The sequence below is a fragment of the Cinclus cinclus genome, chromosome 13 (assembly GCF_963662255.1).
Source record: "Cinclus cinclus chromosome 13, bCinCin1.1, whole genome shotgun sequence".
NCBI classification, from domain to species: domain Eukaryota; kingdom Metazoa; phylum Chordata; class Aves; order Passeriformes; family Cinclidae; genus Cinclus; species Cinclus cinclus.
In genome coordinates, this window is record NC_085058.1 from 11,048,213 (window position 1) to 11,624,928 (window position 576,716).

General features: G+C 38.9%; 13 protein-coding genes across 15 annotated transcripts; 7 read left to right on the forward strand and 6 right to left on the reverse strand.

Moving 5' to 3' along the window:
* The first annotated feature begins 218 nt into the window (after positions 1-218).
* SLC24A5 (solute carrier family 24 member 5) lies at positions 219-8,935 on the forward strand. The gene is made up of 9 exons (XM_062501832.1): positions 219-312; positions 567-746; positions 2,022-2,105; positions 2,197-2,300; positions 2,619-2,719; positions 3,485-3,768; positions 4,699-4,905; positions 7,647-7,748; positions 8,297-8,935. Exons 1-9 carry the CDS (start codon positions 219-221, stop codon positions 8,617-8,619), a joined length of 1,479 nt encoding a protein of 492 aa, XP_062357816.1. The 3' UTR covers positions 8,620-8,935.
* MYEF2 (myelin expression factor 2) lies at positions 8,632-26,143 on the reverse strand. The gene is made up of 17 exons (XM_062501831.1): positions 25,947-26,143; positions 21,206-21,435; positions 19,944-19,996; positions 18,680-18,687; positions 18,470-18,563; positions 17,400-17,594; positions 16,604-16,757; positions 16,144-16,193; positions 15,994-16,057; positions 15,750-15,851; positions 15,495-15,545; positions 15,351-15,419; positions 14,973-15,071; positions 12,815-12,886; positions 11,418-11,620; positions 11,256-11,307; positions 8,632-9,500 (listed from the first exon to the last, which is right to left on the reverse strand). The coding sequence occupies exons 1-17, from the start codon at positions 26,141-26,143 to the stop codon at positions 9,337-9,339; spliced, it is 1,857 nt and encodes a 618-aa protein (XP_062357815.1). The 3' UTR covers positions 8,632-9,336.
* A 13,112-nt stretch (positions 26,144-39,255) lies between these two features.
* On the forward strand, positions 39,256-39,504 carry CTXN2 (cortexin 2). The gene has a single exon (XM_062501589.1). It carries the CDS (start codon positions 39,256-39,258, stop codon positions 39,502-39,504), a length of 249 nt encoding a protein of 82 aa, XP_062357573.1.
* A 4,230-nt stretch (positions 39,505-43,734) lies between these two features.
* Positions 43,735-87,645, forward strand: SLC12A1 (solute carrier family 12 member 1). 2 transcript variants are annotated; one of them, XM_062501780.1, is made up of 26 exons: positions 43,735-44,145; positions 48,592-48,726; positions 48,925-49,000; positions 53,516-53,611; positions 54,931-55,070; positions 55,533-55,643; positions 56,605-56,716; positions 57,201-57,328; positions 60,042-60,126; positions 62,378-62,529; positions 64,109-64,216; positions 64,977-65,100; positions 65,984-66,085; positions 67,972-68,127; positions 69,819-69,918; positions 70,003-70,114; positions 72,399-72,539; positions 74,433-74,539; positions 75,403-75,485; positions 77,602-77,745; positions 79,506-79,637; positions 79,868-79,979; positions 82,377-82,463; positions 84,604-84,739; positions 86,712-86,779; positions 87,510-87,645. In XM_062501780.1, exons 1-26 carry the CDS (start codon positions 43,735-43,737, stop codon positions 87,643-87,645), a joined length of 3,294 nt encoding a protein of 1,097 aa, XP_062357764.1. The 2 variants fall into 2 exon arrangements, with proteins under 2 accessions (XP_062357764.1, XP_062357765.1); XM_062501781.1 differs by lacking the exon at positions 53,516-53,611 and adding an exon at positions 54,238-54,333.
* A 5,987-nt stretch (positions 87,646-93,632) lies between these two features.
* On the forward strand, positions 93,633-100,430 carry DUT (deoxyuridine triphosphatase). Its single transcript, XM_062501335.1, has 7 exons — positions 93,633-93,734; positions 94,286-94,448; positions 95,922-96,013; positions 97,098-97,142; positions 98,506-98,580; positions 99,523-99,593; positions 100,011-100,430. The coding sequence occupies exons 2-7, from the start codon at positions 94,288-94,290 to the stop codon at positions 100,065-100,067; spliced, it is 501 nt and encodes a 166-aa protein (XP_062357319.1). The 5' UTR covers positions 93,633-93,734; positions 94,286-94,287; the 3' UTR covers positions 100,068-100,430.
* A 24,215-nt stretch (positions 100,431-124,645) lies between these two features.
* On the reverse strand, positions 124,646-270,839 carry FBN1 (fibrillin 1). The gene is made up of 65 exons (XM_062501768.1): positions 270,673-270,839; positions 256,704-256,786; positions 255,697-255,795; positions 248,856-248,951; positions 247,232-247,327; positions 218,914-219,111; positions 215,551-215,676; positions 210,985-211,110; positions 207,137-207,295; positions 204,136-204,294; positions 202,666-202,806; positions 201,750-201,869; positions 198,246-198,371; positions 196,023-196,145; positions 190,377-190,499; positions 189,320-189,472; positions 187,053-187,106; positions 186,044-186,169; positions 184,125-184,250; positions 183,383-183,502; positions 182,295-182,432; positions 181,264-181,314; positions 178,601-178,726; positions 177,585-177,809; positions 176,281-176,406; positions 176,064-176,192; positions 175,473-175,598; positions 175,222-175,347; positions 174,340-174,462; positions 170,585-170,710; positions 169,659-169,784; positions 161,459-161,581; positions 160,788-160,910; positions 158,873-158,998; positions 157,178-157,300; positions 156,496-156,618; positions 155,481-155,645; positions 155,040-155,108; positions 154,800-154,925; positions 153,424-153,546; positions 153,155-153,313; positions 152,178-152,249; positions 149,833-149,958; positions 148,955-149,077; positions 146,011-146,136; positions 145,173-145,289; positions 144,709-144,837; positions 144,321-144,440; positions 143,750-143,875; positions 141,627-141,776; positions 140,190-140,255; positions 139,369-139,485; positions 138,898-139,017; positions 137,172-137,294; positions 136,615-136,746; positions 135,895-136,020; positions 135,160-135,366; positions 134,442-134,567; positions 134,108-134,230; positions 133,089-133,205; positions 132,179-132,307; positions 131,297-131,416; positions 127,829-128,060; positions 126,623-126,797; positions 124,646-125,882 (listed from the first exon to the last, which is right to left on the reverse strand). The coding sequence occupies exons 1-65, from the start codon at positions 270,837-270,839 to the stop codon at positions 125,493-125,495; spliced, it is 8,595 nt and encodes a 2,864-aa protein (XP_062357752.1). The 3' UTR covers positions 124,646-125,492.
* Positions 270,840-287,132: 16,293 nt separating this feature from the next.
* On the reverse strand, positions 287,133-307,218 carry CEP152 (centrosomal protein 152). The gene is made up of 27 exons (XM_062501267.1): positions 307,132-307,218; positions 306,360-306,460; positions 306,093-306,159; positions 305,533-305,877; positions 304,902-305,070; positions 304,107-304,247; positions 303,065-303,204; positions 302,572-302,772; positions 301,009-301,156; positions 300,263-300,354; positions 299,283-299,446; positions 298,481-298,685; positions 297,623-297,715; positions 297,367-297,497; positions 297,069-297,197; positions 296,796-296,931; positions 295,888-296,064; positions 295,117-295,383; positions 294,602-294,715; positions 293,674-294,324; positions 292,124-292,305; positions 290,541-290,719; positions 289,913-289,994; positions 289,718-289,824; positions 288,807-288,963; positions 288,429-288,532; positions 287,133-288,303 (listed from the first exon to the last, which is right to left on the reverse strand). The coding sequence occupies exons 1-27, from the start codon at positions 307,216-307,218 to the stop codon at positions 287,423-287,425; spliced, it is 5,250 nt and encodes a 1,749-aa protein (XP_062357251.1). The 3' UTR covers positions 287,133-287,422.
* Positions 307,219-311,892: 4,674 nt separating this feature from the next.
* SHC4 (SHC adaptor protein 4) lies at positions 311,893-337,832 on the reverse strand. The gene is made up of 12 exons (XM_062501295.1): positions 337,272-337,832; positions 330,434-330,504; positions 324,586-324,649; positions 323,555-323,674; positions 322,412-322,465; positions 319,995-320,046; positions 319,518-319,644; positions 317,387-317,564; positions 316,021-316,081; positions 314,469-314,648; positions 312,745-312,998; positions 311,893-312,048 (listed from the first exon to the last, which is right to left on the reverse strand). The coding sequence occupies exons 1-12, from the start codon at positions 337,830-337,832 to the stop codon at positions 311,893-311,895; spliced, it is 1,878 nt and encodes a 625-aa protein (XP_062357279.1).
* An 8,000-nt stretch (positions 337,833-345,832) lies between these two features.
* Positions 345,833-373,605, reverse strand: SECISBP2L (SECIS binding protein 2 like). The gene is given in 21 exon segments (XM_062501097.1): positions 345,833-350,374; positions 351,349-351,568; positions 352,048-352,202; positions 352,847-353,067; positions 353,813-353,975; positions 354,954-355,086; positions 356,169-356,218; positions 356,221-356,250; positions 356,253-356,306; positions 356,309-356,335; positions 357,927-358,068; positions 358,221-358,388; positions 359,197-359,280; positions 359,775-359,906; positions 361,683-361,798; positions 362,529-362,553; positions 362,647-362,876; positions 363,269-363,404; positions 363,527-363,851; positions 364,407-364,585; positions 373,492-373,605. Coding segments are annotated over 21 exon segments (3,282 nt in total). The 5' UTR covers positions 373,510-373,605; the 3' UTR covers positions 345,833-349,700.
* A 6,714-nt stretch (positions 373,606-380,319) lies between these two features.
* On the reverse strand, positions 380,320-402,284 carry COPS2 (COP9 signalosome subunit 2). Of its 2 annotated transcripts, none has more exons than XM_062501297.1 (13): positions 402,099-402,284; positions 393,062-393,175; positions 391,943-392,020; positions 391,242-391,367; positions 389,836-389,925; positions 389,643-389,720; positions 388,607-388,781; positions 387,434-387,612; positions 387,240-387,292; positions 385,120-385,217; positions 383,361-383,443; positions 382,244-382,302; positions 380,320-381,458 (listed from the first exon to the last, which is right to left on the reverse strand). In XM_062501297.1, the coding sequence occupies exons 1-13, from the start codon at positions 402,150-402,152 to the stop codon at positions 381,314-381,316; spliced, it is 1,332 nt and encodes a 443-aa protein (XP_062357281.1). In that variant the 5' UTR covers positions 402,153-402,284; the 3' UTR covers positions 380,320-381,313. The 2 variants fall into 2 exon arrangements, with proteins under 2 accessions (XP_062357281.1, XP_062357280.1); XM_062501296.1 differs by having other exon boundaries at positions 389,836-389,946.
* Positions 402,285-404,091: 1,807 nt separating this feature from the next.
* On the forward strand, positions 404,092-450,443 carry GALK2 (galactokinase 2). The gene is made up of 10 exons (XM_062501505.1): positions 404,092-404,144; positions 406,113-406,201; positions 407,326-407,449; positions 412,345-412,435; positions 415,096-415,242; positions 427,835-427,933; positions 430,634-430,786; positions 435,833-436,043; positions 443,054-443,255; positions 450,061-450,443. Exons 1-10 carry the CDS (start codon positions 404,092-404,094, stop codon positions 450,266-450,268), a joined length of 1,377 nt encoding a protein of 458 aa, XP_062357489.1. The 3' UTR covers positions 450,269-450,443.
* Positions 450,444-483,975: 33,532 nt separating this feature from the next.
* Positions 483,976-507,941, forward strand: FGF7 (fibroblast growth factor 7). The gene is made up of 3 exons (XM_062501454.1): positions 483,976-484,261; positions 507,254-507,357; positions 507,747-507,941. Exons 1-3 carry the CDS (start codon positions 483,976-483,978, stop codon positions 507,939-507,941), a joined length of 585 nt encoding a protein of 194 aa, XP_062357438.1.
* Positions 507,942-525,485: 17,544 nt separating this feature from the next.
* On the forward strand, positions 525,486-539,389 carry DTWD1 (DTW domain containing 1). Its single transcript, XM_062501706.1, is given in 7 exon segments — positions 525,486-525,500; positions 527,163-527,441; positions 528,380-528,523; positions 529,356-529,629; positions 533,291-533,516; positions 533,749-533,835; positions 539,200-539,389. Coding segments are annotated over 7 exon segments (1,215 nt in total).
* The last annotated feature ends 37,327 nt before the right edge of the window (positions 539,390-576,716 follow it).

Here is a 576,716-nt window from a genome sequence, read left to right on the forward strand (position 1 = left end):
TGCGGGTCGGGGCGGGCCCCTGAGGGGCGGTGGAGGAGGGCGGGGAGGGCGCGGCTCCGTGTGACGGTCGCGCCCCTCGCCGCCTGCCGCGCTCTTGGAGCCGCTGCTCCTTCTCGGAGGATCTGTCCCTCGCTCTCCGAGGATCTGTCCCCCGCTCTCCGGGGATCTGTCCCCCGCTCTCCGGGGATCTGTCCCCCGCTCTCGGAGCGGGACGGGCGATGCGGGCGGGCGCGCGGCGGCGCGCGGCGCTGGTGGTGCTGGCGGCGCTCGCGGCCTGGGGAGCGCGGGGACAGCGGCCCCGGGACCCCGCGGGTACGGGGACACCGGGGAGGGGACCGGGGACACCGGGAGGGGACCGAGAGGGGGCCGGGGACACCGGGGAGAGGACCGAGGTCCGCGCGAGCGCCGCACAGCCCGTCCCGCAGGCGCCTCTCCCGCCGCAGGTGTGCAGCGCTGCTCGCTGTGCTAGAGAGCGAAATCCACCGGAGCTCGAATCCGCAGACGTCCCGCGGCCTGAGGAGTGGGAAGGTGTCAGGATGTGTAACACTTTTGCCCTCAATTTTCAGAAAACGGGACGCGTTGCGTCCTCTCGTCTTCATCGGAGTTTCCTGAAGGATTTTTCACACCGCAGGAGAGGAAGGATGGAGGAATCGTTATTTACTTCATAATTATACTGTACATGTTTTTGGCCGTGTCCATTGTGTGTGATGATTACTTCCTACCTTCCCTAGAGATCATCAGTGAATGTAAGTGACAACCTGATCTTTTTCCTGTAAAACCGAGTAGCTTGGCATAAAACTTTCTCTTTTAAAAAGCTTCGTTAGAGTGCTCTGAAAGCTGAAAGTTTTATTATCCATGCGCAAACATGTCCATACATTTAATTTGATACACTGGATCAATATCTTATTGAAAAAAACCTAGTGATTGCACTGCAATTCATTCATTTAATATTTGCTTTCTTTCTGCCTGGAGGAAAATCTTAGGAATCCTCAGTATGAACTAAACTGACAATGTTATTTTGAGGTGCACAGTACTATGTCCAGGTAACTGCTAGTAAAAGAAAATTAAAAAAAAAAAAAAAGAGAGGAATGGTGATGTGTGAAACCAAAATTCTTCCTAGGGCTTTTCTTTTAAAGTAGTGAACAAGTGTCAGGATGAACTACTGCTAACATATTAAAGGTATGACACAGGAGGGAGAGGAGTTCTATGGTTACCACAGTTCTAAGAAATCTAATCAACCTGCAACAATTCCCCTGGCTTCAGCAGACCACTGAAGTAAAGAGATGGTCTTGGCAGGGAGCTCAGCTTTTCACTGCCAAGAATTAACAAAATTCCCTAGGGAAACTCATCCCTGAACTGGAAAACGCTCTCCAAATCAGAACACTTACAGCAAATGTAAGTTTAAACACTGCCATAAGAGCTGATGTTTTGTTTATTGATGATAAATAAGCATTTGTCAGACTTTTGCCATGGCCAGCCATATGTCCCTGTACTTTGTGTGCAGGACTTGACCCACAGAGTGAGTTACATTTCAGAAAGTCAATTTGCCAGAAAAAAATCTTGTTTCTCTTAACCAAGACACAGACTCTTATACTGTCTATACAAAATGAAAATTTGATTTTAAGATCACAGCACTGGTTTTAATTTAACTAATGTTTCTGGTATGTGAAGACACGGTAGTGGATTCCCTGGAAGACAGAGTTGATATGGATCATACAACCATACCATACTACAGTCCATGGAATTTCTCCACAATTACTACCAAGAGGAAACATAGTTAAATCCTGCATACAAATGCTGATTTTACATGAGATTTAAACTAATTTCTGCAATGAAGTTAGAAATAAACTAGTCCAGTAGATCAGGCTAATTTTCAGTATATGAATCTCCCATAAATGCATTGATTGTATGAAAATAAACTATTCTATCAAAATGTATTAGTAGCTAAAATTTTATATTAATGAGAGTAAAGGCTACAGAATATCAATTTCTTTAAGCAATTCTTTTTGTTCTATCCTCAGGCCTTGGCCTCTCACAGGATGTTGCTGGAGCAACTTTTATGGCTGCTGGAAGCTCTGCTCCAGAGCTTGTCACTGCTTTTCTAGGTAAGAGATGTGTTTTGACTCCTTATAACTTAAGAGTTCTTTTCCTTGCATGCCAAACTGAAACATACCAGAGAGTCATTTTTCCTTACAGGAGCTTTTGTGACAAAGGGAGATATCGGGGTCAGCACCATCCTTGGATCAGCAATATATAATCTTCTTGGTATTTCTGCAGCTTGTGGGCTGTTTTCAAGTGTGGTATGTATCAACTTTGATAGTTCTGCTCCTAGGCACCAAATAGATATTCTTTCTCATTTGCCAACAAAAGCCAAGAGAGACTTAACTATGACAACTGCCAAGTTTATTATTTAGTAGCAAAACCAGCATGTAATCAGTTTTAAGATAACTTGCTATGAAAGTTTTTAAAAACACTAACTTGTTAAATATCATACTTAAGTCATTCCTAAGAATCTTTAATTTTTACATAATATAGAAACAACATATTGATGCAGCATTTACAGCACTTAGTGAAAGTATTACAGAGAGGTTTAAGAAAAGTACATGACTGATCTGCAGGTTTCGAGGCTATCCTGTTGGCCGCTGTTCAGAGACTGTCTGGCTTATACCATCAGTGCAGCAGCAGTCCTTGTGATGATATCTGACAACAGAATTTACTGGTAAGAGCACAAGTAGTGTTGAATTCCTGTTGACTGGAGATCTGTGAAACACTGTTTTGAAAAACAAATGAAAATCCCCAAGCCCCAAACTTCCAGTAGCCTGAACTGCCATTCACTAACAGAAATAAACATCCTGTTGGCTTTAAAAAACTTAAAAAGTCACAATGCTTGTAAATATTGTTACCTAAACATTCAAACTCTGCATATTTATGAAGTTTGATCTGCATAGGTTTGTCTGCACAGACTTCACAATTTCCATCATAACTGTTCTGACATAGCAATTAGTGTTCAGCATTTACTCCTTTTGAGCCTTTCCTTTCATAGCAGCATTGTTCAGAAAAACATTTGTCTGCCAGAAGATCATGAGTTTCTGATGTTTTAACTCTTCCATCAACACTGAAACTCCTGTTACTTCAACAAGACAGTCAGGTCCAGCATTAAGTCTCTTGAAGTTTATAATTTAAGCATCACATGAAGACTCAGTTTTGCAAACATCAGGAAAATGTTCAATCAGTAAGATCCCCTGAAAAAAAACATGCAGCTATACAATACACAAACAAGATTCTGCAGGGGAGGGGAGTTAATCGAACTGCTGAAAGACATGGGGACACTCACAAACTTCCACGACAGTAGCCATACAACTGCAAATAGATGCTTTTGTGTGTTCTCCATTTGCTATTCATGCAAATTTTCTCTCTCTCTCCTTATGCAAACAATTCGGTTCTTTTATACTACATTTTATATAAAACTTGTTTTTCATTCTAGGTATGAAAGTGCATCCCTATTATTGATATATGGGTGTTATATTCTGGTGCTATGTTTTGACATTAAAATCAACCAATACCTCATGAAAAAGTTCAGTCCCTGCTGTACGTGTTTTACAAAAGCTATGGAGGAGAATGCAGAGCAGCAGCCACTGGTTGGATGGAGGGATGAGAGTGGACCTCTAATTCGTCAACAGTCAAGAACAGACAGTGGAATTTTTCAAGATGAGCTGGACTACTCTCAACTTTCAACAAGCTTACACGGGCTCGATGAAATATCTGAAGGTATAGGTATTAACAGCTGTCTCTAGCACTCCACATGCCTATCTGCATCAGTTCTGATCAAGAGTAGATTCTCAGATAGTATTAAGATTTTGCTCACAAAAGAAATCCAGCCTAGTATTTAAGTAGATTGTTATTCTAACCTGTAATATAACACTGAGCAGAATCAGAGTGATTGTTTTCATATGAAGTTAGTTCCTAGAGGAATGCAAGGATAGCTGCTCATTTGTGTCATAGTAGAACTTCTGTCTTTGTTGTGTGTGTTTGAAACTTTTCAGCAACACTGCTTGTAAAATGCATTGTCACCTGGAAGCCACAGGGGTACTGCATTAATATACACTATTTCATTATGACAGTGGCAGGTTCATAGCCCAAAATATGCATAATATCAGAAGGGATAGTGATGTGGCCACAGGTCGTGTTTCCTCTTAGGCAAAAAACAGTAGTTGGTACTTACTCTTGGTAAATGTTATGGGTAAACCCTTATAAAGAAATTCAATTTTCATCCACCTTATTTCTCCCCTGGTGATGTAATAAAAAACATTTTAATCATAGAATACTGGGTTGGAAAGAGATCTCAAGGATCATCCTGAGAAAGGTCCAACCTTTCCTGGCAAAAGCAGGGTCCCAGATGGGCCAGCAGCTGTTCAGCTGAATCTTAGAAGTGTCCAGCACTGGGGAATCACCACTTCCTGGGGAGATTATTTTACTAGTGATTATTCTCACTGTGAATAAATGTTGTGTACAAGCAGAATCTCCCCGGGAGTAATTTCAGAATTTTGTCCAGAGAGATGTAGATACTACAACTGAAACTTGAGAAAGAAGTATTTGCACCTTTTTTCAGTATTCTCACAAGTAGAGGACAGTAATATACTGTATGCTATGGATTCAAACTTAATGCTACAAATTAAAAATTACTTCTTCTTCCAACAGATCATCCTAATGTCTTCACCATGCCTGAAGCAGACATGAAGAGAATTTTGTGGGTGTTATCCCTTCCTATTATCACACTACTCTATTTAACTATACCAGATTGCAGAAGACAGTTTTGGAGGAACTGGTTCATGGTGACATTTTTAATCTCAGCAGCATGGATTTCTGCAATAACTTATGTTCTTGTATGGATGGTAACAATAGCAGGTAGGTACCAAAAGTGGTGTTGCTATACCAGTCAAGAATCACTGAAAAGGTTGTGAGGTTTCCCTGTTGTGAGGGGAAAAAGTTGTGAGGTCCCTGGCAAGTCTCTGTTTAGCAACTCAGACTGTGATGTAAAAAAAGACCACACTAAAAAAACCAGAAACTTATGTCTGACTGCTTAGCTTGCCACCCTCTTCTATCCAATGACCCAACACTTTCGAGTTTAGCTGCTTCATGCTGCTTGCCACATGAATGAGAATTTCATGTAGCTACAAAAAACCCAGTCTGTTTTTAAAAACAGAATTTCACTTAACTGCTTCATTAAGCAAAACAACCAGACACACAGCAATAAACTTGTTATGCTGAAGGCTGACAAACATGAAATCCACTAAGACTGGAATCAGAGGTCAAAGCTTTTGGAAAACCGTAATTTCTACACCTGTGTTCTTCTTACACATTATAGTAAGAGATTTGGCATTAAATTAACTGCAAAAAAACTTCTCAAATCTGTTTATTAAACATTCTCGAAGTGTGTTATGTGGACCTCTTAAAAATCTGCATCATAAAGTGGGGCAGTAAAAGGACTGCATTTAAGTGAGAGAAGGGGTATAAACTTGTATGTAAAAAACCTTCTCCTAAAAGTACTTTGAGGTATTAAAGGTCTCCTCATTTCATTGTTTCTCCAGTCAGCTCGAAAGACATCCAGTTTTTAAGAACAAGCAGAAAACAAAACTAAAACTCTACAGTAAAGTTTTTCAAAGCTTGCCATTTTCACATTATAGCTCACTAATCCTACTCAAGTATTCTACTAGTTCAGATATGAATAACTCCTTGTTCAGTGCAGAAACAGACCTACACATTCAGAAAACCCTTGAGAAATTACTAGTAGATCACTGGACATTATACCCACCATGTAAACCCCTTCATTAAATAATTTTCCACTTGTACCTAAAGAGGAAGGGTTCAATGTCTGGATGCTAGAAGCCTTTGAAACATGATTCAAGTCAACATTATTGCTGTTCTACAAGACAAAGCATTAATTAATTTGAAATGATTCAGTGTTCAGATTCAAGAGTCATTTCAGGTAGTACTGGGGTCTTTGGCCCACTACTTCTAGGTAAATTATATTCTATTTACATGTTAAAACACTACAAGTTAAACACACAATATATTCAAGTTCAGGCTCTCATGAAGGTTGACTCAAAGGTTCTATCATTGCATAATCAGCTGATCAGAATGTCACAAAGGTATCATAGCTGGGCACTAAACTGGGATGGTCAAGAACAAACTTAACTTAGAACATCTTTCTGTTGCTGGCAAAGAAAATTTAACTACTTATAGCAACACATCACTACTGATACACAAAATTAGCAAAAGCCTAGAAAAATAAGACTATTCTGTCTTGATGGTCAGTTGCCAGAAAAAAAAATATACTGCTACACATTAAATAGAAGATAAATCTATCTAAGAAAAAGAAAAAATAGTTTCTCCTGAGTTTATATTCTGTCTTATAACCTTCAGAGGGCAAGGAAACTAATGTTGGGTACGTAAGGCTGGTTCATTCATATTTCACCTTGGTCTGAACCATTATTTTCCAGCCTGGATGGTTTGTAAAAGCTGATTTGTTGGTCCCTCATCCTACAAATCTATTAGAAGTGATGGAAGGACAAAGAGAGTACAAATTCTGCAACGGGATCATGTTAGTCCCTCTGAAACCAACAAACAGTTTCAAACATAAATTTATGGGGCTGCTCTAAACTAAGATGGTAAGTAATAGACAAGCATTGCTGACCTAGCTTAGCATACTGCTTATTATTTAAACGAAATTGCTCTTATTAAATGTGTCAAAATATTTCAAGTAAGAACTCAGATTTCAACAGTAAAAAAATTAAGATACATTTTAGTGAACAAAAGTGTAAGAAAAATTAATTACTTCATAGCTTGACTAGAGGTATCAAATACTTCAGCATAATGATGCTTCTGAATGGTTCAACTGCTAAAACAGTTTTGAAGAATCCCTGTATTTTAAGTTAGAGATTAATATGGTTACAGGACATTTGGGGCTAAGAAAAATAGAGATTAGGCAAAAATAAGATCACCTTCTAGTAACAGGTTTTTTTTTGTTGTTTTTTTTAATTCAAACAAGTATTTCTCTAAAGGTACTCACACTTCTATGGGGTTACTTGTACTTACAAGTCATATAAAAACTCTGCATGTTGGTTCTTCCAAATCACTTTCTAATTGGAGTGAAATGGTAAACATATGTAGTTGAAGACAGTATTCTCATATCTTAATGACTGTCTTCCCCAAGAAGATTCATGTGCTTTTCCCCCACCCCCTGAGGGGATTAAAAAGAATGATTTTAAGTTATTGCTTCGTGAGACTTTTGAACACTAACAAGGAGATGCCCAAAACTGTAAGAGAGACTATAGTATTTTCTAGAAGTTGAGGGGGGAAAAAGTAGTTATTTGTTAGATATTTTTGCTTTATCTGCAAGAAAAGAATCCTAATTGCTATTCTCTTGACCACTTCAGACTCGAAGAACATGGAAGGGTTATTTGTTGTTCCTCTTTAACTGCTTTGTGGACCAGTCACCTCACATTTAGTTAAGTTAGCTGACACATTCCATTTGAAATTACTCTATGATTACTGATTCTTTCTCCAGCAAAGTCCAAAGCAGTTTCTCTGGATGAGCCCTAACTAAAACCACACTTGCATTTTCTACCATTATTTCTCAACTGCAGGTGAAACACTGGGAATCCCAGAGTCAGTAATGGGTCTCACATTACTTGCAGCAGGAACAAGTGTACCAGATACAGTTGCAAGTGTGCTGGTTGCTCGAAAAGGTAAAGATTTTAGTATTAGGTTCATGCCAATGGATATGCTTAAAAGGTACTACAAAAAGAAGTAATTCTAGTCAACATATTGATAAATTCAATGAGTAACCTCAAAATGTGTGCTCCAGATTCTAGAGCTTAAGTTTACTAAAAATAAATATATAGCTTACCTGAAAAAGCCGTGGCTCAGACATTTAAAAACTTCTCAGAGTATCTCAGAGAAGTATTCTAGATTGGTTTATTTGTTGTTGATTAAGTATTAAGAGTTTTACTGCAGAACACAACTGTAGGTCTCAGTAATTTAAACGTAACTGGACTTTATAGTAGCCTGTCTAGCTTAATTTTAAGTGCAATTGTGCAGATGCTGGTGATTTAGGGAGACTTTTTATGGTTGTGGTACCCATGTTCTCTAGAATCTTGACTATAGTTCTTCTGATGAAAAATCTGAAAAGGGTGCTCTGTGAGAAACTGAGGACTGGCAGTCTGTTCCTCCAAAACAGTTTGGCAATTTCATGCAATACAATTAAGCCAAATTATTTGTATTTCTTCTTTTACAGGAAATGGAGATATGGCTATGTCTAACATTGTCGGATCCAATGTATTTGATATGCTCTGTTTGGGAATACCCTGGTTTATAAAAACTGCCTTCATAAATACATCAGGACCCATAGAAGTGAACAGCAGTGGTCTGACATACACAGCCATTTCTCTTATCTGTTCTGTTGGTTTTATTTTTCTGGCAGTTCACCTGAATGGCTGGAAAATAGATAAAAAATTGGGAACAATTTGTCTTGTCCTGTACTTAGTATTTACTGTATTATCAATTTTATATGAACTTGGCATCATAGGAAACAATCCTACAAGGGTCTGTGGTAACTAGTTTAATCAGTGATTATGCTGATGAAAAAAATAAAAGCAGGAGAAAACAATCAGTTTCTTCATTTAGTCAAAATAAAATTTAAAAAACCAACTCCAAACTCCCATTGGGCTCTAAATCTTATATACAGAACTAAGTCATGTCATTGAAGTAATATTAAGTAAAACAAAAACATCACAGCCTATTGGAGCCCTTTCTTTTAGAGTCAAGAATTACAGTATGACTACAACGCACATATAAAACCAAAATTCTGAAAAAGACATCTACTTTTTACATTACAATGTTGATACACACTGGAGGGAAAAAAAAAATCAGAAAACACTAAATAAATCCCACTATGCAATCTGGAGATTAACAGAGAAAATGGCTTATTTTATTAAAAACAGTATAACCATTCATTTAAACTGAATGACTAGAGACACTTGGCCTAATTTTCCAAAGGCACTGAGCATCCAAAGAATCCACGGTCTATAGGGACCTGCAGGTGTTCAGCGCCTCTAAAAAAACAACAAAAATCAGGCAAATTGTCTTTAAAAACCAAACATAGTAAGATTCAGTTAACAAGAATCACAGTATATTAAACACTATACTGTTAAAGGCTGGTGGGATTTAAAAGTTCCTTTTTACAGCTTTTGTAAGCATACAATGTTACTAAAAATGACTTACTAAGATAGAGAAGCTAAACAGACATAGGAATGTTCCTGAACACACAGTTTTAAATTATGCATTGCGATCCAAGCGGACATCAATTTCTCTGCCACTGATTTTTATGCCGTTCATTATCCTACAGGCCTTTTCAGCAGATTCTGGTGAGTCAAATCTGACTGTTCCACAGCCCTTTGATTTTCCATTCTCCATTTTTATTTCTGCAAACATTACATGACCTGAATAAATAAGTTAAACAGCGGTTATTTCAATTCCTCAGTGTACTAACAACTTAACTCAAAAGTGATAAAAAACATTTCTAAGTATAATCTAGGGGAACATATTAAATTGGCACTTTCAGACTGATGGTACATTCACTCATTCAGGCAAGGTGACACAGAACAAAACAGCAGGAAAGGGTCCAAATCGAGATCCTCTATCTTGAATCTTTCCTGAAGTATGCCTGTATTTGATCTCAAGTTTGAAACAAAGTGCCCTGTAAGACTCAGGGAAAGGTTTGTGTTTCATACTGACAGAAGTGTGAGCATTAATCATTATTAACCAAACTGCAACTTCATCCAGTCCACACACTGATCACAAAAACATACCAAGCAATAGTCACAATCAGGCAATTTTGTTAAGAAGCTGCAGAGCAATATTGAAGCCTTTAAAACAATAAAGTTACCAGGCTGGGAGCAGTGGAAGAGTAGCATGCACTATTCAATTCCTGCAGAGCTTCCTTGAGGTTGGGCATTCAACTCACAAGGAAATATTTTTATAAAGATGTCTTGGTTCCTCTGAAAATGTTTAGTTCCCTGGAGCTAATGAGTTTTTGCTTATGGTATGTTGTAGCACACCTTCCTGAGCCACCGAATGTCACTAGGAACAAAAAACTTTTCCCTGAAATACACAGCCTTTTATTTTTAAATATCATGTAAGACTAGCCTTTCACTGAAAGAAATTGAACACTGGGAAACAGTCTTTGTATTTCCTTACGATACTGACACAAACACAATCTGTTGCTTATAATTCTTAAAAGCAATTGAACACAATTACTACATCCACTAGTTCACAGAGATAATGGAAAAGAATTCTGAACTATCTGAGAGTGACACAGGAGGTTAAGACCTAATAAAAGAAAGAACCTGTTGGCTGTTGTGCTATATCCTCCATCAAAAAAACCAAAATATATCAGCAGCTTGTAATTTTTCACAGCTGAAATGCAAGGTCTAATTTATATCAAATTTATAAACAGCTGTATGATGATTTAGGCATCAGTAGTATGTTTTAAATTATTTATCTTTTCTGTCTGTCCAAAATAAGACGGCATCCTGTAATTCAGTTAAAGCTCTCCATTTTAAAAATGTGCTTTCACATTTTTATGACAAGAAAAACATCATGCATTTCTACACCCAAGCTTTATTTTTCACTTCTGTGAAAATACCAACTTTTCATTATTATATAAGAACGATTATTGATGTTTTCTTTCTTCTTTATTTCTTAAGATAAAGAGGAACATTACAGCCTGCAAATATGCTTATCAGGATCATCTATATGTATAAGAAAACCTGTAATGCTACAGTGGCAAAATTACTATGATTTGATGCTGCACCATTTCTGAAGTAATGCATGACCTGGACGGACGCAGGCTCCTGCACGTATTTACCTCATAGGAAACACCACATTATATACTTTTACTGGCCAGGGAATATGTGAAAAAAAAGAAAAATTTCAAATAGTAATTTTATTAATGGAATAGGTTAAAGTTTATAGCAAGTGAGCACTCAGAGCCAACATAGTCCATATTGTACCATGATCTTGTGTTCTGTCATGCCTAAGAAATACAACTCAAGAAAACTGGGTGAAATAAGAAGGATTAAGCTAGCCAGACTCTTCTTCAGAGTCAGACAACAGTCTTCCAGTTGTTGTCTAATAAACACCATGAAACACATGAAGTCCATGGAGATGAGCATGGGTAAGGTTCATATACATACCACATTGACTGAATTTCTCCTTCAGCTTCTGCCAGGTCAAGTCAAAAGGAAGCTAGAATAAAAAAGTATTATTGATAACCAAATATTACAATGAGAATAAGAGCATGCAATCAAGCATACACACAAAATACACATGTGGTTCCTATATACTTAATTGCTTACATTTCTCACAAATATCTGGTTGCCTTTAGAGCCTAATCTCTCTCTCATGCCACTTCCCATGGGGCCAGGCACAAATCCTCGATCAATGTCCATGTTCCTGTCCAGGCCTCCACCCATGGCTGGTCCCATTCGATCAAAACCGGAACCCATCCGATCCATTCCCATTCCTCCAGCCATATTGTTCATACCACCCATTCCACCACCTACACAGAGAAAGAAATGGAGGATAAAATAAAATCTCCTTTTAACAACTATTTGGTATAAAATAAAGTTCTTGTGTCAGAAGAATAACTTTATTAAAACTGCTGTAATAGAAAACATAACTTATACATGCACAGTGATTTATTGAGGAGCATGGCTAGTATTTTAAGAAGTATTACAAGATACAGAGTGTCAGTTCTAAAATAATAGTAAAACCAAACTGCATCAAACAATTAGTCATACCATCTAATGTAGCAAAATGTTGAACACAAGAATTCAGATTTAAAGTCTTGTTTAATTAATAAAAATATGATACCTTCTACCAAAAATATAAAATAAATAACTGTAGCAATACTTTGATACAGATAATTTGACCAGACACACTATTTTTTATTTGGCTTCCTGAATTTATATTCAGCTTTACTTAATGCAGCCATACCCACACCTAATTACAAAATCTTCTAGAGAAGGCTCTTTTTTTGCCAAGAACAGACATTACTGCAAGTACTGTAAAGAGCATGAACTTTCCTATGTGTCATGGTTTAAACCCCGATAAAAAGTACATGCATGGAATAAAATATACTGATTTATTTTATATAAGGAACTAAAAGCAACAGCACTCAAATACTATAATATTTCTGGATTCATAATTAATGTACAGTAAAACTATCAAGATCATTCATGAGGGACCCTTTAAGCATTATGCCTTCTAAGATTGACACTAGCAGGATATTAGTTTCTCATCTGCTCTAGCCTGAGAAACTCAAGAGAGTTGCTGCAATACAACCTCAGTATTGGAGCTTTGCACAAAGTTAAACTGAGTGATAATCTGAAATTCAAGGCTGATTTTTTATTTCAATGATGACAGATTACAGAGGTTCAGCTTCATAAAGGTTACTCAAATAACTGCCTTTTTTTCTGAAACACAAGTTTAGTTTAATCACTTCTCCCTCCAAACTAGTAGTTGAAACCATTCCAAATCTAAGATCAAGGGAAAGATGGTATTAGCTATTTCCGTCTGAACATTTACCTCAGTGAAACAGCTTTGAAAACTCAGACTTGTCACATGCAACAGAATTCTACTTCCATTAACAGCAAGACACTACACTACAGCAGGTTCCTCTGACACAAGTAGGTGTACATGGTATTGTTACATTGCCTATGCATTTGTGTTCTATTGAAACAAGTTAACCTACTCATTCCAGATCTTACTGGGCCCATGCTAGGTGCTCCCATTCCTCCTGCAAAAACACCAATCATTGCACCACCTAAACAGAGAAAAACAGTGAAGTGACATACACTGAAACCACCAATTAGTGAAAAAAACAAAGCACACACTAATGAAGTGCACTGATCTCAATGTTACCGGGCAATATTTTTCTGTAAGGGCACTAGTAAGTAAAATTAGTTTCTCCTTTTCTACTTTTAAGTAGAAGGATTTAAGCTACTCTGATTTCTCCCCTCTGACAGTCTGCCAGCAGCACAAACTTGGTAAAGCTAAATGGGCCATTTCCCACATTGGGAAGAACAACCTCAAAACTCAAGGCTTCATCTTATATGAACTTGACAGTATAAAAAGTCAACAATTCTGCTTCAAATAAAACATCCTCAATTCCACTCTGATACTACAGCCCAAACAAAGATGCCTTCCTTGATTTCAAGGTTTAATAAAACCAAATGCCTTCACAGTATTTCTTTTTAAGATAACATTAACCTAAATATTGCAACAAGAGTACATTAGGGCCTTCCCTGATCAAACACAGTATCTATTAAAAGTCCCTACAGTTTCCTTCCATTATTTCAGGTTAGGCTGGAAATCTCTAATCTTGGTTCTCAGGAAACTACTCAAATGGTCACATCACTGACAGATTATAAACAGAAGCTTGCTGGATCTACTGAATGAAAGACACCCACATCAATTTCTCACAGTGGCCATGTTCACAAATTTCTAACACAACGTGCTACCAGAAGACTCAGAAGCCTACTACTTGCAGAAACATTTATAACTGAAGTGGCCTAGCATTTTCACTCAGGAAACAGATGTTTATGCACGTAGCCAGAGTGAAAGCATACACTTCCTTTCTGTAACATTCATTCCAAGGCATTAAGACTAGCTCAAAGGATGAGCTTATGTTCTTACCACTTCTACACAATCAGTATCGTAGACAAGCACACAACAGTTACCCTTTGCTATGACTTGCCTCAACTAATTTTTTTTAAATTAAATAAATAAATAAACTTTTAGACCACATGAATCTTATGCTCTTAGCAGTTCTCTTTCAAGGAGGTGGATTAAGGGAATGGAGAAGTAAAAGAAACAGGGAAGAGGAATAACAGCTGTCTCCTATAATGCATTTTGTGTTCAGTTTTGGGGCCCTTACAACAAGGAGGACATATAGGTGCTGGAGTGTGTCCAGAAAAGGGCAACAAAGCTGATCAAGGCTCTGGAGCACAAGCCTTGTGAAGAATGGCTGAGGGTGCTGGGATGCTCAGCCTGGACAGGAGACTCAGGGAGGACCTTTCTGCTCTCTGCAACCACCTGAAAGGAGATTGCAGAGATATGAGGGTCAGTCTCTTCTACCAAGTAACAAGCAATAGAAGGAGAGGAAATGGCCTCAAGTTAAACCATGGAGGTTTAGCTTGGATGTTAGGAAAAAATGTTTCACAGGAAGAGTTGTCAACCATACAAACAGGCTGACCAACAAAGTGGTGGAGTCACCATCCCTAAAGGGATTTAAAACAAGTGTGCATATGGCTCTTGGTGACCTGGTTTAGTGGTGGACTTGGCAGTGTTGGGTTAAAGGTAGGACTCAGTGATCTTTTCCAACCTGAGGGATTCTGTGATTCATCCAGGTAACAGCAAAGTAACAAAGGGCAAGAAGGCTCTACTATTGAGCTCTTCCACACCTCTGAAGATGGAAAAGTAACTAATTTGAGGCACCCCCACTGCCAACAAAACATCATTTATAAACAAAATAATGCTGATTCAGTTACAGAAGAGGCCAATAAATACCCTTCTGAGCTATATGAGCTCAAAAGGCAGGACAAAAACTGAGGGCACCAAAATTCAACACTCCTATCCAATTGCTACCTAAAGATTTAATACACCACAAAATAAACAGTAAGAAGGTAAATGCTTTCCTTAAATAGCTATTCCATTTATATTTTAAAGAGGGGGGAAAAAGCCTTCCACACCTCAACCTCTGTCTTAAGTGGTAACTCTAATGAACAATCAGATTACATCCTGACAGTAACAACTGGGGGAGAAGACACAGAAGATGGAAACCAGGTCTCCTCTTCTTCTAGCAAAATTATTCCAGTACTATGTCATAGAAAATTTAACAGTTACCATACCCATCCTTCCAAAAGACTCTCCAAAACCACGGTTCAATGCCATGTCACCACGACCAAATTCTCTTTCCATGTTTGCTCCCATTCCACCACGGAACATTTCTGTAAAGAACAAAGCAAAAAAAAATAGGAATATTCTGTTAATTACATCTAAGTTGATGCTCCTACAACACTTGTTTCACAGCTGCTTGTTTAAATAGAAATGAGTCTAATGCCAAGTCAGAGGCACCTATTACACACTCAACGCTCCTGCCAGTTCCTAGGCCTCCACTCATGCAACTACTTCATTTGAACTCATCTATATTACCCAGCCCTAAATGGAGAGTTTTAATAAATAAATATTGGCAAACTAGTAGGTGTACAGGAACGGTGTTCAACTACCTCCCATTCGGCTGACTCCAAATCCTCCCATGTTAGGCATTCCTTCCATTCCACGAAATCCAGGAAGTCCTGTAAAATAAGGAAAAGCATTTTCTATACAGTATTAAAATAAATATTTAATGCAAAAAACTTCATTGCACGTACCGCCTCCCATTCTACTCATTCCACCAAATCCTGGGCCGTCTATTCCCATACCTTTAAACCAAAAAGATAAACAACACTTAGTACACCCTAATGGATTTTTAAAAAGTCAGACAGAGTTAAAATCTCAAAAGCACGCTACACAAGGCTTGCTTTGTCAAAAGTCTGACATTTTTCCAAACACAGATAAGACAAATTTAAACTTTCAAATTTTTAAACTAGCTCTGCATAACTTAAAAATGAAGAACATGGATTTACCTCCTGGACCCATGCTCCCCATTCCACCACCCATGCTCAGCTGTGTTGCACTGATGGGTTGTCCACCTGGTCCAAGTCCCATACCAATGCCACCAAGACCACCTCAAAAACAAAAACGTATGATCAGAAGAGAGACTTTCCTCTGTATCACAGATCACAGTAAGCAAAACTATCACTAAACTGTGACAAAAAATGGATCACCATATACTAAGTGCAAGGAGTAGAAAACAGAGCGTGCACTCACGAGGTAATTGTGAGCTTTTGCTGTCCACAACACGGAAGTCTTCGTGAGGAACCGATTTGTCATCCTGAGAGAAAACAAGGATGTTATGCTATGATCCTTTCAATGTTTTGGCAGAGATATATAAAGTAGAAAGAAATGATAGCAACTTACCATTTTTACATGCATGGGTCTATCAAACAGGAATTGTCCATTGAACATTGCTGAAGAAATGCAAGTCAAGGCATCTTAAGAAGGCAATTTTAAGTGTTTTGAAGAACCAATGTAATAACTTCTCATATTTCTGTATAATTACTATGAATCAAGTCTTATCTTTCCTTACCTTATCTTCAGAAACCAAATTCAAGGGCCAGAAGATACAATACATGATGTTAGGTACATTAGTTTCACAATTGTCACACTGTCAGGTATTTTAATTTTGTTCAACATCATGAGGAACTTTTAGAATTTAGTAGCAAATTCAGTCATTGCAAATGTAATCTGCACAGTATTACACTCTGGTCCCTATATCATAGCTACAAGGCAAACAAACACCATTTGCAAAACTATGCATTGCAGAACCATTAAAGACTGATCAATATATGACCAATTATTTTTTCAAAACCAAGGATACATATTGCTTGAACAGCTTCAATTGCTTGTTCAAAGGTAACTGTTCCCATTCCTCTACTCTTGCCATCTTTATCTTCTTTGATGTCTGCACGCTTCACAGTTCCAGCAATGCTGAATACCTCCTTCAGTTTTTTCCAGCCAACTTTGAAGTCCAGCTTAAACACAAAAACCCATCAGTGATTTCACTGCACATCTCTGTTCTGCCATTACATGTGGAAGAGATTTTCTGCATTGCTGTTAACTCTTCATTAACAAAATGCTTGGTAACTGTAAATAGTTGAGATTTTGTAATATACAGACACTGCGTCTAAGTCCAAAAAGTCAACAAATTATTCTGTGTACATGTATTTTACTTTAATTAACATACTACCATTGGCTTGGTTCTTGAGAAGAGCAGCTGTAATTCCACAAGCCCTCATATAAATACAGTAGTCTTTTGTGCTAATAAAGTACTTGAACCACGGAATTTGTTGGAACTTTATTGTGTTAGTCTAAAGTAACTAGCAAGATAAACTGAAGTATATATTTAATAAAAAAAGAAATGCAATTGCAAATAGTGAAAAGATGTATAAAATATTTTTGAATCAACAGATGACTGCAACAATTAGAAGTGCACGTCAGTGTCAAGAGTTTATCTTTCCATGTCCAAAATCTGAACATACACCCAACATTTTCAATTGAATATACTAACTGTGAACTATTTGCAACCTCCTCTTTATATTAAAATTGAACTACAAGGTAGAAGATATCTTACAAAGATCAAACATTAAAGTTATAAAACACAGTTTTAAGCTTACATTGGCAACAAAAATCGTGGATCCAAGCCTGCCTGCTTGCAAATTACTGATAACCTCAGGAGGAATGTTTGGATTATTGAGAATAGAAGGTGGTAAATTCATCATTCCAGGTGCTGCATCAGGTCCATGTCCTCCTGGAAACTGCCCTCCTCCTCCCCGCTGCAGTGCCCTACGAGCATGCTCCCCTTCAGGATCCTGAAACGTGGGCACAGACAAAGCCACTTAACCATCAGCAACTGGACTGGCAACAAACAAATTGGTACTATTCGAAATTCTGCATAAACCCATCAAAATTATCAACTAAGAAATACACTTGTCCATGTCAGAGGGATTATGAACTGAATTAGCATGGAGACCTAATTCCCTCACCTCTAGAGGTGGGTCCTTTCAGATGAGGGTTGAAGCATATTGGCAAAGCACTTGTTGAGGAAGCGTGCACTGCCACTTCACATGCTGTACCTAGCCTATGGACAAGTAGAAAAGATTTCAAGCTAAAGGACTGTTAGCCTAGTACTTTCTTCCAAGAACTGAATTAATTTCATTAGGTGGTGGTTTTGTATTATTTATTAGTACCATTATTAAAACTATAACAGGACAGGAAGAACTGTATCAGATGCCATCATATACTACAGCAACACAATAGGAATGTTGACATTATTTCACTTTCCAGAGAGTACAACTTCTCTATTTCCAGCCCCAGTTTTGCACATATGTAGTGGTCTAATAATAAGCTCATTCTGTGTCATATTTTGAAGCAGGTAAACAATGTAAACATAGTATTACTTAGGTTGGAAAAGACCTGATGACACTAAGATAAGAGAATATGAAGTAAGTTGTTTTAACAAAAAACAGCATTAGATTAATTTCACTTTAGGACATACTTTTTGTCAGTTTACTTGGCATAGTATCCAACCTTCTGCAAGCCAACAGACAGTTCAGCCCATTAAGAAAATTTAAAAAAAAAGTGAAACTGAAATTACACATCTAAGATTCTCAAAATACTGTATGGTCATCTCAGGAGCTTTAGTATCTTCACTATTTCAAATTCAAAACAGCATCAGTAAACATACCTCTTTAATATTCAGGGGTCTTCCACTAAGATCATATTTGTTCATAGTGTCTAATGCCTTCTTAACAAATTCTTCATCTTTGAATTCAACCACACTTAGAAAGAGATCAAAACATTTAGAGTATTAAAATAAAGTTTAACACACCAAAACTAATAGAATGTTTGGACAGCAGTGTGCTTCTACACACATTAAAAAAAAAACCAAACTTACCCACAACCCTATATCCATGAGATTTGTCATCATATGTGAAGAGAAAACAAGCAAAAAAAAAAACAAGAAGTCAGTCAGCACATATGACAGAGCAATGAAGATTCCAGTTAAAGATCCCAGCTCACTGTTAAGTAACTATACAAGTTATTTTCAGCTTCAGAATTCATAAAGTATGCTCTTTAATGGTAGCCAATCTGAATTTCTCCTGCTTTCTCAGCATACATACCATTCAAATGCAAGAGAATACATTGTCTCTTACGCTCTTTGAGTCAAACCAGAATTGGAAAAATGCCACACAGATCCACATAAGGACAACTGGGAAGAGGAGGTGGGAGTGAAAGGGTGGAAAGAAAATAACCCCAAAACATAACCAAAAACCAATCAAGACACTAACTACAAAATTCAAATCTACCTACATCAAATACACCACTACAATGAAAAGGCAGTCTGCATACCTCTCCAGTACTACAGCATAAATTGAGAAATTGCCTTATAAGAAAATAACCTTATTGACTGCAACAGCATCCTTCTAATAAAGCAAAAAGTTGAGGATTTCTTTAAGTATAGCAAAGCTGACAGCATGTTTTAGTTTTAACAAGTATTAAAGAAAGTAATTTACAACAGTTGATACAACCTCGGTTAAGATTCAAACCTGCATTTCTCACGTTCCCTTCTGCAGGTTTGGAGCTGCTATTGGCCAAACTTTTGACTATTATTAAGAAGACAGAGGAGCTTTAACAATCTTCATTATTAGTGCCTCCTTGAAGGCACTCTGTTGGCTACCAACCATCTCCATCCATTTAGTTTTAAGAAAGTAAATACATTAAGCCAGTGCTTAAAAGTACCAACCCTGCAAAGCCGTGAAATCAGGCACTTCACCCAGTATATTCTTAGCTAACAGTTTATACTTATTGGCCCCAAGAAGAGCATACTACACTAACAAAATTTAAATAAAATGATTGATTTATTGAACATCCTTTATATGAAACAGATTTGTACCAAGACAAAAGGTGTTGGCTAAAAAGAAGAATTAAGTAAATGCCATTTGTTAACATTTACAGAAGTACTTTGTCCCTTACAACCAGCTAGTGTGAGTTGCATGAAGGTGTCAGACTACTTCTAATAGAGAATCCTCAAGGCTACCTTAATGAAAATCAGTGTAAAAATGAAACTTACTTTCCAATAACTGGTACAGGTATTATACAAAAATAAAACTGCTGAGGAACTTTTAAACCTCTAGCAGATTGTTGCCCACGGCACTTACCCTTGATTTTCCTTCAGCATCCTTAAACAGCTCCACGTATGTAACCTCACCAACTACATAAGACATACAAAGGGAAAATACCAAGAGACAATGCATTTAAACACCAGTATCTTTCTTTACTGTGCCCCTGTGCACAAGTCTACAGAGAATCACCTATTATTCACCAACAATCAAAACCAGACCAACATACCTCCTGTCAATGGCTATATAATTTAGCTAATTTTCAGAAATATGCAGCAGCCACATTCACAAAAGCTAAAAACAAACAACTATATTTAACCTAATTCATACTACAGATCATATTTTGGCCAGTATGATATAGTTGGTGAACAAAATCAGATATACATAGTCCCTTAACCTAACAAATGAAACGTCAACGTTCACTGAAAATTGTTACATTTATCATCCTACTCACAACACCTGTTTTAAGGTGACTTTCTACCTGAATATCTTCAATCAAAAGTTTGCCTTCAATAATAACCAAATTTACACATCAGATATTTCACAGCAAGCGACTCACTTTCTAAAGTACGAAGTTTAAGTAAATCAACCAATCAAATAGTCATGTCACCTTACAACAGATAAACCAGCAATTACAGAAGGGGGGTCTGGCATTTTTCACAGCCTAAAAGCCAAGTGTGCTTTGCATTACTTTTGAAGAATCAGTTTTTCAAGGAAAACACAGAACTAACTTTTTTCAAAATCCATATTTTATTATTATTTTACCCCAAAATTAAAATAACATTTTTGGGGTAGTCAGATTTACTCTATCAGAACTCCAACAATAGTAACAAGCTTTTAATAAAAAGCTCCAGACAAACAATCGTGGCAGTAGTGACAATGCAGACAAAGTTAATGCCACAGCCAGATTTCACCAAAGAAATACAAAACAACTTTTGAAAGACATCCCTTATTATTCAGGTTAACACACTTCATGTGTTGCTTAAATACAATAGCCCTTAGAGAAAAAAAAAATCTACAAGAACTACAACTAGACAAAACACAATCTCTTTAAGAACTCATGAGGTCATGCAAATACTCTCTACTGTCACACCAGAATGGCAGAAGATTGTGAGCACTTCTTTTACCCAGCCTACCCTGCAATGCAATTGTCTCAGATGAAAGAGGGGGAAGGGAGATAGATGTACCAAGTAAAGGCCAAACAAAAAAGTCAAATCAAATCTGTGTGGCTCAAAGGACACATCAGTTGCATTTAAGCCCTATCAGTTTCTGTGTGAGGTGTGTTACAAGGAATAAGTTACCTTTCTCTCTCATCAGGTCTTTAATAGCTTGCCATTTCATGTCATATGGGATGTTGCTAATAAAAACTCTATTGCGATTAACAGCCTTCTTGTCTCCAGAGCCTGCGTTCTTCTCCTTTGCATAGGGGTGGAATCTATTCTTGCTTCCAAGAGAAGGGATTGCCTTCGCTTTTGCAATGAATTTCTCTTTCACAGGTGCTTTCCCTTCTTTTGCTGTCTCATCATTATCCCTACATTAAAAAACAAAAATCCAAACAAAAACACTGTTAGTCTTCTGTTGGATCATTAGACTATACCACTTCCTACTTATATATATAACTGCATATTTCCTATGCTATTGGAATTCCCAGGATGTCAAATGCCACTTTTCAAATTAGGAAAAATAAATTCATGCTAGCAGAGTGATTGCAAAATATACTCTTCTATCAATAACAACAAAAAAAATTACAATATTAAGTAAAGAAAGTACACCTTACTAATTCACTTGCATTCCATTTCATAGAATCAGAATCCTAGAATGGTTTGGGTTGGAAGGGACCTTAAAGATCACCTAATTCCAAGCCCCCTGCCATGGGCAGGGACGTCTTTCACTGGATCACCTTACTCAGGTCTACCATCCAATGTTTAACCCTTCCAAGGATGGGGCATCCACAACTCTGGGCAACCTGTGCCAGCACATCCTGTCTGTCAAGACTCAGAAAGATGGAACTATGAAACTACTACAAAGACCAAAGCAGAAAGAGTGAAAAATCAGCTATAGTACCCATGCCTTGGTGCTTTGGTAATTTTCACATCTCACTTGGACAAGTTACAGGATATTCACCACAGAAGTGGGAGTAGAAACAGGCTAAGATTGAGAGCTGAAACATCTCAGGATGCTTCATTCAATGGAAAAATAATGTATCAAAATCAATTCCAATAGGTTTTCTATCAAATTATGTTTTATCTACCCCATAAATAATTTTATTCGCAATTTGTGCCAGATTACTGCTAGACAGAAATTAAAACTGAACTAAAAACAACAAATATTTTTTAAGGTTCACTGCTTAATACTACTAAAATTTGAAAATTTGCTAAATGCATAGGAAACGGTTGTATTAAGCCATGCTATGAATCTAAAACTAATTAAGGAACTAAGTATTATCCACTAAAAACAAAACAGACACCGGGCCCTCAATCTTTCAAAACTTCACCAACAGCACCAAAATGATCCTTTTAAAATATTCTTATATTTTAGATGAAAATGCAAGAAAATTTGGACTGCCTTCTCTTTTAAGGCAGTCCAAATCTCAACTTCAGTAAAACCATGCACTTTTAACAGAATTAGAAGAAATACCTGTAACTCTTCAGCACTCTTGACAGTGTTACTATCACAAGGTCACTTAGCATGCTGACAGAGGCTCAAAGTGCCTGAATTGTTACTTTTTATTTTAAAAGAGAACAGCTGAACTGAGAGAATCCACTGAATAAAGCCACACACATGCAATCCACTAAACAGATGCTACTTAGCATCTTTAACTACACATCACTATCTACTTAAAGAGAAGCTTAAAGTCCTTTTACAAGAAGTATTGTATTTTTAAAAGCCAGAATTAGCATATTGAGTTAGAACAATTAGAAGGTGATGTCCTACAGGACTGACAGAGGTGAATGATTTCGAACCCCTCTACTTAAATTACATCACTATCTTTACTATATTTCCCACATTTTAGAAGGCTTAGTTTTTATCTCATTTCGGCACTTCGGAAGGTTTCTGGCATTTCAGTTTTACAACCACAACATATGGCAAAACCAGTGATCTCGATTAAGAGACAAATTTTCAGCTCTCTGCATGGTTAACAGAACAGGAAGTGGCAGTCCTGTACTCAAAAGCACATGCAAGGAAATTTTCATGAAGCTAAATGTATTACCTACTCAAGCCTGGACACTTTTCAGGGAGGAGTACATTCAAATACATCCATATTTCTCCCATGACTTTTTCCCCAATTTTGAAATACTCATATGGTATTAACTTCATAGTCCTTGTGTTTACATGTGGATTAAGAGTGGATTAGCAACTTGGAAACGCATGGATACTCCCCTGGGGCAAGTATTTGTAAAATTTAAAACATCTCAAGTCAACAACATGTTATTTGGTTCAAGCATCCTCCAACGTCCCTCTGCATCATCCCTCCTCCACACTATCCTGTGACAACATTAATTCTTGTGTGGCTGTGTAATGAAGGGAACAGTGCAGGAACTGGAGGAATTCAGGAAAGCAAAGAGCAGAGTATCAGATCTTCCAGTCAGATCAGCTCCTTTCCAAACCAATTTCATTTGCAAATGCAAAACTCCCGCCCAACGAGACTCCTAGGAAAAATCTGAGTTCTTCCTTAAGTTTTAGGATTAGAGAAATGGATTCTCTTCAGCCTTTTAAGCTCTTTCCTGCTTAAAGGATTATGAAACAGCTCCTTGGTGCTCAATGCAGTGCACAGGATGAGACAGGTCTCCAAATATGGAATCCAGAGGCTCTGCAAGAACTGACTGTATAAATCAGTAAACAGCACAGAAGATACAAGCCTGGCATAAACTCTTAAATCTGGGAAACAAAGTGACATTGCACTTAGTCTGGGAATCACAGCCAGGCTACTGAAAACAGAGATTAATTAAAGAAACAATCCTTCTTGCAAAACTCATCTGCCAAAACCAACACAGGCCAGCGAACAGACCAGAGGCAGAGATTCTTTTACAACTCTTACCCTCCTCCTTGAATATTACAAATAATTTCAATCAAATAATACATTCAAAGCAATGTCACATTAGTCACCTACAGACCACAGAAAAGACAGACTGAGAAATTATGAACTGAAATTATGAATTTTCATACAGAAAAACCACTTGTATTTTCTAACCTTCACCTTTTGTATGAGCTATGCATTTCATACATTAAATTACTATTTGCCTGTGAAATCACAAACCATCACCATTCCTAGGACTGGAAAAAAGATATCTGCAATTAGTTCTTAAAAAAAAGTACATATGCTCATTGATTTAAAAGACCAATTAGACCTTTTGGAAAAGAAAAAGCTTTTGAACTTTCCATAAAATTTAGAAGACAAAAGACAAGCTTTCCACATGCAAAACTGGAACTCTAAAAACAATAAGCACAAGATATAACAACATGAAAGCCCTAATACTTGATTTTTTTAAGACAAACTTCTACTCCTCACAAGCGTGCACAATAAGATAAGCAGACAGAAATGAAAGAAGTTCACTACATGTGATTCCAAAGCACATGGATCACATTAGCTTTGTTGTGCTGATCAGTTCCACTACCCGATACAAAAAACTGAGGGATGTGTGCAAACTGAGCCGGGACTCCTCTCCAGTTTAATGAATGCTAAGCAAACCAGGTTAATGAAATACTCTTTTTAAAAATTATTTCACCTATAGACTAACAGCTTAATCCTTTGTACACCCCTTTGGGGGGAGATGAGAAACTGTATGTGGAAGAATAAGATTTGTATCTCTGTTACCAAGAAACCCCATTACTTTCAAACTTCGCATTGTGACTTTTACCATGCAGAATGACTGGGATTTTTCATTTGTTTGTGAGGTTTTGGAGGCAAAACAAGATATTGTTGACAGGAGGGATACAGAGGAAACACCTCATTTCAACAGCAGTGACATCAAAAGGCAATAAAATTTATATGCCTAAAAGGGGGAAAAGGGTGACAATCGTCCTGTGAAAATTCAATTCTAATCTGCACAGTTTGGTAGCTGAGGGCCAGACTAGGGGTTGGAAAACAAATCCACAAATTCTATTTTACAGTAAAGTGGAATTTATAGCTTCTAAGCTAAACTACATTTTACAGAGAGTCAAGTAACGGCATGAAGTACATCTTTATTCCTCCAGCTTTATATTGAAGATGATCCCACATGCATTTTTTTAAATACAACGGCATCAGAGCAGGGCTGCTCAGAACATGTCAAAACTTCACAGAGACCAATAGCTTTGATGTACTGTAACAGTAAGTCTACTGTAAATGTATTTTCCCTCCAAGATCTGAATTAGATTGGAAGATATTGAAATTCCAACGATGTGAGGCCAAAACCTAGTTAATGCACAGTGACAACCTTCAAAGCCGGATATCAAGAACAACCACGCACACAAAGTTATTCATGGTATTGTTCCAGAGAGCCGGTAGTTCCAGCTCCCTTACACTAAGTTCCTTTTAGACCTACTATACCAGGCACATTTTTACATACTCCGTGTATGAAAATGTTACAGTTTCCAAGAAAACTTCGTGCATGCATGTGCGGGGCTTGTTTTTAAAAAGTAAATTACTGTAGGGCTGTCTTACCATTCTCACGTAAACAAAGACTAGTTCAACGGCTTTACAAATTCCCGTTTCAGCACGAAGCGGAAACGTAAACGGCACCAGAAGCGATGCAGAACACTCCTGGAAGAGTATCCCGTGGGAACCGGTCCGCCGGGTACCAGAGCCCGGGGCTCGGAGCCCAGCCCAGCGGGGCCTGGCAGCGCGCACCCTCGCGGCCGCGGACCGAGAACCGCCACCTGCCCCGAGCCCAGGCCGCGGCCTCCCGGGGCGGGAGGGGCCCCCGCTGCCGCCACAGCCCCGGCCGTGCCCCGACCCCGCGGAGGAGGAGCCATGGGGGCGGGGGGGGGCCGGCCACCTCCTCCCGCCGCACCCCCCGGCCGCGCAGCCCCCGCCACCCTCCCGGCCCTGCCCTCACACACATTTTGACGCCATTTGCGCTGCCCGCGCCGCTACCGGGTGCCGCGGCCGCCGCCTCCTCATCCTGCGGCGGCTGTTGCGGCGTCTGTTGTTGCGGGGCCGGCTGCTGCTGTTGCTGCGGGGGCGGCTGTGGCGCCTGGCCGGCCGCCTCCTCGGCTCGGCGCGGCGCGGCCGCCTCCGCCCTGTCGCTCTCCGCCATCTCGTGCCGGGCCGCGGCCCAGCGACCGCCGGTTTGAAACGGGCCCCGACCGCCTCGGCCTCGCCGCGCCGCGCCGCGCCAAGTCTCGCGAGAGCGCCGCTCGCGGCCGGGGGAGGGCACGCGCGCCGAGGCTTTGTGCGTTGCCGTGGCGACGCGGGCACTGCCTGGCCGCCATGGCCGCCGCGGCAGCCGCTGCGCCTCGAGCAGAGCCTGCGCTGAGTCGCTGAATCGCTCAGTCGCAGAGACAGCTCGGTTCGGAAAGACCGCTGAAATCTTCAAATCCACCCTTTAATATAGCACTACTAAGTACACCGCTAAGCCACGTCCCCAGGTGCCACATCTTAACATCTTGTAAATCCCTCCTGCAATGGTGACTCCACCACTTCCCCGTGCAGCCTGTGCCGGTGATGGACAACCAGTTCCGTGAGGAAATTTTTCATAATATCCAACCTAAACCTCCTCTGGTGCAAGTTCAGGCAATTTGCTATCACCCTATCACTTGTTTCATGGGAGAAGAGACCAACTCCCACCTGGCTACATCCTCCTTTCAGGCAGCTGTAGAAAGTGATAATGTCCCTCCTGAGCCTCCTTTTCTCCAGGCTGAACACTCCCTCAGATGCTGCTTACAAGACTCACGCCCAGACGCTTGATCAGCTGCACTGCCCTTTTCTGGACACACTTCTGGACCTCAATGTCCTTCTTGCTGTGAAGGGCCCAAAACTGAACACAGGATTCATTGTGCAACCTCACCAGTGTGAGTAGAGGGGGGTGATCACTGCTCTAGTCCTGCTGGCCACACCATTTCTGATTTTAAAAATCTTGTATGGTCTTTTTCCAAACATTTCAGTACCTCTTAACATTAAGAAGATCCCTACATTCATCGTGAACTGAAGGCTCCCAAATTCTGAAGGATTTGGACACAAACCAACCCTTCACCTGTGTTGAGATAGAAAAAATAGAAAATCATAGAATATGCTAAGTGGAAAGGGACTCATCAGGATCAACCAGACCAACTCCTTGCCCTGCACAAAACACTCCAAGAGTCACACTGTGTGCCCAAGAGCATTGTCCAAACAGTTCTGGAACTTTCTCAGGCTTGGTGCTGTGATCACTTCTTCGGGGAGGCTGTACCAGTGTTCAACCATCCTCTGGGTGAAAATCCTTCTCCTGATATAACCTAAACCTCTCCTGTCTCAACTTCATGCTGTTTCCTTAATCCTGTCACTGGTCACCAGAAAGAAGAGATCAGTAGCTGCGCTTTTGCTTCCCCTTGTGCCAAGGTAGAAGATTGCAATGAGGTCTCCCCTCCGTCTCCTCCAGGCTGACCAAGTGACCTCAGTCGCTCTTCATAAGGCCTCCAGACACTCCACCATCTTTGTTGCCTCCTTTGGACACTCTTTAATAAGCAATATTTTTAAAAGAAGAAAAAATCATTTATATTTGGACAAAGTTTAATAATTTTACTAACCACAAGTAACAAAAGCATTTCTAAAGGGGTAACCAAATATTATATAAATATTATACAAGGAAACCCATTCAGTCCTCTGCAATTAATTTAGATTGGTAGCTTCTGGTTGCTGACCCACTGACCAGTACTAATGTGGCTTTTAGAAGTAAACTCCTTATGAGCTGCTGGGACTCTCTTTTGTCTGTCCTCATGACTATCATAGCAGGTGTTGGTAACATGTGATTTTGGAGAAAGCGCTCAAAGCTACTGCAAAACACCCCAATAACCTCTATTCCAGATGAAGGTAGAAAGGCATGTCCAGAGGTCGGATAAGAGATGTAATTCTGTTCACACATTTACCATAATTAGATAAATATCTTGGTATTTGTGATAATAAACATTGCTGGAAAAGTTAATGTTTACTTGATATTGCTGTCATTACATTTTACAGCTCTCACTTCTGCAGGATGAAGGCGAGTAATTCCCATGTTCAGGTTACCAGACCCTCTGTTTGACTGTGCTTTGCACAGAGCATCTCAAGTGTTGGAATCATATACTCCCTAAAGCAGTGTTACGGCACCAAGCAGCTGACACTGAATTCCTGTGCTGATAGGCCTGTGGATGTAACAGGAGTTGCTGACTTTCTTACACACAGTTTGCCTACTTGTTCTGAATAATCCACTGGCTGTTTCAGTTGCTACCTCCCTAAGCTTGTATGCCTTTTGGGCCTGTGGTCTGGCTGAGGTGAAGTCAGTTTTCCCCACAGTAGCCCTCAGTGCTGTGCTCTGAACTGGTAGCTGGAAAGGAATTGGTAACACATTAGTGTTTGCTGGGACGCCATCACAGCTGTATCTCCAACATTCCCCTCTCACCAGTGGGCTGAGCATGGGCAAGATCCTGGGACAACCAGGACAGCTGACTCAAACTATCCAATGGAATATTACATACCATATGACATCTGCACAGCAACAAAAGCCAAGAAAAAGGAGAGGCAAGGGTGAGGAGAGAGGACATTTGTCTTCCAGAGCAACTGCTATATGTACTGCTTCGCAGAAAGTGGCTGGACATTGCCTGCTGATGGGAAACAGAGAGTAAATCTGTTTTTCTTGGCTTCCGTGTGCAGTCTTTGCTTTATTCAAGTGCCTTTATGTTGATCCATGAGTTTTTTTCCATTTTATTTTCTCGCACCCCATCCTGCTGAAGAGAGCTAGAGGAACTTGGTGGGCACCTGATGGCCAGCCAAGATCAATCCACCACAGCCCGGTGTACATGGTTTTGTATCAGTAAACTCTGCTGTCACAAAATGAGTTTTGCAATAAATACTCAGAACTGCACAATCCATACACATCCAAAGATATACAAAGAGGTGTTTTGTATTAAGGCTGCCCTCGGGCATAGTCTGGCTAAAAGCCTGGAGGAATTATGGTAGCTTTGCCCTCACACCACAACTCCAATTTAAAGCATTCTGTTCAGCTCAGTTGACTGTGTCAGGATTTTTATGGGAGTCTTGCCTGCTTTTCTACAAGTCCCACACAGAGTCACTCACTATTTCTGTCATAAAATAACAGTAATTTCAAATGGGGGAGCAATGCCACAGAGAGCTGTTAGGGACCTGACAGGGGTGAACTGGAATTAAAAAGTAGAATTACTTTGGTCTACAAAACTGTGTTGAAAAATGTTTTAAGTTTTTCCCTAGGAAGACTCTTGAGTACAAAATGATTAAAATATTTTTTTAAAAATCTACTTACCATAATTAAGTGAAAAGAGGAAACCATTGTCTTTCCATGCCACTTCCTGTGCTGAGAAAGTCTCCTTTGTTACACTGGTTCCTCCTGGGAATATTTAAAAATTATCTTTTGATATACGGGCTTCCAACATCTCTTCTGCTTCTGTTCATGTTCTTACAGGAGACAGACAAGATTTCTGAGGAATATCCTTGTTCAAAGGAGATCCTTCATTTAGTACAACACTGTTACAAGTGTTCTTGATTTGCTGTCCTAACAAATTCCTCTTGCCATCCCCTAACATAAATAGTGTTTCACAGTTATAGGTAGGATGTATGGCATAATGGTTGTACATTCTTGGCAAGCACAGAGTTGACAGCACTAATTTACACACAGAGTTGAGGATAATGGAATATTATTAATGTTATTGCATATATATGTAAATATAAACAACAGTAAAGGAACTATTGAAAATGTCTTGTACAAGTAGTAACTGTGGTAAAATAATTTTGTGTATTTTAAGTATCAGTGTTCTTTTCAAAACAGTAACTCTCCAGTAAATTCAAGTCACAAGTCCTCAGTGACGAACAAGGCACAGCTCCAAATATGCTAATGAGCAAATATGAATCATCATCCTTTTAGAAGGGACCACTTTATTAATCTTTTGTTTAACTCAATATTTTTAAAATTTTGTTTCTGGTTAAGTCATGATCAAAAGCAGTTCATCAATATTTTTATCAGGTGGGACTTGTGAAAAAATTCTGTATTCCTGAAAGTCAGTTTGTATGGAAATGCAGAAAAATGGGAATTTAAAAGCCTCATAGCTTTTAAATCCACTTAACTTTTTTTTTTTTTTTGTAAATGACTGTTTTCAGTTCTCACCTATATGACACCTACATGGTGCATATGTCACACATAATTCTTCTTCTTTTGTTTGCCATGGTACCTAAATGTGCTTAGTATTTTTATACCCTCTCCCTTCTCCAGGAAGCCCCAAGTACAGCTGGAGAAGGGTTCCTTTAGCAATATATTTGCTTTGTAAATATTTTTACTTTACTTATTTAAAGATTCCTTTTTGCACAGACACAAGTATTTCCAGACCAGTCTGCACCGCCTAAGGCTGCACCCAACCTACACTGCTTTACTTCGTGCTAAAAAAATAAAATTCACCCTACTCTGCAACTAGCACTCTCTTTTGCATACCTGTAGTGGACCTATAGTAAAGCAAATACTATTTTCCCCAAAGGGTCTCTTTGCATTTATGCATTATAGAAACAATGCGGTATCAGTCATACAGGAGACCTGCTCTACTTGATCTGCAGGGACCTAACTTTGTCCCCCATGGAACGCTTACATCTCCCTAAGTCTCATATTTTTTTCAGTTTTGTACAACCCTTGACCACAGTTTGAGTCGCAATCTTAATCACCTATTTTTACCCCTAAAAGGCTGCATAAGACCAGACTTCTGGTAGCACTTTTACTGTTCCTATAAGGAAACAATTCCCATTACCACCTCTTCCCCTAGACATTACTCTAGCTGCTGAACTATGAAAGAAAAAAGACTGAGCAACCTGCTTTTTTGTTGGTCCTTCTTCCACTGTCAGGCTGAGTGCTCCAAACATACCCACCACCTGTGCCTTTCAAGTGAGGCAGCAAACACGTCCCTCCTGCAAGGTCCAAGGGGAACTCATCCTTCCCTTTGCCCTGTCCCTAGCTCGGGCGCTCGCCCCAGTGCCGAGGTGGAGGAGCCGGGGCCATGTGGCTCTCCTGGGCGAACTCTCCCGTCCTGTCCACACAAGGTGGCACTGTTGGTTTTCACTGTATTCATGCACTCTTCCACCTTCCCCAGCACTGACTGGACTTAAAGGAGGTGATTCTCAACCTTCTTCAGTTTCCGAATCCTTACGCTTTTCCTGTTTGAAGAGTGGGCCTAGTCAGACATTAGACATGGGGAGACTGCTTTGTGGAACTTGTTTTTCTGCCTCATTCCCAGCAGTCAGCAAAGCAGTTCTCTACAGACCCACAGGGCTGTAGACTCTATGTTGCTGGTGAAGTCAGCATCTAGTAAAAGCACAGCCTTTAAAGAAGCACAAATAGAGATTCAGCTCTTTTAAGACTATGTAAAAAAAATTTGTAAAATAGAGATGTTTATTCTTTTAAAAATCCTAAATACCTTGAATTAAATTATATAAAATAATTCCAAGTTGCAACTGTGATCAATACATAAGCTAATATATAATCCACCCACTTTTGCTGTGCACTTCTATTACTGCTTTTATCTCCCCTATATACTATTGCTTTCTGATTATGCATATTCTAGAAAAGCTTGCTTAAATTTGCTTAGGAGGGGAGTTTCAACTTGATCTGTTTCTTCTGTGCACAATATTCTTCACTGACTCTGTCCTCTTCAGCCCATTTAAAATTTCTGGTAACTGAAGGGAGAGTTTGGAACACTCAAAGAGCTGTTTAAAGCTAAACTGAAAAGCAGTTTACAAGGGAGTTACTTATCCCTCAAAACAGTGACATTTACTTGACACCTACACCACTCAGGTGATCCTTAAACATTTAACATGTTGACCAGCTAATAGCTCTAAGAACTTGCATATTGCCTTTCACTCACTGGCACCCACTTGGCTTTAAGTGTCTTGCCCAACCTTAAATTAGGCCAGTTGAACTTGAGTTGCCAACTCAACATAACAAATTACTAGATTATTATAAAATCTTTATTACTGATCAAGGACTCTCCTTTGAGGAAACACAGCACTCCCTAAATAAGGATCAAATCAACAGTAAATATTATTGAAGTCAGATGAAAGTGATAGTAACAGACAGTTGAACACACAAGATGGATCCTGATAAAGAAATTGAAAGCAAAGAGTAGTGAATGCTCCCTTTGCCTATATATCCAGAATGATTCACGTACACTGCTCTCCCACTTGCCTCACCAAAAGATCACTTTTCCCATGCAAAAGCAAACCTTGTGATTTTCAAGTGAAAACGAAATTAAATGTAGGAAAATATTGTTATTCCATCACTTTTCCATTTTAAACTATACCATCTTGAACAGAAAAACAGTGCTACTTGTCTACTGACAACTGGTAGATGAAGACTCAGCATGCCCTATTACTGGCTGCCAGTTTCTTTTCCAGTTTCAATTCCAGAAGACTGGATCTTCAATAGATAAAATCAGAAGTCTTCAGAATAGAACATAAGTGTCAGATTCCTGGAAATAAGCACATGATTTCAGCAACTTCTGCCATGCCAAAGTATGAGAGGGACAACTATTTCAGTGTTAAAAAAATAATTCTTTAAGTTCAATCCTGTAAGAATAACAAGACAAGAGGATAATGTATCTATAAGGAGTAATATCCCACAAGTAAACCTTTTCCAGGAAAATGGTAGTGATTGGCCCAGTATCCATGCCTAAATTGTGGAAGAAGAGGCAAGATGCATCCCCTCAGAATGTATTTTTATTGTCAGTGCTGTCCCTCACTCCCAGCCACAGCAGTCAGAGTGGTCCTGGCTACTCCCAAGTCATTTTTCCAATAAGGTTCTCCAAGTATAGCAATGCTCAGCAATTACTAGGAATCCCTGGATTTCTGTCACTCTCCCTTAACTAGTATGCTAAGTTGAGGAAGCACTCTGAAATTCTGAGACCTTGTATCTGCTCCTCCCAAAATTTCAAGCTACACCTTTCCATCTAGTGAGAGACCTTCATGTAAAGGTCTCTCATGATTTGCTCAAAGTAAATCAGGGACAGGGCTAAAAAAGAAAACTAGAGCTCCTTAGGAACAGTAGGGGCTCTCTATGCATATTCTGAAAGCACAATCTACTATTTAAAACTATCTATTTATAAAGTCTTCATGGATCTTTAAATATAAGAGGCACTTCAAAAATTAGCTTGACTTACAGACATTGTTTATCACATGACTAATGCTGCAACATTAGAAAATCAAACCAATAACCATTAGCAAGTACACAGTTGACCATCAGTTCAGCCATTAGTTCTAACATCAGGACAAAGCTGTATTTTGACTTTACCCAGTGCTTAGAAGTTCACTGCAGTCACAGCAGAGGAACCGGGCATTAAAATGGCAGGCAAGGCAAAACCCTTTTTCTCCCAGATAATTTCAGGATAAGGTTTAACCTATCATAGTGTTATTGTATGTAGCAAGAAACATAAACAGTTTTAAAATTATGTTCTGCAGAACAAATTCTGTTAGTAGGTCTACAGCAGTCTCATGATGCGTGACAGCGTGATACAACCCTGTTCCACTGACCCACGTGCATCCCTGCAGGGGTGTATTCACCCAGATGATTTACAAATATGGAATCACTATCATTTGAAACAGATTTGCTATTTATTAATGCAATATATACAGATCCAGCTTTGGGAAAATGAATCTTCTTTCTTAATCCAACTTAAGACACCTGCTGTTGTGGCAAATAGAAACCTCTCTAATATACAACCAGCATCAGCTAAACGCAGCTAATGAAAGGGTATAAAGTGAGGTCTATGCTTTAATCGTTATTGCGATTAGAGCTGCTGGGAGGACCAGAGGCCACACTGCGGGCGCAGCCTAAGAGGCTTTTGGCTCAGCACACCCCGCTCAGATCAGCGTGTGAAACCTGCCCGCTGTTTCACGGCGAGCAGCGGCCCCGCCGCGCCCAGCGCGGCTCCACAGGTCCTGCTCGGTGCCGCCGGCGGGGCTGCGCCTCTCGGCCGGTACCGGGGCCCGGCAGGGGTGCACCCCTCCTGCGGGTACCGCAGCCCTGTCCTCCGTCACCGCACAGATCACCCGGCCTTCGAGGCCCCGGCAGCCGGCCTGGGCGGCAGGAGCGGAGCGGAGGAGGGAGGGCAGCTCCCGCCCCGTTCGGCTCCGCTCCGCAGCGGCCCCGGCCCGGCCCTTACCGATGCACCGCACGTAGTGTTTTGCAGGAAGTTTCCACGGTCCTGGGTTTAATGCGTGCAAAGCGGGGCTGAAGAGGAGCGCGGCTGAATAGCGATGGAAAGGGGCGGGCGAAGAGGTGGAGGAGGAGGCGGTAGCAACAGCGGCCGTGTTTAATTTTTTAATTAGGGCGGTTTGAGCATCTCCCGGCGGGACCGCATCGCCGGGCGGCGAGGGGAGCCCGGGCGAGCTGCCCCCGCCGCCCGGGACCGCCCCGGGCCGTCGGGCTGGGCTCCGAGCTGGGCTTTGGACAGCTGGCGAGGCGGGCCGGAGGCGCGGAGAGCTGCGCGCTCCGCCACCATGGGCAGCGCGGGCGCGGAGGACAAGGGTTCGTAGCGCGGCGGGGCCGGCGGGGCGCGGGGCTGACCTTGCGGCGCCGCCCGGCCCGGCCCGGCCCGGCGGGGGCAGGGAGGGACGGAGGGAGGCAGCCGGGGCGGCGGGGGGAGCAGGGCACGGTAAGCCTAAATTGCCTTCCCCGGGGTAACGGAGCCGGTGAAAGCGAACGCTGGGCGCGCTATCCTACAGCAACAATTGCTTTGCAGGTGCTCGGTCTCTCTCAGCCTCCATCCCCTGGGAAGCAGGCAACACTTTTCCACATTCCCAAGTTAAGGATGATGCTAGCGAACGTTTTATTTCCTCATCTCCATATTATCCAAATCTAGTTCACTTATATCTATATTCACTTGCATGAATTCACAACACAGCGGCTCTCATCTAATGAAGGCTCCTGGCTCATATATTTGCTACAGATAAAATCTTATTTTTGCAATTCATTCCTTGCTGGAAGGCTAGAAGTATCACTGCTTGGCTGCTGCTTCTTTGCAGGGGAATGCTGTTTATGTGGAAAAGTGTTGCTTGAACCCTGAGTTACCATGCTGCAAAAACAGTGTGGAGCTCTCTTTGCAGTGCTGTGAGTCATGCCTTCATTTACTGAGCATCCATGCCCTGGCCTTCCTACCTTCACCTCCCTGAATGTCTTAGAACCCATACCCTGAAGAGACAATATTCTCCTCAACAGTTTAGAGAATACATAGGCATGCAGTGAGCATTGTAAGCATGACAGGTCGACTGCGTGGTCACAGTGCTCCTTTTGCAGCATTTCTGGACATGTATTGTTAACTCAGGTAGCTCAGACTCTTCAGAGAATTTATGCTGACTTCTATTTCCAGTCTATTTTATAGGACTTCTCCATTGTTAATCTTTCCATCTTACCACCTTCTATGACCAATTTCTGCAATAGCATTTCTGGAATACAGTTTTTTTTCCCTGAACAGAGAATTAAGGGCAAATGAGGTGCTTCCAAAGCTCCCAGAGAAGGCCTTTTTATATGTCCCTTTCCAAGTTTGGTTTGCTGTTACTCAAGCACAAGCTCAGGAATGACGTTACTCAATGTACTTTCAGAATGACCACATCCATAAACCAGCAGCTGGGCGGTAGACATCCAGGAAGAGAACAGATGGCCACTGATGTGGTCAATTCTGTTACAAACTGTCATGTAGGAAGTGAGTTTTTAGGCACCTGAGGCTTAGTCCTGCCAAGAGGATGAGTGCTCCCAGTTTGAGTGTAAAGATACTCATTTCCTGAGTACTGAGCCATACGAAAAGGATCCTGTAGGGGGTTCTGTGAGAAAAAGACTGAAACCCAGAACACCAGGAAGATTATCCTGGTTACTTTCTTGATCTTTTTTAGCTTCTCTGTAAACCTGAGAGTAAAGGCTGGGTTTGAAAAAAATGATACCCTGTTGCCCCAAACCACCAAATAGTTGGGGCTGGGATCTTCAATCCACACCAAACACTGAGTTGGTGTGGTGATTCTGCTAAAACAAGAATTTCAACATCTTCCTTCCAGCTGCCTCACAATACCTAGTACCCCATGGTGTTTCCCTTCATCCCCCATAGGTGCAGCCATTACCTCCAGCTCATATCTTTGGTTTCCTTAGCTCACTGTAATGCTGTTTTCCTCAGTCATATTTTCTTTAGGACTCTGATTGTTTCTTCTGGCCTCAGAAGGACTTCCAGTGGCCTTTTATTTCACAGCAGGATGTTAAGAAGCCTTAGTTTTTTGCCAGTGTTTATACAGGTAACGAATCAAAGGAGGAAAAGAATCCTGACCTGTAAAAAAAGATCAAGTTCTGTCAGGGGCCAGCCCCCACAAAATGTCTCTGCAGATTACAAATTATACAATGCCTGTCCCCATGATGCTGTCCTAAAGGCTATCTTTGAGGATTTTGGGATCCAGGCCAGGTTAGTTAGCATTCAGTCTTCTGACTCAGGAGTTTGACAGATACCTTTTCATTTGCTGCAGTGTATCTTGAAAACTGGGAGAGGACCTGTGTGCAGCACTGAAATGTGAAAGCAATAAAAGGTACTCAAAGTACCATGGGTTTGGGGATACATAATTAGAACAAAATTTCCTGTGAACTTTAAGGCTTCAATTACAATTTCTGAAATTCAGGACGAGGAACAGAAGAACATAAAGCTGCACATTAGAGTTTCCCAGAACCACACACACCACCCCCCACAGGAAAAATACACATGCAGCTTTTTCATGCAAACTTTTGTTAAATAAGTCTAAGATATCAATTTCTCCATGTTTCAGCATCAATCAGGCTTTGCACAGAGATTTGTCCCATAATGTCTCCTGACAAACACAATGTACAAACAAATCCTAATCCTAAATCTAATTCCAGTGTGTAAGGTGCAAAATTAGTAAGAAGTCATATCCTTGGAAAATTACTCTGTGGTGAAGAAATGTTATGTCAAACATAAACATATTCGTCTGGATTCAGCTCAAATTCGAGGTTCTCCATGGCCAGCCTACCCCTAACATTCTTCTCAATGTCTTTCAAGAGAGAAACTGGGTTTTTTGGGTCTGGCTTTTCCAGGTAGTAACTATGTATAGTTTCCTGTATAAGTCTTGGTTTTAATTTTTATAACCAAGTACCCTATGACTTTTGGAAAGTATTTTTTTCCTTGACTGGTTTTTGCTCGAATCAACTGACTTCTAGCATTAATTTGTGATATTGAACTTTCTGTATTTTTTTTCCTGCAGAAGGTCAAACTTAATAGAAAAATTGGAAGTATGCCCAATGAAAATCCATATCGCAGGTGGACTTTACCTATGATGTATTTTCAGAAAATAAATATTGCTTGTTGACATTATTTCTAATTCCTATAAGGCTGTATCTGGATCTTTCTTCCAGCTTAATGGGAAGACACAAAGAGCAGAATATAATTCAAAACAAGGAAGGATCTTATACACAGGTCTATAGAATAAACAGAATATCAGTTGTTGTGCTCTGGCAAATGTATAAAGACTAATGATAGACATTATTTAATATCCGCTATACTGAGGTTTATTGCAAAAAAAATAAAATACTTGTGTTTTGCCCTTTTGATATTTGTTCTAAAATTTTTGTTCTTTAGGATTATAGTCAAAACCCCCATAAATTTTGAAGTTAGAAACAAGACACCAAACAAGATAAAAGCTCTGTCTATTTCTGTCTTCTCAGGAATACCAAAAGTTATTTTTTTACTTTTTCTGTTGTTATTACTTGTAGGCTGACTCAGAGTATGGCTCCTCTCAGCCATGACTACAGTACACAGTAGAGATACTGGAACTCCCTTTAACCTGGCTTGGCAGTGCAGGTACCTGAAACAGTGTAGTCATGGCATCACAGAGCTCCCAGTGGCCTAATTACTCTGCCAAGAAATAAATGGATACTGGCAATTCCCTGGGGAAAAAGAGGTTGAATTGTTAACAAAAAGAGTTTCCTCTGAGGCACGTTCATTAAATAGGTGTTGCAAGAGCCAGAAAACCTGAAGTTCTAACCTTAGAATAAAAATGTCTTTGTCCTTTGGCACTTGTGATGTCCCAGCCTTCCAATTCTCCCACTGTCTACAAATACAAAAGACTTATGTGATTCCAATATCTCACGGAAAAGCTAAAATAAAGCAAATGATCTAAACTAAAAAACTAAAAACTAAAACTAAAAACTAAAATCCCGACTAAATTCAATAGGTAAGATCTACTTTTAAAGACAAATACAAGAAGTTTTTCCTTTCTGGAAACATGCAGAGATCTCCTGGTGGCAGCAGCAGGGTGGAGTTGTTTGAGCATCCTGCTTCCCTAGGACACACGTCAGGGTCAGTCCCTGGGAAACCCAAGGAGCAGAGGCAGATCTCCTGTTTACCATGCCTCTAAAAATGGCAGGGTATGTATGGGAAAGACTAAGAAGAAACAAATGAGAGGAAGATTTATGGGAAAGGAATTTAATTCTGTGATCTCTTCTTCCACCAGTCTTTACTCATACACAAGAGTGGACATGTATAGAGAAAGGTGAAGAGGTAATTTTAGCAATCTGCTTACTTTCTTATAAGCTCAAAATACACTCAGCATTTTTTTTAGAAACTGGATCCCAAGACTTCACTAAAATTGCACACACAGTCTTTTATTTTACAAACTGGGTCTATTTATGTAGACTCTGAGCTAAATCAAATGAGTAAAATCCACATTATTTAGCTGAAATTGCCTTTGAGGTCAATGCAAGTTTAACTAGTTTAAAGCACAGAGATGTAAAGCCATTTCAGGAAACATACCAGGTTTCTGCATGTGGAGACCTTAGAGAGTATTGCCAAATCATGATCTGTAGACTTATGCCCAGTCTGACAAAATGTTGTTTGCAACAACTGAAATTTCTGTTTTGAGGAGACAGAAAGCCAGAAAATTATGAGTCTGCTGTCTCAAAACAGAGGCCAATTAGTGAATGGTGTACAGAGGCTAATAGTTGTGATTTTATCACATTAATTTAAATGTTAAAAAACAACAGGACAGTTCTAAAATCCAAGCTGGTTTTCATTTTCAAATGTTCATATGCTACAGCTCAGATATATGCACCCCATTTAGAGCTAACCACACTGATTTGATGTTTCTATGCAGGCAAAGAAGCAATAGAGGTGAAAATCCCACAGAGCCACCAGGATGTGATGCCCAATGATGAGCAGTAATTACTGCAGCAACACTTCAGCCAGCATGAGCGTCAGTGAAATGTCTGCCTTCCCTCTGACTTTAGAACAAAAAACTGGCTTTGCCTTTGTGGGGATTTTGTGTGTTTTCTTGGGACTTCTAATTATCAGATGCTTCAAGATCTTGCTAGACCCCTACAGCAGTATGCCTTCTTCCACATGGGAAGATGAAGTTGAGGGGTTGGATAAAGGGACATTTGAATATGCTCTTGCATGAAAACTCACTGAATATCCTGCCTTAAATCTGATGTTGATTTCATTCTGGAAACCAACTGTTGTTACATTTGTTATACATACCTGCATTTTGGAGATATGTTGGTGGCATCCATTTTGTTAAATAAATGTTTGTTGCAAACTCGAAAGGTACTTCATGCTGCTTTTATCTGACGAACAGTGGAATGGTAGATAAGAAGTGGCTAACAGCAAACAAATACACAAAAAATCACTAGAAAGTTACCATGGCCAGTATTTTAAGGATCAGATGATACCTGGCTCTTCAGAAGAGGATCTCATGTCTACTGTGTCTCATGACAGGCTGAAGAAAAAGACAGGCTCATGAATGGTGAATGCTTAAGTGGTAGCCCCCTGCCTTCCTCATCAAACACAATTTTCTGAAACTCAGTGTCTGTATTGTACACTGAGGATACAAAAGTAGAGGACAACAAATGGTTGTGGCTTAGAGGAGATGTCTGCAGGAGGTGTGTGACCATGGTTTTATTCCACTTGCTTACAGATGATTCACTTTGAAGTGGAACTTAAAGCTCCCAGAGGTAATTACACCAGCTTGGCAAGGCCAAAGCAGACACAATCATGCTGCTTACCCATTTTACCCAGCACCCAAGGAGGGATGGGGTCCAGAGCTCTGTACACTCCAGCACGCTCTGGAGCTGGTTCTTCTGTTTGTGCTCCTGCAGTTGTACACAGTGTATGATCTGGACTGTCACTGATGAACTGGTCATGGGAGATCCTATCAAAGCAGAAGTGAAAGAGCAAAAGCAGAGACTCAGATCTGGGTGTTCAAGGTCATCCTCGCACACACAGCTGTTTAGCAAGTGTGACAGTACTTGACAGAAATTCAGTTCTGTTTTTAAGAAGGCTGGCATTAGAATTTTAGGTGCTGTCAGTTCTGCTAAACAGATCTGTTTGCAATGAGGAGCTAAGACAAGGAGATCAGTTACAGCAGTTGTTTTTCATGTATTTGAAAAATACATGTTATTCCTTTTGCCCTATATACTAGGCAGAGACAGACAGTGGAACAGCAGACCTCAAGTGACTTTTGGAACATAAAATACTCAATTGTACAGAGAAGGACATGAATCTCCTGTCTGAAATATACAAGAGAGGAACAGCCAATATTAATCGACACTGATCCATTTAAATTATAAAACAAACAATTTTGTGAGTGTAAGGGCTTTCAACTGTTTCAGATTATACACAAACAATTCCAAACCCTCAGAGATTCAGTATATTCCATTTATCCTAGTTAATTTAGCCATAAAATCCAAGGTAGATATCAGTACAATGATTCATGTTATCTGTTATTGCTGGATAGGATCATCCACTGCAGAGACCTGATACTGCCATTCTTTTTATGTACATCTAATCAGCACAGCTGAGCTCTAGGCTGTCAGGTTAGAGTGCTTGGGAAGGTGCTTAAGTTATCTGGGTTAAATATAGTTCAGTTATCTCTAAACTATACAGAAAACACTGCAAACATATCCAAATAACCCCAACATTGTCTTACTATTTTTGTTCTTGAGCCAATCTATTGCGGGAAGCAATTATCTAATTCCCTTCTAATTACAAAGTTTCATCATTTCCTGCCTGCTCTTTTCTTCATCCCAAAAAGACTAGGAAGTCAGCCTTCACAGAAACAATACAGAGAACACATTTTTTCAAAGGCTTCTTAAATATACAGAGTAATTAAATAGGGTCAGGAGTAAATGGTTGAAAACTGCAAGGACAAGAGGACCCCCCCCAAAGAATGATTCCACTGATTTTATTGAATCTTCTGCATAAAATGCACTGATCAGATCCTGTCCTGAACTCTTGTTATCTGCATGACTATATATGCAGAACTGAAAGATAGAGAGAATATGATCTGTGCAGAATCAGGCATAGCTAGGAGGGAAATGGAGATAACAAAAGTATTTTCAGGCCCCCTTAGAAATTTCGCAATGCCATAAACCCAGTAATTGTAATGGATAGGTACATTTGCTGGTTAAAAGTTAACAGGCCAGAATGCCTTTCTAAATCACCATCTAGAAATGTTTTGAAAGACAGGGATTGGATGGTCTATTCAGTGTATTAAACAGGAGGAAAATCTGGCCAATAAGGCAGAGTCTGTAATGCCTCAAAGATAGGGTCACACTATATGCATGAATAAAAGAGGCAGATTGTCGTTCCCTAAAAACACAGGACTGAACGGTAAGTTAAATTACCCTGAATAAGGTAAAGTTGATTATTTATGCATAATGCTAGAAAACTGAACACAAAATTGATGGCAAGTAACAGTTCAGAAATCTCTGGAAATATATTGTGAAAACCAATGTATTATTTTCAAGAACAGCAGAAAGGTAAGAGACTTTACTTTTCCTAGCAAAACACTAATATGGAAATAAGACAGTGAAATGACAGCTGGTAAAATTTCATTGCCATCAAAGAATCAGGTCTTCATTCAGTCTTGGAGATGGAAACGAACATAGTTTCACTGACCTCAATGACAAAAGATTTGGTTTTGCTCCTTCATGCCTGAAGATGAAATACTTCCTCGCAACTTTAAAAGGCTGAAGGAAGCAGAATACTATGATCATAAATGTATAGTAATAAAATAATAATAATAATAATGTAATAATAATGATACAAAGCCAGTAGAAGTAAAATAAACTAAATAAATGTAATGTGTTGCTGTGAGGCTTACGCAACATTAAGCAGGAAAACTAACATAAATATGAGGGGTGACAAAGTGGTGTCTTACCAGAGAAGTGACAGCAGAATATACCTATAGCTGGTGGAAGAAATAAGAAAATATGCTTTAGCTGCATCTCATACTGAGGACAGAGGACACCTGATTATCAGCTCTTCAAATTATAATTTTGATATGTGATTTTAGAAAAAATTTACATTGCTGAACTATAAATATTGATGCCATATTTTATCTTTCAGTCCTAAAGGACCAAATGCATTTCACAAAATCATTGAGAAATTTAAACTGAAAAAATCTTAGGAGTTCATCTAGTCCAGCCTCTCGTGAAAATATGGAATTTTAAAAAAATGTCTGTAATGGGCTTATTTATCCAGATTTTCAGGCTATATATTTCTTTATGAGATATATTTTGTTTGTAAAACTTTCTGCTCTTACAAATGTTTGCAGAGTTTCAATGTCTAAGCAGGTTCTGGTTTAGTGCCTTTGAAAAAACTGGCTCCTACTGAATTATACAGATCTATACAACCACACTCCCTAATCTCTTCAGAAATATGTTTCAAGACATACAATTGCCATAATTTCAATAGCTCATTTCAGGGCTTTCTAAGACACACTTTAAATTGCTGTAAAGGTACTTAGCCCACTAAAGGCCTTAAATATATGTAGCCCTTCCTCTCTTGGAGTTTCTGTTTGCTCGTTTGTTTTCTTTGAGGAGATCTGTGAGGTGAGGAGAGGAGGTGAGAAGCAGGTTATACAGCTGTGTGTTCACCTCTCTATGGGCTGCCACTCAGGGGGACCTAGGCAGGCCAGAAGGATGGGCCAGCAGGAATCTCATGACATTTAACAAGGACTGATGAAAATCCTGTACCTCAAACAGATTTAACATCTGCACCACACCAGGAACAACTCTCCTGAAGGGACTGGGGGAGCAAGCTACAGAGGAGCAAGCCCCATGCTATCCACATGTTAATTGCATGATCATATTCCAAGCTTGTGTATATGGATGCTCACCATGTCCCCCTGCTCTTTTGTAGGTTTTCATAAAACAGATTGAAACTAGAGGAGTTGTTGGCCCATTTACAGCTCAGGCCTTTACCTCCTCTGGAGCTTGTACCAAAATACTGCTGGTTTGGTTAGAGGGTCAAGTGCATCCACCACAGATGGAAAATGTCCACAAGTTCTGTCTTTGCTTCAGTTATGTTTTTACTCAATAAGTCATAGGATGACAGTCTCATGGATACTTGGCGAGGCAGGGGAGAGAGGAGAGCTTGTAGTGGAAAACTTATCTAACCATGCAAGATAATAGAAATAGTTTATTTGTATCTTTTATAGCAGAAAACTGGCAGCCAACATCAGAAAGACTGCTTAGAGATTCAAGAGAAAATTCTCAGCCCTTCATTATTTGAGAAGCAAAGGTCTGATATGCAACAGTACTAAACTCTTTGCTGTATCTGCAACTGAGGGGCTGCAGCCACAGAAGAGTACACGGATCAGTGATCTAAGTCTGTAGCATCCCTGAAGATGTCAATGAACAATGCACCAAATGTGTTCTTGGATCCAAATGCAAATCGGTTTCAAGTTAACATAATTAATGAAGATCATGACAACAATGAAACAGCTCAAGAGGATGTGGGCTCTGACCCACCACATTATGAAGAAACATCTTTTACTGATGAAACACATAACAGACTAAGAATCAGTTACAGACCAGGAAAAAGAGAATTATATGACAATTTCCATCAAAATGGGGAGAAAACAGAAGCTAGCTTACATCCCTATGATACCCACAGCAAAATGTATTATCTACAGACTTTTGGCCATAACACAATGGACCCAGTTCCCAAAATTGATTATTATAGAAATACTGGCAGCATCAGTGGGAATAAGCTCAACAGACCAAGCTTATTAGAAATTCATGAACAACTGGCAAAGGTAAGTGAAAAGGAAAGATAAAATTTTTCTCTATTCCATTTCCAGACTGTTAATTCTGTTTATTAATAAAATAAAGTCCTTCAATTCATGAATCTTGCCCAAGAGAAGAAGTACGAGTAACTACTTACCTTATTTCCTTTGGTACCTGTAGTCTTTTCTCTGCTCTGTACCCTGCTCAAAGAAAAAAAATTATTAAAAGGTAATTGCAATGTACTTGATAAGCAGAAAAACACAGCTTAATCTTGTCTAAAAGTATGGATCTACTAAAGATCTAATCTATTCTGTTTCACTTAAGAGTTAGGATGGCAGATGGTGAATGTCAATTCATAATTTAACTAAGCTACACAATTCACACTTATTCTAAACTTGAATTTTACATCAATGCATAACTAATTTTGACAGATTCCTCCATTGTACTCATTAACAAATATAAGCATTATAACAAATATTATGTGAAACAAATGCAATTTCAGTTAATCAGATATCCAGAGCGCTACCTGTTTGTTGCTGTAACAAACCCAAACAGCAAGGAAGATTCAAGAACAAGGGTTTTGAGGGATAGCAGACAACACTTTTCAGGTGCTGATTCAGTGAAAAAATTTGAGGTTAATTGTGCACCTATCAGGGCTGTGCTGGGAAAAGAAATATAATTGCTATAGTTAAACTGAGACTAAGTGTCAATATGCAGCAAAAACTCCTTTATTTTGAGTTACACAATTGTGAAATGAGGAAACGTGAGAGAAAACAAGTTCTCATCCCCATTCTGCTCAGTTTTTCATACTTCTGAGGCCTGAATCATTTGGACAAGCTTCTGATTTTTGAATGCTGGTCCAGATCTTGTTCAGACTTCTGCTCTCTGGAGATTACTCTTTCCTACGTAGGGTTAATATAAAGTAATGAAATCAAGTAAAAATTATAGCCATTAGCAATTAGGACCTGATTCTTTAGGATCTTATTAGGGCAGCTTCCTAGTTTTGGCCTGACTTACTCAAGTTAAGCTCTCCGTACACCTGTGTAAAATGGCTTAAAAGGAGACAAATTTCCAAAGATGAAAATGAAGCAGACAGGAAAAGGGAAACATACTAATTTAGTATCCCTACTCATTGGCAGATGTGCAAACTACTTCTCAAAGGACTAAACATATTTCCATGCCCAGAAGAAATTTCCTCTTATTGAAATAATTTACTTCAGTTGTGGCCAGGCAGGAGTAAAACTGTATCTTGTCTTTGAACATAACGCTGAATGAACATGTACTGAACATCAGCATATTAAAGGATTTTTAGTTTTGATGTTTACCAGAAAATTCTGAGTTTTTTACTGTTAAATCTGTCAATGGTTTGTATATTTAAAACAAATTGGATAATTTTTTTAGGTTTTTTTAAGGCTTTCACTTAAAGATGATTTTAAAAAAGGCACATTACATTACAGAATAAAATGAAGAGAAAATTGTTTCACATGTTGGGACTGATAGAAAAAAAAAAGAGAGAAAAGAGCATAACCTAACTTGGAGATTTCCAGACTTTTTCCAGTGTCCAGTGTCCATCTTACAGAAAGATAATCTTTTGCCTCCTTTCAAAATAGGAAGGTGAATGTCATAGGTAATGGGATTTTTGTTACACTGGTAACCTGCTGAGCCCTTATGTGGGTTGTGGCCTGGTCTGGGAGCACAACCACAGCTCTGGAACAAACAATGCCCCATTAGCATGGCTGGAGCCCATTCCTGGCTGTCCCATGATCTCACTAGGTGACCTTGGACAAATCACTTCAGTCTGCAGAGCTTTTGCTGAAGAATAAACAAACACGAGGTCACCACACAGGAGCTTAATAGGAAAGGGAATTGAGCTGTCTGAAGAGGCAGAGTTCCCTCAGGAGGTACAGGCTGTACGTGTGCTGGATGGGGCTCCAGCCCCCGGCAAGGAGGGGAGGAGATGCCACACTGCGGACAGGAGTTACAGTAATAGCCCAAGGTGCACTTCTGAAGCAGATGCTTTATTCATTTTTTACTTAACCGCTAAAATGTGGGTTTACCACACCATACCCCAAGGCAATCCCACCCCCTCGCCCCTGATTTGAAACTCAAGTTTTTGAAGACAACTGTTCTGTCAGAGCCCATTGCAAGATTGTGATAAGAAGTGGCATATGTTTGACTTCAGATTGCTAAACATCACATAAGCATTCCCATTGTGCTTTGATGCTGGGCTTAACATCAGAAGATAAATATTAATATTTAATACATTTTCTAATATGGAATTTTTTCAAATGTCAGAATGTAAGAACGGCTGAAAGGAACTTCAAATATCTAGTTTTCAGTCTGCTGGAGTCAAATGCGTGTCATCTTATAGCAAGATGTGTCAGTTTTTGCACACATTAAGCCAATTAAATCCCTAAAAAATAGTCTAAGTGCTATTTCACAGCTGATGGCTGGTGATAATTACTTGGGCTTAATATTTACCCTACATAAGAAATAATCTAACCTTTCTTCCTCTTGGCTATTCTCCACACTTGTTACGGAGATTTGATGTGCTCATCATCTTTAGCCCCAGGAGAGATTAAGACTAAACCATTCTGAAACAAGGAAAAGAAAACGTTTGGGTTAGTTTTTTGTTGTTTGTTTTGGTTTTTTTTAAGCAGTTAACTTTTTATTTTAGTAGCTTTTCAAAATGTTCTGTCACTTTTATTCCACATCCTTAATGCATGAGTAGCACAGGTACAGCTGCTTGGTAAATAACCAATCATTCACTAAAGCACACCAATTTAAAATGCATTTATGGAAGGTTTAAGGCCCTAATTTATGATAATGGCACAGAGAGCACAAATTAATTCAAAGTACAGAGGAAACAACTTACTTCAAGTACAAAGACCAAACCCTTTTAATTTCTTTGTCTTTGAAATTCTAACCACTGCAGCAAAACCCATCATATTATTCTGCTGATCTTCCTTCACTGACTTAAATCACTTACTGTATTTTGAGCAAACACAGACATTATTATTTCAGAATAATGGTCAAGAATTGTCAAAATTATCTAAGTATCTCAAAGGAGCTCAAAGTCACAGGCTTTCAACAGACCTTGTATTCCCACTTTTCTTTGGGCCAACAGGGCAATAGGCACCAAGTTTAGTCCATGTCAAAGCATATTATGCAGTCACTTATTTTTCATTTGTGAGCACAGTCTGGGATTTATTGTGTCAAAGGCATTCTAAAACCTGACATCATTTTGGCTAGAACCCTCATCCTTGAGGGGCAAGTTCAAACATTAGTATAAGAGGTATATACAGTTGGTCTGTATGTCTGTTTTGGGTTTGTGTGTTGGCTCGTTTTGAATTTATGGACAAAATATAGAAACAACCTTAAAGCTAACCAAGATTTAAAACCTCATGTTTCACAGAATCACAGATGTCTTTCCTCCTTGACCTGCTTAGTTAAACTGGAAATATCTTCATCACCCTCCAAAGCCTAAAAGCATCCTGATTCCTCTCCAGGAGTGGCACCCACTCCTGACTCTCTGTCAGACTACGCAACATGCAGGATCCTTCCTGAAGGCCTCTGAGGAGGATCCAGAAAAATCAGGCAATTGCTAACCTAATGCCACAGAAACAGTGAGAGCTCTGAATAACAACAACAAAAAAAAATTAAAAAAGAATAAAAATTAAAAGACAATTACAATGAGTATAAATCCCAGCATCATGACTAATTCCTATTCAAGCCACAAGAGTCATATCATGGGGCTAAACTGCCTCAAAAATTCTGGGGCAAGAGAACTGAAGAGATAAAATACACATTTATGTCTGTAACTGAAGTGAACAATCAAAAATCCTGGGCTACTTACTCTGGTTACCCCATAAATATGGCAATTCCTAATCCTATCTACTATGGTAACACCAGTGGTGGCTAGGCCACAGAAAGGATTATTCAATTTCTACATTTCACTGGCATTTCTCTAATTGTTTTCAGAAATATGTTACCCATCTGCTGCTGCAGTTATGTTTGTACTTTATTCAATAGGAAACACTAGATTTCATCACAGAACTTAGCCATGCAGCACTCAGTTAGGTCTCTTTTTCACTGTTTGCAATTATTCCTGTTTCCACACTTACCATTATTCATAAACTGTTGCAAGAGCATGCAGAGGCCAACCGCAAGACCCTCATTATGTTAGATGCTCTACTAACATGTCAACACAACATATATGTGGAATAGCTTACAATAAAAACAGGTTAGTGTTGGATCAGGTAATAATGTATTTACTCTGCTTAAGTGTTTCTTTCATCTCCTCCCCTTGTTAGCAAGCCCACCAGCTGAGGCCTGGTGGGAGCAGGATATTGCTCTCTACTCCAGTGACTGTAAAACCTGATCTTTGTAATTCTTTCCTATTATGTCTCCCTTATGCAGCCAGGTGTCCTTTGCCTGGCCCAAAAAATGTATTTGTTTTCTGTGTGATCCTCCAGAACATTGCTGTGAGCACCGGCTCAGTCGAGAGAGTGGCAAATGGAGAAAGCACTGCTGGAGATGAGACAACAGCCAGCAAGGAAGAAGAAAACAAAACAGGATTTGTCAAGTTTGGATGGGTGAAGGGTGTACTGGTGAGAAACCTACCTGCATTTCTAAGAAAATAATTAAAAGAAAATAAAATCAGTTCTGTTACACTTAAGTGTTTGAAGAATTAAGAGAAGGAAGTAGACTTCAGGGATATTTGGGGTGAAATGCATTTTATCACCCTTCTGGTTTTAAATGTTACTTTCAACATTGAACTAATAAAGTAATTTTTCTTTAAAACCTAGGTAAGATGCATGCTTAATATTTGGGGCGTGATGCTCTTTATTCGACTTTCCTGGATTGTAGGTCAAGCAGGAATAGGTATGTATCTTATTTAATATCATTTTCAACAGTGAAAGGGATAAAGAGGATAAACTATACATGACCATGATTAATATATAATCTGAGATGTGCATTTGCATGTTGAACTAAAAAATGTTTTCAAATGCTTGCCAGGGTAAAAGACATTAATCCTCCAAATGATTGGAATTTTCCAGACTCACAGCCAAATTACTGCTTAGAGGCATAGATCTGTTAACTATGCATATGATCATCACATTTGAATATTTCTGAGCTTTAGTGAAATTTGTATTTAGATCCTGTAACAGATGTAAACTTTATGACTCGGGCCAATTTCTAATATGTGCATACAGAGTTAACCTTTAAGAGTTCACACCTTGCTTATCTGTGAAACCCAAACCTTGTCATCTACATATTATAAACAACACTTCTTCACCCTTCTGTGCCAAGATGAAAACAGAGCTGGAAGGAGGTCTCATCAGGTTTTTGTTATTTTTAACTACAGAACAGCACTTGATACTAGTGTACTATGAAAGACTAAGTTTTAAAAACTCTGCTACAGCTTTCATAAAAATGAAATAAGTACATTTCATTGTGAGCTGTATCTTTGCTTCTTTATTGTGCAATTTAATTAATCCAAATTTCAGATCCCAGATCCTTGGGAGACTGGGCCCTGAGGCCTCCATCCAGTATATTGCAATGTTCAGTGAAACCAGTGAGAGAGGGAAGTGCTCCCAACACTGCAAGTCTCCAGCACTGCAAGAGCCACTCAGCAAGGTGCAGTGTCCCACAGCTGGGTGCTACAACTCTCTTTTTAGAGCTACTGCTCTGGGGAAGCACAGAAACCTGAGCTGCCATGGCACTGTCCCCTCTGTGATCCATGATCATACAATTAGAGCAATGGGACCTTGATCTTTGACTGGTACCCAGATGCTATAAAAAATAGCAGGCAGGATGGCAGGTAGTCCAGTTTGGATGATCACAGAATGGAAATATTCAGTTATATTAAGGGGTGTCAGCTCTGCTGAGCTTGGGTAAAAGTCAGTGCTCAAAATCAGACTGAATACAACAATCATTCACATCCTTGTCAATGGAAGTGAAACGAAAGATCTCTAAAATTTTGCATGGTTGAAGTCTCATTTCTAATAAAAAGCAGTAACTTCATAAAAGTTTCACTTGAGCAAGACTGAGCTTTTAATAAAAGAATAACAAGTGAAATGCTAATTAAGAAAAAAATCACAAACTTGGAGAGACACAAATAGGAAAAGAAAAACCAGCCCAACAATAAGAGATCCAGAACGAAGCGGAAGAACTTTACTACTTCTGCAGTGCTCCATGCATGGCTCCAGCACTGTGCCTGACAAAAAGGTGCTTTCTGATTTTATGATGCATACCAAATGAGCACATACAGCCCAGGGCACTCATAACTATATGCCTTGCCATGAAAATTCTGCATCTTAATATTGCCAAGACTTTGCTTTGGGGCTTCATGCAAAATTAGTTTTTAAGGGCAGTTTAGTAACTTATTGAGATCATCAAGAAGTATTACTTTGTTTTGAGGTGTGAGAATAGCCATAGGCAAAAGTAATTCATTATGAACAACTTACTTAGGATCCATATGCCTGGTTTTCAATCTAAACTTTAATCACATTTTAACATTAATTTTCACCAACATCAGTTACAACCTTTCTGCTTTCATTTTTATTTTACCATTTTAACTCATAGATAAGCAGGCTCTTCTTTCTTATGGTTTATTGCTCTGCTGTTGCTTTTTTAAATTGCATGTGTTATGCAAGGGGGTTACTTTTACTTTTGAAAATGAGATGTCAAATTCCATTTGAATAATTTCTCAGTGCATTTTTGGAATGCCTTAGAAGCAATAAGCTTTAAGTCCCCAGCCAAGCTGCTTAAGAACAGTGATGGAAACTCATCATCACCAAGGCTCAGGGATTTCACCGGGTACAGCTACTAATATGGAAATTAAATGAGACAGTTAAACCACCATCTGGGCACCATTTACTTCCCCATCATTAGAGGGCCAAAGAGATACAACCCAATTATTTCCATACCCTGATAGGCTGTCTTGGGCAAAAGTTCTTACAGGGGGGAAAAATAAGGTTCCACAAGGTTCCCTGGCTATCGTCAGCTAGGGAAAAAAGGGACAGCATGGTTCTGACAAGATTCCAGGTCCAAAGCTAGTCTGCTATTTCCACCTAATATCTGGGGATTCTCTGAAATGTGTATTTGTGCCTGTACATGGAATGGTTAGACAAAGGCAGGGAAAAACACCAAGTTTATGCTACCTGCAAATCTGGCCCCAAATACTAAAATTATGTTACATTACCTTATATTACAATGATGTTTTGGTCAAGTCACTTCATTTTATGCACTTTTCTTCTTAAATGCTAAAATATCTTTTAAAACTTATCATTAAAGCCTTCCCATGAAGGTGTTACTGTCTGATTAGCAAAATATCTGACCCTATATATTATATACATGTTAACAATATGAATTGTGAAATGCAATAGAACATCCTTAGAATACACATACACTTAGCATATAATTTTAAAACTGCTTAGAGAATTATGTGTCTAACTTACTCAATTAAAGAGTTAACAGTTGTTAAAGTCATATCTAGCCACTTCTTAGACACAATATTTGCATGGTTGAACAATATCCTTCTATGTAATGGTAGCTGACCAAAAGGAATGACCATCTGGGTTTTTTTATACAGACCTCCACATAAAACACGTGCATGACTAGTTATAGTAAGAGCTCAGAAATCAGTAAGATAAACATGGTTTATTGGATGCTCAAATCACTTTAAATATACTACACTATACTATATATAATTTATGGCTCACATATTACATTGTTCTGTCTTAAAGGATTGTGATAACATAGCTATAATTTAAGCAGCAAAGAAAATTAATTCAGAGACTGGATGTCTGTAACCATCCAGTATGAACTGAACTGAGCAATCTGATCTGTTAGTCAGATGGTAGAAATACAGCAGATAAATTGATAAGTTTGTAGTACTTCTAGCTCAATGTCAACTGTAGGAACTAAATTTCAATTTAGATGAGCCCTGATCAATAAATATAGCTACAAGCAATGTATATTCTCCAGTTCCACACTGAATGCCTATGTACCCTATGATAACAAGACAGATATTGCATAAGCCTTAGCAAATACAGATAAAACTAAGAACTGATTCTAGGCTTGGCACCAAACTGTAATTCTTTATTTTTTCTCCTGGTTTTCTCCCTTACTTTTCATAGATAGGAATGAAGTTGAGAGAAAAACATTATATTATTTCTTCATCTGACTTGAAACAAAAAGGAGATCTGGAACTACAGAGCCAAGCTCCTCTAGGTAGTGCCAGAAATGTAACAGCAGTTACATGCTGTTCAGGCTACAACTGAACCTTGGGAGGTGCAGTTCGTACACCAACAGAAGCTCCTTTATTGGGCAGGTAGTCTGGCCCTAGAACATGTAATCCAAAGAGGCTGTGGGATCTTTATCCACTCAGGTTTTTCAAGAGCCAGCTAGCCAAAGTCATCCCTGATTTAATCATGTGTTGGAGGTAGTTCTGCTATGACTGGGAGGTTGAGCTACAGACCTTCAGACATCACTTCAAACCAATGCCTCTATGATTCTAAATCATACAAGGCACATCCTGCTAATATAGTTTCTAGTAGTTTCACAAAGTTAACAGAAACCCAGTCAACATAGTCAAAGACTAGAAACATTCTCAGATTTCAGTTTTACACTGAAACCAAATTACCTATAACTAATCAGCTATCACTGATATTCTGATGTTTGATAATCATTGTGGTAACAGGTAAAAAAAAAAAAAAGAAAAATATTCTAAGTTCCCCATGACTATACATTACAGGTCACCTGTTAAAGTAAATGGCATCTAAAAAGCAGTATTTCCATTTTCAAGTGTTTGTTTTGTGTTAAACTACCTTTTGCATGGAAAGAGGCAGATGAGCAGACAGTGGGAAAGCCCAGCACTTGATAGCTTAGCAAGTGAGGTTGTAGAAGGCTCCCACTCAGGTCTTGTCCCTCTGCCTGACAGACTCTTTGTCCTCATGCACTATGAATCTATACAGTCAGTCTTCCTCTGATTCAACATTTAATTAACTGATGAAAGACAACAATAGCACTGTTACAAGAGCTCTGGTTAACGTGTTTATCTCTTCATTTGAGCAGCCAGGATGTGCATTAAAGGTAGATATAAGCATCTATGTCAAGGGACACTTGTTTATTTATTTCTTCCATCCTTTGGAAATTATAAGAATCCTGGACAAGGTACTCCTGTCTGAAAGAATCACAGCTTGAAGAGTGATGGGAATAATTTACTATCCTGACACAGACTTCATGAAAATGTTCTGCGAGCTGCAAGTGGTCAACAAACCATCTTTTCGGTTTATTGCTCTGATTCTGGCCTGAAAATTCAATTTAAAGAAAGAATGATTTGTAGGAAACATGGAATATGAGTAAAATATTTTATCTTCTTATTACTGACAGGTCTTGGAGTAATCATAATTCTTCTCGCCACGATGGTAACCTCAATTACTGGGTTGTCAACTTCTGCAATAGCAACTAATGGGTTTGTCCGTGGAGGTAAAAATCTTAGGGTTACTAATGCTTTCTAGCCCCAGAAGGTATTTATGTACTTTTTTGTATGAGACAAACCAGAGGGACCATAAACCAAAGGGCACATCTAATGGAACTGGAAGGTAATGATTCTAGTAACCTCTCATCACAATTTAAGGCGTGTTTGAGCTGTCACTTCTATTAAACCATGGATTTCAGTTCAGTCTGAGAAGTACATTTCAGATGTTCCTGCCAATTGCTGAGCAAGGGATGGTTCTGGCTTTTCATGGAGCTCTTTCACCTTTCAGTCAGTCTTTCCTATTAAGAGCATTCCAGGTCGGACATTCTTCAACAAACTGAGCATCTCTTCCTGTCATTTTGAAGACTGATGCAGATCAGTGGATATCTTCAGTTCAATGATCTCTTTATAACACTTCTTACATTTCAGCCCCTCCTTGGAAGACGGGTAAATAATTTGGCTGTAAAAGTCCACATCAGGTATTTTGTGAAACAAAGTTTTGGTGCATTTCAGAACCTTTAGGTTATAACTGGTCTGGCCTAAGCCCTGGAAAATGGAAAGTTCTTACTACATCACTAAAGCAGAACAGGTACTGGAATACACTTGCATATACTTTCTTTTTCGGATCTTTCAGGTCTTGGAATCATAGTTATTGCTCTGAGTGTAGTAGTAACAACATTGACAGGTATCTCCATGTCTGCCATTTGCACTAATGGAGTAGTAAGAGGAGGTAAGTGAATATGCTCTCATGAAAAATACAAAAATCTGCAGATTTGTATTAGAAAAATTAATGGAGTTGAGATAACTGTGTTATAAGCAAAGGAATAGATATATATTTGCAGTGATTTCTTCCAGTGGATCAACAGCTAATTGAAATGTGTACAGATACAATGCAAAAAAAAAAAAAAAAACATTAAAGATTCACTGCATCACTATGATTCAGGATTTAAACAATGTACCACATAATGTGACCTTTCATGTAAACATTGGGATAGATCCATGTAAGTTAGAACATTTTTGGAAGTGAAGCTCTCTCTCTTTTGTGTTACCGTATCATGCATCATGAAAAATTGTAACAAGGTCCAGTTTTGCATGCTAATATGCACTAAGAAGATTTCTGGAATAGAAAGGCATAATGAAAAGTCTGAAGGCAGAACCAGTATAAAGCACATAGCTTTTCTGCAGCATCCCCTATTAATGTAGGGCAAACACTGATTATATTTGTGAGATTAAAAGCACAGATTTCTCCAGTAGCAGTTATGTGGGGGGAAAAAAGCAAAGGCTGAGTGTTTAGTTGTGCTGAAGTAACAATCATTTCTGTCTGCAGGTGGAGCATACTATCTTATCTCAAGAAGTCTGGGCCCAGAGTTTGGTGGATCTATAGGACTTATCTTTGCCTTTGCAAATGCAGTGGCAGTTGCCATGTATGTAGTTGGATTTGCTGAAACAGTTGTAGAACTTCTTAAGGTAAATATAGATGTTTCATGTATATGATTAAATTGGTTCAATTTTGTTTTGTGTGGCTTTTCTTTTTTTTAGAGGGGGTGGTGATGGTGGTGTTTGTTTTACATCAAGTATTGATGCATAAGTAGTGATATGTTTTAGTTAAGGCTTGAGGGCCATCTTTAGCAAAGAAGAAGCTGGTCTGTTTAAACATGCCACAGAGTGCTTCTTCATTATTTCTAACTTTTGAATACATTGCATACATTTCTTGACAAAAATCTCAAAATCAGGATAGGAACAGACATCCCTTTTGACAGCCAAATAACCCCAACTGCAAAAAGACAGCTGGAACAAGGCATACAAACACTTGGTCTCACAAATCTCTGAAACTTTGACAGCTCACTGCTTTCTATTTTACCTTGTTACTTGCTCCCACCAGCTGGGCAGAGAAAGACTGGTTCTCATCACATTTCTAACCACTTTCAGGAGAGTGATACACTGATGGTAGATGAGTCCAACGACATCAGAATCATAGGGACCATCACTGTTGTGTGTCTTCTCGGCATCTCTGTTGCTGGCATGGAATGGGAAGCAAAGGTAAACTTTTAGAAGAATATAAAAGCAAGCAGTATATTAACCTGCTGTACAGTTAGTGTCTGAGGAATGCTATTCAACAGATGGAATTTTCAAAAGCACTCTGTTTCAGTTTATGCTTAATCTTTCTAAAAGCAATAGCAGTTTAATCATTACATTCAATGTAAGTAAGTACAATTACTCTAAACTCTTCCTTGAACATACATTTAAAAGCAAAGAGGAAGCTTGGGTTTTGCAGATAACTCGGTTATATTCATTTTTACAATTCATGGCATCATGTAGAGCCTTGGCGGAGTGCCCCCTTTTGCCCGTATTTTTGATGCAGCTTGATAGAATAAACAGTAGCAAAAATAATATATGGCTTTATCACTGTAATCTCCCAAGCCCTACTCAGCAGAAGAGCTCTATTTGTTAGCCATTCCTTAATCTCTAATGATTCCTGCTATTCCTTCACCTGTAAAAAAGGTCAGAATGGAAATTGGAATGGAAATACTTTAGAGAGTGGAATACAGCTATCAAAATCAGGTCCAGAAATCAGGTTCAACAACACGCTTGTTTTGCTGTGATGGAGACTAAAACAACTTGCAAAAGAGATCAGAAAATGATTTGATATTATAACTTTTGAAGTGACAACCCTCTGCAAGTAAAAAAAAAATATATAATATAAATATAATATGTAACAATATAAAAATATCTTATACTTGATACTAATGCATTGGCTGTTCCATTTTGCCTTTTTTTGTAAGGAAGCTAACCTAAAATTAAATTATAACTATATTTCAATACCCCCTCAATAAAAAGCATCTGCTGTTGTCATTAGCTGATTCAGATATCTTAAATCCTGATATTTTCAAAAACTATAGAAATTAATATCCTGTTATAGGAACAGATAAGTTACTACATAGTCATCTCCACAGCAACAAAGTTTAAAACAACAGGAGAATCTTTTTGTTTCTATTAATAGGCTCAAGTTATTCTTCTAATTGTTCTCCTTGTTGCCATTGCAAACTTCTTTATTGGGACAGTCATTCCTACCAACACTGAAAAGAAGGCAAGAGGCTTTTTTAATTACCAAGGTAAGGAACCTTGCTATCTATCATAAAACTATGTTTGCATTCTTTTTACTTAATAGTAAGCTAAGGATTCCACTGAAAAAGGTCACAAAATCAGAATCTTCTGCCCAAGTGAGCTTGCAAATAAAGGGGAATGGATTTCATCTATAACTTTGAGTTTGTGTCTGCTGCTGCAGCTGGCAACACATTAAGATGCAGCTTGAGTCATTTATACATCAGTAGAGCACAGACAAACTTTAACACACAGCTAAGAGTTAAGTACTGCAGTGACACTTCTGTCACTTCAACATGGATCTGTAGCTCTGAGTGCAGACTAATACATCCTTCTGGGGAGCAGACTAAGGAAATCAAATTCACTTTGCTTATGATGTGAGACAGAATCAAACCCAGTTGTCCAGATGTGAAAAACTGGCTTATTCACCTTCTTCATTAAGTAACTTAGGAATCAAATCCTATTGTTATATTTCATTCTCACTTATATTTGCAGCATCGATATTTGCAGAAAACTTTGGACCAGATTTCAGAAGTGGAGAAGGATTTTTCTCGGTGTTTGCCATTTTTTTCCCAGCTGCCACTGGCATTCTTGCAGGAGCCAATATTTCAGGAGATCTGAAAGTAGGTATTTCATGAACTTCATAATACTAGCCCTAGGTTGGAAAAATAACAAGAAAACCAATCATGAATCAACACTGTATTCAGTTTTAAATCATGGCTTAATTTGGGAAGCAAACCTCTCTCTTTTAAGCACCTGTTTTATTATTTAGGAACATCAATTCACAAATTCTCTCATAATGCACTATGGGTATTTACAGAAATTACTGTAGCTAGATTTGAGTTGCTGTATAATTTTAAAAAATGTTTCAATAACCTGTAACAATATATCATTAACGGCCCATTAGCGGCACATGCTGTAAGAGAAATTGTATGTGTATCTCTTGGAGCTGGTCTTTTGTAAACATCAATCCAAGCATCATCCCAAAAAGCATGCCTGGAAAGCTCATGTTTGTACTCACAAGCAGTGGAGACCAGCTTTTTGTATTCAGGGTCATAGCAAGGGCAGAGCAAACAGAGCATTTAATGAAAGAGAGTACATCCCAATCCCCTGTCAGTATTGCTGCTCAAAGGAAAAGCTGCAACCTTGCAGCTATAACAAAAAAAAAAAAAAAAAAAAAAAAAAAAAGTCTGAAGAGAAAGGGAAAGGAGGTCCAAGGGTGCCCAGTTGTCCTGCTGTGGCCATTCTGTCAGTTCCCCATTCTCCTCTTGCAGTTTAGCAGTTAGAGGAGATAGAATTTCCAGTATCTAAACATACAGGTAAATTAGGGACAGGAATTTAGTTTTGAGTGCCCTCTAGTTTTCATGACAAAAACACTCAAAAAACAACCAAAATAAATTTTAAAAAAAGTCACCAATAAGACATGGCTCACAGCTTGATAACCCCAGCATGGCAAATGAAGTTATTTAGCCTTGTCCTATAAACCCATTGCCTTGCAGACCTTAGAGGATTCAACCAAAGGTCTGCTCTTTCTGTACTGGCACAGCAGTCACAAGTTTACCAGATCCTACCACCCCGAGAGCCAATTCTCTTTCCCTGCCTCACCCTGAGCTGTATGCCTCAGCTCCTTTGTTTTCAGAGGACTGTTTTCAGGCCAAGCACAGAGAAAATACGTGGAGACTGAGCCACTGATAGCGTCAATGAGATTCCATTTTTAATTAAAAAAACAAAACCCATTGTACTTCTGCCCAGTGAGACTGCACCAGCCTCACACAATCTCCATCCATTTATCAAACAAAAATAATTCTTTTGCCATATATGGTGCTCTGTCTGCATGGCAGACTCCCAAAGCAGCAGCACTTCTTTCATCAGCTGTTTGAAGCAATCTGAGCAGACCTAGGGAAGCAGTTCTCCCATTGGATCTCTGCAGTCGTTTCAGTCGCACAATAAGTGGACTTCTGTACCCAAGTCCTCCAGGCAGCCAATTCCCCACTGAGTATGTTTTGATGCATTAGACAAGTCTAATTAAATTAACCAGCCTCTCCAGAATCTAAAAGACAAGCTAGGGAGTGTTTAAAAAGTGTAAAATTTACCAGTAGAACTTTCTTCAGAATTTGTTGCAAACACCTCCGTGTTCCTGCAGCCAAGGCACACTCAAGTTGTGTCCTACTCCAGAGCCTACTTACAGGGACAGCTTCCTAGTGACTTCCTACTCACTTCCGTGGGGATTAGCCCCTAAAGTGCTAACAGAACAGTAAATACGGGTTTATATTTTAAAAATATAAAACATGAAAGTTGTTAAGTTCTAAGAAGCCTTAACCTTAAAATGTAATGTTACAGAGTTTAAAATAATCACAAGATTCCACAAAAACAATGACCTAAAACATGCATATCAGAACTGCATAAAGTTACCATGGTCTGAGTGCAAAGGCTCTTATGCAGCAGAAGTGACTTCACAATTATTTTCCAGCTCAATAAAACCTTACCTCATTTAAAAATTATATTAATTACTAATCCAGTTAAGCAATTCATGCATGTTTAACAATAAACTCCAAATTTGTATTTTGTTTTTTTTACCCAGCAACAAGCATAGTTATAAAAAGTCTGTGACTTAAAATGCATTCAATATATCTTTGATATAAAAATACATGCTAAACAAACTTGAGAAGAAAATTAATAAAAAAAATCTTCCTAGCATAAACAAACACACCCTGAAGTGTAAGTTTATCTAGAATTAAAAATCCCTTTAAAATATACAATGCAGATCTTTGGACTCTTACAGGTGCATTATCAAAGCTGATACTGTTGTGAGCCAGCCTCATTAAATTATCTAAATTAAGTCAATACACTGAAAGAAAGTAGCTGTTTTGAAGACCCAGCTAACAATTACTGGTTGCAAAGCACAGAATTACTGTATTCTGTACAGGGTGACTACATCTATCTTACCAATTAACCAAAAATGTCATCCACACGAGTCTGATGGTTCAGTAACTATTTACCCAACCACTATTTACATCATTAAACATTAAAATAAAGCCAAATGCAACGTAAAGAGAGTTTGTAGTTCAAGAAATGCAGACCTCAGGACCCTTTTGTTGCTATAAATGTAAGCTCTGCTCCTGCAGAATATCCTTCACTATGTGCAGGGTAGGAGTGCTGCACCACAGGAGCATGCTGTGTCTGCATGCTGGGACCAGAAATGTTGGTGCAGAGTGATAAAAATCTGCTCTCTAGGGTATCTTCATACCACAGTGTGGCAGAAGTCCAAACGTGCAAATGCAATCAGGCTGCAGCACACAAACTCACAGTGTTTCTCATGTCACTACTTTGTTTAAGGACCCACAAAGTGCCATACCCCAGGGAACAATGCTGGCCATTCTGATCACCACAATTGCTTATATTGCTGTTGCAATTTGTGCAGGTAAGTACAGAACCTCTGCTGCATGTCCTCACTTGTACAGTTAAATCTGAAAGCCTGGCATGCAAATGAATGATTCGCCTCATTGCTATTCCATGCCATGGAGTTATTATGTAGAGAGACAGCAGTTTTGATTTTACCAAATGTCAGAACAGTGGTTTAAAAAAAGCAGCAATCAGTAGAAACAAAAGTCCCTGTTTGGCAGCTGGATCTTCAGGTACCTTGTATGGTTATTTTTGCTTAAGATTCAGTGACAAAGACCACCAGCATATAGTATCCATGAGCGTAACGAAGATCAAAGGAACTTCTGATCAATCTGCTGATCTTTTGTTCCTGGTTCACATTGAAATTTTGCATGGCTTCTGCTTGTTTTCTTACTGAACACTCATGAGAATCGCAGGAACAGTGTAACACACATTTTATGCATTATATGTCAAAGAAATCAGTTGCCTGTCCCAAAGGGACTACACAACTACATGTTCTACAGTAGTGCAATGTGAGGTAACAAAATAGGCATGAATGAAACGGAGGCCTGTACTGAAGCCATGAACAGTATTGAAGGATTATGCAGTTAAATTCTCATTACAGAATAAATAATTTTCTGTTTGTATTTAATAGTATTGTAAGAAAGAGGGTTGTAAGCAACACTCTTTCTTATGAGCAAATACCTCAATACCACAAGAAAGCCCTGCAGAGAACTCCTTTTTCTGGGAGATGACTCTCAAGTCTTCTTAACATCTGGGGTTCTTGGACTTTATGCATAAGGCAAAGTACTTGGCTCAAGCCTCAGCTCAGGTCATTGCATTATCTGGATCAAATTTCCCCCTGCAATTAAAATTGAAGTAGTCATCCTTCACTTTCTTTTATAAATTCATTTTATGTTATAAAATATTGTTGTTGTTTATTTGAGAACATTGCTCTGCTCTCACAAGCAGCAGCTGTATTTCAGCCATTTCAGCTTCAGAGCTGTGCATTTTTCAATGTGATACTTCCTTTTTTTTCTTTTCCCCATGTTTGCATGTTAGTTTCCTAAATAGCCAATGGGTATTTTGGGACTCTTAATATTTTTGACAAATTTGAAGATACCATATCAACTTATATTTTGGCCACTAAAGACATTGAGATTAACACTCCATATGTTTCTTCTCACTTCTGGTGGTCTGGTGGTGTCCTGGTTTAGGGCAAATAGGGAGGAAACTTCCAAAGGGGTCTCTCTAGAAAGCAGATTTAAGTGGCCCCTCTCCCAGGAAAAGATTTCTATGGAGAAAAGTGGAAAAAACCTGTTTATTTATCAAGTAAAGTATTCACAAACATTAAAAATGAATAATATTAAACAATAAAACCTCTTGCTGTTCTGAAGAGATGGCAAATTCAGAAAGTCCATGTCGCGGGCTGTAGCTCAGCTCACTCAGTCTCCATCAGTCCCTGCTGGAAAATGCTGCATCCCAGCCCTGGTGGGTCACAGGTGTGAGCTCCAGGTGTGTTCTGGGTTTTCAGTCCAGAGTAGGGCTCAGCTGTTCCAAGAAAAAAAAAAGCCACAGTCCAGGGAACTTCTGTGCTTCAGCTAGCTGAAAAAGTACTAACTAAAAGGCTCTTGGAACTAGTATTAAGGATGTAGAACTTAATATCCAGCATAAACAGAACAGATGATTTGGGACACAAGTGTCATAAAGTCACTCTAGGACATAAACAAAAAAACAAAAAGACAACATTAATATCAATAAACACCAAAAATTATAGGTAATTTCTCCTGTTCAAAGTTTTTCCTCATCATATTGTTATTAATAGGGCTATGACAATCTGAACAGCTGAGGATCTGGGTCTCCAAAGTAATATTTTGCCTTTGTTACAAAGAGAAAAAAGGGTATGCCTAGACCTAAAAGCTTCACTGACCTGTTTGCTCTGAATATTGGCACTTTTAAAAGTGGTAAGAGGACGACAAAAGACTTCTAAGTTAGTCAATTTATTGTTGATCCCTGATTGGGTCTCTAATCTCAGAAATATGTTAATCCTTATTAGTTAAGTGGCTGATTATTTTAAAAGTAACAGAAACAAATATTTGCTTAGAGACACTGTGAAAAACAGTCACAGTTCAAGTCACAAGTACTCAGTCACAACACGAAATGTTGTTCTTCAAGATGAGTCTAAGGCAGCAGCTGTACAAAAAGTGTGCAGTGTAGGAGTCAAAGTGTGGCAAGAACATTCTTTCAATGTCACAAGGAAGCAAAATAAAAATACATCATTGTTTCCACAGCCTCCTGTGTTGTACGAGATGCTACTGGGAACGTCAATGATACAATTGTACCTGGAATGAGCTGCAATGGATCATCTGCCTGTGGCCTAGGCTATGATTTTTCCAGATGTGCAAGTCAGCCATGTGATTATGGGCTGATGAATAATTTTCAGGTTTTAATGAGATAATATCTATTAGCATATAAGCATCTATTAGCATAATAAGCAATACATGAATACATAAGTACAAACATGCAAAACCATTCTTGGCAGACAACTACAACAGGACAACTAGTTTTATCTAAGAAAGTAAACTATAAGAGTGATGAAAGGCAAAAATCTCCTGCATTGCAAGTTTGCCCATCACTAATCTTCCTAACGCTCTGGTAACGCCTTTATCTCCTCTTTTAACAAGTACCATGCAGCAGTATATGCTGTAACATCTTCAAACTGAAATCCCAGACTTAACAGAGACCTCAGGAATTCCTGTTAGATGAGGAAGTCACCTCACTGCTCTTGACACATGGATGTGATTTTACCTCAGGGGTGCTGTGGTCACTGTTAAAGGGCTGTGTCACAGTACAAAAACCAGAGTTTTGACTTCTTTAAAAAAAGTATCCAAAAATAGTAGAGCAAAAAAAATCAAGTGAGAAGTAATGGAGTCTTTCTCCTAGGCCACAGAGATTGTCTGCCATTTTTATTCTTCAAAATAAAGCTTAGGCTAAGCATCAAAGTAAAGCAGTTCTGCAGCCTGACAACCACAGGTCCCAGAACTCTATTCAGCCCCTGTGCTTCATGGCCAGCGAGAGGAATTCACCACCCACCTGCACGTGCTTTTCAAGGAGTCATTTGTAGCTTTTCAAGTCACTTACTTTTTTCCCAGCTGGCTCTGCTAAATGACAGGGCTGGGTAACCACCTTGAAAGGGATATGCTGTCCCTTTCATAGTCATAGTAGTCATAGACTACTTTCCCTTCCTTCCTTGATCATTTACCATCCTTACTCCCACCTCAGTTCAGCTGCCCATGCTCAGGGCACCCCTTAAAATCAGTGACCTCCCTCCAGCCAGAACATTCACTTCTTGCATTTACCCCTGCCAGACTAGAGCCAGAAAACGGTAGACAGAAAACAGTATGACTGCATCTGACAAATCCTCAGGACTCACTGATTTCTTTCCTGAAGTACTGCCCACACACCACCAATCACACCTATCCATCTTTTCATTTCCTTGTCTGGTGCTTCTCAATAACCCTTTCACTTCAGTAGTCACAGAGGCCAGTCCAGTGCTCCTGGGAGGGCTGAAGGAGGCCTGACAGTGACCATCATTTACTGCTTGCAGCACTGCAGTTATGTCAGCCATATTAAATAATCAAGGGGAAAAAAAACCAAAATAAAGTGCCTCCAACCACATTTCATACATTGGTGCTTTTTCTTGCCATTTCCATTTTCTTGTCTGCTACAAGCTGACTATTTACTCATCAAGTAGAGGCTGTTACTTACAGCAATTTGTTAGTAAAGGCAGTGAGGAAATCTCACAGACTACTCATCTGCCCCAGCAGACAACTGCATATTTGAATAAAAATTTGGCTTTTCCTCCATTGCTTTTGACTAAACCAGAAATAATAGTACAGTTGTAGAAGATTAAATTTAGAACCATGAAAAGCAAAGACACATAGAACACTTAAATGGGTTTGTCATTGAAAACTGCCTCCAAATGCAAGCCTATTCTTTTTACCTTCATTTTTTTCCTAAAGGTGATGAGCATGGTGTCTGGCTTTGGTCCTCTCATCACAGCTGGCATCTTCTCAGCTACTCTGTCATCAGCTCTAGCATCTCTTGTCAGCGCACCCAAAGTTTTCCAGGTAAAATTAAACTATACATTTCCTTAAACCTGGTTTAACTTCAGAGACAAAGTTGAACTTTGTGTGCCACATGTAATGTATATTTAAGCAACACTGACACATGGGGCAGGAAGAGGCAGGGAAAACAATATGTAGAATGTTTTTCAGCAGAAAAAGACAGGTCTTGCCATCATACAAGAGCAATAATGTTCCTTTGGTCAGAGCTCAGCTTTGCTGCAGGAGCAGGGGATACTCATGTGCCTGTTATAAATAGCTTCAAGGGTACTTTCAAGAACACTTCTATCTTAAAAAAGCCACCCTACAAGCACAGGAGCAGCAGGAGCTCTCAGGTCTATAAGATTCAGGTGCTGTCAGGTGTGCTCTTAACAGGCTGTCCAGAAGCTGTCTGGGCAGCAGCAATGTGGACAGACTGGGAGCAGATGGCATGGGAGGAATAAACTACAAATTACATCAAGCCACTGATTTATGCTTCAACTTCTCCCAATTTAGACTCTATTTAGCTATTTAATTACCTCTTTCTTTTAAAGCACTGAATAAGCATTACATGCCCGTGATTCTGTTTCCCATGATATAATAACATAGTAGCACATTGTCTTACCACCTTATTTAAATGTTCACATGCCACAGCAGTTGACCTGCTTGAAGCACTACGATTTAACTTTTTGCTTAGCAAAAGCCTAGCAAGCTGCCACTCACAGACAGTGGCTTCTGGTGCAAGAAAGTGCTGCTTAGTAGAATTATGTGCTGATTTTCTTACCAGGCTCTTTGCAAGGACAACGTCTACAAAGGGCTAGAATTCTTTGCCAAAGGATATGGAAAAAACAACGAGCCTATCAGGGGATATGTCCTGACTTTCGTGATCGCCATGGCATTCATTTTGATTGGTTTGTATAACACAGCTGCTACAGTTTCATGTTCTGAAATTATACAAACTGACACTGTTATACAATTAGTAGCTGTGGTTTGAAAAATTTCCAGTTGGGTAAGCTCTGACATAAGCACACTCCAAGTCCTGGTAGCAAAAAGAAACCAGTAGAGATTCCAGTGACTTACCACCACCACCACCACAGCCTCATTTTCCCAGATGCAGAGTAGCTGCAATTCCTGCTCACTCTACTGGAAGAGGGCAGTGCTTAGAACTCCATCAGATAAGGCCAAGTCACACTCTTTGAAAATGGTTTTCCAGTTTATATTGCATATAGCTCTGAGATAATTTTGAGAGAATTAGGAAGCTTATTCTGCCCAAGCCTTTCCCACAGTCAGCTCCAAAGCAAATCCCAGTTTACCACCAGTGGTGAAAGAAAATCCCAGCTACCACATTCAGGGGTGCAGGATTGTTAAATCAGTTTTTCCAAGATTTGAAATTCAAACTGTCTTATACTAAGTAAATAGATGTCTAGTAGAGAATTCAGATTCCCACTAAGTTGTAACCAAATATTTTTTAAAATGCATCCATTCTGTCAATTATGCATTTAAATTTCTAAACTTTACATGAGATCTACATCATTAAGAGACAGTATGCTGAATCACAGTATCGAGTATAACACTGCATAGCACATAATGCTATGAAAATCAGGATTAGCAGATATAATTCATATGAATAAAGGTAGATCAAGGTGGCCTCAAATTAGTAAGACAGGAAAACACCCAAGCTCTCCCTGGATGATAAATGCAGACGATGTTCAGAATTAATGCATCATTAGGAAACAGCTAGCCACCAGTCCAGGAAACCAGTGCCTCTGTCTGACTTGTGTATGTGTCTTGCAGCTGAACTGAATACCATTGCTCCCATCATCTCCAATTTCTTCCTGGCTTCATACGCTTTGATTAATTTCTCCTGCTTTCATGCCTCATATGCAAAATCTCCAGGTGAGTCTGCATTCAGCAGTGATTTAAATATGGGTTCTATAGTCTGATCTCTGGAAGCTTTAGACTGTATGTCAGAGATAACTGCAGTATGTGTAAAGTATCTAAGTTATGTGATATAATGTCTTATTGAATACGATGGCATTTTATTTATCTCCAAAAGAGCAAAGTAACGGCTCTAGTCATTACAATGCCTACAGTTGTACAGGATGAGAAAGGCTTTGGTGCATCCCACTGGAGAAAAAACAATACTCCTCAGGGTGGTATTTTTTCCCCTCACTATTAAAAAGCATGTGTGGGTGAAAGCTTATGCAAACTCTAGCTAATGAAGCAAGCAAGGTATAGTGGGGAGTCATCACTCCCTTCTCCAAACCTACAGCAAAAAGCACAGGGAGATTCCTAAGCACAGTAACAATGCTACAAGTGATGTTGCCTGGAGGGGAACATGTAGAGCAAGAGCAGGTCCATCAAACAGCACCAGCACAGCTCTGCAGTGCCTAGAAGCAGAATTGTAAAGCACAATTGTGAAGCACAACGAGGTCCTGTTCAGGGGTAACTTGAGATCCTCCCTCTACATTTGCAGCAAAGGAACATTTTGGCTGTCAGACTTGTGCATTGCCACAGCAGAATGATTCCCCCCATCTCATGAATGAAGGGGTGACACCTTCAGGAATAAAGTCAATCAGCTGAGCAACACTGGTTTGGCATTCACGAAAGACAATTTCCTGCTTCTATGAATTAATTATTCAACTCAAGGAGCGAGGAATACATTTTTGATTTCCAGTGTGAAGAAACTGCAGTAGTGACATAAATGCCTGCATCAACTTCCTTCCTATGGATCTGCACAGTGCCATTTTTTAGAGGGCAGAAAAGATGAGCACTTCTGCTAATTACCTGCACAGCTGAACAAATGCAGATCTGCTCCATACGGCCTTGGAGCTGAGTGACAATTACCTCTACAGATTTCATCTGCGTACATCTGACTCTACTCTGCCACTACTTAACATTTCAGACAGAACTGCAGCCATTTCTCTTTTCTCATTTCCTCCAGTTAATTTCTGCCAATTCACAATGATAGATTGTAATAATTGCAAGGCTGCAGGACAGAAAATTTCTTCCCATCAGGTCCTTCCAATTCCCTCATTATAAAGATGATCCAAGATAGGGTTGCTCAGCCTCTTGTACCTTGTGTGTTTTTCCCCCCACCAAAGTCTGCTCTGTAGAACACCTGGCAGAGACCTGCAAACTATGAAGGCTCAGTGCTTGCCTCATCATTTTAATTGGTAGCAGGGGATGGAATCAGTACTGCAGCTGAAGAGCAGCAGGAATAATATCTTTTTAGTCACTTGCAGATGATTTTATTTTTCTGCCACAAGGCCAGGCAATTTCCAAGTTTAAGACAGGTGCACTTACAGTATTGAGATAAACACTCCTCTCAGCAAGTGTTTAGCTACCAGTAAGTTCTGTGTATATGCATCAAAAGTACACAGTCATCAGTGTTTTCAGGTAATTTCAGGAGATTCATCAGGAGATTAGCTGGCGTAACAAGTAATCTTCTGATGTTCTGAAATATTCTGATCCAGTAAACTTTAATTTTGCAAAAAATATATATGAACAGAATAGCTACTCAAAGCCAGTCTGAACAAAGCAGTAAGAAAGAGAGTAGTAGAAGGCCTTTAAAACCCATTATTATGTAAGTTGAAACCAACATCAGCCAACACCTGGGAATATCTGTACATGCAGTGCCTAAGAATTTACACATACCTCCCCCACCCCTTCTGACAGAGCCTGAAACAAACCATACAGGGGATTTTATGCACAAAAATCATGGATCACCATTTTATCAATATATTTTATCTTTTCCAATTTCCTCAATTCTCTCTAAACAGGTTGGAGACCTGCATTCAGATATTATAACATGTGGGTGTCACTTTTTGGAGCCCTGCTGTGCTGTGGGGTGATGTTTGTCATCAACTGGTGGGCAGCTCTCATCACTTATGCCATTGAGCTCTTCCTCTATATTTATGTAACATATAAGAAGCCAGGTAAGACCAAACCCCACTATTATTACATGTATACGTTGTGCTGCTGCTAGACTGGATTTTAAAGGAATTGATTCTGCTAATAGAATTAGAAATTATTTTTCTGTGCTATCTTTATTTAAAGGGAAGTCTGAAGCATCCCATTAAATTCCACTTTATATAATATAGATTAAGCTGATAGTCTGGTGACTGCCTGTTTAACAAGCAGTTCAAGTGTGGTTCAGAGTCTTCTGTAAAGATTTCAGCAGACTGGTTTATTCCCACCACATCTTTATGACATTTGGTTTTTTCCTTGAGTATCACTTTTTTTTTATTATTTTTTTCCACTCACGCACAAAACCTTACCTGAATTTTGCAGCACTCTTAGCTGACTCATGCAGGATCCTCACTCAAAATGTAAACCTGCTGCCCATTATAAAACAAAAAAGCAAGCTGAATTACTTATGAACTGATCATCCTCCAGCACCTCCCAACTATTCCCCTGTAAATCAAGACAGATGGGCCCACTTTACTGCTGGAAAAAAACACTTGGTAGCTCAGCAAATCACGGAGCTGTCCTCAAAAACCTGTGTGCTGTACAAGACTAGATAGTCTGGCTATTCATGTCCAGGACAAAACTAAACCAGGTCCAGATTTTGGTGCTAACTACCTGAATTACATTGCAGCAGAAAACATAAAACAAAACCAACAAATAAAAGAGGCACGGTTCCCAGCAATAGATCTAGTTTTACTGGAGTTAGCTTGGGACAGCAACACCTGGTGTGAGACTGTGTAATTGTTTCTGTTGCTGTTGTCTGTCCTCCCTCACACCCACTGGGATGGTCTGTGCTTCTCTCCCTGTAAATATATCATCAGCTGCAGGAAAACACACCCACCTCAAGCCAGTTAAAAACATTTCAGGATTTCTAGGCTTTCCTTATTCAACTGGATATTGCCCATGTCCCTGATACAAAGTACCACCTTAAAGCTTGGTTAAATTCACTGCAGCCACTGTACAAAAAACCCTCTGTCTCCTGCTAAGAGAGTGACTTTTGTTCAGCAGTAATTTACCAGCAAATTGAGGGTTCAGAAAAAAACTAATATTCCTGAGAAAAGGCAACTACACAAACCTCCACTTAGTTTTACTTAATATTGGCTTTGTACCTTGACATAACAGGACTTGATCTGCATTCATGCAGATCTCAAAGTGCAGAAATATATTTCATGTATGTCTCAACTGACCAAACAGCTGCACAATAATGAGAAAAGATGTAAAACGGGGTTTGGAGAACAATTTTTGGCCTATACAGTGGAACAGAGCAAACTGGCACTAGCAATGTTCCTTCCCACTGGTTTTATTTGCAATTCCTGAAATTCTACACCACATACATGACTCAGAGCTGTCCATTTTCTAAATGGGAGAAGGACACAAAGCTAATGAAACAAATAAGAAATAGTTTTTAAGCAGGGGAAGAACATTCCCTACAACATTTAAATAAAGAATGAAACTATTTACTTGCATGGGGTTTTCTGCATCACACAAGCAAAACCAATTCATTCTATTATGCAGCACAAAAAACAACAGGTCTGTATCTTATAAAGTACAAGAAAATATGCTCTGCTTTTCACAGAGAACACCATTGCTGATTTTTTGCAACAGAATGCAGGGAAAAGCCTGTGGTTTAATATGCATTATTTATCTTTATTATATGCAGAAGTAAACTGGGGCTCCTCTACGCAGGCTCTTTACTTTGTTAATGCCTTAGACAGTGCTCTGGCATTAACGACAGTGGAAGACCATGTGAAAAACTTCAGGTAAGATTTCCAGTGAACATCAGAATGGTTTGTCCTGAATCTGTACATCAGCCAATTATATACAATCCTTTTTTTCTCCACCAGACCCCAGTGCCTAGCATTAACAGGAGCTCCTATGGTCAGGCCTGCTCTGCTAGACATCACCCACACCTTCACGAAGAACAACGGGCTGTGTATCTGCTGTGAAGTGTACACGGTAAAGGAACTCGCCCAAATCTCACCCAAAGCAGCACACCCAGCACCAGTGGGGGCTGCAGGTCTCTGTTACACATTCCACTCCCACTCAGCACACAGTGTTCCCACTGGTGCTGATTGGCAGCTGTGCACACCACCAAGGAGATTTGCACTGAGAATTCATTTCATCCTAATTCTTGACATGAAAGCTATCGGCTGATATAAAGCCTGCTGGTAAATGCCTCACTGAGATGCACTTCAAAGTTCACAGCAGATGAACCAAAAAATGGTTTGGAGGAAAGAAAAAAAAATACAAGGAAAGATTTTAGGCTTAGAAAACAGAACACCCCCAAACTACACAAAACACTAGATTTGAAGGGTTATTGTGTGAGAATCAAATTACCCAGGTTCTGTTTTCAGCTTTGTCACTGATTTGCAGAGTTGGGGTTTGGCAAGTAATTCAGCTCTTTGCAGTGGTTCCTCCAAAACTGTTACAATGCTAATTTTGAGGATAAACATGCTCTTCTGAGATCTAAGGAGAGGAGTAAAGTGTATTTCTAGATAAAAATACACAGTAAATGATGTATCTTAGAGGATGAAGATCTAATCTGTCATTAGGACAGAAGAAAAATAGATAGGTTTGTAATGTAGAGAGAAAATGTATTTTAATTATTACAGTGCCCTTTTAATTTTGAGAGTGAAAAAAAAAAACAGCTCATGGCACTAAATGGGGCTGCAGAGTCTAGATAATAGAGATAATGTATTCCTCTACAGCAGTGTAGGAATAATTTATTTGATGTTGCCACACTGCAGAAACAGACCATGGAAGATGCACATGTGATTCTTCCCAAATCACAGAGACTCCTAAAGTCATGTTTCAGCAAGTTTTCTGAATTCTTAGGCATGTTTCTCTAATATTAGTACTTTCTATGGAGAACTGAGATTTCATTCCTGTCTATACTAAAAAAACCCAAAGACTATTTTGTTAGTATAAGCTTTGTAATTTTTTAGGGGCGCTTTCTAGTTATTTCTTCAGCAACTTAAGTGAAATTCAATTTCCTTCATAATAAAAGTGTGACAAAATGAACCTTTATGAATTGCAAAATTGTGGTAAAAAGCAGATGATAAAATTCCTAGCAATCCTATTGAAGAGCAGCCTGCAATATGTATCACAACAAACAGAGCAAGACTATTCAGCCATAAGTGTAACACCCAGCACATTCTGCCTCAAAAGCTGACATGCTGTTAGCAATGCACAAAGTTTTGAAACACTGTGCCTGAGAGAACTTCCACTCTTTTCTTCCAAAAGGCAGCTCAGAAATAGACAAAATAAAGATCACAACAGAACATAAAGGTGATTGCAAGTTTACTTGTGTCTGAGGTTATGGCTGCATGTTGGCTTGACCACTCTGTTTCTAAGAAAAGGGACCGTTTCTGCTTTTACTCCCTGCCTTCATGTAAAATATTTTTTCAGGGTTAGTCCTTAGTCTGCAAATTCCCTGGACTCCTTGTACAATTGCACAGACATTCCATAGGTGCAAAGGAGGAGCAGGGGAGGACACAGACAGGCTGGCACCTGGGATGGGGGGGGGGTCTGGCCTCTTGGCCAGCAGAAACTTATTGTGCAAGCCAGTTGCAAAAACTCCTTCTGGTGCTTTCCTTTGAGAGATAGGGAAGAAGGGCAAAATGTGTTTGTTTCCTCTCCTTACACACCATGAAGCTTGAAGCTTATTGTTCAAGTTAATATTCCCAGCTTTTCAAACATCCAGGATCAAATTCTTCTTAAGTTACATCAATGTCTTGTGACTTGGATATGTACATGGATTTTTTCCCATTAAATTACCAGATGACCTCTGAAAGAGACCAGGGAACAAAGGCATTTGCATCTCTAATTGCATTGCATCAACTCTTTTCTCTTAGTGTCAGTACACAGGAACTTAACCATGTATATTTAGATCTGCTGAGACTCTTTTACATAGTTAAGTCAGGAGAGACTTTATTCACTCTGAGATGCTTGATCATGCCTTAGATGTTTTTTTAAGATGTTACTATCCAAAGTAGTCCTTCTTTCTGTCAGAATCGCTGCATTTAAGTAGCATTAACAGCCTCAGCCCTCTCAAACAGAATGTGAATTATGTTTGCAGCACAGTTCTTTTCAAAGGACTGAATCTCTGTGGACCCTTTTTGGAAAGGTATTTTTCGGACTCTCTCCATTTGCTCCCACAGCAGACTAGGTAACTCCTTCAAAATCACTGTGTGATGTACAATACAAAGCATTCATAATAATATTTTACTGTATCATGCAGGGACCACGCAAGCTTTGTGTTAAGGAGATGAACAGTGGCATGGAAAAAAAGCAAGCCTGGCTCACAAAGAACAAAAGAAAAGCCTTTTATGCAGCAGTGGCAGCTGACAGCTTCAGAGATGGAGTCAAAAGTCTACTTCAAGTAAGCTTTTTGTTTACAGAACACACAGGAGAGTGTACATCAAAGCATCCCTTTATGTGAGATATTACTATTAGCTTGTGAAGAAGCTCTACATATATATGGATAATGTTACAGATGGAAAGGGCATTCTGGGGGTGCATGTATACTGTATTACAGATTACTTCATAAAGATCTAGTTCTGGGCTACGGTATTATGAGACAAGGCAGATTGATTCTCTCCTAAATGAACAAGACACTATTATGAAAAAGGAGTAGCATCTACAGAGCAACATATGCATGTCTATGCAGCTGACACTTGATACACTTCAAATCAATTCTATTGTTTGATATTACACAGCATATTAAATATCTGAGAATGTTTTGGCAATAAATGAAAACTGAAAATGTGCAATATACATTTTCTGCAAATAGTGAGAAGGTCATTTAAATAAAAGTCTGCAATATTTTTCTATTACTCTAAGAATGCAGGAGATAATTTCCAACAGTCCATTTAAAATGGCCATAATGAAGGCACAGAGACACTGTTTTCATTTTTCCCATCTCCTGTGCCATCTCACATATATGAATATTTAAACATATAGGTACTGAGGCAAAATGTAGAGAAAATTCATACCCTTTGTACCAAATACACTGCTGAAAAGACATCAGCACCAACTGAGACAGTAGGGAGCCACCTAAAATACTCTGGGTAAGTCTCCCACTGGTGTCCTACCATGGCTCTTTGTACACTTGCTGAATGGACAGTACAATTGACAAGATGAAAGGCTATTAATAAAGATCCCTTTGTTCTGTAAAAGCCTCACAAAGACACTTCATCTTGGGCTTATATATTGTCTCAGTAGGAGATTTTTCTGATGTTTTTCAGAACTGCTATGGTCTGATGATCTCTTCCTTTCCACTGGTACTTAAGCACTATTGCCAAAGTCAACTACTGGACCCCAAATAATTCTCTTCCAGCAAACAGAAGTATAACCATATCATCATTATTGCAACCTAGAGACATTGGCAACAATTACTGATCTCAACATAAACAGTGCTAATCAAAAATCCCACAAGGTTCCAAAAGTTTTTATCTATTTTCTGTTTGCTAGCAGGAAAAAGTTGGCAAGTGTAACAACTTAACAAGCTGGTGCTTTGTGTGCCTCCTCCTAAAGGTTCCCAATACATGGAATATTTAGATTTCTATAAACACTAGGTTAGCTGCATCTAGATCTGATTTCCCTTATGTGTCCAGGTTTTAGCATCCAAAACCAGTTTTGAAGGCAAACTAATATCTTGACAAACCATTTTTTTTCCTGTTTATAAACCATAATTTTTTTCTACAAAACATGCTCAGCTGATTTTGGATAATCTTTTGAAAAGAACACAAAAGTAAATTAAACAGCAACAGTTTCCAAATTCAAGGCAAAGAAAAAACAAACAAACAAACAAACAAAAAAAAAAAAAAAAAACAAACCCCAACATTCTTGGGAGCCTATGCCTTCTCTGTGTATCTGAGATGTTTTAAGAGACTTCAGACCCACTTCATCTACTGAGTATTCTGAAGCTGATAAAAGCTTTATGCCATTATGTTAGAAGGAGCACACAAACAGTTCTTGAACTCCCTCTTGATTCCAAGTTATTGAACCATTTTAATGAGAGCATGTCAGAAGAAATGCAAATGAATGCTAATTTAGCAAAACTACACTTCTGTCATCTAAAATCATTTATACTTGGAATGATTTAAAGCTAATCTTTCTGCTTTTTGCATGGGTATGAGCATGAAGGACATTTATGAAATGCAATCTAGTTGTGTCTCCAGAACATTAGTTCAGTTATCTTTTGCCATTACTTTTCATTTACAGTAAAAGCATGTATGCATACCTCTTTCAAACAGTGTTTTAATATTGGCAGGCCTCGGGCTTGGGTAGAATGAAACCAAATACCCTGGTGGTTGGATTTAAGAAGGACTGGAGAAGTGCACCTGTCACTCAAGTTGAGAACTATGTGGGCATTATACAGTAAGTCAGCTCAACAATGCCTTTTTCACTTCTCTTAGATTAGATTAATGTAGCATCTCCCTACAGAATCTGATGTGTAGAAACAATGCAAGGACATCTGCACAAACCTGGGCCCACACATCCTAGCTCTGTGGCTGAAGTTATTGCTCATCTAAAAAGGTTCATTGGTTTCCCACACCTTGTGGGATCTGCTTAGCAAACACCTGGCACCATCAGAGCTGATGTGGCTTGACAATGCTAAAGAAGCTGCACTGCTGTCAGCAGTGCTTTTTCAGAACTGTGTTTTCCCACTTTTAGTGTGCAGGAGCTTAGAGAAAAAACAACCCTAATGTACATACTAAGGGAATAAGAGAACATCATGGAATTCTTCTTTTAAGCCTAGGAGACTGAGGAAGAGCTTTGCTTCAAATCTCATGTGTGCCTAAGGCTCAGCAGCTCTGTGGGTTGGGATTTAGCTAGGAAAGAATCCTTTTAAAACAGGCTTCTCACAGATTCTTGTTCAAAATTCACTTGTAAAGCTGAAGTGAGTTATGGAGCAACAAACCCCACCTCAGCTTTGTTATTTCTTCAGAGAACAGAGAAAAAAATTATCCTATGGCAACCTAGTTCCTAAAAAAGTGCTGTCTGAAAGACCCATTTCAGGAATAGCTGATCTGTTTCCATGCCCAATCAAACCTTTTTTTTTTTTTAATAAGGGAAGATAAGTTAAGTACTAGAAATTAATCTGGGACAATTCCTTCTGCACTTTTACCTAGTCTGTCTTCCCTGTGAACACTTTCACGGATCTTTTCAAAACAGCTTTCCTCATCAACATGCACAACATAAAATCATGTTTACTCTTCTTTTTCTTTCTTTCTTTCCAGTGATGCCTTTGATTTTGAGCTTGGCGTAATTATCGTCAGAATTAGCCAAGGATTTGATATATCTCAGGTTCTTCAGGTTCAAGGTATGTGGTGACTCGACAGCTGAATATCTCTGCTGGTTAGATGCACTGCATAAGAAGGACTCTGACACTCGTAAGAGTCACCATTTGCTTTCTAGAACAGTTCCTACACTCACAACTTCCACAGTTCATCCTTGCTTGTGCAGTTTAAATCCTGCCTGAATCCTCACTGATCACTGCCAGTGACAGAAGCCCAAGCATCCTATATTAAGGGGCTCTGCACACCAGAGAACTCAACTCCCAAAGCAGTTCCAGCACAGGCACAGACTAAAGCAATAAAATCATATTTGTGCCACAGCAACCAGTTACTATGCTGCACGTTTCCTTCCTGGTCTTGGCACACCTTCCTCTATCAAATGCTGTCTCTGGGACACCCGGATAACGGGAAGCTGCACTTCTGCTACATCGCCGTGCAACTCCGAGCTCCCACCCACACAACAATCCGAAAGCCGCAGTAAACATCAGTTCCCTCTCCCCCCTTTTTGTTCATTCTTCCTTAGGTTAGCCGTGCATATCTCAGGGGAAAGGGAACACCTTCCGCCACAGCACAACCATTTCGGGAGCCAAGCCCACAGGGCGGCGGGGGAACAATCCCCCGCATTTCCAGCGGCCGGCTCTCCCCGCCGGGCCCGCGGCTCTCTGCTGCCGCCTGCTGCCCGCCCGCCGGCACAGCCCCGCTACCGCGGCGGCACCATCAGGTAACGCACCTGACCCCGAGGCAAATCACCCCGCAGAATTAAAAGGCGCCAGGGACTCCTTACAGGAACAAGGGTAGATGAACACTCACTCGCCACTGGCAGATTGACGTGCTTGGAGACCCACGGGGCAAAACTACAGGGACTCAGAAAGCTTTTCTCTCTCTGGTGATTTCTGAGAGATACCTGCCTATCTCTGCGTGATGCGACTCAGCAACTGAGTGCTCAAAATATACAGTCATTGGAACACTTGTAAAAATACAGTGAAAAACAACTCTGCAATCTTACAAACGAGCTAATGTTCTCCAAGTGTTGACAGAAGGAGTCAGAAAGAATTAAGGGGGGAGCCTCAAATACAAAGAAATATTTTGAAGCAGATTTGTAGTGGAAAACAATGATCATTGTGTTCTCTTACACTTGGTACAGCATTCTGTTCAATAGAAAAGCTATAATTTTAGTTTTGAGTAACCATGAAGTTCGTGGCTATCTACATGTCTAATAATCTGAAGTATGTGACTGTCATTGATTAAAAAAGTAAAAGAAAGTATAATCTTTCCATTGGCAACTGAGAGTGCTAACAGAGGTAATAATGTCTAGCTAGTGAGATTTATTCTACTTTTTTAATACAAAGTCTTAAATGAACTTACCTCGTATTTACTTAATGTGTTACTCAAATTGATTTCTTTATGAAAAAAGCTTTCTGCAGGCAAATGCCTGGATCATATTAATTAGTGCCTCACCATAATATATTCCACAATAACACATGGTACCGTTTTCTCAGCAAAAGTCTAATATTGCTAAGATTAAATTGTTCTTCTGTATTACTAAGTTTATAGAATTGATTAGCTAAATCTGACATTTTTGCAGCCAATGCTCAAAAAATTAAATCATGAAAAATATTTCTGCATGGAGAATCATTGTATATTCAGGATCCTTACGTATTTCTCAGAATCTCAAAGTACAAACCAGGAGACTTTTTTCTAAGAAAAGAGACCCACAGGCTGAAACTAAATACCTCAGCTTCCTCAGTGTAGGAGAAGAGCTTTCCTAATGTCTTTTCAAATTCTTGGCTAAAGAAACCAACTAAACATCCACAAACATAACTCAATAAATAATATCTCATGTAACTGTAAGATGTCATAATGCTGAATTTGATTGGGAAGAGACAACCTGAGAGCAGCTGGCACACCACAGTGCTGTAGGCACAGGCACCCCAAGCTAGGACTTCCAGAGGTGAATTCAGCTTCCTTCTCCCTACAGGTTTGCAAAGAAAGAGCATTCTAAAAGAAATTTTCATACCAGCAGCTTTACATTGTCTACAAAGTACCACAACACCAGTTACATCATCACCATTAGTTCAGTAAGGGATTTAATTTAAAAGACAGCAATGTGTTACCAGTTGTCTTACTTTTTCTCATATACAGAGGAATTAGAGAAGCTGGAGCAGGAGAGATTGGCACTGGAAGCCACCATTAAAGAAAATGATTTTGAAGAAGGAAAAAGGGGCATCTGTGGATTCTTCAAAAAAGCCAGCACACTGAATATCTCAAAACATGAAACAAAGAAGGGTAAGTTCCAAAATGACAACTTACCCTCAATGCTTCAATGCATCACGCTTTCATCAATATGCAAACTGGACTCTACTCCGAGCCAAAAACTCCTGAGGAGCCCCGGAACAGAACCTTGCTTGTACAAAGAGTGGTGGCCACAAGCTTGTAATGCAGCACAGTGACATCCTCTGCTCATAAGACACACTGCCTACAACTCATTTCCCCTCATTTGCTAGATAAACTTCTCAGCTCAGCTTACGTTCACTTCTACTTGTCAAAAATAGAATATGGTTATTCAAGTTTGAGGAATACAGAACTAGTTGGTTGGGGGGTTTTGGGGTTGCTTTCTTTTTCTTTTTAATAGGGTGTTTTAAGCTTTTAAACAGATGCCTTTTTTCCTCTTCTCTAAAGAAAATTGGAACATATGCACAATATGCAGGGAACAAGCAATCTTACTTTACTTAATGTACACACAAACCCAGTACACAGCTGAAAAAAATATAAAAATAGCACAACTGCTCTATATTCTAAGCATAATTTCATAAAAATGCAAAAGTGAAGGTGGTAAAAGTACTGAAAGTACATATACAGCATACTGTCAAATAACTAATGAAAACATAACTTAAATGTGTAGGTGATGAAGTCAATATTACATTTCAGATACAGTAAACTGATACAGACCCAATTTAAGGTCTCATTTCACAACTGCTAGGTCGTAATGATAATGACCCACCTGAAGCCATGCTTGTACACAGACATGTATTTTGAGAGTTTTTACCTGCAGAGAGACTATTACATCTGGCTGTGCATGCAACTCCCACCAGCTGCCAGGAAGGTCTAGAGACTGGGAGCATAAAATGCCACTATTCTTCAGCTGGCAGGATTCAGTCAATTTTGTTTCAGTTGAACACATTTTATGACAGTTCCACCAAGAGTGCATACCCATGTTTCAACTTCCCTTTTTGATTTCGTTGAGAAATGCATAGAGTAGATAAATATTACACATTTTGGCTACCTGTATTAGATAGATTGTTAATAAATAGCCCCAATAATAGCAGATCAGAGTAAAACCTCTAAAGAAGCCTTTTTCTTCCACTTAGAATACTGCTCTGACACCATCTCTTTGAAATAATTGAAAGAGAAGCAGTAATAAAGCCACAGGGCCAAAAAGGTAGAATGAGAGAAGGTATTGTTACTAGAGTCAAGACTGTATCTTTCAAAGCCAGCCAAGCAAACAGCAATAATCAAAATTTATTTCCAATTAGCAGTGACCATGTCACCATAGGGAAACAGCCATATGTGCTTGTGTTTTCTAACTTCCAGCTTCACCTATGCTCCCCCTGTACCCCATCAGCTCATTTCATCCACTGTGACTGTGCTTTTCAGGGAGCTCTGTATTTTATAAGACAGCTGAGCTTGTAAATGATGCAAAATGACACATTTACTTCTAAAATCTATCAGATATTCCCCACTTGATTTTTAAGGTCCTGGTGAATTTTATAATAACTAAAAAGAGACAGAGAACAAGTAATCAGGTAACCTTTTTCAAAAATGTTATAATCTAGTGACAATGTGTTACACAAGCTTTGGTTTCTCTGTGTATGAGAAAATTAAAAGTCCAAAGCATCTGCTCTGTACCTTTTTTTTTCAGATTTAAAGGACAGAAATTATGTCAGAACCAGTTCATTTTCTTGAAGCTTTCCCTCATTTGGCTCCCTAAAGCTACTTACTGCCTCACTTATCAGACATCCTTCCACATTTTTTCTTTCTCATTACAGAGAGCACCATTAACACCATGCAGTCAATGCATGTGGGTGAATTCAATCAGAGGCTGCTAGAAGCCAGCACTCAATTTAAAAAGAAGCAAGGAAAAGGTACAATTGACATTTGGTGGTTGTTCGATGATGGAGGTAAGGAATTTGAGTAAGAATCACAGGGAGAGAGATTTCTCTGTTACCAAATATAAAAACAGACTTGGGAAGTTCCATAAAAGTGGGTTTTATAAAGCTTACATAATCAATTTTATGTTTATGAAATGTTTTTAAATTAACTTACATCCAATGCTGCTGAAGTGAAAGATGGAATTTTTACAACACAATGCACTAATTTGATATTCCTCCAATTTTCTATGTTCTTCCAGGTCTAACAATCCTAATTCCTTACATTCTAACTATTAGGAAGAAGTGGAAGAATTGTAAATTAAGGATCTTCACTGGAGGAAAAGTCAACAGAATTGAAGAAGAAAAACTAGTGTAAATATAACTTTGTCTCGCTTGTTCAAAGAGTTTGAATTGATGCTGAATATAATGCATATACAGCAGGAAGGTGGGAATTCTTCAGCTGATTTGTTGTACTGTGGGCAGCATCAAAAAAAGTACTAGATTGAGAGGTGTTAAGCTTATGTCATAGCCCTTAAAGCTCTGCAAATGGTGATTACCAAAGGAAACTCACATTCAGCACTTTTCCCTATTAATAGCTCATATTCCCTTCTCTGAGAAGAGCAGTTTGTACTCTCTAATGAGAATATAATGACTTTTATGGGATTTACATGAGATTGTCCAGGTAACAGGAAGTCAAATTGCACATGAAGCTCTCACATGCAAATAACATAGACAGATAGCTCACATAAATGTGATTAACTGTGGTAAAATACAAAGATGTTAAAGAGCAAGTAAATCAACTTTAAGGCCAGCTGATTTTATTCAAGTGTTTTTAATGAAGTCTAGATTTCATAATCATCATTTGCCTTTGAGCAAATGAAAGGTACTAATACAAACTTATTTTTATCACCACTGCATGGAGGACCTTTCCTTCCTCAGCACTTTACACATTACAGGCACAGCCATTTCACCACCAGTGGAAGCTGCTCAGTTTGGGATGAAAGTCAGTGACTGCTTAACAAAGAGCAGAAGCACCGTGTAGAGAGTTAAAAACATCTCCAACCAAAACTCTACTGGCAAACAAGTGAGAGGGGTGTAAGGACAGGAGTTAGAATCACCAGCTTCACTAGGATTACAACACAGTGCCTTGGAAAGACAGCTGCCACAGGGTGTTCCCATAAAGCAAAAGGGAACACAGAGTAAACTTTACTCCACTGTGGTTCCATCAGTTTTAAACAGTACCCTAACGTTAATGTACTTCTGCAGAAGACATTCACAAGGGTTTGTACAAACTATCCCTATAACTGGGTAGAAAAGGCCCTAGGGCTGCTCAAGGACCTTCTGGGAAGTGTTCTCTGCTCCCTGTCCAGAGCCTGCCCAGTCCTGGCTGTTCAGGACTGCAAACAGGCTCCTGAACCTCAACCCTCGAGTCACCTGATTTTGCTGGAAGTAGGAAGTTTTGACACCAAATGGGACTTGTCAAAACATACAGATTCCACAGAGGCAGTTCTAACGCCTGCACACACTGCTTGTCCCACAAAAGCCAGAGTAAACAGCATGATCAGGACAGCTGACAAAGACCCAGTTTGTCCCCAAGAAAATGGCGTGTGTCTGTATTGCCACCTAAACCCCAGCTTTCCTCAAAACAAGACCTACCTGCCACATGCAAAAGCCTTCAGAGAGACAAATCTGGGCTGGGTGATTCCTCCATTCCCTAGGCAGGTCTAATATAAAATCACCCAAGTACAAGTTCAGCCATGTCGTTTGAATTCAGAAGTCAAATTTAGCTGGACTTTCACTAGCATGTAATTCCCCAGATATTAGAACCTTTCCACAGAAGTTGAGATTTTGCTCTTTTTCATGTTCAAAACAGGGATTGCCACAAGGGAATCAAGATTTATAGAAGCAGGATGTTCTTTTAATATAAATACATTTTTAAAGAGTAAACTCTCAGGTCATAAACAAATATGTATTTTTACCGTGGTTTGCTCCTAGGAACTCTCTAACCTTTTCAAAATCCAAAGCTTACATACTAAAAATAGAAACAAAACAGGAGGTGGGAGAAGAGGTGTGGGAAAAAAACACAAGAACCCAACCATTGTTCAAACAAAAACAAAACTGACCTAATTAAACCTCCCTATCCTCAGCATAATCACACAAAAACCCATAAACTATTCCTTCTGCCAACTAGGGCAGAAAAGCAAAGTATTTTCTTTTATGAACATGTGAGTAGATCAATATAAATTCAAAAGTAAAAAGATTAACAAGATTCTTAGAAGTATTGGACATCAACATTCTGGACCAAATTTTCACCAACACATGCACTACCAGTACTGTAAAACTCCATCCAAAGCATTGTGACAGTAACACAGTAACAGAAGCCTTCATAAGTATTGGAGAATTCTGACCTACAGTATATTGAATATTCTTCCTTTATAACTCAAGCCTTTGGGAATACTTAAAGTACTATTGTTTTCCCAAAATGTAAACACCCTCCCCTCTGTCTGCTATTAATTTATTTTTATTTTGTGATTTTCATCAATCATCAGTTAAACGAATTATGCTACAGCAATCACATTAATCCTGTTCTGTAATTAGAAACTGAAACACTAAAGCACTTAAAGTAATTTGTCATATAGTCATTGTATAGTATTTGTCATATAGTTAAAGATAAGATATAAAATGCAGCTGTCTAACTGATTTACAAGTGTTCTTTGATACAAGGCACTCAGAAGTACAGTGGTAAAACATTCTCTCTTTTGTTTTCAGGATGGCTTCACTCCTAAGCAAATTCAGAATAAAATTTGCTGATATTAATATCATTTGTGATATCAATATAAAGCCCAACAAAGAGAGGTAAGAAGCATTACCAAAATCTATTATTTAGCAGCCAGCCTTTAACTAGAGCTCATTTATTTTATGTTGAAAATTAAAAACAACAAGAACAAAACAAAAAAAAATCACAACACAAAAAATAACACTTTCACTTCACTGTAATAATTTTCTAAGTATCAAGAGCAGGAAAAAGAAAAGAACCCCTTAACAATCACAAAGGGTGAAAACCATGTGTAATCTTTTTCTTTATGTTGTAAAGACTAATTAGACAGCATAATTAAGAGCCACTAAATTTAACAGACATTTTAAGATGACTTCACATATTTATTTAGGTTGCAATAAACTCCAGGCAGTCACAGTTCTCCTGTAAACTTGCCAATGCTGTCAACTCTGCCTTCTGGGTTTTACAATAAATTCGTTAACATTTTTCTGGTCAAACACAAGCATACTTCCTCTGTCCCACGAGGACAATATTATAATGCTCCTCTATCAATCAGATATAATGAAGGCTTATTAGTTTTAAAAATAACTTATCTACAGAATTAATGCTTTTAAGCAGAGGTTAGGAAGTTGGTAAAACAGTGCTCAAGAAGCTCCACCTCCAACTGTGTTAGCTAAATAAAAAGAAACAAACCAAAACTTAAAGTCTGTGTTTTCTAAAACATATCTCCATAGAAATAATCTATTTGTTCTGCTTATGTAGACAAAAGTATATAGGAGGCTGTTCAGGGAATAAGTAAATCCTATATTCAATTCACAGTACTGTTCCTCTGAAAATGTGCCCACCTCGCTGTACTCTCTTCCATCCCATCCCTTACTCCAATCAAAACTTTTCCTCTGGGTTCAAGTGCAATCCCTGGTTAGGCTCTTAATCATTCTGTGTCCCATTTCTACACACACACACACAGAACTTTGCAAAAACAATACAGGATTCACCAGGGTTTCTATGGACCACTGGAGATTTTGACTGAAGAAATGCAACTAAAGTATATAAAGATTTTATAACTAGATACCTAAAGTCCCCTTTAATGTCTTCTTGAGCTCTCAAATAATATTTATAATCATATAAAGAACTGTGCAATACATATCTTGTTTTTCCTCCAGTACAATGCAGTGATTTTACATAAATAAAAGCTATCAAAAGAATTAATATCTGGCATTAACATAACACACATACTTGCTGTATCAGCACTATTTGAACTGAACAAGTGAGTTATATGCCAGACACTTGCCAGATAGACCCCTGGATCTGTCTCTTAGCTGGCACCCCATCTATTTTATTAATAATAAGAGGATTATCTCTATTTTACATACTGAAACAGACAGTAAGGATGTTGACAAACTCTGAATGCTTAGCAAGAACAACACTAAATGCTGCATATCACGGCCTTTAACCCATCTCTTGGCTTCCTGGCCATACAGCCAAGGCCAGCCTGCGCCCAGTCTCCCACTTCACTTCACAGCAAGGTTGTCAGCACCAAGTGCTCAGAGAAATGCACTCACATCCATACAAAAGAAACTCCCTGATGTCTCTGTGGGATACTAGAAATATTCAACAATGGACAAGCAAGGAAGTACAGAAGGACAATAAGATTCTCCAGATGAAAACATTCAAAAGTTCAAGAAACAACTTGAAATTTAGAGAGAAAATCTGAACATATAGCAAAAAATCCCACAGTGTTTCTTGCAGCCCCTTTTCACAGGCAATGTGTATCACCTGTTCATCCATTGCATTAAAACCATCAGTAAAACCATATCAGTGAGGTGATTGGTTCAGCTAGTGCTGAAACAATAATAAAAAGTTCAGTATTCATAAGGAGACCCATCTTCATTGTTAATATTAGTAACCAATATACTGCAGTTTGGAGTTACTGTAAAACTCATTTCACTATTTTTGCTAGAACCAGGACAATGCAGAAAATTCTCTGCTAAATGCAGTGTTTAATTATCCTCAAATAACCTTTTAATTTTCCTCAAATAACTCAAACATACAGAAGTGGCACAGATATAACTTGGGGCACAATGTAGCAGAGAACAGTTTAAGATTTTGCATGTTTTTCAGTTATAATTATTATCAGGGAGGACTGTCATACAGTGACTGTGAAATAAGTTAGTAAGTTCATACCCTGCAGCAAGGCCTCCTTTGTGATTCCTGTTTCAGCTGGAAATTCTTTGAAGAGATGATTGAACCATATCGCCTCCATGAAAGCTGCAAAGATATAACAACTGCTGAGAAATTAAAGCGAGAGACTCCATGGAAAATTACAGATGCAGAGCTGGAAGCATTCAAGGAGAAGGTAAAGCCTCACCTACCTTTTTACATATGTACCTTTTCTCACCCACCAGATGTTTGAAGTGATTAGTCAGTAAAAGTGAAATACCAGATATGGCATTAGGAACATGACATGTACAAACCTGTATTTGATATTTACAGATTGGATTTATACTGTAAACACTGCAGAGGTGTGTTTTGAGTGCATTATAGAGCTCTCTCAGACCTTGGCATGTTTACACAGTATGTTCCAGGCTGATGAGAAGATCTGCCCACATCAAAGCCAGCCAGATGAAAACCACCTCTGAACCAGAAGCCACACAGTTACTGCACTGAGCCTGAGCTAATTAGGTCTGCTGAGGTTTATTAAATGGCTCCACTGTTTTGGAGTTTTGAATTTCTTAAAGGGTGCAGTTCCAAACATTCACCACTTTGGGCAATTTAGAACTGCATCTAGACACTTCAACTAAGGCTAGAAATTTCTCCAAAGGCAGGGTTAAGCATGAATTCTTACCTCAATGGCAGGGTGAAGACTAAACCAGTTTACCATGCAGAAGCTCTCCTGCAGTTCAGAGGAATTTCAAGGCTGTGCTGGCTGAGCCACTGGGTGAATTACAGCCCAGTCTGCTCATTAAATGTCGGAAAAATACCTTCTTACCAATGAACCACCAGGCTTCATTAGGCCAGTGACAAAAGGATGCAAACTCTTTCACCCTTAAGAGACAAGTTCTCCTACAACCCAGAGAATCAATCTAGCAATTTTAGTTATGGTTCCTTTGGAATTAACCTGAGTACATTGGGAGTTTAGTTATCTCCACTTTATGGTGCTGTTAACTTCCTCAGCAGAGCAAGGATTGTGACTCTGAGATCAGAGCTGCCAGAAGTCACAACCTGATATATTACCACAAGCAGAGATCAATGATGATTTAAGATAACACACTATACTGCTGAATGCAGCAGCTGTGAAACAGACTGACTGCTCACTGTATTACCCTCTTCATGCAGCTAATAACCAGCATAAGGTTATAGTAGTCAGCTATGAGCAGAAAACCTTAGAATTATTCTCACCTTAAATTATCAAAAATTGAGAGTCAGAGCCCCTAAAACACCTCAGTATAAAAGACAACAGGAATATAATCACAGACACTTATGTGCAGAAACAGTGAGATACAACAGAAAAAAAATACGTGATTAAGCTTGGTCTTGTCTAGGTCACTAATTAAGGAACCAGAAAAATTCCTCAAAAGCTGAAGAGTCAGCAACATGAAAATGCCAAATTACTCTGTAAAACAAGAACAGCAACAAAAAGTTTAGCTTACACATCTGGAAAGACATGCCCCTTTATCTTCAGAAGTAGGGTAGTTCTGGGAATTTTACAGAGGATATTAGAAGACATTTACAATTCAACAGAGAAAAACCTGGCAGCACAGATAAAGGGTGATGTTCTAGGATGATTCTCATGAGGTAACAGCTGGCTAAATTATGAGGGTTCTTACCTATATAACATGTACAAGAACACTGAAATTTCTGTAGAGAAGGAAAATTTAAGGTCTGAATGGAGAAAAACCTGCTTTTTACTTTCTCCGGAGAGAGAAAATAATTTACAAAATTGGTTAAGATATATATATCTTACATAAACCTACCCTGGTCTCTTGTTCCCTGTGACTTGTGGTTAAGTTATAAAAATTCTGAGGGCTTAAGCTCAAACATAAAGTAAGTTCAGAACAAAAATAATCCCTATCCCCAGGAAACCTTACATGGGGTGAACCACTAGAGTGGCCCTAATGCAACTATACTAATCAAAAAGTGTGGCTTAGCCTCATATTTTGCCATTGCTGAGACTCTGGACCCCAGAGCAGACCTGGCTTTCAGTGCTGCCAAAGCAGCAGCAGAAAATCTTGCAGGCAAGGGGGAGTGTAGAAGTCTATAAGACACCAGAACTGAGGATCACTGACCTGAAAGAAGAAAACTTCTTTTCCCTGTTGTGTTTTAATCAGAGTTACCGCCAAGTCCGTCTGAATGAACTCTTACAAGAACATTCGAGAGCAGCCAACCTCATTGTCCTGTGAGTTGCAAGAGTTTTGATTCTAAGAAAAATGTGTAATGGGATTCTGAACTCAAGCTGCAGAAATCCTTGTGTTAATTCACTGAGCACAAAAGTAATCTTTTAAGTACCTCCTGGAGGACTTGCATCTGGACTGATGGTTCTCTGCGACTGCACTGAATATGAATCTTTCCTGGTGATGAAGCAATTGCATCAAGGAAAAGAGGCCACCAATAAAATTACCCCAAAAAGGCCCTTTCCAGAATAAATTTTTATTTACAGACACATTTCTTATACACAGCTTCCATAAATTAGCTTGCACTTGTGATGCACAGATAAACCTCTACAGTTCTATTAATTCAGTCTCAAAAAAAGGGGTGCTCACGTAATGCTTACAATAAATTGACCCATATTTCAGAACTCCCATCTCACCATAACTGCAGATCAGAAAATAGGCTGATGGACTGCAAAACTGTGCATGTGTTGCATTTTTATCCTGTTTAAAAAATCATGCTATGTGTGAGTCCTGATTCCAAAAATATTCTTTACCAGTTTAAGGCTACAATCACAAGCAGTTCACGTCCAGTACCATCAGGTGAGCAAGGGTTTGCAAATTATGATATCAAAACACTCTTGTAGTCTAATTATATCAGAGTTGTATATGAACAGTTATGTTTTCTGCTTTTTATTTAACGAAAAGCCTGGGCTACCCCTGCTTTCATAATGATAATTTTTCCCTCTGCCCAAACAGGAGCCTCCCTGTGGCAAGAAAAGGAGCAGTGTCTGATTACCTGTACATGGCTTGGCTGGAAATTCTCTCCAAGAACCTTCCTCCAATCTTAATGGTCAGAGGCAACCACAAAAATGTACTGACTTTCTATTCTTAGAAAAACATCAATGCCTGGAATATGCCTTACTTGATTCCAACAGCTACATTTTTAATGGCAATGGTTCATTAAAGACATACTAATTTAATACAAATCTAAATCTTCAATAACTGACAGAAATTTTTTCAAAAATCCAAAGCAACACAGCAAAGAATTAGAACAAAAATGTCAAATGTGGGTCCCTGATGGTGTTACACTCCAGTACAGGCAAAAGAAGGAAAATCTATGTATATGTCATATGAGACAACATATATTTTGAGCATACAAAGAAGAAATTCTTCTGATTTTATAAGGTATTGAAAAATTTTGTGATATTTATCCTGGAAAGCAAGAATTAACTGTGATAATACAGAAAGCATTAAATCTCTAAATAATTATTTCAAATTGCACTATCATAGTTGCTAATGAGCACACAGTAGGATTACAATGAAATGCATCAACTTGTGAGACAAAAATCTGTATGGCATCCGTCAGGTGCAAGTCATGAACTGATAGGATGCAAGTAGAATACCTGCAATGCTTTTAGATTTTAATACTGTCAAATTAAAACCTGTGCCTACAGCAGATGCTTTTACCTAAAATGTTCTGCTAAATTAAACTAATTCAAATACTTCTAATTTAGTGACAAACAAAAAAAATTAGATATATAAAAATATGGACTCCATTACAAGACTTCATAACGCATTGTCAAGTTCTGGCATAAAATTTAATGTGTGACTGAAATAATTAAATGTGGTAAGTAAATTTCACAAAAAAATTAGTAAAACACTAACTATTCTGACAATTTTTGCTATGAATGTTAGGGTCAACATAATCTGACATTATACATTTGGATAATATTTACAGTGATTTATGTGATTAGAAAACCACAAAAACTCATTAGCTGAGTTGAATGCCTTATTTTTGATTTATATAAAAGAATTCTCTCTTTTCTGACTTTCTAAATAATATTAATTATACACTAACTTAAAATAAAGGCAATTCATTAAGTTGTGTATTTTTTCTATTTTCCACTCTGCAATGTTATGGTACTTTATAATTTCAGCTGTCAAGAAAAGCAGCTTCACTTTTTAATGGGTAAAGCTATATCGTATGTGTAAGCACTATTTAAATTAAAGACCATGAAGGAACATGGCTAATTTATTTTCTGTAGTCCTGCAAATCCTTTGAAAAGATCGACCAGCATTTAAGCCTCATGAAAACCAGGGAACGCTGAATTTCACTAAATGTATATTTTAAAGCAGGCCTCAGCTTCCATCTTGCTTGACTTATTAGAACTTGTAGTGCATTTAACACTCCATCTCCAAAAATGACAAATATTTAATATTCATCTTCTGAGTTCAACAACAGCAATTCAGCAGAACATGGTAATGAAGCCCAGTAATCCATGCTTTATTTTCTCCACCTATTAAAGACAGGATATTAAATATTGGTATTTTCTCATGTTCTTCCTTTGCTTCTTATACATTTACAATCAGGCTGAAGAATCACTTTACAATCTGATTGCATTACACAGAAGTTTCCTCCATACACCAGACTTCCTGCACAACTCTGAGCAAACCAAAGCTCACATTCTGCACCTACAAAACAAGAATATTCTCATTCTTCACAGTGATGTCAGCAGTGATACTGGAGCTTCTTACATGTTGCCAGGTCCTTGCAGCTCCTTGTAGAATGGCAATGGTCACCACCCTCTCCACCTCCCTCACACCACAGATACAATCAGAATGGCACCCAGCCAAAACCAAGCTTTTAGGGAGGCTCTACTCAGATTTTAAGTGTTTCTTATCACAATCCACACAAGGACCTGGAGGAATTATACACCTCTATTAAGTCCTTTAATTATGTACATGATTGACGATTGTTTCCTAAATATTTCCCCAAGTACTGTAATTCTCAATCGATAGGGAACATTGACCCAAACTGTTCTGAGGGCCCTAAGCAGATCCAAAAAGAGAATGAGCACAGAATGAACCAGCGATGGCACTTTCAATACTATTCACACTTTTCTTTCACAAACACACTGCTGTGGGAATTGCAAAAATAAATCACAAGAGGTAACTTTCTAAGTAAATAGTTACCAAAAACTAAGTACTAACATACACATTACTATAAAATTTCTTGCTTCCTCTACAGTGAACAATTAGATGTACCCACACAACAGTGGGTACAATAGGATAAACTCAGGATGCAACAGCTCTTAACTACCTGAAGGTGCTATTTCCACAAATTCACAAGTAGTTTAAACAAAGTATCTTCCTAGCAGCTTCTACTTCCTGCTCCTCATCATGTTTTCTGAATGTGTGTGGACCAATTTGGAAGAGTATTCTAATTATGGACTATCTTAAATTGCAACTTAAATTGCAAAATCTTTAGTCCACCTACCTCATTTCCAACTCTGTAAGAGACACTTATTTATATAAGTTATAACAAGTAAACATAAAACATGTGCTGAATTTTAATCATCAAGTTAGTAACTAAACTCTTAATTACGTGTTTTACTATCTCTAGAAAAAAATACAGCTCTAATGCAGTCTAGCATATTTTTAGCTTATATCACACTACCAGTTCCACAAGTTCATATAATTCAGGCTGGATTTGGGCAGCCACTACAAAAGCAAGTACAAGTAAAGTGACCAGGGACATTTAAGTGTGAAAATACTATTGCTATGAAGCAAGGACAAAGAATATTTTAAATTTTGTTCAAAGCCTAGGCACAGCTAAGCTTGTGCCTATGGGCCTGTTAAAATGATCCACTATGGTTCCTCTCATCAGTGAATCTTACCTTTCCTTCCTAAGATTAGTGGAGGAGCTCCAACAGGTATCACAGAAGGCATTTAATCATAGTTCAGAGATTACACTTTCCTGAAATCTTTTTACAACCACTGGGAAGTTGCCCATCTTGATCACATACCCCTAAAGCAGAGTCCAGATTATGCTGTCTAGAACAGCATTCTTCCAATGTGCCTTTCACAAGATTTTTCAGTCCCCAACAGAGACTCTTGTTGAGGGGATTATTTCTTTATTTTATTTTTAAATCAGCTATCCAACAGTGCAAGTAGAAAAGCTACCAAACCAAAAAGGCACTCCATTGTGAGGATAAACAACTGCAAGTACACTGCAAAAAGCATGTTGTTATCCTATTTCACACTCAGAGGAGTTTCCACTCAATCTTCATCATCACAAAGTACAAAGCTCCAGGCACCATCATAGGAAATTTCATCAGTCTAAAACCTCTGCAATTTTTGTTGCATCTTTGAAAAGCCCTACCAAAAGCTTTTCTGACTAAGCAATACTAATCCTCAGTAAACCTAGACATTTCATTTTTTTTTACTCTTTTTTTCCCAATTCTATATGGGACTTCATATTTTTTCATCAAAAGCAGTTTCAGCAACTGATCAGGAGTTTATAAGCAAGAGACATCAACAGGTAACAGGAATCAGCACTGCAGTTGTATGTACAGGGCAAACAGCTGCAAGCAGTCATAGCTACTACTGACCCATTTAACTTCCCTTAGCTGTTTGCCACCTCCCCTCAGGAAGGGGTCCCTGACCTATCAGCAAAGGTGGGGGAATAGAATGTGAGTAACCCTCAACATTTTCAGTTTGAACTTCAGGAGTCTCCCTCAAACTTCTTCCTCTGTTAATCTGGCTGTCATTGGACTTCAATTAAGTGAGTGTAGATCACTCCAAGATCCTGCTCTCTCCCTTGTTACCTCTCCAACTCTTGGCAGCAGAGCAAACCAGTGCTGCAGCTCTTTGCTAAATGAGTGACTCATCCCTCAAGTTACAGATGAGGAAAATCAAGGTTTTGCAAGTGTGCTTCAGCAGAGGTCAGGGCACTTCAAACATCTGTTCAAACATGCTCTTCAAACATCTGTTCATGTGGGTACCTAGGGCACAGCCCCTTGGCAGCTGTGTGGGCCATGGAGACATTGTGGCCAGCATTGCTCAGGGAACACCTCATACTGGCCTTGGCTCTGCAAGGAAAATGAAAACAAACAAATACAGGGAGTTGCAGCTCACATTGTCCACAAACAAGTGCAATAACCCACACTCATGTCATTGCTGGAATTTGATCAGAAGAAATTAGGTTTCAAACAAAATCAAACACACTAAGGTTGTCTGGAACAGAGTAAAAAGCAATGGCAAAATTCCACAACCCCCACACTGTACTGCAAACATGCAGTCAAAAACAGAGTTTCATTATAAACAGACAACATCATAACAGCCTTTATAAAGTACAAACCTTAATCATTGTGAAAGAGACAGCTGTGCTAAGTAAGAAGGGGATGGGAAGTTACTCTTTTTAAGCCATGGTTTTCTTCTAATAAAAATCCCCATTTTAACACTAAAACTTCAGTGGGAAGAATTTTGTGGCTGCTGCCCCTGAAAGAGGCTCTGTTTCTTTCTGTGTACAACAAAGCAGCCTCCACTCCTGCTCTCAGTCCAGGGAAAAAGGCAGATGATTTCAGTCTATCTTAGTACTGTTTTTTAAAGTCAGGAGGAAATGCCTGATGGAGAGCAGCACTTATCATCAATCTGGAATGCAAGAAGGTTTACTGACTATCCACAGAGCTAGCAGCACATTCCCAGAACCAAGGTAAACTTGGTTTTAGAATTCCAGCGTAAGGCTTGGGGGGGGGGGGGGGGGGGGAGGGGGTTTCCCCTTGTAAAGATCTGGGAAAAAACAAGCGTGACTCAGCTGAGTCCTCTCTCCTTAGTAGTATTCCTGGGCGAGTCCTCCTCTTTATTGTTAATGGGGTTAAAGGCTACCTCAAGCACAGTTTAGAACCCAGGCTGCCTCACTAGGCCTGGTCATTCATAAAATTGGTCCTTTTCTACACTATAATGCAGGACACACTCATAACCTCTATAATAAATAAACATTTACAATTAGATGTTAGTTTGATACTTTGATTAGATTGATAACTCCAATTCCTATAAACTTCAATTTTTGGATAGCTTACATCAAAGTCATAAAATATTTTAAGTATTTTTTTCACATGGGTCTGTGTTACATGCATATTCTCTTTCAAACAGTGCATACTATTTAGACTGAAAAGACTGAACATGAATAAAAGCAAGCACAAATTGGGACATTCTTAAAAATACCTTTCACAACTGAACTGCAACGTGTAGCAAAGGTTTCACTGCCATCTGGCTGCATTTAGAAAATGTAACATAGAAAAAGAGACAATCACACACACATAAGAGTTTAAGACAAAAATCACAAAGACCAGTTGTTTGACAAAATCTAGACCAGCCAGAAGAATCCAAAAGTCTGTAGCAATTTTGTGGAGTGAAATACCTCCTTCAGCCTCCCAAGGGGCAGTTTTGAAACTATGAATCCAATGGATAGTCTTTTCAGCCCAGAGCAGAGAGCCATAGGGGAAATTCAGGAAATTCCCTATTCCTACGGATATAGGTATGTCCTGTAAAATGCATCTATATATCCTACACAGATATAGATATGTAGATAGAAAGACATATATATAGGAAAAATAGAGGGGAAATTACATCATAAATGGAATGGCAAGAGGGTGGAGAGTATTAAAGACAGTGAAATAAGAAGTCTTCTGCTCCACGACACAACAGGGCAGGCCAAGCACTGGCAAGTCTTCCCATCCACCGCATCGTCAAGAATTGTTCTCCTTTCACAAAGCAAACGCTTCTGTCACGGCCTGACCATTTCTGAAGGAGTCTCTCCGCCTGTGCGCAACGCGCTCTAAGATCCGCTTTAACAGCAGGACTAGACTGGATGCCCTCCAGAGGTCCCTCCCAGCTCCAACCTGCCCGTGACTGTGGGAGGACAGCGGCTGTTTGCAGGCCGCGGGGCAGCCCGCAGTGCTCAGCCGCCCCGGCTGTGCGATGCTGGAACGAGGACGTCCCCGCGCCTCCCCTGAGGGCCCCCCGCGCCAGCCCCGGCCCCGCCCGCCCGTGCAGCCGCAATCGCGTCCCCCGGCAACGCCGCGCGGCCCGCGGGGTCCGACCGCCAGCCCTCGGCAGCGCCGCCGCCGCTTCCCGAGGAGAGCCGCAGGCCGGGCTGATGCCCGAGGAGTTGCCCCGGCAGGAAGAGCCCGGGCCGAGGTAGAACGGGGCACCGGCAACTCCGCCCGCGCCCCACGAGCCATGCGGACCCCGGCGGGAAGCGCCGGGCGAGCGGTCCATGGCGCGCTTCCCACACGGTGGCGGCGGCACTATGTTGGCCCGGTGCCTCCGGTGGCTCCGGCACCCTTGCGGGCGCTGTAAGGAGGGGTGGAGGAGTTTCGGGGTAGCACACCCTGCCTAGCCCGCAGCCCTCGGGGGCTCTGGGGGGAATAGGCGCTCCCCAGCCGCCCCACGGGCACGCTCTGCAGCTCGTGGGCCGCCCGGCTGCAAAGCAGTGGCTGCGGTTTGGGGCGATGGGCGAACCCCGCCTCACACCCGGGGCGGGATTCTCAGTGCGGGAGCGGGGCGCCCGGGAGGAGTTGGGCTAGGCCATTCTCACCGAGGGGGGAATGGGGTTGCGCTGCACGCGGAGAGGCCGCAGACGGGCCGGTTTCCCCCCCTGCTCCTGCCCCCGTGGGTCGCGCCGGGTTTTGGCGGGGTTTTCGGCGGGCGGATGGCCGTCCCTCACGGCGTCTCTTCCGGTCCCTCAGCCATGCCCGCCTCTGAAGCCGTGCCGCAGCCGTCCCCCAGCAAGAAGCAGAAGGGGTCGGGTCTTGGAGAGGTCTCCACGCGGCTCCGCTTCACCAAGCTGTCCGAGAACGCCTTCGCCCCCTCCAGGGGCTCCGCGCGGTCTGCGGGCTATGATCTGTATAGGTGAGGGAGGGTGAGGGTGCGGCACCGGGGGCGGGAGCCCGCGCTCGATGCTGCCCCGCTCGGCGAACCCTGGGCAGGGGCTCCGGCGGCTGAGAAGGCTCTTGTGGCCTCTTGCCGAGCTGAGCCTCCGGACAGTCTCGTTGGCCATGCGGGAGAGGAGGCCAGAGCTGACCTAGTCCTAAGCTCCTTTGCTCCTCCATCCCTGATTACTTACGGGTATCTGGGGTCCAGCCATGTTACAGCATTGATCTCATCACGCACAGAGCCAGTCGTTGGCTAAAGGTCAGGCTTGACAGAGCATCTAGACTTGCTGTTGATGCTCACATTGGCCAGGTTGTGTTCCTATTGAAAGGAAAAAATGGTAGTGCACTTGGGCCCTCCTTGGCAGCTTTTGTGCTTTTCTGCTTTCCTCTTGGCTCCAGGGTTGCTGCCTGCCAAAGGGCGTTGTAGCAGTTTGATAGTGCTCCTAGCTGGAAACTACCTGAGTTGACATACAGACTTATGTTTTGGTTTGTTTGAATTAAAAATGGCCCTTATTCAATGGCTTTCACTATGTTCATTCTCTGTACAGAACATCTGTAGCTGGGCTTGTGGTTGTTTGCTTAAGTGCTTCTGTGATCAAGACACTAGTTTTGAACAAGTGAACTTGGCTGCCACCACTTTTAACTTACTTTTTGTAGTATTATGTAGAATAACCAGCCTTTTTCTTCCTTCATCTCTCTGACTTCTTTCCTGAAGATTTACTACACCATACTTTACCCTTTTTTCTTTTTATCCCTTTCAGTTCACCAGGTTTGTTTTTGTTCTTCCAGTGTTGCACGATAGACCTGGAAAAAGTCTGTTTTATAGAAATTCTTTCAGTGCTTCCCAGTATTTAAAAAACAGTTCTTCATCAATGTCAAAATATGACAAGTATTACCACCAGTGCTTTTCATTAGGCTTCCAGTTGGGTAGCTTCAGCAAGTTCTTAAAATCTCTGTAGTTCAGAGTTCTCAGGATAATTATGTGAATCCTGAACTGTCAGACTGCTTAGAAAAAAACAGTGCCACCTAAAAGTTAACTTAATAGATTATTAATTTTGATGACAACTAGTTAATCTTAGAAAGCTTAATCAGACTGTATTATCCATAAGTTTCTGCTTTTGCACAAAAAATGTACAACCATGTTCACCTAATGGTTACTTTAAAGTTAAATTTGTATTTTTTGTCTATCTTATCAATTAAAAAAGCATTTCAAACTGGCAGTTGCCAGGAGTGTGCTGTTCAAATGACACTTCTGGAATCTTAAACTACCACCATCAGAATGGCAACATCTTGTGTTTTATGATCTGCATTAAATTTTGCAAATCTGTATTTAAATTTCGTGGTATAAATTCCCAGGCAGATTAATTCGGGGTAATTTTGTACCTTAAGTTTACAGTAAAGGAACTTTAAAAGTATCCTCTATAAACTGCTGTTTCTTTCTTTAATGTAGTGCCTATGACTGTGTGATACCACCCATGGAAAAGGCTGTGGTAAAAACAGACATTCAAATAGCACTTCCTTCTGGGTGCTATGGCCGAGTAGGTGAGTACACAGCTGTGAAAAAGCTGCAGAGTCATTCCAGAACAGGTTTGACACCATCTTCACATTTAGATTCTGCCTCAAGCTTTCAGAATTAATCTACACAAGAAAGGGATGCCATGTGAGTGTGGGATTTACTAAATCTTGTAATAGAGATTTTCCTGTTACCTGTTGTCAGATACATTTGAGGTTTTGTTGTATGTCAAGTGACAAAAGGATGATCAGCAAAAATGCCTGTACTCTACCTACAAGTTTATAGGCTCTGCAGTAGTTCATTATTTCTCTGCAGTTTCAGAATTCAGATCACAAATACTAATAGGTAATGGACATACAGAAAATGCATCCCTACATGTTTAAAATTAACCCCAGAGGACCAGTGTTGTAGTATTTGATTACATATTGTGACAGAATAGTTGAGAGAACCTATACAAGATATTCTGTTTATTTTTTTGCATTCTTTATCTGAGTTATGTATAAATTCTTAAAAAAAAAAAAAAAAAAAGCAATAGCCATTCCAGTGGAAGAACATGATCAGAGTTAGCCATGTCCTTTAATGTAAAAGAACTCATGCATTTCTCTTACCTCAAAGAAGGTTTTGAAGATTATATAACTTTTAGCTTCTCATCACAGTAGACTAAGGTAAGTGAAAACCCAAATCCCCACACATAATCTATCTGTGTATAATACTGCCTAGGAAATTGCTTGCCAAATATTGTTTTCCTTCATAACTTCATTGACCTAATACTCTTTTGAGATGATGCTGAAGCAGTGAGTCATTGAAAATAAACCAAGATTACACAGCCTTTGTCGGCTCTGGTTGCTTTCCTTGGAGATTGCTACTCTGCAATTGCAGGTCAAATAAAGATATGTTTCATCTCTTAAAGATTGCAATTTTATTGTAGCCTGTTGTAGCTGTTGTTCTGTTTAATAGATACGTAAACTCTTACAGTAATTCCTGTAATAAATTTATTTTAAAAAGACTAGAAGCAATTGTCATTGCCACAACTCTGTGCAAACACACTATATAACCTATAAATACCATCTTTTAAAAGAAATAACTTGTAATACTTAAGAAATTCTTTTATAGCACCACGTTCTGGTTTAGCTGCAAAGCACTTCATTGATGTTGGAGGTAAGCTTTTTGTTCTTTTTATTAAGACTTAGTAAATATTGATCACAGAAGTGCCTTAGTTTCACACTGTAATGTGCAAATAAATGATGGTTTCTTGGGTAGTCTAGCAAAAGGAGATACCTGGGTAACATCTGAGAGAGACAGGTCATCATAATTATGTTAAAACTTGCTTAATTATAGAAAAGATTACTGATTTTTTAAAATAATAATTGTATCGTCCTTCTGTAGGCAGGATGCCTGCCATAGAAGTTATTTTTTGGCTTAGGCATTAAGGATGACATATATGCTGGTTTCTCCCTTTTTTAACCAGCAAGTTAATTTGAGAATTGCATGTTTTTTTTACATTTTCAAAACTCAGGAGATACTCCCACTGTTACTAGCACTAACCTTAATTAGGAAGCTGTTCAGAAATGCCATTGGAGTAACCCAAAAACATTACGTAAGAGAGCTGTATAAATACCTTTTCCACACTGGAACTAATGCAGAGATTGCATAGTAGCTATGGATCGTATGCACTACAAGTTTTTCAAAAGCTGAAGGAACTACTTTAAAATAGGTTTTTATTCTTAAATGTGCATTTTGTGGTTCAACATAAAAACTTCGAGGTACACTCATGCTACAGTTTCTTCTGGCGTTAGTAGTCTCTAATGGTAGTACTTTGTATAAGCTCAGGAATGTCTTGGAATAGCATTTAATTTTAGTATTTAAATTGTTTCTGCAAGTAGACTTCAAAATACTTACTTGGGACCACAGGAAGGCCCAAATTCATGTTTTCTACTGGAAATACATTTCCTCTATCTGAGAGAAAAAAACTAAAGCAGAAAATAATTATTTTAATGTGCACTGGTAGCTAATCTTCTGAGCTATGTAATTAATACAGTCATACAAAATACAAGAGTTATAGTCTTGGTACTTGAACATAGCTGTATGACAATCATTTCCTTACAGCTCTGATTCTGATACCTTGCCAGAGGTACAGGATTTGTATCTCTGCAAATCCATAGCTCTCAAATGAAATATTAGAGTTAAGAACAGATTTCTGTTTGACACTGAAAGAGCTGAAGTTAGCAGAACAAATGGAGCCTGAATTTGGTCCAACTGTCTTGATTTTAGATAAGAGTATTACTACTAAAATTAGTAGTACGGTGGTAAAGCACTTCTTGACATGTGATAGTGTTTTTCAGTTCCTTTTGCAAGACTGATTAGCATTTTTAGATATCTCAGTATTTGCATATATAGTTTTGCATCAGAAGTATAAAGGAAGTCACTATGAGATATGGAATCATTTATTAATCTAAACTTTATCTAGTTATACACTGACGTTTACTAACTGGGTATGTCTTGAAATTCTTTCTCATGACAGCTGGTGTTATTGATGAGGATTACAGAGGAAATGTTGGTGTGGTACTGTTCAACTTTGGCAAGGAGACATTTGAAGGTAAGTGTTTAGCCTGGCAGAGCCTATTTTCAGCCATCTGACTGGGAATGAGAAACTTAACTTTTTCTTTAAAAGTTTATGCAGAGCTAGAACTAGCTGGGAACACTTTTCTTAGTTAAGAAAAACATAGATACTTAATAATGTCCTGTCAAGGGAACATGAAAAGATGCTGCTGATAGCAAATTAAGCAGCATGCAAAAATCCGCCCCCAAAAAACCACCACACCACCACAAAAGCAAACCAAAACATCCCTGCTTAGCTAAGCTTTAGATTAACCAGCTGTACTGAAATGCAACTTTGTATTAAGTTACTACCTTTCTCTGAAAAGAAAAATCAGCTGAGCAGTATTCGAGAAAAACTCCAGAATCCTGGGAAACATGAGTAACAGAGACAGGATTTTCCATTTATTATGCTGTCTTTCTGAAAGAAAGTTTTAAGTTTTTGCAGTTTTACGTTTTAGTGCCCAGTTACAAGATAGGTGCTTTGGTGGCCTCTTCTGCATCTTCACATCACAAGCTGCTTATGGAAGTTCTATGAGACAGATTGGTTACTAGTGAGAAACTGTTTTCCTTTTATCAGTTTCCCTTTCCCCCTCCCTAGATTCCTGGGTCTAGTTCAGAAAAAGGAACTACGTTATCCATACAGCTGTCTCTCCATCTCTGCAGTACTTGTACATAATGAACTTAAAATGCCAAAGTATGGCAGCAGGAATGAATGGAAAGGCCTTGAGCTGGTACAGCTGCTGACATTCACCTCAGAAGGACCAAACAAAAGTTTATCTTAACCTGTATTTTTCTGGGTCTGTTAACATCTGTTTAGCTAAGTTTCAAATAAGTGTTTTCACTTTTTCTTTATTCTGATATTTTTGAAAAGGGATTGTCTAAAATCTGTAATCATTGTTCACTTTTTGAAGGAACTAACAATATTTTAACTTCTCTGCAGTTAAAAAGGGGGATAGAATTGCCCAGCTCATCTGTGAACGCATTTATTATCCTGAGCTAGAAGAAGTTGAAGTAAGTTACCAAAGACACTTGTTTTTGCATTTTTCAGTGATTATTAAAAATACTTGTATATAAGATTAAATTTATTGTATAGATAAAAACTTGGCTAAAATTGCTTTCAGTGGTAAAACTGCATAGCAGCAGTGCTACCTGGATGAAAGTCTTGATTTTCTGAACATACTCGCTTGGATCTTTTTTCTTATTGGTAAGTTTTCAGAGTTTTTGAGAAACAGCTCACTATATACTAGAAATGGTTGTCTCATAAGCGTTTGTTTAACCTTGTACAAGAGATATTCTAAAGTGTCTCATACTTTTTTAGTTTCTTAATTACAGGTCTTGTTAGAAGTAAATGGTAGACAATATCTCTTGTATAGAAATAAAAGGCAAGTTAAGGCACTAAACCAGTTTATCATAATTGATATCTTTCAGGCTCTGGATGATACAGAACGTGGTGAAGGTGGTTTTGGCTCTACTGGAAAGAACTGAAAATTACTTGAATACACTTTCTATTTTTTTGTTATGCTATTTCTAAATTCTCATCTGAGTTAGAATTAGGGTTTTTGGAGTACATAAAAATATTTCAGGTTTTATTGAGACTTCTCTGTATCTGTCCTCCAGTGAATTTGTCTGCATAATGAGGAAATGTGCATGACTGGCTTGCCTTGTTACTAGGTGATGTATTTTCTTTCCAGATGTTTGGTCCTCAGCAATAAGAATGCATTGTTTATGTGGCAGTTATACTGCAATAAATAAAAAAATAACTTAATTATTTGTTTTATTTTACTCACCTAAAGTACAACAGCCGATTCTTCCCTGCCAAGTTTTTGTTAGACTTCTGAAAGCTATCTCCACATGGCTCAAGATTTCATACTGAGCCTGTTTCATACAGCATCAGTGACGGTATTGATAGGACTTCCCACTCTGACCCTTAAAGCAGAATAAGAAAAGATACTTAATATTGCATCCTCTACAACCTGTCCAAATACTTGTGTTTCTGCTCAAAGCTAAAGTTCTGACTTTGATCCTTAGCTGATCTTCAAGTGACCAATTTTTCAGCTCTCTTATATTAAAAGAAAAAGCAATACAGTGTTTGAGTTAAATAACACAATTAATCTGGAAGTAACTTCTATGTAGTAAATAAGAGCTATTAAATACACTGTTGAAATATTAATTACAAATTTATTAATATGTTACTGTACGGAAGAAAAATTCTTAATTATTGAAGCAGTGCATAGTTTGGTTTTTTAAGTTCACTTTTGTCCAGTTAAGAGAGAATTCTTTTGGAATCTGTCCTAAACTTGACCCAGTAAGTGTGAAGAATTTTTTAAATGACCCTAACTTTTAGGTGAAAGAATATGAAGAGAAGAAACAAAAAAGGAAATAAAAGTGATTATTTTTCCACTTTACATAGAAGAATTAGAAAAGTTCTTTTTTCCTGCAGCTGTATGTACTTTAGGATTTTCTTATCTGGAGGATCACAGGTAGGAGATACTGTGCTTTAAGTTTTAGCAGTGGAAAGGAGTGCCCTTTGTAGGTTGATGTTCATACTGCTCTTCTGCTTGGTAGTTTCAGCTCAGGATCATCCTGTCAGTATTAGTTTCATGGTCTTGTCTAGGACTTTTTAGTGAATACTACACATTTTATGCATTTTATTCTGCCCACCCCTGCAAGGAGCTGGAAAATAAAGAGCAGTGAGACAGCATTCAGATCCCTTCAGCCATGGGATAGGCATTACACTGACTCGGCAGTGCTGAAACAAGAAGTAGTTTGATTTTTGTCTAGGGCAGAAGACTTTTCCTCTAAGTGCATGATATGCTGAGTCAGTTTGCTGTTCTTGCCCCTCATCACAATGCTGTACTTGCATGTGTACACCTAGACAGGCCACCAGGAGCAGGCACACCCTGCAAAAGGGCACTGTAAGCAAGGAGCACATCATACCAAAGCAGTCTACATGAACTGGGAAAGCTGAGCTTGACACAAAGTTTCTTTAGTTCTGTAACCTGCCAAAAAGGAGCTTAAAGGCTATTTAAAGGTGTTAAAATCTATAATCCTTTTGTGAAAAGCTGTTTCCTCTTGCTGGACTGTAAGGCAAGAGAAAGTTTTGCTGCAATTTTTAGTTTCCACTTCCCAAAGCAAAAATCCAGCAGGGGTTCCACTGATGCAAGTCCTTTTTTATAAAAGATGCTACAAGATGACCTTGCTTGGAACAGCAGCCTACAAGGAAAAGTTGGAGTTCTGCTGATACTCATTTGTTGCACCTGATGGAAACTGATCTGATTTCTGGTTTTTAATATAATGCTAATACTACAGATTCTGAGATAAGCATTAGCTAAAAAAAGCACAATCTCCAGAGCTATCTCAGACTTACGAGGAAAAAAACAAACTTATATATGCGTGCCTGCTGTAATTTGACAACATGAAAACTGTTCTGTCATTACCAGAGAAGGCGCACTTTGAAAATCAATATGGTGAAGTTATTTTCCATTGTTTCTCAACACTTCTCTGGAGAGGTGTGCCATGAGTTTTACATCGCTGCAAGGCCCTTCCCAGTAGGACCTTGGAAATGTTTACTGAAATGAGAAATGCTTTCAAGCTCACCTCTACACTAAGCTTATCCCTGTGCACCAAGCCATTGCACATGGGTAAGGAATTCTGTTAATTCCTGTCAGAAAGTTGGGGTTTGCTTTGCTTCAATAGAAGTAGTAAATCTATGAAAGACAAATACTACTACCCAGGCAACAAGTTACCAATGTACTGAGGGCTGTTAAGGTGATACAGCTGCTGCAGATTAAGGCCCACATTTGAAACTTTTAGAAGCTTTGTACTGGGGCTGAGTAAAGCTTCTTAAAATAGCATTTGCTACTCTGTGGTTCAAACCAAGCTATCTACATCTTTTTATTTATAGTCCCACAATTTCATTTTCCTATAACATCTACGTTACAGAAGTATATTATCTTGGTATCCTGCAAGAGAGAGGGGACTGGGAAAGTCTTTTTCATTACTTTATCTGAGACCTGTCCTACCTACGTTACCTAGTTGTAAATTAGTTTTGTAATTCAGTGATAAACTGCCCAAGTGTGTCATAGAGTGCACATGCTTCCGCTCGAGTAAATAACTTCAGAAAGTTACCCAACTGTGCACAGGGCTCACTTCTGTGTGGAGAGATTCATGTCTCCAGAGCCTGCCACTGGGGTGTGATCCCCAGGACTTGCTGCAGGTACGAAACTGAAGAGATGTAAAGCTATTTCTAAAGTAACAAAATGAAAATCACTTTAAGTAAAAATTACTTTGGACTGTTCTCCACTATCACTGACTACATCCAGGAAAAACTGCTCTTCAATTACTCTAATCTGCAAGAGGAATTACCTAAAACTTGCAGAACAATATTGTTAACATCCTCTGTGTAAATGAAACATGAAATTTTTATAAGTGAAAAGTAATCTGTTGGGAATTCTCATCTATAGGAGAAAAGAGCATTTTCATGCAAGGAAAGGAAAAGGGCATTACTGATTAACAATCTGCTTCCTTTTTTTTTTTTTTTTTAGAAATGGATTTGACTGGTAACAGGGATAGAGAAAATTTGCCTTTCACCCCAGGTGAATTTGGAAGAAAGTTGTGATGCTTGGCCCCAGAGTCACCTCCATGGTTTGAGTTCTATTTTGATATCTGAGAGGGTTCTATTTTTTTATTTCTGCTGCAATATTTGTGATAATCTTTATGTCCTTAGAAAGGCAGAGGATCATAAGCTGATGATGGTTTTGAAGAAACACGGGATTCCTATACAATTCCTACCACTCAAACATTCCACTTTTGGACAAAACTTTAAAATTATGGCAGTAATATCACTGCTACTATTGATCTTTAGTTCTTTCTCTCCCACAGAGTGTTAACTTGGTGTTTAGTAGTTGAGAATTTAGGCACAACTTCCTCAGCTCAGCTACTGTTGTATTACTCTACTGCACGTTAGGAATTTTTTTTATCTATTTAATGTTTTCTAGTTCAGCCACTAGATGGCACTTAAAGTTTGCTTTCTTTTCCACTTTTTCATAGGTATTTTTCAAAGATGTGTTCATCTATAATTAAGAGTTGATGACTCCCACTGGGACTATGTTGGTGGAAAGGAAGATGCAGCAATATTTGAGTGAAAGCAGGCAAAAGTATAACCATTAAAGGAGGAACAATGACTATAATTTAAATAAGATTTGGGTGGTTGCAGTGTTTGCATAATCCCTCCTGGCATGCAAGAGCAGTAGAGAAGCCTGTGGCTTTTCTCTCCTGCTGCGTTTCAACAAAAATGGAAAATTGTAATGAGCAGCAACATTTTTCCTATATTTCGTATTCGCTGTGTTCTTACTCTTTCTTCCTCCATTCCTTTAAGTGGAATGCAGTCTACTTAAGGATTGCATTGTAATGAAAATAATGTATAGCCTGGTAAACTCTGCAATGGACTTTCCAGATCAGATGCCTCTGGCTGCAAGTTCAGGATATAAATTAAAACGTACTTAATACATGTTAACTCAGTAAGGGTGGGTATAGTATCCTGATTTATGTAAGTTAAGGTTTCCTAGTTTCTGTATTGGTTCCTACTCCTGTAATTACACAGTTTGGAGGTCTTGTATTTGTCTTCCTCCTCACCTTCATTTTTTTTTTTTTAATAACTATCATTGTATTTTGGCTTAAAGATGGTTAACCAAGTTTTTGGTATTAAGTAAACTTCTATGACCCTGCCTATTTCCTGTCCTGTCAAACCTTTCCTTGTAAGAATAACAGTGTCCTTTTATTTGGTGGAGTGTAGCATGATGTTTTTGGCAGGCCCAACATTTTTGACTTGCATAAATTTGTGACCTCAAGTGCAAGAAAAGTGAATGCTTGCTTCAGTACCTCATGGTTTCTGCCTAAAAAGAAAAGTGTCCACATCACTAACCATTACAATTTCTGAAGGAAAACTATCAGCACACTTATTCCACCTGATTGCACATGACTGCACTTCCAAAGAAAAGAACCAGAAATAAAATAAGTATTTTGCACCTAGTTATGTAAGTTACTGAAAGCCTGAAAATATAGGGCAGACTGTACTGCCTTACTGGTTTCTAGAATTGGCACACATGGCACTTCCCTCACTAACAGCTATTTGGCAGTCTCTACCTCAGTAAGGATGTAATTCTGCAAAGTGTAAATTCGGGTCTGCTGCTGGGCAAAGAATGTCATTGCATGGTTAAAGGTGGCAGATGAAGTGAATTTACCTAATTATTTTCCTAAACTTTCCCTCCATTAACTGTGTGGTTATTTAGCTCTTTACCACTGAAGTGATGCTTTTCCCCTACTCAGAACACAGCAAGAAAGCCTTTTACCCTGCCAAGTCTGAAAAACTGACAGATTAATTTTATAATTTGAGAGCTCCCATCCAGAAAGTAACTACTGTATTTTAACATGTAAAGTATGTTTAAACAGACACATGTGAGCTGCATATGCCTACTTACTTGTTGTCCCTTAGATTTTGATGGGTTTTTCTTCATTGTCACAAAATTTTTGTTAACCTTCAGTGTTTTAGAGAACATTTGTAGCGTATAATTTGTACCAAAAAGAGTTTTGTATCAATCAATACTGCTCATAGCCTTGAGCTGAGGAAAGTTATCTTTTGTCTGCTGTTGATTGTAGCAAAGGAATTCACTTGCTTTCATTTCATAAAAGGAAAAAGGAAAAACAAACAGACATGAATGTAACATCTTTGGCCAGATTCTTTTAACATGAGTATTTTTGTGGTTTATGGATTCCTACTCTGAAAGGTTGTCTCCAAGCGTCCAAGACAAAATAACTATGTGTCCTAGTTGGAAGGAAACATCTTTCCTTTGCAGCTAAACTAATCGTGCCATGTCTGGCAAGCACAGCAGTTATTCAGTACTGTCTTGCTAACACACCTCAGTCCTGATGACAGCCTTCCCACCTGCTTAGCTTACACTCTGCTCACTGCCAAATTCCAGGGACCCTTCCTCAGGGTGCAGGACAGCATCAAGGAATCCCACTTGTCAGGTTTTCACAGCAGCAAACAAAAACACCAGTCTCACTATCCTATGCTCCCACATAGGAGTTACTGCTGGCAGCAAGCCAGGCTGATCAGCATTACAGGTGATTCAAAACATTTAAATTCTGCAAGACTATTTTTCTTCATCCTATCTGTGATGCTGTATCTTAGCAACATGTATAGGCTAGAGTAGTGAAAGAAAAGGAGGTCTTTTGTTAGGTGAGAAAGTGTGATATTTAAGTCTTATTCTTACCTTTCTTCTCAACTTGCATTTAAGTCATTAGTAATGTGAGAAAACTGAAAAAGGAGCTGTGACAATGACAGAAAATCATGGATTCAGCAACAGAGAACTCATTGCTCTCCCTGGACATGAAGAGGAGGTGACTGAGAGCTCCACTCCTTGGTGAGGGTTATTTTTATGGGATGGGATTTTTTGTCTGGTTAGTTGGGCTTTAGTATTAATCATGTCATCTAAGCTACTAAATATTCTCCAGGAAAAACTGGATAAAACTCACTGCCTGGAATACTGCTTCCAGATGTAAAGCCAAAGTGCTGCACCAGGAAGGTAGCAAGGTACTGTTCTTTTTTGTCAAAAACCATTCCTTATTGTACACTTTGTTATCAGTTCCTAGCCAAGAAAAGCTTTAAGAGTGGCTTTAAAGAGGGCCTCATATTTCTGGAAGCCTGACAGATGTTGTGTCCCACCCTAGGTCACCTGCAAAGAGCCCCCAGACTACTGTTCATAGCTATCCCAAATGGCAGCTAAGTACGACTGACTAATAGTCAAAACAGGCAAGCTTTCACTATTGTATCTTGAGCAGGCTGGAGGTCTGCTGTGTGGGAGAAAGAAGCCTCTGTTTGCATTTACTTTTTACTTGGATGACCTTAGAGATGCTTAGGGGACAGCCTGGACTGAGCAGAAAAACACAGCACAGGCATTTCCAGGTAGTTTGGATCCTACAACAGGATTTTTAATTTTTCAATTCTGTCTGTTCCTGGCCATCTGCTTGCCAATAGAACCTGCCTATTTTTTTTTTAAACATCATTATTTTCTGCTAATAAAGTTGATTTTAAAACTATGAGAACCTAAACTAATAACAATAATAAATTGGACTCTACTTCTGTCCCCCTCCTCCTGAAGTTTGCTATTCGAATGTACAGAGCTAATGTCCAAAGCATGGCTGGATATTTATTACAGCATGCAAATGATCATTGATTCCAGGGCTGCATACAAGCTAAATGAAAAATTATTACTCATTTGCAATTATTCCAGGAAATCTTGAGTAGCTGCCAAAATAATAGAACAGCTGGATGAGAAGAGGGATAGGATCACTTTAAGCTGGCACTCAGGCTAAAGAAACTCATGCAAAGTCACAGCCATAGGTGTCTGGAAGACTCAGCTTTGTCCCACTGTGGAGCTGGTGCACAACAACGTGCATTGTTACGTGCTAACAACATCTGCCCAGAAAATTAGTTGCTCCTCCAGCCTCCACTGGAGAACACCAAGTGCCTCTAAAGCCATAGATCAGCAAAAACACCACATCAAAATCAGGACCATGATAGGCTTGTTAATCAAGACACTGTTGTTGACACTAACCCAATTTAGAAACTATATAAGTGGAGTTTATTATAAATACTGTGACTGCACAGATGGAGTAGATGGAAGAAAGCTAAGGCCTAAGTCATATCTTATGATGCCTTAGGATCTCCCTGGATAAATCCTTTTCTCCTCATGCCTTTGCTCATTGGTCTCTACCTTCTGGATCACCAAACTTCCATCTCCAGGTGTGCTATCATCTAGCAGGCAATGAAGGAGTGATTAAATAGCAGGTTGAAAAGTTCATGTGAAACTTGCTCACTTCTGATGAACAATAGAGAAATACTTTGAGCTGTATTTAACTGGTACTAAAGAAAAGGGCTTATAAGTTAAGCATTAGAATCAAAATTACACTTAATATAAAAGCTCCTTTCTTAGCACTATAAAGCACATGCCAATAGTCCAGGGAAAACTCTTTTCTTAAACTCCATCATAGGTATATTATGTTGCCTCTTCTGCTGATAAAAGTGCATTCCATGGTCTCACTGGTCTGTGCATAGTCCCAAAGTCTGGTGCTGTTGCTGGCAGAGCTTTATTATATAGAGCACTGTGCAAATGCTAAACAAAAGAAAATGACATTGAACTGCTAACAAAGACGTTTGGTATTCAGATTTCCCCACTTTCCCATAGCCAAAGAGGCAGTCAGACAAAGGCTTCCTCTGAATCCTTGCTCATTGTGTGAAGCAGAATTCAATCACCAAATGGTATTAATCATGGACTTCCATAGCTCTCTAACTAACATCTTTAAAGTTATCCTGCATGCTAAATATTATTTTCAGCAGCTGAGAACTGTGAAATCGATACAGCCCTCATCAGAGCACTAAGGGTATTGGCATTCCTCTAAAACTATCTCCATACTCAAACAGTTTCTATGCACAGACATCTTCAAGAAAAGTCAGAGGATTGCTTGTTTTAATATCTATGGAAGTATTTTATTCTCTCTGAAAAAAATACCTGGGTTCATGTTTATTAATGCCCAATTCTCAAGGTCAAAAGTAAAATTCATATATTTGGCCAGGACCATTGCTTTGCAAGAGATCAAGATGCCAGAAAGTTATACTTGATTAACAGTAGGTGCCCAAGGGATCTGAATGAAAACATTTGGAATTATTAAATCAATACCTGTCAAGACTCCTCCATCTATAAATGCAGTTGGTTTTAGTAAACATGTGTTGAGTGGTTTTAAGTCACCTAAGGAAAGTGTGTTGGAATTAGGGGATTTTTATGTGTTTCTGGGACATGAGCTCAAAAATTGCCAAAGAACTTTGGCACAATTGAAAGATATGAGAGTCAGACAGACACTTCAAAAACTAGTCAGGGTAAATTTTGAATGTTTTCCAAGTGAAATGCAATTGATCAAGGTCTCTGCACTATTTACTACTGAGAGATGACAAAAGTCTGTCTAAGGAAAAATTACCGAAAGAGACAGCTGTAGGGTGGGACACAGCATTGGCCTCATGTGATCTGCATACAAGTCATTAATATACAATTACATCTGAGATACAGTATAGTCATAAGACTGAGAGACCTTCTCTCAGAGCTCCTTTTCTCCATCAAAATGAAATATAGAATTCTTCTGTTATTCCACAGGCCCGAAGTTATTCCTAAGGGCAATGATCTATGTCATACTCTCCCCAGGGATGCTGTGGAAACCCCTCTGGCTTGATGCAGACAAAGAAAGGAAAAAGCACAGCACAGAGAGCAGCCCAGCACTGGCTGGTAGGTTGAGTAGATGACCTGACAGGTCTTTTCCATCTATAATTTTCTTCTGTGGCTTTGATACTGAAGGCCCTGTTGACATCCACAGTGCTCTTACTTTCCTGGAAGCCTTAATAAAGACCTGGTTTGGAACTCTGAAATACAACTAATACCACTAAGCAAATTATTCTAGTATGGGGTGGGAGGCACCAAGAATGCCAGTGGGAACATGCCCCATCATGCTAGTTGGGTTTATTGTGGCCTTTAACACCAGGATCCCCTGAAACACTTGCATCATTACATTCTAATTGCAGTGATTGTCAGCATGCTGCTTAGTTCAGTGCAGAAAAACCCTGTTAAAACTGCATAACCAGCTATTGTACTTTGTACCCAAGTCAGTGTTTGGATTTATAAGCTCACATGTCTGGCCTGGTCCCAAGCCTTTGGTTCATGAGGAGATGCAGAAACCAATCTAGATATCCTCACTCGGCAACAAACGTGTCAGTATTTCTTCTCTGCTTTTCACCTAGTCTCTGTCTACCAGAAGCCTCTTCTCTATAGCACATCCACTTGTAAAGTTGGTACAAGCTCACAAAAGCCTCTTTGTCAGGTTTATGCATTAGTCCAAAGACCAGACTTTCTGCTATACTCTGGTTTCCACTGGACTTACTTAAAGGGCAAACACAGTTCCAGTTCTACCTCAGAGTACAGCAGGAAGATTCACAATCTATTTTGTCACCCAAAACTTAGTCACTTGTTCTCCACAGCATATACACCATAAGCCCCTAAGGCAGAACCAGTTTGTGAGCAGTTTCTGCTGGTCACTGGCCGAGTTCCTCAGCCAGCAGTCAGATTTCCAACAGTTTGCAAAGCCAAAAGATATTTTGCCAATACATTAACTAGATGAAATATGGGAGCATGTAGCCTACAGCAACCCAGATCTGAATCTAGAAATCTGGCCTTTAGAGGACTGGTGGTACCAGAGGAATATTCTGACTCAGCTGGAGCAGCTTCTCAGATCAGAAGGAAACTTTGCCCAGTGGGAACTCACAGCAGGTCACAGCTCAGTTTCTCATGAGATTGGCCACATCTGTTCTCTTTTATGCAAGAGAAACACTTCATTAGGGCCCTATGTAACCTTCTGTTGGGCAATACTGGGCACTCTTGGTTTCATCAAAAGATGAATCAGTGGGTTCCATTATTGCTTCATACCTCAATAGTAAAGTTTTGGGTGGATTCTTGGACAAGAATCTTGGCTCTGGAAGACATGCTTGATATGGTAGCCTTGGACACAGCCATACAATAATTCAAGCACTTCTTACAAAGTGCATGTATTTACTTACATCAATAAGCATAAAATGCAAGCCAACACCTTTGCTATTGTACAAAATAGAACACCTCAACACTATTGTATCTCTTGGAATTCACAGACAAACATACCCCTGCTATGTGACTTAGGAAAATATCTTAAAATCCAGACCTTTCCATGTGCTGTGGAATGACCCTGTGGAAAAACTTCCTCCAGAATTGAAAGCTGACTGTAAGGGTCCACCACAGGCCAGTATCCCTGATATTCAGTGAATCATACTGCACACATATGGAAGGCAAAACAGAATCTGGCACTTAGTAACATTTAAGTTGCTCTTTTTAAAGGCCATGTTGGTATCTTTTTAAATGTTTCTTATGAATTTAGCAGTTGATTTCTTGGCTCTATCACAATCCAGTTTACTCTCCAGAGTAAATCTGAAGTCTGAATGGAGCAGCATTCTGTTACCAATCAGTTTCTCACTACAGAGCGAGAGAAATAGTGAGAAATGGTGCTGAAATAATTCTGTTTGTTCCCATTCTTACCTTAATGTAGTATTGCTGCTTTATTTTGTGCTCCAGAAAGCACCAGAGACTGTGGCTTCGCAGCTCTCTCTTTCCACTAAACATCTCACACAGATGACACACCCTAGCAGTGCTGGGCCTGAGCTTGGGAACATCTGCCTGTTCCAAAACCCAGAGTTCCCACATAACTACATAATTTGCTGCTATCGAGTTACTGGGCTAGCCACAAATTGACTAATGCAATAGTCATCAAGGATCAGGAGGCTGGAGCATGAGTCCTTAAATTTCAGGGGAGGGTGATTTGTCCTTTAGTATCACGAACATTTTATCAACACACAAATGAGAAAAAATCCCCATCTGCCAGCCACGAACAGTACAAAAGAAAAGGGAATCTACCTTTAATTTGCAGTGATGTACTCTAGACAGGGCATTCTAGACATCTAGACATTCCAAAATCTCCAGTGATGTTTGTACCATAGCCATTTCCCCAGCTGTGGGGTAAGGCCAAGGACAGGAGAGCAGCTGGGCCTTGGCACTGCAGAGCTTTGCTTGCCTTACTGTGACTGAGGAATATCATTCTCAGAATGGATATCACTTCTTCTCCCTTAGTGTTTTCAGCATACAAACTAAACAGCAACAGCAGTCAAGAGCAATTCCTTTTCCCCCACATATGTCACTGATACAATAAAACTTTCCTGAGAAATCCTTTCAGTCTTAGAAAACCAGATTAGTATTTTTCTAAGCTAGAAGGATCTTCTGAGTTGCTCCTTAAGCTTCACATGACTCTTGGGTGATTTCTCACAGTCTTTTAGCAACCAAACTGTCCCATAATCCACAAAGAGAGACTGTGGGTTAGAGAGACCATCCATAACATCAGGTTAGATTAGAGGAAAACAGAACTTACCACTCTGAACACACTAATCAGGTTCTCTTCAACAACTCTGCAATGCTACACTCAGGAAGCAGGGGAATGAGAACAGGCTACAATTATTAGCTGCAGCTGTTTGCACCAGCCAGTCTCCTACCTTTAATTGCCAGTGTCACAGAATCATAGAATGCTTTGGGTTAGAAAGAGCATAAATATCTAGTTCAAAGCCCCTGCCATGAGCAGACACTTTCCACTAGACCAAGTTGTTCAGTGCCCCATCCAAAACTCCTCGGGGCAGTGGTATATACACCAGCATGAGTATCTGGTGATAATCTGTGATGACTGTGGAATAAAAGACTGTCTGAATTCATTGATGGGAAGCTAGTAGGGCGAGTTCATTGAAAGTCTGCCTGGGCTCTACCAGAGCTGCTAATCCACTCTGCAGTAATCTGTTTTCTGAAAAGAGTTTTCTAAATCTTAAATCACAATATCTAAGTTATTTTACATCCTTCTCTGGATATTGCAATACCAGCAATCGTTAATATTATTTGATTGGCATAGTAATCAGTGAGGAATGTAGTCCTAGAACTTCTTTTTCTCCAGCTAGCTGTTGTGTTCACTATATCATTTTGTCTTTTTCATATGAAAATGCTTATGATTTCATCTAGAATGAATTTATTGAGTCTGCAACTAAAACTCATCTTAGTGGCATATGTAAAAAAATTAATTTTGGAAGAGGCAATTATTTAACACCACTGGATTGCCACTTTCTGGGACAGAGAGGTTTTTATTGCTTGAGGTGAGCAAATAAACACATTAAGCTTCCCAGATCAGGCAGAGACAATAGGACTACAAAGATTTAATGTGCTTACTGTGGAATTTATCAAATATGTTTCTCTCTTTTTAATCCTTCACTGTGTCACAGTTTGGAATTACCTCTAGCTTCTGAGCTACCACCAAAATACATTTTATATGCCTGTTTATAAACCATTTAGTTATTCGAGCTCCTCAAGCTCCCAGTGCCATAAGCACAGCTCACCTTTTCCCACCCATATATATATATCCACCTGTGTTAACTGTTCTGTCTTAATGTTTTAAAGATAAGCTGAGACTAGAAAGTTAAACCAAGTCCCAGAATAGATTGTAGAAACAGTCTTCTTCTGCCAGCTCTGCAAAAGAAAATAAGCAAGCACTGTTTGTTTTGTGCTTATACCTGCTCATGCAGTACAGAATTAATGGATCTGTTTATATTCCTGTAATTCCTGAAAAGAAATTTGTCTTCATGCCACCTTGCTTCTTCTGACCTGAAAGGACCAGGTCCTGGGGAAAAATATGAAGGACTTCAAATGCTAAGCCAAGTGGCATAGTTTTGGGCACTATTTCATTCTTTAGAGCACTGATTCTGATACCATGTACTGTCAGCAATCTCTGAAATGACTGTAAAAAATCAAAAGGAAACTCTGTATGTTCAAAGGAGCAAACAGGGAATTAATTGATTTTTGGAGTCCATCCTAATATGTATTGGGCTCTAAGTAAAAACCTCTATGGTATCACACCACAAAGTGGTTGAAAGACTTTTTTTTTTAAGAGATATTTACAGCACTTTGGGGGCAGAGGGGGAAGTAAACAATTTTTCTAACTAGCTTCTATAAGGAAAGGGAGGAGTGGAAAGGAGCCTCTCATATAGCATTGAGATTGTGAGATTGAACTTGTGTCCTTTTCAGTGGAACATTTTCCACAGTGACTATAAGCCATGAGCTAACTTTAATATTCACTGTTGCTTTCTCTGTATATGTACTTAAATGTCTTCTAATAAAAGTGCAAAGCCCAAAGCCACTGGTCAGCATCAGCCAGACTGAAGCAAGAGCTAAATGTCAACCAGCTGCTGAGCTCATAAATGCCTTCCAGGAAAGAAGGCAGAGAAGGAGAGGCTGGATCAGTTGCCACCCAAATGAAAACAAGCAGGATGAGCTTCAGCTGTATTCACCTGCAGCAAATAGGAAGAAGCTACCACTGAATGTACTTGTGGGGACCAGACCTGACTGAACCTTGGCTCTTCCTAGACATAAAAGTCTTGCCTTTAGGGTGCCAGACTGCTCTTACTTCAGATTTGAACTCCCACCCCAATATTAGTGTTGAAAGAGCTCCATGTATCAGAAATCCCACAGCACAGTTTAGACATGAGCTCACCTGCGATCAGTGGGAGGGCAACTCTAAAGTAGCTGTCAAAGAAAAAATGTTTTTTAAATCAAAAAATAGGGAAAACTTTTCAGTCAGCTTAGCAAATAGTAAGGTATGGGAGAATTGGCAAAACAAGAAACCATTGGAATAGCTCTTACATAAAACTGCAATTAACTTCTTTAGTTGATCTTGTTAATTTACTCAGGTAGATGGCACTAGGGGTCATGTGTGCAGGCGGGATAGGAAAGTGTAATAGCAGGAGGCAGTTAAATGGTTGTAAAAGAGGGGGACAAATCATGATGCAGTTCCACGTCCAGCTAGTGAAACTGCCTGAATTTATAGCTGGATAAAGTATGTGAAGTTATGGGTAATTTGAGTTCTCAAGTGGCAGGTCAGATCTGTGGAGTGGCAAGCACAGCACCATTATTGAAATAAGCATTGGCAAACTTGTCTGCCCTTATGTTTAATAACAATTAATTTTATAAGCAGTTCTAGATGATAGTAAGTGGCTGTTCAGTCAATTTAATGAGCACACAGAAGTGACTCTGGAGGTTGGATTACTGGCACCGGGTTGAGGCCTTACTGGGTGGGTGGGACATCTTTCCATCTCCATACATAAAAATTTTTATTTGTGTGTTACTTATACTCTGAACCTCTGGGAGCTCAGAGCAAAACTCCAGTGACCTATGAAATTCTGCTTCTGAGGCAAACTATCTGCACAGCACCTATCTTACGCCCAGGCCTGTCAGTACTGCCCAAGCAATATTCTCATATCTATCTGAGCACATCCATCTGAGCAGGCCACAGGCTCAGCTAAGGAAGCACCAGGGTTCTCCTCTGCTCTTTGTTTTCCTTTCCTCTGCTGGAGCTGTGGATGGCTGTGTTGAACATGGGTGAGATCCCAGGGGCTCTTTGAGGATCTCGTTCCAGAGAAATCAGTGGGAGTTTTGCCATTGACTTTGGTGGGGCCAGACTTCATTCATAAAGTGTTGACTGTTTTAATAGATTTACCAGCCCTGCAGGCAGCCCATGCAGAAGTGTAACAGATCTTGCACTCTTGCTTCTAGAAATGAATCCCCTGGCTCAGGCCAAGGTCTGCAGAGAGCAGCTTCCCTGTGCCAAGCCCTTCATCTGGGAAACCTACCAAGCTAGTATTGCACTGTAAGTTTGCAGCTGAGTGCGACTGACTTGTGCCTCCACCACAGGAGCATAACCAGAGCCCAGCTCTGGGAAAAGCCAAAAGTCCCATGGAGGTGTAGCCCAGGTGGTTCTGCCTTGCAGTAGGCCGGGTCCTCAAGCAATAGCAGCAAGGGTGGACTTTGCCAGCTTGCACCATGGTCGAGCTGGCCCTCAGCAGCCTCAACACAAAGGTGGCTGAAGCCACCCTCCAAGCCAGCAGCTGCACAAGCAAAGGAATGGAGCCTGGCTCATTACATGGCCAGGCCCCTGCTGCAGCAAGCAGCACTGACCCTGTGCTAAAGCTGCGGAGAGGACTGTGGTCTGAGTGCTGCCTGCCATGTGTACTGCTCTGGCATGATGGTCACTTCATTTAAAAAGGAAAAAAGGAGAGCGGGAATCCTGTTCCATTGTTCTACTGCAAGTGGAAAAGGGCTGAACTAATTCAAACCAAACTCTTAACAGAAACTCCTCCCAGGCAGAGACATTTTTCTGTCAAGTTTCATCCCTGGGAGAATTTTTAAAGCTGAGCAATGAACTCTTGAAACAGAGGTTAAGGCCCTCACTAGCTCCAGGCTTTTAATACAAGGAGCAGCACAGAGCAATGGGCACTCTTTAATGTGTAGGAATGTGTCAGACTGATGGGAGGCTGGATGTACTGGGGAAAGGAAGGGGTTAATTACCATAATTGCACAACAAACATTTCCTAATATTGTCACTTTTTACCCACAAGTTACAAATATCTGTTACTATAGAAGCAAGATGTTGATACTGGATTCATTTTCTGGGTTTTATTCCTTTTTGTCATTTTTCCCATGAACTAATAAGCCACAGTGGATTTGAAAGTATGAGCAAATGTGAACACTATACAAAGCACTTTTATATTCTATTGACATTTTCTTCCCACCCTAATAATTTAGAGCTGTTAACATAAAAAAAAAGATGATCATACTTCCCATCACTTTCATTTCCCATGTTTATGAAGGAAGAGTTGTGAGTAATTTCCAATAGTTATTGTTTGCAGCACAACACATGGTCTCAATTACTGGGATAAGAAACAGAGAGGGTTTTGGTGAGGATAAATTATTTATCTGTGCATTTCATTCAAAATTCATTTTCCATCCCATAGTTTATATTATTTTGATCAACATCATCTTTCTTATTTGACTTTATAAACATAATTCAACTATTCTGAGCAGGACCCTGGGTCACAAGAGATCAGTTTGATGACATATTTCTGGAGTAGTGAAGCATAAGCAGAGTGACCCTCCACCAAACCTACATTCTGATAAAAGTATCTACCGAAGAAGGGCAGATCTGGACAAATTCAGAGTAATGGAACACAAAAATAACCTTTGGATTTGGCTTTTGTTTTCATTTCTAAGTAAATAAAAAGGGACAACAGATAGTGTCAGAATCCAACCCCACACAGAACATAATTCCATGCATATGTATTTTCTTTCTGGCACCTGGAGGTCCTTCACTCGTCTTCGCACTGCTGCCTTGAAAATGCCATTTCTACATTAATGACCTGAGTGGTTTCAGGCCCGTGGTTGAAGTCTCTGCACGGGAGCTGTCCCCAGGTAGCCTTGGGGCACTTTGGGCACTTTGCTCCTGCTGCTCAATCAGAGACAGGTACCGCTGACACGTGACTGTGCTGAACCAGCACAAACTATAAAGAAGCACCTTTAGAACAGATCACAGCCACTCGAATGTGGCAGAGTAAGTGGATTTGTCATTCAGGGCTTGATTGTTGCAGTAGATTTGAAGAGTGTGTCTGGCTGGGACAGGCTAGTGGCATTGCTGAGACTGGCAGCAAATGATGTTTGGTTAATTGCAGAATTTTCAGGGTGGGGGTTCAGCTGACACCAAAGACGGCATTACTTTCTTACTTTTTTTCCCTGCCTTCCCAGCTGGTGCTTAAAGACAATGTTCAGCTGCTTCTCTTGTAGGACTGCTCTTTATTAGAGATCATGCAGGACATGAGATATTTAATGCTGAGAGGGCTGATGGGGAGGTCCCCCTGCATAAATACTTTACCAATTCTCTATTTTTTAAATAAATTCCAGGCTGGTCTGTGGGGAACTCAAGACTGTGCTGTTCGTTAGCACAAATGAGCCCAACACAAATAGTTGGTCTTTTTGACCAGAGGGTTGTGCAACTCTGCCAGACTTGGCCTTCAACCCAGGCCTGGCAGTCACATTGGGAGCCACAATTTCCTCTCATGGTTTTATCTGTGCTGCAGACAACACTTTTGTTCCCAGCATATTTTGGGATATAGGAGTGCGGAGTTTGCCTACATATGGGTCACAACATGATCTGTAGTAAATTCAATCTCCTAAATGACATAATCATATTACAGGGCAAATGTATAACAGATAAATTCACACAGAGCTGGCTTTGTTGAGGAGTGAACTTTTGAATTACAGTTCTGCTTCCTGGTTCCTTGCTGTTGCTCTGAGCACATGTGTAGTGGATTTTCTCAGCCTTTTTTTTCTCCCTTTCATTGCTGAGTGCTGCTTTCAGTCTTATACCATGAAACACACAGATGATACTCGGTTTAAAGATCAGGTCTCTTCCAGACCTCCAGCCATCCTTCACTGAAACTTTTCCATGCCATACAGCAGCTCTCAAGGCCTGAGACTCCACCTAGGATTCTCCAGATCTGGCCTCAGCTGTATCATGCCACAGTTGTATCCCAACAGTAGAAACTGGTGCTGGTCTAAGCCACGGCAGCCTCTCACTTCTGTGGAGCTTGATGTAAGAGTTCTACTAACAGAGGATCTATGAGCTTTCCATCCTTTGTTGTGGCTACCTCTCCCCAGTGCTGTGAGGACACAGATCTTGAAAAAGGATATCTCTCTGGAAGCATATTTTTTAAATGGAGGCAAAAACATTATAGCAAAAAGCTTTCTGTGAAGGGGGTTCATGCCTTTGGCAAATACAATTTAAACATATGGAGTGGGAAACCTGTTAATTTCTGTCTTCATCACTTACCTTTCTTTTTTCAATTCAGTAAATAAGAAATTATCTTTAAGGGTTTATTAATCTGCACACAATACTTGCTAAAAGCTCATAATGATCTGGACCTGATAGGCCTTCCTGGGGTTTTTCTCTGTTTCATTTGGTAACTTCTTACCAGCCCAAGCCCTGTGTACTGCTTTGCAGTCATTCCTAAAGTGCTGTTTGGCTCAGGAGCATCAGCCCCAGGGAAGGCTTTGCGTTAAGGCTGGCAGCCTTGTGCATCTGAATAGCACAAAGGCAGATGGCTGGTGATGCATGTCAGAAAGTCTGAGCAGCTGCCCTGCAGAGCCAGTGCTACTGTGTTCTTCATTCCCCTTCTCCTGTCTTCCAGTTCCCTGTCATTTCAGCTTTGCACTGATGTGAATACAGACTGGTGCCTTCACATTCCTTGTCTGCTCTGTACTGACACGTTCCTCCCCTCTTCCTGCCCATCCCTTCTATCACAGGTTTCTCAAATCAGCAGCAACTTGTGCTATCACCTTCTTCTCTGGACCCACCACTTACATTCCCAGTTAATATTCTGCCTGATTGTTGACTACAGCTCCTGCTCAAATATTTTTCCATCTACAGTTTGATGCAAAACAAATTTATGATAAAGGTGTTTAATGATGATCCATATTTTTTTAATCTAAAAAGGCAACTTTGTATCAGAAGATTCATTTAAAATGACTGAATGGATCTAAAGAAATCTGCATTGACAAGTGTTTTCAGCTCTTTTCCATCTTTAAGGTATGTGTGCTGTGGCAGAGCTGGCAGCACTGAGAAGCTCAGACCCACAGTTATGTTGGGCACCTCTTGACTGAGAGAACTGGCACCACATCACTGTGAATCTCAGCATTTCAGGTAGGAAGTCCATTTCTGCACTATGTGCCTGGACGTGAGCCATGTTTAAATGCAATATGGTGATAAGGACCACTGGTCTCATCTCTTGAACTTACTCATTAATTCCCTTGTTAGATGAATTTACTCCTCAAAATGCAAACATCCATTACGGACTGGATCTTTGTTCCATTAAGTCAAACTTGAAATCAGCACACTCCAGGCTTGGAAACTGTACATGCAACTTCAAATTAAGAATCTGGGGAAGGCTTAATTATTTGGATGGTTTAGTGGAGCAGCACAACCGAAACCAGACCACGCATAGCATCACCTGCAGTGGGGGAAGAGATCTCAGTGCTGGTGCAGCATAGCAGGCATGTGCTCAGTGCAGTACACGACTTTGGGTCCCACACTGTAAACCAGTTTCTGCATGATTTGTCTTGAGATTCACCTCTTTGCTCTGGTTGTTTTGTTTTTATGGTCTAAAACTCAAAACCAAAGTGCAACTCAGCCAAAGTGCCAAGATTTCCAGGTTACAGATTGAAACCAAGCAAAGAGTCCATGGTTGGTATGGTTTCAACCTAAAGCCATAAATCATTTTTTATTCACCGAAAGTTCACTCCAAATTTACTCAAAACTTGGCCTAGATTTGCCTGAAACTTGGCCTATTAATGCTTGAAACTCAGCCCAGCTTCAGAGAGGTTCATGAACCTCTACAAACCTGGCCAAAGTCTTGACTTTGTAATGAAACCCAAAACCAGGAGAGTTTCACCTGATTTGAGTTGGGTTACAGACATTTCTCATGGCTCTAGTATATATTATTATTATAATAACAACACATTTATACAGAGCTGCAAGCACATATAGAGAAGTCCAGACAGCTTTTGTACCTTTCTGAGCTCACCAGCTCAATCATGTAATGGACTGTAACTACAGTCAAACTCAGCCCCAGATGGGCTTAAAAAAATAATTTCTCCTGGGTTGCCAAAGACCCAAAAAAAATCACCCTGTAAAGCACCTCACACAGAAATTACAGGGATGAAGAATCAACCTCCAAAGAAAACTAAGCAGTAGCCCTGTTTTCTGGGCTGGTTCATCCAGCAGCTGGAGAGATAAGCCAGGCAGGCTGGCAGAGCTCAGGTCCTACTCACCAGCAGTGTCACTTTTGATTTTGATTACCTCCATGCAGCCTGCTGGCCTGGATACTTACCCAAAATTTTTTTGTTTGGTTGGTTTGTTGCAGTTTTTTTGTTTGTTTGTTTGTTTGTTTGCAATAAATTACCAAGAACTGACATGGGTTTTGTTTGGTTGTTTTTTTTTTTTTTAAACTGGTGTGGCTGCACCTGCAGTGGAGGCATCCTGGGTGGAGAACCTATGGGAAGAGACTCTCCAGAGGCTCTGTGCTAGGGCTTTCTGAGGAGTGTGGGGAGTGGCCAGGGTTCCAGCAGGCTTCATTTGAGATGCATTGTAGTGAAGAGGGGCAGTTCCCATGGCTTTATGCCAGCTGGGGCTCTCATGGCTGATGAGACCCTGTGGCTTCTTGTCCTCCTCTCCAAGGACACCTCAGCACTTTGGAGTTAATCCTGGCAGAGCGGCCATTGCCTGTGAGCTGTCCCAAACCAAAACATCTGGTTCTCAGTTTCTGTCCTGTAAAACAAGGATGACAAACACATCTCAACCTCACAAGGGTGTAGCAAGGAACATCCTACAGCCCTGGGAGCCATAGAGAAGCTCATAAACAAACAAACCTGCAGATGTGAGAGCCAAGCCAGGAAGAGGCTGGGCCACTGTTGCTGCCATGTGCAAGCAAAAGGTCCAGCCCAAGAAAGGGGAAAAGCTCTTCCTGGGTACTTAACAAAGACTTATCACAGCGTGACTTTGGCCTGGAAGTACCAAGATACAGTATCTGGACAGCCTGGACTCTTCAGACAAAACCATCTACATTTCTATGTGCACATATGGGCACGTGCCTAAGCAGGCTGAGGACTTGGCTGTGCATGAACAAGCAGCAATGGCACATGCTGGACTGGCTGGCAACAGCACAGGGCTGCAGCCCAGCTTTGCCAGCACACTCCCACTGGTCAGGCAGCCTGGGTCTCCACAGACACTTCCACGTCACACGGCACAGTAGAAATAGAAAGGAGAGCCCAAAATACAAAAATAAACACTTTGTTGACCTCTGTGACCCCAAGGTTCCTCTCCTGAACTCAGTGGGAAGCTCATAACTGAGAAATTGGCTTGGGCGTGATATTCCTCAAAAGCATTTGTTATGAGGGTGTGAAATACTTGGCAAGTTTTAAGGATAACAGAAGCAGATTGTTGGAATTTTTCAGAGCTGAAGTCATCAACATCTTCAACATTTTTGCTGCACAGAAAGAGGGTCTTATCTCCAGGCAAACCAGAGCACACAGCCTGCTCCAGAAGGATCAGACTTCAAAGCCTCCAGGAGCAGCAGCAGCCTTGGTGAAGTGCTCACTGAATGAGGCTGCAGACAGAACCCTGCTGCCCACCACCTCCACCAGCCTGGCACCAACAGTGCCTCTGCCTGCTCCCAGAGCAACCTGGGCATGTCCCGCTCCATGAGGACAGCTGCTGGCCACCTGTGGACCTGCAAGGGACAACTCAGGAGCACAAAGCACCAGGGCTTGTGCAGGACCTGCACATGTGAGTGAAGCAGAACATGTGTTGGGGCACTGTGGGCCACTGAATTACTGCAGCATCCTGCCCTCTCCCTATTGCTTTCCCTCTTGGTCCTACTGCAACCTCTGCAATCATTCACATTTTCATTGGTGTAAATGATGGCATATTTTGCCCCAAATCACACCTGTCTGCTTGCCCTGTCTTAAGTTTTCACAGCATCCTGAACCAGCACGATCCTGCAGGTAATTGTGACATCCCAGACCAGTGGTACCAATGGGGTTTGCATACAGAGCCTTCCATGCAGGTCTGTGTAACCACAGGAGCTCACACAGGGGCTGCACAGGTCTCTGCAGGCATCCAGCACACTCAGGCCACAGGCAACAACTAGAAGCTCTGGGGTTTTCTGAACACAACAGTTATAGCCAAGTGCTATTCTGCCAAGATTGTGATAACATGAGGGCTTACTCTGGGCAAATACTCTGGTAGGACATTGCCAACCCAGATTTACTGGATTAATCTGGTGTACATCATATCTTGGCCTTAGCTTCTGGCCACTCCTGCAAGCAGAAAAACTGCAAGATTTGCTCTGGGGAGAGAGTGAAGTAGACAAGATCCTGGGTTCAGATGTCCCAGGTTTTTGAAGCTGGTATGTCCCATTAGCTCCTGTCCTACCTGGAACGGGGCATCTGGGGGGCACTGAGAGGGGTGCACAGCTCCTGCAGCTCCAGCCACATCCAATGTTGAACTCTGGCTTCCCTTCTATAACTGAAAAGACAAGATTTTCTCATCACAGTGAGAAGCTCTCTCCTCTTCATCTGGTGCCTACTCAGAAAGCAGCAGCACAACATAAGCTGTTAACCTTGCTAATTTGGGCAGAGTGTCAGATGCACAAGAGAACTGTGAGGCTTTAATGGTTCAAGTGGCCATTCCTTACAGCCATCAACTTTTAACAAAATTGGTGAGAAAGCTTTTGCAATGCCAGTGCCACCACCCTCAGCTTGGCCTGGAGCAGCAGGTTTGGTGCCTTGTGATGCACTTACCTGTGGTGGTGCTGGCTGGCAGAGACTGGCGGTCCCAAACTTGGGCCCAGGAAGGTACAGGCAGCAGCTGAACACAAACCGTGGTGTCTTGCTCTCCAAACAGTGCAGGCCTGTCTGTGCTGAGGAGTCTTGACCTGATTAGCTCTTCCAAAGCACAAACCTGAACTTGAATCACAGCACACAATATTTACCTTACAGAAAACCTGAGTATGACCCTTCAAGACCTGCCATAAGAAAGCAAATACTTGGGGCTCTTTGAAAGTCAGCTTAAAAGAGAGACTGTGGAAACAGTGGTGTCCTGCCAAAATACACGTGGGCTGTCAAGTTTACAAGATACTGTTACAACAATAAGAAAATTATTTGCTGTGTACAGTAACAAGCCATCTTTGTTAAACTATGCTAATCAAAAATTAGATTTATTATCCATGCAATCATCCATGCAGAGTCATAGGCACAATCGGAGGGGAGAGAAGCCACACTTACTTCAAATAATTAAGCATTTTGCTATTTCCTTGAATTTGAAAAATATCCTTTAATTGCAAAAGGATACACATTTAGAAAGACCTCTATTTCAGTCTGTCTAGTGCTTAGAGTCATTCTGGGGTCCCACTATCAAATGAAGTACAGCAGATTATTTCAAAATCACACTGCAAGTTACAAACCACTTTTTAATTGCAGGTTTCGTGCAATGTTATTGTGCAACCTTTGTGCTTTACTAAGACATCAAGAAAGCTGTAGAAATTCAAACTAATGGAAATTATAACACACACAGCAACTAAAACCAAGAAACAAAAATTATATATCAGTTAAAGGGTACTGCTGCAAAGAGAGAAATTAATAACGTACAAAAAAGTGGATTTTTATGTGCAGATTGGTACAGCAAGACTGGGTTTTCCATTTTAAAATTACTAAAAGAGCTACTGTCAAGATTTCTTGTTTCTGAAACATAACAAAGGCAATTTGCAGAACTGTGTGGGCAACAATGGGGCTGCTGGAACACAGTTAAAGAACCTTTGGCATAATAAGGTGTTACATAGAGTTTAAATGTTAACCAACTCTACTGGACAGACTCCTGGCAGGTCTTTCTGAAATCATCATGCTTCTCCATTCCTCTCAGTGTTTAGGGGCTGAGAAAAAAATACTTAAATTGTACACTTAACTATAAACCATACAATCATGCACACTGGCACTAAAAATCATTCCCAACCTGCTGATATAAGAGTGCCATTTACTACTGTAAAGTTCTGATTATATCTCACCATAGTTAGGCAACATGTGGAAAAAATACACTGTTCATCATTTTGGCACACAAATAAAATCCAGACATTGTCTACTAAAAACATCAAAGTAATCCTGTGCACAAGTTTCTATTGTATATAGTTATATTTGTTATGCAGAAAAAAAATCACAGAGAGCAATAATACAATTTGGAGTGAATTATAAGAGTACATTTCCCCTCCCAAGCTATTATAGCTCAATATATATTCCCTCTATCAACTACACTGCTGTCCCAGCAGCAGTTTCAGCACTTCTTTCTTGCAGATTTTACAGCATCACACCTCAGTACAATGTTCTGCTGCTGCTGTAAGATACACCGTGGCATTTGCATATACAAGAACACCCACATCACTGAGTAATTCACTTGATATTAAAACCCATCTACAACTTGTGATGATTTCTGGTATTGGATTATTCCTCTGTTATCAGTCTTGGGTTATATGACAGTAACTGTTGAAGTGAGGGTAAAAAAAAGGAGTATTTTAAGGCAGTTTTAGCAAACAAGACTTTTCGCACTTGACTGTGTTTTCTGTATAATGATTTAACATCCACTGCTGCATGTTTTGGCTATCAGATTACTTATTGACAGGACTACTCAGGTCATGTCATTGGAAATGTTCTCACTTCCTTCTGGAACCACACAGTAACTTGAGAGAGGTCCACTGCTGTTCAGATTTGTGAAGGCTTCTATACTTCTTCTGTTCTTTCCTTGCATGAAGAATGAACAGCAGCAGCTCCTTCAAGGAGGAATCACCTGGACACACAGACACAAAGATAACCCTACTGATAACGCCTGAAGTATAAGAATGCAGTTTATCACACTTTTAGCAAGAACACAAAGCCACACAATAAACTAAAAAAAAAAACTGTTTTATTGTGACATTTATGACATTGAACCCTTGTTGATATGAACGACTATGGGTACTCTTGACATGTTACAATATGTCATGGTGTAGGATGGCACTGATTGTCATCTGACTTTTGAGAATGTTTAATGGTCCCTACTGACCTCAGTGCATTTTGGCAAGTCACAGAAACTTTATCATCAGGTTTGTGTATACAGTTAACAAGTAGTTGGTCTTATAAGCACCATTACAAACCCTCACATTAAGGGTATTATTAATCTAGTTTACAAATGCTTCATTGATAAAAATAGCAAGATTACAGTATACACACACTTAATTTACATGTAATGTATTATAGGCATAACTGAGATAAACTACTGAGCTAACTTTGGTTGATTGAAGTATTTAGACTGAATAATGGCAATTTTGGCTTCTAAGTTGTGTAAATATTACAGTGCATTTATAAATCTAGGTTGAAAATTCACTAGCACCAAATGGATATCATAAATGGCTGACCTAGTAAGTTGTAGTTGGAGAAGCGCAGTTTAAGAATTACAAAAATAGAGCTGTCCATCAGCTGAAAGCACATTCTTGTACCTCTGCTGAAATGATGATGTGTCTCAGCATCAGTGGCCCACTTCCAATGGTAAAAGTCCCAGTTTTCAAGATTCAACATATCAAGGTAGCTCAGCTACACGTAAGAGCCTGAGAAAGTGGTAGTTTTGAGCTCATGTATTCATCCTGTACCTTGTTTATATAATAATATGATAGTGCTTGTTCATACAAATGTACTCATGTAAGATTGTACCTATGATATGAAGAATCTGATTGGGAGGAATATTCAGTCCTACCTATCTATCTTTGGTTTAATTATTTGGTCTTTGGTTGATGAATTAATGAAGCAATATCTGAATTTTCATTTTCAGGTTATCTCCCAGCTCACCACTGAGGTAGTCTTTGTCATGTTTTGCTTCAAGCTGGTAAAGTTCCTTCTTTTTATAGAGTGGAATACTACTGATTTGTAATGAGTAATTTCCAGGCACTGGCTTCTTCTTTGTGAAATGAAGGTAACTTATCCCGTCCTTCTTATTGATTCTAAAGAAGCCATCTTCATTTCCGGAGTCAATTAAGTATCGGTTATGATTTGTCAGTGTGGTGAGGGCAGGGAGCAGTTCCAGGATGCGATCTTTGTTACTGAGATCTGAGATGTTGATGGAGAAGACTGCTGCTTTCTCAATGTCCCAGCTGGCAAGGCTGATTGGTGGCTCCAGCTCATGTGGGTCCTGCACAAGAACAAAGGATGTCAGTTGGCTTTGTCTGAGAGCATTTCACACGTGCCTCTGTGTGTTTCTTGCCCAGGTCATTCATTACTAATTAGACAATTTTTAAAAGGAGGTTCTGTAACATAATCTGTCAAATCCACTCTTAGGGCCTAGGACTCCTCAGGATGAGGTACAGAGTGTGTCTCTACCCCTCTGTGGGTAAGAGGAACCTGAGACATGTGCTGGAAGTTTCTGTGCACGGGCCTTGCTGCCTGACAGATGAAACCCCTCCATGCTGGGAGCCTTTGACCAGCCTCCCACAAAGAGAGCAAACAAGGCACACTCCTCCTCTGTGCCAGGGGAGCCACAGGCTGAGAGAACAGCTGTGAACGACAGCAGGGTCTGTGAGGGAGCCACAGCATTGCACTGGGGATTTTCTGCTTTGCAAGATTCATTTGGGTTAAGCTGGAGCCAGGGCAGCCTGCAGGTGCAGCAGAGCGCTGGAAAAGCAGCCTCACCCTTCACCTCTGACTGGGTGGTAACATTTCAGACAGCAGCACAAGCTGTAACATTTTCATTTGGAAAGCAAGGGAAGCTCTACATTACTTCTGAGACAAAAACACTACCTGACTTCCAAAACTAGCCTTGGTCTACTTTAGGGTGTAGATCGTTCCTGAGGGATTGTCTCTTGGCCCACATCTTTCTGAGTCCTGTTTTCACAAGACAGCCACAATCTCCTTCCCCCAGAAAGGGTCAATTACCTCTGCTTCATTTGCAGTTTCATTAGCACTCCTGCGCTTCCTTCCTCTCTTGGGATAGCCATTGATTTTACATTCATAACAGGCTTCTGGAGAGAGGGAGTTGTCATCTACTTCTCCACTGAGTGAAAGCTCTTGTCCTTGACCTCTGCCTAGCCCCACTCCAGAAACACAGTGTCTGAGAGAGGAAGAAATACAAAATTAACTCCAGCGAGACATAGATCTTATCAAAAGCTGAATTTGGGGTCTGTAAGTACAAATAATTAAGCAATTATGTTGCATTCATTTCCTAGGAAAAATTTCTGCTAAAGTCAACAGACAAAATTCTCACTGAATCACATTGAGGCCACTCTATTTCAAGAATCTGCCTTCATGGGTTTTTGCCCAAGAGAGACCTGCCAATATTTAACAGTCTTAAAAACAGAGGCTTAAGCTCTGAGTTTTTGTTAGCAATTTCTGTTATCCAGCCTGGAACACATTTAAAGAGACCAGTTTTCAACAACTGCTGAAAAATCTGAAAAGTGAGGTCTTTCATAATGCATCCCAAAGCTTTTAGTCACTTACAAAATTTAAACGACAATCTTTCTGCTTTCCATTTGGGTTGCTTGGCCCTATATGATGTGCAGTCCAAGCATGCCCAGTGGAGCAGGGTAAAATTGGTTTTATTGATAAAACAGGCATTTATTAAAAATACATTAATTTGAAACACAGAAGATGGAACATACAAGAACCTAAGAGCATGCAGAGTTGTTATTCCAACCAGCAGGTGAAACCACTTGTATAATGTAATTTCTTTTTGCAGCTGGTAGGGGGTGGTATTATTAATGTTTGTTTTGTTCTTCTTTAAGGAGACAAGTGAATCACAGCAAGGAGTGCGAGCTCTCAAGTGCCAAGCTCAGGGGACTTGGCAGGCTGCTGGGGTGTGGAGAGGTGAAAGCAGTAGCCTCAAATAGAGGATTGAACCTGGTAGCCCTGACCAAATTACAGTTTCAAGCTTTAAACCCCTCCCTTTCCACGGTTACCTTTCCCAAAACCCTCCCCCACCCAAAATCTCCAAAATCAGTAGGTGCATCCAATTCTTGAACGCCTTCCCAATTCTATCCCACTTTAACTGCTGACAATCCCCCTGGTTCTGCTGCTCCACTCTGCAAAGAAAGGAGTGGACTATGTCCCCTTGGTGTCTGTTAGTTTAAAATGAGAATCCCTTACCCTTGTCCTATTCTGAAGTAACCAGGTGGACATCCACAGACATAGCCACCTTCAGTGTTTGAACAACCATAACTGCATGGGGCTTGTGAAGAACCGCATTCATTGATATCTTGGCAACCTCCACTAAACTGCTCATACTGAAATCCAGTAGGGCACATACATTTATAGCTTCCCAAAGTATTGTGGCAGGATGCTCCTCCACAAATGTGTGCACTGAGACATTCATTTTCATCTGGAAAAGAAGCAGAATATACCATGTTAACTTTTACCCAGGTACAGCCCAGCCTACCCTGTGTACAGGTCATGCTTGGCTGAATGAGCTCCAGCTCAGATGGACACAGACAACTGCACTTTTCCTCCCCCTTGGCTGGGGCAGTGGTCTCTGGGAGATGGCTACAACCACACAGCAGCAACACTGGGACTACTCTACAGAATATGTTTCATGCCATGTCAGCTCATGCCTGGAAAGCAGTGAAACAGAGAAGACAGGTTTTTCTTTTTTTTCCCATAAATAACTGAGAAGAATAAAACTTTGTACAGCCAACAATCTGGTCAAGTAATCCCTTGTTCACAGTGCTGTTCAACATTAAAGGAAAAAGAGCAAGGAATAAAGTTCTGACACTTTTTCCAGGCATTGAAAATTCCTCCCTACACACTTACATGTAAATATTAGACATGGGTAAGATAAGGAAAGTAGTAAAGTAAAAATAAAAGCAGCTGTAAATACAAAAGACTGCTGTATTTTGAACCAGTCCTTTTCCAAACTTCCGAAGGGTGGCACTGTAGGAGTTTGAGGTCAGTTCATGCTTATTTACTGAAGATGGCTACTTTTTGAAATGAAGCTGGTCTGATTTTTGGTGTCTGATGCAGAAAATTGCTTCAAAAATTCTGAATAGTATTGTTGCCCATTTTCTGTGATAAATGCATGTGTACATTGTGGGTATGTGCACACATAAGAAACTCCATTTGGGAGGTACAGAGCAGCATCTCTAACCTCAACATCCAGGTTACAGGGGAATAAGTCAGAGCATTATTGTCTTTTTCCAAACAATGTGGCTCTTTGTTCTTTGTTTAAAAGCAATGTCTTTGCTTCTTGCAGCCTGATTCACAATGTGGTGTACTGTGGAAGTGCCTGGGCAGGGGATGCAGTCACAGACAGCAGAAGATATGGGAGGAACCAAAGCATTCTTCAGTGATTATCTAAATGTGTTGCAGCAACATTAAAAAAAAGTCCCTGAACGATTCATTAAATAGGCTAAAAAAGACACAAACTGTTTGCAGAGTTGGGATTGCCAAGGAATATGAAGGAATTGTCACGGAAAAACCTAGTACATGGAGTCTTCCCCTGTGGTATACCCAGGAGATCCAGATAAGTATCTTAAGAATATACAGTTACAGACAGTGCAATGTGAACATGTGGAGACCACAAGGTATTAAAACCTGGAGCTGAATCCTGTGTTTCCAGAGCCTGTAAGGGTTTGCCATTAATTCAGAGCAATGTTTCAGTGTTTATCACACCTCACAGCAACTATACCAACATCATAAATGCTTGTCTGGGCCACAAGATAAATGCTTTTTTGGGCCACTGCACCAAGAGCAGATATGCTCACTTCACCATGCTCCACAGCAGCAAGAAACAGAACACAAGTGAGATTATTTCCCATATTTTGGGTGAGTGTCAGGAAAAAAAAATATATGAAGGAAAAAGTTTTGGGACCTTTAGACTGCACAAGCTGTGCTGTCAGGCACCAGCCTTACTCTCCTGTGCTTTGTAAGACAGCTCTGCTTTGCTCAGCTTCAGCAGAAAGGAGAAATGCCATGAGAACACAGGGACCCAAGTCTCCTTTCCTGCACCTGTGGACTTCTGCCTGGACTGCCCCATGTCCAAGAAGATGGAAGTACTGGCTGAGTCTTGCCCCAGCTGTGGCTCTCAGAAGAATTTTCCCAGGTGAATTATTGGGTGGACCAGTATTTTTGGTGCCAAGGCTGGCATCTTTCTTTCAGTGGGGCAAGTACTCACTGCTTATGCACTTTGAAACTGGTATTCCCTGTATAAATCTAAACAGTAGTCAATGGCCTCAGAAGCTGGAGTATCAGTGTACACCTGGTTTGGAAATACACTTAGTTAAATGTTTTCACCCAGGAAGACCTGGAAACAGCCAAGGTGTTTCACAAAACTCAGCACTGCACTTTTTTCAGATTCCACAGTGTCCTCCAGCAGCCAGGCAGTGCTGCTTTGTTGGGGGTTTTCTATCCTCCTGTAGATTAAATTCTAATTTAACCCTAAACTCTGCTAATTTAATTAGCATTCAAAATCCCCATATGTTTTTGTTCCCTCCTTGTTCCCTGTATGTCACAGGCATAGAGTGCAAGAGTTTGCAAAGCAAACGTCACAGCAAGGACTGCATAAAATGTCAGGAGGTTTGGTAAGCACAGTTAAAAGCAGAGACCTCCCTGGAGCACCACAGTGATAACAAGGCAAGGCATGTTTATCTTTTTGAAAGCAGAGAAAGCGAAACAAAAAGTTATAAAGCTTTTTTCTCTTGAAGAGGTCATCAAACACATCTCTGGGCATCCACACAAGACTAGCTTGCATGAAGCCCATCAAGTGTGATAGAAACTGCATATAACTGTCACTAGAGGAAAATTTTTCCTGTTTCTCTTGCTTGAATCCTGCACTGCTGAAACAGAGGCTTTTCCCATGACTGCCACACAGGCAGCCCCATCTATGAGGGCTCAGAGACTTGGCATAGCAACAAAGTTTTGACAGGGAAGAAATAGGCATTTAATTCACCAGTGTATTTACTTATTAACGTATGAGCACTAGCATCTGCTAATTATAACCAGAATTGTCCTGTAAGCACTCACTCTAAACTGTATCCCAAAGCTTCAAGGAAGCACCTTTAGATATACAGCTGCAGGTTTGCTCAAATATGACAAATTCTGTACAGACGAGAGACTTAAACACAGCAGCCTTCCTGTAGGTGTTGTAAGAATGACAGAAGCACAGATCAAGTAGGATTTTAATGGAATTTGAGATGCTTGAGGCCAGAAGTTGAATTTTATGATTTAACAGTCCAGAGTTGTACTTCTGAGAGTGCCAGGCTTAATCCACCATCCACTCTTAGACAGGACCTTTGTCCAAGCAGACACCTTTGCAAAGTTGAGTAAGATTTCCTTTGTTTAGACCACAAAATACATGAGTTACACCAGTTTCCTCAAAGTCTATACAACCTCTAGCACTCTCAAGGAGAGCTTTGTCCTTAAACACTTCTTGAACCAGGACATGGGCTCCTGTGTGCTTCATACCCACTCTGCCTTGACAGGAGAACACATTTGTAATGAAACTCTGCTGAACTTAGCAAATTATAATCAGAAAGTATGGCAACCTGCACCATCGCCCTTCACTTCATGCTGTTAACAAAAGTAACATGCATTTTAATGTATGAATTTACAAAAGTGACTTGCCAACACATTGGTTCCACTGGTAATGCTGGAGATATCCTTGTGGGCAGCTGCACCTGTATCCTCCAATTATATTTTGGCAGCCATGCTGACACCGGTGGTTGCCATCACATTCATCAACATCTAAAAGAGTGAAACACACTTTGAGTTTTGGGAGAGAAGCTCAAATTATGCTGCATTTGGAAAACATGTTACAAATAATCATATATATTAATTTACCATATATATACGTATATTTCAGGATCTTCCAAAAACTTGACCACTTTAGGCCTTTCAGGTTTGGATTTGTGGCTCCACAGCAAGTAATATAGGGCTGAAAACCATGGAAAGCTCTCACATTCAGCAAAAGTTTTCATTTTTGCATTCTGCTGTGGAGCAGACAGCAGTCCCATTTTTGTATGGGACCCCTAATGCTTTCCTAAGGGTCCCATCTCCACAGCAGACAGACCCTTGCTTTTACCCTGACATCCAATCAAAAAATCCCAGATTACCTCTTTTCAAAACAACTCAAACTCTGTCCCAGGAGAAGGTTCTGTCACCTTGGAGATGCAAGACTTCCTGTCCTTGATGAATCCCTCAGAAAACTATGCAGGATTCAAAAGAAGTTCACTGAACTTATGACACTTAAACTAAAACATTCCAGGCTATGTCTCCTCAGAAAATATCTGCCCAACCCTTCAGAATCCCACAATATATCCATTTGTTCTGGCCCACAGAGAGAAATACTGCCTTGTTGCTAAATTTCTGTACCCCCCCACTTCAACCTACACATGGTTGCTTCTGTTGATATTGGTGCTTACTCCATAAGTCCTTCCTTAGGTGACAGAAGAATAAAGATTAAGGAAGCAAGAGAAGGCCAAGTTAAATGTATTGTGTTGTACCCACCTTCACAGCTCTGCCCAGTTTGATCAAGTGAGAAGCCACGTTGGCACTCACAAACAAAACTTCCTGGTGTATTCTGGCAAATGCCCTTTGCCCCACAAAGATTGATCTCAGTAGCACACTCATTGTTGTCTGAGGGAAACCAAAGCTCAGTGTTAGTTTGTAGTCATAATTTCAAATAATAATAATTTCAAAGCTGATGTCCTGGCCATGCTAATGGTGGAAGGGTTGTGGCAGGAGGTAAAGGCATCAGTAACACAGGTGTCCCACTGCCCTCCCAAGTTCTCCCTTTGCATTACAAGACACTTCACACTGCCTTGTTTTGAATTTGGAAACACAAAAGTAATAAGAAGGGGAACTTTCTTTTCTTCGTCAAGAATATGGAGTTTGATGTTTTGGTCTCCAAACACCTCCAAATTCACACCAATACCACAAGATCATCAAACTGACACAGAAACAGGATCCAGCTTGCAGAGCAGAAAGTGTGTTTTGCAAGAGGAAGCAGTTTAGTTTAACGCTTCCATGTACTCAATGGGTATGTGTTCAGAGGACAACTGCAGAAATGGATATTTCACAGCTGTTTCAAGAAGCCTTGACATCATCTCAATGAGCTACAAAAAGAGAAATAGAGCTATTTTTTTTTCTCAGTGCCTAAGAAAGTGTAAGGCAAGAATTACAGTGCTGTTTTTACTGGCTGGTTCTCGCAAATGCAAGATTCAAAGACAGATTATGAAAGCAAGGGATTGTAGGAGGAAGGAGCCTCTCTGCATCTCTGGTGGCATTAGGATCAGAATTTGGGCTATGTTTCCATCTGGTTCCTCAGGAAGATGATTTTACCTCCTTGCTACTTTGCTTCTGGAGTAAGGGTCAATAATAAATCCCAAATCTGTGTCTACCTTCCCATGTCACCTACCAATGCAGGCTGTATGGTGCTGAGTGAATCCAGGAGGACATTTGCAAGTGAATCCCCCAATAGTGTTGACACAAAGGAACTGGCAGTTGTGCTGCTTTGTTGCACATTCATCAAGATCTAAAAAAACCCAAGAAAACATCTTTCACTTATGTTCCCTGGACTCAGAAATAAGTGATTACAAATAAATAACGGCAAATAAAGCTTTTTGAATTTACATTTCACTTCCAATGCTGGTTTCCAGTTCCTCTTAGATGAAGCCCCACATTTAATGAATGGGACTTTGGAGCTACACAGTGTCCATGCTAATAACACTGAATTGCAAACAACGCTCTCATCTGTCCAAAAGTTGCTGTGACATAATAAATGTCTACTCAGCCAATAAATGGGAAGTCACCATCTTCATGAGACCTGGGAGATTGGAAAATGGTCTTGCACTGAAGCACACTATTATTCCAAAAGAAATACCAAAATGCTAACAACAAAGTACACTGTCATTCTCCATGCCAGATTTGGAATTGCTGCTCTAACTTGTGTGGTTTTAGTCAAATCTTAGTTACCAAGACACATAAATGTATGACATTTTAACAAATATTCCAAAATCTCTTCTGCTTTGCCTTACCCAGCATGCTGCAAAAGCAGTAGGTAAAAATTCTGTTGATTGGCAATGTATTGCAAACCACAGTCATCTTTGTATCCAATAAGATTCATTAATAATTTAATTATATGGCTTAAACCAATAGGCTTACCAAAATAAGAACAATCATATATATTATTAACTCCAAAATCTTTTAAGATCACCTGCGATCAACCTGCAAAAAATCCTGTCGATCTGTTGTTCATCCAAATTAACAAGGAATTAACTGAAATGCCAGCTCCATCCTGTGCAGGACAATTCCACTGTCTTTAGTGGAAATACTCATATGAATCAAGGAGACAGATTTGCATTATTTAAATGTCTTTGCAATAATTCTTGCCTGTGAAACAGAGTTTCTGCAGTAAATTCTTTTCTTGATTTTTACCTTTGCAGCTTCTCCCATCTTCTTGCAGGATATATCCTTTTGGACATGAACACTGGTAGCTCCCCTCTGTGTTTTTGCAGATGAAATTGCAAGGTTTTGGAGACTCATTGCATTCATTCAGATCTATAAGAAGCAAAACCAGATCAGTGCTAGTAATTAAGATTTGTGATAATGTTTTACAAAATGTTCAGGATAGATTAGAAGGAAATCCAAATCCCCAAAGCATTAAGAAGTGACATTTTATTTTCTCATTTTTCAAAATCTTTCTATTTCCTTCTTCAAGTCCTCTCTTAGTAATAATTTTTATATACAAACACCACAGTGAAAAACCTACCAATGCAAAGGGTGCCAGTGACATCTGTAGTATAGCCCGGATTGCAAAGGCAGTGATAAGTTCCCCTCTCATTGATGCACTCCCCATTGCGGCAGACATCATGAATAACCTTGCACTCATCAATATCTGCAATTAAACGAGTGGAAAAAAACTGATTTTGTACAGCTTCAAAAGATTCTTGTAACCTGACATGTAGAAACCCACACCTTACATAAAACAATTATATAAAATAATGAAATATTGCACAGATTTAAGGAGAAATATTAAGTGGAAAAATACAGAATGGAGCATTAATCTAACCTTCTTATGCAAAGAACAAGCTGTAAGTGGAAGGGAACAACCGGAGCTGTATCCGGCTGATCATGTATCAGCCTCCACAAATCAAACACCAATTTGCCTTCATGTACACAAATAGCTCTCAATGTGTGTCTGCAGCTCACTTAAATGTGAGAGTGCAAATCCCCATTTGAGTGCATGTCAGTCAACCAGGACATAAAGCAAGTATTGGCCAAGATGGGATGGATGCCTCATCATCCAGGGCCTTTGGCTGTGCACCTTCCTCCCAAAGGACTATACTCGGTTACCATGAAAAATCTCAGAAAATTTCAGCTGATATCCAAAACATTTAAGACCTTACAGTGTTCAAATATGCAAAAAGAGAGCTTATAACTTAGCACTTAATTTGGCACTGTGTAAGAAATCATTTAATGAAAAATACCTGCTCCACTGGATGTGTATCCTCGGCCATGAGGGCAAAGCTTCTTGAAGGCCACGGTGCCTGGGAAGGGACAGACCTCACAGTTCTGCCCCCAGCCTCGGCCACCATCACAGCAGCATTCCGACTTGGTGACGGCATTCCTGTTGCTCGATCCGATTTGGCACATACTTTGTAAGACTTCAGTGAAGCAGTAGCCCTCCCTGTTGTCTGGAAGACAAATTGTGCATCACAGAGAATCCTAATGGTGAATTCCAGAGGGTCACGAGATACTGGGAATTTAGTCAGAAATATAACAGAAAGGGCATACTTCACCCTGAGACTGCAGAACTGAGAGTGAAAGACTACCAGCAGTAAGAACGAGAGAATGACATCTAAGGGAAACAAAGACAAGAACTTTAGAAAAAGGTGGAAGACAAGAAGTTGCAGTATGCTTATAAAAATGCATGTTTCTGTTTGAACCTAGAGAAAAAGAACTGGCTGAAAATCAGGACCAAGGAAATGTCAGAGCAGTTCCTGGCTGACTGAAACCACGGAACAGTCAGCTTTCATAGCAAGTCATCCCAGCTGGACTGACTGAGGCAGGTAAGAAGGAACTTGCAAGAGGACACCTACATACGAAGGCCCCACCCCAAAGACATCTAAGTGGGTTTTCTCACCACACATTTCTAAATTTAATTTCAGCCCTCATTGCTGCTAGGCAAGTGGCAGTTCATTCAGGTGTAAATTGGGACTTACCGAGGCACTCATCCTGGGTGTCAGTGACCGTGAATCCCTCGTTGCACTCACACTTGTAACTCCCCACGGTGTTCACACAGCGGCCGTTCTCACAGAGCCCAGGTTTGGTCTGACATTCATTCTCATCTGCATTTTTGAAATTTTACGACAAAAATTAAGTCCGTTATTAGAATAATATAGGTAAGAGGTTGGTATAGAACTTTTATGCTGTGCCTTCTGCCTGCTTAAACTTCAACTTTTTTTATTTTTCTTATATTTTAAAGTTTCTTTTATTCCATTTTCAGAGGAAAGATGGCCATCTTTGTGGCCAGCTCACAATTGTTATATATTTATATTCCTCACGGGTTTTCAAAACTTTTCATAGCTATAGCGGTGCTTCTGAATGCCATCCAAGGTTTAAAAAAATTTCAGATGTACTCTTTCATGCTCGCAGAGATAAATGAGCCTACAGCAACCAACCCAAATCCTGACCTCCTTCCCTCAGAGCATTCAGCAGCAGCAGTACAAACTGTAAAGACACCCACACCCAGATTTTCTTACTGCCCACAGATGTGTCCACCTGAACAGCAAAACCAAATGTGTGCAGCACCAATAGATCCATTACACAAGTAGTTGTGCAATTCTGCCCCTGAGTTTCTTCACACTTTGTTAAATACAAAATTTTTAACACTGCTGAGGAACTATGTATTTCAAGAGCTTCAACACTTCAGTGTCACTTACCTATACAGCCTTCTCCATCTGGTCTGCGCTGATAACCAGGCCCACAGATACACATGTAGGTGCCAATTAGGTTTTTGCATTCCATCTGTTTTGAGTCACAGTCATGAATTCCTTCTTCACATTCATTCTGATCTAAAACACAAGGTTTAGACTTTATTATATAGAGACATGATCCTGGAAATTCACAATAGTAAATTCTGACTTGAGAATCTCAGTCATAATCAAGCTGTACAAATACATTTATTGTTCTAAACCAACCATAAAATATACTAGCCTTGAGCAAATTGATTTCTCCCAAATGCCCATTTTTAGGGCAAGACAAAACCACTTCATCTGATATGACCTCACTTTAGGCAGATGTATAAATTTACTGGCAGGACAGGACTAGTACAATCAAGTGCATAATGCAAACCATAGAATTTCATCCCAAATTCTTTCTGACTCAGTTACTTCCTGGGATTAAAACTCTGGCCCAATGGCACAGTGAGTCAGAGCCCTGCCCCTGCAGGAACTGAAATCATTATATCATAACTGTGAGAGTGTGGTAGGAGCTTTACCTCTGCACATTCTCCGGTCCTCCCGCAGAACGTACCCCCCGGGGCACTTGCACTCGTAGGATCCAAAAGTGTTCACGCAGCGGAAGGCGCAGAGCAGAGGGTTCTGAATGCACTCATTGACATCTGGATTTGGAGCAACAAAGACCATGGGGGAAGGGAAACATTTGTGTAAAACCCAGCAGACTTGAGTGCACAGGTATTAGGTACAGGCAATACCACAGATCCCAGTTTACTGAGGACTAGATTTTAATAGCTGGGGACACTTGGTTCTACTCTTCATGGATTTCTGTAGAGAAGCAGGCACCAGACATGCCAGGATGTTTGCACAGCTATCTGAAGTTTCAATAAGTTCAACAGCAAGCAGCCAATGGAAATAATTTCCAGATCCATGCTGCCAAAATAGTTGCTCAGTTAAAACTATATATTTTCCCCACCTAGGTTCGGTTTTTTGGATTGGTTATTTAAATTCTACATGCACTAATTTAGCTTCCTCATAAACTGAATTCTATAAAACAGTATCCTTACTAGAAACATTATTTTGAAGTGCATTTGCATACAGCCTGAACTAGTTGAGTAATTACTGCTATATAGTGATGTTTCTGCAGTCTGCTTGCTCCTCCTCTGCAATTTGAGCTTCTACCCAAATTCCACAGGGAAGTGAATGAAGCTCTAAGTGTATGTAAAAATAATGCAATCTGATGCAAAAATAGAAGAATTCTTTTGCATGGGCTTGCAAAGAAATATATTGTGGCAGATAATTTAGGAACAGCTGTGTCAAGTCAGAGGACAGTGTCAGAATGTCCTAGGACATTCTCCTTTCCCTGGTTGTAACAGAAGAGTATAAATATTAAAAACCTCATACCCTGTGTGCAGAGATCTTAACCCTGATGCAGCCTCTCAGTTTAAGAACTTCCACAGCCAAAAGCCACAACCAAACTATCAAGCTTAATTTCCACTGATGGATTCCCACACAAATTTGTATAATATCTTTCTGGGTCAATTTATACTTGTGGCCTCACTAATATTCTTCAGCAAAGGGTTCCACAACTTAAATAAATACCATGCATATAAAAATGTTTGCTTTGGTTTGTCTAACATGGTCCCTCTATTTTTGGTACCTTTACCACTTGTGGCTTTATAAAATCATATATCTCTTCAACCACATTTTCCACACTGAAAAGTTATAATTTATTTTTCTTCTATACTTCTGATCTTCCTTACTTCTCTTCGTGCATTTTCAAATTTTAATATTTGAAATTAGACACCAAAGCATGAAAAATATTCAACTTAGGGGTACCATGGTAATTGTTGAGTGCTGTATTTGTATTTTCTTGTTTGTTCCCCGTTTTCTCCCAAACTCACTCAAGCAGCTCATTTGCTATCTTTATCACCCACAGTGAGTCTCTTCTCTCAAGGAGGTAGGCAAAAACCATACACACAGTAAACAGCACTTCTGGGAACTGTTCTGAAGAGACTGTATCCCAACATGCTCCTCTCTAGGCAGTCCCTTAGTAGATACCACCTTGAAGTCTGTCCATCCCAGCTCCAGAGAAACATACTACAGTTCAAGGTGGATACAGGGAGGAGGAGCCCATTTTCCCATTTCAGACAAAGAGGTATTGTTCCAAGTGTCCATATTTCATTTTTAAAGCTACTTTACTCCCCTCAGCTGTCTTCAAAATCAGGAGGCACAATTACAACAGTCCTTAGCACACGGGAGTCCCACCTTCACAGGTCATCATTGGCCCAGGCTCAAATCCTTCTACACAGGTGCATTCAAAGCCTCCTATCACATTCCTGCATGTTCCATTTCCACATGGGTTTCCAACAGCACATTCATCAGTATCTGCAAGTAGTTAGGCCAAGGCAAGAATACATGGTTATACTCAACCAAAATGATAAAAAATCTATGTTGTTGATGTACATCCAGAAAAACAGAAAACGCAAGAACTCACTTAGAGTACTGAATTAGACTCCTAGAATAATTTGGGATTGCTAAAGGTTATCCGGGTCAAACACTCAGCCAGAGCAGGGCCAGATTGGAGCAGATTGCTCAGGCCCTGCCCTGGCAGTTTTTAAGCACTAGCAGGGAGGAAGACTCCACAACGTTAGAATAAAACAACCCCACTGTTCCTTTATGCAATACTTAGCAACTCAGGAGAATCTCTAAAATGGAAGCTGGAACAGCTGTACTTACCCACACATTCTGCTCCTTGTAGGATGTAACCATACGGACATTCACAGCGGAAAGACCCATCTGTGTTGATACACTGCCCAAATTTACAGTTATCAGGATCAAGGCACTCATCCACATCTTAACAAGAAGTACAAACAACACAGTAAGTGCAATTGGCTTCATGTGCTTTTAGACTTCTCTCAAAGAACAAAGTGTTCTAGCAAAAAATATTTCTGAGATCACAAAAAATACTAATATTTAAATTCTGACATATTAGGATTAGGGTACAGAATTCGTTTTGCAGGCCAGCTTTCAGAATGCAGAAAAGAAACTGATTCTAAATGTTAGATATAAACCTCTCTGACTGGAGCTACAGGGAGAGCAGCAGATATGAAAAGCAGTAGTCATCCAGTGCTCCTTAAATGCAAACTTTTGCCAGTAAGGCTGAAGTGCTGTTTGTCTTGGGAGAGAACAGAATGTACTGAAGGGATCTGGGAAACTGTGGTTTGCACTTCTGGAGGATTAAAACCACTTACTGTAAACAGGCTACCCATATTGTATAAGAAAACACAAGTATGCTACGTGACATTAGATCCATTCTCTAGATCCTACATAAGTTTCCTAGCTCTAAAAGAAGTTTAATTTCTGATATTTGAGATATTCAAGCTGGAATTTGAAATCAGTATGAAAAGTTGGGGAAGATGAAAGGTATAGAAGTTTCCACAATTCATGGCTTTGGGGAATAGTTGCAGACGTGTTATTCTCAATTGAAATGGGGAATGGGGGATGGGTGGAAAAGGGACACTGATGCAAAAGTGGCACTGTGCAGTTCAGGCACTCACCCAGCCTTGCGTCACCAGGTCCAACAAGGATGCCAATTCCAAATGGACAAATCTGTCTGAATGCCTCTGAAAAAAAAACCCATAAAAATCAAACCATATGTTAAAGTCTATCTTGGCAATCAGCATTCCACACAAACTACACGTAACCACTGCTACCAGTTCATCCTCCTCATATTCAGCTCCAGGAAAAAGGTATGTAAATGTATAAACTTGTCATTTTATATTCATGCAAAAACTGCATGTTTGCTTTACATGTCATCTGATCTCCTGTATGCATATGGATAAAATCCCGTGAATAATTAGCAGTATTTAACTTCTTTAAGAAACAAACTAATGCAGCATTTCTATTTTAGAAGTATCAATAGCAGTGACTGCATTCTTTTCTGTTGTAAAATTTCCTATATTTTCTAAAGAAGGCATAATTTAATCCAGACTCAGCTATCTTAAAGCTATTTCTTTTTTAAAATATGAGAAAAAGAGCCTTGATATCCTTTGGGAGAGCTTGGACTGTGAAGAATGCATGTGTTGTCACTTCAAGGAAATGCTGCAACATAAGCTGTGCTTTTCAACTGACTTTGGTTCACATGGTCCATGTCAATGGAATGAAACATGCACAGGCAATTGGCCTAGGAGGAATATTGCAACTGGCACTTCTAATTCTCTTTTCTAACCTCAGCTTTTGTGAGGATATTCTGCAAAACATCTACATGACTAATGAATGAAATGAACTGCAATCATGTATTGCTGAATCCAGTAATGCTGTTAACCGCATTTGTCAGCACGAATTAAAGTCCGTTCAGCAAATTGCACCACGATGCTACAAAGGCCTGTTGAGTTGCTTGATGTCAAGTTACTCACTCTTAAAAAGGATACTAACAAAGGAAAGTGTTTCTTCTGCAATGGTCCAGGCAGGCTTTCCTTCCTCAAGGCCTGCATTTTGTTATCCCCTGCTACTTTTGCAAGTCATTCACATTGATAAGATTACAAATTTACATTTTCTTAATAACAAAATTCAGATGCAGGTCTAGTTTAACTGTTGGGAGGTTATTTTAATTAGATTTCATGTTTATGGCACTGTCTCCTATAGCTATTTGCAATTAGAAGAATTCCATTTTTGTCTTGCAGGAAGTGCAGATCAAAGCCTGCATTAAGGCTCTACTTACTGCTTTCCACTTTCTGTATGTGATACCTCCGTAGCAAAATATCCAGCACCTAAAAATTTTAACAAATCCATATGCAAAGAAGGAATATGTTTGATACCTGACTATCCAAGGGATGTGGTTTTTTTAGACTGCAATGGCATCTACTTTACAGAGACCTATGACAATTACTAGGGTTGAACACCTTTAGAAAATTATTTTTCAAAACTCCTTCTAATAAGAATCCCAAACTCCATCAGTTCAGAGAGGCAGAATGGCAAGCTAGTCAATAACCCACCATCTGCTTCCTCTGGGCAGAGCTCACATGGATCTCCCCATCCCTGCCCCTTTAAGGCACAGCAACACTCTTGTTTGGAGTGGTTTCGGGACTTCGGCACAGAACACTTTCCATCTTCAAACTTGGTAAAGCAGTAGCTCACTCTCAGATCTACACAGAGAAAAAATTTGTTACGAGCAGTTAGGGCAACCTTGGCACAATTTTTACTTAGAGGTGTTAACTGCAAAATTACAGGACACCCACCACCAAAACACCCAACTTCCATCTAGCTCTGTTAATAGGCACCATCATTGTCTCTGACTGTGGAAGAGCTGAATAAGGAAGGAAGCTTGCTACCTTAGTAAAGAAAAGCTATGGGACAGTTTCCTGCTTCAGTCATGGAAAAGCAAGGGTTTTTCTCATCAGTCCAGCAGAAATTGAAGGGCTGTACTGTCCTCTTATCCTCACTCCTCTTTGAAAAAACTGAATATTGCCTCATGAATTTATATTCTGTTACTAGTAAGAATCACTGAAGTCAAGATATTTTCATCAACTTGCAATGACAATATTATGTAGTGCTAAAATGAGAGGCAATTTTCAACAGCCCTTTCCTTCTTCCTTAATCCGGAGGTACACACAAACAAAGCAAACTCTCCCTGTGGCACTACATTTTATTCCCTGGAGCTGGGTAACCAGGATGCTGGACAGAGCTGAGATCACAGACCACAAGCATCCCACAGGCAGGGAGCTGGCAGCTCTCTGTGCTGGCAAGGGGACAGCAGCAGGGCAGTTATGGAAGCAGCTGCTCACCCAGTTTTCCGGCTGCAGCATCAATGCTGGGCAACATCCAGGTTTTAACAAAGTCCTAGGTAATGGGAAGTTCTGAACAAAACTTTGTTTGGCCTGAGATATTTGAAAAAAGAGCAATCCTCTTTAGGGCATGGAGAGAAGCCCTTTTCAAGTTCATACACAAGTGTGCATTTCCTCCTGTCATTGCGGAGAACAGTGGCCTATGTTAAAAAAGTAGAAGATTGGGCTGCATTCTTTTTTAGGATTTTGTTTCTTGGTGGGTTTTTGTGATTTTTTTCCTTCTTACCTGAAGAAAAGAAAACCCTCAGACATAAGAAACTTCATTTATACAAGCTACATAAACACTAAAGCTAAAAATACGCTTTCTTGATGTTGAGTGAAGTAACTGTGCCAAACTGCATGGTGGTTGGAAGACTTGGATGAATGTTTACTGCAGGTTGGATTCATTTTTACCAAAACCACAATTTCATTTAGCCCACTGTGAAGTGAAGAACTCGCTATGGTGTCAACAAGCATCACTGCTCTGTGCCAAGCAAAACTACAGAGGTCCTTATAAAGGTCTTACTCATCAGTGGTTCCCACTGTGCACAGTGTATAGGACATTTAATGCTGTATCTATTTCATCATTTCCAAAGCCTTTAAAGTAGCTCACTCCCTAATTTGTTGTGCCTTTTCTTTATACACAAAATAAACTAATCTGTGGATTTAATTATTAGATATTCAGCTTTTAGCATCTCATCTGTTAAGTGCCCACGTTTAGGCTCTGAACTGCGTATGCAGTAATCTGGAAGCCAAAAGATACTTCAGATTTCCCTAAGCACATGAGTGCTTACTGTCCACACAACATTGCTTGCAAATTTTTTCCAACAATCTTTTTTTCCACCCACGTTTGCAGAGAGGATCAACATATAACAAGTGTTATGGTGAATATGGTAACTGTTAAGGAGGGCTTTAAAACCAGAAATGTTGCCTTTAGTCTCCTGTCTGTATTTGTGCTCCAGCTCTGTGTCTTGTTGCTGTCTACAAAGAGAAATATTGGTAGCCCAAATATTTCTTCCAGGGGTGCAAGAAAGGATTTCAGGATAACATAATTTCATTGCTTAACCTGGTGCATTTAACATTAACTTCACCCCTTTTATTGTAGTGTTCTGTTTAACGAAAAACAGATGTTAGGGCAAGACAGAACCTGGCCCCAGCTACAGAATTATCATGTTTTCCCTATGAAAAACACTGTTTGAGTCCAGAGCCCTCTTGCTGTATTAGAAACAGCTCGCTAAAAAGGCATTTATGAAACAAACAAATTTTTAAATGCCAGAAAATAGGAATGAACTTACCTTGGCATCGCCTTCCTGTGGAAGACAATACAAAGCCTTCTGGACACAGACATTTGAAACTGCCTGGAGTGTTGCTGCATGTGCCCAGGGCACAAATTTCTGGCTGTTCCACACACTCATCAATGTCTGTAAGATAAGTAATTAAAAAGATGAGAAATAATAATATTTACACTGGCAGCTGTACTACATAAAGGGCAATTTTACATCATCACTGATATCTATAATATTTGACAAACAAAAAGACCCAAAAAAAAGAACTGAAAGAGAAAGCAGTAGTCCAAGTGCAAAATCCACAGTTAGTCTTCAAATCCTCTGGCAGTGGGCAAATTTCAGCAATGTACCACCAAGGAAATAGCCTGGGATTATATTTTTCTAGGGTTCAGAGCAAGTAGTTCTGCTACAAAGAAATGATGGTGAGACCTTTTCTAGGAAGCGTGAGACTTGCTAGTGGCTACAGTTCAGAACTGTAGACTGCCACAAAAGACTGAACATTACTCACATTTAAATGCAAAGAAACTAGCTAACAATTGCAAGCAGCTAAGAGACAGAAGAAGGATTGTTCTGTACACACCTTCACATTTGTCATTCTGCAGGATGTATCCAGGAGGACAGATACATCTGAATGAGCCATCCAGGTTCTGACATGTGCCTGGTGAGCATTTTCCAGGCTCCAGTGCACACTCATTGATATCTAGAAGAAAAGAAAGGCAATTTATTTGAGGTAATTGCTTTTATCTCAGTAAATCTCTGACTGAGGCCACTTTAATTTTGATTCCATCAAACTGAAGGTGTAACTTTACAGAAGCGGGAGGAGTGATGTTCTTGTCCTCTTGTCATTGTTCCCTTCTGCTAGGTATGATGATGGCAGTGTGACAGTTCTCTCTGACCCTACTGTTTCACTAAGCATATCTGCTCAAGGCTTGCTGCATTATTTTTCAACCCTAAAAGAAAGCACTCACCAACACAAGTCCTTCCATCCAGAGCCACCTCATAGCCATCATTGCAGAGACACTGGAACGACCCAATGGTGTTCACACACTGACCATTTCTGCAGAGCATTCCATTACCACTCGCACACTCATCCACATCTAAGAAAAATAATATTGAAAGTTGTCAGAAATATCAGCAACAATGGAAAGTGGGTAGGAGATCAATCCCATTTCAAAAAGCAAGTGAGAGGAAATTACTGTATTACAAAATTGTCAAAGCAGGAGTAAAACCCAAATATTTCTGTATCTTGCGCCAACATTCAAGTGGCTCTAGAAAAGTGAGCAGTGCATAATCGAAGAGGCCTTTTGAGACTGACAAAATAGGGTTTTGTCTTTAATCACACAGATCATGCAAAAGAGAAGATAGTACCTATGATACTTGAATTAGAAGTAGAAAGCCTCATGAACACGTGCCTGGGCTCAGCAGCCCTTACCTATGCAGTCATTGTTGTGTGAGAGGATGAAGCCCAGGTTGCAGCGGCAGTTGAAGGAGCCAATGGTGTTCCTGCAGGTTCCGTTGCCGCACGCGTCTCTCTCGCACTCATTAATATCTACAAAGAAACAGAAGAGAAATAACCCAGACTGGAGAGAAGGGGAAGAGATTGTCCTTTCTCTCAAAAGGATTTTACATACGTTTGCACACTTGATACTAACATCTACAAAAATAATCAAGGGTCCAACTATCATTTGCTTCACTGTGGCTCCTATATCACCTTTCCCAAAGTAAGCGTAAGTTATCTCTTAATTGTAAGCATTCTGAAATCTCAATTTGTTCACACAACACATAACTGACAGTTGTGAATGGGATAAATACAAAATTCCGTTGTTAATGAAGATGACTGTTTCTGAAAAAGCATTTTTTCTGGCAGGAAATCAACCCTTCCTTCACTCTATGAACAAGTAGGCCATATATAACTGCTGCATTGCAACAGTAATCTATTAAATTTCTTGTCTAAAGGAATAAGCAAGACAAGATGCTCCAGGAAATTCTAAGAAGAATGAAATATTTTCTTCATAAATGAAAAAGAAATTAGACATCATCAAAGCATCCCTAGACAGGATATGTAATTTTAAAGGTCCACTCTATTTTAATGAGATGGTTTTCATTCAGTATCAGCTTTGTATCATCTCTAATGGCCAGTTTTGCACCTTTGTCTGGTGGTAAATGGCTCACAATCTCAGATATTATAATGCAAGTCCTTATTAGAGAGAGGACAGACTTAGTAACTATTTTAATGAGAGCCTAAATTCAGTTCAATTTGATATACTTGCCTATACACATTGTCCTGTCATCATTAGTTTTGAATCCATTGTGACAAATGCAGTAGAAACTTCCAACAGTGTCAATACACTGGCCATGGCTGCAGATATTGGGAATTTCTTGACATTCATTCCGATCTGAAACCAAGAGGTGCAGTGAAAATTAAGGCTTCTGAACTACAAGGCTGGAAAGATGCATTAGCAGCAACCAAGACAGTATCCAGTGCATGGCCTAACTTAAAATAGTATTTTTAATTTTTTAATGACAAAAACATTACCAAGAAAATCCCAGAAAAGGGCTTATTTGCATGTAAATTACCTCTTCCAGTATTTGTGGACCTGAAAAAAATTTAGCATAAAAACTATATTTAGCAAACTCAAATTCTTGCTGGAGGGAAACCATATCACCATGGCTTTGAAAAGCAGAATTACTGACACAAGATTGGAAAGGGTCTGAGTCTGAGGGCTCTATATTGACGGCAGGAGATATGAAAGAAGCATATGAATTACAGTTTGCATTCTTCTCATGAACGTAGCTACTTGCATTTAGCCACGTTTAATCGTACAAATTTCATGATCTCATGGAAATCAACAGAACAGAAAGGGGGATAAACACCACACTCTTCTCTCTAGGCTTAGAGAGAGATAAAAGGCACTGGATTTATCAACTTATAGTGCAGAGAGAAAACAGGCACACATACACATGTTGCAGCAACCATGAAATGTGGCAATCCTATAAACTGGACAGAGCTCAAACAGCAAGAAGAGTTACTGCAATATGGAGTCAGGGGATATTTTGTATAATTCTGCAGAGGAGGAGAGCTCTCCTGCCAGCATGTGATTGCTGCCCTTAATAGCAGGGCACCTCTTATACTTGTTCAACAACCAACTGCTTCCTGCTACCCTTGTTAGAAATGCTTTCAGGCAGAACCCAGGATTCTATTAATAGTAAATGAAATAAAATGTTAACAAACAAAATGTTTGCTCTCTGTAATAGTTTTTTCCATGACAAATCAGAAACATCAAATGAGGTGTTTCTGTTGACCTCATCACCACTAAGAGCTGGTTGGATTCAATATGCTTCCTTCCTTCTTCCTTTGGATGCTGCAGCTCCAAAATAAGAGAACTGAGGTGCTGCCATGAGCTTACATTAAAACTGATTAGGCTCTAGTGCTCAGTAATTTTCCTTTATATGCAATCTAAGCCAAGCAGATGCAATTTCTCAGCAAACCATACTTAGGTCATTGCAAAACTAAGAGTCAAGTTGTTCCTAATTGCAAAGAATTTCATGTATTAAAATTCATTTTCCTGTCTCTCTTCTGCACTGTACTTGGCACAGGGACAACCAGCACATGGATGATCCTGACAGCCCCAGGATCTCTGTACATCCCATAGGGCCGTGAGTAACTCTGGATGGGTGTGCACTGAGGACCAAGCTCTTGCAATGCTATTGATCACAGCACTGCTAATTACACTTTGAAGGAGGCAGAAGGAAAGCCAATGCTGTCTTCAGAAATCCTAATCTTCACAGCTCAGGAGAGCAGAGACAAAAGAAAAACTATGACTCACTTGTGCTTTGTGGGCAAATGAATAGTCATGTGAAAAACTAATTTATAAGAAAAATTATTTATTTTACCAGAGTAGAGAGCACCAGAAGAATGCTATCTTGAAGGTAAGGTAAATGCAGTACTCCTAGTGCTAGTGGCTGTGATATAGCAGATTTGACTCAATAGCACATAAACTACCAGGGTGTGATTGTTTTCCATGCAGTAACATGGCTGACCCAATACTGCAAGGTGCACACCACTCTCTGCTCCCAGCAGAGGGGTTGGGAATTTCCTTCCTTTGCTGGATCACACACTTTATCAACCACTTTTATTTTTGCTCTAATTGTGTAGCTTTATTTTCACCAAATATAAAATAAGAGCAAAATACAGGGAAGTATTACTGTTTGTGCCAATTCATCCTTGGAATTGTAACTCATATCAGAACCTTCCCTTGCTCTTCCTGTACTGCTGTAATGAACCCTTAACAACAACAATTACATTAGGAACATATTGAATATTTACATGTGCCACCGCATAGCTTAACAAAGAAAAGTTTTAGTTCTCATACTAGCATTCTGATTTCCCCTACACCCTTTTCCCATAAGGCTCACATGAAACAATGAAAAAGTGCACTGCAGGGAAAAGTGCACTTCCTAAAACCCAAGTACTCAGAAGCAAAAACCCAAGGACAATGTTACTAGCTTCCGCTGTAATTCTTATTTTGTTCAGAAATGTATATAGCATATAATATTTACAGCAGCTTGGCCCACTGCAGTCTTTAAAATCTCAGCAATTTTTCAAGTAAGCAAGATAACATGAATGCCTCTCTGGACTAAGATATTGTAAGAAAAAGCAAATAGATTAGAAAACTGAAGTTCCACTCAGTGAGTATTTAAATATCATGTTATGGGCCCTGTTTAAATATGTGTCAAAGTTAGGAAATTCAACAATAAGCTTTTCAAGTTAGTTATTGCATACAGGCAAGCAGATAAGTCTACCTTTCCAACAGAGGCTCCAGAAGAAAGCATAGAATTATTTGTAAAATACAAGCGGAGAATAAATTGCTAAAACACATATAGAAAATCATAATGAAAATCAGAAAATACAGAAAGTTAGTAGTACATCAAATGGTCTTCCCTTCCTAGACCTGACAAGGGCAAAAGAAAAATGCTTGCATTTGGTGGGATAAAGTGAAAGACAAATACCTACTTAGGTTTTTAACTCTTCACTTACACATCCATTGGATGGGCCTGGAACTACCTCAGTGTTTATGGGATGTCCTAAAAGACTTAAAGAAAAGAGTTCCTGAAGCTCAGACCATCTCCTGAAATACCAACCTTCTGGAGAGGAGAGCTGTTTCTCAAGCCCTTTAAAATCCCCCCCTGTCTGCAGCCCTCCCAGGCACTCACCAGTGCAGCGCCCCGTGGATGTGAACCTGTAGCCAGGTTTGCAGTCACAGCGGTAGCTCCCAGCTGTGTTCACACACTCTGCATTTTGCTGGCAAACTGGTCCATTCTGGCATTCATCAATATCTGCCAAGACAATAAAGGAATTTGATTTTTACGGTAAGTTGGCAGTGGAAAGATGTCCAAACAGTATTTTTTTAGCATACAGGTATTAATAGCTTTCAGTGTAAACACCATCACAAAGCTTTAGGCAAAAAAAATTTTGATCAATTTTCCTTACTTCAGGTGCTGCAAAAGGAGAACTTTATCTCCCCAGAAATGTAACTGGTTTTCACTTAAAAGCAGCACACAGAAGCTTTTGCTCAAAGTTCTCAATGCCTTGCCTGCAGCACCCATGTTACCAGCAGTCATAACACACACCAGAGAATGACAGCAACTCATATTGTCCATTCAGTTCCTTCACTAACTGACTAATACAGTGTTAGGGAATGTTTAAACTTTAGAAAAAAACCCCACATCTGTTTATAATTTTTACAAAAATATTTGTTCCATTAGAAAAAAAAAATCTTGGAATTTAAAAATTTGTGCTCATGATCTGACTCAGGACTATTATTTTTTTTCTTGGCTTTACTGTCTAATGTGAAAAAAACCCATTTCTTCTCATGACTGCTGACTCATGTGCCTTCAAGGCCTTAGATGTCTGACAGAAAATGTGGTATTTTCTATGCAAAAGAATTCAAAATGTCTGAATTAGCACAGACTTATTACACTGATAGTATCATTTTTCCCCTCATTAAGGATGCCTTCAAGGCTCTGATTTGGCAGTGTCTGAGTTTCCAGCTGGTGAAACACTATTCCTCTGAATGAGAGGAGCACTCTACCTTCGCAGATCAGGAGCTTGTCATTGTAGAAGAAACCCACAGGACACTCGCATCGGAAGCTGCCAACCATGTTTATACAGATCCCATTTTCACACACTCCAGGAATTTCTCTGCATTCATCAATATCTGCAAGAGTAAAGGTTTTTTTAATATTTGTATTGTATTAATGGAATCTTCTGCTATAGACCATGTCCTTATGCATTTACCCCTTATGATAATTATCAAACATATAATGCAAGCATCAGAATGTTCCCAACTGAACAGTGAGCAATCATTCCAAACTGCGGAAATTTAGGTATTTCCTGCTTTCTCAGGTTCTGTCTCCTCTCTGTACTGAAGGTATATTCTGCTGCAGAGGAATACAGAGGAAGACACATCCTTCCTCATGTCTCACCCACAGTCCTGATGAACCTCATCACCCTCCCAACACCACAGTCACCAGGAAGAGCCAGAGAGCCAATGGAACTGGTTTTGGTTTAATACAGGAGAGCATGACTGAATGCAAGCACTTGCCAGAATTAGTGGTGCACTGTTTTACCCTAGTTAATCTGAAAAAACTTTCAGGGTCTTATGTAACAGTTTGAAAGTGCCAATGACAGGTAACATCTGAAGTGCTGCCAACATGCTATTAATTAGATTGATTAAGCCAGGCAGCCAGGGCTTGCCAATGCTTTATATACACCCCAGTTAAGTCACTGATTTTGTCAGAAAAAAATCCAACTGCTATTACAATTATATGTCTTGCCTATTGGGTCCTTACACATTTTAATATTCTCATGAGAGAGTTCAAAGACTCCTCCAAAGCCTCTGCCTTTAGTAAACATTCACATATGCACTGAGGTACACAGCCATAGAACATGGTGGGAAATTGTCAGCTAACAGGAGTGTCCATCAGATCGTGTGGTTTTGTTTGTTTTGTTTTTTGAGTTTTTATTTTGTTTTGCTGCTGGATCCAACCCTTAATTTTCTATGTTAGATTCTGCAATTTTGAGTCCTCTGATATGCAGGATGAGTAAAACCAGAACTATTTCTGTTTCTGAAACAAACACCTGGAGTAATTATACAGAGCTTTAATCCAAACAGAGAGTAACATCATTGGACTGTAAGCAAATATTAGAGGGTACACAGAGCACTGCCCCTGCAGTGGGCTCTCCCTTGATCCTGTGCCTGCAGGTGTAAGGGACATGAGTAATCCCTGTGCAGAGCAGCAGGCTGAGTGCCACAGCCTCGATCCCAAAGCAGCAGGGAGAGCTGTGATTTGCACAGCTGTGAGAAGCTCTGTGTGCAGCAGTCTCAGCACAGGGCCTGGCTGTCCTGGTGGGCTCTGCAGGACAGCCCTTCTGTTTCTACTGACTCCTGAACTGCACAGCTCCATGCTGTGGCAGTGCAGACAGAGCAGCCTGCAACACCCCTGCACACATCAAACACTGCAGCTGCAGCTTCTACCTGTGCATGTTAGCAAGATCCAAGGACTCCCTGCTGATGCTGGTGAAGGGCCCAATTAGCTTGAGCAGACTGCAACAATCTGCACAAATACAAATAGCTTAGCTAGAAGGGGAAACTTTGCTTCCAATAAATGACCTAGTAAATAATAAATATTGTGCATTTCTGGAAACTCTTTAAAAATTACATTCCCCACTTTACTCGCAATATTTTCATCTAACTAGCTAAACATTGCACCACAGCAACAGCTTCATGCTAAAGCATCTGATTATTGCCTATATGCCATCTCTGTTTGTTACAGGGTACATTATCTGCTTTTCATTTGCATTTTAGTGTAAAGGAAAACAAAAGGGAGTCCCATTAGGGATTTACTCAATTCCTTGTCCTAAAATTCCTCCTTTTCTCCCTCTTTTTGTTTTTCAATTTGTTACTCACGATTCAAATGTAACACACAATAACATATGTGAGAAATATTCCAGCTGAGCAGAAAAAAGGATTTTTGTGTCAAACCAATACCCAAGGGTACTGATGTGAAATGTCAGACTAAATCTTGCTTTAGTTTGAAGGAAAGACTCCCAGTTCCTCTCAGACCAAATGCTGGTTGGCCTTACTCCCAGACCTCTCATTCCCGGTGTCTGTGCCCTGCTCATGTAGCCCTGATTACAGCTTCTTTGGAGCTCTGTGTTGCCTTGATTACAAGCAGCAACTGTCACTGCTGCCAGCTAGGAGTAGCCAGGCAGAAAGTTTGCACTTAAGTTGGACTTAAACAGAGAGTTGAACTCCATTACACTGCTTCATTGTTATTCCTCACATGAAAAATAAACAACCAGGAAAACAAACCTCCCCTCTTCCCTGGGCAGAGGTAGCATGGAATTTAGTTCAAAACATAAATTACAGCTCACCAACTGGTAATCCTGTATAAATGTCGATGAAGAAGCCAGGCCTTTGACTTCCACAGAGTGTGGAGAATTCATCTGCAACAAGAAAGCAAAGCAGTGATTAAAGCATTTTGAATTAATCAACAGTCAAAAATTCATCATATGCTCTGGCCAAGAAAGTTCTACTCTTTCAGCACCTGCATGGCAAGCAGAAGTAGGCAGCCCCTTTCCCAAACTCACCATGTGAGTTCCCTTGGGTTCTCATCCAGTTGGGATTACATGCTTATTTTGCTCTGTTTATGCCTATCCCTGTGCATTACAGTGTTTGCATACAATTTCAGATCTGACTCTTAAAAACCTGAACTACATGTTGGAAGTTATGGAAGTCTCTAGGAAGATGCTCCTGAAGCAAACCACCTCAAACTAGAGTGGGATGTGCTGCAGTGTCATGTATGCCCACACAATTAGCAGAGACACTCCTACATCTTACATTTGGCTGCTCAACACAGATCATTCTCAGAGCACACCAAGGTATCTCTGTAAGCCCCTGGCTGCCACAAAGGCCCATCATGGCAAACAGCAATCGAGGCAGAGCAGACCAGACCCTGTATTTGTTAGAGCAATGCCAATAAAATTTTGGTCAGTGGCTCAACACTGGATCAACAAGCACTTGCAAAGAGATGGATTAATTGATATAGAGTGTGAAGTCTCTGAGACAGTGAAGCTGGCACAAGGTAGAACCAACCCAGCGGCATGGACACAAACCACTCCACATATGCCTTCTTTGTGATTAGGGCTGATCATCTCCAGGACAAAGAGGCAACTAATCCCTTCATTTTAGACACACAAGAGCAGAAAAAGACATAGCATCTCTAATGGTGTTACACTCACTAAAACGTGACCATATAATGGTCATATATAATGGTCACTATAATGGTGTTACACTCACTAATTATGATGTTACCAAGGCCTTCAGATAGCTTTGCAATGCAAAAATGTACCTGTGCTTGGGATAGGACACTGTTCACAAGGCTTATTCCATGCACGTCCAATGTTGTAGGAACAGCAGCACATTTTCTTGGTCATATTGAAGAGCAGCTCACCATCACAGGTTTGATTGTCAGCATAGTAATTTCTGTAACACAGACTTCTTCTCATATCTGTGAAAATGAAGAAAACCTCAGGCCAATGCAGTAGGTAACTCTTAGGGAAGATGATCTTCCTGGCCCAATGCACTAAGATAAAGCTTTAAAGAAATCCCAGCACATACCCATGCAGTTATTTCCTCCATTGACTTGCATGTAATCAGGAGGGCAGATGCAGGTGTAGTTCCCAACAGTATTGTAACACGTGCCAGGCCCACAAATGCCAGGTGTCTCACACTCATTCACATCTAGAAGAGAACAAACAGGCAGTGATTGAGCAGCCACAGAAGCCTTTGTGTTGGGCTTCTGAGAACAAAAATGTCTCAGTAATGCCTGAGGTGGGAAGGTACTGCTGGAGAAAAGCTGAAGAGGATCTGAGGAAGGTCATGGTGGAGTGAAGCCACACAGAGAAGGAAGTGGCCATGGAAAGCCCAGCTGTGATGCAAAGATAGGAACTCTGATATGTCTGGATAGCTCAGAAACAGTAATTTGGCTTTTGCATCTGTGCACAAAAATAATATTTGAGGATCTCCTCCATTCTGGATTGTTAGATCAGGAAAAGAACCAAAGTCGTTCCCTTTGGAGTTCGGACTGACATTGCCTGAGTGGGGAAAATGAGCCACTTTCTCAACATAGGATGTCATATTTACTTCATCAAGAGACTAAGTTTTGTTTAAGTCTAACCAAAACCAAACACAACACCATCTCCAAAACACCTTAGTTCTCAAAAGTTAAAAATTATTTCTCCAGCCTTAGAGATTTTAGAGCATCTAAAATCTCATCATTTTTAGAGCATCTTTGACACACCACTCAGCATCTGTTGGGCTACATAAGCATAATGTGGATGAAACAGTTTGGTTCAGCCTTAATTTAGGGCCTGGAAGTTTCGTATTTCTGCAGTGTTTTGCACCTCATAGGTACTATGTTATTATTAACAATCTGGAAGACCAAAGACAGCCTGGACAACAGGAAATTTTAGAACTTCATAGGTTGCTTAAGGTTTTACACCTTGAGAGTGGCACATAATGTGACACATACTTCTGACTGTGCTATGGAAAGGAAAATGTTTTGCAGTAACAACCAATATTTTCAGCAGGAGTGAAAAAAACAGTGGAAAAATACATAGACACACCAGTCTACCAGATTCATGAGGAATGTTTGTTCTTTTATCTGACTGCTTATCCATTGCCCATTACCAAACAGCTGTTTTTTATAGCCAGTTAGCAAATTATGTTTTACTTACAGAAAAAATTGTTGGGTTTTCAGGTTTTGATCAAAATAAGAGAATTTTTAAAAACCTTTCATGTATTTCAACATGGTCAAGAAGGCATTTTCACACTCACAATGCAAGACTTCAACTTATTAAATTTTCCCACCCTAGAGCTTTACACTTCTTAGTCTAGTTACGCTCCTTTTCAAAGAAAGATTAATTCTCTGCATATTGATCTGTCATTACTTTCAAAGAATAAAGCAGAAGGCTAGTTAAGTGAAAGCTCCATACCATCACACACTCGAGTCTCTTCATTCAAGTAGTATCCTGATGGACACTGGCACTGGAAGCTACCAAATGTGTTAATACATTTTCCTCCTTGGCAAAGTCCAGGCAGTTCTTGGCATTCATCAATATCTGTCCAAACAAATGCATAAACACTTCATTAATATTTTCAATGAAAAAAAGAAGACCCTCAATACAGAGTTTCACAATATCAGACACGTAAGTACAAGAAATTGCAAACATTACCTTCTAATATAACTGTAATAGGGTTTGGTCGGAATCCTTCCCCTCCAGGGCAAAGAACCTTATATTCAGCTGAAAACAAAACAGATTTATGAGCATATGATAGTAGAAACATTTTCAGCACATTGTTTTTGAAAATGGATCAAGTTATTAGATATAATTTAAATGTAAACTTACAAACTAACCAGCTAGAGATGTTAGGTTTTACTCTGTAACATCACCTGTTATTCCATTTCATAATGTAGTTTTCAGTGTAATAGCAAACTTGCTCTGAAGAGATAATAATATTCCGACCAAGTAATCTTTCTGAAAGGCTAGTCAAGTTTTTGGTGAAGACCAGTGAAAGCCTGTCCCTTGCATGTCCACAATAAATACACACCAGTATTTGAGCTACCTGGCTAAATTAGGAAAAAACCCACCAAACACTTGGAAATGCAGACCTACTTGTGTTCACCAGTGGGCAGTGCTCACAGGGAACTCCCCAGGCTTTGCCCAGGGAGCAGCAGCAGGAGGCCTTGGAAACACCCACTCCAATCTCATTGCTGCAGAAGGTGCCACCATTATCTCCCCGAGTTTTGATGTCCAGGTAACAGTTGCCAGATCGTGTATCTATTTACAATGCACATAATGACAAACACATCTTAGGAGACAGCAAAACACAGCACATCCTCTCATGACGAGGGATACCTACAGATAGCTCCCATTTCTTGCAGGACACCAAAGCAACTAAGTTGTGCGGCCCAGCATTTCCCACTTAGGCTGTTGGTGCCCCATTCCTTGGCTTTTTTGGACTTTCACAAATTAGGAAATTTATTCATCGAGTCCAAGGGCATGTCAACAAGGCTTTTTCTCTTTTTTACTCACATTTTCTCTTACATTTGTACATGTTTCCAGTTCCACATATCCACTGCTTTCTCCTCTACTTGAGGTTTACAAGCAGGAAAGATCTACTAAATGTTAGGAATTTCAAACACATTAAAATTTGAGAAGCATCCCTACACCCTCTTAAACAAACAAAACCAAAAATATATTAGGATTACTAAGCAATTGGAGCCTAATACAAGAGCATTTCCATTGGTCATGAAACTGCACCTAGCCAAGTGCACTCGGTGCTCCAAGAGCATGGGTGGCTTCATGCCACAACTTAATTTGCCTGCTATCTTGGGGCCAGATGAATTTGGACTTAAGTTGGTTGAATTTTAAAATTGTCTGCTGCTTGCTGTAAATTGAGGACAGCTCCAACAAGCCCCAAGGGGTTGGTTCTGGCAGCAGGGCACTGCTGGCATGCTGCATCAGCTCTGGACATGCTCCTGCTGCCCTATTACAGCTTCTAAGCCAGGGGCAGTGAGATGGGAATTGAAGAGCCTGATCAAGCCCTTTCCCATGATCTGGGACTTTATTCCTAAGCAGCCCCTCTGTGGAACTTCTCTTCTAAATAGCAGAGGGAGTGGTCCCTTACCAACACATCCAACTCGGGTGGGATTCAGCTCGAAATCAGGAGGGCACTCACAGGTGTAACTACCAGCAGTATTGATACATGTGCCACTAATGCAGGTTGTAGGATCTGCACATTCATTAACATCTGCAAGAAAAAAACAACACGTGGTAAGCCAATGCTCAAGGACACTAAAAACCATTAATATGGTCAGGTACCATATGCTGACCAACAAAAAAACATTAGTTACGATATACTGGTCTCCAGAAAGCTCTAAAAAATAAACAGGCATTTTAGAAGAAAAGTCTGAGATGAATTCATCATTTCTTATGAAAAAGAGAAAAAGCATTTTTCCTGAAAAAAATCAATCTATGAACAAGATTCATATAAAGTACTAAAAAAAATCTTAAGGGAAAAATACAAGGCAAGGCCATGGCTTACCATTCAGTACTGTAAAAGGCTCAACACATCTCTGCCAGAACAGTTCTCTCTGATCTGTTTTTCCCCTTCTTAAGGGGATATCAGAGGTGGACAAAGAACAGTAAAGAGAAGTATATAAAAGGTATGGAGAATCCTGTGTAATACAGCAGGGAAATCTGTATTTTCCTATATCCAGTTTGATTTGTACAGCTTCTTAAAAGAATTTCCTAAGGAGCCGACCGTGGCACTGACAGAAGATTAAAAAGCATGTTGTTCAAAGTTTTACCTGTGCAGTTACCACCACTTCTGTCCAACTCGTAGCCCACTTCACACTCACATCGGAAGAGTCCAGGGAGGTTATGACAAGTTCCATAGACACAGATGTTAGGAAGTGAGCACTCATCAATATCTGATTAAGGAACAGGATGGGAAAAATTAGAGGTTTCCTTATCCTCTTGAGACATAGAGAACTGCAAACATTTTCAGCAGCATGGATCTGGAAGACAACAGCCTCTGCACACCATATAAGACAAGAAAAAGTAACCTGGAAGATTTATGTTGGAGCCTAAGGAATCTAATCCATAACAATCTTTTTGGGAAAAAGGCTCCTTCCAATATCTCTGGAAGCTATGCCAGAAACTATCCTAGCTTATTAGTGGGCTAATCTGACAAGTAGCAATATTAAACATAGCAGAAGATATGCCTTAATAAAATAAAGCTCATTGTAAATCAGCAGTCATCTGCAGAAAGCTGGACATCAGCAAGGGACAAGCCTGTGCCCAAAGGTGAACTTCATGTTCATCTTCAGGTTTCTGCATTTGGCAGATCCAAAGTTTAGCAAGAAGACACTTTTGTGCCTTTTCTACAAATCACTGAGTCTGAATGAGTATTTACTGAATGCCACATGTACTGCACAAAGAACAACTGATTTGATATAATAAAAAAAGTGTGTGTTTGCAAAGGACCTTAAAATACTGCACTTAGTGTACACATCTGAGACATGAAGGCAAGTCTGTTTTAGCAACAGGTGCTAGCCTCTAAAAAAGCTATTTAAACTTAGCTAAAAGGCTTGAAAGTAAATTGTTTCATGAAACACTATGAAACCCAATATTGGTTTCATTTAAATATAACCTCACTCTCCAATCATTTCACTCAGTCAATTTCTAAAAAATACACAGAACTCTTTTCAAGGGGAAATATAATTTTTAAAGTGATGTACTTTTGAACTCCATTAAATATCAGTTGGTTTGAGCTATTACTATGTCAGATGATAAGGCTGCGTCTTCTTGACTGACTTAACTGATTGGTGTTATATCAAATGAGGATATCAAATGTTCAAATGAAATATATGACCTTAATCATGCTGGTAACCCATTTATTATTTGATTGTTTTGAATCTTTGCCTATGCAAACCTCTTATGAAGAAGTTGTAAATTGTTAACTGATATCTCACTTTTGAAACTGAACAAACAGTCATACAGGATTTTTGTGTGTGTGTGTGTGCTCATATAGACTTTCTGCAAGGCTTCACACTCTGATTCTGCACCTCAGAGAAGCCCTCAAAGCATATGCATTGTATTGGCTACCAAATCACTGTTTCTCAGCTTCATACCAATGCAAAGTAACAACTTTTTCTGTTTAATTGTTTTGAATAAAATGAAGAACTGGACACCAATGATGAAGAAGAAATGGCAGCTATCAGTGCCATTTGGATCACCTATCAGAGAGCAAAGTAAATATATCATAAAATAGGCTTTGAAAAGCTGTTCTCTTCATATACAGCAGGTAGATGAACATCTGGAGGTCCATGATCAATGTACAAAGTGCAAAAAAGCAAATACTATTAATATTTTTCATGCAGTTCTCAATACAACCACAACAGCAAACAACTGGAACATAACCACGACAGTAAAAACTTGGAACATAAAGTACTATTAAGGCAAAATCTGTTGAGTGTTGTTTAAAGCTTACAAAGAATTACCTTCACATGCTTTCCCATCTACACTTGGCAAAAATCCCATATCACATTCGCAGCGATACCCTCCAGGGGCATTGAGGCACTGCCCATTTTCACAGAGATTCAAGTTTTCTGAGCATTCATCAAGGTCTGTAAGAGGAAGGGATATTGCAAGTTAACAGTAAAGATGGTTTTCTCACCAACATTACAGCTGAAGCCTTCAGTGTTCCAAGCATTTTAATTATTCTATTGTATCTGAACACATGCAGAAGAAACTGCAATCTAGTTATGGGCAGAGGTTACTACATGTAACAGCTCTGTATATTCCTGACATACAGTTTCTAATATAAAGGAAAAATAAGAGAGGAGCAGACTTTTAGAGTAGCTCCAGTTAATAACAATTGGAGGCAGTCACAGGGTCAAATTTAGACTCAGAATGAGCATGTGAAATTTATTATAGTTATTGTTTCTATTACAGTGAAGCCTAGAGGCAATAATTGGGGGGAAAAAAAGTTTACTATGCAGTGAGCAAACATACAGTAATAGGCAGTTCTCCATGCCAAACATCAAAACACTGACAAAAAGTGGCATGAAAAGAACTTCATCAAAACTAAACTGCAGGTTAATAGCTGATGAGAAAAACAGCTTTGCTACTGGACTCCACACACCTTCAGTCAGATCATGGCCCTTACTCTCTAGCTGAAGTGTTACACATCACAAAAACACCTCCTTATTGCAACAGAGTCTGGCTGGCAGCGTGAGTTTTGCAAAGTCCATGGCTGGTAAATCAAAAATCACCTACCAGGGGGAATGCTGCACATTGCATACTGCACACTTTGGCAGAGGGCTTACAGAACACTTGAGTGCTCTACTTTGAGTCTGAGACACTGCCTGAATTCACAAACAATAAAGTATCCAAATAAAAAAAAAAAATCTGCTGAATGCAGAAACTCTAAGCACTCCATCTGAAGGGTGTAGCTTACAGACTCCTGGAAATCATCATACAGGAAATTAACCAAGAGCACTGGGTTAGGAAGGCCACTGAGGAAGCTGAATCAGATTCAAGATGAAATTACACTGAGAGAATTAAACAGAATTCCAAGGTCTGCTTAGAATTTGGAACTATTCAAATTCAGCCGTAAACCAGTTAATCCAGATTCTCAGATGCTCTAAAAACCTGCTGTCGTTGATAGAGTGCTGCTGATTTGCACCAGCTGCAAACCTGGCCCACCAACTCTGTCAGATGGCTTGTCTCCAAACAGCATCACCCTCCACCAAGCATCCCCAGCCTCACTGTGGTCCTGAGTGCAAGAGCAAGGCTCCTCATGACTAAGCACACATGAGCTAATCTGTTCTTTAAAGCAGAAGACTGAAGTGTGGGTGGGAAACATCTCTCTAGAAAAGTTTTATAATCTCATTTACAGTTAATAAAATGAGGTTTCAGAAGCAGCTACTTCCTTCGTTCTACATGCCAGCACTGCATCCTGACACCAGCTCTCAGGATGATGGAGTAAAGAGGACATATCACACACTTACTTGTGGAAAGGACAAACATTTTTAGGCAATTTTGTGAATCAATTTTGATGCATATACCCTATATTTAAGTACTAAGATGAGTAGCCAATGGACTAGTTTACTAACTAGCCAAATTACATAACCAAGCATTGTTTTAATAATTTTGCTGCTCAGTTCAACTAACAAGAAAAGCTAAATGAAAAATTGTATTTTATCAAGGGAAAACATTGATTGATTCAGACTGTGCATAATATGTAATATTTATTTTAAGCTATGGCAACTTAAGTAAAGGGGAAGACAATCAATGATGACATTAATGAAAATTTCAAATGTTTAAAAGCAGGTTTTGTGTATGGGATCATAGACTAACTTAGGTTGCATGGTACCACTGGAGTTCATCCTTTGCTTTCTGCAGACAGCTCACCTGTGCAAGTGAAACCATCCCCAGTGTAACCTTCTTTACACAGACAGCGGTAAGAGCCCATTGTATTCTTGCAGTCAGCATGTGGGCTGCACATGTGGGTTCCATTGGAGCACTCATCCAGATCTTTAAAATAATAAAAAAGGGGGAAAAAACAACCAAACAAAAAAATAGTTAGAAAACCACACATCAGTACAAATTTTAAATACTGTATGGCACACAGAAGTTCTACTTTAAATAATCTTCCATAATAAAATATGTGTGGCCATCTGACTGAAAAAGTGGGGAACAGCTTATCTGTAGCCCATCAAAGAAGTTTCCCATGGTAACTGTGACTGAGGAAGTTCCAGGGCACTCAGTACTGAGGCCTGTACCTTGTTTTCATGGGGAGCACCAGGAGGCCCCTCACTGCCTCCCATCAGCTGCCCTCAAGCCCAAAGCATCACTCTCCATGGTCCAGTCTGTTGCCATTGTTTCACAAGACAAATGTGAGATAATGCTGATTTCAGTTACCACGGTGGAGAATTTGTCCTCCAACAGGTCATGTGAAATCAACAAGTTCAATAACCATTTGCCTTCTCATTTTATAGGTGTGGTAATGGCTTTTTCAGAATTGCTAGAACCCCATTGTGGTCTGACCTTACAAATAAATACAAATGCGTTAAGACCCTCACCTGTGCACTTGATACCATCTCCAATCCAGCCAGGGCTGCAGCTACATTTGAAGCTTCCTGCTGTGTTTGTACATATGGCATGTCTGTCACAGTTATGGGCTCCAATTTCACACTCATTGATATCTGTAAACAGAGATGTTTGAGGAGCTCATAGAACACACTTTCTCATATCCAAGTAAGTGACACTCAACTGTCTCAAGAAAGGCAATGTGAACGTGAAAGCAAGTCTGCATTGCTTTACAACATGACATTTAAAAAGTAAGCTGAAAGCAAAATCACAGCAAAGAAAAGCAAAGAAACACAAAGAAAAGCAAAGAAGCATGTAGCACGTTTCAAACATGCTGCCCCACTACCTGTTCTTCTGATAGGCACATAAAGCAGTGCTGCTGCAGTTCACTCTGAAGTCTATACTCAAGAAGGAAAACAGTAACTCAGAAGACAGCCTTCCCAGTGTGCCAATCCTGCAGAGACGGGCAGAGTCTGCACAGAGGGACTACATTGGTGGCTCCACATGGCAGAGTTTGCTAAAAAGTCTCAGAGGAAACTCTGCTGCCCAGGGACTCCTGGAATGCAGCACTCCCTCAGGCCCCACGGATCTGCACGGATGCTGATGAACACCAGCCAGGCACCACCAGCCAGCTGCCCCTAGGATTGTCCCCAGGCAGGAAATGAAGCAGGTTCTACTTGGCCAGAGGCTGTGTGCAAGGTGGGGGACAGGCTGTACCACTGTATTTCTCAAGACAGCTCAGGAGCTCATCAGGCAGACAGTTTATGAGGAACTCAGGAAACCTAACACAGTGGGAAAAAGTCAACATCCTTGGAGACACTGGCAGCAAGTCATCCAACATACATGGTCAGGCCAGCACATTCTATTTCAATACTTGCTATTTTCACCTTATTTTCATTTTTGGGCATTCTCTGGCAATGTCAAAATATATAGATTGCAAAACCCAAATTGAACTCCATTCTTCCTTCTCACAAAACATTATTAATGCTCCATATAAGTAGTTGGAGAATGTATAAACTAAAAGGCAATTTTTTTTTTCAGAAATTACTACCGGTAACTGAAACAAAAATGGCAGGAATTTTCTTGCCTAACTGAGCTTTTGATTTTACAGTGTTTTCTGTAACTGAGCTATCAAACTGCACTTTACTTCCATGCAGGATGTAGAACTTACCTAGAGTTCACATCAAATCACTTAAAACTGATACCCATTTTTTTAGCCCTCCCAGGTGTCTTTGATCTTGCTGTAAGCCAAATCATCTCCCTCTGTAAAACAGCTGGTGGAAAGGGAAAACAAGCTTACAAATCTACAAGATTCCACAGACAAAAATGTAGCTCAGACCCTATTCAAGACGATTATTAAGAAAAGGCATCAGCCATCAAACATTTAACAACCTTTAGGATTTTCAGCCCCAAAATCACAGACTTGAATTTCCCTATGATTTTACCTAAAAACAATTAGCTCTTTAAAGAGAGCAAGGTTGTGGAGCTAATGTGGAAAGTGTCCAGGTATCACCATTTCCTTTACAACACTTTCTTAGGTTTTTCTGTCCACACTTCTCTAGACAAAAGGTTGTGTCCTCTCACTATGCCTTGTACACATATTTTACCTTTTCACAAGGGCAACACATAACTTCAAGAAGCACACAACATCTGTCTATTACCTTAAAATTAAATACTCAAGGCCAGAAAACACCCAAATCAACTGCTGGTTGGGAGGGAAGGGGTGTTTGTTTGGAGAGTTTTGTGCTTGCTTGGGGTTTTTTGTTGTTGAGATTTTGGGGGTTTTTTGTGATTTGTTTTTTGGTTTTTTTGGTTTATTTTGTTTGGGTTGGTTTTTGTTGTTTTTGGGGGGTTTTGTTTTGTAGTTTTTTCTTTGGTCAGTTGGCTTTTAATTTTTTTGGAGTTTTTTTAGTCTGTTGAAGTGGAATTTAATCCAATATTACTTTTCTGAATCGCTTTCTAAATGAGGCATTGCTTTGACTCAAAAACCCAGACATGAGCATTCCCATAATCTGAATGCTGACATCTAGATATTAATCTAAATCTGGCAGCTGGAATCTACCATTAATAAATGTTAACTTCACCAACAGGCCTGAAAACATGCAAATGGACACTTACTTTTTAAAACTTAAAAAAAGGGCCTGGAGCAAATAATCTCATAGCAGTTTTGCCTTTAGCATGTGCAGAAACTCATGTGCAGATAACATCACCCTAAACAGGAAACTCACGTCTGTCAAAAAATCTTAAGGGTGGCCTGAAAAAAAAGCAACTTATTTTGGCTTGGGGAAAGACTGGAAGGAATTTAGAGAGGTCAGCTACAGTATACACCGACATAAAAAAGCTGAGACAAACACTCTATATTTTAACCTTTACATGATTTTAAACCCCAAACTGTTAAACCACTGCTCATATTAAGACTCCACTGTATTTGATTATTTGATGCTTTGAAACATACAATCACAAGATTCCTTATATCCTGCAGAGCAAAACAAAACACCACAAAAAAAAAAAACCATCAGTAGAGAGGTTTCTGCCAAGATTTTTTTTAAACCACCAGCAAACACAAACAGAAACTTGCATGCAACAGCTACACCACAATGAAGTCATGCTCAGGCTCAAATTTAAGAAAGCCCAAGCCAAATTTTCCACTCTCCATAAAGGGATGGTGGACTCCATCCCATCATGCACTGACCCACTGACACATTGTACCTGAGAACCCCCACAAACACCTCCCATTGGAACAGCAGCACCACAACATTTGGGCCCTGGCAGTGGACACTTTTTCCCATCAGCTGTTTGACACACACTCTAAAAAGCTGAGAATCTTCTTTGGGATGAAAGCTGCAAGTATAAATCTATAACCAAATACTGGTATTTATAATGGGATCAACTTTCTCAGGCATCAGCCACTGAAATGTCATTCCACTTGCCTTGAATAAAAAAAGCTTTTCTCCAGTAAAAATTTTCAATTGATTTCAATACTTTTTCCCTGGGTAAAGATCAAATATGGAATGCAAATTCTCTAATACCATCTACCTTTAAAGGGACATTGCAGGGCTCATTTTCATGATTCATGGAAAGGTTTTTGAGGTACTTAAATGACAGCTGATTGAGGCATATAAAATACCATCACTGGCTTCATCCTAGATTTTACTTCTTTTCCTCTGTGTTTAACTCAGATGTTGTTTTGCTATAATCCCTATTCTCTCCTTTCATTGCACAGCTGAGTTGTAAGTCTACATTTATTGCATTGCAATTATTTCCAAGGCAAAAGAGATTTCAGACCAAACATGGTCCTGTGTAAATGGTGCACTGAAAACAGTGGAATTTATGCCTGCTTATACTGGAGCTTAATATGGATTTATGTTGCCATAAGTATTGAATTATGGCTTCACAGAATGAAACAGAAAGGAGAAGTTGAGCTCTGTAGGGGAAAAATTAACTCAGTATCTTTAATAAAAGCAGGAGTCCAGCCTGTTCTGTCTGCATGGTAGTACAAACAGTACTATACTCTTCAAATACTCCAGCTATTTTCATTTAATTGTCTGAAGACAAAGGCATTACTCGGTCTGAGTAAAGGTATCATGACCCAAAGAGCACCCAGGAGGACACTACTGAAGTCAGGGTTTCACACAATGATGGCCTATTCCCACTGACTTCATGGGGATTTTCACTAAAGAGTAAAGGAGTGAGTCACTGATTTATATCAACCTTCTCCTTCTGCCTCCAGCATGAGTCCATGACAAGCCAAGGAAAACAAAGAGATTCCAGTCAGAGACTGACACTGCATCCTCAGCCGGTCCCACTGTGCCCCAGTGCTGCTGCACATATGTTCTCAGCTTTGCAATTGCACAACTCCCATTTATACTAAGAGTTGTCTGCCTACAACAGATGAGAATACGCACAATAAATAATATGAAGGTCTGACATCATAACAATCCTAAGCACTCTGGGGAAAAAAAACCTGTCAGTCACCCTATTTTGTTGGCTCCTTCAGTTCTCTTCTTTGGACAAATATTTTTTCTCTCAAGCCTTTGGCAATTAATAAAGTGTCTCTCCCATTAATCACAGCGGCACAAATTTTTAGGGCTCTCAGTGTGTGTGCAGCAAAAATACACATCATACATACCTGTCACCCTTTGCACTATGCTTGCAAAATGTGGCAACCAAAGGAAAGAAACTGCTAGCCAATATCTGCACAACACATCCTTACCTAGTCTGGAAGTGGATCATTGAAGTTGGCCAGAGAAGAGCATGGGAATAAGTCACTGTTTCCTCACCTATAATCTAGAAACATTTCTTTCCATTTGAACAGAATGAGAGTGTACACTAACTGAAGAAAATTCCTGTATTCACCTCTGGGCATGAGATCCTCTAGGTACTTTGTGTACTGTTTTCTGTTAGCTTTCATTGGGCTTCAATGGTCTATAAGAATCCTTAGCAAACTGCAAATTTAATTCAGACTCCACCTATAAATCAGTACTGTTTTTCAGGAATTATGCAAGTCCCTTAAGCATTTTCTGACTTTTAAATTTTTTTGGCAGTCTCTTAATATCTGTGCATTTTATCGCACTGACTTTTCACTGGTATTTCGAGCCTGGGTCCAGTTCCCCAAGGGCCAGTCGTCTGGTGGAAGTCACAAGGCATTTCCTCCTCCTGGGTTGCTGCCCATGTAATCAGGTAGGAAAAACGAAGGCTTTTCAGAGGGAAAAGACTGTGAATTTCAACTTGGCGCTCACACAAGTAGAAAAATACATGGAAAAATTCCCCGATTCTGATCTTCCTAGATCGAAAATTCCTTTCTCTTTTGCAATCACTCTCAGATTTTATTCAGCATACTGTACTCCTGAAGTTTCACATGGGACAGTTCAGATCTTGCCTGCTATCCATCCTTACATCATGAGCACACTGAGGCACAGCGTGTTATTGCTGGGCAGATGCCTACTGCCAGTACACTCCTCCTGTAATACCCTTCTTTGGTGGGCAGCATCTCATTATCATTATCTTCTGGTATTTGGCCTGACACAGCCAGCTCCCAGATTCATGATGGCAAACATATGCTTTACTGGTACCAGAACTCTTTTGTGCCATCAAGCCTGGAACACAACGTATTATTAATGGCCAGAAGCCATTAATAATGGAGAGGAGAGCACATTTTACAAGTCACAAAATATAATGGCTCTATTTCTGAAGGCAAACGACAGGCTCACCTCTTCCTTTCCCTGCATCAGATGTCAGACCTTTCTAGAACCAAGTCAGCCATGCAGGTATGCAGTGTGCACTCACTCCTCCTGTATCCACTAACGCCATCATCGCTGGAAGACGTTCAACACCAAACTCTCCAAGCTCACAGCCCACACCAGGGCTGCAGCTGAATACCTTCCACTAGCCTTCCTCCACATGGCAACAGCAATGGCCTTTGTGGGGTCAGAGTCTGGTCTCAGCCTTCCAACTCCCTGAGCCTGCTGTGGAGAAATCCAGCTGACTTGTAACATAATTATTTTTGATCTGTTGGTCATGCTGGGCAATTACTGCCTAAGTTCACCTCTTTCAGTCTGACTCTGTGAAGAGCACCCTAAGCTTGTGCAAGCCCCCTTCCACCAGGAACCACCAGGGGGGCTGTGCACACAGCCATAACTGCAAGGATGGATGGGAGAGAGTCAAAGAATTTGTTTCTCTGTGAAAATATCAGAGCAAGTTTAAGGCTCTACATCAACAGTGAAATATTGCAGAATTACAGGCAGTAATTCAGAGTGGTGATGAATCATAAAATACAAACACAAGTGCCAAAGCAGGATTTCATTTCTGTACAAGTACACATATATTTTAGTGACTGAAAAAGTAGAGACAAGGTATTTGTCATAAAGCTGGGCAATCTGGAACTGGGATAGGGGAAAATGCAGCAATCTTCTCTCTAGTGGCTGCATAACATTGCCTGTCTAGGAAAAGCTAAAATGAACTGCTCTAAACCTGCATTATCACAGTTTGCCTTGTGAATGGAAATTAAACCATTCACAGCACTGATGTTGAAAAGCTGCATCTACAACCTGTATTTTTGCATAGCATTTTAAAAATTGTATTTTTGTTACTAAACTCTGTCTATATCCTCACTGAGAACCAAGGAGAGGGGAGAACTAGGGGAACTGTGTGGGATGGGAATGTAAGTCAGTGGGTGGATTCTGAATACTGTTAAATGATTGGGGGGGAAAAAACAAGTTTATTTGTTAAAATGGAAACACTCAGTAATGACAAGGGAGCTGAAATACTTAGACAAAACTGGAATGGAACCCAAAGAACATGATTTAGTTGCTCTTATGAAACAGAGGATTTCCCATTCAAAGTGCTGTACATGTTCTTGTAACATTTTTTTCCATGGGAATTCCTAAGAACTTTGGATGCTCTTGATTTGTTTGTAAGACAACTGAATTCTGAGGTCAAAGTGCTGTTGGCAAGATCCTTCCAGAACTATTGAAGGATGCTCTTGTGATCTGCAGTACCTGAGCCTGGAAACTTCAACTCCGCTCTAATACTGTGCAAACAAGAAATGGGGAATTTAAAGTTCTCCAGCAGTAAATCAGACATTTTAAAAACCAGAATGTGAGAACCTACACAATGTAGTCACTATGGGATCTGTATTCACAGTTTTTTTCAATGTGAAGCCAATCTAGAAATTTCCTGCTCTGCTTCCTGCTTTCCTATTTAAAGCAAAAAAAAAAAACCATCCATCATTAGAGTATGGTCCTGTCTCAGCTGTATCAGCTTACCTGACTTCACCTTTTTGTCTTAGACCACTGGGCTCTTTCAAATTACTGAGCCTCTTTATAGTATCTGTTGGAATTAAGGTGTTCTGCTGTTATTCCTGGTGAGTGCTATCCTCTCTGAAATACTGGCATGCAGACAAAATGTGTAAGGAGATGTGAAGAGCCTCATGACAGACAGTATCCATCCACAGGTCAGGGATTGGCTGGGACCAAGACAAGAGGGATTTCCTGGCCTCTCCTTTAACAAAACAAATATTGCTTGGGACATTTGCCACTACCTTGAACCACATGATGCCAAAATGGTGGCTGTTTCCAGGCACTTCTCCAGAAGCCATACCTCAGATCCTCCCCTGCCTCCTCAACCTTTCTCCGTCTCTTGCCTTCAACTCACGGCCTCATCCTCCCTGCCTGCTCCTTAGGCTGGGACTGATAGCTGCACCATGTGTGACTGATCAGTGTGAGGGTTTTCAGGTCTAGAGCTCTGAAAATCTTCATATAATTTAGCACAGAAACAAAGAACACTGAAATGTTGGTCTATAGAGTACAATTAGGGATTTTTTGGATTTAGATCAGTTCATATGTAAGTCAAAAGCAGCTGTTACTAATGCACAATTATTCATCCATAGTCCAATATGCAAAACACAACTCCAGCTCTCAGATTCTTCTGTGAGAGCTGTAAAAAAACTAGCTTCATATATTTGGGGCACTTAAAAAATATATTATTAAATCTGTACAATAAGGGCAGACTAAGAATAAAAGTGTGTCTCAAAGACATTGCCAGAAATGTGTTTACCCTAAGTCTACATTTAAAATTATATTAAACATATGTTTGTGTTCATATTTGGGCAAAGCCTAAGACTCTCAACACCTTGGCTTGAGACACCAGCACTTGGATTATTAATATCATGCCCTCAGAGCCTGTATATTTGATTCTCATTTCTGTTTGCTGGCAATATATGAAATAAAGGAAATTCTGATTCAGCTGATAGAATGTAGTTGTGTAACTGTATTGTCAACACTTAGCAAAACCTGAAAATATATTTTAGCACATATTTCAAGCCATCTGTGTTTGCCAAATAATACTTTGAACCTGTTATCTGCTTGCACAGTATACAATTAACTAATTCAAATGCACTGAGGTCCTCAGGAGTTTGTCAAGTTACAGAGTATGGCATTTGCTGTTGTCTTAGATGAACCACTGTGCAGTGTCACACCCAGTTTTGATCGAAATCTTTGCTCCACTCATTTCAGCAGAAGCAGCATCAGGCTGAATGCTGTGCCACTGAAGTTTAGTAGAACACAAGCTCAGCAAATTGGGATGAGAGGTAAAATAGCACAAGTGAAAAGAAGCACAGAGAGAGGAGGTTCTAAACACCAGAAAAGCAGACTCATGAGTTTAAGTAAAAATTAATTATTAAGCTTTAAAACTTACCTGTGCAACCAGTTGTGCCTTTCTTGCCTGAATATCCCATATCACAGTGACAGATAAATGAGCCTTTTGTATTCTCGCAGGTTCCACTCAGACAGATGTTTGGATGCAGATCACACTCATTAACATCTAAAAAATCCCATGAATTAAGATTCATTAAATACAATTCTTAGAAAGTAACTGGAAAAATCTCTTTAGATATGAATTTTGATACAAAACCAGGTCTAGATATGCAAAGAAAATGCTGCTTATAGTAATTATTCCTTACCTAGCATAGAAGCACACATTTTGAGATTTGGGTTAACAGTGTCATATTACCATATCTGCATCTATCTTTAATGCCAGCTTTTCCTAGAAACAGACACTAAGGTACAGTACATTATCCAAAGAATGACTATGATTATTGATTATTTCTACATATATGTGTCTGCATACAATTATATATGCATGCATGCATTGTCTAGTTTTGTCAGATATTGCTCTCGAAATACACTGAAGATTTTAAATTAAAATGTTAAAATTTGGTTTTGGAGATGTGCTGTTTCACAACTCTGTTCTACCAAGGCACAACACTTCCAGATAGTTTTGTCTCAGAGACAAGTTTAAATCAGCACTGGTGATTTATCTTGCTAGAAATTTTCCACAGCATCATCCACTTCCTTTCTGCAAGCACTCTTTTATCTAAGGTGAATAAAAACCTCACTGGAAGAGGACCCAAAGATGCAATGCTATAGATCATGTCTGCACCCCAATCTACAGGGATTTACAGATTTGCATTTGTGCAATGGGGCTGATTCTATGGCCTGGTGACCAAAACTAAGAGATAAGAGCAATACTCTTCAAATATCATTTGTCTCCTTGGAAAGAGTGCCTTAATAAATATTTTTTCCATGTTTAATGCAGATTGGAATATATGTACTTTCACTTACCTATGCAAGTCTTCATGTCTTCAGATGCCATGAATCCATCATAGCAAAGACACCTGTATTCTCCTGGAATGTTTGTGCACTGGCCTCCATCACAGATGTTAGGATTGTCCTCACACTCATCAATGTCTACAGGGGAAAATCAGATTTAAATACATTGCCTTTATCCAATGCAATGAACCATCATCATAGCAAGTAAATATTTTAATGCTCTGATAAACATGGTGAAGATTGAATCCTTGTAAGTAACTGAGCAGTACATTGCAAAATTGTCCTGATGAGTAAGCTCCTTGTCTCCAGCTAAAGTCAGTGACAAAACATTCCTTCCTGACTCAAGTGGGAGGAACAGGAACCAACTTTTCCTTCAGAGAAAATAACTCCAACGGAACCTTTGTCACACCACAAGGCCACATATAATTGGGAATTCTTGCATATAATCCATCATTGTTGAAATCAATGGAAGCTCTGAAGTCAAATTCAGTGACAAAAATACAAAACTTTACAGATCTTAAAAAAGCCATCATACATTAAAAGTACCTCTACAGATCTCAAGGGTGGTGACAAACTGGAAACAGTTCAACTCATGATAGGAATAATTACAGTGCATACATTTATTTCGCTAAGAGATTGTTATGGTCTTATTTAGCATTTCAACTGACTGGCCAGGCCAGCCATATAGTTATATCATCTAGGATGAAAAGTTATTTTCTCAATTCATAAAATTGCCATCACTGATTGGAGACAAGCTGCAGAAGCAGATACTTTATTGTATTCAGGCAACCATGGTAAGTCCTGGAATCTTTTAGAGCCCCTTGGGTTATGCTAGTATTGCTTGTAAAAATCCCTAGAATCTTCCTGTGTCAGCACCAACACGAACCAGCAAGAGCAGAAATCAGAATCTCTGCCTAGTGATACCATGGGAAAAAAATCAGCACAAAAAGGACAAGATTCAGGAATCCTCTCCAAGAGAAAGGGTGTAACTCATTATGAGAGCAGTCTATTGTGGATTGCAGTAATTATGCAGCTGCAGAAAATGAACTCACATTAATTTAAAATATTATGTTCATTATTCTGCTGTATTTCTCGCAGCTAGGCTTGGGTAGACATACAACTTCTGTAAGGAAGAAGGCTGACCAGTCCCTGTTTATCTTAACAAGCAAATAATGTTGGCATGGACATTAGCCTGAAAATGTTAATTTGGGATGGAATTTGAATTAACATGCAAATTTAAGCTCTAGAAATGGGAATAATAATGACAGAAATAAAGAACTTTATTTACAAACCTGCCACTATAGGGATTTCACAGTTGGGGGAAAATCAGCTGACAAAGAGCCTGTTGTTTCTCCTAATTGAGCTGATTATTTATGCATAACCTCACCAATTCAAATGTGACCTACTACTGAACTGCAAAGCATTCTTACCAGGTCAATTACCAGGAAATATATTCTGTGATGGCTTCCAGCTTTGTGTGATGTTAAAGACAAAAGACATGTTCACAGACAGAGAAAACTGAAAATGTAAAATAGGTGTTTCACAACTGAAGGTCACAGTCCTATTTTATCCTGTACCATGCAAAAACATCTAACAGTGTAAAACCAAATATTAGTGCCATGAAAGCAAATGTCACACACTATTTTTATTCTTGTTAGTTTGTGCAGAGGCAAAACTTTATTATGTGGATTTTGAATATTCACCAGACGTTTACACACGTAAATAACATATTTTCAAGAGAAGGAAGAAGTACTTTCAATACTAATAGGGTAGAGAAAGTGACCCCTAACATCTCTGGATATTTTCTTAGATTTGACTTGACATCCAAAGATGTCTGGTGCTTCTGCTATTTGAACCTTTTTATGTGTGGCTATTGCATTGAAGTCCTTATTAGAAGTATAAAAATTAATAGCTAATAGTTATTACAGCTGGCCTGTGATGGCAATTCTGTTTTTCAGAGTCAAGGCTGGCTATGTAGAAATACATATGTAGAAATTCACAACTAAAGTAAGATCTGACTACAGACTTCTACGGACATGTTTAGGGTCAGGTTAATGTGTGGACAAGCCACAGAGAATCTATCACCTCCCCACAGCAAAGGCAGATGCTTGCATTTTGATTTTGAGAACACAAATAGGATAGTTTCCTCTTCCAAAGCTGTTAGTTGAATATGCAGGAAGGTGCTGTAAATGATGTGTTCTGGTTTAGGGTTTAGAGTTGTGTTTGGGTGACAAAGGCTAAGCGGGAGTAAAGACAGAACTATATCTAGCCAGCAGACTTGAGATCTTAAATGCTGTCCAAGTGCACATTTGGGTCATTTGGTCCAAGTCAAATCAAGAAGATGAAAACAGAAAAGCAGCTCAGAGACTCTGCTTCCCCCCCCCTCCCCGTTCCCTTCCCTCTCATGTCACTCTAATCCTCTCACTGGATTAGATTCTGTCTTAGGCACAATTTTGATCAACTGGTTTTGTTTTTGCATTGAAAAAGTGCCCCAAACAGCAATGTTTGGGCAAGTTTTTGTAAAAGCTTGCCTTTTCTAGAAACTTGAGCTAAAGCAAACTACTTCTAATCTAAATATTTTAGGTTTTCAGGGTCAATCAAATCTGCACTTTTTCTAGTTGAATTATTTCTTTGAATGAGGGTCTGATACTTGCTGAAGGCTGGCTAATTTACATCATTCTGACAGAGCAAGCTACATTGTGGGAAGAAACTACATTCTGCTGTGCTTTAGGGTTCTTTTATCTTCTGGAATGGTAGTGAGTAGCCTCAGGCTAATTGAGACCCTAGTTCAAGGTCTATAAATATTTACAAATTCTAAATGTGAAGGCTCTAATAATCCAGCACAGAAAATTCTCCATTTGTTCAACTATAAAGGCAATTCTATTCCAAGGGATTAACCCTGTTATAATTCTCATGTTCTTCAAGGAGCTCTTAGATGGAATTGGCAAACAGCTGGCAAATATTCACATGCCTCATCAGGCCAGTGGCTATGAAGCAAGAAGTAAGAGCAAAGTAGAGTAGAACTATCTTTCCAGTAATTTATGTGGAAATCACCAAGTACAATTCACTTCCTGGGATTATGACTCCCAGGCTCCCAAAGGAGAACACCCAGCCATAAGAGAGCTCTGAATATTTTCTCACAAACCCTTTTAAGAGTGCAGAAGACCTGTTTCCTAAGAAAGATTCATACTATTCAGATTTCAATTTCTCAGCAAGTCGTTCAGCTCTGAATTAATACTTGCACTTGACTAAACAAACAATTAAAAATAGGAATTTCCTTGCTTGTTTAAGAGCAGATACCACAAAATCACAGAACAGAGCAATCAGCTGATTTTCTAGTGTCTCTGTCTATCCTCTCTCCATCATAACCATACAATACACATGCACAGCATTTTGACTTCTGTTCATGATAATTTTTTTTATGGTCTTCAGCATGTTTTGGATTTGGATCTACTACAATACCTTAAAGGGGAAACTTTACCTTCTACTGAAAAAATTAGAGATTTTTGTTCTTAAAATCAGAATCAACTTGTACACTTTCTGAAATTATTAAGAGCCAATTCCCTCCAAAGCACTTCCTTCTGCAGTTGCCTAATTCTGATGCTTTGGAGATATTTACTTCAGAAAAAAAAAAACTTAACTTTCCATTTATTTTCTTATTTTAATAATGTATTTGCCACAATAGCTTTAACCTAAAAAAATAAGATTAATTTTTAGACTATTGAAATAAACCATTTAAACAGAAAAGTTCCCCAAATCTCCCTTACCAGTGCATGTTCTGTGGTCTGGCATGAGTGCAAAGCCTTGTTTACAGCTACATTCATAGCTGCCCTCTGAGTTTGTACAGAAGTCCTCACAGCCACCATTCATTATTTTGCACTCGTCAATATCTAAAAAGGAGAAAATTACAGTTAAACCCACAATACCTTTTACCTTAAAGCATATTTCAAGGACACACTTTGAGTCAGCTTTGCAGTACAACATCAATCCAGATTCTACCCTTGGCATTTGCACGTTAACATTCAAGTGTTTGCAAAGCTAGACACTGGGTTGGATTTATGCAAACCAGGGATGGAAAGAGATGATACCTGACTGCACGTACAAATGCATCTGTGCTTGTCCTTCTACATATAGAAATAGCACTGAGTTACCACAGGATCATGAGGGCAACAAAGTTTTTGAAAGGATCAAGATAAAAAAATTGCCTGGCAGATTTAAAGCCAGTGGATTTTTCCATGGCACAGTAGAAGGAATGTATGCAATTGAACCACATGATTCTATTTCATGGTCCAGCAGGAATGATGTTTTTTAATTAAATATATAACTAATCTAACAAGTTACTCCATCTTAATCACCAAAGTCTGAAGGCTTGGGGCACTTAAAATAGTATGTGATTCTATGCATTTTATGATTGATTTACTAGGCAAAATAATCTGTTACTCAGGTAAGTGTAGCACTGCCACAACTTCATTCATTTCTCCCAAAAATGGATGTGCATGTTTTGGAGATTTTGCATACTATTTTGACAAACTGTGATAGATTTTTTCATTCATGGTTAAAAATTCCTTTATATATCTATTAAACTGAAACAATTCAGTGCATTTTATGTTCCCTGTTTGCTAGAGCTCCCGTGTAGATTTTGTCCTTACCGATACAGTACAGCTTGTCTGGTGTGGACTGATATCCAGGGTTGCAAGCACACTGATACTTTCCAATCAGGTTGACACAACGGCCGTTTCGGCACAGGTTGGTGCTCAGCTCACATTCATTAATGTCTGTTGCAAAAGAAAAAGAGGAACACATTTTTATGAAAATTATACTAAAGCAAACACTGCAAATGCACAGCACAAGAGAGGCACGAAATGCTATGCACAGTCTTGATTTTGCCTGCATGTCTCACCTACACATGCAGAGATATTTGGTGATATCTGATGGCCTGGAGGACAATCACACCGAAAACTTCCCTCTGTGTTGATGCAAGTGCCACCTCGGCAGAGAAGGGGATTGCGCTGACACTCGTCGATGTCTGTGGGGAGAAAGGGAGGTACATCAGTGCAGGGCCAGCACATCCCTCACCACAGCCCCTCACCCATCACAGCACCATCTGCCTTGATCAGCACCCTGCAGCCTGTCCTAGAGCCAATCATCTAACTACACCATAATGCAGTTAGCAAAAGAAAGTCGTTCAAAAGAGCTTCTTCTAAATTTTAATTTACCTTAGCTTCAAAGTTCAGGGTGGTGTCCCAGTCAGTAAGATGGGGATTGTGGGGACAAATTCAACAACCCAAAATCCTGTCCCTTGCTTATATAGGCTTTGGCAATTTGCAGAAGCAGAAAATTCACATTTAAAGTTAGCTTTAATAAGGCTCACAAAATGAAAGACCTAAACCCAAGCACAATCGAACCTTAAAAAAAACCCCCCAAATAAACCATGCACAGCATACTAACACATAGCATAATATCGCACATCTAAGGTCTGTAAAAAACATACCCATGCAGTTTTTCATCATCATAAATCCACTTTCATAGCCTTCAAAACATTCACACTCAAAGTCTCCAGGAGTATTGACACAGATGCCTTGGCCACAAAGATCAGGAGAGATGCGGCATTCATCAATATCTGTAAGACAAAACACGTTCACGGGATTTTCAGAGGAGTTCAGTTTTCCTTCTTCAATTCAAAGCTATGAGATATCTATGCAATTTACCTGTGCAGTTCCTCTCTTCAGAATCGAGGGCAAATCCACTGTCACATCTACACTTAAAACTGCCAATGGTATTTCTGCATTTTCCATGGGTACAAAGGCTGGGGAACATTTTGCATTCATTGATGTCTGAAAATGAGATAGTGCAGACATATGATGTTACCATTGCATACAGAAACAGTGCACAAAAGAGCAATGCTGACATCAGATCTCATTCTTTTTCATGGCAGTGACCCCTCCTTGCAGGAAAATTAGACCACACTACATAAACTGATACTGACTTCCCCCTAAGCAACAGTGTAGACACTTTATGCTGGAATTGCCAAGAACACTTTCTGCTACAGAATGGTATTAGTCCCCCCTTTCTCCTGCAGGGTCTGATCTCAAGCTCAGGAAGATTTCAGTGGATAGAGGATGAAGGCAAAGACAGCTTTCAAAAGAAGCACTCTGTCTTCTGATTTCTGAGAAAAAGATGTGACTTCCATGAGTCACAGAAAACATAACGAGCATAAGTAAAAGCACATGTCACTTTTCTTTATGGATAATTAATGGCTTAGTAACAGTTCATAAAATGAGGCTGAAACTAACAACAGCAATTGTCATTCATATATATATATATATATATATATACATAATCCCCTCATTTCAAACTTCATGATGTTTAGTTTTTGGGTAACTTCTGACATTGTCCAGTTTAATGTCACTGGTAACCCTGGAAAGACAGCTTTCAGCATATGATGCTGGGGTGTCACTGTGTGATTCCCATTTAATGCTGGAAGTTTACCAACAAGAGTCATGACACAACTTGGTTTACTGTAAATAAAATTCTCTGATTTGAGCCATCATCCTGGAAAATATTTCCTATACTTCTCCAAGTAGCTTCACAAGAAATTCCCGAAATTATTCACCATTTATTCATTGAATTAAAGTTATTGCACCCTTCACAAGTAAGGATTGCTTTTTCAATACATCCAAAGCTGACTGCCCAGTTTGTTCTAGTTCTTGTACTATGAGATACCAGGAAGCAACGTCAGGCACAATTTAACCTCTCTAGTGAGAAACACAAATTCTTTCTCTTGAGGCTGCAATATTATATGGTATTTAATGGTCTCTAACACAAACTAACTTCTCTTATATTTTATTTGGGCTTCAGTTGCCATTAAATGTAACTAGATTTCCAAATGTGCCTTAGGGTGAGTGAAGTGCCTATCACTGGAATTTTCAAACCCAGAGGAGCTGTCTGATGGAAGAGTAAAAGCAGAAGCCATCAGGATTTGCTGGCAATTAACCACAAACTGATCCCATACCTTTAGAGAAAGGCTTCCCACTTATCTCTATCTTCGTAGAGAACCCAGGTCCCCTCGGGCAAAGAGCTTCAAACTCAGGAGTTCCCCTGAGAGGACACTCCTCGCACTCGTAGCCCCAGGCTGCCCCCACGGAGCAGCAGCAAGCGTCCATGCGGTGCCGGCCTGGGATCTGGGACGTGCACTGCTCGTCCTCGTGCTGCAGGTAGCAACTCTCCAGGCGAATGTCTGTTGGGCAGTTTAACAACATGTTGAGAAAGAAAGAGAAAATTTAGTTCACCGCAGAGGAATTTTTTCCAAAATCCCTTCACAGGACAGCTCACTCGACGTTTTTTGTGGACTCAGAGGAGCATACCAAGATCGCTGCATAATTCCTAAGAGCAAAATATTAATGCTAAACTCAGAAATTAACAGTTGAAGTAAGTTCAAAGCACCATTCTGAAAAATGGTGCTCAACACCTGAAGTAAATTTTGGATCAGAAAAGGATTTTAAACATTCCAGCTTGTCATACATATATATGGCCTTTTAATTACTACAAGCTATGCCTTGTTCAGAGGCAAATCTTGGGCATTATTGTTATAAATGGACAAAGGTGCTTTGGGCGGACAGCATACAAAACTTGGATATTCTCTTGCACACTCCATCGAAGTGCACAGTGTGGCCAAGTCCCAGCCCACAATGGTGTGGCCTCCACTATTCCAGCCTTTGTGGAAGGTGGTTTCAGTGGGGCTGCAGATGAAGAGTGCTAAGAGCATGGATGATCTGTAGGGATTTGTCAGATGAACAATTTGGAACTAAATCACTGCTATTCACCAGCTAGCAGATGGTGATGGGCTTTCACTACTACCACTGGGACCTGCTTCTATTCCAGGTGAACTGGAAGTTCATGGCTCTAATTCCATTTGAAAAATGGGCAAAAATCATTTCCCTTTCTTGTTAGAAAACATACAGTGCAACCACTGGTCACTGCATCGTTCTGCTCTTCCCTAGTAGACCTGTACATGGAATTAACACCTACCAAGACAAGTCCGTCCAGAGGCATCTAAAGTCATTCCATTGGGGCACTGGCAAACAAATGATCCCAAGGTATTGACACACTGCCCATTTGTACAGACTCCAGGAAACACCTCACATTCATTAACATCTATTAAAGAAAAAAAAAAAAAAAAAGAAGTGAGTAAGAGTAATCTCTAGGATACTAAACATGAACAAACTAGCAAAAATATAAGAAAAAAATAACACTGTAATGTTTTTAGGATAAAATTAAAAAACACAGCAGTCTTCATGGCCTGGAAAAATTCAGAATATTTGCAATTCCTGAAGCAAGTCAGCCAGATCCAATTAATTACAGAAAACTGCTGATGGTCAGAAATAACACATGTTGCTATTAGCTATTCCTACATATACTGAAATTAAATTCAAAAGTAACAGAAAGGGGAGGGGTGTTTAAAACTATATCCAGTTTCATACTCACTGTGGGCCAGATTTTTGAAGCAAATGGGCAAAGAAAAACCAAGGTAAGTGCAAATGACACTATGCATTATTCCAACTAGATTCAGTATTTTTTCAAGATTTTTGAAAATTTTCTCTATCTGCATGTCTAGAAATTACAATACCATTTGAAATCTGACCCTATGGCCTTGTCAGCAATTAGCAACTTTATATATATATATAAATAATCTCCTTATAACTACACACAGAGTTTAACTCCAGTAAGTAAAAACTGTATTTCTATATTTAAAAGGCAAATTTAGCACTTTTGGGTAAGGATAAATTGATTATATGCATTAGCTTGTCTTGAGCTTAAATAAATGTTTAGTAATCTAAGTGTGACATCCTCCCACCCATGTCCTTTGTGGAAAGCATATGCTACACAACTGCCTTTGGGAAAAAGCTTCCAGCATTAAACATGCTGCAAGATGAAGCGTGACAATTTTTAGGACAGGAGAGGATAAAAATAAGAAATGGAAAAAGAATGACTTGCAATCTGTAGATGAATACTCATATACAGAGTAACCAAGAAGTGGGAAGGTTGGGCATGGTTAGGCCTCTAGACAAAACTCCTGGTGGAAAGAGACTGCATCTCTCAAACCTCATGGAGCACGATGGAGGATAAATGATGGGGGGAAAATCAGCGGCCTCTGCCCTTGAACAGACATTGCAAATTGACTGGAAGGTATGAAGTAAAGCCAGTGGATTATTAGAAACCACTGAAACACTGTTCACAGCCTGTGAGCAATATTGCAGCTGACAACTCCAGGGCTCACCCGTAAATGAGAGGAATGCTGCCAATTTAGTTTGCTTATTTCCTTGCACAAGATCTATTACTCATTTTACATGGGCTGTGTATGGGAGAACTGACTATCACCTTTTGGGAACTAAACTTACTCCTGTCTCTAACTTGCCAGTAGATTTCCTAGAGACCTTTCCCTGTCTTGAAAAATGCTTACATTGGTTGAAAACCAAGTAAGGCTTCAGGAAGGTTACAAGGAAAGGAAACTACTTTGAAAAACCTGGGACCATCCAGGTCTCATAGAAATGAGAAAGATTAAGTATGTAATAGATGTAATCCGATGTGCTGGTAAAGGAAATGCCGAAAACAGTTATGTCTGTATCTTGGAAGGGTAAACTTTCCATCCCAGCAGTGTTGAAAATGTTCTAAGACTTTCCTTGTGAAGAGAGATAGGTGGGCCCACTTTATTTTTTTTTCTTTTCTTTCACTTACACACTCCACAAAGTGTTGCTGAGGTCAGATAAGTTATGTACAGTGGGTCTGCAGCACAGACGTGCCAAGGTATTCAGTCATCATTTGGAAAGCAGACAGTATGTGTGAGGGTGTTCCTCTTTTCTTTCTTTTTTTTTTTTTAAGGGAAAAAAAAACAAAGTTTCTTTATGGAAGCAACATATGGGAGCAATTTTTTAAAAAATATTTTAACTGCAGTGTCATGTCAGATGTTGTCAGTCAGGATGACCCACAGCAGTTTGAGACTCTCTGTGCTTCTGCATATTATGTAAATATGCAGTACTTTTCCAGGGGTTCAAATAAATTCAAATAGAGATGAAATAGGGTGGGACCTTCAATTCTCACAGACAAGTATAGAGTCATCTCATACCAAGCAAAAAACTACACATGTAAAATATTAACCTTTTCTTTAACCAAAGTATAACTGTGTCCTGATGTTTGTTTGGGTTTTTTTTAAAGGACAGTGAAATTATGTTTTGGAATGTGTAAGATTTCACATAACGTCGTATGGGAGAAAGCAAAGGTTAGGAAAAAGAAAAACCAACTACTGTGAACTACAGTCTTTGAACATTCTTTTTCTAAAGCACAGTAATGGCTTATCATACTGCATTACTTATGCCATGTTTTGTAGTATATATAAGACACATAATTATAAAAACAGGTTACTCAGTTAACAGTATTTGCAGAGAGAGAGCTGCCTCCTTATACTGGTAGACATTGTATTTGCAAGTGTGTGCTTTGAGATAAACTGTGAGTATGCAGGAATGTTAAACAAACTGAAACCAAATTCATCCCTGACATAACTCTAATGAAGTCAATGGAACAACACAAGGTAAGAACTTGGCATAGTGTTTCTCTATGCTAAATTAACCACTTAAATCAAAACACTGGCATTTTTTTATTCAAGCTCTGATTTATGTTAAGGCAACAGTAAATACCTTCACACAATGTTCCTCTTATTCTTGAATATCCCTTTTGACATATTGGGTCTGTAAAACAAACAGAAGTGAAGTTTCAGAATACTACCATCCAAAACTCACCATTAATTTATTGTGCAAAACTGATCATGTGAAACATTATCTAGTTTATTGCTATGAGAAATCTGAGTGCTTAGACAGTATCCCAGTATTTTCTGAAATAATAAAGAGATAAGATGGGGCAGCTACACAAACTATATAGAGTGTCAGCCTTTATCCTCTTTTGCTTCCCATGTGTCTCAGCTAGCTAGCCTAAAAGTGGCTATGATTTCTGTTTCATTTGAACCAATTAATTCATTTCACTCAATCACAGCACATTACAACCCTATTTACCATGGATGAATGAGGATGAATCCTGTTAAGACACACAGAATGAAATTAACCAAAGATCTGAGCAAACTAGCAGCTTTCAGGATATAGAAATAACAACACATTTCTGCATTCATCAGCTTATCCCTGGGTTCCCAGCTCATCCCACAGTGCAGTGAAATTACCAAACGAATATGCAGCAACCTCAATCCATTTTTTGATCAACTGTATGGTTCTCCAGGTCATCAGTTAATCTACAGAGTATAATAACAAGGGCTACTCCCTCTCCTCCCTTCATTACCACACCAAAGATCCATTTGTTGTGAACATTTCCTTGGGATCTCTGGGGAACATGCATTTATTGCTACATCATTAGGAACTCCAGATCACTAATTATGACAAACCATGCTAAAGTAAGGCTGCCAGTTACAGATTATAGGTGTGGTCCCTTCTCTTCAGTGCTTAAACTTGTAAAATATTTACAAGTAAATATTAACTGTAAAATCCAGTTAGAACCTTTTATAGCTACATGCTACCTCTCAAATATTAAGACTTCTCTTTTTTGGGACTGAATAAGAGAACAGAACAAGTTAAGTTATTTGTCTAGCCTGTGCCCAACTTCTACAATCTCAGCCTCAGAGGAGGAAAAGCCCCAGGTTCCTGAGGAAAATCAATAGCATTACCTCGTTCACATGGTGTACATGGGCTTCCCCAAGCAGCACCCAGTGAGGAACAGCACTGGGACTTCAGAGTTGCTCCATTGATATTTATTTCACATCTTCCATTGACTATGTTCTGCCAACAGGTACCCTTGACAGTTTCTGTTTGGAAAAAAACAATATATTTTCATGCAGATTCTCTAGCATTATGCATTACTGTATTTACAAGCATATGAATTTAATCATGAAAAAGAATCATCCTTTCATTAGAATTTACCACATTATAGCTAAATTTATTTTAAAATCTCTTAATTTAACCTTCTCTATGCTGGACTGTAGCCTGAAATCATCCCTGCACAGAGCTCTTGCAAATTCTAGTTCATGCTTACTGTCCTTAACAGGGAATATGTCAACACCACTCAAGACTTGAGTCCCTGTATTGATTATGACTCAGATTAGGGGCACATGCAGAAGAACAGAGTAGATATGAAGCCTTGCTACATCTTCCATTATTCTACTAGATCCCCCAGTCTGGCTATCTTCCCATATAGGAAGTGGCAGGAGACAGCTAAGGATCAGACAGCTGTAGTCCTCCAGCTTTCTTCACTGACAAGAAAATAGCTATAAATTACTGTCCTGACAGATCAGGCAAGAAAGGAAATTATGAGCCCACAGAGTATTTGAGTCACAGCATTGTCCATGGATGCTCTTGAGCTGGTCTGGACTACACATACCTTGCTCATGCTCTGTCTCAAATACAAAATTCTTTCCAGAGAGCAGATCCTAATTAGAACATGTTCACCTTATTACAGGGGAAATTAAGGAGGTGAGCACAGACCTGAAGTACTAGTCCTAGCATTTCTGTGTTGATTAGAAAAAATGTTTGCCTCTCTTTCAAATTTGACATGGAAGCCCACCAAGCTCCCAAGAGCACTTTATGTCCCCACAGTGATGGTGAAAACAAGCACTTTTTAACATTTTTTCTGTTATGTTTTCCACTAAATTAATCTACAAAAGTTATTTTAAAGTATTTTCTTAACCTGGTGTACAATGTTCACATGTCACTGGACATTTTTAACCAGCAAACATAAAATCTTCAGAGAAATAAATACCTATGCAGATGGTTCTGGTTGGATCCAACGTGCTTTCAGGAGAACATTCACAAACAAAAGAACCTGGTGTGTTTTTGCACACTCCGTTAACACAGGGGTTAGATTCACATTCATCAATATCTAGAAAAGAAACACACTGCTATTAGTGCCAGAAAAATACATATGGCTCTTTTCAGTTTAGGAAAAAGGGGACAAAGTTTTCCTTATAACCAGTCTTGCTGATATTCCCCTTTTCTGTTACGAAACCCTTCACGACAGCCTAACAATGCATGTGTCCCAAGGACACACTAACACATTAGACCTGTCTGTGGCTCAAAAAGGGCTCAAACTAGGAGCCCTTTGGCTCTGTTCCTCTCACAATAGATTTGTAAAGCTTGGTTCTTCTCACCCTTGGCACAGTGTGGGCTCACTGGTAATAGTAAATAGGGAGAGTAAATACAGGCTATCCCATAAGGTTATCTAATAATTTCATTTTGGCCTTATCCCTCCCTCCTCATTCTCCTACTTCCCCATAGAATTTATTTATGGCAGAGGTTTTTGGTTTTTTGGTGGTTTTTGTTTTTGTTTTGTTTTTGGGTTTTTTTGTTTTTCTTTTGTTTGTTTGTTTGTTTTTATTTTTTATTTTTTATTTTATTTTTGTTTTTTTAGGTTTACACATTATATCCTCATGAGGGTTCAAAGTAATTCTGGCACAATCTGAGAACAATACAAATGAACAAAACTAGAATGTGTTACCAATTACCTTCACAAGTTTTTAGATCAGGAGTGTATACAAATCCTTTTGGACAGGTGCAGGTGAAACTTCCAGGGGTATTTCTGCATTGCCCATTGTCACAAAGCAGCATGTTCAGTGCGCATTCATCAATATCTATAATGAAAATAAAGAACATTTTAAGAAATAAAACATTTCTGGAATAGAAGTCAGGACAGAATTTCCCTCCCAAAAGCCACTTTTACGAGGAGACAAATAGGGCAGGGGGATGCGGTGTGTGTGGAATATGAATACTGGATTCTTCTTGTAGACAACACACAAGAGTTTGCACAAGACCTCGTATTTTCCTCACATATTGATGGTATGTGACAGCCACACCACCATTCAAAAGAAAGCTGGGATTCCCACTTTCATCCTGCCTTTATTGTGGATTAGGTCTATGCTCTCTATGAGCTGCTGCACAGCAGCATCCACCGTCATGACAGAAACAAGGAGTGGATTGGTTTGAAAAGGTATGCTGATCATCCTGGTCTTTAAATCACCATTTTTTTCAAGCTGGCTCTGAACTGTCTTAGATGTTGCAGTTAACAAGGCTAATATAAGTCTACATTTGCTTCAGGGATGAAAAATTTAAATAGAATTGCTAGTGCTAAATTTAAGAACCCTGAGGAAATCTTTGGAAGAACTGTGGTCATTAGGGAGAAGTTGCAAGAAGGTGGCAATGAGCCATGAATAGCAGGTGAAGACCAGGAGAGACCCAAAGAGCAAACAAGAACAATTGGCTAAGTCAGAGAGGCCTCAGAAAGTGTTGAGAGAAGTTGGGAAGACTCAGAGGGTCAGTGCAGCAGCTGGGAACAGCAAAAGTGCTAGGAAAAGACGGGAGACTTGCAGAATAAAAGACCATGTGGGAAGCTTCACAGGAGTTCAGAAAAATTGAGAGAGGGCCAGGTGCAACATTACGGGAGAATGGGAAACAGCTGTGATGGAGCATGAACGTGGGCTACAACAGGGTGGGCTGGGGAGCATCTGGAAAACTCACAGATGGATTGGGAGAAGAGATGCCATCAGCTACAAGCAAACACTGGAATACGACATGGATAGTTAAAGCCAAAGAGGCAAAAGGGAAAATGGGATGAATTAAAGTGTGATTTTTATCTAAGAAAAATCAACTTTTTTTTTTTTTTTAAGATAATGGATTGTTTAGACTGGGATAACACCCATGACTTAAGCTATTTAGGTTTAAGTAGAGAATACAGAACCCAAATAAAATTATTATATAAGCTGGAGATAATAGAAAGGAATGTAAGAATTTTAAGGTGGTTCCAGAGCTGGAAAAAGGAGCGATTACAGTAGGATATATAAAAAAAGAGAATAATCATGATGAAGTGAGGATATTAAAAACGCTTTCAGGGATGAGACTTGGGACGGGTCCTATAAAATATTCATTTTAATGCGGAAGTAAAAAATGAATTGAATCGAAAACTGTGGACAAGCTGGAAGCTATTACCAATACAAAGAATCAGGCAAGGCTAAATTAATCTTGACAACATGAACAAGAAAAATAAGATGAAATATTATCACATTGAAAACTCTGCAATTAGGGACCAGTAACAACAACATGCTAGAAACCAGAACTCTGGATGTAACTACCAATTAGAGGTTGACTTTGATCCCACAGTATAACACGTATTTGAGAAAAGACTAATGCACTCTAGAATCAGTTTAGGCAGGATATTCCATAGGGAAACAGAGAATTCCTGGCATGACTATACAAGGCACTGGTCAGACTTCACCAGAACACTGGTCAAATCAGTCATGTTCAAGAGAAGGCTGCAGCCTCTATTTTTATGAAAAGAATGGAAGTATAGACTTGGATAGTTTAGCCAACTGAGTTTGAGAAAGAAGATGATGATTCATTATAAATACTTTGAGGAGAAGACATTTCATACCAATGCAGTTTTTCCCAGTTGAGTCTACTTCATATCCAGGGTCACAATAACATTTGTATGTCCCATGCAGATTCTCACACCTTCCATTTGGACAGAGATCAGGATCCAATAAGCACTCATTAATATCTACAGAAAGGTAAAAAACCCAAACATCAGAGCAGCAGTTGTTGAAGGCTTGTAGGGGTTAATTCTTCAAACTTAGAAGAAGACCTTTCCAGTATCATTAACATTAGCTGCTCTATATTTATAATTATATAGTTCTGATTAGGAAATTCACACCTAAACAATCACACTCAAGAGTAGAAACCATGTCTTTATCACTGATTTATCACTAGCCCATGGTCATTTAGGAAACTTTCAACTGCAGGTAAGAACTGGGATATTAAACCATTTATCAGAGATTAGATTTAGAGAGGCCCATGTACTAATACTCCCTGTATCTCCTGATTCATAGCATTTCCAGATGGCATCACTTGCCAGTGCATTAATATCCCTCCTTTCTGAGTGCTTTTCCCTATATACTGCCAGCAAATCTACTAGTGAGCATTGGCTGACTTAAGACTTTGCAGTTTCACAGTTCTGTGATTACAAATAATTTTATTGTAATCATTTCCTTCTTCTCTGTAGTTAAACAAATCCTAGCGTATTTTGACAGATGAAAACATGAGTAAGATCAATGTTCAATATGGCTTTATTCTTCAGGATGATTTCACCTGAAATATGCAAATATGACTTACATATAAAGTCATGTAGGTAATGACATTTTTCATAATTTTTTCATTATTTTATAATGGCACTTACATACACTCCATGATGTAAACCAGAGAGGCCCCACTGGTGAAATGGCATGATCTTGAAATTCCATGCTCCATTCATTTCACCCTAAGCCTTTCTACTATTCTCTTCTGTCACTATCCCCACCAGCATGGCTAACAAATTAAGGATATCAAGGTAACACTTTCAGACAAAAGTGCTATATATAAATTTGAATTACATTAGGTGATCTTACCATTTCCTCCAGCAGTCATGCCAGTTCCACTGCTACACAGAGCCTGATATTCAGCTGGAAAAAATATTTAAAAATTTATTGGAATATTCTTTCTTAGGTCATTGCTTTCAGCATCACCATTTACAGTATGGCAATTAATTATTTCAAAGAAGTAACATGCTTTCCAATTCTTCTCAAAACATTAATAACCTTACAGTATTCTGAACCTGTGAAGCATTTTAGCAGATTCAGGGTCTGAATCTGCTTATGGAGATGGATGAGTAAAAACTTCACATGATGAACTGTGGCATTTAAGAATAGACATAAACTTCATGCTGGTCCTCCTACACAAATGAACCATAGCATATTCACAGCAAGATTCTCCAGAACTTTATGTCCAAGCCCTTGCCCAAGGTGCATGTTCCAAGAGACCAGGAAGCAGAACACTTTTTTCCCATAAAACTGCCCCATATTTGACTACATTTAGCAGGAGTGTCTTTATGAGTTCACAGCAGATCCAGGATACCTTATTCTTAAAAAAAAATAAATTAAAATATGTGTCTAAGCTTTCAAATTTCTCACTTACTGCTGAGTTCAAGATCTTCTTTCTAGTTCAGGACAATTAATAGCATGAACTGAGAGTCAGCTCAGCATTAATTATTGCCATATAGGTCAACGTTTTTCAATACATTTGCATTATAGTAACAGCCAAAATACTTACACTCATAAAGTTAATAAATATTAAAAATATTTATGGAATTAGCTGTGTTCTCTCTGAGAAAATGTAATTCAACTTATCTCCCACTGTTAACATAACCAGCAAATCAATACGTACCTTTGCCTGAATCAAATAAACACTGTCACTGCATGTAAAAGCAGATCTGATCTGAACACAATTTAGCCTAGAATGGCAGGAGCTTCTGCAAATTGTTTCTGAGGAGCACAAAGGTCTTCCTTTCAGGAATATTTTTCAGTCTCTCTGATACAATGCTTCTCTAAGAAATCTCCTCCTTCCCTCCCCCACTAAAAGCCCAAATAAATGCTACACTTCACCTTATATGAGATGATCATTTTTTGAGAATTGAAGAGGTGAGGAAAATAATACAGGAAAAATAGCTTACACACATGTAAATGTTCCCATAAAGGTAATCAAGCATAACACAGAAGTCAGTGATACAGAGTGCAGTATTTGTAGAAGATCTCAACTCTACTGTACAACAAGAAGGGCCCACTAACATCACTAGAGGCTCTTCCTTATTTCATTAACATGTCCTCGGTGTTTTGTCATTCTAAACAATACACCAGGTTATAAAATGGTCATCAGCAAGTTCCTGCTGAATAGCTCACATCAGCTCTACCCACCTAATTTGTTCCAACTGGTTTGGCTCCCTAATGCTTTCATAAAGCTATCAGTTAAAAGAAATTTTAAAAATAAATCTAGAATTGTTTTTGCCTCCAGACCAAACACCATGGTAGTATGGCATGCTTTTGAACTACATTCATATTGTATACTTTGTTTATGTGCAACAATAAATTTGCTGAGTGACAAGGAACACATAATAAACTGAGGTTTCAAACCAGCTACCTGCAGTCAGTCACCTCCACAAAACGAAGGCATTTTTAATTTACTGGCTTCACAGCAAGGACTGTGTCAGCTGTCTTGTTGGAAGAAGAGTTTTCCTAAAACACTTCTGCCCATTGGAATGGTTAGGATTGCTTTCTTTTCAGAGAAAAGTTATGTCCCAGACAACTTCACTTGGTGGGGATTTTAGTGACAGACTCAAGTATCCACAAGAAACTGAACTGGACATTTGTCTATGCATTGACTACCCAAAGGCAAGGTACTGAATAAACTACTTCAGAAGATCACTTGAAGGATATAGGAGTCATGCAGCAAACATCTGACTGACAGGTGTACAAAAGGATTTGAATCTATTTATTAATGCATTAAGTTTTTTCCATTAGTAACTTGAGTTAAAATTAATATTTTAGTTATATACATCTACCAAAATACAGTTTGTTGTCTGAAAATGTGCTGTTTGTTTGTAATGTGCATAAAAAAATCTGGGGGCAGATATCGCAATTTACCGTTGCTTTAAAAAATTAACTCCGGTAGTCTTAAAATATACAGAAAACAAAAGGTTGCTCAAAGTATCTAACATATTATACAACAATGTAATCTCCTGATTTCAGTTGCAATGTTAATATAAAACTTTCTTTTACCTTTCTAAAAATAGTTTATCAACAGAATTCGTGAATTAGAAGATTTACCAGTGAAGATGGCATACCTGAGTTCTGTGCTGGGCAGGGCTGGCAAGGCTCTCCAAAGGCGTAGTCAGTGCTGGCACAGCAGCATTCTGACTTTGTAACTGCACCTGTTAATGGTCTCACACATTGTCCTCTCTTGTAGCCACCATAGCATGTGCTTCGCATATGTGTATCTGAGGGAAGAAATCTCTCTTAATCCTGCCATAGCCAACTATCCTGCCATAAATTATAACAAGTATTAAATGTAGTTCGGGTGTCATAAACACTAAAAAATAGCTGTCAAAACAAAGTATCTTTCACTATTTCCCACTGTTTTCCAGCCACCTATATGCCTCCCTCTACTTGGACAGGAAATTTTTCTTCCTCACGCTCCCAAGAATTAAGGCATACAAATAGTCACTGCATTTAATGGTTTAGCATGCATTGGTGAACTACTAGGGAAACAATCAGTTCTTAACCTTGAACTAGTGAGAAGCTGTGGGGAAAATGGACAAAGTCTTTGTTCTTTCTTTGCTTCTGAAAAACCCAAGGAAAAGTCATTAATGCTATTCCAGTACATAAGACTTCATATGTTTATGTTTTCAGGTCCAGGGATGATTCTTCTCTTTCTTTAAGAACTGGCCTATAAATGGCTTTCACGCATAGCAGTATTTTATAATCAAACACTGAGCTTGTACATAAATGGGCAGAAAATTGGGTACATCCCATGTTAAAAAGAGGTGATAGAGTAATTACATCTTTAAGCTTAATGGCAAATGAAGAATTTTACATTGACAGAAACAGGGCAAATTCTCACCTACTCAGAATTGATGCAGCACTAGTCACCTCTAGTCTGTATAGTCTACCTGACCTTGTGATTTGACGCACACATTTCTTCTCTTTAAACAAAAAGGAAATGAAAACAGAACAAAATGGGCCATTTACAGTAAACGTTCCAGAGCTATCAATATCCACTATAACTACTACCCACCATTGCATGAAAAAATGGTAAATTCTACATTCAAACTTGATCTGTCCATCAGTCTAGCACTAATATCTTAACCTTGGTTAACTGTGACTCCATTAAGTTTGTCTTACCAACACAGACACGTCCATCCAGTCCTACTGCAAGACCAGGGAAGCATTCACATCTGAAAGAGCCATCAGTGTTCACACAGCGCCCGTTCATGCATATTCCATCTGTCTCACACTCATTGATGTCTGTTGGAGAACAGAATGAGCTGTATTAGAAGTTAAACTACATAGAGTTTGATGCCTGGCTGAAGTTTGCATTTATGCAGCTTATTTTTGATATATCCTATAGAAAAATATCAAGGGTAAATGGAAAGTAGTTCAAGTAAAGGTTTTGCTAGGAATAAAGATTAATTCTTTCTTTGAAATAGAAAAAGAAAATGCCAGATTCAGTAGACATAAACACAACAAAATTATTTTGCTCTTCTTGGAGAATAAAAGGCACTACATTTTCCTAACTTGTTCCCAAGAGTTACACATTCCGATTTGATGGTCATTCAGGCAAAATCATAATTGGAGGAAGGAGGAAACTGGCTGCTAAGACAAAGCACTTGTGCAGAATACGACAGGACATTCCCTTTCCTATTAACAGTAACATGCAGTAAGAAATCAATCCAAATAGCAAATGGAATCTTTCACCCTGCCCAAAAGGTGCCTTCACAGGGCCACCAGAGAAATTTCCTTTCCTCCTACTTCACATCAGAATCTCCCCAGTCAGCCCCTGCCCAAAGTCTCTGTCTCTCTGGTGATCTGCATAACAATTGGGTTTTACTACTGGATGCCCATTACAGTCCATTTTATAAACTTTCAATTAATAGACTGCACTCCAGCCTTGAAAGAAATTCATTAATGATTTGAGCCATGAGCAATTGCCCAGCACAAGCCACCATCTTTGCCCAACAATGGCACACTGGAAAATAAGGCCTATAGCAATGAAATACAGGGATGAAACTTTAAAATACAAATGTTAAAAGAGATGTAAAAGTAGTAAAAAAAAAACTATATAGGCTGTGTATCCTGCTAATAGTAAGATCATTCTCTAGACACAGAGAGCATACTATTATTTTAGAAATGATAAAGAAAAGGAGTGTTATAAATATTGTTTGGAAGTATGTATAACCTTTATAAAATAATCACTTCATAACAATTCTCCATACTATATACAAGAGACAGTGTGTGTGACAATTTCCTTTTTTCAGGCCTTAAAAGGGCAAATTGAGAGTGAAACACCTCTGTGTTTTACTTCGTTTGTGTTGTTTGGCATAAAAAGTGGCTTGTATGATCCAAGATTCCTTTTTCAAACTGCGTTTTAAAATAAAAGCTATATTTAAGTACATGGGCTCAAACAATTTTTACTTCATCCTGCAATCTTTTGTTCTGTTTCAGACAAATCTTAAATTTTCACACTTTTAAATTAATCCTTACTCAGTGCAGGCAAAAACGGAGTTGGGATTCAAAATGAGCCCATGCTATTTAATGGTGTAGACAGTTATTTTGGTAAACAACACTGAACTCCTACGACAGATTCTCCGACAAGCAAAAAAAAAGGAAAAAAGCTTTCTTTTTTGAAGCCTATTTATAGAAACAGAAAGGCAAAATTTCTTCTTTCCCATTTCCTGTAGTTCATTTTAAAAAAAACAAAAGATTTTTTAAGCTAGTAAAGGGTGAAATGTGCCTTCTATTTTCCTTTGTACTGATGTATGAATGTGTTGGAAATACCACTATAGAATTTTTTAAAGGTAAAGTGGGTCACTTAAAATGGTACAAGTCCACTGAAGACCCGGTTCCTGTAAAGACAGGTAAAAAGCCTCTGCTTTTACTAGACCCGAGATTCCACAGAAAAAATCAACTTCACCCACAGGAACAAAGTCCAGATTTCTAACCTTGAGAATGCTCTGCTGTCTTCTGTGGCAAAAGTCACCATTTGGACAACTTAAAATTACTCAACCTGGTTCTGGAAAATCAACTAACGGATTAATTCTCCACGATCATTGAGTTTTGCCTTTTCTGCTTAGCTTGCTTAGTAGTGCTAACTGGGTACACACAGTCCTCTAGTTTTAAGCAGGAAAAATTTACTCAGACTACTAAATTACTATTTTTAATTGCCTTGCAATGGCTTTCAATTTAAGGACTTCCTGTCCGATCTAAAGATGAAACAATGTATGGAACAGAAATAATGCTTCAAAGTTCTGCATGCCTGATATAAATATTTCTGAAAAATCAAGCAAATCATCATTGAAAGAAGCTAATGGTGAATAAATTTAGCACGTCTTGTATTTCAGTGAATATACAAGACTGTGGTGTAACATTCTTTTCTGGCATGTTATTTCAGAAGTCTAAGTGGAATTTTTTACCAGACAGCCAAGCATATGCCCTGTACTTATACTTAAATTCCAATTTTATGGAACTAAGTGTTAATTACTTTATCCCCATCTTTGGTTTAAAAGCCCTTCCTAAGAGCTGAAAACTCAGCTTAGAGTGCATCAAACAAGCCCAGTTACAGAAGCAATGAATTGCACCCTTCCATTCCTTTGTTGATCCCCTAGTTTGGCAGAAACACATGTTCAATTCCATATCAAAATTGCTCAGGCAGGAAATTAATTTGCTGCAGAAATGTCAGAAATGTCATCACTCACTAGAGAGTGATAAGGTCACCCCTGAGTCTCCTTTTCTCCAGGTGAACAACCCCAGCTCCCTCAGCCATTCCTCACAGGGTTTGTGTTCCAAGCCCCTCACCAGCCTCGCTGCCTCCCCTGGATGTGCTCAAGCATCAACATCTTCCCTAAACTGAGGGGACAGAGCTGGACACAGCACTCAAGGTGTGGCCTCACCAGTGCCAAGCACAGAGGAAGAATGACCTCCCTGCTGCAGCTGGCCACACCATCCCTGACACAGGCCAGGGGCCATTGGCCTTCATGGCCACCAGGGCACACTGCTGGCTCATGTCCAGTCAGCTGATCTTTCTGCCACCTATTTGATTTATTGCATATTTCCACCCACGATCCTCTTGCCATGCAACAACTGCCCTCACTGCACAGCCCAATCTGACAACAAAAAACATCGTGTGCACTAAAAACAAGGCTACAGCACACAAGAGTTTGTTGGTGTTAACGCAAGCAAACAACACCTCCACAACAGCTTGTCTCAAGGAAAAAGTCTGTGTCACAAAATCTGCCAACATTGCACAAAAAGCATCTGAATTCTGCCAAGAGACAGTGGCCTGGCACACAGACAAACACAAATTACAACTCCTGTCCATGATACCCAAAAGAGACATTATCAATTACAAGCTAAATTATTTTATCTGGACAACAAAAACACTGAACAAGCTCTCTGATTGTGTGGTGTCCATCCATCTCACCAACCAATCACTGCCTCACACACGAGGCAACCACATGCCAGCCATACAATCTGTTCTCTGGTTATATGACCTGGTTTTTACCTCACTAGTAGCTGAACATTTCCCAGACTGCTTTCTGTTGCTCACCAGAAGTGAACAGGATTTCTTATCTTGCACAGAGTTTTATTTAGCTTGTGTAAGATTCTAATGCATGCACTTGACAAACAAATTTGGGATATGCAGTGTCAATAATGAGTGTTTCAAAGATTTGCAGTTCTGTAGGACACAAATTATTTACTTTTCACGTTTGGCATGTACAGATAGGACTCAATAAGGACAAACATCAAAATATACAGGAGAAGACATTAAAGATCAAACTCTTAAAAATTTAGTAACATGACTAGAGAGAGCTGTGCTCCTGTAGCTACTGAAGATCTGAGAATTGTTTCATATACTTTGGGCAAATGGAAGAAGGGAGACAAACAAGAAGAGGTTAAAAAGTGTAATTAGGGTGTCCAGGTTTCAAAATCTGCTTTGATTTTGACCCAGTAACAACTTTAGCATGCAATAAATGCTTGTATGCTCATTCATAAAGAGCAAGGCTTACTGCAAGTGCTGAAAAGCAGTGGGAGAAATCTTCCTTTTTATTATAAGTTTTGTTCCAACTTTCAGTAGGAATCAGTTGTGTTCTCTGCAATTTTTGATTATTTTCAAATATTCCTCCTTTAATGCAGAAAAGTAACATTTCTCTAGGGCCAGAAACCCCTTTTGACTGTATCCATACTCCTAGCCAAGAGGCACATAACAGAGGCTGAACATCACTGTATTTTACATAGTCAGGTAGAGAGTTACCTTTTTGGATGGCATTTCAGGGCACAGACTGATGTACTTTAACAAAAAAAAAATTTAAAAATTAAAAAATACCAAAAGATACTCAAGGCAAAAACAAAGAGAAGCATTTGGGCTCAGCTGAGCTTGCATCTGTGAGTCACATCCCTGTTAATTACACAGAGAGCAGCCAGTGATCTCTGGGAACACAACTGGCTGATGTGCCATGACCTGATGGGTACTGAAGTCTCACTGACATCCCACACACAGACCAGCTGGAAAACAAGCTTTGGTAAAGCACACACATCCCACATGGAAAACAGGTTAGAACTGAAATAAATGCCATTGCTCTGTGTGAAGGCTGCAGGCAACACAGCCAGCAGCAGTTAGTCTAAGGAGACACTTGCATGGTAATGCACCATAGTTCACTTGAGAAACTAAAGAACATCCCAACCAAAGCAACTCTTTCACAAAGCCAGAATGGGATCATCTCTTTAGAGTTACCTGATTCCCTCACTTGAAGGCTGGGTAGCACTGTCCTGCATACCTAGTGCAAGAGCTAACAAATTCAGGAGAAATTTCAGATGTTTTACATGATTTATTGTCCTGATTTTGATCTAAAGTCTGTTTTAGACTGGTACAGTGTTCAATAAGCAAAAGGATCCAAATTAATTCACCTTTCATGCCACTAACTCTCAAAACCAAATTATTCAAACATTTACTTTTGCTACTGGTCCACAAGATGTGTCATTTTTAAAAATTTGCCGAAATGTAATGAAGTACTTCATCCGCCTCGATTCAAAGAGTTAAAAGATTTTAAATTTTTCAAAAGAAAACCATAAGTAACTTGGCCCACCACTTCTTTGTTGTTTATTTTGACTTCTGCTTTGTGCCTGTAAAACATGTTAAACCATGAAGATTTATATAGACAAAATTTCCATTTCCTGATGGGACAGAATAAAATTCTGACATAACTAACAACCAGGAGGCTGCAGTGTCTCCCACAGGGGCTATTGTTCAGCTAGTGCAGCAAATAGGAAAGACAATCTTCCTGTGGTGCTCGTGACTGCATCTTGGTCACACTGAGTACTGGGCACTCCTCAGAGATGCTGTATTGACTAGGAGCACCCAGACAGGAATGGGAGAAAAGCCCGAAAAAAGGCAATAAGCCAGGATGTTTGGGTGGCCAAAGGCAGTATACTTTCAAAGGCCAAACACAAAATGTGACATATTTTGGAACTAATCTGCAGAAGACACGATAGGCAAAAAAACCCCAGAGTTTAACTCAGTCAGATCATGCAGTCCTTGCTCAAAGAATATTTCCCACTGGCTGTTTGGGGTGGTTGCTCAATAACGTGGAGAAGACTGAGTACTGTCTTGCACAATGACAAATAATTCCAGCTGATCAAAACAGGATATCTACTGAGAACTCTGCCCAGCACTTCTTGTTCCCAAGAATCACTATAAGGAAATAAGGTTATTCTTGAAGCTATCCAGAGAGACAGGACTCACAAGTCTTGGGAACCATAATTTATTGTGCCTACCTGTGCAATAACGTCCATCAGATGCTAACTGGAACCCTGGTTTACAAATGCATTTAAAACTGCCATCTTCATTGATGCACATCCCATTGAGGCAAATGTTCCTGATGCTGCATTCATCCATATCTGAAAATGTACATGATAGACATAATGCTCATAGTGCTTAACATAAGAACTCTTATTGGTTATACCCAAAAGATAAACTTTAATTTTTTTTTAGTTGTCAGAGCTATAATGATAATCAGAAACATATGATGAGACATACTGCACTGTCCTAGAGGATGTGTCAAAGCAGTGACTCCATTTTTTGTAATGAATCATTAACATAAAAAGGAATGAATTCAAAAAAGCAAAGAGAACAAACTGGACATTTTAAGAACTTCCAGTTGGCAAAAGCCATCAAAAAGTGAGAAAGGATGTAATTAAAGAGGGATTGCAATCTTAATCGAAATAGAAGATGGATTAGAAGCAGCCTCCTGTTTGGAATGTAAATACAATTTTATGCTAATGAAAAAACCTGAAGGGAAAGGAGTCAACATTCGGGTTCGAAGTGAAAACTTTTGTAACCTCCACTGGACAAGTCTAACATTTATGGTATGGAAGAATTCCCAGCACTGTGCTCAAGCATTAATTCTGTGGTCACTGCCATCCTCGACTTCCATTTAAAATAAAACTTGCCCTTTTCCTGCATTCAGCATGACAGGCCATACAGAAGGGTACTTACTAATTACAGCTTCATAAAAACATTATTCATCCTCTGACCTAATGGGATATCATGGAGGATTCAAATAGGAAAAGGTGGAGGTCTCAGACACTGTTATTCTGAACACTGCACAGTTACTCACAAAATGGGAAAGAGGAAAAAAAAGGCAAGTACAAAGAATTCTGTGCTTGATTTGAGTAAGCTTTTATATCCTCTCAGTCTTTACTTCGTCCTGGCGCAGATGGAATCAGTTTCGGATGTTACATCCAAAAAAAATCAGGAGTATTTACCAGTTTCATCTAAAGAACTACACACAGTTACATTAAGGTATGGCACAAGGCCATGGTCTTTACTGATTAGTGTGTATGCATACAACTCAATGCATTACATTGCCAGAGATGAAACTGTTTCATAAGTGGATGCAACAGACATTCTGGCAGCACATGCAATGGAATTAAAAATGTTTTACCAGACTGCCTATGTCCTGGTTTTTATTACTATTAGCACATGGTATTTGGTGGGAAAGGAAGAAATCAGAATAGAGAGTTTTTTTCCTGAAGTCTAATTTCCAAATATATTTAGTCAATGTACTTCCATAATAAGATATTTTAAAAGCAGCTTATGGTGCTAAACTGTATATAAAAAAGAGTCAGGAAAAATAGAGTCTTAAAATGTCTGTCTCTACCAAGGATTAACAGAATCACTACTAGCACTATAAAATCACTGGATCATAATGACATTACAGTATATTCAGAATCTTACTATTTTCCTTAATATTGCAGCTGTCTTGGACAGAAATTACGCTTCTAGACATAGTATGTTTTCTTTTTACTTACAGGCTAAGTCAGACAAAAATAATTTATGATTTAAAAAAAAAATTGTGTATCTATCCCAACCAGGAATTTTGGCATTAAGTCTTTGAGCTGAATCACTGAGATAATATTCTGCCAAAAATGTTTCTAAGAACAGTGCTTGAAATTCTTTTAACGTATGAATAGATCATTGGGAACCCTCCCAAGGACCTTGGGAAGCATGATAAAGAACATTCTTCTTTTTTTCCCTTTTACTGAAGGTCTGGGAGGTAGGAACACATCAATTATGTTTACAAATTTTTGTTAAGACAATTTTTATAGGTCAGACCAGCCTGCATCTACATAAAACACATTGCTAGTCACCCGGTAAGGTCCCATAAAGCATGCTGTTAAACACACAGTAAAATCAGGCAGCATGTGACTTGTGCTATGTTTTAAAATGTACCACTCCCATCAAAGAAACTGCATTTTGTGATAGTGGTATGTGCTATTTCTCCTGCTGGACAGACATCCCGTTGAGGATTGCCAATCCAATGCTCCAGAACTGGCTGCAAAAGACATTTTAGTTGCCCTCCCAGATACAGTAAAAGGTATTCAAATATCTGACTCCTTGTTCCTTCCCCCCACCAGGGGTCCTTTTCTTTTTCATTGATGTGAGTAACCTCTTGCAACTGTAATTACTGATATGGAATAACTTCAGAAAAGTCTTACCTTCACAGTTTTTCCCATCAACTGCCACTTGAAAGCCAGCATTACACACACAGTGAAAACTGCCATCTGTATTTATGCATCGTCCATTATTACAGATACGACCATTCTGTAAGCATTCATCGATGTCTGAAAGTTAACCAGAAAGGAAAATAACATTTTGGGGGGTTCTTTTTTATACTCAAGAGGAATTTTTCCCATTTACCCTTCTCCTAGGTTTTTAAACCTACATGGAAACTGTATTCACCTGTAAAACTATTTATTTTTATTTCTATAACTGAATGTTATGGGGGTGGAAAATTTTTGCCAGCTTGAAATTTCAAGTTGCTGTGAAAGAATTTCAATGAACATACCCTGCAGCTTTCTCAAACAAGAATCACAATTTTTGGGGTTTCTTTTCATTTCTGCTCATCATTAAAGTATTTTTACAGAACTTTAATTTAACAGTGCCTAACTGCTTAACGAAAGATGGAAGAAAGCTTGTCTTTTGCTGCTACTTTGTAAGATAACAGGAAAGTTCAAGACTTTCCCACCTCAGAAGAATTTCTCCTGCTTACTTTGTATTTGAAACATCAGATCCTCATTCCCCTCTCTGCAGGAGGTGCTTGGAAAGCGCTTTGGAGGACCTGAAGAGTGATATCACACGAGGCTGGCTGCTCTCCCTCTCCTCCAAAGGAGGGGAGAGGAGATGCTGAGACAGACTGTCTAGACATTTTTTAGATTGCTCAGTATTCTCCATCAAGGGCTGGACCATCTCCCAGAGATTCCTGCACACAGGGGACTCTGCTCACAGAGATCACAACCAGCCCATGCAGACCTATCATGCACACCATCATGCCTACAAATGCCCTGGGGGTGCCCCTCCCAAAGCCCTCTCAGTGGGAATGCATTGCTGCACCACAGGAAGAAGTAGAGCACAGGGTGTCCTCCCAGACGACACTTAGGCTGGGGGAGCTGAAGCCTCTTGAAATTGTGAACCTATACTTGCCTTCTTAGCAGCATGGTAGTTCTGTGAAGAGTCTAAGAAATCCCTGAAAATCACTGTTTTGCAAGCAAGCAACCAGGCCAGCAGACGCATGAGCTGCTCAGCGACCACTCACTGCAGCAGCAGCTTGCAGCCCTCCACCAAAAGTGTACAGGTTTGATAAACCTCATTTGATAAACAAGCATCACCAAGCAAATGTGACTTTCCTCTCTGCTCAGTCTATTTCCACCCCACTTTCCCGGCCCTTGATTGCACCTGTGTCTGGCTTCAGCTACTCCACCAGCTTTCTTCCTTCTTCCTTAGGACAAGCAGGAATGCCACAGCATCTCGAGGCCTTTTAATTTTTAGAGCTCTTTAGATTTTGTATTTTTATGCCTCGATGCCATTTAAATGTGTTGAAAAGTAATACTGAATCCCATTGTTCTTTACATACACACAGTTGATCAGAGTCCCGCCACTAGACTGACGTATTTCTAATTTTCAAATGAAATAACATCACTTTTTTCTCCTTAGAGAAACTTGCAAAAAATCAAAGCCACCTCTCTCAATGAAATATCCAAAATTGCTGTCATCTCCCTGTAAGACCTGACCTCTCATCAGAAATGTTGAGCAGATTATAGTAAGTACGTAGCTATTAAAGCACTTAATCATAGCTAATCATCATAAAATTTCACCTTTTTTGAGGTCCATTTCATATCCTCTCTTCCGCAAAGGAGAAGCATTTTTTGTTCAGATCATTAATCACAATGTGACTTTATTCACCTATGTCTCTAAGATATTAATTCAGCCAAGTTCCTACTCCAGTTATAAGGGATCCTAAGAACAGATGAAACAGTAGCTTGCAATACAAACTGCAAGATTTAGTCACCAATCAGAGTCATCATGCTGAAAAAGCCCTTCACTGGAACCTCAGAGCAAGGAATAAACATCTGGTCATTACAGAGACTTTGTTTTTCAAGAGCAGACGTAAGGAATACATTTCCAAAAGCACATCACAACAGACACATTTGTGCATGCAAAAAAATAAAATCTCAACATCCAAAGTAGTCATGCAAAGTAATTCTACAGCAAATGCTGATTTTGGCAACACCAGGGCTACATGTATATTCTGCCAAATGCACCCCACTAGCCTTTCTCTTTTCCCTACACTGGTCCTAAAAATTCCTTTAGAAAACCAAGATTCTGCACATCACAGCATTTTCTGCTCTGGCTGTCAAGCAAGCACAGCTCCCATAGACTGCAAAGAAACTGCTAAGTGACCACACTTAAATGCCATTAAGCTACTGGGTTTCTGACAACCATGTGTTTGTGTAATGAATCAGTCAAATTAAAAGCGTGTGACAAAAATGACTCATGAGTAAATTCATCACGGCTGAGACTTCCCTTCAGCACTCCCTCACCACCAGTCAGCTGAACTGTGAAGATGCTTCCACAACACAGCTGCTTGGCAGCAATTAGGTCAAATACTCCTCAGCAACATGCAGCAGTGGTGCTGGCTCTGCATGTCCTCCTGGACTGGAGAGTAAGCTTCTGTACCACAAACACCTTTCTGATTCACAAAAGGAAGGAAATAAATGCACATAATACAGGTAACTTTCTTCTGGCTTTTTAGAAACTTTTTGCTTCAGGCTGAGTGCATGCTCTGCACCCAGCACTCAGTGCAGGAAGCAAAATATGAAGACAAGCTGTGACTCTGAGCATTCTAACATCCTGTTTCATTTAGATACCTCATTTCTTATGGAATATCAAAGCAATCATTTATTCTTCTGCCAGAAATCTCTCATTATGTCTTAATTATAAAGGACTGCATCCACCCACCTTTACAGATGAATCCCTACCAGCATTTGGGAGTGACAAAACCCTGACAGAGGGCTGGTTGACCTCTGAGGAGTTATGTGGTCCCACTCCCATAGGAAGACAGGACGAAGACTATCAGGACTACACTCGAGTCAGATGCTCAAAATAATTACAATGTGGATTCTGAGACTTCTCCATCTAGACTTTCCCAGTGCTCCACTCACTACTTTTCCACATCTAAGTTTTCATTGCTGTAATTTATGTTTAGTTCTTCCTCTGGCAGTGAGCAGAGGCAACACATGGGCAGGGTAACCTTATATTTACCCACTGGAAGTTTTATCTTTCCCCCCAACTTCCTCAGTCCTCTATACATAAAGGGTTTCTCCAAAGAAGGGATGTTTAATTGTCCTTGAGACCTTCAAGCAGCAGAAGAAAACAATGTCTTAATATTAAAAAAAAAAACCAAAAACAAAAAATCCCCCAAGAAAATATGTCTCTTCTATTTCAAAGCCATAAATAGTCCCAAAGTTCCTTTTAGCACAAGACAAAATGCCTTTTCTCACAACCCAGTCTGTGAACAGACAGCTCCAGCAGGTCAGTCATTTTTACTGCTATATCTGAATTTTTTTTAAACTCTCATATTTAACCCATCTGTTAAATTTCTCTTGAAAAGTATTTTCCCTCCTGATATGTAGACAATAGCAGATGTCCTGTATGTCCATTACCTCGGCACTCTGTTCTGGTCGCCGTGCTCTGATACCCAACACGACACTGGCAGATGTAGGATCCTTGGGTGTTCACACAGTCTCCCCCAATGCATGGATTCCTTTCACATTCATCAATATCTGTGGAACACAGACAATACAATTTTACTGCCACACTGGCTGAAAGTTGTTTTTGCCTGCAGGGGTATTTTATCATTTTGTACTTGGAGAAATAGTTCCCTTCAATCCATAAGAAAAGGGAACATCACTGAGATCCCCAAAAAAAGAAGACCCCATGTTTTAACATAAACAGGAGCTGGGAAAACTAATTTCCAGTAAGATATTGCATGTGTGAGAGGCAGAGGCCTTAATCCCACATCTCCACATTCCCAACTCCATGAAGATTTTGACAGAACCAAAATCTTGCCTGTAAGGCAGTTTATTTTGCTTCTATCATTGAGCTCTTGCTGAATTCCAAACTTAAAGGTCTCAAGAGCCCAACAAGATACTACTCAAGAGTTTAAAGAGGACTTGCAAATCTTACTAAGCCTAAGTTTATGTTTCTTTTAACAATAAGTCATTACATACTCAAAAATCTGGTAGCATTTTAAACAGATCATTTTCAATAACTAATAAACACATTATAGTAATGGGTTAGTAAAATAAGAAATCCTTGCTTCTGTATAATTTTGTTATAAGATTTGTTAAATACTGTTTTAAAGGCAAAATTGTTGTAAAATAAGTTTGCCATTGAAATCAATCACTTATTCAAAGTCTCTTTACTGGTTCAGGGTGGTTTTTGTTGTTTTTTGTTTGCTTGTTCGTTTTGAGACAGGGCTCTTCTATTTGAGAACTCTGTTATTACATTGTGTGGAGAAGAATGTTTTTTCCCTAAAATGAAATTCCCCTCTGTGATTTACAGCAGAAGACCACATACCAAGGCATTCCTCTCTACCATGCAGTTGGAATCCTTTGTTGCACTCGCAGCGGTAGCTCCCAGGAGTGGGAATACAACGTCCATTACGGCAGAGATGTTGGAATGTTCGGCAATAGTCAGTTAAGTTCACCGGCAAGATCGCTGAAATAACAACAGTTAGAAAAAATAATTTAATAGCTCATCATAATAGCTTCTGATAATCTACAACTTGAGCAGGATTTTCCATTAAAAATCAACATTTACCTTCCATTGTACTGTGAACTACATAGTGAAATGGGAGAGAGAAAATGGCACGTTGACTCTTAGAGATTTGTTTGAAAACAGCTAACAGCCACAGAAATTTTCATTGAGGCAAGTCTGGTTGTGTTTTTATCTTTTGTCCTGCCAAAGAGGACCATGTCTGCTCATACCTAGAGGTACAGCGGGTGTGTGGCACTGCAGGGACTTTACAAAAAGCCTGGAATAGTAAAGAGTAGGCAGACTGGTTCATTATTTTCACTTTCCCAGACAGCAGTGAGGAGGGCAGGGATAACCCTGGGAATATGCCTATACTGTCTTTGGCGGGCAGGCATGAGCTGACTCTGTCCCTGCTACCAGCTGACCAGAAGCTGTGCAGCTACGTCAGTGCAGTGTCAGCCTGAGCTAAAATACCTCTTAGGCTTATTAGCTCAGCTTGGTGCTGAACCAAGACTAAATAGTTTCAGCTTGTGCCAGTGCAAGCAGAGACTGCTTGCATCTGCACAGAGCATGGGCAAAATCAGCTCATGTTTACTTGCAAAAGAGTATATGGCTATGCCAAATGATTTTAGGTGGCACATGCCTATTCCAGACTACATGGGCATGTAGTAAATTCTCTGAGCAAAGACAGAAAAAGAACTATACCATATCGGTATGTTGCTCTATATTGGTAGTCTGCTCTGCCCACCTTCTTACTTCAGGGAAAACTAACTCATCCATGTCTATCACCAAAATAGTTCTTGCTGTGCACTGGATCAGTCTCAGCATCCAGCAGAGTAGTATTTTGATCAGTACATTTCCTACCTGGCCAAGTGTGAGTGAGGAAAACAACCTGAAAGAAGTTGCTTTCTTGCAGACATGCTCATTAATGTAAATATCTTTCACAACCTAGTCAAAGAGCTATTCATACTCTGCAGTGCTGACATGCAGCAAAGCTCACAACAGCCCTAAAATAACAGTAATGTAACTTCTACAATACATGAGCCACAGTACAGACAATGAGAATGCAATTTTTGAAACCTACTATAATGGGGAAAACACTACCAATGAGACAGGTATCTTGCTATAAGGTATATGGTATGTAGGCTCTGATTAAAAGGATATCCAGAGCCTCCATGTCCACATCATGTAAAAGACACCAACAGCTGAAAGGAGAACACTGCTCTGAGAAATGCATTTTTAAAGAAGCTAAATGCACACAGTGCAAGGAAAGATTATTTCCTTCTCTCTTACGATGAACTGGTGGAGCCCGAGATGGATAGATGATTTCTGGATGTGGAGGAGGGTAAACTTCAGGAATGAGTTGTGGAGGGATGATGTCAGGACGGGCCGGAGGAAGGTCAGGTCTTGCTGGCAGCATAGCAGCTACTGTGCACAATTTACGATACTCGTCTGAAACGTGAAAACGTGAATGCTGTTTTAGACTCTGGCAGCCTGTTCCATTTAATCCAACTCTCCCCCTTTTTGCAGTGTTTCAGATTAGCAATAACAAACCTTAAATAATCTGGAAAATGTGAGCCTATATGTTTTCTTCATAGCAACAAGCTTTGCTCTCTGAATTGAGTCATTAATCTACAGAATCTCAACAGTACTTGTCAGAAGATTGCCAGTAAAAAGGTAACAGAACTGACATTCTGGACATGAAATTGAACAGTAAGGCAGGGACCTGATCCTAATCTACTTAGTCTTCTTTCAAGCAAAAATCTTTGGTGAACTCAGTGTGAAGTTTACCTAAAGGAGGACTCCTGGATTTGATCCCAAGTTAATTTAATAGAAAGTTTGCCACAGAGTTAGAAAAATACTGAACAGGGAAAAAAGCCCAGTTTCAACTGTGTTTCTTAAAAGTTAACCTCCTAAAACAAAGAAATACAAATATAAGCAATGAGGCAAAACCAATTAGAGAATGAATACACCAACACTATTTCCCTGTGAAAATTAAGTTTGCCAATAAAAGCAGAAACCAAATAAGGTGCAGTCTAAGCAGTGTAGCCAAAGAGAAACCAAGTCAGATCCACACAAACTCATCCTTTTCCAGATGATGGGAAAACTATTTATTTTGCTGTAAGAACAGTCTATGCTGAGTGTGTTGCATTCTCCTATTGTTTATCTCTGTCAGTGGCATCTGCCCTACTGCCCCACTTTTCTTCTTGCCCACAACTCTTTTGTCTTTGGAAAGTGTGGGTTTGGAACTTGCAATCCAGAAAATGCACACAGAGTATCACAATTAAAGACCACATTCCAGCTGACCTAATTCATATTCACAATTTGTGTGCACACAAGAGATTTTGAGTAGCCAATACCTTTGAACTTCAAAATTTAAAGTCTGTGGGACAACAGGGAAGAGGAATTATACAACAGGAAAAAAAATCTAGAGATTAATGAATTCCTGAAAAAATACGACAAATGAGAACAGAAAAATAAAGTAAATGTTGGGAGAACTAAGCTGGATATTTCAGCCTTCAACACTTTCATCATACCTGCTTCCACCTGTAAAACACATTGGAAGTTGTTCCTGAATCAGAGGATTTGTTAAACAAACATCATAGCCTAAAGTTCTGCTTTTCCTGATTATGATGTTTGCATTTATTTACTGCTGTTGGGTTATCAGTTTGTGTCATGTGTCACTGTATTCCTCTCTATTGTTCCTTTCAGTCTTTAAATAGTGTCAATGGTAAACCCTGTAAATCCACATAAACAATTCCTGCCATATTATAAAAAAATACAGTGCAAGCCTTTTTAATTACTACTTTAATTTCCATGTGTAATTTCTAGGAATTTTGTAGCTACTATTTTGTAGTAGCAACTGGGTCTGCTGCCCACATTTAAAATGCACCTACTCAGTTACATTATGCAGCTAGTGCTCCTCTTTATATTGCAGTAAATTTCCATTTCAGAGTTAAAGATGCTTTGGGCCGCTGACAGCTCTAAATTCCTTGTCTTGCTTTCTCAGGATACACTAAGTAAGGAATATCTGAACTTGATTAAATAATGACAACAATACCTTAAATGTATGTAAAGCTTTTCAAAGAATTTCAAAGTACTTTTAAAAAGAGTAATTTATAGTCTCAATTTATATCTCAGGTCAGAAGCAAAACCAAAAAAGAAATGGCATGTAACCACGATCTGGAAGACCTTGCATGGATTTATGAGCCAGGAAGTCCTGGGTTCTAGCTCCTTCTCCATGACATCTCAGTCTGCAGCTTTGGCCAAATTACTTTACTTTTCCACCCAGTTTATTCACCCGTTAGATATAAATAATTAGAAAGTATTTGAAGAAGCAAGAAATGTGTTAAGACTGAAAAATTTCTCCTTGTCTTCCTATTTCAGATGGTTATCAATAGAGTGCACTATGTTTTTAGCATTATTCTAGCTAGTTTTGAAATTTTAACATGTTTAAATATTATTAATAAGGCAGTGACAGAAACACAAAGTCTTCCAACAATTCTAATTGTAGATTTCTGCTCCAGTATTATGCAGTTTCACTCAAAGGATTAAAACAAGAATAATAATAATATCTCCCATATATGATCTCTGACAATTTCTTCAGAGTTACACTGCCATACTGTTACAATCCTATTCCTCCATAAACTCCGCAATTCCCTTAACCTCCTCCCATAAATTCTTAAATTTCTTGTATTCTCCTTTTCTAAAGTGTCTTATTAGGTCTCCAGTCCTAAATAATCTCAAAATCATCTTCCCTCCACTCCCTCATATTTAGGTTAACAATCTGCTCACCATATTCTCTCAATTCAATATCTGAGGATCTCAGTACACAAGGAGGTAATAAACAAGAGCACATTTTGGTAGCAGAGAGAAATCATCTTCTGTGTCAAATTTCAGAAAGCTTGTCATGGAAGGAAATCCCAGTTTCCCAATGAGAATGAAAATGCAGAAGGAATAGGGTTGTATTAGAAGGGTCTAGAGGAAGTAACTTGAAGAGGATGTTGAAAACAAATCTGAAGCAGGTAAGGTCAGAATAACTTGGCTACAAAATACTAATTAGCAACAAACAATTCTTGCTGTCTGCTTGCCCTCCCGGAGCTCCTGAACATGAGGTCTCTTCCATAGGAGGCTTTCCTTGAGCAGGGGAGATGGACTACACAACCTGCCAAGGTGCCCTTCAGCCTCAACCATTCTGTGTAGTTCTTTCACGAAAACATTACGGCTAAAAAAAAAGAAACCACTGCTAATTCAGTGTTCAAGCAGGCTGATAAGAGCTCAGGTGGGTTCATACCAGTGGATCTGATGGGGCACATTTCTGGAGCAGTGGCAGGAGCAGAAGACCAGCAGCGGCCGCTGTCACAGCAGCACTGCATCTTGGACAGGGGCTGTGGCAGCTGATTGCCACAGCGCCCGTTGCTCAGCGTGGAGAAGCAGAATCCAGGGCGCACGTCTGCCAAGAGAAGGAAATGGATGGGTGACTGTCAGTTCAACGAGAAATGTGCCTTTCACAAAAGGGAAAGGTCCCAGACACAGCCCTTGCAACACTACAAGAATCAGAAAAACAAAAAATCTAGGCAATTTTTGGGCTGCTTTGGACTCAAGTGTAACCTGCAGTGAAATATGGAGCAGCAATGCATTAATAAACACAGAAATGCAATAAAAACATATGCTTCCACGGCCCTAAAGAAAAATTTCAGTGTCATCTCTATCAAAGATAGTACCGAATCAATTAAGTCTTGATTTGACAATCAAGTACTAAATTCACAGCAATGAATTCACAGCATTGCAGCTCACAAAGCATTAGTTCATTTTTCATGAGTCATGGCTTCCCCAGCTGAAGTATGTATTGATTTGACAAGATATAACCTTGCAGGCAAGAAAGAGCAACACAGTTTTAACTGGTGCAATCACACTGTTTATGGAGATCTGTTGGCTTCCTGTCTGAAAAGGATAAGCATGTGTTGTACAAAGAATGTCCTGTACCCAGATTTTGTATACTCAGCTCTGTGCAATGCTGTTAGAGATAGCTCAGCTTAGAGAAGGACAAGAAGATGTGGATGGGATTTTAAAAATCATAAAAAATAATCTTGTGATACCATCTGAATCTTTAAGGAATTGTTTCACAATATGTCACATCATGTCAAAGTCAATATAAGCTGTAATGTGATTTGACGCTGCATGATAAACCAGTCCATGTTTGTTTCTAAAATATACAAATACTCGATGTCAAAATGTAGTGGAAAAAGTTGCAGATCTGGTCTTACAACAGCAGACATCCTTCTCTAAAGAAAAAGTACCTCAATTATCCAGGGCATGGTGGATTCATCTGTCTAGTACCAGTGCTTTTCACAATTTACTAGCTACACAAGTGGGTATAAAAAAAAGCAGGGGAGTTTATTGCTATTTTTAGGAAATTTATATACAGTGATATGTTGTGAGATCTGTTATAGTTCTGCCTTCTATTAGCTGGAGCCCTAAACATGAATATTACTGACAGTACAGCTAAAAGAGTCCAGTTGGCCTTTATTTCCAAACTTCATTTAGATAACTAATACTACCATATGAAGGAAGTCTGAAACGGAGAACAAAATATCAGTTTTCAGTTGTACTGCTGGTTCTGCATTTTCTCCTGGAGCCCAGCTAAACTGCCACACATGTTTACTCCTTCATCTACCCTCTTAAAAATCAAATAGAATTCCTTGGAGTTGAAACTGTCCTCCAGTATAACCCTGGAGAGATAGTCACTTGCTTGGTGTGATGGTGGGGTGGATGGGAAGAAGGAAGTAATCTAACAAATGCAATCATCATCTTCTGTAATTCATCCTTCTCCATTTTGCTCAGTACCAAGTTTTGAATTATTTAAGAGCAATAATGGAAAGTGGAAAAGGAATCTACATGGGATCTGTGCAAGTAGACAATGAGCCATGAAGAGATAAGCACACAGCAAACCGCTTCATTGACCTACAGTATAAGAGTCCATCCAAAAGCCACATAATTTTCAGAAAAAAACCTGTAAATTTATGAGAAAAAAATACCAAATCTTTCCATATTCCTAACTGGAAGTTATTATTTTTACTTTTTTCCTCCCCTTTCCTTTTCTGTTCCAAATAGTAAAAACACACAAACCAGGACAAGAACAGAAGGAAATAACTTTGATCTGTTTCAGTTTTTTAGTGTTTATTGTTTTTACTAAAAATTATAGTCTTCTGAAAAGGCAAAAAATCACCACAAGAATAAATTTCAATAAAAACATGTCTCTCAAAAAGAAAAAATGTAAAAAGAGGCCATCAAAAAGTAACACACCAAACAAATTTATGTCAGTTGGAAGTCAGACTAGCAACTTTCTTCACTGCACTATTCATGCACTTGAGATGAAAGGCCCTGCTCTTGTTTCTACTCCAGCTCTAGGAGATGATATCTTTGCTTTGTCTACTCTTATTTTTAAGGTCTGTAATAATGGAGCTCCTGGTGCATCCTTTGGATATTTAGCCCCAGGTCTGCTGAGTTTGAGTCCTCTAAGGGATACATTTCTCAGAAGCATTTCCTCTTCTCTAACAGAACAGACACATCCAGCTAACACTTTTGACTTAAGACAGGCATGTTGTAATTAAATCAAGGTTACATGTTTTGCCCAGCACTAACACAGATCTGGGCTCTGTCCCTGTGAATATGGCAAGTATGAGTCTGCATATTAGACAAGAATCCAAAATATCTGTAGACAATTGATAGTGCTTCTCATTTAGCACATTTTGCCTTGAACACGAAGCCAAAATTTCAATGATGGCTCATTGGCATATTATGTATCATACTTTGTCATCATTTAAAACTCCAATTCTTTAGCTGAATTTCTTCAGCTTACAAATACAGGGGGTAAAAATGCTGAAAAATTGCAGAAGTATGACATGGGTGTGAACATTGGGATGTTTTGACTGAATAGTAACTATAAAAAGTAAAAAGCAAATGCAAGTTGTGCATCTCTAGAAACTTTTTGTTGTGGAAAGGTAAATCCTGCTCACAAATATTAAGTACAGGCAGAAATCAATGATGTAATTCATCCACAGCAATTTAGAAGCTATTAATCTGAAGCAATTGCCATTGGCATTTTAAGTGTACAGTATGGATCAAACCTACAGAAAAGCTAGTCTTGATGATGGAAGAAAAGCAGTTTATTTCTTACAACCTGCAGAAATTGAAAGGCACCATTCAAAATTAATCATAAACCAAACTTCTTCCAGATCTCTTGGGAAAGTTATTATTTGGTACTGACCTCTGTAAGTTTGAGGATTTGTTCCAAATTTTTTTAAAAAATTATTTCCTAACAAAGGTACTAAACACAAAATGTTGTCTTGGTTCCTAGTGCTGGCACTGTATAAAAGCCTTTAAATAAATATGCTAAAACTGAGGAAATAAACTTTTCATTTTATTTTTGCCTAAAATTCAGCACTGGCACTAAAAAAATTAATTACTACACAAAAACAAGAAAAAAAAAATTAACTACTAGATCTGCCTCAGAGCAGACTGTATGCTTCCCAGAAGCATTAACTGCTAACACTGTTCTTTCAGGCTTTGGCACTGCAGGGGCAGTCATTTCATTCACAAAGTTCTTTGGTTCCCAGTCCAGCCTTTTGAAGATGGATTCTGCTCTACCACAGTGAAAGCCTGAGAGAACAGCTCTGCCAAATCATCAACACCATAAAAGCACATAAAAATGTCCCTACTCAGTTTATCACATTACTTCCTTTAATGACAAAGACCTGCATTAGGGTAATAAGAGCTGGAATGCAAATTTGCTTTTCTAAATGAGTGCTGAATATAAAACAGACTAAATTAAAGACAAACACAAGATCAACAATACCAAGAATACCTTTAAACAAGTTCTAAGGCAACAAATATGACATAGCAGAAAAACTGCTGTAGAAAAATAAAAGAGAAGGTCTCAAGGAAGAGGCAAAGAACAAATATCCTCCAAATGGAAAACTCATTTCAGAATACATGTACAGCCATGTGATGAACTCCTATACAGAAGAAGGATTTCAAGTTCACAAGGTGAAGTACATTTCTGATACACTGTTACCCATTTTAGATATTCATTAATTTTTATAACACCTACTGTCCTATTGTTCACAGGATTCTACTCACCTATGCATTTTAAGCCATCAGGAGCTGTATAAAACCCTGGAGGACACTTGCAGAAGTAACTGCTAACTGTGTTTGAACACTCTCCTCCATCACAAATTCCAGGAATGGTGCTACATTCATCGATATCTTTAAGACAAAAAGAGATGCAGGGGTGGGTGAGCTAAATTAGTTTTGGCACAAGAAAAGGTATTTTATAATTAGCAGTAATGATCAAATTCAAGGCATGATCATTAGTTTTGAATTAGCATCTTTCATTAGGCATCTTATAATCAGAACCTAAAAAAATATTGTATCTGCAAATTGAATATACAGTATCTGTAGACTGCAAAAGTTCTACTGCTTAATAATGATGAATGAAAATATTAAAACTGCAGAGATTTATTAACTGTAAGAAAACTGTAATTCATCCAGTCTGAATTCTGCATACTGGAATTAAGAAAACTGTGTTGGGACCAGAGCGAAAGCTGTGTTATGACCACAGTGATCAGGAGCTTCACCATTATCTCCAGCAGCACAGCATCTCCTGGTACCACACTGAGGCACTGGCTCAATACAGACTCACAGGGACATGCACCACCTACTGAGCTGCCCATCCTTGTCCTTCTTATTGCACTCGGGTTTGTCTTGGAAATTCTTCACACAAAAGCACTGAGCAGTTAGGTATTGTTCAACTAATGCAATCTGACAGGATTACAGCTCAGACCAGGATGACTGCAGGCAGCAAAAATTATCTTCCCTGACTTTCTCCACTAAATCAACATTCTGAAGTTTCAACAGGTTTCTAGAGTGTAATCAAAATATCTACTGCAGAAACCAGGCAGCATCCATAATTCCCCCTACATTTTGTCAGTGGTTTTAAAATAAAATTTTCATATCATGATTGTCTTCACTAACAAATCTCAATCCATATGCTAAATCATCATCATAGATACAATGAAGAAAAATTTTCAAAGTCTGCAGGAAAAAACAAATTCTTACAATTCATCATAGATGCACTGAGACAACTTGAAGGGTTTCTTCCACAGCTAGTTTATATAATCTACAGCTATGTGAATAGTGACCTATGTCAGCCCCAAGGGTTCCTTAATTACCACCAGTAGCCTGCCTGTGATGTGTAGTTACTTTCCCCTTGGTTTCCAGTGACTGTAAGAACAATGCAGCTGTATCTAATTAGCACTGCCCTCATCTCCTAGGAACCTGGAGTTCTGCTGAGCTTAAAAACAGCTCACTCTTTTCCAGGGTACCTATAAAAGGAATCATCCAAACAGAGAAGAAAGGGAGGTTATTGATCAGTGACATCTGCTAGTCACAGCCATCTACAATCACCCAGTTGCTCTCCTGACAGGGAGCATCCAGCTAGAAATAATGGCATCACAGGACTCTACCCAACTTCTTCTCCAGAGATGTACGAGAAGACAGACACATGACTGCAATAATGATTTCACCAACCACAAAAGTTTCTGAGATGAAATACTGCAACACCACCCAACACACCAAGGCAAGGACTGAATAATACCGTAGTCATTAAAAAGGACTGGAAGAGTTTAAATGTAACGCCTAAATAGGAATTTGGCCCCAACAGATGGGGGAACACCCAAAGTCCCACAGGACCCTTAATGAGCACTTCAGCAAGTAGAAGGGATCTAAGTTCTACTTCTTCTGTAAAGACAGTCATATAAAAATTAACAACTCCTGGTCTCCTAGGTAAAGCATAGGATACTCTAATATTTTTGTGGCCCCTTGCCTTTGCAGGAAAGTAGTAGAGGGACTGGGATGGCACACAGATAACCCAAGCTGGCAGGCTCAGCCATCCTAACTGGAGTGGGGCCCTGGGTCCCCTGTGCACACATTCCTCCTCAGCATCTTGCTAGCTGTCCTGATGTAGGTCACATTCCTCAGTTGGGTGTGTGAGAGGGTGTGACTTTTTGTTCACTGCTACTTCGAGGATGTTGCCAAAGCCTCAAGTCTGAGTGCCCTGGGAGCACTGCTAAGAGAATTCTGGCTTCTACTCCAAGACTATATACCACAGGAGTCCCACAAGTCTCAGTGACAAAAAATGTGGAAATTGAATTTTGGTCTGAATAGAGCCCTTAATTAACAGAGAAAAATGCAATTGTAAATGGATCAGATTCAAGCATTTTCTGACTCAAATTCACCAATGTTTATCTTAAAGTCAGTGTTGCCACTGTTTATATAGAGTCTGACCTTTTTAAAAGCAAAATCATCACTCTTTATTTTAGGTTTGAGACTAACCCAAACAATATGTCACTATTTATATTAGTGTTGACATCCATATAAGCAACACTGTCGTTGTTAAGCATGCAAGTTTTACAAAGGTAAGTATACTTGATCTACTCGCAGACTTAAATGTCACTCCAGAAAAAACTACTCCCCCACGAAAACTAGAATTTACCTCAGCATTAGTGCAAATGGAAAAGAAATGGTTACATCAAGCAGTGAAATAACATAGCAGTTCAAATACAGATTTCCACCAGCTAACAAAGAGAACCTCGGCCAAGTCACCTCATTTTCCATCTTGTTGATTGTCTACCTGTCCTTGACAATTGCTGTGATGATCTTACTAAAATGGAGACCCCCTGAAAAAACAGTACTGGCAATTCGGCAGGTAGCTCCCAGTTGAACTAAATCAGTGACCAAGGACATGTTACAACTGCTAGAAGTCCCACTTGCTAAATAGTAAGCTAAACCAAGCAAACAATCAGATGTTATTCATTATAATAACTATTATAATGATTCATAATTCCTAATATATAATTAATAATAATTATAATTATTGATAACATTATATAACTATAGTTAATTACTGTAAACCAAACAACTTGTCTTATATTGTCTTAGAAAATTCAAAAGATAATTTAGAAAGAACAGGATGGATAGGCTGTTTTTGCATGATTATGCTCTTAAATGTTGTGTTTCTATCTTATTTCATGCCACTGGTATAAAGGTGGTACATTTCATTCTTTGAATTGTATTAATACCTACTCAGCTTTAACTAAAATTGCTTGGTACATACAATATGAAGATGTACTGAAAGTAACTCTCTGTCTGCAGAGGTTCAAAAATTTGAAGAAGGAAAAATTCATCTCATCTTTGCAGCAGGTGATGATCACTGCAAAGGGATTTCACAAATGGGGCAGGAAATTTGTGGCAGGATTTGGGAACACAGCAACCTATACCAGGTTCTTGAGTCCAGTTCCTTAACTCTTAGCAAGTGCAGGCTCTAAGGGTGGTGGTTGTTGGGGGGTTTTTGATCTTTGGTTATTCATTGGAGTTTGTTTTTAAAATGATTCAGCAACTGAAAAATACCATCAAAATGTTTATGAGATGTAGCCTACAGCTCTCAGCTTTTCATGTACTAATACTTAACAAGGCACATGTTCAGGCTCTCCTATTCACCACATTCTTGGTACTTCATCCACAGAAGGAAACACTTGCAATGTTGTTATATTCTAAATGCAGATTACATTCTGCCAAAATCATTGGCAGGCTGTATGTAAACCACGCTGTGTACAAGCTCTTCTGAAATTGCTCTCCCTAACCTGCAAATAAATTATAAAGTTTTGCCTAAATAGAAATTTTTCTTTTGAAAGAGTAATTCATAGTTCTTCTAAAATGACTAAAAAGTTTTGACTGCTTCTTTAAGGGCACTTGAAACAAGAAAGGATGATGAATGCACACCTCTATCTCGCAAATATTTTTATTGTACTGAAAGCTGGCATTCCAAAATAACTAGCCACTTATGAAACTTGTCTGCTGAAGCTAATTTTAATCTAATGACTGAAAGTAGAATCAGTTGCAATAGTTTAAACCTTATCTGGACTTCAGAGTAAATACAAATCAATAATGTGCAGCTAACACATTTTAGTACTATCTTCCTTACGTACTCAAAATTCTCTTAAAGCAAAGGAGACATCTATGCTTACTATCTTAGAAATGAAAAAATTACTATCAAATCACAGTAAAAAAAATAGTATTATTCCATAATCACACACTGCAAATTTCCACACTAATATCTGACACCTGCTGTACTCCCAAGTTAGGATGACTAGTAAGAGCAGATAAAATGTTTGTCCTTCTGTAACATATGCAGCCGTAAGGCTGAGCTCAGAGAACAATCCAGCAGTCTTCACCCAGCACTGTCAAACTCCCACTTATGTTAAATACAGTTCACCTGAGTAGGTAGGAATGTGTTGAACCTTCCAGTCATATACACTTTTTGGTCTAAAGATCCACCAAGAAATATGTGCCTCAAGCATTTATAAAGCAACATATCACTTACAAAGTACTTCTAATGCTTTCATGTTTCATGTTAGATGAAACATGTACCTTCAAGTCTGAAATGTTTCATGAAAAAAATGGCTATAAAAGTTGCAGGGCCAATATTTAACATTCTCTGGTTTGGGAGAAAGCACCCCTATTTGCATTTGTTGCATGCACAAGGCAAAAGAGACAGTAAATTTGTTACAAACTTTTAAACCATGTTTGTCCCCCAAAAGTAGACTCTCCCCTTTCTACTTTGAGAAGAAAAGTTCTAGAAGTTCTTACCATCACATTTTTGTGTTACTTCATTAAACTTGTGTCCAGCTGGGCATTTGCACTCAAAAGATCCAACGGTATTAATGCAATTTCCCCCTTGACAGATCCCAGGGATGGCTTGGCATTCATCCACATCTATGATTAAAAAAGGGAAAAACACCCACTTTTATTTCACTTCTCAAGAACAACCATAATAATTTGTCTACACAGAAATTAAATATGCCTAAATCCGTTCTTCACTCATCATAATATTATGATACTTGCTTGGGAAGACAGACACTAATTTTGTAATTACTCTGTGCAAAGAATGATTAAGTACAGTACTCTAAATATTTTCTGCAAGAAATCACATGGTTATTATTGTTACAGACATTAAATATCTAACTGCTATTGCTTTGTTTTTCCAAAACATCTGGGGAATGGTGTGCAGAAAACACAGCCTGCCAGAACTCAAGTTTCTTTGAAGTGTCTAAAGCTGGTCACCCAAAATCACTTGCCCCCTCAAAAATCTTGGCAACTCCATACAGTGCTTAGGCCACCAGCACAGAGGAGCAGTTGCAGTGTGCATGGAGGGGGCCTCATGGAGACACACAGCAACTGCAGAGTCATTTCTGATGGAAATTATTAACTTAACACTCCAGCACGATCAGCACCAATGACATTTTACTGTGGTTAGGATTTGACTCAAAAAGTTTCATAGCCATAATTAATGTCTCAGGAGGAATTATGAATGACCTGCTTAGACATACATAAATTTGAGGGGCATTTCCCTTTTATTTTTCTATCTTTTCATTTTTTCACCAAGGAAAATGAAATAAGATGATATCACAGGCTAGGTAGTAAGCTCAAGACAAACATTTCAAGAGGCCCCAGTTTCTGGCCTCACAATTATTCTAGCACAACAACATGTGTGTCGTCACTTAGCAGCAGAAGTGTTGCTACGGCTTAATAACAGCTACAGAAAAGAGGCTAAAGGAGGTGGAGGAGTGGCACTGCAATAGGACACTGGGGAACTCTGGCTCACAGTCCCCAGGGGCTGCCCTGTCTCTGCTGCTCAGGAATTCCTTCAGGAGCACAAAGCACTCCACTCTCCAATCCAATTGCTCATGCTTCCCCCATCTCCTAAGCTGCTGCTGCTAAAAACTGGTTGCTTGAGTTCTTGGGCTTCACATTGACACAGGTTTCAATGCAGGGACACAAGCTGAAGGAGATGATGCCTTCACATCTCTATAAATCCCAGAGACAGTTGTAATGTGTCTTGAAGTTTAAAAAGCGAAGCATTATGTCTGTACAAAAGGCTAAGAGGCAATTTTCCTGGGAGCCACAAGTAAGAAGTCTCAGGAAAGCCAAGGAGCAGATCTGTATCACATGGCAGAGCTATGTTAAGATCCCCTGAACCAATGCAGGTCAGGGGTGCAGAAGCAGTGGCAGAGCAGAGCTGTCCCCGAGGGAACTGCTGTGCTGGGAGGTCACAGAACCAGCACAGCCTCAGCAGCCACACTGCTGCTGGGACTCCAGCTACAGCAATGGGCTGTGCTTAGTAACAGCAATAAGCCAGACTTCATGGCACTGAGCTGACTTTAAAAAAACCTCAAAAACCAAAGAAACAGAAGTCAAGCCTCTGAGTCATGATGTCTGTTTCAAAATCCCACCTTTTGGTTTTGTTTTTCTTCTTTGTATCTTTAAAAATCTCAGCTGTGATATTAATTTAACTTGCAGCCAAAGTCTAACTTTGGGCAGTGATATTCTATTTACTTTTGAAAATAACCTTGCCCTCACTATTTCTTTACTTTTTTTTACTTCTCCACACAATAATAATGATTCCTTTTTCTCTCCAGAGAACCTGGATTTTATTTAACCTGTTTTCCTTTATTGAGATTGAATATGGATGTGAAATCCCTGAAATGTCTTCAGTTTGAATGGACGTTATCTGATTTCAAAAGGATTTGGTACAATTGCATGTAAAATAAAGCTAATTCCATATGTAATTCCATAAAAGATCCATTGAAATTACAGACACAATACTAAAGAAGGGAAAACTAGAAAATACAATTCAAACATACTGGGCCAAAACTGTGTTGGCACCACATACAGATCAGCATCCATGTAGCTGCTTGCTAAGAAATGTGCAGTAAGCAGAAGTATCTTTATTCCAAACTACACAAACCCACTGGAGAGTTCACTGCAGCTTTCCCATGACACAAACAAGAGGGATATAACTAGGTGTGGCATAAATTCAGGGGTGTGGGCCACATATTTATGCACATAAGCTTTCAAAAGTGTCCAGAACCTCGGTTCAGATTCCTGCAGTATTTAGTCCTGACCTTTACAGTGAGAGGGGGAACAGAATCACTGAGGTCAAACTATGGGCACACCATGCAGTGCACAAAACCATGTTTTCCATCTTGAAGTTCATCATGTCTGTCTGCAGGCACCAGCTATGACTTGGCCTTTGACATAGGATATCTACATTTTTAATGCAAAGGAATGCCTTGAAGTCCTTTCATAGGAATTTCATGATTATATAAAATTACTCATAGATTTACAATCTTTATCTTCCCTATTTTCAAAATTATTGTAACTTATTAGAAAATGTTAGACAGATTAAAATAAACTGGCCCCAAAGATATGGTGCTGGGAATGTATAATCCACATCAGTTTAATACATAGTTGCCCCTGTTAACTTTCTCCTGTTTCCTGTCAGACATCCAGACAATAAAAGAATTTATACAGCTGGAAGTATTAGAATAAAAGCCAAAAGCAGTGTAAGGACTTTCTTTGGTAAGGCATGCTCTGAAAGAACTAAGGAACATCTGGGTGGATGTTATTATTTGAAACAAATGCAAATACATTTCCAAAATTGTATAAAATATATAATAAGGCATTACAAATGGCACAACAGGCACTTTTCTCCAGGTCAAAGCAGTGTAGCCCAAGAGATGAGACAGCCAAGATGAATCCAAACTACACAACTTTTAGCTAAAAAATCTCACACCAGGTAACTGGGGCATTATTGCCACAGATTAACGTTTACATGTTTGGAGCACTCTCTGAAACAGGACAAATTCCTCCATGGAACGACTGAGTGGCACACACAGAAAAACACCATTACAGAACCAAGGGAAAGCACTGCTGGTAGTGAGAAATTCATTAAGATGCTGGCTGCTCTCACATCACCTGAGTTACTAATGTACTCACTTGAACATCAGGCACTCACTGAATCATGAAGTAATGCATCTGACAGTGTTTTTCCATTCTTCACACATATAGCTGAGAATGGCTTTGGACAGGTTATTCACAGCAGTGTAACCCAATTAAGATTAATCCAGTAACAATTTCAGCAGCTTTTGGGGAGCCCTGCTGCTAACTTACCTTGACAGGCGCCCGTTCGGATGTTTGGAATGAAGCCTCGGCGGCAGGGATGCGGCTGGGCAGGACACATTTCACAGGGATGGCCCCACGCTCTCCCAACAGTTGCACAGCACAAGGTTTTTGTGCAGACAATCCCACTGAGCTGGCCCTGGCACATCTGGTTGGTTACCAAAGTGAAGCAAGGGCCGGTCCTGTAATCTGTGCCAAAAACGGGAAACCTGATCAGCATCACAATAAAAATACACACCAAAACTCTTAATAAAGCAGCACATTTAGGCAATTCTTTTTCACACAAATTGCCCATCAACCCAACAATTTACATTAGAAGTGTTCTGCAGAAGATTTTTTTCTCTCTCTTCAATTCAATTCCACTGAAAACAAACTGTGACTATTTTACCAGGAAAGTTATATCTGTATGTCCCTTTGCTGCTTCGTTTAATCCCTCGTAACATTCTTCCCAGGGTTTTTTCGTTAGTTTCTTTTAAATATTCAGTACATTGTTTAAAAGAATACTGATGAAAGAGCTAGGATATGTTTATTTCCATAAGTTGGATGGTTGCTCTCAAATGAGGCTCAAAGGAAGTGAACAGAGACTACAGGAAGTTTTCTGAGGACACTTTTCCCTGCTATGCTGGTACATGCTGTACCAGATATGTGGGCAAGCTTTGCCCACAGCTGAATGGAGGGCATGTGGAACACATCTGCTTTGATTTGTTTATGGTAGGACAGGCTACAGCCAACTGACAGAATCAAACTAAGATGTTAATAAAAATCTAGTAGGCCTCATTTTGTTCCATCCTCCAAGAGCAAAAACCAAGCAGTGGTACTGCCATCTCTTGCTGTCTCCTGCACATCTGGGGTGTGCACTCCAGTTAATTCTTCACAAGCAACTCTAAAATGCTTTTTTGTTATGGTGCACCAGGACAGAGTCCAGTATCATGTAAGCACAGCCAGCAAATGATGAACCTGTTGTTTGTTTGTACTGAAGTAGTTACCAGATACTTCAGCCAAGGTCACTAAGTAATCCATACTACCATAGATTCAGGTCATTATAAATTTGTCCAATTTTCATGCCACATCCAAACTTCGTTAACGATAATATGTTTTCACTAAACCATTGTTAAAAAGTTTTAAATAGGGCAGAAATGTGAATGGATGTATTTTCCATCTGCTTTATCTCCCCACACCAGATGCACCCTGAAGCCTATCATTGAATTAATCTTCATGCCAACCAGAGATGCTGTGTCCATATGCTGTAATTCTAATCATTAATCAAGCCATTCTGATACAATTACTAAAACGGCTTACAGAAATCCTGTAAGGTAAACAATAATGCTGTATTGCTACTGTTATCTTAATCAATTAACATGATGATATCAAAAGGATATTGAGTTAGATCGAAGGATCTTTCTCTGATGAAGTCCTACCAAATGACACTAAATACCATTTCTTCTTCATTAACTATGTATCACTCCAATAACTGCCATTCTATCTTTTGTCTGCTTAACACTCCTACAATCACTCAGATAATCTCTCTTCCTTTGAAAATACTGGATCAACAACAATTTTCTTTCAGCCTCTGGAAACTTGCTTTATATTTCCAGCTCTGTGGAGAATTAACCTGTGAGAACCCATCAGCTATTTTCAGGCTCCCTGGTTAGCTGGACTAGCTGTATAAAAATACGTAAATCAAATTCCTGCTATTTAATTTCAGCCTTAAAGGCTATCAGATTTCAAGTATGAAATTCCAGTCCTATCCCCTCTAAACAGTACAACTACACTTCCTGAACACTTCTGCCACCCTTCTACAGCAATTCCATCAGCCTCATCATGAAACAAGTCAGAATCTCTGATAACATCTCTCTTGCCCTTGATTACTTAATTCCTTATTATCATCTTAACTTTCTTTGGCTTGGTATTTCTTATTGTGTCCCTTCATTTTCCATATGAATTTTCTACACTACAGCTTCTATTAAGTTTTTTTCCCTATTTTAAAGCTTTTTTGTAACTGCTTTAATTTTCCCAGGCTTGTTTTGCTGCCTTCTTTCTCATTTCTTATTCTAGAAAAGCAGCTTTGGAAGCATGCAGCTCAAACTCAGTATTACCAGCTTTATCTTATTCCTTCAACACAGAAATTAATACAAATAAATCATGATCAATTATACCTATCAAATAAAAAAAATATTTCCCAGATCAATCTTTCATCCTTGATCAAAATAAGAATATGTGCTTTACTCTATGTAAAACTCCCAATGTTGTAACTCCTTAAAACAAGTGACAACAATTTTGTTAGAAATGCCATAGTTTTGTGTTGGCAACAGGAAATCTACCAAGTACCTCTCCAGAATGAAATCCCCCATTGTGGATTGTCCCTCTGCCGTTTATATATAGATGGGTTAAAAAGGAGTCATTTTGTTCTCCGTCGCAGTGGGAGCACACGTCAGACAGTAGTGAATAACCCATCTTGTGTTTTATGGTAGGATATGAATGGATCAGCATTTACAATTGTTTGCTTTCAAGCTATAAATGACTTAGCAGTGGCTAATATGTCTTAGAAATATGGTGAACCCAATGAAGTTAGCTCCATAATCATGCAAATCTTTCCACAAGGTCTCAGTAACAAGACGTGAGTCAAATATGCACTCAAAATCAAACAAGTCCAGTTCCTATTTGCTATTATTCAACTTCATAACACTTTAGTATGGTGAATTACAGTCTCTATTTTCACCAAATATTTTGCCTTGATAAATTTTATTATTAATACCCAGTTTTCTTCAAAATACAGCTTTCCTTCTATTTTCTCAAATATAGTCTTCTGCATTTTCACAAGATTTTTTCTTCCCTGTTCTTAACAGAAAGTTCTAAAAGTCAGAAAATCCATATGAAAAAGATCATTTGAATGTACATGCCAGGCCAAGGCCACAGAGAAAGCCACACATCAATCCATTTTTTTATACAGAGGCCAAATAAAAAGAACTTTAAAATTGAAATGTTTTAAATGGTGAGTTTAAGATTTTTTTTAATTATTACAAGGTGAAGACCTATGAGTAGAAAATGAGATTCTACTAACACAGTGACAAAATGAAAAGAGGATATGAGTTTAAAACCCCAATCCTTATTTTGTAGCATCAAAGATTCATTATACATTCATGTCATTCGTGATTATTCAAACTACTTCAATAAGTCAAGCTCAAATACAAGGTACCAGTGACCAGTCAGGAACATGAAAGAGAGAAAGAAGGAAAATATACCTGGATAAACTATTACACAATTTGTATGGCTTGTTGTTTTTTCCTCAGGGACAATTTCAATTAACTGAAGAATGCTGAGTCTTTAAATTATTTTAGTAAAATTATTTAAGATGTGCAACTGATATTGAAATCGTCTGAGTTACTTGTAATGCAAATTTCAGCACGTGCAAGCAGCCTTCAGTAAGGCAGCAGCCATTATGATCTAACAATTTTATCTGCTTCTTCACACACTTCTTAGCTATTTTGATAAGGAATAATTCCACAGGGATCTTCAGACAATTCAGAAGATGGTAGAAACTGTAAAACAACATTAAGTTTACATATTGTCAAAAAGAGCAAGAGGGCACCAGATTACACCATGAAACAATTCATCTTATTAATTCCACAGGAAAGAATCAAGTTGCATTTTGATCTAGAGCTCATTCCTGTTTCAGTCAGAACCATCAAGTAATTTTAATTATCTTCTCAAAAGATCCTTTATATTCCTAAAAGCAGTAGAGAGGCTGCTGAAATATGTAGTCCTGGCAGGCTTTGACCAAAACCAAGCAAAGCAATAAATAAGGATAATTGTTCCAAGTAATTCTGGACAGCACCAGAGAGACTACAAGCACCAAGATAGTGCAAGACTTCTGACACCAGACACACATCTTAAGCTCCTAGTTCACAATAACTTCTGCTTAGTTTCAAGCCCAATATAGTTTTTGATATAAAAATAAAGTTCAAAAACATTGTGAACTAATGGAACCTGGATTAAATATCCAGCTACTGGAAGGAGGCTGGATAAAATTTGGTCCCTCTATTCTCTAGGATTCACTATAAATATCCTAAAAAGCATTCTTGCTGTTTCAAATTAACAGCCTAAATTTGCAAACTGATAACCACCTGTTAAGGGAGATTGATAGATTCCCTCACCTCTCTTAAAATAAATGAGAATCAAATGAACACAGAGATCAAAGCATAGACTGTAGCAAGCCAGCATTTATCTGATCATGATCAAGATCTCATTACCTAAAACAGGAAAATTCCATCTCTTGCCATCACAGAAAAATGGCTAATGATAAAATGAGCCGTGTTTTTCCAGCTCTCCAAACACAGCATGCACAGCTCACACAGTACCTCAGGCCGCAGCACTGCGGGAGCAGCAAACCCAGCTCCTCCTGTTAGCTCCATTCTGTTTGCACCTCAAGGGGGAAAATTCAGCATGAATTCAGCACCCCAAATGCAGCCAAGACTGCTGTGGAACTGAAACCCCCCCTTGACAGCACAAGCCAGCAACTTCCCCTTTCTCGAGCACAGGGAGAAAGGGAAAGGGAAAGAAAGGAATATTCCATTATCACACAAATAATGAAAGAAAGGTCAGAAAGGCCTCTAAGGCAAGGGAAGTACCTTAAAGCTGATCATTAGTACAATTTATTTTCCTGCCTAGCAGCAGTTTTGTTTCTGCTGTTTGGAGGCTTGTTTGGGTTTTGTTTGGGTTTTTTCATCAGCTGGGGATAAAAGAGGGACATTGGAAGAGAAACTACAGGGCAGAAACACCATCTCATCTCTGCACAGCAGCTCAGCAATGCCCAAGTGTGACCCACTGCACTTGGCAGCCTGTGCCACTGCTCAGCCCCTGCCCAGGAAAGGGAGTCACAGTCACTTGTACCTGAGAATGCTCCTTTGGAACCTGATCCCACACAGCCAAAGAATACACAAACACCTATACTGCCAATGGAAAAACACAGCATCCATCACTATACATTTCACTGTAGTTCAGTCATTTCACTCTCTTCAGAGAAGGTAGCAGTACACTTGAAGATGATGGGGAAAACCACAAACCTGCCCCATTTCAAAAGGCGGGATGTGCTCTGTCTGTAGTGCAATTCAAAGGATTTTTGCAGTGCAATTTTTGCAGTGCAATTCAAAGAATTGCAGAGAGTCATGGCACAGAAGAAAACAGCATGATCAAGCTGACTGTAGTAGAGAGCATCACCACGGCACAGAGCTACAGAACACAAAGGTTTAATTTCAAAATTAATTTCAGGCTTAATTTCAAAATCAAAGTGATTCTAGGTATTTTCAGACATACTAAAATCTCCTGATAAGGACAGAGAGGACAAACAGAAGGTTCTACATACATGAACCTCATAAAAAAATAATGCAAACCTCTGTGTGTCACTGTACAAAGGAAATAGGGAAGAGCAACGAGCTTGTAACTCCATCTTCACTTGCAAAATTTTCCTGTCAGTTACTTACAGACTTGAAATGATATTGATCATGAAATGATATTTTGCATACAAGATCTTGGGACTTAACTGCTGGTCAGAAAACTGAATGACCATGCTCAGGGATGACCATGGTAATTATCATTTACTTCCATCTTTTCTAATAGAGGACACATCTCAATTCACAGACCAAATCAAGACCAAATCTGACGCATTCCCAAGTTAGTTCAATAAACTGATTTCCAACTATTTAAAAACTCAGACACAATAGTGCTCTGTCCACAGGTGAAACTGAAAGGCCAGTTGATAAATGCATCCAATCACAACACACTTTTCTTTCCACACAAGCCATCTCCTTAAATAATTACTCACTGTTAAGCACTCCCTGTCCTCTCCTCCCCCCAGCCAGACACCATTACTCACCCCAGTCAGATCCCAATGTGTCATCATTGGAAAGTACATGGCAAAGATATCAGAGAGTGTTCAGAAGGAAAGAAAACAAAACTCTGTAAATATTTAAAAACTTATTTCCTATGATGTCTGACGCTTCTTACCAATGAGGTTTGGTAGGTTTGGATGTGGTATGTGAAGAAATTATCACCATGCCACTTCTGTCTGCTCCCTTCCAGTGCCAGAGATGGTTTCACATATAAGCAAGACCATTTCCCAGCTGCTTCAGTGCACAGTGCAGCACTGAGCTCAAATAGCTGAGATTTAACACTGGCTAGTGCTAAGATGTCACTGGAACCAGGGACTCAGAGTGCAACCACTCAGGCACTGTTTCTGGCAGGGATATAAACCTGGCAGAAGATATGTCTCAAACTACTACAGCTGTGCTGCGGACAGATCACAGTTCCAAGTTGCTTCTCATTATTTTCACAAGAATAAAAAAAATCCATGGAAGCATATCGAACTCTGGTACCATAACTCTTCTGTACTCGGCAGCCAAAAAGTTAGTTACTGCCTCCTATAATGCAGCCCCAGGAATATTACCCTTTAATTCATGAATCTGATGACCCCATTTCTTCATGTCTTCCTCACCTTTGCTTGTTGCAAATTGTTCTCATATATTGACTTGCTGGCACACTTCAGCCTAAATTTATTTTCCATTCTGTAAGCTGCTTCACAAATCCATTTCTGCACAGATGATCTGTTTAACATGTCTATCTAGCACATGTTATCTAGTCTTCCTAGGATACTGGTTAAAGAACAGAACTTTGAATTAATACCTTACTAATAATATGAGACTAACATTATCCCTTACATTTGATGCACAGAACAATTCAGGCTGACTATTTTATAAAGTATGTTGGCAATCTATTTTCCAGAACAAATATACAAGTATTTTCATGCCAATTTTGTTCTTGCAACTGACCCAGTTCTCAAAGTCTGTAGCTGAAAAGCAATAACATTGCAGTAATAAAATAAAAAAATAGTGTTCAAAAATTATTATTACAGAATTGGAGTGATTTGTTGCACACATTTTAATCCAACACGCAGACTAAGCATTTCACCAAAATCAAAGCCTTAGCTCTGTTGTTCCCAATTATGTGCAGCAGCAATCCAAATACAGAAAATTGTTACCACATTTTATTCTTTTCCATGATGAAGAAAACAGTAAGCAATGCAGCTAAATGTAGAATAACTTCTCATTTCTGAATAGTCAGTTACCTGACAAACTCGAGCCTACCCTACTTTGCTGTATAAGCTGCAAATGACCATGTCTTTGCAGATTTTAATTTTTCCAATTTCTTTCACAGGCTAGCAACAACTAAATAAAATTCAGACTTGATTTTCATCTCCTGTTTTGCTGAAAAGTAACTAGCTTTGGTGACACTTATTGTCCAGGCCAGATGATTATTAAGGAGAATGGATTCTACTACAGAATTTCCTAAGTTTCACTCAAAAAGACCAAGTTGGCTGAAGTTTATCACTCTTTTTTCAAAAGTGTTCTTAGGAGTGCCACGTTATAGAAAATCTCTTTACATACCACTAAGTATTAACTATGAACTAGCAAGGTAAAGGCAAAGACAAAGTTACTGGATGAGCTCTGGGTATTTTTTTTCCCTTTAGCTTCAAAAGACACTGACTAAAGTAACTAAGACTATCCAGAAGTAGTGCAAACTGTGTAAGAAAAATAGTACCTAATGACTTACAGAATATTAGATGGAGTGGCATCCAAAGAAAGGGAAAATGCTTTCATACAATGCAATGTGTACTCTTTAAAGAGATACTGCTCTCATTTACAAAGGAGATGGAGTGGTACAATACAATATAAATAACCTTTTCTTTTCTAAAATATAAATGCTCTCTTGCAGTGCCGTGAGACAGAAAGCAATTGCAGAGCACTGGAATAAAACTCAGTTCAGAACTGAAAACTGGTTATAAATAAAAAGGGGAGGTGGGAGAGAGAAAGGAAAATTATTTTCAGTGCTCAAGCTTAGTGAAACACAGCAGGAGTAAACATACAGCAAGAACAGAGAGAACTTGTTTTCAACTTGCTTTCAGTGTGGGAAGGCAGTAAATGTAATAATGATGGTTTGGATGTTGAAATGATAAGTTAACTTAATGATACATACACAAATAGCTTTTGTGGTCCTAACAAAACCCTGAACATCTGAAGTTCTGGCAGCTTTTTAACAAGGCGATTAGAACAATCAATATCTTACTCCTTTATAACAGGAATCATCAAACTTGTCTGAAGTAAGCTCCCTCTTTCCCATAATCCAAAAAGAACACCACTCCTGAGAAATTATAACAGTGGAAACCTATTGAATGAAAGGAAGGGGCAAACAGATGCTATCCCTGTAAAGATTCTCCACATGGCAGACAACTCCCTGGCCAAATTTCTTCAACCAGATACTCACTCACTCACTCACTCACTCAGGTTTTTGTATTCTCATATACATGTATTTCTGTGATAAGATGTGATTTTTATTTACTAGCCTACAGACTTTGGAGTAGCTAATACTGTTCTTCTGTAAGGCTGTAACACAGAGTTTCATATTTTAAACAGCCAGCTAAAAAGACATGAAAAAATATTTGAAAAACAGTGACAACACAGAGTATTTGATTTTTACAGAAATATTTTAACAATTATTTCATTTCATGGCTGCACACCTCACCAAAAAAATCCCAGGAAGTGTTAAAAATGTAAGTCAGTAATGTACAAAAATTGCTTCAGACACTAATACCTCACCTCTAACTCTATGGTGAAACACATCAACTACTTAATTGAAATACCATGCAACCCTCTGTGTTACAGGATCAGATTCCTTCCTCAATGAAACTGTGGCATCACTCTGTGTGTACACCAGTGTAATCATGACCAGAATCTGGATCATTTTGCATAACCACATATATGGGATTTGCATTAAGACCGTGGTCCAAAAATAAACACACCAGTAACATGCATTATTTAACTCTGAACAAGCCTGAGGTATCTCTGTCGAAATGTTACAGAATACATGCCATAACTCTAGAATTATTACATGCATTCAATTTCTATTACTAGAAGTTAAAAACCAAAAAGATAAATGATCTAGTCTCGATTCACAAGTTTTCAACTAAGGAAGTATAATTTTATTCAATATATATTACACCCACCAAAATGAAGTGCATGAGATGCTAATACATATGTTTCATTACTCATTCTTTAAGGCCTTCTGTCATTCCTGTCTTCATTGATCACTTGGTTGAAGGAACCTTCTCTTTGCTTAGCACTAATGGGTGTCCCCCAGAGTCAATAAATAACCAGCCTCAAGTGACTGATGACCATCACATCTTTAATCTAAGATGACAGAAAATATTTATGACAATTGTCAATTAAACTCTTTGTAAAACCACATCAAAAGTCTGATTTTCCTAAGCAGTGAGAGAGTACAGAATAATAAGTACCTTAAAACAGGAAGGATGGGGAGGGGAAGGGATATCAATCCACAGACAATTCTCAAACTAAGGGTCAAGTTCTCTTCTTACTTGCATATGCAGCAGGAAAGAAGAGCAAAAGGTCTTTACTGGCTCCTGTTAGTGATGTAATGAAGAGCACTTCTTGGTTCTTTAACTTAAGGTATTACTCAAGAACAGCTGGAATTTTTTTAAAAGACTTCAAATTACCAAGAATATTCTGGATAAATATGGGAAAGGTTTCGTGCATTTACTGAAAGTGCAAGCAGCTCCACATTCTTAGCACATTGTTTAACACTTTTAAAGTTTTTAATAGCATTTGTGCTGATTCCTTTGGCCTTTTCTCACTCATCACACTTGCTCTGTATACACTATTTTAGTCTAACAGATATTGCAAATCTATTTTTGCCTCAGCACTGGAAACTGGCATCTCTTCTACTTCTTGAAGGGAATGTCAGGTCCTAAGATTTCATTTGCCTCCACATGTGGGACAAATCATTGTAACTTGGAAACAGTCACCAGCCTCAGTGTCTTCAACAGGAACATTCAAGATCTAAGACCAGAATCCTAGCAGGGTTTTTTTCCCTCTCTCTTAGATAGAACTGCTTGGTTTTGTGGGTGCCCAGACATGACATCCAGCATGGTACAAGGGAAAGGTTAGACTCACTGATTAGACAACAATCATTCAGTGGGGGAATCCCATTGCCTTTGACTGCATGAACACTCCCTCATATAGAAAACAGCCAGTGTTTGGGGGGTGTTGGGGAGGAGAGACCCACCAGAGGTCAGAGGCCCCTTGTCAAAAGCTGGGCCACAGTGGTTCTACCAAGAATTACACATTCCAGTTGTATTTTACTGATCATGTGCTTACAAGAAATAGCATCACAATCCTGGAAACTGTCATGTGTGCTGAATGGTTCATTACACTGATCACCATTTTGAATAATTTCTCATCATTTATTTCAGAAAACAAGATTTCTCTCACCTTCATGCTGCATTAATCCCACCAAAGCTGATTTTTTTTTCATGACAATCACTGACATTTATCTGTGTAAATGTACACAACATCTGGCATTAATGGTTTCAAATAATGGAGGTCATAAAGTGGTGCTCCAGAACATACATAAGAGTCAGCAAGAACTAGATAAGGAATTTTTATTTGGGAGATGTGGGAGAAAGGAATCAGGTGTTCAGCAAACAAGCCAGGTGTCTGTGAATAACTAACTAGTGTACTGAGGGGAACAAACAAGCACTGGCCTGTTCTTTACAGACTACCACACACTAATGCTGATTTCTTGTCCAAAATGGGAGATCCCAGTTGAAGAACGGGGATGGTTATAAACATACATATATTCACTCATACTTGCACTTCTTTTATCCTCTTCCATTCAGGGTACAGATTCAAGCTGAAGTTTTGTTACACTCTGGCTATACAGAGATGTTCCAAAAGATAAGCAAATATTCAACACAATAGGAATCACTCGGATTTAGGTCAGCAAACTGCAAGCCTCACTAACTCCCAACACAGGAATACTTAACCTTTGCATAACACTGGAGCGTTAGCCTGTCATGCGACCCGAGCCTCCCTCTCTGAGCTTGCACTGCATGCTGCAGCACCCTGCACAGCCTGGCCGAGCTACGCATCACTGCTAATGCATCATGATGGATGAGTGGCACCGGAATCTAAAACACACGAAAATCAGAGAGCCGCAGACAACAGAAGTCCTTCAAACACATTTTCCATTCTTAAAAATCATTAAAATGCATTGAACTTCAGTACAGTCTTTATAAACTAAACCATGTTATTTATTGATAAAATAGTAATTTATGTAAATTTTACAAAGCCCTTACAAGCTTTGCTTCTGTTTACAGATAAAAGTATCCGCAGAAACTGCTGCTGATCCAGATGCCTGTCTAATACATAATACTTCACAGCCTTGCAAAACGCTGTGTATTAGAGGCTGGAAACTGCTTTTTGGCCTACTTTCTACACTGACATACTGAAAAGGGGGGAGAGTCTTGTGGTTGAGACACTTGGCTGGGACTGAGATGACCTGGGTTCAGTTTCAGACTCTGCTACAGACTCCCAGTACATCCTTACACAAGTGACTTAATCTCCCGGTATATTAGCTCCCCACATGGAATGTGGGGCTGCCAATACTTCTGGATGCTGGTGGGGCTTTTTCCTCTTTAGACTACACAGGCTTTGAGATGCATACTTCTATGTTTTCTGAATGACAAAGGGAGCCTCAAGCTGAGTTCAGACCTCTTGGCATTACTCTAATAAAATGAGAAAAGAACCTTCATGTAAAGTTTTTTTGTGTTACGATTCTGCAAGGTTTTATGGTTGGTTTGGGTTGGTTTTTTTTCCTTTTTTGGAGGGGGAACTGTTACGGTGTTTTATAAGGGTTTTTAATGTTAATTAATTGTCAGTTTCTAGTAAAAGAGAGGAATTTGCTCATCGAGGAGATTTTCTGTGCTGGGCAAGTGCAACAGCAGCAGAACACATTCCACAGAGGAATTCATGCACAATCAATTAGGTCGTCTAATTAATTTTCCAACTCAATAGATGCTATGAACTTCGTTTTTTTCCAGAAATATATCTACACACATGTGTAACAGCAACCCAAAAACTTTTAAAATCTTAGAGGAGAAGGACTGATGATTCACTTGAAGGGAATTGGCTGCTACATAGGAGCAATGTCCTCTCACCTGGGATTCATATTTCTGTCATGAAAGGATAAAATAAATATGGGAGGCATAAGAGTATTTCCCCACTGACAATGGTAGTTACCATTAGGGACAGACTTGTTAATCAGTATTTATAGTGATTTATGATATTAGGTTACCCCATAAATTAGGGAGAATAAAAACATGTGGAGAGAAAAAGACACATTTGAAAAATAGATTTGAATCAAATAGGGACAAAAAAGTAGATATTTACAGGGGGCTTAACCACATATCACATCAAGTGTGCTACAGCATCTAACAACAGATACCTGTTTCTCTAGTCCTAACTCAGATAAAATTTCAATCAGAATCATCCAGAACTGTATCTGAATAAGGACTCTGGAACACAGATTGAAACAAGCAGGAGAAGAATAACCAGAACATTATTTGCCTTCTCTCAAAGGGTCTTACACCGGCAAATTTTCAACTGCCATGAATTTTCCCTGCACTTCCTTTCCCACCATTGTGATCATCCAAAAGTCCTTATTCCACACTAACATAATGAAGTGTTTGTGGGACCAGAGTTATAATTGTGATGTCTGGATTAAAACAGTGAGTTGTGACATTTCTAAGAGTCCTAAGGGAGATGACAGTGAATTATAGAGAATACACAGATACTTGATAATCCACAATTATGGGGGGGAAATGGAACAGAAGCACAATAAAGTGCTTCAGTTGGGGTTTTACTGTGGGTGTGTCTATGGAAGCATAGACTAGATTTATAAAGAACTTATAAAATACACATACTAAATAAAAAGTGATAAACATTAGTTTCTCCAACCTGTAACACAAATTAGTGTTCTGTTAGTAACTGTTTCAAACAATGTGGCTAGATCAGCTGAACAGACAGAAGAGAGACAGCAAGCTCTGGAAAAGATACATGCTGCTTGTAGGTAGGGGAAAGCCAGAGAAAAAGCCTTCAGGGAACAAGTGTGAAGGAAACAAGGATACAAAGAAGCAAAACAGCAAAAGAGCAGAGGGACGAAAAACAGGAAGGCAGCAAAGACGGGATGGATCAAAGCAAATCTAAGAAATGAGTGGGAGGCACAGAGACAAGGAGAGATAAACAGTGGGAGCCAGCAGACACCATGTGTGAGAAGGGGAGAAAAGGAAAGGGAAGGGAAGGGAAGGGAAGCAAAAGATTGGCCAGCCCAAGAGCTTCACCAGCCGACCAGGAGAGGGAAGTTTGCCAGGACAGGCTGGCCAACTAACTGGGTAAAAATGAGGGCCAGAGAGCCAGCTAGCAGAGAGCCACCAGGCAGCCAAAGCCATCCAGGAGAGGAACCCATGTATGGAGCAGGGTGGGCACAATCCCAGCTGCGCCCAGGAGCTGGGCCACCCTCAGCAGGCACCATGCCTGGCAGGGGGAAGGGGCAGGAGCAGCACTCAACCCTGTGCTCCACAAACAGCCATGGGCAAGACACAAAAAGCTGCCTGAGAACATCCCAGCAATAGAGTGAGCACCTCACTGATACATCTGGCTATGCACTCTGAAATACTATCCACTAGAATCATTGGGTGGCCAAATATGAACAATGACTACACAAATTGCAGATATTAACCATCCATTTTCCCAAAAGGCATCTTCCTCACATATGTAGAGCTGATATCTGTGTTTGTTTTCTACTTTGATACTTTCAAAATGACAAAGTACAAATTATTTACCCTGAAATACCAGGCCAGTGATGAATGAGAATACAAGATAAAAAAGGTGTTGGAAACCCCATGAAGAATGACCTAATCTAGCAGTGACAACATACTGCTTATCTGTTCAATCAGGCAGTTCCTTATCTATCCATCTCAAAGAAATAAAATTAACCATATTGAATAAGAAAAACATTGCAAGCTGTCACTAAAGGATTTCTGCTAGATAGTAAAAAAACTTGTGCTATCTTCTGAAATATCTTTTACACTAAAAGAACAATAATTGAACAATAGAGTGGATTAGAATAAACTGTGATAAGGTCTAACTGTGTTCCTATCTTCAGAGTCAAAATTTATTTAAAAAAAAAAGAGCAGTAAGGTGTGCATGCATGCATGTGTATATGCATATATATATATATATATATATATATATATATGAAAATTATTTCTGAGAAGAACAAGCTTCATTTCACAGCCAAAACAGACTGTTAAGTGCACCCTGTTCATTTATTTTCCTCTCAACAAGCCTTCCCGGTGTAACTCAGCATCAAACCAGGTATTTAAATTAACAGGTGATCCTGTCAAGGAATCAGGACTCAGAAAAAGAACAGCAGTGAGGTAATCTAAGTGTAGGCAGTATCTCAATGTTTACCTTACCTTTCTAGATATAGGACCTGCCCCACACCACCAAAAATCCTGAGTATGTTTTTAACTTCACTGGAATGAAGTATCAAGCCATTAGGAAGCCAGTGATTCATTAAACTCTCTTACCCTCAAACCAAAAGAGATTCATAGCTGTGACAGATGATACTTTGGGTATTAGAAGTCAAATTCTGCTTGGGACAAAGTACTGCAAGGGAGCAGTACATGCCAGGCAGCACCTCAGGGTTCCCGCTACTGACAAGGTAAGAGGAGGGAGGGGAAGAGAAGCAGGAGGAAGAGGGAGCACCCTCCTACTGCTGGGGAGCACTGAAGAGTTGTGAGGGGGAAGCATACAGAATGCAGCATAATGCAATTTAAAGTTCTTCTGCAAGAGCTCTGCCATCTACCTAAGCTGCCAGGCTTAGCAACTGCAGTGCCAATTTAAATTTGTACCTAAAAATGTAGGAAATATTTTATTTTATTTTTTTGTAGAATGGGCACATTTAGCAGTCTAGGTGGTCATCAATACATATGTGATTCACTTATAGCAATGTTAGTGGAACAGACTCTTCTGTGTGGTGTCTAAAGTTTCAGCTGCTTGTAAACCAGCACGATGGGAAAACTTTTAGGTGGCTTTAAAAAAATTCTCAGGAAACTGTAGAAAGCTCATAATTTAAGACACTTCAGTGGAAGAGAAAACTTCCTCCTGATTATCAGAAATATTTTGCACTATGTCCAAAAGGCGAGTAGGATTTCCTCCAGAAATAATGTCTTTTATCCACATCATTCTTGTCAGGAAAGGGTCTGAAGATCTGCTTTAATAATTAAGTTTCAGGTTTCAACTACACTTGTGGTAAATAACATTCACAGGAGAAAAATATTTTTAGAGCATCAAATAGTTTTGTCTTATAAAATAAGCTTGTGGTGGTTAAACTACCCTCATATAAGAACATTTTATTAGTGTGTGAATATACTATAAGCTTAAGTTATAAAGATATTTAGCCCACACGTTTGAAATGAGATAACCACTGAATTGGAACTCTTGCCTGGCAGCATGCTGATCTCTTTCTTCCTCCTATTTCATTTAATTAGAAACTTGAAATTGGATCAGCAACTTTTAAACAGCTGATTAAAAGCCCTGTTCCCAAAAGTGATCTTGGTTATTTTTCATGTGAGCATCAGGCTGCCCCTCTGCAGGGCAGCTGTGATCTCTATCTGTGATCAGATCAAATTCTGCTGTGATCTCATTCTGCTTTGAAAGAGGTGTGGAGAATCACTGGCATCTTGGGTACTGCATCTGCACCTCTGCATCAACATCCTCCCACTGCAAACCACACACAATACTGACTACTTGAACAAAAACAACAAACATTAAAAAAATTACACAAGGACATCATCTCAGCAAAAAAAGGAAGGTCCAAAACTCTTCCACATCTGCTCAAATCTGAGCATAACCTAAATCCTACTAAAATGCAAACATCTCCTTTATATTTAAAAGGACTACTTATGCTTTATCAGAGGTTATTGGAGGCTATATACAAACTTGTCTAAGCATTAATCAATGCTCATTAACACACTTGCATTCCAAAAGCTCTTTAGAAATGAAAATTTCACATGAAAGACTGTGACTGTGGCAAGTAAGCCCAAAAGGAAAAGAACAGTGTATTATAAAACTGAAAGAGGCTGTACTGATTTTCTTTGCTATTTACTCTACTAGAATATTTCTCACTCGTCATCCAGAAATTCCTAGTTGCAGTTAAATAAATACCATATAATGATATTTTCTATCCACTATAACCACAATCTTCAATAAAACATATTCATATTTGTGGCTTATGCTTTTAAGCACTTTTAACTTTTATCTAAAATTACTGATCGATAGTATTGTGTGGTAGCATAGCACAGACCTAACTGCTTCTCAATAACCTTACTGAAATCTGGATGACAAGATCTGACCAGGTCTCTCTGACTTCTGATTCAAAGCCCATTTAGGTCTTTGGGTATCCATTTATTTTATGTGAGTAGGTTTTGGATCACTTCAAAAGTCACCACAAAGTTTCACCCAGGCTTCACTTCTCTGAACAATGTCAATAATTCTATCTTTGGGTTGAAAGTACTGCCCAAATATCTGAATATAAAACTGATCCAGGCACAAGTGTGTGTGTGTGTGTGTGTGTGTGTGTGTGTGTGTGTGTGTGTGTGCATGTGAACTGCATGTATAATCTACCCTCTGGACATAGCAAAATAGGCTGCAGAATAAACACAAACTGTTCCCTGCAGGGCTTTGGCAATAGTTTACACTAAGAGGCAAATCATCACTGCTTTAGATGTTCATTGAAATGCCAGTCATCTTGAACTCTTTTGGTATTTCCTGGGATGCAATGGGTAGTTGCCTAGAAATTCTGTATATGCTATTTGATGCCAAATCACTGTGTAACATTTTATATGATTATCTAAATATTTATGAACAGAATAAAAGTTATATATGCATATGCACAAATCCCATCTAATTTGTTTAAATAGTTTCAGACACTAAAAAACTCAATTCTCATATCAAGAATTCCTTCAGCAGACCAATATGAAGCAGTCTCTCAGTAGTGGGAGATGCTAAAAGGAGCTCCTGCAAGCTGCACTCCAGACAACTCCCACTCAAAACTATCTAAGTCTTCTCCGTAAGTCTCTCTTCCATTATGCTGAATTCAAAGGAAGTGTATTTATTCATTCATTTATTTCAAAGAGGACCAGGATACCGGTCCTAATATGTCTGAGGGATAGTCGAATCATAGATGCAAGGCTTGCTGCTGCAGAGTAACAAAGAGAAATTCCTCCCAGCTTGAACTGAAACGGACATCAACAACGTAGGCTGCAGGAAGTTGTTATTTCTACTCAAAATTCTAAACAGCTGTTTTCAAGGCAGATTAAAAGATTTTTCAATGTTTGGATTCAACTCAAGAGCTTTATCTAATGCATACTTTGTATTTGAGTATTTGTTGAATTAGAAATTTAATAGAGCAGCTGAGTATTTTAAAATCTTTTGGAAGATGTGAAAAAGGGATGTGAACTCTAGCACACCCTGTAAAACATAAATTTCTTACCAAAAGAATATGTTATTCATGTGCTCTGTACATTAGGTCAATCATTACTCACTTTCTTTGGAGAACCACCAAGTGCCTCCACCCTTTATAACAGAATCAACTGTTATAACTATGTAATCAACTGTAGTAAGAATAGCAGAATTATTTTAATACACACCGGTGGCTCAGGCCTGAGCTCAAGAAGGCCTGAACAGTAAGAAACTAATATGAATTTGCCATCATCTTTCCTTTTCAAGAGAGAAAGAAATTAATGTTTCCTTGTACACCTTTGTAAATAATTTCAATTGCACATAAATAGGGAAAAATTTATAAAAAAGAATGCTTTAAATTTGGCCTCCAATTTAAACACTTCTGTTATTTAATGAGAAATTCCATAAACAATCTGATACCAAAACTTCTTCCACAGCACATCTTTCATTTCCGCTAACCCAATTTAACCTCTCATCTTCCTTGCACTCAGCAGCTGTACAAAACACTTCTTTTGTACTGACATCAGCAAGTGATTGAAGTGCTAGTGCTAGATTTAAAACGCCTTCTAAAGCCATGACTTTTTGTATTGAATTTGGAACCAAGTCTGATACAAGTTGTACTGTTAGTTTAATATAGTATCACCTTCATGGAGCCATATCTTGTTGGGTTCCTGCTGGGACCTGAGAACTGAAACAGCACAAGGTTTAATGCATGGCACTTCATTTTGTCCAGCCTAGCTCAAGCCAAGAGAAGCATTTCAAATTATTTAGATAACCACACAGATTAAATACCCAGCAAGATAGCTTGCTAAGTCATTCATCATTTGCCATTCCTGGCCTGTGCTTGTGTCTAGCAATGTTTATACTAGAAGAGCCATTCAGATGAATGGAATGTACATCTCCACTGGGTCTCCCCTGCCCAAGCAGCAGTCTAAACATCTCAACCTGCCTCCAGTGCTCTTTTCCCAAGATACATGAAAACTGTCTGTCATCATCTTCTTGCCCATCTTCCCTTCTCACCTATTTCTCTTGCTTATGTTTTATGAGCCCCTATAACTCTACCAAATTTCAGTGTATTAAAACATTACCCTCTCCTTACTTTAATCCCTCAAAAAGTTCACAAATAATCCTCTTACTACACTTTAACTCCTCACTCAAGAATCAAGTTGCTGGAATTAGTTCATACATTGTGGTGTAATTCAATTCCAGACATAATATCTGCATCATTAACGTGTATCTTATCTTAAAGATTATTGGAGCCAAAGTAACTTAACATCAACTCTCCTTTCACAGAGGTGGATCACTCACCTCTTTTTTCACTGCAGATCTTTTGGCCTTTAAAGCTTGTGGCTTGGAAGTAATTTTTGACCCTGTGGCTTCTTCTGAAGCCTGTATTAATCCAACTGTAAAGCCGCCCTACTTGCATTTTATGAATCTCTCCAAGTTACCACCCATACTGTCCCACTAGGACATGGAGAGTCTCATAAAGGCTTTCATCATATCCCAGTAGGACAATTAGACTTCATTGCTTGCTGGTTTTACTATTACCTCTTATAAACATTTCAAGTCCAAGTAGCGTTCTGTCACTCTACCGCTCAACTGAGCTAAGACACCTGGACAATCCAGCTGAGAGACCAACGGCCCTCGAAGAAACAGTTCAAGGTGTGTCTCACTTCAAGAGCCACCTCAATTGCACTTTGAAGAAAAAGCACAGCATGCTTTTTCCACTCTATGTTTGCCACTTTTTTCTTGCTGTGGTTCTCAGAAACATAAGCAAACAGGAGCTGTTGAGGTCCTAAAATCTCCCATCACTGAGGGACCCAGCTGCTTCCTAAATCAGATGAAATTATCAAGTACCTAACAGGCATCCCCATCTTTTTTTATTAAGTGACAAGCAGGTAACTATAATTACTGTCAAATGCAAACAGGAAAACTCCCCGACAGTGTGTCTTTTGTTATTAGTATTACTCAAATTTAAAACCATTCCCTATTCTCCATGAACAACTGTAGTTTTGTCAGCTTATTCTTTATTTTTAAACTAACTGTTCCATTTTAAAAGTTTTATTAGGCAAGTATATTAGAAATCATAAGCATAATATGTTCTTTCATTTCACAGCACGCAATCAATCACTGCCACAGGACAAACACTCAGAATAAGAGGACACACGAATAAGAAAAAAATGCAGATCTAGAATTATGAACACTGACAATGTTAGCACTGGATCTTCATTAAATAGCTAATAGGTCTGAAAGGTACAGCTGGGGGTGTTACAAACCACAGACTACCACGCATTTTAGCACATTTTCCAGGAGTGACTGGACACAGTCCTGGGCAATCTGCTCCAACTGATCCTGCTTGATCAGGGGAGTTGGACTAAGTGATCTCAAGAGGTCCCTTCCACCTTAAGCAATTCTGTAAGCTGACATACTGTCAGAAATTACCCTCTCTCCCTGTAATTCTTAGAGTTTTATTTTTAAAAGAATGTAAATGCATTATTTGATAGCTAGGAGTTACCCCACTAACCAGCAGATAGGCATTTTGGTGTGCTGTCTGTTTTTGCTGGAGATAAACTGATTTTTCAAACCTTGCTGAAAATTCAGCTATCAATAGATTCAATGGAGCAATTGTAAGTAATGGGACTGAGATAAAAGGACCAAGAGGAAAAACTGAGGGCTTAATCTCAAGACCAAAGAGCACTGTGAGGTTCCTGTGTATATAGAAATAAGGAAAATGACAGTCTAGTAAAATACCACTGAACTTATGACTACTGCTGCAATGACAGCAAGGATGCCTCTGGCTTTGTCCCATGCTGTGAGCAGTGGTGCAGGATGAAAGCATCAGCCACCACTTCCCCAAGGAGGCAGCAACTGTGAGCATACAGGTTTCTCCTCAGCTGCTGCTTCCCTATGACTGTCAGCACTTCTGTGTCAGAAGAAAAAACCCTAGAGGATCACAGAAGACCATTCATTCCAAGGAGTAAGGAGCAAATGGGGACAATTTGAGCACCTGGCAATCATTGGGTAAACTTTACAAAAAACATAAACATTGAGGACAGGATCATTATAAAACATGACCAAGACCACTTGCTCAAGCCAGGCTTACTTGAGTTAAATGCTTTTTTAAAATTGAGTCACACACTAAATTGAACATTCAGGGACAAGTAAAACAGTGCAGAGACCACTCTTTCAGAATGGGAGAGTTATAAGCTGAATTATACTCCCACAGAAGGAAATGAAGGCTATGGCACAGCAGACTCAGTTCCACTAACCTACCTGTGCTAGTTTAGCTTAGGTAATGCCTGCAATGGATACAAAGTAAATGTCTAAGATCACAATCAAAACTCAGGTGCTTAAAAGCGTTCACATTTCTTAAAATATAAACCCACATGTATGTATGTATGTCTAAACACATATGCAATTTAAATAAAATTCATGATTTTTTAAAAATTACTTATCCCTAGCTTTTGCACACCTTCCTACAGGGAAGGGAAATACTGAATCTCAGTTTCTTTATGTAGCGAAATTCCACCTTTTTCCAAAAGAAGTTTCTTCTGGATAAAGACTGCAAAGCCAGGCTATGTTTTATAGCATATCAGAATTTGGAGAGTGATATTTCTCTCAGGGCTCCTTTCTTTTCAGACCTTGTTTAGGCCTCTTTTCCTATAGCATTTCTCTGAAGTGCCAAACTGTACAAGCTATCACGAAAAAAAATATAAAAACTACTCAGTCATTATTCATGAATCTCTTAAGGGCAACTGGAAGTGAGAATGTGCCTGTCCCTACAGTGGCTCTTAAGTAGCTGTTTCCCACAATTTTTTGCAGCTTTTATGCTGATATAGGGTAGATCTCTTTCTCAATCGAACAGTTTACTTCAGAAAAGTTTTATTTTTACAGAGATTTCAACAGCTCTGTTACAAATACATAGCAAAAAAACTTATATGTGTCAAAACAGTTACACTGACCACTTTGAGCACCTCTGTTTAAGATGCATTTTCATTAGCATTTTGCAACTGACCTACATAAAAGAATTGTTTTACTTGGAAATGCCTTTGTCAGTTTATCCTTTCATTAGGTTAGAGCTTTGTTTTAAAAGAGGTTTCTTTTCTTTGTTAGAACTGACCATCAATAAAGTTTTAGATCACTTGTAAAAACAAAGAAAAAAATGTAAGACCCAAACTTAACTGAGGCATCATGCATACTGATACTTGTTTCTGTGGCAACTCTAACAAAAATTCTCATCTTACCAGCCCAATCAGAAAAAAAGCTACGAATGGGTGATTCACAGGGAAAACATTTGTTTTCACTGTAACAAACGAGAGGATTTCAGGTAGCATTGCTTTCTTCTATCAAAATATATTGCAGCCCAGAGAAGGAGGAGTATTTTTCTCCATGAACAGTTAAATAGGCATTGTTAGATAAGTTCTCAGCTGCATTTACTAATTCCCTGTATTATGTCCAATTCTGGGAGTCACCATTTCAAAGGCACCTTTTCTTTGGAAAGTTCCATAACAAATAAGTTGTGCCCAGCTATTTTATTTTTTGCAAGTTTGGCCTGGTAGAATGGTATTAAGAGGGGAAGACCAGCCCTAAGACATGCATTCTGAAGGCCTCAAATGTAACACCGTGCTGCAATGACAACCAATATCAATAAAAGCTGATTCAATCTTTCAGCACATACACAAAAAAATTAACTCTCATGATACAACACATGAGAGGGGTTCTTTCCAATTCTCCCTGGAACACTGCAGAGCACAGATCTGGCAGGGCAGGCCATTCAGGGAAGCTACAGTTTTCAATGTCTGCACTGTGTATATAGAAGTTATATCTGTATGATCTGCATGTAACATCCCATAATCAAACAAACACAGGCATTTCTCTGTGTAACTTCTATAAAGCCTCTCCTCCACAGGCCTCCACTCTTCATTTCTCAGGACACAAGAAGGCAGAACACAAGGCAAGAACCACATGCAGGCAAAGCCAGTAAGAGATCCAGCCCAGCTGCAGCAAGAGCTGAACCCAATTTCTTGCACAGCAAACAGGAGCTGCCAGCAAAGCTGGAGGTACGAGTCAGGTTCTACAACAAAGCTTTTTGCAGAACCAGAAGAATGATCTAGTGACTCTCCTGTGAGTCCTCTCCATGTCCTGCATACAAGAACCAAATACTACATATTAGAACAATGCATCTATTTCATTCAAATGTTTTAATGATAATGTATATTAAATATAGACTCCACAAATTGTGATTAAATTTGTATGCATGTGCACTGCTATGACTAAAATCAAAGCAAAGCTAAGTCAAAACAATACTTTACTGCACATCTAAAGGTCACTGTCCTTAGCAGCCAATCAAGAAGGCATGGAAATATAACAAGGTCTGCCAAATAGCTGAATGAAAACTTTAGATTTGTTTAACTGAAATCAAAACTCAGTTTGGAACAAAATGCAAATGTTCAGCTTCATGTACAAAAGTTGGAGTCCTCACATCTCACAAGAGACCTGAGCCATATGTACTTAATCATTTATGAATCTTGATTAAGCTTATAAGCATATATCTGAAGAAACCTTTTAAAACTTGCTATGTGATATTTTAAGACACACAAAGCATACAGCAAGGAACACGGGACCAGTCATTGGGTGTACATGCAAGGACCAGAACAAAAGCCTTCCTACACACAAGACCCCTCAAAATGCTTTTTAGCATCAAATAACAGACTGAGCTGAGCCCTGAGTTCTGATCCAGATCTAATTCACACACAATCACTCTGCAGAGGCTGACTTCTCCACCATAAAATTGCATCTTCAATTTTAAAAATTAAAAAACTCATCCAGTTATCTCAACCTCTTTTATAAGAAAGATATTCCAAATTACTTTTTTAAAACTGAAAGGCATCAAGGGTGACAACATATACTGAAATTATTTTAAAGTCAGTAAAACATCACTCTGTGAAGAAATATATTGATTTTCAGTCTGAAGGCATTTTTCATAACTTTTCAGGGGGATAAAAATGTATGCAAGAATGTATGCCTCCTTATTGCAGGCCTTCAAGTTTAGCCATCCTTCAGTTTGCTGCTATAACACTGTACATACATTCATGTTACAGGGTTGCAGAAATTACATGTCTATGTCAACAGATGTGTTTCTTGGAAGAAAGCAACAGAAATCAAGTTTATTCTAATGTTTGCCAGCTACCATATGCTGCAATACTACTTTAAATGCAACATAAGGCTTTGGGAACATACTTTTACTGCTATCTACACTTTGTTATTTACTTTCCATTTAGACTAAATACCAGAGAGGGGGCACACTAAGGGGTGCACTGTCCTCTTTGTAAAAACATTCTACCCGTTGTAGTATTTAGAAAGAAAAAAAAATATACAGAGCCCTACATTACTCTTGACCACTTTCAGCAGCTGCTCTTTCATAGGGAGGCTCTGGGAAAGATATTTTTACATATGGCATTAATTCTGGGAACTTTTAATAATGGCCAAATATAATTAAAAATTATGCAAAAATTCCTGCCATGAAGAGAGCAGTACAGAAACTACTCTGTCTGAAGAAAAAGCAATCGTTTGCTCATATTCTGAGTCCATAAAAAAACAAAACACACGTGGTACATTTTTAATATTTGAACTACATCAGGCCCAATTCTGCTCCTATGTGAAGCGAGTGGCAAAACGCCAGAATGGAGCAGGATTGAGCCCCTGATGTTGTCACAAGCATTCAAATAAACAAACAGGGCTGTAACACATTCTAAGCTTCCACTGTGTTCCTCTAAATGAATCCAGACAGAAAAAGAAAAGCACATTTCATTGCATTTCTGCAATACAAGCATAGCAACAATTTATAACCTTCTATTATATAGAACTCGCCCTCTCAAAGTATTATCACCTAAATATCTAAAATGAAACCATTTCAAAGAGTCAAGAAAGACTTTGTGCACAAATCTGTAGACAGCTCTACCAAATTTTATAGGGTTCTTTGATCTTCCTGAGCTCCTAACATCAATTTTTCCTCTGGATCTTCATAAAGTGCAGGATACAGGGATGTTTTCACATGACCCAAACGTGGGCATCTCCCACAGGCAGCTAAATCCCCCAAGCGCTTTTACAGACAATAGAAAGAGCTGTCAATGTCCTGAATCATCCTCAGGGGAACACAAGCCAAGTCTGTGCCCTCAGTCTCTTCAGCAACTCCAAAAGAAGCTGCAGAATCTGTACTTCACTCAAGTTATTCAGCATTAACAGTAACATAGCATAAAAATGGCATCCAGTTTTTAACCAGTGGGAGAAATTTTGCTTTGCCCACATCTTCATTTTCTGCTACCTGTGACTTCATTAATAATATGACTACTGATAAAGTAAAAGCTGAGTGCACTTCTCAGATCCTAACTAACTCTGAAAGCTTGAGGACCAAAATCCAGCAAGGTCCTTAAGCACTTGCATAATTCTAGGCATATTGACATCTTGGATTTGAATTTAAAGGCATGTCAAAGCCCATCACTGGACCACCGCCAAAGAACTCAGCACCTTCCTAAAAGAAGTCCCTGAACTTCAATTTTTAACTGAGACAATATCTGTGAAATATTTTCCTTCCTGGGCTATGTATTTTAAATGTGTCTTAAATGGCTGTAGGAAGCATTGCCAACTCCACTACACTTCTACTATTGAGTTTATGTCAAGCTCACCTTTTTGAACACTATTCCACAGAAAAGCCAGGTCTGTTGTTTCATGACACAGCTGCACATACTTGACAGTACGTCCAGGCAGCTTCTCCTGCTCTGGAAAGGAGCCAAACACCACACACAACAGCTCAAGAATTAATGATACATGTTCCACTTGCAGCAGGATAAAGTCATTGATCCAGCTCTGGTGAAGCCTGTCTCACCAGCGACACTGCATCGAGTCCCAGGACATGAAGAACTTCAATGATAAAAGTGAATCTCAAAATTCCTTGTGCTCATATTTATAGTGCTTTACACTAAGATTAACACTCCTAAGACATACAAAAAAGTGATCTGTGTGCCAAAACTGTCCAAGGTTAGGCACCACCCTCTCAAAGAGTGACTGAATAAATACATGGAAATACTCATGCCACAGATTTGATGGAGTTTGCTCTACTGTGAAAGTAGTGGGTCTTTCACCAGATAAAGCCCTTGACCTACACAGAAGTCTTGCAGATCTTCATTACCAATCACATGGTCAACATTTATTGAGGTAATGTATGGAAAAATGAGTTAAAACAGTAGATACAAAACTACACAACTTGTCTCTGTGTCTAAGAAACTGGATCTAATTTTGTTCCAACCACCTGAAACATTTTAAGTGTTCTCCCTATCGAATTATTAGACTAACCCCACGTGTTTGGTTGCCTCGACACTGTTTTGTTCAGGTCAGTTCTAAGTTATGACATATGCAGAAAAGGCTGGAATACTCTTTGGTGTGTGACATATGTGCCACAAACACTCTTTGACTGTTACTGTTAGTTGATGCTTGTAGAGAAAAGCACTGGGTGATACATGGCAATAAATTACTTCCATAACTGTTAGCTTGTGGGATGGCATAACCTAGAAGTCAAACCACAGCCAAACAGATGGAGAATGTGTATGCCACAAAACTCTATCACTTCACATTACGTTTACATCCAGAAATGGTGTTTGCAAAACAATCTGCTTCTCCTGCTTCTGCCAGAAATGGCATCGTTTGAGACACTACTTCTCTTGAGTATTTTCCCTCCCCACCCCCCCTCCATGCACAGAGATGCTTTGGTTTTGTTGTTTTGTTTCCCTCTCTCTTTCTTTTCTTTCTAATAAACATACAATTTTACTCTACAAGGCATGAATCTTGTCAATTTACTGGCTAACATCCATCCACATGTACATCAGAAGCCCACCAGGGAGTGTCAAATCCACAGAACTTTCCAAAGCTAGATTCAAAATATGGACCTCTTACTTAGCTGACAGCTGTGTAAAATCACATGCAGCCAGACAACTCCCCTGTGACCACACAGGTGCATGTGCTGAACAAGGCAAGTTATTCTAAGACCAAGATTAGTTTATACTTGAAAAGTTATCTTCAGAAAAAGCTTTTCTCATGGCATAATGTGATTCTGAGACCAAAAACCACCACACCCTTTTCAGGGGAGGGGAACATATTAGCTCAGCTAGGTAGGGAGGCTGCAGGAAATCCATGAAAGCAGCCAGATTTCAGAGGGTTTTTGGGAAGATATGATAATCATTTGGCCTCAACACAGCAAGTGAGCATTAACCAAGAATACTACAGCTCATTAATGTCTATTTGCTCTTTTATTGATAACTATAAAATCAAACACATGTTTTAAGTAAAAAACTGCCTATGGACAAGGCATGTAAGTTATAGATTTCCACCTCAATTGTGCTCAATAGCATGTATGCAATTTCAGGACAGCTTGACTTGGCTCAAATGGCTCTGTGCCACCAGTTTCTCACTCCACCCACCATCAGGAAGGAGCCCTGAGGGACAGGGCTGAAGCTGTTACCAGGATTCAGCCTAGAAACTTGCCCTAATGATGTGGAGTCAAACTAGTCTCAGATCAGGCAACACAGAAGTAGCACTAAACAATCTTCTTCTGAACTTCACTTTACACCTCCTCACCAGAATGAAGGCTCAAAAACTTCACCCATGAAGAACAAGCAGTAATTGCTTGTTCAGAAATTCCAAGTCTTTGTAGTAATATTCCCTGCATTCACACCTATAAGCATTTATTCTCTTCAAACTTAGGGACTTTAACCTAATTGCCCATTCCTCTTATTCCTCTCCAGCAGTGAGATCCCATGATTCACAACTGAGCTACTTGCCTATCCTTGGAAAAAACTCACCATTGGTTTGAACTAATTTTATTACATCTGAGTGGACAACTGGCAAGATTTCACATAGTGCCAATGTAGCAATTTTATCTACTGCAGGGAGTACAGGAAATACCTGCTTCATCCTACCATCTGTTTCAGCACAGAAAAAAAAAACTTTGGTTCCCTCAGAGTTGTTCTGCATCACCCACCTATGCTGCCCACATAAAAAAGCCAACTGTTACTGCTCCAGGTGCAGCACTGACAGCAGAGATCATCTGACACATTCATTGACAGAAATTTCATGTGCTAAGCACATCCTCTACATGGAAGCCCAAAATCAGATTATTAATGTCTATCCTATCCCAGGTTCATAGATATGTAACACAACCTAGTCTATTAATAGAATGCATGAATTTCCAACTACGCAGACCAATTGCTCTGACAAATGAAAATAGTTTATTTGCATTTTTATAAAACTGAACAACATTATACCTAAACACTGTCCACTATACTGCTCACAAATGAACCTTAAATTGGTTTAATAACCCTGAATAAATCCACATACCATATAAAGCAGTTAGTATCCCTGTGTCTTCATTTGGAAGATTATCACTATGCAACTAAAAAGCTAAATTGAAAACAATAAACCTGTACAAAATGGAAAAAAGAATTTCATAAACTCTGCAAAAGTAAACATAAAAAAGACAGACATAAGATGCTATTTATCCTATATATCAGATTCAAAGACCTTTTCTGATGACTTAGAAACTAAAGTTTGAGCAAAAACACACAAAAACTTTTATTTGCCACCTCTTCCACCAGAGTGTTTTCGTCACAAAAAAGTAAACAGTTTCATCTGTGCTTCATCATGGCCTTTATCCTTATGAAGTTCGCATACTTCTGAAAATGCTACTTAAAATTTATTTTCTGTCTTGAGACCAACAAAAACACACACAGCCAATTTAGCTGTAGAATAAATAGGTAATGGCCCAACAGCCTACTGTTAGAGGTGCTGGAACATAATTATTCCCCCTGGCTTAGGGCACGTACCTCTCTCACACTGGGGTCCAGTGAAGCCATATGTGCAAGCACATCGGTTCGGAGCTACGCATCTCCCTCCATTTAGACATCCATTTTCACAGACAGCTGTATCAGAGGGAAGGCAAGAGGAATCTTTATTGAGCTGCTTTCAGAAAGACATGAAGGTATGTATTTGGCCAACTTAGGTAAACTGGTAAAAATGGTAAACATAACAGGATACCAAACTCTTTTCCTAGAATCTACTTAATGACCTCTTACTACTTCCTGGCCTCATTAGTACCATGAGCTCATCTTTTCAAGGGAGCATAACACAAATACAGGAACAACCACAGCTTTTCTGACCTCTCAGAACATTTCTCTTTGGGATAGTTGGACAACCCCATAACTTCAAAATAATATCTCTTTCAAACTTGTAACAAATAAACACTGATAGAGATTGCAGAGACAGAAGATGCAAAGGAGTACTTAATCTCTAAATCCTCAAATGTATTTGTTCCTTCTGTAATAATCCAATATTAAAAGGCTGTTTGATGGGGTCAAATAAATAATGCTATTAACTAGGATAGCAAAATTTAATCAATATCTATTCCATGCTAATTTAAGATACTCTTCCTCTGTATAATGTTGTCACTAGCTTCAGAACTCAATTTTTAATAATAAACTCCAAAAGCAATTCCTCTCAGAAATAATCAGAAAATACAATATGCACATGAAAAAGGAGATTTCAAATACAATTTGATGTTCATTGAGTAATGTTATTCTTTGTTCCGTTTCACATTCACTGCAGTAGAAAGAAGATTTCCATTTATCCTCTTTTATCCACTTGATATTTCACAGTGAAGGCAGAAATACAATTCTTAATCCTTTCACCATGTGATCCCCCTCCAGATTATTAGGGTAAATTCCTTGTCCCACTGAAGTTCATGTAAAGTGTGCCATTGATTTTGACAGAGTACAAAAGGTTTTCATTAAATGAGCTAAACACATTTTGTGTGTCAGACCAATATTTCACTAGATAGCAACGTGACAGCCTTGGTTAAAAGCAGTGTCTACATCCTTATTTGAGTTACTTCACAGCATTCCAGCCAAGAAGAATAAGAGAGCACCAGAGTCAGTTTGGGAGAGATTTCAAGCAGCAGATCCAGGAATGCTTTTGGCTAAGGACGGATTGAAGAAATAAAAAAATCTGTCTATCAACTCTAGTAAGACAAAATCAAAATTTCTAAAGCATACTAGCTAAGTCTGATGCAAACACTAAAACGAAAACAAGACTTTGTATTAAAAATCCTAATTTTATCTATGAAATGAAAACTGAATCCCATGTAAAATTTAGATGTATGACCCACTGCTCTAGTGGCTGAAAAGTCGAGGACGTCGATGAGAATTATAGCAGTGTGAGAACTGCAGGATCAAGTTATATCCAATTATTATAAACTCACATGATGTTTATTTTAATAGTCTTGATCAGTAAGAATGCACTCAGCATTCATTACAAAGTCATATGTTTTTCTGTAAAATTTCACTGTACCTGGTCATAAACAACCTCAACAGCAACTGAAATTTAGTGCTAGAGTGTCCAATGCACACATGACAGAATCATTTAACAGATCTACATTCCCAGAAGTGTACTTACGCTGTCCACAGTGTGTTCCTGTATATCCCTTCTGACAGAGGCAATGGTCATCACTGCAGCTACCTCCATTCATGCACCGGATGTTACAGTGTTGGACTTGAAAGGAAGAAAAGATTTTCCTCAGTTAAATCAGATCAGTCAGAAACACTTTACTTTGTTTAGGGATTGATTCTGTGAACCAGAAAGCATTAGAAGTCAAGAATGCACATTTTAGGACAGATACTTAAAATGGCACTACAGAACATAATATAGATTTACAGTTCCTAAGGAATGTAGGACATGGTGCAAGAATCTGATGCACCCTCTCACTCAAATGAAGCCAAAGGCATTTCATATGAGCATAAATCCCCAACATTTCTTTCCTAGTTTGCAGTTATGAGAAAAAGCCTTCAGTAAGGGACGAGTACTAAACTTCTGGCAGACAGCACCATTAAAAAGGGAGTCTTATCATCTGGGAAGTGGGGGAGGGAAGTATTAAAGGGAAGCATATAAGGAAGCTCATAAAGACAGTCCTGGTCTGCCAACACATGCAACACCAGAAGCTGACCTGGCCAAGCAGGACTTCTTGTATAAAAAAGAGAAATAACAGAGTGATTTCTTTCTGTATGCCAACAGTGGGCTCACCCCACCAGCAGAGCTGCTGTGCTTGGGAGCTGCAGAGCTCACAGACAGTATTTCCCCAGAGCCAGCAACCTCCCCCTCCCAAGGGCAGTGGCAGGGGAGCAGCAGCACACTCTCCTCAGCTGCAGCCCCACTACTTATAATGGTTAACAGGCAGCTTAAGCCCCATGCCAGTAAAACATAACGTCTCTGATGCATTTTGCTAGTAATAAGGGCAAAGATATTTCTTAACTAGATGTTGGGAGCGACTAAAAGTATGTCAGGCTCTTCATCAGGCATAGAGAAGTGGGCAGGTCTCCTGACAAAGCAAAGTCCTTACAGATCCTGCTGTCCAACACAGCTGTGAACTGGGGCCTGCACTCCAGTAAGCAGCTGGGAAATGGTTTTCCTCTTAACAGGAACCACATGAAAGGCTCCTCCCCAGATAGAATTACAGTCTGATCAGCATTTCAGTAGATTATGATGGAGCACTGGATACCTACACTATGCTGTCTGAAATATGGCAATTGCATGTCCCATCAGAGCCTGCAGCTAACAGGTGCCATGCCAAACACTGAATTTTCCATCAAACCCTTAGGCATCATTTGGCTTTTAACAGTTCAGAAGTATATGAATATTTTTTTTTAATTTTCAAGTAGAAATAATAATTTTAACTGTATTGCCTTCTGTAACAATATGAATCCACAAAACAGAATTAAAACATACAACTGGAGAAAAAAATTAAAGCAATCTAGCATTTAAAACACTAGTAACCTTAATTCTTCAATTATAAAAGCAAAAACTGTGTATTACATTTCCTATGTGTCTAATAGTTATTTTACATCTTTGTTCTCCTTTGGATGTACTTCAGTACTTCAAGCAACAAAATGTGTAACACTCCTCAATAAAAAGTAAAATTGTCTGCAAATACAGAGTATCTGCTGAAGATTTTTGGACAATGTCCTAAGTAGGTCAGAAAAGGTGTATAGTTACTTTAAAATGTGTAGTTCAACTCAGCTTTATACAATCTTAGAAAAACAGAGGGGATTACAAAAAGCATAGGAAATGATATCATCTGTCAAGCAGGGAAGGAACTTAAAAACCACAAACTGATTTCAATTAGAGCAAGCTATGCCAAGAGCTAATTTCCATTCCCACATGAAGACCAAAGCCATTTAAGTAGTTTGAACTACATTTGAGATAAAAAGGTTAACAGTAGCTTAAATGATGGTTTTCATATTATCTGTTGATGTATAAATAAAGTATATTTCCTCACTTTGGAATACACACACAGAGTTTCCATAACTTGTCTTACTGCTTCGTAAAATAACTTTTCCAAGATAAAACACTTCTTCCTCCTTTTAAAACTAAAATCATTATGGAAGACTGCTGGGACATCCAGTCATCCTTCCTAAATGAGCCATTTAAATCTGTGAGCTTTCTTGCCTAGGCAAGAGGATCTGACATACAGTCAGTAAACTACTTACTTTCTGCCCTCTTTTGTGGGAATGTTGAAAAGAGCACTTCCAAAATCATGCAGACTATTCTGTAATATTATCCTTCCAAAAGTTTACAGAAACACATTCAAAGGCTGTCTGGAGCCCAGATGATGATTTTAAAAATGCATTTTTGAAAACTAGCATATTAATGCAGGTCCAGGTTCTCTTTTCTCAGCTATATCAACAATTCCATTCAAGTCAGCGGGGATATTTCGGTAAATGAAACAACCTGTTCCAAGATATCACACTGACAGAGATTCAAAGAAAAAGCACAGGAATTACCATAAGGCTGGTAAATCAATGCATATAGCTTTGCCTTATCTTGGCATGCACAGGAAATGTTAACATTAATAAATGGTTGCTTTTGATCAATTATTGTTCTTTTTCACATCCAATTTGTAAACACTCTGCACTGGAAATGTCTGAAGTCAAAACAGGAATAACTGCAGGAACACAACTTTATAAACCTGCAAAAGAGCCAGCAAGATCATACATATCCACACAGGCTTTGTGTGTGGGCGACAGTTGTGTTTTTTATCAAAGTGCTGCCCTCTTAAGCATAACAGTCCCTGACTTTTTAAATAAATACCCAGCAAAACTGAGAAAACACCTCATCACACCCAGAGCACTACCACAACCACGACCGCTGACGAAACGTGCAGGAGCTCACCAAGCAGACGGAAGGTGCCACACGTGCCGTGCGATCCAAACTGAGAACGCGGGGCTGGGGAAGGAGAGCAGCGGGGCCGCGGGCCCAGCCCTCGGGCAGGGCGGCACAGCCCGGCTCTGCTCCGTGCCACTGCCGAGGAAACGCTCACATGCGGCCCCGGCATTGAGTGACGCAGGGCTTTGCCTGCCAGGAGCTGTAAACAAGGAATGACGGCCTCATCGCATCCCGGATGCTCAGCGTGCTTTCTCTGTCGAGTGACTGACTCGGGAGAGAGATGGCGGCTAGCGCCAAGGGCCCCACAGCCCTGCACAAGGCATGGACAGGATCCGCAGTACCCTGAAAAGCTCTGGGAACATTCGAAATCCAAGACCTTACACCACCTCTGACAGCCGAAGAATGCAAGGCAAAGGGCTGAGCTCCAGGTTTTACTGCCATTGCGCTGACACCTCTCATGGCACCCGAGGAGCGGGGTCCCAGGGCGCGGAGCCCGGGCCCAGGCTCGGCCCCACAGCTCCGGCAGTGTCTGAGGGAAGTGCCCGAGGAGGAGCTCAGTGCTCGGCCGTGCCTCCGGTGCTGCTGGCAGGGCAGCGGAGCAGGCCGTGCTCTGGACACGGGCGCTTGTGTGCACAGCCGTGACCCCGAGCACCCACCAGGGCTGCCTGTGTCCCGGCTCCCTGCTTTCAGGGACAGTCCCATCAGCAAATGCTTTCTTTGTTTCAGCCAGCCAAAACCATTCTGACTGCACAAGCAAAACCAGGGACTCAGCTCAGAGACAAAACCGACCCATAACCCTGGGGGCAGCTTGACACCTTCTTCCTTGTTTGCCTCCCGCTCCCGCAGCAGCTCTGGATCACGTTCAGGATCACAGGGCACGAACGGAGCACCGGGAAGGGCCAGGCTGCAGCACCCACAGACACGGGGACAGCGGCCGCAGCCCGGGGCTGTGGGGGCAGCAGCGAAGCCGCTGCCACCGCAGGGCTGGCAGAGCACAGAGCACAGGACATCCCCCAGCAGAGCACGGAGCACAGGACATCCCCCAGCAGAGCACGGAGCACAGGCCATCTCCCACAGCGCAGTGTTGCACATCTCCACACAGTGCACCTGCAGAGGCAGAGCACTCACACCTGCAGCAGCAGGGAGGTCTCCACACTTGGCAATCTTATCTCCAAGCCTGCTGTAAGCAGACCCAAAAATTCACTGATTACACAGAAATAACCGCTACTCAGCCAGCAAGTTTACTGATGTCACTAAAATCTCTGCTGAGAAAACCACCGGTTGATCTTTTCAACCACAAATCAGATTCCTAAAGCTGACTCTTAACCAGCAAAGTCCCAGCAACTGACCAGCATAAGAATCAAACTTGGAGGCTTTGTTTTGCTCTTGTATCCACATGCTTTCCAATCTGCACTAAATATTTTATTTCGACAACCAGAGTACAAGAGTCACTGTCAATTCAGTTTCTGCCTCTGGATGTACCTGCTAGAAAATCCATGCCCATCACTGATTCTTAAAGTACTAAAGACATGCATAGCTTAAAATATCCAATGGACACATCTCATCTATCAGAAGCTACCAATTTAATTCTGAAAAATATTTTTTTCTCATATTTGCTATTTTTATTTTGCATGTGACAAACACATATAATTTACATTTGATTTTTAATTATTTAATTAGTTTTTTTCTTATTTTTAAAGCATATAATTAAAATAAGATTTAATGAATACATATTCTGACAAAATATTAACTGTTACCAAAGGCACCATTTGACAGTAACCATTTGATGTCAAACAGTATTTTTTATGTTTACTTTGTTTTCTAATTGCAGATCTAAGTCATTGTGGTCTATTGTGTAAATACATATTCATGGGTTTTGTCTACAATGCCAACAGTACAAGTGATTTACCTAAAGTATGTTCTGTGAGTAGTAATGATGTGCTAAATCATAAAAAATATTACACAAGAGTGCACAGAAGCAGTGGAGTCTCTTCTCTCTACAACTTACTAGACACTTTTGCTTTTAGAATTGATATGTTTTAATAAATAAAGGGGACATAACCACATACACAAAGTGTATCTTACATTACTGCAGAAGTTGAACAAGATATAAACCATATATATTTTAAGCCAACTGCTAAGTCTATATGTAAAGTGTTAATACTTTCACTGTATACAGAAAATCAACTCTTAAAAGCAGGCAAGCCTATGCAGCAATGTAAGGGAAATAATATCAGCACTGGTTAAAGTTTATGATTAGTAGAGAATTCATACTTAGGAGAAGTAATGGTCAACAAGTGAATTACCTACATCACAGAGGCATTAGAAGCTGCTTGATTAAACACTGAAGTAAAGTCCTGCACCCATTTATCTGTGCTACTCTGATAAAGGCTTAAAACTATGGAGGTCAATGGTAGAAAATTTCAGAAGAACACAAGAAGAACCAAAAACTTTACCCTATTTTTCTTTTGAGTCTTGACTTATAAATGACTTCATTGGGGCCAAAGAAAAAAATTATGGAAGGCCAACTTGTTCCTGCCAAAGATGCCAAAACTTGTAAAAGACAGGCATGTACCTCTCCTTCTGTGGCCCAAAGGGTACCTGGGAGGAGGTCATGCCTTCCTTTACTGGCTTACAGGACTCAGGCATATGCACCTAGTAAAACAGTAGCTGCAAATCCAGGCAGGAACACACCATTACACACATTTGTGTAGCATTTTGCACCCTTCCCTCCCTCCAGTACTCTCTGGGAACTCCAAAGCTCCACATTCTCCTCATGCTGTCCTCTCCCTAACATACATCACAGGAGCATGAGATGGGTTGAACTACAAAGAACAATATTTACCGTTTTAGTACATGCCATTCCATTACATTCTGCAGTTGTTAATGTTTTTCCACTGTTATTGCATAAAAAGGATGCTAAAACCACAAACTGAAATGGTCACTTCTGTGGGAAAACTCTTATCAACCAGGAAAGAAAAAAAAAAAAAGGCGAAGTAAAAAATACAGAAGCAAAGCAGACCACACACTGGGTCTCAAAGATATTTAGAACTAAAAGGATGACCACTTTGCATAATATTACAGACCTCAACTGAATGCATCTCCCACTGATTTCTGTTAATATGTTGTTCAGATAGTTACAGGCATTTGTGGGAACCAGTCTCCCCCAAATTTTTTTCCAGAAACTTCATGTTATTAAAATTCTAAATCTTCTACATTCTAAGAGACAAGAACCATGTTCAAATGAGAATACAGAGTACTTTTCAGTTGACATCTCAGATATGAATCCTACTCTATATCAAACACTCAGCTCATTTTTAGCCATTGAGTTCTCTGTTCATTGAATTAATTTAATTTTACTTATTTTTCCCTGGCTTGGGGGAACTTTCCTTGAAAACTTGAAATACAAACATTTCTAGGAAAAGTCATCTCTCTGAAAAGTTTCATTTTCAAAGCATCTTTGTTTCTCTGATGAAAAGCTGTTCAGCTTTAAAATCTTGAGCAACTCTGTACCTCTAGTACCTACACAAGTGTCACCTGAAGAAAGTCAGCAGTATTAGATTCAGAAGATATGTACTGAGCCTGGCAAGGAAATGCTCTAAAGCTTGTAGGCCTAGATATTAACATACAGCATACACAGTGCCTGGTTTATAACCCCTGAAATCTGAAGAAAATTCCAAAGCATATTAAGTTCAGCCAACTGTCAAGAGCTGTCTCTTTAACATTACGACTTTTGTCGTACACATGCTCATGTCTTCCAGTGAACAGAGATAAGGTATTTTCCACAAAACAAGGAAGACTGGAATAAGCGTTACAAAGTGGCAAATGAAAATAGCTTCCAATAAGACTAATTTTGGTTTGATTTGGCAAAAAAAAAAAAAAAAATTTGTCTCAAATAGCCAGTCTCTGAGTCATTCTTCAGTTTCATCATAGAAAGCTACACTTCCCTTCCTGTGGTAAAAGTACATCTGGTGACTCAGTTATTTGTCCTAAATACTGACAACCGAACAATTTTACATACCTTAGTAGCTTCACAGACTCAAAAGAGCAATATCAGAGACACAGAAGAAATACTTACTTGATTTTGAACCACAGGAGGGGGCTATCTGACCATTTGGGCATGTGCACATGTTTGGTCTAGAGCAAAATCCATCCCCACAGGAATGTCTGCAGATTGCTATTAAGAAAACATAAATGCCTTTAAAATATGTCTCAAAAACCTCAAACACATAAAAAAAACCACCTGATAGAAAATTCAGTACCATAACATAAATACCCACATACTCATTAAATCACATACAACGCATCCCAAAACAGTTCCTCCTGTTCATCAGCATTTTTTTAGGGGGCAGCTAAGACCTAGATCTTCACCATCTGCTATGAAAAGGTCTGGAAACATGCCACAGGTCACATTAGATAGGGGGAGATTTCCTTGGAAAAGTGAAACTTGTCCATTTTACCAGACTTTCTTGGAGGAAGGATGGCACTGAGGCAGCAACAAAATGCTTCCCTTATTTCTGCACCACACACACACAAGAGCAATAATTCCCATTTGACAGCACGCTGCTGCAGGATCTCTGGAGAGAGTCTTATCAGCCTTGGGCAAAGTGCCTTTAGGAGTTATTTCTGATACACTGTGCTAAAACACATGAATATGCATATAGCATTATGATGTATGCCTATATTTATATCCCTACATATATATTTCAGGAATATGGTCCAAAGGAGCAATGAAAATGCACTTGCTGGCCTGATGCTGTTGCCTCCTTCCTTTAACTTAAATAGATTAACATGTTCCACTCATTCCCGAGAGTTTACACACCCCTGGGAACCCTTTACCACAGACTTAAACAGAACGTGTGGATGAGATTAATCTTTTGTTAAATACTGGTATCACATCACTGTGTTGTAGCCCATGAAACTTTGTATATTAGCTTAATATATTTTAAATGGTAAAGCAATCATGTACAGCTGCTATTGAAAACATGCAGAAACACATTTCAGTTCTGGTATACAATTAAAACCACCCTGAGACAGAAGGACAAAGATAAACATCAGTCATAACACATGACTAGATTAACTTACGGACTATGCATTGGTTTCCACCAGGTAATGTTTTCCATCCAGGGCAGCAGTAGGGATTGTAACGTGATCCACACACATTTGGTCTGGGAAAAAAAAAAAAAGGATGAATTCTTATTTTTGCTCAGAAATATGTTTTTAAAATAAAGGCATAAAATGAAAAAGGTAAATCACTACAATATACATTTCAATCATTAAATTTAGAAGTGTTGTATGTTTTTAGCCTGTACTTTTTGTGGTTTTTAGGTAACATACACTTTTATAAATAAAATATTGCATTACAAGCACGAAATCAAATCAGTGACACCTGAACAACAGGAAGAGAATGGGGAAACCTTGTCTCACAACACTCTATATCTGAAGAAGTAACCATCCAGGTTTTTTAAGCAAAACGCACACTGAAATAAAAAATTAGGGATCCCATCCAGCATCATTAATAAGCAGAAATTAAATCTAGTGCTCTTTGAGTGGTAATTTTTAATCTTCCTGTTGCTTTCTCTGCTTTACTCTAAAGCACTATTAGTGTTCCCTGTTTTGTCCACGAACAAAACTGTATGTGTGAGTGAAACATAACAACAAGAACATCAGCCAAATAAATGAGTCAAAATATGCTAAGTCTTCATTAGGAAAAATTAATTACTACCAAAAATAATCAAGGATGTGGGTGTATGCAGTGATAGGGTCCTATAAAAGAGTATGAGGGGCCTACTACCCTCCTTAAATGATCTATCCACAGGAATTTTTCATTCCAAACCATTCCTCTGATCCACATTTACCCTGTCAAATAACTTTATTACTAGAGTTTATAGTGAAAGTTGACGTGACATAACACTATCCCTACTATGGTTTGATTGATAAAAATAGAAAAGTTGAAATTTTTCTATGCCCTTCATACAAAATAGATATTTTTAATCTATCTTGTCCTATTTATTTAATGCATCTATCCATGCAAATAAAGTTAGTAAGAATACCTTCAAAAATGGGAACATGTGCCTTCTTAATTTTATGCTTAATAATCTTAGCAGAGGAAAATTTTACAACCTCTATTAATATTGTGAGCAATTACTCAAAAAATAAATGCAGCTAGAACCAGCTAGAAACTTCCTAGGAATTGCTATATTAAAATACTGTATACAGATTAGAGACAGATTTAAACGTTTACTGTTTTAGGAAGGGTTGTCTATTATTATTTTGTTCTTGGTCCTTCAGAAAGTTCCTCATTGCTAGTATTGCAATGTCCAAGTAAACAGTAGTTACTTCATAAGGTAAGGCAACTTAAGAGAACCTCAGTATATAGAAACATTCCTTTATGCACGTTTTCTAATTAACAAAAGTTATATACTGTATTTATTTAGGGATATGCATTACTAATGCAATTTCAATTATTCTGACTACACCAATTTCAGTGACACCTATTCTTTCCAACCATGGTCAGAAACTACTTAAGTCAAAGCCAGCACCACCATTACCTTCCACTGGCTCTGGATAATTACAAAGTACTAACTGAAGTGAATGTGAGCAACATAACTGGACTTGTTGCAGGGTCCTTCTCCCTTTCTGCAACTGGTGTAACAGACTCAAAGTCGTATTCATTTAATGCCAATGTATTCAGTTTTAGTAATGTCAGCTACTTCCCTACAGGGCTATAACCATGTAACTTTCCTAGAGTTCCCTGTTCATCGATGCCAAATGTTGCTCCACCATCATCTGCCAAGTAAGACTGGCAAGCAGACAAGTGAGATTGCTTTTCACCTTCTCCAGTCAAAAGAAATAATGGAACTTATTAAGACAGATAGAATGGGTTTGTTGCTACCTGTTACAACCTACGGGCATAAACCACCCATTTCCAATTCCAGCTGGTGGAAATATAGATCTATATAGATCTACGGATCTATAGAAGGCTGACCATAAAGTGATATTTATGTGCTCTGTCAAATTTCAGTCTCTGCAAGTATGTGGCTTTGGGGACCATCTGGTCCATGTTAAGAGTCAGCAGCAGATTTCTGTGTCACAGAGAAACCTGGTTTTAAAAATCTTTTTCCAAAATGGGACTCCAGAAAACCTAGACGTGCCAGCAACCGTGAAGTCAGAGACCCTGAGAGCCTTGAAGCTGTCCACAGGGTAGACTAAGCCATACACCCAGGAGACTCCAACTCTGGTGCAGTGTGCTTAGCTTTGGGGGGAAAAAAAAATCATCAAAATGTACTTCCATGAAACAGTATGAGCCAGACAAGTGCATTTTCCAGTGGAACACTTTTTCGTCAGAAAGCTGCTGTCTAGCTTATAAAAGAAACCTATACTGAAGTCTGAATGCTGCTTCTTTGAGACAGAGGGAGTGTTCTCATGTCGTGCATATTTGTAAAATGACTTTGAAAATAATTAATTTTGAAGGTTAGATTCATTGATATTTATGAGGTGATCAGACACTATAGCAATAAATCCCCATAAATAAATAAAGCATTCAAAGCAATAATAAATAATTTACCTCATGTAAAATCATGGAAACCATCAATCAAATTGTAAAGGCTCTATCATGGCACTTACTTTAAACAGTTACCCACTTCGTATTAAATAGAGCATATTTTCCTGCTGATATATAAGCTATGAATACTAAAGAAGTTTTATAGTCTTAAAAAAAACTATTTTCCTGAACAGCACTAGAAACAAAATTCAGTTACAAAATCTGATTTGTAATGATAAAATAAGTAAAATCTTATCTATACACCCTCAAACCACCTCCAGCACCTTCCTTTCACTCCAAAGCCCAGAAAAGGAATACAGAATCTCAGAACAAAGCTGCTAACATTTCAATTAAAAAACAAAAACAACAACCAAAAAGAACCAAACCTAAACAAAATGAAAAAAACCACCAAACAAGTCTTTCATTTTATTTTAGAGTCACTTGACAAACTTGTAAAGTATAACAGGATTTCTGTATGGTATGATGCTGAGAGACAGAATGGCTGATGTCCAGAGTTTCATCAAAGATGTCCAAAGTAAACAAGATATTATGTCTTCGATTAACGACATACAAGTAGAAATTCAGTAGCAAAGTGCGTTGAATTATCAAAAGACATTAGACATGAGTCATCAGCTAGGAAAATCTTGGAACGGCAGAGAGAAAAAGGTTCATCTGGAAATCGCGATAACTAACACTTGAGAGTGATAGGTTTGCAGAGACACTGGCAGCACCTGCACGCGCCAAACTAGAAGACAGACCTCGGAAACAGCCCCGGGGCCCTACACCCCACATACACTGACATTCACGGTCCTTTCGCAGCGTGTGGGGAACGAGCCGGGCGGAGCTGCAGCTCCGTGGGATGGACACGCGTGCTCCCTGCCCCTTCAGCGCGGGGATGCAGCACAGCCTGCAAATAAACATTCTCAAATAAAACAGTCTCTCCTTTCTCCACGGGGCAATACCGATGGCACCCACGGATAGCACAGACTGGGTCTGTCCCTCCCGTGCTTCCAGAGCCGGGGCTCAGCAGGGATGCGTGGCTGCCCGGCTCCCCCGACCTGCAGCCGCTCCTCAGGCATTGCGGGGGGGTTGGCGGAGCGGGCACACAGAGGTAAAATGACGAGAAGCAAATTATGCTGAGCTTGGCAGAATCTTCTTATCAGCTAAAACCAGGCAGCCGGAGAAGCGAGGGAGACTTCGAAAAGCCCTGTGTGAAGCCGGGAGCAGCGAACACCCAGCCCTGGAATGGCAGGGACTCCTCCGGCGTCGGCACTGTCCTCTCCGGGGGTCCCGGTCGGAGCCCCGTGCTGCAGCCTGCCGCGGGGAGGGCTAATTCTCTACATCTCCACTCTGCCCTGCCTGTGACCCCTCGAGGAAATTACAGCCCTCTCCGGAAGAAAGCATTGCCCATCTGCGACTCCCATGGGAGGAAGAGTTTCTGGCACTGCTGTGAGCGAGGCTTCAGGCAGAAATTTTGTCAGCAGCACTGCCATGCACCGGCCAACGCTGGCGTAATCCGCGCTGAATCAAACCCAAAGCACGGGTCTCAAATAAATTAGACAGAGACCAGACAGAGTGGGCAGAGATCAGCTGAGAGAGCAAGAGAAACAGCTGAGCAGCAGCTAGAGAGCTGGGATGATACTGGAAGGGTTTCTCATCATTCCCTCAACTCGTTTTTCTTCTCCCTAGGAAAACACACGGGGATTTTTCCTTGCAAGAGAACGTTTCATTAACAACTTCTATTAACTATTTGGCTGCAATATAGCATATGACCCAGTTTTCTGGCAGAAAAATACAATTTAAAGCAATATCATCAGTCAATGGTTGTTCTTAGAAAAAGCTTTGCCTATTTTTCTTCTTATGTGGGTAACTCTAGTAGCAGCTAAAACTGTACCCAGAACTATTTGCTGATCATTTCCACATAAAATTGGAGTGATGTTTCCATGCTTGCACTGGGGAGTTAAAAAGAATGACAAACTGCACCTGAAGAAATGAGGGGCTGGTCTTAAAAATGTGCTTGTTAAGGCTCCAGAATGTGATGATGAATAGCTTTTACTAGTAGGTTTCAAGAGACACAAAAACAGATCTATACTTTTTGCTGTAAACCAGCTTTATGTACCTACCTACACTTCTCAGTGTCTCAGAATAAGTACTAAATGCACAGACTGGCTCAGCTCTGTGGACTCCACTGGTGTTTTACTCAGCTTTCCCACAGAATCGAGAACTTCCATCCCCAGATATAATCCAAACTTTAGTGGACACGGCCATGAGCAACCTGATTTAAGTTCACCCTGCTCTGAGTGGGGTAGGTCCACATGGCCTTCCAACATCCCTCCTCACTTAAATGACAGAAGCCAAGTATGCATAAATTAGAGGTCGGTATCTAAAGCACCTCCTTTAGCTGTGCTGTCACCTACCCCCTCCTCCAAGGAGCAGCAAGCAAAGCAGGACTGGGAAAGGAAGATCTGGTTCCTAGTGGGATGCAGCAGTAACAGCTACAGCACATGACAGGCAGCAACCCTGACACACCACGGTGCATCCAGCCCCAAGGAAGAAGCCTGGCTGTGCTCTGAACTCACCACTTTCAGCAAGTACACCCACCAACTGAAAAATTTAATTGTGCATCAGACAGAGCCAAAAACACAGGTCTGCGTTAAGCCTGCATAAGGCTCATTTCCAGGTATTTCAAATAGTTTAAACAGGGAATACTTTTCTGTTGTTTAGCTAAATAAATGGGATGATTTTATCACTGTGCCCCTTTTAACCATTCAGTGAAGATCACCGAGAACTCCTGAAGAACTTATTTCAATCATATAAAAGGAAAACTTATGAAACTATGCTAGACTCTGGAACAAACACAAAATTTAGCTTCTATTATACTATAAAGTATAAGCATGCACTTTTAAGCAAAATATATTTTTATACAAAGGATTACAGCTGATGTACTCATTTCTACACTGCAATAAGCAAGCCTGAGCCATGCAGAGAGCCTAATATGATAACTACTTCTCACTCTGACAGTAAGGATACTTCTGTCCCAGAATCCTGGCTCAGTTCATCTAAAAAAATAACACGCTGAGCAGCTCTGTGGGTATCTTTGACTCTGTCCTATGTGCAAGTCAAGAGTTCAAAATGACATGCGAGTTTCCTGCAGCAACACTGAACACTTTTCTAACCCTAACCCCCATTGCACTGTGACAGCTAAATATAGCAATCCAACAACAGCACGGACATTAAGAGAATTCTTCTGCACTTGCTCTGAAAATCCAACCCTGTTTTTGCAGGGACATGCTCATCTAACCTGACAGCCAGGCATTGTTCTCATTCATAGCCAGGGACAGACGCGTTTCTGGCATGTATTCTTTCATTGTTCCACTTGAGAATGGCAACGGGTCCAGTTCAAAACCATCTACATGGCTGTATAAGACAGATAAAGTATATCACCACAAGAAACTATCTGCCAGGCCAGACAAGTGCAGCAGATAAACAGGAAGGATCCATCAGGTACTTTCATAAAATGCGCACACACACACACACACTCAAAATAAAAAAAAACCTAGAAAGATATATTCAGAGGACAAGAAGTCTTTTCTATCTGGTAGCACTAAAAAAATTCCATGGGAAATGGATGTAACAGTGGGCTAAGGCAATGCTTAGCTGTCCAGATGTCACTTCCAAGAGGGAAAGAAGAACATTTCACACCTCCAGGTCTACTCCCCACACTCACCATGTACCCACTAATGGTTACTGAGAAGGCAAACCTCTAACAGTTTCCCAAGGGAAAGCACCCAGGGAGCTCAGGATTTCCACCAGCCCCTGCCCAAGCTGAGCAGCAGTACAAGGGCTGGTATGGGGCACGCTGGCCACACAAACCCAAGGCCAGCCAGTCCCTTGCTGAGGCTTCCCTGGAGGCTGCAGGTTATGCCAGTGCCACCCACCATCCTCTCCATGGAGGATACCCAATCCTTTAGGGACTCTCCTATACCTGACACTTCGAGGACGCCCTTAGGTGCTAAGCAATGCTATTAATTTGTGTATTAAGTGCTCTCCCTTAGGCTACTGAAGTTTTATTCTCAGTAAGTTATCAGTATTTCTCCTCCTCCCTTCACTACACACTATTATTCCCTTTGTCCCTCTCCTTGCTGGGACAGTGACTCCACATTTTCAAAAGGCCAGTTACCTGCACATCTGCCATAAGGAAACAGGAAAACCCTGTTGATACAGATCCCACTGTTTTAGTTCAACTGGTCTCTAGCAGATACTGGTAATTTACTCTGTACATGGGGAAGAGAAAAAGATGAAATATTAATGGGAAAAACAAGGAAGAAAAGAGACAGGAAAATAATGTTCCTGAAAGGAAACAAATTTTAGTTTGAAACCTCAGCTGAACATCACTGGATATTCTGATGTCCTCCAGCAAAATATGAGAGAGAGGGAAGCTTGAAAAAGAGGATGAAAATGATTAAGACTGTAGACAAAAGAACTGTGGCTTTCATTTGGTATTTCTGAGGCTATAATGGTCATGAATCATTTCATAAAACAAGAAGTAGAAAGGAAAACAACAGATTCTCCAGCAAGTCAACACTGAAAATATTTTTCCAGATAAAAGCTAGACCTCCTTCATACTTCAGTGAAGATCTATAAGCAAAACCAGAAGGCAGAGGTTTTAATTGAACAGGCTACATTTTACATCCCAATGTACCTTCCAAAGAAGAGCCCAACTTTACTGAACTGTCACAAAAAACCAAATTATTGTCTTCATGCCTTGTCTGCACACCAGCCTTAGCATGATTGAGGCTGTTCAGTAGGTCTGAAATCTTTTTTAAAAAATTATATAAATAAAACTAGGTGGGAAATTCAGAATGGATCAGAAAACAACCAAAGGAGACATGTAAGACTGAAAAGCTACAACTGTATTTCTCAGCACAGTGCAATGGTTAATCAAAAACACTCCAGGCCACAATTGCTCCATTCTACAAAAATATTTACTGAGTCTGGGGAGCAAGACCAAAGTGACAGACATGCCTCTATAACCTCTTCAACTTTAGGGTTCAGCAGGGAGATGAAGAAGAGGAATGAGATGGGAGTCACTCTCATTGCAAAACAAAAAAGTTAATGATTCATTTCTTAGTATTTTTGTATGTGCACATTCAAAGATCTCAAGGTTTTAAAATCTTATTTAAGTAGAGATGGCCTCCTATTACAGTGTCTACCACATTACTACCAAGAGGAAATTTTCCTAGTGATCCATACAGATAAATAATTGGGGTCTTTCATATTGAGTTCTACAATCACAGGTTGCTCAGTCCATGAACACATTTAAAGTGACCCTTGTCAAAAACTGTATTGAAGTTCATATGCTAAACATTCAAGTTAGCAGGATGGAAGAGGAATGACAAAGACTGTCCTTAGTGAGCAGCAATGCTGAGAAACACACCACAGGAAAGTAAAACAAACATACAGGGTAGCAGAAGCTGTAATCTTATTTGATAAGGATGACTGTAAGTGAAGCTGATAGATGGACTGTTCCTGTCAAGCTCTGACCCAGAGATCCTCCCTTTGCTCCCATATCAACTGAGAGCAGCCCTGTCCTTACTTCAAGCCTGCATCCTCAAGCCCAGCACAGCCTCAAAGGTTCTGATGCTGATGTGAAGCTGCACATAGAGCAGAACTTACCCAGTGACCAAGGCAAACAGACCCAGGTGATATGGAATCTGATAAACAGCTTGTGGAACCACCACTGAACAGTAAATGTATCCTGTACTGGCTAACAACCGGGGAGAAGTCCACTTTTATAAAACTTAAGTAGGCTCTTGATTGAGGAAAGTGCAGCTATGTCTAGCCAGAGTTTCTTCTGTCTCCTCAAAGCAATTCTTTCAGGAAACCTGCACTGCAAACTGGAAATTACTGCACCCTGCTCCAACAAGACACACTTTCTGCAGGTGCTGTTCTTCCCCCAACCCTTTATGCCTCCAGTTTCTAAAGACAGTACACCCCTGTCAATAAAATTCAATTAAACACTAACAAACTGAGATCAGGAAGTCTCTAGAAAGACACCACCACACATAAGATTAGACAACTGCATAACAAACCCACAGAATAAAATTATTACCTGGAGCACAGAGAAAGAAACAAAGTACTATCCATGACATCTCTTGTGTTCTGAGTCAGGGCTGTGGGATTAATCTGCTTCTAACCTGCTGAGCAATTAAATCATAGCAGCAATCAGCCTTAAAGGACCCCTCAGGAGGTACCTTCCTGCAATGGGACACAAAGTGACAATCCTGATGTGAAATACACAAATCCCACCACAAGCCAGCTGTGACTGGTCCTGCAGCATCTGGGGCAGTGTATCAGGCCAGCCTGATACAGCCAAGAGCTAAGCAGACAAAAATGAATAAATAGATAAATGAGGGGAAGAAAGGAAAATAATTACATCCAGTCTTGTCTTCCTGATGTTCAACATGTCACCATGGCACAGTGGTGCTGGGTCACAGGAAGCCTGCTTCATCTTACTCTCCCAGGTGGATTTTACACCACTTCCAAAACAATCTTGTTTCATGCAGTACATCAAGAATGCTGCTACACTGTTTATTGTAGCTTTTTTCCTCTGCTTGCTCTATTTATGACCTACTACCATCAAATGGCAAGAAAGTAATTATCTAACGTATTTTAGGAAAGGCATATGGCACTTCAAAACCACTTGTGTCCCACAGTAAAATACAATATTATAATATAATACAATATAGTAAGAGAAAGAGCACAGAGAGGAAGACTGGCTAAGCTGTCAGTAACAGAACCACAGGTGCCTCAGAGCCTCCCTCCTACAACAGTATTCACCAAGAGTTTTAACCACAGGTTGCACTGGCATGTCCAAAATGAATGAAGTCTTTTTTATGCCCTACAAACTAGACAGGCCTAGAAGTCTATCCCCAAAACTGACGAACGAGAATTGGGATAAAGGCTGTGCCTTCTAAAGAGATGGTGCCCAAACGACTCAATTTGGATATCTAAATGAAGACTGCAAGGACTACAAAACCCTGGAGATTATTTACTCTTTAGTGTTTTTCTCCCGCTCCACAAAGTCACACCTACATCAAATCACATCATACCAAAAAAGAGGAAACACACATATGAGGCACTGTGCCAATAAGTATGAACTTACTTCACTCCAGAACTAGATTTCCAAGGATCATGTAATAACAAAATAATAACAGAAGAACCACAACCATTGGCAAATACATTCAGAGAGGTGCAGAATATTAACACTAAATGTAGTTGCCAAGGACTTCAGTTTCCACACTAGGATATGCTGGAATAAAAGTTCTTCATCCTCCATGTAAGCTTTACCCCACAGGCACAGAGGACTGGAAGAAGGCCAACCATGCCACCTGGAATCCAGGTGAGTGCTCCAGCACATCGGGTATTACAGCAACCTGCATGCTTTTTTAATTAAGTTTTTTAATTCCAAGTATTCAGGCTACCCCCCACTTGCAGAGTGGCATGGACAAGGTGTGGCACCAGCAGCTGCCCAGAGGTACGCAGGCCACAAGCGGCAAGAAAAATCTTTGAGGTTTTTCAGTACAAACAAATATTTACCAGTACAGAAAGTCTGCTTTTCTTCAGCAGGCTTTTAGTGGTAAAGATTGGTTTAAAACAAAAACCAGAAGCCCTAATTATATAACTGAACACTAGAATTAAGTTATAGATTTATAAGATTATTCTATTTCAGGGAGCACTGATGCATAAAAAGGATCAAATCCAACCAAGTTTACTTAGGGAAGTGCATCAGTAAACCTGTGGTCTTCATTTGAGATAACCAAAACAAATTGGTCCAAAAAGCTCAAACCCCTGTTGAAAACCTTCAATCCAAGACTTTTATGAATCCTTTTGGAGCCACCTATCCTGTTCTGCAATATTCACTATCATTTCAACTTAATAAAAACAAAGAAATTAAGGCAGTCTTGCAGAAATACATTTAATTAGCCTCCTAATAAGAAACATGTCAGAATTCAGCTACCTTGAAGAAATTTCAGTTCTTCCAAAATTTGTGCTATTTGTTAAGCAAATAATTGTTTTCTTTGGCCATTATACTGAGAAGAGACTGATAAACATGACAAACATTGCTTAAAATGTTATTAAGAACTGACTGATACCTATTACTGTTTGAAGTCATCTAGCATCATCAGAAAATGGGAAATCCTAATTAATTCTAAGGTATTTGAGCATGATACTTCTTGTATTTAGACAACTACTAATCGAATCACCAGTAAATTATTTTTTGCTTTATATTCTAACGATTGAAACACATATGAATAATTGTCTTCACGTAGGTATTGTTTAGAAAGAACTCCCCCTTCATGGCCAGCTTTGTAGGGTTTATTTCTTACAAAAGTTGACACTGCATTCTTGGGTGTTTAAGGGGTAGCAGGTAATGCCTTGATGCCTTATAGCTCAATACAGTAACATCTGTGATAAAGTTCTGGGGATCTGGAGAAGTGTCTCACTAGCAGCTTAATATTTTAACTTGCTGAATCACAGTGGATTCCAGCAACATTTCCATGACCAGAGAGTCCAGTTATATTCTTTAATAATTACTGCCTTTATTCTGATTGCTTTCTGATCACTTGGAGGCATAAGGCACCATCACATAAATATACATTGCATTAGGCCAAACATAGATGCCATTAAAGGGACTTCACCTCTAATGCCTCCAAAGCAGAATTGATTCAAACTACATGAGCAGCAAGTGTAACATCTTGAAATGAGAACCTAAGAGGCACTTCCAAGTAATTTATAATTATTGAAACTAAAACATGTTCCTAGAGTCATATTATACATTCAAACAGCTCATTGCCATAAACAGTGAGGCAAAGGTCACACAGATGAAAACAAACACCTCCTGCTGTCAACAGCATGCAGTAAAAAATGTTAAATAGGAAAAAATCATGAGAACTGAAACAAATCTTAAGCTTCTTCATTTTAACATACAATACCAGTATTCACACACACTCAATACTCACCTCAATACTTTCAAATGCTAAAAGCCTTCCAATAGTCATTATAATCAAGCACACAACATTACTAAAGTGTAAAAGGGTTTTCTCTAAAAATGAATCCCCATGTGCCTTACAATCAGAGCAGGAGTTCATTTCAAAATGAAAAGAAAGTCTTAGTCAACTGTAGTAACATGGAAATAAAGTTTCCCAGCATCTGTTATGACTTGTATTACAATTAACAGATTCCCAAATGTATTTGTACTGATGAACAAGTTAAAAAAATACTATGTCTTCTTGTAAAATCATATTTTTAGTGCTTTAGTCCTCCAATTACAATGAATAATGTATATACAGTTCCTGTACATTCAAAATATGTTTTCCATCTGTCCTTCCAAATTCGTTCCAACCCTGTCTGTTAGAATGACAATTCTTTTTATTCACATTGTACAGTACAACACCGCACCTAAGAAAGTGTTCACAATTTCTAAACTGGAAATACCCAGCAGGATTCACCCACTATGATCAAAATTACTGTCCTCCAAGCAACATGGGAACTCTATACTCAGCCTCAAATCAGGGTTACAAAAGAAAACAAAACTCATAATGTGTTTTGTCTTTTTCTCAGTTCATCTGACAAATTATTACATCCTTGTTAAGAATCTGCTTCCCAGAAGCACTCATTCATATTGGCAGTATTCCAAAAAACTGACCAAGATACAAAATAACTAAAATTTATGTTGACATTATCTCTAGATTTGCAGATTACTAAGAAGATATATAACTCACAGATAACATGCAATAAAAGGATGAATTATTGCAAAGGACATAAAATATGGCAGGCTTCTGTTAAGTATAAGAATCAACTCATTAGATTAAATACTTACCCAAACTCATTTTAAGTTCCAAAAATAATTAACACTTGAAATAGCATCCCTGGATGCACTACTATTATGTGTAAACAGCAAAGTTTAGAGTGACATTACACACACCAAAGAAATGTTATCCTCAGCTAATGTGCCTCTAACTTCCATCAAGTCAGCACAGTGTGTTAGATGGCATATTCTGTGCCAGTGAGCAAAAAACTATATTTATCAGTTAGATATTAACTCAGAATCCTATAACAACAAAGGTTATTAAAGCACCCTAAAGAATATGGGCCCTTTCTAATAAATATTTTTCCTTATCATCTTTTATTGCTTGCAATAATCCCTCAAACTTTCCTGTACATCCATCTCACCTCCTAGATTTTGCCACATCTACTTTAATCTGCTTTGTCCAACTATTTCTTTTGTGACAAGGTATAAAGAAATAAGAGAGTCTGATCCTACAAAATCAGATCCATGAAAAAGAATGCTGACAGCTTGCATCCATTTTTGCAGCATGCAGATCTAAAAACATAAACATTTTTCAATCAGGCAAGCACTAAAAATGCCAAGATTGTAAATCCAAATATAGATTAAAAGTACTATAGAACTATGATGAAATTAGCAAGAAGTTAAAGCATATTTATCAAGGCCTCTAACAATAAAGTTATAAAGCTCCTTTTTGAGAAAATGAGGGGCAAAAGAAGCAATTAGCTTGCATCTCTTACAGAAGCATAACTATTTTAGTACAATTTTTGTTACATTTCTCCTCTGTCTGGCAACAGAAAAAATCTGGCTGTGGGCTGAAAAGGCAGGTTGGATCACCTGAGAAAGTAAGCTTCTTTTTTGTAACTTTATTACAAACCTTTCACCTTTAATGAACTAGATTTTCAACGGCACATGCACGCAATGCCTTTCAGCTGACTTCACAACTATTTTTGCATTGGAAAGGTGTTCTATTAGAATGGGAAAAGTTTGCCTGATGCACATTTAGCCTTTGAAAAAACCTCTCTCCTAAGCATGTACCACCATATTTCTTAAGAAATTAAACTCTTGTATGCTTGGGCTCACTCGTGCTAGTACTAGATACTAGACATTCCATTTGAGAGCAAGATGGACATGACAGAAGAATCAAGGTGGAGATGAGAGAGGACAGATGATGGAAAGGGCGTGCTGTGGGCTCCAGGCATCACCGGTATTCTGCTTTATGCAAAGCAGAAGCGCAGGATGAGGGGGGAATGCACAAGCCCGCAATGTACTTTTATCTAGGGCCTTCCTAGAAGATAAATTAGCAACCTCCGCGCTGCTGCGGCTCATCCTCACGAAGCATCGCCCACCCAGAGGTGAAGTACGGCTGCAGAGAGCCCAGCACCCTGTCGGTCGGGGGGGCTGGCAGGGCGGCGGAGCTCCGCGCCCCGAGCCCCGGCGCTGCCCCGCGGTGCTGCAGGCGGCGTCCGGCGCCCCCAGCCCAGACCGCTCCTCGGGATGGGCACCCCCACGGGGGCTCGGGGAGCACTCGCACCCCCAGAGCTCCCGCCGTCAAGGAAGGGGTTCTGGCTGTGGATACGCACACACGAAGGCAGATGTGCCCCGGCTGCCCGGCCCGCACCGCGGCAGCCCGGGAGGGGCCGGGGCGGCCCCGCACTCACCCTTTGAGCGCGTCGTGCCCGCCGCCGTGCCCTCGCCTCTTGGCCCGGCTGGACCGGCTCTCCTTGGCGCTCACCCCCTCGGCGTGCCCGGCGGCGGCGGCATCAGCCTGGGACGCCCACAGCACGGCAACTCCCAGGGCGATCCCCAGCAGCCGCCCCCGCCACATCGCGTCCCCCGAGCCCCCGGGCTGCGAGCGGCCGATGCCTCTTCTCCGCCGCCGAAGACTGCCGGTCCCCGCCGCCCTGTCTCCGACCGGCCTCTCCAATGCGAGCTGTGAAGGCAGAAATGAGAAGGAAGAGGAGTTAGAGACCGAGGAAAAGCGACCGCGGCCACCCCGCGCCCCCCGCCGCCTGCCCCCGCGTCCCGGCGCCGTCGGCCCCCGGCCAGCCCGGCGCTATCGCACCCGCGACAGGCGGCGGCCGCGGGGGATGGCGAGGGGCGGCCCGGGGCCGAGCGGGCTCTGCCTCCCCTTCAGCAGCATCCGCGGGGGCTCCCGCACTCGCCGCGGACAGACCGCGGCCGCCGCCACCGCTCCCGAAACCGCTCCGGGACTGGAATTGTCCCCTGGGCACGAACCCTCCCGGCTCCCCGAGCCGGGCACCTCTAGAGCCGCAGCGGCCGGAGCGCCGCGGGCAGGAGCCCCGCGCCCAGCCCGCCCGCCCCGGGAGAAGCCGCTGCGAGGGGCGCGCACCCGCTGGAGCCGCCGCCGCCGGCTGCCGTTCCCGCTGCCGTTCCCGCTGCTGTTCCAGCTGCGGCCGCTGCACCCGCCGCTAATCCAGCTGCGGTTGCAGCTGCCCCCTCCCTCCTCCTCCTCCTTTTTCCCCTCCTCTCTCCCTCCCCTCTCCTCTTCAAGTATCGCCCGCCCAACCCTTTCTCGCGAGAGAGAGGGGAATAAAAATGTTCCCCCCACCCCCGAGCCGCCAGCCCGGGGGCTCCCGGCGGTGCCCGGGCGGCTCCCGGCCGGCCGCGCCGCGGGTCACCTGCGGCCGGCCCGGGGCTGCCGGGATGCTCGGCCCCGAGAGGCTCCCGGAGCCGCGGGAAGCGGGCGGTGCTGCCCGGCAGGACGCGGCGCTGCCGCTCCCTCCGCTCCGGAGGCAGCTGCGGCCAGGCAGCGCTGCCAGCTCGGGTTACCCCGCGGGTCCCCGGCTCACACGGCGGCAGAGGCATCAGCGCCTTAATGCTGAGCCAAGTGTGTCAGTCAGGAGTGGGGAGAACCGAAGGAAGTGCGCGCCTATGCCTCCGTCTAAACGCATGTAGACATGTGTATGTAGAGGTATCTACTTCCTAGAGGTGCAGCATTTTGCGTCTGTATTTATGAAAAATAACCTGAAGGTACCGATTTCCCTTATAAGGAAAAATAGCATCGATGGTGGCTTTACCGGAGAGGCTGCTGCAGAATGAATAATGCGCCTTCTAGTAACTACCATGGCACAGACAGCACGGCACCGAACTCCTTCACACCTCCTCCTAAATCTCCATGGCCAGCCCCAGAACAAACGCCTGCCTCACCCTTCTCAAGGAAAGAAAGCCCTGCAGTTTTAATTTATGGTTCAAATCAAAAAGAGCAAACCACTACCAACACCTGAAAGGTAGAAAGTTTTTATACTGAAATAATTGAGCAAGGAACATAACACAACACAGTTAACAGAGTTCAAGCCCAGATTCTATACACTTCTACCAAATAACTCTCTGTACCAGGATTATCCCATTTCAACATACACAGGAAATGCAGAAAAAAAAACCGGAAAATATCCCACAGTTAGACTAAAAGTAAATTATGCATTCTGCTGCTGCTCACATATAAATACTTTGGCAGAAATGTTGGGATCTCCTAATTTGCAGGTATTTTCATTCTTTTGTTAGTTTCAGGTAAGTACTGATGGTTAGCAGTTCTGTACTATTGCACTGTTGCAAATGCTCAGCTGCACAATTTCATATGCAAGCAGCTGACCAGGCACAGCAGCTGCCAAACCACCTTGCCCAAAGATAAATGCATGGTGTATTCTGCCACTAAATCAGTATCAGGAAAAAAGGAAGTGGTGTGTGAGATTCCCTAGTATCAAAATCTTTTTACAGCTGAATTGTAATGGTGACACAAGATATGACAGATGCTAGTTGAAATGCACAGTTCTAATCAGTTTACAGTAGTTTATATAATACATATATAAATATGCATTGTCCTTCTAAACATACATGGAACTATGTACTAACCCCAACAGCAGCTTTCTAATACTTTTGGCTGATTTTTATCATCAAGAAAAGTGTTAGATTCTGCAAATTACAAAACAGTAATTTGATTTTGACCATTTCTATGCCACTGTTTAACAGTTTAATGTTAAGACTTTCAGATAGAGAGAATAAGGTAAAATATAGATGTGAAATACTAGGAGATACAGGCCCAAGAAAGAAGCAATGGGGTACGAAGCACCCCATTCAGTGCCTCTGAACAAGGCTCAAGGCAGTAGCAGCCACACTTTATGCCACTATTTTGCAACTTGTACAAAATGAACTAATTAACTTCAATTCTTTAATTCTTCAATTCTGATTTGCAGTTTGTACCATGGAAGTAGAATTTAGTAGAAGTTACAATGTAGTTGTATAAATAGGAATTAATTTTAATTTTTAAGGTTTTGTCTGACACATAAGCATACAAAGACTAAGGGGTTTTTTTTGCTATACTTGTTGAATAGACAATATAGCACTGCCTTTTGCCGTGTCACATTAAAATTTGCTCAAAATCCAAAAGAGATGAGGATAAAGGTGGTAGTAATTATCCCCTTCTATTAAGAAATTTAGGACACACAGTACATTGATATACAGTTTTCTTCCTTCACTGTCATCTGTGCACACAGCAAAATCTAAACATTTACTTAGTTAATATAGAAGTTAAACTGAACCTGCAAAAATGTCACCAGATGTTTACTATTTATGTTTTTAATGTGAAGGCAGAATTTACCAGTAAACAAAAGTGAGTTATGAAAGGAATTCTGGGTTGCTATTTACTCCAACATTCTTTTGGTTTCAACATTTTCTGTTTCAACCGCTTTAATTTTGTGGATGAGCTACCAGAAAAATATCTAGTCTGTGTCACAGGCTAATGGGGTGACTTTCTCGTATCTTCTAGCACATTTTATGATGTATTTTTTTGGTATCTTGCATGGTTGCAGAAATGTGGATTACACTATATGAAGTAATGTTACATGATATGTGGGCTGGAAGTTCATTAATCTAGTGAAATATGTAGCACTTCATCAGCCTCTGGTGTGTCATTCTAAAGAATATGCTTATACATTAGAAGTACTTACATTGTTGACAACTTTAAAATGGTGCCCACCTGGGTTCTTAAACCACTAGAAAAATACACTGTCACAAGGCAAAGACTTAAAACAACTTCTGCTTTCTGCTGCTGAACAGAGCTACTAATAAGGGTCGTCCCTCATTAGGGTTATCACTCTTTCCCACAGCCACTTGAGTCTCTGGAAACATTTGGACTCTGAAGAACATCTATAGACAAACAGATTTCTATACGGCCTCCAAAACACTTGTCAGCCACTTGAAGTTTCACTTCAGGGGAAAAAAACAAGGGCACTAAGAAGCAATTCTGATGATGCAGTTGATCACCATTTCCTCTGACAAACAGAAAGATGAACTCTGATTAACCAAGATTCAGAAACTCAGTGATATTTGAGTTCCTTGATCAAACCATGGAATCACACCCAAAAATAAAAGACACCAAGACATAACCTGATTGCTACATGCACAGTGGAATTTTCCATAACATTTAAGCAACTCTTTTTCCACAATGCACATTTTGCCAGGTGATTTTGAGGATCTTATAGGTGCATTTTGGTGGATGTAGATGGCATGGATTGTGGTGGCAGGGCCCAAAATCAGGGCAGGATAATTACAGGTTATAAGTAGGAATGGTAGAAAAGACAATGTTTTACAGCTGGGTATCACTTGGGAAACAATGACCCTAAATATTTACATAACTTTACACACACTTTAAATGAAGTCCAGTACATTCCTCTAGTAAAACATCCAGTTGCTAACCATGACTTAGTGCACCTCCCTGTGCTTATCACCATCATGTACATAAATCATTTTACACAGTGCCCAAATTATTAACATCTAACTGATCCCCAGAGACATACTTACTTGTCTTGTTGTTTGGCTTACATAAAAACACTGAACTGAAATTTTCAGTGTTGGTGATCTCTGTGCTCAGCAGCAGAAATGCAAAGTACTGGTCTCCCTCCTTGCTGGCCTTTGGCTGGCCAGTCCTCTTCATCTTACTCAAACACTCCTTCCTCTCCTCCTGGAGGGTGGTTAGCAGAATAATCATCTTGCAGGCAAACTCTTTTGAACTGTTGCAAATAAAAAAAAATTATCACTAGAAGTACTGTGATAAGTTGGGAGCTCATTTAATAGTTTTTCTTTATTTCAATTTGTATGAACTTTTGAAATAATTGTGGGGTTTTTTTAAAATCTGTACATTTACTCTAACCCAACTGAGCAAAAATAAGTATGTTCATCTTACATATTTCTTTATTAAGAAGGCCTTTATTATGCCAATGAAAACAAATAGTGTGGGAAAGTTTTAGTGTGTGTATTTTTTTAAGTACATTAGAAGCACAAACAGTAATTACATCCAGACAACCAATTAACTGGTCTAAATCTAAAAAACTAAAATAAAGAAGCTAGGTAACTCAAAATAAAACACATTAATTTTTCTAAATGCTGTTTGGTCAGACAAGCTGTGATACGTAGCTATGGAATCCATTATTAATAGATTAGGGAACATATTTCACCCAAGACTTTTACTTAATTTTTACAAATGGCTTAATTGAAGTTTTCATCTGTCAGCAGAGTTCACAGTGATGGAGAAGGAAATCCAACCCATATAACTCCGGAAGTTGTGATACTGTGCAAAATGTTATTGTAGTATTTCTGAAATATAAGAAATATGAGAGGAAATAAAAAAAGTTCTTTCTTGGCTTAGACATTAGGGGCCTATGCACTTGTGCAGAAATTACAATATTTTGTCTCAGGTGTATCCTAAGTGAGCATAAATCTTTACATTACATGTACATTAAACATTACATTCAGAACACATCTCTCCTATTTATGCCTCTATGGAAGAGTTTAACACAGATCTTACATTTTTCTCAACAAAATAACACCTCTAATTTACAAGAAGACAAATTTTTCTATCACCCCACCAAAAAACACACATTTCCCTTTACTAAGATCTGAATGAAACAGATGTTCTTTCTAAAGCACCTGGATTCCTCAGTATCAGTGACAAAGGAAGTACAAGGAAACTCAAGAGAAGCTCTAATTCAGACATTCCCTTCTCAGTGTTTTTTTTAGGAATGGTCTCTGCCCCATTCATAGTTGTTTTTGTTTCTAAAGCTAGGTCTCATTTTAAATCAATCCTTACCCAGTAAGGGTGAAACCTATTGTAGTCTCCATGTGCTGAAGGCAGATCCATTATCAGAATTATTCTTTAGGGGGTCCTAAAGAAAATAACTAAACCAGAAGAAATCTCATGACTTTCATTCTATCTTCCAGGTAGGGGAAGCACAACCTATTTTTGTAAGACTGATGTTGAATAAAAATACAACTGAAATACAGTGGAATTTTAATTTTAATCCCAATCTAACACACAGACAGTGATGTATTTAATTCTGTGTGTACTGCTAGAAAACCTATCTTAACAATAGCAATTGCAACTTTGATTTTAAAATAAGAATTTTAACCCACCCTTAGTGCAAGAAAAGGAAATATATATACACTACTACTTTGTCAGCTAATAACCCTGTCAAATTTAATGGGAATTTTGCCACAGTAGCAGTTGCAAGCCGAGCTTCCTCAGTCTTACATTTGTCCCCAATGACCTCTTAAATCCCACCTCTAAACTCAGAAGCAAAGTGAAACAGCTTTCATGGCTTAGCATAAAATGCCAACTGATGGGTGAATTTTCAGGCTAAAACATTGAGCAAAATGGACATAGTTTTTTATCCAAATTAATACATTCCAAGTGGGTGGAAATCAGTAACCAAGAGCCTCTTCTTTAAACTCTGATTTATGCAGAACTCCCTACTGACTCCAACAAAGACAGCTGAATCAAGCCCCACATTCCTTCAAACACTGTCAGCAAGGGATTGGGTGTCTCTGCCTCTGTTTTCCATCCTAGTGTTCCTCTGGCTATGTGATGTCTCAGTTGATAGGGAGTTGCCCCATGATGCAGTTGAAATAATAAAATAGGTAATAAGAGACCAGGGATTAAACTATGAACCCACCACATTCCATTTGCAAGGCCCTTCCTTTGAGAAATAACACTATAAGAGCATTGCATACAGCTCTCATAGAATCAGTGATGAGTTTAAATAGGGACTTAGGAAAGCCCTTCAGTCCAGTTCCCTGTTCAGAGCAGGGCCATCTTAAGAATGGGCTGCTCAGGCTCTATCCAGATGAGTCCTGAATATCGCCAAAGATGGACACCCCACTTTTCTGGAGTAACCTACTCCATTGTTTCACAACCCTTGCTGTGAGAAATTATTCTTAATACTTAGTAGGAATTTCCCTTCCCTACAATTTGTGCCTGCTCTTCGTCCTACCACTGCTCACCACGCACAAGAGTCAGGCTCTACCTCCTCCATACCCTGAAGACAGCAGAACCCGTGCTTTGGTTTGGATGAAACCTCTGCTGAGAGCGCATTGCTTTAGGCCCTCACCGTGTGGGTGTCCTCTGCCAGGCTTGCTCCAGGCGTCACTGGCTTTTGGGTTTAGGGGTGAGTGTGGTTCTTCTGTGCCAGGGTGCCCAGAGTTGGATACAGCAGTGCAGATGCAGCTTCTAAAGCACCAAGAGAGGTAATGAATCTCTTCCCTGCACTGCCTGGTTGCAGTCCCATAACACAGCCCATGTGCAGCTGGCCGCCTCCACCGCGAGAGCGCCGCTGACTCACGGAGCACAGGGATGAATCTCTGGCCAGTGAAGAGCTCAGAACTGCTCTGATCTGCACTTTCCTTTATTCAGTAACTTTCAAAAGGCTGACTTCATTTCCTCAGGTTTTCTAGATACCAGTAAACTGAGACAACTTCATCTAGAGTCTATGTCTCTTACCGGGCATAAAATCATTTGGGGATTTCCCTCCTACTTTGTCTGCTGAAAGTATTAAAATGTCCTTACTGAGGATCACTGGGGTGTTATTTTACCCGGTTCACAAGTTTCAGCAGCCAGCCTTCATTGCCTCAAAATGTCAATCAGATGCAAGGTTTTTATACACCACACTGGATAGAACATGATCCACTTATTAATACATACATCTTTAATGTATTGCATTGTGCACTTCCAGAACAGTTACTTGGACAACAAGACAACAAGAGGAAACTTCCTATTAACTCACAAATTACTCTGTTTAACTTTTAGCCCATTCTCATTTATGCATTGTCTCAACTCATGGCAAACTGATTGATTTGCAGTATATAGATGCTTTAAAGCTATTTTTTAGGATAAAATCAGGTTGTCTTTACTTATGAGGAAACAGGAAATAAAAATTGCAGTTAATGAAAAAAAATACCAATAGTCAAATTAAGTAAAATAAGCTATTTGAGGAGGAAGTTGCAATAGATTTCACATACTGTGGTTCAAAGTGAGAATGAGAAGGGACAGGAAGAAAGCTCTATAGGTTTTTTGGAGGTTGAAAACCCTTTTTTTCTCTTCTACAGAAAATTAAGATACAGGGATAGAGTTAAAATCCATAGAACGATTGAAATGAGAGTAACTTTTTCTAGTTTCTAGAACAAATTATTCAGATTATGTTTAAATGGAGGAAGAAATTCCACAATAAAAAAATCTTTTCAGCTTTTTTTTAAAAAACAGAATTACTGCCTCTAGAACGTCCCCAGTGGTTTACAAATTACCAACACCAGGTCCACCCAAAATTGCTATTACTATGATGAATGGGGTGGAGTTCAGAAGAGATTGAGCTGCTACATTTCTTTTTTAAAGAGTCAGGTTTTGACACTTTACAAATTTGAAATAAAGATGTTGGACACTTTTTCTACCTTCATGAACTCCTTTCAATACCAAGAAAAATACCACATAACTTCAGACAAATAAGAATGAAGGTCGAACAGGCACAGAGTCAGCAGAGGAAATGTCATTTGAAACCCATGAGGGAGAGCCAAGGAAAAATACTTGACAGGAGATGCTTGGGGAAAAGGACATCTGTATCCATCTATCTATAGATAGATGGATATATATTAAAGCTGATTTTTCCCACTCCTGCTCATCAGTAAAAGGAAGGAAGTGCAATTTTAAGGCTGAAAAGTGAACGATGTAAATAATGAGATTCATGGTGCCTTTTCAAGATAAGGAAATCTTTCAGAGGCTCCAGTCTGGACACATTTTATGATAAACTACTGGGAAAACAGAGTTCCCCCTGCACTACAATGATCTGGAGAAGCTTCCCTTGGCACTACAAGCCTAGTCCAAGCCCAAGATTTTTTTTTCCCTGTCCATTTATTTCAGTGGAGCTCAGAGCATGCCCTGACTTCAGTGTGGTGGACACTATTCCATCAGTTAAGCTAAACTAGGGCAGTGAAATTTCTGAGAAGAGCCTACTACATGGATTTGAAAGCTTTATGGAGAACTGGAAACCTTTCCCTCTATACAGTTGGCTAAAGTCTTTCCTCCTGTTCAAAGTATGCAGTCCTCTGCATTCATTGGTCTGTACATGAGGCTCTTTACCTACTTGTGGTTTTGTCACAAACAGTGAATTAACAACAAAAAAACCAAAAAGCCTGTGCAGTCTTGCTGACTAAATATTCAGTCCCGCACAGTGAAAATACAAAGTGAAATTCCAGAAGTGTTCTCTAAACCAAGAAATAACTGCTATTTGAATTTACTCAAACTTGTAAAACCTAAGTCTTCAGAATTCACATACGTATCATGCTCTAACACGCATGTTCAAGAGTGTCAAATTCAGAACTAAATGTCTAATAAAAACAACTGTACCATTATATCAGTGCAGCAGATCACTCTTATGCATGTGCCAAGAACAGTCATTCCCGATGGAATCCTGAAAAAATTGTTTCTTCTAGGGCAGATCATCAGTTGAAATCTGACTAGTATATTCTGTGTTATTTCTTTTTGTTTGCTTTCCACCTTTCCCCCATCACAAACTCCATTTTAAGGGCAGTTGACTGAGGCAACACTGGTAGCTACTTACCCTGCTTTGACAGATTTGTTTCACAACTGTCCTGACTCCTCCTGCAGTCTAAAACTGTACAATACCATTTGCAAGTAGAAAATAAAGAAGAGGAAAGAATAAAGTTTAAAATGTTTAAGTTGAGCATTATAAATTATGCCACTGGCTACACTCATAATATGGGAAATGTTAGTCCTGTGCTTCACCAAATCCCATGCTGGATATGAGAGCTCTTCTAACATATTTGGCAACTGTGCTTGAAGGGCCAATGTAGAAAGAAAAGCTGAGGAATTTCTTCCATTCATAAAGAACACAGGTGGGATGTAGCCCAGGAAGATGCTGAAGAGTACAACAGAGTGTTAATCTGCAAATCCCAGCTATAAACCCATTGGAATCTGCACTGTTCAGCCCCATTCCTGAGCCATTAGCAGACAGCTGTGTGTCAAGAACTCTCTGTCTGACAGCTGCCAGGTATAGAAATTACTGTTCTTCAGATGATCAACAAAATATGTTCCACAGTTACCAGCATTTTTGCAAGAAAGCATTCAGCAGACAGTGTGATGATTTCATTTATAAGGCTGGTCATACTCCAGATGCTCTCAGAAAGCCCAAGTAAGACTGACCTACAGCAGTGTATGAACAGGACAGAAAGCAGGCTCCAGACAATTGGCCACTGCCTTTGACACCAGGTCTAGGCAAGGTGCAGCAGCATTGGAAAGACATCTGGACAGCAAAGCAGAAACGTGTGTAGCAAGTAGCCCATGTCTTGGGTTACTCCAGAACTTCGTCATAACAGGATCTTACAGCTTTTGGATAGGGCCTCTTACACAGTCATTTTAAGACCTGTTTTCCTTGTCAACAGTCTCATTCTTCTCAAACTACAAAAGGGAAAAGAATAATTATAAGGGTGGCAGAATGTACCTCATCATTAGGGATTTTAGCAGGTATTTATCAGTTATATTCAGAGATTTGTGGAGGTGAATGAGCACTGGAACAGGTTGTGCCATAGAGGGTGTGGAGTCTCCATCCTTGGAGATATTCCAAATCCTGGGTACCTGGCTCTAGGTGACTCTGCTTATTCAGTGCATGTGGAACCAGGAGGTTCCCAGTGCATGTGGGAACCTCCAGAGCTCCAGCTTCCACTGGAATCTATTCAATCACTTCTTTCTGATAATTCTATGGGGCACAGTGTTTCAATATATTTTCTGTTTCAGAAACCCACAGTGGCTGAGTTTGAATTCATACTGGCCAATTTCCCTGCTCTCCTAAGCACAACAACCCTGCAGTCCTACTTTGACTCACGTGTTAAGCTGTGTTAAGCTCTTAAATAACTACATCTGCTCCTTGGAGGAAGGTACTGGAGTGTATGCCTGGAATTGCAAGGTTGTGGGACTACTACACAGACTGGATGCAGAAAGCTAACAAATGGAACCCACAAAGAATAACAGCAATACCACAAAGGAGGCAGGGAAAGAGGGTCAGCTCAGCCCCAGTGCCTGCACTGCACTGCTGGAGCAGCAGTGCTGGGCTGGGCTCACCTGCAGAACTGCCAGGCATCAGGCAGGGTATCCAGCAGCAGATCCTGCCCTGCTCAGACCCACACACTCCCCAAGGCAGAGCCTGCCAGCTCATTGAGTAAAGCAACTTCTGCACCAGCTGCCTGCCTGTGTGCTTTTTACAGCTATACAGATGATTTTATTTCAACATTGCATGTCTTACCTGATTCTTACATGTGTAAATGTGAATGATTTTGATTTAGTTTGACTGTTGACACTGCTGTTCAAGAGAAGAGTTAAGAACAAGTTAAACTCCCTGGCTGATAAATTGGTCACAGCTTCCCACAGGGACTGCTCAGACATCCGCAATGATAAATCAGAGTCAAAGCCTCTACTGGCTCAGCTCATGTTTATTAGAACTATCTGCTAATGACCTAAAGGGAACAATCCTGAGAAGTGTAGGAAATAGTTTCCCCAGCTATTGGTTATTGCATGCATCGCTGACACAGGCAAATAATCTCTTGTAAGAGCACTGCAGGAAGACAGGAGTTACGTTTTATGGAGGACTTTACTTTTCACATTTGGTTTCCTTCCAGTTTGGAAGGAAACTGAGGTACTTAAGTTTTCCACAAAAGAAAAATCACGTGGAAAAAAGGCTGGATTTGGATCTTCTAAACTGTTTCGTTTCAATCTTGACTTTTTAGAGCTGCAAAAGTTTACAAACCAAGACTCATTTTAAAACAAAAGATTCCAGTCAAAGAGTGTTAAAATGTTTTGATTCTTGGAATGTTTCCATTTTTCTCCCTTAACTAAATATGAAGACAAACGCAATTTGGTGAAGCATTTAGGAGAACTATTTTTTCAAATGGAAAACTGTCAACATTTTCTTTATTGACCCTATACTCTTTTTATTCCCCTTTATTTTCTTCAAAATATTAGTCCAGAGAATTCTAGAAGAAAATGGAAATGTTTCTAGTGGGAAGTTTAAAAAGAACAACTAACTTCTGAAAAGTGAATCCTCTATCTATGTTTTTCTTTATACCCTCTACCTAAGCAGAAACAGATAAGTCTCTTACTAGTTACCCTATCTTCTCCAAGAACATTAGCAAGTCATTTTTGTTTAAAATACAGACTCCAGGAAGCAAAGAAAAAAGACAAGAACTTACCCATTAACTAAGGCTAAATGTAGCTTGTACTGCACACCTGGATTACAACATCAGTAACTTGAGCAAGGAGCCAGGGATATAAAGTTAAATAAGTTGTTTCCATTCTGATCCTGTAGGTTCTTGCCTGTTTTCCACCTCGTGAAAGCTGCAGAGTACACAAAATGGCCAACTGGCAAGTTTAAAGGAGGAAGCCAGTCATCTGACAGGCTCCTTATGTCCCACAGCTTCCACAGGCCCAGACACTGTTAGACACACACCAAAACCTGGCATGTGCCACAGAACACACACAGAGCAGCTCCAGTTAGGACTGGGTTCTGCTGCTGTTTCTACAGCCCTGGCTGCAGTTTAAGTCACTATGACACTGACACCAACACCCGCTGTGAACACCTTTGAGAGCACAGAAAATAAATGTATACTACATAACTTTGAGATTTTCCTGCACCTACAGATTTTAAAGCTGGGGATACAGTTTGGCCTTTAATTAAAGTAAATATATAAAGAACAATTTCACTTAGAGAGCTTCATTGGCAAGAATCCCAATCCCTGAAGAGGTTTCTCTATAGAAAGAGAAGAGGAGCAGAAGGAAGGAGAAGTTACTAGAAGACTTGGTTTGTACAGAACACTAACACTGTCCTTAAACATATGATGATGAAGTGTTATATAAACGTATGTGTGGTATGAGACCACTAGAGGGGAGTAAAGTAACTTACAAATGAATGTTTCCTCTACTCTGTTTTGCTGTACAAATTGCATTTGCACATGGTAATTAACAGCTATAGTAAAGCCAGAGTATTAAAGAATTGCATTTGCTTATTCTAAGCAAAGTTGATTAGATAATTACAGTATTTCTGTACCATTGTCCCCTCTCACTAGGCTGCAGGCTGACGGGGAACATTCGTCGTCTGGATGAAGCCAGAACACCAGGGATGGCATTCAGCCAGAACATTTGGCAATAGACATGGATTTCTTTACTTGTATTCAGATTTACAAAGAAGTAATGCTACATGATGGAAACAGACTCATTTTATCAAGTGTGAAAAAGGCATTGAGCTCAAAAGCTTGCTTCATAGGTAAGCTTGTACAAGAAGGAAATGAAGAATCTTGGTTCTCATGCAGATCACCATCAAAGTCTACACAAGAGTGAAATATTTACCCAAGCAGCAAGAACAGAGAAGAGCATGATTAATTTGGAAGTGCAAATTAATCAGAATGTTGGGTGAAATCTCACTACAGCTGCAAGCAATGTGCTCCTGTATCACTGCCAGGTTGCCATCATCTCCATTGTAAGCCATCCACACTGTGGGAGACAGGACTGCACAGTGAATCTGCACAAAAGAGAAGAATAAATTTCAATGGGAAATCTTAGCAACTCCCACAGAACAAAGGGAAACATGAGAACAGAGTTCCAACAGCAGAAGAATAGCTTTTACAGCAAATTTTAAGGATGAATGACTGAAATATATATATACGTGACTGTGGATCTCAGTAGTTCTGGGAAGCGTACCCAGCTTGAGATTTTATGGGAAAAGGGACATGATACAGTAATAAATAGACTTTTAAACCTCAGAGGAAAGTTCAAACTATAAAGTAAAGTAAGAGGTAGGGGGCAAACGAGATATGAAATTGCAAAGGTGGTAAGTAAAGCCTGGGAATGCAAGCAAGCCAGAGATCTCCTTGGTTGCATATCCACAGGTTATACTTAGGGAACTTGAAGTTAATCATAGCAGTCTTGAAAGGCTTTCACATTCTGATAGAGTACTTTGCAAAGATTGTAGTAATTCTGCAGAACAGACAACTGGCTGAACCAGACTGAAAACTATCAAGCATGGCAGGACCAAGACTATTTGGTCTAATTTTTTCTATTAATAATTTGCTGTCCTATATTATACCTGCAAGATAAATCAGCCAGAGAAAATACAGGGAACAAACATACAGCAAAGAAAAGAATACCACTGCATTCTGCTACTTTGGGGTTGTTGATAAAGAAAGTTTAAGTTAAATAGTGCCAAATTGCAATGTTACTGGAATAAAATTTGGTCTGGCTGCTACAGCAAAGACAGTGTTGAAAAAGGAATCATCTGAATCAAACAGATGCAACAGCAAATAGTCAGTTCTTGAATAAAGCACGTAAGTTCTTTCAGTCATATAACCTAGTGGGTGAAAATACATGACAGGCTTATTTTAAGAGATTCCTTTAGTAACTCTACCACAATCTTGGCTCAGCTAGCCAAGACCAAGCACACACAATGCAGTACTACATCCCCCTTTGCAACTGGTGTCAGCTGTCGAATTTCAGAGTTGCCACGCCCTATGCTACTCTGTTAATTACTTCATTCTTTCCTACTGACATTGGAAGGAGGAGAGCTGAGAACACTTCTCACTAGGAGCTGTTGATTCTTGGGCTAAAGATCATCTTGCACCTTAAACTTTACTCACCAGGGAATGATTGCTGCTTTTTCGATGTAGATCTTCCCTCTTGGCCTCTACTGGAGATTTTCATTAAGCAAAACTTAAAATCTTGGCAGCTCTGGAGGTCTCTGGAGTTGTCACTGCAACAAGACACACCGTAATCATGAGGTGAGCAAGGATTTCACTGAATCTTTACCTACCTTCACATTCTCACATACATTTCAGTTTTGGTCCTTGAAGCTGCCCAATATGACACAACTGAAATAGCAAGACAAGAGCAGTCAGTCAAGTGGAAGGTCCCTCCTCATCAGTATGGTCCCAGTTTCTAAATTAATTGCATAGGATCAGTAAATACTTGACTCTGCATTGGAACCACTGAGCTTTTAAACACAGGCAACTTGTTAAAAGCTGTGGAAATTGACAGTAGGAGTTATGTACACAACACTCAACAAGGCAACAGAAATGTGTTGCAAAAAGTTACATTGTAGAATTTTAAAAAAGGTTTGCACATTGTCTCTAAATGTGGCATTTGGGGGAGCAACTATGGAGAAGCTCTTGAACCCACCTCAGATGGAATATTTGGAAAAGTTCCATTTAGTCCACAACAATGAGATGATGGTCCTGAGCTGCTGCCTGAATGGTCAGGCATGTCCTACAAGGATAGCTGGATGGTTACTTTTACAGATCAAATCTGTAAGCTGGGTCAGCTTCTGAACTTGCTTAAGGATTGAATCAATCTGATGTATTGGCTTGAACACTTGCATAAGTACCTCTTACACAGGACTAAATGTGCTTCTTTTTTACCTTGTGGAATTTGGGGAAATGTTTAAACTAACCAGAAACAGCCACTCATCATTGGAAAAAAAAAAAGGAAAAAAGCCTCCACTTGGGGCTTAAAGGACAACTAGTAAAAACTTTCCTTTGCAGACAAGGCCACAGCTATTTCCTCAGCTAAGAGCACGGAATTTGGCCCTTGAACTTAACCACTGCCCGTGTTTGTTTAGGCACCAGCAGTCTCTCATGGCCTCAGTTTGCTCCCACTGACGATGACAAACCCTACCTCACTAAAGAGGAAGAGGGGTTGGATTTATGGGCAACACAAAAGCCACCAAGAAATTCAGAAGTCTCTCGTTAGAGCACCTGTGAGAGTCTCAAGTCACAATCCAGGCCTGCATACCAAGAGCTGAAATGCATTCTGCCTGCCCAGCTGTCCTGGAATATAAACATGTAGGACATTTTTGTAAAGGAAGTTAAACACATTTGTCTTCAGATGCTGTCCTATTTCCCTTTTAAAACTCAAAAGATTCTCAAATTGAACTGTGATGTTCGACTCCAAAAGATCAAATAAGCAACCTTAACAAACAAGCAGTTAAATGTTACATATGAAAGGCATACAGAACATCCTTGAGAGAACAGTCAGACTTCCTTCTTCTAATATCACAGAACAATAGCAAACAAAACCTTTCTGCTAAGAACTCCCATATTATTGTGGCTGTGAATTGCTGGCCCATAACTATTAATTGCAACAAGTGTGATTCAATCACCCCCCTGTGTAAGCCAGCAGCAAAATCCTCTGATCACCACAGGATCACTGGAAATGAAATGCTATCCCAAGGAAAGGAAAAAGTCTAGATACATTTTACAATTCTCTTTAAAATGTTAGCAGGCCTTTAAAATAGGATCTTTCTAAGCATCAGGAGGACAAATTACTACATCTTCAGTTTACCCTGATAACCCATACTAATTAAGAAACATCTTACAGAATATGGTCATTCTAACTGATACCTTTCTTACACGCAGCATGAGCTATTTTTTGCTGTATCAAAGGGAAGAATAATTGAGATGTGGTTTGTTATGATAATTTAATGAAAAAATGCAAGCATATTTGCTTTTGTTGTGGGAATGCAAACAGAGGGTTACAGGAGGTCCTTCAAAATGGAAAACTCAGTTAAAACACAAACTTCAAACAAACCCCAAAACATCTCTCATTACATTCTAAAGGAATTTTGATAACCATTCTTAAAATGACAACTTACAGTAACCTGGTTTTAGATAAACACTGCACACTAAATTGAATATAAAAATAGATACTATTTAATAAATTTGTATTTAGTGCACTATAAACATTTATGAAAGTGTTATTACAAAGGTTAACAAAAGTCTGCAGTAATATTTCAAGTAACTTCATAGAATTCGCTCATGTAACAGTGATCATGAAATGGACATAGTAGAAGAGATTTTCTTTAATCATCATACTTTTATTTAAACATCAAGTTATTTTTTTTCCTTCAAACAAAGACTGCTGGTATGAATTCAAGTTAACGAATGGGCTAATTAAAAACCACTATCTTGCTGAGAGTGGGGACCCCACACCATTTTTTCTCCAAGCATTTGTTGCAGTATTTTCCTACATTTGAATCTGATGTTACACTGAGTTGTGGGACAGGTGAATTTGATTTGTCAAGAGTTGAGGAATGAAGTATGCTCTGGGTTTGTTATCTGCTGGCTTCTACTGTAAGCTTTTGTGCTGCTTTTTGTACTGAGAATCTTGCCACTGCCACTAGAAATGTCTCTCCAAGAAGTAACGTTTTCATCAGCAGAGGAAAATGACCTGATGTGAGGAAACTCTTCACAGAATACAGTCTGTGCTTGAGCATTAGCATTAGCTTTTTGTTGAGGACACAAGAGATGCATTTCACCACAATCCAGATGCAAGCTTCCATTCCCAGAACTCCATTCACTGCTGCTTCCTTCATCTCTTTCTGGAGTGTCTTTAAAATCAAATTCCTGAGTTCTCTTAGACTTAGTTTTCCATTTTCCACATGACTGGATACATTTATCCTCTTTCAAGCCTGTTCTTCCATTCTTGCTCTTAAGCATATGATGAGCTGGGCCAGAGCTGGTGTGGCCATTTGCAACACTGGGTGCTTGCATATTCTGTAGTGTTCCCTGACCAGCAGAGGGAGGAGAATTGCCATTACTCGCAGCACACAAAGGTCCTTTGCCTTTATTTGCAATGGGGCCATATTTTTCTCTTCTTCCATCTTTATTTGGATAGCATTCTGGTAGAACACCTCCAGAAGCACCATCCAGATTTTGAGAATTATTCCTGTTCTGAATATCTGAAGCCACTGTTTCACAAAGCACATGTTGAGTTTTGGTCTGTGTGGCATCAAACTGCTGTATCAAGTCACGTGGAACACGCTTTTGGACAGCTTTATCAGCAGCTTTTTCAGTACTGCTTTCACTATGTGATTTGCTTTCCATACGGTGTGACGTAGTCCAACGCACACAATCTCTTTTGGAGCACTCACCTCCGGGATCAGAATTTATACACAGAGCTAGGAGAGGTGGGAAAGAGATAGATAATTGAAGATAACGTTAATACTGGAAGAAAAACATTTTCATTACTACATGCATTAAATCTATATGATCAAGAAGAGAAGGACCAGAGAATCCAGCACACCTGAGCAGGCAGATTTGCGCAGGGGAACGTGCCGGAGAGGCGTTTCCAGTCCTTTAGCCATTGTAGCAAGTTTACTGGCAGCATCCATTATTTTTTTTTCAGCTCTGTCAAGAATTGCAGAACATGGGGAGGAAAAAGCCAAAAACAAGTTTAAGGGTAGTTCAACACTACATTTTACTTTAAAGCAATGTTACTGAGAGTCAGAGAACACTGAAAGGACAGTGTGCCAGGCAGCTCAGCAGTGACCTGGCACCAACACGCACACCCTGGCAAGACTTCAGGTCAGGCACTGTTTGCTCCAAGGTAGACAAACTCCAGACTAACATCTACACATCTCCTGCACAGCCAATAGTCATTTCCAAATGTACTTGAACTTACCCTTCGTGTTTGCCATTATCAGTGAGCAATTGTTGAAGGCATGTCAAGTAGTATTTGCGCATTCTCCGTGCTGTCTCTTGGCGCTCTCTTAAAACCTCCACTTTAATCATTTCAGCAGCTCGTTCCTTACTTTCACGGATATAACAAAGCATATCACCTACAAACACATTCCATTAGTACCAGTTTTCCCCTAGAGTGAGGAAAAAGCCAACTCTACAAACTGGGATTGTCTAGCAGACCTGAAACAAGTCAGCAAGGACATGGATTTACCTGCCAACATTCCACCAAATCCTTGTGCCAGCTGTTGCTTACTGGATGAATGCCAGGGCAAACTACAGCAGGTCAATATGAAGGATCAGAAAGGAGTTCAGTTGACTGATTCTGCATCTTAAACAGGCACAGGGATTTGGGAGGAATGTTGGCTAGCAAAATATGGGTCTAGAAACTTTTCAATGGCCATAGATCTGGAATTTGGGGACCTGCTGTACTCAGGTAAGACCTGGTGCTAAACTTAATCCTTTCTCCTCAGCCAAAGGTTGCTGACTAAGCCAGAAGGCAGGATACAGCACAAGAGAAAAGGAGACTTTATCTCAGGACAAGCTGCAAGCTAGGTAGTTTGTTTTTTTTTTTTTCTGGAGAATCAAGATCAGTTCTCAAAATACACTTTACCACTTTAAAAGACACACTACAGTACAACAAAGCAAGGATGGTAAAACAAGGCTTTGCCCATCACAACTATATGCTGAATTTAGGGTGACAATTCCATTTCTCACAGTAACTCTAGTAAGATGGAAAAATTTAATTCTCCTGTGATTTGGTTGTCAGATTCCTGTCCAAGCTAGCTGAAGGAAGAAGCAACAAAGTAATTTGTTTTTCTCCACTAAACTTTTAGCTAAGACTTTAGTACTTACACTTAATCTTGCTCAAAGCTTTAATGTAGTGAGCACGCATTTCTTCCAGACCTTTCACAGAGTCAGAAGATGCACAAGGTTTTGGGATACCTCCCCTTGACAGTGACCTGAAATGCATATATATCACACTGAATAAAAAAAGCAACTTACATCTTCCCAAAATAAAAAATCATCTTGTTTAGTTTTTTTCAATACCTTGGTGGTGATCCCTGGTCTTTCAGTTTAGTGCTTGTCTCAGAGTTTTCTGCAATTAGAGCTCCTGGAACCATCTCATTTTCTATTAAAAAAAAAATATTAAAAACAATTCTCTGCATTTCTCTAAATTCAAGTTCAAGAGATGCTTATGTAATAACTGCTGCCTCTGGTTCAGGAGCTCAATGTCCCAAAGCATCGTTAGTTGCAGTACAGCTGTTTCAGTAAGAAGCAGACAGGAATCCATCCCAACACACTTCAGTGAAGTCTGAATATAAAAATCATCTCATAAAGTAATTAAATAAGCTTAAAGCCTTCATATGCCATTACTAACACTAAACTGAGATATCAAGTGTACTTGGAGAGAAAGGACAGGATAAAAAAAGTAACAAGGGTGGTTTTGACAAACATTGAAAAAGAATTATTAATTTGTGGGTTAGAATTGTGCCTTTGAGACAGAAAGATACAAGATAAAACTCGGATGGTTTTGTTGGTTTATTGTGGTGTGTTTTTTTTTTTGTTTGTTTGTTTGTAATGAAGTTAATAACCAAAACCCCAGTATCCACTGAAAATTAAAAGGTCCAACAGATGAGAGAATCAAAGTTGTGTTTAGGTGTCTAACAATCCTAACCTTGGATTTGCTCTGACTTAGCTTCATATACCTTCACAGCAAGCTGAAGATGTTTGTGGGCCATCTCCAGCTCTCTTTTCAAGTCCTGGCACACAGACTCTCTTTTTTCAATCTGCTGGCAGCAGCATCTGCAGCACAAATCTTCCTGAGACCCAAGGTTCCTTTCTGTGCATTTCTGACTTTCAACAGTAATTGCTAAAAGTTGTACATCAACATGGGACCAAAAAAAAAAAAATCAAGCCCAATCTATTTTCAGTGTTCTACTTAGTCCTCTTCTCATTGGAAAGTGTGTAATATTTTAGCCCAATTAAACTAATCACAAGAGGCTGGTACCCTGCTCCAGAAGGCAGCAGCACCAACTCCTACAGCCCTCACAGCCTCACTGCATCACTGATGATCTGAGTTCTTCAGTCAGCAAAAAGACTTGAGGTCAATGCTTTAAATTTATTTTTTCAGTAGTTAAAAAAAAAAAAAACCCAAACCAAAAAACAGTCAAGCAGTTTCCTTCAGCTGACTTCAAAAGACACTGTCCCAGCTGGAAAGCCTCACATGTGTCTGAGCCTGGTTAAGGGATACACAAAGACTGGGCTCCTTCCAGGACAGCAATGGCTGCTCCCCACAGCCAGGCCAGGGCGCTCTAGAGACAGGAGCACTGCAGTGCTGGCATTGTTCTGTGTTAATAGGAATTTGTTATGTTGGTGTTGAAGGAATTCAAGCCACACTACAAGCACAGAGCCAAAACCTCTCTTGGATTTTGCTGCTTTATGTTTTTCAGTTGCGTAAGAGCTCAAACTAAACAGAAAGCCCCAGGGACATCTGTCCCTCCCATGAAGTTTTTCCCATGTACACTGTCTCCAGTTTTGCCATAGTACACGTGACAACCTTGGGAAGAGCTACAATGCTAAAGTACATACTAGGCACAGGGAGTGGATGAAAGGGAAGAAGGGGAAAAACAAAAAAAGAGAAAAAAGCTACCCATGGATTCACACTTTCTTCAACTACATTCTTGACCAAAAGAACCAGAGAAGACTACCATACCAGGTCAAGCAAGTTCTTGACACAATAGTATCTTTTACATGAATGCAGAATTCCTTGTCTTGCTCTCCTAAGAGCAAGCAGTATAATTCAATCTTCGAAGCCTCAATCTAGTACTACCCATTTAAAAAACAGAGTTTAGACCATGCCCTGAATATCATGGCCAACACTTGCATGTGAACTTATATACTCCAAAGGTTTTATTGCTAACAACCCCCAAAGAACACACACACTTCTAACAGATGAGAGTTATTTCTTTCCTCCTGAAGAATGGCTTTAAAAAGCAGAAAGCTACTAGCATTTGATAAAATGAAACCTCAAAGCCTAGCATTAAATCAGTAAACTGCAGTTGCAGTTTGTGACTTTAACTTAGCTTATGTAATATTAAAACAACCTTACAGTCAGAAGAACTGTATCTTCCTCTATCACCCAAATATTTACTAATTAACTAACTTTTTGTTGGGGTCATTAATAGGATATTGAATATTAAAGAGTACTACTAACAAGCTTAATTTGAGAATATGCAATCTGCCAGATTAAGATCAAACCAAATACCTTTGTCTGTTCCAGCTTCCTGCAAGGGTGTCTGTCTTCTCAATCTCCTTTGTGCATCTGCTTGGTGTCCAGCATTGCACACAGGGGGTCTTGCCACATCCCCAGTGTTTCCTGCACCATGTTGTGGGTAAGGGTATGATTCTTGATTTGTATTGCTCACTAGCTCTTCATATCTCTGCAATTGAAAAACACTTCCTGAAAACCCAACACAGCAAAAAAAGTGTTCTGCACCACAATCAATGCTGGCCACTAAGTAGCTTTAGTAATTCCAACACAAGTACTTTAAACCTGCAGTAGAACCACAGATTACAAGTCAAATCATTAAGAAAACATCTATTCTATGGTTTAGAAGTTTTATTTAGCATAAGTCACTGCAACAGCAGTGCCTGAATATTTTAAGTATTATTTGGAAATGTCAGAAGCTCTTAACATTGCAGAACTATACCCTGTCTTTGAATAGCTGAGGACAACGTGCTTTTTAAAGAGAAAAGACATTACTAGGAAATTAAAAGGACTTCACTAGATAAGGTGGTTCAAACCAACCAACATTTTGAGATTCAAGGGCATATTAAACAGTTTACCATTTCATTTCCACTGCAGAAGGTGCATAAGGCACAGGAAAAAAGCTCCCAATTCTCTTTACCATTGTGGATATGACTTGTGACATGAAAACATTTAAGGCCCACTTGCTGTACAGAAATATACTGACAGTAAAGAAATGGTAACATCCCACCTTCTCTTGAAAAACAAGACATTTTCTCTATCCTATTCTCAGATAATTCCCCAGCTACTAAACTGCTGGGTGGCAATGGCATTTCCGGTGGGATGCTCCCCACAACAAAAAAACTTATTAGAAGCATAAGCACTGCAAGAAGAGGAATTTGCTAAAACAACAGAAACAAAGGCTTTGGAACACAATTTGACTTAGCCCCAAACTCCTCTTTCCTCATTTGGGCAGGCACACTGAAAAAGATGTCCTAGAGGGACAATAAAATAGGCAAGACTCTTATTCCCAAGACAGAACTGACTAACTGACAAACTGACCTACTGCAGGCAATTTGCAAAAAGGATTTACTGTTTTCATCTTCATTTGAATAAAGAGGAGGAAAAAAAAGCATAACATGATCAACATTCATTATCACCACTGCAAACTGGATTTTGCAGCTATGCAAAAATCTGAGGTGGGCTCTGTCATTACAGCCCATCCAAGAAACGACAAGGAGCCTTCAACAGGCTCCCAACCTTGAGCAGGCAGATTAATCTCCTAAATCTGACATTCTTAATTTCTCCTAAATTAATGACATTTCTAATCTGACTTTCTCCTCTTTATAGACTGAAGATGTCAAACCTATGTCCTTTCCCTTTTCACTTGCTAATGGTAAGATTTAGCCTCCTTTTTGTTTTAGCATACACTTATCAATGAACACTAATGTTGAATTTTCTATTTCTCACAATTACATGGGTATTTCATGGGAGAAAGCAGGCCTGACTGGCTTCTGAAATCCCTTTTCTGATTGGCAGTTATAATTTACAGAAGTATTACCTCTTTCCATTCTCGCTCTTTCTTTTCCAGAATTGTGCAGACTGTGGTTCTATAGGCCTTTTGTAAACAAGCCTTCAGTTTGTCATTGCCTTGACTGGTTAATTGAACATGAGAGTCAAAAAACTTGTCCTTCCAATAATGTTTACTCTGTGTGCACTTGACTAGTTCTTCATGAATTTCACTCAACAAATACTCCAGCTCAACCAGGGTCTTCTCCTCATACCGTATAATTTCATCCTGTAGTCGCTTGGCTCCCTCAGCCTCCCATTCTCGCTGCTTTTGGTCTAGCAACATCTTTATTTCTGCATCTTTCTGAATGGAGAGATCATTCTTCTGCTTTGCAAGGTCCTCCCTTGCTGTTGCAAGGACCTCCTTAATCCTGTTTCTATGATCATCTAAGAAGGACTGGTAATCTCTCTCATTTTGCTCTTGTATCTGCAGAATTTCTTCTTGCTTTTCTTTGTTCCACTGCACACGGGCTTTTGCTAGTTCTGCTTTGACAGCTGCAGGGATTTCCTCTTTCTTTAGCTCCAATTCTCTCCTCAGAGAAATTATCTTTTCTTCTAGTTCTTTAACTCTTAGTCCAGATCTCTCTGTACATTCATATTCTTTCTTCCATTTCTCCTCAGCAGCTGAGAGAACCAGGGCTAACTGCCAAATATACAACACAGTCATTAGAAATATATACACACATTCACAGATGGACATAATGTAACTCTGAGTCATTATAAATCTATTGGAGATCTTTTCAATGTATTTCATAAAAATTAAACCTATATAGGCAGAAAAATGGTGTGGAGCAGTGTACACAAGACACATCTTTCCTTAGTGACTCCTGTGCCTATGTCTGCATTCATTCCTCAGTAATATATGGGATTTAGAAGATTTAACTGTTTATCAACACACATACAGTAGTAGTTTGGGCTACCTGCTTTGCTGTAGTCTTTTGGTGTTCCTTTTCCCATTTTTCTTGTTCTATCTTTAGATTTTGTTTGTACTCTTGCAGCCACTTGGCATGGGCTTGGGTTAAAGCTGCATCTACCTTTAAACGGATAAAAGGCCTGCTTCAGTAGGTAGGTAGGTACACTGAATACATTTTTATTATTACTTTCATGTAACAGTGCAAGAACAGACTTCAGTTTGGATTGCCTACATTTACAGAAATTAAAAGAATCAGTTCAGAAGCACTTTATGCACTTCTTCCTAAGTCAGTGTTGTTCAGTTCTGTTCGGAACTCCTGCAAAACTTGTGTAACAGTGTGAAAAACAAACCACATGCTACAGTTTTTCCAGAACTTTTTTAAGAACTCTATTTCTAATACAGCAAATACCAGTACTAAACTTAAGAGGAAGTCAGTGGGGAAGTTCACTTTCTTTTTTTTTTTAGGTGACTTAATTGGACACAGCAGCTTTACAGATTCCAGGCAGACAGAACAATTGTTACCTGGCTGGCAAGATTTTTACAGTATTTATTTTCCAGTTCAAATTCTTTTAAGACCTCTTCAGAGGCTGTATTTTCTCTCAGAGCCTTCTGGGTCTGTAGCCTCTGGTCTTCAACAGTCCCTTCTAACTCTTTAGTTGAAGCTTCATCCACAACTGTAACTTGATCAGTTTGGCAGCTGCAGTCATTACATTGAACTACAGTTCTTCTCACTTCTTCCAGCCTACTTTGCCCTTCTCTTTCTAATTTGGCAATGACTTGTTCTTTATTCTAAGAAAAAAAATATTTTTTTAAGAAAATCTCCCCAGTGTCTAAATAAACAGATTTCACTGGTGTTTAGCAAATGAAACACTGTTCACACCAATGATCCTCCTTGACGGAAGAACTAAACCATACACAGAGAAGAGAGAGTTTGGTGACTCATCAGAGCTTTCATCTATGGGATAGGATACACAAAGGATTTCTACATGATACCTGAGTGAAACAAGGAGAAAGCACAACTTTTCACTCAAGCATCAGGGTGCAAAACTCCAGCATATTACCAGCTGTGACATTCAGAGTATTCTGTTTGTTACTTTACGAGATCTAGGTTTTGGGTTTCTTTAAAAATATGAAACACGTATAATACCTAATGACTTCTTCAAAGGCTTTTAAAATGACAGATCCTTAACAGCCACTTCCAGTGGCAGAATAACAGCACATAGAGTTCTGTTTCTGAAAATCAACAGCAAAACAACAACAAAAAATTGAAATTGCCTGATCTGAGTGTCCCACCTCTTTTTCTTCCTTTTCCCAATGAACTTTGGCTAATGCAACTTCTTGAACCTGCTGGCTTTTTTCTTCCAGCCACTGCTTCTTTGCTGCTATCATAGACCTGATGTGTTCCTCTTCAAGCTCAGTCCTCAGAAGTTTAAGGGAGGCTTCTTTTTCTTCTAGTAACTGTCTCTTGAGCTAGACCAAAAAAAAAAAAATTAAATGTTCTCCAAGGCACAACTGCTCTGGTACAAAGCAATGAGAATGCATAAGACATGTGATTAACTCTCTAGAGTTAATCTTACTGATGACACCTAGACAAGAGATTCAATTCTCAAAAAAGATGTTTTAAGATATTATATCAGAGGTTATTATACATTATTGCTGTAAAGTAAGTTTTTGTATCAAGCATCTTTACCCTCCTCATACTCTGGGCTGAACTTCTTTACTGTACTTGCTTACCCAGACAGTTGATTTACTTCAGTCATGGCACACTGATACCTTCAGAAAAGCAAAGTTCTTAATCAAATCAGTGTGAATTCATCAGTACTTAAAAAAAAAACCCAATATTTTTTAGACCAGTATTATATAGGGAGAAGTAAACTCGTATCATCGTTCAGGGGTTTTTGAAAATGCCTTATGAATGTAAAAGCTCATACTGCTGACTAAGCATCCTTGGAAGTCAGAATTATGGAAGTTCACTACATGAAAACAAACAGCTATTGGAAAGAGTTACTTCTACAATATTTTAAAGCCTGGGACACAACACCAGCTTAATTTAAAAACCTGTAAGCCATATGTATGAATTTTCTGATACAGCTGCATCTCTTCCAAGTAGGTTCCACAAACATTAACATTACATGTTAATGTAATATTACATCTTGAAAACAGTGTGAAAGTATATGGTTTATAGGCATTTCCATTTGTACCTTCTCTTCCTTCAGCTGCTGCTCTTGCTGAAATTTCTGTCTTAAAGTAGTTTCCAAGCTGTCCTTCTCCCGACAAACTCCAATGTAACATTCTTTCACAGCAGTAATCTCTTTGTTCAGCTCCTCTATATTATCCCTTCAAAGGACAGACTAGTTATTATCAACTGGCCACACAGGACAGCAAGTCAGCTTTAAAAGAAGTGTAACTAGCAGTGAAGGTCAGACAGGAAACGTGAAAGGTTCAATAAAAATGGAAAAAAAGGTAAATCTTACTTTAACTGCGAGATTGTCTCTTCAGAAGTTTGAACAAGCTGCTGCTTTTCCACAGCAAACCTCTCCATCAGCTCTTTCTCAAAATGTGCTTTGGTGTCCTCATGATGTTGCTGGTAAGTTCTTTCACACCTATAATTTCAAGGAAGGAAAAATAAGCACCTGATTTCAACTACCTAGGTTCAACTTTTCTGGAAGAAAATAGCTTTCTAACACTGACCTCTTGTACCTGGCAGCTGGAACAAGATTATGTGTGCTGAGTGAAAATCCACAGATTTAACAAAGATGTTAATTGACTTACCTATCAATGGCTTCTTGCTTATCATGATCAAAATCCTGAACCATTTTTCTCATCTGACAACAGAGGTCTTGATTTAAGCTTTTCAGTTTTTCCTCATTTTCCTTCAGTTCTTCAATAGCTGAAGTATGTGCCTGGACAAACAAGGGTCAAGTGACATGGGGCTGTAAGAACCTTTAATCACAGATTTTTAGCACCGGGTGGGGGTTTTTGTAATTTTTTTTTTTCCTGTAGTGGGTAAGCAGCATCTCTGTCTTACCTCAACTTCCTGCAGTAAAGCTTCATTAGCCTTTTTGAGTCTCAGAACTTCGTTCTTTAGATTATCAGAAGCATCCTTCAAATTTGTGACAGGCTAAAAATAAATAAAATTAAGATGGTATCTTTCAAGATACAAATTATTTAGTAGTTAGTGCTTAAAAAAGTTACGAGCTGTCAAATAAAATTTTACTTAAAAAATACAAAACCCAGGAAATTATTGCACTGCAAGATCACAGTATCACTGCTATTTTAAGTGAATTCTTAAAACTCAGTCTCATGAAGCTTTGGAGAACCACACACTCAGTGCTGTGTTTGCAAGCTGAATGACAAGAGTTATCCAACAGAGAGCACACTTCTCACATACACTGTATTCCTATCCCACATCTAGGTCACCATGTACAGACACTGCGAGTCTGACCAGTCTCTAGAGGGAAGGCAATAAGGAGGTAAAGAGAGATGCAATATCAAGGAGATTCCTTGTTGATCAAATTAAACTGTGAAGGCCCTCTGGAGGAAATCTGTTAAGTTTGTATAATCTAATGATACTATCAGCCTTCTTAGAGAAATTACAAGGTCCTTTTGGCTAAAGAAAACCATCTTTTTTCAATGAAATTTACTTCTACCAAAAGCAGGGCAAACACTAAGCACTCTCAAGCATAAGTCATCGTTTTAGGACTCACTTAATAATGCATATGCTGCTCAGGTTCTGCTATTCAACTGCTTTCTTTTCAACTAAAGATACCAAAGCAGAGTTGCTATACATAAATTTTTGATCTATTCTCATAAGAAGTTTAAATGTTGGTTTTGTTCACCAAAAACCAGGAATACTTGACTTTTAAAGAAGTGTAAAACAACAAACCTCTGGATCTCTTGATGCTTTCTCTGCTTTCAACTGCTTGTATTCCTCTAGTGTCTCCTGGCAATCTTTAAGACTATTTTGTAGTTGAGTAATCTGGTTTCTCTTCATTTTATTACTGCTCAATAAACGTTCCAGCTCAGCTTTTAATTCTACAATAATTTCATCTTTAGAGAGTTCTTTATCCATGTCTCTGTTCTGTATTGCACTATCAGGAAAGACATAACCAGTTCAGTATTTAAAAGACAAAACACATTTATCTGAAAGGCAGTGGCAGAAAAGAGAACTAATGCCACCAGAAATACCAGGATATCCAAGGTGTAATAGCAAAAAGAATAAGACATGAGTATCAAAGACATGAATATCAAACTTTTTCATCAAGTTGCAAATAATTTACAGAGATCTTGTTAGCTCAGCTATTTCCCCCCCCAAAAAAAAAAATCATTCTCACACGATGTGAAGAGTTATGAAACAACTCAACTGGTTGATGTAAAAGACAGATATAGCTTTAAGCAACTATGTAGAGTCTGAGCAAAAAAGTATCCATGAATATAATATCTACAATTACAGGCATGGCAATATAGTCCTTATAAAATCTGAAAACTTATTAAATAGCAATTATGCAACCAATTAATGGTACTAGTACAGTTTTTCTGTTTCTCAGATTACCTGGCAATACAACCTGTATTTCAAATATCTACCAAAAAAACCTATGTGTTGATTGAGTAGTACCCTCTTTTTACATATAACTTACATAATTTCTTGAGGATTTAAAATTTTTCTTTCAACAAGAATCACTCAATACCTGCAGAATCTTGGCTTCTTCCCTGTGATTTTTTTAATTCCCAGTTCTACATAGGAATCACCCAAGCTCATATGTCGCTCTCCACCTGCATCATTCAAAAACACTCCAAGCCTGGCAGCAGATTCATACAAAGCTATTTCTTCTTTCAGTTCCATTAATTCTTCCTGAAAGGAAGAGACAGAAAAAAAAAATTACACTGACCAGAGAGATTCCAAGCCCAACGTATCAGGCCCATGATAACTCCTCCAAAGAAAACAAATACATGGAGGTCCTCTTTGTAAACATAGTTATATTTAGCTGTACTTGGTTGACTTGTCTAGCATTAACTCACTTATACTTTCATTTCTGATACCTCTAGCAAAGCATAGGTTAAAACTATAAATTCATTAAAACATACAAGAAATATTCCCTATTGTTCTTGTTATAGTCCATCTATGAAGCATTATTTCCCTTGCTCTTCTGCATTCCTGCTGTCCTTGTATAGCAAAATGGATGACAACAGAAAAGTACATACCTGGAGAAACAGCTATTACTCTAGTAGTTAGTTGGCTTCATAGTTTCCAAAATAATTGATTTAAATCAAATATATTAACTGAATTGGAAATACAGACTTTCACTCATGCTTTACAGAGGACTTTCTAGCATTCCCTTTTGCTGGCAGAAGATAAATTTCAGAACATGGTATCTCTTTATTAAGATATAAGACTCCCAGCACACTAAATTTACATATTTTTTTTTCCCCAAAAGCCTGTTGGACAGAAGTATGAGCTCAGATTTATGCCAATACAATTGACCAACTGTGTTTTAATTGGTGGGGAATGAGGAAGACCAACATGCAACACTGGGAGAGGAAGTAGTCAAAGATGATGTACTTGTTTCGACCAAAATGTTAGTGTTCAATCACCAAGCTCTTAGTTATAATGCCCCCCCCATCAAATGAAAATATTTCATTCAAACATAAATTATTTAATAAAATTAACCTGCAAAGCCTTGTTCATGTTGTTGCTTATTATTTGTGCAGACTGAGCTTGCTGCAATTGAAACCGTAACTGATTTGTCTCCTGCACTGAACCTATTGTAGGAAAGAAAAGGGAGAAAAAGAGCAAGTCATAAATATGCAAGAAAGTCTATGCAATCTGAAGAAAGATCTCTGTTAAAAATAGCAATGTTGATTCTGGCAATAGACATTACTGTTTCTATTTCCTTGAGCTCACTAACAACTACTGAATACATTACTATCAAAAGACTTCAATGTGTGAAAGTAGGCAAAAGTCAAACAAAAAAATTGCAAAATGTTTCACAATCTATTTCTATGATACAGGCTTCCAAGAATCAGCCTCCAGCTCCCAAAACAATTCTTCTCACTAAGGCTTCAGTTTAGAATGACAATTCAAGTCAAGCACCTTAATACAAAATTAAGTAACTTGCATCCAAACCCTGTTTAGTATGAGACAAGGTTTACATATATGCAGAACAAAATACATATGAAACCACTTTAACCACTGTTGTTAGGGGTTTGGAGATTGTGTTTATTTCTATTTGTTTTTTGCATCTTAGTCTAGACTTAACTTTAAGTCTGACTAATCCATTGCACGGGAAACAGTCTAGAACACAGTTACTTCGATGTTGATTCCCCTCGCATTGAAACATCAATAAGCAGTTTAACATTTAGAAACACTGAAGACACTTCTGCAGGGAAAGGTAATGGTTTGAGTAAAAGCCTGACCTGTTTGCAGTAAATTTGCACACTGCTTTTGGCTTTCTTCTAGGCTTCTTGTCAGTCGATTTATTATTTCAGTTTTTTCACATTTGGTTTCTTCCAGCAATTTTTCAAGCTGCTTAACATGTTCTCCCAGATTTTTACAAACCTCTTTCTAGGAAGAGAGTATTTTTACTCATTTTACAAACACTTAACCATCTAGAATAGTTTCAGATACAGAAAAAGTCAATATATACAGGATAAAGGAGAAAAATAATCAATCTGATACCTAAAGGGGTAAAGGACAGTTAAATCAAATCACAGATCAAACACTATCCTTGGCTGACAAGTGATCTCTTACAGTATCAAAGTTCAGTTTTCACTGGGAAGCAGTAAATGTACTCATATATAACACACATGGATGAGAATCATGTCATATTTCCTAGAGTAGTTACTTTTGAGCACATCAGATTATCTCCTGTAATTAATCACATACACTTAGCCTAGTGAAGAAAAAAATAAATAAATAAATAAAGCCTTCAAATTATATCAAGCCAAAGCTTAAGTCCGTTTATTTTAACTGAGCTTAAGTGAAGCTAGCAAGTATCAATACCCTGCAAAAGAGGAACTTTGGTTTCTTTTTCACAGGATATACAAAGTAGACATTTACATGGCATTAATTATGTACCTACACAGACCTGGGAGGCACAATGCCTTGTATTTACACCTTTTGACTTTTCTAGCTTCTCTCAAAAAAACAGATCTCCCTCTTTAAATACCCTACCCCAAACATGCTACCATATACTTCACAGTAGAGACAAAGTTGTATAAGCTTCGTTGTGGTACTAACAGACAAAAATTCAGCTGTGCATTTTGTTTAGAAGCAAGTACCACTTACCTTTCCAAGTATACAATCCATCTATTTCTATATGTTGAGACAAAAATTACAGAAATTTAATTTTGTTTTCTTTATGTAAAACAAGAGGAAAATTTATTAAGACCTGCCTGGAATACATTGCTTGAATATTTCTAATAGTGGAATGGATTCTTCTGACATATCAAGTAGAATAATTTCAGTAAACTCTACAACCATGTGACACAATCTATGTCAAACTCCATCTTAGAGACAGCCTTTTAGCCTGCCTCAACTTTCAAATCCTTAGTTCTAAAATAAAGTCACTGTTGAGTGGTTAGTCATCCTTCGGCATTTTGAGACCAAATCGTGGCAACAGACTGTTCAATAAAAAGTTGTTCTTGTTTTTCTCTTGCAAGAATATCACATTATTTCTTAATTAGTCCTTTTCTTTCCCAGAGTTATTTGCACAACTCCTTCAAAAAAGACTGTGCAGAGAAGGAATGATCAGGAGAGCAACTAAGACAATTTCTTCCTCCTCTGCATCTGCTGTGTACAAACTCACAATTTGAACTTACAACTGCCTGGAGATATTTATGAAAACATCACTAGGCCTCATAATGCTAAGACTTTCCATTTCCTTAGCAGCTTCCAGGAGGAGTTATTAAAACTGTAGGTCAACAAATGCAATTTGGGAAACACAGTACAGTACTCAGCATCCTAAAATAATTTCTCACCTGCTCTCGGAGTGCAGATTGTGTAGTGTCAAGCTTCTGCTCTAATGACAATACTTGCTGTTCATACTTCTGCTTGAGTGCAGAAATAATGGCCTCATGTTGTTCTCTGGCTCGCTGGAGGGCATCTGATCGCTGAAGTTCTAACAGCTGCTTTTGCATGCTTTCCATGGCCACCTCTGCCACTTTGGATTGCTTCAGTATCTGTAGGAACAGCATTACAGTAGTTCCTAGTTACATACATTTCACTGTTGCTCCAATATTCTGTATATCAGTTCAATTTTTTATGTGCAAGAGTTGCCACGAGTCCTCAGATAATGTCTGTGTTTTCACACACAGTATTTTCAAACAATAAATCCTATCCATCCATCATGTATTTAGCTTTTGCAATGATCATGACTAGCATTTCAAGAGCCTAGCACTTCTGTTTAATGCAAATGCACCACATATTTAACAGTAGAGGTCTACCACAGTAAACAGTCTAAAAATACAGTACCTGCTCCTCATTGGTAGTAAGAGTCTGAATTTGAGTTTCAAGGGCTTTGATTTGACCTTCAAGATGCATTTCCCGTTCCTTTCCATTCTGATAGAGTTTCTGAGACTCATGGAGACTAAGAGCCAAACCATCCTTTTCATCTGAAGAAAGAGACATAATTGTGTGAGAACCATGGTCAGCCACCCAAGGACTTAATGCAACACTACTGTTCAGTACCTGCTCTACAGAACCATTCATTCTGTCTCATACTGTGGACAACAACAGAAGACTGAACAAAACCAATCAATCTCCATCCAGCAACCACTGTCTCCCCCTGGCAGCAGGGAGCACTCCAACACACTGTTTCCAGTAGGGTCCTGAAGGTACAAGCTCTATCCTGGCAGCAGGAGGACCTCACAACCTCCTTTAAAGGGAGAGTCCTCTGGAGGAACAGCAAAGACACAGCCAAACGGTCAACAGTTTGAACTTTACTCTCTTCTTTGCTTCTTTTGCATTCTAAAAACTAGTCTTAATTCTCAAAGTTTCCTATTTTTATCTGTTCCTGTAAGAAATGGGAAACTAAGATAATCAGTCTCCACCAGAGATTTTGTAGTCTTTGAAAGAGATTTTATTTACATACAGTCTATGAAACGGCCCATTAAACGAGACAGCACAAAAAAAAATTTCATAGATGTCCACTTCTCCTATTGGGGCCTGGATGTTTTGATGTTGACTTTATGTTTTTTTTTTCCCTGACTTTCAAAAGATTACTTTGGCAAACTTCACACTTTTCTGTACATTTGTGATGCCCAACACCTGGGGACTCTGGAAATCAACAGTGGTTTTGAAAATACAGTACAAGTTAAGACAGTTATGGAGTCAGGCAGCAATCCAGAGATTTTTACTTAGAACAATGTTTGAGAGAAGAGGGTTAGGCACATATAGTCCCAAATCAAGTTTGTAAGTATGATAAATACCTTCAAAGACACTTTCTAAATCAATCCCAGAATTAAAAAGCCGCTAGATAATAATAAATTCTAAGAATTGGCACAAAACATTTTACCTTTGACCATTGAAAGCTGATGATTCAAATACCTAATCTGCTGTGCACTCTTTTCTAGCTTTTCATTAAGTTCTTCCAGTTGTCTTTCCCTTGCTTTATTTAGAACTTGAAGTTGAAGGATCTGCATATTTTCTGAAGAATCTGCCAAATTTCAAGCAGCATGCAGACAGGTCAGCACAGATACCAAGAAAGTCATTGCTGTAATTCCTGCTCCAAAATGTTATTTTTATAGTGCTAAGTTCATTGCTGGTGCACAAAATCTTTTTTTAATCCAAATTCCATTTGCATCACACAAATTGCTCTGGCAGCAATGGCTGAAGGATTGTGCAAACTATAATTCCAACCAAAAGCAAGACCAGATAAAAATTTACACGCTGTGAACTCACAGACTTGTTGTCACTACAAATCTACAACATGTCTGACAAAGTAGTTCTGTCATTTGAAGTGTACCTAACAGAAAAGCCCAATGTGGCATCACTCAGACTACACTACCTAAGGTACAGTGAGTCATTATTTTCCAATATTATGGAAGGAGACAAAGCATCAACAAGGTTTGACATTAAGCCATCACAAATCATTTTTCAGTTTCATCACTCAAAACTATATTTTTGATGCCCAAAACTCATACACCCTGAGCAAAAAGAGGTAATTTCTAGACAGAAAAGATTATATACTTCAACATACTTTTAGTTGTCCTCTCACTGAAAAACTATTGAAATCAGCTTGTTTTCTATCACTGATTTCCAGTGAACTTTTTACACAAGTTTATTTCAAGTCTAAGCACCAAAAACTTACTTTCATCATTGACCAAGAATTCATGTTGCAGATCTTCAAACACTTCATTTCTTCTATTTCCTTCTTGGATTCCTGGAATATTTTGATGAATGCCATTTTGGTATGGTTTATAAGTCACTTTGTAAGATTCTGGTGATTGGCCATTGACAAGATCAGATGCAACAAACTGCTGTTGTGACAATATACACATAAGAGGAAATAAAACCACAACTGTAGTCTCACGCAGTGAAAATATTTTTTCATTTTACAGGTTAACATTAAGAAGAGTTATAGTAGCTGTTCATTTTCAGGCTCCAATCCAGCACACCATGATAGAATTTTCCATTAAAGCTTCCACCTTAGAAAAGTAGTAAAGTGTTAACTTAAATAGAGTAAGCACACACTTAAGTGAACCACATTCATTCTACCTCATGGAATTCTATCAAGTAATCAAGAGAAAGAAAAAGAATCATAACATGAACATATGAAAATTCAGCTATTAATGTCTCATTTATAATAGGCTACAGAAGCCTCCCATCACTGTTTGAACTGATCGTAAGAGAATGAAGGCATTTGGAAATATTACTACTAGTACCTAACAACCTGTGAAAATTTTCCAAGAGACAGAAAAATGTATCCACTTCTAAAATACCTTAAGATGTTCCTTTGGATCATCTGAAAAATTTATTATTTTAATTTGCTGGTTGTTAAATTCTGGTTTATGGCCATTTGAATAAGGCCTGAAGTTTTCAGGAAGATGATACACATTGTTCTCTTGGTAGCAACTTGGAGAGTTAAACCCATCTCTACCAAGATACAGATGATCTGGATCATCTTGGCCATCCTGGCCACAGCAATCTTCTTTAACATCATATAAATGTTTCTTCTCTTTATCATTATGTAGGCCATTCCAATTCTTCCCATGTTTTTCAACGTGATCAGTTTGCTGGTCACACAAGAATTGTTCAGGGTGCAGATTTTGTCCTTGTTCATAGCCCTATGAATGGATATGAGGTTTAGAATTGCTCCATCAAAACTCAGATTTCACCCCACCCTCCTTTTTCTGAGGATACCAGCCCTCAAGTCAGACATACTTCAAATGAATACCAAAACACATCACCTACAGGTATTTCTGTAATGAATTTAAGCAATATTTAAATGTTATGTTATTATGAACAAGTAGTAATTACATCCCTGCTCATACAGGCTTACATTTGGAGGATCACTGATCAATGGATGATCTTTCCACCTTCCATCAAGTTTCCCAGGCTCATGTGACCTAGAGAGACACAAGCACCTTAACTATGTGCTAATGACTTCAGGGAAAAAATAAACCAACTTTTCTTAAATTAAGGCACATCTAGTGCACTACAGCTCCCCTTTCACTTGGATTGCTTTTACACACCTCATCAACTGAGACTTTGACTATACTTGAAAGCACAACATAAATAATAAAAAAGATGGTGCCATATGCCTTACTGCTCCTCAGTCTCCTGAATGCTACAGTCTGAGAAACTGGAGAGTTGGTCTCCACTGTCCTCCAGCATATCATGGGGAAGGTCTGTCAACAATTGTTGCAACTGAAATAGAACAAGCAACATTCATTATATGCTCTTACGGAAAATGAATACAAGTTCAGCCCAAAAACATTGGCAAAGTAGGCCACTTGGACAAAACCCTGGTTTTCTTTCTCCAAAGAAGAATTTACAACACTGGAACTCACAGAGAGACACATACTACAGAATGCTTACTAAAGTACCAACCAAAGCATTTTTCTGCCAATCTCTTGTTAAGAAAAGAGCTGCACCAGGAAGAGGTAATGAAAATGCCATCTAGTAGACATGTCCTAGGACAGCCTAATTTCAAAGAATCATCCACAAACTGATCATGCTAGGATTTCTCCTCTCTAAATTCCAGGCTAGAGAGGCAGTGGACATTCAAAACATGCTCTGAGAAGTCTGGATGGGAATCCAGATAAGAACTTGCCAGTCAGTATCCCTACATTAAAGAAGTCATCATTGCAATGGTGAGTGCACTGCTCTGGACCAAGCAACAAGACACAAACAGAGAAAAACACCACAACTAAAACACACCTGAATTTTACTTCTTACGCTTTTCAAGAGCGGCACAGTCTGCACCCTCTTCTGCTCTTACTAAACTATAAATCTTTTTCTTTCTTTTTAAGCACTTAAAATATAGGAAGAAACTAAATTCACAAGCCTTCAAATTAAACTACTTAATTCTTTTTCACCTCTTGCTCTCTTGCATAATCTTCTTGGTCATAGTCTTCATCTTCATGTTGAGTTTGTAGAGCTCCACTATCAAAGTCAAGGGACATTGTTTCCTAATATTGATTTTGCGTATCCAGCAAAACCTACCACAGAACAGGAAAACATCACACATGAGTAAAACACCACCCTCATCACCGGAATTACTTGGCACGAAAATATAATTCTTTGAACAGTCAGCGTACATTACTTGTTTCTTGAGCGTCTCATGTTTCTCATGCCTACTCACTTCCAAGAAATTATAATTTAAAACAAGTATTTGGATTTTTCATAAACTGACATTATATAACTTCTGAAGTTCACATACAACCAGACATTATTTTCTGCAAGTTCTAATGCTGTACAGTATACATTTAAGGTGATACATGCTGATAGTCATGTCCACTTTCACATCTTGCTTCACAGCCTTCTAGAGAATAACTACTTTTTGTACTAAAAACAGCATACTGTTTCTTGTGCATTTAGATAACAGCTCCAAAAGGAGAAATAGGAAAGGTATCACAGAAATCTGAAAAGCATCACAACAATTCCAGATTTCACTGGTTAAGGAGGACAGTTCTAACTCCTAAAGGCTTGCCTACACTGAGCAGTGTGTTCATAGAAAGCCACCGTGTGTAAGTGCTGGTCCCCGTCTGGGCACAAGATAAGTTACTCTCTGTTGACGAGGCACCTGCTTGGGCACACAGGTGTAGCACATACTGAAGTCTTCGCTTGATATAATGTAACATTACAAGAGCATTATTTCCAAGTAAAAAGTCACTTCACCACGCTTAAAGGACCTTCTTGCCCGCTGCTGTTCAAGGAAACTCTCCCACAGAGCTGTCGGGAGGTCTCACACGCAGCCCCTGTCTCCGGGCACCCCGCTGTAATCCCCGTGACCGGTCTCACACGAGGCTCCGAGCACCCCCATCCCCCGCACCGGCCCTGTTCCCTTGCCTTTGGGCCCTCCCCAGCCCCGGGAGCGAAGGCAGGCGGAGGAGAGCGCACAGCCGCCAGAGCCGCGACCAGACCCGGAGAGCCGGACCTGGACGGGCCGGGGGCAGCTCCAGGGGCGCGAGACGAGCTCGGCCACCGCCACCTCAGCCCACTCAGACGGCGGCGATGCTGCCGATACTCAACGCACCTCCCGCGGGTCCTGCAGGGCCGGAGAGAGCGGCAAAGCGCGGCCCAAAGAGCGAAACCCACCTGAGCCGCCGAGACCACCCACCCGCCACAGCTACGGCTGGGGGGGGGGAACCCACGACTCTCCCGCATCACACCCGGCCCACACTCCCCGCGCTGATTGACAGCCCCGAGCACCAACCAGCGGCCAGAACCGCCCTGAGCCGCGCTGATTGAGAGCTCCGAGCACCAACCGGCGGCCAGAGCCCGCCCAGCCGCGCGGGAGGGCAGGTCCGCCCGCTGATTGTTTGAAAGCAGGCGCGCATGGCCGCGGGAACGCGCCTGGCGAGCTGATTGGCCAAGCACGCGACCAGTGGCAGTGCGAGTTTCGAGGGGGGGGCGGGGACTCCGCGGGCGGGCAGCGGCGCCATCTCGCAGCGGGACGTGGCGGTCGCCTGGCAACGTGCGGCCGTGGAGTGACGTCACGTGCCCACGAGCTGCGCCTCACGACAGTGTCACGACAGTGTCACGACAGCGCCGAGGGATGCGCGGTCACCTTTCCTGTGCGAGCACTTTTCCCCAGGCAGCCGTCGCTTGGGTGCTCCAGAATCCCCTCTGCTTCGGGCGCTCGTTCTCTTTGGAAGATTGAAACCTCCTCGGAAGGAGCAGAAGAATTGCGCAGAGTCGCGGCCGGAAGCAGTTCTGACCAAGAGCTGGTTCCGTTTGTAACGGCCCCGCCTCAGCCCGCACAGCGGGAAAGGACCCCGGGCCACAGAGGTTTGGGTCATTTGTTAGAGGATTTTTATTGATGGGAGCAAACAGTTCGTGTGTTTCAGTGACATTTATAGAAGTTTGAAAAGGAACGAACATGCTATGTCTAGTAAATGTGACACTATAGGCGAAATCAGCCATTTTTCCCCAGAGGATTCTAGTAACTGTTCGAACAGAAATGAACTAATTCTCATCATTTTCACAGGCATTAAATGGCTCAAACAAGAACAAAAAAGGGCTTAAATGAGTCTGACAATTCATATTGATTTTCTCAAGAACAATATTTTGGAGACTTTCCAAAATTCAGACAACTATTTTTCTTTTTAGCATGATTATTTCTAAAACTTCCACAAAGAAGCTGACAGTGTACTTTACATAATACAGCTGGGCCACAGAGCAGCATTAATAGCTTTAGAGAAGGCACATAAATGCTAGAAACCAAAAACTGAGAATGAATGTAGTTTATTCTCGGAAAATGCATGGATGTGTTGTGTTTTTTTTCTGTAATTAGTTGGATTATCTGCTTTCTCTCACATCAGAAGATTTTGATACAGTTCTTTATTGCACTAGCACCCAGCTGTCTCCCTTTCCTTCCTTTTTACTTCACAGCTCTGCTTCAGACACTGAAAAAAATATGCAGGAGCATCAGAACAAAGATTCAGGTCTTTTAAACTTTTTACATTAGTGGTATTCAAAGAGAGTGATTCAGACTGCATTATACTGTGATCCAAACATCACACACTGGCTCTGGTTGTTCTTATGTGAAAGTGAAAACTGATGAAGTGAAAAAAGTCCCCGAGTCAGATTCTTGACTCGCAAATTCACAAAACTTTGATCTCATACTATCATAGCTCCAAATGCTATTATTTAAGTCCTGAGTAACTATGATTTATACTAAAAATAGAGGTGGAGTTCTGTACACTTTCTTTCTATAACCTGTCATAAAACTCAGCTTTGATGCAAAAATCAAAACAGCCGGTCTTTCTCTCCACTTGACATGCCACAGAAGTAGCTGGGTTTGCTTCATTGCTTGCTCCATAGCTGTATCAAGCACATTCTGAAGTTTAACAAGATGAGAGAATAGAAAGGATATTATGCAGAGTGTTGATACCCCAGTCATTTCTTGCCAGCTGTCCTTGTCGTGGCACGAAGCTCCAGCATGAATTCTTGCTGGAGGCTTTCACAGGTGAGCACCTTGCATAGGATAGAATGGAAGGCTCAAGGTATCAAAAATGCCAGACTGTTAGCAAGGAAATCAACTACTAATGTTTTAAAGCTTCTTGCTGCTTCAGTATATGTAATTGAGTCGTTTAATCATATTATTATCAAAGAATGAAATGTATTTGTATGGCTATTAGCTGAGGGTAAAAATAAAGATGTTTTCTAGTAGGCTCTAAGTGTGGCTCCTTGCATTATATTTTCCCCTCCAAGGAAGCTTGTCTTCCATAATTTTTTAAGACCTCTCCTCTTGTCTTCTAGAGAAAAGAGCTCCTACTACAGTGTCCCATTTACCATGAACACTGGCAAACAAACAATGTCATTTTTTTACAGTCAAAATTTCCAGCAACTGCTGAACTCTACAACAATTATCTGCCTTAGGAACTGAGCCAGTGGGCTGGGAGACAGAGACAATTATGTTTGTTCATGCCAGAGGACATTGCTTGTCTTAAAGGCACAATTTCCCTCAGGCCATCACCTGGACTACCAGTTCATTCCCCAAATCTCCCCTGCTTTTCTTCAGTCACTTATTAAATCACTGTTTCTTCAACAGGAAATAAATCACTGTTCACTCTGAATACAGGATTGTTCATGTTTAGAGTATTTATTGTGGCAAAACAATCAATAGATTTCTTTTAAAAGATATTTCCATGTTTAGGAACAAATGGACATGAAGAGGGGAAAACTTGTTTTCTTGTTTTGGAAAGAACACTGAATAAGGACACATGCAAAGTTCAAACATCTTTTAAATAGTTTTCTCCCAAAATGTATCATTAGTTTTGTTCAGTTTTTCTAGTTTGTAAACAACTATGTAATCAATGAAAATATATTTAGCCTACCTTTAAAAAGATGTTTCCAGTATTAATTGATAATAATAGTAAAATCATATGCAAGACAAAAATATTAAGATCTAGCATGCTTGTCCCTTAACAAGTTCTATTCCAAAATTATATTACATATATTAATATCAACTTTGTAAATGTTCATAATCTCAAATATTTGAGTAGTCAGCAACAAAAAGATTTAGAAACTGGACAACCTTTCTGTATTGTGAATGCCATTCCTTTCAAAGGCTACTTGCTAGTAAAGTGCTGTTACAAGCAAACTGAAATTGTTACTGTCTATCGAAAGAAGATTACATTTTAGTAATATTCAAATTGTATTTGTTTTTGGCAAATAGTTAAAAGCTTAGACATGTTTGTTTAACCACACAAAACTAATTCAGTATAAATAATATTGGTTTCAATAATCCTATGCTAAAAGGCACATACTAATGTTCCAGCAGTTCTTTCAAGTGAGCTTTTGTATGTAGTTTTAATTGTGCTTTTAAATAGTTACTGATTCAGTATGACCTTGAAAGTTATATTTGTGCATGTCTAAAATACCTTCTCACAAAAGAATCTCACACTCTGAAGGTGTATTTTTTTAAGATTAAGATTATATGTATCTATATAACTATGCTTGTTGATCTCTATAGATCTACATAGATATACACATATACATATATTCATACATACACACAAAAGGGTTTTTTCTGGAACAGCAGCAGGAAGTGCAGTCTATACTTTTTTGACTTGTCTTTATCATAGAAAGTTCAGGTATTAATTGTCTCGGGATGTGTGAGATCCAAGGGATTATTTGTGATACTGCATGTGTCCCACATTACTCTCTTTCCTTACAGGCTGCTTCAAGCTCACTTCACTTCCAGAAGAGATGATTGGCAAATTATTTTCCATGTGATACTGAATAAGATGACCCACACTATCAAATATATGGTCTTTGGTTCTCACCTAGTGGAAGAAGCAAAATAATGTATTTAAGGTTAGATTGTGCTTATAACAGGTTGGACATGAGCCTAACACACTAAAATCAAAAGGCACTTAAGGCACTGAACGCACTCGAGCAGAATCATTGACAGCAATTCAGACCTATCCTTTGTCCTGCCATTAGCCCACATGAAAAGTAGCAGGCAAGTAGAGAGACTATGTGTCAAACTGGGCTGATTCTGCACAGGGGAATGAAATAACCTTTTCTCTTACTCCACAGAAGAGATACATATTTTTCCCTAAATCCCATTGAGGATTACTTTTCTGATTTACTCTCTCCTCAGGAATGCCACTTAAGACTGCTCTTCTAACCCTGAGCAGAAGAAAGTAGAACTGAAGTGACAACAAAAGTTTTCTGTATCCAGAAATTCATAATTAAGGGTAGGGTTATTTTTTTCTAGCACTAACAGTTCAAAAGGATGTGTTAAGGGTATACACTAATTATCAGCACCTGGACTAGCAGTATTTAAGTTCTTCACTGCTACCTCCATGGTACTTCAGAGTTTTAAGTTTTTAAACTTTCAAAACTACTGCAGCCACTGGCTATATTTAAATTAACCTGGATGGAATCAAATCAGTTCCACTTCATGGAATGCACCCATGCATTTTGATTGAAATATCTGAGCAGCACTGAAGTTTCATTATATGAAATATTCATACCTTGCCCTCAGGATCCACCAGGAGTAGATGCTTTGCCTGCCCTCCCTGAAGTCCACTGAGGACGTACTGACCAGGTGACGTTGTGCTCTCTCGTACCAGAAAATCTCCATCGTTGACTAAGAGGCTCTCTGCTGCTTTCCTGTTCAATTTGCCATGGTAACAATCTTCATTCTTTAGCTGTTGCTTTATTTGTGGCAGAATACAGAGACCAGCTGTGTTGCTTGTGGCACTCTGCTGAACAAGTTCCGGTAACTCTAAAATGAAATGAAAGGGAATGTATTGGACACCTCACCTAAAACTTAATCCTAAAAGGATGCAAGCCAATATTTTTAATAGCTTTTTTAAAATTCAGACAATTCAGTCTTGAAGCTGTGATCAAACCAACCTTGGTTTTCTCTATTCCTACAGACTGTAGGAATATTCACACATGAATGCTCACAACCCTCCAGTGCATTAGGCAAAATTATCACACTACCTCTTCCCCTACCTTAGATGGGAAAGCCTTTGGTCACTAGGCTACAGGGATTAGAAACAGGAGTTTTTCTGATGCTCTACTGATTTGGGGTTGTATTTCTTTGTATGAAAAAGTCAAATGTTCCCTGTAAAAACAAGACTTTTGTTGACTTTTTAGCTATTTTTTTCCTTAAGATCTTGTTTTTTCTTCTTCCTTAAGAAGCTCTGAAGAGATTGTCACAGATCATTGGGAGAGTCATGTTGAGTGGCTCCAGCTATGTGCAGGAATGTAGGACAACATAGCCAAAGTAGCCAGAAGGGAAGGATTACAGCATGATGCATTTGCTGTTAAAAAACGAACAATTACCAAATGTACTAAAAAAACTGGGCGGTTTGGGATATGGCCAGTCAGACTGCAAATGATTCACAGGCAGGATTCTTCTAAGGAAAATAAGAGGATACCACTTTTTCAATGGAATTGTGCAACCTAAGCCTCTTCAGGATACAAGCAGTTCCTTTTAGAGCATGATACAGTCCCAAGCTGGAAATGTCTGAATGGTCACAGATTTATTGTGTTTCCTTTATTGTCCAGTCCTTTTTCCACTTTCTTGTGTGGAGCCAACTCTGACAGAGAAAATGTTCAGTGGGAAACCATAAAAGGCAAAGCTAATAGAGTATATTCAATAATGAGGACAATCAGTAGCAACTATATAATCATTTAATGGATATCCACCACTTTGAGTCCATAAATCAAGTTTTGACATACATTTAACTGATACCACAGATCAAACGGTTTGATTTAGAAATTACTGGATGAGAGTCAATGGTCTCATTGACTTTTGGAAGAACTGAGAAAAGACAGTCACAATAATCCCACTTTAATCTCACTTGCTGCTGCCTGTGAAGCAAAAGCATCTGAGGTCATTTCCATCTTAGATGGGTTAAGACCTTGAACATACAGGAGAACCCTCTTCCTTGAGGCAATGTGCAGTCCCAAGCTCGTATCATCCTAAAGACTTGTTTTTTAATACCTGTGGCAGTTGTCAATCAACTACAGAAGATGAAAGGTTACTCTGCTTGTTTACCATCACTACTTTTGCTCTTTAATCCCCTTTCTCTTTAATCTAACAAGGAAGAAGAATAACCGGGATAGATTTCTTCCCCCCACCTTTCTATAGTTCTTATGGAAAACCCAAATCTTTCTCCATGCAGAGAGAGAAGCCCCCTCCTTCCAATGCTTAGACAGGTATGACATCACAATGGGAACCTACTGGCCTGGCGCAGAGGGCTCCCAGGGATCTGTGCTGCTGCTGGGCCTCGGGCTGCACAGGCTGCAGACTGCAGGGACTGGGTGTTGATGTAACATGGATCGTCAAAGAGATCTGCTTTGTAGGCAGGTTTCAATGAGGTTCTCTCTTTTATTGTCTTCTGTGATCTCTCATCACAATTACCTGCAATTAGTATACAGTATGCACAGATGTCTTTTTTTTTTTATCTCAGCTTAGGTAACTGTAAAAGCTGAAATAGGAATGATGTTCTTTATAGCTCACTAAAGTAATACAGAAGGAAAAGACAAATGCAAATGTACTTATTTTTCCATATGTCTAGAAGGCACGAGGTCCAAAATTAATTACAATGAAGTTTTCAGAAATGTTCCGCACTGGTTTAGTTCTGCTTCAATCAATGTCAGCAGTGACCCCCTCCTCCCCCCACAGACTAGAAAGAAATTAATACATATGGCTTTACCGAAACACAAACCATGTATGTTATTTGTTACAAAACCCTTTCCTTCCCCTCTGCACCACAAAAGAAGCTTGTGGGAAGCTGAGCAATACTCTCTTGCTATTCTGGTGGAGAAGGGAGAGATGGAGGAGATTGGTGCTTTGAGGCTCAGCATGGAGAGCCAAAGCCACATCTGTCAGGTTAGAAAGCAAGCCTAGGAACAGGCTAAGAGAATATCCCCTGCAGGGTATGAAAATAATAGCACTTCAGCTAGCCAAATAGCAGGCATATTTTTGCTCTTCAGCAAACGTTTTATTCATAGATCTATTCATTCATTCTTTCATTTGTTCACCCTCTCTTTGTAGAAACCATTTGATTCTCCTTTCCTTGAGTTGGAAATAACATGAGAAATTGAAGTATCCCCTGCAAACTGTGTAATGGATCACTTCAGAGCCGTGCAGGTGGGAATTCAGTAAGCACCTCATTGTGCAGTGAAAGAGAGGAGCTGGGGAAATATGTTCAGGGCATCAGCTGTAGCAAAGGAAGTCCAGAAATGGATGGAGGCTGATGGTCTCCTGGGGTCCCTTAGAGCACATTTTGCTAAAGGCAAATGGATCCTGGGCACAAAGCTACCTAAGGCAGGGGAAGGGCACAGTCACACTGAGAAGCCAGGGATACTGGAACCAAGGGGCCAGGCTCTGTTGGAACAACCCAGTGCTGATACTTTGGATCTCATTGAGCTTTTGTAAGAGAAGGGGTATATTCAGAGACTGGTAAGTAATGAAGTGTCTTCCTTTTGCAAATGGTATGAAGAAAAGGAATAAAACAACAAAGAGTATGAAAGAGAATAAAAAAAAACAAAGAGCTACTGTACAGTATCATGAGAAGTAAAATGAGTAAGTCTGCCAGCAGACATGAAGACAGATTGGTGGCCTTTAGAAAAGCTGTAAGGCTTTTTTGTCTGCCCTTCATCTAGGGAACTAAAAATGACCCAGTAAGTAGAACACTTTTCACCATTGTATTGAAAGCCAAGGGGCACTTCTTTCAGGCAGCCTGCCCTGGCTAATTCTGCATACGCTTGAGAAGGAAAGCAGTACATACCCACAGTTTTGTTTTCTTCTGGACAATTTTCATATATATTGATGAAGTCTGGGCTGCCTGTCTGTAGAAAAATTTTTAAATCAGTCACATAAACTAGTCCCCGAGAAAAACCTCAAGTAACTTCAAAACATCCATGCATTAGTTAATAGACATACAGGTAATTAAACATGTTCTTCACCAAAAAAATTCCCATCTCCTCAAATAATATTTCCCACTGATACTCTTCTTTCTTCAGATATCACATCTTGACTCCAACCTCATATAACTGCCCAGTTGTGTATCTAATGTTTAGTATATATACAGCATAACTCCTAGGTCAGAAAGCTCAGATTTTCTAATAAATGTTCCTCATCATAAAATCAACTACAGCTATCATGGTTTGAAAGTGAAATGGTTATTAAATTGTCTCAGCAGCACTGAAAGAGAAAGGAAAACCAAAAAGTAACAACCCATGGGCATTTGCATTTACATGCAGGGTAATTCCTTGCAACAACACTGGTGAGCACCAGGTGCAAACTCTGGATACAGTAAAACATTTTTAGAATTAGAGAACTGTAGGGGAGGTGGGGACCTGATATGCAGTGTATGGTTCAATGTTAGCAAAAAATGGATGGAGCAATAACACAGGAACACACAGCAGCCCAGAAGTAGTTGCCACCAAACACAAATAACACTTGGGAGCAGCAAGTTTTTAGACAGAACCAACTGGATTCCAGCAGGCATATCTGAGTGTGCTCCCTCTGAGCAAAGTGGCAGTGCCTTCTTTCCTGTGTGGGGAGAGGATGGTGCTCCCAAGGCCTCACACAGCAGGCTCTGAATCTGTGCAGCCAGTCTGAACTTGGCTTGTTTTACTCCCTGACTGGTTTTTATTTCCCACTATCCCAGACAAGAGCCACAGATATCTTTTGCTGATTTAACAGAGCTTCTTGAAACAATCCAAGAGTAATGAATATTGTATATATATTGCAATCAGTTGATGTATTTATAAGTTGTAGAGCATAATGGACAGGATGAAATATTTATTAGATCACAGAATCAGGAGCCAGGAGGTCCCAGATTTTGCAGATGTTCTCTCCAACAAGCCATTTAAATTGGTATCTATTTTCTTCTCAGAGCTAATGAGTGAACAAGGGAATATTACTTGGTCTCCTGAAAGTACTCTGAGGACAAACCAGTTAATATTCAGAAAGTGTTTTAGGATTCAATTATGTACTAAGCATCATTAAATCTAGCCTAAAAAAGCCTTTTCCCAGGATAATCAGGACCTGGTTCTGATGTTAATGCCACACTTTAACACCAAAGAAGCATTTTATTATTCATTCCCACAATAGGCAGTGAATATTTATCCCAGCAGATGTGTACTTACTGAGCAATACTGCTTTTTGCACTGGACAGGACACTTAGCCCTTTGGTCTGTCTGAACTTTCATTCGCTTATCTAACACTCCACCGGTGGGAGGCTCCTTCCCTGGAATTTCATTGTAGTATTCATGATCCTCCCTCTCCTGTGAATTCCCAGCTGATCCATTAGCATTTGCTGCCTCGCTGAAAAAAAATATGGGGGGGGGGGGGGAATGAAGCTTCTGATGTAATCAATTGCTTTCTAGTGTAGGCAAACATCCCCAGAGTCTGCACAACACACAATACACAGATCCGCCATATGGAGGCTGTAAAGGGCTTTGGGCCGGAACTTTCAGAGCTGCTTATTTTTCAAGTTACTTCTTCCTGAATTAAAAATAGTCATGACAGTTTGGCGTAAAGGGAGGGGCAGTCATTTCATTAGCACCAGGCAGCCCAGATATATTTCTGAGTCAAAGAAAAGGTAAGAGGCAACTACTGAAACTTTACGGGTTCCAGTGCATTGTTCATTAAAGTATCCATAATGTTGACCATAAAATTAATTCTTGTGGCTTTTTGAACTCTATAAATCTAGAGATTGCTGAGGGGTGGCCAGAATCCAAGAGAAAAATTAAAATCTCATGGCGTTTAGCCAGACAAGCCTGCAACTGCTTTAGAAAATCAAATATTGCTATAAAATAAAATAAAAAATAAATAACCACAATCAATATTCTGGAAGGGAACACTGCATGACATTAAGAAGAGCACACAGTGGTTTTCTTGAGCTAAACCAGAACGATGACAGTTTAAATGTACATCTGATACACTGCAAAACAACTAGGTGCTTCCTGTACTGTCTCCGGTTCCAAAATAAAAAAAATCATCCCAAATCTTACTTCTCTGATTAACAAGAGTATAATTGGATAAACGGCAATGAGCAGGAAAGAGATAAAGTTCAAGTAGTTGATTATGTGATACGCAGTGCAAGTATTTGATTATGTGATTCATAGTAGTTTGGAAGGGAGTGACTCATTCACACAGCAATATCCGACTCCTCTGCCTGAGGACCATTCTGAGGCTGGCTGTGGGTTATGCTCAAGGAGGAAATCTAATTACCCTCTCCCATTTCTCCCTGCTCCTATGCTGCTTGTGACATAACCTAGGATTTTCTCAGGAAAGAAAGGCTTTTCCTCTGGTTATTTTCCCCAGGAAAAACAGACCAGTTTTAGTAGTGGAATGGCAAGATCCACCATATACATTGAAATAAATACCAACTGGAGTTGCATTTATGTAATAAGACCATCTTCTGCTGTGATGCATTAGGCCTGTTCCAGTGACACTGCCTGCTCAGGACTCCTGTGCTCAGGATGCAGGTAAGCAGTCCCACAGCTTTACATACTCATGGGAAGTAGCAGGCAACCAAATTTGGTGTTACAGTAAAAAAAAAAAAGACCGAGAAAAACAGGCATAGCTCATCTGTGAGGGGAGCCATAAATTAGAGCAAGAACTGTGTCCCAAGTGCAATGGAAGAAGGGTAATTGAAATGGGGAATTGTGGTCCAAGAACTAATCTAGGCCCTGTATTTCAGGCAATGTGCAGAGGACAGGGCTTCACATTTTAAAATGCCAGGTGGTGACTGTGTTTATTCCAGTTCATGAGAATGATATAAGTCATAGTAGGCCAAAACTGAGGCTGCTGCTAGGACACGAGCAGAATATCAGAAAGGTGAATTAAAATGGCCTTTTTCCCTACCACACGCTTTCCACAGCTACAGCAAGCTTAAACTTGGCACAGGTTGGGCCTGAGCTCAGTCTCTGTGTGTGTCTGCTATTTATAGAGCTGAACTTACTTGGGCAGAGTAATTTGAACATTTGTTCAACTAGCATGACTTAAAATAAGGTTGCTTTATCTAAGGAACAATACAGCTTAATTCTGTGTTCTGCACCTGTACAAATGTCACAAAAATCAATGGAGTTCACTGGAATAAGCTAATTTTGGTATTTTATATGCTGTGCATACAGGCATATATTAGAATTATCCTATATCCAGAAACCATATTCAAAGCATCTTACTTATGGATCACTCTTTGTAGTTTACTGTTTTCCTGACAAGTACTGAAGAGAAGAAAATTGCCAGTTAAGTGACTGAGAATGTGCTGACCTTTCATTAGATGTAACCAGGTTCGATGGGTTCTTCAGGTACTGTCTGAACCGGAGCTCAAAAGCCTGTCCTATGGTGTTGATCACTTCCTGTGCCATCCCATTTAGACATTCCAGGATGTGGCATGCTGAAAAGAATCACCTTACTTTAATGAAGTAAATGCAGTGTATACCAGAAAGTAGAGACTCAAGCTATATTGCTTATAGCAGAAAAGCAAGGCTCCTACCCCTTCATGGAGCCAGCAGCTAGTACAGCTTTAGTCTGACCTGCAGATTCCCACTTCACTGTACCAAGAACATGGCATTTAAAGCCACAGTCTGCATACTATTACCCCTAAACATACAGCAAAGCCAGGATTTGTACAGAGTATTGAGCTGTTCAGTAGCTTCCTCATTTTAAAACTCAAACAATTCCTTGTTACATACAAATAAAGCAATCATATAAACACATATAACAACTGGAAACTTGTTTCAATACCTCTCTGATTAACAGGGTCTTTTGCTACATATGCCACGTAGTCTGTTGTATCCTACAGGAAAGAAGACAACAAATGTCTTGAACATTGTAATTTTAAACAATCCTACCACCACAGCACAGCAATCACATATAGACAAATACATTTTTAGCTTTAAAATGCACACTTCTTTCAGGGGGGAACAACCAGAGGTACTAGCAAAGTGAGCCAAGGAAATATCAGTGACACACTGGTGGCTATCAACACAGTTATTGTCCCATATTCCTTTTCTTCTAAAAAATGCACTAGATCATCTGGCACTCTTTGGGTCTTCAATAAACCATGTATTCAGTGCCATCTCTGCAGCAGGAGTAAAAACACGACTGGTGCCTCATCAGCAGGCAGTGCTGCTCCTTCCACTGCTCCCATGGAGCTCACAGCCTTTGCTGTGTAACACATCAGGGCTGGCTGACTGCTGCTCACAGCTTTTGGCTGGGACAATCCTTACCAGAATCAGTGGAAGATAAAATTGTGCTAATGTACTGCAAAGGACAAGTTTCCAATGTTCCCAATTTGTTGCAATAAGATTGAGTTTTGAAGGCACGCTAGAGAAAAGTTAAACTTTAAAATTACGCAGAATAAAATGGGTATCTGATCTCAATCGCTTCTGCCCAATTTTAGTCTGGCTACAATCAAGTTAAATTACCCTGGATCTCAAAGCTGCTGCTGAGATCAGACAATCTCAGTACAATCAGTTTTCTGTTTCTGAGTCTCTTTCTAGCCAGCACTGAAATAATCCTCTTTTTCTAGTCAAACTGAAAAGGGAACTGGAATTGAAAAATTAACATTTCTAATGATACTGCAAAAGCAAAGGGTGGCTTGATAATTCAGTTTTATAGTCAAATTGGAAAAGTAATGAATAACATTTTTTTAAATTATTAAAGATATATTTTGTTATTTTGGATCTTTAAGGTGGAACAGGGAAAATGCAATGCACAGCTTAAAGGCATGGCTCTCTTGAGGGAAGATGCAATCAGCTGGCAGGAAACAAGGCCCCATTTGCAATATGCACAAGAACAATCATTTAATAATTCACAATGAATGAATGAGACAAGAGGCAGGTCTTAGGTCCAATAGAACTTGTCCTAGATAATATTCTTTTTTGGATTTCTAAAGTTAATATCATTAAAACAAAGCAAGCTAAATATTTCTTATGTGTCCAGTGAACTCAATTTCCTTCCTTTTCCTTTCAAGCTTTTCTTAAAGTTCATAAATATTTTAGGATAGATATTTTAAAATATCAGATCTAGGGAGTGACAAGAAACTAAAGTAACTGGAGCAGTATCTGTTATTTTTATGTCTTTTTAATGTTTATGTAGATGCCTGTATGATTTTGCTTTAAAATAAAGCCAGAATAGGCTTAATTATCAGGCAGAATAGTGCTAGTCCTTCACAGCCCAGAGCAATACTGAATTTCACTTGGACCCTGAATGTGGGGCAGGTGGTAAGACAGGTCCTGTGGAAACTGTCTCCCATTTTAAATGTAAACAGAATTTTGAAAAAAATATCTGAACAAGACAACAAAATTGCCCCTTATGTGAAGGGCCACTAGATCTACAGTTACCACTGGTGAGCAAGACCTCTGTTTTACGTATTCTCCCAGTAAGAAGTGTCAGCAGCTGCTCCACCAACCCCAGTTCCTGCAGAACATCTGTGTGCATGCACATCTCCTGCTGGCCCTGCCACTGAGCACTGACCAAACCCAGCCCTGTGTAACCTCTGAAATCTGAAGTCACTGTGCAAGAAAGGTTCAGGATAATAATATAAAAAACACTAAAAAAGGTAAACAAGCACTAAGGAATTACTTATCCAACCCAGATGACATTTCCTGCTTACAATCATTGCAGTAAAGAGTGTGGAATAGAATAAAAAAAAAACTGACTTGCAAACATCCATGACTGCATGGGGGGGACACTAAGTAAAACAGCCCTATCTGCAGGAAGAAGGTGGCTATGCCACATCTGTCTCATAGGAGCTGTCTGCTTGAGTCAAAATTAATCTAAATATTTAGAGGTGCCAGTGCTGACAGCTTTTATTACAGGTATTGGATCACAGGGACCACTGAATTAATCAATTCCTATGTTCACATTCTTATTTTTAAAACTCCAAGTCAGAGGGCTTTTGAATGGACTGAGGCTCGCTGATGGGCAACAGGAAAGTTAACTGCATATATCTATTAAAGATGCACTGAGTCACTATTCCACATTTCCTTTTCAATGTCAGTCCCCCAGTTTTCTTGCATTACTGGTCATGATCCAGAAGTGCAGTGTAATCTGTTAGCACTTGTGGAAGGAAGGGATGAAACAAAGTATTTTCAGGTAACAGTTATTACATGAGTTCATTATAACTGCAGAAGTATATTTTATAAATCAATACTTACTGGGTCACCTCCAGAAGCAAATGAGATGGACTGCATGTGATGGTTGGCAATAATCTGAAAAACATAACAGACTAATTAAACATGCTCTTGGGCCACACACTAGAAACCATCAGAACATGTCTTCATAGAACAAGCAAGTAATTTCATAAAAATCCTGTTAATTAATTTATCCATGTATCATTCAGGATGGAAGGAGATAAAAATAGGAATATTTTTGAGACTACCCATTCATGTTTAGCAATGCCTAGATCCCTGAGTAATCTTCAGAGGATCTTAAAGGGTCTTCAGAATGAATTCAACTAATGAATTCAACCACCAACTTCCTTTCTTCCAAAGGGAAGGGAAACTTGGTGTCCTAATCCCCTCCTGGAACAGATGTGCAACGGACAGGAGACATCTGTACTACAGACAAACCCCTAAGAGCCCCTTGATGCTCAGCATGGCACCAGCTCAGTGCAGCATTCCTCAGAGCCAGTGAGCCAAAATTACCTCCCTGGTGTTCCCCTGCTCCAAGCTGGAGCAAAATCTGCTGCTGGTCTGGGGTGAGATCAGTCAGGGAACTGATATCAACAGCTGAGGGAGAAATTAGCTGGGCAGGACAAAGGTCCTTATCATATCTGCCAAGAAGGAAGGGAGCACAGCCCAGTTCCAAGCAAACCCAGGCTCTCAGGAACACACCTCAATGGAGCCTAGAGACTTTACACAGTATAATTGATTGTACACATGTATTATCCAGCTGTAAAACAGCTTTGAATGACACCAAAGCCAAGCTCTGACTTAATATCTATCTATCTTTTTTTTTCCTCCTAGGACTTGTCAGAAACTACAGTTTGGGACTAGTGCCTTGTTTATTAGGCACTTTACAGGCAAACACATCCAGAGAAACAGTTTGCCAAGTGCTCAAGGATCCCTTCCCATGCAACACACCATAATGAACAAGAAGGACCTGTGCTGTATGTCAATGCCTCCCAAGTGCTTTCATTTTTCAATTCAGAAGCATCATGTAATTCAGCTTCTCCAGGCATGCACAGGTCTGCTAAAGGGTGCAGCTTTCCTTTTGAAGGGCACAGCCTTCCCTCAGAAGCCACAAAGGAGGAGAAAACTGTAGCATGGAGAAAAGGACACTGATTACATGTATCCTACCTGCTGCGTGTCAGCATTAATCAAAGTGAGGCTGCTTGTTGAAATGGTCAGCTTTATGTTCATGCCAGAAAACTGAAGGTTACTTTTGCCAAGTACAGAAGACAGAAACTTTACTGGAGGCTTTGAACAAAGAAACAAAAGAAAGAGGCTGTCAGCCCACTCTGTGAGGGGCAGAAACATATCAAAGTCAAGGAGCTTTTATGGTATCTTATTGAGACTTTCAATGAAGCAAGGATAATGGCTTGATCAAACACAAATAGATCTTCTAACAAACATCAGCTCTGAATGCAATACTGGTAGGAATGGGTTTTATGTCAATAATGGGAAAAAAAAAAGTTTTCAAGCAAAATCCCAGTGAGCTAAATGTTACAGCTGGCTCAGTAATTCAGAATGTGCAATTTTCTTTCTGAACTCTTCTTTGTTTCCAGAGGATGAAGTGTTTCTGGGTAAAGCAAGAAATTCTCTCATGTATTCCTTTTTCAGGAGCAAGTTCATTCCTCTTGAGCTCCACAGTTACAGAAGAAAATCAGTAAGTTCTGATGGACACAACCCACCAGTAACCACTGATGGTACCCCTCATTAGATCCCAGTTACCTAATAAAATCTGTTACATACTGCCATTTTAGTTGTGTTTAATTTTTTGTATATATAAATAAGCAGAAGATAATATTCCAGTGAATAAGCTCCCTCTTGCAATACAAAAAACAAAACAAGCAAACAAACAAAAAAAATTTCAATAATTTAGGAGCCATAGCCTAACACTTGTAAAGAACCATTCACTGCAAGGGCTGGTAGAAGCAGGAACTTGGGCAAAGCATTAATCCTGAGAAGAATAAAGTAGGGCATAGCCTCAGTCCCAAACCAAACAGGCTAAACACCCTTCTACCAGCACTTCCATGTTACCCAGGCTGAATTCAGATGAATTAATATGTGCTAATTCCAGCACGGACTGAAGCCTGTTAGGGAATCATGTATCCAGCTTATCAAAAGCAGATACAGAAAAATAATTGCTGAGCTAAAACAGGATTTACCTTCCGCTTTTTTATAGCTCCGTTTGTACCCGACACAGCTTCACACAGTCGGCTGATTGCTTCCCTGCAAATAAAAAACACAGCACAAACTGCTGGATCATTTCACATGCACCATCTGTAATGGAGCCAGCAACTCTGCAATTTATTGTTATCGGCCCACTTATAAACTCTTAAATCTTCTGGAAGGTTTTTCACAGTTGTTTATTCTTTCCTCCCACTGTTAAAAAAAAAAAACCAACAACAACAAAAGGAACTATTTAACAAAATACAGTGATTCAGCAGTCTGGTTGGCATTGTTTCTTTTTCTTCATGAAACACATCAGTTTTACCTTATGAAAATTTCTTAATTAAAAAGCCTCAAGGCAACCTAATACCTTCAAAGCCTTTTACCTAAAATGGTTGATAGGTCTACTACTTGGCAGGAGGGGCTCCTCCCCTGCTAAATCCTTCCTATTTAGCACAGCAGGTGCATACTAAGTGAGCCCAGCTAGGTGCTCTGATTGACTTTCTGGGGTTTAGGATTTTTTTTTTTCAAAAAACAAAAACCCCCAAAAAACCAAAACAACAATCCCCCTCCCCCCAAAAAAAAAACAACAAAAAAAAAACATTAACCCAAACAACACCGTGGAGGGGATGTATAATCAGCCTCTCCAGTTTCTTTTCAGAGCTATCAGTCCATATCTTTCCATCTCTGGTAGGAATTTCCCAAACTAGACCTTCTCTCAGGCCACCCATTCTCCTCTGAAGGTTCCTCTCAGTTTAGGCAGCAGAAGAATAAGGCATAAAGCACACACACAGGCTCATTTTCTAGGTCAAAGATAAATCACACACAGTATAACAGTGTGCTATACTATGCCTATTTTCCACACTTAAGGTGGAAATTCTGGCCTTTTCCCAGGCAGGTGACTGGTTTGGACATACAGCACAGCACTGACAGTCCTGGTCAAGGTTAGCACAGCAGCTGGGAAAAAACCTTGCGGACTTTTCCTCACTGATAGCTACTGCTTCAAAGTCAACAGGAAAATGGTGCCTTACTGGGCTGGGATGTGCTCAGCAGGTTTCCATAACCTTGCCTGGACATCCCAGCTGGAGCCACAGCCCCAGCATCTTCAGCTGCCCTGGCCCTGTCATCTTCTTAGGCTTAGGGCCCCATAGTGGGCACTCCAAGCCTCAGCCTTTCTCTTGTGGCTGAATTCAGACCTATCTCCCAAGGCTGGGATTTTATTTGATTCTGAAGGGAAAGGGAGTTTGTTTAATTATTTGTTTGTATTACTGAATTATTATCCAAAGAGCTAATTAGGAAACAAGCTGGTTGGGAAAGTTTATCTTTCTCCAGATCCCTGTGTGTGTCTGGGAGGAAAACACCACTGGCCTTCACCTCCTGAGAAATTTTTGGTTCAGAGGGCTGAAAAGTATCAGGAGCCCACACAATGACAAGAGGCTCCAGCCAGGTATGTGCCATGCAGCAGAGATGCCCAGTGAGGAGTGTGGTTTCCCCAGGACCTTCAGATCAGAGAGGAAGTAAAGCCAGCCCAGCACTGCTGAGCCCAGCACTGCTGCTCAGTGCCCATGGGCTGCCACACCAGTGAGCTGCGTGCTTGAAGCACTGGAGATCAGTGATCTACATTGAGGCTTCCTGCTAAGGGAACAAGTTCGACCTGGATGCTGACAAATTAATGGAGACTCACCCACAGCAAAATATAACTAATATTTTCTGAGGGAAAACAGCAGGGGAAAAAAAAGGGGCTTCATTGTGGGCTATACAAGATGGGTCAGAAACACAGCCTTTTAAACACTGACACTTCTTAGCATTTAAAAGCAAAGTACTTCCCCCTACACAACTGAAAATATGGTTTTTAAGCAAATTCCTGATACCCTTCTTGGTGAGCTCCTGTTTTATTTAGCTGTTACCAGGAGGAAGGCCAAACTTGAAAAAAAAAAAAAAGAAAAGAAAAGAGGAAGGCATCCTGTAGGATGATCTTGCAGATTCCAATAATCAGCATGGAAAATGAGAACTCATCTTCTCATTCAATATTAAAGGAAATTAAAATCAGAGCCAAGACATTAAGGCTACTTGGAGCCTTCAAGTCTAGCCTTACCTAGAAAGAAAAACAGATACAGAACAAATTGGAAAAACAGTGAAGTTGTCTCCTTTGGTGACAAATGAGCTCTTGCACATGTCAGGCAGCTCATGTGAAATCAAGGGCAGTGGGCTAAGTTGCTAGGCACAGAGCCTGTTCTTGTACAAGCCAGTGTGGTGGCTGCCCAATTCACCAGGCTCTGAAGCAAGTGTCCAGTAAAAAGAAACCAAAAAGTAGCAAACCATTTATGCTTAATAGTTTTCATTACCTCTCTTTGGTAGGGGAAATAGTCGTACAGACATTTTTTGCTGCGTACCTCTGGGTGATTTTCCAAGTGATCTAACAAAACTTTACAAATACTGTTTTAAAGGTCTGAAAAGCAGGAGTTTGGTAACACCTGCTGCTACAACCAAACACTTCCAACATGCAGTCATTTCCACAAACTAGAAACTGCACCACACACTAGGAAGAAAAGAAATTCTGAATGCATCCATTATGGACTGAAATGAAGTGACCCATTTTTGGCATCCATAAGCCTTTAAACCATATCTTTTTTTTTTTTTTTTTTTTATTTCAGCCCACTCAGAAGTACAGTCCACAGGTTCTCTCTGGGTCTGCTTCCCTGTGAAACCTGTGGCAGACACAGCCCCTGCTGCTCCCAGAGCATGCCGTGCAGGAGAGTGCCTGTGGGCAGTAACACTGAGCCACTTTGTTTATTGTTCCCCCAAAATGAGAATAAAAGATGAAAGATGGGCTGATGTAAGCAAGCAAGCATGCTGTTGAGGATTTGCTTTTAAGCATCTAGTGCCCTGCCTACACCATGTAACAGAAAGGGATTATGTGGCTCAACAAAGTTGAAATTAATCTTTCAAACAAAGTCAGCCTTCTTCCAGCAGCCCTCCCTGGCTGCACATTTCAGACACCCTTCACCCCTCACTGCCTGACCACTTTTGAGTTTGCAAGTTAATGCCTCAATCCAAGATACAGAATCCCTTTTCCCAGAAATGCTCAAATTTGATGACTAATAACCAGTTTGACTTAACAGAAGTGGGAAATGTGTAAGAGGAAAAGAGCTGAAGGGCTGGACAAGAGAAGCACACATCAAGGTCCAGTAAAGGCAGGACCTGCCACAGCACAAGGGTGACAACCCAAACACATCCTGTGTCCAGAGCAGCAAGCACAGGCTAACCATTACAAGAAAAATAAACAGACCCTCAAGCAGAACAATCTGTTACACTTTTTTTTTTTGTGTTACTTTTGTCATCTACATGGAGTTTGAGATCACAGATTTCTGCAAAATGGGAGGGATGTGCTCAAGAACAATACAGGTCATGGACAGATAATAGCAGAGAGCTGGAAAACTTGCAGTGGAATCTCCTCTGCAACCTCCTCTCCCCACAGCCACGGAGTGCAAATAGCATCTCAGTGCCCAGCCTTTCTCTTGCTGCCCTGGGGTCACTTGGCCACAGAGCACCTCTGCATCCCACGGTCATTCATAGCACCAGAGAGGCACTTCCAGCCTTCCCCAGCCATGTGCCTGCCAAGAAACTGAAAATGCAAGTCCAGCAAGAAAACAGTAAATCCTCCATGTTCATCTCTTTGGACTCCTCACTGCACTTTGACAAACATGAGTTTGTTGGTCTTTCATGAGGTAGGCAAATAATATCTTCAGTTTTAGACACCATGAGGCAACTAAGCATGCATATGCACATAAAGCAAGGCAGGGTGCAGACATAAGTAGACACCCTTTCTACATCACTTTAAAACAGAATATGCCTCTTCATTTAGTAATGCCATCAAAGTAAAAATATTTTTTTACCCCAATTCAAATAACAGGCATAGTTAAAATGAGATAATTTCCAGTGGTTCCTTGGTGCATTGTGCATGTGTCTATAAACTTACTCCCCTGAGAGAACAATAGAGAATAATCAATGTTATCTTTGCTCCAGTCAGCTTGTCATCGATCGAACTTTAAAGTCTGCATGTGTGAGCTCAGCACTTCAGCATTTGGTTTGCAAACAGTTTAAGTTTTGAATTTCTCATGCACAAAAGAGCCCATTAAGGTCACCAGTGGCATTTTTTTAGGTGATGGAAATATTTCCATTGTTAAGTTTTGACACAGTTCTGCTTAACAAAACTATACTGTCTGGCCCAAATTTAAGTTGGCAAGCCCTTGTCACGCAGTAATTCATATTCATTATTTTCCAAACTCTGTTCTGTCAGCACAGCAGCACACACACCTCTTGCAAACAGGAGATAACCTTGCCCTCTGGCTGAGCTGTGAAGAAGAGTGGCCTGGGCTGGGTGTATTATATGGATCTTCGTGGTCTGTGAAGGACTTGCCTGAGGGAAGTATATTGGTATCTCAGGCACTTCTTCATACACACATGCAGGAACTGGGTGAGTGTGTGCTTATACCAGTTGCAATTGTCAGCAACTGCTGATTTTTAATATAAAACAAACAGGACAGATTTCAAGTGAAGTCTGTAGGCATTGAAAGAGCCATGTTTTTGAGTTCTTTCAGCTGGTAAATCTGGGAGCCAACAGGTATAAATGTAACACTAATCCCTTTCCTTTGCTTTCTTTTCTCTATGACTTTTTGGATACAAACTTGAGGAAGCAAAACAGCATCTGAAAATCTCCCTCCAGCAGGAAGGAAGAGCTGTGCAGGCACAGGAAGCCTCAACCACACTCGTGGTATCCTCAGCATGAACTATGCCAGAAAAGCAGCTGAGAGGACAAGGGAACATGTCTAAAGCCAGGTTAAGATAACCTGCACCCATCCACCTCTCCAAAAAGCTGTTGGGTGGCTGTTGAGGCTGCCTGGCAGAGCACTCGTCCTGACTGCTGGACCGTGAGCACATTACAGCACCACGCAGCACTCAGATGGATAATTGGGTGATTGTTTTGAAAACTCAAACAATCCTGCACTGCCAGACTTACAAGAATAAATGTAAAAATAAAATTGTGCTTTTCTATTGCTGACAGGACATTTCAGCCGCCCCACAGGCATGGGGGTACTAACAATCTACACCCAGAAACTGGCAGCAATCTGCAACAGAAGTTACAAGGTTCTCAAAATGCCACAAAATATTTCATGTTTTAACCACATCCCCAGTTGTATCTGAGACTGAAATATTAATCTTTTTTCTGATTTGCAGCCTAAAAGCAGGCTTGCAGTACAGATGGAAACAGCTGTATTTCAACATGTTTTCCTTGTGACTCCACTTCCAGCTGAGCCTAGTCTTGGTGCAGACGGGGTCAAGCGATGTCATACATCTGATAAAAAATTCCTTAGATGACCTTGCTGGATTGAGAGACTGGTGGCACTTTCTGCAGCACGGCAGAGCGACCTGTGAGGATCCTGGCTCTTCATCCTGGCCGTGGCACCCACAGGCACAGCAGCACCAGTGGATTTCCCCTGTGCCTTGGCAGAGCGTGCAGGCGGCGCTGAGCCACGTGCACAGCCCGGCTGCTGCCTGTCCCCAGCTGCCCGGGGATGTCTGCTCTGTGCTGCCACTGCAGGGGGAGGCTCTCTGAGCAACAACTGGGAGAGAAATGACGTCTGTGCCTGAAACAATTCATTTCCCAATGCAAATAGCCTATTGTAATGATCAAATAATTCAAATCATCACTTAGGAAAAAACAAAACATGCAAACTCCTATTCAAAATTGTCTCAGAGCTTGTCACACACCCTCAGCTTTATATAAAAATTAGCACTTGGGTTTTACATTCTTGGTCTGAATCTCAGTTTTATACCACCTACCTGGTGACTTGTGTTCGTGTGCCAAAGTCCAGGGATCTCATTGACTGCAGCACTTCAATACAGCCCATGTACTATGGAAAACAGACAGAGAAAAGGGAGGACTGTTAATACCTGCTACTCAAGTAAGAGGAGGATCACAGGAGGAAGCAAATGTGATTATTGTCCACTAAGTTTATGCAGAACCACAGTCTAAATGGAAAATCAAATTAGCCATCCTAAAGCTGCTTCCTAAATAGATCTTGTTTTACAAAAAGTATAGAGAAGAGCAACAAAGATACCAATAGCTTAAACACCCTAGCACAAAAAAAAAAAAAAAAAAAAAAAAAAAAGGCAAAGCACTCTGGGGACACAAAATCCAATTATTCCTTTTTTTTCCATTTCTGCTTACTCTCACTTATTAGCCTGTGTCACTGAGCTGGGAGAAATCCATGAGGAAACACTGGAGAGAACAGAATCCTTGGGAGCAGAGGCTCTGGAAGCCCCTTGAGACCAATGCACTCAGAGCCCCCATGCAGAAGAGTTGAGTGTCCCTTCAGAGAGCAGGAGGTATTACAGGCCACGAGGAAAACCACTGGCTCCACACTGCTACATGTCTGATGACAAATAACCTCTGCAGAAGATGAAGGATGTGAAGTTGCAATTCCAGCTCATAGCAACAGCTCTTAAGAGCCTACACTAAACTGACCTGCTTTAAATTAAAGGCTGACTGCCACACTTTTGTTGTATGGGACAGAGCTGGGCTTTTTCTATGCTCATTTGGGGTTTTATAAGACTAATTCTCAGAAATATCAAGGATGTGATGGCATATCCCTAACCACATCTTACTAATCCTTCAGCATTTCTACAGATGTCCATCTCTCTGTTGTTGAAGCAGTCTGATATCTTCATTTCAACAGGCTGGCACAGCTGGGTCTCTCATTTTTCCTCTTGGGATCATCCTACAGTGCTCACAGTGCCCAAGGGCTGCAGTCAGAGCTTGCCTGTGCAGATCTCTCCTGCAGGAAGTCAAAGTCTCTGGGTCACAGAGACAACTTGGAAAACCCAAGCAGTGACATGCACACTCTGTCGCCTTGTCAGAATAGATGGAGGAAGAATTCCACATCAGAGAAAGGTACCACATTTAGTTCTTCTGCCTCACTTTGCCTGTAAATCAATTTTTCTGCTGGGCCATTCAGAGAGAGTTGGGTTTAGGTATCTATTCCAGCTTTGGAGACTTTCAGAAATGAGTGTGTGAAAAAGAGAATGTTATATGTGTAGTCAGGGATTCCACAACAATTGTATTATCCTTATTTTGCTTTCTTTCCAGATAGCAATGTAACCCTTGGGAGAACTCCAGAATTAGGTCAGAGACCTGGAAGGACATCAATAAGAATCTGAAAGGTTGGCAGAACTGCTTCCCTAATGAACATTTAATGACTTTGAGAGCTATCTGCCTTGTTAAAGATATTCCTGCTTAACAGGAAAAAAGCAGATGTGGAAAATATGTCTAGAGCCTCAGCTTGTAGCACAGCAACGACCTCTGATCCTACAGTGTAAGGTCAAGCATCCTGTGAGCTGGTTGGCTGCTCCTCTATCCTTGAAAAAAGAAAAATTTAGAGGAGTAGGTGAGTCATAAGCTGACAAGTGAGTCCCCATTGCATCCTGAACAGATGCGTGGGAAGCTACTCTAAGCAAAGATGAAAAATCAATACTAGGTTTTTGCATAAGTGACCCTGAGTGAAGCTGAACTTATCAATGATTCACAAAAGACTTTTTTTTTTTCCCCTTTAAAAGCCTGAGTAGGGAAGTGCATTAACATGGCACCTCACTGCACCTCATTTATTTTAGCTGTCGTTGGTTATCTGAACTGGCACAGTTGGCAATGGCTGAACCTTCACATTGCAGTGCAAGGGTACAGGGAACCAGCAGAGCCTTGGGCAGGGGGATGATGTGGGGCTGGGGCAGAGCAAGTCAGGGTCACAGAGCCTGAGAGAAGCCTATGGAGCACACAAAAGGACAATGGAATACCAGAAGCCTATTCAAGAAAACAAAAGACACTCTCCAAGGAAGAAAAAAAAAATATTAACCCCTCCACAGCAAAGTATGAGAAGAGCACAGCCAGTGCATGAGAGGAGGGGGAAGGCAGGGGAGAAGGACCACGTTTATCTCAGAGACTTCTGCACCCAAACCTCCAGTTCAGGTGGTTGCCCCTACTTCCTGACCTGAGCACACCAAACAGCACCTCCCAGGAAAACCTAATGGGCTTCTCTGGGGATGCAGGGTCAAGGCCAATCCATCTTCCCCACTGCAGGGAAGGTTAAACTAAAGCATGAGCAGGGCAGCAGCCACAGGTGCTTGGGAGAGGAAGCCACAGCAGCCCACAGCTCTTGCTCCAGTGCAAGCTATTCACCAGGTGCTTTTGTGAAAGCTGGGTCCAAAGGGGTGTCCAAGCAGGGCCGTTCATCTTCTGAAGCACACAGAGAGAAGCAAGGACCAGTCCACTCAGATGCTGGGCAAGCTGAGGGAAGCTGGACACAGGCCCAAGGGTGCACTACCCAGCCTGGGGTAACAAGCACAGATGTAGCTGCAGAATTCAGCTACCTAGAGAAAAATGAAACAGCAACAGTAAAACAAGCCAAGTGCTAAAGACCTAACATTGCTAATGAAAGCAGATGCTGAGACTACAGCAGCAAGATGGAGAGCTCTGGCCAAGATAAGCAGCAGCTCTTAGGAGGAAAAGGAAAAAGGAAAAGGAAAAGGAAAACTCACTGGCCCCTGCTGGAAAGGGAATAGCTCCACTAATGGCAGCATGTACAGAGATATCCCACCTGTCTGCAAAGGGAGAGCACTGGCACCAGGAACTGCTTTGTCCCTTGGTGTTTGAGTACAGAGGGTGATCTGGGGCTGGCTTGCATTTCCCCACACCACCAGGACAGCGGGGAGGTGGTGGAAGAAAACGGCAGTTACTGAAAATGCACACACCTTTTCACATCTATTTACATGAGATGACAAAGTGACTGCAAACAGGATGAGGGACTGTGTGGGAAAGGATGTGAAGGCACCAGGCAGGGCCCATGTGAATAAGCAGCACATGGCAGGACAATGCAGAGTGCCAGGCTCAGGAACCTGTTGTGAGATTTCTCTGCTTTCACCCTAGCAGGAGGGTAAAGTGCTGTCTTCCCTCCATGCACAACACCAGGAGCCAGCCAGGGATGTGGGGAAGGAGCAAAGCATGTTTACTGTAGTTTTGGTAGGAAAGTTTTCTCAGCCCTTCCTTAGATGCTGCCTGTGGTAGTCTTGGGATTAGAAAGTCACTGTGTCCACTGGAAAGCAGGGACCACCAGAGCTCCCCTGGCAGTGGCACAGCTCCTGCCAGCATGCAGACTCCACTGTGCCAGTTAGCCCAGCGGCTCATCCTGCCTCACACAGCAGGATTAACTGGGCTGGGCTAAGTGCTCTGTAACGCTGTTAGTAGTCACCAGGCAGGCAGCTCATGAAGAACTTTGGCCCAGGTTTGTGCCCTGCAGGACATTCAATTGGCTCATTCTTCAGCCTGAACCACACTGGTTTCCTCCAGCAAACACCAACCCCATCCAGATCCAAAAGCAGAGCCAGCAGAACCTCTCCCATCCCCACCACAGGAAACAGAGAGGCCAAGGCAGCCCACAGCAGCGTGCACAGCACTGCAGACATGGGTGGTACCCCCGGGGCACCTGTGAGACAGCACAAAATCCAGCCAGAATCAGCTGGAAAACAGACTAGATACCTTCGAGGATGAAAAGAGCCCATTAAAGATCATTAAACACAAACCCACTCCCTCCCAGTAGTTTGTCAGTGCTAGCCTAACTCTCGTGTGCTTGCCGTGCTCTCATCTTCCCCGTGCAGCAGCAGCAGCAGTGCAGATAGACAGACAGACAGACCCTTGGTCTGTCCCACTGCTCATGCCCACACAGCACAACCTCTTCTTCAAGGGTAGCAAGCCAGGGCTTTTTGTGAAGAATAGCTTTTGATAAATGAATTTTTTTCTGGGAAAGTCTGACCCTTTCATTCACAGGTTAAAAAAAAAAGGGGGGGGGGGTGGGTGGGTTTGAATCATACATACAGACATACATAAATATTTTCCTTATCTTTTTAGTTTTGTTTTCTGAAAAACCACCTTCTACAGTCTACAGCACTGCACTCAGGCTAGGTCTCTAACAGAGTTGCTCCCAATCCATCCTGTCCCCGTTCTCCGGCTGTGATGAAGCAAATGGCCAGAAAACCTGCGGGTTCCTGTGAGAATCGATTCCCCGGAGAGCGCGTGTGCCCCGCAGGCGATGCCGGGTGCCGAGGCGCGCTCCCGCGGGACGAGGCGCGCTCCCGCGGGGCCGCTCAAACCCCAAGACCCAAAGCCCGAGCCCGGCACGGCCAGCACCGCCCCGGCACCCGCGGCTCATGATTCAGGGCTGCGGCTCCGAAGCCGTGAATCACCCGAGCCCATCTCCTTCCTGCCGGCTGTGCGGACGCGTGTGGTTATTTATTCACGACGGGCGATGCAGAGCGGCTCTCCCGGTGCAGTGTCAGGGTGCTGCGAGCCAGGGCAGTGCCTGCAGCTGAAACGCCACAATATTTCCCTGCCCTGAACATGGGAAAGGCGCTGGTGGCAGCCTAGGACCAGGAAAGGGCTGCCTTGGACCCCCTTCCTGCACAGAGGCACCTGTCGCATCGTCCGTGGACAATAGCAGGCAGTGGTGCCCACGTGAGCTTTCAGGGTGCAGCTCATGTAATTCTGAGCTACCATGTCAGAAATGGTCAGGCTCTTTTTAATCTAGAGGCATGTAACTGATTTTAGACATATATGATGGTATATATCTATACACATTCACCATCAAACCACTAGCAGAGGATCGACCTGTACATTGGTAAAAGCCCTTTAAGACGAAGAATGATGCAAACAACCTTTACCACACTATTTTAAAGTATAATAGTATTGTAATGAAATATCTGGCAATAGTATTTCCTTGTCACATTTTAGTTAAATAGCACATTTTTAAAACTAATCATGTTTCAAAGACACATGCTTTGATCTAAGCTCAGGTACAGAGCCTTACTCCATGTTAGGTCCAGTAAACATCATTGCTATTCTTAGAGAAACCACTGATGCAGGACAGTGCTGAGAGACAGATCTTATCCTCCTTCTCAGCAGCAGCCACATCCCTGGCACTCCCCAACAAGCAAGAGTGAGGATGGCAAACGTCTCTTGGATTATTTCTCAGGCTCATCACAGCCATAACAAACACCATTTAGAGACAACCTCAGCTCCAGATGGACAGCACTGTGGGAAGGTTTGTAACGGGTAGAATGTGAACAAGGACATGGTAAATATCCCCCTTGTAAAGCCTGCAGCAATCTGCGTACAAAGTATGTTTTGAAACACAACAGCGAGAGAACCGGTGCTGTCCAGGCTCCTCTCAAAATATTAATATTTGGGATCTTTGTTATTTGCATGAGCATTTTGGGGGGACCTGGTTCTGTTATGGGTCTCAGCTTCCTCCTGAGGCTCCAGTGACATGTGGCTGTGACACAGGTGCCCTGTCACCACCAGTCACCCCCAGCCACTGCTGCCTCCCCAGGGGACACAAGGAGCCCAGCATTGCCTCTTTTCAAAATTTCTGCCTCGTTCTTGTCTGCAGGGGATAGCTTCTGCCCTATGCCATTTCTTTAATTCACCACATTACTGCCTTTCTAAAATAACTGTAGATCCTCTCCACGTAATTGCTCAATCCTCCTCAAACTCTGATTAAGCTGTTAAGGCCAAAGATCTCTGGCAGCAGCAGTCCCAACGACGTAGACCTGACCTGCCTCCTAAAAGGGTCTCTGGGGAGATCCCAACCATCCCATACCCCAAGAGGGCACAAGAAGCTGCATGGGAAGAGTGAGTGCCTCCAAACACACAGGAGGGAAGGCAAGGGCCAGGGTGAGAAGGTAAGGATTGGAAGCAGCTCCGAATGTTCAGCCCTTGGTCTATTGGCCCCCCTTTGCCTTCAGGTGAGACCATCCCTCTGCACCATAGTCCTGCCACGCTGCAGCCCTGGCCACTTCCCAGCCCATCTGAGGTTTCATTACCAGCTTCTGAAGAAGTCTGGTGGTCTCTGGGGAAATAAGTACCTTGCTCATCCTCTCACCTTTCACATCCTCTGATGCTGAAATGCCCAAACCCTCATTCTACTTATCTACTTACAATCTGCTTGTTATTATTGAAAGCACGAGTTGAAAAAGATCCAAGAGTTTGGCCAGGACATGTCAGCAATGTTCTTGCAACTCTCCTTGGGCTGGTTCCTGCAGGCCCATAGCCATAGGAGCAACATAACCAAGAAGATGAAGGGAAAAAAACATCTCCCTGTTGCGTTGTGAGGCTCCTGCCAGTGAACCCCCTTCTGAGATATTGCCCACAAAAGGAAGACCAGCAGAAAACCATGCTGGAAATACAACCTGGCCAGTGCCTGCCCCACAGACTCCCTGACAAATACATCAGCAGCGTGAGCCAGAATGCACCTAATGCCTGGAGTTGCTCTGTGAGGGATGGGAGGCCCTTTCATGAGCCTCCTTTTCCCTCTAACACGCAGAGTAACCCATTTTAGTTGCAGTTCAGAGAGTCTAGAGATGGTCCTTTGGAATTGGAAGTTGTGTTACCTCTGGAAGCAGCTAGGGTGCTTTTAGCTCCCTCAGTTCAATGTCACAGCCCTACATACACCAGAAGAAAAGAAATACATGGGAGAATTCAGTGTTTTGGGGCATGGACTCTAGAGAAGGGAAAATGGAGGTCGCCCAGCTGAGCTGTTTGCTTTGTCAGAATGGAAGCCCAGGCAGAAGTACTCACCCGCACACTGTAGGTGGTTCCTGGCTCCTGGCTGTACGTGCTGTCATTGCTCTGTGCCAGGCCCCTGTCCTGCCTGCCCTCCTCAGCACAGTCCCCCGCTGGCCTTGGCGCTAGGACCAGCTTGTCCAGGTCGGGCTGGGGGTACGAGGCTGACAGGCAGCTGATCTCAGGCGAGGTTGGGCTGCTGGGGATGGTGACACACTCCGTGAGTTTAATTCGTGGCACCTCTTTGGCTCCCAGGCAGAAGCTTTTCAGCCCCGGCAGATTCGACGGGTTGGCGAGTTTAATGTTGGCCATGCGGGGGATCAGTGTGCACAGCGTGGTGCAGGTGTCCTGTGGCCCCAAGGAGACATCTTCTGTCAGTAAATTGGGTGTTGAAGAATGGGAAGAGGAGGAAGAATCTTTGATATTTAAAGATGTATTTTGTGTACCTTCATCTAGGGAGGTGACGGAATCATTCCTGAATCGGCTGTACTTAGCCCGGTGCAGCATTCCTGGATGTCTGAATAGCCCTACATACAGGACGTGTCCACCGAGGCTCTGCTGGCTGCGTTCTCTCATAGCCTTGGCAGGTCTGTAACTGGATATTCTTGCATAAATTGGCTCTTGTAGATAAATTAGATGGAAATCAAGCAAGTCAAACAATTTTCAAAACAGAAACCTATTGGATCTTTTTGCTGACTGCCTCTCGAATGGTTTATTTTCCTCAATGAACAAGGCTTAAAACTGCATGGACATCTGGCATTTTGTAAGCAGAAATAAAAGCAGCATACAGGAAAGCACATCGGTGGTAGAGCAGCTTAAGCTGAAGAGCCACTATCCAAACCTGCCTTCATTCCTGCCTTAAACCAGGCACTAAATCCCACCTAGCTCTGAAGACTCTCAGCTGTAGCATCAATAATTGCGGAGTCCTGGCTGCAGCGAAAGCTCAAGCATATTCCACACAAAGCACAGCAAGACAGCTACGAGCCCAAACGTATTTTCAGACTGGCATGAACCCCGTAAGGCTCTCTGCACTTCCACCGCCGCTGCCCCAGAGGCGAAGAGCATCCCTGCACCGCAGCTCCTGCCCCGCCGTCAGGCACAAACCCAGGATCCTTCGAAAAACACTCAGCAGCGTCGGTCTCGCTAATTCCTGCTGGAAAGTCCTTCAGCACCATAATAATCCCGAAACATCCGAATATTCCTGCGGCTCCGGGGCCGTTTCCCGCAGCGCCGCGGGGCAGCAGCTCCGCATCGCCAGGGCCGCCGCCGCCGCCGCCGCTTTTATGAATGAAGTTTTTTTTTTTGTGAATGGGCTCGGCGCGTGCGGGCGGGCAGCGCCGTGAATGGCGCTCGGCGCGCGGCCGCGGCCCGGCGGCCCCCGGGGGGCGCCTCGCAGCCAATCACCGCCCGCCGCCGACTCACGCGCCCTCAGCGCGCGGGGAGCGGGGGGGCGGGGGGGAGAGGGGGCGTGAGGGACCCTCGGCGTGGTGCCCAAAATCCCTCAAAATTCCCCCAAAATTCCCCCAAACAAATCCTCCTTCTGCGGCCGTTCCTTCTCCGCGGCGGCACAGGCAGAGCCTAGGGCCTGGGCCCAGCCGGAGCCGAGGCTGCGGTGCCCCCCTGGCTGCCCGGCCGGCCCCAAGGACAGGGCAGGCTGGTCCCCAGCGCTCGCTGCCCGGCAGCTCAGCTCCAGCCCGGGGAAACCCCCTCAGGCAGCGAAAGAAGCGAGACGGATTTATTTTACTCGCTGAAAACACCAGGGCGCTCAGCACGAGTTTCCTCGGCTCCGAGAGGGGCTTCGACCCCGGGGGCAGCGTGGCGGGAGCAGGAATTCCGGGAATTCCAGGAATTCGAGGAATTCAGCACCACGGGGTCGGGCCCGGAGAGGAGGGCCAGGCACCAGGGCCTCGCTTCCCTGCATTAGCTGAGGCGTTTTCTCGATTTCTCGATTTTCGGTGTTGAGTTCACCTTGTGCTCGCTGCGGTGCCGGCCTCATTCCCTGCTGGCGTTCAGGGCTGTGGATCAGCTGCCAGTGGATGAGGAGAGGCCGCGCTGCCCATTGCCCTGCCTGTGACAGGCGGCGAAAATGACAGCTCCTCTCTGCCACACAGACACAGAGCTCATCACAGCCACTCCATGGTTTACCTCGTGTATGAAAGCTGGTATTATTATTCCTAAAGATGCAATAGTTGCTACAGTAAGGTGTGTGTGGGGGGGGGTTCCAGATTCTTGTAGTGAGATATGGCTGAAAGAGGAAGTGGCTGGTTTGAATCAACTCATTTTGGTGAGGATGGCTCAGACTGCTCACAAAATCAAGCCCAAAGGCAAAACCTGAACCAGCCACAAGTCACAGAGAATGACTAATTTCTCATGAAGCTTTAATGATGGCTTTGAGCACAAAAGAATAGAAAATTTCAGAAGTGATTAGCACAGAAACATAGAACACAGAAAATCTCCTTAGCAGAGACATTTTTCTTTCATTTCAATGCCATGCTAGAACATGACATCAACGTGGCTGGAAGGAAAACTGGGATGGAGAGGCCATGGGGCTCATGCTGACGAGAAGGAGGGCCTGGAGGGGAGTGCAAACTGTGCTTCCCATGAAGGGGACAGTGAGGACCAGTATTCAGGGAGATGCTGATGCACCAGGCTTCCATGTTGGGGAACCTCCCAGATTTGTCTTTTTTGTACTGCCATCAAAAACATGCAAACAGACGAAGCCAAATTTCCTCTTTGTGAAAGATCAACCTTAGCATCCTTCCTACCTTTTCTCTGAGCACACAGCAAAGGTCTTTTTGCCTTACAACAGCCCCTTAACACAGATGACGGCACTGGGAAATTTTGGCTTGGTCACCAGGACACTCCCCTATGCCTTAGGTAAGATTAGTTCATGGCTGTGGGCTGCCTCTGGCCCGTGGTGATCCTCATCTCCTGAGCCTGCTTGCCTGCTGATTCTTCCTCAGGAGGCAATTTGAGCCTTCTTTACCTGTGTGAGTGGGGAAATGGGCAGGTGGGGTCCCTGCTGGGCCTGCAAGAGATGCAATCCCCTCCACATCCCACTGCAGCTAGCAAGAGCTGGCAGGTGAAAAGGGTTAATAGGGCAGGCTTTAAACCTGTGTGGTGAAAGGGGACATTTCAACAAGAAAAAGAGATAATAATGCAACACCCTGTCCTTCACTAATCACCCATGAACTGTGTCTTGAGCCCTACATGGCACCAGCATCTGCTGCCCCATGGCCAAAACGTTGTTGCCCTCTCAAGGTGCCACAGGGGAGGCTCAGGGTGGCTTCTCCAGAGAGGCAAGGGAGGCTGGTACTTTAATCAGCATTTCTCTGCTTACAGGCACCAGCAAGCGTGATCACAGTGTGGGAGGTGAAGAATAGCTGGTGTTTTACTGCAGGTTCCAGGGAAAAATGCAATTGTGAAAAGCTCTGTTTTCAGCAGTGATCAAGAAATACAAACTCAAGAGCAGAACCCCCTTGGACAGTGCTGCAAAGAGCAGCATTGTCCAAGCTATACCAGCCATTGTGGGGAGGGAGAGGAGGGAAAAGAAAAATGCCATGCCTTTATAAATTAAAAAGATGTTTTTTCTCAAGGCATAAAACAAGATTTCTGTTTAAGATACTGGGAAACCAGCCTCTAACCAGCACAGAGAACAAAGCTCCTTTAAGCACTGGTGAAACTGAGCCTACAGCCTTGTCTAAAAGGAGCCTGTGTTTCTTGCTCACAGCTTGAGCTCCCCAGCTCCCTGCTCACCCCTGCTGCTGCCCCAGCAGGGAAAAATCATTTTGCCCCTCACATGACTGCTGACCAAGGGCTGTGCCACATCTGTTTTCTCAAGCTACATGGGAATGCCCTAATGGTGCACAGTTATGAGCACCCCCCTCAATCACTGTTAGCCATCACACCCCAACCCTCCATCACACTCTATTTACAGCCCCAAACAGTCTCTCAGCCTCAGATATGCTGCATGAGAAACTGCTGTGAGCAGCTCTCAATCAAGTATTGTCAGAGGGGACAGGAGCTTTGGCAGGTGCAACCACAATGGTAGGGCAGCACCATTACTTAGGAGCAATTAACCAACTACAGCCACTTCTAACACCCCTCTGAAAGAGCTGCAGAGAAGGAGGCAAGATGGCAGCAGCCATGTCTCCAGCATCACCACAGGCAGCCGATCTGGCAGGAAGCAGCAGTGTCAGCCTGGAGCCTCAGGCACCCTTGGGAGTGACCCCATTTCAGATTTGGGGCTGTGGGATCACAGCTGGAGCAGGCATTTAATGCCACCAGCCCTGGCACCCTCTCCTTGCAGTACAGGGGCCAGGACAGGTGCACACAGCAGTCACTGGGGACAGGAGAGGTCATGGCGAGTTGGGGACCAATTGAGAGGAGAGGCAGCAGCTCAGCAGTGTCACAGCGAGAGCGGGGGGGCAGCCGAGAGAAAAGCTTCACCCACCTGCAGAGCAGAGCCGAAAGCAGCTGCACCTTGTGAGTGCAGGGGAAGCATTTACGTGCTGCTTGCAACCGGTACAACAGAGCTTGGCCTATCTGTACAATATGGAGTAAACAAGGGACTTTTTCCCCTTTATGAATAGCAACAGCAGAGTTAACTCATGCTGAGGTGCACCAAGCTGATCTGCCTTACTTCCTCATTGACATGCCTGGCTGATCCTGGCAGAAATCAGAATGGCAGGAAAATCCCCTGTCAGGTGACAACGTGGTGGCAGCTACCTCTGGGAAGCCTGAAGCAGCTTATTTTCACTAGAGAAAGTCACACACAAAAACTGTTTTGTTTCAATTGAGAGAAATTTATTCTCCCACATGTTGAATCACTCTCATTGCTTTATCTCCTATCCATTGTTCTGAATGAGATAAAACCAGGTGTATTTGATGACTACAGCCCCTCCTACTTTCCAGGAGAGTCAAAGTTTTGCTTGTGCTGAAAATACAGGGATCAGAGCTAATGGGTTTGAGGAGGACAAAGGCAGGGCCCTGGATACAAAAATCAGAGCTCAGAATATTATTCTATTAGACTGCATTATTCTAGCTAATCCCAGAAATCATATTCTGGGGTGAAAAATTCAAGTTGTAATTTCCCTTTTTGGGCACCATGCTGTGTTTAGCTTAGCCCAGTTTCACCGCTCACAGCAACGTTGCTCTATCCAAAACCACAGTTCTAAGACAGCAGAAGTGCAGTGGGACAAGGCAGCAGAAGGCAGGGCTGCTCCACCTGGGCAAAGCTCACATCCTTGCAGCTGAGCAGGATTGACGGAAAGACCCATCCTGCTGTGCAATAGGGCTGAGGTGGATGTGCTCCATGTCCTCTGTTTTTATATCCTCTTTGCCTGGCAGGACCACCACCTCCTCCTTCAAGAACTGCTGTGCTTTGTTGTGTTTTCCCCCAGGACAGTCCCAGAGCTCAGGGGAACAGAAATGAGATGGAGAGTCCTGTGCAACAGCCCACAACTCAGTCTAAAGGTTGCTCAAGATCCAGCACAGAGCCAGTCCTTGCAGCTCTGAGGGAAAGCAGCGATCAGAGATAAACAGGTGAGAGCTGAACATGGGAGGAGAGCACAGCGTGGGGGATGTGTGCTACAGCTGTCCCATCTCCAAGGTGGATGGTGCCAACCTTTACACATTCAAGGACATACCCAAAACAGAAGAGCTAGTGAGAGCTGCTGCAAGCCATCAGAAAAGACCACACTGCTCTAACCACTGCTTTCTGAAAGGAGCTGCAGACTGAGAGCTCAAATATACATTCAGCAGCACTTGCTGGGCTCCCCTCAGCACTGCTTGCAAGTAGGCTGAGTGCCCATGAGCAAAACCCAGCATCACCTGTTATCTGGTGTACCAACAAAGTCTTCAAAGTAAGAGCAGATTCAGTCTAGTGACTGGATCCAGCTCTGAGCGCAGCCCACAGCAGGAGGAATAAAAAGACAAATTTCAGCCTAAAGTAACCTAAAGCTTCCTCTCAGCAGAATTACCCACCACATGAAACAAGTTTCAGCAACAGCATCACCAAACTACTGTCACCTCCAAAGGAAGCTGGGAGCAGTCATGCCTTAGTGGCATCACAAGGCTTGGTATCCTTGTGGTAACAGGCAAGCAACCATCCTTTCCTGCAATTATCCTTAAAGCTGGATTTTTGTAGAGCAATCCACTAGCCCGTATTAGAAAATAATAAATCCCACAACAGGGTTGAACTTCTTCCAGTGTCTCCTTAGGTGTGCAGAGGAGGCCCAAGGAAACATTGATTGAAGTACCCTTGTTCAGCATCTGACACTTCTATACTTGGATGATTGCCTATAACATGGAAAAATCAGAAAGTAAATTATAACACAGGTACATTTCCAGTCACTTCTTTTTGTTAATTTTCTTTCTTCCTCTATACTTTTTTGTTGTTGTTGTTGTTGTTTTTTTGTGCCGAACATCCTCACCTCTCTGGTGCTTACCTATTCTTCAGGACAATCAATGGCAGAAGGGACACTTAGCATCTCGGCTGCAGACAGGAAGTCCCCAAGAGCTTGAAACAGGACTCTTGGACAGAATCCATCTGAAAACGCAGACTTCCCTTGCAGGAAAAGCATTGTAAGGAGTTTAATGCTCTAAACATACATTCAGGGTTCTTTTCCCTGAGAGATGCCACTTAACAGGAAGACTTCCACTACAATTTTTTTCAAAAACTGTACAGAACCCCCAAATGTTTTGAGTGGCATTTATTGTTGCTTTATAACTCTGCAAGAAGTGAGTAACCTAGTACATCAGTACAAAGCCTTATAGAAGCACAAAATTGTTTGAAATTTGGTGTGGACACACATTAACTTTCCCTGTAAATACAGGCTGAATTGCTGTGGGTGTGAGTGGTGCTGCTGCAGCCTCCAGAGGAAGCCAAGGACAAACACAGCTCCACAGAGGTAACTGTGGGACATGCAGTTTATTCCATGCCCCCTCTCCCATTTCCCTTTGCACAAGAACAAGCCTGTTGTTGGCATTACATGATTATTAAATTCCTCATTACTCACTAAGGCTGGAAAACAGCCAGTATCCCTGGAAAACACCACAGGAGAGAGCTGGGTGTTCTCATAGTGCCCAGACAGACCCCCCTACATCTGCCTGGTCTGGGAGCTCCCCAGGCTCCCTGGAAAACTCCTGCAACAGCTGGGGCCAGGAAATACATTCCAGCTTAGCTGCCCCTGCATCTGCTAACTCATAAGCAACCACCGAGGTAAAGAGCCTGCAGCTGGCATCATCTGCTGTGGGATGGGTTGGTTTTGCCCAGCAGTGCTTAAAAAAAAAAAAAAAATCCACAACAAACAAACAAACAAATTAGTAAAATCCTGTGTTTATTCACCATGATCCTGAAAATATCAAAGCAAGTCCAAGAAGCTGTCATTTTGGCTTAGTGCAGTTTGACTGACTGGGGTCTTTGCACCCATTGTGGACACACAGATTCAGAAAATTCCAGCCCTATCCCTATAAACCTGCTATCAGAGAGCCCAGGCTGCTGTGGGAGCACAGGCAGGACCAGTGCTGCCTGAAGGAATTTAGCAGCAGCAATTCTTTTCTTGTGGTGCCTTTTTTGGTATGTGCAGAAGTGCAAAGCACCATTTAAAAACTCAGAGGCAAGGAAATTTGCTTAACATTAGTGTTTATTAAATGGTGAAGAAAGGAAGGAGAAAAAAGAATCAGTTTGTAAAGGAGTGACGGTAACTGATTTTTTTGTCTCTTCCATAGCACAGGTCACACTGTGCCACGCAGGCTTTTTTGTACTTTCCAAAACTTGTATCAGGTTGAGAAGACAGAGGCTGAACCCAGATATGAGGAGTAATTCTGACTGGAAGTCACAGAACCTCCCAAGTGAGGTTTGTAACAGAAGCACTTTCACCAGAAGACGAAGACAACTGCAATAACAAAACTTAAACATGAAGCTAAGGTACATAAATAGAAATTACAGGACAGAATTACAGTCAGAATTACAGGACAAAGCTTTATCCTTTTTGAACTGCTACAGATGTTTTCACACGTGGGAGTTGCAAAACTAGTTAATGACAGCATTACAGGTCACTGTTACTGACACTGAGGCGTGAGCAGTTAAAGAGGGGACAATATGCAGAGTTATTTTCCAAAGGTAACTTCAAATTCTCATCCAATAGAGTATGAGAGAAATCCCAGCTTTTGGAAGTACCTGTGCTTACCCTTGCTCATTTCCCCTTAAGTATAACATGATTTCCAACTCGACATTCTTGACCTGCCTCAGTCCCAGGGTCTCTGAAGAAGGATGGGTTTTTCTATCCAGAGTTTTTCTGGTCAGTGACAGTGGGTGACAAGAGAGGGCTGGGATCCCCGTGAAAAGCCCTCTGCTAATCCTGCCTTTTGCTTCAGCCACTCCCTCGCTGTGGCTGAGGGGCTCAGCTCCCTGCGCGGTCACCACCACACAGTGCCAGCACACAGCTCCTCCCTCCACCCTGTGGCTGCAGTGTGACACAGACCTGTCCCAGCACCTGCAGCACCAGGGCTGCCCTTGCTGATCAACTCAGCACCAAAGAGTCGTGAACAAACACAGCACTGTAATAAAGCCATAAATTTCTACAATCATTTTTATTAGTTATGGAAGAATCCCCACTAGTATTTACATAGTGCAAAAAAGCTGTTATTACTCCAAAAAGTACGGTAGACAGAACAGTTATCCTTCATACAGCAAAAAAGAAATGGAACAAACCCCTTCATATTGTATTTTATAATGGTTTTTCTACTGCTTTAACCTAAATATTACTATAATTTTTAAGACATTAAAGATTAAACAGCTTTTCTTATTAGAATCTATTTAAAAAGTAAATTATATGAACTATTTATGAACATTTAGAACGTGGGCTGTGCCAACTGGGTTTCTACTTTCAGCATTACCATTCACTGGTGAGGAAGTTTTGGGTTAGACATTCTCATGTTTCCTTGCATGTGGCAGAGTGAGTAGAAAGCCCCTGTGTTCCAGGTTTCTATGGCTTGTTTCTGCTGGGTTTTGTTAACAAATTGCCATGTCTAATATTAAAATGGCTGACACTGAAATCAATTGAACAGTTTCATTCGTTGGCACAACTTCACAAGAAATACTTAATGACAGTTTTAGCAACAGCAGCTTTTCAAACAATAATACTTTTTTACATACATATTTAAAGTAACATTATTAAAATTTAAGCTTGTGTTAAAGAACTCAACAGAACCACATTGTGTAAGCTCCCACCCACCCATAGAGACACCTCTTAGCTTTACCAGAAGAACACCAACAAGTGCATTACTGAACATTTTCTATAATGGATTTTTAAAACACAGGTCAATACCCTCTGTCACTGTTTAGCTCCAATCCTACAACAGCCTGCACACAACTTAAGCAGATAAACAGGTCACTAATCTAAGCCAGTGGCACTAACACTCCAAAGTATGTGTGAGCAGGATCAGGGCCTTAGCCTTAATCAGACATTGCTACTTGGTCCAAGTAAGGACAGAAATTCTTCAGAATATTTCCCTTTTATAGATTTGTAATCCATTTTTTATTACTGACAGAGATACTTAAAAGTATTTATATAAATAAGTTGTATACATAGCCACCTCTATCAGTTTTAAAGATCCCTATCCCTACCACAGATACATTATTTTTACCAGATAAAGTAAGTGGTGAAATAATTTCTATAAACAATGCCTTAAGAAAAGTAGATTTGTTTCCCGAATAATTATTTTCACAACAAAAATATCTATACACCTATAACTACAGAAACATCTTTTCATGGGGACAGTAACAACCTGTATAAACTGCACACTTTTACACTGAAATAGAAATTCAACTACTTTTTTAAAAAAGACATGGTATTGTAGAACATTTGTATGCTTTCTTCTTAAATTGTTGATAACAGAACCAAAATTACCACAGTGAGATACTCTCCTTAAGTGCTTCAAGTGGCAAGGAACTTCCCTAATTTCCGATGCAAATGGATCACTCCCAAAGGAATTGCAATTTCATTCTTAGAGTTATTGCTTATTCCCAGCTTATCAAAAAGGAAGCACTAAACCCAGTTTTCTTTATTCAATTTCAGTTTGCTCCCCTAAGGGTGATCTGCCACATTTTAAAAAGAGACTAGTTCCTTATTTGCTGGCAAACAGATAATTCTAAGTGCTGTATCACTTTCAAGAACTCTATCAAACTTGTAGCAAAATTGCAGTTAAATAGTGGGCTGAATATTACAAGACTTCTTTGATATAAATGTCAGAAAATTTTAAAAGGACAGTCCAAGTTCAGAAAAGACATATAAAAAGATACGCCTTTGATGTTAATACTTCAAGATCAAAAGTTATTTGAATCACTGGCACTGAAAAAGCAAAAGGAGGAACTACAAACACCTTTTTTTTTTTTTTTTTTTTGATGTTCTGGCAAAGTTTTGCCCTCAGTGTATGCACTGATCTCACCTGTGCAGAGATGTGCTCACACATCCAAGGGCAAGTTTTGCTTGTCAGCAGTTCAAACACCTGTCATGTCCTAAAGCAAAAACTCTTTAAACATACAGACAGTAGAAATCTGCCATAGGGACAGTAAAAGGTTTAACATTCAGGAGGCATCATTCCTTAGTCTTTGTTTTCCTATGAAACGCCTGTTCTAACCTAGGAAGATTACACTAAGGAGCTAAGAACGTGACACAACAGCCAGTTGTCATAGCAGCTCTCTACACTGCTTATCTACATAGCATTTGCTATGCCTATAGCAATCAAAGCATTATTTACAAAATACACAGTTTGTATTATTCTCATTAGCATCCACAAACCCAGGGCTAGATGACTTCTAAACTTGGAGTCTTTATTTTCCCAGTGCAACTTAAAACACCAGCATCACTACTGCTATAAACATTGGTCCCATGTTCCTAAGTGTGGACTGAACACCCAACTCAGCTAACTTCAGTTTCCTGTGGTTTTCAGCCTACCCAGAGGCTTTTCATGCATTTTGATACAAGTGATCAAGAAAAAGGAAGTGAGATTGAAAGAAACATGTTTGCTAAGAAAGTGTTATTCACGTGAGTTACTCTTTGGCTACTCTTGTAGTGAAGCTCCCGCTGCTGGCAGTTTCAGTATATCCTTTGCCAATACCAGACAAAGATGGAAAACAGACTCCTGACGTGCAAAGTTTTAGACACACACTCCACCCTTCAGTCTGAAACAAATTCATCATCAGTTAATGCATTTCACTTCAGTATTTGGAACAGGCCATGGAGCAATTCTCTAGCAACCAGTATGTTTCAGGGAAGGCATATTTTTGTTTCTTTTTACCTTTACATCACTGAAGTATTTCCCCCAACTACAGGGCACTTCCTCATTTCCTGGAATAACTACTTTCTTCTCTATCTAGAGGTCAGCTCCTAAAGCTGTTTCAACTGCAAGAAGAGACAGAGGTCACGTTTTCAGCAGGATGCATCCTGGCCAGGATCACAGCATGCAGGTGAATGCAGAGATAGCCACATCATTCACACTTGCTGTTAAAGGATTATTCCTGCTTTTTGCAGTATTATGCAGAATACAATATGCAAAACAGCATTCCTGAGGTAAATGACAGGAGAGAGAGGAAGTCATCAGTTTACTGAAAGCCCTGAATAGAGATTATGGTTAATGAGTCACTTAGCATGGTTTGGCAGACAGCAACTGCAGAGAGAATGGGGAAATTTTGTTTTCTTTCCTGTTTTTTTTTTTTTTTAATGCAATATTTCTACCTTGTAAAGAAAACCTGCAAAACACTAACTACATCCCTCTAGTTTAAAGTTTTTCTGGAATCAAAGTTATTATAGCTTATTGTAACCATCTCAGTTATCAACAGCTTTTTAATGATGCATTCACCAACATCAACTCAAAAGCTGTATCAATCTTAGCACAAGAATCACCCACAATTTCTCTACTGTTTAATTCTCATTAAGATTGCAAATGGCTTTTTCTAGCTTTTCATGAAACAGAATCAAAATTCTCCTTTTATTTCCACATAGAACTAGAAAGTCATGGCCAAATACACTGACAGGCCTAGTGTAACACCATACCACCAACAAGAATTGCTGGTAATTTCTCAGTGTTAATGCAGGTTACCTGTTTGAAAATATGCTTAAGAGTCACAACTTGAAAGAATTCTACTTAAAACTGGTCAGTTACAAGATGTTTCTTTTCACAAAAGATCAAATTAATGCTTACTGACAATTTTTCCATGTAGTTTCTAATCTGGGAAATCAATACTGATTAAGAGCTAAGATAGTTTTCAAATCAAAGTAGTAACAGACAGCTACAAAAATATTGTTGTGAATTAAATACACTTATTAAATGTTTAACAGTGCAAAATGTTGAGATGAAGCATATGGAATAATGGCTGCAACCTTTACAACAGTTAGTTTTAATATAATTTCTAAGAAGTTCCTGAGTTCCTGCTTATTTTTACGGCATATAGATGGTATCTGTGTGCTCTTTATTCAAAGAGCTGCAGATGGTGGGTTTATGTTGAGTGTTACTTGCATGCTTATCATTTGTCCATTCCTCCCCATCAGTGATGGGATCAGCCTGCTCTGAAGTCTCTATTTCTTCCTCTTCACTTTGTTCTGCATTGTCTTCTTCAGCACCACTAAGGGTCTTCCCAAGCTGCAGCGTCTCCATAGTTCTCTGGGTCTCTGAAACCCAAGATTCAATTCTGCTATTAAGCTGAACTTCTACAGAAATTGGTTCATGGGCATAATCCTCATCATCATCCTCTTCCTCTTCCTCCTCCTCTTCCAGCATTCCTGGCACAAGAGTACTGGTGGTACTGGTCATGGAGGAATTCAGAAGGTCTCGGCAGCTGCCATCCAGGGATCCCGTTTCTGTACTCTGCTGTGAGGCCCATTCCAGATTGTCATCTGGTTTCACCTCATCTTTGTCACCTGGGGTGGATTTTCCGTGATTTGTTGCTGAGGTAGTGCCAGTTGTAGCCAGAAGTGGTTGTTTATTAAGAGTGATTTTTTCCATTTGGCCATTACCAGCTTTTTCCTGTACTGCAGCCTTGCACATGGATTCTCTCTCATTTTCAGAGGTCTCTAACCCATCAGATGTTTCCACCATATTTCTCCAGTTTGTTTCTACAAATTTGGAAGAAGTTTGAGTAGGAAACATTAATTCCTTGTATATAAAAATATTTCTCCTGAGCATGCAATAACAGCCAATATAGCAAAATGTGCAAATAATAGTAACATTATTCTATGCTTTCTAGAAAAAATTCTAGTAGAAAAAAAGAGGAAGAAGGGAAGAGGAGAGACAACAAAAAGAGCCATGAATAACTCTGGGTTTTTACAGTACTCAAGCCCACATTACAAAGTTGAAAGTTTGTGCCACTTAGTTTCCTGTGTAAACATCAAATTTGGCACAAATAGTCAAAGAAGTTACTTTCAAATATAAATTTAAAGAAGAAAATTGCCACCAACTAATTTAAGCAAGAAAGTTGCCACCAACTTAAGTCATTCATTTAAGGATTTCTGATAAAATATTTAACTCCTGAAATGAATTCAAAATACCACAGAATAATTCACTAAAAGGATAGCATTCTCTAATTCACTCTCAGACCATAAAAAAGGCAGCTTTTGACTTCTAACAAGTAGTCTCCCTCTAATATTCCTTTTCATCTGGGCTTCAGCAACTGGATAAATGAACTTGCCTTTTGCTCACAGTAGAATCATTTACTTGCATCTCAAGTTTAAAAATGTAAGCTATTTTCAGAGACCTCACATTTTAGTTCCTGCTGTTATCCGTTCTCATTCATATGATCAATTCTGTGCTATCAGTTTTCAAACAGGTCAATAAAACTGGAAAAGCCACATCCACTGATGTTAGATATCTATAATACTACTGAGGATTAGAAATTATTTTCTACAGAGTTCAGAGAAAAAATTACTTATGAAATTAACTGAAGACTAACTGATCTTTTCTTACCTCTGGATATTGTAGAATACCGTAAATTAGGAAAAAGGATTGCATCTTTATCTACATTTCACAACAAACAGCATTTGGAAAACCCCAGCTTCTATCTACAAAGGTAAGCTTTAATTAACCTACTTACCATACTCTTTTTCATTGACCTCAGATATGGGTTCAGAAATAACACTACAGAATGAGATAGCACTTGCTGCAGAAGGGTTACGAGAATGACCCATGTGATGTGGGGCCTTCTTGACATTCTTCAAGGCTTCTTCTGCCTGTTCCTGTTCCATTGCAGCCACCATGTCCCTGTAGGCTTTCCTGGCCTCTTCAGTCAGGGATACCAACTTATTAAACAGATCCTAAGTATAAAGGCAGTTTTATCAGCAGCAATTCTTACTAACAGTTTTCACTTTAGATTATTCATTTCAGTCCAAGGTATACCACATATGAGCCTCAAGATTAACACCAAATACCTCAACCTTAACTAAGAATTAGTTCTTCTCTGTATTACATAATAAAAACACCACTCCAAGGTTTATGCAACTTTGAGGACATACTTTAGGATACTGTTCCTCTTACATTCTTAAGCCTTCCAGAGAAGTTCAGATTACAGTTTAACCCTTTTTAAAAGCTACAATGAGATGTTGTGACCAAAGTGTTTCAGCACAGTCTTTCAGTACCATAAAAACAGAATTTCAGCGAAAAGACACCATAATATAGATGGGATCAGGTTTATTATCAAAAGTGTATTAGTTGTGCCTCCATACCAAATCAATTCTTTACTACAAGGAACTTAATTGTTTTTACTCCAGCCAACTATGTGATTGGAAGGACTCACCTCAGCACCTGAGTAGTTGAAGATACCCACAACACTAACAGGAACCAGCTTGTTCACACAGCGGCCAAGAGCCTTGCGGCCAAGAGCAAAGACAAATGGAATTTCTTGTTCCCGTGCCATGGCTATTACATTATATAGAGCCTCATCTAGTCCACCTTGAAAAAAACAATTTTAAATAGGTATCTAGTCATTTGAAGTCACCATATGGCATGATACAACCCTCTAACCCACTTAAACTGCAATTAGTAAAATTTCAATACACATATCAGCAGCTCCTATGTCCCAGAAGATAACACACAATACATTTCAAGTGCAGTGAATGAGCACAAATGAAGGTGATATTCTGTATTCTCTATCAGTCCTGCACACAAACCAGAGTTTCACAGGTCTTCTCTTAAGCAGAGCTATTCTCCAGTCTCAGGAAGCCTCTGTTTATATTTCTGGTTGTTGGCAAAATGTCTTGGTTGGCTAACTAACCAGTTCACATCCCTCTCATGGAATCTTCCTCAAAACCATACACAGAGCTCAGTGTATTTATATGAACACAAGATGAAGTAACACAGAGTAAACTTCAATTCTGCAATATCTATTTTTCTTTAAGCTTTTCACCCCTCATGAATGAGTTCCTTACAGAATGGAGCAGAAAAGAATAAATGTGGAATGGCATTACCCACTTGGAGTCTGGAAATGTTATAACAGGCATAGTAACAAATGCTTCTAACCTTGCTAATTAACACATTTAATCAGCACAAGAAAACTGAAGAGAGCCAAATGCACCACTTATTTTTATGATTTATACCTTTTGACTGAATTTTTTCACAGTTGGGGGATATAATTACACACTTGATCTTGTTTAGTTTCATGTGCTTCGTAACCTCACGCAACCCCATAACGAGTCTTCTCCTTGCTTTAGCTCTCGTGGGATCCTTCTGGTAAATCCGTTCCTGGAAGCTGACAAGCTCTTGCAATAGGAGAGTCACACACTCATCTATTTCTTTACTTAGAACTTGGTTACAGTATCTGTCAATTCAAAACAATATTGACAAGTGTCAGCATTGCTACTTCACAAATATTAGCATAACCAAAGTTTCACCCAGCCTTTTTGCAACTAAAAAAAAATTGTTCTGAAGAAGTAAAATTACTATTTTTAGTAAATAAAATAGTAAATAAAGTATTTTAGTAAAATTACTGAAGTCATTAAGACGACTTAGAAATCAGATTGCGAACTAAGTTAAAAACACATTCTTAAAACATTTGCATTTGTAGTAATATCCCTTACTTCAAGAAGCCAATCAAAAAAGTATTAAAATCAAAAGTACAAACCAATACTGCAAGAAGTGCCTGAAGCAATTTTCTTCTTAATTTAGTACATCATAAAGATACATTAATAAAAAAGCCCTGACACATTAAGAGGTACTATTACAGTATTTTAAGCATTCTTAAGTATGCCTTCCTTTCCCATCCAAAGCATACACAGCCTTCCTTCAAAAAATATTTTTTCAGAGAATACTCCCACCTTGCTTATTTGCTGTGGCAACCAAAGTCTCAAGTGAGTGTGTTTACATATATACACACATTTGTGTGCAAACACAAGTGATCCACTTAGGGGGCAAAAAAAAATAAAAATACTTGCAGAGCCTTCTATTTCTGAAAGGGAAGCTTAATGAACATAAGCTCTTAAGTCTACTAAATCTACCCACACTTGAAACACAAGGGTGAAAGAAGTGCAAGCCTTGAATTTATATTAATAAAGCAGAAGTCTTACTCTCTGAATCTCTTGCTGTGAATTTTGGTTATTGCAGAAGATGCCATTGGACTGCCTATTCCAGAACTAGCAGGTGAACCCTGTGACACTGGGGTCATGCAGTATGGAGAATTCTGACTTGCTGGAGAAAGTGAAGTATCACTAGGCATACTCAGGCCAGTTTCTGAAAGGCAATTTTAAAACATTATAAAACACAAATATAGTTTTTATGTAAAAGAAACAGAACCATGCTTCTTGTGTTATAGCTCCCTTACTTTGTCCAAATTACTTTTTGAAAACACTAAGCATATTTCTTCCCTCCCCTTCTGGAGGGGTAGGAGAAAGGGCAGAAAAATGGAACACATATCCACCATTCAGCATGGACTGGATAAATGAGCAACATTTTAATATTCATTAAAAAATCTTGAGCTTACTTTGGAAAAACAATAAAACAGAAGAAAAAAAAAGTCTAAATGCTATTACTCCTCCCAATAATTCCTTACTACTTATACATATACAATACTCAACTAACTTATTCCTAGAATGTCTAGGATTTTCCCACTCTAGTCAGACAGGTAATTCAGGAGAAAAAGTTGTAAAGAATGCTGACAGACATGCTGAGTCCTGACAGACACCTCCTTCCCCCATTCACACTGCCCCAAACATGTTGAAGACATGGAAAATTCCCTGGAGTTGCTCAGGGCTGCTGCTGAAAATTGACAATCCAGACATTGCAGCTGACTGACACGTTCAACAAACTGGAAAATCCTATTTACAGTTTGCAATTTCCATACCTGGAAAACCTTTGGTACATTCATCATTAAAAAGTACTGTGATCAAAATGGCATGGTTGACAAGAGGTCACATATTGCTTGCTCAAAGATACTATTAACTCAGATGTGTGGTAGGAACACCCACTTGAGGTAAATGCTAGATGGAGAACATGTACTGGGAACCCACAGTGTACTGAGCCTTCCACAACTGAGGGACAGGCAAGGCATTTCAGAGGAGTGTTTCAACTGCTAGTATTTCATAAAGTCAAAAAAAAGCTAAAAGATAAATCAATAAATTGTATGGCATAATAAGAGAAAGACAAAATATGAAAATAAGCAGATGAGTGCAGCTGAGGGGGAGTGATGGGCATCTAGAGATGGAGACCAACCCTCCTGAGAGGCCAGCTCCTGAGACTGGTCAGCAGACAAGTTGAAATGAGCCTCTTTCTGTTCATCAGAACCCAGAAGGCTGTGGTCAGCTGATAAACGGCCTTTCTTCTCTTCTCTCTCTTTCAAAATAATCTAGAAACAAAACCAACAGCTGTGAACATCTTGAAATTAGTGATACCTGTAAAGAATAACATCCCTTTCACTGAACATAACACGAAGTTAAGTGAGTTGTTCTGAACCTTCCTACTCATGCCAAGATGGAAACCCTAGAAACATTTCAGTTTCCTCTTCGATCTCAAAGAGTATTTCACTGCAGCATTTTACAGATGGTAGACTCAATAATCACACACTTCTACATAAATAGTACTTTCAGTATTTTACTTTCATACCTTCCTTTCTGGCACATAATAGTCATTTATTAACAATTCATCCCCATGCCTGTAAAAGAATATCTTATGCAGGCATCCTAGCCATCTTTATGAAGCACCTCAATAAAAACAATCCTTTTCTATAAAAGAAAGTGCAAAGGTAAGTAGCCATGGATATACTGGCATTACTATCATGCTTAACAGCAACAACATAAGAGCCTTGACAACAAAGAGTTGAGACAACTTTGCTGAACAGGTGAATTCCTCTAAGTTAGGTCACAGGCAGGTCAGAAGAAGGCCTGCATTTTTAGGGCTCACTTTTTTATATTTCACCTTCTGATCTCCATATATACACTCTATTCCTTCTGCACATGCCTAATTTATGACTGCATCAATATAGATTATATACAAGCAATTAATTATTTCTAAGTTTACTCAAAAACTGTGAATTTGCTTCAAGTTCTTTACCCATCTCTACAAAAATGAGGAGGAAAACCTAAGGTTAGCATACTACATTTCACCAGAGACTAGGAATCAGCCACATGAAAAACTATGGAAGCTTTCCCGTATGTCCTAGTGCCTGTAGTTAAAAAAAGAAAACACCCTTGCAATCTGTATTGAGATACATTTTTATTAACTTCCACTGATTATGCAGATACAAAAGTTATGTTACATGTCTTGATCCAAAGGAGAGGGCGCCAGTTTAGCAGGAACAGGAGGCAGAAGCTCCTAACACCCTTGTCCTATGCTCATGGGAACTAGTCCTCAACTAAGAAAACATGTTTTCTTCTCATTATTTTTGAAGTATGAGTGTGGGTCAAAACACTCCAAGGTTGGCACATTTACCTTTTTAAGTGCTGTAGGGCGTTTCAGTTTCGCAATCTCTCTCTCTTTTCTCTTTTCACTTTTGGGGCAGTCGAATCCAAAGATTAAGGCAACCCATAGATGGCTGTCCCTTTGTTAAGGACTTCCTGCTGGCAGATCTTTGGTATGAAAGGGAGCAGCACTGCCAACTAAATACAAGATAGATATTAGTTTCACCAAAAGACATGTCAGCTTTATTTCAACAGTTTTCAGAATTTCTACTGATGAATTTTCTAAGCAGATTTTCCTTCCTTGGAAAAAAAGCAGTTCATAATGACAGGAAAATTACATCATCAGATATTGTTGCTTCAGATGGTTTTAAGCTTTCTTCAACTTAGCCTCATGTTTTAGGAAATTGTGGATTCCAGGAATTATTTTAATAAATGCTAAGGGGTCTCTCTCAAATGACTACATGTAGCTTTTTAGTTAGATAATTATGGTAAGATAAATCGAAAATATTCATCCAAACATTGATTTTAAGTTGTTAAAGACTTGAATAGTTGACAGGACAAAACAGATGAGAGTGCAGCATGTAGTTAAGTGGATCTTTTGCCAGAAAGAATAAAACAAGTGCTGTCTCCAATGGAAATGCCAACAGATCTTTGCTGAGCTTTGTTTGATATAACCTTGCCAACTTGAATTAATGTTTGAACACTGCTGAAACTCAAAGCAGGTAAAGGAACCAACACACCAGAAGAAAAATGGTAACTATGTGCATAATGATGGACGCCAGGCTACAAACAAGAGCTTAGGAATCAGACTAGCGAGGTTATAAGACGTCATTACAAAAATGTCAACTCTGCATTTGGCAGCAGCTATTAAAAAAGTTAATTTAATGTTGTGCTGATACAGGCATAGCAAAAAAGCATAATTAAGCCATTGCATACATTCATGACAGAACTATAACCTAATATTCTGTGTATGTCTGATCTTATTTTTAAACGGATACAGTAAAACTATACAGAAGATACATAAAAAGTAATATGGATTTTCTGAGATACTTCCAGAATTAAATAACCAAATAGACAGGACTCTTCAGAGATCTGATAGACATCTAAGAATGAGAAGAGGAAAGAAGGAAGTGATTGCTCAGTCATTGTAATACAAAAGCCATGAAAGCTAACAAAGTTTTTAGTTAGGGCACAAAAAAAAACCCATTACTGACCTCCATCCCATAAAAACACACCAGGAAGAAAAGTTTTTCTACACTGGATGTAATAAGGTTACAATTCATTGCCATTGGACATTATGGATGGTAAAAGCATAAGGCAGAAACAATGGACAGTTTAACAAACAAATTTGATTTGAGAAAGCCTTGAACCATAAATAGCAGAAATGGGAAGAACATTCTAAAAGCATACACCTCCATACCACAGTTACAGGTATCCTCTCTTTCAAAGAGTATTTTGTAATATCTTTAGTAGATGTTCCTTTCACATATTCATCTCAGCACTGAATTACTCTCAGGGCACAATTCCTGAGTTTTGAATAGCAGGTTTTTCTAAAAGACCTTTAGCCTCAGTTCTGTATGGATTTTCACCATTGAGTACTGCAGTTCAGAGGAGGATAGCACAGGTAGTTTATTGAGAAATCCATTAAAAACATTTTCCCAGGTTTTTATCACGCTTATATTCAAAAGCTAAAACTTGACAGAAAGAAAAGCATTTCAGATGCTCAGATCAATCACACTCACTTTGGCAACAAAATGTATTTAGGCATTGTCAGGCACATTAGAAATACCTGTGTATGAGAGAGGCCTGGTGTTGGTGATCTGACGAGCTTTCATTGCTTGCTGCTGCTTTTCAAGAGCTGCTAACATGTCACCCAAATCTAACTGAACAGGGGTCTTGCTCTTCTTTCCAGCTGCTTTTGATAAAGCCTCCTGCAACAGGAACACCATATCCAATGAATACAGAGAAATGGTGCCTCCAACAGTCTTTACAAAGAGATTACTGCTATTAGAGAGCAAGAGGAGCAACAGGTTACTGATCCTCCCCTTGACCAAGTGCAGGGGGTGGGTAGGGTGCTACACACTTGAAGTTTTTTCTGTTCCATGCTTATCTCTGAATACTCTTGAGCTGTTGCAAGTGCTGCAGCCAAGGCCTTCTTCTTCTGACTTTTTGCACGCTTCGGTACAGAGGTTGTAATGGGAATTGGAGTTTGGACTATATTGATTGGAGAATTCTCTGGTAAGTCATCCAACTAGAATTTTAAACAAAATGCAAAAAAAACCACCCCACAATTAAAAAAGATCTTTCTCTCCAGACCACCAAATATGCACTACTTCAGAAATCAAATCACCTAAGGCTTTGATTAATCCTAATTAATTACAGCTAGATGACACAAGTTAATAAGCCAGTTAACAAAACTTATTTGTATTGCATTTTTGCATGGGAAAGCTACTCTATTTAGCTCCAATTATGGCTTCAGAAGGCTTTCCAGTCTGATTTCTAAAAAAAGAATTTCCCCCTCCCCAAGATTTCACACAGGACTTGACTTTCCTGGAAAGTAGCCAAATATATTAAGCAATCTACAGGCACAGTTCTGCAACAAAATATTTAAGTAGATCACACACTAATAAAAGTACCTTTCCAACAACTGCTTCCACAGCCTTAAAGAAGATGCAGTTTGAAATTAAAGAAATGACACAAACTAGCATTTGTATGACACCATTACTACATATTTGCAGATTTAATAATTTAAGAGATGTCTGCATGAAAGCATCATGATGTAGTAGCCCCAGCCTGGGACAGTCTGTGATGCTGAGTGTCTGTAACACGTATCTCACAATCTCATTAGCAGGGAAAAAACCTGAAGTTTTTTTTCTAATATGGGTTCCCTGCACCACTTATTTTAATTGGTATTTCTTTAGCATCCAAGGCTGGTAACAAACACCCTAAGATTGCCACAATTTCAGCAATGTAAATCTTGCAGCAGAGATTCATAAAAAAGTAACACAAACTGAACAGTCTCAAAAGACAATGCTTTGCAAAAGAAAATAATGACTTACCACTTTGGGTGAAATCTTTTGCTGGATGCTACTACTTTTGCTGCTGCCATTGTCACTATTTAGCTCTGGAAACTCATCTTCATCCTAAATAATATACAAATTAAGAATAAAAAGGATGGAAACAAAGTCACTTGAGAAGCATGGACTGCTTAAGGTAGAAAAACAAATTGAATCCCTAAGTACCACATAAACTAGAAGGGATTAAGTGACTCTAATAGAAAATAAAATTAGGGAAGCATTTCTGTATCCAAATAGCATTTTTTTAAATACAAATTTTCTTTTTTACACACAATAAAAAATCCTATTACAATTAGAGGGGGAAAACCCGTGAACATGCTAATTTATATTCACAAATCAACAGAAAAAGTTACTTGAAGGCTGCTTATTTGTCAACCACAGAGCCACTTTCCACAACACCCAAATACAAGTCTTTCTGTACACAATAAAAGGATCATCTAATAAATTAGATCTTGAGTGTACACCTCTTGGAACCAGATGAACTTCCCATTGGGAACATCACTTATTCCACACACAGCTGGCATTGCTGCTATGTGGAAAGAGTTTTCATACAAGAGTACCTCAAAATACAGAGGTTCAGGACTCTGCTCTGCTCTGCTCGCCTGGCTTGTAGCTAAAGGCTTTTCGTGTCGTTTCTGCAAACTCTGCATTCTTTCTGAAGATGTGCTGTGGTCTCTGCATCTGAAACCAGACTGAAAAAAACAAACGTGATTGACATTTTGCGATTTCAATTTTTTAAGCTATGTAAGTGCATGCACATAAAGTTCTCATGCCTGCTAATTAGCAACTAGGTATGTTTTTAGAGGATAAATTGTGCTTTGGTGTTCTGAATTTCTTTTGTGAGGACTTTCTGGTGGGTTTTTGGTAGTCATTTTCTTTAAAGCCTGCACAAAAATTCTACAGACAGCATCAGCTTATTGCTCCCCCTCAAGACAATTAAACTTCAAATTTTTAACTTAAATAAAAAGGTTTCTTTTAGTCAAACATGAAGAAACTCAGGAGCTGCTGGTGACTAACAGCCATGAACCCTGAGGAACTGTCTGTAACCACAATCACTCCAAAGAACTTTCTCTCACTACATAATTATTCCACACGCAGTTACTGCCTTTTCAACCTTTTTTATGACAATACACATACACATAGTTCTCTAAAGGCCAGAGACAGCAGCATAGGGCATAAGCAATCTTCTGTTTATTATGTGACAGGTTGGTGGAAACCCATGTGCAAGACTGGCGGGTAAAAACCAGTGGATGACGAATTTCACATTTATACTTACCTACTTCTCAAGAAAATTTCCTACAGACCTCATACCAACTTAGTTTCTACATTAAATATTCTCTAGGACCATTCTTCTTTGAGGTACAATGAATTCGGCTGAGACAACCTCATTTAAAATTTTTGTGCCAGCTTTGCTTTTAAATATCTAAAATAACTGCCAGATTTAGAGTCTAAACTGTGAGTGGATGAAAGAAAGTCTGGTTCCTCCTACTCTCCCAATGCCATAAACTAACAATAGTGGCTTCTAAAGCCTCTGATTTGAAAACAGGTTATAAAAAGATTCAGAACTACTACACTGCCAGATACAAGCATCTACAAGCTTCTTTCTATAATAAACCCACAGTTACCAAACAGGAAGATTCAAGACAATTTAACAATTCCATCTAAAAATGTGAACAGGCTAAGCTAGCTCACAGATGTTTGCACAAACAGGCACATTCATACAGAGCTCCCACTAGGAGCTCAGATTTCTTGTCTGCAATAACAGAGTTCAAGCAAAACCTACATTTAAACAAAGGCAAATGTTGCAGCCTTCTTTGTACCCCTCTGGACCACCTGCCCAAATCTCTCACAATTAGGAAGGCCACCTTCTCCTTTCTCCTCACATACTAATTACAGAAATCCTGTCCCACTTGAGGGAAGTCTCACAGAAAGATATTCAAACTTTAGCACAGAAGAATTTCAAGCTATTAGGAAAGAAAAAAAAATGTTTTTAAAATGATATGCTACTGCAAATTTTAAAAAAGAAAGTTCTGCAGACAACAGGAGTGAGAACACAGGATTCTAGTTCACAATCACATCAGAATTCTTTTTCTTCTGATGTGTGAATGGGTCAAAAACTGAACTAACTTTTCCACATCCACACTCTGCCTATCATCATTTCACAGGTTGCTTTATATATGCAACGTTCTTCCTAGGTAGATACATATAAAGCACAGGCTATAGGCAGAAGACTGTCAAGGACATTAAATCATACACATATATATATGTATATATATGATACAGAGCTAGCTCAAAAAGCATACCAGTTAAAAATGTACAAATGAGCAACTAGACTTTAAGGTTGAGTTCCCACACTGTTTCCATTAAATATTTTTTGTATGTTAAGGAATTTGGAGGGAATTATAAAATTATTTTCCCATATTATAAAAGGCCCCAAATACTTCAACTGAGAACCACTGACAGCATACCTGTGGATTATTTCTTTGCTCAGCTTGCCTTCCACCTCTAGAAAAGGTTGGAGTTTTTTCAATCCAAGGTTTTTTTTGAGTTGCTTGGGAATTTACATTAGTCCAACCCATACCAGCTGAAAGAGAAGTGCCATCTATGAAAAACTGAATTAGTATCCGGAACACACCATAATGATTCATATGCCACTAGAGCCAGGAACACAATCCTGATACAAATAAAGTTTTTGGAGAAAGTCTAATTCTCCTATGACAACACTTGCTTCCGTAGCTATTCTCAGATGTTGGCAGAGTCACCTTCATGGAGCATTCAAGCTGCCAAGAACTGATCACCACAAAGCAGTAAGAAAGGAAATCTCAGGTTCACATCCACAGCAATTTCCATTCAGTCATAAACAGCAGTCCCTGGCATTACCTACTACTACCACACTAATCAAACTATTTGTTCATGGTATATGTAAAGCTTCTGAAATAGAGAATGAGAACTCCTTGGCTCTGTTACTATCCAGGTATGAACTGCAGCCCAGAAGGGGAAGGAAGCAAGTCTGAGGACAAACAAAACAAGAGCACAGCTTTGTCTGAACACTTCCACTGGAGTCTCTAGGGTTCTTTTAACCCATTAAAGAAAGGCAGCTGTTAATAAATTATTAGTGATAGCTATACACTTGCTCATTCAGCAAGTTACAGGTGTTTTAGCAGAGGGATTGGAAATCACAGTCACGATACATCCTCAGAAGTATCTGACCATTTAGAGCAGCATGCTGAAGTACATCAAGATGTATATAAAGCAAAAATACAAATGCAACCCAGCCAAATTTTTAACAGCTGACCAGTCAAGACAATACTTACTTGTATTTACTGATGGTTCTACAACCTGAAAAGGAAAAAAAAAAAATAGCAATTTCAGTAATTTTCAGTAGTCCGTAGGCTACAAATATAGCTAAGTTACTCAGTTATGCTTACATACATTCATTGCACAAGAATCTGTATTTCTTGAAGCCATAGCTGCAGCCTGGTTGTTGCCATGCTTAGGACTACAATAGCCACTGTCACTGTCAATGTCTGCCTCACTTGCTCCCTGTTCACTGGAGGACTCTGCAGCAGGGTGAGAGGTTCTCCTGCGCCTGCCTTTTGACTTCCAAAGCATCGTGGGGGCGCTCTCAGAAAGTGACTTATTGGCTATATCTGAAGGAAAGTCTGCAAGAAACAATAAAAATAAAATTACTTGTGCTGGAATTGATAAGAGACACAAAAAAGCTACACAACATAAAAACAAATTTTAAAAGCCAGTCTTTGCATTAAACCACCATTGAATTTAAATTATGTCTTGGTCCAACTGCTATTGACAACCAACTCCTTCAGGAGTTAGCAAAGCCCCTGCAGGAGTACCATGTCACTGCAACATTACAAGGCAACATACTCAGTAGCCACCTGCAACCATCAGTATCTTTTCTTCATTATCCCTTTGAGCTGCAAAGGCATCTCTTAAAAGCTGCATCTAAATCAGGTCCACTCTCTTTTCTAAAATGATGGCAACTGACATGTTGTTCTAGTAATTTCATACACACAGAAATTAAAAAAAAAATTACCTGTTTGCTGTGATGCATCAACCAACAAAACAATCTTTGATCTGTTCTCAGGACCCGATGAGCTGGTCTCCTTCTGAGTGGCAACATTTTTCACTGGAGGGCGTTTATTTTTTATGTGCATCTGTAACTGCTGTTGCTGTTTTCAAACATTGCCACGCACAAAAAAAAAAAAAGTTGACAAAAATTGAGATACGTGCTTCCTGTGCAAAGACATTTTCTTTACACAATTCTACTTCCCCTAATCAAAAGCAGACTTACTTTTTGAATGACTGGTCCCCTGTTACTGCTTCTGCTCCGCTGAGTGGACAATGGAAAGATCTGGCCTGATGGGCTGGGACGCTCGGTGCATTCTGCAGTCACTGTACTTACAGCATTTGCTGTTTGAAAGGGTGCAGGATAGGGCGTAGGGAAAGGATGATAGAAACCCATGACCTGAGCACATGGTGCTGGCATCAGCTGATAGTAAGTGTATTCTGTAGAAACAGGTGGCTGTGCAGATATTATAGGATAAGCAAGGTATGGACCTGCAGGATTTGGGCTGGGTTGCTGCCATCTGATGTCACTGTTATACAATGGGAACTGTCTAAAAAAAAAAAAAAGAAAGAAAACTGCTCAGTAAGTCCTCCCCCTCTCAAAGAAAATTCAGACCTTTATCACAGCCCCTTCAAAAACAACAGTTCTGTTATAATAAGTTCCTAGACTCAACATATTTTAACTAGTTATGTGAAGAAAACTGGAAACAGCTATACACAATACTGCATGTTTCACCACAGCAGGACCCAAGCTGGACACCCAAAGCTTTGTTTCATTCAGAGAAGCATCTGAGATTCAGACAAAAAAACCTCCTGATTGCCCTAGAAGATCCAAGAGCACAGCAGGTGACTTCAGGAGGGATTTGTACCAGACCTTCATAGCCAGGAAAAAAAGGCAACAAAGAATATGAATGGAGAAAAGCAAAGGGAAGGAAATAGGTAAAAGACTGAGGACAGAGAAACTTCTTCCTCATACATGAAGGGCGAAACATAGTGAACAAAAATACTCAATATACAGCCTACAGTCACTACCTCCTCCAAAGCCTAGAGGTTTCAACTCATTTAAAAACAGATTATCTTCCGTGAAGATCACAACCACTTATTACCTGTTGGATTGATTTTCTTGTACAAATGGATAGCAAGTGATCAGGTAGCTAGGGATTGGAGTTGGTTCCATGCCATTAATTCCTCCACTGTCGTTAGGAAGTGCCATTGGGATCATTAGTGTTTCTGGACCCTTCTTCTGAGGAATAAATGGTTCTACTTCAGCTGACAGCTTGACATTCTTAAGAGACAAGAAAGAACATCTTCATTAATTGCAATCATAAATTGCTTGGGAAAATTTACATTCATAAAGTTGTATGCAAAGCACCATGAACAGCAGGCAAATGGATGACAAGGCTGCAAGATTTCTGCAGTAAAAACCAAGAGAGGTGGAAAACAGTTGGCAAGTGCTTATTTGCATCTTTCCAACCAATGCAGGGTATAATCCAGAACACCAACATTTAGCATTTGTGTTGACCTTTACAAGTGCAATGCAAACACTAATTAATTTAAAAAGGACTGAAGCTCAGATCTTGCAGAGGATATATAAGTTGGGGCACGGAACAAAACCAAATTAGCACTGTATGTGGAGCACACTTGTGTAGGCTTTCAGAAATGAAACCAACATATGGAAGATGCAGTAATCCCTGGCCTGCTCTACAAAACTGACCATGTTTCTAGGCAATTATAAGAGATTTTTCAGCACTAATCCATAGTTTAACTGCTAAGAGATGACGCACCACAGAAGAACCCTCCCCACACATTCTATCTGCACAACTTGAACATACTTTAAAGTGTTAAGATTATGATTAAAGGTTGTCATGAAGAAGGCTTAGAAATGAGTTTTAGTGCTTTCAAAGAAAAGTCTCTCCCCAGTCCTGAAGGTATCCTTAGTTTAAGATGGTTTTTGCTCACATTTTTGGATTTGTACATCATCTTACACTAAACAATGAAAAATGCTGTATTCAAGTAAGACAACTGCAGAACTAAAGAAACCTTAAATTCTATATTCCACTATAACTTACATTCAAATGAAAATAATCTCTTTTTTTTGTACAAAGATTTCATCTTAATTATGCATGTCTCACATTACTACCTCATGGAGTACCAAATCCTAAGATTCCTTCTAAAGCAGACAAGGACTCCAGACATTTTTTCCCCTCAATGTGCCTACAAAATAATCTCAAAGGTAACGCAAACTGTGTGAGTACATGCTCTTATAGTAGAAAAACAAAATCCTAAAGGTTTACTGAGGACAGTCTTCTATCCTTGCTCCTACCTCCAGAGCACCCATGTGAGCTGAAACAGTTAAATGGGAGCTCTGGAGGCACCATGGCAAGTAGACCCACACCTACCACACACTTCTCACTCCATGCCTTTGCTCTGTGTCACATCCACAATCCATCCAGGGACAGCCTTCCCACATAATATCTGAATATCCAAGTCCCCAAAACTAATTCCACTAAAGTAAGATCCCATACTGGTTCAGCAGCATCAGAGTGGAAGAGGTGGGAAGGGCAAGTCCAAAAATTCTTAAAAATACAGCTGTCCCAATAAAAAAAGTATGTATTTCAAACTGACAGGATACACTGTTCTTGGCAGGAAAGTATTTTGCAATGACTGTTCTGAAAATGCTTATGGCTATATATAGACATAAACATAGATATAGATGGAATATAATATATGGAAGGATGTCCCACCCCAAGAAGTGCTCAAGGCCAGCTTGGATAGAGCTTGGAGCAACCTGGTATAGTGGAAGGTGTCCCTGCCCATGGCAGATGTATGGAACCAAACGATTTTTAAGATTTGGCTCAGTGCAGGGCAGCCTGATCCTATAAGCACAGACACAGAAATATCACTCCTGCTCTACAACAAGGTCTGCATTACAGCAGAACAATCATCTTCATATCAATTAAATGCATTTCTTTATCATTAGTAGAGGGTGAACACTCCTTTCTTCTACAGTAACTCTTCTAATTCCTGAAGTTCCATTCAGAGGAAAAGCTGTGGGACAGCTGCTTCAGCAGCACTGAACTTGTGCAATACCCATCAAACCTGGCACTACCCAGAGCTTCCTCTCTGGCCTCAGGCACAACCCTCAGCTGCCTCGTGACTCGCCAACGTCTCTCCAAAGTTCCAAGGCATTCCCCTCAACACAAGAAAGACTTTTTTTTTCAAGTGTTTATGTACAGTGAACACATAATAAGTACCAGAAATACCAACACTGAAATCCCTCCCTGAAAGCTAAGAGGTTTTTTTATGCTATTTCAAGACTGTGAGGCAAAAATATTTGCTTAAGAATAGATTCACTTATGGGCTGGCCTACAAAACTAGATCAGAGATGATTCTGAGTTGGAAGAGACCCACAAGGATCATCGAGTCCAGCTATTCAGTGAACGGCCTATGTGGGGATTGAACCCACCACCTCAGCATCATTAGCACCCTGCTCTAACCCACTGAGCAGCCAAAACACTGAAGGAACACACCAAGGGTGCTTCATCCAAAGGACACACAGGAGTAAAACTAGAATGAGTACTTCATAAATGTGGTATTCCTAAGGAAACACTGAAAACTCTCAACTATTCCTAACCTGCCAGTCATTAACCTACCACAACATGCCAAGTGAACTTTAGCCAAGATACTAAAAATAAACTCTAGTACTGGCTCAGAAAATAGTCAAAACGTTCTATTTGTCATTCATGCTGGGACCAGATTTCCTATTTTAAGGATCTTTCCTACGTGTCTGTCTCTTGTCTTTCCTTTATTTAGGAGATTTACACAAAAATACAAAAACCATTCCTTATTGACAAGTCTCTTGCAGAATGGTCTCATGACAAATTATTTTTGTGACATAGTACATCATCACTTATTAGAATATCACATATTAGGATTATGAGAGAACAACCTTTCACATCAGATATTAAATACAGAGCTGTAACTGATCCAAGCAGGAAGCGAGTGATTCCCACCTGCAAGGCTGCCATAGCAAAATATTTCTTGTCAATTCTCAAAGATAAGCCCTACCTTACTTTTACATCCAAAGTGAATTGGATAAAATTTGACTTATTTAAATCTGTCCAGCAAAAAAGGGTATGGTGGGATTTCTGTTTGTTTGTTTTAAGTTTATTAAAAAACCCCCACAAGACTCAACACTCATATAATGTAATTTTATGATAATTCACATTATTCTTCTTGGTTTTATTATTAGGTTCAACTTATATTATTAGGTTCAAACAATTCAGAGATGCCCAAACTAGAAAGACAGCTTTAATTCTTCCTTTCCTGTTGCTCAGTCTCTTATACAGGTTATGATTACTATGACTATGACAGAGCAATTGCCTGATATAATTAATTATCATTTTCTGTACAGCTCAAAACAAGTTTAGCTTACCTGTAATGGTAAAATAAAGATACAGCAGATCTTGTAATCATAAACACATATGAGTGCATTTGAAAGTTAAATCCTTTTTTTGTTTACAGAACTTGGGGAGTGTCTGTTACTTAAGGGAATCAAAACTGAATTTCACATACCTCTTACATGCATTATACCTTAAAGACTTCTCTTGCGCAGTTTAGTCTGCACTTACAGGTTTGGTTGGTTATGAAGGTTGGGATTTTTTAATCCTTTCAAGAAATTTGTTTTGGCAAAGGATTTAGGGCAAACTTCTGTTTTCAGATTTTGCATTCTCTTCTGTAATGCATACACACATATATACACCAACTCATCAAAACAGCAACATCAAACCTCAGTACAGGTGTTTCAAAATCATTCTGCAAGCAAAATACATCCAATCCTCACATAACTTAGACATTTCATTAGACAACAAGGCCCCTTTTTCACTTTGGGGTAGAAAACAGAAAGGCAGCTCAAGTGTATTACCAACTAAACTAAATTAACTTCAATATATTGCTTCCTCAGAGCAGTCTTCCAAAAATACTTCAAGTTCAAGACACATGCTGTATCTTCAGATGAGGGAAGATAAACTTACCAAACTTAAAGCAAAAAGTGGAAACAAATATACTAAGTCAGGTCAGACTGCTAACCAAACCAAAATATCTACAGAATTAACTCTCCAGGGTGATTCTCCAGACATCTCAGCACATTTCACAGATGGCCAGTGGTTTCACTGGACACGTGAGGGAAACAAAGGAGCAATGCTAAGTAATTGGTCCAAAGTTATCCTAGCATATCTTTTCAGGACTATAGATTTCTCAGCTAGGAGGAAATGCTTGTGAAGATAGACAGCAGTACCTCCTCTTTTTGATAAATACTGGACAAGCAGAAGATATCTCTTACTGAAACTTGTTATTTCTTCTAACAGGAAAGGCTCCTTTGGTGAGCTACACAAACAACAATGCCAATGAAGCAGTTTGGTGGTGGGTTTGGTTTTTTAAATACTGACATACTTAAGACTCAGTGGAAAATGCAACCAATAACAAATGAAGTAAACTCCAGAATACAAGACAAGCTCCTTTTTGTTTCAGAAGCAAACAAGAAAATGCATAAAACAACATGCATGCAAATATACGTGAACACAATTCCTCCGAGATTTCACCCACACACAGAGTGCCAAGTGCACACAAACAGCACTAACAGGACTGATCATGCCACTGGCTTGTAACCAGACAAGAAAGATTTGGGAGAAGGCTGCTACACTTTCCCTAATCCTTACAACAGAGCACTTGTGATACAAGCTTATGCTTTAATTGTTCTCACAGTATTGAGATTTATTTTAGCCTGCATCCTCTGAAGAAAATTAGCACTTTGCCACAGCCATCAGTAAATGCAGGATCAGACCTTAATACAAAATATGTGGTTTGATCACGCCATCTAAAAGCAAACACTGAAAATACTGCAAGAATGAACTCATTTTTGACTGCAAACTTTTTCATGTTTGTTCAACCTTTCATATCACAAAACCAAACAAAGCTTTATTGAAATCAACCTTTGATAACCAAACTCAATTCTAAATATAAATTTAAATCATGCTGAAACATCAGATTTTCAATCAGCTGCCTATTAATGGAACCACACCCCTTCAAAAGAAACCAAGATTTAGACAGAAGCCTCTTTTGTAGACACCCCTAGTTTCAATTTACAAAACGTTTTGCAGTAGCTCATTACATATTTCAGTCCAACAATTACAAGTCCTTCAAGACAACATATATACTGAAGAGCTCCTTTGTTTCCTATATAAAAGCTACTGTAGTCATCAACAGCTGCAAAGACAGAAGATGGCACAAGCAGGAACAGACTGGTAAACTTTGTCCTATAGTTATAGCACTGTACATTTAATCTTAGAAAAGTTTTTGTTCATTGTAGCCTAATGTCACTCAGCATTTTCCATTAAATAGGATCTCTGTCATCCTGCTCTCAGAGGAGAAGGCTTAGATATCAATCTCACCATTTACAGGGTGAGAAAATAGACCACACATGCCACATCTCAGAGGGCTATAATAAAATAAGCTGTTTTACTGACTCAAAGTCTGGAAACAAGAAGCCTCATCCCAAAGTAAAATAAAAACATAGGTCAAACTTTTGTATTTTTTTTTCTTTTAAGAAAAAGAATCCTGTTTCTGAATTCTGGATTTCATTATTTAAACGTCATGTTAGTAGTAAGGCAAGTCACAGTTCATCTATTTTAAGATAAACTTTACAAATATGGAAGTCATTGTTTCTATAATTAGTTGCTTCTAAGTGGCAGATACCTTGGGAATGGTAAATATGCAGTCCAACTGGAAACACCAGCAGCAGGCCTGGCCTTCATTTAACCAAGCACAAAATTTAATCTTCCCTATTTACATTTAACATAGTCATTTCAACACAGCACTTAAAGCAAATACACTGTGAAGTGAGTCTTTCCCTTTTCCCTCAGCTCATAAAGAGGGAATCGTGCATAATTCTCTTCCCTTTCACACGCTAAGAAAAAGAAGGAGGAAACTAAAATTTAATACTTACACAAAGCTTGTCCAAAGACAAAAAAAAAAAAAACCAAACCTACCAGAATGATCCTCTTCACTTACCTACCTTACAGCATTTAACAGTACAAACTTCTAAACTCATGCTCTCTAAATGAAGTAGTAATATTTGAGTGTTTTGTAGACAGTGTGCTAAAAGGATTAATCGAAACTACTTATGTAAATGTTTCCTCATCTCCACAAACTAGTCAGTGATAAATAATTTTGTGCTCAAACAGTTAAGATATTCATGCAATCACATCAGTAACATTTACATTCACCAGCGTGAATTCTAAAATAAGACAATACTAAACTCACAAAATCCAAAACTGTTCCACACTTTCCGGATTCAAAAGAAAGCAATGTGCAAACAATACAGGAAACCAGACATTTCCCAGTTTGCCTCAGCTGAAAAATCTGCCATGGGTAAGAAACACTGAAGGAAAGTGGACAGGATAAAAGAGCACAAAGCACTGATCTAGATCTACTCCTATGGCAACCATGTTATCAGGCCACCTGTTGAGTGGTCAAGAACAGCAGAGGCAAGTAGAACAGGCTATCTTTAAGCAATACTAAAACAAAACACAGGTCACTGATTTTGCAACTTCACCTGATTTCTCAACTGTACTAAGGAACCAACTGTCTTAATCACAGGGCAAGACAAAAGTATAAGACTGAGAAAAATCAAACTGCACAGCAATACTTTTCAAAGGGGAAGTTACTTCTCTTTAGTTTTCTATCATATTCTGCTTAAACAGAAAACTCAGCAGATGATGCTCTTTCTCTCTTGTAGGAAAATAATCTACACTTAACTACTGAAACCCATACACTTTTTAATGAACAATTTTGTTCTGGTATAGACAGAAGTAAACTTACACACCCACTACAAAAATTACAACTACTCCTATCATAAAACAATTGTTTTTAAGCAGCTTTATTCTGACTTCATCTATATCAGCTGCCAAAATATCATTGAGCAAATTATAACAAGTCATACTAGAATCTGGGTAACAGAAACCTTAAAGGCAATCCAAAAGCAGCATTTTTTTATCAATTAGGTGTCCAAATGATCTTGTGACAAGAAATCTCACACTGATTCACTAAGCCAACACCACAAACCTCTGTTTACCCATCAAAAGCATTTGTGATCTTCCTTTAATCTTGAAACACCATGCTAACACAGTACAATAGTCCTAGCTGCCCATACTCAATTCCACAGTAGTTACTTCTATAAACAGTAACTATACAGTTACTATACTGTGCCTGAGAGAGCATTCTGAGGGAAAGGAAGGAGAGAATGAGTACTGCTAACACACATTTGTAGGCTTTAATATTCTTTTATCACATGGCATGCAGTACAGGCCCAGAAAGGAGCACAAATACAGAAAAAATGAAATGGCTCCCAAAACTGATGCAACCTTACCAAACACTTACACTGGTAACAATGATTACATTCAATTCTTACAGCACAAAAGGGTCAAACCCAAAGCATCCAGCAGTCTCCTAATCAAGATGCTACTGTATAACAAGCAGACAAAAGCAACAAGATTGTTGAATCATTTTAGAAACTCATCAGGTATTAATTATTTGTCTGCCTAGAAGCCTTACTAGGGGATAAGGAACCAACAGGACCAGATATGCTGCAAACATAATAAACAAGATGATTCCTGCTTCAGAGCTTAACCACATCTTCAAGTTTAAATACTGCACTTAATTAAGACAATCACTCAGAGGCAACACTTTATACTGTAAATAACATAACTCTCTGTTTTCATGAACTATTTTGACAAATGAAAAAAGAATGGTTTGATAAGGACACGTGTGTGAACCTCCAGTACTGAAGAGCTCAAGCAACAAGGAATAAATATTTCACAAGTGTACTGGAGTACTAATTACACATGAAACAAAGGGGAGGGGTGGGGGGGAAAAATCACACCAAAATCTGAGATTTTAAAGCAAAAAGTACTACAGATTGGACTACTGTAAATTTTACACAATAAGATCAGGTTTTCTACACGAAGGCAAATAAAAGCATTTAGAAAATTTAAAATCATTATCACACCAGAAAGCCACAGTGGGAGGAGCCATACTGTAATAATAGACACTGTTCACAAACTTCCTTAGATACAAAAACAGAATGAAAAGCAGTGTATCTTTAGAGCGTGCATTATTAGTCATTATCGACTTTGCTACAGGAACCTGTGTTATTTTATTCCTTAACCCTACTATTAGAACCCCTGGAGATGCCAAAGCTGAAAACTAGGAAACAAAGAGCTGTAAATCACCAATTTCCAACACATTCAGCTAAAACAGAAGCTTAGAAGTAATACCGGGCTCTAACAGATGACATCATTCATTTCAGATACATCTTTTAGAACTACCTCCTCATGATGAAATGTTTTATTACACAGCTGTAACAAATTACACATATTCAAAAATGTCTGCTTCCGTTTCTTCATACCTACACTTCAAAAGCTCTTAAGAATAATGCTAACTGATTACCTCGCAAAGCCAAGTTTAATACGGAAGAAAAAAGTACAGCGACCTGTAGAATTAGTGAGGTACACCCACTCAGCTATGAGGAGACCATCAGCTGTGTCCCATCACCGAAAACATCAACCCGTGACATTTACAGGATTTCGACAGGAGTGACACCTCAATTGTGTTGCCAAGTTCTCAAGGAAATCTGTTTCTTTTTCAAGAAACCAAGTCTCTACTAGTGACCAGGCAGGCTTCAACTAAATGTCACGAACTGCAATACTTCTCCGAGCTTGAAACAAAGCCTGAAGGAACAGAACCGAGTTTTGAATTCCCTTGGAATGCCCAGGGAAGCCGCTCCCGGGTTCTCGGTTCCCCCGGGCAGCCGGGCCGGGCGCGGCCTGACGCCTCCCGCCCGGAGAGGGGGCACACACCGAGTTCGCGCTTCCAGCCCGGAGAACGCCCCGGCTGCACCCCCCGAGGGCCGCTCTCCGCTGGGCCGGTCCCGGTGGTCCCTCACGGCCGCCCCCGCCCCGCAGGCCGCGAGCCGCGCCCCGCCCCGCCCCGCCGTGCGCTGCCCGTGGCTCGGCCGCTGCCGATGGCCCTGCCGGGACTGACACAGCCGGGCCCGACACAGCCGGGCCCGCTCCGCTCCGCTCCCCGTCCTCACCGCCGCCCCTCCCGCCGCGGCTGCTCGCGGTCCCTTCGCACCTTGTCCGCTTTGTCCATGGCTCCCGCTGTGCCGGGCGGCGGCTCTAATGAGGGTGGCGGAGGGCCCAGGCCGCCTCCCCCATGGCGCTGCTTCCCCCGCCGCGCTCCGCACACGCCCGGAGCGGCGCCGGCCCCACTCGCGATTATCACGGGAACCGGGACCGGCTACGCCACGGCCGGGGCGGGACGGGCGGCGGGGAGGGACCAGCTGGGACGGAAGCCGGGCGGGTTCAGCCTGGGAACGCCTTCGCTCGGCCCCCCCCCCCCCCCCCAAGGCGGGCGTTCCCCTCCCGCGTTCCGGCCGCCCGAAAACAAGCGAGGCGGTGACACCGACGTTGCGGAAACCCGCGGGAGTAAGCGCGGGGAGTGCTGTTCTCCCCGGCCGGGGCCGTTCGGCCTGCGGCGAGTGAGGGCGGCAGGTGCGCTGCGGGCCCGTCTGCTCGCGGGCGGCGCCGGGGGAGGATCAGGCCGACGGTGTCCTTGAAATTATCTGGAACACCGAGGGGAAAAAAAAAAAAAACCAGAAAAAAACCACACTGCGACTTATTTAGAGGCAGAAAAAAAGTCGCACCAGCTCCTGGAGCGCAGGGCTGGGCTGTGGAGCGGGTCCCATGTGTGCAGGGACTGGAGCGGCAGCAAAGCAGGGAGACTCCGAGACGCGAGGTTCGGCACAGCCTGTGTGACGTTCCTTTATTTTGCTGTCCTGATATAAACGCCAGCGAAATCCGTGAGACCGTGTTCACCCCAAGCCTGGAGAAGGGGAAATGCATGTAGGAACTGGTGCTGCTCGGCAGCGAGCACATGATCCCGTACGTGTGTTCTGCAGGGGATGTCCCGCATTTCATTACGCTAATGGGTCTGCTGCCTTGGGTTTAATGGAAATGAGGCATGATTTATTTACAACTTGGTTGATTCATGGCAAGGGGAAAAAACATTGCAGAACTAGACTAAGTAGCTTTGTGAAAGAAATACACAAAGGATATCCCAGATCAGCACTTCCAGGTGGAATACATTATAAATGTATTGCATGTTAATACACGAGTCAGGTTCCTGCTTGATAGAGGTTCTTTTGAGGACTAAATGGCTTGCTTTTTAAAGAAACAAGTAAGAAAGTCTGAGTCTGAATTTGACAGCAGTAAAAGCTATCAAGAATGTCTTGACACAGCAATCTTGCTATAGCTTCCTAGATTGAGCCTTTCAGATTGAATCTTTCCAGATTAATGTTCATGATACCATGCAACAATTTTTCCTATGCTATAAAATTTTATTTCTTGGATAAACCCACATAATCTCTTAGTATTTTCTTAGGAGTTGCTCTTTGCCATTAAAACTTCATATGTAACATACGGGATTATGAAGAGGGCTAATGCATTGCACAGCAAGATCTCATCTTGCAAACAGGTGACATGAATAAAAAATTGTGCAGACTGTCATTGCCTTCTGTGCTATTCCATCCACATCAGCAGGATCACCATCTAAGTGTAACTTTTGCCTAGATGTCAGCAACATTACGTATGTTAAGTTTTCATGGGGCCACAGTACACAAAATCATAGGTCTCACTGAGTATATGGGAAAGGGAGTGGGCCAGGTTGTAATCCCAATTAAATTGAAATTTCAGGTTTCTACTCACTTCAGTGAGAACAATGTTTTACTACCAGTGAAGAGAACAGGAGAGCTGCTGCACTGTCCTAATACAGAAATCTCATCTGAACTGGGGAAGCTGCAGTTGTTGTATGCTTTATATGCACTTCTAAATCCCAGCACTTTTCTTGACAAGATTAAATGGTCAGCAGAACTCACGTAAGTGTTTATAATACTGGGAAGCCATTGCAAGGTGGTAAGGCAAACTAATTTGAGGTTATGAGGTTATATTCCCAGGGGTTTTTACACAATGAGATTTGTTATTTCAATGCAAGAAGGCACAAAAGTAAAACTGGATATTGAGCTGGTTGTACACAGAGCTTTCAGCTGATGCAATGAAACAGCATTTCATCAGTAATTGATGAACTTAAATATGAGATGGAAATCTGTAGATAAAGAATTATGAAACATAAACAACAAATCTCTACTGAGAAAAATGCATTTCATTCCCAGTAGTGGAATGTGTTTTGCTTATTTGTGTGAAATTAGGTTGATTTATTTCAAACTAAATCACTTTTCATCTCCAAGTAATGTGGGAGAACTTGCCTGACTGGACAGAAAACAGTGAAAAAGTCCCACTGAAACAACCAGAACAATCATCTTCTTGTATTAGCACACCAGTGCTTCAGTGTGGAATGCAGCTTAATTTGTTCAAATTGATGCTGACCATGGAATATATATTATGACATTTGCTTAAGATAGTTGCTGTGTTTTTAAAAAATAATGACTCATTATGGCAAGGCTGCCCGTTATGAAATCCTTCTTTTGTTCCCAAGATACATACCAACAGAAAGGTCACACTTGAAAGGGCTGTTATGCACACTCAAATAACAGGAATGTCTTAAGATCTAAATTGGGCAGTGATTAAATAGACATGAGCTCTACATAAATCTATACAATATACATAATACAGAAAGTCATACTGGGTGACCTGAGTGGCCACTCAGGTAAAAAAAATGTCAAAAGTCTCCCGTAAAATTTAACTGTGTTATCACCAAAAAAAACCCCAAAAAACAAACAACAACAACAAAAACCCCATTCAGAACCAGTTGTTAGATCCTCTATCCACAGCTATCACAAATATACCAGGGTATCTGGTTAATCTGGTTACAACATCAGCTTGATTGAGTGTTGTGTAAGAGAACTTGACAATGTCAAAGTTCTTAAGGAAGCCACCAAAAAATTCTAGAAACCTTGCTGAATTTTAAAATACTTGGCAGCTGCACATGGTTGAATTTGAACACCCTTGGTAGCTGATTTTGAATACTTGATTGTATGGGTCCGGTTCTCAAATTTAGCAGTTTGTAAATAATTATTGCTACTTCTTTGCTGCAACACAGAGTAAGTGTTCGTAAGCAGAAATGGTGGTTGAACTGAGCAGGTGCTGACTGCAAGTTTGCTACTGAGTTTTTTGCTTTATTGCTGCATCTACTGGGTAGTGGAGATAGCCTTCCTTAACACAGTGGAGGAAACAGATCCAATGAAGAAGAAAATCTAGGTCAACATGAAAATAAAAAATGGGAGACTCAACCAAAAGATCTCAGCAATATGGAAAGGCACTTACTTGGTAATGCCTATTCAGAATTCAAATCACAGGATTACAAGTAAATGTAACAGCCCATGTGTGGCTACTCACACCCTTACTTATATGGACTCTGTTTACATCTAGTGGGTACAAAGTCCTACGAAACACAGGGATGGGATTACACACATCTCACTGAAGTCAAGGCAGCTTCTTATATGGAAAATTTGAACATATGTATAGGCTTAATGGCACTGGCATGGAAACATGAATAAGGGTTGCTCAGTAACACCCTCTGCCTGACTTCCAGGCAGGCTCACACTGAGCTCCACAGCAGCAGTACCACTTGAACATGGACTGCAGCAGCACTAGTGGGGCTGGAGGCTGCCATGCTAAGCAAGTGGAAAATGCAGCAGGAAGGAAGCAGTCTCCAAAATGACAGTTTTACTGGCCTGGGACTAAAATCTTCAGTATAATTACTGAAAAAGAAAAGTAGAAAGTGAAGTGAAGGTATCTTGGCAAGTAAAACTGGCGATGTGACATGTGGTGTCCTGCACAGGCAGCCACGAGCAGGCACAGCAGGGAACAGAACTGGAACCACAGTGGGAAGGTGAGCTGGGAAGTTCTCCAGGAAGCTGAGAGTCACGATTCCAATGGCAATTACTACCTGGCAGCAGCCAGAGTGAGCCCAGCACTCCCACTGAGAGCAGCTGCAGAGAGGCAGCAGAGCCAGGCAGGACAGAACTGCCGTGCAGCTCTTCCTAACACAGCCAGGAAGGGATTAGCCTTTACTCTTGCTGTAATGCTTACACGTATTACAGCTAAAATTTAGCACTACATATGCAATTATTCTATCACAGATAGTTTGCAATCTACCTCACCACACAGTTAGAGGCATTTAAGATGGTGATAATCCTTTCTTAATATTTTAATTAACAGTTAAATAGTTCTCTAGCTTGTAATGTAGTTTACCTAGTTTACTAACCTAGTTCTAAAATACATTTTTAGCACTTTGAAAATAATAAGGTAACCGCTACACTTTTATATTTAAAGTCCACATTACCACCTATGTATGGAAATTTAGTTCTGTATCTTGGCTGTGTTTTTGAGAAGGCAAGGGGTACTGTCCCAAGCGATATCATTTTACTCTACTCCATACATACAGCTCCTAGTCAAATTAATTCACTATCTCTCAAAGAAAAAAATAAAGTTTTTTGTATTCTTCAATTACAGATGTTTTACAGCTGACAACTCCTGAGTGATTATGAAATCAAGAATTTATTTACAGACTAAAATTCAAATAAATTCATCATACTATTCTGCTGGGTGCATTTCAGCTGCCTTGCCATTTTCCTGGGGCTTGTTGTTGCTCAATGTATTTTCAGGCCTATTTAAAAGAAAAATGAAATTAAATTGGTTTCATATCCAATCCGTTAGAATAGGACCAAGAATACATTCCTTCAAAGTATGTTTGATTAAAGATAATAGTAAAAATCTAAAATGCAGACATAGCACCCACATCCTCCTATATTTGCCTGTTGTTCAGTTTTAATGCATGAACAGCCAGCAACTCAAAAGAAGGGTTTAAGGGTTTATACATACACAGCTTAATCACTGTTATAATCTTACACAAGAGTACGGCAGCCATTAAAATGTTCTTTTGCAAACAGTGTTATGGTATCTAGCTAAAATGTCAGTTTGTCTTGTACCATCAGCAACATGAGGTGTATAGAAACACCCAAGAAGTTGTGACAAGTGTGGGTCTGACAACAACAACTGCAGAAATTTAATGATTGGACCCAACCAACCTGCAGTTGCAATGGTGTTTAAAAAAAAAAAAAAAAATCATTCACCCTACTCCTGCAAGTGCTTGTTCACTTTTCCTGAGGAGACAGAAATGACATCAGAACCAGATCCACCAGGGACTTTAAGTAGGCTGTAGCAACTATTGGTGATTTCTGCTGCATTTGTATGACAACAGAGCTCCTCAGTATTTCCCCAGAGAAAATAATCTTCCAGGCTAAGAATTGTGAGAACTCAGAAAAGGGGTAGAATCCCTTAGGGACTATATGAATCTTCCTTATGTGCCTAGAGCACTGCTAAGGCGCTGCACACATGACTAAGAGCTGAAGTCAAAACACACAACCAAAACACACAACCATTTCTTAGAGGTAGACCGACCCTTTTTCTGTCTAAAAACATTGCTAGCCATCACTGTTCAGACTGATAGTACTTCACTACTTGGACTAGTCTTACAATTAGTCCTTCCAGAACAAAAAGATAAAAACAAGGAACTAGATGGACATGACAAGATTTACTGCAGTATTCCCATTTCCTTCTTGGAAAAAATCCAAAACTGTCAAAATGCCTCCCCAGCAGACAGAGCTGGGATGGAAAAGGTTACATCAGGTACAACAGACAAAGTCAAGAAGACTTTTATTTTCAGTGACTGTAAGTTTATGGACAGTTCTCTTTTCCCTCTCCTTTAGAAGAGAGGAGTTGTTCCTTCCCACAGCAAGGGAAAGGGCAGAGCAAGGAAATCTACACAAATAAATAGCTGTCACTGTCCCCTGTGTCCATGGGAAAGAGAACCTGCAAATAGCTGTGACAATCCTTTGTCCCCATGGGAGGAAGAACCCTGCAAGATCTGCTATCCAAAATAAAGTCTCTGGATCTGTAGGTAAGGGTCCCAATGACTGTGCACTGTTGTAAAGTTCAACTTCGCATCACCAGGTATTACTGGAATTTTCAAAGTAAAAACTACATTACACATCACAGCATTATAAGGAAATAAAATACAAGGTGCTTTAGTCAAATATTATATACAGATTTTACAAAGGAAAGAAAAGTTCGCTTAAAAATTTAAATTTTACTATTGTTTTAAGTAAGTGGATAAATTAAAAACACCTATTGGTAAAAAAATACATGAGTGAAGAAGAAATTCTCACCCAAGATCCAACATCATGTTACTCATGGTACACATTATGTTTTATGGTGTAAACATTAGGAAAAAAAAAATTGCTTTGAGAACTGCAGAGCAAAATTATTTTCTAAGGGACATAACTATTCCTCAGATTGAAGTTAATTTTATCCTAATTAATGGTACCCTGTTACCAATTTAAATCCTGCCCTAGAACATTGAGTTTACCACACTGCCTTGCATGCATGTGATGTACATTTGTAATTTATTAGGCTTTTTCATTATTTTTGAGGTGTTGTTAATTACTCTACATACAGATTTTTCCTTCTGCTGTTACAATGTCTGTGTGTGGCACTGCTTGTGTACCATCACACACTACTTTCAGCTTTAAACTGGAGTACTTGCATTTATGGAAAATTCCACCCTTTTTACTCCATTTCTGAGACTTATAAGAGAATTTTTCTGTCAGGTCCGATCTGCTACAGGAATAAAATTTGATGTGGTCAACACTGTATTTATTTTGAAATGATCTGATGATCCCAAAATCTTAGTAAACAAAAGGCATGTAGCTATACTGTAGTAGGGAACAGCAGCTCTGAAGGGACTGCAATACATCCAAACATTTGGGAAAGAACAGATTCCATTACCAGCAAGGCCACTGTACTTGGTCCCCACTCCATACAGACAGTGCCATTTTGTATACCCAGAATCTGCTCAAAAAGACCACAGATTAGGCAAAGAGAGAGAACAATCAGGGTCTGCATCTTTATTCCCATGGAGCTGCATGGAAAATCTCTATTCTTGAAGGAGCAAAATAAAAACCAAGCGTATCCCTGAGCGATGCCAAATACCCACCAACATAACTAGACAGGACTGATAATAGTTTGGCATCTTAAAGCTAAAAGTTAGCAAGACTGCTAAATGTCCACTCTTCAGTATTTATGTTTCACTATTTCAAGGGGGAAAAATAAAAAAGAAAAATCAACAGCACACATACCAAGTTGTTCAGACTTAGAATTTCCATATTGTCCTTCACAAATGTGATGAGATCAAGTAATACCTATTTCCTTTTAAAAATAACACAAGTAAAATTCAAGTATAATGAAAGCACATCAAGAAACAAACCGTACAATTTCTGAACTGCACTGTTTATTTTGCTGCTTGAAACCTAAGTGACAGTATGCCACTATAATTATGGGGTTTCTTCTAAACCTTTACTACACTGCAGGTACAGAAATATATGGACACAGTTTTGGAGAACTGACATTTTGCAAAATGCAGCAAACATTTCAATTTATACATGAGAAAAGGAAGTGTTCAAAAGGGTATGCATTTCAAGTTATTGCAGGTTATTTCTGTGAGAGAATTTCTGCAGGTAAAACATTTTTAAATTTAACCAACAGTAATGTGTCAGTGTATTTAAAATCATGACAAAAATCTTCTCTCTGGTCATTAATTGCCCCTTGACAAATTACTACGATGTTGTATGTTAAGGGCAAGATGTCAATACAGCATAAATCCCGTGGCATTTTGGTTTTCTTCTGGAGATTAAAGCTGTTTTTTTCTTGGGATAAATGCAGCAGCAAAACACAAACCAGCTGATCAAAAAAGCACTTCTGCCATAACTCCAATAATTTCAGGGCACACCAACCGACAGTAGTTTTGCCATTCCCAGTTCTTTTAAGGTTTACATCACTGCACTGTTGCCTTAAGTACATTTGTAGAAGCTTGGTTTCTGTTAGGCCAGCTTGCTGACTACAGCCTGGTTGAGAGAATTTAGTTGGTTGGTCCATTTATCTAACGCAGTATAACGTGCACCACCTCTCTTCTGATGATCCAGTTCTAGGAGCTGGTTGACTTGATCAATTCGGCCATGTATAGTGCTAGAAGTAAATAAATAAAAACTATGAATTGCTAATGGACATGGAAATAGGAGCTAACAATAAATCAGAGGTAAAATAAGAGGTCTTACACAAGAGTGGCACAAAGTCCATTTCAGAATTCAGCACTTTTATAATTATTGTCATGGGTAGTACTGCCTATTAAGCTGTCATCATGACTGGAAATCAAATGAACTAATTCACTGGGCAATGCATATTTGATCTGCTTGGCTGTGACCCCACACCAAGTCTGAAGCAATATGACAAACAGTTCTTGAAAGTCAAAGAATCATGAAAAATGGAGATTTATGTGAAGAAAAGTCAAACAATACAAGGCCATGTATGGATTATATTTTTGTAGTAGTTATAACAAGGTACCCTCCAGAAAAGTAGGTTTTACAAATTGTAATTTTTTTTTTTTAGTTAAGAGAGCAGACTACCAATCTGTCAACTTGAAAACGCACTCAAAAATATACATGATTGTAAGCAGCAATTACTAAGAATAACAACTTTCATAATTTCATAATAATTCAGGGAATTTATTATGTAATTAAGAATTTAAGTGAAAAGATGCCACTCAATCTCCCTGTATAATTTTCTTAGCTCCCATCTTTCAAACATACTTTACTGCTCAGAAACCAAGCAAATCCAAAGTCAGCACCATTACCTTCCACTTCTAAAATCAACCAGCATTATCACAATGCCCCAAAATATTGTTTTGTTGCTTCTTCTATAGTTGGATTATTTTAAAGTCATCAAAGATCAATAATCAAGAAACAGGTACATACTTATCCAATATGCACTGCACAAGCAAGCTTTCCACATCAGCTACATCTATGTTTAACTCCTGAAAAAAAAAAAAAAAGAAAACTCATTATGTTGCTACTATGTTCTGCAACAGTAAAACAGTCCAATCTCTATTTTCACATACAGAATTTGGCTTAACCTCTGTTTCTTACTGTTCATAACTATCAATTCAATAATGATCTGTAAAGCAAAAGACCTTCCACCCAGACACATGGACATACCAGTAACCTCTCAGAAAAAGCTGAAGAGGTGAAAGCAAAATTTTAGAAGCTCCAGAAATGAGTTCCTTTACTGACTTACTGAAAAAACAAACAGATAAAAAATATCCCAAGCCAAACAACAACAATATAAACCACAACCACAAAACCCAGGAAATAAAATAAGACAGTAATTATCAGAAAAGAATGGCTCTGCACTCAAAAACATTTAGAGATGTAATTGCATCTTCCGGCTCAAGCAAGTTCTACAAGTGTTAAGTCTTGCTTAAAAAACAGCATACAGAGTTCTGAAGAGAATATAAGCATAAAAAACAGGCATCACTAATATTTCATCACATATTTTGTAATGCTGTGAATTTTTGCAGGCAAAATCACAGACCCACAGGAGATGGAAATAGTCATATATTACCAATGGGTTTTTATTTCATTCTTTGCAGATCAGGCAGTGAATCAGTGACTTATGGTAATACTTGGGTTTGTTCTACTACCACAGTTCGGTAACTCATACAACACAAATATGCAAAGATAGCTTATGAAAATGGATTAAAATTTTAATTTTTACATTCATAAAATTTATACATCTTTTATTATACAAATTTCACTTTGTATACTTTTCTTAAGAAATGTGATTTTCTACACCAAGTAGAATATGGTAGTTGAGTATTTTAGAAGTGTATCATAGTACATATTATAAAAAGCAGTTGGATGACACTTGAAATTCACATTTTTGCACTGCAAAGCTGCCAGCAGTGCATCATTAGTACTTTATGGTTTAGAGTGTATTTTAGATGTTCTATTTTTGGGAGCACCGTATTTATTTAAAAGCTTTTATTCAGTTAATAATTTACTTAAGCAAATGCAAGGCTCTACTGACACATACCTTAGAAATAAAAGGAATATGTATTCTTGTGTAAGGCTTAATTAATTTTATAAGCACTTGTGTTCTGATGTTTCGCAAAAGCTCTATAAGAGAAGAAAACATAAACACTGTAAAAACAACAGTATTGAAAGAAAGCTGCAATACCACTCCATACAAAAAGATATACTGAACACCATTACTTCTGAAGGTAATTCAATGGGTGGGGAAGCCCAGAAGAGTAACAAGGCCTCTCCTTTTCCAGGGATCCAAGCAATATGTAACTGGGGAGGTATGTCTGCCCCCCTAATTTATAGCTAGAATGCTTGCTTTGTACAAAAGTGAAAGGAGTTATGCTACTTAAAATGTCTGTGCATTTATATTCATGGGGAATATTCACATTTAAAGTTAAAAGTCAGGGTCTATTGCTGTAATTACAATGAGGAACTGAAGTAATATAAAATGGTCTGCATGAAGAGGCTGATTTTGCTTAGAAAAAATAGGTTTAACTTTATAGTTTTATAAAACAGTCATTGTTTTAGAAATTTTTACATTATTAAAGACAGTTGGGATAAAATTAAAGCATAAATTACAACTATAAATTAACAGAGAAAAAAACTAGATCCATTTTTACCTGTTTAAACAAGGACTGTTTAGTAATAAAATACCACTGAACACCAGATTATGTGTCTCAATAAACTGTGGAGATTAAAACAACGAGGCAAGGTATGTAAACATAACCATGAACATGTTGTGTATCACTACAGAGTGAAAATGGTGAGACATCAGTAGCATACAAGGAGTGACACTCAAATTCTCTTCAGTGCCTTGATTCAGCTTCCCCCTCTCGCTCTCCAGTTCTGTCACACCTCCCTCCATGAGCATCCAGCTCTAATCTTACTGAGTCTCCCTCCAAGACTTTGCAGCTCACCAGCTGCCCACATGCAACAGCAGTAGTGGGTTATATTTAGCTTCCCCTGCTGTTTGCCCTGCTCTCTTTTACAAACAAGTATAAGAAAACCAGGTCTCTGGATTTAACTCTTTTCTTTCATGTAACTTCCAGCTAAATGATCTTGCACTGCCACAGTCAGACCCGCTCTCGAAAATAATAGTTAGCTGAAGAACTGAGCACTATCTGTATTCAAGTGGAGAAGACTCTTCAATTCTAAGATACATGAAAAATGGACGAGGTAACTTTATTTGTCACACTAATGGAGCAGAAAAGCATGTGAGAATGTATTCCCATTCTATTAAGCAGAGGTACTACGACTCCAACCATTGTTAACAAGACATAAATGAAAAGGATGCATCTTTTTACACATTATATAACTACATATTTATCAGTCCAACTTTCACTGCATTGTCTGTAATCTGAAGCAGTAAATTAACTTTATAAACTAGCAAATATCCAACTGGATGGGACTGATACAAACCATCTTCACAGGTGAGAGTTGCTCTTGTTTCTCTATAACAATGGGAAAAGAACAAAAAAACCACTCAAAATATTCAAGCGTCTTAACACAACCACCATAGATATCTTACAATATCCACTCTTCTGGAACTTTCTCCATCAATCCTGCCTATATTTGCAGTCATGCCACATGCCTGGATGCAAGTTAGCCCTGACCAACTTCTAAATAACTTGTAAAGGAATCATCCACAAGTAATTACAAGGAACTCTTAGTGCCCAAAAGAAAAATAAATCAAGATGAGTGAAGAAAAGAAAAAAAAGGAGCTTACTAAGTAGTGAAAACAAAAACTATTACAATAGCCTTCAAAATACCTTCAATGTGCTCCCTTATGAAGGGATCGTCCATGATGTTGCTGTGATTTGTTTTCAGAATCTTCTCAAATTCAGTGATGTCATTATTCTGATAGGCACTTCATAAAAAAAGCAAGAGACTGAATTATTCATTTTAAAAGTTAAAGAGAGACCATAAGATTATGTTCCACAATTTCTAAAAAAATCCCATGTATTAAGCACTGGTGGAAAATATTTATATTCATAACCTTTATAAGCAAAAACTCTTTAAAGATGGAAATGCAACAGAAATTACCTTCCTCCTTTTTCAATTTTAGCAGCATTTACTAAAGTTTAGTGTGAACATTTACTTGTTCCACAAGTGCACTCTAGTTTCGTAACTTTTGTACTTTAAGAAGCTATTTGTAAATACCCTGTTTTGAAAAGTATCATTACACTAATTTTGGCTTCATGAAGTCCTACTTTAAGGAACAAATAAGAGCTAAAAAGAGTCTACAAGGCTGTTGCTGTCTCTACAATGTCCAGCTTAACCTGAATGCTAAAAATACTGGAAGATGAAAGAAATATGGACTTCCAGGATTATTAATCAGTAATTCTGGCATAATATTACTTTTCAGATTTTTTATTTATAGGTTATTTGTGTGTGTGTGTGTATATATATATATATATATATATCCTTTCACAAATCAATCCTGTCGTCTGAGAAAGCACCACAAAAGAAGGTGCCACCACAGCATCACTTAAAGTTCAAGAGCTAAACATTCTTTCAAAACAAAACTTTCAACTTCTGTTTAATACTAACATCAAACATTTCAATAACAACATCTATGTGTTCTTCATATTCTGTACTTTTTAAAATAGTTTTGAAACTGGTTAAAAAAGATTAATCCGTTATTAAAATGGCCAAGAAAAAGACCTGTTAAGGTAGAACTTCAGCAGTTTATAAATAGTTATGTGACTGGCATACACTGTATCATATGAAACCAGTAAATTTTATTTCATAATAGAAGAAATTTCAGTTCAGTATATTTTATTGTTTATTTCAGAAGTCTCTTTTTATCATATGTAAAGCATGCAAGTTCCCACTGTGGAGTACAGGAAGGATTAAAAACATAATTGTAATCTTTGAAATTAATTTTATCTTCTGCATATTTCTTATCAACACTGCTTTAACTGCATTAATAATTTAAAAGAAGGAATTATACTCAAATGTCAAGATAAAAGATATAAATTAGAAACACAAATCAGATTGGTAAGGCCATCTGGAGTTCCTTCTGCCTCAAATTCACATGAAACTATGACAGTGAATTAGAAAAAAACACATATAAAAAGGAATGAATTACTGGAAATAGTCCCTTAATAAACTGCCAAATAATTTATTCAATCACCATGTCATTAATGGATGAAGATCCTCACTTTCAGAAACAATTTGTATGTATGCAGTGGTAAAGCACAACAGCAATATCACTGCAGTTTGTTCCAACACAGGATCAGCTGTTTCAAAATGTGAGCAGACATTATTTCTTACGTAGGGAAAAGATGGGAAGAGGGGCAGAGGCAGGCCAGAGAGGATACAGTAGGTGAGCTTCAAAACCCAGTGTACAAAACCTGCCTCAGTTCACTGAACTCATGACCTTCAAACACTAGAAGTTCTCACAGCTGCCTGTAAAAGGTAATGAGGCTTTATTTTGATTCTCACGTGTTTGAAGGATACAGGAGATCACTGAGAGTTAAGTTTCATATTCCTAACTTAGAGAATCATGACATATCCATGCACCAAATTATTCTGTTGGCTTTGGTATGAGATGTCACTCAATATCAGCCAGAGCCTGAAAAGACTAGTTACAGTACAAGATGGGACAACTTTATTTAAGGGAAGAAATTAGGTTTTTGTCACACCATAAAGTGACAAAAGTACACAATTTCTGTACCCCTACATAATATGGCATCTATACTATGGTCTCTCATAGTAAGTTTCTAAAGAAAAACAGTCCTCAAATATTTGCCCAGTATTTATGAATAATTGTGTTAACTGCGCAGAGAAAAGCCATTTCTAAAAATATTCCCTTTCAGGTTTGGACAATGTATCTTTTTTCTTTTTTATCTTTTTGTTCTCTTTTCCAGAAAAATGAAAATCTTACCTTACTAAATTCGTCATTGCTAGAATCTCTGGATCATTTTTGTATGGTTTAGCCTACACAGAAAAGAAAGCATAGTATGCAAGTTTAGATTTTTTTTTTTTTGCCATTTCCATCCTTTGGGTAATTGCTCTATATATTCAGAAAAGGGAGAGGAGATGTGGGGAGGGGGGTGTGAAAGAAAAAGAAAAAAATACCTCCTGAGAATCAAATGGATTTATTCCAGACTTCATGAGCATGTTTGCTAAGACCAAATATTTTAAGCAAGTGGTTCTTCTGGGGCTCCCTGATTCATCATAATTCTTGAATGCTTCAAAAAAATCAGTATGTGCCTTTTCAAACTCTCCTTCTCTTAAGTGCATTTTGCCTCCACATTCTGAAAAGAAAACACAGATGAAAAGGAACACTGTGTGCTTGTTGCTGACTACAGTAATTGTACTCAAGTTCCATGCTATTTCTAAATAGATTACTGAAACATTTTCAGAAGTCATTTGGTTCTCTGAAATCACTAGGAAAAAAAAGCATTACGGCCTTATCATACAGCACTGCCATTTGAATAAACCCTTTCCAAAGAAGAAAAAACAAAGCTCAACCCACACCATAAAACTTAAAGAACACTACTTCTCATAGCCAATAATTCCATCACCATTATGTTAAAATACTGCAAAAATTGAGATAGACTTTCTCTCCATTTCAGTGGCAACAGACTTTGTATATTTATGGAATCTTCCCTATCTGTTGATAAAACCACACAGAAGGAATGAGAAATACTTTCAATATCCTTTTATTTCTGAAGTATTCACTACCAGCTGTCTGCAGTATCTACACCAGGGAAAGGAGGAAGGCATAACAGTGTTCTGAAGAAAGCTGGGTTTTTTCCAAGACACATGGCTTGTTTCCACTACAATTCATTACTGCAGATAATAAATAATATTTTCAAGCACATCTAAAGACACTTTGGTTCCTGCTGAGTTTTAGCAAGGTGAGACAGAAATTTATAAAAAGGCTTGCAGGAGCAGCAGTCCCTTCTGCTAGCAGTCCTGTGAAGCCTTTGCTTTCATCCCCTGCAGATGCCTTTGCATTCATCTTTTGCTGCCTGCCATGGTGTCAAACAGCAAGTCTTCCTCTTCTCTTTCTATTGCTTCTCTCCCAAGTTATTTAGCCAACCATCCTGCCCTTCTGACCAGTGCCTCTGGCACCTGGGCACCAAAACTGCAGAGCTGAAGTCAAACAAGAAGAAAATGATGAGACTGAATCTACAGAAGCCTCTGTCTTTATAGTTGGAACTGGAAAAAAACCACTGGTTATCAGATTTTCATGGAACAAATCTTTGCAACAGAAGACAAATGAAAAATTCAAGATGAACTTGCCTCTGATAACTCCCATGATCAGTGGATGAGGAATGGCTGACTTGATGTGCAATGACTGTTCATATAGTGCTTTAAGTTTTTTGTTATTTTTCTGTGCTGTATACATTTGAATTTCCAAAGCATAGATTTCCAATAGTTGAGTACCTTTTTTTAGATCATCTTCCCCATCATCAGTCTAGGACAGATTAAGTAATAAATACTGTGAAATTTTAAGAGAACAGCAATTTCAGTTTTATACTAGCAAACCACTGATAATCAAATACTCTCAGTAATTTCCTGTCAAAACCAAGAATATTAGTGAAACTCTGAAATTCTGATGTAACTAACAGAAAACATAGTACTCAAAGAACTTAGCACAGGCTACATTTTGAAGCCCCTCATTTAATTTTTTTAAAGTATTGTTAATTAAATGTTTTTCTCAAAACTTTAACCTTAATTCTTTTCCACTTTCCTTAAGCCATACTCCTAGTATATAAATACAATGACTGACACAAATGCATATATATATATATATATATATACACACATATATATAGGTAACACATATGACTCTTCTGCTGCCTTTAATAGAACCATTTCCCAGAAATTTGTAACCTATTTTCATACTGAAGGATGTAAAGTGTCATAAACAAGCACAGCAGACTGTATGGCTAATATATTTTTCCCCTTCCAGATGGGAAAACAACAACTGTACTTTCAGTTTTGAATAAAGCTCACTTGGAATCTATACTGTATTTTAAAATACATGTCCATGCATTACAGGTTATTGATATGTGCTTCTCATCCTTGCACCTCAAGAGAAACCCAATGAGCACTCATTAATATTTTTTAAAAAATCATCTTTAAGGAAGGAATAAAGCACTTAGCATTTTTTGTTCATGTTATAAAGCAGATAACAAAATCAGGCACAGTATTTCTTCACGCTGTACTAAAGCTCAGCAAAATGCCTCAAAGGCCAACAAGAGATGTACGAAAAAAATGTATCAACGCACCAACATTGTTTACTAAGCCACAGTGATTTAGAATATAAAGGTACCTGGCATGACTGATGCAGCTGACGCAAAATCTTTTGTAATTTTCCATATTCTTCCCGTTCTAAATATAATTTGCCAAGCTGTAATGAAAAGAAAGTTAAAGTACTGAGGTCTATTAAAATTTCACAGTTAGAATTTATAAGAATTAGCTGAAGGTGTCGAAAAGAAAAAAAAATAGGAAGTTATATATTTTACCTTTGTGTTTGTCTTAAACCACAATCTGTCATTCTTAGCATCTTTCAGAGCTTCAAGTGTTGTTTCATAGAATTCCTGAAGCAAATCCATCTGACATAAAAAATCAGAATTCTATAATTGTAAACAGCAAATTTGTACCTGTTAATAAAGTCAATCTGAACAAACTAAAAGTTCATGCTTGAACTTCAAAATAAGAAAGGTATCTGCATCTTATTTAATGTTTGCATTTAAACTGCAAACAGCTTCTAAAATAACCAAACTAACTACACTATCTTTTCTTATATGAAACAGATATAATTAAAAAGTATTCACATTTTAAGACTTGTACCCATCTGTGAAAAATGAAAGCCACCTTATAAAACCCATTTTATATAATGAAGGAACAGAACTCTGATGCTGTGTAACAAACACAGGCAATATTGTTCCCACTTAAAAGAATAAAAATAATTTACATATCAAAAAGAAAAGATGCTTTACAAAGAGAGGAAAGTGGTCAAAGGAAAAGATGCCTTCTTTCTGGACTAGGAATGCTGAGTGGAAGAAAGCTCTTGAGTGCATGGAACTGTTTCTTTGCGTAAAACCCAAAACCACAACATCTGAAATGGAAATCAAAGTGCTGAGTGTTACCTTTTACAAGGGTTCTAGAAAGGATGCACTAGTATTGTTCATGGCCACTGTTCCTTTGGGGGTAGTGAGTCTGTGGCTATACATCAAGTTTAGATTTCCAGACTGTCCCTCCAGGTCTGGCCCAACTACAAACCAGAGACCTTAGCCCAGCCAAGAAGGGACAGTCTAAGACAATCCTTCAGACCTTAAGAGCAACCCAGCATTCAACTTCCAAGAGTGGCAGGACAGGAAGGATTGTGATAATGACCAAGGACTCAGCACTAAAGACCAGTGATCCTCCATATGAAGGTGATACTTCCAGGTAGTCAGTGAGGGGAGCTCCTACTGTCTGTAAAGCTTCTACAACAACACAAAACAAAAGGAGCTGGGCTGTGTATCTATGGACATGTACCTCACTTGCACAGTGCACTGGACAGGCAGGATTTCACATCACTACTTCACTGCAAAGATTCCCCTCTCCCCACAAGATTTAAAAAAAAAAGGCACTGTTTAAAAATTATATTGAAGAGGACACACTGTGTACCTATGCTTAAAAAAAGTTCTTATTTTTTAATATAGAAATTCCAAGTAAATATTGCCAAAAAACGACAAGTTTATGAAGATTTATCTGTGTTAATAGAATCCACTACATGAGGGAAATATATTTTTACATATGAGAGCAAATGAATAGTCAAAATTCTTCTATTAAGATCAAAAAGACCCAAACCAAGCACAAAAACTGTCCATAGTTAAAAATGCAAAACTGAAAACTATAAAGATGAAAGAATTGATGATCCAACCTGCTTGGAAGTAGAGATATAATCAAGAATAGAATTGATGGATTTTTCAGAGTAATTCCTTGTAACTGCACTCCGTATGTAGGTCAGTAGCTGTTTATACCTATTCATCATTTCAGGAAAGTTAGTCTAAAAGAAAAACAAAAATCACATTATAATTTTTGTTTTAATTATTAAAACTGATATATCTAGCAAGTGTACATACAGGAAATAAAAGCATAAAGAAAGACAATGCAGCAGTGGTTGCTATTATAACTTTCATATCACCACTTTATTCATAACCTGCAGAATCAGAAATAACTTCAGGACTACACAGAAGACACATTTAAAATATTTATCTCAGTGAAGAAAACAGAGCTGGCCATAAAACTCTCTGGAATGGCTGCATACACAGCATATAAATTTTTCACTGTTTTGTCCTGCTGCAGTACACACAGAGAAACATGACCACTTTCAGTGGTGTGACACCTCAGCACAGCAAGGACTGAGCCTCACACTTTCATGGAGTACCAGCTGACTACAGCAGTTATTTTACATCCATTTTACCTCTGACGTGCAAACACCACATCATTTCCCTGCCATATTTGTAGTAGCTGCAAAAGACAAGTTCTAGTGGATTTAGTCATCATAGCCATAAATTAGAATAATAATTTAAGATCTCATATTTATGCCATTTACTCCCAAGTGATAGCTGTAATTCCTACCAATTTAAAGTTTATTTTAATCATCTGTTTCAGAGCTTTGAATCCCCATTCTCCCTTTTCACCTTCGAGCTCCAAAACCTGAAAAAGAATAAATTTAAAAACAGTATTTATAAAAGCTTTGTTCAAACTTAGATTGTTTAAAATACATATATCCCATACGTGCCCTTCTCCCCCACTTTATTTCTTAAAAAGTAACGTTTGACTGCCCTGTTCCTCAATTTTATTCTTTCCTGGTGTTATCGAAAAGTGAGAGCGTATCTCATCAGTTTTCACAACTGATGTAGGGAGGGTGAACATGATTTTTGTTGTTGTTGTTGTCTAACAGCAAAGACTTTAATGCCAAACACTAAATTTTAACACCACTCCATAAACACATATGCAAAAATACTTGTAACACCTCCTGCAAAACTGAGTCAACTAAATTTTTACTAAATTAAGCTAAAAAGCTCTTCTGAACTACTATGGTTCCTTTACAAAGGAGAAACACTTCTAGGTTTTAATGTAACATAGTTAAGGAAATGTTCTGTAAGTAAAAACTTTAGAAAGTTTTTTTAAGTCATGTATATAATTTTGTTATACACTACAAATGAGCCGAGAGAGGCAAAAACCTATTTTTTCTTTTAAAAGTTGCATCTAACATATTGATTTCTCATAGCAGTGTGCAAACATTAAAAATTTAAAACTGAGATGAAGAAAATAAACTCTGTGTCTCTTAGTATTTATAGATTTAAAGCTTTGGAATCAAATACCAAAGCAAGTATCATGTTATGTAAGACACTGGGGAAAACACCATTTCATTTAAAAAACCCAAATGGATCTGTTTTCTATTGTTGATACATGAAAACACATTTAGAAGTGTTTAATAAACTTAGTAAATCCTGAAGATTAAGAAGTCAGATCTGTGATAAGAATATACCATGTCCTATTTATTATCCCTAAGAATGATTCTGAAAGGCAGTCAGCCAGGAGTCTAAGATACTCAGTAATAAACTTAGCACATTAGTAATTTTAAAGATAAATCCTGCTCTTAAAATTTCAGAAAATAAGTCAAATGGTATCAAATATTTTAAAATATATATTAATATAAAAAGAAGAGATAGAATATAAAACCACAAAAACCTTCTGAAAACTGCTTAATGCTGCTTTGGGGTCATCTTCCTTCAAAGCTTTGGAATTGTAGTATTGATTTTCCAGATCCACATTTGGTTCAGAATTGCTGTCCTCAGAATATTCCTACATTTTAAGAAAAAAAAAAATCAGAGAAAAAAACAGGTTCAGAACATCTAATAGTCTGCTGAAAATAGTAAGACATATTACTCCAACTGGCACAGAATGCTTGTGTATTAACAGGCAGTGTTTGGTTTTAGAGCACATAACAGCTATGGACCTGTATAATGATTTTCTCTCTCTGCCATTACTAGGCCAGACTCACCATTCATCAACATTGGCCTGTCAGCAGATTTCTTTCTGGATTAATGAACTCACAGCTCCCCTAACTTCACCTTTATGACAAGTACAGATTGTATTACTGAAATTCTGCCGATGCTGGAGTTTGAGTACATGCCATTTCTGGGGGGGAGAGAACACACTGCACGCTGGTCCTCCTAAAGGCACTATGATCCAGCCTTTGCTAGCCACAGAAAAAGACTCTGGCTGAGCTGCCACACAAGTAATGATTCAGCTATGGAGGGCATCAAATGCTTCCATGAATCTCTCTATAATCTGCCTTTCTATGCCGTAACGATTCATCCTTGTCTAAGGAAATTAAAAAAAAAAGAGTAATGACGATAACACCAGCTGCTTCTGCACTTAGAAACAGATGATTAAGAAAATGCTAAAAATGCTGCCAAAGATGTTGGGGTACAGCACAGGCATAACAATTTAACCAAGTAATTATCCATCATGTACACTAGTGCCAAGCAAATGGAAGTATTTACTTCTAAAAATTACTACTAAATTTTTTTAAGAAGTACCCTGAGACAACTTTGACGAAAAACCCCTGCATATTTTACCTTTTGCTAAAGGACAATTCTGCATATCCAAATTACAAAACACTAACAAATATCATATAATAGTTTCATTTTATGTTTACATGATTCCAAACCACTTCACACCTCTGCATCTTCAAGCTAACTTCTCTGAACAGAATTTTGGCTGTTAGGAGATTAGCTGTTTTAACAGAATCTGTTTAAATCTCAAAGTTACTGCTGTCAGAGTAACTTTCCCTTGCACCAACATAAGCAATGCACAGCCAGGTCCCCTCCTTTAGGGTGGATTTTACTCCTACTGTACTTTGTCAGGCACATTTATTCTTTTGTTAATTTGTGTATTCCTACTGTTAATGGACTCCTCCAAAACTATGGGAAGGAATAAAAAAAAAGATGAGGCAAAAGGAAACTTTTACATTAGCTCTCTCGTCCCTGCACTGCAAGTAATCTCTCAAAGTTTAAGTTCTAAAGCAAAAATTTAATTATGGGAGCCCACAGTTGAATCATGTTTCATTAAATGTGGTACTTGAGATTTGTCCTTCTACCTTTTAATGTTTCCATTTGTAAATATAGGCAAGTTGCCCAGGTATGCATTTATTTTCACCCAACAAAATCCTATCATTAGTGAGAAAGAATGGACTGAAAAGTCTTGTAAATTCCACAAACCTGTTTCCTGAATTCCCACAGAACTATAAAAATGTGATACTGAAAACAGCAAAGAAAACAGGAAGCAAGTGTCTTATTTCATTGGACAGACTCTCGTTTTGGTTAGCTTGTTTTGTAAACTCCCTATCCTACTGATCCTAATCCAGTGGAGCAGCTATGGGTATAGACACACGATGTGAACAGCTGTATCAGGCACCTTATGTATCCAGGCTGCCAAAAATTAAACAACATAGCATGTAAGATGTGCATAATCAGCTGATGTCTTGTTTATGCTTAACTTGGACAATGGGGAATATTTTTGGCAGGAGTGTGTATTTGTAAAGATAAAAGGAAAGCAAACTAAATCAATTCCTTTTAGGAGACAATGTGCTCCGTTAGCCTCAAGCCAGAAACATCTGAACTTTCATTTTAGCTCTGGCAATGATTCTGGATGTGGATTCACGCAGGAAGCCTTTTTTTCCAGATAATTTTTCTCAATGCTACTTAAATATCCCATAAAGATCCTTTCATAATATTAATACATAATAAAGAAGTGTTAAGTCTATTGATATTTTTCCCCCAGTGGAAATGTGTTGAAATGCATCAAAGGTACTGGTTTATATTTTCACAGCTATATTTTTTCTTCACGTGATGCCTGTTTGCCTCACATCAGACTTAGGATGATAACATGGACTCAAAGCTGAAATGGAGATAATGCTTTCCTACTTCCAGAAAATGTGAGGTGATTTACTTTAAGAAAGACATATTTAGACTTAATGGCTGTGAAGAAAACTTTAAAACCTCAAACTAAGTATGAACGGATACCATTAATCTTTAAAAAATTTTAAAAAAATCATCCATGTAGATACTGAATCTTATTTCAAGCACTGATGCTAATTACGCCAGTGCTGATAAATTCAGGACAAACACTCTGTCTTCCTCTGATGCAGAAACAGCTTAGTGCAATAGGATACAAATGTGAGAACATAGAGCTTCTACCAAAAGCAGAAAAGGAGGAAAGTATAAAGCTGTGTCCTCAAAGTTCCGATTATGAAGAAGATGAATTTTCTTCTCCGTTCTGAAAACACAAAAGTTCTATTAACAATAAATTCAGATAGCAAAAGCCTAGCCTTTCCTCACCTTCATTTTTAACATCCCGGGTTCCTGCCTGAGCAACTTCCCCAGCTCAAACCTTCTAGGTGGGAAGTTTGCTGAAAATTAGGTAGAAATATGTGGTTTGCAATTAGGATTTCTACATAACTCTAAAAGTCTCCACTTTAGCATCCAGACCTAACAATTTGCATAGTGACAAACATCCTTAATTAGAACTTTGAGATATAAAAGCAGCTGGATGATATAATTTATCTCTAACTGATGTTATAAAAAGTAAAAGGCCTAGGAATTTTTAAAACTAAGATTATGGTGATATTTTTGAAATGGACATCAACATTATAAGTACAAATGAAAAAAAGAGCAGCATGAGTAGACAGAATTGCTCTGAAATCCATTGAATTCTTCCTCAGAAAATCATCAAAACAAACAAATGGGGTTTTTATCATTAGTCAAGAAGTTATAAAGCCCTGATAGAGTTTGAAAAAATGCAGTTAAGTAAGTTAGGATATTATTTAAGCATTGCTGTGTTGAAAATCTGCATGTTCTAAATGTAGTCAGTTATATTCAATCCTAAGCCATCCTAGTGCTTTTTGGAGGAAGAGAAATTACACTAGCTCAATTATAACAGGGATAAAACCTCTGATGGAATTTACTCTGTATGGAACATCATTCTTTCAGATAGTTTTATTAAAAGTTAAATTAGTATCAAGAAACCTATTTAATTCAGAAGTCTATTATGTTACATATTAAGTTTTCATAACACTTTATCTAGTAAACAGCTTTAAAACGCTGAGTCTCAGCTTCTAAAACGAGCATGCACAAAAGTCAATGCACTGGAGTCAGTTTTAGTAATTCTTTTTAGTGCAGGGATCCATCTGCAGATTGTCCAGCAGCAAAGGCACGTCAGGAGCATGGAGCACTCCCAGCTCCTCCCTCCCTGCCATTCCCCATTCCCCATTCCCCATTCCTGCAGCAGGCAGCTGTTTGTGCTGTTTGCTCCTTGCTGGTTTCTGGAACTGTGGCAGGAGCCTTGTCAGTGTGGCCTCCAGAGATTACAGGTCCTGGAGCACAGCCCCTGTGCTCAGGGCCAGAATGAGGGACAGGGACACCGAGACCATAACAGTGTTCCAGTGACATTTAGAGGTAGATGTGCAGCATTCTATCAACTGGAGTGGTACACTGACCTGGTAAAGTTCTTCGTGAACAGAAACAAAGATACAAGTATTTTGTGAGAACGAATGCTGTTAGCAATTTTTAGGTCTCTTCTCTTGCTCAAGCACTTCCCTAACTTCTACATCAAAACTGGAGTACTACCTAAACTTGTGCTCCTCTGTTTATCATTCAGCACCAATACAGGAACTGAACTCCTACTTGGCAAACCTGTTTTTAAAAGAAGGAGTAGGGGGCAGTAGCTATATAGGGGCAAGTTTCCAGAAAAAAATACAATACAAAGAGTTCTATTTCTGTAAAAAAAAAATTCTTTCAAGGATATTGCTGAACTACTTATTACTGTCAGTTGTCAATTGCTAGTGATTTTACCCAATTTCAACCACTTGGCTGACTCAAACTATTTTTTATGAAGTGCAATTGTTTCTGAGAAAAAGTCTGGTACAAATTTGATTTTACTTTAGCTAACTTTATTTCATAACCATGGCATATAGGTCTACTAAGCACAAATTTCTTTGCATTTGCTCTTCCTGACCTGCAGGCAGCAGGACAAGCAGCAACTACCAGGTTCTGTGTGCATTTGCCAGTTGGTATCCAGGCTCATAAATATAAAGAAAGCAATCAGACTGGAATGCAAAAGAGCAAAGAGGAAAAGAACAGAGGCAAACCCTGAGAGTAAAAACAAGAGTGCAATTTGTGTGAGAAGCCTGCAACTGCTCAGCCATGCACTGGGAGTCCTGGATTCTTTTCCACATTCCAGGTCTCTCTCTTCTGCTGCTACACACTAACTCTGCAAGTCATCCAGTGCCTGCTGGCTCACACCAGGGCTGACACCAGGAATAGAAGCCTGTGAAACCAGCCATTTGCAATGGCGTCAGAAGAGTTCCATGAACGACAGTGCTCTGCCTTTGTTTTATTTCTTTTTTCAGTTGGAAGATGCACAGAAATGAGACAGGAGACTGCAGAAAGAAAAGCCTGGTATTACAACTTGCAAAGAGTACAGCAAAAAAAGTCTATACTTTACAACTCTGTTGTGCAGCTCTCCTGTAGTTATGTGCATCCTTTCCTGAAAGTCCAATTTTCAGCAAAACTTAGACCTAATTTATGCCTGTTTAACACCCAACTGCATATCAGATCCTGGAGAGCACCATTCTGAACACAGCCCTAAATAACTGGTGAAAGAAGCCAACAAAAGCCAGGACTCACCAACACTTGTCAATGTTTAGATAAAAAGAATTTACTGACTAATTATTCCCACGCTTTTTGCCTCAAGTGTTCCTTCTGAGACATTATGGTAATGAGCAAAATAAGCCTCAAATATATCAATTCTGTGTTTGAAGATGACTCTGAAGAGAATGCATAAAAAATATCATGATACATGCTGAATCTATATAAAATATGAAACAATAATTAATTCAGAGAACAGTACATCCAATGTCCTCTGTGAAGCACAGTTTTTTAAAATCACATACTACTGTAATTAAACTTAACTAAGAAACAGAAGAGAGCCAAGTGGATCTTCTTGATTTGGTACTTCCCTAGAACTGAATACTTGTTTTTGCAGCACATTTTTACCACATTCTTGTTTGCAACATACATGTGTATTTTCATAAAATTATTATAATAGCAAAATATGAGCATTTGGGAACACAAAATTTCAACTTTATCTATTAAAATCTAGCAATAAGAGATAGACTAATGTTTCTGTCTACTGATGAAATTGCTTATCAAGTTTGGTAATGTACAGAGATTCCTTTTGCAGTGGACTGTATTTCAATCGGTTGGAAAGAAAGAACAAGCCAACTCATGTAGCTTGAAATAAATAGTAAGACTGCTTATTTCCTAATATCATCACATCCTGAAATGGGAAATCCTCAGTAATCTGGAGGGATGCTGCCCATAGTCAGTCCTCATGAACCTGCAGCCATCTAACCAGGGTGCAGACTGCTGGCTGTTCACTGGGATTGTTACAGATCTTCTACAAGTCACTGAAACAGTGCAACTCCAGAAGGTAAAAAGACCAGTTGCTTGGCAAATATATTTGTTCAGCCTTTCCTCAGATTAATTTTAAAGTTGAATTTCAGAACGCAGTAAGATGACTCATGACCAAACCACAGATTTATTATTTATTTAAAACAAAACAAGAAAATCCAGTAGATGTATTACAACTGTCAATGTGTTGTCATTGTGCCTGGAAGAATCAATTTCTGGAGGAAGGCTGAGTTCAGCCTCCAAGTCAATGCTAAATATAGTCTTTTGTCCCAGACAGAAAACAAAAATTTACAGTGGAATTTACAGTGGTCCTTCCTTCTTTGTTCTTCTCCACCCTCGAGCTGGATCTAGTAAAAAGAACTTGTACTGAAATCATGTAAAGCACCTAGCAGCACCAAACTAGAAATTAAAATTGAGTGGCTTTCATAATGACCAGTAAACATTATTCTGTTCATTGAAGCATAAAGTGGAATAATTCATGTTATAATAAAAGCTGTCACAGCACATTACTAGCAAACTGTGAATCTAGGTTCATCCACCCACAAATATAAATGGAATTTCTTCCTGATATCAAGACTCTGGTGAATAAACTCAACTTCTGCAGGAGTGGCTGAGGTCATTTATATGCAAAACTTTGACTTTTACCCACTGAAAAACCAAACAGAAACAATCCAGTACAACCTGGTTAGTCTTCAATTGTTTAACAGTGTAGTAATTACCCTAATTATATAAAATTCCATTATGAAGCTGGGAAAGGTCTGGGCCTTTGGAATATCTGTTCACATCTCAGTTCAAGTGTGAAACATTTGCATACTTAAAGAAATTTAACTGACTGGCTCAACATAATCAGCAGGTCAAGAGCACATTAAAGAGGAACAGCCATAATCACTTCTAATAAAAGCTGACAAAATTAATTTTTGGGGGAGTCTTCACTGCTATTGTTATGATGGCAGCTACCCTGGGAGACCTGAACCTAGTTTCAGTATATTTTGACAAAAAGCTACTACTTTCATTGACTGTTTCCATAATCACTGCCTCTCCTCAAGTTCTTTAAAAAAGTATTCACAACACTCATCTGTTCTCTTTTACTTTCAATTCTGCACTGTATTATGTCCTGCACTCATTCTTTTGTTGTAAAGCCTCTTGCAGCAGCCAGTATACTCAACTTGAGAATCACAAATCCCCTTACAGTCTTCTCTTAATCTAACTAGATATCCACATGAAAGGAAGAAATCAGGCCCTATCTTCAGGGCCCTTCACGTATTTTTTTCTGAAACAGTCTCAAGCATTTTTGATACAACAGTCAGTCATGGTTAGTCTCAGAATGCTGAAACTAACCTAGTTGGAATATTTTTACTCCTCAATTCTTGGGTTCTTTTCCCCCATCAATTATAAACTGAAATTAAATTTTAAAAATCTGAAGCTTGGGTATTAGTTGATGTGGGAGTTACATACTTGAAAGAAAAAAACAACGTGTTCCTAATTATTACAAGCAGTATTGTGAAATTTTTGAAAGGTCTGAGCTAAGGGTATTTAATGAGAATGAGAGTGTCCAGTAAAAGTAACTACAGTCATAAGCAGAAATCTGCCACAAGCAAGGTGTTTGAGGAAGGTTTTTCCAATGAGAAATAAAGTACTTCAGAAGAAAGAAACACAGGAAAAAGCATTAGACCAATTATTCTTTGAGAAAGACATAAGGCAGTGTAAGTTTGAGCTGCACTTTTATTCCTATCTGTATAGACTGAAAAATGCAATTCCAATGGTTTCTCCACATCCCCAGTTCTCTCAGGTTATGGAAGGATATGGAACGTGAATTCTACTGTGTTTAATATTCCTCTGATTGTATCACATGGAAAAAAAGACACCACAGTATTTCAAATCAGAATGCAAATTTCAGTGTTAATAAAAATGAATGGATATTAATTTTGGAACAAAATGTTTTCGTGGTCTCTGTGTATTTCCTTCAGTAACCGTGTCTCTACAGTATATGGATTCACTCATAAATTGAAGGGGAACACAACCAGTTTTTGGAATAGTGACATGAGCATCTCATAGGGTTTTGAGGACAATACCTGTCAAACAAGCACTTTCACATGAATAGAAAAAAAACTCTCAAAACCAAAAGCAGATGCTTTTATTCTGTATCTAATATAATCCAACCATTCTAAGCAGTTCCTAACAAAAACTGCCCACAAACTACTAAAAATAAAATCAGGTAAACATTTTAAGTGAATTTGTAAGCGGCAGTGACTACCAAATAATGTGTCAGAAAGCAAGTCTTCCAGAAGCAAATGTCTGGAGTTTTTCAGTGAAACTGCAATACTGTTAATACAGTTTAGCTAAAATGAATGAAATAAACTCTCAAGCTTCTACCATACATAGCTTTTCTTAAAAAAGCCTCTAGTTCTAAAAACCCAATCAAAGTTCAGAAAAAAAAAAAAAGCCAAAAACACCAAACAAGCAAACCTCAAGCTCCAATATAACATAACGGCAGTATAATTATAATTAATCAGAGAAGCTACATTTTTTAAATTTTAAAACCTTCGGACCAAACCCGATGTTAACATTTAACCAAGTGTAACATGAAACCCCAGACATTACCATTAAAAACAAAAAGGGAGTGGTAGAAATGTTACAAAGACTATGAAGACAAAAAGTTAGAAATAAGTGCACCCTTCGGCGAGTTGGATCAGAAGCGGGCCGTGAGGCCATTTCTCCTCACTCCCCTTTCTCTTCCCCCTACTTTTTCCTCAGTTTGTTGCTCACACAAGCACATGAACGGTATCTGCCCCGAGGGCCTCTCGCAGTCGCGGGTGGGGAGAAGGGCGGGCAACTTTATCGCTTCACTTCGTGCCCGACACTTGGGCCGGGGCAGGAGGAGAGAGAGGGAAGGAGGCAGCGCGCCGGAGCCCTCCCCTCAGCGTGAGCCCTGCGGGGGACACGCGGGCCAGCCGGGGCCGGGGCACCAGCCCGGGCCTATCCAGCTGCCCGGCCCGGAGCTGGCCTGCTACTCCGCAAAGAGGAGGCCGAGCGGCTGCTCCGACAGCAGCACCCACCCCTCGCAGCCCCTGCCCGCGTCCTCGTCCCCGGGAGGGAAACTCATCCTGGATGCCCGCGCTCCCTGCCGGGGCAGCACCCGGCGGGGCGGCTGCTGCGGCAGGCGCGCCGCACCAGCAGCGGCCCGAAGCGGCGCCGCACCGGCGGCAGCCCCGGCTGTACCGCTGAGCCCCCCGCGCCGCCCCGCGCCCTACCAGATCGTAGTCCTCCTCATCATCGCACATGAAATCATCCTCCATGTCAGACATCTTGGCCGGAGGACGGGCGGGGGGCGGCGGCGGGGACGGCCCCTTCTCCCACAACCCCGCGCGGCGCTGCCCAATGTGGCTCCGCTCCGCCCGGAACCCGCTGCCGCCCGCGCGTCTCCCGCCCCCGGCCCGGGGCGCTCGGAACCCAATCCGCACCGCCCCGTCGCCGGCTCCCTCCCCTTGATAGCGACCGGCCCTTGGCAACGGCGGCCGGGCGGGGCCTGGGCTCTGCACGCCCGAACCTCCCCGGGCCGGCGCTGCCGCCGCCCGGAGTGCGCCGAGCTGGCGTCGGGGCCGCCTGTCGTGTGTCCGGCGTGGGCGCTGCCGGCCCGGATGCCCCGCGGAGCCTGCGAGTCGGGTGACTGGCGCGTCTCTGGAAAGGTCGAGGAAAGTGATCCTGCTGCTCTGCTCAGCCCTGATGATGAGGCCGCAATTGGAGTACTGTGTGCAGTTACGAGTTGTACAGTACAAAAGAGATAAGGAACTCCTAGAGCAGGTCCAGCGGAGAGCTGATAAGTTGGACGAGAGTGGAAATATGTCTCATGAGGAAGGGCTGAGAGAGCCGGGCCTATTCAGCCTCAAGAAGAGGCAGCTGAGAGGGGCTCGTGTGTAAAGTGTGGGTATCAAGAGGATGAAATCAGGCTCTTCTTTGTGATGCCATCCAGTAGAACAAGGAGCAATGGACAGAAACTGATGCACAGAAAGGTCAACCTGAACACGAGGAAGAACTTCACTGTGCAAGTGACCATTTACTGGAACAGATTACCCAGAGAGATTGTGGAGCCTCCCTCACTGGAGATATTCCAGAACAGGTCTGAACCCAGTCCTGGTCCATGTGCTCTGGGATGACCCTGCTTGAGTAGGGAGGTTGGACCAGATGTCCCACGGTGGTCCCTTCCAACCTGACCCGTTCTGTGAAAGCTCAGCCTGTTGCATCATTGCTCAGCTCCATTTTGCTTCACTCAGTGCTGCTGAACAGTTTACCTGGGCTGCATTCACCACAACCAAATAAGACTAGAGCAGCAGTTTTAAAGGCCCAAACTCTTTAAATCCATAGATCTTGCAAAGCAATTGCTTGATAAAGATTTTTACATGCTAATTTCTGCTGCAGCCCTCAGTTGAGTGAGGCAAATCCCCCAACGGACCAGCTCTGCCTCCTCATCTCCGCAAAGCCTGGGGTTCTCAGACACCCAGATGCATCTGCAATATTTACTGGGTCTCCAGGTTTTCCCGTTGTTGGTCGTTTTATATTGTTACTGTTTGTGACAGTGGACTTTTGGTTGTCTCCCCCCTCCCCCTACAGCTACTGCCAAGTCTTTTAAAAGCTGTGTTTGTATTCTGCAACTATACTAATGGGGAAATAAATGTTTTACCTCAGAAAACCCACAATTAAATTTGTTACTGTTGTTTCTTCGGAGTACTTAAAGCTGCCTGAATGGGATGAGGGACAATAAGATAGATACACACCAAAACACTGAGCGAGTGAGCCTGTGAACTCTTGAAATGCTCAGTTCCTTGCAAGAATCTGCAGCCATTCATTCCAGGCTAACAGGAGCCAGGAGGCTGCCTGCTGCGAGGGGAGCTGGAGGAACCACACACCAGAAAAACATGGGGCCACAGATACCCATCCCTCCACGCCATGAAGGATGCGACTGTCCTTTTTTTATTTTCATTGCACGTGCATTTTGCAGGAGCATCGGCAGGAATACCGGAAAGCACCAAACATTTCTTTCGCGAGTCGCAGCACCTCCCCTGTCCCAGCTGGGCTGTGGCGGGCGCGGGGCCCAGGGCAGAGCGGGACGCCCAGGCCCGAGCGCCGCCGGCGGGGCGGGACGGGGCCGGGCCGCAGGCGCTGCCGCCCGGAAGGACGCGGCGTTCGCCTGCCCCGTGACCGCGGTCCCGCCGGAGCCGCCCGACCCGGGCCTGCGGTGCAGCCGCCATGGCGGGGGACAGCCCCAGCGCCCTCCCGGTGCAGCTGGTGGAGCAGCCCAGGTGGGTGGGCCGCTCCCCGGCCCCGCCGCCGCTTAGTCCCGGGGCGGGTGGGCGGTCTACGGGCGGCCGGGGGAGGTGGGAGGTACACGGTGGCTAAGACCGTCCTCATGCCCTGGGCTGAAGTGCGCGACCGTAAGGTCGCGGTTTCTTTCCCTGGCACGAGCAAAGATGTCTCGGGAAGGTCCTGCTCCCGCGGCGTGCCGGGCTCTGGCCCCTTCTCCCATCCACAGCAGCCCGGCCCGCCCTGACGCCCCTCGCAGGGTGGCGCTGGGGCAGCAGCAGAATCGCTCATTCATTCATTCATTCGTTCGTTTATTCATTCATCATTTCGCCTACATCATTCTTCCTCTCCCAGAGTTTTTGGGGAATGCTGGTTTTTCTCTCCTTTTTCCTGTAAATAGCCCTGGAGCAGCACTGGCCTGGCCATTGGAATGGCTGCGGCACGTGCCAGCGCCTGCTCGTGGCCCATGGAGTTGCGCTCGGTGTGTGGAATTAAAATGCACACAGACGAACCTTTTTAATTGCGTTAGCACCGTAAAAGGGGCACTTTTTAAAACGCCGGTTGATTGCATACGATTGCGCCGTAAATCCCACAGAAACGGCAAGTCCAGCATTTCCAGACTTGGAAGTGTGAAGTTGTGAGGAGTGCCTTTGCCTCAAGGCTTCTGACAATTTTCTTCTTGATGTAGGTGCTTGTAATTCAGTGTGTGTGTTGCAACATCAAGGCCAAAGCCTGTAAATAGCCTTTCATCAGGCCTGCTTGTAAAACCCACATTAAAAAAAGAGATCAATCAGCACTTAGATAAACATGCCCTCATGACTGCTTTGTTTGTTGTCTCTTGGTACCAACACTACTATAAAAATATCTGTGAAACAAAGCAGCATTCTAAATACTGACACAAAAAGGAATAAAGTTAACACCTAGAATTCTGCCAGCAGATTCCCCTGCGTCCTGTAATACTATTAATGTGATCTAGAGAAGGGATTGAACAATGAAATGGCAGAAATTGCTTTTGCTAATTGGAAGAGTAATATACCAGTCAATACTAGGGGAGATTATAAGAAGTAGAAATCATAGACCTAATACAGCTTTGTAACTGGGCATAAAGATAGAAAGGTACTGAAAGGTCTGTTTAAAATATATCACAACAAATCATAGAATCATATTTTGTAGCTTTCCATTTATAAAAATCTTACAAAGCGTTTGAATATATGTAGCTGAACAATAACACAGCCTTTACAAAGATGTACAAACTAAATAATTGTGGAATTTTCTCACATCTGTTTCTCATTGCAGTCTTCTTACTTCCACTTTGCATTAACTAGGCTTCCAGTTCTAGATTTAGATTAAATGTAGAAACCTTATCAGAGTTCCTGTTACAGGATTTTTGTCAGTAGACTAAGATTTTGCTTTACAGTAATTTCAAAATTAATTACTATCAAGTTTCCTGTGCTTTACTAAGATAATGGCTGCATCTGTTCTCAGCCCTCATTTACCTACTGTTCTGCACAACACATTAAAGTATTCCAACTTGCCAAACATGAGGCAGAAGGTCGGTACCTTTACAGTTGCAGGAAATAAAGCAGTACGACAAAGTTTATTTGCTTTGAACTTTGAGTAGCACATCAGCCACCTCTAAATGGAAAACCTGAAGTACTTTTGCTGGAATCCTGTGGAGTAAATACTGTCATAAGTCATGGGGCTAATCTGATGTTTGGAATTTTAGTTCTCTGTGTATGTGTTTATACAAAGATGGGGTAGTATGAAAACTGATGAAAATCAAGATCTAAGTAGAGTCATCAACGTTATTGAAGAGCAAAAATAAGCAGCCTAATGTCATACCTGATGTAGCAGAGAAAACTCCACATACTTCAGGAAACTGAACTGAATTTGCTTCAAGAAGCATTGAAATGTCCTGTCTTTTATGCAAATATAGTCCTTCTAAATGTTTCAAACCTGCCTTTCAGATTGCAGAAACTGAAGGAGATGTTTATATCAAAGTTTGGATCAGCTCCCAAGTTCTATGCTCGTGCACCAGGACGAGTCAACTTAATAGGTAAAAGAGAAAAATCATGTTATTTTACTTCATCTTTCATCATGGAAGTCTAGTAATTTAAAACGCAGGATGAAAATGCTGGTCTTTATTTTTTCAGTGAAGTTTCTTGTGATAAATGGAAAATCATATATAATTTAATAGATTTTACTTTATCTTATAAACAACGCTACATGGATATCAGTTTTGGAGAATAACATTTATAGACAGTGGTGATGGTTTTGAAAATTGGAGTAACTTGCCAGCTTAGGTTTTTTTTTAGTTAATTAAAGTTACCAAATATAACCATCCCCACAGCAATGCACATGATAAAGCATGAAATGATTCATTCTGCCATAATTTCTTTTCTACTTTTCCACAGAGATGTGTCCACAGAACTTAAAACAGTGGGTGTGATTCACTGGCAGACTGAAGAGTCACAATTATTTTATGTTCAGGACTTACTTTTATTTCTGTAGAAGCCTTATTTTTGGGATTTCTCTGTCCATGTTAGGGTTGTGTTCTCCCTGGAGCTGAGTTTCTTGCATATATTCATAAAATAATCCTATGCATTTGAAGACGTAGTAAAAGGATCCTGAAAAGCAGAGCTGTAAAATTCAGTTTGTTTGTTGATTGTGCAGTTAATTTTTATCTCAGTGTTGTGTGAACATCTCATATAGATTAAATAGACAGCATATGGTAACTGGGAATTATTCCCAAGGGAGACAATGTTTACTACATACATTTTCTATTTGATTGTTACTGTATGTGTTGTATGCAACTGTATTAATCATTATTTAAATGTATTATCTTCTTAGAAAAAGGTGCAGAAATTGTATGTACATGGCAGTTTCTCATTCTTGGGTAATAATCTACATGGTGAGGTCTTTAAAAAGTTTTTGTAACCCAGTGTTAGAACAAGAACATTTATAAACAGGTGCAATAGATAAAAATCACTAAAGAAAGAAAAATCTTTTTGTGAGGTAATGCAAAACGGATGAAATGTACCCCAAAGTTTAGGTAATAAAAGTTGAAACTGCAGTCAGAAATTGTCTCATCCAGTAAACAACACTGCAGCCCTGTAGAAGCCCTGTTACTGCTATTCTAGAAAGAATTACTGCAAAGTGTTTTCTTTGTTTCTTTGCTAGGAGAACACATAGACTACTGTGGTTATGCTGTGCTCCCAATGGCTATAGAACAAGATATCCTGATTGCAGTAGAACCTGTACAAACTCAAGTTGTACAACTGGCAAATACAAATTCTTCATACTTGTACGTAATTACTTTGTTTATTCATTAATTTTTATGAAGCTCTTCATGCATTGCAATACAGTTTACCTTTTCAGAGATCTGACAGACTTCCATTGCAATACAGAGTTTGTGTAAAACAATTTGTCTCAGCAGATGGAATCCCACAGACTGGCTCCTTGCAGTGTGTATTAGTTCAGAGCAATAGCTTTGCAGCTGCTGTCTCCCACCTCTTTGTTCCTATTACTTTGTAAAGCCTCTGATTTTTCAATCCTTCTAAAAGTTCAATTCTGTCTTCCGTTCTTTTGTCTCATCTTTCTCAATATAATCCCCGTAACTGGCAGCAGCTCAGTTTCTCCTGGAGAAGGGAGTGAAATGTTTTGTAATCGATTACTGCAAAAGTAAGGTAACACTCCCCTGCTCTGGAGAACCTGGGGCTGTGTTTTCACAACACAACAGCTTTAGCAACAATCCTGGCTCAAAAGAATCTGTATTCCTTCGCCTCCACTTCCTTCACAGCTGTTGTTCGCAGAATTATAGGCCAATTTAGGTTGGAAAGGACCTTTGAAGATCCCTTGTAAATAATCTTGTTAGCCTTCTGCTGAACTCCCTGCCAATGTCTTTCATGTATTGGGAAACCCCAAAACTGGATGCAATATTCCAGCTATGGTGTCACAAGTGCTGAACATAGGGAAATAATCCTGCCACTCTTTTAAACTTCAGGGACATTTTTCTGCCTCTTTGTAACAGTCTGATATTTGTGTAGTTGCACCGCAGTTCAGATCGGGTCACTCATCCACATGAGCTTTGTGGACATTTTGCAAATATCAGAATCAGCAAAAGCTTCGTTTAAGCCATTTTTATTGAGCCATTGCTTTAATTGGTAAATTAGTTCCTGAAAGCACAGTGTGTGGCAGCACAGGGACAGGAACATACTGTCAAAAGTGGGAAATACTTGAGCACATATTCCTGCTTAAAGCTCTGTTTGTTATAGACACATTCTGAACTACTGGCTGTGACTAAGACAGTCGAAAGGAATTTGTACTTCTATGCTAAGTATAAAAACTAAGAGATTTTTTCACTTTGTGGACTATGTTTTCACATTATAGCTGGGCTGAATTAAGAGTTTGCCACTGCCTAAAGGCAATGGCGTGGCATCTTTTACCCCTAGTCTCCCTGTACCTGCTTCTAAGATAACTCTGCCTCTGCCTTTTAGCAGGTGTAGAGTACTTGTTTGATCTTAAGGTTAACTGCACTATTCCCCCATTTTTTGCATGGATAATTTCATTTTAGTGAATTGCCATGCACTCAGCACTAAAGCTGACTTGGAATAAGCAGTGGAACAAGCAGTGGTGAGCAGGGAAAGGAAATGGAAGGTGTGCGTGGGACCTTTCTTTAACAGCAACCTCCCACCAGGGCTTAAGCTGTGTTGCAAAACCATTCTGCAAGAGACAATAGCTTCAGAATTACAATAGTTTTGATTAGGAAAAGTTGTTACTATGAACACTGAATAAAGCTGTAATAAAAAGGTACACATTTTCACTTGGTCTTCAAGTTTTGCTGCATTATATTGCAATTGAAATGGCCTTTTCAGGACAGTTCCACCAAATGCAGAATTATAGCCTTTGAATTTAAATTGCCCACGCTGGCTCTCTGTTTTTACATCTGCCCTGGTTTGAGTTTGAAATCATAGCCATATGATTTTTAAGCCATTGACCAATAAAAGGTTTCAGAACACAGCATTAAGCATCTTGGTTTTGTTGAGACACTGTTGCTTCAAAACAAAGCTAAAACATGCCCATAATTTCATAACAAAGAAATATTTTTCAACACTTTGAATGTTACACCACATAACAAAACAGATGACAGTATGTCTTTTTTTCCCAGCCTGTTACACTGGTAGATTTATGCCTGTGGTGAATGCATATCTATAGGCCTTTGGTGAACAAGGACTAACTAGAATCCTCTGTAGAATCACTATTTCCTATTTCATTCTTATTTTGTGAACTGGTAAACTGTGGAACAGTTCTGTGGCACTCTTCCACCCTGATAGTTCATGTTAACTTTTAGTAGAAATAGGACAGAGAACAGGTTGCTAGAAAAAACACCTATTTGTTTTTTATCATAAATTATTTCAACTGATCTGATGCCTTTTATGTTATTGGGACTAAAGAGGTATTCAAAACTTAGATTCTTTTGAAGTTCCTGATACCTCCCCTTCACGAAACATCTTTGTAATTGAGAAGTATGCATAGAGAGAATATCTGACATTATACTTCTCAAAATGCCTTCAGAAATACCAGAGGATGGTAATTACCAATCGGTTTCCATCTCAAAACAAAACCTGAAAGTTTGATTTGTTTGTTTGTTTTTAAATCAGGGTACTTGTACAGAAGACTCAAGCAGAGAAACTAACAGACAAGACAATAAGATTGTATGAGAAGGCCAAATTGATCTCCCAAAAATAAGGATTATTCAAGCAGTAAAAACTACCTCAGTCACGCTACTTAAAAATCCCATCTTGTAATTATAAAATTGAAGTTTCTATGTCTGGTTATGGACAAGTGGCATTATTTCCCTAGCATTCTTTAAAACAGAAAGGCTGGAACAGACAACATCAGAGTAGTTTTATTTCATGGATATGTTTTTCCCAGTCTTTTATTTTGTTATAAAGTTCTTATATTAAACTGCCTAATTTTCTGTAGGAGGTTCAAAGGCAAGCCTGAAGATTTCCTGATTTAAGATAAAGCTTGGGTATTTAGGAACTGTTTCTTATAAAAAACTGCATGTGATAACAAAAAAAATAGACTTAAAGATTCTGGGGATTTTGACAGTCCCACATTCTTTGTTTATATGAATCATGTCCATATAAAACCTGCCAAACTCAAAGCCATTTTTTTCTTTCATTTTCTATGTGAGAAGATTGTCAAAAAGAGCAAAATACATTTTAAGAAGTCATTGTTTTTAATTTATCTTGAGAACCAGCAAATATAGTCATAATACCTGTGTTCTTGTTTATTGAAATTTTACTCCGAGAGGGTAAAAAGAATTATGAAGATAAAATATTTTAGGACTCTTCTTTGAGGCAAAGAGGATCTAAGATTTCTCTTAATCACTTTCACACATTGCTTTCCACCAACCTTGTTTTTTCCAACAATAATTTAGGATTATTGTAGGGAGCAAGCACAGAATTTTTAAACCTTCATTACTTATGACAAGCATTTTCTATTTTACAAATACCTCAGGGAGGGTATTGAAGAACCATAAGCAGGTTGATGTTTTATTCTCTTGGAGATCATTCTAAATACACATGAATCTCAAAATGTACAGCTGTTCTCAAACTTTTCTAGTACTCTAATCTCAGTACTCCCTTTCATGTCTTTCATGTTCCTCTGCAAAACCTAGTAATTTCTGACACTAGCTGTGTGCAATTCTTTGCTGCTGCACTGTTGATAAAATCCTGTTTGTGGCACTAAGCAGCTTGCACATTAAACTGTACACCAATCTGATGGGTTTGCACTGTAATTAAGGTTGAACTTGAATGTGTAACTGGCAAAATGGGAATTCTAAGTTGATACTCAAAGTGCAAGGTCTGTCCTGTGGAGCTGGGCATAGGCTGCAGGCTGGGAGTACAAGTGGAGTTCCTCACTACAGTGGGCCAAGCAATAGACCAGATGGAATTGTGGGGCCACTGCAACCCTGCTTGTTGCTTTGGGGGTTGCATTACACAAAAATTGCAGCCTTTAAGTGCACCAGAATAAAGTGAGCTTTTCAGACATTGCTTGAAGACAATTGTATATTAAAGATGTTTTGTATTTGTATAACTTTTTCTCTATAGGTAACAGAATAGTTAACTGATAAAAACATCTTTCACTGGTATCCATTACAAATATTAATTAGTAATGTCCTTTTGGACAAAAAAACAGGAAATCAATAATCTATGTAGTTTACTGGGATCAGTATAAGAAGGAAAAATTCCCTCCTCTTAGGAGGTGAAGACTGTCCCCTGAAGTATAATTTCTTGAAACTGTTTTTATTCCTGTTAAATATTTCCAGGAGTTCAGCTGCCTCTGTTCATATTCTTTAGCAGAGCTTGCCTTGTAGAGGACATCTTGATCTGGAACTTTTGAATATTTTAATTTGATTTCTTGATGTTCTCAGTGCCTTTGCTGTTTCTGTGTTGGGCACCTGCTGTCATGACATCAAGCAGATAAAGTTCCTGGCTGTTGAAGGGTACAGACTGCCAAACAACTTGCACACCTTGGGGACTGATGAACCTCTATGAGGCCTCACCCATGTCCATTCTGACTGCACCTAGCTGTTCTTTAGGAGCATCCAAGCTCACTATTTTTATTATTTTGAAAGAAAGGTGGAGTAGGAATTATCCTGGAGGAAACAGATAAAATATTTAAACTAAATATTTTTGTCTTGTAACATACATAATATAATTCTGCAGCATTAGGCCTGTTTTAGTGAAGTGCCATTCAGAGCACAGGTAATTAAGATGAAATCCTGAGAAGGAATTACCAGAGAACCTGAAGTTTATCTGTCTCTAGTCAAGGTTTGACAGCTATGATTATTTAAATTTTCACTTCTAAGAAATCATGATAGCATACACATACATGATGGAAGGCATCCTGCCTGAATTAAGGATGTCAAAGGCAGCTTAATTTCTGGATTTATTTAATATATTCTTTATACTTAATCAATAATTCTTATGCTTTCATCTAAAAGAACCATATAGAAATGATTAATAAAGAAGACATGTAAAAAGCTCAAACAAAAAACCAAGCCAGAAAGCATTGCACTGAAGACCATTAAACCAGTCTTGTCCATCAGCAGGTGGCAGTAACAAGCCACGTTTTTTTTTAACTAAATTTAATACAAGTTAAAGCCTCAAGGTTTTTCTGTTTTTGCAGGGATTTCAGTACTAGTGTTAATAACATTCAGATTAACAAAACCAAACCTCAGTGGCATAACTACTTCCTGTGTGGACTGAAGGGTATTCAGGTAAGCCAAGTCCATTTAATTTATGAAATTAATATAGAAGTAAAATACAACAAGAATACCTATTTAACCTCAAAATTTTCCCCTGCATTCTCTAGATTTTTTTTAACATACAGCTAAGTATTTTTATATTAAAACTTGAAGAGGATATATAAGTGGGTTTGCTTTAAAATATTTGCAGAGTACTATTTTCTTCTCTATAAAACAAATTACTGTAGCAAATAATTGCTTAGGAAAGTTGTGATCAAACATTATCAGGATGACATTTCTGTATTTTGAAGTCAAAAGGAATGCTTTCCAATGGAATCATTTAATTAAAATCTTCTTTGAAAAATGTTTGGAGGCTTGTCTATCAGGACATGAAGATCGTATCTTATCGAGTTAAAAGTGTAGCTGTGCAGGAAGGGGCACACTTACAGTAAAGGCAGGAGCACAAACACACAAACCAGATGTTTTCCTGTCTGCCCACTCCAGGTTTATCTCCCTCTCCAGACTGACCTGATGACCCAAATGTTGTGAAAGCAAGTGCTGGTTCTCAGTGCTGCCCTGGGAGGTGGCCTTAACTCACCATCGAGGCTCCTGCAAATTCTCACCTGCTGTTTGCAGGAGAGGCACAGAATTCCCAGAATTCATCACCCTTTGAAGGGGGAAGAAAAGGTGACTTCTCTGCTCGATGTCAATCTAATGATATTTCTGGAAGGGCAGATGGGATAAATGGTGATGGCAGGTCAGGAACAGGTTGCCACAGCCAGCCCAAATTATGGGTAAACGTGCTTTTTAAAGCACGTGAAGTTTGCCTGAGGATAGGCCATCTAGGTCACCCCACAGGATGATACAATAGCTGAGGACTGCTGAATAGCCTACCTCAGACCTGTCACTGGAGTCTTCAAAATACAATATTCAGAACAATCAGTGCCACAGATCACTTTATTACAATTCACAGGTCCTAAACAGCCCTCTGCTTCAATGAGACCCAAATAAATTACTTATGTGTGCAGTAACATGAGTATTTTCAATTTTGTATTGCTCAGTAACACAGGCATTTAAATTGCACTGACTGTAGAGATATAGATTAGGTTTCTTTACAGTATAGCCTTTCTTATATTAAGGCTTGCATGACCAATTGACTTACTATTTTTCAGTCTGCTACTGAGATTTGTTTCCTAAGGACAAGCTTTCATACTTGAAGGTTAATTTGCAAAGCAGGTTTGTAGAGTCTAGTACTGGCAGAAAATAAGCATAAATGTTACAGACTTAAGAAACTCTGAAATACAAGTACTCAGAGGGTCCAGCGGGATAATCTGTTTATATTAAGTTGAACATGCTATCCTTTTGGGACAGAACTGTTGCAGAACTTGGCAAGGTCCATTTTCATTTTTGAAACTGAAGTACGTTTTCTATTTAAACATCGCGTGATAAGTCTGCAAGCCTGATTCACATTCAAGACAATCCAGAAACTGTGGATCAGTTTCTGGTTACTCAAGCATTTTCTGTTTATGAGCAAGCCTGTCTAGTTCTTCATGAAGGGGCATGGGCAGCAATAGTATTCTAGATATGAATTTCCTTTATTTGTAAAACAGGAAATTCAAAATATAATTTGAAGTGATGGCAGAAGACTTTAAAGGAGCCTCTTTGTGTTTGCTGATCTCTACCATTGATATTTATGGTTGAAGTTGTTTCAGGAGTAGTAGAAATCTTTTGAAGGTAGACATTTCTTTATGAAAATACTGTTATTTTTTCTGATTATTGATACTGTAGTGTAGTTTATTGATGTATAAATTGCATCACAAGTTAGCTATTCATATACCTCCCATATACAGTAAATGATTTTTTAATAAGTACTGCATGTTTGTTTCAAACTAATAGCAGAGGGAAATTTATATAAAAGTGATTATAAATAAAAAGACAAAGCAACTAAAGAATAATTAAAAGAGTATGTACATGAGGATTTATGACTTCTGGATTAAATATATTGTCTGTGATATCTATCATGTATGTTAGAATATTTTAAACTTAATTAAAAAAACAGCATGCCAGAGGCCATCCCCACTGGTAGGTGTGTCTTTGTGACCCTAAAGCACAGAGTTCCTTAAGTTCCATTGTGGTTTTCCCAGTGTCAGTCCTGTGGGTGTTTCGGGACACGAGTGTCTGGCTTTGAAAACAGATGCATGGCTACTGGTTTCCCCAGCATCATGTTGCTCACTAACACCACGTGCCAGTGTTGGAAGCGAAGCATAAAGTGGACCTTGAGCTTTTCGTGGTACCTAAAATGAAAAGCAGTTGAGAAAAGGACAAAAGTTGGGTATAAAAGGATTGGTGACTTTGCACTGTCACCACGGCAGCTCAAAGCAGAACCAGTTGCTGCAAAACCCACCCACGAAGCTCGGTGAATTCTTGGGCATGCAGCCCATCCTGAGTTCTGCTTGGGGTGGTTATATGTTTGTGTACAGCAATTGCAGACATACCTTTGGCTGCAGCCCCACCATTGGCTTTGTTCTTAAGGAACAGAATGAAAATTTTGCTTTTGCTTTATTTTGGAGATACCAGAAGCAGGTCCTTGCTTCCAGCAACTCAGCAGAAAGATTCTCTTTCTAAGTATCAGATAATTGCAAGCCTGAGCCTGTCTGTACTTGAAACTGAGATTGTTTATTTTTCATTGTTAGGAACATTTTGGTCTTAATAACCCAACTGGAATGAATTGTCTACTAGATGGAACCATCCCTCCAAGTTCTGGTCTCTCTAGCTCCAGTGCTTTGGTGTGCTGTGCCGGACTCGTGACACTTAGAGCTAATGGAAAAACCCTCTCTAAGGTAATTTACTGTAAAACACGAGAGTGTCAGCAGTAAAATTCTACTTAAAATTAAATATTGTTAATGCCTGTAAACATCAAAAACACGATACAATTGTTTTTGCAAAGAGTTGTTGGATATAAACTTAAGATATTGCACAACTGAGCAAACATCTTTGGCCAAATTTTGGCAGGATTTGAATTTGGCAAGAAAGCAGGCTTACATTAAAGCTGAAAAAAGGAGCATTATTGTAAGCCTGTATTTTGGCCAACCATCAGGTCCATGCCTGGACCAGATGTGCTATCTGCAGGCCAGGGCTGAGGATATATGTGCTGAAGCATGCAGACCACACCCCCGAGGCCTTTACTCTCTCCCTGAATGACTTTTCATGGCTTTAACAGCAGAGCATCTGTTGGAGGCCTGTGGAACAATTTCTTGATAAATTATGTAATCAGCACAAAGTAGAGGTGAAATTCTTCCATCTGACTCTCCTTATTCTCTTCACAGTTTTTTGGAATGAACATACTTACAATCCAAAATTTATTCCTCACTTTTAAACAAACATTAGTCTGAAAACAAACCCCAAATATGTGACCTGTTAGCAGTACAACTGTTAGCACTGTTTGGCTTGTGTAATACAGATTTCTGGAGGAGTCATGGTCCTTGAAGGTGCCATATTGGGATGAAGTTCTCTCCATTAAAAATGTCTGGTTAAGTGAAACTAGGATCTTAAATTAGAACATTGTCAGGAAGAGAAAAGAACAGATCTAAATGTGACTGTTACACATATTTGTGCCTATTGTCTAAGACAGACATTCCCAAATTGTGGTACAAAGCCAACTGAAAGTGGCACATGATGATGGCAGCTGTTAACTCTGCTTGTAACAAGCACTTCTCTGAGTCATGAGGTGAACAGATCCACACAGAAGGTTTTTGCTGATCTGTTGAGATGTACTTCTCTATGAGGCTGCAGTTGCAGGCATGCTCTCAGCAGTGAATTCATGATCCCAAATTTCCCAGCTGCCTGGGCTGGCTTCAGGAGCATCAGGCAGGGCTCAGGCAGAAAGGAGCAGAGTAAAGCAGGGAAGCTTTTTATGTAGGAGCATGTGGCTATAGTTTCTGTCACCCTGACTTGTGCTGGTGAGTGATCAAAGGTCAGGAAGGGACTCGACACCATAGGAGAGGTTCTGGTTTGGGAGGTGAGACACGTAGAGCAGTGGTAGTTGAAAACATTAAATTGAGGATCCTTCTTGAATGACAGCAATTAAAGAGTTGGAGGTGACAGAATGTGTACCTGACCTGACAAGAAGCTTCTGGTTTTGCATAGATGGTCCTACACAGGTCAGCACCGTCTCTGATGGTGGTCACCTCAAGAGCAAAGCTTGGGAACAACTGAACAAAATCACTGGAGTGCACATGTTCAGAAATTGGGTATCTGATAAAGCATAGAATTGACAGAGGTCATAAACCCCAAATTTTACTAGGTAGTAAAAATCTGTATCTGGAAAACCAGAAGCCAGGTTTTCATTATTCCAATTCTGCACAGTATTCTTCAGAGAATAAATGATACAGTGTGTATCTTGAGCTGAATTTACACATGGCTTGGGAGTACCGGCCGGCATTCTGCCAGACTTGTTGTAAAGAAAGGTGCAAGAACTCCTCATTTTCATAGAGTCATTTTCATAGAAAATTAAGGAAGAACAGAAGGAAGACAGAGAGTCCACTGAATGTCTTTTCTTCTCATGAGTCCTGTTCAATCCTCTTCCGGCTAGTTGAAAAATGTGCTGAAAGTTAAGCTTGTGTCTGAAACACAGTTGGACAAACACAAGAGACACAATTGCACATTTTTGTCAGGAAACCCTGCTGTCTGCAGCCAGATATTTTGCACTTGTGATGCAAAATGATCAATGTACAGATGAGACTTCCTAATAGCCACCGTAGGAGCAGTTAAGAGCATATCCAAGGTTTTGTATGCTTGCATAGACCAAGGCACCTGGTTGTCATGGTTAGGAGAGAGAGTGACAGCTCTGATTGCTTTTGTCCAGGCTTTAAGTTTCTCCAAATCTTACAGGGCAGTAGAAAGTCAGTTTTTCTGGCAAATTTATGATTTAGCATTAGGGACTTCTTATATGTAGAACCCAGAGTCTCTGTTGCACTGGATTTATGCTTAGCCTTGCAGAACTGCCTTGTGTAAGGCAGGGCTAGTCTCAGTATAAATTAGAGCAATCTAGGCATGTGAGCCCTCAGAAGTACAAAACGTGCTCTGGCCACTTCTTGCCAGCTCCTAATGCATCCTGTGCTGGTGTCAAATGGGATCTGTGCAGGATCCAGTCCTGTTGGCTCTGTGTCAGCAGGGAGCTCCCCCATGGCAGGGAAATTCCTAGCAGAACACAAGCAGGGGCTTTCCAGATCCTTTCTACTAGAAAGCAAACCAGGACCGTGCATTTTTAAGGCTCTGGTTATTTATGTGTTTGTTTATTTTAAATAAGAAATACCAGTTTATGCCTCCCATCCATATTTTTTTTCCCAAATGCTTTACAGTTGTGAAAGTTGTAAATTGTAGTATTTATAAGTAACAGTATTTGGTTATGATGTTAATTTTATGAGAAAAGATTGACTTTTTGCCCCTCACTAGTCTGATGGACTTTTCAAAATCTTAGTATGATGGTTTGTAGCAGGAAGACAGGAAACTTGTGCTTTGGAATCAAATTTGGCTGAATTGTACGGCTTCTGTAGCCAAAGTTATGAAAAAATGACCTTTTACTGAATGGAACATTTATCTGTTTTGTTTCTGTGAAACTATTTTTATGAGAATATTTTAGTTATATGCTCTTTTTTACTGATAAATGTGAGTTTAAAATAGTTGCTGTAGAGTAAAAGTCGTTGAAATTTAGAGCTTTTATGAGATAACATGTCCAGTGTGAGAGATTAAGAGCCTATGAGATTAAGAGCCTGTGAGATTAAGAGCCAAAACCCCACAAAATTAAAAGCATTGTAAAAGCATGACTAGAATTTCATGGTGGCTAACTTTAAAAATAGCACTTTTTTGACATTGAAAACAAAATCAGAAAAAACATGCTCTCACTAATTGTGTGTAGCAGTCTGCAATAGGGCATTGTTTCAGTGTGCATACAATATTTTTTTTAAAAAACCCATCATACACATACACAATAGTTAGGGAAAATACCAGTTCAAGACAATTCAGCCAGATGTGCAGTGCTAACCAGTTGCAGCAGTGCAATAGCATTCAAATAACAAGATGGAAAATGCAGAATGCGATCTTTAAAAAGAATCCATTTTTCTCCTCCAAACAGGATACCAGTCTAAGGCTGTGTTAGCATCACTCACACAGCAGCAATGCTCAGTAGCAGTAGCTCTTGATTTTGAAGTGATTTTTATTTCACCGTTACAAAATCAATCTATTGTATAACTTTTCATCAGGTGATGATACTCTTTGTAAAGGAAACATAATAATGCTCTAATCTGTCCCAGCTTTGTGTTTCGTGGTAGGATTTAGTGAGTACAGAAAAATCACTTAGGACTGAGTAACTAGATTTACTTGAAAGATGTGATAATGTTGTTGTCCAAATGTTAGATCTTGTGAAAGTAAGGTCTGTTCAGCCACCTTAACATTTTTTTCTGTTATTCAGGGCTGGGTAGCTGTGCACATATTTACTGGGAAGAAATCAAAAGGGTTTATCTAATTTAATGTGAAGTGTTGAGGATAGGTAGGAGAATGATATTTTGCTTTATCTAGACTGACATAAAGCTAAGTCACACAGAGTAAATAAAGGACCTGAATGTGATCTGTAATGGTACAGTGTCCATTGGTTTCATTTTTCCCAGATTATGGCTCAGATGAATTTGAGTGTGGGTGTTAAATATCTTCAATCAGTATTTCAACAGTTACTATACCTGCTAGTGTCACTGGTTTCAGTGGGAATCTGATGGGCCATCTGGAATCCTTTCTACTTTGTTTCTGAAGCCTCTATATAATAGGGAAAGCACTTGAATTGAACCTTTTACCATTTCAAATCCAAAGCTGTCTGGCAAGAAAACCTGTGAGTATCCATACTGATAGTGTGACTTCGAAATTAGTAACTTGTACTGGTAATACTCCTTAGGATTGGATTACACTGTATTTTATTTATTTATTTTATTATTTATTTTTATTATTTATTTTATTGATCTATCAAAAATCTTTGATAGATGCATGCTCAGGTTAATTATATGAGAAACCAAATTGTTTACACAAAAAATGGCACATAGATAATGCATTTTAAAGTACTGTTAATACAGAGAAATGCTGAAGTACCTTTCTCCCTGTGGAATTGAAAAAACAGAGTTCTTGTTAAGCTTGACTATGTGTTTGTAATCAAGGGGAAACAGAGTACAAAGGCCATCATCTCTCATCAACCAAATTGATAACCTTCCATTTGAGCATGTTAGGGGGCAGACAAAGTCAAGCTAAGATTGCTGTGCTTATGAGGACATCCAGATACTATCTGACAAATATATTCTCATTCTGGAAAAAAGTTAGCATAATTACCTTGCAAAACATATATGAAGTTCAGCTAATTGGGATTTTATTTGCAAACTGGAAGCAGATGGTAACTTTCAGCAACCTATTCCTAGTCAAGATGAGATATTAAAAATAAAAGCATTCCTGGTGGTAAAAATAACCTCAAAAATTTGGGCATCATTTTACACCTTACTAAATGAAACATAGTACCTTATATTTCAGAAATTATTTTTATGCTTACGTACATATATATAAAATGTGCACAGATTGGAAAAAAGTTGACAGTGTAACTAGAGTTGAAATATGTTATATGATGGAGAATGTTTCCTTCTTACTGTAAAGCACTCATCTTTATCTGTAAGTTTTTCTTCTGCATTTTCAGCCTTGTTTATTGTGAACCAAACTCTGTAGAATTTAATAGAAAATCTACACTTGCCATTAAATTACCAACATTATTTGTTGTAAAGGAAAGCAGTAGATTAAGTCTGACTTGCCAAAATGTTAAGGAATGTTCATTGGGGGACCATTACTCTATTTCCATAGAGGGAGTAAATATATGCACAGCACTTTTGACTGAATTGATGTTTAAATACTCCACTTAAATTTGCTTAATGAAGAACTATTTACATGAAGAGAATTCTGGAGCACTGAAAATGACAGTGCTAAAAATAACATATATTAACAAATTAATTTTCTTCCTGAAGCTTCCATTCATGAACAATAATATTTAAAATAAGAAGAAAACTTTTTTTATTATTATTTTAAAGATTAGTTACCATTACTACTGCACTGTAGCACATAGAAAATCTAGCACACTTAACTTGGGCCAAAATGAACTCCATTAAACCACTGAGGGAGATGTAATTTAATACTATCATTTTATGGAGAAGATTGCTTTATTTTGGCTGCTGTCATTCTGGATTTGTGTATATCAAGTTTCTGTGTAATGTAGGGTGAGCTGTTCCAAAAAAATACTAAGCAACACTAATTCTGTTTTACTAACAAATATTTGCCTGTCTCCTACTCACTAATTGTCTTACTTTTAAGGGGTTTATTCTTACACAAGTTTACTTCTTTGAAGGGCTGTGTGAGATTGAAAGGGATTGATCACTGCTTTGGAACATATTAACAGTGACAGTTATACAGGGACAAATTCTGTCACAGTTTACACACTGTCCAGACCCATTATTGCATGAGTGAGAATCAGAGCAGTTGGCCCTTGGCCTCTTTGTGAGCAAGAGAACTACTAAAGGTGAAACTCCCTTATCTGTTCTCACTCAGATAATTCTTTAGGTTTCTATTTTTAGGAATTTTTTTTATAATTAAGTGAACATCTGTTCAATTTCATTATTCCTAGGATATCTAAATACCTTTCTACATTTAGGTCTTCATGCTTATTATCACTAACATCAAACTGATCGAAAGTAAAATTATGGGGCGACAGAGAATCAAGTGAGCTGTATGGGGTGGGTTATAATTTATCAGTTCTTTGACTTGAAGGACCAAAAAGACTCAGCTGTAAATCTAAACCTGAATTTGAGGTGTTTCATATTGAAACATAAGTAGAGAAAAGTACATATTAGTGAAAAGTATCATTTTACTGAAAACTCACTTTTTCCATTAAAAATCCAAAACAAGGTAACATGATGCAGGAGCTACTGATGAATTCTTATTAGATGAAATCTCTCCATCTAGAGTAACTACACATAAGGCAACTAATAATAAAAAATCACAACCTTTCTTTGTCAGACTAAGTTATATCTCCACTGGTATGATTTCCCAGATCAGACTTTTTGCATGCTGCACAGGAAATCTTGTGACTCAGAGATAAAACTGATATAAGCGGTAGTAATTTCTTTCTTTGTAACTCAAGATTGACTTGCTCCTTATCAGGGAGGACCTTAAATTGTTTCAAACAAAAAGCAGGGCTAGTTAGTAGAGTCTTAGACCAAAAGCTAGCCTGGGTCTGCACAGGGGGGGCAGTTGCCTGCTAGACAAATGGGTGTTACCTTCTGCAGTAGGATTCATTCTGGACAGACTTCAGAATTAAGCTTTGCAAACAAACAGCCCAAAAATACATTTTGAAAACTGTTAGTTTTAGATATTTCCTAGTGCTCCAACTAAAATTGTCTAAAACCTGAGAGCAGCTTCTTTAAGTAATTAATTTACATAAATTTCTTAATGCTTAATTGCTTGTTAGTGAATTGTATGTACTGAGATTCTTCTCCTAGTGATGTGACTTTATGTTGTTTTAATTATGGATATTCTGATGTATTGCATTGTATCTTTTTTGTTTGATAAACAGAAAAAAACCCAATGTTAATATATCATGAAACTCATGGATTCTAAACATCTCCCATGGAAGCACAGCCAACCTGGCATGTGTACTTGCCAGAAGCTATAAAAGTAGTGTTTGTGTGGATGATATTTGGTCTGGCATTCAAAAGCTGCAATATTTAGTATTTCTTGACAGATCACCAGGGAGACTTCAAGGTTTTACTCACCTGCTACTGCTGCTGTCACATTACACTCATCCCTCCCCGGTGCTCAGAGGCTGAACAGAGCCAGTGTGTGAAGCAGCTCAGGGTATTGCTAGAATAACTTCAGGTATTTTCAGTTTCAATCCCAGCTACCCCGCTCACTGACCTCACTACAGCCAGCAGAAGGGAACGGTTTGCTTCAGCTATGTCACTGCCAAGTTTGAACAAAGGGACTTCGCACAGGAAGGGCAGATATGGTCTCATAATTGCTCCTGATGACTCTGGTACACCAACCTCAGGGAAAGAGCTGGAATAGTAGTGCTGAGCTGCTTGAGGTTGCATTACAATGTGCTTATGTTAATGCTAATTAACACACATTTTATGTGGCTCATTTGTCACATTAAAATTGCAGATGATTCAGTGACATTTTCTCTGAGGTGTCTAAGAGAAGCTGCAAGTCTGCCTTTCTCCTTTCTTACCAACCAACATAGTTAAACTGAAAAAGATTTAGTAAAAAGCCACATGGAACAATTAAAGGTACAGAATGACCACCATAAAAGTGTGTTAGGACTCTGGAAAACATCACTTACAGGAGGAAGGGTCAGAGATCCATCAAATAATGAATGTAATTGATGGAGTGAATGGGAATCAATTGTTTGTTGCCCCCTCAAGTGTTTAGAGCCAGCAGGTATGAAATAAAACTAGTCAGGTACACATTAATAATCAACAAAAGAAGACAGTTCCTCACCTGACAAGGTGTAGAAGTCCTTGTTCCTGGATGATCTACATGTTAAAATTAGGCATGAGTTAAAAGGAACTCTGGACAAACTGACATATAAGAAATCTGCTGTTGATAACTAGGGGTGCAGAACTGACATTCAGCCTAGGGAACTCCCTGTTGAAAAATAAGTCCTGGGGAAATAAGATCTTTACTTGGCCTCTGGTCCAGACTAAGAGCCTACTTTCAGTTGCAAGATACAGGACTAGAAGTGGTATTGGTTTGATCCACAGAGGCTGCTTTTATCTTCATATATTCTATATTTTTATTCTGACTCAAGTCTTTAAATGAATTTTATCTAGCTGAAAATCCCTTATTTACATAAGGCAGATGCTCAGGCACATGATGGGATTCTGGGGCTTGTCCTGGGCAGGGCAGGGAGAGGGATTTGAAGATCTTTGGGGGTTCCTTCCACATCAGGATATTCTGGGATGTTGTGATTATATGCACTTCCTTTCTTGACTAGGTTGTTGGGTTCTCTGGGTTTGTTTTGTTTTGCAGGGAGGTGAGATCAAAGGAAACATCTCCTGATGTTTGAGTTTTTAATTACTCTGTTAAGTATATCACTTTGCTTGTTTAATAGCATAGGTGACAGCTTATGACTTATTGTCTGCCTCAGTTATAGTTCACCTGGTCTAGTTAGTGCTGTTGGAACAACTTAATAAAATAATAATACAGAAATTCAGAGGGCAGTAACATATGTAGACCTCATTATATAATTATATATAAAACCCATATCTATATATCTATCTATATATAATAGGTGAGCTAAGGAAATTTAATTTGTCTAAGTAGTGGGGTTTTTTGATTCATAATGTGGCTATTCAGACCCATTTTAACTATGATTTTAATATCTTTCTGTTTCACTTTTCATTACCATTATATGAATAAGATTTTAAATCCACCCTGCAACCATTCCCTTTGACTATATTCTTTACAGAATAAGCCATGATGCTGGAAATAGGGAGGGGTTTTTGAATTCTCATTTCAGCTTTGTGACTGATTCACATGACTTTGAACAAATCATGTAAGTATCTGTGCTGTCTCTAAGTTGAAGATAACAACAGCCTTACAGGAATGCTTTTAAAGTAAACTACGTAAAATTCTATGAGGATTTAAAATGTGATTTACTAGTATTTTTGAAATACTGCTTTAGGGATGGAAAAGCATGCTAATGAGCCTTGGGTTCATAGAACTAGCTATGTTTTATGGCTGGCTCAAAGTGATCTCTCAGATGAATGAGAATGTGTGGGATGCAAGTGAAGTCTATGTGCAGATGGGGTGTATTCGTTCTCTGTATTTCTCATGGTGCTTCATGAGGAACAAGTATCTGCCTTCACCAAGTTCAGTGAGAAAGCCTGTTCTATAATTTCTGCAGAACACAGTAGGGCTAACATTGTTTATTTTATACACATAACAATTGTATCTGGAAGTCTACCAAGGACTGTCAGGCCCCCTCTAACCTACCAGCATGACAGGTGATGCTGTGGTGTAGCCTGGGGTGCAGTCCCCCTAAGTGTGACTATGAGAATGCTCTGTTACTTCTCTGCAGGAAGTGCCTGCATCCAAAAGGAAGGCATTCTGTGCCCAGGTATTGTTCAGAGAGACACTTGAGATGTTGCCAAACTGTGCAGTGAAATCTGGGATCCGAGAAGCTCTGTTTTTACAGGTCAGATATACAATGAAAAGATACAAATAGCAGATGATCCAAACAGTCCCTGCCCCAAAGAGCTTCTGAGTGGTGCAAGTTGAATGGAATCAAGGCATTGCTCCGAGATAGGCAAAAGCTATTTCCCTTTATTACATGGTTCTCACAGACCTTTTTCCTTAGAGATAGTTTCCGTGGAAGCCTAAACTCTAAGAACTTGTGTAGTAAAACGTGGGGTTTTTCACTTTCTAGTAATGAAGTCACACATAGTTATAGCATTATCATGTAAGAATCCCAAGTAACAATTACTAATTAGAAAGGGGGAAGATACTCCTCATTTTAATAAGGAAATGGAGCCATGATGAATTAAAGAAACTTCCCCTGACTGATGAGAAACTTAATGTGGAGCTATAAATTGAGGCCAGACCTCCTGAAATTCAGTTCACTGTTTCAGTCATAAGGCCATCCTTTTCCAAGTATCAAATATATACACAAGGCTCTCCAGTTTAGTCTTCACATTAGTTTCCAATGAAACTTTGCCCTTTCACTCATTCTAGCAAAAGGACAAACATTTGCCTATTTGTCTCAATAGTAAGTAGAAACTGCTCTCTATACAGATGACAATTTCCTCTCCATTCATATGCTTCTCATCCTAGTATTAAAGGCCAGCCTGTGTCAGCAAGGGCCCGTTTAAATTAGAAACCAAATAATATTTCAGGGATGCCTTGGGCTGTCTTGTGGAGAGGGTTCTTTGCAACCCTTGCCAGTTACTACTTGGTGGTCCTGCCAATCCTTGCTAAGTTTCAAAACAGAAGTTGCTCAAGCTGGAGCAGCGCTGCTTGCCCGGCATACGCAGCTGGACAGCTGGAGAGCCGGGACCCAGCAAGGCCCGGCGCTCAACCAGCCTCAGTTCACCAGACCTTGTAAAGGGACGGGGGAGTGGCACTGTCCTAATTGCTAACATTCCTCCTCTGCAAGACCTCTCCTGATACTTACTTAATAAGCCTAGGCTCATAAAGTCTAAACAATTTAGGCAATCAAGTGGTAGCTGATGTGTATGTGGAGATAGAGATGCAGCAAGACTAAGTGAAGAGTGAAATGCCTAATTTCTGACTTGGCCAAGCTTTATCTGGCAGTTGCAGATGAAGTAATACCTCAGGCAGCTGTGCCCAAGAATGGAATTTATGTTGTGAGTACTTCAGGAGCTGCACTTCAGGCCAGGTTTGCACAGCCACAGCTCCTACTTGAGTGCGCATGGCCCGTCTGCCAGCGTGGTCTTCTCATCCAGTGAGTAATACTCTAAGCTCCAGTCTGAAGGCTCCTGCCAGTGGCAGCAAAAATTAGGGATGTGGTATTGCTGTGTTCTCAGAGGGACAAAAGTCAGGTTCAGCAGAAGTGGCTGAAACATGCAGGCTTTCCCATGTCACAGTAAGAGTTGTTTGTAAATAGGCACTCCTTCATATGTAGAAAGCAGTGAGCATCTAGAGACTGCTGTGCGTGGAGGTTTGTTATTTTCTCTGGAGCTGTTGTTGAGTATTTTAGCATTAAGTGGGAAAAAAGCATCATTACATTCATTAGCATTTCATTCAGAATTATTTTCTGTTCATAGTGGAGTAGGGAGATACAGTATAGATGTTAAACTTTCATTGATGGGATGAAGAGATCTGAGAAACTAGAAATGGGACAGGGAGGAAAAATGAATTTTCCCGAACCTGGGAAATAGTTTTTGCTGAATAAAAGAGCACCAAAATGCATGGAGTTTCTATAGTTTCTGAAGAAAAATAAAAGAAACATTATTTCAGCTCATCTTTAAAATACACAAAGGAAAGGCAGTGCCAAAAAGAGGGAGGAGAGTATTTCAGTGCTCTCTCATTAATGATCTTTTTCTTGTAAAAGGTCCTTTACCATGTTTAATTCAACGAGATCCACTCTGCATAGTTTTAGAGTAACTTTGTTCATGTTTTTGATAACTTTTGCTTATCAGCTTAAGGCTTATTGGACATAACTTCATTGTGAGCTGAGTAAATGGTTCTTAGTGCATTTGCAAACAGTTCAGTCTGATCACATTCATCTAAGCATCAATTTTACAGCTGTGTCAGTGGGACCATTACAGGACTTGAGCAAGCAAGCAGGCAGGCACCCTGCACATACCTCTCTCAGCATTGTGATTTACTGCCTCTGTCTGCTGCCTTTTACAGCTGTGTGCTGGCTAGCATCCCTGTCTTGGTGCTCAGCTTGTTTCAGTCCTGTAATACTACATCCTTACTGTGGAATCTGAATCTCACTTTGCCACTGGACTGAAGAATGGTCTGTGGCTTTTCTAAAGTTCTTTTCCCATCTTCCCTGTGGTTACCTTGTGCTTAGAAAAACAAACTGGTAGGGGTCATATCAGGTGGACACAAATACTTTTCTTTTGACCCACTTCTTTTTGACTAGTCTGTGTTCTTTGGCCATTTTCCAAGCTTTCTCTTCTGTTCTGTTTTGACGTGGCCTGATAGCTGAAAGGTTTACTGTTAATTATTATTTTTAACAGTTACAACATTGATATTCCACCCTCCCATAGTATCCTCTGACCTGCAGGTATTAGAATGCACAAAGATATGCCTAAAATGTCACAAAGGAATGCGCATCACATATAGTTACAAATTAGTTCAGATAAACAGAGTGCAGTATCTCAAGGAGACATGACAAGCATCACTGACTTGAATATCTGCAGTGAGAAACAGTTTTGGAGTAGTTTCTGATTCTGGAGTCAATACATTAAAACAATATGGACTAATAACTAATAATTCTTGCAATTTTTTGCTAAGCTGAAATTCACATGTAGATAGATTCATCTAATTAAATCAACAAAACGTTGGCTATTGGGATGGAAGGACTTGAAGGGCACAAGGAAGGTGGGAGGAAGACAGCTACAAAAGTTAAGTGTCTAAACAAGGATACTCTGAAAAGCATTTGGGTGTGGTGGGATCCTCTGCAGGATGAGTAGTTGGTTCTTTTTGCTTCAGAGCGAAAGGGAGAAGGGGGCATATGGCATCCTGGTTGATATCATCTTATGGTGTAAGAGATAATAGTTCCAGAGCTCTGTCATTGTTTCCTTTGTTTTCTTACTAATTAGTATGTAAGCAAAATAAAAGTATCATCCTTAACTGTGGCTGAAGGCTCACATGTTAATATTTTTTCAGGTGGAACTTGCAGAAATTTGCACAAAGAGTGAACGTTATATCGGCACAGAAGGTGGAGGAATGGACCAGTCAATTTCTTTTCTGGCAGAAGAAGGAACTGTATGTATACCTTTGTAATCTAAACTAACAGTGTAATATTAATTAATGTAAGCAAAAAAACCCTTCAATGTTATCTAGAAGAAAGACAAGACAAGAAACTAGAATACCTTAGTAAGCAGTTATAAGCACCATTGGTATAGAAATGAATCAGGAATTAAACTTACAAACCTGGATACAATTGAGTATGACAAGTTTGAATGAATATGATGAGGAAAATCAGAAATGGTAGGGAGGAAGGAAAAGATGTACTCTAGAAGAGCACCAGGTTCCACTGTTTGGCTAATTCATGCTGAACTTAGAATGTTTCCCATATAATGAAATCTGAATGGTCGGCATGCCTTGTATTCAGTGCAAATGAGATAATTATTACAAAAATGCTTTCTTGAAACTTCTTATAACCAAACAGTTCTAGGAAGTTTTGCCAGGTTCAGTTACAAGGACAATAGAGACTTCTTTTTTCAGCAGTTTTGCTAATTCCAGACAATTCTGTGGCTGGATTTTGATGCAGAAGACATTTAGCAGTCTTAAACGTGGTGACAGAAGGTGAACTAGCTGTGATAAACAGGACCTGCCAAGTTATGCATGACTGCTTGCAGTGGAATTTACAGTGAGGTTTCATCTGCTGTCCCAGAATGTGCACAGGACTGCAACTGTTCAAACCTCAGACCTGTCAAAATACTTTTATTGGAATTAATGTAGCGTTTCATAACAACCTTTACTTTCCTTATGATTGTGGCATTATATCTCTACAGCTTTTGTTCCTTAATGACATGTCTTGGGTGAGCTTACACAGAAAAAAAACCTATTTCCTAGAATTACACCAAACATTTAATGCCATCATGAGACACATGTACTTTCAATTTCACATCACCTATACCTTCATGTTTATACTGTTAATAATAAAAGCACAGCTACATGAATAATGAAGGAAGGAAGCAGCATATTTTCCTGCCATACAGAGAGATGATTATATAAGTGGAAGTTTTTCTGATCTATAGCAGTGGCAACCAGAAAGACAAAATTTTGGATAAGAAAAGAAATAGTGAACAAACCAGAAAACATTCTTGCTTCAGTGTACTTCCAGCTAAATGCAGCTCTAGCCTCCCATCTTAAAAAAAACCCAAGAGAAGTACAGTAGAGAATACTGAGGTTTATCAAAGCTTTTTTTTTTTTTATAATATGAGCATTGACTGAATAATTTCAAACTTTCCAGCTTGGAAAACAAAAAATTTGGGGGGGTGATACTTGGAAGCTTGTAAATTCCCTAAACAAGTAATGAGAAGGTAAATGGAGGATTCAATGTTTTTCATAACTGAAGAACTAATAGAAACACAATGACATTAACAAGCAGCTTGTAAAAAACAAACAAGGAAGTTTGGGTTTTTTTCCAAAACATTCATTGTTAAATTGAGAAATACCATACATTTTGGAAGGCAGAAGTTTTAAAAGGATTCAAAAAAGACCTTTGTGGATACACTAATAGAGTGTTAAACTATATGTAGCTATTTAACATAATAGTCAGATGTTTCTTCCAGAGTAAGTATAACCATTGTAATCTTTTGCTTATGGGAATTTGGAAAAACATACCCCAAGAAAAGACTGCTTTGTATATGTTCTATTTTTATATTCCCCCTAAACAGCCATTTATTGGTACTGTCAGAATCAGGACACTAGACCAGCTTAGTGGCACATTCTGGTCTAATGTAGCAGATCTTAAAGGGTATATTGAAATGTAAGCAACTCTGTCTTGATAGTAATTCTGTGATGGGGTCCAGAATCTCAATGGCAAGGAGTGACACACATGCTGTACATAATGTACAAGCGGATTTGTCATTGTTTATTTAGCACTCTAGCTGCTCAAGGGACTCTCTGGGAGTGAACAATGCCAAAACCAGTAAGATATCCCTGCTTGCACAGTTACAGTCTATTCTAAGAAGCCAAAGCAGGGCACATGATTTACAACTTATCCCAGTGAAAAACCAGATGTGAATTTAATCTCTTGATTACATTACATCCTGAATTATTTAATTAATGGATGCCTAACTTATTCCATGGAAAGGTCACAAATGTTGGGAACATCTTACACAGCTTGTGTGAGCATGTGTGAGGCAAGGCAGTCTTATGTCCGAAAGGAAGAAACGGTAACTACGTTCTTACACATAGTTTTATTTAGTTTCTTGGTTTGACTGCCTGTGTGTACCATGATCACTCTCTCAAATCAGTCCTAAAATGCTGGTAAAATACTGTACCTCAGTGAACTAATCTTGCTGTAGTGCAAAATCGGAAGACTGAGGAGAGATGGACACTGATGAAGGGGCAGGGAATGCAAAGCCCCTTGTTTCTAGTGGCATGCACATTAGCTTCAGCCAGGCCTGCTACTTCTCTGCAGATCAAAGTGAAGCTGTTGTCTTAAACAGGCAAGAAAAATAGGTTGGGTGGGGTTCTGTAACATGCTGAAAAAACCCAAAGACTTAATGGAAACATTTTAAAATCCAGCTACAGGGAAAGGTTTGAAATGTATGTGTAACTTGACCAATGAGGTTAAACCTCTTTTCTTGCTGTTTCATGTCAGTTTTCTTTCCTTAACTGTCCCTGGATTTTCAAGAGAAAAAACATGCAAATTTACATTTGATTTATAGAACTAAGTGCACTGTTAGCTAGCAGTAAATTAAAACTAACCATTCATTTTTCTTTCAATAGGCCAAGTTGATAGAGTTCAGTCCACTGAGGGCAACTGATGTTAGACTTCCAAGTGGAGCAACGTTTGTTATTGCTAACAGTTGTGTTGAAATGAATAAAGCAGCAACTTCTCATTACAATATTAGGGTAATGGAGTGTCGGCTGGCTACAAAGGTAATGCATGGCTTATGTCAAACTCTAATGAAACCTTCATCTAAATATGTGCTTTTTTCCACTTCTCACCAGTTGTGTCTTCAACACCTGGCTAGGTGCTACTCTTAGTATAATTTTTCTTTCCAGAGCCAGACACTTTCATCTGCAGGAACAGAACTCCTGCCGAGCTTAATGGAAGTACAAGGACTGTGTCCTTATATAGAAGATTATGTGATTTAGTTCTATTAAATTTATTTTTTATTATATTTCAGTGGAGGAAATAAGTCTATTTTTCAGAAAAAAATATTCCTAGTTAATAAGATTGACTGTTTCTAATTAAAGCTGAATAATGACAAATAATGGAAAGCAGCCAGTATGGTCACATGCTTATATGTATATATGGCAATAGACTTGTATTTTCTAGGATTTAGAGAACATACAAGCTAGCAGTTGAAGGCCTGGAAGTAATATTAGAAATGCTGAATAAAAGCATGTATGTCAGTGTGAAGTTTAAGAACAGGCTTGAATTAAGCCCCAACATTTAGGGGGTACTGCCAGTTTACAACTTGAAATTATCTCTAAAATATATAGAAATTGAACAGGGGAAATCTAAGTTCTGCTTTAATTCTGGATTTTGTTTGTTCAGGGTTATGTAGATGTAGGCTTTGATTGGAGTTTTTTATGGGAAGACAGTACATTTTTCTTTGATAAGAGTAAATTAGAGTAAGCATAAAGATTCACTGCAGTTGTACTCAGCATAGGGTGCTGTGGGAAAGAACAGAATATGGGTCACAAAGTCTAGAAGAAAGCTTTGAAAAATGCAGCATGGAACTCCTTGCCACAGAAAATTACACCAATATCTTATCAATATTCCAAAGTACTCTGAACATCTCTTGGCATAATGATTCCATAAAAAATAATTTCTTACAAGTTTTAGTTAGTGTAAAAAAGTAGTTGAAGATCTGCTCAGACACTGACAAAAGGTATAAAATAATGTGCTGAGTTACTTTTTGAGAAGGGAAGCTAAACTTCAGGTGACTTTTTACATGGGCTTTAAACTCAAGTACAAAGGGAATAGTTGCATTTCAGTTGCATCTAAGACAAACCTGTCTATTTGTTAGTTCTGTTATAACTGATAAATCTCCAATTTGGAATTGCTAATTGACAAAATACGTTTCTAAGAGGAGCTTCTTTTGTAAATTCATTCTTTTACATAAGGAATAGAGAGCCTTCACAGATAATCTATTCTAAAAGGCCCTTTACGAGTGCATTAAGCTGTGAGAGCTTTTGAAGTTATTGTTCCATATACCAGACTTTGTGAATTGAATCACAGTTTTCCAAATCCCTTTAAATTATAAGTCCTGTACAGTAAACCAAAGCAGTAGTAAGAAAACATCTTTTCTTTTACATTCCTGTTAGCTATGATGCAATCTCTAAAAATTTACTTTCAGCAGATGCTTGATTGTAAGGAGATACATACACCTGTCTGCTTTAAAACATATGCTACCCAGATGGAAAGCTGCACACACTATAAAAATACATTGAGCCAGGAAAAGACTGTCTTTAGGAAGAGGTCATAGTGGGGTGAAGGAGGGCAGGTATGTAAGTGGAAACAGGGAAGTCTTTTAAGCACCATTAAGCTAATGGAACTATGAACTAACATGATGGGCCTTGCAATAACGCTTTAAAATAAATTCTCATTGTAAGTGCCTTAGGATAGACTTTTTTCCCCCTTTTGTGCTTTAGATAATTCTAGAATTTCGTACTGCTTTACTGTGTAGATAAAGATGCCAACACAACATATTCTTGTTAGCTTTAGTGTACAACATCTTGGTATCAGTCTGTCCTGCAGTGAGTTCTACATCATCCTGGCAAATTATCTTTCTTAGATTCTGTTTCTTTCCTTTCCCTCTAGAGAATCATTATTTTGCCTTTTGCCTTTTTCTTTCCCTTCCTCTATCCTTGTAGCGGCCTCTGAGTGCTCTCCTGCACTCTGCTCAGTGAGTTGAAAGTTTAAAGGTGTTTTCATTGTGCAGAGCACTCGCAGTTCTGCAGGGATCAACCTGTCCTTCATCATTCCCAGCTCTGTCCTTCATCATTCCCAGCTCTGTCCTTCATCATTCCCAGCTCTGTTCCTCATTGTTCCCAGCTCTGTCCTCCATCATTCCCAGCTCTGTCCCTCATCGTTCCCAGCTCTGTCCCTCATTCCCAGCTCTGTCCCTCGTCGTTCCCAGCTCTGTCCCTCATTCCCAGCTCTGTCCCTCGTCGTTCCCAGCTCTGTCCCTCATCGTTCCCAGCTCTCCCAATGGGAAGAGCAGAGCTGGGGACACCACTGTCTCCCTGTTTCACCCTCAGTGTGGTGTGGGGCCATCAGTGTCTGCAGCTGCAGAGCCACCAGCAGCTCCTGGGCACAGATGCTCAGATGGCATTACAGAAATGTTATGTGTAAGGAAGTGATGTTGCTATAAAAGTATTCCTGGACTTACTCCTAGTCAGGCTATTTTGTATTGTATTTGTCCCATCATTTACCAAGTATGTTTTCCTCTCAGTTACTTACAGTTCTCCAGTGTGCTGTGTTGAACAATAAAGAACAATAAAAGCCAGAGATGCTATATATGCTGGCAGTTAAGAGACAGCTGCTTGATGTCCCTGTCTTTAATCCATCTAGTCAGAGATCATCAAGGAAATATCCAGCTGTGTGAGAAGTATTGGGATTAGTATTTGTACAGTAAAGAGATGGATTTTTTTTTCTATTTCTCTTCCATGTCCATTACAATTTGATCTGCTGCAGCTAGCCTGTTTTCAAAACACATTTCAGTTTGCCCATAATATTTTTCCCAGTGCTGTTAGAATCAAAACTTTGCTATAAGCAGGATAGAACTTTCCAGCAAAGCCGAACCCGCTGCCCCAACAGGGTCAGTTTCCACTTGGAACATTTGACCTGTAAAACCCCAGTGTAGTTGGCTTGCCCAAAATACAGCATTTCCCTTGAAGCACAGAAATGGGAACAGATGTGACAATGCATGTGGCATATTTCTGCAGGGGATTATTTATTTAAAAAGTAAGTTGAAAAAATTTTGTTGTCTTATAGAATTTTATAGTTTGCAAATTCTGTTAACTTCTCATAATAAAGTCCAGGGGATGCTGAACATTGGGATTAAAGCATGATGAAAATAATTTCCATTCATTCAGCATCTTGAAGAAGATCTATATGCACCAACTTACAACATATTTAAGTAAAATGAAGCAGTAATTTTTATTCTAACTTATAAATAAGCTAAAATACAAATTACATAAAGGTTGAAAGGCTGTAGAGTTCTAGTTACTCAGAGCCTTTGAAAAGGAGGCCAGAAGTCACTTAACCAGTCTTTTGCAGAAAAAAATTTCTCTCACGCTGATTTCTGCATTAAGCACTAAACAGTTCTGCTTCTTTCTCTACCACTGAACATATAAAATTGTGCTTTAAATGGCAACAAAGTTATATGACTAGGATTTTGTTTGTTTTGTTCTGCTGAGCCTCACATAAATCTCAGCAAGTCACTAGATGGCACCAAAAGTAGTTAATTTTTAGATACTGCAATAAAGCAAAACTGGAAGAGCCCCTGCAAAAAAAAAAAAAAAAAAAGCACTGCTGGGGGAAAATGAGCATCTACACTTAGATAGCTGAGTAGCAGATCTGCTTAAATTTCATGCTGTGTAACTTTGCACAGAACAATGCAACAGACATGTATGTAAATCCCATAACTTTTTTAACCCAGAAAATTAAATGACTTAGCTGAATCAAGACAAATTATTTCAAACCAATCTCAGTCCAAACTGGTGCTTATTGGAAAGAATAAAACACACTGGGTGAAATCTTGGCCTTGTTGATAAAAGGTTTGAATGCTGATTTGTATAAAGATTTCATTCCCTGGTCTTTGTGTACTGGTTTAAACTCTTTCCAGACATACAGCTTCATCTAGATGTTTTAAACTCAATTTAAATAGTGCAGCACTGGAGATACAGCGCGTGCCTATGAACATAGTAAAATGAAACTGGCATCTACCTGCTAATCTTTGTTTTACTTTGTAATCTGTTGAAATTACAGGTGGTATGTCAGCGACCACTGACTGTTCTTCTATAATTCGTAAGATCTAAATATTTCACCTTATGAGGAAAAGTGCTTTGCCACTTTCATTAGACACATGGGAGCATCAACACATTTCAGCCTTCTACAGAAAAGCCTGTTGGACATTCTGCCTTTCAGGAATCTGCTGTGTTGAAGTAATGACTGTCAACTGCCAAAACATCACAAAGATACACAAAGCATGGTACCATTGCCAGGAAAGGAGGTCCATCTATAACTAATGAATATCACAGCAGCCATGTAGGAATGGAACAGATTCAAACCAACATTGTACCATTCCTGGAAAGGCTCAGAAGTTCCTTTAATTTGGATGTTAAAGAAGGTACTTAAATTTTACTTAAAACTCCAGAGATTGAGAAAGGTTATGGTTATTCTCCATAACCATATTCTCCACAAATCTTATGACCACTTTCATATTTTTAAGGCTATTATGGGAAAAGGTGGTAATGACAACCTCAGATGTTCATCAGAAAATTCCAGGAGCATACTGGAAATGTCAAACTGAAATGTTAAAGCAAATACTAATAGTATGGAAATAAACTTTTTAAGGACTTTTAGTGTTACAAGATCATAGCACTTGTATAAACAGTTGTCCAGATGGGATTGTAAAAGGTTAGTAAGTGCTTGAACTAACATAGGCCATGGAAGAGGATAAATCACTGATCTGATATCTCACAAAAAATGCCAGTAGGGCTTTTACAGACAGTATCTGACTTGAAGGAAGAATATCTGTCATTTACAGATCTTTAATAATAAATATAAGTATTGACTGCTCTGTACTGATAGAAAGTAGGTTCTGATGGTTCTCAATTAAGAAGTGAAAAGAGAAAATGGGCCTTAAAGATACTTCCGGACAACTAATAGCTTTAAACAGGAAAGCACCATATTTTCTGTTTTCCTTTTTTAAATTATTTTAATTGTTATTTTTTATTTTATTTTAGCTTCTCTCGAAGTCAAAAGGCTTGGAGTGGAAAAAAATGTTGAGACTCCATGATGTGCAAACCAAGCTAGGAGTTAGCCTAGAGGAAATGCTGACCATTGTCGAGGAGGTATTACATCCTGAGCCTTACAGCACAGAGGAAATTTGTAAATGCCTGGGAATTAGCCTGGAGGAGCTCCACTCTCAGATCCTTAGTCAAAACATGCAAGATGGTGAGCATATATGAAATTGTGGGGTTTACTGTACGATGTTTGTATTATATAAAAATTTAATGCATTAATAAGTAGTGCAAGTAGAAGTCTTGCCAGAATGCTTGTCTGGAATCTTGGTTGGGAAGTGAATGAATTTATGCCATCATCAATTGGTATTTTCATTCTAACTTTTAACTTAAAATAGAGCAAACTTTGATTTTGATTGAACTGTTTCTAAAATCATGGAAATAGCAGATGAGCATTTTCACACATTAAATGTATCCTGGATGCATACAGTAGGGTTCCTAATAATACCAAATAATAGAGAATTTATGAAATAATTCATTTGCTAACAGGTTTCCAATTGAGATCAGAATCTTTCTGTAAGAGCTACATAGAATCCTTCTTCCTTGTTCCATTCTGTAGCATTAATACCTGTATTCTTTTGGAGCCAAATTACATCTTTGTCAGTCCTTCTCAAGACTGCTTTCAGGAATGTGTATGTTGGATGTATATAGATATGTAACATAGCTCTCTACACTTACACTTACTTATAAGTAATAAGTAAGTAAAGTAAGTAAATAGGCTGTCCATCTGGAGTGATTGTAAATTTTATATATTGACCAAGGACCAGGTCCTGAATCTTTAACCTCTTTTTGATAACCCCAGTGGTATCAGACAGTATAAGACTATTTTATTGTCTAATTACACTGCCAGAAGATACCAGGATGGAATAAGATACCTTAAGACAGCTCTTTATCTCCATAGAAAGAGTTTTGATAACTTTGTACTGTCTGTACATGAGGAATATATGAACCACGTACCTGCACTCTGCAGCAATTTCCTGGGCAACTGCAAGGTTGTAAATCTTGCACTGTCCCTGCACCCTCCCCTTCATGAAGCAATGCAAGACTATTAACTGTCAGATGTTTATACTCCTTCTACCTGGTTTATAAAACAAATTCTACAGTTCTGCAAAATTGAGTTGTTTATACAGGTTATCTTGATATCTTTTTGTCAAAAAACAAAGTCTAAATGAAAAATTTAGACATAAAAGCCATAGAAGAAACTCAAAGGAAATTTTATACCATAGCTCTGAATACCATTTGCAGATGTTTGTTGAACAGAATCTCTTAAACTTGCATGACTGTGATTTCATTTGATAAGACCAATTAAAAAGGATTATGCTGAAAGCCTTTTTGCATGTACAATATAAAATTAAATAACAGATTTCTGTAAAACTTATGCAGAAGAAACAAGACAGGCACAGAACAAATCTGACTGCTGGGTTTGTTACACACTACAAATTATGCGTTACGTTGGCTTTGGAACACCAGAGGCTGTTTGAAGAAAACATTTTTCTTACTTCCCCTCTACTTTCCCACTCTGTTTTAATGACAATGCCTGGCTTCTTCATGGGAGGGAGAAAACTTAATGTCAAATAAGTAACCTCTGCAGAGAATTTCAGAGTGTCATTGAATTTCTTTGTTCAACGTGAAGAACAAACCATAACATTTAGGGGATCTTTTCATGCCCAGGGATCATTACCAATTGTTTTGTGCTAGCATGTGTGTCATGTTTAGGGATGTAAAAGTGCTCTGTATGTACTAGTTCAGCCTTAAGTCCAGCTTCACCTCATCTACTCCTCCAGTGACAGTACTGTATACTTACATAAAGTTTTATCAGTATGTCAGGATGACCAGATAAAAACTCCACATCTCAAAGGATCATTCTATGGACTGGCTTTGGTCAAGTCCCAGGCCATGTCTGGAAACCCACAGCAACTTTGCATCCCTTTTACAGCAAGTATTGAAGGATTTCTGCAGTTCCCCACTGTACAGCCCGTTCGTTCCCCACGTTTGGAGAAGTACAGATGGTGTATAAAGCCTCTCTAAACTTCTTACAGTTGTTCCTTGGTCAACTCACAATCCTGAGTTTTAAAGCTCCCTTGCAAATGTTTACATGTGGATTGCACTTGTGGCTTCTGAACATCTCTAGAAAAATAATATTTATTACTTTCTAAGGTGCACTGTGCCATAATTTTGGCTTGAGTGCTTCACAGAACACATAGTGTGTGGTGATTGTGGGACATTAAGTATTTATAAGCTTCACCACAAAAGGATATTCTCCTGTAAAACAGTATATTCCTTTAACCACTAAATGTTTTTTTCTTCTTAAATGAGGTATTTTTAAACCCATTTTTTCCTTTTCATATAAAAAATTTTAATCTAATTTTGACATTTAAACCTGAGAATGAAATCACCATGGAAGGAGCAGGCATCCATTTGCTGTGTGGATTTGGCTGTTTAACTCCTATTTGTCCCCAGGAAAGAGAATTCTAAAGCTGCAGATTACACGAGTGGTGCTTGAACAGTTGAATTGCTCATGGGTGTTGAACAGTGCAGGAACAGTTTCCACACTCCTGCACTGACATGTGGAGGTGAGGGGGGTCTCGAGTGTCCTGTCAGGTGGCTCTGGGGTCTCTCTGTGCATCAGTAGAAGATGCATGACCAGAAGTTTCACCTCCAAACTGATAGATCTCAGAGCACTTCCCAGTTGAAGGTGTCTAGTTCAGCCTCGCCCTGATCCATGTCATGGAGAAATTTTGGGACATAGCACAGAAACAGAGATGTGGCTGTTCCAGGCAGATCCCATACCTGGAGGATGGAGGCTTTTGGGGTGTGCCACAGGTTAGGCACAAGGCACTGAATAGTCTAGGTTAGTTGCAAAAGCCTTGTAAAGCCATCATTCCTCTGGAGGAAAAATCCCTTTAAACCAGTAGTTATCATAATCTCAAAGCAGGTGTCTGCTGAATGTGTCACCGAATCCAGCGATGACTCGTCCCCTGGTTTATTTTCAGAAAGCCAGATTGCAAACAGTTATTTGAGCAGTCCCAGTAGAGTAACTGTTCCCCACTTCAAGGAGGGGGTTCACAATCTGGCTCAAATTAAAGCCATCTGGCAGCATTTTCTTATACACATTATGAACCAGAAACCTTCACCCTCATCATGTTCAATCAGCAGGATGCCTAACAGAGAAGGGTAGTATTGCACGTGAGTAATGGTGCTAGAAACTGTCCCCTGCACAACTGTGTGTCCGTGAGTTTTTCCGGTTGTAAATTTCTAACAGTCCCATCAGCCATGTGTAGCTCATTAATCTACAGTGAAATGTATCTTTAGAAGCTGCCAAAGCAACTAGAAAAAAATATATAGCCTGGAGAGGTTGGTCTTTAGCTAAAGGTCAGATAGAATTGTACAGGAAGCCTCTAAAGAAAGGAATCTGCTGAAGTTGAAGTTGTAACAAATGAGTTGCTGAGAAGCCACAACATTTCCTTATACAGAAAAACAAAACCTCTAAATGGACTGGACAGGTTTGCACAATTTTTGTAAGGCTAAAATTAAAAAATATGACCATACAGTTGAAAATCCACAGTAAACATTTCTGTTATGTTTAGTTAACCCATAATTATTTGGGACTAATAGCCCAGATTTTTGTCTGTTAAGGGATATTATATGGATTTTGGACAAGCTTTCATTAACATTAGTCTGCTGGGTCTCAGCAACTTGGAAGGTTCTTGCTGCAGTGCTATCTATTAGTGCCCTGGAAAATGGCACCATTCTTTCAAGAGCTTTTGGTGGTTTGTAAGTGAACTGAATTTACCTGTTCATGGATGACCTGACAGAAATCCTCTGCCTGAAGCAAAGCTCAGAGAATTCAGAATTAAGTTGAAGTGGGAGAAACCAGGCCTTTATTATAGTTGAGTGGATTAGGAAGGTATATTTACATTTTCGGTCTAATTAATTACCTGATTCCATGTATTATAGTAGATTTAAGGATCCACATGCTTTTAAGAATCTGGCATTAATTTCCTAAACCCTGCTTTTTATGCTCTTCTTTGAGCACCACAGAGACCATATAACCCAGTTCTGTGCAATCCTGCAAGTGTTTCTCTGAGGGCTTCAGCTTTTCCTCTTTCAGAGCACTGCAGCCTTGGCTCAGATATGAACTAATCAGGTGTAGGCCCTTTGGTTTTGTTTCTTATAACTGTGACAGAGTATGGCTTAATAAATCAGTGGAGCCAATATACAAACTGTGATGTAGCAAACAGATTCCAATATAGATGTGACTTCTTGAAATATAATCTGTACTCTGTCTTCTGTTAGGTAGAGAGGGTTTGTTTGGACTACCCATCCAAACATTAGAGATAGAAGAAGGTTTCTGTATTATCAGAGGCATTTGGTGTTGAAAGCTGAAAATACATTAATCATTTCATTATTTTAGAATCAGGCTTAGAGAGTACTGAGCTGTTTGCCGTCCTGAAGATAATTTTGCCTGAAAAGAAAACTGCCTGAGAAGAAAAGCAAGCTATAACAAAAAAATTTAAATGCAAACATAATTTTTTTTTTTAAATAAAATGCTGCCTATAACAGACCAATTGCTAATGCCAGGATCCCAGCCTTTAACTGGTACTAATTTGGTAAACGTCCGCAAAGGAGCTTGTAAATAACACACAGCCACTCTCTGCTGCCTGGAAGGAGCATGTTCCCAGCCACAGGAGCTGTGTCAAGGTAGCAAATTCCCCCCTCCACCAGAGGCTCTCCTGGGAGCCAGCACTGCCCAGGACACGGCTCAGGTCCCTTGGCTGGCAGCCAGAGCTGAGCACCCACTGTGGTTGCCAATTCCTGACATGACAAGCACAACACAACCCCAGAGACTTTAAGGTAATCTGGCCAGTAGAGCATTGCTCTACCAAAGGGTGGTCTCCGAATCAATCACAGCCTTTGGCAAGTCTGTGGCCCGACAATTGAAACCAGACATGTTTTCAGTTCATTCTTTGGGTTACTACTGTTCGATGGTGATTTACAAGAGAGTGTGAGCTATGGCAATCTCTCACGCAACTTTAGATATTCCCTAAACGAATGCACATTTAGAAATCTCCTTGCTCTAAAACAATGCCTCATAAGAAAAGAATATTTAAAGAGAAACCATCCTTAAAAATAGGCCAAACTGCCTTTCTTCAGCATTCAAAAATACTGAGGCACCACTTTGCAAAACACAGCGCAACTAACTCCAGCAGCAACAAAATCAGAAACCAAAATATGCTCTTCCTGTGTGATACTCTCAAGTCCATGTTTCTGAGGGGCACTCAATTTTCTCATTTCTGTCCTAGTTTGAAATGCTTTCAGAAGGCCTGTTCACAAGACAAACAGCACAGGGTTTCTCAGGAGCAGGCTGTATTGAATTACAAAATAAATAGGAGCAGAAGCAATATCAGCAGTAGCAGAACATTGCTATGTTAAATGTTTCTGTCTCATTTTAGACTTCTTGTGTCTCAGCACTATTTTCAGCATTTACAGTTGTGAAATACTCTGGAGAAATAAAAAGGCATTATAGAGGTGCTGATGAAGTTTTAGTCTGTAAGCGCTGCTGCCTGGAGTGTACAACATGAGAGACTTCATACTGGACCTAATTTTATTTCCAGTCTTTCAAGGAAGATTTCTACATGTATTTGCAAATGTAGATTACTGAAAGTGTCAGAAGTCGTTCTAGAACTTGGCAGTCTCAACAGAACAGAAAAGTAGGGACTCTGTGGTTCTGGGTCAGACAGCAAGTTCTGTTTTAAGTACAGGGCTGGTCTTGCTTCTCCTTTTACCTCTATTTGAGTGTTTTATCAGCCATTTTAGAAAGCAAGAGAGACCAGGAGCTGAACTGAGAGAGAAGCTTCACTCTAAAGGAGAATTTACATTTAGAAAGAAGATGAAGGATGTTCTGAAGTGCTCTAGCAAGTTAGCTAGTTAGTATTTTAGCTTTGCTGTGCTAAAATAAGAAACAGTGCAGTAGGTGCTCCATATAGAGGTTAAAGTCCATTAATATTTACCACCCAAACAGCTCACACAAACCACTTTAGTCATAAATTAAATTATGTCATGCATGCTTCTGTTGAACAATACTTCCTAAATAGTAGCCATGGTATTAAAGCAAACAGAACTATATTGGGAGAGGAAAACAATGAACTACAGCACAAGCTTGGGAACAGCAGATCAATTCTCAGATATTAGTTGCAAACCAAACCTTCCTGTAAGTATGGGTGGCTTGTGGAGTCTTTAACCACAGCCATCTCCTTCCTTTTTATGCCCCATTATTCAGGCTTGATGGAGGTCTCTACCCTGACGGCCACACAGGTTTGGACATGCCCCCAACCCTTCCCAGCAGAATTGCATTTTTATGGCACAATAGAAAAAGTTTAGCAAAAATCCTTGCACTAGTCTTTGACCTCTAGTAGGTCAGTACTAAGAGTAAGTACTAAGCCCTGTCTGGGCTTGGCATCTTTTCACATCCATAAAGACAGCACTGATGCTTTGGCAAGTAACCTGCACCAAAAATAAACCCTGAAAACCAAAGTGAAAGCACCTGTTCTCTTCACTATACCTTTATTCCAGTATGATCTACAGTCACAGTGAGCCTGTGTTATTGAGAGAAAAAAAAAAAAAAAGGCAAGTGGGTTTTTTGTGGCTTGGTGGTTGCTTTTTTTTTTTTTTTTTCCCAAGCAAAGATCCATCTGCACAGTTCCATAATTGATGCAGATTTGGCCTGGAGCAGCCACAAGGCCCTGGGCCAGCAGGTGCTGGCTGACAGCAGCCTGCAGGGCACTGGGGACTCTGCAGGTGTTCTGCCTCTGTTCTGCTGCTATTTGGAAACTTTAGATTAATGCCCTGATGCTGTCACCACCAACCCTTGCACTTCTGCCTTGCCTCTGCAAAGTGAGAGATGAGCCTGTCCAGCAGCACAGCAAATAACCAGAGCATGTGCATGAAGCTGTCAAAGTGAAAAAAATATGCATACATTGCATTTTGATAACCTCTAAACATTATTTTTTCTTAGGGCTTTTAAAGATGTAGGTGAACTTTTGCAGAAGACTTTCAGCCTCGAGAGTTCTCATATAAAGGATAAATTGCTAAAATCCCACAATTCTATTATGTTTTGTATGTTGCTTTTGTAGTAAATAATAATGCAGTTTTCTTTTTATGTAGTTTCCACCTTTAAGTTATACCAGCGTGCAAAGCACGTGTACAGTGAGGCTGCCAGAGTGCTGGAATTTCAGAAGATTTGCAGCGAAGCACCTGCCAACGCACTCCAGCTGCTGGGAGAATTAATGAAGCAGAGCCATATCAGCTGCAGGGAGATGTATGAGTGCAGCTGTCCTGAGCTGGATCGCCTGGTCGACATCTGCCTGTAAGTTGTGACCACAAGGAAGAGTAATTGTCTGTGGAGAATACGGTTCGAATTGAGGAGAAAATACGACATCCTTGGCTATTGCAATCTTAAAATGAAAGTATTCTTGTCTCTTCTTACAAAATTAATCTCCTGCAGGGGCATTACATGGTCAATTGTTTCCCTGCTGACATCTGTGTAATACTTGCAGATGAAAGCTACGGTTTATGGCTTCATTACAGATTTTGCTTTTGGACTGACTCATCGTCACAAGTGTTACGTTAGACTGTTGGCTACTCTTTTTTAAGCTGCAGAAGAAGTCATAAGTGGTTTTCTTAAAACATCATCTTACTTGTTCTATCCGAACTGCTACTTTTTCTCTATTTCTCAGAATTATAGCGTCGTAGAATGATTTGGGTTGGAAGGGACCTTAAAGATCATCGTGCTCCAGCCCCCTGCCATGGGCAGGGATGCCTCACACCAGACCAGCCTGCTCAGAGCCCCATTCAAACTGGCCTTGAACACTTCTAGGGATGGGGCATACACAGTTTCTCTGGGCAACCTGTTCCACTGTGTGTGCCTCACAACTCTCATAGGAAAGAATTTCTTTCCAATATCTTATCTAAATTTACCTTTTTCATGTTTCTTAACCGTTTCAGTACTGCTGCCACAGGAGTTCCAGGGCATAAACAAGCTGTTCTACAATCTTAGGTTGTCTTGGAATTATACTGAAATGTAGTGAAATGCCATTTGCATTTTTTCAATCAAAAAGTAAGTGAATAATAAGTCCAGATAGGTTGGACAGCATTTCACTGTTTAAGAAATGAGTGTGCTAACTGTTACAAGGGCTGACACTCTGCTTCTTTCTGTGCTGTCTGAGCTTTCCCCATATAATTAAGTTTCCATCTCTGCCTCAGCATTATTCCTGACTCAGTTTGGTTGTGAGGAAACGATCCCAATTCCAAAGAACATTCCCTGAGTGCCATTTTGTCCCTTCTTTTCTCCCACGCACAGGTTGTTGTGGTATCAGGCTGTTTGCATGACTCAGCTGCAGGGGACGATGAGATCTGGTACAACCGTGCGTTAATCCACAAAGTAAAAACAAGCACTTAGTACTCATATCCTACACAGCATTTCATCTCTCTCACAGGGTCAGCATCAAACAATGTACACATTTCAGTCCTTTATTTATCTTTTTCTATATTTGATCACAGGACAGACACCTGGTGCTGTGATCTAAATTCACTGCCTATAGAAGGAATTTAGTGGTTGGTGATCATTTTAACAGTGACTGAGGGAAATAAACAGTTGCTCACTTGGGCTGTCCCACATCTACTCTGTCCCTGCCCCAGCCATCCTGTCCCAGCTGCTTCCCACAGTCTCATAATGGCTCCCTGGTGATGCCACCCTCTTAACTTGTGCCCCTAATTGTTCCTTCTTCTCCTTGGAGAAGGGTGTGCTTAATTTGGGAAACTGCCCTAAGCCAGAGCACTACTGCCCTGCCAGAAGGACAATGTGGGGTGATACAAGTGTTTGTAGGCCTGAGGTCAAGAAATTTTGTTTCACTGTCTTTTTGAAGCAGATATCCCATCCTCTCTCTACGTCTTTTCAGTCTTGAAGAAAACAAACTATTTCAATTTCCTGTTTTAAAAATTAAATAATTAATACCTTGCCACCTTTACCATTGCTTAAATTTAGATTGTTTTAAATTAAGTGACAAATTAGTCTGGCTTAGAATGTAAATAAGAATTTTACAAGCATGCAGTTTACCATACGCTTTTTTTCCTGCACTTACAGATTTTTTAAGTTGCAGTACCCATTGCAGTAACCATTTATCAGGTTTGTAAATCAACAGAGTGCAGAATGTGATTATTTAGGTGAGATTTCTTTTGCAGACAAGATGGAATGGCCTCTGAGGCAGAAAGCTGCAAACCTAAAAACTGAACAGAAGACTTTAGGACACTGACAGATTATTTTGCATGTGGGATACATGTATTGTTTTGTACTAAAACACAAAGCAGCTTGATAGCCACTGGACAGACTGATAGCAACTGAGCAGAACAAGTTTTGATTCTTCTCTTGGGGCCCCAGTCCAGGGTGTAATTCCCATCTTTATTCAGTTTATCATATCACATAGTGATCACATCATACAATAAGCTGTGACAGTCACTCAGCAGGGCAGTTCCACCAGAGTTATCCCAGCTGCTCAAAGGGAACCACTGATCCATGTGTGACGGGATAACTACCTCCAGGGTCAGCTGAAGACAGAAACTGAACTCTACTGAATTATCAAAGATCTTGGGCAACAGTCTTGATCCCATGCAAGGCATTAGCACTGCCTGTTCTGAGGCACTCCTGGCAGGGCAGGAGCCTTAAATTAAGATCTGCATTGCTTTAGGTACAATAACTGCCCAGAGCTGCTGCCTCAGTCAGTGGCATCCAATGACTGCACTTGGCAGACCTGAAGAACCCATTCTTACAGGGCATGTTCTCAGAAGAGCTGGGAGGAAACTGTCCTGCCCTGTGCAGGGGAAAACAGGCAGGTAAAACCTGGCCAGATGTGCTGTGCAGCATGGAGTTACCTGTGCCACATTCCAGTAAACCAGCAAGGGTGGCTGTGAGAGCCTCTCGCAGCAGGAAGCTCAGCACAGGAATGGAAATTGTGGTCCTTATTTGTACAGAGCTCTGTGCTTCCATGGTGACACAGCTCCAGCCAGCTCAGGCAGGGCACGTGGGCTGGCAGGCAGGAGCACAGCCACAGCACCAAAGGAAAGCAGCAGTTATGATTTTTCTAATTAAATTAAAATTCACTAGAATGTTTCAGTTCCAGGGAAAATATATAAATAGTAAAGGAAAAAGGTGATGTGTGTGTGCCCATATTAAATCAGATTTCTGATTTATCAGCAGAAGAACCCACAGTATATGATGGGCAGAGCTAAGTACCACAGTGGAGTGTCATTCATATGGAATGATTTCAAATTCATAAATTAAAATAACTTCACCTGTGTTTGTTCTTTTTTATTTTATTCTTTGCACAGAAAAGAGTAAATTCTTGGTTCATTATTCTTTGCAGTATTGTCCCATCAGGAATGTTTCCTAAGAAATGCATCTTTCTTCTCTAGAAGTTTAGTATTAAATCTTTTTCTGATTCAGTAATTAGATTTCAAAAAGCGTATAGCTATTCTGAATGAATGCAGCTGAAGCCAGCATCTAACTTTTGGAAAAAAAAATCTTAAGTTTTCTTAAATGGTACATTAAAAATCCTAAAGGACATAAAATCAAGTAGTCACTCTAGAAAGACTTGCCTGATGTGATTACAGAAGTGGCCAGGAACTACACAAATGACATTCTTTACTTACAGTGATGCACAGCCACCCTGTAACTTTCAAAAGCTTTTCCAAAATACGTTCCACAGAATTGCCTGAGTCTACTGCTGCTCTCTCCTTACAAGGTTTAAACTCTGACGAATAATTTGCATATCCAGATGTTTTCTCTTTTGCCTAGATCTTTATGTTTTACTGTATAACCTCTGCCAAGAAAGAAAGGGATCCATACTTGCTGTGGTTTGTAGTGCTGAAAACTGTAACCACGAGTTGGTCAGTTGTTTCTTTTCAGTTTGCAAAGATTGAAGACTTTTGCTGTCTCTGTCCCACCTCATTCTGTTAGTAGCTGGTTTACCTGTTAGTCTTCTAAAGCAGGTAACACAGCAGATTTGCAGATTTACTAAACAATTAAGGGGAAAAAATTTGATAGGAGCTCCTGAGTAAGTTAGGTACTCTTGAAAATCTCTCATTCCTTAGTGTTGCACGTAACTTGCTTTCATTTTCTTATTCTCCATCTTTTGGTACTATAAATCCTGGTAATTTTTCATTTTGGTACTGTAAATCCTGAGAATGGTGTTCCCAGCCATGCCTCGTATATGACAGACAGCTGAATCCTCTCTGACCACTCTTAAAAGCTACAGATTTTACATTACATCCAGGTGCATTATGGTAGCCAGCACAATTCTGCATTTTATCAAGACTCTTACTACTTCCACTTATGATTTTCTTAAAGCTGCAGAGCCTGCAATCATGGCATAATTTGAAATTTCAACGAAGCCAGAAACGCTTAAAGATGCTATTCAAATGCAAACTAAACAACAAGGCAGAATAAGCACAATTCTCCCTATTTATATATTTAAATCTTACCATGTTAACTCCATGCTTTCTGAAAGCTACTTCATATAGGTATTTCAAACTGACAGTATTGCTCTGGGCTTTTTTTCACCTCTTGAAAGTACAGTTATTTTTAACATGGACTACTGCCATGTCTTGCCTTCTGTTGCCATATACCAAACTACGGGATTTCCATTTTTACTCCCTCCTTTTATTCTTCTATTCTTCCTTCCTTTGCTGCAGTACTCATATTTTTACTCTCATTTACACCTCCACAAGCTAATTGTCTTTGCATCCAGTGAAGACTGGAACAAGATACATGAAACACTTGCAGCAGCAAAGGCCAGAACCTGGAACTGGAACTGAGCGCTCCCAGCACTGGGCTCCAGACACATTTCCTTGTCCCTGCATTCCGTGTCCCTGCAGCACAGCCCAGCAGCACACAGGGCATTTCCCACACAGGAAACCCACACCTCCCACTGCGTGGGTGAGCTCCCCATCCACAAGATTGTCTGCTCGGACTCCTCTTCAAAAACCCATCTAGATGCCAGTGCACAAGAGGAGTGTCTGGCCAGGAATCCCACTTTACCAGAAGGGTCCAGCTTAGTACTGAACTGATTAAAAATTTAATGAGGCAGTTTCAGACCTGTTCTAAAGACGATCTCCTTGTCTAGATATCTCCCAGGCACCACATCTCCTGCTGAAACAGAATTAGGTGCTCCCTCCTGGATCCATGTAGTATCAGGTACCTGTTTTTCAGATGGTGCAGCACTGCCCATCAGGTTCCTCAGCAGCCCCAAGTGGCTGCTATCACCACATTTAACACTGTTAAGCCACGGTATTTTGAAATGCAGTGACTTCAGCTCTACAACAGGCATATTTTCTGTCTACTTTATGCTTTATCTCAACTAAGTATTTGAAAATGACTCAGTAAAAATGAGGCATGAGCATGACCACAGAGAATTATGAAATCAGTAAAAGGTTCAGAACAATTCTGAAGGGATTTCAGTTGCCTACCAAAATAAAAGCCAGACACCGTCTGAAATACGAAGTTCTGTCTGAGGTAACAGACCAAATGAGTACAGACAGTTGATTTAACAGACTCTGAAAAGTGGATTGGGCCTTATAAAGTCAATGGGAATTTCCTTATTGATTGCAACTGAGACTGGATTGGATCCTGCTCATTTTAGGAGGTTGCTCCATGGACTAGAAACTACCAAAATTGCATCAGAGAATAAGTGGCTTACAGGAAAAACAATAAGTAAAATAAAACACCAACAGGAAATGCAGAATGAACATAAAATCGAGTCAGTATGAAGGGTGGCACCACACAGACACACTTAAGAAAGTGTTTCTGTTCAAGAAGAGATGTGTGTTTAGAATCAAACACATATGCAAGTACTTGCTTGAAATATGACCTAAACCTATACTAACCCAGCACTGCATCAGATTCATTTAACATAAAATGCACACATGAAAAATTACAACAGCCCACTCCAAATGAGCTGTCATTTTCCAATGCTATTCACATGTCTCTCCCTCTAACATATTCTAGGGTTGGTGAATCTCTCTGTGCATGGCTACTAGAAGCACATCAGAAGTATTTGTTTGTAAGTCAGATTAGGTCTCCCACAAGAATAAGATTTCAGATGGCTTTTCTAAATCTTACTCATCCTGTTCTCACTAGGTTAGAAAAGCTCCAAAGTACTTACTACTACATGGTATTTTCCTACCTTTTCTGAGTCTAAGATCAGGAACACAGGTAAGCAAACTACTGAAAACACTTCTAAATTCTAATGAGATAGCATCTGAGTCTTGCAGCATAACAGCATGGGATTTGCTCTAGGACATTTCAAGTAGGCCAGTATCTTGAGGCTGGGAATGGATTATATTTTGCATGTCATTTATTTGTCATTGTTCTTTCTGTTCACACTCTTCATTGAGCATTTTTTTCTTTTGGGACTACATTCATACTTTACCTCTACTGCTGTCAGTCTGAAGTTCATGAGGTTACTCCAAAGAGAGATACCCAACTCTGTCCATTCAGCATAAACAGTAGTATATGTGAGTTTATTTCTACAGAGTGCAGTGACTGACTTTTTGAGAGTCTCTGAACTCTCCTTCTCTTGACTGGCACACTCAACACTCCTGCAGAAGCCTGTGAATCTTCAGCATGGTTCAGATCTGTCCTGGAAGAATAGAGCTATTTGTCTTTGCCACATTAGAAAATGGCTTGCATGCCTACATCCTGTGCAATTAGTTTATGAACCCTCTTTTGTTATTTTTGTCATGTATTTCTGTTTTCACTTCTGATGTCTTATGAATGTTGCTAACACAATTCCTTTCTTCTCCTGCTTTCTTCATCTCAGCTGTGCTGTGATCCTAAAAACAGCTGATGCTGAAGCATTACAAAACAGGGGGACTTTTGGAACTGATAGAAATGACTATACTGCAGTTTAAAGCGTCAGCACTTTCCTTGCTTTTCTTTGGTCCAAAAGGGTAATTGCAAATTGCTATTGTGTTACATACAAGCAAGTGAACATCAGAAAAGTCTGATGACATGGGAATACTCAAAACACATCTGAGTGTTTTATAAAAATTTTATATATGACAAAGTATCTCTTCTTGGTTTATTTTATATTATTTTTTCCCTGTTTTTTTCCTTTCAGGCAATTCGGGGCCATTGGGTCACGTCTGACTGGAGCTGGATGGGGTGGCTGTACTGTGTCAATGGTGCCTACTGACAAGCTGAACACTTTCCTAAAAAATGTAAAAAAGGCTTATTACCAAACAGATGGCCAAAGGTTAGCAGTGGAGAATAATAGTCTGTTTGCTACCAAACCTGGAAGAGGAGCTTTGTTTTTTGTTGAGGCCTAAAAAACGTAAAAATTTTAAAGAAACTAAGTAGAGCATGTAGAACTGGCAGTACTTCCCATGCCACAGTACATGAATGTTTTTTCTGGTTTGTATTGTAATGAGCAGTTGCTATTATCAAAATGTATTTCTGAAGAAGCAATTAAAAGAAAACTCTTTGATTATAAAAGTCTTTTTTCCCCCCCATATTAAATATATCTTTCAGTATAAATATTGGTTTACTAAAACCCGTTGACAGGGAAAAGGGAAACTGAAATAAAAGTGAAGATTTGTTACAGTGTCTCTCTCTTCTTTTCCCTTTACTGTAATAAAAGAGAGACCAGGTGAGCAATGAGCTGCCCCAGTGGAGGGAGGGGACCTTGCAGTGTTTACAGGGCTTTTCAGTGCTTTTTGTCTTCCCGTCCTGGACACTGTTTTGTTTAGAGTATTCTGTAAAAAAGGAATATTAAACTGAAGCATTCAAAAAATTGGAAGGACCTTGCTAAACATTCAAAGTTTTCTACTCTCCACAAGTAGGATAATTACTGTTGTAATTCATGATAGTATTGGAGGAGCATCTGCTGGCCAAGTAAAGCATGAGGAATACATTATGTTAAGTAGGACAACTTTTCTCGTAGTGATATTTCTTAAGTATCTTTGTGCAGGTGTGAAAGCTTCAACAAAAATGAATGCTATTCATGAGCTGTATGATATGACAACCTAAGTGAGTGAGCAAATAATGAAACAGAGTTGATTTTGAGTTACCAGACACCAAGATCTCATGCTTGAGTCCCAGCTTTGCATCTACATCATAAAGCATTTGCATTTTATGCAAAACTATTATAAAAAGACTAAATATTATCCACTGACCATGTGAAAAAAATTTACAATTTATTAGGAATAATTAAGGAGAGAATTTACTCAGTTATACTAAGCAAAAGTAAGTTCTAGGTAGGACCAAGGGAAAATGTCATTGAAATTACTGAGAAATTCTGACCTTGCTACCACTTTCTGCTCCTGCCATCTCCTATAACTGCTCTGGCAGTACAGACCCACAGTTCATAACCTGCCTCCTCAGCAGGGGAAATGGCTGTGATTGCAGAAAGGGGACTGTACATCAGGATCCCCCAAAGATGTCCTAACCCTGCTCCCAAGGGGAAAGTCAGGCTCCTGCAGCCTCTCTCTTGCACAAACTTGCACTTCTCTGCTCTCTGCAAAGAAAACCAAAGAGAAGATTTGGTCGTGTCACAGCCCTTGCAGCTATAAAAGACACAGCAAGAGTTGGCCCTGGGCATGTTTTTGTGATGCTAAGCACAAGTTAATGTCCAGAAGTCTGCATCAAATTAGAGATCTCTCAGATTTTCTGTACATTACCCATGCTACTTCAGGCCAAACCCAAATTCTCAGAGGTTCCTAATTCTCTGAGACGGCTCTGCCAAATCTGAGCACAGCAGATGAACAACAGCCAGTGCAAATTACCAGATCTTTTCAGGAACCTCAGAGGGTAATGTCATGGCAGTAGTATCAGTAGAGAAGATCTCTTATTTCTGACAAGCAGGAAAAGTGAAACAGTGCTTGGGTCAAGTAAATCAAATACTCAGGAGGAAAAGGATGGGCTCTGGGCACAAGATGATTTGTGGGGAGGACAGTCAAAAGGATGCATGTGAGAAGGGGAAAACAAAGGAGAGAGGAAACAGTTCTGAACAATTGGCAGAATTATAGAATGGGCTAATCTTAAACACTCCCTACTACCATATTTGAAATTTAGTATCTTGTAACCCATTTGTAATGTACAGTAGATACTCTGCATTCAAATAAACCTGTAAATACAGGACCCCAGAAAGTAAAAATCAGGTGTCTTCAACAATGGTTAAAACAGCCACAGATATTTTGAAGAAAATACTGCCATTGCTTTGTTACCAAATGCCTAATGAAGTACAATCCTGAGCTTACACCAGTGAGTTCTTATTTATTATCCTGTCATAAAAATGGAGTAGAAAACAGTAGATACCAGTAAATACCATTAAGATATTTGCATCAAACTTTAATTCCAGCTGGATTAATGGAAGCAGTAATCAGTGTATGAACAGAATGAAAATGTATTATGGAGTTTTTTTCTTCTTTTTAAAGTTGAACATGATGTACAAAGTCATAGAATCTTCCCCAAAACATGCAGGCTGCAGTACATTTCAAAACTTTTCTGACAATGAATCTTATAAATCATATTCTCATAAACAAATAAAAGGAAACCAGATATAAAAGGAAAAAAGTATAAAAGAATAAAACCAAAAGATCTTCTGATGAATCTCTTTCCCAGTAAAATTTAGACATAACTTTCATAGAAAAACCTACAGAATTCAAACTTCAAACTATTTACATAAAAAGGGTACTCAGGCACTTTTATTTACTGACTATATATAGTAAGTAAATGTTTCTTTTTAAACAAACAAAAAGTCTTTTGGTTTTTTTTTTTTTTGGTTTTTTTTTTTTTCTTGGTTTTCAAAGCCTTTAAAGACATGTTACTCTACAGTGGTAAAACTCCCCAATGATCAGAGCATGAGAATGATAAGGGGAAAGACATCAGTAGTATCTCTAATAAAGCAAGAAGATTTTGATGAAAATTTCTAAGTCTAGAGCAGCAGATGAGCATATTGCCTAAGCAAGACTTTCAAGTATTTTTAGTAGCTTTTCCTGACTACCTTTTAAAAATTTCTTCTATAGCTAGAGTAACACTAATAGGTAAATCAGATAGATCATGGAATTGTTTAGGTTGGAAAAGACCTCTAAGACCATCCATCCTTTAAGACCTCCAAGTCCAGCCATTGAGCACTGACAAGTACACCACAAACCATGTCCCCACGTGCCACATGGACACATCTTTTAAATCCCTCCAGGGATAGTGACTCCACCACTACCCTGGGCAGCATGCTCCAGTGTTTGACAATCCTTGCTATGAAGAATTTTTTCCAAATATCCAGTCTAAACCTCCTCAGGGGAAACTGCTGATCAGTGATGGAAAGTGGCTCAGTGAGCACTTCCACCAGGTCTCAATTCCCTTGGGTGGATCCATCCAGCCCCAGGGACTTGTTAGTGTTGTAGTCAAGTGGCAGTGAAATCACTCCCCTTGGATTACAGGTGCTTCCTTTGGATCCCTGTCCCTCTCCTCCTGCTCAGGGGGTTTGGTACCCAGAGAACAGCTGCTCTTACTATTAATGCCTTCTCTGCCTCCACCTTTAAGTGCCTCAGGCGTTTCCTCATCCTTTGTCACTGTTACCCCTGCACCCAGTGAAGGTTAGCACAAGCTGTGATTATCCATGGAGTGTAATTTTATCTGAAGGCCTGACGGTAATTCATTCAATCACCAGTTTAATCTTAGTGTGCAGTAAATGGGCTCTAAACATTTCCAAAAAGGATCTGGAATGGAGACACTGTTAGACATCTGGGTGCAGCATCACTGCCTGGTGCCATATTAATACTCTGCATTATGGTAATCCCACTGACATGTAAGTCTTCATCACTGCATTTGCTGACTGTGTCTCTGTACACAAGAACATGCTCATCCTGTGAAATAGCATGAGAGGAATTTTACCATTCACTCCTTGGGAGGGGATCATGAGCATGTAGTCTTGGACACAGCACACACACGGACATATGGCAACCTAATATATAATAGTTACTTACATAACATTTTCGGGAATCTTGGTTTCTTGTTAATATGATCTGAATGCCAACTTCTATTTTAGCAACTGCTGACTACTTAGTCAGTATAATCCTTCTGAAATTCCTCTCCGAGTCCATGTGTCTCTTTAATAACATCTAGATATGTTGAAGCAACTGCTGCACTACAGCTTCAGTGAAGTGAAAGATTTGTATTTTCAGCTAACTACGAAGCTTATTGGTATGATAAATCCCAACCAGATCTAGTTAAAGATACAACATTCACAAGAGTATCCTTAGTATATTCTAAAAAAGATACCTTGCAAATCATAGCTGTTCTAGGCAGGACTGAAGAAGTGCTCTCTGACTCTTGTCATTATAAGTTTTACAAAAAAAAAAACAAACTCTATAAAAGAACTTACATTAAAAAGCCCCAATAGCATGAAAACTGGACTGGTAAGACAATGTTATGAAATCTGTGAATCATGCAGCACATTAAATTAATTTTGAGATTCAAGGCTAGGTATTGATAAGAGAGACTAGTTCACAATGCAGAAAGGACTACAGTGGGAGTGTAAAACTAACTGCAAATTGCTCACTGTGATAACTCCTGTTTGACAGATTTTCCCAGTGCACAGAGAACTGGCAGAGGAAGCACTGCCAAGCAATGCTGCCGACACATCTGTCCTCCCTCAGCTCTGCAGTTCTTTCATCAAATGCTCTTCTGAGATTCAATCTCATAAAACAGAGGCAACAGATTAATTCTGGTGCTGATCTTATCTCTTGTACTCCGCCCTGTGCTTTTGGACTTGTGTGACAAGTAATTGAGATTCTCTGATACAGACATGACAGATCACAGGCTCCCCTGGCAGCCCCAGGTTCACAGAGACAGCTGTGACTGCCGAGGGCAGGCAGTGCCCAACCACCTCTGCAGCCTCCCTGTGCCCTGGACAGCAGGGCAAAGCTGGAGCTGCTACACTGGCAACCTCTGCTTCTCCAGCACGTGATTTTCCTCAGGTCTCCTACGATTGTTTGACCAGTTAAACTGGGGGTGAGCATTTTCTGGAGCTTCTGAAGCCTCTGCAGGTTTGGTCATTGATTTCAGCATAACATGGATTTACCCAGTCCACACTCCCTGCAAACAGTTCAAGCAATACAATAACAAATACTGAGAGTTTACATATAGAGCTAACGTGCCCAAATCTCACAAGTAATTTAAGGCACTCAGAGCAAATTCATCATAGGTGTCAGACCTAGTAATGGAAAAACTGTAGGTAAGTAAAAAATGTTTAAGCTTCAGATGAGAAGCCATCAAGGAGCTTTCAGAATTAATTGATCATTAAAATGCTTGAGATCGATTTCCCATAGCAGTGCTTCCTGTAGAAGCAACAAACTGATGAGGATTCATACAAAAGCACTGGATATATTTATTGGATTTTAAGTCTAAAGCATTTTGAGAACTGCTATCATCTCCTAAGCCTTTTATTCTGTTGGCCAAAATTGCCCATTAAAAGGAAAAAAAGAAAGATCTTCCCACTAAAGCACAACTTTCTGCACTTGGCACACGAGGATCAAATGACTCAATAAAGATTAGATGTACTTCAGACTGAAACACAACTAGTGCCCAAGCATCTGTCTTCTTTCCAGCCAAGCTCTGTGTGATTTGAAATGGGAATAAAAATATATTCTATTAGCCAATGATCAAGCCAGATGTGTGAGGTTCTTTTTTTTAAAATCCAAATTAATTTTTCAAGAGACAATGAGGCAGATTTGTATTAAGCTCTTAAAGCAATTCCTCAGGAATATTATTAAATACCTTGCTTTTTTTTTTTTGCCACTTTCCATATGGGGGAAGTTTTTATTCATGTTGTTCTACATTTTCTGGTTTCTTATCTGTCTCTTGTGTGACATACATCAATTTATTTTTGTTGGCTGAGCTGTTCTCACATTGAGCAGGGGTTTTTAATTGTGTTCTACTGATCAATTATCAACAGAATTAAATAGTTCTGATTAAATGCTGAAGCATTTTCTGCTGACTGTTTCCCTGGGAACATTCTTTCCTGTCTCCTTCCTTTTCAGGCTTCCATCTAGAAAATAATTCAGACAAGACCCTGTACTTGAGAAAAAAAGAATTAAAAAATCAGAGCACCACTTTTAAACATCTATAGCAGCTCCATGAATAAGAAGTTTTTTATGAAGGCCTGAACCTAATTTTATCTAGGAAAATAAAACTCTAACTTTCATAGCTGAATTAAAAAATCTAACCAAAAACAGGACCTAAAATCAGAACCAAAAATGTCTTGCAAGGATTTACAGAACTCCTGTCAGATTAAGTTAAAGCTCCACAGGTGAATCATGAACTTAGTCAGAGCCAAATACTAACTGTGAATGAAAAAAATTGGGGACAAAGGGTTAAAGGTCAATGAAAAAATACCTATTGGGCTTTTTTTGAAGTTGGTTATGGTCAGACCTTGGCCCTAGAAATATATCCAGTCAAAATCCTCTGCAGTCTTTCCACAGCCAATCTAACTATGTCAGCAGTAAAATAGATGAGGAGCTTTGAACAGCCTTGATTTTAAAAATTATTTTATTTTTTTCATTTATTTTCAGAAGAGCATTTGAGAGAGCTAGTGAAGGCCTGGGCAGCTTTTGTTTCTGAAGATCTATAACCCGATGATGGCCAGCAGGGAGAGAGGGGTCACTGGCTGCAAATGATTTTCAATACTTCCTCTAGAGGGAATAGGATGGTTTGTGGGAGCTGCTTCAGGAGATGGACCTACAGGCCTCTCACTATTGTTACTGAAAACCTTCAAAATTTATTGTCCTGCCTAAAAGTCATAAAATGCTTAACTTTCTTGATTATAAGATTGGAGTGGTATGCTCTTCCTAGAGTTGATTTTTCATAAAACAAATTAAATGGTTAAATAAATAAAATATTTTGGACAGAACAACAGTGTCACAATTTGTGGGGTTTCTAAGTGCCACCCTCAGCTATGAGCCCCCTGCACACAGTGCTCTGGGTGCTCTCCTTTCTCATTTCTCCCTGCCTTAGCTGTGCTCATTCAGCAAGAACAACAGGGTTGCCTGCTCTGAAAGTGAGTGCCAGCTCTGACAGGAATGCACACCAGGCACTAATGCTGCAGGGGGGGGCACAGGGGGTTTGCACAGCTCTCGTCCATCCCAAGGAAAAGGGCAGTGACTTCATAAGCTCCTTCTCGTGAACCTAAAAGTTTTGGTTCGGAGAGTTTGAATCCCAGCTATCTGTTTTAGCCCCACTAATGAGATTCATTTTATTTCTATGTAGGTGGTCTTTTATTTCTTAAATGCAATTAGCATACAGTTGTTGCCTGATGGTTTTATTTATTTTTGAAAGTGCCGACTACTGGACTTGCTTTCATAGTTCTCGTGTTTCCAGAATTTACTTTTGTGCTCCACAAGCCTATTTTCAGGAAATATTTTGTAAGAGGGATGATATTTGGAACTCTACTTTTAAGGCTGCAAAGACTTCTGCTTTTTTCATTCCTTTGTCTGTTCATTAGGGGCCATCTTTAATTCCTAGATGTGTTTTTTGGAGTCAAGTTCGTTTCCTTTGAAACATACCATGAAAACAAAACATTAAAAACACTTTCAGACTTTAGGCAAAGTTATATGTTTATTTTATGAGATTCTATGCTATATAAGGTTTCAGGTGGGGTACTGAAATTTACATATTTGTCCCTTTCTAGGTTTTCTCTAAACATTTCTTGACATGTTCATTAGCTGCCTTTTGCTCATTACATAAATATATCAACTATCTGACCTGCTCGGCATCAGCTGTACAATGAATAGAAGGTTTTAGGCTTTTATTCAAACTATGAAAAATGTCAACATCCCCACTTTCTGAGGATGACATAGATGAGTGGTATGTAGTGTTTTCAACTCCTGATTTGTATTGTAGCCTTGATTTTTGTGATTCATGAAATTATAATTCATACTCTCAAAAAAGAAAATGGAACATTTTTGAGAATCAACATCATGCATATTGCAAACTACAATAAACATGTCAGCAAAAGTGGATATACTAACAGTTTATGGTGGCCAATTTGCTACTTTATTCTTTTTTATAAATGGACAAATTATGACTGCCCATTGTGGTCACATTAAAGGGAGAATGGTGTGGAAATTTCTGTTCTCAATAAACCCATAAAAAGTGGACAGAACTTATTTTTAGACAGAATTGTGCTCATAATGTGAATAGTCACCTAAAATCTGCTGAGAAAAACATAATCAGTTTCACAAGAAGTCTAAAATTTTCTTTTTATCCCATTAGTCAGCCTAATAACAAGTTTTACAATTTGTCCTTGTGAAGTTCATAAAAACAATGACAAATATAAAATGCCACACTGAAAGTTGAAAAAAAAGTTTTCCACTCTTCTATATGAAGTTGCGAAATTTGTTGAAGTCAGTGAAGTTAAACTACCATAACACAAACTGACCTCTGAATTCACTGAATAAGGGCTGGCTTGTTGTAACAGAAGCTGCTGAGATTTTACAAGCAAGCTGAGGCGTCCCTATGCTGAATATGCTGAAAAGCAGTGGCAAACTGGTTTTCCTTTAATGTGTTGTGTGCAAACTCTTCAATATACAGAAAACCAAAATGCTAAGAATCCCTTGAGAAAAGGTTTCAGAGAAACTCAAGTAAGTCTTCATTAAATCCTCCAAAAACACTGTAATTAAAGAAGTTCTATGTGTGTCAGGGAAAGAATTTAATTACTTAGCAAATCTTTGCTTGTGAAACCTCTTTGTTTTAAGATAAAAAGAACAAAGGGCTCTGAATATCTGTACCACACAACAGATAAGTCCTTTCTACATTCAGAAGGACACTTGCCAGATAGAAATATGTCCAAATTCAGAAAACACTCTAAGCATCCTCAAGATTTATAGATCTTTGAATCCAAGGAGTATAATTCAAGGCCATAATAGAACCAAGCCCATATATAAAGCTAGAATCCAGATATGAGAGGAGTTTCATTACATTCTGGGAGGTTTGATTTATGTTTCTCATTCAGCCTTATTCCCCAAAAATCTTAACAGAAATAAAGTAACCAAGCTGAAGTGCAGTCTCACCTCAGACATTTTAAATCACATTAAGTTAAAGGATAACAAGATGAGGAACCAATCAAACCTTTTTTTCTGTATTTTTAAGTTTCTGTCTTTTAGGCAAACCACTTGCTGAGATTGTCTGCATTACTGTGGTCTGTCTCAGTCTAGAAAAGAGAAAACTGTCCCAGCTATTGTGGATCATAGCAGAAAAAGGAAACAAAATAAATGGGTGAGACTTGAGTAATGCATTCTTCTCCTCCCTGCCCCAGCTGGTTTAAACCATCTTGGCAAAAACTTCTGAAGAAAGGTTTTTAAACACAATACAGGTTGGTCAGGGAGTCCAAAAGGATATCATTGTTTGTAAACTTGAGTACAATTACTCTTCAAGTCAAGGGATATGACACAGCATTATCAGTATTGTGGGCATGGAGAAAGTAGGAGGTAAAAGACTTTGGCTACCAAATTCTGAGGAACACAGAAGTGCATTCAACATTGAGCCAATACAAGAGGGAAAACGGCAGAAATGTCAGTAAAGGATATTATCAACCTGAGAAGGCTAGCATAAGAGACTAAGAAATGCTACATTCATTTTATAAAATATTTATATTGAGATTTTTTTTAACAAAGATTTTTGTTTTTCATCAAAATGAAGTGCTGTACTATATATGAAAGGGATCAGAATTTCTGGGAAAGACGGATGGCAATGATCTAATGTGTTGCAGGAGACCATTTTCCATTTCAAGCAGAAAAACTGCAGATGACAATAGGTATAGAACATAAACACCTGCAAGCCTGAGTTATTTTAAAAATTAATGCTGACTTTTGTGTAGAGCTACATAAGAAGAATCAAGGTGTGTGATAAAGTTTTATCAAGAATTAAACTAGTGTATCACATTTTAAGTTGCAGTTTGCTACAATCATGCCCTTACCTTAATCTAGTTGATTCTTATCTCTGGCAAAAGCTTTGTCCTTTTGTGAACATTGAAAGCATCAAAATATGTTAGAAAAGAGAAATTAAAAAAAACCCATGTAAAACATGTAAAAAAACCCTAGAACAAATACTAGTTATAAAAGAAAAAGTCCAACATAAATGCAGCACTGTTCAAAACCTCTGATGGTATAACCTACACAATAAACTCAAAGATTACATTCACCTCTGGCTTTCCTGCCTAGTTTTTAAAATATATCACACCTAATTTTACTGCAACTGCCAGATAGATCAGTAGAGGAAAGTAACACTTTGCTGCTGAGTTTTTCTTCAGTTACATGCATTGTTGTTTCCCCCCATAATCCTCTGTATTCTTTCAAGTATTTTATCACATAGTTTATAAATATTGACAGAATCACGGCTTTTGTTAGCATGTTACCCATGGTATGATCCTAATATAAATCAGAATTATGTAAAGCAATCCTCTGTTATTGCTTTGGATTCCTTTGGCACAGTATTTATATGTTCACACAATTCACTTATTTATTCATCTGCCATATATTTCCTATCTTTAGGTAGATTTTTGCAAATGGAATCCTCTTCTAACAGAAATACAAAAATCATACATAGCATTTTCTTGGTACTTTAGGATACACATCACCCTTCCAGTGAAATGTTAATAACCTAAATCTGTTCTTAGTACATTTTCCACACTTTCTTCTCTTCCCAGACAAAATGATATGCAAAGAGATTTCTCTACAGTTAATGAATTGGGTAATGAAAAATGGTGCTAAGAAGGTTATTTGATCCATTAAAACACTAGCAATAAAGCACAGATACTTAGATCTGTTTCAGATGTTTTTTAAAGGCCGTGCCTGGACAGACTGGTATTAATAATCCTGGATTTCCACGGTGGTAAAGAGCAGTATTTATCCAGTGCATGTATTTATCACAAGGTGTGTGTCTTTGTGTCTGTCTGTCCCCACCCCACCTGCCCGGGAAGGGAAAAAGAACTGTAAAGCAGCGGTGTGTGCAAAGCCTTCCAGTGTCCACAGGGCAACAGGAGAGCTGGGGATGAACCTTTTAGAAAGACACAAAGTGACAGGACACAGGGTAATGGCTTAAAACAGAGAGAGCAGGTTTAGATTAGGTAACAGAAAGAAACTCTTTCCTGCGAGGGTGGTGAGGCAGTGGAACAGGCTGCCCAGAGTCTGTGGCTGTCCCATCCCAGAAGTGTTCAAGGCCAGGCTGGATGGGGCTTTGAGCATGTGGGAGGTGTCCCTACCCATGGCAGGGGGTTGGAACTCTATGACCTTTCAGGTTTCTTCTAATCCAGACCATTCTGTGACTGTGATCTTTCCTATGCTCCAAAAACAAACGTGGCACTTTGTGCACAGGCCCCTGTGCAAGTGTTATGCTGTTATGCTTTGAATCTTCCCCTGGGATTCTTTTTTTTTACAGTAACAAAGGAATGAAATTATTCCTGGACACGTGGTATGCAAGCACAACATGCTGATAAACTTACATAGATCTTCAGTACCCTCTTGTCCATTCAGAAAAGCTGTTAAAGCAAAACAAAGCTGTTCACTTCTTGAAGGTCTTGAAACACACAAGCAGGAGTTCTAACTTGCAGTTTTACAGTAAGTTGTCAGACATCCACAAAGACAAAGCCAGATCTTAACTGGGCAAGTACATCTTAGCCACAGGTTATAAAGCAGACACAGATGTACAAAACTATCAAGACAGGAAAACAAAAGTTTGGAAGAACAGTGAGAAAAGCTTTACATTTTTGCATAACAGGAAATCCACTGAACAAAAAAGAATTACAAATAACCACTAACATGTCTCATTTGCCTTAAAGAAATACAAAAGCTCCTAAAATGAGAAATAACATCATTGAAAAAGAACCACAAAATGAAGAATTTTATTTCAAAAAATGTCTTTGAACACAGCAGTTCAGTGCACAGAGAAGATGATGGAGTTGAAGACAAAGAACTGCTAAAATAGAACTGAAATGAAAGCCAAGATGAAATAACCTCCTCAAGTTCTGATGCTGGCAGACAAACACCATTCAATAAAAGTTTTCCAGCAATGACAATTATCCCATAGGGCTTCAAAACAATTTATATACTCACAAGAAGAATACGTGTGAGAACAATGTTCCAGATTGCTGAAAATTAGCAAGAGGGGGAAGGAGGTACCAAGCAATTCCAAATCAGTTAATTTGAATTCTTAGAAAGATCTTAGAAAAGGCCTGAGTTTCCAGATCTAGCCCAGGACTTTTTGAAACCCATAAGCATAGAAATGCTTTAGCTCCAAAATGTGAGTTTAGGAAAGAAAAGGGATAAAGCAATGTCCTGACTGAGACTGAATTATGATCTAACTATACTCACAAAAAACCCCAATTCCATGGAAAGGTGCAGCAGCAAGCAGGCAGACAAGGCCTGAAAGGCTGATCAACAGGAGTAACAAAAGTAGAAGTCATAGGTGCAGGGCTCAGCTCAGGAAACAAAGATGAGGAACCCCTCTGACAGAGTATTGAGGACAGAAGTTTTACTGCCTATTAAAACCAGGAGTGAACTTAAATCTTTGCAGTGCTCTCCCTGGAAAGAAGAAAGTGGACAGGATGGAACAGGATCAGTAACCAACAACATGAGGCTGAAGAAAAGTTCCTGTCACCAAGAGTGCCTGATGATCTGACAAAACAAAACATCTGACAGAAACAAAGTGAGAAAAGTATGATCGAGAAGATGAACACTTCCTCCTCCTCCCTTGGTCCTGAAAGAATCCCAGTGTACCAGGCTAAGAGACACAGACAGAGGCAGTACCCAACCCAGTCTGCCACTCTAGTGAGAAGAGCAGTGGAAAAGTCACATCTCAGGGCATGGCTGAGCCCTGCAGCCTGACAAGTCAGTAACAAGGTCCTTGTTGAAAAGATATGGGGACCATTTGGATTACTGAATATCTATCAGAGAGATCAAGATCACCACTGGTATCCCTTTTTTCCTTTACTGTAACCACCAAGCTCAGTGGTGCTGACCCTCAGAGGCCACACTTAAATGCACCCCAACATTTTCCAGACTTCTGGCTCTGTATCTGATAACATCATTCCAATTATGATTATTATGATTCCAGTCGGATTTCAAGGAGGACCTACATGTCTGAAAGCTGACATTTTTCAAATTACATCATTTGATTTAATTAAAATACTGACTCTTCCCACAAATTTCTCATTTGTGTTATATGTGAGCACTAGATACTGAAATCCTTGAGAAATTTAAACTTAACAAGATGGCCAGCATGTCAATGGGATTTATGACTCCTATGACCTCACTCAAAAATCCTTATGTGCAACACAAAAATAATAGCTCTGAGGTTTATTCCTCTCCTTTTTACATTCCTCCACATTAGACAAGTTCAGAAACCAATACAACAGACATGTGTTTAAAAGGGTTAATGAGACTTAGTTAACCAAGACTTAATTTAGACTAATCAGGATAAGACAAATCCTGATTTTGATAAGCTTCTCATCAAAAGTATTAACATTCACTTACAGTACAGTGATGAACAGTTTAACTAAAGACACAATATATCCTGAAGAACCTTTTTATTACTGACAGTAACACTTGGATTAAAATTAGCACAGCATGATTTTTAAATCTCAAATTGAGTCTGCAGAGAAAGCAGTTAAAAAAGGGTGGGTTTTTTTATACTCACAAACTGAGCAAACTTGATCTGGAAATCATTAGCAGATAATAAACATAACCTTCCCCCACTCACTCCAAAGATGCCATCTCTAAAGTCACTTTTCAGCATACAGTTGTATTTTTACAACTAGTCATCCTACAGAGAAAAGCCTCACAGGCTTTCATTTTATCCAATTTCTCCCTTACTGGTAAGGGATTAGTGCATACTTTTCAACAGGACTCAGTTCCTAACAAGGAAAAAAGAAGTCGAATGAAAGGAGAAGAAAAATTTGGGTTGTTTAGCAAAAAGGTTACAAAGTTCTCTTTAGGATGACAAAAGCCATTCTGAAAAGAAAGTAAAAAATTAAAGCAGATCAGCTTTAAAGTGAGCTGCAACAATTGCCTCACACAGACACCTCATTCACACAGCCCAGTGTGGAACAGACTCAACCAAAGGCAGCCACTACTTCTCACAAGATCTTTTCTTACAAGGAGAAAAAAAAAGTCTGTAAAAGCAGTTTTGGAAATTTTAAACTACTCTTTCACAGGAAGTATCTGCACTCTTATGGCATCCAAAATGGCTTCTTTTGCTTGACAGCCTTGTAAATTAAATACTAATCTGGTTTTCTGCATCACAACTGGCCATAGCCTACTGTCAGACTAGGAGATGCACCTTTTTTAACTCCTTACTTTCCCAATAGAAAAACAATTAATTTGAAAACAGTAGTTTTGATGGGCTAATTAAATAACTTACACAAACAGAATTAAACAACCATTAAGGGTTCTACAGATAAGAGCCTGTTTTACTACATTAAGATTCACAATCTTTTATTTTTCTTATCAAAAAAAGCTGAAGAGCTTATCCTCACTATGTAAGAGTAACTTACCTTTTCTCACTGTGTAACGGACACAAAACTCAATATGATGCAAACATCATATTACCTGTTTCTCTTATTTGAAATTATTTACATTACAGCTCCTATGAGTCTTGGAGAAACATTGATTTGTTAAAAGAAGTAAGAACTAGTGACCCAAGGAATATTAAAGGGAAAGATGCTCAGTACTGAAGGGAATAAGTAAACCACAAAGCATCTAACAGGGGCTGGACATTCAAAATTTGATGTTCATGAAGGGACCAATGATAGAAGGATATTTTGCAACATAACCAACATATGACTCTAACACAGTTCAAATGCAAAACAGCAACTTGGTTAGCCATCAGATACCACTCAGTTCCTCTGAATCTTCTCAAACCCTTAGGAAAAAAAAGAAAAAGATGGTTTTCTAAACAAGCCTATGGAGCCAAATCATGCAGACTCTGAGTAAGAGTGGAACTAGATAATTTAAAAATAAATAAAATTTGCTATCAGTTCCTTCTTATTAAAATGTAGAATCTACAGATTAGTAAATCTGCTCATCAGCAGATTAGAAGACATTAAAAATCAAAATTGACAAATCGAGAGTTTGTACGACTGTCACCAGACATCTTAATGCTGCATCTGTTTTATTCAAAAATCTGACTTCTCTCAGCAGAACAAAAAATGGAACAGATCTGGATTGTTTCCTGTTACAACAGAAGAATACAAGAATAGCTGTACTTGGTCAAACCAAAGGTACACAGAGCGTTAGATCAAATTTCCAGCTCTGACCAACGTTGGATGCCTAAGGAAGACTAAGAACATGGCAAGCACACAGTGATATTTCCACAGAAATCTCTCTTGGCCACAAGCATTTTGTGGCTCAGGAACCAGAGGTAGTGGCTCTATTTGACAGCTCTGTAGAAGTTTCTTCAAACTACTTCAGTAATCTTTGGAACTTTTTAAAATTTAATATCTATAGTGTCCCTTGGTGCTTAATACTATTGCATGAAGAGCCATTTTTCTTTTGTTTTGATTTAATCTGATATTCTGGTAGTCTTGCTTGTTTGAAAATTAGGGAATAATCAGAGGACTTCTTGTAACATATAAAATCTTGCTATAGAGAGCTGAAGACTTTTGTGTATTAAGATGCCTTGCAGAAAAAAAAAAAGCTGTTCTCTTATTACAGAATAATTTTCTTGATTCTGCTCCTTTGATAGTACCAAATTAATAGAGAATATTTTCCATTTTCTTAAGTTAACATTTCTGAATTCTTATACTAGAAACAAAACTTTTAATAGCACTTTCATCAAATATTTTGATGTTAGACTATACTTTTCTGAGAGATAATTTTACACTTTTTAGCCAGACAAAAAATCACCCATTCTACAGACAGGTCAATGTGTTACCTGGCGTTCAGGTACATTCAATCCACAAGTAACCCAACAGTATTAGAATGTTCTGTGCAAGCCAGCTACTGCAGTGTAATATCTTCCTGCTGCTACCACTGCTGCCCAGACTTCTGCCTCTACAGACCCAGTATTGCTGCTATCAACAGAAGGATTTATTCTCCCCTGAATTACTTTGTTTCTTAGAAGCCAAAGTTTACTGTACAACACATAATAAGTAAAAAACACCTGGAGTTCAGGTGGTCACCTTCATCCTTGGAAAAGAAAAAAAAATTCTCTCTCCCAGCAAGTATGGGAAATCTTTCAGACCAGGCTGCTTTAGCTATGCTTCATCTCAGTGGCACAGCTACTGCACTGGTCTCAAATCCAGAGTGGTTTCAGGAACAGGGTTCTTTAAATCTGAAGTCTTCACAGAGCACTGCAAATTATCTGCTACATATAAGCAAAGCACACTCCTCACTTCATGATAAAATGTCTAAGCAGACACCTATTAGTGGCTGTTGGGATTTTCATCACACCAGAAATATCAGCAATAACTAGTGGTGCATCTCAAGTTTGTATTTGGCATTCAGTACTTTGAACTGGCTGCTTTCAGTGAACAAGCAATTGAGAGTTCTTGTGCTTTCAACATTGTTACTTATCTATCACCCTTAGCGTTATCTCCCACACACAATTAGGAAATAGTATGGAAACTCGACTTACAGCTATACTATGACCTAACAAAATAAGGCAGTAAGAGTAAAAACTTGAAACAAATCTGATGGTATTAACTCAGACAGTGTCTTTCTTGATATCTTACGCACATCTTATCTCACCAATATCCTAATGTGTGGTGGGAAGGAACAAAATGTGCTCCTATCTGAATGACCTGAAAGCATCTTGAGTGATACTGGGGCTAGATCAGCTGCAGAGGAGACATGCAGGCCACCCAGAAAGAGCAGACGTTGTGACTGACCTCCAGAAGATTCTGCCTCCTTTGCAGTGCAAGGTAATAATTGGATCAGAGTGTGGCTTTAACATCTGCTGCTGGTTGATATCTCTGACTGGTCTTTCCAGCTTCAATCTGAGATACATTTTGAACATTATTAATTTCCATGACCTAGTGTCAAAGTCTGATAGAGAAAGTGATCTGGTTGTGTTATCTTCCAGTATTTAATATCAGTGCTGGATAGAAACAGCTGGAAACAATATCACTTTTGCTACAATAAATTTTCAGAGGAATTTGTTGAAAATATCTCATATGTACAAAGAGCTGATTTTGAAAACAGACTTATAAACTGAAGGTGTAGAGGAAAAGCCATATGAGCAAAAGCACCTGATCCCCTTGTACAGGACATATTCAGAAGTAAACTCATACCTTAGAAACTCATATGGAAGTCTAGGTACAATTTCATCCCAAGTTCCGAATCAAAATTTTCTACTTAAAATGAAGTAGAGTCAGATTATCTCATACTTACTATTTATTTATCATTAAACTGTGGATGGGTTCTGCAATATCTCTTCACATGCAGCTGTCATTGATTTCAGTAGATGCTTAGCATGCAGAAACTTAGAATGAACTCTGAGTCTGCTCTAGTATCATGTACAAATTGTACTATATAAGCTTTTACTCTGCTGGGATTTTTCCAACTTAAATGAAAGCATTTATCTCTTAAAAATGTTTTTGATTTAAAAACCAGAGTACCTAGGCTGTCATTAGTTATTGCAGCATGCCATGAAATAACCACAAATGAAAGTAAGAAATAAGGAATTATTAACAACTGAAAGTGAGGCTTTATTTATAATTACCTAGTCAAAAAAGTATGACAATTTTGATGGGTCAAGTTCCCCTGCTCCTTTGATGAGATGAGGCAAATGAGTGTTGCATGCCTATCTAGGAAATTCCACCAGCAGTGTGTGTACTGTCAGAGAGATTACACGGTGGATGAATGCTTCCAGAACCTCTCCAAGCAGCACTTGCATGCTGGCAGGAAAAAAAAGTCTCTTTGTTTTCAGCTTGGGAGGTATTAAGAAAATATTACAACAATCTAGAGCAGCGATTTTAGGGTACAGAAATGGGCCAAGTCCAAATAAAAAATTTAGAAAATAAATTTGTTCTCTCTTTTTTATTGGTCATGGAGTAATCTATATAAAGTGCTTTGCATACTTTTGCATGATAGAAGAATAGAAAAAGTAGAAGATGTGTGTCTTGTTTCTTTCTGATTAAATACTGCATGCAACCCTCTGACTAACAGTAAGAACAGTACTGGCAAGAGATAGATGACAAATTTTTAATATGGTGGCAAAAGTTTTTATATGGGAGTCTTGAAAATTGGGTAGTGATATCTTGGTCATTAAAAACGTATACATAAAAAAAACCACACCTCAAAAAACAGGTACAGAAATTCTGTTCCCCATTATGCCACTCAGATTTCAAGAGACCTCTGAGTGAAAGAGCAACTTCCAAGAGGCTTTAGGAATTCAGCTTGCTTCCATTTTTCCATTAAATTATGAAACACTCCAAGGCCTTTCTATTCTCTGAGGCTATTTGAGGCTCAGAAAAAGGAAGGAGCTAAAATTCTGTTTCTAATTATTACAGTAATTTTGAATGAACAACTATCAGGTGATGAGAACCTGGTAACACTTTAATACATTCCCTGATTTTTGAAGATGGAAGCAGAAAAGATCTGGTGCAGTAACTGGAACTCAAATCTTTCTGAGATCTACTTTTCTTAGTGCAAATACCTAAAACTACTTAATGTTTCTTTCCTGAAAGTGCCAACATATAATACAGATTTTCCACACTTCTGTATTTCTTGCACATTAAAGGAAAGTCTGCTTTTTTTCTCCCTGTCTGCTTGAATGCCAGATGATAATTTATAGCTCTTAATCCTTCATTAATAATTATTGCCACTAATACAGCAATCTGAGTGCTTTTAGAAGATCACCACCAGAAAAGTTTATTACAGGTATGCCCTCTTAGGAAGCATCCAAGTTGAACACAAATTTAATCATACTTGATTATATTATTTTGAGAGTCTGACACTTCAGTTCAAACATAATTATTTTCTGGATACAGACTCAACACCTGAGCAAAGACAACATGTTCTTCTGTAGGTTTATTACTGGCTCCCATGCTTCAATCTAGTATGAGGTGTCAAATAAAATATGGATTGTATTGTCTTCAGTGTCAAAGTAAAGGAAAAGCATTGTAATAAAGTTAATCAGCAAAGACTTGCATCCCTGCAAATGACAGTATCTCTGCCAGTGACAATTAGCAACTTCTTTAGTGCAGTCATGCAGCTATTGCTTCTTCTAAGTGGAGGGGAAAGTTAGAACTGCAGTACCCCCTAAGATGGACAATAAAACACAGACCCTCCTCTTGTTTATGTAAATCTGCATCTTGCTTTTGATCTCTTGAAATGCAGGAAGCTGGTTTTGGTTAATAAAAATCCCTGCCTTGAACGAGGGTCATGAATAGAATACAGTTTTGGCTTTGCTCCTTATCTCTAGTACTGCTCACTGAACTATACCATCAATTTATAGAACATCCAAATTCCCAGAACCTAAGTCTAAAATTGCAGTACCATGGAAGGAAAGGAAAGAAGAAAAGAAGAAATCATTAACATTTTTCCTTTAAGAGGAATCATGGCTGGGAAGCCACGATGCTATCCCAGTCTCAGAATACACTGGTTACTATTGCCCAGAGGCACCAGAAATCCATCTCCATTTAAAAAGCAGCCTTGTTGCCACGCACACAAATGTATTCTCAGAATAGCAAAAAGCTGGAACAGGTGCAGTGGGCCAGGGAATTGCATGTGTACACTGGCATGTGGCAGTGGATCCAGCCACAGAGTCCAGCTCTGTGACACCAGGCACTCTCCTACAACTTGAAACCTCATCTCTAAATATTTAATTTACACATTTATCTGTCTGAAGTAAAAAAAAAAAAAAAAAAAAAAAGTCCAAGTGAAATTCCTAAACTGACTCATTTCTTCAAGAAGATGCTTGAAAAATTTAATCAAGGAATACAACTGACTGAATCCATACCAACCCTAATTCTCTTGTTACTCTCATGAATAGAGTAAAACAACCATAAAAATTAAATAGGAAAGCTGCTTTATACAGCCTTTAAATGGTGAGAAAATGCAAAAGTAACATTTTAACTCAGGCTACAAAAGATTTCCCTTATTATGAAATATGGGCTACATATGCAATGAATTCTGAATTAACATGAATTTCCTTGGACTGAGTATGAAATCTATATATTGATTTTAGAAAGTCATTCTGTGATAGTGTTTAATTTTAAAACAAATCTGACCTATTCCAAGAGTAGTTAATCAAAAGGGATTGATTTCTAACAGCTGTTATTGTTTGAAAAGTTAATATCTAGGAATTTTGTATTGGTTTAAAAAGGCATCTGTTTCTAGAACGTGTAAAGCTTTGATAAAGCAGAGATAATTTATCTGCTTTCATTTTGTACAATAAAGCTGCCCTTAATATTCTTATCTTAAAATATTGGATGTTAAATAGAGTGACTTTATCACACCATCAGTTTTTGAGGAAAATCATTGAAGTCAGGTGGGTTTTCTGTTTCAGAATAGAGGAATTATGTTATCCACTATCCTCTTACTTGTAGAAAGTGAAAGAAAACCAACAAAACAGAAAAGACTGTATTATGTCTCTAATTTATTAATAGATTACCCATTAAGAAAATGTGAAATTTTGCTTTATAAACTAACCCTAAATTTATATTTTGTGGTATCTACTTGGAGAAAGTGAGATCACACCAAATACTTCTTTTAGCATTTCTTCAACTTACCATACAACTTATTTACTCATTTATTCAGCAAAATTCCAAATTGGCACCATACACAGAGAAAGAACAATTTTAGGAAACCAAACATTTCTTGAGCCAAAGGAAAAATTGAACTGGCTTCCATAAACAAGACAGTAGCATCTTTCAAAACAAAAGGTGGACCTAATGATTTTAATGGGAGAAATGGAGGGAAAAGTATTCTGAAATAATCTGGCAAAAAGAACATCTGTTCTGACAGTGAAGTCAAGAAGAGAATTGTGAAAAACTACATGCTTGAGCTGCAACCAGCTGAGCAATAATTGGGGGTGAGGTGAGATATAAAAGTAGTTCTTAAAAGTCACAGAAGCTCCATGACTTCATAACCTTCTGAGCCTTTATCCCATTCTAGGAATGTGTTTTATTTAACAATTTATATGCTGTTCCTAAGTACATGTACATGGAAAATTGAACAGATATGTTCTTCTCTAAATAGTACCGAGAAAAAGAAAAAATATGATGACAAGAGGGGAAAACCAGAAAGCAAAATGCACACTTGAGATACAGCCCAAGCATTGATCTCATTGTGAAAGCTCCTGCAGTGAGGCCACTTGCACTTAAGTTCGAGATCTATGGCTACACCACCTCACAGCCATGGAAAAAGTGCATCTCTCTGTACCTCACTTTCCCCAGGTATGATATCAAGTTACAAGGACTTTCGCTGTGATTTCTTCAGAATGCCTGCTGCTTGCATATGCCTCTTGGTATGCAGTCAGGAAACTTTCTTTCTGAAGAAAACCACCCAATATCAGAAATCATTTATCTACATATGCATTTATTTCCCCTTCATTATTTACAGAATTATTCCTCAAGTATCCTGAAAGCATTTATATAGAATTTAAATTGTGATGCATCTGATAAATATACTAGAGGAGGTACTTAGACAACAAGAAATTAAACCAAGTATCTGTAAAGAAAAATTTGGTTTGTATTCAGGATACAATTTCAACATCAGAAACAATGCACACCATCTACAACTTGAAGAGCAACCCAGACTGGAAACTTGTTTCACTATCCATATTTTGAAACTGGCTACTAGGGAAACCTAAATGTGCTAAAGGGACAGTACAGCAATTCTCCACCCCCTCCTTTAGCAGAAACAAAAATACTTTTTGACTCATGGCAGTCCTTTCAAAATGAAACATTCTAAAGATGAGAGCAATTTTTAAAATACAGATTATATTCTGAAAAATTATAAAGTGTCAAAACAGGAAAAATATAACAAATAATAAAATCCAGTTCACAAAAGCAACCAGGAATATCATATCAGTTCAAATGAGAGTAAGGAATATCAGCTGATAATCTTCTGGAGATTCTCTTTTGTAAATGGGTAGCTGAAAGTACATTTCACCAGTTAAACCAACACCACGTTTCAAAATGCTGGAATAAAATTATTCAGGAGATTTCCTCTGCCAGCATAAGGTTGTGATACTATATATACCCTGCACTTGTTGCTGATTTATTTAAAAATGCAAACCAAAAACTTCAGTGATGAGAGATATTGCAGCTCCCCTGCTTTAGTGTGCAGTCATTGGATATCCCTGATCTGATATTCTGGCCTTGAGCACAGATTATTTACAGAAGTTCAGACAGAGAGTTTCAAAAGCTTAGCTCTGAAATTTGCATTGCTTTGTTCTAATGTTTTATATTGTTTATTCTCTTAGAAGTGTGAGGAAAATGGCTTGTTTTATTCCACAGAATAAAACCATGCAAGTGTTAAGACACTAATCAATTGTCTTAAGATAGGAGAGTAAGTTATAAATTAAGAGCAGAGTTTCTCAGAGAACTGGAAAAACCTGCTGCTGAGGTTCACTTGTACACCTTCTCCATACTCTCTTACCAAGAACACACACCTTTAGGAGGATTCCACTAAAAGTGACTGCAGTTATTGTTCTCTAGAACATAACCTATCTAAAAACTGATTTTGCAAAATTTTAATGTTTCTTTTCATTTTGGACTTCAGCTCTTTCTAACACCACGTTAGAGGAGAAAGAAGGTCACAAACATCAACTATCACTTGTAAAATTAGACTGTGAAATAATTAATGTATAACTCCATCATCCTGTCAAGAACTTGATCATACCAGTATTTAATTTGACCTCCCAATTTCAGATATGCTACAACCTGCTTCACTGAGAAACTTTGATGACGAGCCAAGGTAGAAGCAGGTGTATATCAAAGAGACAATTCCAATAAATATTTGGAAAGCTGAATGAAATTTGTAGATAGCTCTGATAACAGAGGATTCTTTTTCAACAAATAGGAGTATGTTCTCCCCAGCTCTCAAAGCTATTTTTAAAGGACAGCCTCTTCAGTTTATTCTGCTATCATGTGGAATTCTAGTCGAGATGGCATTAGAATGATACACTTTAAAGTGGCAACACAGTTATGAACGTGACTGAGAGGTCCACACTTCAACGAACACCTTGTCAGCAAAAGGATTGGGGTGGCTGCTTTGCTGGACCATTCATGTGGGAATTACAGGGATCAAAAGTTTCACTTTCACATAATTGCTGAATATGTATTAGTTAGAGAAACAGTAGAAGTCTCTTCCTTGCTGGCTAAAACCAAGACAGGAAATACAGAAAAACAGTTCTACCACTTGAGGGCTGTTTGGCAGCCCATCTCAGTTTATCTGTTAGCACACAGCTTGTAATAAAAAAACCATTGTCACCTTCTGGCGGCCTTACCATATATGCTGAGTGTTGCATCAACTAACAAAGTGAAGAAAAACAAGAGCAAGAACTCTGACTCTGTCACCTCTAGAGCCAGAACTATGTCAAATAAACGGCAGAAGTAGTTTACATCTAAACCAGCATTGGGGTTGTTTTACCCAACCTCTTTGTCAAGTGATTGCTTCAGTTTGCACAACTGTCAGTTTTGCACTTTCTGTAAATACTGAATGCTCTGACACTTCAGGAATTGCTGACAGTTCCAAGGGTTCACCTATCTGACATCCAAGGGATGTCAGATATTCTCTGTTATGAGGACCCAGGGTGAGTTTAATCAACAAAGAGATCAGTTGGCCGACATCATTAACACACTTCTACAAACAGTGGATAAAACAGTTTTAAATTACCAGAAGTTGCATCATTATGGATTATTATTTTAGCATTGTTAGCCTTCTATAATATGATGTTGCTCCCACTGGAATACTGATTAAAATAGGAACCAGATGTGCTTTTCATGACCAGATTGAAAAAGATAAACAACCAGAAAATCAATTCAAATAAAAAGGATGCCCTGGGGGTGTTTCTCGAAACTGAAGAGGGAGAGTGGATGTATCTTTTAGAAGGGTGGAGTAGGAACTGAAAAACACTCAAACCCAGAAATCTCCTCTTTCACAAAAAAATTCCTAAGAAACATGAAGCAATCTAGTTCTTTAGACACCTATTTTGATTACACTCCAATGCACCATTATCTTAAAAATGGGTGTATCAGCCAACACTAAAACAAAGAAAAATCTCTATTTCCAGTTTTGCTCATAAATCCACAAGAAATAAAGCTCACAGAAAAAAAAGACTAGTGTTTTACAGATATAGCTCTTTGGTTTACTGGGCTGTAAGTAAGATAATTTTTTTGGAACCTACATATCAATCTTCAACTCCACAGAGGCACTAAATGGAAATATTTGTGCCAAACCTGATGGGAGCTTTTTTCTGCTAAATACAGGCCAGTATCTGCAATCTTGAAGATTAAGTATGACTTAATGGCACTGTTTTGCAGAGTAGACCATCTGTTTCTTTACACAGAATAGAAAAGAACAAAGTTTCGAGTCACAAAGGAACAGAGATCACAAACCACAAAGGAAAGTACAGGACCACTCCTCAACATCACAGATTCTACTGCAGATATTGTGGCCCTAATGAAGCCCTATTTTTTCCCTTGCACCTTTACATCTAGGCCAGAAACCAGAGACCAGTGAAGAGGCTGGCAGTTTCCTTTGGCAAGCATGGAGAAGAAGGGATTTCTTCATTGGATTGATAAAATCTATTTCAAAAATAGATTTAAAAAAAAATCTCTCACATATATCTATCCCATTTTCAAAAGAACTAGAAGGGAGGCTGGGTTAGCCCTGGTCAGCACCAACTCTAATGAGCACTGTTCCAGTTGTGCTAGGTCATTTTGCTGTCACAATGGGAAAAGCACAAGCCACACAGTCAGGCCTGCAAAACTTGAAACAGCACACCATATAAAGGCAGAAGGGATAACTCAGAAATCACTTATCTCTTTTAGCTTCAACACCATGCGGTACAGTAATCATTCCATCCTGAAAGTCCTTTACTGCAGGTTACAAAAGCCAAAATACAAACTTTGAAATTAAAGATTTCATGCACTACAACCTAATACATATCTGATTTGCAAAATGATGTTATTTCTCTCAGATATATTTTGAAAAACATCAGACAGAAGAAGAGAGGATTTGTATGAGAAATTCCTTGATCTCTTCCTGTATCTTCTTTAAGTGACTTCCAAGGTTCCCCTATTTCCTAGCTCCCATTTCTTCTGACATACTTTCCTCTTTTATGTCTTGTATCTTTCTTCCTCTTCCTGAGAGTTCACCAATTTTTGTCCATAATTTCTTCCCTTCCACAATTTATAATGCTGCTAATTTTCCTCTTGCCATAGCTGGTTCTCTATTCTCTTCCACATGCCAGCACCTGCTCGTACATTAACAGTCCCTCAGGATACTTCAGGAAACCCATTGCTGCCTTTGTGAAGAAGTTTATGATGTTTGTGTTGTAAACTTCACCTTCCTGAGAAGAAGCACTAGTGGATGTTGAAAGACTGGTATTGGAACAAAGTTCCCTTTTTTGAGACACCCCCTGCTACATTTGAGATGTTGGTGCTAACTGTGTAAATCAGCAATTACAACTATCAATTACTCCAATATCAGAAGAAAATTAAGATCATAAAGCCAAACACTGAATTTTGGAAACACCAGAATTAATATTTTTCATGAAACCTTACTTCAACTTGTGTGTGTACACAGCTTATCCTTCTTTGCATTACCACATTTTTTTTCCAAATTTGTAACATGAGACTCCTAGAAAAGATACCTTATTTTTGCTTATGAAGTAATGGCTATCAAAATCACCTTGGTATTGGGGATTATTGATAAAACCCCACAGTCCTCACAGAAGAGTCAGACTTGCAACAAGCCCCTACATTTCAGTACTCTTTGAGAGAGCTGTCTTTTCCTCCACAGGTTTCTCATCAAGAAAAGATATAAAAAGTGTTAGCCACCATTAGGAATAATGAAGAAGGGCACAGCAGATTTACTTGAGAAAAAAAAAAATCTGTAATTCAAGATTATAGAACTCATGATCAATTTGATAAACCATTCACCAGAGAGTTTAGAGACCAAGAATTCATACCAGGCACTGCCAACTTATTGTTCATGTCTAACAATGCTATGAAACAAACAAACAAACAATGGCATGATCTTCAGAGATGGATTTTATTGAAATGTGGTTAACTAGGAAAAAACTGCCTGTCAAAATTCTTTAAAAAATAGCTTTTCAGTAACTTCCCTTTAATATTTATATCTTCTTATTCTGGGACTTTCAGTCAACTGGAATAAAAAGGGGCTACCACACTTTGTACCTCAGCATGGTGGAGTTTAGCACAGTGACTCCAGCACTGGAGCCAATAAACATAGTCAGTGGGAAAAAAGTTTTCACAAAGTCATGCCAATAAAAGTTATCTACTCCAGAAAAGGCCTCTGTTGCAATAACCCACTGTCAAGCACAGCAGACATAACAGAGATGCAAGAGGTACACAACTAGACAGATGCTACACTCAACCCAATATCATAAATGGCTGATAAAGAGAATTTATCACTACACTAGACAAATTCCTATCAGAGAATCAAGTTTTCCCTCCTCTTTTATAGAGGAAGGAATACACAGATTCTTTAGTCCACCCCCTGCTCTTCCTCTATCCCTTTCCTTACCCCGCTCTTTCTCACTATCACTTCCCAAATGTTCTGCATTCCAGCTTCACAGAACAGTCATCTTTAGGTTTGTGGAGAATACTTTGGTTGCAATGTACAGTGTTTGTCAATGGTGTGAAAAACTAGCAACCAGCATTACTGTTAAAAGGGAAAATTATTTTAGTAATGTGATAGTTATGACAAGCAAACTAAGGCAGGAGTAGGGAGGCAGATCAGAACAACACCAAGTCTGATAACAATCTGTTTCAACACCTGACCCTCAACAGTCACTGACAAAATTCAATCCTTGATGATGCCACAAGCCAAGCAAATAACCATCTAACAGCAACAGCTGCACTGGCAGGCATTTCAACTCTTGGAAGCACAGCTATTCCCAGAAAGAAGGGATCGCTCCTGCAATCCACAGAACTATACATACAGAGGAGCAGGATGGTTCATATTGCAAATAAACAGCACTATCTGGTAACCCCCAGTCTAGGCATCTTTAAATTACAGCCAGTTTTAAATCAACAGTGTCCCTTCTTGCCTAACTCTCTTGAGGGAGCTCTGAAAGAAAATGCAGTTTTAACACAGCCTCAATTTGCCCTTTGAATGCAAAGGTATTTTGACACTTTCTTTTCTTCTTTTTATAATTAGACAAACTGGCTCACCAGTCCATGACCACACCAGATGCCTCAGGAATGATGCTGACATGCTCATTCTAACCCTGCACTCGATATGCTGAACTGTACTCAGATCCTAGCACTCCACATCCTTCTTTCACACCCCTAACAGATTATGAAATGACTGTTCTGGCCTGAATTTACATAGGATTTAGTAGGATATCATGGACTTCATTATCAGTAAGTGAGAGAATGGAAAAAGTGAGGAAATGTGGTGGAGTTCACTCTGTAAGCCAATTACTAACACAGATTCCCTAGGAACGACACCCTTTTATTAGATTCCCTCAGTTTAGCAAATGCTTATCTACCATTCGAATGGCAAACAGCTGGAAAACCTTACATTTTTGGGAGTGAGTGGTGTCCCTGTCTCTGACAGATGGGAAATAAATAAAGCAATCATTACAGAGAATGGCTCTGAGTGAACTGGTGAGTTTTGAGCTCTACAAGGAGCACAGCTTTACAGGGGAATAGGGCAGTTACCCAGTACTTTATTTTGCTTTAAGAACATATTTTATGTAACAATAGCCCACATAATTGGCTGACAGTTAGGAAAGGTCTTACTCCAAGCAACATCCTGTTTTTGTTTCCCGAAAAAAATAATAAATACACAGTAGTAACACAGTGGCATTTCAGCCACATACAGTCTCACCTTTTGTTATTTTGTATTTGTTGCATCGATTTTACCAACCTGCTTTAATGCCTAAAGAACAGAGAAAGCCACTGGAAAAAGGTCTAGTTAAATTTCGAACCTTAAGACACTCATAAATAACAGAGAGCTATAAAAAAGGAATTTACAATAAACCTTGGGTGAAATCCTGGACTCACTGGATTATATAGAGATGCCAAGAGTTTACTTTGATAAACACTGGTTTGGTTGAGTGTGTGAGTACGTCCTATGATACAGACTAAGTTTTATCATTATTGTTCTCTTCACGATTTTCCCCCTGACTGAATGCATGAGATAGATAGCTAGAATTTGTGCCTTTTGAGTATTTTATTTCACAGCATTAAGAATGTTTCAGTGTATGGTGTGCATATATGTGAGCCCAGGTTTTTACAAATCAATCACAGGAGCATTTTGACACCTACAGGATGCAACAGTGGCAGTAGATATTGGATGTATCACACCTTTATTTAATTTGAGACAGCTGTAGAAGGTGACTCTAAGCTACAGATTCCACAAATCCAAGTCTTAAAGCTGGTTCTTATCCAACCATCTGTGTATATAAAAAGATGCTACAAGTTTTTTATTTCATAAAAAGAATATGTTTAAAGTCAGGCAGAAGAAATCACTGCATGGTTAAATATTTTGGTAAAATAAAAACTTCACTACAAATGTGTAGACCACTTCAGAAAAAGAGACCTCTGAACATCATACCTGGTAATAAGTGAGATGAACCAAATGGTCTCCTCAGTATTTTCTCATACCAATTCTCTATTTTTCATATCTCTACCAAAAATGTACTGTTACAATGCTGCATTAACATCTGGGGTTATGATAAACATAGCCTGAGTGTCCTGATGTCATCACAAATAGAATCCCCTGAGGTTGAGGGTTATTAAGCTATGAATAACAAGAAGATCTAGCATAACCATTCCATTCAGAAAGGAAAGATTCATCTGGTTGCCATTGCATTCTGGTTTTATTCTATCTCCTTCAAAAGTCAGTATCATGATACTCCATTGTCCAAGTGAAAAATGCCTGGATGGATTTACTTTTACTGAGCTAAGGTATTCCCTGCCTTTGTTTTCCCTGATATAAGCTATATAAAACACATCTGCTGTAGCTAATTAAAAGAAAAGGAATTAGTTATGTAGTAGTCAAACTATTTGATAGTTTGAAGGGTTTTTTTTCCCCCAAGTATCTAATGCACCCCATTCAATTTTTCCTGTAGATTTAAATCAGCTCAATATGATCTGGATGAATAGGAGGAAACAAAAAAAAAAAAAAAAAGGAATTATGTTGAAGAGATCTGTTTTGAAAACTGCAAGGAAAAAAAATGCTGTTGTCTTTTCAATATGATTTTAATAACCCATACCAATTACCAAAACCAAAAAGACATTCTTGTAGTCAGGGAGACAAAGGATTCATATTTCCAGTTTTTAATCTGAGCCTTACAACCTGAAAAGATAAATCCAATCTGAAGTGCAATACTCCTTGTATCTCTTGTCTTTACTGCCTCGTTATATGAGTTTATTTCCCAAGCATGTTGCAGTGTTTCTTAGATACTGCAACATTGACCAAAGATTTACTCAAATTGTAGGACTTTTCTTGTATCTTTTGCATGTAATAACAGTCAGCCTTGATCTGATCCTGATTTCTGAGATCTGGAAATGGTGGATAAGGATTTAACCACAAGAATATTTAGCACCTTCACATCTATGTTGTTTTCCCCCGGGGATCTTCCAATCCCATTTTAGCAATTGCTGCAGGACATTACATCCCAAGATCTTGGGTTTAAAGTCTGATACAGAGATTTTTATCTTCCTACTGTCTTAAACTCTGAAAGTTCTGGAAGATGTACTAAAGAAAATCTGAAATGGAGCAAGGGACAAGGAGGAAGAGAATGATAAATTTCTTAGTGGGGATGTGTTGCCCTAAGGGCAAACTGGGCAAACTGGAGGATTTTTAAAAGTCACGTTCATGACCCAATGCCACAGCTGGGTAGTAAATTTACATCAGGCCAGCCTGGAGATGAGGAAAGCATAGGTCCTTATGGTCATGTTTTCATCTGAAAGGACAAAAAGTAATTTCCTATGTAAGGAAAAAGAGAATAAACTTAATTAAGCTCTATTTTAACTGGAGACTTATGCACAATTTTTACAATCAGAAGCAAAATGCTTGCAATTAATTTCCACTTTCCTTTTCAGCATGTGCACTGTAACAATGCCGTGGACAACTCTTATCAACAGGAAGGAGACAGCAGTGCATGCATGAAGTATTAAAGGATGGCTTTACAGCATGTGCATTTTGCACATTTCCATGTTTCCTGTGGTCCTGGAACCCGATCACCAAAGAAACAGAAAATCACAGATGGAAAATTTCTATATATTATTAAAGATTTGCTTGGGACTGTAATGCAAAGACCTGGACATGCACTTTGTTAAATAGATGGAGTACCAAGTGTCAGTCAAGTGAAATCTTCTCTAAACCTAAAGCAGTCCAATTTGAGAGATTAGTTATGCTTGATTTATCAGATGCATTTTGGGCCATTCAGAGGCTTGGAGATACATGCAGAGAAGCCTGATACACACATGGACAGTGAGACAGCATCCCTCCATTAAAAAAATACAGACTTGGACTTGTTGTATAGCAAGAAATAAAAATGTGTAATTAAGGAAAACTGCAGCTAAAGCACAGTGGAAAGATACTATTCTATAATTACAAAATATGAGGATATGAATGTTTGCAGCAATAATTAAAGAGTAAGTGCACTGTTCACCAACTAAAATTAGAACTAGTGCCTTATCTAAGCCATTTTTCATTTATTCTTAACTAAAAAAGTTTACAGATATCTGAAGTGAGGCACCACTTAAGAAAACTCAAAGCAAGTGATTTATTTTTCCAGAGCCAAGAGAAATACATGCCTATGCCTGGACCATGAATAGCTTCAGCTTTCTGGAACTGAAACCTCAGATATGTATTTTTTCTCCTGGTACTAACTGTCAGAAACAGTAAGTTAGCAAGGAAAAATGAAAAACTAAAACCAGTATGGATCTGAAAGTGCAGGTTGTTATTGGAAATAAAAGACACAGAATATTTACAAAAACATTTCTACTTGCATCTTATTTTGCTGAGTAAAACACAGATTACCTTTTATCCTTGATTGCTTTCTTTATAACACACAGGAGATAAGCCATTTGAATACCACAAATTTTTTTCATTGCTATCATTCTGAATTCAGACTGTGGAATGGGTCAGAGAACATGCTGATATAAACCCAGCAAACGTACTGCAAAAGCCACAACTGGAGCAAGTCACTTCAGTCCCTTCAGTCACTTGTCAGAACGGTGGCCGTGGGTTGACATGACAGAAATCAGACTGGAGATAGCTGTGATCACAGTTTACAAGAGTTAACTAATGAAAGCCACTTTGTGTATCAGCTGCAGGTATGCAGCCTTTGAAAGCCCTCAGCAGCACATCTTTCATATCAGAAAGGTGCATATGCTGAGTCTTGCTAAAGCAGGAAAATTAGGCTGAGCTACAGAACACAGAAAACAGCGCAATATATTGAAATAGAGATAGCAACAAGAAAAATCTATCAGCTTTGGACTATGTGTGAAAATAGTTTAAAAAGAATGCAAAGTGAGTGACAAAGAGGACAGATCCATGTGAGTGCTGACAAGGAGGCTGTTGATGTTAAGGCAGGAAATTACTCATTCTCTTTGTGAATAGGAAAGGCTGAGTGCTGCAAGCTTGCCTGGCACACCTTTGTGTTAATTTTGGATCAGTCCAGTGAAACACCCTATTTACTTATGTCCCCCTCACCACAAGGTGGCACATACGTACTCCCTGGGATTTTTAACTGCCTCTACGCTTCACTTAATTTTTAATAAGTAACTGCTATCCCATTATAGAGAGAGGAAGGGAATGGAGATGGGATAAAAGCATAGAATGATAAACTGCATTATATTAGCAAGCATAAACTATTAAACATAAGTAAACTATTCTTAATAACTGGATTAAGTCCAAACTTTCCTTGTTGATATTACTTACTAAAGGGACTGAGGTGTAAGTGTACTCACATCAACAGTGGGGTTAAATAGGATAAAGAGCTGCTGAAAACTTTGCTTCAGTGTGTTTTACAAATACACTCACCACAAACTCAACAGAATTTAGGGGTGAAATGGAACATGGGCAGGCTGGTGCCAGAGAGGGAAATAGGTGCAGAAAAGCAGAAAACCAGGCGTATCCACCTATTATTTTGGTTCTCTAGATTTTAAGCCCATTGCTTGGTGTGCAGTATTAGGGGTTTTCTTACACTGCTGCCAGTTTTCATCCTCTCTTTCTCTGTAAGCTTCCAGAACTAACTACATATGCTAAGAAAGGCTGTTCCCTAGTAGCAATTTTCCCTTTGAGCTGATAAAAGTTGTGTTTGAATGTCAGACTTGGAAATACATTCTCCTTTTCACCTAGCGGCTGATCAAATAAAATCTCAGTGCAGCGGTCCTTCTTTTTAAATCCACGATATAAAATATATCTCATGATCTCTAATGGCTACAGCACACTCTTCTCCATGGTATGTAACAGACCCACGTTTCACATATCCTTCAGAAAGGCACTAAGCAGACTATGAATCCACCAAGCTGCAGAAGAGATTTGAAAGCATAGAGATAAGCATGTGAGTACAAAAAAGAGAAGGAGGAATTTTTTAAGGACAGAAAAATACTGACCTGAACCAGAGCACAAAAACACTAACTAGCATGTGAAGCAATTCTATCCACGCAGCACAAAGTATACGTTTTTAGAAAGAAGATTCTTGGAGATTTAAAGCATAAACTATGTACATAGCTCCCTCTGATGACCATTGGACAGGATACAATGCAAGTCTCCTTTTACTTTTGTTCGTGCATTCAACTGACAGCTGACTGGTTAAATTCTAATTGCTTCCAAGTGAGGTCAGCAAAGGTATTTATCGAAAAGGACTGAACAGGCTCAACACACACATGCACGCGCACGCATAAGCACATACACACCATCTCTCCAGCGTGTTGATTTATGGAAACAATTATAATTCTGGTGGAGTCTTTCTGAGCTGAGAAAGTTTGTAGCTACGGTAGAGTGTCTCATGTTGCAAAAAGGAGACAACAGAAATGGAGTACTTGGGTATCCAGCCCTTATCAACAGGAACAAGTAAGTTATCCGTCCTTTACAAGATAATTCAACACTTTCTAATAGCTAATAACTTATTGTTATTTCTATATACTAGATGCTAAAAAGTAATTAAGGAAACGATTTCTACTAATAATCTGAAAAGGGTAGGAATAAAACCACAGGGCTAAAGCCATGAGGTCTGTTTTGAAACCTGAACTAGAGAAAAGTTATATGATAGACTGTGCTAATAGTAAATATACAGGTATGAAATAATCAGGAGAATTTTATCAAGCATGAGAGTTAAAATGAATCAACAGGAGATTTTTGGAAGGACTTTGAAGAGAGAACTGTGTTTACAATCAGTGTAAATGTCTGGTTATGTAAAAAGTTGTATGAGATATATCTATTGTATATGCATTAGTATATTTTAAAAAATGAACTCAGCATGTCATGTATTTCTGTGTACTACTTTTCATTAGCATAATGTATCCTTGCACATTTGTAACAATTGAGCATAACGACTTACACATGCACCTTTTCTCACAGATCTTTTACTTTCAGTGCAAGCAGCAAATTCAAGTAGTAAAGAAGGTCACAACAACAAAGGTTTTTATAACTTGTGTCTTTAAAGGATATTCTGACTGAAGAGATATTTAAGAAGCTCTTCTATTTCGCCATTAACTATTAAGGAATAACGATCAGAATTCTAGAAGAGGGAGCAATCTCACTTAAATGAATCTGTAACTCGTAAAGACAGAAGGCAGGTCGGTGACCTAAGAGCAACAGTCTACTTGAGATTTAATTTTCATTATGTTGTTCATGAACACCCAGAACACTGCACTATAATGCACAAATGGATACTGACATGGATCCTGCCAATTTTGCTCTACAGATCATACTTTTACATTATCTTTCTAATGGGCACTATATCTTTAGCTTGCAATGACATGACTCCAGAGCAAATGGCTACAAATGTGAACTGTTCCAGCCCTGAGCGACACACCAGAAGCTATGATTATATGGAAGGGGGGGATGTAAGAGTGAGAAGACTTTTCTGTCGAACTCAGTGGTATATGAGGATTGATAAGAGAGGCAAAGTAAAAGGGACAAGAGAAGCAAACAACAACTACAGTAAGTAATATTTTTGCTTTTCCTAAGGTTTTAGAAATTTACACATAATTTTTTCCTATTTCTTCATTTACAATAATTCCAAAAGAGTTTTGTATCATGTACTGACCGTTGTGTAAAACAAGTATTCTAATTAATCGTACAGCAGGACATTTGCTATTGATTTTGAAATGCGTCATTTTAAATACTACATTGTAGATCTGCTAATGTCTTAGTTACAGCTGGGAGCTATTAGCAAACAGAGAGTCTATTCTAACAAGTGAACTAAGGTTGTACGTATGAAAGTGTATAACCACCAAGTCCCATAAAATATTCCTGAAATATTAAACCACATTTATATAGAGCACAAACTACCTAAAAGTTTGGTGTGTTTGAGTTAACAATTAAAACATAGCAATACTAGAAAGATCAATGGAAAGAATTATGTAAACTCTGTTGCAAAATCTTTTAGATAGTTTGCCAAGCCAGGAACAAAATCTATTATAGTTTCTGCAGTTCATTATTACAAAGATCATGATGCTGAAAAATTACTCTCCCCCCTTTCTTCCAAAACCATGACTCATCTAGAGAGAATGAACATACAATATTTTATGATGCTGTATCAAATACAAATTCTGAACTGGAAAAAGAATTGTTGTACTAAATATGTATTTTCCACACAAATACCTATATAATCTTTGATTTATATTTGAAGACATCAATTTTTACAGTCACTATTTTTGCCACTTTGTCCTTTGTATTGTTACAAACATATTGTTTATTTAGAGAAACATGACATCTGCTTGAAAAGACATTACTTTATTAAGATGCAACAGGAAAATACATAGGATTATACTGCACATTTCAAAACAAAATTATAATGAAAAGAGGCCAGGGACATGCTGGTCTAGTGTTTAGAGACAAATAAAAATACAAATAGTTTTCCAAGAATGCTGTGTAAAAAAAGTTTTAATTTGTTGTATATAATAGCGTGCTTTTTATAACAGCAGCAGCCAAAGAAATCCATAAATCAAACTTCAAGGACTGTTAGTGGGTTTCAGCCTTCAGCTGAAGCTGAGTGCTTGTTTTCTATCAGAGCAGCACTTTTGCATGCTACGCGCCTGGCTAGTGGGCTCCATCATTTATTTCTTTACTCATGACTACATTAAGTGCTTGGCAACTTGTGTGGCTAAAACTGCATTGACTAATGTTACTGTTTCTTTTAAAATTTGTTTCCATATGTCTCCTTTCTTCCTACACTATTAAATAGTGAATAACCATATTCCTCTGAAAGACAACACATGGCCAGCAGCCAACTAAATTATTTGGTCCATATTCAAGAAGACTCCCTTTGAGTTTCAGGAGGGCATTGCTACAATAGAGATCCATAGGACTAGTTTTGAAGTGTAATGTTGTTCCCATAAAAATCACTGGAAAAAATGTTACTGACTGTGGAAACTGATTCTTCTGAATTAATGCAGATAAGTGAATAGTCACAGTACCCAATCTTTTGTTGTTGTTATTATTTACAAGCATATTATGACAGGATCTAGAGCTGAGTAATTAATTGTACAGAGTTGCTTTTTAATTCCATGATGCTTAAGTAAAACTTTGTTAGCAATTTAGCACTATTTCAAATTCAAGCAGAGGCTCTCAGTTCTCTGAAGGATCCCATCTGCTTAAGCACATTAGTGACACCTTTAAACAATCTGTGGTGAGCCCATTAGAGAACACCACATCTTCCTGTGCCAGCGATGTAGTCCCTTGCAGTTGTCTGAACACTTCATGATAATTTAGTGATGGTAACTATTACAAATTACAGAAAGGAAAACTCAAGTCACTAAACCCTTACATTTATATTGCAGTGGGAAAAAAAAAAAAGAAAAAAGAAAAAAAAAAAAAAAAACAAACCAACAAATCCTTTTCCTGGTAAATGCAACAAGTATGAAGAGAAAAACCAAATGACATTGTAATGGTTATCTGGTAACTTATGTGCACTGCGATGAATCATCTTTAAATTGGCTGAAGTAGATAGGAAGTTCCCACCATATTAAGTCTAATACTTTAATTTATCTATTGTATATTAAGGAATAACACCCAAATACTTTTGTTGGACAAGTACAATAGGCAAATATAGACAAAGAGGACTAGAAAAATGCAAACACCGATCACCTGGATTTTCTGATAAACTAACGAAATTAGTACTGCAGCACTATTATAGGAACCCTCTGTTCAGCAAAAGATGTAAACAGCCTTTCTGAAGATGTGCTTATGGCTCTCTACTAAAATCAGTAACCATAAAGAAAATAATATTATATGAGGGGCAAAAAGCAAAACAAACAAAAAAACCCAGAAAAAGTAATGCCTACCTGGACTAGTACACTAAGGAAAAAAAAATTAACATTAGAAGCTTAAACAGGCTATTTTTATCCAGGTTCTCTGAAAAGCATAATTTTAAAACCATACAGATGAAAAGGATGTATTTATGTGTGTTCAAACATTCTTGTTCCACGGTTTCCTGTTCTGAAAGTTAGTAAAAGGTAAATCAAACCTGGTTCTTAGGATGGAATGCCAGAACTGCTGCAGTCAAACTAATCAAGGGACCGGAAAAGTGTTGCTCCAAGAGGTTTCTTCTTATTTTGTCCTTATTTTCCACTTACATAAGTAAAAGGAATTATTTTCCCTTTTGAATTTGCTAACTTGTGCTACTAAAATAAGAAAAAAAAAAAAATACCTATCATAACTTAGCTTCATAAAGGAAGCTGCCCAGACAGTTTTGTAGATCAAGTGAACTACTTCTTCTCAGCCCATGAGGTGTGAAGCATGAATATTGTGAAGAACAATCTTCACATTGAGAAATGTCTGTAGAAAGATAACTTCAGCACAACTTTCGTAAATGCCCAAAATTCACAGAGGTTCTCTTATCAACTGGGACTATAAGAATGCTAAGATGGTGAGGAAATAGGGTCTTTGTATTTCAAACTTCCCTAGTTACAGAATAAAACTATATATACACACATACTATGAAAGTAACAGTACAAATAGTGAAAGTTTTAAAATTTCTAAAGTTTTTAGTGAACAGCCACTGTATTAAATGCATGTGGATTCAAATTTCATGACAAAACTAAATGCTGATCCAAATCCTCACTCGCCAGTTGTAAATAATCTGTATTTATCATTCAATTGCTACAAAAAAACATTAGAACTGAATTGCTTAGTTAAAAAAATACGTGTGTGCTGTCCCAGTGCAAGCAAGTTGCCAAATCCTGTTTACAACAGTGCTGACCTTGTTAGGTACCCAAAGAATATGGTTCTGTGCACATTTCAGTAAGCAGTAGAGCCTTCTGGTGGACATAAAGGTGATAACTCAAGAGTGAACTAATCAAATCAGAGGACAGCAATCTCCTCTAAGCAGGGGAAATCACTTTGCACCTGACAGCTTTGCTTTCAATCTGAAAACTAAATGGCAGAGTGAGAACTGAGAGTAACCTACTGAAAAACTAAAGAAAGAATTAGGCAACAGCCAAGAGGCTAGGTCACCCAGAAAAATCTGTCATTATTCATAAAAAAAAATTCTCTTTGACAAAAACTTAATATAACTTGCCAAAGCCTGAACCTTTTAAACAAAAAAATAAATTCTGCATCTTGTTCAAGGAAAAGAATCTAAGTGGACACATAAAACACCCTTTTTGAATTCATGATTGTAAAATGTGAGATTGACTAAACAAATCTTGGTGATAACAAGGCAACTTGCTAACTCTTAATCTTTGATAGGAAAAAAAAATAAATCACTCCTTAGCACTGTTTATTCCTTCCTTCATTTCAGCTTGTGTTTCAGACTTTTGCCTGATTTAGTTGACCTCATTCAGAAAAAAGGTAGCAAAAATCAGAGTTTGTTTTTGACTCTATCCAAGAGGATTTTTAACTATGACTAGAAGATGCTTTAGGACTTTCCATGCTCTGTTGCCTTTGGAATCTCATTTTAAAGACTTCAAAGGGTCTCTTAGTTACTAGAAAAAGCCTTCCTGGAACCTGAATCCTAAGATGTCTGATCCTATCATATTCCATGTGTGCTCTAAACCCAGAAAGTGCCTATTTCCTCTTTTTTTTTTTCAGAAGGTAAAGCCAACCAAAAAAGAAGTAGAGAAAGTAGTCTAGTGAGATCTTGATACAAAATGGCTGAAATCTTGATTACAATTTTATCTTGGAAAACTACTTCTATTTTGAGCAAAATCCGACAAGATTTCAGCAATATCAAATGAACTTCAACTCAGTTTTGCTCAAATGTAAACCCTAACTAATGAAAAAATACACTTTATACACATCTTAATGGTTAAATATTCCAACTTGTTTAGAAATCAGAATTACTTCCACTAGCATTTCATATATGCTCCTTAGTATAAAACAAATGTATGTATGCTGTGTTACTGTATAAATTTTATTTCTATTGCTTAAATTACATAGAGAGCCAAGAAGATTCAGCTTCTGAAAATCAGGTATTTCAAGGCAGGTATTGATGGACTAGATTCAGTTAAGGATTATGCGTGTTCCAGACATAAACAGAAAGTCTGTCTGTGCAACTGAATTCTTGGTTTTTCAAGAGGTTGTTGGTTCAACCAACACCTTGGTGCCAGGAGAAGACAAACTTTCACTAACATGAAAGTGGTTTTGCTTCACATTAGTACTCTGCTAAACTTTTAAATTATAATAGAGAGATTTACTTCAAATAGAAGTATATGCACAACCTCTCAAAACCTAGCCCAGAGCAGCAAGGATGACTTTCTCTCCCACAGTAATTAATCAAACCTAATTCCAAACCTAACCAGATTCCCCTGCTGCCTCTCCAGTTCTTTATCTGGCACTGGGGGTACCCTCAAGTAAAAGCCAGCAGAGATCCATTCCTAACCCTCAGCCTACACCTTATCACAAATCTCAGGTTTTCACCCTCAAGCGCTGATGAAAATGGGTTTAGCGAAGATGCAGATAATGCAAGCAGCTGAGTTGTACCTGTCTTACAGCTTCTATTGACTTTTTTTGGTGAGTGTAGCCTTTGGGGAGGTGAGAAGAAAGCGGGGTGTGAAGCCCTGAACGATTGCAGCAAGATTCTTCAGTCTCACATATCAACATCCAGATCACTGCTCAACTGGCATAGTGTAAGAGGGGTGCCACAGAACACAATTAAAACTGTTTACAACTTCTGAATTTACCTCCTGAATCTTCATCACCTTGTCTATTCTTAATATTCTTAGGCATTTGCCAGCTGAAAAATGTGTAAAGCCAGACAGTAGCAGTTTACACTCACTTTCTTCTCACTCTCATGAACAAAAATGATTGCATAAGCTCTGTGGGGGGAAACTCAAACCTCTGGGCTCAGGCCCAGGCAGCAGCTCCACAAGTTAACATACACCAGCAGGGCTATGCCTGCATGGGGGAGCTTCAAAACTGAGCTAACACCAGTCTGAGCAGTGAAAAAATCTGAGTCTATACACACTGAACTTACTGATTCCTTAAACCTTGATACACCCTTGTAATTCAGCTGTGACTGGGCAGTTTTTCTGAATCTCTCAATACTGTAATTTATCAGAAATGAGAAGCAGAGCATTTTTATAGAATGATCAATCAAATTTAGCAGCCGACTGCAGAAGTAGTTACAGGATATATATAAAGATAAATTGCAGCTCCTTTTCCTCCACAGCTTGCCCCCCTCCCCAACATTGTTTACAATTTCTGAATCTTCAAAAAATTCAGTGTTGTATCATTAAGTATATTTTTGCTCCATCATGAAGAAAATGTGCTGAAGTGGCCCTGACCTGAGACTCAAGAGACTTGAGGCTAATCCAAACTTCTAAGCAATTTGCTTACAGACTTTGGGAAAATTCTTCAAACTCTCTGTGACTCTATGAAAAAGAATTATTCACCTCTCTGTAAAGAGCTTTTAAAAAAGTGTTAGTGAAAAAATTTCCAAAGAATTGTGTGATAATACTATAAATATTAAATAATTTGATAATAGAACATTAATTGACTAATAGAAAATGAACTAGAAGTCCTGAAGTCAGTGGCTAGACAGAAAAACACAGAGCTCAGAAGAATCTTAAAGAAGCAATTTCCATACAGGCAAATAGAATTTGGTATAAAATTCTATTCCTTATACAGTCAGTCTTGCAAAACAAAGCCTAAATCCAGATATTTCCCTTAACAGCTTCCAACTTTCTGTATTGTTTGAGTATCTGAAAGTGATTGGTTCAGATTTCTAGGATGCTGGAATACAGAACAGTGTTTGCTTTCCTCTCCATCTTCCTTAAAGCTTAGGAAGACCAAGACATCCTAAAGCATATAATTACACTGTTCCACACTACAAGACCTATCAACTAGCAGTATATTTTGGAACACATTTCTCATCAAAACAGATTAAATCTATGATAATGTAGGCTGTTCCTCTTCATGGGTGGCACACTGCTTTCATTGCATAATTGACTGTCTATGACTATATTTGGCAACTGCATTTCAATTGTCTCTTATGACCTTTGACATTATTTTTAATTCTGGATATGAAAGAAGGATCGAGTTGGCCTTCTGGTGTATGCAATTTAGAAACATTATTAATAAAAAAGTTAATAGTGAAAACTTTTATGCCAGTAACATAACAGAGGTCAACAATCATAGCACTGAATTGTCACACTTTAAAACTTTCATAACACATGACATCATTTATACAAATGGAAAAAAGTCTTTATAACAATTGGCGTTGAAAAGTTAGAAGTGGATATTCAAGATGTGGCCCACAATTTCATGAAAACACACCAAAGAAGCAATAAAAATACCAATGAAATCAATAGGCTCTTTTGACTATTATTTAGCTTTTAAAACAAAGAACAAAACCAGGATGAAGTTATTAAAGGGTCTAGATACTCTGTTCAAAACACTGAAATCTTCCTTCTGTGTCCAGTTTTTCAAAATTAAGCCCAGTCAGAGCATGGACAGATCAACTCAAAATTATAAATGAAAACAGCAAACATGGCCATTCCATGGCATTAATAACCACAGTGACTTCAACACAGTTCAACACACAACATTCATCTCCATCTTTTCAATAATGTCACTTTTTTAATATCCCCATGACTTGGGGAGGCTTTTTTCTTTTTAGGGTGCTTCCTAGCATTAGTAGTTCCATTTTTGGTAAGCTAGCTTGCTTCCTTTTAAATGTGTCAACAGACACTGGGAGGTGCTATAGTCTATAAAAAGAAGGTGATCAGACTTGTCCTTGGCTATTTTGATACCTTGGAATTTTAGTATTTGTCTAACTAGAAGGCAATGTATTCAAAAAGTTTTGTATTTTTTTCAAAGAAAAAATAGCCCCAAGTGTTACAAAAAACAAATTTTCCTTAATAACCTGTGCTAATTTTATATGTTTTATTATGACCTTTAAATGTCATGTGGGATTTGATATTTCAATCAAAAGGAAATTTTTACAGCAAAAAACAAACAAACAAAAAACTTTATGACTGTTAAACACAGAAATTCTTTTAGATGAACATATATATTATCTAGAGGTGAAAAATACTAGAGGGAAAAAAATAACCATAACCAACATCAAATTTGGAAGAGCTTGTATGTGAATCTGTACTGAAGTCCCTGAGCTGCTCAGGTGAACTGGTGCTGTTGGTCAGTGGCTGTTTGTGTGCACAGCTGGAATGCAGTGGCAGATGTGGAGTTTTACATGCCAGGTGTGTGGAAATGCTCACTGCAAGAGCTTGCTGGCTTCTTGTGTAAACATTCACAACATTATATGGTGAGGATAGACTTGCCCTTTGAGTGATCTACATGATCTCTAAGGGTGGCAATGTTCAGGCTCTCTAGCCAGTTACTAAGCAGATGGAATTGGGAGAAAATGTTCATCTAGGCAAGGGAACAAGGCAGCAAACTGTTTGTGTAGCTCCTTGTGAAAACAAGAGTTGTACTCCCTGACAGAAACTCTGAAGTAAACCAGAAAGGATAACTGAATCCTGGAGAGTGCAGTCAGTACCAACACAATAGGAAACTGCAACTTTCACCAGCTTTCAAAGCAACTTTAACTCCACCGTGCTAATTTATTTCCTTTGGAATAGCCCAGGCAGCCTGGGGACTGCACATAATGTGCAAGATGATACACAGAAATCCAAGCGGGTTTTGAGTGCTTATTGGGGACACTTGACAAGGATTTAAGGAACTAACTATATAAATCCAGCACAGAGTGATTCAAATAATGAAACTTGCTTGATAGAGCTGCCTTACAACAAGAGCGGTGGGAAAGGCCAGCACAAGATGTCCCTTGGCAGCAGCCCTTTAGGTTTGCTTGTAGGAAAACTGCACCTGAGAAGTCCTGAAGTCATCACAGCCTTATCGCTTCCCGACGCTACAGCAAAAAATTGTAATACTACCTTTACATAAGGACAGGGCCAAATATCTGCACTCAAAGTGATATTCATCCCAGCTGAGTTCCACACACGGCAGTAGTGCCTGCATTAGTTCAGCACCATCTTAGCAATACCGTGCTAGAACACAGCACAAAAAGAGTTCTCTGCCATGTACTAAGCACATGTCTGACCACATCTGAACCTCAAGTGTGACAGAACTCACACAGCCCTCTGCCTACAAACATTGCTACGAATAAAAAGTGAAATTGTATACAAGTACTTTCAAACTAATGGTGACAAAAAGCCACTCTTCCTACTTAAGTAAGTTCCATTCTTCTTCCAAGTTCCAAACTTATTACATTATTTACTGAGCATGGAGATTCTGCTCAGTATTTCCAGCAAAGACTAAAAACCAAAACTAAATAAAGAGGTACATAATTCCCAAGGCAAACAAGTTCTTTAGAGCACTAAAACACTGCATACACAAGTCAGAAAAAAAAAAAAGAAAAAAAAAAAAAGAAACTTCTTTATTCCCCAATTCTGATTCCAAAAAGACAATTCATCCTATCAGGAAAAAAAATACTACCTACCACACCAGGTAAGGGACAACATAAGAACTGTGGAGAAAACTCCAGCAGAAAACAGATGGAGAGCCTCTTCCAGTAAGGAATTCTCCACCCCTAATTGCTGGCCAACGACAAGGGCCTGGTGCTGCCCTCCTTCCTCTCATTAGTACAGAATCAGATACCAAGGTGCTTTGAGTCTCTTGCTCTGTTTTGCAACCTGCCACCCCATCAGTACTGGCACTGTTTCACAGAGCTGAGCCATTCTCTCTGAGCGTCTCCTTCAGCAGCCAGGAAAGTTTTCTTGTTAAGGCTCTGAAAGGCAGTCTGGCACGTTCTCCTACCTTACAAGGAGTGCAACACCACATATTTGGGTGAATTTGTGTTGGTCTTGTAGTGGATATTTATTAGTTCAAAGTAAATCGAACGTTACATCAATTTTAAGAGTAGCCTTAGTAGCCTGCTCAAATTATAAAGTAAATGGCAAGAGTCCTAGGCCACTTATACTCATCCCTTTAAATGCCTTTTCAGTTGAACAATAAAAACAACACAGTTACTAATAAAACCAGGCTTTTAGATTATTATACACCAATTTCAATCAGAATGTTTATGTTAGCAAACTGCCACTCAGCCTCCTTTACCAAATATCAAACTAAAATTGCTTAGCATGCCTTCTTTTCTGATTGCACCCTTATGTGACTTGGGAAATTCATCCTATATTACTGAAGATAATCATCATGCAACTAAACTAAAGAAGAAAAAATTACCACATCTTTCTAGGAAACTATTACCACATATTTCGCAGAAATCATGCTCTGTTGATTTTTTAGCTAAGTAATCCAATGTTTTGAATTTGAATTCCTCTAATTTAGTCATATTATTCTAGGACACATTCTAAGGAAAACTTCTGAAATGGCACTATCATCCAGAGGGAACACTGGAAGCAAAACCAGTCTATACCAAAACCATTAAACTATCATTTGAACAAAAGCAGAATTTTCAAATTATTCATAACATATAAGGCAAACCCCCAAATTCAATTCAGTAATGAACAGCCTAACTCTGATCCAGACAGATTATTTAAGAGAAACTGATGAGTAACAATGGCTATATAATTTAAACAGCAAATTACCTAGTCATAGAAGATATATTTATTATAACTATGGTGAGAAATTATTGGAGAATTATTCAGAATTGTTCAACATTTGAAATGGAATACACTTCTATGTTTGTCAAAACAAGTCTTTTTCTTCTTAGATAACAAAATATTCAGTAAACACATGCAGGTATCTGTACACTGTCCTTTTCACATGGGATCTGTAGACAACCCAGACAAAGTTCTTTAAAAGGGCTGACAATTACTCAAGGGACACTTCAAGCTACCTTTAAAAAGGGCAATACTTAAGCCTAAACCCCACAGTATTTATATGGTGCTTACATTTCTACATCACTTTAGGTGGTATCTACAAAAATGTGCAAGTTGCCACTGTTATGCCAGTGCGTGAGACAAGAATAACAGAACCCATGTTTTCTGACTTTGTCCTAAGCACTTGGAAGTGATAATCTTGCGTACATATGATAAAGACATTTTACTCCTGCTAGGGCTCAATTAAAATCAAGACTGCCATTAGGAAAATCTTTTTTCCCTTTCTTCCTCTTCACATCACTGTTAATGGTTTTCTGTGATATAACTTTGTTTAGGGTACCCTTATTCATCTATAAGAAAATTGAATAAATATTAGTTTTGTGTAAATTATTTCCCCAGTAGACTACCCGGATTCCACAATTAGAATGTAGGTGATCACCTCTTTTAAGGTGATGTAGGAAAATGAAGAATCATTCTGTCAGTATACAGCACTATAAATATTGAAGATTTTGGATCACAATTTATTATATTGTCTAATTCATACTTCAACAATGCAGTTCTGGGTGTTTTCAGCTGAACTGAGCTCAGCAAGGAGAACTGTTTGTTATAGTGCTCGTTTCCCGAGTTTACTTTCTGACACCAGACCCACCACAGCAGGCTGGTTCCTTTCTGTGTTTGCCTCTTAAGAGCTATCTGGCAGCTGCACCCCAAACTAACCTCTGTCAGTGGATTCCTAAAGAATTCTATGTACATCATCTCTTGTAATCACATGTGCTGCAATCTACATCACAGGTGGTACTGTACAAAAAGTCGGATTTGAGCCCTGTCAGACCATGCCATATTTGTTTCATTAACATCGATTTCTATGTGAAAAAAACAAGTCCCTCTCTGTGTGCATGGTATTTGATTGAAATCAATTCTCAACAACGCAGAGATGTAATCAACGTGAGAAAGTAATTGCCAAGGAGTACAGCATTAGCTCTTTTCCAACAAAAAGTAAAAAATATGCCTTTTCTATTCATACTGACTTAGGGATGAACTACGGAAAACTATCACTGACGGTCTAAATAGCTGCTGTTGAAAGTAAAGAATATTGCACAGCTGTGGAGGAGTTAAGTTACTGACTAGTGGAAAAGCTATCTTACCCTGTGATTCATTAGGAAAAGTTTGCTCAAGAGTTGAAAGACCCATATTAGGAAAGAGACAAATACATGCCATTTGTAAAAGTCTGGCTCTACTGAAATCAGTAAAAGTTTTGTTACTGATGCCTATCCATGACTGAGGAGTTTATTTTAAAATACAGCAAATAATAACTATTGCTTCTGCAAATCCATGTGCTTTTACTTTAAGATACCATTTCATAACATTGGTAATAAATACTGGGCATAAAGAAAAATTAAATTCCTGTTCCACTAACAATCTCTTCCTGACTTTCAAGTGAGAATGACTTCTCTATCTTACCAATATCTATGTAAGAATAATGCTGCTATCACTATTTATTATACTTAAGATATGGTCTGAAAAGCACAGTACCCAAATGTACCCAATTTAGGACACTCAACATGAAAAATAGTTAGCTAACCCTTTTCAAATATATGTGCATATTTATATTTATATTTATATTTATATTTATATTTATATTTATATATGAAAGATATAACTGAAAGTTTATTCTAGGTTTTTCTGACCTATATTAAAACCACAGATTCACATTTCTACACTGACTAAAAACTGATAGCATTTATTATAAATTTATTTCTAGTGAATATATATTCAATAGTAGAAGTAGAATCTTGTTTTCTAAGATTTTTCCTATCACAGAACATTTGCATTTACATATGAATCCATAATATAGTGGTACTCATGGGGGAATTAAAGTGGCACAAAAAGATGAAGTTAAGAACGGCAGAATAACTTTGTTTCATTTTGTGTGGTGAAAAATAATCATCTCAGTAAACTTGGGTAGTGTTTCCCCAGCTCTTTGTTGCAATACAGCTGAAGTCACAGATATTTTATGAAAAGAAAGAAAAGGTTTCTTTACCACTTTAAGTGCATAGAATAGCCATAATTGTTTCAGTCAGAGCAAAAAGCATAGCAAATCCTTTACTAAGAACAGGTTTTCTTTATATATTTTAGAACATAACATTACAGGCACAGCCAAGCCCTGTGCTCTTTTAACTGTACACTCTGCAAGACAGTTCAAAAATTTCCTGCTAAGTTCAGTGTTATGGAGTCACTATTCTTTTATGTTGCAAACACTAGGAGAGAACAGCACCATAAGGAGTGGAAATGATCATAAATACAATGCAGACTCAAAAAAGGCTGTCAAACTGAGTCTGCCAATCACATAATTATTCAAGCTTAATACAAATCCACCACAAAATAAAAATGTTAGAGCTGCAAACCCTTTATTTGCAAATGCAGCATCAGCTACCCAGTCCAGATTCTTATATTGAAACCCACCAACCATTACCTGAGCCGTCTAACCTTGTAAACCTATGGAGGAAATCTCATTATACTGTTTCCTTAAAATGAACATTTCATTCTTCCCTGCTTGAACAAGGTCCTTATTCAAGCCCATTACTGAAATGCATGTTTTCAAATATCTACTGCTCACAGACCAGCTGTTTCCCAGATTTTAAAGAGATCCATATATTCTGCTACAGGTTGCTTATGTAGTATTTCTATGGAGCTCATCAAAATTTCATGACACCACTACATATAAGAACAAACTGTAGCAGAAGAAATTGAAAAGTGGAACATTCTCAAAGGCCCCTGACTGAAGCTGTTCTCTAATGCTTGAATGGTATGAAATCTGCCATTTGTTTCAAGGTCAAGAGAAAAGTATGTCTTTACACTTATGCCAATGCACTGCACTGTTGTCCATCAAACAGGTTGGTTGATTATTGTCAGAGATGGAAATTTGGAATTCTACCAATATAGCAATATGGATGCCAGAATGGATCTGAATCTAAGTTATTAAATCCTTTAACAGACTGGTCACAGATACCTTTATTACAAACAGTCACTGTATAGTGATACAGCAGTACCCATGCACTTTGAGAGCTGAGAAAATGAAGTACAGCAGTTCACAGGTACAGGCAAGAGCTCACATCCTGCCTCAGGCAGCTCAGGGCCACAAGAAACTTTCCTTAGTTAAATGGAAAGGTAAAGGTAAGGTAAAGGTAAAGAAAGTGAAGTGGTTTCCATATTTTACATACTCTCCTCTGGTTAACTGAGAGACTACTTTATGTGGCGTTCTTGGTAATAACGCAAAGGAAGAATGGGCAAGAAAACAAGGCAGCTTTCTAACTTCATAGTTGCCCTTTTTTATGTTCCCTCTATATATCTTTAGATAATATAAAGTGATAATTTAATTAAAATAAATATAACTGTGCTGATTCACACATGGAGATATAAAAATTAGAATAAAATCAATGGGAAACTGGATTGGGTATAACCAAAAATATATTAAAAATGTGTTAATTAAAACATATAAAGAAATATCACATAATTTGGCTAATCCTATACTCCATTAATTGTTCAATACTTATTACTTATTCCATTCTTTTTTTACATTAGCTATGACTGATAACTTCTTTTCAAAATATAACACCATTCCATACTATCACAACACACTGGAATGTGACTTTTAGAGCTCTGGTTTCTATTTTCAGGGTTAAGACAAGGAATTAATTATTAATTATTTAATTATTAATTAATTAAATTAAGACAAGGAATTACCTAAGCTATTTGGAAAAAAAACAATGGTAGGATAATTGACACACATTTTGATCCATAGACTGAGCAAGACAGGAGAAACATTTTCACATCTTCTACAAAATCCTAATTTATTTATCAGAATTGAATTAGATTATTAGATTGGTTTTGACTTTGAGGGGGTTTTAATTTTCTCCTATTAGTTTATAATTTAGTCTCTGGTCTTACAACGATTTTGAAAGTTCAACTAAATCTAAATTATTTGTCAGCAGCAAACCAGAACAATTTTAGAGGCCTCTCAAATGGCCTCTCAAATATATGTCCAGTAGTGTTTCGAAGGCAGGAGTGAGCCAGCTGGTTTCTATCAATTCCCACTCTGTGAGGCAGCAAGGGGTTAGTAGGATTTTCTTAGCAGCTTCTTGCATTTTGTACCTTGGAAGGAATTACGTAGTGCCTGCTCATGTTCTTCTAGACACTGTAATTTATATATTTTGATACCCAACTTCAGCGGTTCCTGCACAAAATAACAGATCTGATCTAGAAATGGAACTAAAATCTATTCAGTTGGGTAGTGCTTGCCCTACATTTTACATAACTATTTAAAGTGGGAGAAGTTGTCTCTCTTCAGTAGGGATTGCAGTGTTTACGACTGAAATGAGGTCTTAACTATGTGAAACAAAATTTTACTGTCTAAAATTTCAAACCATTTAAAAATATTTGCTTCTATGCCGTAGGGTGCTCAGGATATCCTCAAGCTATGGAATACTGCAGCCACCTTCTTTCTTATGCAACCACTTTCTGAATTTTACTTATTTAAAATAATTTTGGTTATTAGCTACTTCTGGGACCATTTTCACCATTACAGTGTGTTTTACTATATATTTCAACTGAGAATACATCGCAGAATGTCATTGTGATCTATCTATAGGCATTTAATATTTGCTTTTACTGACTGGTCTCAAGGACAGTTTTAAGTTACCCTCAAAAAGCACAGGAAGGCAGTTCTTAGATTCGGATTGTTCCCAGAACATGGCCCTGCTCTTCCTCTGGTTCAGGAACCAGAAAAACTGCCACAGGAACAGCTGGAGATGGGACAATACACAGAACAAAACAGCAAGGCCTTGAACTCAGGGAATATTTCATATAAAAAGAGCAGATTCCATGGTGGATTTATTTTTGCCCCATTTAGCTGAATAAATCCAGCACCCCTTGCCACGTTATATTTAGGCTGATTTTGCAACTGCCTGCAGCCAGTTCATACAGGTGATATACAGACATGCACCTGGATTTAATGTTCCTTAGAACACAATGCAGAGAATGAAATACTTGTTCATGGAATAGGCATGTTAACATGCACTCCTTTTTTCCTTAGTAAAAAAACAGAAGAAAAAATCGTCCATAGAAATGACATGACAAATTTTATGTCAACTATGATCACTAACTCAGAAAAGGGGAAAGTAGCAAACACAGCTCATTACCAGCTGAAAACACAAAATAGCATAGTAACATTTTTTTTTTAAAACACAAAGTAATCTATTTGCATTATGGAAGAATTTGAAAAATGGGAGGCTGTGGTCTTATGTGGAATTTTCCAAGTTCAGATAATCAAAATAACTCTAGACACTGAAACTGAATTTGGGAAGTTTTGCACAACTAGTTGAATACATCTTGTTTTGCTGTGAAAAGGTTAATAAGCAACATTTTACCTTCACTTTCGGTATTTTGAGGCTACATTCTGAAAGTCTGCAGAGCTTGAAAACATAATTTATTCTAGAAAAATTGGCAGAAATTATTTAAATACTAGAAATAGCCTTCATCTGAGCTGTAGGGAAAGCATTTGTTGTACAAGTTCAGCTCTAAACTATTAAATCATTAATTTTATTACTGCTTGGAAATAATTACATTTTGTAAACAGTCATTCCACTCTTTTCTTCCATTTTTCATATCAGTAAATTATTAATGCAATAATAAGAGAGCACTTTTTCAGACTGAGGATTAAGACTTGGATTTTACATGACAGTATTAATTCTAAAAAATAATATTATTCTTCATTATAACCATATGTTTAGCTTCAGGGCATTTTTTATTGGAGGGAAATGTAGTTTCCTGCAAAAATGAGAAATGACTACATGCTGTCTAAGAGGCTGATCAAGAAAATATTTATATAAAGCAGTGGAGATCAGTGAAGTTAAAGCTTCTAATAAGTTTAATGAGACATTCCCAAGAGAAGGACTGCCTGGGGCAGCATGTTATTCAGTTGTTACTATGTACTGCTATTCTCAAGTCACACCTCTAGATTGAAAATCTCCATAATTTTGCAATCTACTTTAGTGAAAAATGTCACACCCTTTGGTTCTGAAGATCAAATCAAGAGAAATGTTGGAAATAGAGTGGTCTGAGTAGCTAATGTTCAAAAGAGACATGCACAGAAGGCAGCAACTTAAGAGTCAGAACATTGTACACCAATTCTTATTATGCCACCGTTTTCAACGAAGAATGAAGCATTTGATCTATAAAAAAACGATCTCCTAACTCACCAAAATTAACAGGGAGTAAATACAAAACTGAGGCAAAATAGGTTGTACAATAAGGAAAAATATTTGAAGATGTTAAGGTATTTCTCTTTAGCAATTAACAACTGTAATAGCGGCAGTGAAATTCTCACTACAGTAATTAGGGGAGGTAAACTTTACAGAGAGTTGTAAACTGATGAGCACTGCATTACATTTATTCACTTTGAAAAATTACTAAAAATAGGTATTATGGCTTTTAATATTTCCCACTTCAGAACAAATGTGTTAAGTTTAAAGTAAAAAGGAAGGTGCATTTCCAAACATCAGTTGGAAAGTTCAGACCACACTCTTCACACTGTAGTATCAGCCATACATGGTTGGAAGGGCAGATAATACATTTGATGATGCATAAGAAACTCTGTAAATACTTTGAACAATTCAGACTTAAAAGTTGGCTTATCCTTCCTTTTTTGTCATAAAGGTAATCACCCACAAGTGCAAGTACCCATTTACTTACAGATCTTGTAAGTAAAATAACAGCATTTCTAAACAATCATTTTAATTCCCTGTTGTATCTTCCTTCTTATGTTTGGTTCTTACCTTGCCTTTTTTATATTGTTTTCACAGAGTTACCAAGTTAGCAGTTTCTTTCATAAACCTTGACATGGCTCATGTTCCTTAACCAACTTATCTGTCAGCTGTTGAGTATCACAAGGACAATGGTTTATCATAAAGTTGTTGCATCTAGCAATGCATGTCTCAATTAGTTTGTATGACTGGAAAACAGTGGAGAAATTTATGGATAAGGTAATGCCAGATAAAGAAAATTTAAAACAAAAATCTAATAGAGTACAAAAATACTTTGACGGATTTCTGTTTAGCAATTAGGTGATCTTAATACAGTATGCCTCCTGTTTTTGTGCCAAATTAATTGCAAAAGTGTAATTAAACATCAGCCTCTTATGCTTAATCAAATGTTCTATACATGGACTAAATCTTGGAAGCTAATTCTGCTGCTGAAGGATGCTGAACAATGTGCTGCAGCAAGTCCTCAAGGAATACCTCTCTATCATTAATCACATTTCCTCAGACAACTACAAATTCTCCTGCTTGGAAATTACACACGGGACAAACCCAGGAGTTTTGAGTGCTTTGAGTATTTCTCCATGATATCCAGATGTCTGGCACCTCACTGAAGCAGTAGCTTCAACTGTTCTCCTGAAAATCCTTGACAGATCCATTATGTCTGAGCAGATCATTTTTACAGCCATATTCATATTTAAAGTGCTTCAGAGAGTCAGTACATGCTCAGCAAATGCATGCACAGATACAGCAAAAAGCACCTCCCTGAAGAACTTTTTAACCTTCTACGTTGTAAATAACAACATATATGTGTTTATGACATAAATCAGAATTCTGAGTATCACAAGGAAGAGACAGAAGAACGTGATAGTGAATGTATGTATCAAGTTGTTTTCTGTTAATTAATGGTTCGTTAAAATCATATACACTGACAGAATACTCCTGGAGTGGAGAAACCTCCTGCTTTGAAAGGCATTATAACATAAACCTGTACACTTATTTCTATGTAAAAAGCTTATGAACAGGAGTTCTGTGAGGTACCATCTAGGACATTCCTTCATTCTCTTGCTAGGGAAAGTACTCAGTACAGATGCAAATTCTACTTAACTTAATAATAGGGAAAGGTAAAACTTAAGCCATATTACAAAATACCTTAAAGCAATACCTTTATTTGCAGCAATTTTTTTTCTACTGTTAGTTTTTATATTTGAGAGAGAATGAGCACACAAATTTTTTTACCTGAAAATTAACTTCAAGATGCATCCATTTAAGAAAATTAAGACTCAAAATTACTTAAACTTCACAAATACTTTACAATATAGACACTGTGTAAAATAACAACAACAACAAAAGAATATTTCCTGAAAAAAATAACTTTCAAAACTATCTAATAGAAGTATTCATTTCACTGATAAGACTCTTCTGGAAAACCATTTAAGTGTAATACACCAGCTAATGAACATATTTACTATGGTGGCTTACTAAATGCACACACATACCAATAACATCATGAAAGTTTTCCAAGATTGACCACCATGATTAACATTTTCTGGCTTTAAGAGGCATAAACATTAACTCATTAAATGCCAGAACAAAAGAACAATTTACATTACATATCATTAAACAGTGAGTTCTCTACGCAAAGAGAACATTCTCCTTGGCCTTAAACCATTTGCAAAGGTCATTCGAATTCATAAATATGTGCTCCAAATTCAATTAATGAGAAACACAAGTTAGCAATATTTAGAAGTTACATTTTGTTTTGACTCATTTTCCATCCAAGTATTTTCTGCCCCTCTGTCCCTATTTAAGATTTCACATACTTTATTTTTAAAGACAATTCTGCTGAGGAAAGAGTGTTTCACAAACACATTCCTCACAAGTGCTGAACTGTCAGTGCCAATCTCCCTACCCCTAAAAATCAGCAACAGACTGCTTTTTTTCAACTTCACTGCATAGAGAGCCACAATAAATAAAGTATTGTACATATCATAGGTGTTTTCACAACACATGTACCCAGCAGAATAGAAAAGTACCGGGATGAAATTGCTGTCAGCTTTCTGAAAAATATAACAGATGTCAAAATATCTCTTTGAATGAATGTCTACAGACACCGTGACTCTGGCAAACTGAGGAGCAGCGACCAAAAACCTTATGTGAGAGACACTGAGGAGACACCTGCAACATACGAAACATCTGGAAACAGAGCCAGCTGATGAGGGACTGAACACAAAATGAGCTTCACAGAATCTTCCTGAACAATCCTGCCACACTGGGGCAGTTCCCTAGAACGTGAAAAGAGACCTCCCTCTGTGTCTCTGCTGCCCCTCCTCTTCCAAAAGTCCCCTGCCAGGTTATCCCTGCCCATGGGACCTTCAGGCATGATCAGCACTTACTGGGTTCCTTACAGCTCCAGGAGCCAGAGCTGCAACTGCTCCTTGAGCCTCTCAGCTGACAAAGGAGTAAAGAGAAATGCCCCTGCTAAATCACGAGGCTCTTGCTACTTTGTTATAGACAAGATATTGTTATCAAAGGATATAATGGGCAAACACAAAGACACTGCCTATTCAACTATGCCTGCATCCTGATAGAAATTAATATAGTCTGCAAACAGACTGGGTAGCATTAAAAGCAGATATTTGTTTTAACAAACACAACACCAATGTGTTGTAAAAGGAAAAAGGAGTCTAACAAATAAAAAGAAGATGAAAATGTTGATTTGAAAATATTAATTGAATCAGAAAAAACACTAAATTTCAGGTGATAAAATCAACAAATACTACTTGCCAGGAAAGAATCATCTCATGTGACAATGCTCAATTTTATATCAGTGATCTAATTAAATGCCCACTTTTCTGGATAAATTTCCAGCCTGAGGTAATGTCCTGCCTTTCAGGCTACGGTTGTGGAATAAATCTAGATATAAAAGTGTCTGCTTGTAAAGTACTGAGCAGCTGTCATTCTGGACCAGAATGCCAGGAAACTCACCTCATTTATGACATACATTTTCTCCAAAAGCTGATATTTCACCCACTGAAACTGTTGTGTTAGCCTGAGGGTTTGTTTTGTTTCTTTTTACTTTTTCTTTTCCTACTGGATATCAACTGTGTGTTATTTAACTGGCACCAACTGGTTCCAAAGACTGCTGCCACCATCCATAGCCTTCTTTTCCAAAGACAAACTATAGCCCATCTCCGCTGAGTGTCTTTTACATACACCAGAGGAATTCCAGCTCTGTAGAAAACTTCATTCACTACAGGAATTTTAAGCGACATTTGATACACTGATCATACAACCATATAAAATTGTTTGGAATTTCATTATGATTTTACAGAAAGTACAGTTGTTTTCAATTTTGGATGCTTATCTCTAAGTTGTTTTATTTTTCTTTCCCAGTTACTTTGTGGGATATTCAAGTCTTCTCTTAAACCTCCTCTGAAATTTTCTGGGGTTGCTTGAGACAGAGCAACTGAAGAACACAGTTTACATTTTAATTTTGAACTCGGGGATATTTAAGACCTTGTTGAAGCTTGGCCTTCTGAATTTCTCCTCATCAATATCTTATTAATTTAAGCATGCCTTTAAAGTAATTTTAGTCATTAGAGTATGAAAAGAGTATTTCAATGAAACAATCTCTGTGTAAGAATTTTCTCTTTCCCATACTAGCTTGGTGATTTTTTTTCTTGTCATGAATAGATATTGGAAGGATTAAACACCTTTACTTAGGAACCATGTAAGAATAGACCTTCTCATTTAAGACAAGGAAAGATATTTTAAGTAGAAAAACAAAGTACTCAAAACCAAAATAAAGTAACTCCAACAAGCAAGTCACAATCTACTTCAGGAAAAAAGAAAAAACTAAAAAAATAATGTAAAAATTGTAACATTAATAATATTGCTTTGAACAAAACCTTTTTTGGGTTTCCTTTTTTAAAGCAGTAGGATTTCTTACTAGTGTAACTTTGTCAACATCAGCTTATTCAAGAAAATCTTAATTCCTATTAGCATGACTTGTTTTACAAAGTAAATTAAAATCTTTCATTTTTAAAAATTCAGTATAAATAGAAAACTCAAACATAGATTTAAAAAAAAAAAAACTCCCAAGTTAATGGCCAGCAGAGGCAAAAGAACAAATGGATATAAGCTGTCATTGAAGAAATGCAGATTGCAAATTACTACGAAGTCTCTAGCCATTAAAATAAATCAAATTCTGGAACAGCCTTCGGCAGAAACACTGGGGGCAAAGAAATAACAACTCCAATTTAGTATTGGCAAAGTTTATGAAAAGAGAATTATCTGATGCAATTCCCAGGCGAGCAGAGCACTGGACTTGATGACCCAGAGATCCCTTCCACTGTTATGTTCTTTGTTAGGCTAAATGCAGATGTTCATCTGGTTTTTAGCCTCACTGTGGTTTTTCTAAAGTGAAATTTAAATGATAATATAATTTTTGTAAGTTTCGGTTACAAATTGCCCTTTGTTAGAAGTATTGCTAGGCCTGCAGCAGAGTGGAACTTGTCAAAGAATTCTAAAAGCTTTACTTAAAAAAAAGTTGGCTTACCATTATAGTGGAGTACAGAAGTATAAATGCTCTGAGCTGAATGCCCAGCAGGCACACACCATGAGAGCAGGGAACTGATCTGCTAAAGAAAATAGGAAGAAAAAAATACCCATATGTTCTAGGACTGATCCATCAATAATATCAAGGAGAAAAGCAAAACAGAACACAAAGGAAAGCAAAGGACAAGAGGATATAAAAATGTATAGGGAAGGAGAAATACTGAAGACATTTAATGCCTTTCTTAAAAACTAACTAACTGTGGCTGTGAAAAGTCAACATCAACTTGAAAGGGAAAAAAAGGAAACATTTTGTTAAAGAGGAAATTCAGGTGATAATCTAACACATGCCTCTCTCCCACCTCCCTCACTTGTGTCCCCCATGCTTAGCTCTTGCAATTTGCCTCGAGTTGGCTGCTTGTGAAAGAGCCCATTTTGGAGGAGTCACAGTGCAGTTGCTATGGCAGAGTTCTGTCAGTGACTCAATATTGAAAGATATAGCTCAAACTCAGATGTATAACTCTAACCTATTGCTTAAGACAACATTTAAGTTTGAAAACAACCTAATGTTCCTTAATAACTTGCATCATCCCCCTGTCTTCAATTACTTTTAAATATTAACCAAAAACTATTTTTTAATGTTGCAGGTAACTTAAATGTATCACAGTGACTACAGAAAGTATTGAATGAGATTAAAATAAAGCAGTTTATAGAAAACAACACTAAATGTTTTCTGGTTTTGAATAAATAAACTCTCAGGGCAGCCTGTAATGATTTTCAAATACATGTATCTTTACAGCTGCAATCAGTAACAAAAGCACACAAAGGTCAAACAAATACTTTATCTTATTTAAGACACTGTGGTCTGTTTTCTATCACTCGCAAGTTCTAAGGTTTACACTCTTTCAAGGAGATGATACTGCTACACAAGACTTCAAAATAAAGGCTTTACACAAATTCTGTGAACCTTGATGGGTAACTACATATTCCAAATGAAACCCTGATCCTGATAAATTCCAATCTACACTGAATCTCTGAAAATAGAAAAATTACTTATATTGGCATAACAACTTCAGTATATACTTAAAAATTACCACCATACAATTTTAAAGTGGATCTATGCAGACATGATCACACAGAGGGAATTTTTAAAGCCCAGCCCTTTTTTCACATGAATACGCAAAATTTTCTGTATTCCAAGAACGATTGCTGCAGATGTTCAATGAATATAGAAATATTACAGAATATTAGTTCAACTAAACATGCTAAGTTAACTGGAGACCAACCAACCATTTTACAGCCCTTACTATGTACCTTTGCAGGTATTCTAGAAATCCGAACAGTGGCAGTTGGAATAGTGGCAATCAAAGGAGTGGAAAGTGAATATTTTCTGGCAATGAACAAGTCAGGACGGCTCTATGGAAAGGTATGGACACAAAATTCTCTTACGTGTACATCCCTGCAATCTTAGAGGTATTTTGAGATGTAGTATTTTTATGGTTTTTTTATAAAACAGATTCCTAAGTAAGTAAAATGTATTCTGGACTTCTCCCATGAACCCCATATCACACTTTTATGTCCATTAATAAATTCAATTATTAGGTCTTATATACTTCTTAAAAATGTGGCCTATTAAGGGGGAATATAGAAAGCTAAAATATTCAATACTGAGATTTCAGAGGTTGAATTTATTTATTAAAATATTCCTAATATGCAGGGTCTATAATGCTTATTCTTCTCCCATCTTCCCTAATCTAAGTATTTACAAAGACACTTGTACTTGCCTTACCATATTTTATTATTGACTCTCAACAGAAAGTATGCAACGAGGACTGCAACTTCATTGAACTGATTGAAGAAAACCATTACAATACATACGCTTCTGCAAAATGGACACACAAAGGAAAGGAGATGTTTGTTACACTAAACCACAAAGGGGTTCCAATGAAAGGTAAAAAAACAAAGAAAGAACACAGAGCATCCCACTTTCTTCCTCTGGCAATATCCTAATAACAAATGATCTATAAAGAACTAGTTCCAGCAGGAAGATTAATTTTAAGAAGACTGTTTGACAAGATACCAAGAGAGGCTGGAATACTACTGAGAAACTGAACAAGCTGGACTTGCGCATTTATGTTTATTTTTAAGAGACTACATGAAAAAGATTTGAAAATATACACAAAACCAGATTTACTAACTAAAAGTTGTAAAAAATTCTAAAGAGCTGTACAATCATTATCTTAGTCATTGTAACTGGGTAGTTTCTTAAATTAATTTACCCTGAAGAATAAGTCATTACTTGATTATCTGATAATATTTTATTTAAAAAACTATCTGCTTCTTAAATATGGCTGCTATAATAATAATAAGCAGATGATAATGTTGTGTAAAATATGTCAGACTTTAAGGCTGCTGGAATGAGTTGTCAGATTATCAAGTCAGTAGAAAATGTGGAGGCTGAGCAGTATTTTAAATACTTCCCCCAAGAAACTGATATCCTATACATAAACTATATGAGCAAAAAAAATATAATCTTGTAAATGTTTATTGTTGTATTCAGATAAGAGAGGTCGTTTGGAAAAATTAAGTTTACTCTAACACAAAATGTTCCTATCTATTAATGAAACAAATACCTAATGCTGCTCTAAAAGATGTTTCAAATAGTGTATGTAAAATAAAAATAGGAATAATGTACTTCATCTCACTTTTCACAAATTAACATTTTATATAACAATGAAGAAAAAATCAGACATATTAAGGTTTTTTATGTAACATATCCTATCTTTTGTATAATTCCTGTTAGGGCATACAGCTTTCAATATTGTTTTTCCATTCTTATACATGCTTTTTCTGTTGTTACAGCATTAAACTTTATTTTAAGTTGTATTTGAACTTTATTGTTTTAAGTTATTTAAATGTTATTTATAAAAAAAGATACTTATTAAGCTGCATCTGTTTCATATGCTTTTAATTCTAAAGGAATAACAAAATAGTCTGGCTGAGATGCATGAATTTTTTTCTGCGACCAGACACAAAGCCTAGTACACAACCCTCCTGCCAACATACATTGGATGGCAGACAAAAATGACAGCCTGCAGCAAATCACACAATGGACATCTCAAAAGAAACAATGCAAAAATTTTAAAAATCCATGCCACATACTCTTGATAATTGAATTACTGGCATGCTCAGAGTTATTCCAGGTAAAATAAGCTCAGCAGGCACGGGAAATAATCCTCAGATGGTAGAACCTCCACTCACAGATACAGAAATGCATGCAAGCCTGCATGACTAGTTTGAAACTACAGCAAAAATCACTGTGACCTGATGAAGAAAATCTTAAATTTTCTGGCTATGAAAGTCCTCAGCTAAGCCCTACCTGACTTATGCATTATATAATTTAATTCAGTTTCCCTACACTTTTTCTTGGGTTTGTGGTAATTGCACTTAGATAAAGATCACCAAAAACTAGCTAAAGCAGCAGGTGTCACTAGGATAGAGTCAAGTTAATTAAAAATGGTCTTAAATGCTTCAGTGTTATGGACTGAATAAAAAGAGCCTAGAGTCAACTATTTTTTCATACATTAAAAACTTTCATTTTAAGAGCACTCACAGAAAATGGCATCAATTTCCTTTGACAAATATTTTAAAAAACCAAAACTCTTGTTTTAACAAATAGTGCCATTTGAAAATCAATTATGATATTAGCAAGTCAAAAATCAAAGATGATATAAACAGATCCATGCATAAAAATTTGTCAGTACAGCTCTATCAGTAAACCTTCACTGTGCTTTTGCTAGTTTATTTATTACTTTTCACTGAACACAATAGACTGTGCTATAAAAGAAGCATTTCTTGCTGGTACCTCTCTGCTACTACTCTCTGTGAATATTTAAACATTGAAACAAAGTTCACACTTATGATCAACATTAACTAACAACTAGCAGAAGTTTCTATATCTCAACTAGGTTAGAGGAAGCTTTGAAATAAAAATGAAAATAACAGAACCCCATTAGGATTGTTTGTGCTTAAAAGATTTACTGAAGTTTTAATTAAAATGTATGTATGCACACTAATATATAAATATATATGTAAAAAAATCTTAAAACCAGATGCAGACGGGCTCTTTTAAACAATCTTTTGATTACACAATTCAAGAATATAGAAATACAGTCGAACAAATCCTGAATCCAAATTGTAATTAGCCCTTACTGATAAATGATTTATATAATGAATCACTATGTTACCACCATTTTCAGGTAAGCCAAGGCTGCTTTATGTTTTCCAGCTGTCAGAACTGAAATGTGTTCTGTGAGGAAATTGTTCCCAGAATGGCACCTGACTGCAAATGCTGCAATTCGTCAGGACCACACTCATATGTCCTTACAACTGAGCAATTTTCTTTATTTATCTTATCTTTCAATTATCTTTATCTTAGAAAATCTATTGTCAAATACTGACTCCAAAAAAAAAATCAGTTTAGCGCTAAAACCAGAGAATAATCACCAGAAAATGTATGGCAATGATCTCCAGTAGCAAACTATTAAAAGACAAGGATAATAAGAAGAATCTATTACATTTGAACAGGAATTCAAAAGGATGTCAGAAATCTTCACAAAAGCCTCTTACATCAATTACATCACAACCCAATGCAGTCTTAACACCAACATACAATACACCATGTAGGAGGGAAATGTTTATACATAAAGAAACTTCTACACCTGTCTAGAAACGGCTCATTACTAACTCATATAATGCTAAAAGCAAAGAGAATTATAAAAGCCAACCCCAAGTGTAATTTCTTTGCTTTCCCTTCAGAGGCATTTGCTTTCCTGGATTTTTTTCATTGTTTCCCACCGACACTACAGAGTGTGTCCAGACTGGGATTCGGAAGGGAAATACAACTCCTGTGGTCAAAGCAGCCACCTACAAGAGCCACTCACACCTCACAGAAACTGCTCCATTACACAGGATCTCTAATTAGAAAGGTTTTACTGACTTAATTTTGTATTACTGCTGACAAACACTCTGGGACATAAATGAGCAAATCTCATCTGAGGAATCTCAGAGAAGACTGCACAATCTCCATTCTTGGAGGGTTGTAAGACCCGACTGGACAAAGCCCAGTACAAGCAGTGTGGGCTCTAATTTGAGGAGGAGATTGGACAAAAGACCTGCAGTACTCTTCCTACTTTAATGAGTTTAGGATTCCATAAGAAAGTTATTTTTCTTGAAACATTTCCTTCAAACACCTACACAAAACACACTTTCCTTTTTAGGGGGATGCTTACACATTTTTCTCATAACTTGTGAGTCCTTAAAGGTATGCAAAATGGTGTAAATACATTTCATAGCAATAAAAATGACAATTGGACAATATCCATGACCATTAAGATATATGATACAGTACAATACAGCCTCACTTTTAGTTCTGTTGCAGGTACTTTGAAACATGGCTCTGCATAGCATCTGTAATAATCACACTACTAAATGGTTGATCAATTAACTATTAAAATACACTTGTCTGTGTTTTAAAGTATTTTTTGAAGAAAATGTGTATATTCTCTTTTAATAAGCTGAAGCAAGATGTACGTTGATATTAAATCAATAAAGTAATGAAAACATCAGTATTTCATTGCACTCAGTGACCAGTATCTGAGTAGTCTAAGCATTTCATAAGCCTATGGCATCTATCTCCTCACTACTAATTTTTCAAATACCTTAATGATTTCATAAGATTTAACATGTAGAAAAAGGAAGTGACAGGTTAGATATTTTTCCACAAATTAGGAAAAGTCAACATCAGAGGTGATATCTATACTTAGAAATAGTATTTTTAAACCAACATTTAATAACAAACAAACAAAAAAGAATTACAATTTTTTACATCGCTGGATGAATTTTAAAAAGTAATGTTAAAACACACATTTACTTAATACAGCAGAGAACGGGAATTTACCAATAGAATAATATGCTAAATTCTCTGTGCTGATAATTCTGAGATTAGGACTGTATTAAAAGAGAAGTTAGATGGGAAAAATATTCAAAGAGTTGCACAGGATTTTTAACATGACATTTATACTAACTTTATAAATATTGCCCCAGCAAAATTTCTAAAAAAGCTTTTTAACATCATGCATTGAAATCCATAAAACAGCAAAATTTAATTTTAAATATTTGGGGGGTGGGGGCTTTATATAATATTAAAACTACCAAGTGTTAAGTCTTGAGCTCTGTAAATAACTTCACAATACCTGTCTGAGGAAAGCTAGCTTGTAAATCTAAAGCATTCCAGACATTGAAATTCCATAACTGCTTACATTCCAGGCCTAAAAAGGGAGATTTTCTTCAATTCTGCCTGGAAGGCCAATCCTATTTTACCAAGTTGGGTTGTTTCATTAAGGAAACTCTTTTATTTAGAGGGCTGGCACATGAAAAGATTGACCCAACACAGAAGGAAAAAACAAAATTACTCACTTCAGATGAAATTACTTTCTCATGAAAATAATTATTTTACTTCATTGACAACCAGAAAATCAGAGAAATTAGAATGCAGGTGTATAAATTTGTCACAGAAATTAGTCTGGCTCAGCTCTCTTTGCACCCCTCCTGTTAGGAATTTATATACATTACTATGTTCCCCCTAAGCCTTCTTTCTCCAGGCTAAACAGTCCCAGCTCCCCATCCCTCCCTAGGGCAGAGATGCATCAGTGCCTCATCACCTTTGTGCCACTTCCCTGGGCTCTCTTCAGTCCATGTCTCTCCTGTACTAAGAGCCCAGAACTGAACATAGTACTGTGTGTGTGGTGTCACCAGCACTGAGTAGAACAGAAGATTCACTACCCTTTTCTTCCAGGTCATCCAGTAATATCTTTACTACCCCTAGAAATGCTTTTTATAACGTTATATCATATAATCAGAATTCAGGATCAATTCCCTTTACAATTCCAACTGGCTGTCCAAACATAAACACAATTCACCATTACCTTGGACAGCACCAGTTTTGATGGACAAGAATCCAGCCCTCAGTTAGTGACTGCTGAGTTTTCAGGGCTCATCTACTGGCCTTCAAAACCTCACTCTCTTACAGATTTCTTACATAACTTTCAGCAAGCCACTTTCAATGTCCTATTGATAAGTAAGACAAACAAGTCCAGTACACACTGCTAAAACATCAAAATACACAGATGACCTGACTAATCACACCAGGGCAGCAGAGGAGCTGCAGCTCTCTGTACCCACATTCACAGTGGCTTCTGTTGCTACCAGGACACCCCTGTGCCACAGGCAGATCAGTGTCTCTGCTCACCCCAGCAAACACAGCGAGCCTGTTTATCTCTTCCTGAGTTACTCTGATGTTACTGCACAGTATAGGAAAATGGGATGAGATTGTTAGAGGAAAGGAACATTTGGAAGCAATGGACACTCAGTTGTTGTGTAAGATACATTAATAGTTCAGCTAACTTGCCTATGCACCCTATTCCTATTGATTTCACCAAAACCCAGGCACAAAAAGTGGACCTGAACAAGTAACTAACTTTTCAGTGGCCATGAAAGAGAACAAATTATTATTAAAACTGTGAGCACCCTGAAAGCCTAAAGTAATAAGGTAGATCACTACTGGAAGGGCTAAAATAGTAAGGTTTCTCCCTTTTATTTTATTGCCATAGGAAAAAGCAAGCATTTATATCTTGGCAAAAAACATCAAGATAACAGCTGCAGTGACTTCAAAATTACTATCATTAAAACAGGCTCCCTGAGGTCAGCAGTGATACTCAACAGCTGAGGTGATTTACTGAACCTGCTTCACAAATAATTACTTTCTACTTGTTTTCATATTCTTGTTTCTATATACTAGTAAAGTACCAAGCTCTAAAAGGAAATATGATTATACTGGAATGAAACCACTGGATTTTATAAAAGCAGGCAAATGTTTCCACTGGGTTTAGATTTTTGGGTTTAAAAAAATACCCAAACATTCCTGTGTTCAAAAACACAGATACATTTCTGTTTCTAAACACTGTACTGCAAACTGAGCAACACACAAAAAATGGATTCTGTAAACAAGAATTTCCTTTCAAGACTGTAACTTGATGAGAGTAACACAGACTTTCTATTTTAAATAAACCACATTAATTGCACTTATAAAGAAACACTAAAGTAAAAAAAAAATATTCAGGAAAGCTAACAGGCAATACACAGTGAACACAGTTCACTTTAAGTCACAACTGTGCATAGCCAAAGATTCTATAAAGCCATATCCATTTGTAGACACTAAATCCCTCAGCTAGGTCTCAAGAGGAACTCTCCTCTTTGCTTAGACAGCCTCACACAGCTCTTTTACATCCATATTTCAGGAGAAAAGTTGGTGGAAATCATGGCACATGACATGACTTCCCCATCCTCTGGCATGTCTGCAGTCCCTCATCAATTTCAGGATTTCTGAGAACAGCATGTTCCAAACCTCCTCTCCTTAACATTAACAGACACAAGAGACAAACCTCCATCTTTTCCTAAGCATTTAACCTAATTGCAGAGAAAACATATCAGAGTGGTGTCATTGAAAATGTTAGGGGCTGGGGACTGGGAATGCAAATGTACCAGTTTTCAATCACATATTTTCCTCTGAATTATTTCGCAACAAAGTCAGATTTTCCTACCTTGATTAATGGGAAATTATCTAAATTCAGAAAAAGCAAATGAGCCCATGAAAATAAAACAAATCGGGGGGGGAGGGGGGGGGGGAAAGACAAGGACAGGAAAGGTTATGGTTATGGTTATGGTTATGGTTATGGTTATGGTTATGGTTATGGTTATGGTTATGGTTATGGTTAGTGCAGACTGACAAAAAGGATTAAGAGAACATTGGTTGCATAAAATTGTGGCTGTAGATGCTTGAAGGAAAACAGTAATTTCAGGAAGCAGAAGAAACTGGCTACCCTGAAGAAACAAGATGCTGGATAACATTCAGAAAGGGAGCAAGTTAGAAGCAACATCAGCACAAGAAGTTTGAAAAAAAGAAGTTAAAATAGTGGCCATGAGAAAGAACAAAGGCTAGACCGAAAGAATAAAAATCAAGGTCTGATCCATTGGGACAGTGAAAACAAGGGAGCAAAAGAGGCTACAATGCAAGACATATTGAAAATGGGATCCAGATACCAGAGAAAGGAGTAGAAGAAAGAGTGGCTGTCATTAGTATAAGAAAAGTGACAAATCAAACCAAGATGGATTATCAGCAGCTTTTTAAAATGCTTTGCAATATTGTTCACAGCTTAATCAAATTGACTTGGCAGTATATTGGCAGGATATATGTTTAGAGTTGATCAAAATTCACATTTAATTTTGAATTGCTTTAACATTTTGGGTATTTTTGCAAAACAAGCAGAAAATATTAGTAACAATTTATGTTGACAATTAAGATTTTGCAGTGTACCATAAGTTTCATTCCGAAGTCTATGCTCACCTGCATTAAGTGTTGGAAATATTTACAAGACCAACTAGCTGCTGCAGAACTGGCAGCTACACCAGCTTGTAATTTAGCAGTAGCATCTTTACTAGTATGATTTACTGTGGCAGCCTTAAGGCTTTTGTGATTCCATTTCTTCCACACACATTTCCTTGGTTTTAGATCTAAAATTTGGAAAAAAAAAAAATTAGAAAAATTTTTATGTGAATTTTGAAAATCATCCTACAAATATCCCAAAATGAAATGAAAATTGCTTTACTTCCTGTCTCCAATGTGCAAATTCTTATGCCACTGTCAACTTTAGGCATGAGATCCAAGCCTGTTAACTGAAATAATTATACTCACATATTAAAAGTCAACCAGAACAGTTTTTGTTATTTGCCTTCTGCTTGGGTTTGCACATGGGTGAATATCCTTACTTTGTGGTTGCCCCAGTTCTGGTAATTTAATACATTTGCATATGTTTTGTTGAGGTTGCGAATTATTCTCTCAGCAATACTTAATTTACTTTATTCTGTGGTTTTCAGTCTTCATTCCACTAAAATTTTACACAGCTCCCACACCATAAGTTTCATGCAAACACAGAATCTGTGCCATAGCAGTGGTCTCCTAGAGTTCTGGGATTTTTTTCTGGTCTGACTAAATTTCACTTAAATCCATCCATTATCTGTTTATAGTGGTTACACATTACAGAGAATGCTGTGGGCTTATCCAGCTCTTCCAAGTTAAAGGCCCTTTAGGAGTTTGGAACATGGATAACTTTGATGTATATAAACCTCTAAATTAAATTTTTCAGGGTGATCTTTTTCTACATACAATTTTCTCTCTCTGTAACTAAAAAGAAAATTCTGTCCAACAAACAGTGACTGACACAGAGAAAGGTTTTGAGAAAATATTTCTGTATTTTACATCCACTTCAAAAACATATTTCTATTGCATTTGTCAATCAGTTTCAACATACAAGATAATGAAATCCACATTGTCATGAAATCTAAATAAATGAGCCCTAAAGATAGAAATCTGCTCTAAATCTAAGTTTTGGAATGGATATCAAATGACATATGCAATCTAAAAATCATAAACTTTTACTGTCAAAACATGCAGATATTTAATAGTAATGTAATACTACTTCCTTTAATGTTAATATAATACTACTTCCCATAGAAATTTCTGGGACAGGTATAGTTCTGAATTCTGTAAGCATATTTGTAAAAAGTGGCTCCTTTTAATAGAGTAATACTTTCAAGGCCACCAAGCTGCTTTCACAAAAAACATTTTGATATATTTGATCCAGTTTTCTTTTTCTTAAGGAGAAATAAGCCGTGGATAGTTAGTTCAGATTCCTTTTCAGGAACTGGACTATTTTTATATAGACAAAACCAATATTAAGAAATCATCATAATTATTATTACTGAGCAGAAAAAGCCAGCTTTGACACCAGTACTTCTAGGACAACATTTTCTATGTATGTATACATGTATGGCGTTACACACAATAAAGACAATAAAGGCAACAGATTCTCACTGAAATGCACACCTGGTAATCTGGACAAAATATGCCTCAGGGAAAGGAAAAAACTACCAGTACCTGATACCCACTGAAAAACTAAGTCTACCAATCCCTCCTTAAAGTCATCATCAAAATTTTTAATAGATTTAGGAAATACTTTCTAGACAGCGACATAGTGATTTGTGACAACCAATCAGGATACACCTGACAAAATAACACCATATCTAAAAAGTCTACAGAAGAGATTTCATATTGTAATTTTTAAAATTAATGTAGATATTCAAGTGAATTGTAATAATTGCAATGAACTTATGCTAGAGAAAAAACGCTTTTAAAAATCACATCATTTAATACTATAATTTAATTTTACTATTCATCTATTATATGAGCCAAAAAAATTCCCTTTAATGACCGCCCATGATAATTTCCAGCTTTTTCTCACCAGTTCTGGTTGTTTTGTCTCTCAGGTACTTATATGCATGTGCTTCCAGCTGCCTTCTGGAGCCTAAAGCTGCCAATCTGGATGCAGGTACATTGGCTTATGTGTCATTTTAATATTTTTATGTGCCAAAATGCAGCAGCTACCCCTGTGTCACTGAAAATGCTACTGGTACTCTTAACTGAGAAAAAGCATCTTGAGCATTCCTGGGAACAAGAAGAAAATGTGCCACAAAATCTGCCATTCTGCCAAACAAGTACTCTTGGTTAGGCTTCAACTTGGGGAAAAATCAGGGCAAAGATATATAAATTTAGATATGGCTGTGTGCAAAATAGTGATGCACAACATTGGTGAAGCTCGCAGTTAGCTGAGGTGAGGCACTGCCAACACAAAGGAGCAGCACTGAAACACACATTAGTGCCCTCTCTTACTCCAACACATCATTCTTCTAAACATTCTAACAACTTCTAAGCATTTAATTGGTTTTGAGTATATTGAGGTAGTTGCTGATTCAGAACAGCACTGAATGGCTTGCTTTAACTGAAGCATATGTTAAGTTTATAAGACAACAGTTAAGACAGCAATTAAGAATCTAAGTGAACCAAAGCCAGTGTATAATCACAGCCTCCTGCTGCATGAATATTTCCTCTACTTCTTAATAAAGAGTGATCACCTGAGGTGAACAGAACCCATACACTTTTGATTGATGCTCTTAACCTAAATATTCCAAACTCATACCTTTTAAAAATTTTAGCACCATTACACAAAGTAAGAAAAGTAAAATAAATAGTCAATTTCATCTAAAAGTTTATTTTAAGCTTCATTATATAAACCTGCTAACCCAACTAATTCTTCATACGTTCAACTACAGCTCCTTAAAGTAACATGGAAAGTTGATCTTGGATCTACAGCTGATCTGTAGACTTGCATTTTGTACTTGAGGAGTATGCAGATTATTTTTTTTTACAAAAACAGCTCTAAGAACACTTAAAATTGATTTATATGTTAAACTTCTGGAGAAGCCATGACCACAAAGAATCCTGAAGCACTGCAATCGATTATTTTGAGAGAAACAGACTTCTCCAGACTTTGAGAACAATTTTCTATCAAAGCAACAACAAAAATTCAGTACACTGAATGCAGGGATTTAAAAACTCCTAAAACCACAAAGCAAAACATAACTAGACAAAGGTAAAAAGTACAAGGATTTTAGTTTGAAACATGACCTGCAAGCATATAGGAACTTCTTTCAGTTTGCAGAAATACTGAAGGGGAAAACATGCAGGGGGAAAGCTTAGCTTTTACTGAGAGGAACAAAATCAACTTCTTTGGGTATCTCAGCATTAGGCTGCCAAAATACACGGACTGATCTGCATTTGCCAGATACCTGCAACTCTCTCAGCCTGTTACTGAATTTTTTTTCAATTTTCAGTAAACCTAAAAGTCTAAACACCTACAGTTCAAACCACAAAAAATGTTTTTGTTTGATACAAAATTAGTAAGGCATCCAGTCACATCTGTTGTATTAAATTTATAACATAATTTAAAAATATGTAAGAACAGAAATATTGTAAATGACCACAATTAAAAAGGAGATGAAGACTGGTCTAACATGTTCTAGGAGGCAAGCATTGATCCTAGGCTGTGCCAAAACTGTGTGAAGAAGTGCCAATAGGATTTCCATATTCCTTGCATCTTGCTTATCTGGGTATATTTGCACAGCTTTAAGCACAAATAAACAAAAAATTTTATCAGTCCACCAAAGGAGGCATTTCAGAAAGCATCATCAGCTTCTGTCAGTGTATTACAAATATCTCTAACAGGAATAGCTGTAGATTATAAACACGTTTAAGATTTTTACCCAGTGCAAGCAGTAAGATCTATGGCCATTCTTTGCATGCTAAGATATTAGGTTTTATGAGGAGAAAAAGAAAGACATTTAATATTTTGTAGGACTGGTGATTATTTCCGTACACTGTCAACTTTAACCAGCATGCTTCTCTGGGTGTATTTTTAACACCTTCCCTCAAAAATGTTGCATTTGTCCATGCATGTTTTGTGGCAAGTGCTATCAACAGTTCAGAGTTCAGACCCAGAGTTTATCCCGGCTGCTCAACCACCTGAATTTTAAATCTATTCCTTCACTCTGCATAACTTGTTTTTATTAGCTTGACAGTATTTAGACTTGGACAAATGACAGGAATTAGGTTTCCTTCATTTATAAATGTGGAGCAGTCAAAATTCACTCAGAATATTTACAATGTTAAGTCTTATCAGTTAGTAACTATTTCAACACAGATTGTGAAATTCAATCAGAGCAATACTGTTTGATGATAGGTTAATTTGCAAAAAAATAATAAAATAATTTAAAATAATAATAGCAACTTAATAGGCAATAAAAAGGTCGAAAGTCAGAATTTCAGAGAGATTGCTTTGTGTTAGTGATAACAATGATCTGGTGAATATTGGGAATCTGTTCCTCTTTATATAGATTTCTGTACCAATATAATGCTACTCATCCCACAGCACAAAAGAAGAATTTTTGACAGCTAGTTATGAAATTTTTAAAATATTTTTATAGCAAGAATTCAAACTTGTTTGTATAATAAATTATGATTTAATTTATACGCTAAGTAGGTATATTTACCTAGTCTGTATTCCATTACATCAAGCATTTACAAGTTAAAGACGTGTAATAATGAAAGCTTACACATGTCCAACTCAAGTTGAAATTATAAAACAATGCAGAACCTTGGCATTTCACAGAGCCTTGAATTCTGACTCTACCCCAAACTGACCTTCCCAAAGAGAAAGCTGCCCTGACCTAGCAGTCACCAACCTGCTCAGGAACAGGGATCACTGCCTGTGAAGCAGATCACAAAGGCAGCAGAGACAGCTCAAAATCAGCCCTGGTTTTTTCAAATGTTATTTAAAATCCTGAAGTCACAAGAAAAGACTGTGACTTCTCATTTGCCTTTTCTAAAGTACTTAAAGCCATAGATAATTCCCACTGAAGTTGAATTAAAAAACCACAGAATTTACACTTTTTTATGGTGACGTTAGTCATCATATTTACACAGTATTTGGAATTTCCATTACTCAATGTATCTGAATTCACGTAATCTTCGAAAAATTGACTGGCTTAGTTTTCTGTCAGAGGTATTTTTCTGACTTCCAAGTCAAACCATATCCATAGGACAGAATGCTGTGTACTTTTTAAAATGTAAGCTAAAGGAACTCGCCTCTACATTTATACCATTTGACTCCTCAACCATCACTTTGGGAACCTGAAAAAAATATTAAAACTTATTTCATAATTAATTTTATTTCACACAATGAAATAAACAGTATTTTCAGCTAAGACAATTCACAGTATGAACTGTGAATATATTTCAGATAAGGAACAAAGGTCTAAAACTGATACTTTAGGTGACTACAAGATATTCTTAGAAATATAAAGAAACCAAAGTAGTTTTTCAAGCTGGGTTTTTTTACCCTTCAAAAACATACACAGATAGATGTAATTACATTTCTGTATCCAAGGGGGAAAAGATTTTATCTTTATTGTCTTATTCATAAAAAGAATTAAAAATACTTAATACTCCTTTACTTTCCATGTCTCACATGTCTGAGTCAGAGTTTCTTCTGTAGTAAGTTGCTCAGTAACAATGTCTTTAGATATTAGCTAGGTTTAGCAGAAAATAGGGGGCTGGATTGATGATTTTATTGATTAAAAGCTCCAAGCAGGCAAAGACCTTACATATATCTGGATCTACACCTAAACGTGTCTACACACAAAACACACTGTACATCCCTGGAAGGATTGGAAGTTACCATTTTAGGCTCATCTTTCCTTTATTAACACCATGATCTGTGGAGAACATGCTTGCATACGCTTTTGCCTGCACTTTGCTCAGGCCTAAACAATATGTTCCTAAAACCCAGGCAGAACTGGGACTTTGGTTTATTAGGCTTTTTCAAATTATAAACTTGACACTTCACACTCACAGTCTGAGGGAAAGCTGTAAACACTTATCTGGGCCAATGCCTGTCAGGTGCTCTGTTCAAGGGCAGTAAGATGTTCCTGTAGATACACTCAGCCACACTGGCATGAGAACATTTTTTTGAGCACGTTTCTGTGCTTCAGTGACATGTGTTTATTCTCTTCTCCAAGTCTGAGAATAGTCTGATGTTCATATAGATATTTACATAACTCTAAAGGAATAATCTTTTTGTAACTTACCCAGCAAAAAGTAAAGCCCATCACGAGAGATACAACTCAGCCATTCCTTCTGCAATCAGTACATTGTAAAAAGCTTTTTCTGAAAATTATACAAATGCAAAGTAAATGCATTTAAATTAAGCAATCTGTGAACTTTATCTTGCATAAAGAATTGCAATACAAGTATAAATGCATTTTACATCTAAGAATCTCTAATTCTGGCAACACTGCAATGCAGACTGTGCTTTCCTCCTCTCTCATGTACTGCATTCAGAGAGGATTACATCATCTCAAAGAGCCAGAAAAACAGAAATAGACCAGGGAGGCCCATTACAGCAGACACAGAGTAATTAAAAAGACTATAACTTTCAAGTTAGAGAAGGAGATAACTCAAGAAAAAAGGGTCATTATGTTTCTAAAGAGACAAATAAAATCATGTGCAATTTAAATTCTCGGAAAGGCCAGTAATGCCTTCCATCTGTTGAGAACAGCCTTGGAAGCACAGGAGGAAACTTTGCCTTGATCTAGCAAAGAATTTAAACTAGCAGCTTAAATATTTCAGCAAATTGTTGGAACTGAAGGTAGTTGTTTGAACTTGATCATCAAATTGATCACTTTCCTGAAATAACTTAGTAAGCATTAAAACAGAGTAATCAGTGTGTTGTTAAGCACTCTGGAATTGCTGAAGGACTTTGACATGCTCTATTTTAATAGCAGGGCAGCAAGACAAATTATTTCTTTAAAAAAGTAAATCAGTGAAATGTTATTGACTGCACTGAAACTATTAATACACGCATGCTCATTCAGTGATGCTGTGATTTCAGGGTAAAATGGTTACAACAAAACAACTTTAAAATGTAAACAATTCAATACTTTGTTTTGATATTATCCTAAATTTAAGTGTTTCCATTTTTATGTCAGGTTCCTCCTCCTAGATATATACTATTTTTAAAAAATTATAATGAAATTATACACATATTTTCAAACCTTTTTTGTTTCTTTGCTCCAGTGGGGGAAAAAGTTCTGGTTCAAAGCTCAAAAGAGCTAATTTTCTGGTTTAAAAGATTTGAGTGAATCAATACTTGCAAATAGTGTAGGCAGGTCAAAAGGAATGTCCTACTTCTTCCAAAAAGAATGTCATTCTGACAAATCATTGGTAACCACATTATATGAATTCTTCAACAAACCAGAAAGGCATATATAGTCAAAGATTTCCCTAGCAGTCTTACTAGTGTAAGAAAAGAGAGAAAGGTAAAATCAGAACCAACTATTTTCCCTTCATCCTCATCAGAACCTTTTGCCCCAGGGTTCAGGACTTTCTCTTATGTTTATAGTGGCATGGCCTGATCAAATCTTTCAAAGAAAGCTTGATTCAGTATCATCACTGAAGCACAGTTCCAACCACAGAAAATTGCTGTACAGCAGGCAGGCATTTTCCTCCATGGTATAGCTTTAAGAAAAAAGGAAGTTAACAGCAGAAAGGCTGCTCTCTTAAAGGTTTGCCATTTCTACAAAGCTCTTCTGCAGTACTCAAGGGTCTTGGAAATACAACCTGCACACAAACTCAGTTCTCATATTTACATACATAGGGTTTTGCTCAGGACCTGACTCCTACATGCTCACTTCTCCATGCACATGGGTAGTTAAAACAATAACCAGTTGGAGCCACCAAATCTTGAGACCCTAATAATTCTTCATAAATAAAAGGAGGCTTTTCTATTTTCTGCTGACAGACATTAATAATTACTCTCACCCAAACGTCTTTTAAAATCCCGTAAGATAACAAATATTAGCAAATGTTTATAGACAACTAAAACTGACAGTCAAAGCTATTACTACTGCATACAGAGAGCATGTTCACTGTACGTTCTTCCAATACACAGAATTCTACTACACATCCTTAGATGTTAAGAAACATTAACTATGTGAAACATATGTAAAGACACTTCATCACAAAGACAGAACTTGCATTTCCTTCTCACTACCTCCACAATATTATAGTATTATTACTCATGTACTTCTAAAACGCAAACTGAAGAAAAAGTGACAAATCTGCCACTATTCTTATGTATTCAGTATTTTGTTTACAAGCTGGAAGCTCTGTGAAGGTTGCAGATTAGCTGAAGTTCACTCTAAAGGCCAAATATTGGGTAAATGCTACAATGGGGCAGCACCCTCAACCAGGAGAGATCCCATGTTCCCTCTACAGAGAGATGCAAAACAAGCCGAGCAGAATGCAGCAGCACAATTCTTCCAGTCAATAAATATGCTCTAAGGATACTATTAGGTGTGGGGAAAAATACAGGGTAAAAAAAAATTCTGATCTATCTTTCCTGGAGTTCTATGGGACATAGGGCAGGAAACACCTGGCACAGGCACGGCTGGGAACGGGGGGAGTCCCCCCACCCAGGTAGCTGGAATGTTGGAATTTTGGAAACATCGAGTTTTGAATTTTTTGTGCTGTTAGGCAGAGACTTTTTTAAAAGAGTACTGTTTTTGACTTGAGGTTTTGGAGAAGGTTTCCAAAATTAAATGATAGAACTGGAATCACTGGTGTGTAGCTTGAATAGGAGTGTGTAATATCACATGGTGAAGAGTTTGGAATTTGGGGTTTTAGAACACAGTAAGAGGTATGGGACAAGATGGAGGTTTTGGGGCAGAGGTTTTTCTTTCTTCTTGTCCCTCTTCTTCTTGGGTATAGGTAGCACTTCTTAATTGGATAAAAAATGCTGCACTGCGGGTCACGGGTGTTTGGTCATTGGGTCAAAAGTAAAAATAATGTGTTAGCTTTTAATTGGACTGTTTGGCTTCAGAAGACCTTGTAATGAGCAAGATACATCACCATTTCTTCATTTTTTAGCATATTAGCTAGAAGTGCTGTAGCACTCACTGTACTATAGACAAGAATCAACAACTAAGTCCAAACACGAAATTCCATCTCTTGTGCATTCAATCCCGACTCTGACTGGAGAGAAAAAAAAAAAGATAAAAAGTAGTATAGTGGTGATCCCGTGTGAGGACACCTGCTACAGTCAGGATCGGGACCTCCTTCAAGAAACGGAGATAACGAAAGCAGCTGGAAGCTGCAAAAAAAATAGTGGGAAAAAAAGAAGAAAAAGGAGCACGGAAATCCCTAGAAGCTGGTGAAAGGTGAACCAGAAACCCCTGGTGCTGGCCATTCGCGGAAACGGGGGAGCCGAGGAGGAGAAACTGAGGGCAAAAAGTCAGATACGCTTCAGGGCTAATCGACTGCAATTACGGGAAACGGAATGCCCAGATGGCAGAGACATACCTTTAATCCCAACTCTACCTTAAAAAAAATAAATATTATAAACATATACACACACACTGGGAGTGGTTTCTGGCCAGCTTTTTGTGACACAAAGCACGGAACAGCCCACGCGAGGACAAACGCAAACCCCTCAGGCAGGGGCGGCCCGGCGGGAGCCGCGCTCTGCCCGGGGCTGCTTCCGTTCCCCGCCTCCCCGCGGCGGCCGAGCCCGGCACTTTGGTTCCGGGGCCTGCGAGGGCCGCGCGGGAGCCGCGGCGGGCGGCGGGTGAGGAGCGGGCGGTGCGGGGGGGGCTGGAGCCGGGCGAGGCGCGGCTGAGGCGCTCCCGCCCCGCCGCGGCGGTGGCGGCAGGAGGGAGGAGGCAACGCGGCTCGGGCTCGGGCGGCCCGCGGTAGGAAGCGGCTTTGCGGCCCGCGGGGCCCTGGTGCCGCTGCGGCGGCGGGACGGGGCCGTTCCGACACGCCCGAGCGGCAGCACCGCGCGGTCGTTGCGGTGCCGGCGGCAGCGGTCGGGAGCTGTGCCCGACCGGGCCCGGCCTGCGCTCGCCTCGCTCGGCCGATAGCAGCGAGCAGCGGCATAGGGACAGGTTATGGTACCTTTACACAACCCCCGACGTTGTTGTCCTAGAATGGCAGCGTGGAGGGTACCCTCCAGCGGCAGTGATTTACCAGGGGTTTGGAGATGAGGTGCGGATGGAGCTATTTAGTCTTTAAAACGCGTGTCTGAAATGAGATTTGGGTTTTAGTATTCTAGTCTTTCGTTTTCTGCAGCCTACTGAATGTATAGTGCTGCAGCCTGGGCACAGCTATTATTTTGAGGCCACAGCGTATCCCTTGTCAGTATCCATGACAAAGTGCTCGAGGGTGTCACCGTTGAGCGCCCCACAGTGTAAGACATTACACTGAAAAGAATCAGTTTGCAGGCTGGGAATGCGTGTCCAATTCCAGGGCCTCTCGCCCTCTGCTTCTTGAGGAAACTTGATAGTAGCACAGGTTACTCTGAAATGTAAAGTATACTGGCTTTATCTCAGAGAAACTTGAAAGCAAATTGCACTAGAAAATTCATACACATACTAGATTTTGTGTTTGAGTGGACATCCCTGACTTTTCAGAAGTTAGACTTTGGCAGAGGGGGAGAGGAAGGCATCATAGCATGCATGAGTATTTAATTTTACCAGAAAATAATTTTTTTTCTGGGATTGATTATAATTTTGCGTTGGAAACTTAGCTGAGTTTTTTGGTTTTGTTACATTGCAATTTTACTACACTTGATTTTATTTAAACGCTTGATTTTGGATTACATTTCAGGACTTTTCTGGGGTTTTTTTTGTTAAACATGGCTTTGCTACATCGTTTCATAAGTGTTATCTTTGACATGAGAAAAGTAAACCTAAATTAGGTGAAAGTAAATACTGAGAATAACTTCTTTCATTGCAAGTGATGCAGCACGAAGTGCCAAAGGCAGTTTATAACTAGTGCAGGCTCCTGGCTGAGGGCTGCTGTCAGGATGAGAGCACCCCAAGTGATCAGTCAGAACCTACAGCAGCACTGATTCTGTGTGCCCTGGGGTGGGCACATGGTCGTGTTTCTCATGCCTTGCTCACACTACATGGGGAAAATTCTGTGCCAGCTGCAGAGATAAGACAACAGCTGTCCTGAAGAAAGCCTGAAAAAAATCCATCAGTGGATGGATAAATAAACACAAACTTGCAGAAGTGTAGACTGGGTCAGCACTTAATAGCTGGTACATGGGGCACCAAAGCCCTCTTCCAGCTCTTCTCAGCCTCAAGCTTTTCTGGAAAATTTCTTCTATTTCACAGAGTTCTGTCCACGAGGAATTTCATTCAGGTTATTTTGTTGGCCCACACACAATAAATTTCAGGATGGAGATGTAAGTTTGCACAATTAACTTTTGTCTTACAGATTTCTATCCTGTAGGCATATAATTCCTTGTCAGTAGTCATGCTGAAGACTAATGGGATTGCTCATCTAGGTAAACACTGCTTACCAGTGTTTTCATAAACTTGTAGGCACAGGTCTTAACAACAGAGAAATAACAGACTTTTGCAGGAGTTAAGTGAGTGGGATAATGAATGTGCATCTGTGAATTAAGGATGCAGATCTCAGGTTCTTACCAGATACTTATCTCATGGTCTCCTGAAATCTCTTGAATCAGATGATTTTATTATTCTTTCAATACCCTCTTTGATTAGGTGTTTTTGTTAAATGGGATAATACAGAATAATTTCCAGTAGATTAGTTCATAGTAATTGGCTTTTTATTTAGCGACATTTTCTCTGTTTCAGCTAACCATGTCTTTAAATTCATCTACACTTCTAAATGATGAGAACACTCAAGGAGCAAAAAGAAACACTGAGTGTTTGGAAAGCCTGCTGCAGACTCCATCATCGTTTCAAGATAATCCACTTCAACAATTACAGTTAGCATCCCAGGAAGTACTGGAAAAGGCAAAAAAGAGTGGGAGATCAAAATGCCCCCGATGCAATAGTTCAAGGATGTTTTATTGTTACACATGCTTTGTTCCTGTTGAAACTGTCCCTACCACAGAAATTCCAACTGTGAAGGTTAATATTTCTTAATGTTTTTTAATTATATCTTTTGGGTTTTAGTTACTGTGGACAGACAATAGTCTGTCTGCAGCCATTTCTTTTCTGACTCATTTACAGACATTCATCTTGAACACAGCTATAAGTATGAATAAACTACAGCTAGATAAAATTACTGTTCTTACTTGAGGAATTACATGTACAAACACTGAAAATGTTCCAATCCCCACATAAACATTTATGTATCTTCTAGATGAGAGTATAGGCTGAAGTCACTCAGCTTCTCATGCAACTGTGTTTTCCCTTAGTTGTTGAAAGTTTAGTTTTTAATAACTCTGGCCAGAACACATTATATTGTGAACAAAAAGGTTGTCCATAACCAAGGGTGAATTTCACATAAAATGTGACCTAAACGACATTCCTATATGTCATGGTTCTGCAATTCAGGTAACTACTCTTGAAATACAAATAGTGCAATGCCTTTCAGCTAAGATACTTGGGGAAACTGTCAGAGAGGACTGAGACATTTCACAAAATCAGTTGGGGTCTAAGATGCATTTTGAAGACCTAATAAACTTAGGTGTATTTTCATTGAAATAACCATTTTCACAGTTGGGTGAATACCTAATAGAGATAAGTATTCCTATTTGGAACCATTACATTGCTCAAATTAAGACTACATCCAGCTTACCTTATTGATTCTGTTTCTGGAGGTTTTACCACACTACTGCTGGCAGCATTCCAAAGTGCATCATTGCTTCCTTAGGTATTTGCAAAATTGAATATAAAAGGTGCTTCTGATTTGTATCTAGTTTAGTTCTAAACCTTTCAAAAATTATCAGATATGTTTTAATTACACACCCATAGGAATTTCTCCAGAATTTTGAGTAACTTTTTGTACAGATGTTCATAGATGTGATGATAAATACTGCTTTTTTTTTTTTCTTTTACTCTAGCTACCTTTGAAGATTGACATTATTAAACACCCAAATGAAACCGATGGCAAAAGCACTGCTGTGCAGGCTAAGCTCCTGGCACCTGATGATGTTACAATTTATAAATACCCTTGCATTCCAGCATATGAAGAGAAGAGACACGAAGTAAGAGATTCTCTAGAGACAGGCAGCTTTATGCTGTGGAGATGCAGCTTCCTCCTGCAGTGGTAGTGCCCTGCTGGGAGGAAGCCACTGTTCCATTAGTGCAGTCCATCCTGTGCTCTCTCAAAGCTTAGCTCTGCAAACACAAGAGTTGCGGACTGAACCCTTTTCTCCAAAGATGAGAGAGACTGCAGCACTATTTAACCACCTTGAATTTTCTATGTTCATCACCTTACATTGTGGAGAATTGGATTTACTGTGTACCTGAAGAAATACTTTGCCTATAACTTGGAACAAATTAAACAGCAGTTTACTGTTGTGCTCATTTTTAGCAGCTGCAGTATTTAAACCTCCTTAAATTTTTAACATTCACTATTACACAGGAAAACAACTAAAATGCAGCTCTTATCTATCATAGCATAGAGCACAAAAAAGTAAGCAATGAACTTGGATGTATATGTTTGTTTAAATGTAAGCTATTACTTTTGGCCCTCCTGCCCCATATACTGCAGGGACAAGTGACATCTGAACGTCCTCAGTGCTGACACCATTGTCCTGGCTGAACAATCTTTTTATACAGAAGTGTTAGAGTTGGTAGTAGAGCAATGGAAGTAAATTAAAAATCTCTGTTAAGGATTTCAGTTCATTATCATGTTTTTAACATGGATTTAACACTATATGAGACAATAGAATATTTTTAAGATACACTATTTCATCTTGTCCAAACTTAAATGTTTATAGACAGGGTAGAAAACTTATGTTCTTTAAATATAACAGTTCCTGTTGTTTTATTAGATTTTATTGACACTCTGATCTCTTTGTTTTCTTCATTCAGATAGCACTTGTATTTCCTGGCCCCAATTCAGTTTCAGTAAAAGATATTGCCTTCCATCTCCAAAAGTACACCAAGAAGGATGTCTGTGCTAGTGATGATGACTGTTCCAGGGAGCCACTTCTTAAACAAGCAAAAATAGAACCTGAAGAAGAAAAAAATCCAAATGAGTGCATTTCAAGCAGCAGGAATGAAGGCACTAGACTGAAGAAAATAATATTTATTGACAGTACCTGGAATCAAACTAACAAGATAATAACTGATGAACGACTTCAAGGTAAAAAAGTACAAGCTGAGATTTTACTGCTTCAGAAATAATTAAGGGACATATGTCTATAACAGACCTGAGCACATGCAAGCTTATATGAGGTGCAAGCTTGCACCCCATATCTGAGTGCATATGAAGTATTCAGCACCCTGTTCCAAGGCTGTGGAATACTTCCTGAGCCAGAGACTCCATTACTTTTCATGTCATATAATTTATTTTGCAAAAACATAGTACTAGTACTAAGAAAGCATTCACATTTATTTGTTTCACTTCTCCATTGGAGCAAATTTCCTCAGTCTCGGAGAATGGAAGCTGTCATGTTAGACAGTAGAACAGTAGTTTGAATGGCCTCTGAAGGAAACCAGGAAGATTTCCTTTGCAGGTGGCTGCCTGGTTTCCAGAGACCCACAGGACCATTTCTGTACATGTATGGCAGACAGGCCCGAGGAGGAAAAAGAGGGATTTTAGGAGGTTCAGCACAGGTTTGTCATGGCTTGGGTTCTCTTTCTCCTGAAGTTGTTAATGAACATTTCCATGATCTCACTACTCCAGACACAAAAGGAATGGCTGCTTGCACTCCCACACCCTTCCAGCTCTGAAAGCAGAAACTGGTAATTCTGCAAAAGGTTTTTGTCTTAGGTTCTTTACAAGAAGTTTACATTTAAGAATTCTAATTAAAACCACAAAAGACAAAACAATTTAGCAATAGCATTCCATTTTCTTTGAGATAAATAGGAGTTTGAAAATACTTTCATTAGTGCAAGAAGTGCACTTAGCTGGGAGGCAGGTGTCCAGTTTATATGCTATATGTGTGTATATATGCACACATACATACATGTGCATGTATGCTAACACTGCTTTGCCCTCAATCCTACAAGGAATTTCACAAACTTTCTTACACAAAAGATGAATGGTGCCTTGCTGTTAGCATGATGTATTGGCTAATTAAAATCCTGTTACAAGTATTTAGTTTAACACAAAACATACTCTATCAGCGACATTGAAATATTACTGTAAAGGTTACAGGAATTGCATGTTGCAATTGAATGTAAGGCATTTGAAACTTATTTTAAGAGGATGAATTCAAGGGAAGTAACAGGCAGCCAGGGGAACTGAAAATTTCCATGGAAGCCTAGGCATATATTAGTCAAAAAGTCTTAATTGGTGTTACATTGGAGCTCTTGAATGTTTTCCAGTTTCCCCATGACAGTGCTGGTTTGGTGGACTACTCTCTCCTTTCTAGAACATCTCAGTTCCAGCTGTTTCACAGCCCCCTGGGTTCCTGAGCACCTTTCAGGATTGCTGTGAGCTTTCATAGTGTCATGCAAGTCAGTTTCTAGTACAGGAGAATTTTACCCATGCACACACTGGGTGTAACAGTGCACACAGCCCGTGGATGCATTGCTTTCCTTAGTAGTTATCATAAAGAACATAAATAGCATTAATACCCCTTTTAGAGATTGCAGTTTTCACTTCCAAGATGAATGGGGCAGCGTTTCCTTAGGCATAAACTGATGACATTTTTATGTTGTACATACATGAAAAATAGATTTGATTTTATTTTAATTATATTAAAAATAATATTAATTTATTTTAATTTTTTATTTCAATTGCAAATGAAGTCATCATCCAACAAAATAATTAATCATATGCTAAGTTCAAAAAGGAGTGTTCGTAATTCCAAATAAAAAGTAATTGCCATACTTACCAAGATTAAGTTACAAGAAATACTGAACAAAAACATTAATGAAGCCAAGAAAATGTAAAGAAAAACCTTGTGTGTTGTAAGCCTGTATTTATATAGACAGTAAATCTAGTAAATTGTGCTGCAAGAGAAAGCAAATGAGTACATCAGTCTTAAAATAAACTGAGATAACTGGGACAAAAAATACTTCTATATCTTGGAAAATATGCTTAATATATCTTTAGAAAACAAAACTAAATCAGTTAAAGACAAGAAATACGTGAGTGTTGGTAATGTCTAGGATAGATTATTTCATTAAAAGTGATCCCTAGATCAGAAAACAAATAGTTGAATCTAATCTTAATGATGACTTTATCATGTGAGTGATGGTGCTTATTGGCAATATCACCATGATGGTTAAAGAAACTGATTGCTTTGGGTTTTTTCCCTGTAAATTTGAACTGCTTTGTATTAGCCAAATATTTTTATTAGCTTTATACATTAGTATTGCAGGGTTTAATATGAACAGTGCATGTTTGTAAGCAAACATTGCCTTCGGCTCTATACAGATACAGTTCAGATGAAACATGCTCAGTAAACTTTTATCCTTAACCCCCTCTGGGTTTGGGGTTTTTTTTATGAAAGGTCCCAAAATCTCTTGTTTGAAAGTCACTGATTCTGCACTTGTGGTAAGCTCAGTAGTGTCTGTGGTCTTGCCTTCAGTGAACTTTTATTCGTATTCAAACCACAAGTGTGTGGAAGTTTATGTTGGAGGAATCATCCCTGAAATTTACTTTACTGCTTTTAGGGTGGAAGCCTTTTTAGGGTGGAATCCTTGCTGGATTTGATGGAAGTTTTCACTTTGGTTAGGGCTGAGAATTCAAGAGTGGAAAACTCTTGAGGGCAACAAGCTTAATGCAGTTGCCTACTGCTATTTTAAATTTCACATATGTAGGATTATTAGAGGTAATAATTAGACTGTGCTATTTTGAGGTTTTGGTTCTGAAATGCCAGTAATAACATTTAAATTCAGGGACAGACTCTCTGTTCAGGTTTTTTTTTTTTTTTAAATGCTGTAATTGTAATTGAGATTTCTTCTACAGTGCAGGATACCATACATTGCTAACTGCAAAGCAAACTGCAATTACACTGAGAAGAATTAAACATAGTTGGTAGGTTAAAAGTGTAGAATTACAAGTTCTGGGCTCTAGCTTGAATTTGGACCTTACTGAAACTTCCCTGTCTATAATTTCCAAGCAATTTTTAGACCGTATTGGTTTTTGTGCTGTTACCTGTAATAAACTGTTCCATCAGACAGAGAATCAGATTGTGATAGAAAAAGATAACTTTACAATCTGCTTCTGATATTGTTGACAAGTGTGTACCCTGTTGTTCATGATCCAACTGCCCATCCTGTTTACAAAGTGGTAACACATTAAGGTGGTTTCAGTTTTGAATAGTTTGTGCATTTTAGGAAACAATAAAAACCAAGATACATGTTTAAAATTAATCTGAATAATAGAATAGTTAAAGAGATTGTAAATAGATTAAAGATTTTCTTATGCCATACCAGCACCAAATTCCCTCTTTCATCTTACGTGGGAATGTTTTTAGTATCTAATAAAGTTAATTATCACATGCTGTCATACTTACTCCTGAGTAATTTCAGTGATATTTCAGTTACTTAAAAAGCATAAAAGAAAAGTTTCTGGCTCTTGCATATAGTCCTCACGTCAGCAACACTAACAGTCTGAGGGCTGCTGTTCTACACTTGGAAAGTATTAACTTTGCAAAAGATGAAATAGTAATTTTATGAATATTGATGAGTCTTGGTAGGTGTGGGTTTCACTCTTGCCATGTGAAGTGACTGCAGTTAACTGAGGGCTGTGTGGAAGGATAACCTGTAATAACAAAACCAAAGTCTTCTTTTACATTCTGGCCACCAATCCACATTGTCTAATCTAGGTCATCTTTTTTCCTTGACAGGGTTACTGCAAATTGAGTTGAAGACAAGGAAAACTTGCTTTTGGCGTCATCAGAAGGGAAAACCAGATACGTACCTTTCCACAATAGAAGCTATTTATTATTTCCTTGTGGACTATCATCAGGAGATTTTGAAAGAGAGTTACAAAGGACAATATGATAATCTGCTTTTTTTCTTTTCATTTATGTATACATTGATTAAAGATGCCAAGTGTTGTGCAGGAAAAGAGTAAACTGTCTGTTGGTGTATGAAACTACTTTTTTTGTAATAATAAACTGCAGAAACATAACTGGGACTTTTTTTTTTAAATAGATTGTACTCTAAATAATGCCAAAAGGGAGCTGCAGACCTCATCCTGCACACTTGAGGTTGTAGAAGTGCTCAGTTAAGCAGTCTGATGAGAGTTACTTATTTGAGAACACTGACATTTTGCTAAATACTGCTGTACTTCAGCCGACAGGCCTGATGTGCTCACTGTGATGACATTTCCAGAGATGGGAGTGAAAGACTTGACCCCTCTTGCCATAAGGAGTGGTCTCTTTTAACTGTAAGAAGGAAGTAGCATGCTGGCTTTTCATTGTTACTAATACTTATGTCAGATGTTTTCTTTGTGGTTTGCACAGCAATACTGATTTCACCTTCATGGCGTCAGAGGCTTACTGAAACGAGCAGCTGGGGAGAGTGGCAGCAATACAGAATGAAAGAGCACATTAATTAAATATGAATGATGTACTTTCAAGATTAATTCTGGAAAATTCTTCCAGTAATAAAAAAGTGGTCTCTTTAAACACTGTTATACAGTGTATGATTTCTGTAGTACCATTCATGTACTGTTATGTTAGGATTATTCTCCACTCCTTGGGTAATTTTAGACTTCTTCAAACAAATTTAGTTAAGTGTTTATTACTGTTATATAATATCATTATCTGGGGGAGCATGAACCAAACAAATGTCACTATGGCATGTTGTAGGCACCAAAAATAAAAGATGGTGGTTCTGACCACAACGTTTCTGACAAGGCTTCCTTAAATTAAGCAGCCTGTGAATCTGCTGTTTTTCCTTTTGCAGTAATGGAGCACATTAGAACAGTGTAAGTAAGACTTAGTGCTGATGGGAATTTTGACATAGGTATAGTGCTGCTGTCAGAGTCATCACATGTGAATGTAGTTTTGCCAAGCTATACCAGGACAGCCAGTGCTGGCAGAGGTAATAGACCTGAGCTACAACTTTAAAGTAGAGTTATATGAATCTATTTTATATCATGTATTGATAAAAATTATATTCCTAAGGTAGAAAAAATATCTCATTAGAGATACTATATAAGATGGATAAATATTTCTGAATATTCTCAGAAATGTGTTACTTAAAATATATCTTATCAAAGTGACAAACTGAAAAATTACAATAATTTTTTTAATAAATATCCAAGTGTTTGTTATCACTTGTAGCACACTCTCTAGGAGGGCACTCACACACCCTGGTGAACTAAAGAAGTGTGTATAGAAATAGTGTCTTGGAAAATACTTCAAGAAAATATTTTTATGCTTGCACAGCAATCCATACAGGCTCAAACAGCTGGTCTGTACTGTGTTTTTAATGCTTTGAGATACTGAAATCTTAATATTGCTTCAAACATAAGGCACAAATACATAGTTCATATTTTTATGCTTCTCTGCACAAGTGCATATAAAAATTCATTTCAGTGGACAACAAAAGCATATCCACATTTGCAGAACAAAATGCTGGTTATGTTATGAGAGTGCACATGAAATATGCATGAACTACAACAGCACCACAGGAAACACAGGCTTGAAGTCAGAGTGAGAAAGATAATTTTTATATCTACCTGCATATTGAGTTAATGTGCCAAGCAATGAGAAAAAACACAGTCTTGTCTCAGTGCTATTGAAACAACACTGCCTACTCATTTGGTTCTTATTGCTATTTTGAGAGGTTATTTTGGCTTTTTAAAATTATTAATGTTATTTTCTTTGGTATGATTTTTGATAGTCTTTTGACATTTCCATCTGTTCTTGTATTTCTTAAACAAAGATTGTTGTAATTTTTTTTTTTTTATGACACAAGTATAATAGCTTGAGAAGGAAACTTTCACCCACTTTAAGCAAACAAAAATAAAATTAACCCACTGACCTAATGTTTTACAAGAACCAGAGAGAAAAATCTGGGGGGAGAGGGGCAGTTACTTCCAAGACACATTTCCCTGAAAACATGTTTTTTATTTAAGAAGCAGAGGTCAGATAAAAGCTTGTATAAGCTGTTCTTTGTTACTTTTGGAAAATAGTTTCATAAGGTGAAAAATTGTTTCCAAATTTAAGTTTTGTGTACCTCACTTTATTTGAACAATGGGAATTAAGAACCTTTTCCAAAAGAAAATTAGTTTTAACTCTCAGATTAAATTAATGTACAGAAAGGATTTTAAATCTGGCACACTGTGTCCAGGAATTGGGTTCAGATTCTTTTTCTTCCAGTGCAACCTCAGTGTAATGCAAGAGTCATTTGTTATACCAAGGGACAGAGGCACACCTAATATCTGTAATTCGTTATGGTCTTTTGCTGTTCCTTTGATAACCTTTATGGAGGCAGGAAGGAGGTTTTTGTCACTTCTGCTGCAAATCTGTCCTGTCTGAGCAGCAGATGTAGTTGCCCTTTCTCTCATATAAAAAAAAACTATTTACATCCTCTATTTAATTTTGATGTTGGTATAAGAAGCCAAACCAAGTCATCCATCTCACAATGAAAGCATCTCAGTACAACTGATATATTTCCCCAGCTTTGAGACTAAAGAAAAATTTTGTTCCACTAATTGAAAGCAATCAAGTGGTTAATCCTTTCAAGTGCAATTAGCAGCACTGACCTCCCTGTTCTTTGAATTGAGGGTCATGGGGAGGTAAAGGCCAGTTCTGGGCCTTTTCTTTCATATCAGAATACCCCTTCACTATCTCTTCTGTTTCCAAAAACATCAGAGACCAAGAGGGAAAAGCAGGCTTCTGCTTCCATTAGCAGTAACTTAAACAGCCATAAGTTAAAGGGGGAGGAAAAGGAAGAGCATCTCTATCTCCTCTCACAACAGAAGACATCTGGCCTCCTGTGGGGAGGCCCCAGATAACAAAGAACCTGTCAGTGCAAACCTCCACGATGTGTTCAGAGAACCATTTTACCTGCAGTCTGCCTCATTCATTTCCTGCCACTGAAGCCATCTGCTTTTGCTTATTGTGGGTATTTTTGTTCTTTGTTTGGCCAGGAGCATGAAGTGGCTTCAGTTTAGCATGCCTGTAAGCTTGGTCAGAGGGAGTATTTAATCCTTTTCTCAAAATGAATAAGAGAGGGAGCTGCTACAAAAAACAATTCCTTTCCTGGAAGGTAGCAGAAATGTCATCCAAGCCGAGGTTGAATAAAGGGTCATGTCAGTGCATGGGGTAAAGATACATTGAGATTGAAAAGAGATGCCAACTTGGAATCTACAGCACAACCTCCCAAAGCACTTGTAATCTTACCTGATTTAATTCCTTTGCTACTGCTTCTTGCAATTTTTAAGTCCATGTGGTTTTCCACATAGTCTTCTTCAGGCCCAGCTGCAGAGTAATACAAGGATCTGTTCTTATCTTTCCCTCACGCTGTGTTTCAGTACTTTGCCTGAATGCTTTAGAAATCAGTCTACAGAAATGATGGTTATAGCGTACTTGTATAAAACATAATGTGATGTGAAAATCCATCCTACCTACTCCTACCTTCAAAACTGCCAAAAGAAGGGGGAGAGGGAAATTTCCTATTAATTTCCCACAATTTACTATAACGCAGTTAATACACTCCCAGGTGCCATTAATTTGTCTCTCAGAGAATTCTGGGACACAAAAGTTGATGGTGATTGCAACACAATTACAACAGGAAAGCTTTCCCACTAAGACCAGAATATGTGGCAGTTAAACTCCTGATCTACTGATACCAGAATATGAGGTCACCTACTAAGGTACTGAAGGACTCAACACAGTTCCTAAACTATTATTATGTTATTCTTTGTCTTGAGGGACACCACTTTAGTAAAATTCTAATGCTGTCATTAAGAATGTCAACTGTGACTGGTGAAACCAACATTTAAAGGAAGTTTTTATATGAAAAATCTACCATGTTGTTTCTGTTCTCTTGTTGGGAAAGGTAACACATAGCTGGCATTTTACAGATTCAGAAGAGAAATGAGATGCTATCAAATTTTGAAAGTAGCATATCACATTAAAGTAAAACCACGCATAGTGGTGTGATTTCTTCACCCCTGTCTGCCAGAAATAAATTCAAATAATTCTGAAGTTCCAAAGTAAGAGGTGGGAGTGAGTTCTCTAATGCAAAACAGACAGCAGACTGTATTTTCACCTCATGGAAAGTGGAAATTTTTGTCTAACTTTAGCAATACTGGTGCGGTTGCCACATGATTTTACTGCTGACTTCTCAGACCACTGGTGTTGCAATAGGATGTTTAGAAACATACCACAGGAGAGTGAGCAGAAGAGAATGTGCTCCACCAACATACCCCAGACTGAGTCCTGCTCCTTCTCTGATCCTGTGCACTTTGCTTCTCTTACCTGTGAAAGAAATTTCTGTGTCTGAATAAAAGTGTCTATCTATGAAGCTGGGCCCATAAGCCAGTTTAACTGGCATGAAATCTAAAAGCTTTAGTGCAATTTATGTAATTACTTGCTTTGGAGATGGATACTAAAGAACTGAAGAGAATCAAACTCCTTTAAATTTAAAAAAGCATCCTTTTGTGTAGTCTACAGAAGAACAATAATACTTCAGGTTCCAGCAGAAGTTTGCTCAAGCTGAAAGAGCCTTCATTTCATTTCCTAATTTTAAATAAAAATTCTGTACTTCAAGAACTTCATAATGCTTTATTTCTCTTAAAAATTATTTTTGAGGTTTTAGTTCCATGACTAAGTTGTTTGCCAAATGCAGCATGAATTTCAGCTGACCTGAAACTGCATTTTCTAATGATTGAATCTGTGCCACTGAAACATGCAGAATAGTTTTTCTGTTTGCAAGTTTTCCTTTGGGCAGAATCAATGCCACAGTATTTTTCTTTTTTCACATTTACAGCAGACAAGGAAGCAACTTGATACAGCTTCAATTGTCAGAAGTGTAAGGCACCTCAGTCTACCTGAAGCAGCTGGATCCCGTTACTTCCTCTTTTAACCTCACAGTGTCTGAGTGTGGTTACAATATTGCCTTTGATCCGCATACCTGTGTTGGTTAAGAATACAAAAGTGCTTGCATTCTATTCTATCATGACTGTGTTGGCAAAAAAATATAACACACAAACCTTTACACCACCAAAAGCTTCCTCTTTTCTATGAATATGGCTTACTTTTTCCGGGAAACTGATTTAAAATCCATGCCTGAAGCAGCTGCCAGGGAATTTACCAACAAAATAATAGTATCAAACCCTTGAATGCAGAATGCTCTCTAAGGTAGGCATGGCTGAGCTGATTTTGCTAATTTTAAAAGAATTCATTGAAAAAAAGAATTGAGTAAGAAACAAACAAACAAAAAAATAAATAAAAGCTTGAATTTTTTGAAGCCCATGAAAATTAGCACAGTAGATTCAAGAAATCAAGGTAACATGGAATACTTAAGTTATTCCAACATATGGATAGTCTGATGGCAATGGCCAGGATTTGGTTTTCTAGGTCTCTGCAAAGTTCTTCCCTCTCTGTATAGGCAGTGGTCATTTTCAGCTAAACATGTGCCTATGTATAGTCATCTTTGAGGCACTGATTTAGAAAAAACATTTCTTGTTTATATTTCTATGTTGGCACTTTTCTTGTAAGAAATTAATATAGAATAACGAACCCTGTACTAAACTCTGTCACTGTCTTTCAGTACCTTGTTTTGTTTTCCGGAGTTTCAGTGTTGTCATGCTACTGATAACAGAATTGGGATCTTCCTGTGCTGCTGAGTTTACTGTGTCATTTGCACCAGTGACCAGAGCCAAGCCTGTATCTCAGACAAAAAGGAAATATATTAAGAAATGTGTTATTATGAAAGGAAAAGCCACTGCTTCAAGTTATCAAGACAACACCAAAGCACATTAATCAAGCATACAATAAATGATGACAGTTTGTTGTTTCATCTGAATGAAAAAATTAAATCCATCTGTTGGTGTTTAAACCTAGAATCCAATCTTGGCAGTTCCATGTGCTAATGAAAACTATTAAAAAAATTTCATGCATTCTCTATGCAAGATATCATAAAAATAAATACTCCTAAGACTTAAGAGGCAGTGTTACGCAAGGCCGTGGTGAGGTCACTGAATAGAGCACGTGTGGGATCTGAGGATGACGTGCATTATGTTATACCACATAGATTATTTCAACATTGCTCACTTACAGGCCAAACCTCCAGTATCTGTTCTGATCTGCTCCTCAGTTCCATGGCTCTGCATAGAAGAAGCACTCCATTTACACCCAATCCACTGTAGCACCAAGAATTACCATCTCAGTAATTCAAGAGATTCCACCATTCAAGACAGTAGAACGCAGCTCTAAAAATTGCTTATAATTCCTAAAAGCTCTAGCCATGCTGGTCATGAAAGGTATATTTCTGGAGCAACACTACTGATAAAAACAAAGGGTTTGATTTAGAGCTTTAGCACCAGCAGTATCAAACAGATTTCCCTTGATGTCCTCATGCTCATTGAATCCTTTAAGGAACTCGATAGGCTTGTGAACTCTGCACGAGTAGCACTAATCCCTCTGCCCAATATACCCATGTGCCTATCATCTTTTTTTCTTTTCCAAAGTTGTTCACAGTCTGCCTAGTAAAGTCAAGCTGAATTGTCTGTACATCTGTTCAGTCTCCTACAGTCTGTATTAAAATCAGCACCATGTTAGAGCTTCCATTTCTTTTTACCTTTCTAACTATAGGGCTGGCTGTGCCTCCCAGGAGCCTGGCAACCAGAGAATGTTTGGCTGTACCATTTTTCTTCTGCGACAGCCCTCCAAGTGACTGAGGGGCATGAGCTAAAGGAATTTAGTGTACTGTTACATGGAGAGCAACATCCAGTTCTAGGGCAACCATAGGTCTACTTTGAGCATAGAAGGGAATAAAAGCAGTCTAATATAGAAATGTCTGATTTCCCTGCTGTTTCCAAGTTCCTAAAGTGCATGCAAATATAACATCAACAAACTTACAGCATTGAATACACCAACGCAAGCAGATTATCCTTATTGACAGCAATGAAGGTAACCTATTTCAGATGTCCATGAAACACAGATACATAATCTTGTTTTTCCAATCTGAGCTTATAGGATAAACAGTGAGTCAAACATTTTAAGATTGTCAGCTGAAAACATTTGACATGGAGTCTTCTAGAAGCAGTAAATTCGAGATCCCATGGTACTAAACTTAGCTTGTAGATCTTCCTTTATGAACAATCTCCTGTATAGTTGCTTAGAACAAAAATAATCTAGTTTGGGTCCCATCTATTAAAGCTGGGTCCAGCAATGCAAAGCAGCTCTAAACCAGATAAAGCAGTGAAGAATTCTTCTGTGAAGGAATGATGGTGAGTGCAAGGTGATACAAAGATCTGAAAAGGTGCTGTTGAAATTACCAGATGCCCACCTGTCAGTGGCCTACATAGTCTCTAGTTTAATAGTTGGCAGCCTCGGAAGGAAGTGAAAGGCAGAAGTAGTATAGAGTCACCTTTGCCTTTCCTCCTAATGCTGGATCTCATATGCATCTCCAGAGAAATTATCACAGCTCTTACAGCTTTCCTTACTTATGTGGTGTTGAATATATTAGAAAATATTTGCCATCTTTACAAGCTTAGGACTTATACCAAAAAAAAAAAAAAAAAAATCTGAAAGAGAGCATTGAGTAAAAATTAAAACCACAAATCATTAACACCCTAAACATTTAATTTTTTATGTGTATGTTTTTAACAATGTAGCATTCTACTTAGAATTCAGTATTTTATTACAAGTAAAGCCTCTGACCCTTTTAAAAATAATTTCTTTAATCTTCAGGGGAAAAGTAAATCAACATCTTGACTAATAACAAATTTCTAGGACTTTGAGTGTTTTCTGTTGGATATTTTTAATGTGACTATACCAAATGAACTGCACTTGACATTACTTTCTACAGCAGCCTGCTTTGCTGGGGGAGGCACTTTGGCAATTCTCTTCCTTTTTTTCCATATCCCTCTCCTCTCAGAGGCCCCTCATCGTGATGACCCATTCATTTGGCTACGGGCTGCATGCAGCTGCCTCTGAAAGAAGCCAACTGTATTCTTGGGTCAGCTGGAGAAGTCAGCTTCATTCCAGCTGCAGGGAAGTACAGCACCTCCAACGCCTGGGACTTAGGGCACAGCAGACCCAGGCTTCCCCTCGGGTTTCAGAAGAGGTGCAGAACATTTCAGTCGGCTACATAGCAAGTGCTCAATTGCTTCAGGCAATCCAGTGTACAAAAACTATTATATTTAAGGATTTTCTGCTACATATTTGGAACCACTCTCTTTTGTTCACATGCCTTCACAGGCATTTGAAATTTTTTGTAATGAAAGAGGAAAGATCAGCTGGCATATTTCAATTTATTGGCTTATACTGTGCTGTAGATAGGATGCATTAAAACTGCATGTTTTCTCATTTCCATTAATATTTTACATGCATATTTATGCTACAGAAATTAAGCTGTACAGAAACACCATGACACAAACACTTTTGTTATTGTTGCAATTGAAAATGAATGTTGGCTAAAGCTTGCCATTCTTAGAGAAATCTCAGACTGAATAGCTGATTACCCTGCATAAATCTTGGCAGTGGTGGGTTACCCATTTTTAGGAAAAGCAAGTCTGGGAGGGTTTTTTAATGAGAATTAACACAATGAAGGAGGCCCAGTAAAGTAAATTCAGCGACTTCATCTCACATTTCTTTGCTATAAACCAGTACTATTCAAAGGGTAAAAAACCAAAACCTTTTAGGTTTGCAGCCAATTCTTTGTACTTCCACTATCCCCAGTCCTGCACTAAAGGCTTTTATTATTTTTAAAGATGAGGAAAATTCCCAGATGAGTTCACAGACATCAAGTGAGTCATTACTCATTAAGGTCTAATCAAAAGGAACAGTACTGACTGACACTGGAGGTGGAATATACATAACTGCAAAACCTTGAAACTTCACAATATGACAAACTCTGTAAACCTGATGAAATTATTCTTAGGCCCTTGATAAACCCTTTTGTCTTATGTTGTATCATTACAGAACCATGAGTACTGTAGTACTACCAAGATGCATGCTCTGAAGCTGACTAATAATTGTAAAGGTCTGTATTTATGGGCAAAACCAAGAAAGGAATGACTGCTAACATGACATGAGATACAGGTAGCATGTAAGGAGAGAAGAGGTATTTAAAACTTTTAGTATTTGGATTACAAGTGTGATTGGATATATTCAAAGGAAGCAGGTACATGATTTTGACATGATTAATGTGAACAGTGAAATATTCAGTGTTACTCAAGACATGAGGTAGCTTAGAAAGCCTGGTGTTGAGTAATTTGAACAGCAAATATCTGGACTCCCACCCAGGGTAATGATAGAATCAGACTCCTTTATCTCTTCAATAATTTGGTCTAATTCCAGCTTCAGTGCAAGTTCCAGCAATTTCCATAGGTTTCCTTCCTGCTGGAGATGCTGTGCCATACCCACCCATAAGTGACACTTGGCAAAGACCAAGCAGGGATGTGAATATATTAAATGAGAATATTGGTCAAAGCAACAGTTCCAAGTCCATTAAAAGAATCCCAAAATAAATAGTTCATGTGTTCATTTGCTGTAAGTTCCCATGTAGTTTATTTGGGAAGTCAGACTGCATTATTTTTCAGCTCATTAAAGTTTACTTTAACAAGCTGTGAAGCTGATACAGAAATGGTTCAACAGTTCAATATTGCATTGCCTTGTTGTTTTTTTTTTAAGCTTCAGGATCCCACTTGGCATAAAAATTACATTTCAAACAGATTTTCAGATATGTTTTGGAGAAAACTTTGTTTTGCAGACATTTTTAAATTATTTCTCTGCTCCTCCCTAAACTACCTTAACATTTTTTGCTAGTTAAACAAAGATGTTCTTTGTTTAAATAACATTTCCCATCTTGCATGTTATGAAACAGCACATTTTGCACTTCCTTAAAGCCAGTTGCTGGGTGAGATCTTTCAGTGAAGGCCATTCAGTGTTTTATAAAATATTAACTTACATGGCTGGTTTCACAATTAAATCACATTACTGTTACTGTTTTTTCTAGTTATTCTGTTGCCAGATTTAGTGTCCTAGGAACTATTTACACACAGCAGGGCTAGAACTCCTGCAAAACTGTGCAAGTTCTCTTATGGCATAAGATCATCAATCAGTAGGAATCACCTGTCTCAAGGCCACTGGTTTGTACTCCATGCCAACACGTGAGTGCCAGTCACGACCCAGGGTGTGACCAGCCAGAACTGAACTGATGGCACATTCACACTGTTCACTGAAGTGCCACATGGGAGTGCTTGAGCTCTGGGTAAAGGAGCTCCTAAAAAGCAGGGTAAAAGTAAGGAAGAGCTCTCCTAGTAAATATATATTGCTTGCAGTCCTTCAGTTGGCTGGATATCTCTACCTGACGTGTTGCACATCATGCAACCCATATTTTGATTTCTTTGCTGTCATTGGCATTTTAGGAGGTTTTTTTGCCAAATTTTAATTCTGAAAAACCCACCAGACATCTATATCTGGTTGTCATAACTTCATTTTTTATACTACCAACATGAGCAAAATTCTGTCACAGAGCCAGTCCAGTGGCTGCAAGATCCCCTGCAACATCTTATTTGTAAAAGTTTCCTAAGTAGATGCCTTTGTCTTTTTTCACACAGAAAAGAGGACAAACTATTGGAATTTCCTTACTGCACACACAGTGCACAACAGGATAGCATCATCCAGAGGAACCAATCAAGACACCCATAGTTGTCAAGACTGATGTCAAGAAAACCTTCTGCACACAAGGCTCAGCCAGAGTGACAGTTTGGTATTTTAGTAATGGGCATAACTGCTCCACCTACAGCTGTCAGCCCCTGCAATCTAGTATGCACCACATAAGGGAAATAAAAATTGAATAAATATTTCAAGAAATTATATCATTCCTAAAATATTTACAAAGTGAAATAAAAGCAAATGAAAGTTCATTTAGTCACCCAGTTCACAAAAGACTGTTGCCTATGACCTCTATCGGGTTTGGTCACATAAATATGACTTTCAATTTTTTGCTCAAAGATTATACAGGCATAATAGGAGCTGAAATCATTTGTTACTTTGCAGGACAAGACCCTTGCTCACTTATTTCTTTCCAAAACCAGTCCACAGTTACAGCAATGGCTAGGATTACATACACATCTGACTAGATAAACATCCACTGCTTATTTTACAGCACTGCTGCTGGCTAGAAAGTTTTGGATCTCTGCAGTGTGGTTTGTGCGACCCTACCAGCTCTTGTAGACTTGTTAAGGAATTTCTATAGGGCTAGATAAACATTCTGCAGAGTGCTTTGTTGATTCCTCATAGTTTATGCCAATTTCTTCCACTGACATGCAAGACTCCCTTGTGGAGAGTACTCAGCAAGTGCTGGATGTGCGTGCAAAAAACTTACATTTGAAATGAAATGGTTCACAAATTGCTCTCTGGAGATTTTTACCACAACTGAGGAGAATCCTGTAACATCAAGAGTGCATACTAATCCAGGGGTGCAACTTGGACCCAATGTAAAAATTGATCATACTAGCCATGGATGCTGTCAGCAAGCTGGTTAGTGATGCCCAAGGAAGAAATGGTGCTGAGTTCAGCACACCTGGAGGTGGATGCTCTAATGCTGTATTGCCTTTAGCACTAAAATATTTTTAATGCTAAAGGACTAGGAATTAAGACAGAGTATGGTACAGAATAAAAATACCAAAGATACTGGTCTTCTTGGTGATTAGTTTAGCTGCAGGAAAGATCCACCGATTTCAGACAGAAGACAAAAAGCCAGGAATTTTTTGGAAGGAATTCTCAGAAGTGGAAGTGCTCTGGCTCCTTTTCTTGTCATATTCTGTGACTCCTTCTATCAGCCTTGTTAATTATGAGAAAACAAAAGCAGATTGATGTGATTGCTTTGTAATATCAAATAGGACAGCAATTACGCAGAACACGAAGTTTGAATAGCTGCATGACTTCACAGTAGGAAACAATTGCTACTTAGGGACCTAAAAGATCTCTTACAATTCCTTAAGCCAACAGCTGTTCACATGAGTCTCTTAGGAATAAAGCTCTATGGAATCTAAGTCAGATTGTCAGTTAAACAAACAGTTTAGTAAATCCAGGAAAAAAAAAGTCTTTGAGACCAACATCAGCATCTCTCCTAACCAATACAAAAGCCAAAGTCACTAACCTCCTTTTGCTTGTGTTCCAGTCCTACCAAATTCGTTAAGCTAAACTGTGTAAGACTGCTTCCCTTGTAAAGGACCTAAGATAATTATGCCCTGGCTCCTCCTAGGAGCCAACTGGATTTTGAGGAAAATAGAAAAGGGCCTCCAGTGAACTGCATTCTAAATTTCATATGACAAACTACAGTACAGTACCCAGCAATTTACAAAAGTCATTAAAGAAGCACTGAAACTACACCCCAGTACAGTGCCCAGATATTCCACAATTTTGAGAACGCTGGCAGAAGAGTGAACATCAAGGTGTGGATATTCAATTCCATACTTGGCAATTCATGTAAGAGTTGCTACTGTCAAACCAACCAGACTGTGAAATGCAGCTACAGGCTGAGGAAGGTCAGAGGTTTCAATTCATTTTGCAATAGTAAGACCTGCAAAATTAAATTATTTAGATCCAAAATGAAATATTACATTGTGTTTCATACTCAAAACATAAACAGACCGTTGAGCAAGAAAGGACTGTTTACTTATGTTGTTTTCTTCTTCATACAATGAATTAGAAATATAATAGTTATAGGAAATTTTAACCTAATTTAAGTCTTTTCCAAAAATACATTGCTAGAACATTTCGGGATGACAACTTGTAAGAAACAGAGCCAGAACAGCTCCTTTGAAGCCACTGTTTCTCATGTATTGGAGAGAGTTGTGTGGATGTACCGCCAGAGTTTCCAAACACATTTTGCCTACAGAGAATCAAGGCAAGCAAAACAGCTCTGGATGCTTTAGAAGACTGCCACAATCTAAGTGACAAACTGGCAGAGAAGCACCTTCCTCTCTTCCCTCTGACCAAGTTTCAGGCTCAACTTTTGAGAATTTCTATTGGCCTCCATAGTATTGGATACAAAATCCTTCTAAACAAATCAGCATTAAAACTAAATTTAAAATTTACTAACATTTCTTTTCCCATAAGTTTATTGTAATTTAGATCAACTGAGGCAGTTGGTAAATTCATAACAGGAAAATTGTTTCATTTAAGAAATAAATGGGAAGTTCCAAAAACATCTAACTAGATCACTGCTTTTTTAAACACGTATTTTTCATTTCAGAACAATATTTGATTTGAACAAAACAATCTTTTTATCAGCAATTAAGATCTTTCACCCCTTAGATAGAAGTGCCACCTTTAGGAATTTATGTCTTCATACTGTATATTTTCCTAGCCTCTCAAAGAACCGTAAATTAATCAATAATAAGGATGTTGTGGATTGAGCACATTTACCTTACAAAAAGTGCACATGCCTATTGTGCCACCCAGAGCCATGCCCAGAATTTCTGCTGAAAATTTCAGTGCTTCTACTTGCTGCTTGCTCCTGGTGCTTTGACACCTCAATCCTATCAGGGGTATTCCCAGATCCAGAAGTGTTCAGAGTGGACAGTCTTGCCATCCCTTCTGCAGAGCACACAACTGAGCTGAAATACATCAGGTGAAAAAAAAAAAAACAAAAAAATCCAATTTAAAAAATCAACCATGTAGTATTGCTATATTTCACACTGTTTTATAATTGCCAGGAGGCAATTATATTTTAAAAATTGTCTTTAAAGATGAAAGATTTCTTCTTTGTTTTTGCGAGTGAATATCCGTTTTTGATTATTAGACTTCTGCACATTCCTCTCAACATTTTCTGGTTTCTGTATTTTTTATGACAGCAATTCAGCGAGCAACTATGAAACTAATTGGCATCCCAGCAATTCAGCTCCAGGATCCGTTGACATACATTTGAGTACATGTTTTCAATTATAATCAACACTGATGTATTGTTTTCTAATATTAGTTTAAAATGCCTCAATTACTGCCTTAGTCTTTATGGTTTTCAGACTTATTTCTTAATGCTCTGCCCTTATAGAAAAATACTTAGCACATTAGTTCAAGCTGAAAGATGAAAAAAATACCTTTGCTAGATTAGTCCTGCCCTGCACTGTATGCATTTGAAAATGTTTTGGACATTATATTCTTCATGGGTAACTTTTTTATATTTTATAAAGGTAAATATGAAGTTCTGATTCTTTCATATTTTGATTTTATATATTTTGATACAAAAAAATGCTCTGAAATTCCTACATGACCTCATTTAGTAAACATGCAGTCATACATCTGATATTTGAAGAGCACATGGTGACAATTTTAAATAATAAACTGTCTTTTAACCTACATCTCTGAATGACTTGAAAGTATGATCCAAAACAATATAGTCAGAAAAATCCATGATGCTCAAATCATAACCATTCAACAACATTCTTGGAACATTTGCAAAGGCCAAAGACCATGTGTTGGCTGGTATCTGCAAGAAATATTTATGGGCTTCTCAAGAGTCTAGGCCCAAATGCTTCAAGCTGAGAGAAAGGAAACTGTCACATAAGGATACAAACAATCCTGAGATGGAGCAAGTTTATAGATATTGTACCCTGAGGAAATCTGGGGTTAAACAGAGTAGCTGTATGACTGTATCACTGTGGCTTTTACTATGGCCTTGGAAATGATGCAACGCAAATTTCCCAGAACACCTCTCAAGTACTTATTTGTAAGACAACTGAAAAAAGTCAGCTTTGTTGATTTTACACCTTGTGTAAAATCTTCTGACAACTTCCAGGACATCCATTAGACTTTTTTTCCCCAGTGATGGTACAATTTAAAAAACTTAAAGAATTAATGAAATTCAACACCTCATTTCTTCCAGAGTATGTGCTGAAGAATTTTCTAGAATGTTGGAATCCTTAAGGGTAGGTAAAACACAGTTCAGGTCTAAGTACTATCAGATTGTTGTCTTCCCAAAACACTTCCTTTCCCTGTCTTTAGTAAAGATGAATGCCAGTTATGTTCTACCTCTAATGAGAAATATCTCAGTTTTAGTAAGTTTTGAACAACACATGCATCTGGATGTGGATTAAAAATAGCAAAGAAATGCATCTGAGGGTGGATTTTAAAATAGCAAATAAAGGTAAATATGGTCTTCTGATAAACTCTAAACTACCTAGAAATTGGTATCTGAGCACATGAATTAAGTTCTTAAATGCATACTGCTGCTTTTATAACTGACTGAACATTATAGAACTGGAAATGCAAAGTTGTTTTCTCCTGAATGAAACAGCACAGTCAAATGAATATGCTCAAATAAGGACAGTAGAAAACAAAAGGGCTATAAAATTGTTTCCCTGGCCCTAGGGATAACAGATTCCATGATCTAATGAAGAAGGATGACAAATATTTGCCCATATAAGTGAATGGCTTTCCTAGAAGGCTGTTTTTTTAAGAGGGCCTGATTCTGCCTCGTTCACTGCTTGTAGCATTAATATTCCATGCAGGATCCATCTCTTTACTTGCTCATGTTACTCATTTTGCTAGCCAAGACCACCCTCCTACCTTTGGGTTACTTAGCTATTGAACAAATTCAACCTTTGTTCTACTTTGAGAGCTACAGAACTTTGTGCTAGATTATGTTATCTAATTTATCTGCTTTTCTCAAGCTTGTGTTTTGCAAACTACCCCATAATCTCTTTAATGTGCCACTAGCCTTTCATATTCCAATCAACAGAACCCATCCTGCTACTGTAAGGTCTATCTATTCCATAGGTTTCCCAGCTCTTTCTTTTCTGTGGTTACAGACTTAGTCTCTACATGCAGTTTTGGGCAGTATTTTAGAGAAATGATAGAATAACTTTTTTTATCTTTAATCACTGAAAATATTAAATTGTCATACAGGATCTCTTTTTTCACCACAAATTATGACTCAGAAACCAGCTAGCTAGCTTATAAAAATCTGCTACATCTGCTCAAATAACAGACAGGTAACTGTGGAGTGCTAATCATCACGACAAACCCATCCCCAGATGTAAGATTTAACCTAGTAGCTTCATCAACTGATGAAAAACTCTCCTTTATTTGGGAGATGTATTCCTTTTCAGACTAATTAGGCAGAAAGGAGCTGGTCCTATGCAGAGGAGAAAGCAAAGGATACAGACAGACATACCTGTGGTTGCATCAAAATTTATCATCACTTCTCACAACTCCATTAACTCTGTTAAATTTTTCTTCTTTTGTCATCTTACCACTCACAAAATTATGTATATTTACTGTGGAGACAATGAGTATAAACATGAAGTTGATGTTTATGTTGGCATCCTATATGATGATTATAAAATCCTTTGGTTGCCAGTAGATCTTTGCGCATGAATATGCATCATGAATTTAAAGTATGAAAAAGACATTATTTAGAGCCAGGAGTAAAAGTTTTGAGGCAGGAACTAAAACTGCAATCTCAGTTGTAATTCATTTTGGAGAAGACATTAACTTTGTTTTGATTTCCTATAAGTCCCTTTTAATGAAATTCAACTCAAATCTGTCCTAGTTAAGCATATGAGAGAAGAAGGCAGCAGACAATACACTTGGGAATAATAAATACAATTGCTAGTATGAGAGACAAAGGAAGGCCAGGTGTGACTCTCTGGGTAGTACGATAACCACCGTTACAAGCAAGAACAAATGTGCTCACTATTTGATTAAAAAAATGGATTGGGAGCAACAAGCATCCGTCCTAAAATATCTGACAAACCTATAAAGAAAACAACTGCGCATGCAGAAGAGTAAAAAAGCACTTTTCTTTTTTAATCATAAAATAAAAACAAGAACCCAAACCCTTCTTCCACAGAAGTTGTCACAGACACCCATGATAGCATAAGGCATTTCCTGCTCATGCTTTTGCATGCATAACTTGTGTACATTGTTTTTGCCAGAAAACTAATTTTGGAATAATAGACTCTTGGCCAACATGAGAACGAAGTGTGCACCCCAGGATTCAGCGGATGCACATGGGACTGCCAAACTAAATTTATGAAATAAAAAGTATTCCACTTGGGCAAATATGGAGAAATGGTTCACCAAAAAAACTCCAAAATCAAATATGTCATAAATTCCCCAGTGGCTTTTCACAACCTTTACTGCATTTGTAGAAATACAGACCACAGTGTAGCATCTGAACATTGTTAAAAGATGCAGACCACACAAAGAGCTCAACAATACTTCCTTGGGAGAAAATATTATTGCTTCCAGTACTAGTCTCTTTGACCATATGTGTTAGTGGTTTAAGGAAATGTTTTTCCCTCTTTAGGAAAAGACCAGATCATTTCATTAATCCAAGATAATATGATATTCTACTTGGAGACATATTTTGTCATCACTTGCACAAGGTTCTGTTAAATATACTCAAGTAAGCTCTGAGCAAATCAATGTACAGAGTGAATTTCTCTGATCAAGACAAAGCCTAAAATAACAAGATATTCCAATCTCACTCTTAGAAATTACAGTTTAATTTTCAGTTGTACTGTCACTTAAGAAAGTTTTTAACAAAAACTTTAAAAAGTATATACAAAATCGCCTGCTGTTAATCAAGAATAGATCTTCAAACAAGGTTGACAATTTGGACAAAACATGGTAAGTCCATGACCCTAGGAGAAGACAGTAAGGAAGGACTTTCAGCTGCTGTACAAAGTCTGGTTAAGGAATGAGTGAAGCAGACTTCCTTCTCTGCTTCCCTCCTTTAAAATCAGTTTTTCATACTGCCAGAATTTGCTTTCCTTGAAATAATAGATATTTCTACTTTTACTCATTCAACTTAAAGAGGAGTCTTGAAGGTAGTGAACCCTTGAAAAGCTGTGCTGTACATATCCTTTTCTGTTATTTGCATTATTCTTTCATTCCATCATTATTTTTAATGTAAAGCTCATAACAATCTTGTTTATGAGAAGAACACTCTTGAATATAATCAAAACCTTGCTATATGATTCATTTTTCCATTCCATACATATATTTCAACACAGATAATGACATCTGGAGTTGTGCAGTATACACAGGCCCTGATCCAAAATCTTTTGAGAACAGCCTATGTCCAATTCAATTGGCCCTGGATTAGGTTCCTAACCTATACTATACTGGCTCTTTATTTCATACATAAGTAATATCAGAGGAAATTTATTGGTAATAAAAGGCTTATGGTGATTCACCAAGGATCCTGAAAAGTGAATTTTTAGCCTTTCATTCAACTGGAAAGCAAGAGGACACATTAGTGAACCTGACTTACCACTGTCTGTGGCTTTTCAAGGTTAGTCCACACCACCTTTCAGAAGCTCAATTTATTTTTACATAATTATTCCTAGAATGTCTCATTATCAAAATGCCAACTGGTAACAAGAAATATAGATAGGTTTTCTTGTACCGGTTATATAAATTCCAATTATGCTCAGAATTTTCCTAGATTATAAGGATATGACTCTTCCCGATATTGTGCTAATTTTTTTTAATAACAAAAAAGGGTGCTGTCCCTAGCAAATATTACTGAAATAATAAGCTTTACAGCTTCCTGTTGCAGAAAAAAAAATCATTATCATTTATCTGTATCTTACCTTTCTTTATACTATGGGCTGGCTGTTTCAGCAAAGTTCTGTCATGATGACTTATCTGTTCTTCTGAAATTAGTTGGAATACTCACATGAGTAAATAGAATGGGATTTGGCCTTTACCTTATACTGATTACTGTAACCTTTGATCTGAAAATTATCACCAACCACTAAATGCAGTCAGTTGTAAAAAACAGTTTTGTGTTCCTACTAAACTACTTTTGGCCTGATATATTTCAGATGTAACACACAACTGAAGAGGGAAGAACAAAAATCAAAAAAAAAAAAATCAAGAAAAGCACAAAGTAAACACAAAAGAAAGCACAGAAAACAAACATTAAAAAGATAACATACCTAAATCCTAGACTGTGTTCCTTAAAACTTACCATAAATATGCTTCTCTTTCCAAACACTTTCTTAGCTAGAAAGTAATTCCAGTCTGCCAATATGTAAATGTTTTGCATGACTGTACTTTGGTTTAATGCTACCTGCAGGCAAATATGGATTCCTGTCAATCTTCAATTCACCACGACTACAAAAATTAATTTTTCTTCTTAACTACATCCAAAATAAACTTGACTGAAAAAGAATCAGTTTATCTCAAGAAACATCTTGCATACAGAAAATTGCAGTCAGCACACAAGTAATACTAGTTTTCACAGATATTAAAGATGTCTCCTAATTTAACTGTATATTTAATTCCTTTTCTCCTCCAAAAGAAGGGGCTGAAGGATACAGGAAGGTATGAGGGCTGCTGCTCTAACAGTGGAGACTACACAGGGTATAGCTTAATGATGTCATATCAGGGTTGAAATATGTTTGATATTCTCAGGCTAAACTTCTGGTTGTTTCAACAGAAAACCAGTGTATCTTTAGCAATGCTCCACCTCTCCTGACTTTGGGGCAAAGATGTAGTGTCATCAGACCACACTTTTGAAGTACTTGCACTACTTGAAGTCCTTTTGTGCATCACACACAGCTCACCTAGTCCTACTTATTGACCCTGTTTTCAATATGTGCTCATTTGAGTCCATAAACTCTAGTACTTGAAGTTCTATTACTGAGGCAGAGCTCAGTAGCTCAGGAGATGGGCTGATTCTCAAAACACATCTTTTAAAAACATGAGTTTTAAGGACAGCAGTAATTTCAGAGTATCGACATTTTTATAAGTCTTTTTGCCCCATATTTTAGTGCTTGAAACAAGCAAGAAATTCCCCTCCCAGCATTATCATGTAGACATTGAATGATAACATTTCCTCAGATTGACTAAACTCCCTAACAAAATCACTGCTTTCAGGCAACACATTTTATGTTTTTTATCAAAAATGTTTTAGTGTTGAAACTCACCTTTATTACCCAAATTCCTCTAATGACATGACCAATAGCCCTATAATCTAAATCGTCCTTTTGTTCAAACTGAAAATATTCTTTCTCAGGAGAAACAGCTTTAATAATTTCAAGATGTTGTTGGAAAAAAAGGCTACTGGCTTGAGTAGCCATTCTTCTTGGCAAGTCCTTGTAACCAGTGTTCACCACACCCTGATGAGAAAGCAAAATAAATAGTTGTCAAAACTTTCATGTGTTGGAAACTTTTCACATGTTCTCCACAGATCTGATGCCTGCTTTATACATGCTAGTAAATCAAATTTGCATATTACTACAGACATGAGTTACTAAAGCTTTCTTTTACAAGTTAAGATTTCTGTGTAAAACTAATAGCTTACTCTGATGCATGACCAAAGAAATTCAGCAATTTTGTCAGGAAGCCAGAGATTAAATGAGCTGGGAGGCCAGTCAGGGAACTGGTTACAAAACCATATGGTGCTTATTTTTGAGAATAAGAAATCAAGTACTTCTTCAAATGAAAAAACACCTCATGATTGTCTGATAAGAATCACATTGCACAATGTGTTTCACAGATTAACTGCACTCCAGACAATCCCAAGGAAGAAGATAGTGATACCTTCAAAACTTAAATTCCTTGCAAGTACATCTGGATTAATACCACATCTCTAACATCCCTTAGCATTATTATGAAAGCAGAACATTAAAAAAAAAAAATCCTAATGCCATGCTCTGAAAATAATTTACATGAATTCTGACCTTGAACACTGTACCCTAAGTTTTCGTTTCTTTCATTACACCATTCCAGAATAGCCATCTGGACATTAAACTCACCAGTTTATCTCACATGAAGTCACACATGTTGGCTTCCATACACATCCTGGAGTAAATCACAACATAATAATGAAGTATGGCAGCCCCAGAAGTCGTCAATACTGGTAAAATTGAAATACTGCAGCTGGACACTTCACCTGGCTGTCCAGAACAGGCCATTGCAGTAATGTACTACCTGGGGGACAGTGGCAGCAAGCATTCTTCTTCACAGCCCACTGCCCAGGTGGGTTCCTGGTGAGACTTATCCTTCTTGGTTAAATTCAAAAATACTGAAACAATAGCATTTTAAACTGCTTCAACTAATGGGTCTTTACAAACATGTAGTTGCACCTTTATATCATCTTACCATTATACACTGCACGACTTTACTTCTCAACATCACACTGGAATTTAGTCCTCATCTAAAAATTATATTAATTTTAATGGTAATCCCATAAAACCTGCCATTCGTATTTAAAACTTCTTTGTACCACTACTTTAAAATTGTGAAAATACGCAAATCTCTGAATTGGTTTTTCTTTTCCTGTATCTGGAAGTGAACACTCAAAATTCTTGTTAATGAAGGAATTAGTTTAAAAGCATTTATGGATGTCATTGTTTAAAAGGATGTTCCCATGCTTATAAAAGTCACAGTGCATAAAATAGACAGAATTATCTCTGAGTAATATTCCAGTTTGTGGTTTTATTACTTATGAAAGATTTGGCTTTATAACCCCATAACACTTTTGTAAGGACTCCATGACAGACTTTCAGTGACTTCAAGGAAAGACAATCCTTATTACTGTAATATTGATTAATTTTTCATTTGTTAGAGCAACAATGATGTCATTTTTATTTTCCCTGCACATCAGTTATTTCTAAATGCTGGTGAATAATATAAATAATAGATAAATCTAAATGCTGGTGAATAATCTACACCTGAAAATGTCAAATTCTGCAGGATGATTGCTACTTTACTCCCAGCCTCAGCTCTATATAATTACTGATCATTCTTTCATTGACTCCATCATACTCTTACTGCTTAGAATTGAAGATTTCTTCCCCAATTTCACATTTAAGAAAGCAAACCAAACAAGTTTAATAACTCTTAGTAGAAATGGTAACTCTTACTACAGAGGGTAAATAGGGAGGTATGTCATACACATGGATGCTTTCAGAAGTAAATATAATATATTAATTACTTTGATTCTGAATTAAAAATTATTAGGAAATCATTAGCAAAAATCACTGATTAAAACCAGGTAAAAGGTAATCATGAAGCCATTACTCACTAATAGTTTTTAGTAAATACCCAGATACATGCATATTTCACTAAACATTTTACACCAATAGGGACATACGTTTGAGCTCTTCAATGACATAATCAGAATCTTACTGGAACAAAACCTGAACTAATACAAGTACCACTTTTAAACCTGGTACATGAGGGTCTAATCTGTTCATGTGTGAGCAGTGCCTGTGCCAGCAGGCATCGAGTTCCAGCAGGCTCCAAAACGTCCATAAACAGCCTCTCACCCTCCAAAAGCTGCCAGCCCAGCACACAGCCCCCCTGCTCACACATACCAGCTCCTAAGGCAGGAGATGGGAAGAGATACACAGACACAGGCAGCTGGTGAGGCACTCCTGGAAGCAGGCACTGCTTACCAGCAGGAATTCTCTGAGGAACAGGGGTCCAAGGATGACCCAGCCTTGGGGTAGGGACAGCCATAAGGGGGAAGGGTCAAACAGTTGCACACAACTGTTCAACAACATTCAAAGGGCCTGGGATGGACTGGGTGTAATATGCAGGGAAAACAGAGGATATTTGAGTCTTGGAAGGAAGAAGGAAGATTATGCTTTTCTTAAGTTGGACCTGGGATGTAAGAAGGCAGCATACTTTAAATGATGTTCTCTTTTTCTGGATATTGAAATCAATAACTTGAACTTTGTGTTAATCAGCAATGAATTAACTAAAACTTCTGGTAGTCCCATGACAGAAAGAAACCTTCCAGATTGTTTTTGAGCAACAATGTTTTTGTCTCAGTGCAAAGCAAAGCAGAACTTTAACCAGAATATTTTATAAATTGTTAACAGTGTTCTAGAGTCTAAACCATATTTTCTTACTCCACCTGGTTTCAAATCCCCTGACAGCAATTCCCATTGCTTTGGCAGCTACTGCTGCAGTCAGCCCAGCAATGCCACCACCAATTATCAGCATCTAGAGAGATCAAACAGAGAATAAAGTGCATTCTATGTTCACTATTCCATCACATGCTGTGTCTGTAACATGCCTTATCTTCAAAAGCACTTGAACTTTAAAGATCACTGAAGGCTAAAAATTGCTAACTACTTCAGAGAAATAATAATAAAAAAATCTTATCTCAACTATACAACATTGTTAAACAGATGGTTTGGTCTATAAGAGCAGGTGGTCATCTGTACAAAAGGTACCAGATATAGAAAATAAGAGAAAAAAAATAGAAAAAATAAGTTAAACAAGACATGACTAGAGGCCCTTTTCTGTTCCACACAGACCTTAACTCAAACTTTGATAGCAAAGGTTGCTGATATTATTTGTCCAGTTATGCAAATGCTTTCTTTTACTGTAGCTCTTCTCAGCTATGAATTCTGACAGGTATGCTGCAACAGAAATCACAGGGCAGGGTTCAGTCTCAGAATGAAGAAACAGACTGGCATAAGGTCCTTTTAAAAACAGTGAACATCCTTCTGAAGCAGGATGTGACAATGCCTTTTTTTACACTGAAAATAATTGATCAAACATTTGACAAAAATAAATGAAAAATGCAAGGCTGGACTTAGATGTACATAATACATTCACTACAAACTTCAGTTGCCCTTGGCTGCACTGTTTTAAGGCAGGCAAGAGCAAACAGAAGTCCTTGATGTTGGTGTCCTGCCCAAGGAGAAGCAGGTCTAGTAAAATATCTTTCTTGGGACCATCCTGGGAAGACTCTAGTCCTGAGTCCTTGAGAAAGTCTTAAAAGTTTCTGATCAAGTAAATTCTGTATTCAGAAATGCTCAAATGTAGTTAAATCAACTTTTAGAAGACAACTTAAATATCTAAAGACAGTACACTACAGCAAACCCAAATAAAATCCCGAGGAATCAAATGCTATTAGGTATCTTTTGGAAAGGTCATGTAGAAGTGCTGAACTGCTTTGTTACATTAGAAGTCTATCCTTACAGTACAAAATTTTATTTTTTAAATGCAACTGCACTTTCACAGGACAAACTTGTTCTGCTGTCACTATCTGTAAAAGTAAAATCCATGCCAAAGCGATTAGATTTCAGCACTACCGATTTGCAGTAAAAGTAAGTAAAAGTAAACGTACTTCATTGTAGATAAGTTGTGACACCATCAGGTAACAACATTGTGGATGACACTCCCTAGGGTTCAGATGCCAGGACACAACTTACAGAGGCAGAGCCAAGTACATAAACCAAATTGATTAAATAATTAATAGAAGTGTCTTAACAACAGTATAACAGATATCTTAAAGTAATAAATTTTCAAACAATATATTCAAAAGTAATTAAAATTTATACCAGTGGGTGGAAATTTAAATGTTTTCTGGAGGATAAATGCTGGAAAAAATGTATATAAATAGTAGTGACTCACAGCATAAGTTGCTTCTTGCAACTGTAGTATTTGAATTATTTATTTTTTACCTCTGTGGATCAGCTGACAAGCCTATACTTGACTGCCAGCCCAGTAGAATATAACATGGACAGTGCAGAGGGCTGCTCATAGCTATTCCAGGAATTTACAGCACAGATCCACTTGGTAATGCAGGGCATTGATGATCATATACCTTACATGAACTGGAAAATAGGCCCAGCATTTCAGCTGCCTTTAAAAGGAAATAATGTTTGAAACACAGAGACTGCCTGCATTGTTAAATTGTATAAGAATACTTAAGTAGCATGCATCTCTCCCAATGTTACTGCTCAAAAGTATTTTCAGTTTATTGTTCCTCATTCAAAGAAATGGAGGTAGCCCCAAAAATATTCACTAAAATGATGCTTTGTGTGAATATTGTGTAGCTACATGGACCCCACATACCTTTGTTACAGGCTTTTTTGTTTCCAACATCTAATACTTGTAGGATGTTTTCCTTGCAGTTTTTGTTGTTTTTTTTTACTCATTGGGGAATTAAGAAAAGAATTACTGATTCCTTCTAAAGAATTATGTAGGAATGTAGTAACTTGAACAAGAGCTGCAGTTGTTTTGTGCTTGTTTTGTCAACAAAAGATTTTCAAGCCAGATAACTATGGGTCTCTTAGTCCTTCATAGTATTTGGCCTAAAGGCCAAACAACTTCAAGATTTCACTTAACAAAATGGAACAATTTGAAAATCCAGTTATCATCTTTACACTATTATAACTTTAAACCTTTTTCTCCTTTCAAAGCTTAAAAATCAAACTAAACTGGGCAAGGCAATAAAATCCTCTTTATCCCAAAGAAGTAAGAGATACAAAACCAATTTAATGTCAATGATCTAAATGCTGAAGCAAGGTGCATCCAGGGCAACTCTCCTGACTCCTTGGTTACAGACAGCAGAGAATTTAGTCCACTGTCAGTACTGCAGGAGAAGATAGGCAGTCATTCTGAGAATTCCTATACAACTCTAAGAAATTAATATTTTATAGCTAAAGGTATATAATTTTTCCTTACTGAACTGAAAAACTAAATTTTTACTAGCTTTACTGGAGTAACATTTCACACAGTGGAAGGAAAAGAAAGACTGGCAAAAACAAGAGTTGCTAATACCCAAGTTGAGCCAGAGCAAGACAGCCATTGTATGCACATGCTTTCTGTACTAGAGAAAAAACAGTTTTTCTTTTGTGGCTTCCATCTGATTCAGTGTCATAGCCATATTACTGAGGTAATAATTTATTTTGGTACACAGGCAAATAAAAGGATAAATGTTAAAACCAAATATTTTAAGAGAAGTTGGTATTAAAAAAAAATCAACATCATTTAAGGCCTTGTGTTAGAACATTGGAGGGAAATCAGAGAGCTTGACACTAGGTTAATTAGATTTAAATAGTTTCAGGGAGAGAGAGAGAATGTGCAACAGGAAAATGCTATTCATCTTTGTAGCCAGATTGCTTAAATTTACCAGAGCTGTCATCAAGACCTTTTAGAGACTAGTTGCATGATTTTGTTTATGGTTCTGTAAAGAGAAACAATATTGACTGCTGACATTTATCATAGTTTGTAATTTTTCCTCCCCTTAACTTTACTGTGGTTGACTACATGAAAAGTTATTTGTTTTGCTTCATATTCTTCATCAAATAAAGAAGAATACCCCTTTTAATAAGGTAATAAGACGCAACTGAAGGCCCCAACCTGAGATTCTTTCAATTGCAAACACCTCACAATCTCCCCCTAAGATGGAAAAAATAATGGTAGATTGTTTCCTATGATTTCTGAAAGTGAGGAGGGCCAAACCAGGGAGGATACATAATAGAGACCTCCTTCTATCCACTTGCAAGAAGATGGGTCACAGAAAACTGCTTTGCACCATTGTACTGATCTGGCCAGGGTCAAAGTTAGTACTTAGACAAAGGAGTCACTGCCACCATTTGCATAGAACTGGCTCCATCTGAACCCGAGTGAGGTTTCTCATTGGGATGATGTGAGAAATCTTGACACCAGAAAACCAAAAACATTAGACCAAACATAACTTATTCTTAAAGATCATAAAAATTTAAAGAAAGTTTTTCATAGACGTATAGATGTTGTACAATTTAACGCTAAAAATTAAACTCATTGTTTAAGGTATCCAAATCCTGGACAGTTTTTGTGCAAATAAAAATCCTGGAAATGGTTGTTGTTCATTTACATATAAGCACACACACAGCAGAGTGGCCCAGGGATGGGCTCAAACATGCTCCTTGCTATGAAAGGGCACTTGCATTTTTCCTTTATCCACAGAGAAGAAGAGAAATGCATAAAATTACTTTGCTACAGCCTGTTATGCATGATGTGGAACGCAGAGTGAACACATTCACTCTTACATCCACAGTGGAATGAATGTATCATACACAGTGATATGAAAAACTCTTTTCAGAAGATTTATGGGTACAACAGTGGCAAAGCAGCAAGTGGCAGGGAAAATGCCTTGTTCAATGAAGCAGTTATATGTTTGATGCCTTTACCAAATTGATTCTGCTTCAGATGAACTGGTTCAAATTTAAAACTGTTTCAATATGCAGCCTATGTACATAAATAATTGGTTCAGCATTCAAACTAGTTGTTTGTGTTTGGCAAGTTTTTTTTTTTAAATGAATTCCTTATAGAAATCTAAATGGCTTTGAAATCGGTTCCAAATGTGAATTGTTTCAAAATGTGTCTCATATTGAATGACAACTGCTCTTGACTGTTGTTTGGCCACTAATGCAATGTGATACTACGTGGGGAGCCAAAATTCAGAACCAGCAGGGAGAATTTTGCACCTTTAGTTGTCAGAGGCTGCAGTTTTGGGAAGGTAACAAATTCTTCTCCAAATTAATACTGTCCCTGGGGCAAGACCTCAAAATAAACATAGTAGCTTCAAAGACAGTATTACAGGTTACATTCCAGGCTGCAGACAGTCCTGTTTGCATGTTGTGATCAGTTCACACTTCCCATTGCAAACAATCTTAAATTACAGCCCTACTTATGTGAGAGATTATTATGGAAAAATAATAAAAAGTGGTATGTTAAAGCTATGCCAAATATAAGACACATTTATCATGTTGTCAATGGAATTTTTGACCATATGTGTCGATGGATTTAGTAAAATTAGTTTTGTTTTATACCTATAATAGCTACAGGTCTTAGCCCATGTATAACGCATTTCACAAAAAGAAAGACTGTTGCTCAAGCAGCAGGAAAAAACCCAAACACAAGACACATGTGCCCTAAAAAAAAAAAAAAAAAGTTTAACTTTTTGGGAAAGATGTCAAAACCACTTCTCTAGATCTGCTTGTGTAAAGGTGAAGCTAGAAAATGGGACAGTTTGCCTAAAGCTCAAATTTCTATAGTTTATAAACTGATGATCAGATTTAGTTGAGACAAACTAGTCTTCAGAATTAATATAGTTACATAATTCACAAATTAAAAACTTATCTTTAACTATATATAGTTTTCAAACATTAATTGCTACGCTGGCTTGACTGCATTGTTCAGCAGAGAATTTTGCTTTTTGTCAACTTTATGTTCGCCTTTCAATCTTAGTTGATGTTTTATCAAAAACTAGATATCAGGAGGACAGTGCAACCCACTTCTCACCATAACATTTCTTTGGTAAATCCCACACTATAGGTGTTCACCATTAAGTTCTTATAGTGAACACCTCTAAAACAGAAGATGTAACTAAATACAAAGATTTTTTTCCTTTCCAGATCATATCAATTTTGTTTTATTTACTTTCAAAGGCACAAATTTCAACATCCACTGGATGTCAGCAGACATGGTTTCTCTGAAGTTTGAAAATTCCATCTATATATCCAATTCAGTAAAGTTTTATGCACATATATTATTCTTAGAGGTATAATTGCTGGTTGACCTTAGTGGGATGGTTAGCGTGAGAGAAGGTGGCAGGATTGGGCCCCAAGTTTTCATAAATAATACAGAACATCTCCAGATGAACATTCCACTGTTAGTTTTTATAGTGCCTTCCACAGCCAGCCCACATGGTCTCTCACACACATTCCTACATGCCAGAACAATAACAAATTAGAGTTTGGTTTATAAAAGGCCCTTGGCTCAGATGCTGCTTATACAAGTTTGTATGCTGTTTACTCTAAAAAAGGTGTGGAACTGACCACAATGAGGTGACAACCTCAATTCCACTCACACATGAGGTGAGAAAACCAATAACAAAACTGCAGGATTAGGAAAGGACACTTTGTTTCTCCTGGATTGAATGTGAATAAAGTACATTTTATTAACAAGGAAGTGAAGCCTCTTTGTGAAGCCGAGGAAGGAAAGTCTCTCTTCCTCCTTAGGATATGCATACAAACATTATATTTATCCATAGATATGTGTCTGATTGTATACAGATACCCATACTACACATGATGATCCACAGAAGGAGGAGTCTTATATTATTATTGCCCTACCTTAACATCCCTTGCCATCAGTGAAGATTTTCATTGACTTCAGGGAAGCTGGATTTCTAAGCATTGCACTCCCCCTGTGCTGAGTACTGGTTCAAGGACATAATTGCACCAAAACCCTGCCTGTGCTTTCAAAACAGAGTTTGATTGAAGGGTTACATTCTGCTACCCTGAACTATTTTGATTTACCTTCATGGCTTGATACTCCAGAATACCCTTAAAATCCAATGTTGTCCGTTAAAATAGTAGGCACAAAGAATAAGGGAAATACCTTGGAAGCTGACTCAGTTTCATCTAAATACTATTTCTGTCCAATTCAACACGAATGTTCTCACAAACATCAAGTGGACCTGACATTTAGCCCCAAATTAGAACAATTTTTAAAAGGGAAACAAATGTTTTACCACACCCACATAATCTCAAAGGTTTTTCTGTAATTTTTTAAAACATTATATACAATCAAATGCCTGATTGCAGGCATCTCCGTAAAACTTGGTTGTCCCCATAATTAACTGGGGATACCCCAAGCTACATTAATTACTAACAGAGATGCAAAAACTGAAGTATGTTTGCTTAAACATACAGTCAGTTCAATGCCAGAAAACATTCTACAAGAGATTACACAGACCAAGCAGATACATGTGGCAGGGACATTTCTATTAGAAACACTCTAAACAAAGCCATTTAGTACAGAGTACATTTTGCTTAAAAGATATACACATGGCATTAGAGCAAAGCTGGGAACAACTATAAGAACTTTAATTGACTGAAAAAATAACTGCCAGTATTTGTAATTCTACAAAGAAAAGTGTCATAACGAGTTCACTGGGAAAAAACATCTCAGTTCTATCCTGCACATGTGCACATATTTTCAGGCCATTAAGACAGCAAAAACTAGAAGAAAATATTCTCTTTTTTGGAGTAAAAAGGAAAACCTTTATTTGTGAAGTACCACAGAAAATTTGAAGGTTTTTGTTACAATCCTGAGATTATACACAATAACTTTGTTAAAGAAAGAAAAAGTGCTTCAGATACACTCCCCAAATTAATTGCTCTCTGCTTTCTTTGTGGAGAGAGGCAGTCATTCCTCACTATCAGCATTATTACTATACTGTTACTATACATAATGCATTTGCAGTATCTCAGCTTCTTGGTTAATGAGTAGTAGATAAAGTAAAGCAAAAATCTCCCTCTAATCCCTGCCCATTTTCTGTAGGAAGGAAAGAAATAAACACAGAATACCTCTTATGTGAGTTCTAAGTAACCCAAAGGAGAAGCAAAAACAGATTCTGGAAATGCTTAACCTATATCCTGTTCTACCCCATACAGCTAATAGAATTATACAAGTCTGAGAAACAAAATATTTAACCCATGTATTCTAAATCCTTCTAAGGTCAGACAGAAAGGCACTGTTCTCATTTTATTTCTCAGTCCAAAAGAACATTCTAGTATTTTGCACATTGGTTGCACAATGTAGGAAGATGTGGTTTTCAGCATTAACCTTCAATCTGTAGTCACCTCTATACGTCATCTATATCAATTTTCATTCTTTGATGTTATGACAGCATTACAGACCAGCATCTGGTCTTTGAATTTAGATTCCAGTTTTATACTGGAAATGGTATTTTCATTTATATACCAAATTTGAAAAGCTTTAATCCTCAGATCTCTTGCACAACCTATCTCTGTTTCAATACCATGCTAGTCACAAACACTATTGCCCAAAAGTGAAATACTGTTCTAGAAATTTGTGCAGAATAGGCCACATTGATAAAAAAACACTTTAAAGCTATTATTTCTCTTAATACAATTCTTTCCATAGCCATTCTTGGGGGAAATAAAAGGTCATTTTTTTTATTATCTCTATATATGCAAAAGCAGTAAAAGTTCTGGCAGGCCTAGAATTAACAGGATCCAAATCTCCATTAAGACGTTTTTGAAAATTGGCAGACTTGAGCTTGAAAGCAAGCCTGTGAAACAGATATTTTTCAAAATCATACTTCTCCCCTCTAGTAAACTTGTCATTGTAACACCTTTACTCTCAACCTAAATCTGTGTACATTTCTAAGTTCACTAAGTAGCTGCTCCAAAAGAAAAAAAAAAAGTAAAAAAAAAAAAGATTCTTCAGAACCATGAATCAACAACCTAAAAACCAAACAACTCATTCAAAACCCAAAGACAGGCTGTAATCAAGCCAGAACAGGATCAGAAGCTGAACATCGCTGCTTTCTCTTATGTTCTCTTTGTTTCCTTTACAAAGCTGGAGATTATTTCAAGTTTTTGCTAATGAAAAACAGCATTGTCTAAATCTGGAGCTTCATGAGCTCCCATGAGTACCTTTCACTTACAAACTTACCTATTTCAGGCCTGACCCTCCTTTGAGCACATTTACCAGATGTCCAAGTTACCTTGGGTATTATTAGGTATAATACAATAAACTACAGTCACTACCTCAAGTAAATGAGCTGATAAAAAATAACACTTGAATTTTGAATGCTTGCCTCAGATAATTGACATTAGCATAGGCTAAATTTAAGTCCTCCATTTGTAGAGCAGAAAGAATAATTACAGGAAAATTTGCTACAGCATTTGAAGAATTCAGACATATTTCTTCATTCTATGGTTTTAACTAGATGTGAAATAGGTTAATTGATTACATTTTTTGGGTGCCATAAGCAAACCACAGAATACTTTCTGGTCCTGGAAAGTTCTAGTTATGTAAATAGTTTTGAATAATCATGCTTTATGTATTAAAACAAATTTTAAAGTCAATAAAAATATGAGCCAGTAAACACTTTAGTGTACATGTACAAGGTTAGTTACAGTCATGCTTCTGCCTGCAGGTCAGTAAAGTCATTAGTTACATATATTTTCTGAACACAAATGTTATGTCCTTCCATTAAGAAAGGACAGATAACTGTAAATTACTGAAAATAATCTGTACAACTGTTTTGTTTTAAAATCTTCTTTAGCTGTCTCACATGCAGTATGCATCCCATATAATTCAGCATATTGCTGAATTTGGATATTTGGTTTCAGCAGATTTTGCTTTCTATATCTACATTCATTCTCCTAGTAATAACAGCACTAGTTTTATTGTTTCATTCCACACAGATTATAGACTGCATTCAATCTAATAATTTATAGTGCTTCCTTCCTGACACAGTATCTGTTGGATACTGAAATGTTTAAAATCCCCTTGATACTAGTATTTGGTGCATCCAAGTCTAACCAACTCCAGAAAATTAAGATTTTCCACAGCTCTTCTCAGTCTCAATGTAGCTGGCAGCAATTTATGTCCTTATGTCTTCTTATATTCTAAAGGAACTCCAACAGCTTAGTTTGGGACAAAAAATACTTATAAAATACACACGTAGCCCACTCCAGGTTGAAGTTCTCTGGATAAAGAAATACATTTTGCAGAAGACATAAGACCTTTTTAAAAATAGCAGCTATTCAGTTGTTAACATAACAGCTGTTATGTTAACTGCCAATAGCTGTTCACAGACCATACTAACAGTTTTCCAGGAATTCAGAAGATAGCCCTTCATTGAAGAGTTAATAGCAAAAACCAGCAAAGCACAAAAAGATTTGTGAGGGAAGGTGGGGGCAAGGCATTTTTAAAGCATAGTTCCTTTCTAGCTGAACAGTGGCATCCAGCAATTTACCAAGATAATCTTCAGGGGTTTGCCATTGCTCTCAAGGGAAAGGCAAATGTATTTGAGGAATATAATGAGACACAGAACATTTGAAACTTTTTTCCACACAGGTGGAGTATACAGCAAGAAGAGTCACAATCTTCATAACAATCTATGAAGTCTATTCTAAACGTGGAAGCATTACTAGCATGAAATGCTTTGGCAGTCTGATTTAGAGAAGGGTTAGCATCTCTTGCTGTTTGTTGGGTTTTGGGTTTTCTTGAATTTGTTTGCAGGGTTGTCACTATTTGCAAAGCAAGGGATTCAAAGGCCCCATTTAGGAGCAGAAATTAATGTGACTTTTCATAATGACTTATGAAAAATGTTTAGACTTACAGGTGCTCATGCAATTGGCTTTCTAGTGACTACCTCAAAACCAGTAGTGTATATCTGCAGTGGCAGCAAGCTGGCTGCAGGCTATTTTTTGTGTATTTACTCTGCCTTTCAGAAATCTACTATGGATTACAGTGAAGAATGCTGATAATCTAGTTTAATTATGCCTATAATAGTCTGAATAAAAAAAGTAGCACACACACATGTACACAAAAGTATACACACTTAACACCACAGTTTTGTAGAGGTCTAACTCATTCAACTCTAAGAACAGGAACTGCACTTGAACAATATTCCTCACATGATTCATTACACTTTTGCCTCAAAGGCATCCTGCCACAGGAAATCTTTTAGTTTTTTCATTTTATTTAATTCCTAAATATTCCCTAAGTGCTTCAAATGAAACGAAGTGCTCCAATATGCCTTTATGGCAACACAATTCCCACATTCTATTGATTTCTCTTTGTTTTCTCTTAAGTTTTCATTGAAATCTTCAAAGAATGTCCCTAAGGAAGCAATAGCATATTAATTATTGTTTGGTTTACTCTTAAAAGAACAGTAATTTAGATTATTTTATTATGTTCCAGACAATGATTGCCTAACCAGATAATGTAAGCAAAGTAAAGTAAACTGGAAACTGAGTTTAATTACAAAAACAATTGCTTGGATTACATTTGTGGTTGAGAAATGCCAATTAATTCAGTTCCCAGTGCAGGGATGATTATTGCAGTATCATAGTGACAAACAAGTAATGCAGAAAAAAAGGTTTAAACAAGGAGTAAATTATGCAACTGAAACAAGTTTTTAAATAGGTGCTCTAGTACCTCTACAGAGATACTCCTAATCTTGGTCTTATTTGCCACAAGACTGTGTCCCAGATAAAAATATTATGGTGGCCAAATAAGCATTATTTATAGCAGATACATTATTCACCAGGAAATAGTACAACATCTGGAAAAGACAGACATACATACTTTTATCCTATTCTTACTGGCATCACAATGATGAAACTGTGTCAGAGTCATTATTTCAGCCCAACATACCTGAAGATGATCTTCTGGAACCACATACACAAGTCTTAAAGGCAGCTTGCATCACTCTTGGTATAGAAATTAGGCACTTTAAAGCTCATACCCTGTGTTCATAGAAGTAGACGCATATAAATCAATTTCATACCATTTGGAAAAATGCATTCTAGTAGCTATAAATCATTTAGCATCATTAAGTAAATTTGGTAGATTACAGGTAGATTTGAAAAGAGATTGTGGGGGGTTGTTTACTTTAAAATTTTCCACTACAGTACATTTATTAATGCTCTTGAAATATACTGAAAGACTCAACCTGAAACCAAGAGGAAGGCAAGATAGGACAGACAAAGGCTGAGAAGGAGCATCCTCTAAAATTTTTTTTCTGTTTTCAATTCCATGAATGACCACACATTTCAATTCATTCCACTGACAGCTTAATTACATTAACAAGTCTACTGGACCTGATGAGATGCATCCCAAGGTCCTGAAAGAATTGGCTGGTGTAGTAGTGAAGAATTTCTCCATCAATTCCATCTTCCATCAATCTCTCCCTGTAGTCAAGGCTGTCAGGCAAAGTCCCAGTAACTGGAAAAGTGGGAATATCACACCCAATTTAAAAGAGGATAATAAGGACCACCAAGGGAGCTACCAATCAGTCAGCTTCATCTCAGTGCTCAGTGACATCAAGGAACAATCCTCCTGCAAGTTACGTCACTGCCCACATCAGTCTGCAGTGACAGGTCAAAGGACAACTGATTTAAAGTGAATGGGGATAGACTTAGATTGGCTCTAAGGAAGAAACACTTCTGTGAGACACTGGAACAGGTTGCTCAGAAAAGCTGTGAATGCCTCATCCCTGGAAATGCTCAAGGTCAGTTGAGTAACCTGATCTAGCTCATGGAAGGGGGTTGGACTAGAGGATCTTGAAATAATTCCAATTCAAATAATCTTATGATTCATTAGCTAAAAAACAAAGCTCTGTGGATCAGCAATGTTTTTGAAGGCATGTGCATATACTCATGCTTATCAGAGAGATTTATGACCTCATTTTGTCCTTATTAGGAGTTCAAATACATTAAGCATCCAATCTAACTAGGCTTTGAGTAAATAAACAATTTCTTATTCTTACAAATAGCATGCTTAGTGCATTCATCTTATGTTTGTCACTGATTCTACTGTGCCATCAAGTTCCTACAATTCTGCCTGATGTCTACATTTTTCTGGAGTTTTGTGGGATTTATTTACTCTGAAATGTCATCTTTGTATTCCTTCAAGTAGCTTCCTCCACCACCACCAGTACATTAACTGATTGTGGAAAAAAACCGAGCACAAATTTCCTAAACTCTCTGTAAGTTTCCCTTTCATGTCAGTTCCATAATTTATTTCATGTGTTCCACTGAACACCAAAATATCTGAATGAGCTTCAGGGCTGACATCTTATCAAAATCATAAGAGTAGTCTCTGTCAAAAATAGAATTTATAGTTTTTCTTTTACTTTGGACTAAGCTCCCTAATTCTAAAAGCCTTCAATTCATTCTCTGAATACACAGTTCTACTGTATTTTTAAACAAGCTTACACAGCCTCTTTTTTCTTTTTCCAGAAAAAAATTGTGTTACCAGTCAAGTTCCCATGTAACTCATCTAGTGAATCAAGCAGCAGCTTTCATGTAAACCCTACCCACATTTTTCTCTCAAGATGTGCACAAATAGCCTGTGTTCTTTCAATACATTTGTGAATGTGCTTTGTGACATAGCCACACTACTATATTTTTCTTCAAATAACTTCATTTTCCTTCAAATGAAGTTAAAAAAAAAGGCTTTTGCAGGCTAAGACTGTAAGACTGACTTCTTCCTTCAGTGTAAAGCATTCAAATTTTAGACAATAGATTAAAATGGAGGCAAAAAAACCTTCAGCCAGTATCATGAACAGCTTACCCCAAGACTTGGTTTGGTCCTTATACCTGAAGAATCATTTGTGCACCACTGTTGTGTGTTGCCTGAATGTTATAGACTAGCAAGGAAAAACAACTTTTTTTCATTGCTGGTACTACTGACTTTTAACATCAGTGCTATTCTTGTCCTTTTACACAACTCCAGGTTTTCTGCTGCTGGATAGGAGTGTGCTGTGAAATTGTCTTACTGCCATGTTAGTACTGCTGCTGAAGTTCTTGGACCTGCTTGTAAATCTGCATCATAAGTAAGGAGGTAAATTATCTCCCAGTTTTATTAATATGAAATAATTTACTTACATTAAAGGGGGGAAATAATTACTTTCCTACGATATACACATTTCTCATGTTCTAGGTGCCCAGCCTGAGCCACAGATGAGTAGGATTCACTTTAACTAATTCTCAACATCTTTTAGATGCAGATCCTGAACTATGTTCAAGTACTTTTCATCAGAAGGAAAAAACCACTTTCACAATGTGTCTTAGCTGTCACATATCAGGATTTCTTTAGGAGAAGAATTCTCTCCAGAGAGACACAGTCATGGTCAGTATTTTTCTGGAAAAAAAAAAAACCAACAAAACAACAACAACAACAACAAAAAACAGCACACTGAGCAATTATAGGACAAAAAATAGTATTCTATGAGCATTGTTCATTTGAAAGAGCAGCACTATGCAAATACAAGACTGTTACAATACAAATGTTCTGACAGTAATTATGTCCTACCAAACTTTTGGAAATGACATTTAATGCATCCTCGTGTCCCCCCTCCAAAAAGGATGTTTAATCTCTGAGTACACCAACAGTGTTGTGAAAGCATTCACTTTTATAGATTACTCAGACGCTTTAAAATGAAATCTACTGAAATCATTCTGCTTCACAGAAAAAAATCAAACTCAAATTATGAAAGAAAGAGACAGATATATTTTGGGCTTGGCGTTTTTGGTTGTTCAGGGTTTTTGAAAAGTAATTCTTATATTGGGCAATATTTGTTCTCCAATCTTCCCAAGACAAATGAATAATACCTTCTTACAACATCGCCATATCCTGTAAATTATTGTAAAATCTAACTTCTGAGTTGTCATTGATGTATTTAATAAAAATTAGTTATAGAAAGTAATTTTTTATTTATTCCACAAATAATTTAGCCTTTTTAAGCAGTCTTAGTCTACAGATTGCATGTACAATGAATACAGATTTCATAGCTAGTGGTAAAGTTACTGTCACCTTTCTGTTGGTACTGGAATGAAATTATGCTAAAACAAAAAAAAAAAAATTTGCTATCTTCTTCCTTACAAATTCAATGGAAAGTTTTAACAGAAAGCAAAATAGGGGACAGGATTTGTTTTCTTCCAGTACATTATTTTATTCAGGGTGCACAGATTACATAACTTTTAAAGTAATTTATCTTGCTGAAAACCCCTTTTGGCTAAAGGAGTTGACACCCAAAAGCAGTTTAAGATATAGCAAGATTACAGGATTATGAACAATAAAACATCAAGAAGCTCTACTTCCTCTCCATGTTCCTATAAGCAATAATGTTTTTTCTCCATTCTCAATTTGCACTACTTCCATCTTTTAATATAAATATTTTACTTTCTGGAAGTAATGATCAACATGACAGTTCATCTTTATTTCATGTTAGCAGGGACCCTAGATCTTATCTGGGTAACACCAATACATCACACAGCTATGTGTGTACACCACTCCAATTTAAATGTACTCTCACTGACCTGGTGAGCTAATTTGCTTATAAATCATCATCACTACAGGTGTTCCTTTCCCCAAGATACGTAAGAATCAAGCATCTCATATGAAACAGCTTTTCCAACAAAAATCACACAAGATTGAAACCAGCTGTTAACCAATAACATCAGTAAGTAAACAAAACTATTTTCATGAAGTCTTAGGACTTGAAAGCACTCAAAACAATCTAGACCATTTTCTGCCACAAGACAGTATCCAGTCTACGCATGAAATTGCTGGAAATGTCAAGAACTACTGACACTTACAATATCCAGTTTAATTTATCTGCATTTATACATCATCATCACAAGACATCTCCATCTATCTGAGTTTGCAACGGCCTTTTACATACCAAACAAGTGATACAAAAGTTTCAGTGAGGAAAGCCCAGTTCCACTTGTCTTTCCTTGTAAGTCATATTTCCTAAGCACTCAGTCATTCTTGTCCTTCACCTTGGTGAATAATTCTCTTCATCTGGTCCACACCCTCCCTTAAATGTGACTACCAAGCCTGGTCATACTAAAGTACGACACCATAAGGTGACTCCCTTCCCTATAACTTGGCAGCACTGTCAAGTCACATTGAATCTTAGTGTAACATCGAGATCTTTTCCTGCAGAACTGTTACTTAGAGAGTTGCTGCTAACATGGTGTTTAGGCAGCAAATATCTCCTAAATTCTATGTGTGGGAGCGTGCCATGGTACTTGCATTCTTTTTCCCTTCTCAGAGCACCTCACAACTTACAAAGGTACCTTTCAATTTAAATATTATCCTAGAATAAAACTTCTGTGCTCTCCAGCTTCATCTCAAATGAAAATTCAGTGAGTCTTTTTTCAATCATCCAGATCACCAATGAAAATATTAAGTACCACCTAACCCAGGACTGGCTCCTGCTAATCCTCATTCAGTATTTACCTTTCCAGTTGAAGAAGCATTGACACCTACTCCTACAAAACACACCACCTGACAGAATATGCATCAAAACTAAGTTTTACCACCCTGCTTATATGAACCTCAGAGCTGAGATATGCGTCACACTGTTCCTCCTCTAGTCACAGAGGAGGAGGGCTAATGCCCTGGCAGACAGAAATTAAACCAGCGTGGTATAATTTCCCCATGAAAAATTTGTTCTGACTATTAATCACCTTGATATGTTTTGTTCTGTTTTTTTTTTTTTTTTTACAAGTATTTCTTTTTATGGGAACTGAACAAAAATTCGCATATATATAACATTGTAATTGCTTCCTCTCCCTTCCCAAAGACAGGAACTGACTTCTTCCCCCTTCTTTTTTTCATGTCATGACTGGCCTTCAAAAAACAATTTCAATTCTATGAATATGAATATTCCAATTCAATGAATATTCCATTAACTAGCAGAAATAAAACCCCACTAGACACATTAGGCATGTTACTTTGCTTTCAAATTGATTGCTTGCATGTTTCTGGTATATGGCAACATAGAGTAAGAAAGCAGTGTCAATGAGCCAGATTATATGTCAGAAAGTGCTTAGCATGTAAAGCAGATAATAATCAATCGTTTCTATTGCAATCAGTTCCTATTCAGTTAATATTAATGTGCCATTAAGAGACTATAGTTTTATTAAAACAAAAAAAAAAAGTGCCACTGGTGAAGCAATAGAGCATTCAAGTCACTGGTTTTCTTCGTCACCTAACCTGACAGCTGTTTTGATCACTTGCAAAAGTCTTCCATTGTAAAAATAAAGAGCTCACTGACATTTGAGGTTTAGCTTTACTCATCCATGCTCTTCCTGCAGCCTGAGACGTTGACATGACATTAATCCTGAGCAGCTGCTTTATACAACAAAAGGAATTTGTCCGGAGTTATTTTAAAAGTGCAAGTAGCCAATTAATAATCAAATGTATGATTTCAGAAAAACTTTACCAAACACTTGAATTCTTTCTTTATATATTCACATCAATTTAGATTAAAATTTTAACCTGCAGAAAGGACCAAATTAATTATCTGACTTTATTTCTTACATGTGAAAATACTTTACAAAATAAACAGCTGAAACATAGAAAAAAATTGTTTTGTTTCCTGTCGGACTCAATGTTTCAAGTTTCTCTCACTACTAGAACAACTCAGTGTCTCTGTTGTTCCCTTAAGTAAATTATCAATACTCTAGTGGTGTTCTACATGGTCCTCAATAACCCTGAGGATAAATGTGACTTACTGACATACATATTACTTCCAGATGTTACGTTTCCCATAGTACTCTTGATAAGAAAAAGCATAAGCAGATCTTACTCAGCATTGGATTTTACCAATGTCTTTAAATATGAACAAAACAAAGAAAAAAATCCTTAACTATGTCTTCTTTACAGTTGATTGTGTTTAACACTAGCAGATAGATGTACACCCCCTGTATCTCAAACATGCCAAAAATGTCTCCAGTGATGTCTGTACTATATCTATTCATCACAGAACAGGAGAAACCAGGGCAATAAAATTATACTGTCATCAAAAACTTTGAGAAAAATTGTCCATAACCAAATTAAGTCAAAGCAAGAAGATCCAAACACAAGCAGCAGTTTCTTCTCTTGCACAGACCTTCAGAACACGGTGAAGCCACAATCACCAGCTAGCAATACAGCTTACAAAATGGTCAGTGCATTCAGTGACCCCATTTAGTCACACATGGGGGCTCTCTCTCCCTCCATTTGATATGGCAGAGTCCTGTCCACAACAATTATCTCTAAGTCTCTGCAAAGAGCCCTATCCTAAGCTAGCTGTGTGACGTGAAACATTCTGAATCAAAGATGTAAAACTAATCCCCCAAGTACAGAAAACTAATGTAGAAATGTATCTGCTGGCCTCAAATATTCACTCAAACATAAGTTGCATGTTTTCATGGATTCAAAATCCAGAAAGATTTTAATATGGAACAAGTTCTCAAAGGTTGAGTCTGCATTTCCTAGGAGTTTTAGTAACTTACCCTAGTTTCTGTTCACATAATCCATGAAAGCAGACACAGATTTGCTCACAAACTAAGATGAAAAGCTTGGAATTATGCCATACTTTATAGAATGCTGCTTCTTTATAGAGGTTTCAATCAAGTTTGTTTTTCAAAACAGGAATATCAGAGAAGAGCAAGAATATTGCATTGTGTTCTTCCTGAATGCTAGTCATAGAAGGAGATTTTATCTTTACTATACAAGTTATTCTTAATATACTTAGTCAGGTAATTTATATTCATTATATAGGTGAATCCATACTATACACTCCTAAAATAATCACACTTGAAATTAGAACAGGTAAAAATAGCTTAAGGATTATTCTATCAATGAATGCCTGGTAAATAATGACACTGATGCACTATTAGCCTCAGTTGCCCTACTGTCAGTATTTAGCATCACACGGACAAGCTTTCAGATATATATCACCATCAGGAGATGACACTGCAAAAAGTTTTCAGAAAATGTCATCTGGCTTATGCAGCACACCAACCCCGGGATTTTGTTTGGGACAGAAAGAAGCACATAATCAGACACCAGCAGTAATCAAGTAGTGTGAAATTGTAATTTCCTGAGGATGTCACATGCACACCAGCTCCCTAAACACAAAAGCTTAAGTGCTAGATTTTTTTGTAACAACACTGAAACATTTTGAGTATGCTGGCACTTAACTCTCTTTATGCTAATTTATTTTTTTTCATGCTGCAGATTTCCATTTTCTGAATGAGCACATATAAAAATACCATAGCTCTTCTACAGTCTATCTAAATCTACATCTTAGCCTAAAATCAAAGCCCTTTCATTTTCAACAGTCTTTTTTAATATTACACTGAGTGCAGCTCATTTATAAGAATATGAAAGATGAACAAGAAAGGAAATAATCAAAACATGACTGAAATAGATCTTTAAATTTTGATCAAACCTCAACTCTGGATAAAGCTGTAGCAAAAAAAGGAATACAATAGGTAAAAAAACCCCAACCCACTCAAAGGTTGCATTTACAAAGAAAAACAAAAAAACCCAAACAATAAAAATTTGGTAAGGTGAGTCAATGCAGGGGGAAAAAAGCATATTGGTTGTTCTAATGTTCAGCAGAAGCTTTGCAATACTGTGTAATTCTGGAAATTATCATTGAATGTTAAATTGCTGCAGTTGTCCTCTACAGACACAGAAAGGCTGTTTCCCAAGGCTCAGAACACTAACATATTTCACAATTATTCATGCCTACATACAATCAGTGTGTCTCTCTTTTCTGGAACCATACCTGTAGTATTAGGAGTGGTTTCCCCTTCTAAATTTGCCTCTGTGTAACTTTTGAGACATGCACTGGAACTGCAGTTCAGAAATTCTCTCCAGTTCATCTGTGCTGCTTCAGGAGTTAAACATGGACAGAAAAAACCCACCACAAACAATTCAAGGTATTTAAGGACGACTTTTTCATTCTTTGACCCTACTAGATAAACCCTCCTTAAAAACCAAAGTTACCTAAGTCTAATTAGTCTGTACTAATTGGTTATTGGTATGTCACAAAAGGATATTCCAATTTAAATAATTAGACCTAATAAACAGACAGGTTATTCAGCAGGAAGAGAGGTGAGCAAGTATAGCAGAAAGTTGTCTATCAGATAATTATTAATTCAGTGGCAAGGACAGGACTAAAGGGCATTAATTAAATTAGTAGACAGCAGGCACAACAGAAATTAATCTTTCACTGTACAACTCACTGATACTCACATGCAGCAAATGTTCAAAGACGAAACATTCACATTTGGTAAACAAAGCACCACTTTTGGTTCAGTGAGTCTTTTAGATGGAGATTGTTGGAAGTAGAAAAGTAACATGAGAATGGACCATTACATATTTGTGTCAGTTTTATACTCTTTAAACTTTGCTTTTAGACAGTTGAAAGGGGTGTTTTGAAATACAAGGTCATTGGACTGGCTAGTATGACCACTAAGGTCTACTGAAATTCCTAAACAGAGGGGAAAGATTTTGAACAGCAAAGTACTTATGAGGGACAGATCAAAACCCGTTTGTTTAGAGTACAGGCACATCTCCATACAAATTTTGAAATTAGGGGCGTTTTCTTAATTAAATATTGATTTAAATTGTTTTCTTTCTGATATTAAATATCACTAAGTGAAGAAATTTAAAAATAGGGAGGTTAGGTTTTCATTCCCATAAAATACCTTTTAAATGCTCTGGAGATAAAGTTTGAGACTCTGATTAAACATTTCCCATAGGTCTCCCATAAAAGTCTCCCAGTTCAACATAGTACTACTTTTACTAATTTTAGATTATGTTTACCTTGCAAAGATTCCACTCTTGGACTCCTTCAATATTTCTTAAACCACTACCATAATGTTTCCTGAATAAAAATGCTCATAGAGCAAGCATTAATAAAAAGTAAGAAACCTAGGTGATCTCTAAAAATGCATAAGATATCAAGACAGCTCTTTAGTTGAATTACAGAATTACTTACTGGATATCTTCTATAGTAGATGTAGTTTAGGGCCAG

Excerpts from the sequence above, each read along its gene's own strand:
- FGF7 (XM_062501454.1), top strand. The coding sequence starts at position 483,976 with ATGCACAAATGGATACTGACATGGATCCTGCCAATTTTGCTCTACAGA. Across the intron at positions 484,262-507,253 it reads AGAAGCAAACAACAACTACA|GTATTCTAGAAATCCGAACA; the intron begins GTAAGTAATATT and ends GTACCTTTGCAG. Across the intron at positions 507,358-507,746 it reads CAGGACGGCTCTATGGAAAG|AAAGTATGCAACGAGGACTG; the intron begins GTATGGACACAA and ends GACTCTCAACAG.
- SLC24A5 (XM_062501832.1), top strand. The coding sequence starts at position 219 with ATGCGGGCGGGCGCGCGGCGGCGCGCGGCGCTGGTGGTGCTGGCGGCG. Across the intron at positions 2,106-2,196 it reads GCTTGTCACTGCTTTTCTAG|GAGCTTTTGTGACAAAGGGA; the intron begins GTAAGAGATGTG and ends TTTTCCTTACAG. Across the intron at positions 7,749-8,296 it reads TGTGCTGGTTGCTCGAAAAG|GAAATGGAGATATGGCTATG; the intron begins GTAAAGATTTTA and ends CTTCTTTTACAG.
- GALK2 (XM_062501505.1), top strand. The coding sequence starts at position 404,092 with ATGGCGGGGGACAGCCCCAGCGCCCTCCCGGTGCAGCTGGTGGAGCAG. Across the intron at positions 406,202-407,325 it reads AGGACGAGTCAACTTAATAG|GAGAACACATAGACTACTGT; the intron begins GTAAAAGAGAAA and ends TTTCTTTGCTAG. Across the intron at positions 412,436-415,095 it reads GTGGACTGAAGGGTATTCAG|GAACATTTTGGTCTTAATAA; the intron begins GTAAGCCAAGTC and ends TTTCATTGTTAG.
- FBN1 (XM_062501768.1), bottom strand. The coding sequence starts at position 270,839 with ATGTGGCGGGGGCGGCTGCTGGGGATCGCCCTGGGAGTTGCCGTGCTG. Across the intron at positions 143,876-144,320 it reads GCAGAATGACAAATGTGAAG|ACATTGATGAGTGTGTGGAA; the intron begins GTGTGTACAGAA and ends CTTATCTTACAG. Across the intron at positions 126,798-127,828 it reads TACTTCAGAATAGGACAAGG|ACACTGTGTTTCTGGAGTGG; the intron begins GTAAGGGATTCT and ends TTCCTCTCTCAG.
- MYEF2 (XM_062501831.1), bottom strand. The coding sequence starts at position 26,143 with ATGGCGGAGAGCGACAGGGCGGAGGCGGCCGCGCCGCGCCGAGCCGAG. Across the intron at positions 11,621-12,814 it reads CCCAGTAAGATCTGGAATGA|GTGGTGGAATGGGTGGTATG; the intron begins GTAGGTTAACTT and ends TTCTCTGTGTAG. Across the intron at positions 11,308-11,417 it reads ACCAGATATTTGTGAGAAAT|CTTCCTTTTGACTTGACCTG; the intron begins GTAAGCAATTAA and ends TTTTTATTCTAG.
- CTXN2 (XM_062501589.1), top strand. The coding sequence starts at position 39,256 with ATGATGAGCAGTAATTACTGCAGCAACACTTCAGCCAGCATGAGCGTC.
- DUT (XM_062501335.1), top strand. The coding sequence starts at position 94,288 with ATGCCCGCCTCTGAAGCCGTGCCGCAGCCGTCCCCCAGCAAGAAGCAG. Across the intron at positions 96,014-97,097 it reads TGGGTGCTATGGCCGAGTAG|CACCACGTTCTGGTTTAGCT; the intron begins GTGAGTACACAG and ends ATTCTTTTATAG. Across the intron at positions 97,143-98,505 it reads GCACTTCATTGATGTTGGAG|CTGGTGTTATTGATGAGGAT; the intron begins GTAAGCTTTTTG and ends TTCTCATGACAG.
- SLC12A1 (XM_062501780.1), top strand. The coding sequence starts at position 43,735 with ATGTCAATGAACAATGCACCAAATGTGTTCTTGGATCCAAATGCAAAT. Across the intron at positions 62,530-64,108 it reads GGCTGATGAATAATTTTCAG|GTGATGAGCATGGTGTCTGG; the intron begins GTTTTAATGAGA and ends TTTTTCCTAAAG. Across the intron at positions 75,486-77,601 it reads TCAGGTTCTTCAGGTTCAAG|AGGAATTAGAGAAGCTGGAG; the intron begins GTATGTGGTGAC and ends TCTCATATACAG.
- SHC4 (XM_062501295.1), bottom strand. The coding sequence starts at position 337,832 with ATGAGAGAACGCAGCCAGCAGAGCCTCGGTGGACACGTCCTGTATGTA. Across the intron at positions 319,645-319,994 it reads AGACCCTGTTAATCAGAGAG|CATGCCACATCCTGGAATGT; the intron begins GTATTGAAACAA and ends GATTCTTTTCAG. Across the intron at positions 312,049-312,744 it reads TGGTGGATCCTGAGGGCAAG|GTGAGAACCAAAGACCATAT; the intron begins GTATGAATATTT and ends TTCTTCCACTAG.
- COPS2 (XM_062501296.1), bottom strand. The coding sequence starts at position 402,152 with ATGTCTGACATGGAGGATGATTTCATGTGCGATGATGAGGAGGACTAC. Across the intron at positions 387,293-387,433 it reads ATCCATTTGATTCTCAGGAG|GCTAAACCATACAAAAATGA; the intron begins GTATTTTTTTCT and ends TTTTCTGTGTAG. Across the intron at positions 382,303-383,360 it reads ATATTCCTTTTATTTCTAAG|GAGTTAAACATAGATGTAGC; the intron begins GTATGTGTCAGT and ends TTTTTTTTTCAG.
- CEP152 (XM_062501267.1), bottom strand. The coding sequence starts at position 307,218 with ATGTCCCTTGACTTTGATAGTGGAGCTCTACAAACTCAACATGAAGAT. Across the intron at positions 299,447-300,262 it reads ACATGAACAAGGCTTTGCAG|GAAGAATTAATGGAACTGAA; the intron begins GTTAATTTTATT and ends TCTTCCTTTCAG. Across the intron at positions 288,964-289,717 it reads AGCTTTGAGCAAGATTAAGT|GTGATATGCTTTGTTATATC; the intron begins GTAAGTACTAAA and ends ATGTGTTTGTAG.